This window comes from Solenopsis invicta, chromosome 5 (genome assembly GCF_016802725.1).
Source record: "Solenopsis invicta isolate M01_SB chromosome 5, UNIL_Sinv_3.0, whole genome shotgun sequence".
In the NCBI taxonomy this organism is placed as follows: domain Eukaryota; kingdom Metazoa; phylum Arthropoda; class Insecta; order Hymenoptera; family Formicidae; genus Solenopsis; species Solenopsis invicta.
In genome coordinates, this window is record NC_052668.1 from 20,434,587 (window position 1) to 20,964,498 (window position 529,912).

The 529,912-nt window shown below is 38.3% G+C and overlaps 28 protein-coding genes and 2 long non-coding RNA genes across 85 annotated transcripts; 16 read left to right on the forward strand and 14 right to left on the reverse strand.

Moving 5' to 3' along the window:
- Positions 1–2,925: 2,925 nt before the first annotated feature.
- Positions 2,926–9,057, reverse strand: LOC105195298 (protein arginine N-methyltransferase 3). 4 transcript variants are annotated; one of them, XM_026133533.2, is made up of 9 exons: positions 8,927–9,057; positions 8,583–8,636; positions 8,310–8,409; positions 7,608–7,786; positions 7,391–7,546; positions 6,996–7,183; positions 6,341–6,567; positions 5,815–6,174; positions 2,926–4,608 (listed from the first exon to the last, which is right to left on the reverse strand). In XM_026133533.2, the coding sequence occupies exons 2-9, from the start codon at positions 8,628–8,630 to the stop codon at positions 4,499–4,501; spliced, it is 1,368 nt and encodes a 455-aa protein (XP_025989318.1). In that variant the 5' UTR covers positions 8,631–8,636; positions 8,927–9,057; the 3' UTR covers positions 2,926–4,498. The 4 variants fall into 4 exon arrangements, with proteins under 4 accessions (XP_025989318.1, XP_039304888.1, XP_025989316.1 ...); XM_039448954.1 differs by having other exon boundaries at positions 8,772–8,962; XM_026133531.2 differs by having other exon boundaries at positions 8,310–8,636.
- A 253-nt stretch (positions 9,058–9,310) lies between these two features.
- Positions 9,311–13,200, reverse strand: LOC105195096 (DNApol-eta). Its single transcript, XM_011160328.2, has 7 exons — positions 12,773–13,200; positions 12,305–12,439; positions 11,880–12,088; positions 11,632–11,798; positions 11,320–11,543; positions 11,112–11,235; positions 9,311–11,014 (listed from the first exon to the last, which is right to left on the reverse strand). The coding sequence occupies exons 1-7, from the start codon at positions 12,907–12,909 to the stop codon at positions 9,554–9,556; spliced, it is 2,457 nt and encodes an 818-aa protein (XP_011158630.2). The 5' UTR covers positions 12,910–13,200; the 3' UTR covers positions 9,311–9,553.
- A 57-nt stretch (positions 13,201–13,257) lies between these two features.
- LOC105195097 (nuclear transcription factor Y subunit C-8) lies at positions 13,258–17,865 on the forward strand. 2 transcript variants are annotated; one of them, XM_011160330.3, is made up of 5 exons: positions 13,258–13,391; positions 14,715–14,787; positions 14,971–15,064; positions 15,543–15,728; positions 15,796–17,865. In XM_011160330.3, exons 2-5 carry the CDS (start codon positions 14,733–14,735, stop codon positions 16,082–16,084), a joined length of 624 nt encoding a protein of 207 aa, XP_011158632.1. In that variant the 5' UTR covers positions 13,258–13,391; positions 14,715–14,732; the 3' UTR covers positions 16,085–17,865. The 2 variants fall into 2 exon arrangements, with proteins under 2 accessions (XP_011158632.1, XP_025989278.1); XM_026133493.2 differs by lacking the exon at positions 13,258–13,391 and adding an exon at positions 14,046–14,457.
- Positions 17,866–18,863: 998 nt separating this feature from the next.
- LOC105195098 (lipase 3) lies at positions 18,864–24,170 on the forward strand. Of its 2 annotated transcripts, none has more exons than XR_003268559.2 (9): positions 18,864–20,076; positions 20,722–20,917; positions 20,997–21,111; positions 21,434–21,677; positions 22,059–22,217; positions 22,309–22,396; positions 22,979–23,143; positions 23,267–23,422; positions 23,500–24,170. XR_003268559.2 is itself a non-coding variant. In XM_011160331.3 (9 exons), exons 1-8 carry the CDS (start codon positions 19,960–19,962, stop codon positions 23,417–23,419), a joined length of 1,215 nt encoding a protein of 404 aa, XP_011158633.2. In that variant the 5' UTR covers positions 18,864–19,959; the 3' UTR covers positions 23,420–23,422; positions 23,500–24,170. The 2 variants fall into 2 exon arrangements, 1 of the variants encoding a protein (XP_011158633.2); XM_011160331.3 differs by having other exon boundaries at positions 22,979–23,121.
- On the reverse strand, positions 23,587–32,209 carry LOC105195099 (arginine/serine-rich protein PNISR). Of its 2 annotated transcripts, XM_026133490.2 has the most exons (12): positions 31,567–32,208; positions 30,882–31,070; positions 30,515–30,765; positions 30,137–30,308; positions 29,406–29,587; positions 29,075–29,314; positions 28,833–28,935; positions 27,823–27,894; positions 27,230–27,324; positions 26,697–26,856; positions 25,725–26,621; positions 23,587–23,910 (listed from the first exon to the last, which is right to left on the reverse strand). In XM_026133490.2, exons 1-11 carry the CDS (start codon positions 31,658–31,660, stop codon positions 25,750–25,752), a joined length of 2,430 nt encoding a protein of 809 aa, XP_025989275.1. In that variant the 5' UTR covers positions 31,661–32,208; the 3' UTR covers positions 23,587–23,910; positions 25,725–25,749. The 2 variants fall into 2 exon arrangements, with proteins under 2 accessions (XP_025989275.1, XP_039304887.1); XM_039448953.1 differs by lacking the exons at positions 23,587–23,910; positions 27,823–27,894 and having other exon boundaries at positions 25,361–26,621; positions 31,567–32,209.
- Positions 32,210–33,647: 1,438 nt separating this feature from the next.
- On the forward strand, positions 33,648–35,164 carry LOC105195100. 3 transcript variants are annotated; one of them, XM_011160334.3, is made up of 4 exons: positions 33,648–33,798; positions 34,373–34,570; positions 34,648–34,840; positions 34,925–35,164. In XM_011160334.3, the coding sequence occupies exons 2-4, from the start codon at positions 34,379–34,381 to the stop codon at positions 35,044–35,046; spliced, it is 507 nt and encodes a 168-aa protein (XP_011158636.1). In that variant the 5' UTR covers positions 33,648–33,798; positions 34,373–34,378; the 3' UTR covers positions 35,047–35,164. The 3 variants fall into 3 exon arrangements, with proteins under 3 accessions (XP_011158636.1, XP_039305914.1, XP_039305913.1); XM_039449980.1 differs by lacking the exon at positions 33,648–33,798 and adding an exon at positions 33,912–33,934; XM_039449979.1 differs by lacking the exon at positions 33,648–33,798 and adding an exon at positions 33,961–33,982.
- A 755-nt stretch (positions 35,165–35,919) lies between these two features.
- Positions 35,920–42,080, reverse strand: LOC105195101 (terminal nucleotidyltransferase 4B). Its single transcript, XM_039449982.1, has 9 exons — positions 41,890–42,080; positions 41,426–41,852; positions 40,226–40,396; positions 39,752–40,109; positions 39,502–39,648; positions 39,073–39,266; positions 38,789–38,942; positions 38,272–38,410; positions 35,920–38,124 (listed from the first exon to the last, which is right to left on the reverse strand). The coding sequence occupies exons 1-9, from the start codon at positions 42,044–42,046 to the stop codon at positions 37,913–37,915; spliced, it is 1,959 nt and encodes a 652-aa protein (XP_039305916.1). The 5' UTR covers positions 42,047–42,080; the 3' UTR covers positions 35,920–37,912.
- A 131-nt stretch (positions 42,081–42,211) lies between these two features.
- LOC105195299 (coiled-coil domain-containing protein 93) lies at positions 42,212–47,590 on the forward strand. 3 transcript variants are annotated; one of them, XM_039449978.1, is made up of 13 exons: positions 42,212–42,343; positions 43,334–43,433; positions 43,905–44,018; positions 44,099–44,193; positions 44,376–44,646; positions 44,717–44,911; positions 45,141–45,191; positions 45,349–45,453; positions 45,536–45,753; positions 45,936–46,252; positions 46,350–46,470; positions 46,551–46,635; positions 46,775–47,590. In XM_039449978.1, exons 1-13 carry the CDS (start codon positions 42,285–42,287, stop codon positions 46,934–46,936), a joined length of 1,893 nt encoding a protein of 630 aa, XP_039305912.1. In that variant the 5' UTR covers positions 42,212–42,284; the 3' UTR covers positions 46,937–47,590. The 3 variants fall into 3 exon arrangements, with proteins under 3 accessions (XP_039305912.1, XP_039305911.1, XP_025989267.1); XM_039449977.1 differs by having other exon boundaries at positions 42,256–42,430; XM_026133482.2 differs by lacking the exon at positions 42,212–42,343 and adding an exon at positions 43,010–43,114.
- Positions 47,591–49,711: 2,121 nt separating this feature from the next.
- LOC105194411 (adenosine deaminase-like protein) lies at positions 49,712–53,033 on the forward strand. Of its 3 annotated transcripts, none has more exons than XM_026133487.2 (8): positions 49,712–50,126; positions 50,198–50,240; positions 50,360–50,490; positions 50,586–50,777; positions 50,847–51,084; positions 51,353–51,488; positions 51,577–51,677; positions 51,744–51,920. In XM_026133487.2, the coding sequence occupies exons 2-8, from the start codon at positions 50,202–50,204 to the stop codon at positions 51,918–51,920; spliced, it is 1,014 nt and encodes a 337-aa protein (XP_025989272.2). In that variant the 5' UTR covers positions 49,712–50,126; positions 50,198–50,201. The 3 variants fall into 3 exon arrangements, with proteins under 3 accessions (XP_025989272.2, XP_025989271.2, XP_011157608.2); XM_026133486.2 differs by adding an exon at positions 52,927–53,033 and having other exon boundaries at positions 50,001–50,240; positions 51,744–51,940; XM_011159306.3 differs by having other exon boundaries at positions 50,001–50,240; positions 51,744–52,175.
- Positions 52,320–54,914, reverse strand: LOC105195300 (myb-like protein X; the record flags this gene model as incomplete). The annotated part of the gene is made up of 1 exon (XM_026133488.2): positions 52,320–54,914. A coding segment is annotated over one exon (1,440 nt), but the record flags the coding sequence as incomplete, so codon positions are not given.
- An 8,423-nt stretch (positions 54,915–63,337) lies between these two features.
- On the reverse strand, positions 63,338–107,820 carry LOC105195102 (insulin-like peptide receptor). 3 transcript variants are annotated; one of them, NM_001304592.1, is given in 12 exon segments: positions 63,338–64,774; positions 64,872–65,116; positions 65,193–65,685; positions 65,768–66,303; positions 66,410–66,793; positions 67,055–67,347; positions 67,522–68,928; positions 69,568–69,673; positions 71,503–71,749; positions 71,980–72,154; positions 84,846–86,038; positions 105,989–106,235. In NM_001304592.1, coding segments are annotated over 11 exon segments (5,109 nt in total). In that variant the 5' UTR covers positions 85,414–86,038; positions 105,989–106,235; the 3' UTR covers positions 63,338–64,119.
- LOC113003559 lies at positions 91,102–98,862 on the forward strand. The gene is made up of 2 exons (XM_026133489.2): positions 91,102–92,001; positions 98,068–98,862. Exons 1-2 carry the CDS (start codon positions 91,740–91,742, stop codon positions 98,205–98,207), a joined length of 402 nt encoding a protein of 133 aa, XP_025989274.1. The 5' UTR covers positions 91,102–91,739; the 3' UTR covers positions 98,208–98,862.
- Positions 97,726–98,862, forward strand: LOC120357932. The gene is made up of 2 exons (XM_039449981.1): positions 97,726–98,321; positions 98,459–98,862. Exons 1-2 carry the CDS (start codon positions 98,237–98,239, stop codon positions 98,677–98,679), a joined length of 306 nt encoding a protein of 101 aa, XP_039305915.1. The 5' UTR covers positions 97,726–98,236; the 3' UTR covers positions 98,680–98,862.
- LOC120357933 lies at positions 99,923–101,305 on the forward strand. The gene is made up of 2 exons (XR_005574933.1): positions 99,923–100,286; positions 100,897–101,305. It is a non-coding gene; the product is annotated as an uncharacterized LOC120357933 (long non-coding RNA).
- A 240-nt stretch (positions 107,821–108,060) lies between the features above and the next one.
- LOC105195106 (protein dead ringer) lies at positions 108,061–241,513 on the forward strand. 4 transcript variants are annotated; one of them, XM_039449902.1, is made up of 9 exons: positions 108,061–108,624; positions 170,423–170,605; positions 171,566–171,988; positions 212,605–212,677; positions 231,188–231,371; positions 233,001–233,320; positions 236,351–236,630; positions 236,710–236,897; positions 237,016–241,513. In XM_039449902.1, exons 2-9 carry the CDS (start codon positions 170,564–170,566, stop codon positions 237,174–237,176), a joined length of 1,671 nt encoding a protein of 556 aa, XP_039305836.1. In that variant the 5' UTR covers positions 108,061–108,624; positions 170,423–170,563; the 3' UTR covers positions 237,177–241,513. The 4 variants fall into 4 exon arrangements, with proteins under 4 accessions (XP_039305836.1, XP_011158646.1, XP_011158647.1 ...); XM_011160344.3 differs by lacking the exon at positions 108,061–108,624 and adding an exon at positions 132,925–133,301 and having other exon boundaries at positions 237,016–240,292; XM_011160345.3 differs by lacking the exon at positions 108,061–108,624 and adding an exon at positions 132,925–133,301 and having other exon boundaries at positions 171,587–171,988; positions 237,016–240,292.
- On the reverse strand, positions 110,592–114,628 carry LOC105195103 (major facilitator superfamily domain-containing protein 12). Of its 4 annotated transcripts, XM_026133540.2 has the most exons (8): positions 114,389–114,607; positions 114,183–114,301; positions 112,946–113,255; positions 112,583–112,865; positions 112,054–112,168; positions 111,622–111,990; positions 111,164–111,417; positions 110,592–110,810 (listed from the first exon to the last, which is right to left on the reverse strand). In XM_026133540.2, exons 3-8 carry the CDS (start codon positions 113,127–113,129, stop codon positions 110,690–110,692), a joined length of 1,326 nt encoding a protein of 441 aa, XP_025989325.1. In that variant the 5' UTR covers positions 113,130–113,255; positions 114,183–114,301; positions 114,389–114,607; the 3' UTR covers positions 110,592–110,689. The 4 variants fall into 4 exon arrangements, with proteins under 4 accessions (XP_025989325.1, XP_011158643.1, XP_025989327.1 ...); XM_011160341.3 differs by lacking the exon at positions 114,183–114,301 and having other exon boundaries at positions 114,525–114,628; XM_026133542.2 differs by lacking the exon at positions 114,183–114,301 and having other exon boundaries at positions 112,946–113,239.
- On the reverse strand, positions 115,985–118,762 carry LOC105195105 (maspardin). 2 transcript variants are annotated; one of them, XM_026133539.2, is made up of 8 exons: positions 118,579–118,742; positions 118,030–118,200; positions 117,711–117,845; positions 117,393–117,498; positions 117,160–117,280; positions 116,958–117,066; positions 116,590–116,838; positions 116,113–116,495 (listed from the first exon to the last, which is right to left on the reverse strand). In XM_026133539.2, the coding sequence occupies exons 2-8, from the start codon at positions 118,129–118,131 to the stop codon at positions 116,436–116,438; spliced, it is 882 nt and encodes a 293-aa protein (XP_025989324.1). In that variant the 5' UTR covers positions 118,132–118,200; positions 118,579–118,742; the 3' UTR covers positions 116,113–116,435. The 2 variants fall into 2 exon arrangements, with proteins under 2 accessions (XP_039305839.1, XP_025989324.1); XM_039449905.1 differs by having other exon boundaries at positions 115,985–116,508; positions 118,030–118,762.
- A 2,610-nt stretch (positions 241,514–244,123) lies between the features above and the next one.
- Positions 244,124–279,963, reverse strand: LOC105195108 (CREB-regulated transcription coactivator 1). Of its 13 annotated transcripts, none has more exons than XM_026133597.2 (14): positions 279,819–279,962; positions 276,221–276,466; positions 260,387–260,639; positions 258,093–258,195; positions 257,688–257,838; positions 256,511–256,606; positions 253,816–253,965; positions 253,305–253,451; positions 252,589–252,750; positions 251,747–251,752; positions 251,022–251,084; positions 249,487–249,561; positions 248,913–249,069; positions 244,124–248,457 (listed from the first exon to the last, which is right to left on the reverse strand). In XM_026133597.2, exons 1-14 carry the CDS (start codon positions 279,930–279,932, stop codon positions 248,240–248,242), a joined length of 1,941 nt encoding a protein of 646 aa, XP_025989382.2. In that variant the 5' UTR covers positions 279,933–279,962; the 3' UTR covers positions 244,124–248,239. The 13 variants fall into 13 exon arrangements, with proteins under 13 accessions (XP_025989382.2, XP_025989385.2, XP_025989384.2 ...); XM_026133600.2 differs by lacking the exon at positions 256,511–256,606 and adding an exon at positions 254,913–254,960 and having other exon boundaries at positions 253,816–253,962; positions 260,375–260,639; XM_026133599.2 differs by lacking the exon at positions 256,511–256,606 and adding an exon at positions 254,913–254,960 and having other exon boundaries at positions 260,375–260,639.
- LOC105195107 (general odorant-binding protein 69a-like) lies at positions 271,871–273,433 on the forward strand. Of its 2 annotated transcripts, NM_001304593.1 has the most exons (6): positions 271,944–272,025; positions 272,243–272,327; positions 272,531–272,619; positions 272,694–272,796; positions 272,893–272,957; positions 273,158–273,433. In NM_001304593.1, exons 1-6 carry the CDS (start codon positions 271,966–271,968, stop codon positions 273,173–273,175), a joined length of 420 nt encoding a protein of 139 aa, NP_001291522.1. In that variant the 5' UTR covers positions 271,944–271,965; the 3' UTR covers positions 273,176–273,433. The 2 variants fall into 2 exon arrangements, with proteins under 2 accessions (XP_025989240.1, NP_001291522.1); XM_026133455.2 differs by lacking the exon at positions 273,158–273,433 and having other exon boundaries at positions 271,871–272,025; positions 272,893–273,102.
- Positions 279,964–280,044: 81 nt separating the features above from the next.
- On the forward strand, positions 280,045–284,148 carry LOC105195110 (mucosa-associated lymphoid tissue lymphoma translocation protein 1). Its single transcript, XM_011160356.3, has 11 exons — positions 280,045–281,266; positions 281,354–281,517; positions 281,609–281,795; positions 281,859–282,126; positions 282,192–282,284; positions 282,417–282,642; positions 282,707–282,890; positions 283,079–283,293; positions 283,368–283,466; positions 283,548–283,819; positions 283,892–284,148. The coding sequence occupies exons 1-11, from the start codon at positions 281,130–281,132 to the stop codon at positions 283,994–283,996; spliced, it is 1,950 nt and encodes a 649-aa protein (XP_011158658.2). The 5' UTR covers positions 280,045–281,129; the 3' UTR covers positions 283,997–284,148.
- Positions 283,974–286,865, reverse strand: LOC105195111. 4 transcript variants are annotated; one of them, XM_026133606.2, is made up of 4 exons: positions 285,559–286,865; positions 285,062–285,251; positions 284,350–284,464; positions 283,974–284,119 (listed from the first exon to the last, which is right to left on the reverse strand). In XM_026133606.2, exons 1-4 carry the CDS (start codon positions 285,904–285,906, stop codon positions 284,020–284,022), a joined length of 753 nt encoding a protein of 250 aa, XP_025989391.1. In that variant the 5' UTR covers positions 285,907–286,865; the 3' UTR covers positions 283,974–284,019. The 4 variants fall into 4 exon arrangements, with proteins under 4 accessions (XP_025989391.1, XP_025989392.1, XP_039305840.1 ...); XM_026133607.2 differs by having other exon boundaries at positions 284,346–284,464; positions 285,559–286,863; XM_039449906.1 differs by lacking the exon at positions 283,974–284,119 and having other exon boundaries at positions 284,186–284,464; positions 285,559–285,975; positions 286,517–286,864.
- A 909-nt stretch (positions 286,866–287,774) lies between these two features.
- On the forward strand, positions 287,775–290,150 carry LOC105195117 (probable 39S ribosomal protein L24, mitochondrial). The gene is made up of 5 exons (XM_011160364.3): positions 287,775–288,057; positions 288,786–288,968; positions 289,082–289,284; positions 289,366–289,552; positions 289,743–290,150. The coding sequence occupies exons 1-5, from the start codon at positions 287,959–287,961 to the stop codon at positions 289,827–289,829; spliced, it is 759 nt and encodes a 252-aa protein (XP_011158666.2). The 5' UTR covers positions 287,775–287,958; the 3' UTR covers positions 289,830–290,150.
- Positions 290,151–293,921: 3,771 nt separating this feature from the next.
- On the reverse strand, positions 293,922–334,568 carry LOC105195115 (uncharacterized threonine-rich GPI-anchored glycoprotein PJ4664.02). Of its 4 annotated transcripts, none has more exons than XM_039449892.1 (11): positions 333,539–334,568; positions 327,351–327,770; positions 326,019–326,498; positions 324,190–325,907; positions 323,300–323,388; positions 307,008–307,082; positions 298,659–299,315; positions 297,458–298,428; positions 294,738–297,243; positions 294,484–294,681; positions 293,922–294,161 (listed from the first exon to the last, which is right to left on the reverse strand). In XM_039449892.1, the coding sequence occupies exons 1-11, from the start codon at positions 333,539–333,541 to the stop codon at positions 293,992–293,994; spliced, it is 7,287 nt and encodes a 2,428-aa protein (XP_039305826.1). In that variant the 5' UTR covers positions 333,542–334,568; the 3' UTR covers positions 293,922–293,991. The 4 variants fall into 4 exon arrangements, with proteins under 4 accessions (XP_039305826.1, XP_039305825.1, XP_039305827.1 ...); XM_039449891.1 differs by having other exon boundaries at positions 326,010–326,498; positions 333,539–334,567; XM_039449893.1 differs by having other exon boundaries at positions 294,484–294,639; positions 333,539–334,479.
- Positions 334,569–340,547: 5,979 nt separating this feature from the next.
- LOC105195114 (titin) lies at positions 340,548–365,128 on the reverse strand. Its single transcript, XM_026133591.2, has 6 exons — positions 360,247–365,128; positions 354,750–355,033; positions 354,267–354,635; positions 351,234–351,583; positions 350,864–351,066; positions 340,548–350,740 (listed from the first exon to the last, which is right to left on the reverse strand). The coding sequence occupies exons 1-6, from the start codon at positions 364,387–364,389 to the stop codon at positions 342,950–342,952; spliced, it is 13,140 nt and encodes a 4,379-aa protein (XP_025989376.2). The 5' UTR covers positions 364,390–365,128; the 3' UTR covers positions 340,548–342,949.
- A 10,090-nt stretch (positions 365,129–375,218) lies between these two features.
- On the reverse strand, positions 375,219–377,272 carry LOC105195113 (microsomal glutathione S-transferase 1). Its single transcript, XM_011160360.3, has 2 exons — positions 376,882–377,272; positions 375,219–376,515 (listed from the first exon to the last, which is right to left on the reverse strand). The coding sequence occupies exons 1-2, from the start codon at positions 376,993–376,995 to the stop codon at positions 376,192–376,194; spliced, it is 438 nt and encodes a 145-aa protein (XP_011158662.1). The 5' UTR covers positions 376,996–377,272; the 3' UTR covers positions 375,219–376,191.
- Positions 377,273–378,196: 924 nt separating this feature from the next.
- On the forward strand, positions 378,197–393,476 carry LOC105195112 (ubiquitin-conjugating enzyme E2 R2). Its single transcript, XM_011160359.3, has 5 exons — positions 378,197–379,452; positions 385,140–385,226; positions 389,784–389,881; positions 390,044–390,178; positions 390,946–393,476. Exons 1-5 carry the CDS (start codon positions 379,279–379,281, stop codon positions 391,166–391,168), a joined length of 717 nt encoding a protein of 238 aa, XP_011158661.1. The 5' UTR covers positions 378,197–379,278; the 3' UTR covers positions 391,169–393,476.
- On the forward strand, positions 385,947–389,751 carry LOC120357921. Its single transcript, XR_005574924.1, has 2 exons — positions 385,947–386,164; positions 386,281–389,751. It is a non-coding gene; the product is annotated as an uncharacterized LOC120357921 (long non-coding RNA).
- Positions 391,276–398,088, reverse strand: LOC105195118 (OTU domain-containing protein 7B). Of its 6 annotated transcripts, none has more exons than XM_039449904.1 (9): positions 398,071–398,088; positions 396,184–396,420; positions 395,851–396,109; positions 395,515–395,665; positions 395,075–395,446; positions 394,661–394,974; positions 394,431–394,589; positions 394,270–394,345; positions 391,276–394,232 (listed from the first exon to the last, which is right to left on the reverse strand). In XM_039449904.1, the coding sequence occupies exons 2-9, from the start codon at positions 396,404–396,406 to the stop codon at positions 394,107–394,109; spliced, it is 1,680 nt and encodes a 559-aa protein (XP_039305838.1). In that variant the 5' UTR covers positions 396,407–396,420; positions 398,071–398,088; the 3' UTR covers positions 391,276–394,106. The 6 variants fall into 6 exon arrangements, with proteins under 6 accessions (XP_039305838.1, XP_025989378.1, XP_011158670.1 ...); XM_026133593.2 differs by lacking the exon at positions 398,071–398,088 and adding an exon at positions 397,622–397,744; XM_011160368.3 differs by lacking the exon at positions 398,071–398,088 and adding an exon at positions 397,349–397,676 and having other exon boundaries at positions 391,276–394,211.
- Positions 398,089–398,393: 305 nt separating this feature from the next.
- Positions 398,394–399,671, forward strand: LOC120357920. Its single transcript, XM_039449907.1, has 2 exons — positions 398,394–398,704; positions 399,030–399,671. The coding sequence occupies exons 1-2, from the start codon at positions 398,478–398,480 to the stop codon at positions 399,181–399,183; spliced, it is 381 nt and encodes a 126-aa protein (XP_039305841.1). The 5' UTR covers positions 398,394–398,477; the 3' UTR covers positions 399,184–399,671.
- A 7,579-nt stretch (positions 399,672–407,250) lies between these two features.
- Positions 407,251–528,678, forward strand: LOC105195119 (SH3 and multiple ankyrin repeat domains protein 1). 11 transcript variants are annotated; one of them, XM_039449897.1, is made up of 18 exons: positions 407,252–407,699; positions 454,803–454,864; positions 490,176–490,557; positions 493,651–493,670; positions 509,752–509,877; positions 513,381–513,561; positions 513,842–514,161; positions 514,624–514,888; positions 518,292–519,012; positions 519,406–519,638; positions 520,424–520,600; positions 520,811–521,081; positions 521,171–521,372; positions 521,498–521,807; positions 521,893–522,086; positions 522,255–522,422; positions 523,464–523,764; positions 523,921–528,678. In XM_039449897.1, exons 3-18 carry the CDS (start codon positions 490,224–490,226, stop codon positions 525,159–525,161), a joined length of 5,064 nt encoding a protein of 1,687 aa, XP_039305831.1. In that variant the 5' UTR covers positions 407,252–407,699; positions 454,803–454,864; positions 490,176–490,223; the 3' UTR covers positions 525,162–528,678. The 11 variants fall into 11 exon arrangements, with proteins under 11 accessions (XP_039305832.1, XP_039305831.1, XP_039305829.1 ...); XM_039449895.1 differs by having other exon boundaries at positions 490,176–490,556; positions 493,653–493,670; positions 520,424–520,630; XM_026133552.2 differs by having other exon boundaries at positions 407,253–407,699; positions 520,424–520,630; positions 520,871–521,081.
- The last annotated feature ends 1,234 nt before the right edge of the window (positions 528,679–529,912 follow it).

Here is a 529,912-nt window from a genome sequence, read left to right on the forward strand (position 1 = left end):
AATAGAAAAAAATTTCAAGGAAAAGTCTGGAAATTTGCGTCGATTGTAGAGTAGACATTTAATATAGGCATTAAATTTCAAAATTCAAACCCAAAACGAAACGTAATTAAAAGCAGACGTGCACGTATTCCGTCCACCTTTGTCGTTCTCCCCGTCAAACCCTGTCGTTAGTGCCACCCCGTTCCCCGATACCATTATAGAGACATTTCCCAATCGCATCGGCTTGGCTTGGCTTGGCTTGGCTTGGCACCGTCACAGGCGCCGCGCGCCGTGGCCGCGCCGCCGAACGAAGAAGGAGATGGAGACAAGATCTTGCCAGCCATTGCGGAAGCGCGACAGAGGGATCTCCTAAATATCTCGCAAAAGCGGAACGCTCTAGCCTCCCTTGCGCCCCGTCGGGGGAGGAAGAGAGAAATATACATAGTACACGGCTTCCAGGACGAGCGAGTAAGCTTTTTGCCTACGCGGATGTAGGCGAGTACTTTCGTCCGCCGGTATGGAGGGAACGGGACCGGGGAGGGAGGATGGCTCTGCATATTTCATGCGATTTTAATGTGTCTCCGCTCGGCGAACACCCGGTAGAACCCGGGAGAGCGAGAGAGAGAGAGAGGCTGTGTGCCACCATGTTGCACGGGGCAGGAGTGACTGCCGTGATGCTCTAATCGGCTTACGCAACAAGCCACCCTTATCCCCGGCCTCGGTCGCTCTCTCGTTTCCACCCCCGTTGTCCCACTCCCCACTTCCCCGGGCCCTCTCTGTCGACGCTCCTTATCCGCGCCAGGCCCTAAACGACGGCTATTACTTTGCGGTCGCCCTCACTCCTGTATCCTTCAAGGACTCCGACTCTGGCCTGATGACGGAGGAGTGAGAGAGGGTGCCGCGCGTGCATCCCTTCGGGTTTTCCGACGGACGAAAGTTCAATTAAAAAGTAGCCTTTCGTCGATAAAGCTGCGCATGGAAAAAAAAATGGCTATCGAATCAACTATTTATATTGGGTTGGAACAAAAGTTCATAGCGTAGTTTAAAATTCAAAAACAAATGTTTACTATGTTTAGATATTTGTACATAGATTTCTTCAATCTTATTTGTGTGTCGCTATGAAAACTAACTTGCTTCCTAATAAAATATCTTTAAAATGTTTGACAATCTTAAATAAATTTGCATACGTATATGCATGCAAAAAATATTTGCCGTATTGTGGAAAAATCTCCAGGTGCAAGTTCTGTTTAGGAGATTTTTCTTCGTAATGCGAGGAGATATTTGGAGGTTTGTGTGGCAAATTACAAGTGAGATTTGAAATTTCCTTCAAGAAAAAAGAAATGGATAAAATTCTTCATTTGGTGTTGCTTACTTTTATGTTTGTATTTGAGATATGCAGAAAATTACCTAATAATACAAAACTTAAAAACATATAAGATTCCTGACTTTGATCGAACGATATCTTTCACGTCGATTTTCTTTACAAAATAAGCTACGGTAGTAAGATATTTAATACCGACATATATTTGATTTACATGTCTTAAATATATAAAATATTTTGATATTTATAGAATTAACCGTGGTACATGTCTCAGCAATAATTCTCCGATCAGGCTATTTGGAGAAAATCCATTTAAATCCGTGAAAACTACGAAGGTTTGCCTCGATCAACTTGCTAGCGCAGATAAAGCTTTCAGAGCTCGCGATTATGATGCTCCAAGTGTCTTTGGGGATGGAAAAAAAAAGCGGAATTTGTATCAAGCGTAAGAGATAGAGGCGCGAATGCCGTAACAGTCTCTCAATGTTAGGCGATTAAACGCGGCGAATACTTTTACAGGGGATGATTTTGCGTGCGCGAACGCAAACGTGAACGTCCACACGTGCGTCCATCCGCGCGACTGGGGCGGTCGGCGGTCCTGCCCTACCTTCCGCGTGTGTTTGCCGAGCGCGCGAGGGAGCCGCGCTCGGTTGCCCTAGGCCAGAACGTGCATTATTGGATAGAGTTACGTTAAACATACGTGCCACGCGCTTCCTCTCGCTGGCCGACGGCTCGCGAGCGCGTTATTCGCGCCGTCGGGATATCGGATGAACACGGACGAGTTTGCCGCCGACAAACATACGATTGTATGTCACGTCGCCGTCGACCGTCGACCGTCGACCGTCGAGCTCGGTGAACGTCCGCGTATCTCTGACCGACGGCATGCCCATCCTCCGTAATTGTAGTAGCAGCAGCAGTATTATTTTATTATGCGGAGGGTTCGATAACGCGATCTTCTTTGGCCGCAGGTTGTTTCGTACACAAAGGGTTTCCTTTCCTTCCTAGTAAGAGAATTTAACAGAATGTCAATTATTCCTCTAGATATCTACTATTAGGAAACACTTTAATTCTCATGTTTTTAAATAAAATAATTCAAGAGACGATAGAGCAAAAGCGCTTTTCCTTACAAGTCACGGAATCGTGGCAAAATTGAAAAGCGTGAATTTCGAGCGTCTTCGATTTTCGACAGAAAAATCGTATAATTTTAATAAATTTTCTATAACAAAATAATTTGTCTACACGTAAAATATAATCGTAAACAACATCTAAACGAAGAACCGAGTTCTTTTTCTATAAATATATTCACGATAATTTTGTCTCCAGTTTAATCGTACAAACCTTCTATCTTCCTTCAAATAATTCTATAAATAACAGTTTGCTCTGTCAGATGATGTCTAGAGAAAGCGTGAAACCAAACAGTCGTAGAAAAGATTCTATATATTTAAGTAATATTAATTTGATATTTAACATTCGATATATGCGTTATTTAATATTTAAAAAATTATATATTTAATATTTCATATTCTATACTATATTTGATACTGAAAACTCTATAGACGGAGCAAGCATCTAACGGAGCAAGCCGAGCAAGGAGTAGATGTGCGCAAATGATTTTAGCAAGAGCCTGATTAAGACTCTAATAAAGATTTATTTCAATTTTCATATATTTCATATATTTCAAAAGATCGTTGACGTTATAATTTTATTTGGCAATTGCATGCAGGTGAAATTGGATCAAAATGCAGCTATTTCAGCAAGTTGCACGTATTAATACAATAGCGCAGTAATATACTTTGTCCTCGTGTACTCCAGATAACTACAGGGGGATATATCACCAGTTTGTCGCTCTCTCAATGAACACTATAGCTAACTTTTTTGTCGTATCACAGAATCGCATTAGTCGTTTGATTGAAATTTCAATTCGGTGCGGCGAGAACGATCTCTAGATTGTATGATAATTCGGTGCGTAGTTCTTGCACGCACAAAGAGTGGCAGGAAAATTCGCGTAATATTAATATCGGACGATCGAAGCGTCATATCCGTCGACGGCATCGCACCGTCAACGAAATATTAACGAACTCTAGTTTAGAGAAAAATTCTAGCGAAAGCAACGAAAACTTCTTCGAAGAAGTCTTCGCCAAGTATTCTTCTTAGAACGATTCTATAAAAAATTGAACTCCGAGCGAATCTACGCGTCGTTGTCTATCTACGTAAGCTCTTACGAATTTCCTTTTATTCATCTCTTATCTTAAATTCTCCTCTCTTCCGACCTTCCTCTGGCGTTATACGTTCGTGCGGCCAACGTAATGTAACCGACTATAAGATTAAAATTCAATTGTTCATGCAAAAATTCTTAAAATTGATTTTATAAGTGTATAACTGGTTTCGAGAAATGTATGTATAAGTCACTGCACTGGTTGCTGAACAATCACCAGTAAATGATTGTTTAATTATATTAAATTTTGTTTATTTGTTCATTGATTTAATTTTTTATTTGTTCATTAACTAATGCAGTGATTCAATATCGTTCACACAACAATTGCTACAACAACGACGTAACTTGGAAAACAAATACAGAAAATGAGCTTGAACATTTCGAATCATTACAAATTTTGTGGTATCATTTTTAAATGTGATCCTAGTGTAGTAACTGACAGTAGAAGAAAAATATCGTTAAATTCTGTATATTGAATGAATAGTTTTATTTCTTTGCAAATAACTGAAAAAATAACAATTTTTCAGTTATGCTGTTGTCGCAGCAACTGATTAATATATACGAGTCTACCGTTAAAAGGCACAAATGTAAATAGCTACTAGATTAATGATTATTTCGTAATTATCACAAATATTTAAGAGAAAAGCGGCGTAGCCTATATTTCGCTTGCGAAAGAGAGAAAAAGTGTTTTATATTAATGTAGTAATATACGTATGGTTCCAGCATAAAAATTAACATCTGGATTGAATTAAAATCTAGATTTTCGAAACGCGTAAGTTAGATTCTCCGTTTAAATAAGCGGACGCTATAGAATCTATTTAAATTTTCAATTGGGAATGGTATTGAAGATAAAGTTCAAGAATGATATGTTATACAGGGAAACGTTTAACGAAAATCAGAGCTTCGTAACGCAACAGCTGGATCCTATTTCTAAAATTTGGCACATGCGACTATCGTTATCGCGTATCTCGGAACAAGCATCGAATTTAATCCAGAAAATACGTTTGAGAAAAATTTTTGATATGAATAACGACTATTAAGCCTCTGATGTCCTTACAATGTCTTCGGCAAACCAACGTGCCGTTAATAACCTCTCCTGTAACACGAGAGAATATAAACATGTATATATTATTTTAACTATAATAACTTTGAATTCTTATTAAATGTCATTTGCATTTATGTAAATTTATCTCTTTCCAAGATAACATAAGAGATTAAGTGAGAGTTGAGAGTTGGAATATATGCATCTCTGAATATTCTTGAAAAATCATAAACGTTATTAGAATAACAAAAAGTTACAAGAGGTTACGCGAATAATATCCGATAAAATAACGATCTACTTTATCGATGATTGAAAAAATAATAAGTTATCTCATCTAAAGAACTACAAAATTTTAATTTGATCTTATTCGCGCAACGTATTCGAGATGTAAATATTTTCTGTCGTTTAATCTCTTATTAAATTATTTTAAAGAGATAAATAGTTAATCAAGCTCGAATGAAAAAATTATGGTAAAAAGTATAAAGAAAAAATATAAGCCAATTAAGAAAATAAAAAAAAGTAAAATTATAATTATCTTAAAGAGAAATAAATTCAGATATTTTAAAATGTTATTTGAAATGAAATAATACAATTGCCATAATAAATGTTTAAGTAATGCAAAAAATTAAAATGTAACAATTAATATTATAATTACATTTTATTTTTAATGATATATTCAAATATTTAATATAATAATATGTATAATTTAATTATAATAAAGCTGTACATTTAATACCATGTTAAATAATTTAAAATACCATTTAAAATAAAATACTATAATTATAATATTAACTGTACATTATATTAATTTATAATTATATATAAATATATATATAATACTGATATATATATATATATATATATATATATATATATATATATATATATATATATATATATATATCAGTATTTTTGGCTACAAAAATTCAAGCTTATATATTTGATTTTTGGCAACAATATCTTAATGATCAGCTTAACAGAATATGCTTCAATAATAAAAAAAATTAAAATACCATGTTACGTCGATTTTAGTGTTTATACGACTACAGCGGCCTCTAAAACATTTTTTTTAAATTTAAACAAAAAACGAAATTTACTTTTGCAACATATACTTTCAATTTCCAGTGAAGTACATAAAGAAAAAATAGTCGGTTTTTTTGGACCATCCTAATATATATATATATATATATATATATATATATATATATATATATATATATATATATAATATATATAGATAGATGTATATACATGACTTACCTTCAGTTATACTAATGGGCTCGCTTAAAGAAAATACCGTTTGTTTCCAATGTGTTGGAGTAGAATAGGGACTTGTGCTGAAATGAACTGGATTCTCGAGATCGAAGAAAATGTCAAAGTAACCGATTATCGCGGTTAACGATCCCGTTTTCTTCACGTTCAATGTGAAGGGTGACGAAAAATTGACACAGTCCGTCGTGACTTTATACAAATCGAAGGCTTGAATCTCGGCGGTACTTGTTATCAGCTCATCTACATTACAAATCTCTATACTAGGTTCACGTAGCACTTCCGCTTTCATACAACTCATTTTAAAACCATATACGTTTGACCAATAATCAACCAGCTCGATGTATCTCTCTACAAAACAAGAGTCTATGTAAAACAACAGTAGCTTTGTAAAATAACTTCAAATAATTGAATAATATATGATTGCGCAATAGTTATTTAAATTGTATCTATTAAATGTGGGATTTCGCCACAAAGTATATTTAAAATAATTACAGTAAGAATTGAAATTGCATACTTGTGTCACCACTTCCCACAATACTAATTGTGCATCTATTTGGAAGAATTGTTCCACCAGGTGTCAGAAAATGGTCCCTAGCATAAATAACTGTGTTCAGCATTCCTTCAAACAAGAGAAAATATCCCATCCACTCGGATATTATTGCATCCACTTGCTCCACTCCTATACTAATGTCCTCCAGACGGCCTCTTTTCAAAGTGATTACATCGCTGAGGTTATTCTCCCTAAAAAACCAATATATTTTACTGCTACATTTCCTTCTTATGGATCTCTAATTGAAAATAAGAGCTATCTAATATGTGATAATTTTTAAATAACATAATTTATTATATATATTTGAATGTATCGAGAAACACAAAAAAGATATCCTGAACATAAAGCGTGAGATCTGAAGATCACACGCACGCACGCACGCACGCACGCACGCACGCACGCATGCATGCACGCACACACGCACGCACGCACGCACGCACGCATGCACGCACACACACACACACACACACACACACAAAGACAGAATACAGTTGCCATAAAAGAGGGAAAGAGAGAGAGGGAGATAGAAACGGCAATTGCTCCTGTTTGTTCTGCCTAATCTTTACTATTAAAGCATTAAACACGCTCAATCTACTTTTTATTATGTTTTTAAACGTACCTTACAATGTCCATGGCGTGATATATCATATCAGACTGATCGACACTAATAACTTTACGGCAGCCAGACTTTGCAGCAAACATAGACAGAATACCGGTCCCGCAACCAACATCCAACATTACACAATCGTGAAACTTGTTAGAATTTGTTAATAATGCGTCACGGTAACTTTCCGTTCGTACCTTATCCTAATAAAATATATCTATTACTTTTTCATAGACACATTAATAGATGTTCTTTGAAGAAACTTTGAAGAAGTACAGTTATGTTTCTTCAGCCAGAAATGTAACCTTAGGTCGTTATTCATTATAATCTTATAATTCTAAATATTACATTATGTAATGTAAATTCTAACTAATTCTAACAGATTTAATCAATAAATTTATTCAACTTACTGACAACATTTCGTGATGTATAGCAAAATGACTGTATGTATTGAAGTATCCTTTGTCAACGTTAGGATTATGAGTGTTAATTAGAGCATTTTCCTTTTCATCCAAGTCGTCACCCAGTATTAATTTTTGAGCCTTCTCTTTCATCTCTTCCATTTGCTATAAAAAATTTTTACATTATGTTACATATCAAAATATTTTTAATGATTATACAATATACCTGTTTCACTAAAAAACAAGTCGTTTCACTTTCTTTCAACTGAGACTTGAGTGACCTAATAGTTCTTTTCATATCTTCATACTGCATCTGTGACAAAATCACACTGCTGTTACTTTCATGTATTTGTCTTTCCTCATTTTCTTCACCCACATCTTTAATGTTGATGAGATCCTCAATATCTATATTAAGATAATATTTTGTAAGTTAGCATATGATCCTTAAGATATGTAGTTCAGTATGAAAGTAACCTATTAATCATGACAGTTGCGAGTTTGAGTCTACATCTCGTATCAGATTTTAAGTTGATATCTGTACTGGCAACTTAGCAGAAATTACAGAGGAATTCTTTAGATTTAGGCAATGTATAGGAACCAATAGGGTAGCAATCGTAACACAGAATCATGCATCTGCTCTGTGCCAAAGATCCAGGTTCAAATCCTACTGATCAAAAATATCTGATTTTATTTAATTGCTACCTCTAAGAAGGTAATGACAAACCACTGATAGTATCTTACAAAAAAAAAACACATCTAAATTAGGTCATTTAAAACTGATGTTTAAACTGCAGGTTCTATATTTTTATGTAAATTGTAAAAAACGCACACCACAGTAATACTTTGAAGGGTTTACCACGTTCCGACAAGAGCTAAGGAGAAAGAGAGAGAGAGAGAGAGAAAATTACCTCAGCTTGTTTGTGCTTACCATACATTAACCATGGATCGTCTTCCACAACGGGACGTAGATATTCATCTTTGTCCCAAACCTCTATGCCCAACATGCTAAGTTGTTCCGGTAAAATATCCTTGCGACGAACAAAATTGATTAGTTTGATATACGAATAAGTGTCATGAATGTGTTTTCTTATAAAATCGCAGAGATCGAACTTGTGAAGGGTCTCAATGTGGTGCATTGCGGAAGGAAATCCATTAACGGTTTCCGTACAAAACAGGCACAAAATGTCATGGTGATCCTCACCGTTTTCCTCCCAATCATCTCCACTGTCACTGTCACTTGACATACCATTACAACCTGAAAAATAAAACTCTTACAGATATATTCAATTAAACAGAATCAAACGGGATGAGTAAAATATATGTAGTAAACAATAGTGTAACAGTAGAATACATCCTTTTTTTAATTTAATATAAGTACAAAAATAGATACCCTACAGTCAGATCTTCCAACGAAAAATACATTATTTACAGTGCATAAATTAACCGTTTGGCTTTTCTGTTGAACACCAAGCAGAATAGATTGAACGTGCAATGATTCTCTATCATTTCACGATTCATTATGCAATATTTTCATTAATGTTTTACCTAATTTTGCCATGATAAACGTCGTCCTTCTTTGCAATGTTAACCACAAAACCGTTTAGCCGAATAGCCTCGTCGAGCACGTGTCAGCGACAGACGAACACACCTCTCTATTCCTTAGGGCAAGTTTACACGATACAATACATGAACATGTCAGGAAAAACAGAGTCAGTAAACTAAATATGCTCAAATATCATTTTATATAGATTTACATTAATATTTATTTATATAAATTGTTTGACTATATGTTAATAATTGATTTTTTATTTTAAAAAGATATTTGATTATATTTTTTGTATTTCAGATTAATGTGAATGTAATGAAAGGCAAGAATTAAAATTCTGATGTCAGGAATGGAAAAATAATGTTACGATATTTCAACGGTATTTCAAATGTTAATATATTTCAATGATTTATTATATATTTTATAAAAACTCAAGCATATATAAGCTTTTTTAATTAAAAACAAATATACATATATATACATATAAAATATACACATAAAACATTTGCCTACAATTTTTGCAATCACAATAAAAACATAATGCCATCATCATTAAAAGATAAATTGTTAATAATAAAATATCGAAAAATATCGGATTCACAAGCATGGTCATGTAAAAAATGTAGTTACTGATCAAGAATCTTATCAGGTTCACAGATGTTCGACGTTTGACGCTTCACGAAAGCAACAACCACCTCATCGTCCTCAAGTTTCCTTTTCGTTCCGTTTTCACCCGACGTGGGTTTGTTAATCTCACGATACAAGTTTTGCGCGATGTGGAAATCCATGTGTTCGCTGAACCTCTTCACAGGTATCATTTGACCGCACTCGGTGCACCGCTCCAAAGGCACATCGTGCTTGCCTGAGTTGGTCTTGATCAAAAAATTATACAGGGGACTACGTCTTTTGCCCTTTTTATCAGCGAGCTTGGCCTTGCTTGGTCTCCCTTTTCTCGTCTTCGACAATTCTCGAGCGACTTTAACGTTTTCCTGCTTCTTTCCTTGCGATTTCATGTACAGCCTCGCTTGCTCCTGTAAATCGGCCGGCAACATGGACAGAATATCTGAATCTATATCATCCAAATCCGGAAATATCTCTTGCAATCGCACCAAAGGTTCTTGCACGAAAGTTCTTTCGTTTCTTTCGTCGGTAGGTTCTTCATTATTGTTATTTATACGAGTATGCATACGGCTTGTAGAAGGTATTTCACAAGCATCCCTTTGTAAGCGTAAATCTACACTGTAATCATCGATGTTCTCATCATCCACGTTTTTTTCACTTGCATCAGATGCAATCAATTGTTTTCTGCATTTTGATTCGTGCAGAGCATTAGCACTTTCGTCCATATTACCGTAACATTTTTTCTCTTCTGTCTTGTATATGTTCATAAAAAACGAATCTTGAAAATCGTTATTATTTATTACCACGCCTGATAAACGTTTGTTCCTTGTCTTATTCTTGTCGCGCTCGTTGCATACTTGAATCAGCTTGGAAACTCTTTTTGATGTAGGCGAATCTTCCGCGCTCGTATTTAAGTTATTGACGATGTTCTTACTTCCTTTCATCATTTCTTCATTATTCTTTACGATGAATTTTTTTATCGATTTTTGAGAAGGTTCTTCGATTCTTTGAGGCTTCTGCTTTTCAGTTTTCAATAATGAAGAAACTTCTTTGCCATTGACAATAGTACACAATGGCAACTCTTCTTTCACTTTTGAATTAGACGAATTAGAGTTTGTTACATTTCCAAACGAATCTAACGTGACTTCTTTATCTTTCGGTTTAACATTTTGAAAAAATTTCAGAAAGCTACCACTCTCTTTCGATGGTACGAATTTAGTTGCAGAAATGCCCACAAATACTATTGGATGCTGCAGAAACTTGCTGATAACGTCCACGCATTGACATGCCATTTTTTCCAGTTTATATGAATTCAAAGTAAGCGAACGCGTTTGAGATATCGTACTTTTGTTCTGATAATAGTGATATGAGATTACGAGTAACGTTGCGCGTCGCTGATTCTCCACGAAGTCTTCTTCAAGCCGTTCACAAACTTCCGCTGCCAGATCGCCAGCCCAGTGCTTTAACTAGATGTAAAATATGTATTTTTCATACAATCTGCACAGATATAAACTTTTTACAAATATTTTATACGAGATTAGAAACTAATTTTAATGATCTTACCATTTCCAGCGAGGTAATAGCTTGTTTCCCAGGAAACTGTTTACATGCCCCGATAGACTTTGCCAATAGTCTATTAGTGACAGGTTCATCATCTATGCCTCGAGCAATATTGTACAGCCAAAATCTGAAAAATTACAATTATAAAAATGTCAGAGATGACATTTTATAAGTTTACTATCGTAAAACTTTGTTCATAGAAAAGATCTACCCTGTCTTTTCGTCAAAGTGCTTTTGCAACTGTTCCAAAGAGTATTGCATCAAGTCTCCCATAACGTTGCAACCGAGAGACTCGATCACGTTGTCACCGAACTTTCCACCGAGATTTCGGACCTTTTTTATTGGAAGTGTTGAGTAAAGGCTTGAAACAGCTACTTCGGGTAAAATTGTTTGGCGATTTGGTTTGTGTAATCCACATGCCAGTTTTGCCAATATCTATAAATTGATCAAAGCATGCAGTTTAATAATCAAATCATTAAAATATGATGCATAGCGGAATAAGGAACACGTGAAGAGTATTAACCTTGTTTTGTGCAATTCCGGCAGAACATCTGAATCCAGTTTCTCTATATATACTTTCTCTCATTTCTTCAACCATTATACCAGCTACAGCGAGTCTTTGAGTTTGAATATCATGCAATTCGTTAAACGAATCTAGTATCCAAGTTTGCAGCCCTTGATATCTCTCTTCTAGAAAGATGATGTACTTGTTTGATATATGCAACATATCCAAGTTACTCACTTCAACTGTTAGCAGTTTATTTACATTACCTTCATCATTTTTACCAACTTCGGAATATCCTACGACATATGTATTTGCCAGAGATAATATTACTTCTTTTGGAGAAACTTTAGATGTAGCTAATCTCTTATCAACAATATCTGTAATATCAAGATATGCCTCGTCGACACTAGCACGCTCTATCACGTTGCAATGTTTTTTTATAACTTGAATGACCTCGCGACCAGCTTTTCTATATCTGTGATAAAGTTATTGAAGGAATTAATTGCATATCAGGTAAAATATTTCATCATATATCAAATAAAATTTTAAACAATGAATTTAAATGTTTAAATATATTATATATTTATTATTTTACATATATGAGAAAGTATATAAAATAAATTGAATTATAAAATACAAATAATAAACATACATATATTCATAAAGATTTATTCTAACTACAGACTGTTACCTGGATGTATCTGCTTTTCCACGAAGACATGGAACACTAGCTAAAACTATATCTGGACACTTCTCTTTAGCCTCTTTGCCTCTCATATGCCTAGTTACTCCAAAACTCCGTGCTTCGTAATTAACAGCTATTATCCTATAACCAACCAAAAACTCAAAGTCAATAAATAAAATTTTTACATGAAAAGATATAATTTATTTCAATCAAGAGATAAATCTTTTAAAGTGCAAAAGAACACAGGATAATTTCAGAGTAAATTTATACAGAAAAAATTACATAGAAAAGAATCAATGTCAAATGAATGAGAAGTATCAGAATTTATTAAAATAAATATAAGAATAAATGATCAGAATTGTTCAGTAATTAAATAATTAATAAATAATAAAATAATACAGTATAAATCATTAATACCATGGCTAAACAAAATTTATTACACACACACACACACACACACACACAAGTGCTTACCCGCCCATTTTCCACGGATTATATTGGACGACAGCGAGGGGTTTTCCCTGGTATTGTGGTTGCAGCTTAGTTTCAACCTGACAGAAGAAGCAGTCCATGTCGATTAAGACGACGATCCTGTTGCCCGGATTCGCCATTTCTTCGGGATATTCTTAAGATTAATTAACGTAAGGCTAATTGAAAGTGAAGATGGTGTTTAGATCTCGATCTCCGAATCATCTGATTGTCACCAACGTTGTTCGTGCAGCCTCATCTTAATGTGATACTTTCGTTTTTCTTTTCTTCTTATTATCCGCTTCTGAGAAGTGCTGGTAAAATCTAATTTCAAAGAAACCTTCTGTCAAATGGGAGCTTATCGCTGGATTTGACGTCTAACGAAGTAACTCCGAGAAATTCGCTGATACTCCAGTGCATTCGGTCTTCCGTCATTTCCGACCTGTTCCGACCTGCACCGGCCTGTTTACACCGAACAGCCATCTTTTGGCGGGATTCGAGTCATATGGTATATGATGCACATAGTATATGTTCTGTGATGATGCATAAGTTACACGAATACGAAGGCTGTTTGGGCTGTTTTGAACACCAAAGTAACGATCGGTGATTGGTCCATCAAATTAAGGTAAAAACGAAAGTTATCCGTGTGTATTATCTGTGGGTGTTTTCCAGCTACGACACAAGTCGATACTGTGTAACACAGTGTCCATTAGTGTAAGACAACTAAAATTTTCTCTCTTACACTAGTGGACACCGTGTTACACAATCCGTTTGTTTTCTGTTCCTGAACTCTCTAAATAAGTGTACACTTAAAATGAAATAGATAGATGTTTCAAAGTTAGCGAAAGCAAGAAGGAACGTTCCAGTGCAGTCTAGTGCAGGAATAGAAAACAAGCCTAGTGTGGTGTCGACTTGTGTCGTAGCTGGAAAGCATCCTGTGTTTATGCTATTTCAAACGAATTTTATCTGTGTGTGTGTGTGTGTATGTGTATGTGTTAAAAGCATGCGTTTTGCATCGCGGTTTTGCTTCATTTGCGGTCTGTATACTGACTGATAAAATTCTTTGTAAAAGTTTTCAAACTTTAGGATATCAATTTTATATATTACATTACTAATCTGTGTAGTCTGAAAGAATTGTCATAGTAAAAGATATCAGTGATTTATCATTGTCTTCCAAGAGATAGCGATCGTATAAATAATCAATCAGATGTTTTGATTAGTCGAATTTGAATCTAGGTCTTTGATACAAAGAGCAGATACACGGTCAACATAGCTACGGTCAACATAGCTCTTCATAAGCTTGATGTTTTCTCCTAATCTCTATTTTGCGCGTATTCCAAACAATTCCAAATACCGATTGACATTCGGACTGCATTGAACTAGACAGAGCGGCGAAGAGAGAAAAATTGAGAAAAACAAGAGAAAAACCGATGACAGGTGGAGTTTCGCGGCCATTTCGCGAGGATTAACGGGAGAGGAGAGGCTCCACCCGCTCCACTATTCAGCCCCTCTATCCCCGATTGTTTACGCACGCGATCGCGTCGTGTGGCGTGCGTGCGTGCGTGCGTGTTACATTCTGCGACGTTGTACTCGTGGTCGCGCCGTACAGTACCGTGCCGTATCGCGTTGTAACTTATCGCGGTAACGGTATGCCCAGCAAAAAGAAAAAGTACAACGCTCGTTTCCCGGCGGTGAGTTGAAATTCATCCTTCCTGTTTTCCGTCCTGTCGCGAATCGCGCGTTAATGACATGCGGAACGGATGAAGGGAAGAGCATATGTAGACTCCGGAATTCCTGGATTCCGTGCTCGTTGTCGACTGCGCGACCGCGACACCGGATCCTCGGTCGTCGGTCATTGCGACGGGAAAGCGTGCTTCCCGAAAGTCGCAGCTGCCGATTCGATGCGTACGCGTGACATAACCTTTAAATCTTTCATGTCTGTTGTCAGGGTCGTATCAAGAAGATTATGCAAACGGACGAGGAGGTCGGAAAGGTCGCCCAGGCGGTGCCAATCATAATCTATATCCTTTTCTTATGTCTGCTCTCTCTCTCTCTCTCTCTCTCTCTCTCTCTCTCTCTCTCTCTGAGAGAGAGAGAGCGAGAGTGAGAAAGCAAATTCGTAGATTTGATAAGAGTACTTGGAGAATATATTTGCTTCATTTACTTTGATATATTGAATCTGATTATTTCTTAACAAAGCTTACCTAGAACCCTAGAACTGTTTGTACACTCCTTGTTAACCAAAACCATGCAGATTACGAGTGCCAAAAATGCAAAAACTCTTAGTCCATCTCACATGTGAGTAAACAGTAATATCGTTGTTCAGATCTGTCCAAGTTTTCTTGGTTATAATCCATTTTTAATGCTACAAATGCTTGAAAGTGTTTGATTAATCAATCAGGACAGAAATCTACTTTTTGAATCACTTGCGACATCAAACAAACTACAGCCGTTGTGTTCATGATGCCCCATATTTTTTCCAAGCAGCAATTGGTTGTTCTCACAGCGCATAAATATAATGCACATTTTTTTGTTGCTTCTGTGCGTTTCTTAACTTAATCGGCTGATTTTTCTATTAAAATTGACCGTTTGCACTTGTTAAATAGAATCAATCAGAAATAACCAACACAGTTGACACTTAACTGGTCAGTTATTTGAAGGTGAAGCTCTTAGTGAGATGAAGAACATTTTACTCATGAATATCTGGATAGGCCATGAAATAAACAAATACTTAGTATCCCGTGCATAGTGTTACCTACAACTTATATGTTTGCAGGAAACAGTGTATTCTGTCAGAGAACCGATTTGACTTTCTAAAGGATTTAGTAAAATCCCTACCCGATGTATCGGGACCCGACGACGAAGTACCTATGTCACCAGAGACTCCTGTTCCATTGCAAATCAATGCACCAAGTGCAACCATCGCGTGTTCAACGCAGATGCTGCATCCTGATCCACTAGAGTGAGTCTCAGCAAATTCTTTATCACCCTGAGAATCTCACAAATAATCGCGGTTTGTATTTCCCTAGATATCAAAAGCATTTAGGATTGCCAGTCAGCATCGAAATGAATGTAAATCATAGGGGCACAAAGGACAATGGATCAAACGCAATTGCGAGCAATTTGAACCCTACTAACCAAAGGGCTGCGACAACAGTGGCAGGACATTCGCAGGTTCCAGAATTCCACATGTCTATACCCACGGCCTTTCAGATTAGTCGACCAAATTTTTATACAGAACTTAACCCAAGTGCAAGCGACCAGCCAACATCAAACTTTGCTCGCACCGCTAACATCGATGAGGATTACGACACATAGTAATTTTTCTCACGACATCTAGGAAGTTTAAAAACTCGTCTTATTGATTGTGTGACGCACGGATTAGTTGAAATACACAGTAGAAAGAACGCGTACACGCATCAAAAACGTCTTTCAATTGCTCACATCACTTGTAAAATAATGTCATTTGGTACTTTCAAATTGAGATGTTTCCTTATTTGCTCATGCGTATATGTATTTTATACGAGATGTTCCACAGCAACATACGTTTAATAATGGAGTTATTTATCATCTTATTTTTTTATCTATTATTAAGCAAATTTATTTAAATTAAAGGAGAAAATTTTATTGCAAATAAATGTCTCATTTAATCATTATTTTACAGACGTATGACATCTTGCATGCCATCGTTGTAAAATTGCGTAAAATATTAATTGGATTATCGTGTTAGGCTCGTCAAATTTAGTTTTTTATTAATTAAAGTAACGTTTGTTTGTAAGTTGTATGTGTGTGTGTGTGTGTGTTTGTATATATACAATAATACATTCTATATATTTTTTTTATAACTATTATTTCATGTTGATTTGTACTTTAAGATAACTATATTTGCTGTCTTTATCTTTTTTCAAGATATTAAGTGATAAGTGAGAACGAAAAAGAGAAACGGAGAGAGAGTGTACATGTTGAAACACTGAAGTTAAAAAAAAGTTTGATATCTTCTAGTTTTGCAAAAAGTCAGAATTAATAGGAGAACATTCCAATAAAAAATCTTAACAAGTGGTACGAACTAAATTCAACAATTCAAATTTCGCGCTTTGTTATAACTAGTTATTTTTCCAACTTTTTCGAAACTAATTAAGCTTTTTTTGGAAGCTAAACTAACTACACTAGTTCACAGATTATTATTATCTTTATGTTGGAAGAAGAAAGATAAACTCTGAAATATTACAGCTCAGCCAAAAAAACCAAATCTTTTGTTTCATTGCTTCAAAAGAGTGCGGAACTTGTACTGGATTTAGTTTGCACTACCTCTCGTAACTTAATAACGAGGTGTTCTTCTAAAAACTTGGATGGATTTTTAGAGAATATCAAAAGACGTGTATTTTGCAATTGTGGCTCAGTTCTTTATCGTTTTGGGAGTACAAAGAAATTCATATAAAGAGACATCGTATGCAATACGAAATGAAATAACATTGTTGTAATATCTACATAAAAATTTTATTTAAACGATACTCATTGTCGGAAGCTGGACGATTTGAACGTTGTACTGTGTGTCGCAAATATGTTGTATAATCGTTGTGTTTACTTGTGAAATCTTTGTCTTTGATGAATTATTGTCGTTTATGTAAACACAATCGCATTATTATTCATAATGCATATTTAAATGAAAAAATTTAAAAAAAGAACTGCGACGCTTAATCATGTAAGCATGTCTCTGTTGATATATCATAATTTCGACATGATATATTATTTATGCACTCTTTCTTTCTCGATATTGCGTTGTTGGTTTCCCTACCCCTTTTTTTATTGTTTGGTAACTTCGATCTCTTTACAATGTTCAAAAAAGAGTCACGGAAGATTATTAAAATTATTAGAAAATTCTTTGTCAATGAAACGATAAAGTACTATACACATGTTAAATGCTTGACTTTGATTATAAAGCCGTCAATTTTATTGAAGATCAGATTGTTATGTATAAAACTGATCTATTACATAATTTCCAACACTCGATATTCGATACATTATTATTTGAGCATTTCTCATCTCTTTCAATTTATCACTTTCCTGCACTGTAGAATAAAGAATTTGCGCTACTGTAATTATTTTTTTATTGAAACAAAGCAATAGTTGACCTGCAAACCTAGATTAGATCTCAGACTGCGTGCAAATTGCATACATATCGCAAATATAAATATTTCGTTGCAAGTAAGAGTGTATTTCCAGAAGGAATTCAACAAACTATAATATAGATTCTACACACACACACACACACACACACACACATACAAATGTGTGCGAGGAGTCAATTGTATATTATACAATTTGATGAAAATTTAGGTGGCGGTTGATTATGTAAACTGAAGTTGACACACTTACACAATCGACCCCCAAATTCTCATCAAGAAATTCCTAACCTTATGATATTCGAAAGGTAATCGAGTTAGGTAAGAGTCCCTAGAAGTAAAGGGACTCTAGGTAAGACCTGCATTCTGAGATCTAATCAAGGATTTGTAGGTCTTACTTAACGTGATCACCTTGAACATAGTTTTTAGAAATATATCGTAAGATTAGGAAGAAGTCATTTATCTATTTAAAAGATGAGATTTTTGAGATTTTTAAATCCTTATTTTAAATTAGAATAATTTTTTTACCCAATATGATTATTTAATAATTCCGCATATAACCATATTATCAAAAAATAAATATGGTTTATAGAATATCTCATATCTTTTGGTGTATCTTGACGACATAAAATATTTCGTCTATAATTTCGTCTATAAACTATTAATTTTGTGATATTTTTATTATAACACTTTTATGCATGAATAATAAGATAAATCAATTGATGTAATTGCAAAATTGTCTAATTTAAAAAAATATTGGTCATTGAATTTCTTCTAAAAATACACCCCTCTTCTTTTTCTCAAATACACCATGTGTAATTATTTAAGAGAAGAAAGATCTAAAGTCCAGGATTTTTGCAGCATATTTTTACGTGCATCGACATTTACAAGGTACGCAAGAGATGAACGTATCATGCCTCTCTTTTTAAAAAAAGGGGAATAAAATCTAAACTTTGTAGCTTTTTTACTTCAATGTATATATATTTAAACATATAGTGTGTGTGGGTGTGTGTGTGTGTATATATATATGTATATGTATATATATATATATATATATATATAAATTAAGTACTATTATATAAATATATTATTTACATTATATATGTATAATATATGTAATAATTATTACAAAAGAGGAAGAACTGAAAAAATAAATTGACATTAGTAGAAATGGACGTAAGTCGGCCTGATTATGCGTCAGCACACGTGAGCGCCCAAAAATTTCTGACGTTATAGTTAATCGTGGCAGCGCGCGTTTTATCACGCTATTATCACGTAGAAATGTTAACATTATCAATCGACTAACAATTGACGTCATCATTCGAAGATTCTCGACAGTGTTGTTAATTTCGCGACGAGCGAGTATTTGTAAAAAAATTAGTCGATCGTAAGGTGGTAATCGCGCGTCGCGAACACGTGCTCGTGCCCTCCGTCGTATCGCTATTCCACGGCTTTCAGAGATTCGTGTCGTTAATAAAAACAATCGCGGCCTCGGCATACGTGAGCGTACATACAAAAAGCGGATAACGACTACAACGTGATACAGGATGAGGCTGCGACGGGGTCGTGATTTACGGAAGAAGACTCGAATTCACTCATGGGAAGTAGTTTTACTACTTCTACAGCCTTGTGGTCAGTTTGCGCCACAATTTAAAATCGCCTCCTCGGAAGAACGAGGAAGGTGGGAAACGCGGGATGTTAATAAAGGCGCGTGATCGACGAGAGTCTTCCGAATGTTTGAAGAAACGTCCGCGCCTCCTCGTCGCATCGCCGCATCTCTTCAATTTTTTAAATATATGATTTAGTATTTGTTACCTTTTACATATATTTACATTTCTCTAACGAAAGTAAAAGTTCGTGCATTATTTAGTCTCGACGACGCGAAGGTTTTTAAAGGTTTCGTTTAAATGATCGATGTAACTGAAATAGTGTTATAATAAACTCGTGTTATAATAAGCGGTGTTTCCGTTTAAATCTTTATTTAAATCCACGGCGGAACGGTAAAAGCTGCGTAAACATTTTATAATACGAGCATATTGCTCCGTAAAAAGTGAGTGGCCAATTTAGAAGATGATTGCACAGCGGTGTTTTGTCTCGCTGTTATGTTATGGATTCGTCATTCAAATAAACGGTCTACTTCGCACACGTGGACTATTCCCTCCGCGTAACGATCCCAATCTACTGGTCGTAAGTGAAATGCAAATTTGTTTTTAATAAATTTAATCGTAAAAATTTATTTTTTGATTTTTTTTTAAAGTGAGTATCAATGTATTATAAATTAAAAAAGCAATTTAACAGCTATAGAACTTAGCAAAATTTCAGAATTTTTATTACTTTATTAATTACAAATTTACAAGTTCAATTGCTAATATATCAAATCTTTAATTAGCTTTCGTTTTTTAGTTCAAAGTATAATTGAAAATTAAAAGTTAATTGTGAAATATATCGTGATCGATTTAAGTATTATTACTGAGAGGTATTATTATTGAGAGAAAAAAAATCTTGGCTATTTTTGAAAAAAAAGAAAGAAAGATTGCTCTTATGACACTACATTTAAATGTTTCAAGTTTTGACATAAAATGCATAAATATTATATATGTATAAAAAGAAAAATTAAAAAAAAAACGTATTTTTTTTGTTAATTTGACATTGTCCACGTGTCAGATACTCGTATCAAGTATTACTGTATTTAATCAATTAGGCATTATATCTATACTCACAATTACTTTAATATTATACACTTTAATTATATTTGACGCACTGATCATACTTAACATATAATTAATAATTTAATTTTTAATCATAAATTACATTTTAGCAAATTATTTTTAGGAAGATAGAGTTAGACAGAATGGCTATCCTTTTGAACTTCATCACGTAACAACTGACGACGGATACATATTGGCCGTTCATCGGATACCAAATTATTCGAATAAAACCATTGAGAATCATCGGGTAGTGTTAATCATGCACGGATTGTTGGGATGTTCGATGGATTGGCTGATAACGGGTCGTAATCGATCAATCGGTATCAGTCTTGCTCTTTGGCTTTATATAGATTTTAATGCGAACGTTGATTAAAGAATTGTCCTTAATATCACGATTAGCTTATCTTCTGGCTGACGAGGGTTACGACGTGTGGCTCGGCAATAACCGTGGAACCACAAACTCGAAGAATCATACAACCCTTTCTATACAAAGTGCTCAATTCTGGGACTTCAGGTATCTGCAGGACTTCGAATGCCGCGCACCGCCGCATCGTCCAGTATATTTCTCGTCTCTCATCCCTTTTCGCGACAAACTTGACGTTGAAATTCAATACGTTCGCGATTTCGATCTTTATTCAGGATTAATGCAAAGAATATGAGAATACAATTAGAATATACGAGATACCTCAACCGCATTCAATTCGGACGGGTCATTGCGTTGACTATCATATTATTTGATATCAATTAATTATAATTTCATAATGATATCTATAAATTATATGTTATATGTAACAAATATTAATCAATTGCAATTTTCTCGTGAATATTCTATTTAGCTGGCATGAGCTGGGTATGCATGATTTGCCCGCTATGATAGATTATATATTGGAACAAACTGGCCAACAGCAATTGTTCTACGTAGGCTTCTCTCAAGGAACAACGCAATTTTGGGTTCTTACCTCTCTTAAACCGGAATACAACCAAAAAATTAAGCTTATGTCCGCTTTAGCACCCGTGGCTTACACCGGACACATTGGCGGTATACTGAGACCTCTGAGTTTCTTCGCAAATATTTTTAAGGTAAAAATCGAAAAATTGCAATCCGTTAAAACATTTTTCGAAACTTAAACTTGAAGAAAAAAACTGGTAAATAATTGACGGAAGCCATTTTTTCAAAGTGCATTTTATTATTTTATACGCACACAGAATTATATTATTTGCTATTTTTTTTCTCTACAAACTATATTTATACAAAGATAGATTTTGTTTTAAGTAAAATATAAATAAGTATAAATTAAAAGCGTTCATTAAGAAATATTTGCGACAAGAAATACTTTCGTTTCTAGAAAATAATTACATTGAAGAAGATTAAAAAGGAAATAAAATTAAATTAAAAAAGAAAGATGATTTTGTGAGGCATTTTATACTCGGTGCGTCGGTGCTAATTACTTAATTTAACAGGGATTTTACAAGTTTACTGGATATTTTGAAATATTAGCGAATTCGAAATTAGAAAAATTCATAACGCGCAACTTTTGCCACGAAGAAATGTTCACTCAACCCTTTTGCGAGCTGATCGTGTCCATGATCGGAGGTTTCAGCACCAACGAGACGGATTACGTAAGCTATTGTCGTACAAGCCATACGAAATCGGTTTCAAGCTAAACGTGACTTCGATTCGCTTACGTGAGGTAACGTTACATATTTTCAGATGCACTTGGCGGATTATCTGCAATTCGCGCCGGCGGGGTGCTCGTACAAGCAATTGGTTCATTACGCAATGGGCATTCAGAATCCAGGTATCTATTTCTCAGGGTCCGACTTTTTAATTACGAAATTATACAGTAAAAGAGATTTTGTATTAAAAACCATTTTTCATATTCTAAATGATCCACCAAAATTTTTGTGTTAACATTTAACACAAAAATATATGTTAGAAAGTAACACGAAATTTGTATAAAACATTTGTATAAACAATTATCACAAAAAATGTAATACATTTTGACATAATTTGGAATCAAATTGTGTAAGTACATTTCTTTGATAGAATTAACTAATTAATAATTATCAATTTCTAAAATGTTTAAATTAACACGTACATTTTATTTATTTATAATTTTAGAATTTATGTTTTAAAATTAAATTATTTTTGTTATCTATTATATCTATAAATTGCATTACTTTAACACTAAAAATGTTGAATCTTTATTCAACCAACATAATCACACTAAGGCACTAAGTCAACACTTTCGGTAATCAACACCTTACAAATTTTAACAAGGGTCAACTTTAACATAAATTTTTAGCATATATTTTTACAGTGACAGGATCAAATGTTTTTCATCCTGTGTCCTTTTATAATAGAGTTACTTATTTTGCAGGACATTTTCGGCCTTACGATTATGGCATACTGAGGAATCTCAGGATTTACGGGCGATTTGTGCCACCAGAGTATCCCATGGAAAAGATCACGGTTCCAGTGATCTTGTATCACGGGTTGAACGATGTTTTGGCTGCTCCAGATGTAATTAAATCGCTTCAAATAAGTATTTGGCACTGCACACACGTTTACGTATAAGCGTAAAGGAAGATTTTCCGTCACCTTTACAGCTTTACGTAAAATGTCAAATATCTTATTTCATTGTAACATCATTTGTCATTTATTTTAGGACGTTAAAATATTGAATAGAAAGTTACCGAATATTTTGGAGGATTTCATAGTGACGTTAAAGAGATTGAATCACTTTGATTTCGTATACGGCCTGCATGTACGAGATCTCGTCTACAATCATTTGATTGAAAGGATGAATTCCATACCATAAATGGTAAAATGCAAATTCTCAAATAGATATCATTTACAGCGATTTCGTGCAAACGATTTGAATTTTTTTTTATCTTATAGGTACATACTTATTAATTTGACCGAATGCCTGACTCTGCAAGTTTAATGTGCGTAGGGTTGATATGAAAAAGATACGACCACTTCGACTAACTTTGCATCAACTTTATTTCACGTTCGTCTTTTTCGTAATCATATAAATTTTGATTACGTGTGCTTTTTTTTAGAAAAGAGAAACAGACTTTTGTACATTAGAACGAATAATATTAGATGAATCTATAACACATAGCTATAAATATTACTATTTATTATGTATTATTATGTATTGTTACGACTTTTTTATACACTATTTAAGAAAAAGAGATTGAACGTGTGATGCATATTGAAACATTGTAACTATACCACAATGCCGTGTATGTTGACGAACTGAATCATAGTGAAACGTTGAATCCGAGCGGAAGCCAGTGGAAGATGCTGAAACAAAATAAGATTTCTAGGACTCGTATCGAAATCCTGACGCATATTCAATTTACATGATTACCGATCGATTACTTTGCCCGAACAAGCTTTGTTCTCTATTGAAGTCCACACAAAAGCATTTCTTTTTTTTTATCAAAATTGAAATATATTTACTATTCCACTCATATATAAACCATATGTTATTAATATAATCATCGAATGTAATTGTATAATTGCAGCGCTTATTTATGAGTATATTTAACATTAAACGTAATGTAATAATTTTGAGAAAAAAAAATGTGCATACGCGCGATCTTGTTTGAAATAATTTTATGTGGAGAAAGATATTATTGCAAAGTAATTTTTAACGAAATTTTTACTTGTATCAATTTGTTAAATAAAATACGTTGCAGAAATACTTTTCTATTTTGTATAAAATTATCTCGAAAATTGCGAAGTGTGCAAATTTATTGTTTATTCCTAGTAAATAAGAATCCTGAATTCCATCGATAATATTTATTTATTAATACAAAAATAACCTCCAATATATTAAGAGCGTTTCTAACAAATTTAGAGTTTTATCTTATAAATTCTGATATTTACAAGGATGGTTGAAAAATAAAAATCATAGACTCGCTTTAATTTGCTACATTTTCGCACGGATGAAAGAACAAATCGATCATTCAGCAATAACATTTTATGAATGGAATCTATATTCTCTTTGAATATTCAGACGAAAGGATTATACATCTAAATTATGCTAGTCCTCACTTATATCATTTCAATATTTATACATATATTCTAATGAATTTTTTAAAAAAAGCAGTAATTTATTTAGCTAAAGTGAAATAGTAATTGCTTAACATTGCCTTTTTACATGAATATGAATTATATAAAATTATTATGCGTAAAAGCGCATGTGACTAGTTAATACATTATTCGAAGATAATAATATTGCTAAATGTAATTTTGAAGCAAATAAGAATCTTGGATATTAAAAATATAGATTAAATAGTAAAAAAAATCTATAAATTTTATATAAATAATAAATCCATTTGAGAAAAAGAAAGTCATTCATTGTGAACATACTTGATGGATAAAAATGCAAAATCAATGCTTGTTATTGATCTTGAATGTGTCTTAAAAAATTTTGTTATTTTAATCTACTTTTTATTTTTTACAACTGAATCTAATAACAAATCTCTATAACATATCTATAAAAAAAACTTATAGGAAGATTAAGTAATTTTAATGTATATAAATTGTCATTACTCGATTTCAAAAAAAGATTAAGCAAAAGTTTTACTGCTTTTTTTTATTTCGTAACAAATTATATTCTTTATGTATAGATCAACTTTTCTAACATAAACTTTAATTAATATAAAACTATATAAAAAAAGAAATTTATATTCATGTAAAATGTCCATTGGTCTATAATTATCTTGCGCATGTGTTCAGTTTTATATATATATATATATATATATATATATATATATATATATATATATATATATATATATAGACCAAGGAGCAGATAGAAGGGAAAAGTTCCTAGCCGAGTACTACAAGTTTCTAGATTACGATGAAGCGATATTATTTACGCGTAATGTATATAATCTTAACTATTACGCTAGGTATAGAAAGGTATCATGGAAATACTGCAATAAATCGAGAATCATTTATGCACGAGGATAAAAAATAAAAAGAAGGAAAGAACCTAAGAACAATTTCTTGTTAGTTTAGGAAACAAGCGGTAAACTTGTTAAGAACGATATCACTGCTCTTTATCTCATATTTTTTTAAAGCTACAATCAGAATGAATATACAACCTTGGGCTAGGAGCAGGTCCTGACCTCAATTCCTGTATCGATGTGACGACTTCTTACCATCGCGATAGCTCGACTTGGATCGTGACTTTCTACTTCGGTCTCGCGACCTAGACCGGCTGCTCCGTCGTTGGCTCCTTCCGGAAACGTAGGACCTTGATCGTCGGCGATCCCTCGAACGGCTGCGCGACCTTGAGCGCGATCTCCCGCGTTTTGTTCCCCGTGATGACTTGCTACGCGATCGGCTGCTCCGCCGCCTCTCTCTGGAACGCGAGCGGGACTTCCACCTACGGGAATGCGATCGCGAAGACCACTTCCTATCGACGGATGTCGATCTGGAGCGTCGATAGCTGCTGCGCGAGCGCGATCGCGCGCGCTTGCGGTCGCGTGGCGATTGTGAACGACGCTTTCTGCCGGATCTGTGATCGCTGGAGGAACGCGAGGACCGCGAGCGGTAATCCTTACGCGATTTTGCCGATCTTGAGCGCGATCGTCGCTTATGAGCGGTGCCGCGTTCAGATGAGCGCGATGACCTGGTAGACCGTCTGCCGCTTCGCGACTTGCTTCTACTCTTGGACTTTCTTCGCCGATTGTAACGCTGTTCGCGTTGTTGCTGCTGCTGCTGCTGTTGCTGCTCGCGCTGCTGCGATTGTCGCTTGCCTGTGCTTCGCGATTTCTCATGCTTCTTGGATGTCGACTCGCTCGACTCAGACAAGCTGCTCGTGGATTCGCTGCTGCTCGATTCGGAGTCGGCAGATCCCGACACGGTGCTGCTCGCCTTGGCCGCCTGCTGGCCGTCGATCGTCGACGCATTCTGCGGCACCACCGCTGGACTCTGATCGCCGCTCGACAAAGTTTCGGACGCTTCTCTTTGATTATCTACCGTTTCTTTTTCATCAACTAAAGTATGACGTCAGGAAGTTACATTTAGTCTCCCAGCGGCCACATACGGGTGAGTTGTCGGTCGAAACATACCTGACTCTCGGCAGCTAGTATTACCGGTATGATTTTCCTGTTGCTTATTACTGTACTGCTCCTCGCTGCGCTGTTCCTCCTTTTCTTCCTCCTCGGCGAGTCGCGCTTCAATCTCCTCCTCCGTCTTACGGAACGCCTGTTGCCGCCGTCTCAGCGTTTCCTACAGAATCGTAGACTCGTAGAATAAAATAAAGTTGACTTCTCGGTATAATCAAGTAAGGTCGTAAATTCAAGATTCAAACGGTAGGAAGAAAAGGAAAAAGAAAAAAAAGTAGCGGAAGAAATCTAAATTTTTTCTAGAATTCTTTATACACATACATGTAAATTCATTTTATTCTGAAATATTTTTCAAGATTTCTAAAATTTCTTATTTTATAACTTTCGAAAAAACTTATAAAATCTGAAGTTTAAGGTAATTTTTTTACAGAAATCTTAAAAATATGAAATATGAGAATTTTTCTCCCAAGATAGTTAATCACATCACGACGAATAAACTGTCCAAGTCTAAAACAATCTCATAACACAATTCCTACCTTCAATTCCTCATCGCTGTCATCGTTCTGAATCTGTGGGTGCTCGCTCTGTTCCTCCTCGGATTCGCTGTTACTGTCGTTATAGATGCTCAGACCTACGGCAGACAGAGCTGAGAGTTATATCTGTTCCGCGCGTGCAGCATCATGACACCCTCTCAGCATCGGAGTTGACGGAAAAAAATAAAAAAAAGGAAAGTGTGTGTGTGTGTGTGTGTGTGTGTGTGTGTGTGTGTGTGTGTGTGTGTGTGTGTGTGTGTGTGTGTGTGCGTGCGTGCGCGCGCGTGTGTAACCGTTACTTTCGTCAAGAAATGTTCTTGAGAAAGAATGAAAGAGTGAGAGTGTGAGAGAGAGAGAGAGAGAGAGAGAGAGAGAGGAGAGGGACACCTCTCTCGGTTGCGGTGACAAGTAATCTCTACGAGAGAACGGCCGAGTTAACGTCAAGTTGAACTTCTGCGTAACACGCAGTCTCTTCGTTTATCTTTTTTTCTTTTCTTTTCCTTTCTTTCGTTTCTCTCAACGAATCACTGCGTCGTTCACGGCCGTTCCCTACGGATATCACCGCGCGTTACAATAAAGCGTTAAAGCGTACTCACCGAGTGATTCGTGAGTGATCTGAGCAAGAGGGGCCATGTTGAGGGATGCGACGGGGGTCTCTCCTGCAGGGACTTACAATACACACGCATTTAGTAATCAATCACCTAAAAGTGCGCTACTGCACGGATAACACCCCCGATAATACTGAATGGCCTTTCTAATCGGTCCATTCGCACACGGGGGAAGGGGGAGGGGGAGCGAACCGTCCCTTCGCTTCTTCTCATGTACCTTAAGAAATCTTTATAACATTATTTCACACTTACAAGTTGAATTATAATATTCTAATATCTTAAGGAAAAAATTAGCTGGCATCGCGTGATTTGCTACGCGGCTTGTGACTTTCAATAGAAAGTTGAAGGATAAAGTCCGCAATGCCCGGAAAACGAAGTTAAAGTACTTATAAAAACTCGGATCACAACTTAGTGCATTTAAATGTATAAAAATCGAACGGTAAAATATGTGCCCGTAAGTATGACGGGTATGAGATATATTTTTCATTAATTATTCATTAAATATTACGAATTAAATTAATATCTAGGCGTCCTTATTAAAACATGTCCTGATTATATCATTGCAGCATTGTATGTTTACACTGATATATATATGTATGTGTGTGTGTGTGTGTGTGTGTATAAATTTTATAATTTCTTTATCGTAGAGATATATCGCGAGAGAGATCATTGCCGAGCATAAAAATGCCAGTGCGTAAAAATGTCTCTAAAATTTGCGACGCGTAGTTACAAGACGATTACATGATTAAAACGAGAATGCCTTATGCTATACGCAAATTCCTGAAAAACGCAAAATACAGGATGTCCTGAAATTGCCGAATAATTAAGTCTACATATTAAGATATCTCTGTTTAATGCTTTCAACTTTGTATTACACAATCGCACAGCTTCGTCGCAGCGTGGCGCGACGAGTAGGCTCGCTGAATCGGATTCTGTGCCTTGACAGGCGAAAATATGGAAATTCAATTGGTTAGTTCTATCGTGTGTATCTGGGGTACCTTTGGCACGTGCGCGGCTCCAAACTTCCCTGCATACTGCGCCAATCTCTTCGTTCGTTACTTCCAGAAGTATTTCTGTCAACGATCTTCTCACTTTTAACATCTGCGTAAACGAAAGATGCAGTCCATACAACATCATGAAATTAATAAAAATTAATTAAACTGTTGCTATTAACTTAAATTAATTTGAATCTTTTGATTAAATTTAATTTCAATATTATTTTAATAACAACAATTCTTACCACATCCTGTAAAATTTCCTCTCGCGATCGCTTTTGCACGATCGGGACCAAACTAGCCACAGCAGTCGGGCTCTCATCAGGACCTGTATGAGACTCGGGAGAATCGGCATCCCTGAATCGTGATTTTCGCGGCCGAACAACGATATCCGGGGTACGATCGTAGCTCTTTTCTACAGACTGCTGCCCGCGTGCGTTACCCGTGTCGAAGTCTTGCTCGGTTTCCTTTTCCGAGTCCGAGTCCTGTATGTAAAATAAGTAACAATTTCTTGATTGCGAGATCCGTAAAGTAAAACTCGCCGCTTAAGCAACATAATCCACAACTAATGCTTACAAATTTACTCTTGCTGGGATTAAGCACTGCGCGCGCCTCGTCCTCTGCTTGTTTACGAGCCTCTAACTCTTGCTTCCTCAGCATCTCTAGTCTTTCCCTCTCCATAGCCTTCTGCTTTTCCTTCTCCATCTTCTCTAGTCCTTCTCGAATCCACGCCGGTAATTGTCTTCGTTTTGCGGCATCTATGCAGAGTGAATTAATTAACAGCAATATGTAAATGACAGCTCGCATTATCATAATTGCCAAGTCAACTGAATCAGCTTTGGTGATTGTAAGCTAATGAAATAAGATCAATATTATTATTCTTTCGGGAATTTGATCAAAAACTCTATTAATAAATACAAACTAAAATGCCAATGACTAGCACAGGGTGCGGTTTACGTGTGCGAATTAACTGACTTTATTACAAAAAAATATTTAACAAAGACATTTCTTGAACGCTAAACGCTAATACAAAATAAGCGCAAACATTTCGATTCACATATCAAATCTTCTTTAATGCATTCTTAAAAATCTACTTTATATTTATGATGTATATTTATGGATATTGATGTGTGTTGCTTTCCGAGTTCCAAGAATTGTAATTGCATTTAACGTTCGAGAAACAGCTTATCAAACACTTCTTTATAATAAAATTAGTTAATCTACACACATAAATCACTATTGTAGCTCTCATTGGCATTTTCGTTTATATTTATTGAAATATTATTCTTGTACGTTATCATTTTTACCTATAGTCGTAGTAGTATCCTCCTCTGGGGTCTTTTCTCTGTCATCTCGACATCGAACGGGATCTATCACTCTCATGTGTGGTCCTCTACTCCCATGTCTCATGCCTTTCATAAAAGGAAGTGGCTGGGGTGATACTGCATTAGGCGGCTCACCAGACCAGTAATTAGTAACCTAATGAACACGCAATTAATGAGATACTTAGCAGGATATTATGTGGTTTCATATGAATGATTAATTGATTTATTAAGATAATTATATACTTGACCCGAGAATGGATTAGATTGGCACCTCGTTAAAGAAATTGGAAACTCTTTGATATCCTTTTAGCTTAAATTATTCTATGATTATGAAAACTCTATTTTTCTTCATTCCTTTACCTGATTATATGGTTGTCCGGATGGCACCGAGTTGTATGAGTACAGCGATGGCGCCGGTGGAGGTGTGTTGAAGTCAGTGGTAGTTGATATTGTCGGCGCAGGTGGTATAATCGGTATCGTTGGAAGTCCAATTGGTTTGCCATCAGAATCTATAGAAACACCTGGGGGTGGTACGCCGCTCCATTCCCAATTCCCAGTTCCAGATGTCGAAGTATTCCAATGTCCCCATTGGTTCCATTGAGTCCAGGCTTCTGTTCTCATCAATTATATCGAGATAAGAATATTTCTCTCGTTAGCACTTTTGATGACGATCATTTGTCACCTATGTTAATTACAAAATTGTTAAAATCATATGTTCTGGCTTTACCAGATCCACTGATAGTCGGAGCAGGTGGTGCAGGAGGCACATCGTCATCCTTGATGTCCATGTCCATAGGAGCCTCGCCACTACCATCATTTGGAGAACATATTGGATTTATACTGGGTGGTGGTGGAGCTGGTGGCACAACGGTCTCCTTCATCTTTATCCACTGCTGTGCTAATGCTGCCCAATCCACTGTATCCAGAAAAAAAAACAATGAAATTTTACAATTCATATATATTATATCAGCAACGATCTTGGTTGTTTGTACTGCTTTGCACCAATGTATGTTAATGATTATCATACGTTAAATTACTTATTCATGAGCCTATAATGCAAACATCTAAACTAACAAAACACTAAAAAGATTTATCCTTTTCAATTGACCTTGCAATGTTTATCTTTTTTTCTTTTTCTTTTTATATTGCAGAGAATAAGATAAAAGATAAATTGTGCAAAAAGTTTAATGGAAAAAAAAAACAGAATATGTTTGAAATGTAGTTATCTGCTTCAACATACATTTATTATTTTATTTATCAAACTAATGTTATTTATACTTATATCTTGCTTTTATATGAATATCGTGTAGCACAGTTTTGTAGCATTGGAACAGAGTCCAACATTGGATATATTCCAAAGGGGCTAACAATAAGTTTTGCGTTTTGATCTGAGTGGAAGAAAGCGGATGTACCTTGATCATTACTCATGTTTTGATAAGCAGAGGGATTGAGCGCCCACTGAGTCGGATAGTCCTTCCCCTCGAACATCTCCCCGCTCATCTTCATCTGAAGTCGTGCGCGGTCAAAATCCCGAGCCAGTCTTAATCTACCGTAGCGAGAAACATAGTCTTAACTATCTTGACTTCCTTGAAACCACTTGGAAACGAGCTTGGATTTGGACAGCTAAAAGCGCCGCGTAACGTTCTCGAGGAAGACGACGTCCACGCGTACTTTTTTCTCTCTCTTTCTATCTCTCTCTCTCTCTCTTTCTTTCTCTCGGTCGCTGTGCCCGCCGATGCCTCGCGTAGGAATACCGAACGTAGTCCCCCGAACCGTGTGTTCACGAATTTACTGTCCGGATGTGTCTGCTCGCCGCCAGCGACGATACGTATGCACTGTCCCTGACGACGAGAAAACCCCGGGATCTCGGCCGGTTTTACGGAACGCGATCCCGGGATCAAGGCGACATTCCGCGACGCACCCAAGAACACTTTGCCGAAGACCAAGTATCAGGCAAATTGTCGCATTCCGCCGACAACACTCCGCCGTGAACTGTACCGGGAGTCCGAAGTTGTCGTCGTCCTCGTCGGCGTTGTCGGTTGTCGGTTGTCGCTGGTTTGCTGGTTGTCGCCCTTGTCGCTCAACAATGTCGCCAAAATAATTCGCCCGATAAAGGGACACCGCGCGTTCATTAAGTCCCATTTTCAACAATTAAATTTGCCTCAAAAGACATCTTTGAATCTAATATAGAGCTTGAAATTTTCTATTTTTTCTTTCTCGTTAATAATCATATTAATATATTTTAAGTATTATAAATAAACTACATTTAATTCGCCTTTTATGGTTAAATATTAATTAGACGGTAATATTACAAATATTACAAATAATATTATAAATTAAATTTTAATTTAACTTTTATATGATATAATTATACTTTTATAATATTTTTAATCTTAATGCAACTTTTATAATTGATTTTTGTTCACACAATTTGTAATGTAATCAAATTCATTTTAATAAATTTATTTTATAGGCTATTAACTTCAATTTAATTTAGTTAAAAAAAATATATGAACTTTAAACGTGATTTTACACAATTACAAATTTCTTTACACAAATAAAACAACAAAAATAAAGGGTGATTTTATATTAATAATTTAAAAAAAGTTTAAACGCATTAAACAATTTTTTAAATGCAATATTAAGTATCAAATAAAAGGGTCCTTTTATTTTGGAGCATGTCTCTCGAAGCTTCGAAAATTCAATCTTATTGGGAAAGTAAATTACGACAGGAAGAAGTAGATAATATCGAAGAAATGGCGCCGTCATCCGTCCGATTAAACAGCTCAAAAAATCGTCAGAGTTATTAAGAGTACAGAATTAGCGAGTAGGTTTACTGGATTTTTGGGTAGAATAACCCCCACTTCATGGGGAGAGAGACTACGCGATAATTGGCTAAATCTACAATGATGGCTTCCTGGCGCCGGCTAATGAGAGCGCCAACCAATCAGCGCATCGATACGTGAGTGATAGAGACGCCCCCGCCTTAAAGACGCTGACCAATCAGCGCGTCTGTACGTGAATATGATAGACACCCCTGCTTCGAAGACGCTAACCAATCAGCGCGCCGATATAAGGTTCACGTACTACCGGCAACTTCTTTGCCTATTCTACTTTCCTGATACTTCCGGCAATATTTTTCAGTATTTTGAACGGTGCAAAACCCAATTCTCACTTACCTTATTTACCGACGTATCTTCTAATAACTTTCATCGATTTTTTAAACAATCTTAAGAAACACATAATTAAATTTTTATTATTTTTAATTTAATTTAATTATTAATTAATTTTTCTTGCAATATGTATAATAAAAATAATCTTTGAATTGAAAAATTATCTTTTCCTACGTAACATATTGAAAAGAACGTTTGAAAATATGATCATTTCTCTCATGCGTAAAAATATATTTGCGAAGTTTTATATTGTGTTTTATACGTTTTACTTCTAAATAATTGTTAATAATTTTTGTAATTTTATCTGACAATATTTCGAAATTATCGATCGACTGACGAACAGATCGAAATAAATGGGCATCTGATTTAAGTAGTAGATGCTAACCTAACCCGTCTTTCAGCCATTTTACTTTTACTTCTTACGCAAAATTGAACCCCGATAGAGATTGTCGCGAACATTCGCGATCGACGGTAAGTCGCATGCATTAACATTGATTTCTTGCAACAATCGGTCCTGACATGATTACGTAATATTTTCATTGAGCCTCGACAGCGAGTCTCCTTCGTCGCACGTTTCCGCTTTCGGGCTATCCTCGTTATCAGTTAGGTAACTCGCTCGTCCGCATCGTGTTCGACATCGGAGCAACATTTTCCCGTAATATTGTTAAAGACTATAAAGACATCGTGGCGCGACACGATAGCTTGATTATTTCTACTATATGATATACAAATGATTCTACGATACAATTTAATAACGTACATATAAATCTTGCAGGATATTATTGCACACATATAGCGTTGAATTTGGCAAATAATTCAAAGACATATTCAGCAAAATATTCGATATAAGACGGCTCACAATATAATGCGATACACACAATTGCTAATTTAATTTTATACGCCTTGTACATAATGAATCTTTAATACAATTGTTATGTAACTCTGCATATCTCATTTAGTGATTAGATTGAATTTTGTATGTGGAGTAATTGTCTTAAACGTCAAGTCCCTCCGTACTTATTTACTTTTTACTATATTTTTGCAGTAAGTAATGGCAGGCAGACTGTTTGCGAGTCGCTTGCGACCTGTCATTCAGTTCCAAAGATGTAACCTGATGACAATGGACAGGGTTGGTAATAGGGATGTGGTTGGCTTTGGATACAATGGCGAACCCTCCTACTTGGACAGAGTGGACTTCCCCTGTCCTTCGGTTCGTTGGAAAGAAAACACTCCTGATATCATGGTAAAAAGAAAAACTAAAATCTCAGAGTCATCAAGTGGATTGTTGCAATTGTCAAATTATTATGTTTCTTTCATTAGGCACTGAGAGAGAAGGAGAAGGGTGACTGGAAGAAGCTATCAATCGAGGAAAAGAAAGCCCTGTATCGTGCCAGCTTTCGCCAAACGTTCAGTGAGATGGAAGCACCCACAGGAGAATGGAAGGGCATTGTTGGGATGGCCCTTCTAGTAGTGAGCTCTGGCATATGGCTCTATTTGTATTTCAAGACATTTGGTATGTTCTCTTTCTCTTGATGCTACTTTATTCAGTTTGAGATGTCAAAAAATTGCCACTTTAATGCAACATTGCCTCTTCTAGCTTATCCACCATTGCCTGAAACATTCACACTAGAGAGACGATTGGCACAGTTGGACCGTATGAAGAAACTTGATATGAATCCAATTGAAGGATGGGTCGGCTCACGAAAAAATTTAAATTAAATTTATCTGTACTATTAAATTAGTCGTCATGTACAGTATCTCGTTTCCTGGGCGCTTGTATAATATGTACAAGTGGCGAGATTTTAATAAATGCCATGTGCGATTACATTAGAGTGCAGATTGATATTTTAAAGTTTATTGCTATTTATAATCTTTATAACATATTAAATTATGATATAAATATAAATTAATACGTTAAATTGCTATAAATTAAATACACAAATCACTCAAATGTAGGACTCGATTGAAGAAAAAGGTAAGTAAGATTTATTTCGTTTTTTGTACATTTTTCACATATTTTGCTTCAGATTGAACGTATGTGTACAAACTTACGAGTAAATAATTGTAAGTACAAATCGCTGCCTGTAACTATTGACGATTCCTAAATCCGTACAATTTAATTCGCCCAGTCGCTATCTCACTTTCCTTTCTCCTCGCGTAAACTTTATTAAAAAAAAAAAAAAAAAAAAATTGAGAAACATTACTAAAATACGGGTAACTACATACACCATTGCCTGTACTTTTGAAAGTTCGCAGTTACACAGTTGCGAACTTTAGGTAATGTGTGTATGCGCCGAATAAATATCTTTACGATCGTAATGTAACGGTTGTGAAACGACAGTACAATTCTATAGAGGTAAAATGGTATTACTGATCGCGTTACATCGTTACATTATTGCTTATTTAAAAATATACTCACACAAATATAAATATACAATGACTATCAAAATTTTTTTTGGAAAATACAGAGTATTATATTGCTATCGAGAAAGTTTATAAACGGTGTATTTATCTGGTCTTAAACGATGGATGTTATATACGAGGTAAAATCGCCTTAAAATTATGTACAAACAAGAAATAATTAAGATCAAATATCGGCATCATTCATATTTATTAAACTTTTTTTTCATTTTTTTGCGGATTTTTTTTACAGACGGTCCGGTAAGTCTCGATAAATTCGATAAATATGAGTGATCACGAAGTTTCGTTATCAAACTTTCAATGATTACGAAATTCTGATATTTATAAAAAACACGTAATTTGTTTAGGATCACTAATCGATAATAATAGTTTACATAGTTTTAAAAATGTAGTATGGCTTTATATAATGCTTTACAATAACATTTAAATTATTTATATATATTTATATATATCTTTAAGCAATTGACAATTTAATTATTAAATTCAATCACAGCGTACAATATTACATATGAAAGAGCTTTAAGTTAAATAATATACACGGAATACTGGGTGTTATATATAATTTAAAAAGATATATCAGAGCTAAACATCCTCATTTTACGTGGCTAAATTAAAGAGTTACAAGAGATAAATCTTTACATCGCACATTTAAAAAATCGTTGAACACAAAAATGCAGTAGCACCTGAAAGGGATTTTGATCTGATGTCATCAAAGAGATTTGTTGCAGAGTAAACTCATTCTATTTTGTATTATTAATTATTGCGTCAACGGAATGTAATATGTGAAAGTGAACTATGCCTACCACGATCGACGAACGTAACGTACGGAGCTTTTAAGTAATGTCAAGGCCTTTTCGCGTATTGTCATATACATAAGTTTTCATAAAATGCAATGTAAGATTCATAAATATCAGATTCTTCGTTTTCTTCTCCCTTTGTATAATACAAACATGTGTTTTGTTTCAATTATCTGATATAAAAATAATACATCATTGTTCAGAGGATATTAAGAATTATGCTAACATGAAAAAACTGGCGTCTCTTTGTACAAAAAAGTAGATAAAGCTAATTTGCAAAAGAAAAAAAATTGTTGCTACGAAATAGACTGTGAAGATTCGAAGCGTTGTCATCACTCGATCTCAATAATAAGCTACTTTTTAAAAATATTATTCAAAATTTATTTTTTTTTAACCATCGTACTTGTAAACCTGTAATTTTATTAAAATCTGAAAAACATACCAAAATCTTTCAACAACAATATACTTATACTTTATAGAGAAAAAAAAAAACAAAAAAATTTATAGTTTTAAATAGATATGGCTCCATTCACAAATTGTTATGATAAAATCACTATAATAATGTAATCACTATTTTAAATATTTATAAGTTAAAAAAGAATTCAATAGGTAACTCTTAGACTTACTTCTCTATATGTTGTATATTACAATATGTACACTAGATAAGTCCCAATATCACCAAATTTGCTGTCACCTTGTTATAAGAATATAGTTTCGTATAGAAAACTAAGTTTTTTGTTGTCACTATTAGCGTGTTTTACAGTTTTTTATGTGTTGAGAAAAACTACAACTTATCGTCTGTATACTATTCGTACTTTTAAATTACAATATGTTACTCATCATGGCCGTGAACACAATTACTATTCGACGATGGTAATGATAATTTTCAGATTTTTTTTCTTATAGATGAGATAATTAATAAAATATTATTACACTGGGTACCGTTTATAACTTATGCAACGAACCGTGAAAGCGAAATGGATCTTATCTCGATTCTCGATTAGAAATTCGTACGTCTTTAATTTTTAAAGACTTAAATTCTTAAACTTTTGCATACAGAGCAAAAAATATGATTCTGGTAAATGGGAAAACAATAAGAAATATGTATATATATGTATAGCTACTGCTTGTATGGGCAGTCTTGTTTTGCACAAGAATCATAAATTTTTCAAATTGTTGGTTCTCTCAGAACCGTAAACCGTTGTGCCCTTCTGTACAGAGAAACTGAAACTGAAAGTGAAGTCGCGTAGGATGTTCAGTTATTACATGACCGATTATTAATCGCTGTCTTTCTATCACACAGTTATGATATTGAGCTCGCTACTTAAGTGACGGAAGTAATGTCCAAAATTATCGTGCACGTTTCATCACCGTACACAATCTCCGGTTCCACGTTGCATCGTACACTGCTTCTTCCTCTTCATCGAGTTTGGCCTAGAGCTTGGACTGTGACTAGTATTGTTATTATTATTGTTGTTGTTGTTTCCATTACTGTGGAGTGCGTGCTTGGTCTTGTTCTGACCAACTATATTGTTGTTGATGCGATTATAGCTGCCTTTGAAGCTCTGTTGGTGACTGGCTGCAATAAAGAAACATCGGTAAAATAACACACGACAAATGTGAAAGATATTGTATATTCGTGTAACAAGTAACACTCTCATTGAAATCTATTGTAGCAACTTTGTTATATATACAGGTAACAAATAAAATCAATTGATTGTCATACCGTGAGTGGTTGTTTTGAATGCTTTTCTTCCAGAATAACTGTGGATTTGGTGACTATTATAAAAGTGCCTATCTTTGTTTTTGTCGTTTTCATTCTTCCCACCAGTGTTTGGAGAATTGCCACGACTACACTCGGAGTCCTTAAATAGATATGTAAATAATTCCAGAATTAAGGACAATTCTATGTTATATTGAGCACACTTAAGAGACAGCAGGTTTGTACATATAGTTAATTAGAGGTTTGTAAATTTATTTCAGGAAAAAGAACAAATGGATTCAGAGTTTTTTGCTTAGGTAGTATTTAGTACTATATTTAAGTTGTAGAAAATTTAATGTATAATTCCGAATTGATTAAAAATAGGAGTTTTCTAATCAAAAACAGGTCCGAAAATTTCAAATTTTGATTTCGAGTAAATTAGGATATTATATACAAAGAAATTAATGTAGGATGTATAAAATTATGTATACATAAAAATAATAATAATATAAAGATATACTTTTTGAAAACATTTATTTACCGTATCACTGGCGGGAGCTGAAAGAGTGGACGCATCAGAACCAGTTGAACTTGACAGAGAATCTCCTTCGCTTATGGGTAAGAGGAATGTGTCTTTAATCCATTTACGATATTCTATTACTTCATCAGTCACGCGGATTATTCTTCCCAGTATGCTATATAATGAAAATATCGTTTGTTTTAGTTTTCAGTAATAAAAATATAATGCCGTGTAAAATGAAGTAGAAGAGAGAAAAAACAAAGAGATAATTAAAAGATATTTTGAGAAAATAATGAAAATCTTACCTTACTTTACTGGCGTCATTGATTAAGATATTTGAGGGATTGGCCGCTTGAGAGAGAATACAATAGGCCCAATTAAATGCACTCTTTACATACAAAGCACCGTAACTACTACGGCCGATATCGTTTCCGGGTGTGAGCGGATCTTCTATACACAACAGGGATGGTCGATGACCATCTATCATATCTCGTTGAATCTGTTAATTAACATGTATAATCAATATCAAAGTATTAAAGCCCATATCTGATTACACATTGGAAATTAAGAATTACAAATCAAAGATTAGAATTCGACTAATCAAATTTTAATTTTAATCCGCGTATTTCTGACTGAATTTTCATTTCCAATTCACAATTCTGAATATCCAATGCGTAGCCTGCTATTTTATATATAAAATCTCATATTATAATGTAAATATAAAATTATTAGACCTCCTCTTTAGATATATAAAGACCACCATCCTTTACGCGTATGCCAGTCTTAACATAGTTGAACTTTCTACCATATAGCTCTAGAAATTCAATTAACAATACTCCCAGGTTGGTGTTTGGACAATGAATATCCTTTCTCGGATGTAACTGGAATGAAATCATGTAATAACAGCAATTAGTTTCAGTTTCGAGATAGGATTGTTACAATAAGAAATGGTTCCAACATACATGTCACCACGATTGTACTCACTTGTAAAAAACTGATAGTCATGAGTATTAAACTGTATGAGGATATACCACCGGTGAACACTTCGTTAAGATCTCTTTGCAATAGAAACTGCTTCAACACCATGACTAGCTTCTCCAGAACTGGATATTGCTTCTTAAAAGAATTTATTAACTCGGCAGATTTGACACCATTGTTCATGTTGAAACTAATGTCCACTTTAATCTCACTCTCCTTATCAGTCAGTTTGACAATCGGTACACTGGCCTTGTCCAACACTTTTATAGATGATGGCTCAGCAATATTTTGATCTAGCAAAGCACGTTCCAAAGTACGCAATGGAAGATTTGTCCACATTCCTATTACTACCAAATCTATATCACTGCAACAAGTAAGAAAGTATCTGTATATTTCATGGTATCTAATATGTATGTCTATGGTAAACAAATATCTCTTTCAGATTACATATATATTTTTGTATAAATTGTATAGACTTACCTCGTAGGCAAATATAAACCAGTGCGAAAGCTACCAAATACTTCAACTTTCGAATCTGGCCAGAGATCATAAATTACACTTTCTATTCTTTTTACAACTGTCAATCTTAATACATGCTCTTCGTGCGAGGGGCACATGTATGCAAAAAAATCTTCTATTTCCTCGTGTAATCTAAACAGAAAATAAAACTATTCAATGACAATGTATTACAAAGTCAATTTTTTAAAGTCTCTAAATCTAAAATGATCCAGCAAAATGTATAATACACCTCAGTGAAGAAAGCAACACAAATTAAAAATATAAAATTGTTCAAAAGAGAAAAAAATTATGCATATTTTAATATTAATTATTTGCAGCAGTAATTAAACATAAGTTAACTCGGAGCTAATCATAACTGCTTCAATGTTTCCAGTTCTAAATGTAATATAAATATTAATTTTGTTATGTTGGATATAAAACAATTAGCCTTATTTCAATCTATATCATTTGTCCCCATTTTATCTTTTTTTAATTTAACTTTTATTACTTTCCTGATTGATGTGTATTTATTTAGAATACAATCTACATGTATAAAATTGAAAAATTGAAAAATTTTGTGTTTGCTCAGTCTACAAAGACGCAATATGTCCATAAAAAAACATTTCTAATATATATAAGTGCAAATTTCTAAAAAGTGTTTAAAAGTGAAATTTCATCTGAGGTATGTTTGCGCAAGGGAGTTGGCATGCCTTGTCCTTCATATCTGAATGTTGGACATGTTTACAGTTTTTTTATGAGTCAACAATAACGATAATAACTTCAAACTTTTTGCTATTTAGAAGTTATATTTGTAAATCTACATGGAAAGAGAGAGAAGGTTCCACTGGGAGATCTCGTCCATCATACTGAAGGGCACACACACACACGCACACGCGCGCGCAAACACACACACACAACACACACACACACACACACACACACACACACACACACACACACACACTCTCTCTCTCTTGCGGGCGCTAGAAATATAGAAAGGTAATATTTAAAGATCCGAAGGATCAAATCACTTTGTATCATTATCTCCGGCTATTCTTCCTCCCTCTCGTCCTCGATACTGTCTGGACGGCATTCAAAGCGCCTTAACATAACCTAAACCGAGAGCCATATGGACCGTGCGGGCAATCCTTCTCAGGCCGATGATGTGAATCGAATACTCACCCTATCACCCCCTTGGAGTAGTGTTTGTCCGGCACGCGCCAAGGACAGCCGCCGTACTCGCCCACAAGAGCATCGTAATTGTAATTCATGCCGTAGGTGCTCGCCCGATTGTCGCCTTTCCTGCGGGACGGATTGTAATAGAAGTTGCCGGCGTTGAGGGGCACGCGGTGCTCGCCGTTTCCGTTGCCGGCGGCAGTGCCGTGAACAGCGGACGCGGCCCGGCCGTTGCTACCGTTGCTATTGTTGCTGCTATTGCTATTGTTGTTGCTACTGCTGGTGCTGCTACTACTGCTGGCATTACCGCCGTTACCACTGCCGTTGCCGTTGCCGCTGGTGCCGGTGTTGGCGTTGGATAACGGCATGATGCCGGCCGCGATCGTCGCCGCAGTCGCTGCCGCCGCCGCCGTCGTCGTCGTCGTGGTCCGCCGTTCGATGGTACCGGTTTGAAGAGCGAGCTTCAGGATCGTCTTGTTGCAGCCGCACGCCCATCGCGTTACTCGTGTTCGCGTCGTTACGCAGGGTGAGGACGTCGAGGCCCTTCTCAGCCTCCCAGATATGCAACCAAAGGTCCTTGGCGGGGCCGTACTGCTCCGGTTGGTACCAACCGATGGTCGGATCCATTAAATTGGCGCCGTTGGACGGGGGACCTCCTCGGCCAATCTCTTCCGTGCGTACGTGTGTGCGTGCGTGTATCGTACGTACGTAAACGCGCAAGTGTATCGCGCGAGGCGCGCGCGCGCTCCGGACGCCGTGCGTACGTGCGTGCGTGCGTGCGTGTGTGTGCGTGCGTGCGGGCGTACGTGCGTGCGTACGTGCGTACGTACGTGCGTCGCGCGTGCTGTGCCGCCGTGCCGTGTGTATGGGCGGACGAGCGAACGAGCGAGTGAGCGAGCGAGCGGACGGACAGACGAACGAACGGTTGGTCGAACGGGCGACGAACGGACGGATGCACCACACGCACCACGTCGTGTGTCACTCCCTGTGCTGTGTGTCGCGTTCCTGTGTGTATGTGTCTCTTTCTCTCTCACTCTGTCTCGCGCGCGCGCGCGCGCGCTCCTTCTCCGGCCTCCTCCCTCGTGCCGTTCGTTCAAGTTACACGGAGCCTCTTTCTCTCTCACTCTCACTCTCTTTCTCGACACCTGTCACGATATCCCGCACACCGGCAATGTCCAGTCTCCGGTCTCGGTCGGCGAGTCGATCGAACGAGCGGGAGGCGGCGATCGTTCGAACGTTCCGATCGTAACCTGCCAAAGGCACCAAACTAATCGAGATTCATACGCGCGCACGACCGTAGAGCACGACGTAGCCGAGCGCAAACCCGAAATTCGCCGACGGCGCCCGATTATCGCACCGATTAAGGGGTGATTCTCGCGGATGTGTCGCGACGCTTCGCGCCCGCGCCGTACCGCGCTACGATCTACGACGCGCTGCCTGCCTGCTGACCCTGCTGTTCTGCGGATGCGGAGTGCGGCTGCGGCTACTGGCTACTGCCAACTTCGTGTTCCGAGATCACGAGACTTCCGAGAGCAGTCGGAGCAACCGAGCTCCGATTCGCGCAACCGCGCCGTGCAAACGCACCCATCGCGAATCTTTCACGAGGCGTTTGATACGGGCTTAATAAAATATATATACATATATCTCAAACGATATCGTAAATTTTAACATATGGCTCTTGTTTCTTGTCAGGAGGTCTGTCTGCTTGTCGTTTACACTTTTTGCACTCAACATCTTTGCTTTCTCTCTTTCCAACGTCTGTTATAATATATTTATCTTATTTCAAATGTAAAATTTTCGGAGATTTTAATTAACGCGATAAATCTAATGAAGACTGACTGTGACAGTTCGGGGAGTTGGAACCTTTCACATAAATTATAATAAATTGCAATAAATCTCTCCTTTCAATTTTAGTCTTAGATATATTAAAATAAACAGCGTGCTGTCTCTGAAAAATCAGAATATGTTGAACGACGTGCCGAAAGGGTTACTAAGAAGCTCCGGAAGTACGGAGGTAAGATATTTGATATCAACATAGTAATCAACATATTGATATCTATTTGGCAAAATATCTCTTTTAAGCTTTTTATTACGTGTTTGAAGATTTTCATCTGACTATCATAAAATTTAAAATAATAAAGATCTTTTATAATTATCTTTTACAATTATAAATTGATGAATTTTTTATGTATATTAAAATCAATACAGATCAGTATATACTTTATAAGATAAACAACAGGTATATAAAATATATAAATTGAATTATTTATTACAAATTAAAATAACAATGCACTTTTCAATATATAATTACAATAATTACACACTAGTACTACGCACTAATGTTTTCTTTGTATTTATAATAAGAGAAGAGAGTTATAATAAGAGAAATTCTTTAGAAAATAGATGTATCAATGGATACATCTATTTGGATAGATGTATCAATTTATCATTTAATTTAATTATTGAAGTAATCAAATATTCTTAGGTTGATGTACGCGAAGATGAGGAACAAACCATTAAATTTCAAGAAATTATTGACTTGCTTGTTGCTGCGGGCTATTTTAGGGCACGAATAAAAGGTTTATCAAATTTTGATAAGGTTTGTGAATTATTTTCAATTTTTATTTTATTTATATGTAATTTTTTATATGTAATTTCAAAAATAATACATTTGACTAGGTTGTTGGTGGTATGACTTGGTGCATAGAGTCATGCAATTTTGATGTAGATGTGGATTTACTTTTTCAAGAGAATCTTACAATTGGCCAAAAAATGTACGTACTGTATATCACATTGTATATTTATTTTTAAATTGCCAATTTTATTTACTTTATTAATTTCTTTTTATAATATGTAAACAAATCTTTTTATTCTTTATATTTCATTTCTTTTATTTAGAAAATCTTTTTAACAATAACTTTGATGTTTAATATTGTTTGAAATTAACACGTTGCAGTTCTTTGACTGAGAAAATTGTAATTATGCTCCCCAAAATGAATTGTCCATATCGAATAGAACCACATCAAATACAAGGCTTAGACTGTATTCATATATTCCCAGTTATTCAATGGCTGGTAAAACGTTCCATGGAAATGCGACAGGAAATGGCAGATTTTGTGAGAGCTTTTGCATTAAATCAATTTCACAAAAAACATTCTTTTAGTGAAGATTCCGAAATTGGAGCAACAGTTAATGAGAATATTATCAGAAATTTACATTTGGTTAAGGTAAAAGTTATTTTCTCTAAAATTATCAAAATATTATAAAAAGTTATTTTATATTTTTTTAATATATTAGAAAGCGTACGAACCACGGCGTTTGTTCAAACAAAAAGAGGATTTTGTGACAGATGAATCAAATAGATTTATTGGTACGGTATTAGAATATGAAGCAGCATTTGAGGCTGTTAAAAATACATCAGCAACAACATCAATGGAATCTAAAAGTAGCGATTCAAGAAACGAGTCAAATAATGAAAGAAATAATGAAAAGGTATCATTTCTTATAAAAGAAATTCAATTTAATGGATTTTTAAAGGATTTTTAAATATTAAATAAACAATGATGTGGTGAGATGATTAGAGTCAACACAATTGTTGGTGTGCAATAAAAGTGATGCGTTTATTATAAACGTTTGTTATCGCTTTCAATTTAATTGTTTAGTAATATTTGTTAAACTTGTAGAAAAGTTAATGCGATTTATATCTTTATATTTTTTTTAGAACACTACTGAACAAATCACTGCTGCTCTGTCTGTTATAGAAGAAAATTCGGTAAATTTTTTAAAATGTTACGTACCAACATGGTTTAAGTAATATAACGTACTAAATGATTTAAAGGCTTTAAAATTATTATCTTCTTTTAAAAAGTCAATTGTTATGAATATTGCTTCTATAATACAATTATTATTATTTTTTATTTTTAATATAGATGCGGTTAAGTGTAAGTACAGTTGGAAACATTGTTGGTATACAAGCACAAGAAATTGCTAAAGTGGCAGAAAAATATGCATCTATGACTACTTCTGCAGTAAAGGTAAATTAAAGTATAGAATGTACTTTTATGCGATGTAATTAAAGCACGTAATATTGTAAACAATATATTTTTGTTAATATAGGATGGTAACGCAACGGATTCGTCGCGCGCTCTAATCGCATTACAGAAGCAAAAGACGACATTGCAATCTCGAGTGCGCAAGTTAACGAAGGAGAGAGATAACTTGTCTGATAAACTTAGTGAAATAGTAGAAAAAGTTAAAGAACATCGTGTGAGAAGAGACACCATTGAACGCTCCTTTAAAAAGATTCGGGAAATTGGAATTAATGATAATGATAGGTATTTAGAAGCAAAGAGTTATGACTGATTATATAAACAAGACTTATATAAATAAATAAAAAAAAAAAATATAAAAATATATATATATATATATATATATATATTATTACATATCAATCTTTTCTTTTATTTCCTTTAAATATAAAAATATATATGGAATACAAATTTTACTTAATTTTCAGTGTTTTTAAACGATTAGAGGAACTTTTGTCTGTACATGAGGGATTGAAAGAACAAGAACACAATTTCCGAGAACAATGTAAGTCGGACTTAAATCTTCTTCGAGGTATGTTACAAGAGATTGAAAATGGTACTCCTGTGGAGGAGGAGGATCGTGTCAAGGAATATGAAGAGCAAAAAGAAGCTATAACACGAGTGCGATTGCAATTGGCTAAAAAAAATAGAATTATTGCATCTTTAACGAGACAATTGGACGATGTTCCAGGACGCTCTGAATTGACGCAATATCAGCGACGTTTTATGGAACTCTATAATCAAGGTTAACTGAATTTATTTTTATTCATTGATTATAAGAATAATCATGCAGTTTAAAAGTATCTATTTCGAGAAATTTTGATTAAAATGACATATTACAGTTTCAGCTAAGCACAAAGAAACTAAACAATATTATACATTGTACAATACTCTCGATGATACGAAACTGTACATAAGTAAAGAATTGTCATTATTAAATTCTATTCAGGATAACTATAATGAGTACGTACTGTAAATATTGCTAGTTTTTAAATATCTGTAATGTTAAAGATATAGATAATTTAATACGTTTTACCAAACAGAGCTATGGCATCGACAAGTGGCAAGGAACAGTTTCTGAAACAATTCGAATCAATTGTTGCAGGAGTGAAGCGCAACAAAACGATGGTATATACGCACACATCTTTAAATTTTTCGATTCTATAGGACCTTAATTTTGTTTGTCCTGTAAAATTCAAAGATGAGTCGAATTAATGTTGCAAAATTGAACATACAAATAATTTAAATACTATTTTTTTTTATTTAGGTGGAGAAACGATGTGCCGACGAAAAAGGTAGACGGGATACGCTTAGTCGACAACTCGTCACTCTCGTAGAGCAGCAACGCAAATATGTTGCGGCAGTTAGACAACTTACTATTGAATGTCGCAAAAATGAAGCTTTATTGGCTCAACTTCGTGGTCCATAAAATTCTTTTAGTAAATGGAAACTGGGAAAATGTTGTCTAATGAAATAATCATAATATGTTGTTAGGTTTAAGGGTGTTTAATTCTTTTCATATATACAAACATATGATATAAATGCTAGAAATATTTGTTGTGTGTACATATAGAGATAGTTTTAAGAATCTTTCAATACTGTATGTGTTGTACAAATTGTAAAAATTTGATATGGAATATACATTTTTATTACATATACAAAGGCTACTCAGTAACAAGTGGCAGAAAATTCAAGGAGTAATTTTAGATGATAAAATAGGACAAAATAAAAAAATTTGATGAAGATTTCGTTTTTAATTATAATGCCTAAATATTCATATGCTTTAGGCATTTTTTATGTGAATATTTATAATAAAAAAAAACGAAGTCTTGGTCGTAATTTTATTTTTGTCTTATTTTATCATCTATAGGATTTCTTTTTACATTTTCTCTCATCTGTTGTCGAATACTGTATATGTATATAAATTAAATATTATTGTATATAATAAATGCGATAAATATGATTGTACATAAATCGTATATTATAATATACATGTATGTATACATACATTTGAGTAATATTCTAAACATAAATTGTTGCATTATTCTAATATTGTATATTAACCAATACTTTCTTTAAAAAATAAAGTCATCTATTATAAATCTTTGTCTTATTCTTTATTATATTTTTATAAGAAAATAATGTCGCTCTGCCACGCGAACCAAGATATTAAGCACTAAAGTTGATGACTATTGAGATTAGAAAATCTGTCATAACCGACGTAATCTAACGATCTGTGACCGTATGCATATGCAAAAAGTGCACAAATTTGAAATGTGTGTGATTAAGTATTTATTCTTTAATTACACAAATTCTTAGCTTTGAAAACACAAATTATTTTTTTATATAATTCTTGTGTTTTTAAAGCAGTGAATTAGTATGTGTAATTAGAGAAAATATAGATAACGAAAATATATAACTCTAATTACGCAAGGTGGGACATATCATGAATCAAATCTTTGCTTTACTAAATAGACGAATCTACAATATATTAATTAAAACTATAAAAAGACAATATATTAATTAAAACTATAACAAGACCTCTACGCAAGGTAAAATCATCTGTTATTTATTTATTACAACTGCTGCATTATGAAGTGCAAATCTGCATTTACAACTTTATTAATCCTTTGTTATTAATTATTTAATGAAAGGCTAGAATACAAATTTTTAGTTTTTATGATACTTTATTGTAACAATTTCTTCCATATTTTTTGTTTCTCTAATATAATACCGTCTTGGAATTCAAAACGATTAAAATACACATATGTATTCTTACTTGATTTATATGGATATACATATTATAGAATTAATAAAAATTGAATTTTATTTTTAGATTAAATAATAAGTAGATTGGTTTGTTTTACTTGTTCATTTTGTACTTACTTTCTAGGATTTTTACGGTCTTACATCAAAAACTAAAATTATATGGAAAGGTTTATAACGTCTCGCCATATTTTTGCGTTTAATATGTATATTAATAAGAATGTATATTATTTAATATTAAATTATTATTAAATAATAGTGAGAAACATATTCCGCATTTGTTGAGATGCTGGAGAGATCATAAAAACAAGCAAGAGATTAATTTCGAATTATAAAATAGGTGAGGGAAGAATTCAGTGTGCAGTCGTTCCGGGAAGAAATCCAGGATTTCGGGCTCGAGAAATCGCTCCTGATACGCGGGGATCATGCAGAGCAAAGAGGTAGCAGGAAGTAAACTAGTACTTACCCCGTTTTATTCACTTTCTATTTTACCGACTGTCGATGACGGCGCTGTAGATAATCGAGTATGTTATTATTATCTACGGCACCGACATCGACAGTCGGTAAAGTAGAAAGTGAATAAAACGGGGTAAGTACTAGTTTACTTCCTGCTACCTCTTTGCTCTGCATGATCCCCGCGTATCAGGAGCGATTTCTCGAGCCCGAAATCCCGAATTTCTTTCCGGAACGACTGTAAACTGAACTCTCTCCTAAGCCATCTTATAATACGAAATTAATCTCTTGGCTGTTTTTATGATCTCTCCAGCATGTCAACGGAATATTTCTCATTATTTGATAATAATTTAATATTCAATAATATACATCATTAAAAAAATATATATTAAACGTAAAAATATGGCGAGACGCTATAAACCTTTTCTTTTCATCTAATCTTTTAATTTTTGATATAAGACCGCAAGAATCCTAAAAAATAAGTATAAAATGGACAAATAAAACAAAGCTATCTACTAATCATTAAATCTAAAAATAAAATTCAATTTTTATTAATTATATATCCAAATAAATCACGTAAGAATATACATATATGTGTATTATTTTAATTGTTTGGAATTCTGAGACGGTATTATATTAATGAAGAAACAAAAAATATGGAAGGAATTGTTACAAAATAAAATATCACAAAAATTAAATAATATTTGTATAAGCTTATATTGTCTTTTTATTAAAAAATTAATAGCAATTAATAGATTAACAACGTTGTAAATGTGAATTTGCACTTTAATTTGTAATAACAACAGTTCCAACAAATAAATAATAGATGATTCTATTTTTCATAGAGGTCTTGTTAATCTTTTTTATAGTTTTAATTATATTGTAGACTCATCTATTTAATTAGTGAAGTAAAGATTTGATTTATGGTACATTATATATTCCCATCTTGCATAACTGAGAGGTCTTTGTTAATTATTTTCTTTATTTATATTTTCTCTAATTACACGTATGTATAAATAAAATTCTCTGCTTTAAAAACATGCACTAAGTAATTCTCTACTTTAAGAACACAAGAATTATATAAGAAAATAATTTGTGTTTTCAAAGCAGAGAATTTGTGTAATTAGAGAATAAGTACTTATTCATACACATTTCAAATTCGTGCACTTTTTGCATACGCATACCGCATACGGTCACAGTTCATTACATTACGTTGGTTTAGAAAGGGTCTTTTATAGAGGGTCTCTACGTTGGTTACGACAGATTTTCTAACCTCTATAGTCGTCAACTTTAATGCTTGATATCTCGGTTCGCGGGGCAGAGCGACACTTTTTACTGCCAGATTCATTCGTTTCGCGAAAACGCGTTGAATGAGCGTCCTAATTTCAAAAAGCGTTGTGGTGAGGATATTCTAGATAATTACTTTTAATTACATCATTTTATATAATCAGAAGATACGTTAATTGTGTAGTAAAATGGATATGATGGAGTTTTGCCGAAAATTACCCAAAGTGGTACGTTTAAGTTTAAGAATGACGTTTATTGTGGAAAATAATTTTTATTTTTATACTTTTAATTTATATTTTATAATCGTACACATTTTAATATAAAAATTCTTTCGTTGATTTATCAGGAACTTCATGCACATTTAAATGGTTCATTAAGCGTAAATATATTGCGAAATTTATGTATAATGAATCATTCAAAAGTTGCTTCCGAATACCAAGATCTTGTGAATATCACCAATTTTTCATCTCTAAGCGAGTACGTAATCATTGCTTTTTCTCTAAAACATATTATTAAATTAATGAATTCTTTAATACAGAATGTATTGGAATGTATCAGTATTCATTTTTCAGATGTTTTAAAATATTTGACATAGCACATGCATTGACGAGTTCACCACAAACTGTATTTACTGCTGCTTGCGATGTGATAAAAGAGTTTTACGAGGATAATGTAATTTATTTAGAATTGAGAAGTACTCCTCGTGCTGTAAAGGATGTAATGACAAAAGTGGAATACCTCCAAGCTATAATACAAGCTATCGAGTAAGTAACTGGTGAATTGTAATTGTAATTATAATTAATAAATTGTATCTTATGTCTAAATGTTTGCAGAGTGTCCAAGTCTAAATTTCCACAAATTCTTGTAAAACTACTAGTATCAATTAATCGAAAAGAAGGCTTCGAATCTGCTGAAGAAAATATAAATCTTGCTATAGAATTTAGAGAGAAATATCCAGAATATGTTGTAGGTATTGATCTCAGTGGTGATCCAACAAGGGGCGATTTATTTTTAGAATTATTAGAAAAGTCTAGGAAAGTAGGTCTTAAAATCACAGTTCATTGTGCAGAGGTAAATTATCTTTTAAACAAAATAAACTCTACATAGGGTCACTGTACCAGTCGCTGAACAATGACTGGTTGAAAAAAATATTAAAATAATAAAACTTTGAAATAAAAAATTACAAATTAATTGATATCTTTTAGATTTAATTTTTATATAGATTTGATTAAAATATTTTTTACTTTGAAAATGTAATTATATTAAGTTGTTTCATGATTCATTGACTGATACAGATCCTATATAATAAATGTAATTGAATAGAAAAATATGTATACAGGTACCAAATGAAGTGGAAACAAATAATATATTAAAATTTAAACCTGATCGATTAGGACATTGTACTTGCATTCATCCTAGTTTACAGGGTTCTCAACAATTGTTTGACATGTTGTTGGAATCTAAAATTCCTGTTGGTAAGCCATCCTCGATAATCCCTTAAAGATTGATATTTTGATAAATTGTAATAGTTTGTATTATTTTATCTTTTTTCTTTTAATTTAGAATTATGCTTAACGTCGAATATTAAATGCCAAACAGTGCCCGCTTATATGTATCATCAATTTAAATATTTATACGAAGCTGGACATCCTATAACTATTGGAGTGAGTATGAAAAAAATAATATTTTGTTGAAAATTTAATAAAAAATGAAATTATAATCATTTTCAGACTGATGATAAAGGTGTTTTCAATACGTTCTTATCAAAGGAATTGGAGATATTAAGTATTGTTTTTAATATCGGAAAGAAACAGCTCAAGGAACTATCTGCATTATCTGTACAGTATAGTTTTGCAAGCGCGGAGGAAAAGAAAAGTTTAGCAGCAATTATCGAAAATTTTGAATGATATGTAGACATTTTTTAAGTGTAAGTATTGCTAATAATTTTGATAACTTTAGTTAATCCAGATATCTTCTAAACTTATTAGCTATTAATAAGAGTATATCAGAACATGTATTTTTTTATGTTTTATTTTCTTTTATCATATTTATGCATTTTTTATTTGTACATTTGATTTTTTTAATTAAATCTATTTATTTATAAATGTCATTAAACTTAGTAATATTTGCTGGTAATTTTTTATAGTATGTTTCATATATATATATATATATATATATATATATATATATATATATATATATATAAATTTTTTTTATATTGAAATTGCTTATAATCAGGAAAATGCTAATAAAATGTGAGTAAAATGGTATATTTAGCAAATAAAAAAAAAATAAAAGATAAAAAACGAAACTTACCTATTATAATTTGAACTAATTTAACTTATGATATTGTTGATTCAAATATATGATGTGTGATCGAATACTAATTTATCTAGATAATCATTCTGCTTTATAAAGATTGGTAAAAATGTGCTCTCTGAATGCTATTTATAAATTTTTTTCAATACCCTATGAGGCAAGAATAATTAAATAAAAAGAAATATTTTGATTTTTTTTTAAATTTATATAATCAGCAGAGATTCATAAATAATTATGCACTTTTATGTCAAGAATTTATGTATTGTTTATTTAAATTGCAATTAGATCGACACGCAATCTCAGATTATTTCGTAATTGATATCATTACTCTATTATCTTTTATTAGCTATAATCTATTCCTTGTAAATATATTACTTTGCCTTTAATATTTATGATATAATTTTTTTTACATAAATCTATTCCTATTCTTATTATTTAATCATGCTATTTAATTTGCTATTATCATAGTTTAAAAGTATCGTTATATTTTTTGTGCAATTTTATTTTATACGATAAAAATATTTTTTCTCTGAAAATTAAAGATCAATCTGTGTTATTTTACATTTTAATAAAAACTTCAAATTTTTGCGTTAGGATTAACTAGCACGCGTTTGATTCTCTTGAATCTAGCTAAAGCGCTACCAGGCTCACTCTGTAATCCACCAAAGGCTTCTTTATATTCTTTTTCTAAACGTGGACTCAGTTCCTGCGAACTTCCAGTAAGAGACACTAAAGAATCGGAGTGTTCTGCTGCAGGACTTTGTTCTCCCTCGTTATTCTCATTTTCGCTATCAGGTGACAAAAATGTTTGAGGCTGTAACAGTTTTATTTCTTGGTTTATTTTTGTACTGATTGTGAGTATATGTTCAGTGACAGGTGAGAAAAAAGTGATTCTAGATAAAATAAGAGATCATTTATAATTAAAAAACGAAATATTCATTGAAATTTTGTTTTTTTTAATTTTCGTGTTATTTTATCTCATCTAGAATCATTCCTTAAATTTTCTCCCACCAATACCTTGTACGTTGTATTTATATTTTTATTAACTTTAAGCAATAACTGTGTAATTTATTTTGCACAGTATATCCATTTTTAATAATACATTGCGCAATGCTTTGTGGTTTTAGTTCGCTTTCAGCTAATTATAATTGCTTTACCATTCTGTTATCCGTAAGGAGATGAGAATCGGGATTCATAAATAATTCACTTTTGGATCCGATAGCTATTCGATCGGTTGACGACGCATAGCGTCTTCTTAATTGTCTCTTCTTCGTCTGATGTTGATCATTATTCATCAAGAAAATTTGTCTGACGCGTTCGCGTTTCTTTTTGAGATGCTCTTTTGCAGGAATTTGCTCAAAAGATTTTTCTTGATTAGTCGCGGACCGTCTTTTCAGATTTTTATTCTCCTTCAAAGTCTCCGACCTATCGCTCATCTGAGATCGATGTTGCCGCTTTTTATACTGTTTTCTCGAAGATCGTTTCTCCTCGTCTTTCTTGGAAGAAGCGACTGCATCATCGACGATCTCTCGTATGGATCTTTTGGCTATAGTCTGGCGTTTCTCGATCGGTTCATCCTCGAAATTCTGTCTGTCCTCATCCTCGTGCTCTTCATCCTGCAATTCGTCGAATTTGGCATTGTTGTCCTCGATGTCTCTTATTCGTTGCTGCGCTTCAATGTCTCGTCGAATATCTTCCTTAATCGAATCGATCTTCCGCTGAATCTCCTCTTCCACGCGTTTCTCGTATTCCGCGTTTGATTCGTCTCTCTTGGACGCAGCGACTATGCTCGCTGGTTCCTGGATCTTGGAGAAACCATTTGATTTTGAAATGATGTTCTTCGCTCCGAAGTCTTTGAACTTGGACGCGTCGTTAAAACTTTTCGACAATTCGACGCGAGAAACGTCACGCGAATAAGAATTTTGTGGCGCAGTCTTCGACTCTTCTAATTTTGCTGAATCGTCCGGATTCGACTTGGATTTATCGAGCATTTCTGAAATCTCCGCTTGATCTCTCTTAACCCGAGCATCTTTCGGTATTTCCCTCTTGTCGACTTCATTCGTTGACCCCTGTACCGCAGCCATGTCTTCCGATATTTCCGGCGAGTCGTCTTCCATTTCTTCGTAATCCTCGCCATTTAAGATACCACGCTTCGCGACGTCTTTCGCCTCGTAATCGTCGTACAAACTTGATCCCTCGTTCTGATCGGTATATCTGTCGAGATCGTTGTTTATGTTACGAGGTAAACGCACGAGATTGCTCGCTTCTTCTGTTTCTCCTAATCTCTCATTCGAATGTTGCGAATTAAAATAGTTGGGTGTGTCACGATCGAAGGACTCTTCAGCATTTGATGGGTGGAAATCAGCCAAGATTGTAGAATTTCTACCTTTTCTTAAAGCTTGAAGTTTCTCTTTGGCATCATCTTGATACGTACCATCTTCATAATCATTATCGTTTTGCTTTTCATGTTTCAAATTTATCTTTTTCGCATAGCTGACGTCTCCCGCTGATTGTGGGGTTTCAACTACGGATATCTCCCGTTTTGTCCTGAAAATGTGCAATCTTCTAAACGATGTAAAATATTAAGAGATGTTTTACGTGCAACGAATAATGCGTAACAATTAGTAACGATATAGAATATAGAAAGTATAAAATCCTATTGTATCTGCAATAGATTATGCAAAAGCAAACGTATAATGCAGAGCATATATGTATGAACATCACGTACTGTCGATATCTGTAAGTATCATTGATGATTTTCGAATAACAAATCGATGATTGTAAAATCTCAAGCACAACGAAGACGCAGATGTAATTGTACAATCGATTTTTCATACTGCGGCGTGAAAGTTCTGGCGGCACATTGCGAATCTCGATATTGCAATCACATTTGTGTTGAATTGTCAAATCAATTGTCAAATCATGAAATAGTATACTATAAAGGGGGATTTATCGTATCGATTAAACAATTATTTGCGATTATGCGCTATCTTCTTATATTAGGTACATACATACGTATTGATTTGCTGATTTGCATGACGGTTTATTTGAAACAGTAGTGCCAGAACGAATATGTATTGTGTATGTATATGTTGTACATTCTTCATTTGTTTACGATTGCTGCTTGGCCATTGCCATATACGTGCGTGTAATTTGCAAAATTGATTCGACTGCGTCGCGTCGTCGATCAATTGTGCACTATCTTTGATAAATTATATGATGTGAGCGCGCGAAAGATCCATCAAGCGAACTTCGTACGATCGTATTCCTTACGTCGCTATCGCGACTACCGTAATTAAAATAATGCTTTTTAAAATTAATTTTTAATTTAACTAAATTTTAAGACAATTTTTATAACAGTTTTACATTCATCCAACTTTTAACGTAACTAAATTGATGGTAGTATAATCATTAGCTTTATTAATTTAAAAAAATATTGGCTCACTCAACTCTGTAAAAAAAAAAACATATTAAAGAGATTCTAAAATATTAAAATAAAATCTGCATTATTTCAAAGTGATGCACGAGAAGTAGAATAAACATCAAAAGCACAAAAATACTGCGCATTGTCAATATTTTTATATTCCAGTAAACTGTACATCGCGTTTTGCATTTCACGTTTCGCAATGCGTGTTTCACAGAAAACGCGAAAAATAAATACAAATATAAATAATAATAATAATAATAATAATAATTCGATACGTAGCGAGGTAGTGATACTCGTACCAGGTATTCGGTATTTTCCTTCACAAAAAGCGTTTTATTAAAAAATCTGGTATTTGGTAAATAAAGTTTGTTTTTTCCTTTGCGTACAGCGCGTATCGTATAGTTAATAATAGTAAATACAATTTTTAATGCAAGATAATCGGATATATCTAAATTTGTCAAGCGTTGCCCGGTTGCGCGGTTCACATCAATACCTTCGAGGGGTTGCGCGACGGGAGGGAAGATGGAAACAGTTATAGATATACAGATGACAGATAAGGGATCGTCGCCCTTGTCCATAGCGCGGCCCTATATTCTTACAATGACGATATTACAAATGAAAATTACATCTACGACTATCTGGTAGCAATGGTTGTACCTAGCAACCATCGGCTTTTGTTACTGACTCCGAGGTGCATTTCGGTTCTCGCGTTCATTATCGTCCCCACACAACGAACGTTTACATCCCCCGTACATACGTTCGTTCGTGCGGCACTTAAAGGTGTAACTTACAGAAGAAAGTAGAAATCGTTGCACTAATTGACGTGCGTAAACAAAAATTATTCTTAATCTAAAAAGAAATTATAACTTGCTAATTCGTTAATGCTCTCTTTCTCTCCCCCCCCCTCTCTCTCTTTCTCTCTCTCGAGCTAAAACACACAACTGTCTACCACGCTACGTCGTACCGTGCAGCGAAGAATTCACTGAATTTTCCATATAACGTTCGATAATGTTACATACGGCACGACACGCAAAAATACAAATATACAAGCGATTACACGCAATACATCGTACTACATAGAAGCGAATAACCAAAGATTCGAGATGACGCGAGACGAGGATTTAATTTTGAGATATACGTGATATAACTAACGTTGCGCGCACGCGGACTTGTGTTTCATTCATAAGGATGTATCTTTTTTTTTCTCGTAGGTTTGTCTTTCGTTATGGCAGTGGTGTTTGCTTTAAACTCAAAAAGAAAATTATACATTTGTGCATCACCCAGAACAATCTTTAAGCAAATTGTTTGCCCTCGTAATATGATATTTGAGTGTGTATTTTGTATACACTGAGCAGAAGAAAAATGTTGTTAACTCGACTAATTTTTCAACTTGGTTAAAATTTCTTCTCTTGAGTATTCGTATATCTAACTTAAATACATAAAATATTTTTGTTCAAATATTTATATATTCAATTTAAATACATAAATAAAGTACAACTCTTAAACTGAAGAAATTTAATCAAGTTAACAACTTCTTTCTTCTTGGTATAGCATATATGAATTGTTCACACGTTTTTCAAAGTAGTGTAAATCCGTACGTTTTAAAAAGTCTGACAAAATTGATCTATATCGCTTTACATTAAATAATATTAATTACAGATATATTATAGTCGATCTGTATTTCAAAATCGGTCTATACAACATTTTATTGTGAACGGTTCGTGGTATCGTCGCAGCATCACGCATGATTACTAAAAGACGTTAGGCTAATCTTTGATTCGGTATTCCTTTTTCGTCCTTTTACGAGGGCGAATTATTTATTAACGCGTAAACATTGCATCAGAGGTGGATAAATCCGTCTAATGACTATGATCATTAACAAAAGACCCAAGCGTACATCAGCTCCGTAAAGATCGATGTTAACGATAAAATATTCTTCGGCATTAAACTTGTGTCGAGAACAACGAGTATTTCATTCTTTTTTTTTTACATTCGCGCCTTTTTCTTAAGAAGCTTTGCATATGAACGCATATACGTTTCGAGTAATATGTGGCATTAATTTTATTTAACATACTATAAACATACTTTCATCCATCGTTTATTAAACGTTCATCCATACTTTATAGTCTAGAGAACCACATAACACTCTTGCTATATAATTCGTCCGCATACTTGCGTGTTTTAGCAAAAAATCCAACAGCTATTTACAAGCATTTGTAGGCTGAACCGACGCACAAAACATTGGAAATAAAAAAAAAGTTTTTTAATTTATAATCTTTGCACATCTGTATCATAATCATTCGCAAATCGTCCGAACAACTTTGCTTCCATTGCATTTGCAAATTAGCAATTTGAGCATTAGTATGTGACCACGAATCGTTTTCAGTAATTTAAGTAAGATAATACTCTCAATCAAAAATAGTTTCTTGAAATAATGTCGTTTCGATCGAAAAGTTGATTCGAAACTTGTAAAGAAATTTCAACATTATCGAATAACAAAAAGTTGCATATACAGATAATGTAATAGAAGTTTGATACATATTTTCTAATATTTTTAATATACTTAAGTGATATTTACTTTTATCAATATCTCTCAAATATCATTTTGGAAAATTGATTCAAGAATTTATTTACAATTTGTTTACATTTAATTGAAATTGTAGTAAAAAATTCATCGAAAGCAACAGAAATTTTAAAAATTTTTGCGAGAGTAAAACTTTTGTCGAGAAGCTATTTCTGATTGGGACTGCCAGTTTAAATAATAAAACATTCTGTATTACGGTTAAATCTTTATGATATATATATATATATATATATATATATATATATATATATATATATATATATATATATATATATATATCTCATAATACTGCGTGAACACAATGAACAATTAAAGCATATGCACATTTATTTCAAAAAGCGCGTACGTTCTGCAAGTGATAGTTCTATGGTACGCACAAAAATATATAATTAACAGTAATCTATGTATATCAGTTGTAACGTAATCTATTAAAAACATCGATGTTCATAGAATAGGAACGATGGGGCACAAATTTAAAAGAACGCGTCTAATTCCAATAAAAACATTATTCTGTGTTTTCAAGTATTTTCTTTGAAAAATCTAAAAATATATACAAAGAACATATAAAAAAGTGCAATTATCCTGAATAACTTTGAGTAATACGATCCTAATTTGTATTAAACATCTTTTTACTTTTCTTTAAATAAAACCCACATGATCTTTGCTGATAGCTTATTATGTACAAAAGTAAACAAAATAGAACGAAACGTTTCGTGAATTTAATTGAAATAAAAAAACTCTTATAATTTTTATTTTATTGTTTTACTGTCACGAGACTTGAGCAATCTAATATTGAGCAGTTATACAATCAAGTAACTTATTTCGCAAAGTGAAAAATAGTAAATTGATTGAATAGTAGACAATAAATATGGTCTGAAATTATATATTAGCATAAATTGATAATGATATGTAATATTACACACAATATTGTATCAGAGATCTTGTCTACTACTTGCATATAAATACAGTAATAATAGGAACTGTGAACAAAATTGCAAACAGTATTTAAGATTAAAAAAGTTTCTAAATAAAGACATGACGTGGGCTCTTAAAGCCGTTACTATTAAAATAAGAAAGTTCATAACGGGGACTTTATTTCACAGCAAAATTCTTTTATTTAGATATATACCGTAAAAATTTATCCGTAACAAAAGAACCGTGTATAACAGAAATATCGGGTTGCAAATGCGTGGCTCATGATATTCTCTAATATAAAATTAATAAGTCTTTTTCAAATTCTACGTGAGGTATCGATGCAACGAGTTCGAAATACAAAGGGCGTGATATCGGTTGCGAAAGGAATTGAATCGCCGTATAATGCTCATATATATTTGCTAAATTGCAACAGATGCTTCATATATCAACTAATTGGTAGCGTCTCAAAATTGCATTTGCACTCTAAATTCATCATTTATACAGAATAAATACAAATAAATTCAATCAAATCGAGATGGCGCAATCCTACGTCAAGATTTTTCAATCCAGAGAATAAATGGAGTTTATGATTCAGTCTAAAGATCAGCGAAGGACTTATTAATTATTCATGCGACGCAGTCGAAGCACACGGCCTGCTTAATTTTTATGATAAAGTAAATGCTGTTTCTCTATTATGATGTCCGATACTTCTCGATTTTTACCAACATTGATACAGATGTACATTGATCCGTTGGCACGCGGCCAACCACTCTGAAATCTCTACTCTTGCGATTTACGTACGTTCAAAGACACAGATTACATACTTGTCGAGTCGGTCAATATGCGCATCAACAGGCACACACTTCTGCACTTTATAGTTACACGATTTTCAGACACGATTATGTAACTACCTTAAAATTTTTCAAGTTAATTCTAATATATTACAGAACTATTAAAATTATAGGCCTAAGTTTTAGCGATCGCGCGCCGTTCTTATAATACGGAGACTTACACGGCCATATAGGAAACATTTCGTGTTAATCTTACGATACTCTTACTTCATATATAGTACATGTACATGGTCTAAGCGTTAACTGCATTTGTTTGTTATTACACTAGATATTCTTCACGATACGAGCGAAGCTTATTATTACGATACATCGGCCGTGTAATTCTGTTCATTATTAATCGTGTTCCTTCTTTGCTGAATTCCGTTTAATACGTATCTAGATTTTACCACTTTTCCCTCAGAAACGTACGTATTCAAGCATCTTGTTTATAAAAAAGGTACAAGCTGAACGGAAGAAAACAGATTATATGTACATATACGTTAAACGAAACGTCATCGGAGTTGCGAGAGACAAAATGGATTTGCCATGATCCAAGGCTGTAAGTACGCTATCTCGATGTAATTCGATTATTTCATCAAGAATTCGGAACGAATTTTGCGATCAGTGTACTTGATTAGAGGTAACAGTATTCCAATAAATAAATGCCTAATCGTTTAGCTTGGCACGTTAGAAGTGAACAGAATTAGGCGTGTAAAAAAAAAAGCGAAAGATAAACATAGATGACCGCATGATCGTTAATCTATGTAGAATCGCCAAGAGCGATAGAGAAGAAAAGAGGTTGAATAGTGGATACTTCCAAAATAAAACAAAAAAAATGATGACACGTCAGGATTTACGATTTTTACAGGTTTTATCTAAAATTACATTTTTTTCTTCCTCATATTTTTTTTCCCTACGTTGTTTTATATCTGTACACAAACTGTGATGTTGCAATTTTTTGTATTCAATACACTTGTATGTTATAAACAGTATTAGATATTTGTTATTAGATCACCGATACTTTGCTCGTTGATACACAGGGTATTCTGAGATTAAAGCATTATTTTTCTTTATAATAAATAATTTTTTGATAAATTTGGGGATCAGTTTTCGAACGGTTAGTTTTAGCGAAACTAAAAAAAAAATTGTGCTCCAGTTACATTTAAAAATAATAAATAATAAAATAAAATTTTCATGTGTAAAATAGCATGCCTGTATACATGTATTATATGAGTATAATCTTTCATTTAAAATTGCACTTTAAAATAATTTTATTTATATATATTATTAAATATTTGTATGTGTATGTAAATAACAAGAAAAAATCTTGTACATTTGATTTTAACAAAGATCTGATCATTTAATGGATTAGATAGGAAATATAAAAAATTAAATGATTTAAACAAGGAATATTCCTTTAAATAGTGTCGCGTGAAAAGAGATCAATTGACACACATCAATTCAACAAAAACAAAAAATAAAAAAAAATAAAAAAACTTACAAAGAAAGTTATAACAATAATTTCAGATACCTGTTTATATGTTGCTTTATCGCATTTGCTCTGATAAGTAACGAGTCAAAGTGGCGCGTATACACACGCGATATTGTAGGAACGAAACAACCATGGATCGCAGTAATAAATCTCGTAGTAGACTAAATATACCGTTGAACGGGGATGCACGGTGTAAAAACAAACGAAATAAATCATCAAGAGGAGGGCGTTTGCGGATATGGAACAGTCTGGAACTTCTACCATTTTGTCTTGTATCTTTAACTTACTGAGAGATTACGGATGTACAGTGGGATTAGCTAATCAGTCTTGTGTTAGAGGCTCGTTATGTCTAGACTCAACTGCATTACGTTGCGTTGTTCGTATAATAACTCTCTCCCTAGCTCATTCTGTTTAGGATTCATCCAATATTATTTATCTCGCGACTGTAACGATTACACGGGTTTTCAACCTCTTCCCGTGTCCGTCAATCTTGTTTCTCACTGGGCTCTAAAACAGTCTACGTTCTCTCGTTCTCTACTCAAAAGCATGGCGTATGCCTCTGAATTTCGTAGTTTATTTCGTGGAGCAACACAGAAACGATTACGCAACGGCTTAAGAGCGATATCTTATGCCGCGGAACTGTGGTAGCTGTTTATGGTATATAAATAGCGTGGATGATCCTATTGCACGATATGAAGACTATGAACTCATGACTGTAAATTGCACAGTGAATCTTTGTGGTATATATTAACTTTCAGTCGAAAAGTGGTACTCGTTTGCAATGAGAGAAATATGCTGTATATCTTCCATCTTGGAGGATATCACGAGAGGTGTGTTCTTGGAGAAAGCGCGATTTCATGTGCCAGCTCCACGAAATAGTATTACGCACATATCATATAGCTTATGTCATATGTACAAGGTACGTCAAAAAAAGTTCAGAAGCGCAATAGCAACGTAAAAGAAATTTTGACAAAATTAACGCTTATTTCATATTTACGCATCAGATTCAGTAAAGTTTGCATTGGGACAGATAAACATCTAATTTCTTTTGCAATTATTGTTAAATTATTTAGCTCTGAAACTTTTCGAACATGCATATAGCTATATGTCTTATGTTTTTTTTTTAAATCTCTGTATTCGTGGATTGTCGAGATACAGAATGAGAAACGAGGATGAAGTGCCGCCCAAATTAATATCGGTATTATTACATTTGTGACAGAATTTTGAAAAATTAAAATATAATATTAATATTGAATTTAAAGATTAGACGCGCTAATCGCTTTCATTTAAGATTTCACCATAATTACAATAAAAAGACTAAAACAGAGACTATATGAACTTTTTGCAAATTATATCGCAAATACTCATTGATCACTACTGAAACCTTTCAATTTGAAAAAAAGGTCCTTACTCTCTAATTCTCCTATTATATAATATATCGAACGATTGATAGATTCAGAATTCTTGGATCAACTGATATAACAAAGTCAAAAATATTAAAACGTAGAAAACATAAATATAATAGAAATTTATAAATTAGAGGAACGCGATATATATTTGCTAAGTTCATATATACTTGTGTATTCTGAATCACTCCTCTACACACATACTTTCCAACATATCTATATCACTATACGAGTTCGAAGCTTAAAATCATGCAAAGTGGCGACTAGGCGTAATTCACAAAATTTATAAAATGTGGTCTTTTCGCTGTGAACAAAATGTCGTACCAACGCGGTAGTCGACCTAATTGCCACTTTGGTTTTTTATTAGATTTATTATAAACTCAGAAAAAAAATAAACCAATACTATACAATGTATAATTACAGCAGAAATTGCGCAAAAACAGCGCATTTTGCGACTGAAAATGAAAATCTATGGATATAAATAATAAACCTGCTTAATTCTTTGATCCACGCTTACACGCTAGGTAATTAATGTAGAGAGAAGTTACTACATGCTTGTCAATGGATAATGTGCACTGCTGATGAGACGGCTGCACGTTTCTCACAATGTAGGGCCAAATTTCAAGAGGAGAGGATTCTGACTTGAATCGCAATCGTCTGTAATAACTCCACGATAATGGCGTTTTTAGCATAGAGTAAACTCTCCGTATTAATATATACTACAACTTCAAAAAGACAGTATCTGATATAAATATATTCGCTGCTTATTTTCAACATGCATCGCAGCGCAACAAATATATAATTAACTGTACACGCGTAGCGATATTAATTACATTTAGAGAGACGGAATTAAGACATGGTAACACCCGTATAAGGAAACTCCACTTGTTTGTTAGGACCTGTTTACTCTTAGTCACGTCTAGACGTTTAAAATATAGACTTATGAGTATAACTTGTATGTTAGCTAGAACATACTAACATCCTTTTCATGTACAAAAAAAATGCTGCTCGATGTAATCCATTCAAAACGATAATCCAGGACGCTCGGAAAAATTTGGCACAGACACTGCCTTTTTTTTGTTGGAATACTCATATTCGATTCACTCCAAGTGATAAAATTTCGTACAGCGAAGCTACGTGGTCGTACTACCGATGTAACCGTTATTCAACGTTTCCGATTTGTTCATGTAATCGCCCGTGTGCTTTTTGTTATTTTCCGTTTTATTACCGTTAATCTGAATGTCCATGACATCTACCGATGGAAATTCTACGTGTAACGAAATTATCTCCTTCTTTTCGATACCCGATATGATTTCAAGACTCCTGTTTTCGTAATCGGGATCGTCTCGAAGCTTAGACGGATTTGGGCTGTCGAGAAAATTTCGCTTAACCAAACTCTGTGGACTTGCAGACTTCCCTAGAGAACTTTGACTCACGTTACCGCGAGAAGTACTTTTCTTATAAATAAAAGGCGAGCTGACCGATTTAAGGCTGCCTACAAAAGGCGAGTTTAACGTGTCCTTACTAGATACGAGCGAATCCCCGGAAATACCGCCGAATTCATCAAATCCAGCTTTGGGTACTTTTGTAGAGTTCATGTCATGGAAATTAGAAGTAGCTTTTGAGGTTTCGCCGAACGAATCTACTTCGTATTGTGGACTTAAGTTATTTTTAATACTGCGAGGCTCAAAACTTGCAAAGTCGCCAAAGTCTTGACGCAGCGGCGAATCTTCTTCTCCTTCTATTTCTTCCTCCCGTAAATCTTGTAAAGCAACCATTTCTAGATCCCTGTTTAAATTAAATAATCAAATTGTAAAAACCAAACAATTAAATAGTTTAATTATTCAAATGTGCAAATGATAATAATAATATAAAATATACTTACTGGTCATTTTGTGGCGAATGCGAATTATTTTGATTTCGAGCTTCGATACCTTCCGGACTATGATAAAAGCTAACATTCTCGAAACCCTCTATACTAACTTCTTGCAATAACAGAGTCTCGATGTCTATAAAGGTAGGTCTTCTCGTGGCTCTGTGATTCCAGGTACGTCTCATTAAATTGTACAGTGAGTCAGGACAATTTTCTGGTCGTTCCATAACTCCTCCTTCAATTACGTAACGTAATACCTAAGAACAACAAAATAATAATTTAGAGAAACATGTAATACAACCAAAATTATCTTCTCGCAGAATTCGTACTCACCTGGTCATTCGACAAGCCTTGATATGGCTGCGAAGCGAGCGTTACCATTTCCCACAGAACAACTCCGTAACTCCAAACGTCAGAGAAACTGGTAAATACGCCATCCTTCAAACTTTCTGGTGCCATCCATCTGACTGGTAGTAGCCCCTTAGATCCTTTTCGATAGTAATCAGTTTCGTATATGTCTCTCGTCATGCCAAAGTCACCGATCTTTACAGTGAGATCCTCAGCTACCATACAATTGCGAGCAGCTAAGTCTCTATGGACAAATTTCTTTGCAGAAAGGTAAGACATGCCGTCCGCAATTTCGACCGCCATTTGTAGGATTTCTCTTAATGTTGGAGGTTGTTTGGAGTTCTCGCACACGTCTGGTCGATGACTTCTCAAATACGTTTTTAAATCACCGTTCACCATTAATTCCATAACTACCAATGTAGGTTGACCCTGCGACACTACGCCCAGTAGTCTGACAACGTGATGAGTGTTAAAAGCCCTTCAACGTGAAAATTATAATAGATTAGAATCTAAAATAAAGAGATACAAAATATCGCTAGCAAGTAATCAATTCCTCTTACTTCATGACGGAAGCCTCGTTAAGGAATTCTATTCGTTCACGGTCGGTTGCATTTTCATTTACGGTTTTTACGGCGCACCGTACTTCCGGTTTGCCTTTTACGACGTCTTTGGCCAATCCCTCGTATACCATACCGAAAGAACCATTCCCTAATTCTCGTAATAACTGAATTTTTTTTCTGGGTACTTCCCATTCGTCCGGCACGTAACTGGTGCTCACATATTCTGGATTCACTGTTGCGATAAGCCTCATACTGGGCACATTTCTCATTGATTTCTTTTTGATTACGTAGCTTATGAAAAAAATGATTACTATTGTCATAACGCCAATTATCGAGCAGATGACAATCCAAAATTCACTAAGTGTATCAGATTCCTCTATAGAAAAGTATTTCACTTCGGTGTACGCGCCATTTCCAGCTAAACTGGTAGCTCGTACTTTTATAGAATAATTTCCGGCAGGAAGTTCCTTCAAGGTGTATCTGTTGCCCAGTTTGACAAAGTCGCGTCTTGTGATACATACCACTGTTGCTTGTATCTGTGTAACACAGGAAAGATTATATTATAGATGACACCAATATACTCTAAATTACTATATACAATAAAAACTAAAATTAATATTTAATAAAAAATATGTTACTTACATTTTGTATATCAATTCTTTTATACTCAATCTGATACGTGACTATTAGGCCGTTGGGTTGAGGCGGTTCGTCCCAAGACAACGTAATTATAGTGAGACTGTTATTTTCGCCAGATTTAGTCAATGTAAAAGTGTTTGGTGGAATATTATCTGCGTTTTCCATGGCTAACGTACGATACGTTTTCATACTCTTCATCGAACAATTTTTACTCTTTGTATCATTCAATTCACTCGCATCTAGCTCTCGGCAAGCTTGAACCTCAATATTGTATGCAGTAAAATGCCGGAGATTTCTCATGACAAAAGTAAGATTCGTGCTAGGTATTATTCGTTCGAATACTAACACCGAACCATTCTCCATTTTATCGCTAATGCTTTCCCAATTCTAAACATAAAATATCGAGAGTATTTAATTTTAAGTGACAATGTAAAATACTGTAATTAAATGCATATCAATCGAAGTATATAATATTGTTTCATTTCGTACTAATATCTTTTTACGTTACTACTGCCAAAATGGAAATAATCAATTTATTTGTGATATAAAATACTCATCTTCAAATAATCATCTTCAAATTATTATTTGTAAATAGAGTAATCAAGTAAATAAATCATTATGGATATAGAGAATGATATGAAATTTTACCTGAACTTTTTTGAACGTGGGCTCTTTGGCTAATTGCGCCGCGATTAACATTTCACTATCAGTGTGGCGTCTTCTACGCGACTGCGCTCGTTTTATATAAACCTGATTGTGTAACGCGTTCTCGAAGGCGATCGAACTGGAAACTTCTTTTTCAAGCATCGATTGATCCGTCACTTCTCGATCTGAACAGAGGCACGAATCGGTTTTCGAAAACTCTTTCTCTAACTCGAAATACTTCTTTTCTTCCTCTGCTACGACTTCCTCCGGTGATTTTGTCTCAAGCAATGGCATAGCTAAAATTAGTAATAATTTATTAATAATTAATTTTTCACTGTTATGTGAAAACTGTTATGTAACCACAAAATAGGTGCGCACTCATAATTGTGATCAATACTTGTACTAATAAAAAATTTTCATTACATTGTATTACTATATACTATTGAAAAAAATTAAATAATTTTAATTACGTTCGTCACAATAATTCCTTTGGTCGATAAAACTCTGATCATCGGGTTCCCAACGGCCAACAATTCGATAATGCGTCAAATTTCCATTTTTTTTAACCGGCGGAAACCAGGATATAACCAACTCGTTGCTAGAATTACTCCAAGTCGATAAAGCTCTGGGCGAACCAGGCGCATCCGGCTTTGTCGTAAAGTACGTGATTTTACTCTGCGCGCCTGATCTTTCCGTGGCTATGGTGTAAGTCTTAACATAGTAAGCATATTGAGTATACGGCTTCAGCTGAGTCAGTATATGAAGGTGCTCTTGTAAGTCCGTATGAGTGCTATTCTGTGTCTGATTGGCAAACAGCGTCGTACTGTCAGCGGAAACATCCTCCACTCGCCAACCATCACCGCCACAAGCATCGCGGCCATCGTACATCGTTATGTTCTGATTAGGCGCTTCGATAAAGTAAACAACGTAACCCAAAAGAGACCGGATATCGTGATGCTTAAAGGCCGTCCATTTAATAATAGCTCCCACAGGTGTCCTCCAAGTGACCCGAGTCTCCAGCTCGGTGACGTTACATGCGATTTTGTCTCCGTTGCTATTAGACGCCACGTCGTGATCGGTGAATTCTTCCAAGTTGGCCTTCAATCGCAACTTTTCAATCTCGTGCAGACACAATTTCGGATTGAAATGAAAAAAGAGTCTAGCAGGTCCTGTTTTGGCCAAAATAGTGATGTTCTTGTGCGTGTTCCAATCCCAGAGTTCCTGAAGGTTCTGATTATCGAGGACGGAGAGACTGTACTTGCTCTCGGAATCGTTACCGCGTATCACGCGCAGATTCTTTAGAAAATTGAGGGATATTAGCGGAAAGCTGCGAACAATTCTCAAGGAACCGTCTATCTCCTCGATCATGCCTAGATTGTCCTCGAGTTCCTTTACAATGTTTTTGCCACCGCGTATCTCTATCTCAAGGCTACCCGTGAGGTGTGTGCATCCACGCAATTTTTGTGCCGTTTCGATACTCATCACTTTCGCAGCAGAGCATTCTCTCAAGCACTGTCGACCTTCGCACTTTTGGCAGGACACGTTGCCATGATCCTCACTTTCCATGTAACCTGCAGGACACTCGATCACGCAGCTATCGTTAAACGGCTTGTACGGGTGCTGCTTTATCATCTCATCTTCATTCTTGTACATCGACTTTGGCATCTGACGGCATTCCCATTCTTCGATGCAACGTCGATTCATAAACTTGTATTTGCCTCTTGGACAACGGTCTTTGCACTCTTTGCCGTTTATTACCACGTTTCTGCAAACGGAACAATCGTTGGCTGTCGGTCCCGTGCATCCGCCCAAACAAAATGGATGGCAGCATTGTCCCGTAGAGTTGCAAGCTCTATCCTCGCACTTCCGATCACATACTATTAAGACAAAATTGTTACATTAAAATCAAATGCTAAACTTACATTTTTTTGTGAATTAAATAAATAACTTGCGAGTCACGCAAATAGAGATTTATCTGATAGTGGCGAGCCTTTTAAAAATTTTTAATAAAAAATTGTCATGATTGTCGGACTTTCAAAAGTCGAGATATTATTGTAAAACGAAAGAAACAGAATATACATTAGCTATAGATTTACCGCATATTCATGTAAATATTTAAGTTAACAATATATATTTTTTTTTACATGTTATTCAAATATCTCTCAAAACATTTTCGTACATTTATTCAGTTCATTCACAAAAAAAAGAATAAATGCAATTTTCAAACAACTTAACTTTCCAGTTCTCTTAAATAGCATATATTAATTTTAATTTGATACTGTTTTTCTGTATAGAAGCATTCTCATAAGATATATTTACATACATGAAAAAATATACAACTGTAAATTCTACGATCTGAAATAAAAAATTGAATAAAATTCTCTAAGCAAATTTAAATAAAAATTTCCAAAGTTAAACATCGCTGTTGCCCGTGGCAATTTTCATAAGGATCCAATTCAATATTCGACTTGATACAATACAATTGCGAATATAATCGATCGATTGTCATAACTTACTACGTTGGCAGTGTTGTACATTCCAGCACAAATTCTGATCGGGTTTCGTCTGTCTTGTTGGGCATTTTCTAGGGCACATCGGACAACCGTTTGATGGCTTATTGTCCTGTAAATAAAATGTGAATACATGATAAACATATACATGATAAAACAATGTTATGTATTTGTGCGTTTTCGCATATTTTTTCTTGCAATTAGTCTCAAAATTTGTCTCTTAAATTTGTTTCTGGCGCCCTCATTATCTTTTATATGCTATCGCGAGAAGTTTCAGACTCAATAAGATATAAAAGTAAAAACGCCTCTATAAAATTATAACTCTTAAACATGCTACTTAAATCGACACGAGAAGTACTTTAGCATATAATGAAGCAATGAAAATACGTTAGCATTTTTAACTTGACACCTCTTGTGCATAAAGATTTATTATCAGAATCTAATCCGGTCACTTTATTGCTATTTTCGTCCAATTGATTTTATTTTATATTTACACAGAGAGAACGGTTTTTCTAAAGCATCTAAAAATTTAGCTATAAATCTGAAAATAATTTTGTAGAGCAATCGTCAAAATGATTATTTTGGCTACTATAAGCATGATAATAATTTCGACATTTTACAAACAAAATTAAGCAACCAGCTTGAGTCTTACATAATTGTTTGGAGGGTTCAACAAAATTATTTTCAGATTTGTAACTAGCTATGTTTTTAGGTATTCGAGAAAAATGTTTTTCCCGTATATGTATCAGTTGTAAATATATTTTTGCGAGTGTTAAGCGAATCAACGAAGTGCAACCTCTATGTATTTTAGGAAAAAGAAATGACGTTTTTTTAAGTAGATTATAGGAATTCTTTTTCGCTACCGCGTGGAAACTATATATGTAAGAAAAAAAAGAGAACTAAGAAACAATACTATACTATACTATACGTCGAAACTAATACAAAGGTCAAAAAACACATTGCGAAAGGCTCATATTCGATGATCAAAAGTGTATCGTTTCTCGCAACGATACACTTTTCACAAAATATTCGGTACTACTTCTATGGGCATAACTCAAAAAAAGAAAGTCGATGATCAAACGAGTAAAAAAAATTTACGCATAAATAATGCTAACACTATAGACATGTATTACGTTGTATTCGTATTATTTAGTTGTAGATATGCGGTGATCGCATGGCTTTACTCATACGATGCTAAAGTGATTCGATTGTTTCAGAAGGTACATGTATATTGTATTGTATTATGGCAAAGCGTATTGTCACTACTACGTCGTCATTTCTCAGTTTTATTATACCAAATTTCCACGGTGCATTACTTTGCACACTGCACATTCATTGTAAAATGAATCAAGTTATTTTTTCAACCATTTCCGCTTTAGATTTCTTGTCTCTTAACAATTCATTGATAAGAAAGACGCTGTGAAGCATGACAACTATGACGAGTCACGCGCGTTGCGGTAGATATTCCTGTTTGGTCCAAATAGTGTGACTGATTGTGAGTGTGACTAGAAATTCGCGCTCTTTTTTAAAAGAGAAACTTAGATTATCGATTATTATAAGTTACCAGGATCACTGCGCCAGTCGCTGAACGATCACCAATAAATAACTGTTTAAGAAAAATAATATAAAACTAATATTGTGTCAATTAATTGATTTTTCATTTAATTTTCACACGGATTTGATTAAAATATTATTCTTTCTTATTCGAAAGTGTAATGATATTAAATTATTTTGTTTATTAATCAGCTTTATACCATTTTGATGCCCGTTGGACGTTGTCAATACGAATTATTCACGGAGCAAAGATAGGACTATCGACGGTGTACGCCGGTCTTTCGAGTCTTAGATAAACTTACTCTTATCTTGACCTATCGAATCTTGCTAATAATACCCTATCTCTATTTAAGTGTTGCACCGAGGTAAAAAATCGAAGGTACTTACCTTTATAAAGTGCTCTCCATTTCCAGCTTTGGCGATGATATCCCAGTCGATCGTGTCGACAAAGCAGAGCATCGGGTTCTTTTCGAAATGCACAGATCCACGTAGAATGTTTGTCAGGGAATGAAGACCAATTTCCTGAAGATGCATCATCTCGAATGCCATGAGAGCGTAATTCATAATAAGAGAATTACCGCGAATGACCGCCAGATTTGGAAACAGCTGGCCGATGGTTTTCAGTCCGTTTACCCTGAAAAATACGAGTAAACGAATGCAAGGTTAAAAAGTATAAGGATACACACACACACACACACACACACACACACACACACACACACACACAATATCTCACACACACACACACACACACACACACACACACACACACACACACACACACACACACACACACAATATCTTTTTAAAGCTATGTTATAAATGATATAAATCTGATACTGAATAATTTGCAAATAATCATACCTGTACAAAAGAAGGAAATCAGTGATCTCGACCAGTTCGGGAAAGCTGAAATTGGCGTAGTCCAATGGCTCCGCTCGATCGATCAAGCTAATTTGTACGAAGCCTTCGACCACTTGGCATCCCTTTAGTTTTGAGAACTCGTTCACGTTATTTCTTATGTCTATACTTTGGCACACTGTAACAGAGGAAACCATACCGACGAAATTAATAATGTGACGCTACACAATTTGAGTAAATAATTGCTATACAGACTGTTATTAACAGCTCAACAGAGTGTTTGAAAAAATGACTGTACGATGCCATTAAATCGTGTCCATCTTTTTAAAATCATTTATTAGCGATCATTTATTATTAAATTTTCAGAATTTTTAAGATAATTGAACAGTTATTCCTATTTAAAATGTAATTTTTTCTAAATAATTTGTTGCTGAAACTTAGTTCTTCTTGTTAAAAACTTGTAAAATTTTATAAACAAAAAGTAAAAAAATATTGCTTTATATTTTAAATAATATTGCCTTCATCTTTTATAATTATTGATGATTTAAAAAAAGATAAATAATTTATTATGAGGTAAGTAAGTATAAAATGCTAGAAAAAGTTTTGACATTCTAACAATCAATTTGATATAATTAAGTTCAATTTGACATAATTATTTGGATGGTCTAACAAAATTATTTTTAGATCTGTATTCTGCCAAATTTTTAGATACTTTAAAGCAAAATAGCCTTTTTTTTTCTATGTAAAATCGCTCCGTATTAATCAGGTAAAAATCAAAAATAAGAAATTAGTAGGATGTAATTTTTACAATTGCGAGCGTGTTCTCCAATACCGAATCATGTCTGGCACGCGGCTGCATCAGCGTGCAGCAAGTCAAGCTGGTGCATTAAACCGCGGCTCGCTTCCTCGCGTTTCACTAATCGTCGTATTGGAACGACGGGCTAACGGAAGGTTGTCGAGTCGACGTGCTCGATTTCAACGCTAAAAATACTCGCCGCGCCAGCTGCTGTCGAAATAAACAGGAGGAGACGCACTCCTCCACTATTATTCGCGCGAACTGCATCGTTGTCAGGATCGCTTTATCGAGATAATTTCATCGTACCTGCAACGTTCGTGTTCTCTAAGCTTTCTTTTGGAAATGATCGGAATGATCTCGTGATAAATAACTTTTTCAACAAACGAATCGACACTTTGGAAGGATACTTTTCTCACACGACAACAGTTTGTCCGCAAGAATATGTTGCATTAATATAAATAATTTCGAGGAATAATGAAGAATAGCGTTATCAGCAACGATAAGCGGAGCCAAATGCATAAATTATTTTGTACTTGAGAATAATTGACGGCGTGCCACTATCCTACAGGAATTAGCTGTGAATTGTCTAGACGAAATATTGTATACATCGTCAAAAACCACGTCTTGCCTAAGCTACCAGTGTAGTTTTTGGCAACACACGTTGCCAAAATGCGTGATCAAAGCATACGTTTAAATACAGTAAAAACCATTGTCGACAGGTGCACTGGCAATGTTTTCATTACACATTTGTTTGCTGTCACTCGTCACTGAGAATTGTCAATTAACGAAGTAACGGAAAACCGGTTATTCATCTCATTTATCATTCTATTCATAATTTCATTCGTGTATACTTATATTTTCCATTTTTTAATTGAAAAACGACATTGAAAAAATATCCAAAGTTTTTTACAAAATTACGTGTACCAATGAAAAAAAAAAAAAACAATACAAGTCAATTTTTGCTAAAATTGAGATTAAGAATCAGAAAAGTTAGATAAGAGAGGAAAGGGTGTAGTACTTTTTACCAATTTTAACATTTTTCATGCAAATTTTATTTTGCTATTAAAAAATACAAAAACAACTTTAAAATATTCTTTCGAATATTGATATCTATATATTTTTGTATATTTAAATTGTTCCTTTTTTATATATTTTTTTAACATTAGAAAAAAATTGAATTCTAGTGAAAAAAATAATATATCTCACATTTTTTTATTATTTTTAGAACTACAGTTCTAAAAATTAGAACCGTTTTTTTCAGGTTGTCATATAATTTTTTTGTGTTATTTTACAACACAATGATCGATTCATTTGATCTCAATTATACGACTTGTCCCTAAATAAAAAGGAAGAAGCCTCGTGAAACAGAATAGACGATTTGTAATTTTCATAAATTTTCAACGTTATCGTAGACAGAGTTGGGAAACACAATTAATTATGTGGTATCACATAATTACTCCGTGTAACATCATACGAGAAGGCGTAACATTTCGCTATGCCGACAAAGCTATGCTGAAACCAGCGGTGTCGATGGCGACGAAGCGAGACGAAAGGAGGCGAGGCAGAGCGGCGCGGAGCGAAGCCGTACAAGATGCAAAGGTTTCATTCATAACGAATTGTACGACGCGGTGCATGCGTACAACAACGGCTAGCGTACTATCTACGTGCGTATAATGCGTAAGCAATGCGGATCATCAAAGTGGAATAACAACGTAATTGTCGTAAGAGTTGTCCGATCTGGAGATTGTATTATAAAAACAATCCAACTATTTGACAATGACACAAAGAAAAAAAAAGCAAAAGAAAAGTGTATTTGCGGAGAAACTTAAAAATGATCACAGGGAGGAAATAGAGAAATAGTTGAGTCCTACGTCGCGTGTTTAAATTTTGTCTATCTTTAACGCGTGCGTTATCTTGTTTCTAATTTTAACCGTCTTGTCATCGTATAAACAATTACCAATTACAAATAATTACTAGCTCGGCCCGACGACTCTTTTGCGAATAGTAATGACTGGTTAACACAAGACAAATGCGCATGTAAATGTAGATATAGAGAAACAAAGTATGGACGACCATGGACGACGTCCATGTCTATCCCGTGCAACCGAGTAACGTGCTTTAAAGCCTCAAAGTGTTCGGCGTGTGCTCGCGTTTACGAGGGTATTTCCGTGACGGGTGGAAATTCACCGATTTCTCTCGTTCCTTGCAAGCATGAAGCGAGCGTTGAACCAAAAGATTAATTATGTAAGCGAAAAGGCATGCCTCGAAAATATTACGAAGAAATTTGACCGTTGATCCGGCCGCAAGCGCGTCGGACACGATTGTACATTTTTCGCTTAACACCCTCCCGGGTTCCGCTTTTTAACAAAGTCAAGAATCAGCGAAACTCTCCTTCCGTGAAACGCTGTCGATCGTATTTCACAGCGCGCAGCGGTAGGAAATATAACGTGGGGAAGCGCGAGAGGGGGGTAGCGCAACGAAATTGCAAGGTGGCAACACGCGTGTCGCGCGTTGCACCCGGGACGCAACGTAACGTAACGCAACGCAACGCAACGCAACGCAACGCAGCGCAGCGCAGCCAACGCGCGCGCGCTGTACAAAGGGACGGTTTGGCTTCGGGATTCTCATCGCTTCTGGGTAGCCTACTTAAGAAGTTGCAACGGACGGCGCATTCCAAACACTCTCCTCAAGGTTACTTAGCCATTCACCTAAAGGCCGCGCAGCACTTGGATGTCCTATACATAGACCGAATGTGTACCGATGTGATCGGGGGAAGGGATCTGCGTGTGCACTATCACATTCGTACGATGCTACCCTGTGGCATTCCTCAACGCGGCCTGGTCTGTCTGGCCCGGCCAGGGCCAGGGTCCGGCCCATACTCGACTCGATATAGATGCGACGAGTCGCGCCGCTCCGCTCCGCGCCGCTTCACGCCACGGCAATTCCGTCTCGACTGATTGCTACTTTGTATTCTCGATAAAGGCTGGCTGTGCGACCCAGACATAACGAGGCTCTTCGATCCCGACGAACGTGTCGCGCCCAAGGAAGCGTGATACGTCGCGTCGCGGTCAAGTATGCTACCTTAATGCGAAATATCGCAGAGAACGTCAGCAAACACTTGACGAAATGGTCAAGTAACTCTCTCCCTCTCTCTCTCTCTCTGTAACCCTCTGTAACAGACAGAGGCAATTTCAGATTTCAGATGGTCGTAGGTCACAGGCCTCTTCTCTCGGTTCCTTTCCATAACTAATAATTGCATAGCTTTAATTTGCAAACGGCATAACAAAGTGCACGCACAGTCCTGTCGAGAGCGCGCGGCGATGCGGTGCTTTCCCTTTAATCGATAATTCTCGCATCTCGCGCGTACATCCTGGAATCGGAAAATCGCACGTGGATTAGCAATTGTAAACTGGGAGCAAGGAGTACTCTATAGTACCCTGCAGCGACGCGAGCCGAGGAGATTATAAACATCAACGCGAGATCGTGGAATGTGGTTGTTGCATTATATCCGGAGCTAAAGGAGCTAAACCGGCTATCCGAGCCAAGCGAATCGATGAGGGTACCCCCCGTCGCAAAAAATCAAATGTCTACGCCACTGATGACCGCTACAATATAGTGTACAATGAAGATTGGTCGCCCGAATAAAATGCTCTAGATGCCTGGTGCTCTGTTAACTTTGTTTACTCGAATCATTTTCTCGTATCGAGCTGTTTTATATATATATATATAAAATATTAATCTTTACTTTCAACGAATAGATAATTCAAGCTTAACATTTTTTGTGTAATTATTACTTATATTATTGTTATTTATATTTTATTGCAAAACTATGATTAACGTCACATTCTTCTTACTCTTGTATCTTTCTCTTTTTTTCTTCCGCATATTTTTTTATTATGCGGTAGAAAAAAGAGACAGATACAAGAAAGATAATTTCATTAATAGTTTCATTCTCCAACAGCTCTCTCTTAACGTAGCTCTTTATTTATATATTGTTATAAAATTGCTTCCGTCGATAAATAAAACGGCCAGGATTAAATTAACGAATAAAATTGGCAAGATATTCACATTTGCGCTGCAATCGAGCAACAATAAATAAATAAATAAATAAAACAGTAAAACAATAAATGAAACAATGAAACAAAATGACGGCAAAAATTTGACGTCAGTTATTTCGCAGGCTTCTTTTCACGCAAGTTCGTCCTGCGCGATCGATACTTTGTTGCAAAAGTCCTCGATTAAACCGGCTGCAGAGATGACGCGCAGCAGCATGAAAGGCAAGCGACCGCGTAGTTATGGTTGGCTTGATACGGCCGAAGAAACGAGCAACGCAGCAGCCAACAAAGAATCGCGCGAAAATATATTTTACCATATTTCATACATTTCATGCGCCGATATGGGCGAGTAGACGTATAAAAATTGATGATGCGCGATTTAGAAATCGCTTTGGGAAATTTCGTAATTATTCAAACGACAAAAGATAAAAGCATTGGTCCATGCGGAAGATGAAACGGTCCTGTGCCGCTCTTAGACTTCTATACATAGATACGTTGTTGCACGATCGATAATTCGGCCAAGGTTTCAATTGTGCTCCGTATTCAGTCAAAAAGGAAAGACTGACAAAGTACACGTCAGTTTTTCACTTTTACAACGAAATATATTGCATGACTGATATTGTAATAATAAAACTAATTAAATAGTTTTTTTTTTAATAAAATCGTCCATCTTGTAACGATAATAAATTGTTAATCAAGGCGTTAGGGGCGAAAATAATGCGAATAAAAATGTCGGATGGCGCAGTCCTATAAATAGGCAAATAAGCTACGTAACGGCTCATCATTTTCTCGTGCTTGTGGCTCGTTAGGTTTCATCAAAAGCCGGAAGCCATCGGCTTGTGTGGCGCCACTGGAACCAGCCGCGCAGAGCCCATCGTGTTTTGTGCTGCGCTATTGTGCGAGCGTAGCGAGAGTGTGTGTGTGTGTGTGTGTGTGTGTGTGTGTGTGAGAGAGTGAGAGAGTCGTGGCCGTGTCTTCCGCGCGAAATACGTTCATAAGACACGACTCGATAGCTCTAAAAATAGCTACGTTTCGCGCTTTCCCCCGTGTCGTTTGAATCCCGATGAGCTTCGATGGCGGCGCACACGAGAGAACGGCGATAAATTTATTAAACTCGTCAATGTCTTTGCATACGCCCACGGTAGTCGCATTGAAGATACGTCGTAAATCTTATTGACACACCGCGCGGCGCGTCTTTACGACGCAGCGAACGCTTCGTAAAGTGCACGGTGTTCGTAGCGCCAGGTGCAACATGCGCCGGAGGTCAACGTGACCTCCCTCCCGTACATGCCGGAAGTCCTCGTCTAGACAACTCGCACTCTCTTTTCTGATCCCAAAGCCGGCTGCACCCGCCCGCCCTAAAGCATCTTTGCATCTTTGCATCTTCGCGATTGAAATTTCTGCAAGCATTTCTGCGGCATTCCGCAGTCCTCCGCAATATCAAGGCGGGAGCCTTACCACGCCTAACGATAATTTCAAGGTCCCGCCTTTTGCTTTGCCAAGTACGAGTATATTCCCCTCTCTCGTAAACTCTCGCAACTTTTTAACTATGTCAATACGGCTGAAAAGTTAACTCGGCCCTTGAGTGCTACTCGTATCTTTCTTGCATTAACGCTACTCTGCATGAAAATTCACCTACAAAATTAATAACTTTTTACGCTCTTTTCTACCTTATAAGGTTGCAAGGTGGACTCACTGTTTTAACTCTTTGGACCCTTTGGAGATAACTTTAACTCTTTACTTTTTTCTAATTCTTACAACCAGAAAAAGATTAAGAATAAGTAAAGGAGTAACCGTTTATCTACATTGATGGAAATGGATATAAATGTCTATGTTGCAGTGATTTTTGCTACATAACGTAAATCCGACTAGTTCATACGTTCGTGATAGACAAATATATTTATACGAATCGTCGCATCTTGCGCAATGCTCCGTTAGCCTTTCGAGAGAGCACGGATATCGTTATCGTGTCATCAAACGACTTCTGTCTTCCCTTACCGTGAAGAGGTATGCCACTTAATATTCGAACTGACACACCTTAATTACATCAACCTTACTCGTCCCTTCTATTCCGAGCTTCCTTTAGACCGTCCTTTTCATTCCTTCGCTCTCTCTTCCGCGTACAATCTCGACAGCTCCTTCCTTTAGCGCGTAGCTAGTAAAGCACTTTCCATTAAGTCGGCTAAATGCGAGCGAGCAAGGATTGGTATTCGTAAAGAATAAAGATTGCTTATTTATACCCGTCTGCGCGCATGTATCTGCATATAAATAAGAAATTTTTGGAAATTGTAAAAATTAAAAATTATTATTCTGCACCAAGAACCGCTGTGACTGACACAGGCCTTCTATTCTCGCGTTTTAATTTCGTCAGTCCGATATAACGTATTACTGTTTAAGAAATTTTTATTTATCAGAAAATAAACGTCTATAAATGTCGCCCTGAGACAAATTTATTAATGCCACAGTCGAAAACATATTACCGATCTGCAGATTCAGATAATTCTTACACAAACAAATTCAAAAGGTTAAATTTTTATGAAACAAAAAACTTTATCTTCTAATTTAACTCTTTATCTAACCATTCATTGCACAAGTATGATAATTTTTTTCCTGACATACGATAGATACGTAAGAAAACACAAAGTTGTGAAACTTTAATTAATATTTTGAGACTGAAAATGATTATAAATTATACATTGTATAATTAGTCATTGTACATAATAATATTACTAAAATATTATGGTAATAATAATTATAAATAACTATAAAAATGGTGTTTTTAACTACGATTTTTTACTTATATTCAATTGTATTCACAAATACCAAATAAATTTCTCTCTTATGCAATTGCACAATCCTTACTATTATTAATTATATATTGTACAAATTATGTTAACCTTGATTACTGTCGATGCTTGATTCCGCTCGAATAAAAATGATCGAGATAATATGTCTCTATTCACTAGTTGTGCACAGGTTTTTCCGGACGTTCCTCTTCGTTACGTAAAATGTAAATCAAATAAACAATTAAAAATAAATCAACTATAGAAAATATTTTTTCTTACATGTTATAATAGATTAAGAAAAATGCTCGGAAAAAACATGCTTGCCTTCCATTATTACGCACTAAACAGTGACACAAATACATATACATGTATAATTAATATAAATGTACATTGCTTGTTTACTTTAATCTACGTTAACGACCAATGTTCAGTTATGCCGTCACTGCAGCACATAGTTCCCTTGTTCACTCTACTTTAATTAAAACTAATAGAAGAGGTAAATGTAACAGTAACTTGCCATTTGGCCCATCCGATGGCAACTTGATATGGAGTTAAAAGACGGTTACCATATCGAGTAGATATGGTGCGGAAAATGCACAAAAGTGTTTTTGACTCGATTCGACGATGTGTGTGTGTGTGTGTGTGTGTGTGTGTGTGTGTGTGTGTGTGTGTGTGTGTGTGTGTGTGTGTGTGAGAGAGAGAGAGAGAGAGAGAAAGGGGACAAAAGAGAGGAGAAAAGGGAGATGACGCGGTGCAAACTGAGAAGACTGAGGGTCCAGGTATTTTGCGCATCGCAGGAATGCCATCGGTTCTGTTGTTTTCGACGAAGTAGCTCGCTTTTTTTGTGGCGGAGTATGCAGCTCTTGTCTGTTCTCTTTCTCTCTCCTCGTATCCCATTTTCCCTTGAATTTTCTTTCGTTTCCTTTATTCTCTTTCTCTTTCGCTCTCTCATTTTCTCGGCTGCTGCTTTTCTCTCTTCTTTCTTCATCTAACGATAATACCTACTATTTTGAGGAAATATACCGCTGAATTAAATCGACTTTTGACCAGGAGAGATCTTTGCAAGAAAAAAGAAAAAGGAAGGGATAGACGACGCTCTTTTCATATCTAAACACGAAACATGTCCCGGTATCTAAATAAAACTTTTTCGACTTTGTCAACTTCAACTGATCTTCATTGTCATTCAGAATAACTCTGATCGTAGAAAAAAAATAATAAGAATAGTATTAGCCATGCCGATAACACGAAAGACGATAGCAATGAGGAAATTCCATCTTCAAAGATCAGTGCAGTAAGAAAACATTTTTCTCAACGACTATGCTGTATGAGAATTTTGGGACTGTGGCATAAAACGCGTTTATCGTCCTTGAAATATTTCAAGAAAATGTCAAGTCAGAAAATATTTTTCGTGATACAAGCTTAATCAGGGTAACTCTTAAAATTTAGTAAAAGATTTTTCCAAGCCTAATTCCTTTCAATTTATTTTAATAAAAAAATTCCCTAAGAATTCCAACAACTTAATTCAAAATTCCAAAATTAGAGAATTTTTTTAAATACACTTTTGAAATAAATTTATTGTTACAATGTACGTTCTTAATGTGTTTTAATAATAAATTAATCATAAAGAAAAGTCACTTCAGTTTGAATATTTAAAAAATTTGAGAAGATGTGTAATAGAACAAGTTTATTTTCATCTCTCTTATGATGTATTCTATTGAATCATATATTTTATTAAAAACAGTTTTAGAATTTTGCGATCCCTGAAATCTGGTTGCCCGAGACACGACATAATACTTATAAGCATATCTGATAAACTGATTAATCGATCATCATTGTACATCCAATTGTACTTGCTGATAGCAGCCATCAACATGTATCATCAATGTCCCGAAATTAAAAGATTGGCTGTGAACCATTGCTGAGTATGATTGACACTTTAAGATCATCTCGAACGACATTCCAGATTCGTGAATCGGCTTTCGGAATACGCTATAAAATCTCTCTGTGGACGATTAAATGTACACTGAACAATTATATAGTATATTCTCAACTTCTAAAATAGGCATTAAAAAATTTTTTTAACTTGTAGAAGAGAGAATTCTTCTAAAGGATAAGTTAACAAAGGTATTCTTAATTTTTATAAGATGATAAGCAAGATCAATTTTATTTCGAGAATATAATTTTTTCGGTGTATCAAAGACTCTCTACATACATATGCAATAGTAGTATGTATCTTCGTAATTCTTTCACCATCTTTTTCTCTACCCTAATTATTTTGAACTTTAGAGTATTATTATGTGTGTGAGCAGTAAATTTTTACTCAAATGCTAATTTAAGTTTAGTATAATTTTTGTTATTAATTTGTTCAAATTTTGTTCACTACTTAAAGTAGTATTCAATTTTTTTAACACCTTGCAATCTATAAATTTATAAAAAAGTAAAAAAAAAAAAATTCTTAATGTGGATAAATTTTGTAATGCAGTTGATGTAAGAAAAATTCGAGTAGCAATTCAAGGTTAAGCGAATTTAATCCAGATCTATTTTACAAACTTAAACTTGTGGTTCTTTCGACAGAGAGAAAACTCAAGGAATTTACTACGTTACGTGTATTATTTAATATTATTAGAGATGCTTAGAAATTCTTTACCATCGATCGTAAAAAGAGAATATAATAATTTGATACATCATCCCGGTGGAGCGGCGAGGCATCGTAATTAAAAAAAGTCTTCTCAACCACTCGGCGAATCATGTACGTGCTAAATTGTCATTACGAGGACGTGCACCTTAGGCGCGCTCGCATCGTCGGGACTTTATGTATCGCAAAACAGGCTTACGCGTAGGTGAACTCAGGCTTCTAGGAATGAACGGTAGAGTCTGAGGGGAAACGGAATATAAAACCAGTCGCGATAACCTCCAGGATGCAATTCTAAAACATACTCGTCCGCGATTCATTCCTTCTCTTCCTTTGGCATTATTCTCAACCTCTAACGAGTGCCACGTTAATCCCATATAAAAATTTAAATATCTCCGCTAGCAATTAACGAATTTACTAACCCCGTTTATTATTTTTAGATAGTATGTACTTGATGAAATGTATGTACGTTGCATTATATAAATCATTGATCAATTATCATTTAAGCGATAGATTTTAATGACGCGAAAATCAGTTGATATTACGTTTCGCGTAACGTAATATCGATTGTCAATGAATATCGGTGGAAAGTTTAAAATAAATAAACGAATGCTGGATAAAAATTGAAACGTTTATGGTAATTTTCCAACCTGCTAATAGCATGGCTTAAAGGTCAACTTGTGATAAGACTAACAGACGTGTTAATCAGTATAATCGCAAAATCTCGTTAGATACATAAAATATTTGTGCTGTCCTCTCAGATTAGTTTAGATATCGCCAAAAAAGTATCACTTTCCTCGAAATGTCAGTTGTTCACATTTAAGCGATCGAACAAATGTAAAAATTTTCTTATAGAATCGATTAGTAGCCGATAAGCGGTTGGTAAAGTGAATAAAGAAATTGTCAAATGTGCAACTCTGTATGTTATCTGTTATTAATTTCTTTTTCACATTGTGCTACACACGCATCACGTGTCAGCATCGTTAATTGGACCATTTTGTGACACGAAAAGTTTACGTTATCGTATAAAAGCAGACTTTTTTTTTACGCGGATTCTTGCGACATTGCCGACTTATATGTATATAAGTGAACGCAATCTTTTCAAGTCTCTTCGAGTAGTGTACAAGGAGAGAATTTTTTCTTAGGATTGGAAAGATTGGCCTTCAAATCATGATAATCGTGAGACAATACGGACTTTGAAGAAATTTACTACTTTTGATGAAATTTAGGTAAATTTTACTAAAATTTTATTAAATTTTATCAAATAAATTTTAATTAAACTTTAAATTTTAAAGTAACATTAAAAGTAACATTCTTTAAAGTCCATGTTGTCCCACGACTACCATGATTTTAAGATCAAATTTTAAGAGAAAACTCTCTCCGTGTACACGCGTAATTGAAGTTTAACGCGAGTAAACTAAAGCAAAGTTTTCCTTTTTCTTTGAATTGTATCTTTGAAAAATTTTACTTGAATCAGTCATCAGAGAGTCGTAAGTTAAACAAAAACCAGATTCTTTTTGGAGTAAATATGCGCATCTCATAATCCTCAAGTTTTAAGCAAAGAAGTCTCGTCTGATTTGCTGCTTTGTGCTGCATTATACATGATCTAACAATACAGCTCGCGTTGCTTCGCTCTTTGGAGATTTCTGAACCTTTACGTAAACATAATATGGAAGTTCGGCCAATAGCATAGCAAGCTGATCCACACTTAAAATGCGCATTTTTTGTTCCTTCTTTGCACAGATCAATTTGTGTGCTCGATGGGGTAAATAACCCAATTTAATTATTGACAAGGTTCCAAATATTGGAAATTCAACCTGAAGCGCTTTTTAAACATATAAATTACATTATTACATAATTGTGTGTATTTAATTTTACTTGAATCCTTAACAAGTCTACTTATTATAACGTTTCATTAAAAACTTGAATTTTCTAATTAGAAAAAAAAAAAACGAGAATGAGAACAAATTTCCAGTGTTTGAGACACTATCAGTGTAATTATGTCATTTACCTTATAACATAATTTATAAACACAGCATTAAACATGCTTATAGAGAAATATACATATTAATAATTTGATTACAGATTGACCTATATTTATATAGATTAAACATTTTTTTAATAATTTTATTTCAGATAATTTATGCATCTTGAATCATGGTGAATCATGAATAATGATTTTATTTGATACAGATTTGCAAGTAATGGCTAAAAATATCTTTCCTAATATTCGAAGAAAAGTAAAGAATATTCAAATATCAAGGAATAAATTTACCAAGTTCTAAATTTATAGTTTTTATACTTGAAAAAAATTTTTTTAGAACGAATAAAAAGGTTTCCGTAGAAATGGTACTGAAAGCAAGAAATTAAAATAAGCTCCCTTAATAAACTTGATAAAATCTCGTAAAATGTAAATTGATTTAGGTATGTAGGATTTAGATCCTACTTATATCCGTCAATCCAAATTAATTTTGATCTCGGTTTAACTCTTAATTTTTTTCTAGTTATAAGAATGAAAGTAAAGGTTGAATAGCGCGATTAAAGTTAAACGGTAAGATTGACAGAGACAGACATCAAAGAGTCAAAAGCGAGATTCTCACCTTTGTTTCTGCTAGGGCCGATGGCGATGTTGTTCGCTGCTGCGAGGTTGCATATCGCGAATATGAAGAGAACGATCCAGAGAAACCTTCGCCATTCAATCGATTTGAAATCGGCGTAGAATCTGGCCGCGAAGATCCACCGCACTACGCTCGAAGCACATCTCGCGGAAGATTCGCGGAGCGGAGTTCTATCGCACTTCAAAGTTCTGTCGCGTTTTTCAACGGTCACTCGCGAGTCGTTCACCGACAAATCGTTCTCATCGCTTTTCCGTCTCGATGATCGATCAGCCGCGTGACTGTCCCCCGTCCATTCGGTGGCGTCCACCCGGTCCACCCGGTCCACCGAATCGTAGCATCTGCCCGTTTGACCACGAAGACGCTCGCAAAGATCGCACGCCGTCGACAGAGACGACGCGCCGTCGTCTCTCTCGAACGCATCACACGGACAATGGCAGTGGCAGGTGGTAGAATTAGCCTCCGAAAGAAAAGGTGCAACAATGCTCGATTCGTTCTCGTCAAACGTCACGCCGCCAAATCTGCGCGCGTAACACGCGGCCGAGGACTTCATCGTCACACCGGCAGAGAATGAAAGACTTGTTCCCGCCCGATGGGAAAAACGACTCTCTAGCCTTCTCCGCGAATTCAGAGTAAAAGGGGTCGCATCTCTTCGCTGTCGATACGACGAGCTCTCGCGCGCCGACAGCCTGCTGCTCTTCGACTCTCTCGCGAACGTATGCACGAACGGAGGGCTCGAGAGTCAATGCGACCACAAGTTCGACGACGGTCGTTCGAAGATGTCCCTTTTTTTTTCTTTCTTTCTTTCTCTCTCTCTCTCTTTCTCTCTCGACGTTGCTCGTATTCAACGTTTGTCGGCGTCGGCGTCGGCGTCGGCGTCGGCGTCGGCGTTCGCTTGACCCTCCCGTAGCCGCTCGGGACACTTCGTGGGCGTACGAGACAGAGAGAACGCACCACACGCACGCACGTACGTACGCGATATATATCAGCCGACTGCTGGAAGATTGGCACCACGGCACTACCGGTGGCTCGTCACACCAGACGACTCCATCGACTGTACCGAACGCGCGCCAATTCAAGATCCACGAGTTGATCGAGAATCTCGACAGCGATCAGTGTGCATTCCTCACCATATTGACGATCCTGCTTCCTCGATAATGTCCAAGCAGTCTTTCGTCCTGAAATGAAAAAGAGCACAAAGTTACACTTGATCATAATATTACATTAATTTTAATTTACGTTACATTAACTCGTGCAGGCTCATTTGGATTTAACATGGAACGCTACAAATAATTAATGTCATAATGTACTAAAATATATTTATATAACTTTATGCAAAAAGATATTTTATACATCATACTAATCACTATAAAGGAAAAAGAAATCAATCAATAGTAATGTAGTAAAGTGATAATAATAAAATTTTATGAAAGTTATGAAATACTATCTTTTTTTTTAACAAACGTTTTGCAAATGTAAATGCTAGTAAATTTTATGTTAATCCTTAGTTTAATGAGAGAAACATAATAGTAACAGAATTAAAAAGTTATCTACATGTATAAATCTGTTTTGCATTTATTATTTAGTTTTCATTGTTTTTTTTTACCAAAAAATACCAATTTAGCCAAAAAAACATTGCTAATCCTAAAATAAAATCGTATTAAATGTGATTTTAAACTGTCAAAATTTTAATAATAAAAACTACTGAGCTTAAATTAGCTTGAGTGAAAATTCTTTCACAGTATTAGCACTCCAAGGTTAACGGAGGGAAATGAGACACTTTGATGCATTAATTTTTATACTTGTTAGAGGATAACGCGAGCACGCTACACGGTGGAAAATATACGTGATGAACCTTGAGAATAGTTGGAAATTATGATGGCAAGTCTCGCTTACGCAGCTACCAATAAACAGTAATTATGATCGTTATTTACAATAGCGGCGATTACTGGCGCCAAGCATACCTGTCACGTTCATTATGGTCATTACGCGAAAAAGAATGAGTCGCAAAGATAAATTATCGTGATAAATGAATATTATGCATATCCATTCAACGGACAGTCTGCACTGCACGCATAGTAACATAATATCAAAAATGTTCCTCGTTAACCGAGTTGCAGCTAATTATATGACTGAATGGCGCCAAGAATTGTAAACGTACTAAAAAAAGTAACGTCGTTGTACCGTATTACTTTAAGGATATTCGGTATCGTCCCCGTCTTATCGATTTGAACTTCATTAATTCACTCGAGTAGGCGACAACATATTTTTACGCGATAACATTTTTGCACGATAATACTTCAACTCACAAAATAATCGAGCGAGGAAATATTGTTTTCAATCTGCGCAGAGATAATGTTATAAATGTTATAACGTTATAAAACTGCATCGCGCAAAAGATATTAAAGATAAAAATTTCTGTATCGAGAATTATGACAATTTACTACCTGTATTTTATAATATATGAAATAATATATGAATTAAGCAAAAGCTCGTAAAAAAAGTTTATTTTAAATTTAAATAATACTACTCCTCTGTTTCTTCGTACGAGATTGTAGTAAAGATTATTTTACGCAAAGAAAAACAACCAGATGATATCCAACGAAAATTGAATTTAGCTGACGACTGAATAAATACGTGCGGTAAGCTGTGCAGCAATTTCGATCGTCGGGATTCGCCAACGATAAGCAGTTTCACGAAGAAAGCGCTTGTCGAACAACGAACATTTAGCCCGAGGGCCTCGCGGGATTTAATCAAAAGTCTGTTTTTTCGGAGTTTCCTTTACCATGAATACTCCCATGTTTTATTAAAATTTTTAACTATAAATTACACAGAGAATAGACCGGTTATGTAGCATCAAAATCAATTACGCTTCAAGACGTTTATGTATGCTAATTTGGGACTGTCACGAATGCCACATACACTTGTTTTTATGCGCATTTTTTTACCGCGACACTATACATTTTTATAACTCTTATCCATCCCGTATACCGGAGGTCACGGTGCTTCGTGATAATATCTTCGGAACATATTTACAGCGTAGTGGTGCAACGTCCACGATAATGTGCGTGCGATTTACAAATTATCGAATAAGCTGGGCTGCTCGAATCGACGATGCACTCGCTCGCCATAGCAACACCGTATCGTATAAAACTTAACAAAGTAGAGTTAACAGATATCCGTATTTTGCCTCGTATACTTTGCTCCCCGTTACACTAAAGGAAGGTAAACTCTGAGCTCCAAGGAGCGACATAGTCAACCAGTTGTATGTGTATTTAGATGCAATATTCGCGTTGTTTACGATGCCAATGTCCGATATGCCAAACGCCGCTTTTCATTATGCGGAAAGCTAGGTGTATGTGCAGCCAGAAGGGACTACAAAGTGGAAGAGAGAAGAGAGAGAGAGAGAGAGAGAGAGAGAGAGAGAGAGAGAGCCCCCCCTCCCGGAAAGGAAATCGTTATCCAACATAGGAAGCATGCTAGATAAGAAATTATGATTTTTTTTAATTAATTTTAAAAAAATGAATTTAAAATATTTCATTTCAATAACTTTTTTCAAGAGAGTCATTCATGACTATCTTTTACATATCTAGTGTTATAATTGCTTAAATTATAATAATTTGAAATTATACAATCGTACGTCGCAGAAATAGTGGATTGTTAATCTAAAGAAAAGTGACGTTTAGGAAATATACACGGAGAACGATTCGTTGTTCAACGGGAATGAGACTGGCCGGGCGATCCCACGGGTGGTTAAGTGATCGCAAAACAAAAAATTTCGAGTGTCGCGTCTGATGATATGAACACTATCTTGCTTGCCGTGACTCTTGGGTTAAGTAACATGATTTGATTAAGCGTAGATTTCTCTTAATAATAAACGGTAATTGATTTATAGCGTATAAAGAGGGTCACGCTGTCACCCGTAACAAGATGTGTACGCTGTGGCACGCGGGACCGAGAGTTTTCGATTGTATTATATTTCCATAATCGTGATATGATGTGATAACTTGCAAATACTTTCAATTCATGATTCACTAAATTCGTTTCAGATCCGGATTATTTTTATATGACTCGTATTTTATGCTTGGTTTAGCGAGAAAAAATTAGCATCTTATGTGTTCGTTACAGCACTAAAAAATTATAAAAACGTTACAAGAATATTATTTTATGTAAATCAGATCTTGTTAGTTACACACATTTAAATCATTTTTTCATATACATATATAAATATTTTTTTTCCGTAAATATAATTTAATCATTAAAACAATACAATTATTATCTCAATAATAAACAAAATTACGAAACAAAATAAAAACCTTTTTTGAACAAATCTTGGAAAAATCAGTGAAAAATAAACACTTCACATTTATTACTTAAATAAAATTTAAATATAATAAACGTCACACAACGTAGGTTTCGTTGCAATCGGTAATCTAAAATTAATAATAATAAAATTGTAATAAAATAATCTTATATTGTAAGTTAAAAATAATAATTTTTCTCTACATTTATGCCCAACAAATTATTGCGCCTGTCTGCAAAAATTTGTTCAGAAAGACTAAATAATTGTTCAATGTTACAAAATTCGATCAATTTCAACTACTTGGTCGAAACTCCCTTTTAATTTTGGCCAACATTGAAATTTCAATTTTTGGTCGAAATTGACTCTGACCGAAACCGCTTCTATTTTTACTATTTTTATCTCAATAATCAGTTTTTCATGCACTAACGGATTATTTATATAATCATCTAGCGGATGATTGAATATTATCTCGCTGAATCATTGGTTGAGATTACAATTTTGTGGCAACGTTGTAATCTCGCTAATTTTGTAATATTGAGAAATTGTAGAGATATAAAATCGCCGAATTCCAATGAGATTGCAATAATATGCATTTGGAAAACACCGCATTACGATTTACGATATGCAAGATTGTAATTTGTCTCTGCAATGTAGCGGAATACAGTACGTTTCGCGCTGTACAAGTATAGTCATGTGGGGGAAAATAGTCGGTCACGCAACGTGCGTAGGACCACCACCTACGCCGTCTTATTCATAGTTTTATTTGTAGTAAGTGAAGGCAAACACGGCTCAAGAATGCGTTACACAGCGCGACACATTCGTCATCGTAATACTGACAATTTCACGCGTGAGTTCGAAATGTTAAGTTATGACTTTGAATACCACCGAAAGCGTCATTTGACAAATTAACGAATGGTATGCAGAAATGCTTATACTATACTTATGATCTTTAAATGCACCATCCTCCGATCTCTTTAATGTCTTTGGAATATTTTTCTTTTTTGATTAGTTTTTCAACGATGTGCAAAATATTAAAAGATAATCTGATTACAATGCGAACATGCAAATTGTAATTATTCTTTTCCATTGTTGCACGATTTATTCGTAAGACAGATTGCTATCGATAGGTTTTAACGAGAAATAGCTCGCTAAATCGCGAGACGGCACGCGGCAAGGGGATCCGATAGAGATCGAGCTGACAAACGTTTGGAATAATTAAGCTCCGGAGAGCGCGAAATCCTTTTGCACGGTGTGATCGGCCTGATTGGCCACCGCGTCAAACATGGGGGGCGTCGCTCGCTCGCTCGCTCGCTCGCCTACATACAACTGTCTGTATACGTGTATGTATACAGAGATCAGGCGCATTGTCGGCGTCGCGCGTCGCGGCACGCGAGTATACAAGGCGCGTGTGATGCGTGCGAATGCAGCGGAGCGGCTCGAAAAACAAGGAAGACGGATGCATCGGGAGAATACGGCGCGTAGTGGGGAACGAACGGACCGAGGGGCATGGACGACGTCGTCGAACGTCGAAGACGAGGACGAGGACGAGGATGAGGACGAGCCGCGAGAGCGAGGGAGAGGAAACAGACTTCATTCACCCGATTCACCGCCACCGTCGTACCACTCGCTCGCCTCGCGTCGCCTCGCCTCGCTTCGCGTCGCTTCGCTTCGCTTCGCTTCGCGCCGCGTCGCCTCGCCTCGCCTCGCCTCGCCTCGGTCAGAGTATAGTAGACTACGAGGTATTTGTGCTGTCGCATTTGCAGGTTCGCCGACACCCATCCGCGCCGAGATGGGATGTACATCGACCGCTCTCGAGTCCGTATACGTTCTTTGCCAAGCGCCGCGTACCGTAATCCGTTTAGTTGTCAATTGAACGAGGTGCAGCACCGCCGAAGGCGCGGCGGCGAGGAAAGGATGGGGCGACGCACACGTCGCACGCCGCTCGCCGCTCGTAGAGATCGCCAATTATTTTCCGTAATTTGTCAACGACCGGACGATTCTCGCGGTTTTCCGGTTTTCATATAGGTTGCTCGCAATTACGTAACACCAAAGCTCGAAGCATTTTAAAACGCGTATATAAGCCACACGTAGATTTTTCGTATGTTGTGTAACGTGGTGCAACGCTGGCGCAACGGTAGCGGCACGGATCGATCGATGCACCGAGGAAAAATATATGCAGTTAATTGGATGTAGTTACAATCGAGTACACTGCAATCGCGCGTTCCCTGCAGAGATACCGAGGCGAATGCAGATACCATTTAAAGAACGCAGATACGATATCCTATATCTAAATGACATTTTATCGGGAAATTGAATTAAATCTCCGCTAACTATCGAGAGGACGAAAAACCAACGCAGTCAAGGGCAACGCAAGCGATACATAGTGCGTTTAATAACGCGCCAACTTGCTTATACTTCTTCCTCGTTAAGTGAGGTTGCTGCTTTCGTTTGTTCTCATCGTCATCGTCATCATCGTCATCGTCGTCATCATCGTTGTCGTCGTCGTCGTCTGCCAAACGCCACGCCGAGCATTGACATTTTTGTCTCTTCACCGGATCTCTCTCTCTGTCCCTACCATGAGGATGAGAATGAATGGAAGGAGACGGTCGATCGAGATCCCGCTGTACAACGCGGTTCGCGTAGACTTCTTCGCGTGCTATCTCCGACCAATCCGAAGACGTGAACGATCGTACGCTCGCCCCAACTTACGTTGTAGTATACGACTGCGACGCGACGCGACGCAACGCTCCGGCCTGCCTGTGGTTTCATCCTTACTATTTATTCGCACATTCCAGTTTGATGTCGCCATTGTTACGAGTCACCGTCACCGCGCTAATTGTAAGAGAAAAATATTTGGCGCGGTATGTGTCATTGAAATTGAAAATAATGATGGTTAGAAGCCATTTTTTAACTTCTATTTTCAGTTATTACTGCTATAATAGTTAGTAATAGTTAGTAATAGTAACATACATAATGTGTTATACTGAGAAAAAATAATGACAATTAAAATCATAATTTAAATAATATAGTAAATTATTTATAATTATTTTTACTACCAACGAGTTTAAATTATGATAATTGCAATCATTTTTTGTCAGTGTGATAATAACACTGTACGTTATTATTACTAACATAGCAGTAATAAAGATATGGAGCTCCAAACTACATGATTATTTTAATATTAAAGTCAGAAGAGCAAATACTTTTCTCTCCAGTGCGTTATCGCTGAAGCATCATAGTGCTCCAGACAACGCCGCAGTTGTTAGAATGCCATCTAATTTTCCCTGATTCTGCCAATATTAATTGTTCAAATAGACGCGACGATTGCGCCTCCGCTGAGTTAAACTCGCCGATAACGGAATCGTCACGCTTGCCATTTTTTCGCTTCGACTTCTTTCCAGCTGACTCCTTTATCGTGCACGCGTTCTTATTCATTACGGGGGTTATCGTTATCTAATATGATCCAAGTATGTGTCTCTACCGCTTGTTATGTTACGACGCTGTGTCATCAAATGGCACGACAATCGTACATAGCTTTCTAAACGGTGAATCAAACGTCTCGAGGTATAGAATTAATATATTATAGTCACTTATTTTCATCTCATGTCTCTATTTTTTTTATTCCAACTCTCACCAAGTTTCTAAAAATAAACTAGAAACTTTTATATCAATTAGCTGTAATACTTGTTTCGCTAAAATTGGTTTCAAATTTACCCTTAAAATCATGGTAATCGTGGACCAACGTAAAGATAAAAAAAATCACTGCAATTTTAGTAAAATTAATGTTTCTTTATAACGTATCGTGTTATTCAATTAATATATGATATTAAGGATAAATTCTAAGAAAAAAATGCCTTTTTTGTGACGGCATATTAGATCCAGGCAAACCGATTTTTTCCTGTTTTTGTTGCACAATGGCAAAATTGCACAAAAAACAAATAATGAAAGAAAAATAAAGAAAAAAAAATGTTCTTTTCTTCAAAAAGACTACAGGCAAAATATACCAAACGATACGAAGCAATGTTCGAAACGTGATGCTTTCTTTCGAGTCTGAAGGTCGCAACGCTATTGCTGTCATCGTGTATATATTATCAGAGATAATTTTCTTAGGATTGATTATGATTACGCGATGATGTTTCTCAAAACACCGTTCGAAAATAAAAATACGTTTTGGCAAACATCGGAGACGGAACGTATCGTAATCTGTAGTGTCGCAGCCGATAAAGCCAGCGCAATGAAATACGTCATTCTTGAGAAGCGACGCAAACACAGCTACCTTTATCACTATACAAACAAAATTACGCGTTTCACGTACATACGTGCGAAAAGAAAAAGTAGCTAAAAGATTTCTACGTAATTTCTACAATTTTCGCGCTTTCGAAAAATTTCACTCTGGAAATGCTTCACGCGATACCAACTTGTATACCAATGATTATCAAGTGTTCCGTTGAACGTATAAACGGTTAATCTGTGAGAGAAACGGCAACGATTCATTCAACATTCATAAGCATTCATAACGAGAATTATAGAACCGGTATATATAATTATTAGATTACGATAACAGCGATAAACGCGACACGCGACCGATGTATCGTCCACCTTTTTTAGTATCTGCACTGCTACCAATTAAATTTAAATTGTAATAATTAGCGTAATGTAACGTGCATTTTCTGTATTTGTAGGATCGACGATTGATTCGCTGATAATTATACCGTAGCCAATCCATGAATTTTACAAGCAATTTCCTTGCAATTTTCCACAAAATTACGGGCTGCCCAAATACCCAAGATACAAATTATCGAAATTCTCTTCATACCGTGCTACGCATGGTAATTAAACGTTTTATGCATTATTTATTTGTTATTTATATGGATGCCGTAAAACAAGCTGTATGTAGCATTTCACAGCGCGGCGTTACATCTCCGACAGTAGCATGAAAATAATGCATTCCAGAATGCTGCAGCGTCAGAGCGGCTAATTTCGACTTGTTCTCGTCATCTTGTAACGGCGACACGATTACCAAGTAAAGTCGCGTCGAGAATCAGAGTATACGTCTACGCTCTACGCGATAAGAACGCGACTTGTTAGTTTAATGGAAGAACTCGAACAACTCGATTACACCTGACAATTGAGAATCGCTGCTATCCGAGGGTAGTTGACTGAACCAGGGCGTGGGTGGATTGGCGGCGAGAGAGGAAAGTAGCGGGAAGGCAAGGAAGTGATACTACGCCGCAGTATAAGGGGCGCGCGATCGATACGAGCCAAAACATTGCCACATGCCTCGCAAGCAGCGCGCGCGGAACCCGCTGCTATAAAACTTGTACAGCGCGTGGCTTAACAGTACACGATTAGTGTTGAGCGATTTCGCACGTGTTCCACGTGATAAGGCCATAGGTACACGACGAGAGAGAGAGAGAGAGAGAGAGAGAGAGAATTACGTCGAAGCTGCATTGAAAGCACGATCGATCGAGCGAGCGAGCGAGCAAACGAGCCCCAATTTTCCACGCTTTACATCTAGCCTTTGAGTTACATACATACACCGACGCGCTGTTTTGCGCATGTAAAACAGGAAATGAGTAGCGAAACAATGTCAAAATTTTCACGAGCCAGAGGCTTCTGTGACCGAGAGCTACGACGTTACGTTATGCGACGTTGACATGGATATGCCGAGTCATTTTATGTCAAGTCAGATAACTTTTTAGCTATCCGATTCGCATCACATTTATATTACATACAGATAACAGCAAATAGCTTTAGAAGAGATTAAGCTGGAATAAAGAAAAAGTTATTGAATTCTCCTCTGGTCGATAGATTACGTTCCCCATAAGAAAATACAAAACAAATCGAAACGTCTCGCGTCTCCAAAATAATTCGGATATCAATCCGGTAAGATAATAGAGAAAACAATCGCGTAATATTCAACATAACCATCGCGTTATTGCGTCGCAAGATTAACCAGCCGACTTGCGGAAAGCCGTTAGAAAGCGGATCTAACGTGGATAGGAATGCGCCAAGTAACGTTTAACGAGCACACCCGACCATCGGCTAAGGCTACTATCATATCGCGTACACATGTTAATAGGAACGAAAAGTTCTTGTACAAAATCGCGTACAACTGTTAGAGCGCTTGATAAATATTGGTATATAAAATTAAGATAAGTGGCAAGTATTTATGGTTACACCAGGACTGTACGCACTTGATCCAAATTTCAATTTTTATCGAATAAAAGTTTTAACATTCGAGTTAAAAACTATTGGGTAATATAACAAAGATGTTGAAAGGTAATCCTAAATTTTTCCACATTTTCTCGAAAGCGCTAGAATAATAAAAAAACTTGGACGAAAGAGACTCGGAATGCAAATGAAAGGAGTAAAACTATGATTGCAGACGGAGAGGATCAAGAATGTATCATCCGTCCAACTCTGCAAAGTAAATTGCATTGTATTAATATTAGTACTTTAAAAGAACTATGCGCATAGTTAGAAAGTTATGTAAATAACATTATATTCTAATAATACTTTAACAATATATTTTTATACTTTATTTACTTTATTTGTTATTATAAATTGTTTTATAAAACGCAATGACAAAGATCTCAATTTTTTTTGTATAAGTAATTCAATTATTAAGATGAGGTTTATACAAAGTTTTATTGCGATTCTAAGATTATTTGTTCCGTAAATGTGTAAACAAATAAATTTAAAAATTATATTACTGAAATTTATTAAAAAAACGAAATATTTGTCATTATTTCTGCAATCTTTGTCATTATAATTTCCATCGGAATAATGTTTTTACTTCTTATTGAAATAATTTTTGATACAGGGACAAAAGCGCCATGGAATTTTTTGTATTACTTTCAAGTGTGACTTGGAACAATCTATACTTTTTTCATTATTTTGAAAATATGAGTAATACATTCTTAATCCTCTGCAGATTCACCTGATGCTTTTTACTGTTTAGTCAGACACCTGCAACTGGGTCACCGCTAAATGATTGTATTTTTCAAAAAGGTTTTTGAGCTCTAAGTAATTTAAAAAGCGAGTAATTTGAGAGTGAATTGAGAAAATCTGCAAAATGAAGATTATTCGAGTCTCGATCTCGGTCGGTTTGCGAAGAATCAAAAGACAGTGAAAAAATGCGTACGGAGAAGAAGCGCGAGAGAACCGGTATCAACAGCGGCACACATCCATCTACGCCTACATCCTTGAGAGGTAAAATTTATCGTCGGGAAACTCGGACGATGCAATGGATTTCCGAGTTTCCGAGTCACAATACGCGAGTCTATTCTGACCGCAGCCAGCCGTTCAAGGTTTCGATCATCTATTCCGACGCACGGAGAGTTCTAAGGAAAACCTATCGTAGACGATGATACACGGCGCGCGCGTGATGAACGGACGTGCGAGACGACTGTGCTATTACGATAACTGTAAACTCCGCTCGATAAAGAGAGCCGCGGGCCGTGGAAACGGCTTTTCATTACTTGAGAAATACGTCGAATCACAATGATACCAATTCCGATGCGCAGCCGCGATACAGTCCTGGAGAAGCAGTATTTTTCGGAAGATAACTAGAATCAATCGCGAACTTCACGATTCGATAATTTCGCGTCACGCGCGAACGAGCGCGATATCGTTATTGACGTCAATATAAAGTCGTTTTAATTATTGCTAATTCAATATCAGGTACGCAATCGTCCATCCGTCCATTCGTTCGTTCGTTCGTTCGTTCGTTCGTTCGATATGCTCTACTTCAGATTGAATCGTGCAAGTCAACGTCCAGATACGTTAAGAGGCTTTGCGCAAAGCGCCAACCGCCAACTCCGTCCTCACCCAGCCGCGTTATCGCGTGGCGCGTCGGTTGGCGCATAGGAGACTCGCATGCACTCATTTGTGCACGAAACACGATGACAAAATGCGAGGCAAATGAGGGAGGGGACAAAAAAAGAGATTGGCGCGTCGCGCCAATTGTCGTCTTATCTAATACCTACATCGAGCGACGAGCTATCGGATGTCGCGCTCGAGGTAGGCGGCGAAGGGTCGCTGTCCCCGTCGTCGCTGTCCAAGTGGCCACGAGCACGGCAACCTCGTGTCGGTTGGACGTTAACCGTGCGTCGATGCGACGCGTGATACATTATGTACGCCGGTGCGTAGTACGTCCACGCACGTCGTACCTCGTGCACGTACGCGCGCGCACACATATGCGCGGATGCTGCCGCTAATAAGCGCTTAATCGAGCGAGCGCGAGATAACAGGGACAGCTAGCGTGCGCCGCCGCCTTTTTCGCGAAGCGAACTAACCCACCGCTGCCGCGTTGCGTCGTCGTCGTCGTTGTCGTCGTCGTCGTCGTCGTCGTCGTCGTTGTCGTTGTCGGAGGGTCGAACGCGGAGGGGTAAGAAAGTGCGCAGTAAGGAAAGGACGAATCCCGCCCCGCCCCGCCATCACCACTATCGCTATACCACCACTCGTCGTCGTATCTAGACGACCCTACGTGACCAGATCGGTCGAATCTCTTTCGCGTCCAATCAATTTATTTTTTTTTTTTTTCGCGAACAGTGGATAGAAATGTCGGGGAAAAGACGACAATATTTTATTCAATTTTGTATTTAAAAAAAAAAAAAGAGAAATTTCATGTTGTAATGCCAATATTAGTCAATGAATGCATGAAATACGTAAAAAACAGTAAATCATAATAAATTTGATTTTTTTTTATAGCTGAACTAATGCACACTCTCTGTAGTTGAAATAAAATACGTATTAGTTTGAATTTATGGAGAGCGAAAAGGGAAATTCCAGTGCAGCCTAGGGCAGCGATAAAAAACAAATCTAATACCTCTCTGATAAAAATGATAGAATATCGAGAGCAATTATTTATGTAAAAGGACTTCATTTTTGCTGTTTTAGCAACGCTCTCTCAAGAGAATGACGTAATCTCGAGACGGAGAGAGGAGCTTAGGGATCATGGACCGCCATCCAACGGTGAGGCCGGAAACCGATCGAGCTCTCTTCTATTGTGCTCGATGATCAACGGAAAAATTTGGTAGCCAACATCCCCTCGTTCATTAACATCACTATGCGCCGCCGTATAAAGTCGGCGTATAAAACTGCATTTTATGTTTATGTTTATTTTATATATGCACGATGCACGCTCTTGCCAAGTGAGTATTTATCCGATAATGCACTTTAAACCCTATTCAGCCAGCTCTCTCAGAGATTTCCATTCAACGACCGAATGCTAAGTGTGACTCAGAGCGAAACGTGACTCAATGATAATGTCGACTAAAATACTCGACAGATTCGACAATCGATCAGGCAAATCGCGTACGGATCGTTCGCCATGCCTCTCGTTGGATAGGAGAATGTACGGAAGGCAACACGGAAAATGGGGAAAAAAGAACAGCGAGAACTGGATGGCAAACGATAATACGGTACTTTATTAGAGAGGAAGATATCAGGCACTTATGGTGTACTTATCCAAGTACACAGTATCTGCGTCCAAAGAACATTGGAAGATAGCACATGATCGTTTCAAAGTAGGGGCAATGAAAAAAACAAGAGCAGAGAAGAAGAAAAAAGAGAAAAAAATAGATAAGAAAAACTCAATCTTTTTAAAGTGAAATTTTGAAAGATGAAAAAAAAAACGTCCACTTTTATGAAAAATGTTATACCTTCTTGCATCAATAAAGATGGAAAAAACTATTTGATGACTTTAATTATTAAAGAAATTTATTTATTAACAATAAATAATAATCACATATTATATCGATCAACTATTATATTTTGGTCTCGAGGTAGTGCGGCGAAATACGCGAGTGGTTTTAGGTCCAAGCAGCGTTCCCAAGGTGCACACATGCGGCTCAAATGAAATATAGTTCCTGGAAAGTACGTGCAGCAAACACACACATGCGCGCGCGTAAGTACATACATGGACACACACACACACACGCGCGCGCGCGCGCATACACACACGCATACACACACGCATACACACATGTCCGAAGACGTGTATGTAAATCGCATGCACAGCGCCAAAGTAGTTTGCATGTTTAACGATGATTTCGATGGAAGAAGGGTGATGTCGCCGTTTCGCTCGGCGTTGCTTCTCTTCTCGTCTTGTTATAACAATCTTATTTCTCAAAAACCAGAGACAAAGAAAAAGAGAGAAAAAGAGAATTCATAGTCTCCAACAATGTTTGCGTTTAATAACTTAAAGTTATCTAGTTTCAAATAAATTACATGTAAACGTATAACGATGAAATAAAGTTGATTTAATTTTCAATTTATCTACATAAAAGACAAAATTATATATCGTTTTACTTTTATATAATAATAAGTATAATAATAAGATAACGCTATTGAGCGAAACAATTTATACATATTATTATTTATAAATCTTTATTTCTTAAGAACAAGAGCGCTTCAAGTAATTCAATCATCTAGTAAAAGAATGTTTCGATTTGAATCAATGTGCAAGTAAAAATCAAAGTTGAAAAATATAGAGAAAATATATCACATTATAACGATTAATAGAACAAAAGTTTTCCAATCACTTACAATTTTGAAACAATTTTTAAATTATGCTATTATTTTCTAATCTGCGCAATCTGTTATCACTTCAGAAAAGTCTCGTTAGGATAAATGATAATTTAGAGGTTAAAACTAAGAACAATACTTGAGATTCGTTGTTCACATTAACTTGGATAATTTAAAAAAAAAAAAATACATTCTTTTATCTAAGAAAGGAGATAATTATATATTCTAATAATTTAGATGAAGCTAAAATAAAGTCACTTCTTCATCCAAATAATTTTATATAGATAACGGCAAACACTGCTCTCAAGACACCCGGTACGCGATGCATGGAATGCAGTTTACATTCCGGCGTATATGTAGGTAAAACGGACACACAGCGATTGAGATGCAAGCGCGCAAGCGCACGCTACCGGCGCGATCGTACGGCACAAACGCAGTTGTTCTTGCGTGAAAACGCTGATTTAGCACCGGTCGAATTAGTATTTGGTAACACCTTCGCCTCACGTAAAACATCTTCAGCTGAAGCGCGCGGCCGGCTGATTTCTCGCGGTAAGCGCGCGTTATCAAGAAACGGACTCCTCGATAAACAGGTTAATTGCATTCAGTTAACGTACATTAGTTGACGATAAAAACGAAAAATAGACGTTATTGCCGTGATTCGAAATGCAAATTCCTTCTTCCGCAAAGAAGCGAAAGAGAAATTTTCTTTTCACTTTTATTATCTTTTTATATTCTACAAATTTAAATATTGTGACAACAGTATTGCGTTATTACATTTATACGAGTGTTTTCTCTTTTTTGATAGTAAACGACTCACACACAGAGAAAAACGTTTCTGTTTTGAGAATATTTTTATCTTCAAAATGTTAAATTGTGTAATGAGATTCTGTAGCATTAAACAAAGACACGAAGAACTTTTGTAGTAGTTCATTAAGAAAAATGTACTTTCATTATTCAAATTTTCACATAACTTGAGAAAAAAATAAAAAATAATATTTTATTAAAGTTGAAAATTATTAAATCATTTAAAGAAGATTAGATTACATACATATAAACAAGATTATCGTTGTTTCATACATGAGTAAGAAATTATAATTTTTACTTAAATATATATATGAAACAATGTTTTTAAATAGAATATACGTATTATACAATTTCAGTCTGATAGAAATGTTTAATACCGTTTTTTTTTCTGTGCAGTCGCTGTCCTAAAGTTGGAAGCATCAAACTATTTCGAGCGCCAATCTCATCTCGAGAGCGTGATAATACTTGTAAATAATACTAATTGCGATCGCTAATTGTTTCGTGCTGGAGTATTTATGGACGCGCGATTATTGCAAAACGATGTTCGGTCGCGCAATCTCGAAGAACAGAACCATCATAGGTGGCAGGCGATTGACAAGCAGTCGACGGTAATGCGAGCCAATTAACGAATTAGCGAGCGAATTAAGATCCAATCTCTAAGTAACTGTTGGCGCTGTACAGTCACGCTCGATGTCGTATATCTACCCTATAGATCTATGGGGATAATTGGATTTTCTATGCCAAGCGCGAGTGTTGGTTGGGGTATCGAGAAAGTCGAAATATGGTAGAGTTGGACACGAGCACACGCAACATACGTGTATGCCGACGATAAGAAAAACGGCTATCTTGGAAACGAAAGGAAGCACGACGATGTGGCTTTACGTTGTACGGAAAATATGTGAGAGGTTGCAAGAGAGGTTGTAAGCGGGACACGCGCGGCAAGAGATGCGTCTCGTTGCTTCATCGCGCCGCGCCGCGCCGCGCCGCGCGGCTGCAGAAACGTACGATTTCAGTAGTCATGCATATCGACAACTCGCAATAATCTTGAGAGATCGTCGATACCCGAGGGAAATTAGCTATTGAAATGATTCGTGCTCGGCGAGATCCTCCACTTTGGGATCTCGATCATCATGGGAAATCGATCGGGGCTTCAATTCGACTTGACGAGGATTTTCAATCGGTACATTTTTCTCGAATTGTGAAGCACCCGCGTCGCGCACCGTAAATGCTGGTGCGATATTCGGAGCCACGAGAGTTCCCCTTAGCATAACAATGCCGAGCAAATTCGTTCTATTGGGCGCATGTGCCCTTGGTACGCGTTAATAGCGCAACAGCGGTGACATTCCGTGCCATCGTTGGCGTAGTACTTTTGCTTGGGGAACGGACAAGCTATCCAATTACGATACGACGACGACGACGACGACGACGACGACGACGACGCGAGCGGCCAGTCTAGACGTCATCATTTCTAAATGGTAGTATCGTTTAGTATCACTCGAAAACAGCGGGGCAACGATCATTTGCAGCGCGCGAGCGCGCGTGCGCTATCGACGCGGAACAATAGCCACGGGCTCGCCGCCGCCGCTGCCGCTGCCGCTGCCGCTGCTGCTCGGATCAACGTGTCTGACAGTTCCAAAAAGAACAATTAAAAAAAAAGAAAAAAAAATAAAATCATTGGCGGCATCCTTCCGTGATTTGTGACGATGCCCGGGGATAAAACGAACCGCCGGCGCTTATAGGAACAATAAAACACGAAAGAGAAAGAGAGAGATAGAGAGAAAGAGAGAGAGAGAGAGACAGAGAGCGGGAGGGCTGGGCATTGCGGCCTGACGTTATTACCTGTCGTTAATGTCAGCCGTCAAATAATCCAATATCATTTTTACGAATATTTTCAAGGCTAAACGTCTCTCGCGGACACTTTACTTATTTCGCGTTAGTTAAGGCGCACCAGGCAACAACTTCTGCTGATGTCTATGATGTCGTAAACGTCGTCGTTACTCATGCCGGTTCCACGTTATTTTCCGTACAGCCAGCCTAATAAGAGGGCGTTTAACAACGTGGTGTGTCGGACGCACGAAAGTAATGCTACGGGAATTGATCTCAATTCCGTATGCAATAATATCAAAGACCAACACGCACGCGTCACTCCTTTTCTTTCTCGATTCTCTGAAAAAATCCCCGCGGTTCTTAACCCCGAAATACTACTCATTGTCAGATTTTTCTTACATTATTATTTTTCATCCTGCTATTTAACTAAAACACTATTTTTATGTGAATAAATCTTATTAAAATGTTAACAACAAAAATTAAACTTGCATTAGCTTTTGCGTAAAAATTCACCCACAGTCAGAGCTGGTAAAATTCCATATTTTTTGGATAAAGTCCATATGTTGAGTCCATATGATAAAGTCCATATGGTAACCGGCGCAAACAGGTCTTTTCTATTAATAATGATTATATAAATAGAAAATAATATATAAGAGTGTTGTAAATTGAAAGAGGCCTTCTCAATTTAAGCTTTATGCAAAATGAAATCCATAATAGATTACAAGTCGACGTAGCAAATTAGTTTTTTATTGTAAGATATTGAATAGTAAATGTAAAATAGATTTTTTATTTCGTTACTATTACGTTTTTTCTCTTTTTAAACTAAAAATTAATATAAAATTTAGTAACAACTATATCTCCAAAGTTTTTATTAGAAAAAAGTATTTCTCAAGTTAATTGGAATAACAAAAGAATTTATAAGATTCTATTATTAATTTGTTATCATTTTTCTTCAAGTCATGACGATTAGTACGATTCATTAATAAAAGCAAAGTGCAAAAGATATTTTAATGTTACACTTGAGTTATTTTTATCATTTTCGTCAGCTTACTTGAGTCGGTTGAATAAGATCCGGATAAAAGTGTAATTTGCCACGGTTTTTTTCCGCTCGTTGGACTTTTCTGACTAACCCTATCCACAGTAGTATTCCAGAGTTAACAACGGATGTTTTTTTTAATAGATACTGTTATCCAACATGGGCTCCACGTATTCGTCGTATAGCTCATTCAATACCTAGCAAAGAACATTGAACATGTCATCGCTATTAATCAAACATTCCTTATCAGAAATCAACTACTAGAACGTTCGATCGATACCCTCCTGTCGTAGGACTGTTGGCCAACTCGCGAATAATCGCGGGAAGGGACGGCATCCATTTTCGTACGATGCGGCGCGCGGCGCTGCGGCGCGCGGCTCGGCGCGGCGCGGCGCGGCGCCGCGCGGAACGGAGCGGAGCGACGCGACGCGACGTGCCGTGATTACGCGAGAAGCGAGGGGAAATTCACAGCCGGCATTGGTGTACAAAATTTCGGCAGTGGACTGCCGAAAAAAGTAAGCAGTGATCTATAATATTGACGGCATTGTCGTCAGTGGTTGGGGAGTGGTGAGCTCACTTCAGAGTCGGTTTTTCGATCATGGGATTGAGCACAAAAATTTTTGAATACTTCGAGAAAGCTTTAGAATTCTTGTGCAGGCATTGGCGTATGATAATGGGCACGCGGTAGTGTTCATAATTGCATGGCATTGCCTTAATTTTAATATAGGATTGACGGCATTGTAGGCATTGACTAACAATAAGCATTGTCGGCAGTGTACAAAAATGTCGGCAGTGTTTTACAGCAATGCCAAAAATCGGCATTGGTGTACAAAATTTTGGGTTGTGAATTCCCCCTCGGCGAGAAGAGAATTCCAGTTAACAAGACGTATTCCGTTGACTCGAAAAAAAAAATATAAGTAGAATTTACAAAGATCAACCTCCCGCGGCCGTCAGCGCGATGTAACTCCTAGAGAAGGAAAATCGCGATAGCTATTCAATACGAATCGAATACGCCGTTGAATATACGTCGCGTGAGAGCACTGGATCGACGGGTTGATTTTCCGGAAGATTGGTTTCGAGGGAGGGGAAAAGTGAAAGACGTTTCTTATTTATTCTACGGGGCGTGCTTGAGGACGGATCAAAGCGGCGCGCGGTGCGATAAATCGAGCGAATGCGATGAATCGCACGAGCAATAACGTCTCGACGCACGACGCCGCGCGCCGGCAGTCGGCAACCGGCCCCAGGCTTACGAAAAAACAATATTTATATGATAATGGTGCGTGCGTGCGTGCGTGCGTGCGTGCGTGCGTGCGTGCGAGCGGGTGGGAGAGCGGACAGGCGGGCGCGCGGCGCGGGTAGAAGCACAAAGGTGCTTCGCGAAGGAGAGCGTGCTTCGAGAGATGAAATCGTGTCCGAGGCGAGCCGAGACAAGCCGAATCGAAATCGCGGTTCCTACGACATAACAGCGGTTCTCTCCCCAAGGTTCGCGGGGCGAGTCGCGACGTCGTCGTTCGCTCTCTCGCGACGCGACGCGACGCGACGCGACGCGACGCGACGCGACGGCGCGGCGCGACGCGGCGGCGAACGAGGTTGCCGAGCGGCCGCGAGGTCAGTGACTAAAGAGAGAAATATCATGGGACGCGATATAACCGTCGCCACGCTGCTTTCCGCCTATCGACGTGACGCGCGGCATACCGCGCGCGGCGACATATCCCGGGGTCCCTTTTACCGGAGGAAACGACGCTCGTTTACCTCGCCGAGATTCGTAGAACTCCCTGTCCCCCTCTCGCCGCTCGTCTCCCGTTCCTCGAAAAATCGTCACCGACGGTCCTCGTTTCTCGTACGTGGAACCCGCCGCTGCTGCTGCCGCCACCACCACCACCACCACCGCCGCCGCCGCCGCCGCCGCCGCCGTCGGCCCCGCTCTCTTCCGTCGCACGCCTTCCCCCGCCCCCCTGTCGACCGAGCAAATGAGCAATTTTCACGGCGATCTCGGAGGCCATTGATACCCGCGCCAGCGCCGGTGAAAGCATGCGTGCTTCGTAGAAAAGGACTCCTTCGCAAACTCGAAATGTCGTCGAGCCGTGACGAGAGAAGCAACGCCCAGGAGCGACGCGTCGTTCCGGGGAAAAAAAAAATTTCGCTTGTTAATCGCGCGCACTTTTTCCGTCCCTCCTCCCTTTCTTCCTCTTACGCCGCGCGTCACCGCCACCGCCGATCGCGTTCCTTCTCTATTGAGGACGGAGCGAGGAAAGGAGCACGATTCGGAGTTGTCTTGGGGGAAGAGAGAGAGAGAGAGAGAGAGAGAGAGAAAGAAAGAGAATAGGTGGATAAATAGACACACGGACGGGGCCGACGAGGAAAAAAGACTTTGTCCGAAAACGGACGAAAACATTCGCTAGATGTTTTACGAGACGAATATCGTTTCGGAGCGAGCGAGCGAGCGAGAGCGAGAGCGAGAGAGAGAGAGAGAGAGAGAGAGAGAGAATGCGTCGCGACGATAACCAAATACATCGCGAATTGCGTAGTCGTGTTAAAGAGAGGAGAGGTCGTGGCTCGCGCGCATATGACGAAAAAAAGAAAAGAAAATAGGAGAGAATGAGCATTTGGAGCGGCGAGACTCACCGAGACGCGGCGTCTAGTCGGAAGCTCCAAGACGCGTATCGGGGTGTCATCACTCGGCGTCGACAGCACCTTCGCTCGCGCTTCCTTCGCCAAGTCGCACTTTCTTCGGAGAATTACCCCCTCGTCAGAGATCTCAGGACCGATGGAGGATGTCGCAATCACTTTTCTCCACGGGCACCAGCACCACTCACATCCGCGAACGCGCGTACGCATAACACGCAAGAGCCGCTGTCCGATCCGTTTGTTTATCCCTTGGCCGCGCGTTCCCCCGACGGAAAACGGGAGTGCGAGTTCTCAGAGAGAAACGGAGAGAGAAAAGAGAGAAAGAAAGAGAGAGAGAGAGAGAGAGAAAAGAGAGAGAGAGAGAGAGAGGGGTCGTCGAGCGACGCGACACGTCGTGGCGCGCGACGGGACGGAGCCGCGTCGTTAAATAAATATCGCGCTCGGTTTCGCTCGGTCGGGGCGCAAGATTCCCCGCGCGGCTTGCACACAACTTGTTTACTAGAACGCGCACCGCGCCATGCCCCGCGAACGTGCGTCCCGCCACCGCCCGCCCCTCACCGACCGAGCAAAATAAGCGTCTGCGCAGTAGCACACCGCCCGTCTACGCTTCTCCTCTCTCCCTCTCTTTCTCACTCCTTCCTCCTTCCCGTGCGCGCTTTCTACGTGCGATAAAGGGAATATCTGCCTTGACGTACTACGACGCAACCGCGACGAGCCAACGAGTAACGTGCGAACAGACGGGTCATCGTACGCGCGAGTCGCGTACTCTTGCGCCATCACTGGTCAACCGATCGAGCGACGCTGTCCGCTTCCTGACCGAACGGTTACGCGACGCCCGCCCGAAGATCCGAAAAACGCCAACGCCGCGACATCTGGACTGAAACGTCGAAACGATACTCCGCGCGGGTGATACACCGACTCGCATGATAAATCCCGCGCGAATGATAAGCTGCCTGCTGGCGGCAGCGAAATTTTTATATTTTCAAGCAGAGAGAACATTGAGAGCGGCCACACCCCGACCTTTTTTTTCCAAGTCTCATTCTTAAAACATTACATATACATCCTAAATAGTATACGGTAGTTACCTGCAAAGTTTGAAGAATCTCTCTTAGAAAAAATTATGAAGAATTTATTTCAAAGGTAGACACACTATGATGCCAATGTACAGATTAGATCTCGGAAAGCACGTCGCCCGCGATTGTTGTTGGTACACCTGGCGAAGGGAGCGTTCATTGCGCGTACACATACATACACACACACACACACACACGAAATCAATTTGAAATCGTTTTTAATCTACCGGCTTTTGAACGATTAATTGATTCTTGTTGCATCGCGTCGACGATAATTATGCGAATACAATCGGGACGAGGAGCGAATATTGAATCTTGAGAGCGAATGAACAGTATAGATAGAAATAAATTGACTCACCGTTCGCCGTTGGTCGCACCGTCTAACTCAGTCTCGGCCGCAGCTCTCGAATGTTCGAGGTCCAAGATCCTCCTCCTCACGACGATTCGTTTTGATTCACACGTGGCACGAACACGCGACATTTTGTTTTCGTCGCTCCTGGTATTCACGCGCGTATTCGGAAACTCCGAATACGAGGCAACAAAGATGCGAAACACGATTAAACGCGACACGACTTCGCACCATGCATTCGACACGACGGATGTCGGCACGAACGCCGACACCAGCCGACACTTCACTTTCGGCACTCCACGATACTCTCGAAACACTCGCTCGCATCATAAACTCGTACGCATCATAAACGACGAGAATGTGAGTTGAAATGCGCCGCGACGCGCCGCGACGCGCCACGATCTTCCGCCGTCTCGTCCAACCGACCGAATGCTACCACTAGTGCCACTGCGTAGCGGCGTGACTGGCGCGTGGCCGCGCCTGCGCGCCTGCGCGCCGCTGCGCAGCTACCGCCGCCGCGCCGCCGCTACGCAGTAGCGGCAATCGGTCGGTTAGGGAGCACGGCGAAAGGTCGTGGCGCGTCGCGGCGCATTTCAACTCGCATCCTCGTTGTCCCTCGTTGTCCCGTATGAGTTTTTGACGCGAGCGAGTGTTGCGAGAATGCCGACGAGTGTCGAAAATGAAGTAAAGTGTCGGGCGTATGCATCGTAGGGTCGTGCGTTCGTGCCAAGCGTGAATTAAGTTGTTTAATTGCCGTGAGAAGGATCTTGTATCCTAGCTCTGTGCCGGTCAGTCGGAAGGTTAGGCAAGGCGGCCCATAGTCGCCACGCGTCGCGGCGTAATTCAGCTCGCATCCTCGTCGTCCCGTACGAGCTTTTGACACGCGAGCGAGTGTTTCGAAAGTACCGAGAGTCAAGTCGAGTATCGGGCATTCGTGCCAACTGCGTGCCGCGTTCGCGTGCCCGTCATGTTGCTTCGACTGTCGTGTCGGACGCGACGTTGCAAAGTCGCGTTGTGTTCAATCGTGTTTCGTATCCTCTCCATTATCTTGTATTCGGAGTTTCCGCGCCGCGTGAATACCAGGAGTGACGAAAACGAAATGTCGCGCGTTTGTGCCAAGTGTGAATCAAGACGAACTGTCGTGAGGAGGATCTTGGATCTTCGAGAGCTACGATCGAGATGGAGCTGGATGGAGCGACCAGCGGCGAACGGTGAGTCTATTCATTTGTATCTACCTGTTTATTTGCCCCCAAGATTCAGTATTCGCTTTCCTCGTCCCGATTGCGTTCGCATAAATTATCGTCGATGCGATGCGACAAGAATCAATTAGTAGCTGAAAAGCGGATATATTAGGAACGATTTCAAGTTGATTTCGTGTATGTACGCGCGCTCGGCGCTTCCTTCGCCAGGTGTACCAACAGTCGCGGGCGATGTGTTTTCCAATGTCTAACTCATCTAACCTAACCTGTACATTGGCATTGTGTGTCTACCTTTGAAATAAATTATTATAACTTCTTTTAAGAAGAATTCATTCTCCAAATTTTGCAAGTAACTTTCACATATTATTTAAAACGTTTTTCAAAATTTTAAGAATGTGTCTCTCTTAGATGAAAAGTTGTGAGTAAATTAATTTTGAAGAGCATTTACCTTTGAAATCAATTTTTCATAACTATTTCCAAGAGGGATTTATTTTTCAAACTTTGCAGGTAATTACCTTATACTGTCTACGACATGTATACAATGTTTTAAGAATGACATTCTTTTAGAAAACAAGTCATGAGCTAATTAATTTTAAGAAACTTTGAAATAAATTTTTCATAACTTTTCTAACAGGAACTTATTCTTTAAATGTTGTATGTAATTTCCACATATTACCCAGGACGTGTGTGCAATTTTTTAAGAATGAGTTTCTCTTAGATAGAATGTTATAAGCAAATTAATTTCGAACAGCATCTACTGTTGAAATAAATTTTTCATAACTTTTCTAACAGGGACTTACTCTTCAAATGTTACATGTAATTTTCACATATTACCCAGGATGTGTGCAATTTTTTAAGAATGAGTCTCTCTTGGATGGAATGTTATAAGCAATTTGTTTTCGAACAGCGTCTACCTTTAAAATAAATTCTTCATAATTTTTTCTAAGAAGGACTTATTCTTCAAACTTTGCAGGTAACTACTTCATACTATCCAGGATGTGTATGTAATGTTTTAAGAATAATATCTTTTTAGAAAGAAAGTCATAAGTAAATTAAGTTTGAAAATCCTACCTTCGAAATTAATTTTTTTATAACTTTCCATCTAAGAGGGACTTATTCTTAAAATTTTACACACACATCCTGGGTAGTATATGGAAGTCATGTACAAAGTTTGAAAAATAAGTTCTTAGAAAAGAAAGAAAAAATTAATTTCAAATGTGAACTACTCAAACTTTAAGTAAAATTGACCAGAAATAACCAATTATGGTTGACACTTAACTGGTCATTTAAGTTAACTGGAGAATATGAAAGGCCTTTAGACGTCTTTGTCTATCTAATCACGCTTTTGGACTACCAAAGGAATTATCAACGGGATTTACAGATATTGACTACATAATGTCTCAATGGTTGTGTTTAGCAGAAAAGGGGACTTTGCAATTGTTGTAAGTAATATTCTTTGATATAATTGATTTTGTTTATAGTATCTCATTGCATCTAAATGTTAGACATGGACCAATCATAATAAAAAATTAATTACAAAGTTACTTTTTCTGCTGAATACAATCAATATAAAAAAATATAATAAAATATGTATAAGCTGTTTAATCGTAGCATATTTCACAATTCTATGTCATATATTTTCTATTTTTTGTTATATTATTATATTGCTATATTAATTACACAGGCGCACAAAAAATTTAATGTTTGATTTTGAGATCAGACCATAGAATTCTTTTTTTGATGCTCTGAATCCGAATCTAAACTATTAAAATATGTGTTATGCAGTGTCACAAGTAAATTATATTATCTATAATAAATTATACATAATGAAGAAATAATAAATAATAAAGAAATCACCATACTATAAAAAAAGAGGAGCGTTGATTAAAGTCAGCAAAAGTGGCGAAGAATGTCTTCTCAAGTTGACTTGCTTTTACTATTACCACCGATTATGATTATAAAAAACAATGCAATAGAGATAAGAAATATCAAATATCTTTATCATTTGCCAGTATCATTAAGAAATATATTTTACAAACAGCACGTAATATAAAAAATATATAAATTCATTAATTTTTCAAGTTAGACAACGTGATACAGATAGCAAAGTTATAAGTCCCAGTATCATTGAGGTGGCACAAACGATGGATAATGTATCTCGATTATAAGTAGGACAAAGTTCCTTGTCGTTACATCTCCTGAAAAAAATAAAAACTGGATTAAAGTATTGAAGTAATTACCAAATTTGCATTGTTTATCTAAGAATCATAAAGTAAATTTCTTAAAATAAAAAAAAGTTGTTGATAACAATTTTTGATTGATATATTGTGGGAAGACTACAATTAATTATAATGAAACCAAATCTGTATTGTGAGAAAAGTTAACTTGACTAAATTTTTTAACTGGATTAAATTTTTTCAGTTCAACTTAAATACATAAAATATTTGAACTAAAGAAATTGATCAAAAAGAAGAAATTTAAAAAAAATCATATTGAAAAGCTCACAACTTTTTATCTCAGTGTGGCCTATTGTTTGATGTGCTTTACTTACCATTTTTCGATCAACATTACCACGAGACCAGTGATAATTTTATCCAGAAAAGTGACGATCGAGTATACGAACGCACTCCGTTCCGTTCGAGAGCCAATTAATTCGGCGGTGACACTTAATGCGGTAACCATCGTGATAGAGCTACCTGCACCAATTAATACGGCGATAGCATATACGACCATTGTGTTACTTTCGACAAATTCCGTAACAATGGCAGCGGCTATACCAATTACAGCGCCGAGAAAGTAGCAAGCCTACGATTCAACGAGACAAATATACATCCAACATTTTCGCTTTTCTTTCTTTTCTCAAGCAAAACAAAAAGTTATTATGACATCAAAATAGCTTTTAAAAAAATGATTAAAAGTCACTTTTCAATCAATTACGATTAATTTTAATCGTCTTGATGTAATCGTGACTTGTTGTTCTGCTTGAATTTCTTATCAATAAAATATTACCTTGGTACCATAAAGTCTATTGATATATTTGAGTAACAAAGCGGCGGTGAATGAAGATACGTACGAGACCAACGGCACGCTGGCCAACGCTTGTTTACCGCCGACTTTCGTCTCTTCTATATACAACGGCAAATATACTGTAGCAAGAGTGATAAATAATCTGCTTGCCACGTATAGCATCGCGACTCTCAATAAAATCGGGATATCGATCCAAAACATTCGATGATTCATTGAAACATCCGACAGTTTGGTTGGCTCTTCGATGTTCAGTTTCGAGACTATTGTTTGCTCCAAGAGATTCGCTTTCAGAAAAATGTGAAAAAAGACAGTCGCGGTTAGACCGAGAGTTGTAACAATTAAGACGATGTTCTGCAAATCAAAATCACATGTACATCTTTTCTTTTATGATCTTTTTTTTCTCATAATACCTACTCTAAATTTATAGTCATCTTGCTGATCTAATTGAACCATTGATTCGCCATTAGTTGGTAGAATTATCCATGTTACCACGAAAGTCATCACGGCTGCACCAACTTGAGCAGAGTATCTACGATTAAATTCGTCTTGAATTAATATTTAGATAAATCTAGCTACTCCCTAACTCAAAAGTTGGAAAATTATGAAACTTTGGCAATACATAGAGAATATTCTGTTAAATATTAAAGAATCAATTTTAAATCAATTCCTTAAATTAAATAATATTTTGTTATTTTTAACTTTCATATGTGTCCAAATTTCTTTTAACATAAAACTAAACATAAGAATATATGTAAATTTGATTTTTTCTGAGTAAATTGGGACAATAAAAGAAAATAGAAATAAATGACAGAAATGTGTTACATATCAAATTCTCTGGGTATATTCTTTATGCATTGCCACAGTTTCATAATTTTATTTATTCCTGAATTTTCGAGTTGGAAAAACTTTTCTCTCGTCGGCAATTGCTTAGAGTCCCACATACCTTATTGCGGTTAAATCAGCTCGAGCTAGAACGGAATTAGTTAACGAGGGTATCATTGAGAGATGAGAGATTTGTACGGCCGCCCAACCCGTTTGGAATATCGTAATACTCGTGACATACAAAAGCATAGCAATGGTGGCAGATAAATTGACAAAACCACCGAATATTACGGGGAAGGATAAAGTAACCATAATGGAACCGACTGCATGCCAAATTTTCTTTTTACAATAACGATCGACCAGGAAACCGAATACAGGTGTCATTATGGCATCTACGATTTGTCCTTGAATGGAAATCGTTTGAACATTAATCAATATTATGACTAACGTAGCTTTGTTCACGCGTGAATGAATCGATACATACCTAAGAGTAGAAGCGCTCCCGCAACAATAGGTTCTAACAATGCGACTCGTTGGAGGTAAATTAAAGTATAGGAGAACCACATTGCAGCTGCAAGATCATTAAAAATGTGTCCAAGAGCGTAAGCGATTTTCGTCGATATCACTACTCTTCCATTGTCCATGAGAGGTCTTCGTTCGTTATCCATTTTTTTTTTTTTTTTTTAATGAGCGTATTGTTTAGATACAGATTTAAAAACAGCACAATTCTGGTGAATCCATTACAATACTGTTTTCACAAATGGCATTCTTATGATGTCTGCAGGAAATGAAAACTATAAACCATAAAAAACTAACATAATAATCACAAGTAAATTACAACATATTATAAAAGGATGAAATTGTCAAATGTAAAGATGAGAAAGCACCGTTGTCGGTCAGCATTTATAATTATAATATCACAAGTAAAATTTTTTGCAGTATTTTAAAGATACTTGCTAGCATTAAAATATTATTAAATATTGCTTGTCAATTTAACTTGTAATATTACATACTTTAGCTTCAGATTGTATTTCAGAGACTGACAAATAATCGCGCAATTGCATAAATTGGCAATTGTAAAAATTTACATGAAAAATATTATTAAGCATCAAGAATCGCTGTTGATTCATAATAGCGTCCTCTCTCATCTTATGCTATAGATAATAACTATGTCTAAAATCAGAACAATAGACGTTTTGAAAAGATGTTTTTAAGCCATGCTGAAAGATATCTGTAAGATGTCTTTAAATCATTTTATATCCTGATTTTGGACATACGCTACTGTCGAGACAATTATAAGATTTCGCAAATGTAGGAAGGAGAAATTTTCAATTATGTAAAAATGTTACACAAAAATTAAATAGTACGAGTTTTATGATTTATAATGCAAAGATAAATGTTTGATGATGTTATTTCTTTCTAAGGCAAACCTGTGGTCAACGTTCCTTTCACTTGAATTTGCTTCAAGCTATTTTCCTTTAGGATAATAGTTTCTTAAGACAGTTACGTGATGATCACAGATAAATTTACGTCATCAATATTTCGCAATATCACGCGAGGGATTAATAACGGATTATTATGATCGTAATAAGGTAATACCTTATTATGATAATAATATTTTTTGACGTAACAAATTGCGCTTTATTAAAATTAATATAGCTAAAAAAGATTGAGTATCAACTTCGATCAGAAATTTAGATCTTTACATAAAACATACTCACACCTTTGCACACACACACACGCGCGCACATATATTCATAAATAGGAATTGATTTTTTATAATATAAAGATTAAACTTTTTGTGAATGTACAATTCTGTATCGTTTCTTATATTTAAAACCTATAAAGGAAACGAATGAGAATACGAATAATACGTAAAATAACACAAATATTTAGATAATACACTGTCTAGTACTACTCAGCATACCTCACTAACTCGTGCTCTAATTCATGACTGAGAAGACATTTCGCGAACGTTATCGGATTGAAATTAGCGTGACGTATCTATCTGAGCAATATTGGTCTCTTAAACGTGTCATAAAAACGATTAAAATTAACGTTACCGCCACATGTCACGACGAATACCGCGATATTGGATACCGGCTGTCTGTTCGCGTCACGTGCAGGTAAGAGACTGACGAGACTGAGCTCTGAAACGTACACATCGTTCTTTACAAAAGATAACGTCAAACTATCAGACGCATTACTACGACATAATATTCGAGTAGCCAATGATAACGGTAATCTTATCGTTATGTCGATACTTATCTGCTCATCGAACAAGTCAAATCTCTCATTAATTTTTTTTAATGAATGCTTTTGTCACTTTTTATACACAAAATAAAATAATGTTTCTTACATCTATGAATACAAATTTTTGTTGTATTTGCGAGAATATTTTAATGAAAATGCAAAATTGAATTCTTTAGCAATATTGTTAGAAAAGCATATAATCATAAAAATAAATCAAGCAAACAGATAACATCTTTAATACATCTTTAATACATTTTCGGATTTTCCATATAAACTAACGGTTTGCTTTATGAGTTGAATAACAGAAATATTATATAAATATAAGTCTTAAAATGCTTTTTAAAATTTTTACCTAAATTTATATTTTAAAATGTCGCTCGCCTGTCAATATAGAAGCTTGGCATATAATATTGAATTTAATCGTTTCAAATAATAAACACGGCTAGAAAAAAATGATTTAGATTAATGGTATCAAACAACGTATCATTTAATGCCAGTTAATGTTTATTTTATGTTTAATTGTTTCAAATAGTAAATACTAAATTTATCGAATTTATCAAGTTACATCAAGATATGAACTAATACAAACTATTATCGGCGTAACTGCGATTTCATATTTTTACTCTAATAAAAAAAAAACAATTTCTGACTCGTATTTATATTTATAAAATTTTTTTTTTTATTTTATACAACATATTATTAAAATTTGTACGGAAAATCTGGGAACACTCTGTAGGACAAGAAGTTGAAACTATATATAATTATTAATTAATTACCAATAATTAAAATTCTATTATAAAGTAATGGGAAGAAAGAAAAATTCCAAACAACTAACATGGGAAATAACGTCGTATACGTATACTTGGTAAAACAGGCCCTGTAATCTGAGATTGCAAAAGAGAAATGCGAGAGAGGTACGCTCGAAGAAATCGATACGAAGCAAGTTCTTATACGGTCTCCCGGTCAAGCAACCTAGCAAACTATGGTCACTTCTATTATTGTACCATAATAAAGAGAAATAACAATTTCTAAAGAAAAATATAATAAAAATAATAGAATATAAATATAAAATATAAAAATAATAGAATTTAAATTTTATGAAAATATTAAATTCTAGTATGGATAATGGGCAACAAGCAATAATATGTAAGCAATAAGATGTAATTGTTGAGAATATTTTATTATTAAATTTATAGAGATGTAATTACAAATATTTTGCGTATACTAAAAGAATTAAAGCATATTTCTTATTTTATAAATATATTATTTATTTTTCTTAAGAACAATATACTATAAATTATTAACGTTTGAAGAGTTTCAGTTTATGAATATAATTCATAAAAGATTCTTTTTTTACAATTAAAATGAGATCTTTTTCATAATTAAAATGAGATCAAGTTACAAAATATAAATGCTTTTTGTATATTTAAACAACGAAATATTAGATAACAAAATAACGAAATATTAAATAATGGTACAAATATTATATAATTCCTGATAATATACTTATATTCTAGATTATTTATAAATTCTATAACGCATATTCCACGGAGAATTGTTTTAAGGAATAACATATCTAACTTAACGACATAGAGGTTGTTTATAGTCTTAATATCCGCACGTGAGCAAAGGAGGATCTTTGTTTAATTAATATTTACAGAATATAGTTTCTAGTTTTATTACATATTTTATTATTTTTCCTAACGTAAATGCGCGTTGTGCTATATCTTAATTTTTTCTAAAGCCGTATATTCCGTACCTTCAAATTGTCTCAAGTGAATCTGAAAACAAATGCTTTGGTAATTTGTGTGTATGTGTATGGGTGTGTGTGTGTTATTGATTTAACACTTGATTTAATAATTATTATAAATTTACCTGCAAATGTAGATTAACTTCAGCAGCTCGACTTAAATATGGAAAATTTCCACCACTTTTTAAGTGTGCTAGTTTTGCATTTGGATAGCATTTATACATTTCTTCTCTAACCGCATTCGATAATGCATATTCATCAAAGACGTCTATTATTGTCACAGGTAAATGACATATCTTTTGAGGTTGCACGTAACAATTTATGCAATTCATTGTTAAACGAGACGCCAATTCTGGTTGCGTTAAACTCTCCAACTATAAATCATGATTAAAATATAATATAGATGCACATGTACATTTCTAAAATAAAAATCTTTTTTCTTTGCGCCTTTTACTTTCTCCATCAACTTAAAGAAAATTCAAAGAAAATTTACCCGTTCCACCATAAAATCAATCGCTTCTATAATTTCTCCATCGACTTGTTCCGTTGCAAAATTCCCCATTACCATTTTTTTCAGTACTAATGAAGGTAAAATCCAGAAACTGTAAAAAGGAAAAAGACTTTAAGTCTCATTGCACATACAATTGTTCATATATGCCTTACATTAAAGTTATAATTGAAAATGTTCTACTTACACTGCTGCTGAGTCATTGTAACTGAACACAGATGTATCTGTAAAGGTATTGCACAAAATCAGAGACACAACTCTAGGGCAGTCTATATTTATCTCTGTAAATTTTTGTGCCAAGAAACCACCTATAAATATAAAATTCGTAACTTGCGTTTATTTGATTACTTTAAAGGAAAATATCTCACACATATATATATATATATATATATATATATATATATATATATATATTCTGACCTAGGGAAGTGCCAAAAAGATGGACTTTATCAAGTTGTAAATAATCTAATAGTTTTCTGAATCCGTCGCACCAGTCGTCTATACTCCAATATACCGGTGCTTCGGCCTATAAAAATTAAGTTCTTAATTACCTCTGTTCAATTTATATAAGCGAGAGATGTAATTAGATCTCTTGTTATATTTTACATATATTTAAATGCTTATTGGAACATAAATCTCTCTAAATCTCGTAGAATAACATGTCACTCTAAAAATATTTGTGCAATTTTTGAATGATTTTTTTTATTCTACAAGATTTAGAGAATACCTTTAACTCACCGAGATAACTCTGTAACCTTTGGCAGCCAGACCTAATATTTGTCTAAAAAAAATATCAGCGGTACCGCAGACTGGTGGAAGACATATAAGTGGACACTTGATAGTTTTTGGATTAGAATCATAAACTTTCCATCCCTGAAACAATCACGGAAATATTTCAAGATGTTTTTTTTATTTCTGTGCTTAAAAACGCTTATCAGAATTGCGAGGCCACTTGGCGTAAATCAATGGTAAAAATAAAAAAACAAAAACAACTGAGCAGTGAACAACTAAGAATTTGAATGAGCAATTGAAAATTAATAACTGTACGAAATAATACCTTGGCACCATCGGCATCGACGACGATTTTCCTGAGCGGTATGGAGCTGCGAAAGCTCAGATATTCCTGCGAGTGTGACAGCTCGCTCGAGTACGAAGACATATTTTGCCTTGGCTCACGACGCCAGTCGGTACATTGCACCGCGTTATCGTTGTTCAACGACAGTCATGCCTTTCGTGATATCGAAAGAGGGAGTACATTAAATTAAGATAATGCAGTTTCTCTAATACATTGCTTAATACTGCAAAGTACATTTGCAATCAACAACTACTTGAACATGATAATTTTCAATTGCGATATCATTAACGAGCAATCGTTAACAAAGCCATAATCGTAATCTTTTATATTTAAAGACGCCAACAAGTCGCTTTCTGTCATTCAACATTATTTGTAATATTATTTGAAATCCCATTAAGAATATCGTAGTATTCGTAATTTCAATCTGGGCTCGTGTATCTTAACCTTTCATACGTGACGGATTTCTCTATTCTTCTTGAGCATCACAAATTTAACAGGAAGATAGAAACCATATCTGTACATATACTTTACCAAAAAATATATAATTAATCTTTTTTTTTAAATCTAGCACTCTTTTCAGCACAATACTTCTCATATATTGTTCCACTAGACAAAGCATTCCTCGCAGCTACTTTGTCTGCTCCATACTAAAAGTCATAATGTACGTAACGTGTCTCACAGAAGTTCAATTTTTCTATTTATTTCATTCATAAGATTTTGACCATATCAGATGTTTTTTGCACTATTTAAAAAAAAAAGATTATAAAAATTATAAAGAATTGTTAAATTTTTTTTTCATCTATTGCAACATCAGAGAGTAAGTAGATTCGGATTTTCTAACTGAAAATTGGGAAGGTGGCAGCTGTTGTCAGTGGTCATCTGCTTTAACAGCAGAGTCATGTAATCATTATTATCATAAGATCGAAATTAATGAGTTGTAAACAATACAGCTGGAGATCAGCTGGAGAAATTTGTTCGGAGCATTTCACACGTTATTGTTAATTTTTACGATTGGACAAATATTTTTCTTAAAAATATTTGATTTTTTTCTTATGCCATTGAAAATCATTTAATTAACACAACGTCGCCAAGTACAGAATATAATTACCTCAGCAAAAATTTCGCCTTTAAATTTGTTTTATTTAAATCCATTCGCGTAATTGCCTTTGTTGTAACTTGCTTCGCGATAGATTTAAGTGGAATCGGTTTCACAAAAAGCGATTAATTAATCTTATCTTGTACGCTCATTATTTGATATTTACGCTTTAATTGAATTTATTTGTACCTGGTTTGGCAATTAAGAAAATAAATATTGAATATATAGTAAAAAAATAATAATTATATAGAACGATAAATGTCACCAATAGATGGCTCAACAATCTCTGTTTTCGTAGTGCTTAACTTGGTAACGTTCTTCAATACCAGCGACCAATATAAAAAGCCCATTAGACATATTGAGCAAATTATATTAATGTACAATACATGATAATATGGCATCTTGAATTGACGAAAATTTTGCAATAATTGCACCAAGATGATAACCATAATGCAATTGTTTGTAGGAATAAAATTTTTAAATAGTATTTGTAAAAAATTAAATTCTAATTTAAAGTACAAATATTTTACAATTATTTCAAAATTATTTGATTTTTTATTGAAAATTTTGCCGTATTGAATGTATAATATTTGCAATATTTCTATTATAATTAAAAAATAATTACATATTTTTGTAAGCGTGTATATGGATTAATTATATTTCTACAAGTTTTATACATAATATTTTTTATAATTATATTTTTATGTTGAACAATTTCTTTAAAAAATTTAATTTTCTAATTACTTTATATCATTAATAAAATGATTCATCATATCGTTATAGTTTTACCGTAATATTTCGAAATTAATGGTGCAAATAATTGCAAAATTAATTAATTATTGTTTTACATCAATATTTGATAATGAATCAATACTTCCAAAAATCTAATTTTGTAAATATACTTACATAATTCCGGATTATAATTTTTATGCAAGATTCTGTTATATAATTTAGTAAAAGTTGCCTTATCGAGAAATAATTTATCCCGATGTTATCAATGATCTTTGAATAAATCTGAAAAAGAATAAAAAATTTTATATAATTTTTGTAATTTAAAAATTATGATTATGTTCCTAAATGGATGATTCTATTTATGATATGATTCTAATACACAATGTGTTTTAGAAAAAATCCAATTTTGTAACTATTTAAAAAATGATTTATTCAAAATTCAAAAAATTTATCTATTCGAAATAAACACGAAAAAACGATTTTACTGAAGTAAAAATCTGAAAATAATTATATTGAACCATTAAGAAAGTTATATTGAACGTTTTGTTTGGTCTTGTGTCGATGCTAGAAATCGGTCCGAGATCTTGGACAAAGAGAGGTTTGACCAATCGCATTCATCAGTTGGCTAATTGTTCTATTGCTATTGATCAATTCTCTCTCTGTCCGAGACCTCGGAACGATTTCTACCATCGTGAACATAAAAGGCTTTATAATTTTCCTACATTCTTGTTGTCTAAAAATAGAAAAATGTTTAGTTGAAGAATAGTATGACTTTGTCTGTAGATTCTATAGACAATTGAAAAATTCTATGAAAACTTTTGACCTTCATCATCTGTGCATTTAACAGACAATAAAATGTATCTACATATACAGTAAATAAGGTACATGCACATATAGATGCAAAATGAAATGCATTTTGTATTTGTGTTAAAATCGGTCTTAGTTAAAATTTTTGTATTTGGAAAACGTGATTATATTAATATTCAATTCTCTAAGTTAGGTCACATAGCATTTCTTCGTTTCTTCAAAGGCTCCTATCTTGTCTTTAGAGACTCACTTTCTTCGCTATAATAGCATTACAATAGTATTATAATAGTATTAGTAGTAATAGAAATCCCTGAAAATTAAAAGCAATTTTGAAAGTATTTACAATACAGTTTATTACATTATTAACCAATATTAAATAGGCTGATGTAATCTCGTTCTATTGTATATTTCCAAGCAACAAAAGTGCAATATCTGAAACGTATTTTCCTGCGTTCGCAATCCGTCGAAAATTAACCGGATCGATATTATACATATATGAGTTCGAGTCCCTGTTTTAATGTATTTAAAGGAAGGGAAAGAATATGCGTGTGAGAAAACGCGGAGAAGATTGGCACGAGATAGTCGGATCCTCCCCCAACATTATGGGCTTGCGCTTTCTCTCTCTTTCTCTCTCTCCCTCTTTGCCTCTGCCTGGTTACCCGTATCATCGTTAACCGGCGACCCTACCGTTTCTGTCTTCGTCTATCTTGGTACATCGGCGAAACCGGGGCGATATTGCTCGCAGGAGAGAACGCGAGAACGCGGCGGGACGCAAGGGTATGTATTAGCGAACCTGCCACTCAGGGAACGGAGGGCGGTGGTTGATTTTTTCATCCCCACGCCCTCCACGTACGCGTGTATACGCGCAACGAGCGCGACTGGAATTCGTTTTAGCCTCCGCAGAGAGACGAGCGAATAACGATTTAGTTTCCTGAAAACGAGTTTGCTGCGTAAATCGTTAAATGTATTCAAAATGAGATCCCAGGACGCGCGGTTGTAAAAGTGCGGAAAAATTCCTTCTCCACATTTATCTTTTTTTTTTTAATGCCACGTATGTAATTAACGTGCGCTTAAACGCTATTGTCGTCGATACGCCCAATTACGGCCAATTAATCGTCGTTTCCATCATTATCGTTCGATTCACGGCCGCACATCGGCCGAGGCATTCACGGTACGGACTCTTGTCTCTAAGCGATTCAAAGCGACGATTACGCCAAAGTACGCGTGGCATCGCTAACATTTACATTGGCAGACCCCCGTAAGTCATTAATAACCGATACACGCAACTTCGTTTCTGTCCCGCGTTAATTCGACGTATCGAATCGAACGACACACCGCGCTCATTAATCTTCCTTCCCACAACCCCGTCACTCCCAGCGATTTATTTAAAGAAGGCACGTTGTCTTTTTTTTTTCATTCCGCCAGTTTTTTTCATCATACGTAGAGCAAACGTTTGAACCGAAGTTAATTAATGCCGATGAGTACCATTGGTATGCGGGTACGTTGCGATAATATATCGGTATATAATGTACGTTCAGTTTTGCGTATTTTTTTCGATTCTAGCGAATCTTCTCATCACGTCGTGAAATACTCGAGAAGTCTTGTTTTTCTTCTTACGGATGTTTTCTTCTTATTTCCATTTTTATAAATGTATTAATATTTATACTTTAAATGAATTAATAATCAATTTAGTATAATAATAATGATGCCAATAAGAACCTTAAAACACTACGAAACATTATTACATTTGTTATTAATTACATTTGTGATATTACTATTTCCTCCTCAGTCTAAAACTACATTTCAAAAGAAGCAGTCGGTACGTAATTTACGAAAACTAGTAAATGTAATGCACCGAATGTAAATGTACGATGGAAAGAACGATTTTGTTAAAGTATTTGAAAATTTAACCTGATACAAATCTAAAAATAATTTTATTAGACCATGCATTCAAATAATTACTTAGAATGCTCAAGTTGGTTGCTAGAATACTAGAATTTGGTGCAGCATTGCTCATCACGCTTGGATATCCTTCATAATTATTTTAATGATCTAACAAAATTATTTTCAGATCTGAATCTGTCTAAATTTTCAGGTACTTGAACAAAACCGTCTTTTCTCTACGAGCATCCACCTACATTGAGAAACTATTCTAAAGTAAATAGATTCTTCAAAAATGACGTTTCACAGAGAAAAATGGAAAATAATATTTATGGTCCCATAGGATAAATATCTGACCATTAATACTTTATTTCGGTTTTGGTCGAGCCATATATTTCGAATGAAACGGTTATTCTCAACGAACCGTGCGGATTTGGTTTTTTTTTTGCAAGATAATTCAATTATAATCGGATATTCTTTTCTATAGAATATTTTTTGTATATTGTTCAAAAAAAGGTCAAAGATCTTTTTTCTATACATATAAATTGATTCAGGCAAAATCTGTTTAGTTGAATAAATTGTTGTGCACTTTATATATCGAAATAGCTACGATACAAAGGATTTTCGAAAGCGTGAAAAATTGATGAATAAAGAATTTATAACATACAAAAAACCTCGGCACTTCAGACAATAAATTCTAATTACTTGGATCTGATCTAATCCAAGTGGCTGTGTGTTACATCGGCTCGTTTGATACAGAGAATAAAAAAAAATGCGATCTTTAGAAAAAGATTACTTCATTTATTTTCTGTAGGTAGATATTCAGGCAAGACCTTGGATATCTTGATGATGCTACTGCTGCACGGTGCAAATAAGTTAACTTTACGAGAAATTTAAAGGATCGGTCTATAAATACTTGTAATAAAGCGTAGAGGATCATTAATCTTCGACAGTAATTTCGGTTTGCAGTGGCGACATTTGCCGTCTCCTTCGCTCTCTTTTCTATCCGTCGCTCAGCTTTCTCCCTCCTCGCTGCCACCATCCTCCCCCTATATATCTTGCCCGTTCTCGCACTTTCTAGGATAATTAATGATCCCGAAAGCGATCTCCTCACGGTTGTCTCGGGGTAATCTTTCCCCGTCTCGCTCCCGTCTCGTTACCTCCGCCTCCACCTCTTTCCCCGACCAATTCTTTTTTCGAGCTAGATAATCATTTTCCCTCGATACACACCAGGAATACGCCAAATATCGTAACGGAGATGATAGAAAAGCAAAAGAGGTGTGAAAATATTAATGCAGAAAAGGTAGGCACAAGTTTTAATTCTCTCTCTCTCTTTGAACGTACTATTTGATGCACTGAATCCGATTCCTGATTCGTCAGTGAAAATGTTCTGCTATGTCAACTTTTTAAGAAAAATAGAGGTGAAAATACATTTGAAACAAGAGTTTTTTTAGTAATTTTAACCTCTTTTTTATTTTTTTCAAAAATTTGACATTATAAAACATTATAAAACACTCACGGATTTAGTTTCAACACGAAAGACTATAAAAATACCTATTCCGATTATTAGAGTTAATTGATGAAAAGTATTTTTGTTAAATAGTTATTAAAAAGAATCCTATAAAAAATGCAGAGATTAAGAAAACTTTTGGCCATATATCAATAAATTCTTATGTAATGTATAGAAGGCGATTTATGACGTTGGCATTAGCTTGACTAGCACCAATGCCATAAATCGCCGTCTGAAAAAATCGGACGACGATGTAGGAAGCATCGGAAGATAGAACCCGGTAGATGAATAGATAGACCTTCGAAGATTTGCATAGCGGTTTCAGCTGTCGCAGCATCTTCATAGAATCTTGACAGCCGTCGATCTCTAATTATCTGGAAACGTGCAGGCTTTGGCAATGGTCGCTGTCCTGTCGTGCTGTCTCCTCTCCTCTCCTCTCCCTCTCACGCTCTCTTTCTCTCTCTTTTCTGATAATAAATATTTTCATGACAATCGAACCGACTCAAGAGAGAGGGAGCTGACACGTCTACGTTCGGCATTATCTCACCTTGGCTAATTCCTTCGGAAACGACTTGGCCTCCTCTCTTCTCCCTCTTTCATCGCATCGCGCACCTCCCGTTCAATGAATACGGAAGCGACGAAAGCTGGAATTTCCGGTTGATTCGGCACACTAACGATGGGGTGGTTTAACACCCCATGGGGACAGCCGCGTACACTCTGTCTCTCTCTGTCTCTCTCTCTCTCTCTCTCTCCCTCTTTTTCGTGCGCGCGCGCGCGCCGATTCCCCATTGTCAGACGTTTGCGCAATCTGCCTCGTCGACAATTTGCACAATAATGGACACGCATCGGCGAGGAAACAAATTAACACCGTGGCCGTTAGGAATCGCGGTTTACCAGCTCTTCAACGCGGTTATTTATAAATCCTATATATGCAACGGTTCGCTCGCGGTAGTGAATCATTTCTATCGTACCGTTCGAACGCGCATGATCTACGCGGATTAGAGTGCGTAGAAAAAGTTGGTGAGCGATACGCGTAATTGGAAATTACCGCCCTAGATTCTCGCGAGCCGTTCCGCGAACCATCGAGAAAACCACTTCAAGCTGGATATCGGTTCTTGCATCAATATTTAATCGCGGCTAACAAGATGGCGATGGTATGTGCGCCACCCAGACGGGCTATAAAAGCACGAGGGGCCGTAATAGTCAACGTACATTCTCGGTACATCCTTGTGCCATCGACACGCGGAGGAGAGACGAAGAGGAGAGAAAGAGGAGCCGCGTGGCAGAGTTTCCGCGGCGAAAAGAAGGTGACGAGAGATCTCGTCGACGAAGATAGAGCAAATAATCCAGCCTCGCTCGCTCACTCGCGGTTAGCCTGAGAATTGTCAATCGAAGGTGCCAAGAAATAAGAGAACGTTTCGAGGCGCGGCTTCTCAAACATCCTTCCTTTGGATGTGACCGCGGACTCTCTCGTCCGCTTCGTATAATTATGAGTATGTCCGATTATACGTGTTTGGACATAGTATACGCCGAGCGTATGAACATCTATCTATATTCGATACAGACGATAAATCCTTAGTTATTCGCGCGCTGATGCGAATAACTAAGGTATTCCGCAAACTGTACGACGCGACGTCTACACTCTGTGTACATCTTTATCGCATTATCTTTTACAAGTTTATTCCTAAAGACGTTTGTCGAAAGAATATTTCAGAATTAGAAAAAAAGAGTTTCGGGAGAACATTGACCGATTTGAAAACAACTAAAAATTAAAAGATGAGCATTATTTCGTTGTAACAGAATTTTAATGTTTATTTCTCGTGCGATTTTATATATTGTACATTTTCAAGTTCATCAAACTTGTCGATTAAATTTTCGGCCTTACAACTCAGTTCTAAGTGAACGAGAATATCACAATATTAAATTTGTAATCAATTTAATAACAATAATGCATCAAGCAACAAGTATTTATTATGATAGTGATACCAATAAGAATCCTTATTATATATCCCAAATAGTAAATAAAAGTTTGGAAATTCATCAAAGCAAATATTAGATTATGAGAAATGTAATCAAGAAAATTCTACTTTTGACCTCACTATCAACAACAGAATACACAAATTGAGCAGTCAATTGTTGCAAACAAGCCTTGACGGTTTATACGGTATACTAGTGTTATACATATGTTCAATTTACCATGTAACTACTTAAAAGAATTTATCTTATTAATATCAAATATTTGATTGAAATTGTTTCACCGAAGTTTACTGTCATCTAAGCTTTATTAATACTAGACCATTTTTTTCAGCGAAAAAAGAAATGTACAAGATAGATAAATTTAGAATATAAAGTGCTAAAGAAATTAAGCAATAAGGAGATATTCAATTCAATAAGTCTTAATTTCACACTAACCAATTAATTGTAAATCCATCGAACTAATTCCGTGACATATATGTAAAATTCCATAATACGTTGAAAGTCGGTGCCCATACGGTGACCGCAATTCTCGTGTCCGATTTTCCGATCAGATAACTCTGGATAGATATAAACTGATCAGGTATACGGGCGGATGAATAGGAAGCACGTGCGTTCCTCTATGTTATACACGTCATTAGCATAAATTATTCACGTTCTGCACAAATTTGATAACAATATACCTTTGATGCTAACATGAATGTATTCTTTGCACGTCATGAAAAAAATAATGGTTTCCAGAAAAATTCCTTGCTGCGGGAGTGCGTTTATAATATATTTTTATTTTGATGATAAACAAATAAATCACTGAGCCATTCTTTATTCTAACAAACAAGCGACAAATCCACTGGATATCGAAGAGGCTAATAAACCTTTATTATAGTTTAAACAGATAATTTTCTCTGTCATAGAGAACGAAAAATCACAGAAAAGATCAGAAAACATCACATTCGTCAATTCTAGAAGCAAATTATTATTTAAAAAAAAATAGAGTTTATAGAGTTAACATTTTAGACTTGGCGTTTCTTCGCCTCCATTTTCCCGCCAACATCGCCATCATCATCGTAGCAAAGCCTTTGGTATCTTCCATGGGCTGCAATTACCTGCAATTTATACTACAAGCAACATACACAATAAGTGCGTTATCTGTATGTGTGATGCGCGGTACGCATGTAGATATATCTACGTATAAACGTGTAGAAGAATCGGTCATAAAAGAGAGAAGAGAAGAACAAAGAAGCCATAGATCATACACGAGAAAAAATGGAATGGAAAAATAAAAATTAGTGAAACTTAATTTCAAATATAATATATTCTTAAGTAAATTTGAATATCAGTCACATGATGATGAATGCGGAATTAAAAAAAAATCAATTTATCAATTATATCTAAGCAAGATAATCTAAATGTATAATTGTGTAGATACGCGATATAATCGGAAATGATTAATGGATGGGAAAAATATAATTAGTTTTAATGGACGTTAGAATCGAATTGGTTTGCTGCATACAAGGAGACGCTTTAGTGCTGAGACGAGTGAGAAGAGGCAGAGGGATAGTTGAGAAGGCGAAGAGAAGGAAAACGAAAAGTACGAAACGAAGAGGATGCTATCTCGCGAAACAACCCGAGATGGGCCTTATTACTGGCGGGATCAAACAGCCGTCGGGGTGTTAACTGCCGCGCAGTTGAGAGGAGAACGAAGCGGCGAGAAAGAGTTGAAGTTTAACGCTGCTGCGGCTGATCGGGAGAGAGCCGTACATTCGTCTTTTTCTCCACCTTCCTTTCCTTCTTCCTCTTTGTCCTTCTTCTTTGCGATTATTCACGTCGGCTACATCGCAATCGCATAAAAATTTTTCATTCTTTTAAACATTTTCGAAAATGCTGATTAGATCGGCTAATGCATTTAACTGATGTGATTGATTTTCTTAAAGTGTCTAAGACATTTCGCTTTTGTGTGAATAAAATTTATTTTCCTTCCTTATTTAACATTACAATAGAACAAAGTTGTGTCCTATTGTATACTAAAATGTTTAATAATTCCTAGCGGGGAGGGGGGGGGGCAAGATCGAAATCTGCATTCGAAATCTTTGCATTCTTTGAATATTTCAATGAATTTCGGGTTTAGACATTTTCTTTTCTTTTTGCTTATTTGAGTACATAGATTGAACAATTAAAATAATTTACCGGTTCCGACATACCACCTACCGGTCCAGACATTACAAATATTTCGAAGCATTTAATTGACCAATTAGAATAAAGAATTTCATTAATTGATCAAAAAATGCTTTAAAAAGTTTGTAGCGTTTTAAATTTGACCGTATACCCCAAAGTTACAAATAGTTTCTCGAAATATCAAGGTTTCCTCTCTCTATTTTAGATACTATATTACTATATTGGTAAAACTAATATATGCTATCAAGGGTTTTTATCAATATTAATAAAGTGTTTAATTTCCGCGAAATAAAGAGTTGTTGTTTTAGGAGACTTATATTGACTTACATCAGCGATATTGACGATTTTCTTCTAGACAAAAAAGCAGTTTTGCTAGAGCATTTAAAAACTTAGCCGAATACAGATCTGAAAATAATTTTATTAGACCATCAAAATAATTATTTAGGATGCTCAAACTGATTGCTAGAATGTTATTATAAAACTTTTTGTTGCAGTGCTCATCATGCTTGTACATCATAATTATTTTGATTATACAACAAAATTATTTTCAGACTTATATCTAGATAAATTTTTAGGCACTTGCAAAATTGTTCTTCCATATACAGTTTATAATATCTAAATTATTCTTAGTATGATATATTTAATACGGCATAGCAATTTCATATAATTTCATGATTTCGAAACGTATGCATAACTTATCATTCAGTATTGATCAAATAAAAATATAATGGATGATTAACTTGCAAAGAATAAGATAAGGGATAAAACTCTGGGTGTATTTAACAAAAAACTTCTGTTATACTCACAGAAAAGATTTCTACATTTAATGCTATTACTCTTCTATACATCATAAAATAAAATTGATATAGAGACAATTATTGGGAAGGAAATATTATATTTTTTAAATGGGAAAAGTCTTAAATCTAGAATAAATGATCTTGGTGCTATCTCATTAATTTTCTCAGACAAATTTAGATTAGTAGTTTTTCAATGGAAATTTGTGATGAATTTCATAATATTCTAGAGAGCACTTGATCGTACGGTCTTTTATCGGTAATATTTCAAACTGCGTAGCGATTAATCGTCGTGTGTTATAATATGGAGGAAATTTTTATTTTAAATGTAAGAATATATAAGTTGAAATTTTATGTGCTACTCTTACCTCAAAGTAGTGAGTCAATCTTATTTAATTCGATAGAGGAGAATAAGATTTATAGACCTCATCTTAATATTGTTTTATATTGCACAAGATTGCAATAAGATTAAATGTATCAAGAATTTTTAGCTTTGTTATTAGAAATCTTTTCTGAGAGGGTAGATTTACGGCGCCGTACGCATAAGCACTTGTTGGAAAATGTAGAAAAGAGCCTTCTATCTGTCTGTCAATAGCGCGTACGTGTAAATAATCGTCGAGCATCCCACGATAACAACGGCTTGAAGCCACCAATTACGTGTAATCTTACCGTACCGTAATTTTATGTCGAAAATATGGAAAATAAGGGACATTCAAACGTTATTCTTCAGATTTCTATTGTTATCTTTACCGGCATTCGAGCGGAAATATACGGTAGACGTGGGTACAGGTGAGTAAACATAGAAAATTGTTTACCGACGATTAACCGTACTTCCATGAGATAATATAGATACGGTGTGCAATCTTTTAAGACAATTTTATGCACGGTATTTTGGCGAATAAAAAAAATAGGAGAGAATTGCCAAAATTTCAATTGCTAAATTCAAGATATATTTAATGTTATATTCCTAATTTGGTATTAATTTACATGCAATATTAGAAAATATAGTACGATATTTAAGACACTTGATCTATTTTATATTTACTTTCTGGCCAAGAACAAGTTAGTTTATCATAAGCTTTGTTATGTCATAGTGTAGAAGATATGATTTAATTTGGTATATTTATGGGTCTGATATGTTTGTCCGGAAAATTGTTGTAACTTGGTTATTTTTTCTCAAATCAAATCGAAATTCTAGAAATGTGTTTTCGAAAAGTTAAACTTTTAGATAAAATAATAATAATAAAGATAATAATAAAAAAATCAATTCTTTTTACTCATCGCCGTGAAAAAACTCTTAAAAATTAAAATATTGCTTTTGTCTCCTATTTTATCTTATAAACGGAAGTGACCTGAAGCAGCTTACAGTTACGGAAATTACCAATTATATCAAGAAAAACAACGTTTAAATTATAAAATATTTTTAAAATTCGGAAACGCATGAAACCAATAACATGTCTAGTTTTCGATTCCTTTTGTTATTACAATGTCGTCTTTTGTCGGAGGTTGGCGATCATCTTTTGAAACTGTCGTATGAAATTCCTATTAATGCAGAGAGAAATAAATTAAAAATGAAGAGCGTATCTTACGATTGACTACAAAATCCAAATATTAAGATATAAAATGTAATTAGGCGTGCATAACACGATAGTGTATAAAGTATTTGACCAAAAATTCTTATCGTTATACTAAAATCCAAAAATTATTATCTAAAGATTACGCAATGTACGTACGGGCTAAGTGGCTTCTGCGTGAGAGCTATTAAAAGTTGACAATACATTTGTAAACCGCACTTTGAACGCTCTTTATTAAAGAAGGCATATTTAATAATCATCATTGGCATTAGTACATAGGTTGTTTCGTAATTTTCAAGATACATATATGAACGTAGATTAGGATGATTTTCATAGAATATATACTTGACGGTTATAATTATAATCGTTAAATATTTTACAGTTTGATCTATATTTTTCTGAACAAATAGATATAAATTTTTATTTTATATGGAAAGAACAATTTTGTTGACAGATCTGGAAACAATTAAATTGAATCATTTAATAAAATTGTATCAGGTGCTTAACTTGGTTGCTAGAATGTCAAAACTGTTTGCAGCAATGTTATCACACTTGGACATCCTACATAATTAATTTATATGATTGTCCAATATAAAATTATTTTCTCATCTGTATCTAGCTAAATTTTTAGATCTTGCAGTAAAATTGTTTTTTTTTTATTTTTTTATTGTAAGACTCATTCTCAACTAATGTATTTATTTTTTACATAGAAATTTAACACAAGTAATCGATCATTTTATTTATCTTTTTCATTTTATTCAAACTGTACGATATTAAAATATATATAAAGAAAGCAAAATCTTATTCTTCAGAAAATTATATGTATATGAAAGATTCTCGAACAGTAGGAAAAGTTTCTTAAAAATTAGGTTTAGTATTTGAATTTAAAAATTGCTTGATAGACCACAAAGAAAGATTTTTGAAAGAACAAGGCTATTTTGTTGAAGGTCTTTAGTTAAGAATTATAACCGATTCAAGCAATTCTTCTATTAAGAATTTTTCTTTAGACATAACTGCGGGAAGTTGACCGTACAATACAGTACTTTTGTAAAAGAAAAAGAAAAGGACAAGAAAAGAAAAGAAAAGAAAAGGAGATAAAATGAGAAAACAGAAAATTAAGAATTATCTTTATATGCAATGTTGTGAATATAACGAAATCAAATGGGCGTATTCAGTCGCAAGCCACCTCCCTCGGAGTGGGGTAGAAGGCGGTGGTAGTGGGAACGCTTGGGCTGTAGAAGGGGCGCGAATCGAGTCGGGGGAAAGGAAGGAACCGCCGCCACCGGCGCGACCGCGCGGCTGCGCGCGGCGCGGCGCGGCGCGGCGCGACGCGACGGTGCCGGCCTGCCCAGGTCTGCCGGCGCGCGGCGTCTACACAAGTTTCAGATCGCTGTAGTACGTGAGAGTGCGCGCGTCGGTCGTAACAGTCTGTCGCTCCTGCGCGCCGGCTTTTATCCCAGCTGATCGCGCGCGTATTCGCCTTCTCGTCGACGACATTCGCAACGCGGGCCTCGCGCGCGGTCGCCGATGTCGAAGCAGCAGCAGCAGCAGCAGCAGCAACAGCAGCAGCAGCAGCAGCAGCAACAATCGAGCCTGTGAGCGGAACGGAACGGAACGGAAATTGGCCAGGCCAGGCCGGGCCGGCTCGTCGGATCGGAAAGCTCTCGTCGCGCGCGCGTCTTCTTCCCTCTCATGTTTCTTCTCGTTTTCTCCCTTCCCCATTCCCCTACCCCGCGTCCCGCACGATACTTGCGATTTGCTGTTGATTCGTCCATTCGTTCCCTCCAATCCCGAATCGTAATCGATTAGTCGATCGATTCGCCCCCTCCACTCCGTCGCCTACTTCACTCGTCAGCTCGGTCAGCTTCCTTTTCGACAGCACTACAGCAGTGGCTCGACACTATTCCGTGCGTGAGTATCGGAGTCGTCTGTGTTCTCCTCTGCTCCGAAAGGTGCTTACCATCTTGCGATCTGTATTCCCTGTATTCTGGCCGCTTCTTTCCGTGCTTTCGCGTAAAAGTCTCGCGTGGAGATCAGAAGTGTGTTGTGTGCGCGTACGATCCTTTTCGCGTGCACGCGCGCGCACGCTCTGAACGCTGACGAGCGTGTGGCTCTCCCGCTCGCTCGCTCGCTCGTTCGCTTGCTTGCTCCTCGCCTCGAGCGGCTAAAGAAAAACAAAGAAAACGACGCGGAAAACGATTGTGCGCGACAACGAAACTTTTTGTGCAGAGACATGACCGTTAACCTCGTCCGGCGTGATCGTTTGCTCCAAGTGCCGTTGCTCCGATGAGATTCTCCCTCGCGTGAGTTTACCCGACGGGACGACCGACTACCGCGCGTTCTCCCTCCCTCCCTCCCTCACTCTCTCTCTCTCGCAATAACAATTTGCGCGCGTAACGCCCGGTTCTAGTCTCGCCGTTTTGAGAACGCATCTCGCACCGGCATCTCGCAGAGAGAGAGAGAGAGAGAGAGAGAGAGAGAGAGAGAGACTCTTGGTGATATTTGACGAAGCTGCCGGTAGCGCGCACGCCAAGTTTTCGTGTGTCACCGCGTGATTAAAAACAGCCAAAATTCGAGTCAAAGGTGACCCGAAGCCATCCTACGTGATGGACCAAGCGGACGAACAGGATTTGGACAATCCGGGAGGATCTGCCAACGGCGCCAACGGGACAAATGGAACCAACGGTCAACATCAGACGCCGGAGGGATCCTTGGTGAGTTTTCTTTCATCTTTCGGGCGCCATTCAGCGCCACCACACTCGTCAAATTCCTAACCTACCTGCTCGATTGCATCGATTAGGTATTAGCCTTCGCTTGACATTCGCCGAATAACACGCAGAACGCGTTATTGTCATTAGCACTGGAAAGAAACGCGGTTCATTAGAGGTTAATCCTAATTCCGTTGCTCTCACTTCTCTCTCGATTACACGCTCGTGTCTGTAACGTTCTTTTTTCTTTGAACGTCGCTTTCGTTTGTCTTATCGCTCCGACGTAATATAATTTTCCCGAGAAAATGATGTGTCTTTTAATTGAATAAAGAAATGCGCGAGCTGCGTGATCGTGTTTCGCATTTTTTTTTTTTTTTTCAGAAATGATGAAATCGCGGCGGTTTAACGGGATTCGTTTATCTCGGAGCAATAAATAAGAGCGCACGATTCTGTCAAAGTATCTAAAAAGTTTAGCTGGATGCACACTTGAAAATAATTATGAAGGACGCTCAAGCACAATGAGAAATACTGCAAAAAGTTTGGACGTTCTAGCAACCAACTTGAGCCAACCGTTCTATGTAATTATCTCGATAATTTAATAAAAAATTATTTTCATATCTGCGTAGCCAGCTAAATTTTACATATTTTAGCAAAACTGTTTTTTTTCCGCGTATAAACAATACGAGACGTGTCGCGTATCGAACGTCTTCCGTTGTTTACAATGCATGCAGAACAAGCTAGAGAAAGGAACGTAAACAAAGGCGCTCTAAAAAAAATGTAGCGCGAATAATGTCAACTTTTCATTAAACACACTTTCCAAAAAATACAAATATAAATAATGGTCGAAAAATCAGTTGTAAGATGCGTGATTTAAAGATACGCTAATTAATATCTTGAAAAGTATAGTTTTGTCGGAGAACATATTTTTGCGCGCAAAACTTGCCAGCATAGCTTTCCAACAGATTTGAATTTTGCATGAATGCAATTCTTTGCCTTAGTCTTAAATTATTATTCCACATTATTCGAAAAAAACTATACTTGCAACCTAGTTTTGTTACAAAATTACCGACGAATTATAAATTTCGCGTTTTATACAAAATAAGAAGAAGGTAAAAAAGAATTTAGAATAGATCGATTGTGAATTGAATTGGACCGAAGTTTTTTTCACCTGAACTTTTTTTCCATCAATATCTAACCAATTTAGTTTTCAATTCACTAATCTAACCGTCGGAAAACTTGAAACAAATCATCAAAATTTTAGACCTGAGTAGTGATAGCCTGTTTTGTATGTATTTACGAAGAGGTGCAACAATAAATATACATATATACACGTAAAATATATAATTAAATAATTATATGTATGAGAGTAAAAAATTATTGAAACTTTATTAAAAATTGGCATAATTTTACAAAGATTTTGCACGGTATACTTATATTTTCGAAAGCTCTTTATTCAACGCGAATCGCGCTAATCCGCTGTAATTTCAAATCGAGAAATATGAGTAAATCATATTATAAACAATATATATGTGCTTGTTTGTGTCCAATTGGACAAAACAAAATATTTTCTGAAAAATTATAGTAGACCGTGCGTTTGTCTCGGCTCCATAATATGAAAAGAAAATATTAGAAAAAATTTTTACATAAAGAAAAAATATATATATATATTTATCAGTATTATTGCGTGCAAATGTTTTTTGTACTGATATGAAAATATATACGAATGTAATAAATTTTAACAGGAAATCTTTTATACACATGTGTTATTTTGCACAATCGCAAAGTTGAATTCTGATATCGGTGTATGTGTGATTTTTAACAAGTTTAGTTTAATATTTGTGATTATAATCCTGGTAGAAATATGTCGATAGGAATGACGTGATTCCGTGTCGGTGAAGCAATATTAGTTTACAAACAAGGCCAATCTCGCGATGCGTGCTCGCTCGGGCAATGTTTTTCTTCGCATCAGATACGTATTTTATGCCCTCGATTATTTTCATTCTCCTGAAATTAATGTTTTGACATATTTGTAAAAAGCATTCGTCGAAAAGAAAAATAAGAAGAAAGAAACGCGTCTACTCATAGGCTTGCTTGGTTCTTGTAGCTTTGTTCTGTTATTTGTGCATTCTTATTTGTACATTTTTAAATTGTGCTTCGTTAACTTTTTACCATACGTTTAATGTGATAACTTTGGTTTATGCAATTTACATATATTCATATTTATTGATGCCTGCGATTTTTATAATCTTTTAACCTTGGCTTTTTGTTTACTGAAAAAGCAATCGAAACGTATAGAAGAAGTTTGACTGATACAACACGACAAATATGCTATCGAAAAAATAATATTTAATGTTATTTATGTTAAAATTAGTGACGCTACCGCTAGTGAGGGACCAAAGTGATTATCGTAATATACGACGTAATATATAAGCCTAGTTTGCTTGATTTTACAATAGAAATCCATATCACGTGATGCACAATTAAATTTTTCGTCTTTTTTAACATCTAAACCTATATTTAGAATTATTCATAAGTATCTTGAATGAAAGGAGAATCGGAGTAATTGTGGGAAACCTAGTATTAAGTGTTTCGTGCACGGGGTGAATAATCGCTGTAATTTATATTAATAGCCGCAATTTATTTGAAACTTGAAGGAGCACGAATCTGTTTACTGCTAATTTTCATCATGACTTTTCGACATTAACAAGCATTTGAAAGTTAATTAGGTCGCATCGTGTACATTTCCTTTTTGTCATAATTGTTCTTACTATATTTAAAATAGAGGATGCACTAGAAAATTACTAAAATATCAATTCTAAAAAATTTTTTTAATTAGGTTTTGTTTATGGCATTATTATATATTAAATGCATTTTGAAATATATAAAATACTATATAAAATGATACTTGAATATACTTAAACATCTAAGAGAAAAGATGAAACATATATATATATATATATATATATATATATATATATATATATATATAAATAAATATATATATATATATATATAACTTTTTGTCTGATTAGAAGCAAATGATTAAGAAATAACGAAAAAGAATCTAATTTAAATTTTTAGTTGATTTATCATCCGATAACAATTTTTTTGTATCTTTGATTTAAAATAGAAAGAGGATAATGTATTGAAAGGAATGTGAGATTATAATGTTAAATAGCATCAAAATCTTTGAAGCACTATAAAATTACGGGTTTTTTAATCTTTATGTATTCTTTTCTCGGATAGTACCACACATACACGAACAACCGATTTTTCGATCTTTCTTATTCCTTTTTTGTATTTTTTTTAGAAAGAAACATTATGATTTAATCGTTTGATTTTACAAAGTTATAGTTTTATTGAAAATTAAGCAGTCAAGAGTAATCGGAAAAAAGTTGGAAAAAAGATTGGTTTTTTTTAAAATCATAATTAATAATTTAGGAAGAGTTATTATTTAGGAGAAAAAATCATCGATCTAAATATAGCCAATCATATGAGAAAATGATATAAAAAGATGAATAGTTGTTTATTTATAATAATGAGAAAAAGAAATATCAAAAGATAATTTTTTTTATAGATAGACAAAACAATTTTATTTTTATAGCATCTTTTTCTTTACATTTCAATTATTGGCTTCGATAACAATTTTTTTTTTTTGACAAAAAAATTTTTATTAATGAATTGATGATTTTTATTCTGATTATGCACATCTGTATGTATCACGTTTATCAAGTTTATGTTGATTAGTGGTTCTCTCTGTCTAATTCGTAAATAAAAGTCAAAGGATTAATCTCCAAATACATGTAATTAATTAGTAATTATGTAAATATAGGTGATTTCCTATCTCCAATATTTCTTACATATATGTAGTATCCTAGCGTTTCCCTTGGTTATTAATGATAATGGTATACTTGATACTTTTTAAATAATTATTTACAAAATAACTATATTTAATATTTTTGCATTTTTGTTTCTTAAATTCGTACTTTAAGACATTGGGTTTTATAGTCTTCGTCTATTTATCGTTTTACATTCCTGGGCATTTAATACATAATTGCCGGCGTAAATTATTATCTGCGTTCGCGTGCTAGTCGTGAGTGAAATTTATAAAGTTCCAGTTCACGCTAGACGTAGACGTGCTCTCGCTTCGTGCGGTCTTGATTTTTTCGAATTTGGATGCGCTAATCATACTAATTACATCTATATAGTGTGCGAGAGTGTGCGTGCAATAAGCACTAATAGTATCAATTTTGGTGCAACGGATGAGAGAGAGAGAGAGGGAGAGAAACATCGGGGGGATATCTGTCGCGAAAACGTTCTTCATTGTGTAGGTAATAGATATAAACAGGTCTCCACTTGAGGGAATTTATATGCGATGTGCGTGCGAGCGTGCGCGTGTGGGTGCGTTCATGCGCGTGTTATCAGCGTTGCCGACGAGCAGCGTTCGTAGAAGGGAAAAGGAAACGGAAAAGGAAAGATATATATGTATACATATATGTATATATAGGAGAGCAGCGAAAGGGGGAGAAAGATAGAGACTCGCGGAGTCGCGCGAAAGGGGTGAAGGAGGGAGGAGAGGGTTGGGGGAATTCGCGGGCTCGTCGTCAGTGTGCACAAACAGCGCAAGGGCGGGGATTCCCCCTTCGGCCAATCGGATCGACTAGCGAATGCGCTCACCTACGGTACCGCCGTCTCACCGCTCGTTCACCTGCAGACGCCATGTCGTGACGTCACGTCTCATTACGACGGGCCCCAACGTTTATGGTAACGACACATTGTCGCCTCGCGACAAGTATCGTCTCGCGGAATCGCGAAAGTCGCTCGCATAATTTTATTTTCACAATGTCATTTTGATACAGGAGATCGTAACTGCATGAATGCAGTGATGCAGAGTCTTGCGTATTCCAACGATGTTTCTCGAACGTACCGAATATAAAGAATAATCGATGATTGCTGCCCCTGTTAATTTCGTACTTGGTTGTTGCGAATCTTTAGACGAGTGACGCATACCGCGCTATTCGATTGCGATTGTTCAGAATTGACAGAACGGAGAAAAAAAAGACCATAAATCGTAGCCTCTTTTATTGCCTTGTATCTTGGATGGAATTGGTATTTGTGTCCATCCGAATAGATGGTTCCATTAGGGAGGGGGTAGATAGGAGGATAGTGTCAGGGAAAAACGATTTTGGCGGCACGTCCTTCGTAAGCTTCGAAATGTTGCGGCGCGACGTCTCGATTTTACGGGACTGAGATACAGATATACCTGTCTAGGATACACACGGATCTTCTATTATATCGAGGAGAAACGCAGCGAGGTCTTGATGGATTCACGGGGAGCGCTACGAACTCCTTTATTATTCGGCTGTTTTACGATTGCCTATAAAGATCTCATAATTAGATTTTGGAAGTAATATCCTGCCGGAACTTGGCCAGGCTCTCGAAATGGTCGATCCGTACCAAGGTCAACCTTAGAATTGCAAGGGCCGATCTCTCGCTTTTTTCTCTAATCTTTTTTTCAAGGGTAATAATTTTCTCAAGAAGAAATCGGCTTGACGTTGCCAAAAGGAATTTGTCATTAAAGGATAATACGGTGAATGTATTTTGTACATTGCTCTCTAAATCTCGTGGAGAGTGAATCGTCACTCTAACGGTCCATCTACAAGTATAGTAAGCTTTAAAGAAATCGACTATAATTAGTCAATTTCTTAAGACTTTCTTAAGACTAAGCCTATCGCGGATGCACCATAAAAGGGTGAAACTTGAATAATTTGGCATTTTAAACAAGAGTCATTATAGCAAAAAATCATTATAGGAGTCCTTTTCAGTTGTATACAACATTTAAAAATATCCGCAAGAAGAATTAAAAATGAGTAAATTTTGGCAACTCGCACTTGAATAATTGTACAAGATTTAGAGAGTAAATTTTATTCTTAAAAGGGTTACAGATGATATCGATCCATGAACTTTTCAACGGATTCCAGCGGACTAATCCGTACAGATACGCGGAGGGTTGATGAAACGTTATTAATTACGCGAGAACGAGCAGCAGGCAGGTGGCCGGGTCCCCCCCATGGCGTTAAATTATTCGTACGCATCCGAGCGCGTCTCTCGGACGCGATTCGCAGGGAAGGCGCGTGCATCCGCGTGCAACGCGCACCGACAGTGCGCGCGTGATCCCAATCCGAGCGGCGCGGCGCGCGAGCGGAAAGAGAAGGTAGTCACTCCATCGTTGTTGGTGGGGAATCACGGCGTGGCGACGGCGGTGGCGGCGGCGCGGCGGCGCAGGAGCATCGAAGCGCGGCAAAGAGGGGCGTCTCTCAATGAAATGAAGAAAAAAACGAGAAAGACTGAATCGCGATTGGTCCACGCTCGGCCTCACGGTCACGCCTTGCCTTTATACGTACGCGCGCTCTCCTCTTACGAGACGAATGCGAATCGATCATGTCCTCCCCCTCCCCCCCCTTCTCTTCCTTTTTCTCTTCTCTCTCTTCCGCATAAAGCGCATTCCTGCCTCATTCTCGTGACCATTTTACTGCATTGCCGCAAATTGAAAGAAAAATACAACTTTTATCCATAACCCGTTGATCGCGTCGTTAAATATTCAACATTATTTGATGAGAGATATAAAAAGGATGCGAAACGTTATGTGGGAAAATATTTGCAGACACTTTTTTTTATTATAAATTTGTATCTTTTTCTTCGATTAGAATTCACTATTTACGTATATCGTCGCGATTTCATCAGAGTATGTGTGCTTCTCAACACAAGTTGACAGAAAGGTACACGAAAAGTATTGAGAACGAAGCTGAGTCGAAAGAAAAATGTAATCAGGTAAAATCCCCCGTGTCACAGGTTACGCCGCGCCTTAGCATGGTTTAACAATAAGACTAAGTCTTACAGCTCGATATTATCGATATTATCGATGTAGGGAACAAAAGACGAAGGGGGTCTAAAACCCAACAACAAGACGAAAAGCTCGATACGATCGGCACGATCGCGCGGTCAACTGTTCCGCACACTCTCTCGCGACAATTATCGATCGCTTAATGACACCGATTTTATCGAAACAACAGAAATGCAATTCTGGGTTTCCATCAACGTTGAGCAGGTTACGCGCGGAGAAAGGTGTGTTTCTACTTCTAATGATGTCTCATTAAATAGGTCACGAAAAAATGTTAAATTTATGTCGATTCGAGTTATCCATAATAAATGACAAGAAATTTTATTTTCCCGGACATTTAAATCCGCTCGTTATTATGCAGAATATTTATTTTGCTAGGGTCTTACATTATATACATATATAGGTTTTTACAATTTCCATTACACAATTGTTATTACATTTCTATGAATAATAAACGATGGCAATAGCTGTAAATTTAATTCTGTCTATAATCGTAGAAATTTTGTTCGCGATTGTCGTTCGAGCGCGTTTAATAGCGCTATGAAAGTCATGATAAGAATTATTTATCAGAATATATAAGACTTTTATTACATCACTCAATGACACGAGGCTATATTTGAATCGATATTGCGGGTTTAGAAGATAACAATGTGCATAAAATGAAGGATGTCTAGCACATCAGGTATCTCGTCTCTATTAACGTAAGTTATAACCACTGACGATATATGACCATACTCCCCTCCAAACAACCCTAAGTTCGCTTGACTTCGAACGAAAGTATCGATGCCGATAATTAGAATTAATCCATCTCCATATTCCATCTTATTTGCTTGTAATCTCGTACCTAAATAATTCATATCCCTAAAAAAATTTGATTATATTTTCTTATGACATTTTTCTAATAGTCAAATGTTTCTTATCCCATACTTTTATTCTTATCCTTTATCTTTATTCTTTTCGTCAACTTGTCTCTTTTATATCTCTTCATTTTAAAATATGCTCTATTTTAAAAATTTCTGTTAAAATATACGATTATCTAATCCTTACCTGATAATATATTACAAAATCTATTACATTTTTTATTTTTATCTTTACTTCTTATTTCTTAGTCAGTCTTTTGGCCTGTGGCATTTGTCTACGTCACTCTACGTAAAAATCCATACAATTCATTCTATCGTTACAAAATATACAACATCAATAACTCTTATCTAACTAATATTTATTCACTTCTTTCATATTACCACATTTTAATTAACGTACTCCTTACTTTCTCTAAATTCTCTTTTCTCAAGTATTTGAGCCCTCCTTCTACTTTTCTTACCTCTGATCTTTACTGAATTAAAATCGTAACGTATTTTTCATTAGGAATATTATTATGTATTTTAGCTTCTGTTTACAATTTACAATACATGACGTTATTTTTGGAACAAAAATCAGTTTTAAGCAGTCGTATGAATCCGTGATAAAAGTATTATAACCGTTAGTCTTCTAATCGACTAGATTTTATAACTTTGTAAATTATTTTTTATTCATATTTTTATACCGGATGCTTCTCTTTATACGCAGGATGTGGTAAAGCACATTGAGCAGGTACCAATATATCAGTGTACGCGAGTATTAAAATCACGGTATCATTTGTATGGACTATCTTGCCGTATTATGGAGCGCAGATTACCGATCTGACGAGTATAATGGGCCGCGTAACGCTATACTTGGTCGCTAAGCCAGTCGCATCCGTGAGTATCTTCTGTTCTGGACTGGCTTATTACCTCGGATATCGCCGTACCTCGGGAATACAACCACCAATTATTCCGTGTTTCGATGAGTTCCTTAACTGCGCAGCTACCGTGGGTCGAGACCCATGAGATTCGCTCCCTTCGATCAGTCCTTAAAGATTAACTCCAAATGCTTTTTCCATATCTAAATTTCCACCGAACAAAAGATCAGAAACAAATAAATTTTCCTTTTCCTTTTAGAAGACGAGATATAAATGTATCAGAGACTTTTTTAAGATATAAAACGAAATTTTTTCGAAATGACTTGTTCGAAATAGTATCATAGCTTCATAGCATTAACTTTTCAATACAAATTTTAAAACGAGAAATTTTTAATGCTCTTCACAGATAAATGTAAAGAGTTTTTATGTATATTTTATGTAATAAAATATAAAGCGCAATAGATTTTCTTGCTTTCGCTTTCCTACCGATTAAAACATACTAAGAGGTAGTATGATCGGTATAAGTGAATAAAATGATTTTGTGTTGGAAAGGACTTTTGTAGATAACTAATACGTGTGTTATCAGGGATGTGATATTACCGAAAATATCACGAAAACCTGGAATTTTCAGGAAATTTCTTTTTTATCTTTGAAAATTATGGATTTTTATCGGTTTTTATTAGTATGCGAGGAAGTTTTTGAGATTTTACTTTACAATTACATTCTCTCTCTCTCTCTCTCTCTCTCTCTCTCTCTCTCTATCTATCTATCTATCTTTCTGATAAAATATAAATTAACTAGCTTAACTAAATTTTGAAAATTTTTTATTTATGATTTATATATTTAGTTTAAATACATAAATACTTGAACTGAAGAAATTCAATCTAGTTGAAAAATTTAGTCAAGTTAACTTTTTTTTTTCATTAAGTCGAAAAGAATTTTTGAAAAAGGTGCAGGCTATGTCACAAATCTTCGCTATCATTAACAAATTTTAGAAAACCATTAGTTTTCTCCTGAGTAGCCTGTTGACTTGTTAAATTTCAAAGGAACATTTGCCATTATAAGCTATGTCAATTTATTTTTTTCGCATCTTTATTTTTTGCTCCCAAATATACTCTATGTCACCTAAATTATCTCTTGGAGTATATTAAAAAAAAACTAACGATTTATTTAACTAATGAATTGCCGATGTATATAACTTTCTAGCGAAAATTCAAAATTTGTAGTATTCGTTAAAACAAAATCAGTGTATTACTCATTAAAAAATAGCAAATAATCTGATTTCAGTACAGTGTATTTATACGAGTGATACATGTACTGTCTTTCAATAATAATATATCAATTCTGACTAGTGAAAGTGCCGGGATGGGAGAGGGGGGGGGGGCTCTTCCTCCTCTTAATCGGAATCACTAAAAGACAGAGAATTACAGTTGCAAGCATAACGCAGAAATGAATAAAATTTGAGCGATTCCGATTTAGAGAGTAGAAAGTCGTCTCTTTGATTTCTGAATGAAGTACAATGACAGAGGCGCCCATGTCGGCGAATGACATAAAGCGATTTTATGGTTTTTTGGTATATCTCTGCCATCCCCCTTCTCCTCGGTTGAAATATTTAATTTGAGCCATCGCGTATATCACTCGCGGTCCTAAGTAAACTCATAGTGGATGGATGTCCGCGAGGCCGTTCGTGCACGTTCGAGGGAAACGGGTTCTTCGTCGAACTCGTACAAACAACGAGGCGGGAGACGCGCTTCGACAGGCCACTGAGGTCCACGAGCTCTCTTATTGACTCTTTGACTTTACTCGCGCCTCTTGCTCGCCTCCTCTCTTCTCTTCTCTTTCACTCCTTTCTTCTTACCTCTCCACCTGCTTTACCGAGGTCCGTCGCTCTTCTGCACTTCGGAATCTCGCGGCTTCCTTCGGGTCGACCGGGTCGTCGACTTCTTACCGGCCTGTTTCGTGGAACCGCGTAACAGAAGAAAAGAGACGCTTAAATTTAATTTCGTGCGTATTTGATCAAGTAAAGTGGGGACACGATTTTGTGCTTTGGAAATTGACGCAGTCTTTTTAATTTTCTTATACGTATTTAATTTTGGAATACCCGGTGCATCGAGCGAACGTGTAAAAATTTCTACCATAAAATCTGACGAAATGAATAAGTATCCGTCGAAAGATCGGGGACGAGGTAACGACCATTGAAAAATGATACTTTTATTAATACTTTACATAGCGAAATAATCAGTTCCGTGAGATCGGCTGTCGAAATGGCATGGCGTTCTCTTTTAGCGCCTCGATACGCCACCGTGTTCAACGTGAGCGTTAATGGTGATTTGCGCAAGCGAGTGGGGGATACTTTGTGCACGCGTACAAGCCCATGTACGTCACACGCAACGCGCAACGCGCAACGCGCAACGTACGATACGCGGCAAAGTACGATAGCCCGGCCAAGTAGAATAGTGCCGTAATGCGCCCATTCACGTATCATTATCCGCGTCGGTGCCCAGATAACGTTGTTGCAATCGGCGCAATTATATTTTTACGATTCTAGCCAAGGCTTCTATTTCGTGACTATTAATGTCCAGCCAACTCTAACGACGCGCAACTCTCGAAGATCGCACGCTGCGCCGGTTGCTAACCTAAATACTTGCAATCTCAGAATGCGATCGTTTTTTTTCTCTCCTCTACCGTTTTACGAATGTTCAAGAGCACTGCGAAAAAAGGAAGCACGAAAGTAAAGAGTAACATCTCTAAAGCTTTATTAATCTCAAAGTGATTGCTAAGATAAACTTACACTGAAAGAATTTATTTAGAGAGGAAAAGACTCTTTCTTTCTGTTTCTTCTAATTTATTTGTATGTTTTGTACCTACGTTTGTTAATGCCATACAATGGAGCACTTTATGATTTGCGCAAGGGCCATTCTAATCTTCTCTGTATTGTCCCATTTGTCAGTACTGTACGAGTACAATTAACATTTAAAATCTATCTACAAAACGAGAAACGGTATGATAAAAAAGGAGGATTGCGAGATTAAAATTCAACTAATTAGAAAGAAATAAATTAAAATTATTTAATTGATAGAATCTTCAATCTTCTATACTCTATACGTAGTCTGATGCAGGCTTAACACTGCTGAATTTAATATTTATCTTGTTGCCGCATAAGTTTTTTTTTTCTATTTTTTGTGGTCTCAATATGGAGATTTGATCTAACATTTGTAATTTGTAACAAAAAAAAAAAAACAGATTTAAATCTCATCGATATGATTCAAAGTTTTTAATACAAAATATATAGAAAGGACATGTAGTACAGGCATAGAAAATCAACAAGGTCAGTAATTTATTATAGAAATATAATAGGAATTTTTACGGTTTATTTAAAACGACTGATAGAAAAGAAGATTAAACAAGGTTGAACAAGGATTAAAGAGGATTAAAACAGGATTAAAGAGCAAAATGAGAATAGAAATTTATTGTAGTATGACATATAAGCAATGGTCAGGCAGAATTCTAAAAGATTAGTGATTTATGACCAAACTTAATAATACTGCAATGCCATGAAATTTTATAATTGAATAAAAGAGATACCGAATCTTTTTTTTCAATAGATTTTGAGATGTTTTACTGTATGATATTACTGACGTTTGCGACAACATATACACGAAATATTATAGTAATACAAGTAAAGAGTTCCTTTTCTTTGAATAAATTCCTTTATTGTCGGCTTTCTTTTAATGGTTTACACAACAGTAAGATATGTCGGGGTTGTACATACAGTTTTATTGTCAGTGCATAATATAAATTTTTTTATTGGAATAACTTAAAAGAACATTTTATATTCGTGCCGTTACAGAAAGAAAAGAAGATTGATTTTTCATGGATTTATGCACATCATTGTGACAAAAAAAACCTTCTAGGTTTTAATATTTAGAGAAAGTTATATACTATGTTGTGGTGGTAAAACGTATGTTGCCGCCTATCAATGCCTATTGGCGCTATTGCTCCTTCGGTAATAATTATTTCCAGTGTACCGTTACTTCAGGTATTATTAGATACGCAACGTATTGGTATTTATTATTTTTATTGTTTTATTACTCTTTATTTTCTTTAATCAATGTGTCAATCCAAGATACAGTAATCATTTTTTGCAATTGCTAAAAGATTCGCTATTCTATGTGATTTTTATCCCAATTTCTTTTGAAAAAATTATTCAGTTTTATTACGCTTTGATCGTCGACATCATCATTATCCAAGAATTCATCGCCAATAATCTAGTTTCCACAGAAACTAGTTGGCAACGTATTGCTAACCCACTGACGCAACTACAGTCGTTATCGTTTTAAACTCCATATTATTGCAGTCGTAATTACGTAAATGTAAATTTAATAGTTCCGATAACATTTTAGATTCTTTATATTAAAGTCTTAATGTGACAAACGGAAAAGTTTAATCCTTGAACATTGAGTTTAATATTTTTTCGTCGCAACAGTAATTTGAGGGTATACCGATCCATAGATTAATAGATTAATAGATTTACAAATCATTTTGGAGAAAAATTTTTAAGTTTAAGAGCGCATTAGGTTTCTTTCCCAACTTAAGAGTATTGAACATTTTATGCTTAAGAATTAAACATTAGACACAGTCTGTTATTAGAATTTTAGAGACGATTGAACAAAGAAAATTAGCATTCGAAGGACTATAAATCGAAGGCTATTATACAGGAGTGATTTAGCAGAATGCGTAATGACGAAATGAAATATGGCGACATGATTCCTCAGGTGGTTTTTAGATTTGAGATGTGACAAGATGTAGGCTTTTTATTAGAGTTATTTCTAGCTTAGCCATTATTAGGATTGCAGGCCATTCTCAATAGTCTGAAATTCTTCTAACATTCCTCCTTTCCTTTCTACAGACCTTTTTGAATTGTAGCCACGGGAGGTCCTATTATTTCGTCTTTTTTCAGGCCGATTTCACAGTACAGTTACAAGCTTTATTATTGATTTTATTACGAACTCGTTTTTCTATCAAACTTTTAACTGATTAAAATTTTTTGCAATTAAGGCGATTTTGCTACAAGTAAATCGCCTTTGTCAAAACTATTCTTTTTTTACATAAGAATTTTCTTTTCTGTGACGGATTATTACGGAATAGGTTACACTAGAGAATATTTATTACAGATTTTCCTTGAAATTGAAGTTTTTTCCGGTTTCTTTATAAACCTCTGTAAGAATTATGTTGAAAATTTTCTTTTCAATGTTAATTTATATTGTGTATATAGCTGTTGGAGATATATTTTAAGTAAATGTATTTAACAATTTTTTTCCTTGAGATTGTTTAAAAAAAGAAAAAGAAGACAAGAGAAAAAAATGCATTATCTTATTTATAATTTGAGATATCTTCTGTTATACGTTTGAGCAGCACACTAATTTAATCTTTGCAAAAAATGTAATATAGGACGCAGGCAAAAGGACACACTAAAGTGCCAAGTGGCCGTTTCAGACGCAACGCCTAGCAAAATCTGATCCTTGTCTACGAAGCGGAAAATTACGATGTGGAAACGGATCTCGAGATCCTTTTTTGAGATTAAATTTTTTCCTTTTCTCTAGTTGAGAAATTGAGAACCACTGAATGGCGCGAGCTAAAGGAATGGACAGCACGTGCCCACCGTATGTGATGTTTCTGAAGCCGCCATCTTCGAAATCTCTAGTTCGATTTCCGCTCTTAAGTCGATACATTTGCCTACGCGTGTAAGATTAAATAGTGGTCGCTGCTCTGCGTCTTATATCAATGTGCTTACTTCTGGATGCAATTTATTTCCCATGGGGAAATAAATAACGTTTATTAATAATCGTCTCGTTACTTTTTCAAATCAATAGCACAAATTATTTTGACGTTACGTATGTGATGTCGCGAAATGTTCATCCGCCGCGCACTTGAACGATTTAGAATATTATTATTACGACAAGAAAGAGAGATAAGTATACTGGCGTATCAAAATTGTGCGTTTTGCTGGTACCACGTATAATCACACACCGGAACAAGCTCGTCGTTGTTAACGACCGGTTTTAAAACTACGAACATATCGCGGTGACTTGGACGAGTCAATGCTCGCCTCCGCACGACAGAACGATCGCATGCTTGAAAAGCCGGTGCACGCTTTAACGATCACCCTTGCTGGCGCAACATTTTGCCGCCTCTTCGATACAAAAATGGCCCGAGCAATCGTGTAATGAAGGGTTATCGACGTTTTAACGATCTCCAGGCAGTTTTGACCAGAATTAAACGGATCTCGTTTAGCATTCTCTAAAGAATACTCGTATCTTTGCGTTTATTACGCATAGAATTCCTCTATTGCGCGCTGAGCCATTTTCACGAGAAAAAAAAAAACTGTAGAGAGAAAGCAGGAAGTTAATACCTATGCGATAAGATTGTAATTATTTCCGACACGAGCGGAATCTTTATCAAAAAAATCGTCGACAGGTCTCCGTTAGTCCTATCTTTAGTTATTTGTAAGAACTTTACGGACGGCGAAGTCTCGTCGGCGCCTAACGTTCCTCAATTTTACTTGGCAATTTTTCACGCGTGTCAGTGGGAAATCGTCACGCCTCGGAGTTATTTTTTAACGTGACGTCGAAGCGGCCCGCGGCCCCGCGCCCGCTCGCGCGAAGCCCCTCGGCTCAGCTCAGCTCAGCTCAGCTCAGCTCAGCTCGGCTCGGCTCGGCTCGGGGCGACGTCGTCGCCACGCCACGCCACGCCGCGCCGCGCCGCGTCGTCCGCGCGGACAATAATTCCAACGTCCGTTTGCGGCAGCGATTGCATTCTGCCACCGAGGCATCATTGTCGCCCGCGGAATACAATTAGCAGTAAATTAGCATACGCCATCGGGACCGATAATAAAATCCTGCATATTATAACGATTGCATCGGATCTCACAATGCCGTTGTCGACCACAAATTATTAATTTAATGGCCCAGTCGACCCGCTGCTCCCTCGGCGAGGGAGGGGAATTACGACTCGGGAAGCGATGGCCGCTGGAAATTTTACGCTCGTTAGAAAAGAAGAAATTGTCTGGCACGACTTTGCGACTATCGCTTGGTATTGTCGTTGACACGCGTGTGCCGATTTTACCTTACTCTGCGTCTTCTTGGATTCTTCGTAATAGACAATTCGCGCCTTGAATATACTCAGCATCCCCACTTTTTCACTAATCCTCGAATCACCACGTGCAATACCACAGATCTTTGTTATGGATATATCGCACGTTCGCAAAAAAGATGACACGCAAGTTGAAAATATGAAATATTCAAGAGAGAGGAAAAACAATTTTATTTTTAATTAATTTTTTTACGACGGTATTAGACGCGAGTTAAATAATTTAGATCCAATTGTCACGTATCGTGGTGTTTTGTTAAACTTGTAAAAACCATCCCTTTTCACTCGTATCATTTTCCTATTTTTTCTAATTATTTTAATTTAACTTGCATCATTTTTTATTTTATTGAAGACCCATGAGAACGCAATACAACGATCACGTAACACGAAATTTTTACCTGAATACAAGAACTCTTTCAACAATCGTCATAACTTTGTAGCAGAAAAATATCGATAATTCGTAATTAGTCTGCGCGTTATTTGTGTCTGGAAAGGACATCGCTCTTGAGAGACGCGTCACGGCGAAACGAGTACCGAGCGAAATATCGCGGCGAGAGCAAAAGAAGAAGAAGGGGGTAGGGAAAAAAGAGCGAGATATTTCGGAGGTTACGCTCGGGGCCCGTGTCGCGCCATCAAACTTCGAAACGGGGGTTCGCCTCTTGACGTCTGGCGCGAGTTGCATTCGCTCGTAAAGGCGTCTCGTAACTCGAGGCGTTATAGACATCGTCGGGGGTATATAAACGTCTCATCCTATGTACTTACCGCCATCCCTCCTCTCGCCCTTTCTTCAATCTTTTCTGCCCGTCCGTCTCGCTCGCACTCTCGTCGATCCTCCCCTCGTGTGCCTTATGTACACCGCGTGGTGCGTTTGTACGCACGTTCGCCACCACCTCGGCACCTACGATGCCACGCTGCCACGCTGCCCTCTCCTCGTGTATATAATATGATACGTAGGGTATATATTACATAGTACAATATATGTAGCGCACTATCACCGACTCACTATAGCTGTATCTTTGTAGTGATGCGGTTGAATACCGCCTGTGGAAAATTACTTTATAGTACTTCACAGTTTGGCATTCAGTGGAGGCAATCTAGCTTTTTTTTTTATCTTCAAGTTACGTTACGTCAAATATATCTTTCAGCTGTGGAAAATATCGGGAATCTCGCGTCAAGATCAAAACGTCACGTAGCTCGAATAGTCAAATCGATCATATATTTTCCCACAATGAGTCATGCATCGTATTTACGTAATATATAATTTCGCAATACATAACCGTCTAACGTCGGGACGTAACGGGCGCGCGTTCGACGGCTGGCGAAGAGTGGTAGATGTTGTCGATCGTGCCGAGGATGATGGCGACGGTGCTACGGTCTCGTCGGTGTTGCATCGGTGTTGTGCCGGTCGTAATACATTTTAGCCGCGGGTCGTTCGTCCGCCAACATTATATTCTGCTCTATTATTATGTACGACGATGAGGGCCGTTCACCATCCCCGACGTCGATATGAAATTCCGTGGGCAGCGATTGGACAGAGCCGAGGCTCACCCCGCGAAAAAAAGGAGTAGCGAGACCATCGCAGACAGGAGGGAGGCAGGCAGAACGGTGGAGAAAGGAAGGAAAAGGAGGAGGAGGAGAGGAAGAAGATGAGGAGGAGGAGGAGGAGGAGGATGGAAGATCATTTCGAATATATCGTCGAAGCCGTTCGAATCGTACGGCCCGAGGGCACGCGGCAGCTGAATGTTCGCTGCAGCCGGCATTAAGAATGTGAACGCGATTGGACGAATCCGCGATTGCTCGGAGCCAGTGTGGCGAACTCGCTCCTCCGATTCTTCTCCCTTTTGCCTTCTTTCGCCGCGTACCTCTGTTGCAATTTCTTTCTAGAAAACGACTCAATTGATCGAACAGAAAGAACGGCTGTCTCTCATTGCCATCTTGCGCACAACACTTGTCGACTGTAATATATAATAATTATAACAATCCTCTCTCTCTCTCTCAAGATTTCTATACACAATAATAGCTGAAGCTAAATGATTCTATAATATATCTGTACATTTCGGCTGTATATATTCACAGAGACAAGTGTTGAAGAAGGGATTAAGCGTTAACGATATCAAAAATAACGTAATGCAAATTACATTTAGCTTTTGATATCGTGCCGTTCATCGGTAGCGTGCAGGACTGGAAATTCGAGCAAATTGGGCGAATTGAATCTGATCGTTCGCGATGCCGCTTCGTGTCGTCCCTTCTTTGCGCTTCCTTCTGGGAAGCGAGACATCGAGCCGACAGGAACGAAAGTTTGCCCCGTAAAAGATGGACGTAATCGTTATAATTAGAGATCGTAAAGCGGCGAAGAGGGCCGCTCGCACGTTAGGAGGAAGGAAGAGGCGCCGCGCGTCGGCCGGAGAACCGCGCAACCTCGAAGAACGAAACTTTGTTCGCGATCCGTGACTATAATCTCGATATAAGACCGCTGCGCCGCCAACACGGCTGCATTCGATCCTTCGGAAATAAATGACGCTTAATAACTCGCAGCGAATCGCGAAGCTCTGCCGCGGCGCGGTACGTCGGAATTTCGCCGTATTAACGAACGTTTATCTCATCCGGGCGTGTTTAACGTTGCGCCGCGCCGCGCGCTGCGCGCCGGCTCGTCGATCGACCGGTAATTTCTTGCCCTCGACGCGTTATTTATCCGAGGTGGCAGCGTTGTATGTACTCGCGAATCTTTTATTCAACGCTATAGTTCTTCGGTCGGGTAGCGCACAGGGGGTTCGGGACACCTGTGCGAAGCGTAGACACATAACCGCAAGCGCTTAATGTACATTCGCAGACAACGCGCGAGGCCAGACGAATTTTATAGGTCGTTCGGGGTTTCGGCTTAATAGCCGAATTCCACGTGCGCGCTCAAACGCAAGACCATGACTACGTGTTACACGCGCGATGATCGTGCTGTATGGTGTTGCATTTTTCAATAATGCTCTTCACTCTCTGCAACACTGCGGATCAACGCTATTCATGGAAAATAATGCTTTCTCACAATCGATTTCATTAGATTTTTTTTTTTAACGTGAACGTTCGAAGAAAGCTGCGGTAGAGAGAGAGAGAGAGAGAGGGGAGGGGGATATTTTCACCTGTCGTCGAGAGTACTCATACAACTCCGGACTATCATGGCTAATTGAGAATCGCAATGCACGGTAACGTACGGTGAGCATGGGTTTAACATTCGGTACGAGCTTAAACAGCTTGTCGTAGCAGGCAGCTGTCCCTCCTTCGTTTCGTTAGGCAGAGGGACATTTGGATGAAGGAAGAGCAAGGCGACGATGGTGGCAGGGTGGGAGGAGGACTGTGGTCTTCCGCTCGAAGCCAAGTCGATGTTTTTCGGTCGCTACGCGAAAGACTCGAGCGATTTTAAAGCCGCAATTTGTCCGGCCGAGAGCCGACAATTAATATAATTACGCGTTCAATGAGAATTACCATGCGTCTACGGTTGCGCACCGCGCAGCTGCTGCACCTCCACCACCGTTTCTCCGTGATCGTGATTTTTTGCGATCGCGGCTAGACCGTAAAACACCGAGCCCGGTCGCTCCAGAGAGGCGGACGGCTCTTCGTCTTTTTACCGTCTCCTTTCTCTCTCTTTCTCACACACACGCACACATACACCCTCCCCCTCTTTCATCTTTTCTCTCTCTCTCTCTCTCTTTCCGTAGCGCCTGCAATATTTTTACCTTCGTCTTGCGCCTTATCGCCCGCAACTATTACCTGCCACCGGTGGAAAGATCGTTGCCGGTTATGTATTACCGAATTTATGAACCGTAGATGTTCACGGGCGGATCTCTCTCTTTCTTGCCCCCCCTTCCCCCTTCTCTCTCTCTCTCTCTCTCTCTCTCTCTCTGTGGTCCGCGATCGTTACGTTGTACTTGTATAAAGCTACATATCAGCTTAAGGGGTAAAGCTAACTCGATTAGTCGTATTATTGGTATCGGATAATATGCAACACAAGGGTTCCTACGCTACCGGGGCATATTAGTAACAGAATCCCTATAAGGCCTCCACGTTTGATATTACCTGCACCCCGCCGCGCTGCGCCGCGAGCGAGACCGCGGTGCATAAGAACGGTGTGCATTTTCTCGCGATCGACCGACTCGCAGCCGCCGACGCCCCCTCTCCCTCCCCCTTCCCCCAAATGTATCGGTTATAAGTGGGGCATAAATTACTCAGCCAGTAGAAAAATGTCGAAGAGGCGAACGGGCTCGACCCGAGTCGTTCGCGGCTGTCGTTTCGATTGGCATACGCATTTAGATCTGGACTGGTTAGCGTGTAACCTTCCTACAATAAATCTATTGTACTGCTCCATTCGTGCGTATTACGCGAAATTTAAATTTCTCACGGAAATAATAAAATTAGAATTTTTTCTAAGACTCGACTTGCAATCGTCGATTTCATGGTGTCTGTTCTGTAAAGACAAATTCTCGATAAACATTTATTTCTTCTTTTTATTTATACGCAAATTAGAATTCGGCGTTGAAAGGACACGTCGATCTGTCAACGCTCTGCTCTGCTGTGCTCTGAAATCACAGAGAGAGGGTAAAGGAAGAAAACGAAAAGGAATGGAGACGGAAGAGAGATACGCTCGTCGCGGGACGCATGCTGCGTATCCGCGAAGTCGCGTGCTGACATCAACCACCTTCCCCATGCAGACCTTAAGTCTGTGGTGAGAAGCCCCGTGTTTACGGTATCCCGTTTCTTTCTCGTTTACGCTCGCGCCCTGTGCACCGATGCTACGTCAAGACGAGCACTGGTGAGCACGCGCGCGCAAAAGTTGTGTCAGCGTCCTGGCGTCCGTTATGTGACCCCTTTTGTACCATCTTCGTTCGTGTTTTAATCGACTGACGATCGGCGTATTGCGAGTAATTAATTTATTGCGTTTGATGGTAAATAATCGTTATCTACCATCGGGTTGCAATTGCGCTTTCACTTCTTTCGTTACATATTTTGGTAACTTGTTAATTGGTGAGCACGCGCGCGCGAATGTACTTTTTACGATTGTGACACACATCTCGAGGTGTACCTCCACACCCTTGCTTTCATTTTGGTATCACGTACGTTTTCATTACTGGCTTCAACTATCTCTTTCTCACGTGCAGTGGTAGCAGTCAGCCACAGAGCAGTCAGCCTTTACAATTTACCACGTGTCGACTAGCTTTATTTTGTACTGTGTGACTTGTTGCTGCTCAGCTGAGGCGCTCTCGCGTCTCGCGACTCGCGACTCTTTTTAATCGAATTTACTCGTGATGCAAGTATTCGATCTCGGGTGAGAGGAGAGGCACAGAGCTCCAAGCAAATGTTTTCGCAGCGTGACTGCATGGAAAGATTATATCACAAAAGCAATAGGGGAGAGTCGCGTATCTGTAAGGATAATCTATAAGATAACGTCAAATTATATATATATATATATATATATATATATATATATATATATAATTTGAATTAACAGCTTGCAAAATTTTAATAAACAGTATGCTTTTGCAATTGCGACAACTTTAGCTGTCGTATCAGCACAACAAATTTGTGAAAATATATAACAATCTTATCTCTACCTGTCCTTAAAGTTGATGCCATACTTTTGCAACGTACGATGTATGTGTGAGCGGAATTGTAATATTGTCGTTAATTATATACTATTGTCGTTAAAGTGGCAATAATATATAAACATATGGAAGTGGGTCGTAAGGTAATCTTTTATTACTGCTGCCATTATTATTAATGATTCTGTTTGCTGTCGTCGCAATTGCGATACGAGTGGCGAGGCGAACCGAACTTTATGTTAACCAATATTTTCAAGCATTTCGCAGAGCAGTTACAAAATTTCTACGTGTTTTATTGAGCAAAACAAATTGTCTGTAAATGATACAATTATATTGGAATGCACCTTACAGTAGATTCCAAGTGACCGAGTGATGTTACGTTATATTCGTAAGTCTCAACGTCTCAACGATTAACTGGCATACGGAAATATACATGCCGCGATATTTGCTTTGAGGCATATTTGATATTCGATACGTGGCAAATCGGCGTGGCTTTCACGAGAGACGCGCGAGATTGAGGAGGAGGTGTAATATCGGGCTCTTTGTATAAAGTTATTCCACGAATTATATCGAGACATTGCGTGACTGCGAAAGTTCCCAAAAATTTCCTTAGGTAGTATAATAACGTACACCAGAATCTTCTTTTGATCTCGTGTATAGGTTGAGATGTGGTCGATAATTAGATTAATTAGCGTTTGTCGAATAAAGCCCTGTAATCTGTTCGAATTGCCCTCGGTAGGAAAGAGTTTAATACCGGCGAGGAAGCTTTGCTCGTGAGCCGTGGCGTGCCGCGAAGCGTAAAGAGAACAAAACGGACGTTCGATATAAAAGTCGGTAATTGATTCACGAGAGTGTCCTTGAAGTATGCGTCGTTACAGCTATACAGGTATATGTCGCGTGCGTTTTTCGGTATGACCGGTACAATCGTTACAGCAATGAAATCTCTCTCTCTTTCTCTCTCTCTCTCTCTCTCTCTCTCTCTCTCTCTCTTGCAGGAAACGCTGATTGCTTCATAATTGAGGCAGCAATCATTATGTGTTAGCAAATCAAGTTGAAAGATACGCGAAAAAACTTGGAAAGCTCGCTCTTGAAAATATCTTGTAGGCGCGTAAAACGATATAAAGAATATTTATATATTTTATTTCATTTTATTTTTTTTGATGACGTTGAGCCATTCGTTGAATACAGAATTGATCGAGAAGACAAGGCCAAGGTGCCATTGTTCGTCATTTTTCGTCACTCTTCTTAAAGGCGAAGACGATCTCCTTCCAGCATCGGTCGGCCAATATACGCGCAGCAACGACGATTGTATTATCCCGATAGTTAATGCTATTTCGCGAGCCGAGTTTGACGAGTTTACGACGCGATTCTACGAGGATACAGAACGGACGGTTCGTGACCGACTCCCCCCCCGCCTTTCTTTCTCTTTCTCTCTTTCTCTCTTCTCTCTCTCTCTCTCTCTCCTTCTTTCCCTCCCTCTCTCCCTCCCTCCCTCCCTCCCTCTCTTCGCCTCCAGGAACGTTGATTTATGCCCGACGTTACCTTTGCCAATGGATTTACATCCCGATATTTATTATTCGCAATATTATCGCGCGCACCTTTATTGCGTTAGTCGAAATGCCTTCACCTCGAAGACTCTGGTCGTCCAGCCTCTTTCCACTTCTTTCTTTCTGCTCATTTCTTTTTCTTCTGACCCGATCCCTTCGCGGGCTGTCACGCTCGATGCGATCTCCTGGACCTTATATCAGTAGTCATCTTAAAGAGAATATTAAACGACATGCGATAGAACGATACGCACAAAGTTGATAACGATAGACATCTCTTGCAAATCTTTTCTCTATCGAGATTAAAGTTATAAATTTAATTACACTGACAATATACACGATAACTGTCCAAGAGTTTCTTAAAACGTTGGATCGATCGCGATCGTCAAACGTGGTGTGGACTCCTCAAGTGGAATTTCCTACCGAAGATTCTTCCGTATCCAAGATTCTCTTCCGCGAAGTGACTGGCGGCACGAGAACACTTTTCTGTCCGGTTATATATCATTAAATTAATGTTAAATGAATGGTTACGTGGGGGCGTGATTTCAGGCAGATCGTATCCTCGGTGTATTATTCCAACAGTAAATTCGGGGCGATTATTCATTCAAGAAGCCAGAAGAGCCACCGTGGGCTCCCGTTTTCTCGCCGAGACACGCGATCGTCCTTCGTCGTCTTTGTCGTTGACTCTCTCTTTCGTCTCTTTGGCGACCTTGGATCACGCCAAGTTTCCGAACTCGTGCTATCATGATCCAGTGTAGACATTTAGTTGTATCTAACGCATATAAGTATGTTTCGTTCAAGAGTATGCATCTACTCGAAAACTATTAAAATACAAGCCATTTACTAATTGTGATAACTCACGGAGAAAGGATTTAATTAAGTCAATTAAGAGTGTATAGGGAATCTGATTTTTAAAGCTCTCTCTTTTTCTTTCCGCGAGAAAGGCAAAAAACTCGTAAAAATATTTTATCCGTATAATAGTATGTTGCAATAACCTGTGGGTATTTTGCGATATTTAGTTATATTCGTGGCATCATGGTCTTTGTGGAACATCGGGTATTCGCGATAGCACATGTGAAGCTCGCGGTTACCGTGCCGGCACACATCCTACCACAAAATTGCATCTTCTTTTCTTGTTTGTAACTTTATTATTGCTGCCAAAATCGAAAACTGCCATCTGCCGAAGAAATCGATCGCAAACCGTTGTTGCATAGAAAGATACCGCTCGCATTTCCGGACGTGTCGGGAGGGCAACCGCAAGGACTACCGGTTAGAACACGATACATTGGTGCAACGAATGGATATCGCAGTTGAACGCAACAGCTTACGCTCAATTGAGTTATTCACTTTCAATACAGTGTGAAAGAGTCATATTTTACTTTTATACAAGTCGATATACATATAATTTCAACTCAATTTGTCTATCGAATTATCATTTCATCGCGCGGACAGAATAAATACGCACTGTATACGCATTATTATTATTATTATTATTATGTAAAACTGATTTAACTTGATTTTTATAACATTGTAGCTTGTTTTTATGCGTGCATCGTATAAAAGATTTTATTGTGTTCATGAATTTTTGGTTCACTTTACGATCTTAAGTATATAATCTTCCAGTTTTCTTTGTGTCTTGATGAAACGTTGGCAATGTTGGCACTAACGATGGGTAAAAATATGAAGACAACTTATAAATCTCTTAGCATTCTTGAAAATGATAGCTTAAAGCGTAAAAGCTTAAAAGCATGTAATCTTTTTCATTTTTTAAGTATTTTTTTAACACGTAGAAAATCTTAAACATTACGTGGAACAATTTTCTGTGATATTACTTTTGGAATGCATGGTGATTAAGTATTAAAGCAAATAGTAATAAAAATACTTTTTCTAACGTATTCATTTTGTGGCCGTTTTCTGTTTTATCAATTCACAGATGAGAACAATGCACCGATTAACGAATAAATACAAGGCTAGAAATGGCACATAGAAAAACATAAATAGATGTAAATAGTAAAAAATAACAACATTTTGATTTGCCATAGCTTTACCTGATTCCACATGGGTGAAATCGGAATCCTATTGGTCACTGTTAGCGATTTAAGAAATCTGTACATTAAGTGTATCAGTAAAAGAAGAGTAACAATTTAGAGCAGACACTATCATAAGAAATATTATCGCTATTATCATATTATCAGAAATTTTTAAGTCAAATGTTTTCAACATGACACAAAGACAAAAGATTAAAAAGGCATGCAGAAAGAGTCCCTTAATGACAGTATGGAAAACAGATTGCTATATGATTAGATCGATTGTTATGATTTCTGAAAAGCTTATCTTAGATAATAATATTTATATCTAAAAAAATGTTTAAAGCAAGATTTGAGAAAAACTCGTATTTTTTTTTAAGACCAGTCCAATGGGGACCAGTCAATCTTTGAGGATTTATTGAATTTTACTGAATTTTATTAGGTTGGGTCCACCCCATCAAACTCTGGTTTAAAGTCAGGCAGCCTAATATTGATACAACAGCGGGGTAGGTTCTAGGTTACTCTAAATGGGCGTTTTCGCGGAAAGGAAATCTGGAATTTCAAGACAAGATGGAAAGAAGGAGGGAAAAAGCGTCTATCATGTGGTCAACAGATGCTACTTTCTTTCTCGACATTGACAATAATTTTTTCAAAATTGTTCCGTTATATAAAATATGTAAAGATGAGCAGGGGATTATCGGAAAAATTGGAGGAAGCTAGAATTTTCGAAATATTTCAATGCACCATTGTGATATACAAATATGGTTTAGTCTTACGATAAGTATATCTTTTAAGAAGTTTTCAGTAGCAAAGGACATACCTGATTTTCTTTTTATCTTCTCTAATCCTACCCGACTGCATATTGCTAAAATAAATGAGTCTCCAACGAAGATATTGACGATAAATTTAAACGGGAATTTTTTGGTACAACTACCGATGAACGAATGATACCATAGGCCAACGTGATTTTATACTTTTAGGCTGCCTAGGCCGAGAAGAATTTCGAGACAATTGGGAACCCTTCAGGTAGCAAAAACAGTTCTGCGAAGGTTAGATTTGTGGAATTTATGAATTGATTGGAAAATCGGATACCTGAAGAAAGGTCTTTTGGTTGATCAATCGATCTATTTCACGGTTTCGACAGAGAAAACTTTTTTCATGACATTAGTTGAGAATTATTGAAATTCGAATGTCAGAGAAGATACGATTATAAAAAACTAAAGCTGTGCGAAGTATGATAAATAGTCGTCGCGCAAAATATTTTTGTTTATGAACTCTGTATGGTTTACGATTGGCAAAAGTTTGGCATTAAATTTAAGCAGAACGGATTTTCTATGTCGCGAGTAATCCGGCTGGATGAGTTAATGGGTCATAAAATCGCGCTATAGCTTCCCGCTTTTCTCCACTTGTCTGCTTTCTACACCCGTAAGCGCGTGTAACCCCTTCGCGCACGTGGTGGTGCACGCTCCAGAGTCCGAAGCCTCTCGTTTCTTCCCCCTGAATTGACGGCACGCGGCTTAATTGTTGCCTGCCGGTAAGAACAAACGTTTCGATGCACCGACTACTTTCCTAAAGTTCTTCCTCATGGCGAACTGACGCTCGGATGCCTCGAGATTCTTGGCAATAAAACTCGTTTTAAGAAAACTCGGAGCCACGTGACGATAATGTCGGGACTAGGATACGCTCGGGTATGGAACAATTGTGCAAAAACGACAAGAATGCATCTGAAAGCAACCGTTTTATTCATCGTGTGCGGTATGTTTCTATGTAGAAACTGGTATCTCAAGTTTATTTCTATTCTGTTATTTCGCAGCTACTCCTAGTACCCACACCTTAAGTTTTACAAACGACAAGTATTATATTACAATTTCAATCATTTATTATCTATAATTTTGATTATTTTCGTGATTATTAATAATTTTTTATACTTTTTTCAAATAAACTTTAGGAAGAAAAAGCTTCGAACTTAGGAAGAAAATCGAACAATTTATTAAAAAATTTGTAAATGAAAGAAAATACACAAACAATTTGGGGAACATCCTGTATTACAGAAAAGTCACAATTATTCCACACGGTTCCATCAGTGTGCAAGTCGTCTTTTTGAATTTGAATTATTTTCTCAGCTTGAACCTTCATAGGTTGCTATCTTGGACATCGGACACCATACCGACACAGAAGACAGAGGAGGAAAGAGAGAGAGAGAGAGAGAGAGAGGGGGGGGGGAGAAAGAAAGACATAAGTCGATCTTACGAGTCACTCGTCGGGAAATCGGGATCGAGAGATGGCGATACAGAAATACCGAATAGTTGTCTAAAAGTGTGTGACGGACGGACAGCTGGCCGTCATTAAAACCCCATTAGCAAGGAGCTCTCCCCTCCGAAGCGCGCGAGTCAGCCTCCGAGTTCTAACAATATCTTCCACGACGCTTTGCCACCACCCACGCTATTAATATTGCTCTATACCTCCCTTCATGGCCCACTCGCATCCCACCCCGCCTTTCTACTCTCTCTCTCTCTCTCTCTCTCTCTCTCATCCGCTCCGTTTCTCTCACCATTGCGGATGCCCGAATTCCGCTCTTCAATTTAGACAATCCGTCACTGTCGCGCGTTCGTTTGACTGTTCCGATGAATATCGGAAAGCTTATGAAATCAGAAACGTTAGCCCCTTTGTACGGGGGAGGTGAGGAACGCGATGATTGCGTAATTTGTCATAGTTTTATTTCGGTTTCGCCACAGAAATAAATCCATCGCGATCGCACGATGGTGCTGCTCGCGAAATTGGAACGTGTTCCATCTAAGATGACTCTGTTCGATCAATCTGTCTTTTTCAAAGCTCCGCCCGGGAGAAGAACGAGAAAAGCAAAGTTTGTAGGAAGTCATCGGGAATGTGGGTCAAGTTCGAAATAACTATGCGCTGAAGTATGTCTGTGGTTTGTCAATGGCACAGTCGTTTCGTGGTCCTATTTGCTTCAGACAGAATCTCATCACAATATGCAATATTACTGCTGTCCGTCTTTATCAATATAGATTAACTGTAATCTCGATTTAATTCAATCTTTATCTTTTGAGAATAAGAGAAAAAGATAAAATTAAATCGAAAAGAAAGATTAAGTGAGAGATACCAGTGTCGAGAAAAAATTAATCTACATTGGTAAAAATGCCAGTAAAAATTTTAATATCGAAACAAAAAGAAGATCAATCATTTATCAATCAAGTACGAAATACAAATATACAATCGTGATTCAATTGTATCGAAACACATGACATGGCGACTCACGTCCATTTTTACCAATGTTTAATTCGTTAATTGAGATTAATTTTAATTTTCCACTTGACTTTTTATAGTATGAAAGAATAAAAACTGTAATTCTTACATATTATTACAAACATTATATATGACGTTTTAAGACGGTAAATATCGAGAAAGTGCCTTTCTCGCGCGATCTTCGCTCCCGCGACCGAAATAAACATTCATTTCTTTCCCTCTTCCTCCGTCGCTTTTTCTTTCGCTTCTTTCCGTTCCGTCCGTGACCGCACATACATCGGAGAAGATAGACCACGGAGGGAGAAACGATGACGAAAGAAGGAAGAACGCAAACGATAGAGAGAAGAGAGTTGCGCGCGCGCGCGCGTCTTGCCTACGGTCTTTGTAGCCGGCAGATCAAACTCGGCGGGTCATTAATTAAATCTGGCGGAGCAGCCATCGTCCGTCCGTCCGTCTTTCCACCGCGTCTCCGATTTACTTTACACGAAATACGCCACGGTTATAAATATGGGTGCTCACAAACCCATGGAGACCCTTTTCCTCGAACTTGATCGTACGGACCGCCCTCGAAGCAACAGTCACGTGTGCAGTTGATCTTTGACATTATTTTTTCAAAGATATTTAATTTTATTTGCGAGAATGACCAGAAAAGAAAAAAAAACAGCCGAAGAAACGGCGCATTAGAACGTTTTATTGTCAACGTCATTCGCGCGTGTCTAACTAGCATTTCTTTTGGACATATCTCCCGCAAGGCGTCTCGAAGGCTGCGTAAATACGAATCGATAAAAATAATTTGCGCTTGTGCGGTGAAAGATACCGTGATTCCTGCGTAAGCGGTCTCGAATCTGGCAAACACATGGAAGCGAAGAAGGCATCGGCCGACCCTTGTCTACCAAATGTCTTCTCTTTTATAGATACCTTTACCTAAGTAGATTTTAAGGGTCGGTCTCACAATTTCCGCTAAACTAAAAGCCAGTCGATTAAATTTTAGAATTGTCAAAAACTTGAAAACTCTCAACTGATTATACTTAATCCAATATTTTTTAATTTTAATTAAACGTGTTTAATTATTAATTAAAAGTATTATATTTTACATAGATAAATTATAATTTACAGAAAATGAATATATATACATATACGATCGTTTCAAGATTTGTAGTTGGCAATTTTTAAATTTAAACGGTCAGTGTATGTGGAGGGTTGATCGAAGATGGGTCAATCCTAAAGAAACAATATTTTTATCTATAGCCTATCTTTTCTATAACATATTTTTTCGATGCCATTGCGGGCAAATGACCGTCGTCAAGTCGGCATGCTGAAAATCGTTTTTCTTTCTTTCAGATGTTAAATTAATAATAACAGCGTGAGTGGGAATGTATGCGAAAGGAAAAACTCTGTGTCTCTGTGCTCTCTCGATTGATACCGCTTCTCCGCGTAGCGTTCCGCAGGGCGTTTCACCTAAATAGACAGCTCTGATCGATGTGCTTTCTCGGCGATATTGATAAATAAAAGCGATTACGGCGATGACGATTCCGATGGTCAATGAATTTATATACCTGACAAGAGTCCTGGAGGAGCCGATAAATCAGCCCTCTTTCGTTCACCCGGGCATCGGTGGACACCGGGGGTAATCTCTCAATCTAAATCGATCGATCTGCCAAAACGGCTCCGTTTCCGAGCTGTTTATCATCGGGCGCTTATGAATTTATTTTATGGACCGTAGAGTTACACGCGTACTCCTCGCGCGCGCATACGAGAAAAAGATCGACCGATGAAGCCGTGATCCCTGCGTGGGAGCACCGCGGGAGGGCCCGCGGGAACTCGTGTAGGTACTCGTACTTTCATTCTTATTGGGTATCGATAAACGCCGGGGCCATTCGTTAAATCGTTACTCTTCTCGCAACGTATCCGCTTCTATCTATTACGGATCAACCGCGTGATCCCCGATGGGCGCCACGAGCCGATGAATCTCGCCTGCTCGCTGCGACGCGTCCTCTCATCCCCGATAAAATTCTATTCGCTTCCAAATTTTTCTCTTGCTTTTTGCATGCTCTTTTAAAATACCTACCAAAAGGATTTTCTTAACTTCTACAAGAAACAATTCTTTTCAAAGATGGAATAGTGATACAGTTTTTATTTTTATGAGAATTTGTAAGTAAGATGAGATTCGATAAGATTTATTATACTATAAAAATGTCTTTCTACAAAGATGAAAGGAAATGTGATTTTAAAATAATGAATCTGATTAAAACACGCATTGTTATTTACCATGAAGAGTAAATATGAAAAAGTGCTGTATACATGTTGTCTCAAATAATTAGATTAGCTTTTTGAGTCATTTTTCATTACCGTCTTATTTATTATTTAAATATTACGATATTTGAAATTTCAAGGACCAAACATTACACTACATTGGTTACGTTCAATTTTAACGATGCAATTGTTGCAAATGAAACATGATCTGTGTAGAATGCTATTGTCCAGAAGTTCTCTCGTTAGAAAGAATGTATTTTTAGTTTGAAAAGAAGAATTGTAGAGAAAAGAAGAATTATATTATTATCCATTAAGAATATGTGAGGACTCGCAAAGAATACAATTTTTTTATGTAGAAAATCTGAGGTATGATAAGCACGTTTGACAGAAAAATAAAACTAGACTATTCATACGCGTTAAGCTGCTGAAATGGAAAACAAACGTAACTGAGTAAGCGAGAACATTGATATACAATTCAAACTAATTTCGCGCATATAAATCGTTCTCGAGTGTGTTCTACGAAGTAGCTCGCATACATTTTCACGAGTTTTCTGTTGGCCTCTTATCACGATAAGCCTCGATGCATGTTTTTTTTTTTCTCCGCAGTAGCACTATTATTCTGTCTCCCACTTGTTCTTCGGCGCGCAATTAATCACCGCGGCGGCATCGCGCCATTTCGAATTCTCGGTAGTCTTGGTTTCGAATTCATTGCGTGTGTGTCCTATATCGCGTACGTACACGCTTTGTTAGGCGCGCGGGAATCGCGAGTGCGAGCGCGAGCGCGAGCGCGAGTGCGCGCGTTCGTGGAATATGATAAACTCCTCCGGTGAGTCGGGGCGTACAACGCTACAATATGTAAAGCAATTATTTTGCAGTCATTTCCTTCGATATCGACGCGATATGCCTGAGACTTATACCTTCTCGGCGTTACTGAGGAAATGAGTTGGATAACGTTCTCGATAACGCATCCTATTTCACGCGTTCGCACATTACGCGGCATATTTTTCGCTGCACATGGCATCGAAAATTATCCGCGCTACATTTACGTCGGTATTTCTGTTCTCTCTTATTGAATATTTTACATGCGATATTCGACAATAAAGATCGCACGGGCGCGGAATGCTAACGAAATTGGATACGATAACGTGAAATAATTGAAAAGTTAACGATCTCGACGGAAAAAGTGACTCGTGACAACTCCGTTATAGGTTCCCGGCGCTTATCGCGCTTTATTTCCTTCGCTGCCATTTTATTATGCTTTTCGAAACTCACATACATATACTTTACTTCGCTTTTCACCTTCATATTTACGTTACGTACGTTTATAGCGCGGCATTCGCGATCGCCATCTAGAGTCGCTCGTTTATCTATCCATTGATTTGCATACCTGTTTTCTTTTTCGCCGTGCTATTTATTTTTAGTAATATCTAATGGTATCGCATAGTGAAATCGCGAAATATGCACATACGTAAAGACGTTTTACACATTTATCGCGTGTTATTTTCAAAGATAATTTATAATTCCGATGTCTGATACGGCACTCGCCGATTCCTTCGTTGTTATTTCTTGTCAATTTCATCTATTTACGAAAAATTTTCGTAAATTGTCTCGTTCTTGCCCGATAAGCGAAAATCTACAATATATTTTTTGTCCGATGATAGTAACTTTTACATGTGTTTGTGTGTGTGTGTATGTATCTTTGCAAGCTGTCTTTTTCATTTCGCGCACTTGTATCTAATCGCTATATATTTAAAAGGCATGTGTGTAAAACGCAATCCATAAAACCTAGACCAAGTACTTTGACCGGACAATCTTGACCGGTTCGATGGACAGTCTTGATGAGTCTGTTACTTTTGCACGGTAATATCACTCGCGCATCTGCATACACAAAGAATTATTTTCAAGCTATCGCCTAAGTTTTACGCGTTTAATATAATTCAGCTTTTGTGACGCAAAACATCTTTGGCCTTGCAATTACGATAACCGTAATTGCAGCGAACGTAAAAAAAAAAAACAGGCTGTACTACAGATTTATTGCGAGAAGACCACGCGATGCACAAATAGCAAAGAATAAAATAATATTTCTGCTCTCATCGTGTGCAAGAAAGTTTTGCGTTAATCGTCAGATTGTACAAAATAATAATGTTAGAACTGTATAAAAGAGTTTGTTTATTATATAATACCTGACTTGGACATAAATTATATATAATAATTATTAATGTACAATAATATATTATATGTTAATAATATTTATATTCATTATTACATAAATATTCTATAACATTTACCTGCACCGTATATTTTGCATATAGCTATTTAAATGTAAAATAGTATCGTTAAGTCATGTTAACAAATTATTCAAAATCTATTGACAACTTTAATATTCACACAAATACATTCGCAAGTCGTGGTTATAGCTGCGTTATCTTTTACACATCGACCAGAATTCTTTTTCAAATCTTTTCACATTACATTTGGTGTACATCCGATAACATTGTTCTTTTCTATAGCAGCCAACTGTTCCACGAAGCTATAAAATACTAGCGCGACAATTTAGCCACGTAATAACTTCCAAGAGATCTAGCTAGTCTCTTTCTTTCTCTCTGTCTGTCTATCTCTCTCGATCAATGCACATCATATAATGTTCATTTCGTAGTCTTCGTAGTTTTAATATACATTGCATTGGATTGTTGCATTAGATAAAACCTGCGCGACGTCAAATGGCTAGATTAGAGTTGTAAATATGAATATCTAGAACAAAAGCAAGTAATGTCGTAATTTTTTTTCTTTTAACTGCATAAGATTTAGATAAACTAAACAATAAGTGAATGCAGACTGATATGCGAATACACAACTATGTAGAAATAAACCTTACTACAGCACACAATTTGAAAAATTTGAAAATGTAATAACTTGACACCAGCAATATTAAGAAGTATCTTTTAAGATTTTTTTCATAAAAGATATAAAGGTATAATCTTGAAACTTATATATTTATTTTTTGATATTTGAATGTTTTTTACAAATTTTTGACATTTATTTGCAAATCTATATAGGCGTATAAAAACATCAGCTTGTTGTTGCCATTTGAGATATATAAATAATTGAAAACAAAAAAGTAAAATAAATTTTTAATCATGTTGCAAACCTAAAAATTTTGAATTTATATTTTAGAAAAAGTTTTTATGAGTTTCTTACCTTTAATTTGCTCTCTCTCTCTCTCTCTCTCTCTCTCTCTCTCTCTCTTTCTCTAGCACTATGATCCGTCAGTTTTGATCGAATAAAGCTTTCTTCTACTTGGTTGAACAACTAACAAACTAAATTACATTGATGTAAAATTTACATTTCAGTATACATGTTGTATTCTTCTTAAATCATAATGCTGAAGAAAAAGTTATTCGCATTTTGACTAATGTAACTACAATATTACAAGTAATATAAATGATTTATATGAACTTTACTAATATTGATGATGAAAATTGGCAGACATTCATATAACGTCCCTTAATTAAACGCGATAGTCCTGGGGTAATTAGAATATTTAGAACCACGCTGTGTGTAGTGCCTGGAGCATTTAGGCGATGATTTACAAGCGACTCCGAGACACAAGTACACGAGCATACGTGCACGTATACGTGTCCAAGCATCTTGCACGCACCCACGAGTCTTTGTTGGAGAGTGCGAGCACCTTCGAAGCGTGTAAACTATTAAGTATAAACAATAAAACAATCGGATAGTGACGGTATGGCAATAAATCATGGTGGACACAGCTATCTGCAGTGGCTGCGAAGGGTAACGCGCCGCGGCTTAGCCTTCGATAAATTTAGCTATTGTCGTGCTTAGGATATATTAAATCTCGTTAAAATGTCTTTATGAAACCGCGAAGGGTTGCGCGCTACGAATTATGAAAAAGAGAGATTTCGATAGTACAACATAGATCGATAAACGATGCGATTATACGGATATTGACACTCGAGTAAATATTCTCGGTGGAATGCAAATATGAATTTTTTTTTTCTTTTGAGAAATGGAACCGCGCTTTTGTTTATTCAAGGCGACAATTTTCTCTATTAATTACCTTCTTTGTTGATTTATTCCGTTCATCTCCAATTGCGATTGAAAACTAAAAGAATAAAAACAGGTCGCTGCGGACTACAGTCTGTCGTCTCGAGAAGGTAAATACGAAGGAAACAGGACGTGATTTCTAAATAAATAAATATTTACACAAGTTCAAGTTTCAATACGATAAATATTAGTGATAAAATTAAACCGCAGTTTAAAGTGGAAAATATTCGTTACATGCGAGCCTTCAAACCAGCGGATTAATAATTGAACGTCTATCTGTTTCGGGATGTTAGTTGCTTCGGCGGATGCATCCAACGTGTTTCTTCCGTCACTTTCCATACGAGATTCAAACACCTACGTGCGAATGCTCGGTTCGGACTAGAACAATGGCATCCTCGAACACGACTCTACCGTGATTATTGTAATGACGGTACCGTCCGCAAACACACTTGAATGATATAATTCGTATACCCCACGCCACGGTGAGAATAACGATGCCGCAGTGCTAACCACCGTAATTTATTTTCGCGCCTTCTTCTTCCCGTGAACGTGGCGATTTCAACGATATTTTTCGCGTAAACACTTGCCTGCGGAACACACAGCGACTTTCACGATTTGTTATCGGCACGAGTCTTGGAACATTGGTACATACGTACCATTGACATTCGATAGTGGATAACGTTGAATTCTGTTGAGGACACATCTTTGATCACTTTGCGTATTTATCTTAACGCTTTATTGTTTGCTATTACACAAAATAGAGAACATTCTTGTTTCAAGAATATCTTTATTCTCTTTAAACAGACATAACTCGCTTGCGTGAAGAAATTTTGTATAGTTTTGTCAAGAAAAACTTAAATATTCTCATTATTTAATGGTAATTTTTATGAGAAAAAATATATCGGATAGAAAATAACAATATCTTCAAACTATTGTCATCAAAACAATCATTGTGTTCTTTAAATGGATTATATTGTTGAAATAAAAATATAAAATATTTCACTGAAATTAAAAATTATTAAAAATTCTGTAAAAAGATTAAATTATATATGTGTACGCAAGATTGTCGTAATGAAACACAATGATTGTAAATAAAGTATATCAGTTTGAATTTTTGACAATTGTTGCTTGATATTATTTTTTTTATGTATAATCCGCGTGTATAGCAAATATAATTTAATTCCGAATTTTTTTCTTCGCTAGATATATTATAGAATAGAGATTTATTTGGAAGAATATATGGCAGGTTTTCTAACAGGTTGACCGACTAGATCGAAATCTCAGAGACGAACTTGTTTCATATTTGATTAGGATTCTGTTTTTTGCCGCTCATTCATTCCTGACCACCACCGTAGAAGGTCAATATTATCACACGTGCTGAGAATGCCGACAGAGAGACCGTTTGTCACTCCTCGCCCATCGAATGCCTTGTCCTTCGATCGTAGTCCCATTTAAGATTGGACCCCGACATCAGTGCATTTACCATTGAATCCACTTGCATCCCCGATAGGCATATATTTACTCGAGTCCGCCCTTTCCAGGTAAAAGCTCGCTTCTTCACCATTTGAATATACTTGAAGCTTCGATGAATTCTATTTGCATCTTCTTTTATAGATAAAAGGAACACTCCTTAAAATAATGAATAATAAAGTCCTCTTTCGAACGTCACCTCTCTCTAGTTTTCATTTATATAATGTTCCATTACAGATAAAATATGTAAAGTAGTCAACATACACGCATACACCCAGCTGAAATGAAATTTGTAGATTATACAAGATTTCAATATTGACGATTATATATCTTTTAATTTTTTTCTTTGTCTTGTCTAAAGCGTATAGGCGTATTCCATCATCTTATCTAGGAAACGAAAATTAATGCGCACGGAAAATGAGTATAGGCGCAAGCAGATGCTCCCCGTGTCTCGGAGTCTCTCTCTCGCGCGCGCGGGACATTTATCGAGAGGTTGAGTTAATTTCTGGCGAGGAAAAAATATGGAGCGTCCATCTCTTTTTTTTTACGATGGTCGTTTCCGTTCCCAGTAATGTGACTTGTACATTTTTATGCCGGCTCCGGCGCAATGGGCACAGCCGTAAAACACTTATGACACCCGTAGCATAATAATGTTACTTGATAGTGGCTATCTTGCTGTATATAACTCATCGCATTCGCCATTTTCCTAATTAATGTTTAATGCCTTGCTATCTGCCCTCCTTGTTCACGATTAAACTTGCACGGTTGATATCACGTTATCAACAGATTCCGCTACTTTTTATTCCATTCGAACGACACGTACTACGACATCGACCCTCAGGTTTTTCATGTAATCGTAAATTTGCACAAATATTAAATGAAAACGAAGGAATAGAAAACAATTTGCGCGATTACCAACACATAATAATATCAATAAGAAAGAATAGTGATCGATCAATTTTATAATACAATTTGTTGTTTTTTCCGAGTGATGAAAACAATTAACACATGTTCACATATATGCATGTGCATTGCGTGTATACCTTCCTGATTACTTATAGATATACATACATACATATATATACATTAGATTAGACGCGTCTAACATGGAGTAGAATAAATTCTAATTGTTATTTTCTTTGATGATTTCAGTATGGTCAAGATGAGAATGAAGAATCTGATTTGGATGACGAACCGCAAGACGACGAAGACTTACTTACACAGCCACTTCAAGTCAACCCGCAAGCCTTGGATGCGGCTGGTGTATCTTCATTAGCACACTTGAGCAATTTCATGAACACGCATCCGCAGTTACTAGCGAAGATTAGATTGGAGGTTAGTGAGCAAAGTTTCTTCATTCTTTTTTATTTTTGCATGTTTAATCTTATTTATAGTAAATGCTTTTTTTCGCATCTGAGTTGAGTATATAAGTGATTGGTGTCGACGAGAAAGTACAGATTTCGAAAAATAGTCTTATTGTCAAGAGTTCTCTACCGTACACCCTGTTGAGTTTCCGTGAAGATAAGCAGCCGCATAATTCGTCATAAAACTTGCTCGGCAGGCTCAAGCGTTCGTCGACCTACAAAAGTGCCAAGGTAGAATGACACGAATCGTGGAAAATCGTGAGATAGTCATAACAGCGGACGTTGACAGTCATAAATGAGTTACCACCGTGTCACCGTGACAATAGATTCCTCCTTTTTATTACACAAAAGTCATTTTGCCTAAACCGGATGGCAGATCTGGGCAAGCGCAAATATCTTTATGATCGACATTCCGATAAGAGATCACATTGTGCTCTTGTGCACAATAGTATTTGTCCGCGGCGTGAAAATTGAGAGAATCTCTTCCAAAGTTTAGAAAGCTTCACCAAAGACAATTGATGCTTTATATTACGTTTCTTGTAATAAGTATGTAACTATAAATAATTAGAGTCTCGCGATTAGAAAGGCTGTGAGAATCAAGATTTTTTAATGGTGAATCGAATCATTGATGTACAGCTTTTAATTAACAACATAATTATCATTAGATTCAATATTTTAATATATAGATGATAACACAAGAATTCTATATTGTAAAAATAATCTTACTAATAATCTCTGATTCGATTCGAATTATACTTAACTGGTTTGCACATGTAATATTTACTCGTAATATCCACGAATGTATTTCTTAATAAAAATTTGTTTCAACTTTTGAGAGTAATAGAAATACTTTGTACAATTTTAGAATTAATGAAAAAAGGATTGTGCTTTGATGTCAATTAATATTTTAATTTCCGTTTTTTTATGGCAGTTTCTTGGATGCTTTTTACAGCAGAGCGAGGCAGACATATTGCAAGGTAGAAATTTGGAGGCTCTACATGCCGCGATGGCCAGCGGTAACTTGAGCAATCTGTTCCCACCTTTGTACATGTCATCGCCGCCTCCACTGCCACTGCCGCAGCCGTTACAGAACAACCATTCGCAAGTCGCGGGAAATCTTGGGAATCAAGTGACCGAAAATCAGGCGTTAGCTTGTTCCACTTCCTCCAGGGCTCCCGTTTCCACTTCGCAGCCCAACGAATCCTCGCCACCTCGCTGCAGAAATAATGGAGACGCTTCGCAGGGAAACACCAGGAATAACGGGGAAGCTCGCGAGGGTGAAGCTCGTGCCGCATCGGCGAATAGTCAGCATACATCTGGAACCAACTGGAGCTTCGAGGAACAATTCAGACAGGTGCGTCAGGCAAATACCTAGCAAGTACGTACGCCTTCCTCAGCTTGTCGCGAATGATCTGCGCTGTAGGCGTTTTAACGACTAACATTTTTAACGAGTCAATTAGTTTTCTCTCTCTTTTCTCTCACATTTTAATTAAACTTACATTTTGTGTAGCCAATAACATGCCAATCTCTCTAAAATCACGTACAACTGTGGAAGGGGAAAGTTTGTTCGCTTAATTTGTACTCTGCCGCTTTTGTGGAACACTAAAAAATTATTAGATTCAAAGTCTTATCGATATACTTGTTCACACGGTCAAATATCAATTCTGTTGCTAAGAAAGCGATTACTCAATTTACCTTTTCATTTTTCGTCCTTTTACTCTTTCGAAGAATATAAAATTTGATCGAAGAATAATAAGAAAATCAAATTTTTGTTTCAACTTAATATTCTTGATTGAAATATTGAATTATTAAGATTCAAAATATATTTTGAATAACATTATTGTTTACGATGAACTAATGAAATATTTTACACAAGTAATTTAAGTTATTTGCAGTACTTATTTTTCCGCGTGACAGAAATTTATTTTAAGTAAATATTTATTTTATGTATGTAAATGATGATGAGTGTATTTTAAATATATCAAGAAAATGTTCCTTGTACAAGATAGTCGTTAGTTAAAAAAAAAAGAAAACTAAAGTCGAGTAATCTTTTCTTAGCACGAAAATAATATTTTTCTGCGTGTCGTCTGATTATCTTTGTTGAATGGTCCACGTGTCGAAATGCATTTTACAAAATAGTCGAGTAATGACTGAAACGATGCGGCGATGTCCGGGAGTAACATCGGCCGCGACAGCCACGACGGACGGCATGGCGCGATCGCACCAAGTCGGACCGAGTGTCGTGGGCGTGAACAACTCGCGCGGTCACCTTTGTGGGACACTGGTTAGTGCCGCGAGGGACGTGTAATTACGGCGAAACTCTCCCCTTGCGAAAGCGCGGGGCGAGACGGTGGGAAGAGAGGCGCTTTAATTAATGCAACGATGGAAGCTAATTATTATTTTTACACGGCCGGGAGATAATTACCGGCTGACCGTCCCCGAACGAACGGCAAGTTCGTTGACGGTGGGTCGTGGCAAGAACGAGAGACGATCGGCCCGACACCGCGAGAAAGGAGGGAAGGAAAGATGGAACATTTTGGAGCCGCTATGGGGTAGCGCTATTCACGAGGATACATAGAAAGAACTGCGCGCGCGCGCGCGCGGATGCAAACTGACCAGAAGGATATAATAAGGACCAAGTTATAGAATTAGCTGGACTCTCTTTCTCGCATCGCAGCCTTGTTAAAGCTTTTTGCGGTGTCTCCGTGTGCACTCCGCTCGCGCGGATGCATTTTTACCATATGGGCCGTATTAAATGGCGCGGCGATCCAGCCAGGTCGGCTCACTCGCCCCGCTTGCTCGCGGTTTTTGGTTTTTGTAAAGAGGGTGTGGTATTGAATTACCATTTAAATTGTTATTCGCGCGCACGAGTCCGCAAAACGCCGATATTATCCTTTCACAGTGACAAACCTGCGTTCTTCGCGATTCGCGTCGCAATTTTAGAAACCAATCTTACGCGATTGATGATTCACCTATGAAATAATGTGGGTCTGAGAAATTTAGAAAATTCTATGATGTTCGCTCGTATTTACAACATTTAAGGTGGTACAAAATTCTAACATAGCAATTCTGAATGAAACAAGATTTTTCAAGTTTGATCAACAATCATATGCTTGCAAACTTTTTACCTATCCTAGAGTTTAAATGTCATACATTTGATTGTATTTTTTGTAAAAAAAAAAAAAATGTGTATATTAAGAGTGGGAAATTGTACCATCTTACCCTACGACTCTTTCGAAAAACTATTAGGAATGATTCCTTCTATTCTACGCGAGGAAAGTGGCTCTTTTGCTCAACCAGGGTATCATCGATTAAAGCGAACGAACGCGGATAAACGAACGGTGCGCGAAAGGAACGAACGGGTAGGGAAACGAGAAACAACGTGTGCGCGGGGGAATGGAAATAGAAGTCTCCACCTACTTGGCGAACGGTGCCCGCATCTCAGGGATCGCATCCATCATTCCGGCGAGGGCGTACAAGCTGCTCTTTAATCTTTCTTCTTCGGAACGATGGTGGTTTCGTCTGTTTTACTCTTCCTTCGCATCTTTTTTCCGAGGTGTCGGTAATCGTTCGCATACCGCGCTCTAGCGTTTCTTACTTTTTTTTTCTTTCGCGAATTTCTTGAAGCTCTCCGCTCCGCTCCCGTTCCGCGACCCGGATCGCGGGCTTGAGCGTCGTTTATGCTTTCATTCAAGAACAAATCGCGCGACACTGCCGCGCGGTTGTCTCTTCCCTCGTCGAGATTTAAAGACGCTTTTAGAAGCAGACTCGGCTAACTCGGGGAAAATAAAAAGTGCCCGACCTCCGGACAGGTTTATAGTCAGTTGGTTATTGTCTTGAAATAGGGTAAGCAGAGGCGGGACCAGGTCCCGACTACTCCGGAGTACTTGGCGTACCATCCGACGTATCGGGGGCCAAGAACTTGTTTTAGTAAAACAACGATCACACCTATCTATCGTACACAAAGTAGTCCACCGCGCTGCGGCGACGGTGATACTCAACACGAACAGCAACGCGTCCATACGAGACCCCCCGTCTTGCCCCTCGCGTTCGCTCGCACGCACCCACACGCTCTCATCCTATCTCGTGCAACAACGTTCGCTGACCGTGCACTCGAGCTACCACGGCAGTATAATACTGTAGGGCTATACTTTGCAGCCATTGTGAAATAACTCGTAAACCTCGCAAATTGCCAGCTATTTCGCTCTTATACACGCGTGCACACCTTTTACGCCGTATTCCGTCTCTGTGTATACTGCGTGTTCGACCGTAGATCGAGAAGGTTGACTGCTCTTCTATGAGCGTACACATTCGCGCGCGTGAACCAAGATACGTGTACGGGACATTCGCGCGACGAAAAATTCTCATCGATGCACAACACTGCGACGGAAATTTCATTTTTCGTTTCTCTTTCAAACGTATGACAATTTCCTTAACAAACGTGTTCAATCGTAAGTGATTGAAAATGAAGTTGTATTACTTTCAATTAGTTTGCGATTCGAGTCTGAAAAATCAGTCACGCGAAAAAACAATTTTATTGCAATATCTAAAAATTTAGTTAGACGCAGATTAGATAATAATTTTATGCTGGCCATCAAATAGCATTGCCATTACAGTAATTGTGTAAGACGCTCGAGCATGATAATATTGTTGCAAAAGTTTTGGCCTTCTAGCAATCAACTTAAATGTTCAATATTTTTTTTAATGATTCAACACAATTATTTTTAAATCTATTTCAGCAATCATTCTTTCTGTGCATAAAACAGTGACGAATCCTCCTCTATTTTTTTCTACCTCAATTAAGTAAAGAAATACAACCCAGCCCAGTTACTGAAATCACCCTGCATAGAGATACAAAATTAGAATATGCCACGACGAGACGACTAACGATGACGATGACGAACGTGCACGCGTACTGGATTGCCCTCGAGTTATCATTGTGATTATGCAAATGCATTATCATTATGCAAATACAACGGGGCACCTAAAACTCAGAATGCAATCTGTCGCTGCCGTGGGACGTGGACGGATGCGGTCCTTTGTAATTTCGACAAACAACGTTGTTTTCGCTTAAGCTCGAATCCCTGCGTTTCTATCTTTGTGAATCGCGTGAGGGGAGAAAGAGGAATTGCACAAAGCTTCTTTTATTGCCTTTTCGAGCCTACGTTGCATCGCGATTCAATTGCTTTTCTAAAGTTGCATACATATCGTTTTATAAACATAAAATTTGTTTTCTACAAAAATTAAACAAGTTTAAAAATTTTAATCATTTACGGTGTGATGCTACTGATAAAGAATAATAATTTGGCGCCATAACTCAGATTTTGAAAAAATAGACCTGTTTGGTTTTTGCAGGAAACCTTCAGTAACTTAAACACAAGCGATTGATTCTCGTAATTTTTCTTGAAATGTCCAAATGCATAGCTGAATAACAAAGTTTCTATATGTTATTTGACGCAGTCAGTAGATAATAACTCTTTTGCAGTTTAACAACAATCACGTTAATGTTTAGTCAAGAACTTTGCATTTCCAACTATGTTAATTCATAAGAAGGCACGACAAGGCGACTCGAAATAATCTGTTCTTTTCTCGCTTCTTTTGGAGCTTATAAAATTGTTGCAATATTTTTTTACATCGCTATTACCGATAACGTACAAAGTATCGCAAGAAAATAGCCTATAATGTGTATTCAGGCTTTTTAAAATATTTATGGAAGTATTGGCATATTTGTATAATATTTTTATATTTTATACACGCGTTATATGTACATTCTTTTGCACAGCTTATGCTACTTTGCATGGCATAATAGAAGCAAACTGATATCACCTCCATACGTAGCATAACATCAACTTTATCAACGTCGATGATTAATTTGCACTTCAAGAAGGAAGGTAATTAAAATTATATCGCAAGTAAATGCGCAATTGTTCGTTTTGTTTATGATAACGTAATGACGATGAAAAAAATTGTTTGCTGCATTACTCGCGCTACCTCATAGCGGACGTTATTTCGGACCATATCTCGCGTTATTGATACGAGATAATTGTATTGTTAAATTATATAATTTTTATACTCGGTTTATTTAGTTTGAAATGGGAAAAGGATAATGATTGTGCCGCATTGCGGGATTTAATTTTCTTTCGAATTATGCCATTTAAGGGAAACATCCGAGTACCCTTCTTTCTTTATCCCAGAAATGAAAGGGGTGTGACAATGGAACCGTTCAAACGATTTTCTCCAAATGAACATACGCATCACTCGTATGCAACGCTCAATAATAATCTCATTGCACCGTGCAGTAATTGCGCTTTCGCATGCGTAACTCGGTTAATTGATCGATAAACCTGGGAATAAGAACGACTAGCTATAGCCAGCATAAAATAAAAAAAAGAGAACTGAAATATTCAATCTTATTTTTTTTTCTCGTTTTCAACTGAATAAAACGGACCGTTAAAATTATATTCACGGACAGAAGCATCAGATTAACGCGCTGTTGCGCGTTCGTATAATTCGCGGCGCACGATATCAAGAGACACGCGGTATTAACGTGATGTACAGCGTAAATCTGTTAACCGGCTCCGCCGCGTCTAAGCTCGCGACACGATTTTAACATTGCGGAGCAAAAAAGAGAGGAATAAAAGAGCGCGGCAGCGACGATAGAGCCAGACTCAGACGGAAGCCAGATGAAAATAGCCGCGTTGCGTTCGAGAACCTTAGCGAGCTAATTTACTTAGTCCGTGCAACACCTGCATCACTTATCCGTAAGCGGCCTGGCGGCGCTAGTTCCTTCTTTTTTTTTCTCAAACGATATATTGACCCGCGGATTCTTCGTGTTTACTCAATAATTGGATGAGGCTGTAAATATGGCTATTAAGCTACCTACGCTTTCCGCGCGCTCGTTATAAGCAACCAATTGCGAACCCGGCCGTTCGTCTTCTTCTCCCTCCGTGGTCAGCGCGCCTGAGATCGCTGCGGATCCGCGCTCGGTCGCTTCGCCTCTGGAATATAGCCTAGTTCGACACGATCATATTTTTCTTCGAGCCGAGTCGAGTCCGAGTCGAGGCAAGTCGGTGCAACACTCGGTAAAACACCGGGAGTAACGCGATTTCGCCTCCGGAGCGAGGCGTAGTGCTGCCGAACCGTTTACAGAGACGCTCCTCGTTTACGCTCCTCTCTTCCAGGAGCGAGACGCAACGCGCCAATTTCTAAAGGATGTCATTACAGCCTTGAAAATTGTATCCAAGAGACGCTACTATCTTTCGAAATATCTTAACGACGCAAAGACACAAGAATTGGCATTACGGGAATTAAATAGAGGAGCCGCGAACTTTGAAAAGCGAGCTCATCTCGCGTACGAAATTTAATGCTTCGAGTAACGTGACGTTTTCTAGATAAACTGACGCAAAAATTAACTCGAAATTAGTAATTTTCCCTTCCACCGGATAATCGTTTTCGTCGATCTTTACAATGCACAGTTAGCAAGTAAAACGGCCGACTATCGTGAGCAACGGCTGTTCGTAATTCTCCGCGTAATTTCGTTACGATTATTATCGCGAGGCACGCTCTAGACAGTGCGACACTTTGACTGCAGCTGGTTAAAGGGTTCGTTACGCCGCATGCTGATTCGCAGAAACGAGATTTTCAACAGGATGTGACATATCGTTGATCAACTTGACAGGGCCTTTCTTCTCAGCGCGGGTATATTGCTGGTGTTTTTTTTTATCATTTCCTGCCTCATTTTCTCGCATTATAAAGTAAACTTATATCGCTACAATGAACTCCCGAGTATAATACATTCGTGATAATACATGGCATTACCATTAAAAGATACGATCGATTTTCCAAGTAGTAATTTAACACAATATTATTTTTAATATATTTCCCCTACATTTACTATGAGAAACCGCGAGCGATCTGTACGCGAAGAGAATTATAATATATTTCTCTTAGAATATATTTTCTTAAAATTGTGATAGTCGTGAGACTCAGATGGACTTTGAAGAATTTTACTAAAAGTATACACAGAGAAATATCAATTCTACTACTAAGAAAAACAATTACTCAATTTATTTTTTTTCTAGTAAATAACTTTAATAAAGAATATTTTCTTGTTTACATTGTACTTATTAAAAATATATTTTCAATAAGCTCTTATCGTAAACTTGTAATAAATTTGCGGATTTATGAACTTATGAAATGTTTGAAATAAGTAATATTTGCTTATTTCAAGTAATTTAAAGTATGTATTTTTCTGTGTGTACCCAGAAGTTTATTTTAAGTAAATACAACTTGTTTTGAGTAAACGGTGAGTGTATTTTAAGATTCTATTATCAAGAAAATAAAATCTTAATAAAATCTTTATAAAAATGATGATTTTTTAAAAGAACGAAAACTAAAAATTGAGTAATTGTTAATGATATTTTTCTGCGTGTACCTGTAATAAAATTGTTTTAAGTCCATATTATCCCATGATTATCACAATTTTGAGAAAAAATTCCAAGAGAGAATTCTCTCAGTGTAACATTTTTCTATTATCGGAATGGATTTTCCGAATCATACGTATAAATAACGATCGCAACAACCGTGTCTTTCTTATCGTGTAGCCCGTAAAGAAGCAATTCCCCGGTATACGCCATAAGAAAACATGTGTGCCACAACATCTTTCGTTTCTTCCGTTTCTTCCGTTCGGCTACAGTGCCGCGCGTGTAAACATAGCGTAGATATACATCGTCGACTTTCCTCGTGCCTTCTTTTTCATCTCGATTCTTCTTTCGACTTCTTTGCCCTTTTCGATACTCTATATATTCTTTTATGTTTTTCATATACGCGAATAGAAAATAAATTAAATGTACTAAATTTAACCGCGTGCTCTCTAACGTTCAATCATCTTTGCGTTACACATGACGATAAGGCGAAGCGAACGAGGCAGAACATTGTGTCAGCGTGGGAGGGATGCGTGTTGGAATTCGGGGATGTCTCCATCGTCCGGACAGACTCGAATCTCGTCGGCGACGGAGAATTATATTTTGACCCCGGTTAGCATACCAAAGATGCATATTACAAGGCTCGCGCTCGCTATTATAATGAATATCTCCACCGACGTCCGACGTATAAGCATATATGTAAAGCACGCGCGTTTTATGGGGTGTCACGCTGTCTCACAGACGCGAGTGCGCGTGTGTACGTCGCGTTAGTATCGCATCGATATACGTGCACAGTGGCCCACGCACACTAACGCACCTGCACATCGCGGTGCTCGCTCTTAGAGAGAGAGATAGAGAGAGAGAGAGAGAGAGAAGGACGAAAGTCAGAGAGATATCATTTGAATTTCAATGAATCATGTGGGTGCAAGTGTCGCTCGTATTCATTCAGTCTACATTCGTACGCGTCTATAGAACTATTCACATATACGTGCGCGCACGCGAGACCGCGTAACGACGAGACGACTCTCGTCGTCTCCCCACACGCGCCCTATCCGTGTAAAATATTGTCTTCTTTTACTCCTCATCGTCTCCACCTCGTTTATCCTCGCGTAGAGAGAGAGGAGACAAATGTCGGGGAATCTTCCTCTTTCCCCTTTCTCTCTCTCTTTCTCTCTCTCTCTCTCTCCTTCCTCCTTTTCTTTATCCAAGCATATTCACGCGCGTGTATTTGTCGGCGAGCAACACAAAAGTGTCCCACAATTGTATCAGTGTCCACAAAAGGAGATTATCTTCGATACAGAGACGGCTTTTCCGCTTCGCACGCATCGGGTATCAAAGCCGCGCGATACAGGACTCGCTACGTGACCCCCTTGCCTCATCCATTCTAATGCCCTCTCGTAGTAGCCGTATCAAATTAGCTACGATTTTTCTTTCCGCCGTTCACAAATGACCATACGCGATCCGTTTCTTCGAGATGTAAGACGCATTTCATCATGTGGTTTCGTTCGACGTGCGGAACGTTATTTTTTTTTTTTTTTTTACTTTGGAATACTTTACGTAAAGTTGGCGACATCGTGGGTGTTCGTTGAATACTACGAGCTTTGCAGCTGGGATAGACGTTTGGTTTAAATAAACCATTGACTTGTTTTTAAGAGTTTTTCATTTATGTGTAATTAAAAATATTAATCCGTATATATAAAATTTACATTTATTATTTCTTGTGACAGATGTTTAATATGTATTTTACAATGATAGTAAAATGAAAAATTGTATGGTTGAGTATATTATTTGTACGAATTTAAATGATCTCTTATCATAGAAGCGTGAGAAAAGAGAGATAGAGAGAGAAGAGTGATTGGCTTTGTGTTTGGCGCTATCTGTCGAAATCTTTCGACGACAAAGACTGGAAGAATACTGACCTGAAAAGGAAGGCGTGCGTCGTCGTCGTCGTCATCGTCGTCGATGCGCAGCGCGGTGTACCGATGCTTCCGCGATTATTTTGCACATAAATACATGTTACGAGGTTTTTTTACTTGTAGAAAAACATTGTAACAGACGGGACGCGTCTTCGTAAAATGGCCCAACGTAACGTGTTGTGCTGCCGGCCAACGAAAGCGCGAGCGACCCTTGTCCTTTTTCGCGCCTATCTCTGCGAAAATTATATATAATGGTGAGAGGCGCGTGCGAAAGTTTGGGCAGCTGCCGAAAAGTGACAGTTGCACCGAGCGCAATAACGGTGTAGCCACGGCATGGGCACTTGCACGCACTTGCCCTCATTGCGCCGAGCCGTCGCGTAACACTCGCGGCCGTACCGTTTGCGTATCGACGACGACGTTACCTGCATGGGCTGTGCATGTGCACGTGCATCTCGATATACCTGTCCCGTTCATTCGTGAACCGTGTTGCGTTCGGCTTTTGTAAGCCACGCGCGCACGGATTACCCAGTGAAATGCATCTGCTACTTTGTAAGTTTATCAATGCGTACGGACGCGCAAACGCGTGGCCGATCTCGTGCACGAACGATGGAAATTATCGAAAAGATTGTCGACCGAGTATCTGTCGCGCGCAGAAACGATGCAACGTTCGATACGGTAAACGGAAAAGTCGATCGAGGGCACGATAACTTCTTAATTACACAGGGACAGTGTCTCAATATTTCCGGTATTGTAACTTTATCGTTGCGCAGTTGTTTCGCGTACGGGAAAGCAGGTGCAAATGTATACGGATGCATTTATGAAAAATATCAGATTACAAAAAAATTCATCATTGTCCGATGTCAAAATTTTTACAGATTATTCGATGGCTTACTTTTTTTACATCAATGTTGAAAATTTTTTTTCTTTCACTCTCAATAACGCTCGACGAAACGCTCGAAACGATAAAATAAACGAAGGAGAGGTGGCGGGTAAGGAGATAAAGAGCGCAGGCACGTGTGGGACGCGTCATTTGCCTAATTGCGCTATTTCAGAGACGCCCGGTCGCGTTATTCGACCGCGCGTGCAACCGCACGGCGATGCACACGTCCGCTGTATGTCTCGCCAATCTGAAAGATTCGAGCGAGAGAGAGAGAGAGAAATCTCCTCGTCCAGACCGCGCAGCTATGTAGCGCGACGCAATGCGATCTCTGACGCTATGATTTAATTATACTGCCAACAGACAGCAACGTACTAGCGAATCGTGTGACGGCGCGCTACGGCAATTAGAGATTACGTCGTAAATTATTTCCCACGTAACACTGAAGTTTCAACCTTGATTTATTATGTATCGGCAAATTTTCTAATCGGGAGCCTGATTAAAATAGATTCAGGTAAATTAAATTAATTAAATTGCATTTAATTATATAAGGATCAATTACATAAATAGATGAATAAGTCATGGAAAGGGAATAATGATAATAATTTAATTTCTCATTTGAGTCATGTTAGTTTAGTCAAAGTTCCCCCCCCCCTCCTTTTTTTTTAAGCCTGTTGTAAGCCTTCCAAAAATCTGGATTAATTCAGGAATATTTTCCAACATCTTTATTATCGAATTAAATATATTATCAAATGGTTTTTGAACTAAAATGTTGAAACTTGTTTTAATAAAAGTTGAGAAATTTTTGGAGAAACTTGAGACTAAAATTTCGCTCGTAGTATAAAAAAGAGACCTAGGTATTATAGTAGAAGGAGAGTTAATAGAAATCAGCAACATTACAAAACGATTGCTTAAAGCAACTCATCTTTCCGTACGGTAGGCGTGTCGCGAATGTCACGGTACATCGAACGATGTAGGAAATTAAGACGCTCCGGGGATACGAGCGACGTGTATATTTAAGGAACGTTTGAAAACGGAGAATGGAAAATGGGAAGCGGACATCGAGAGAGTAGTACACTGATGGAAGGACGACGATAGGGAAAGGAATGGGGGGAAAGGGAGAGGCAAAGACCGGCTTTTGACACGACACGTGTCGGTCGTCTCCCGTGCGAGATCTAAGACTGCGCTAGCTTCCGCTAATCCGAGAATCGGGCCTTTTAATGCGGGGACGAGGTTTCGCGATTATAAATATCAGAGATACCGGGAAGCCGACCCCGGGAGATGTCTAGACTCTAAATGAAACTGCCGACGTTACTGGGGGAGGGTTGCGTATAACGCGTATAACGCGTATAACGCGTATAACGCATCGTACGTCATGAAACGAACCGAGGAACGTGCGCTCATCTTCTCGCTAATTCCAACATCATTTGCGGCCTTAAAACGGAACTTTCACGCTTGCGATCGAGTAAACAATAGAATCTTATTCCGAGTCTTCATTGCATCGTTAACATGACTGTTGAGGTTGTGTGACATCCTGTAGACGTAAAAGTACGTTTTAAATCCTTGTCCTTTCGTAACGAAGAGTTACGAGCGTACGAGCCGACTGCTCGCAGCTGCGAAGGGCATAATTTCGTTTCGGAAACGTTAGAGTCAAACGGGGAAGGCGATAGGAAAGTTGGGGTATTACGCGTAAGATGGATAGAGAAAAAAAGAGACCGACTAATGGCACGCGACTCCCACTCGAGGCGTCGAAACGACTAGTAAAATAGGAGGCCGATGCCGCGTTTGAGATAATTTTAGGAGAAGTCGGTGACGAAGGACTGCTGCGGTCCAGATGCATCCGCGCAACGCGCGCTGTATTGTTGCGCGGCACGGTGTCACTATTTTTAGCAATACGTAATAAAAACGCTTCTTTTAATCTGCTTTTGCCTTATTGAAAGCGCAGCCTATCCTGCCGCAGCCTTTTTTTCCGATCGTCAAAAAGATATGAATTATTATTTAAATTCTCTTACGGATCGTAAGTTTTATATTAACGCTGACGCGCAGATTCTGGGAATTTTATTCATACGTAAGACGCCACGAAACCGACCTTTCTTATGATTGTCGTGAGATGGATAACCTCTGGCTTCATTGTGTTTGCGCATTCTAAAATATGAGCTCTTTGTTGGCAAAGCTTTGATAAAATTCAATACTGCATACAAGCGTACAAGACTGCTTTACTTTTAGAATGCAACCACAAAGCATAATAAAACTGCCGATAACATATCCCTCAAGGTTATAGAATACAGTAGGACCAATTGTGAGTAATGAGGCATTTTGGAGATGTTTCCCATAGTTAACACTGAATTTTCTTCTAAAATGCCCCGCTATCCAATTTGCTCGGTTATAACGTATGTTATAACGTATAGCTTATCTCGGTCTCTGTCTTAATATGACGCTGTCAATGATATATGAATTCTCTTTTCTTAAGAATAATCATGCTGGCAAAGCTTGTTGATTTCGTGAATATCCTGTATATTTTTTTATTTTAATTTTCTGACATAAAATATTAAAAAAAAAAAAAATTAATTAATTCGTTGCAACTATAAGGAAATGTCATTCGAGCGAAGAGGCAATATCGCAGTTGACGTCGCTTTCTCGACTCATCGATAAATAATTAATAAACGCTCGGTACTTGACAATTAATTCACATCGAGTAGCTAGAAAGCTTTCACAGATAAAATAGTCGCTGTTTGCATCGAGTACGATCGTGCTAAACCTTTCTATTCGTGCTAATTTTCTTCTTGTTCGCGCGGTACGCCATTCCCGCATATCTATCTTTGAAAAAGCACGTGCCACACTTTGTACGACTCTTACATCATAAATGGCTTTAAGAGTTGTTTTAAACTCGAACACCGCTCTGCTTTCTCGCGTATACAGGAATGAGGTAGAGTTACGGATGTGAAAATAATTAGACAAAGGAATCGTGCATCTCCCGCTATAGTTTCTCATTCGGCATTCAAGATACTTGTTTCTTACTTGTCCTTGTTCACGTGTCGGAGAGTGTCGTCGGTATCATCCTCTCATCGTATCTCGCGCAAACGCTGACCACTAATAAAACTCACGGTGACGATTGCAGCTTGTGTCGCGAGTTATGCTGCTCCGGTTTGCTTCTTTATACATCGCGCGTGCAGTTGCGTGTAACGTCGCGTGCACTTGAAACAAGCGCGCGATGCGCTGCTCCCTTATCCTCGGAGAACATCTTCTTTTGCCGTATGTTGTGGGATACCGTACAGAAACGCGTTAGTTCGCAATTAGCATTGGGATTGCTCGCATTCTTAGGATGATGCTTTTTCGTCGATAACGATATTTCAAGTATATTACAATATAATAAAATTATAATTATAATTATAATATTCTTGATTGCAATGTACAAAAGAACTGAGACAAAATTGATTATTACAAAAATAATTATACAAAAGAGATTAAGTAGAGTACATGCGTTTGGCGAAGCAGCAGCAACTTGCTGCTACTACACCTACAAGTAATACCAAAATTAATCATGCAGATTGGTAAACGATACATAAGATTAAGAATACATAAAATAATAAAATAATTAAAATACAAATACATAAAATATAAATACCGAAGCACCTCTGTAAGCCTATTTAGCAGAATTTTCCAACAAGTTGGAGAAAGAAATTTGCTTCTAACAATATTTTCCAAAATTGTAAAAAGAAGGGAAAAATAATTTTCTTTTCTAATATTTCTAAAACATTCAAACAATTAATTATACTAAATTTAAAAAGAATCGTTGGTTGAAAATTTTTTGTGATACTCGACTTGCATGAAAAATGCATCAAAGTCTGAAAAGGAGCACGAGTCTTTGTGTTTCAAGGAGAAAGGATGGAAAACTCTCAAGAAAATCGCCGGAAAAGTGGCGAGTGGGGGATGATGCCGTGAGTCGTAAACTGTTAAGTATCAGACGGCGAGTAGAAAACGAAGCTGACGAAAAGGGGAAATGCGGGACCGTGGGACGGAAACGGATGCAGAAGCAATAACTTCCTCGTAGATTTATACGGCCGTCGTGTGGTCGAGCCACAATGAGTACCGTAGATCACTCTTTCTTTACTCTTTAATATTTTCCTGCGCTTTATCACCTACATTCTTTCTACAAATTCTTCGACGTACAAGTGTGTTTGCTCACGGCAAACAATAATAATATAGCCGATAAATAGGAGATTTTGTTCTCTAATTTTTTTATCGTTGGAGAAAAATTTGTATCATTCTATATAGCTCTCTTTATATTTTATAACAAAAGTTGGGAAGAGGGCATAATAGAGAACGCGACGTACAACAAGTATGTCAAGTGTGCTACGCAATGCTTGCCTCGTGCAACAAGATTTTGATTTTGTTTCTTAAATCATTTGTGCTCGTTGGCGTGTTCATCGACTTCTCAATGTAAATTCCTTCCCCTTTTCTTCGTCTTCGAATAGCGCCGCAGGCGAGCGATAATAGCCATAAAAAAGCCTCGAACACGTTTAAACAAGAGAGGAGGTGCATTACGTATTCATCTGCGTGCCTCGCGTCTCGTGAGGGAATCGATCTGGATCTCAATGTTCGTGAGTCCGATGATTAAAATGGTATTAAGATACATTTGTGATATCGAACTTGCAAGTAGATAGTCCGAATTAAGATCCTCCTACGTGGATGCGTATCACGATGGTATTATTATGGCTTCCCCTATCGCTTCCCATCACGCGCGCATTACGTGTCATTAAACTCCGTGTAAGCGTCGACATCAAAAGATAGCATTTGAAGATGACATTGATTTGATTACTCGTACCCTCGAGCTAATCTCTCGAGAAATCTTATAATTTGTATGAAATTTCAATCGCGCGCCCCAACCGGGCGTTGGGCTCTGGGCGCCGGGCGACGCGTACATATCTTATCCCGATCTAATATTCATACCGAATAAAATCTCGGGATTCTCTCGATGGGCGATGACGATATCATATTGTTTCCATAATTTATGTACGCTTGTACGGGAGAAAATATGATTAACGATAAGTCTCGCACGTCACAGGAGAGATCACGAGGCAGCGATGGCGATATGGGTATTACGAGCGAATCATTAAGGTATCTTTAATCGACACTACACGCACACTACACCGTACGCTACGCTATTAACAAGCGAGGAGTGTGACCTCTCCCCCTTTAATCGATCGCTTAATGATCGAAGCCGAGCGATCGAACTATCTCTCGCTGGTAATAATTAATAGGATCGGCGATGAAAAATGATGGAGCCGTTTGCTGCACGCCTGCTCGGACATCGATCCACGCTTTTATTTTCGCGCTTATTGTGTAGAAAGGTAGATTTCCCGCGATCGTATCTCTCTCGACGATTAATGTCGATATAGTAAAAGCTCTTTGCTCGAGCTAGGTTTGCGCGAATGGGGACACGATTCTATCCTTCGAGTCGCCTGGCGACAGAATCTTGGAATAATTAGCTCCAGCAGCGGACGTTTACGAGTATTGCGCGACTCGACTATTCAGGGTACAGTGAGTGGTACACACTCGGCACTCGGCACTCGGCACTCGGCACTCGGCACTCGGCAGCGGCGCTACACGCTACGCGCTACGCGCTACACGCGCGCGCGCGCGCGGGTGGAGAGTGGAGAGCCTTTTAATATTCACGTCGCGGCGATCAAGACAAATTGAAATCCAGTCCTTCGGGCCGCACCATTCACGACTACGCGCCATCTCCAGCCTTTTGTGACGTGATTTAGAGTCTCCCGCATATTATTAGTGAGCCGATAATGGGACGAAGTCCGAGATCGCCGAGGTGAATCTGTAATACGGTTCGTGGCATCCGGACGCCTTTTATCCCGATGCTGCGCGACCGCACGAAGAAAAACCACCTCTCGCCTTCTGCGTCAATTCGTTCCGTTCGCACGTGGAATCCCGAAGAATATCATTCGCGGTTTTCAAGCATTCTCAACGCTACGACCACGACAACGACGACGACGACGACGACGACGACGACGACCTGTTCGAGCGGACGACGTGCTCGCGCGCGTTCGCGATGTCGGAGCCCATGTTTTTCGTTGCGCTTCTCGAGAATGTAAATTGTCGCCTGTAACGTTTCTTCACAAATTACAAATGCGCGGTATCTCTTCTCGAGTCCGGATAAAATAAGTCCGGATAAAATAACTTCCGCGGTAATGCATTTTTTTTTGCCGAGAAAATTATTCTTAATTAAACAGCGCGCGCTGTTGGAAAAGCATGTATGCGAAGACGAAGCATGCGGCAACGATACGCCCGGTAAAACTTGATATCGCGATCTCGTTGTATGCGCCGAGTATAATGGCTCACTGTATGTAGATCGTATTATTTTTTCCAATTATAATTGCGATTATGCAATTTCTATTTTTCTATGATTACACGCGGATCGTCTTCTTATTTCGTTCTCATTAAGGATCAAGCTAAAACAGATTTCATTTTGATGAACGCACTTCATTTTGATTCGCGTTTTACGCGTAATTAAATTATCAACGTCGTTATTTTTATCAGGGCACTACAAGAACCCGTGTAGCAGACATTATATGTATAGTCTTGGCTTCGGAAAACCGTAACTACCCGGCCAACTCGCGAAGGGAAGATCGCTATCCCGAGTACCGTTGAGTTTGATAGAAAAATACATCTACTTAATTAGCTTAATTTAATTTAATTCTATTTACAAATCTGCGAGGTCGTAACGGCCAACGACTCGGACGAGGCTAATGACTGCTATAGGCATTAAAAAACCATTGAAGGAACACATTAAAATAATATTTCTGAGTATAGCACGGTAAAATTTGTATTTGCCATAAATAAATCGTTTTTTAACGCGATGACAGAAGAGAAATTGACAAAAAAAGAAATATTGCTAAATACTATTCGAAAGTAAACTTGTTCAGATTTGTACCAAACATTTGAACATCTGCATGTTCGAAATTGTACTTTCGAACGAAAAGAACTTTTTTGATTTGACATCGCACAATAAGAAGAGAGAATGATTAAACTTTAACTTGAAAATTGTGTATACTTATACATTTGAAATTGTACCACCTTATCGTAATATTATATTATTGTTTGAAAAAAGCAGTTTTTCTTCTTACGCACGCAGCGATTTATGGTATATCATTATCTTCTTATTTTATTTATCTCATTATCTCGTTTCTTTCTTAATTACCTCTATTATACCATATTACCGTAAAACATACCGCCCCTATCGCGGTGCATACCTTACCTTTTGTATTATTCAGCATTAAAAATGTATTATTATCATATCATTAGTTGGCGCGAACATTGCGAAAATATGTATCGGGAATGCGCGCGCGAGCACAAGGCAGTAATTTGAGGGAAAACGAGAACACAGTAGGCAAGACGATTTCGATCGGACCTTCAGGCATGTTTTGGAAATCTATCGTTCCAATCGTCGTACGTGCCTGCGAGGGTATTCTTTTTGCCCTATTCTCATTTTCCGCCGCCAGTCTCGAGATCCGTATCGCAGCAAGACATCGGTCCCGCCGTCTCTTTGTCCCGGTCGCCTCGTTTCTCTCCTTTTTCGCCCGGCCGCCCTTATTTCTGACGTGTTTCCGGGCTCGTACGGCGCCAACACCGTGAAATCGTGCACACGATCGCAAATAAGTTACTTGGAATTTTTGACCGCAAGGTCCACCATAATTAGCTGACGCCTCCCTCGATGAAGGCGCTCCCTCTTCCGTGCGCGCGCGTGTGTTTGCAGATCGAGGTCGCGAACATTTAGCCTGCCATTAACTTGTCTGCCATATCTCGATGGTGTTTGCCGTGACGCGACATCGGGCAATTTTCTCACCAGAACGCCCAAGTTTCTCTCGATCGAAAACTACGCGCGACCCTTCTTCGCTCACTTTAATCGACCTTTCTTCTATTTGGAAAGAGTAATTCTGTAAATGTCGCTGCGCGGCGCGCGGCACCTCCTCGTTAGTGCTACATTATCGGACGCGGGACGACTCGAAACATTAATCTTCACTTTAATTGTCCAGTTTATGCTCAAGTATAACTAAAGGCGTTTGTAGATGTAATTTTGCAATCCATTCGTCTAAAATGTATTAATCACTTAAAGTATTAGCCTTCATTGCATCACTTATCTTTGTCACGCGAAGCATTCTGATGATGAGTTTATCCTCTTTGCGTTTCTCTCTTTCTCTCTCTTCTTTTTTTGCCTTCCCTCCCTCCCTCCGGCTACGATATAATTTCTTTGCAAAGAAAAAATGAAGAATTTTCAAAGTTAGAAAATACTTAGTTGTAAGTATTGCGCGTGCGATTTTAAATATCAATTTCGTCGAGGCACATGGTCCATTTAACGTCTCTCTCGGAAAGAAAATGATGTCGGTTGGCCAGTAAATGACGCAGAAGGACAAATAAAAGTTAAAGAAGAAATAGTTTGTACAAGTGAAAAGGGAGACCGAGTTTTTAGTGCGGTCTCGCGTTACAAGGCGACGTCAAACACCATGTTGTCACTGTAGACCTTTCCGAATATCACGTTATACTTTGTATATCGCTCGCTGAATTAAATTTACACGATTGATCGTCGTTCCTTGACGTTCCCAAGCTGTACAATTTAAATACCGTTACGACGAGTTGATATTGATAAGATAAATTGTGTACATTGAGGCCTTCACGTAATCTACACGCGTAATCTATAGAAAGATAATGTTGATAATAATATCAACCGATTATATAATGCTTTACATAATCTTTTATTTACGTCGCATCTCAACAGATTTTCAAGCTTCGTATCCGCGCTTCGCGCTTGGCACAGACTCCTGATTCGCATCGATGTTACTTTCTATTTTTATAGCGCGCGCCTAAAAGAACAATATTCTTCCTTGCTCTCGCAGTAAAATTATACGCTGCTAATGCAAGAATTGGCCGCTCTTATAGCACGTGATTAATGACCGTTGTACGACACAACGTTTTTCTTTTTCGCGTATCCTCAGGCACAGAAAAATGGAAACGGTGCGGCGAGACAAGGTGGAGAAGGAGGAAAAGGAGACGATAAACGCACACGCCGCGGCCGGTTCGTGACCACCGTGCTCGTACGGGACAAAACAATATTGTCGGACTGTGCACCGCCACGCGCGAGCTCCGACTCTTTAATATTACACCGCGAGCATTGTTTTCAGCACGAATCTTCGGTCTCGCGTACGTGCCCTTTTCGCTTCACCGTGCCGGCGCGCTCGATTCCAGAGAGTCGCGCTATAGTTCTCTATGGCGGTGTACGCCGACCGAACGATCGGTCACCGCCATCGCTGGTGCACCTATTGGGTTATCGCTCATCATCTCCGGTACCACACTTTTTACATAATGTCGCAATGAAAAATATTCGCATATATTTGATCGTATGTGATTACACTGTAATTGTTAATATAATGCAAGGTGCGAGTACGTTCGAGCGCGAGCTGAAGATTGTAACGTTATTTCGTGGAAGCAAAGACGGGAGAAGACAATCTCGGTGGATTCTAAAAAGAGAGAGAAACGCGGCTGGTGGGAGAGCATCGGCGATGCGGCGTAACGCGTTAACATTGTTTGAAAGCAGGCGACTTTGATCTGAGCCCGGTTGGCGTACATCAGTCGAGTTTTATGCTTACCGAGAATTCGCTCCTTTCGCTGACGAGTAAACATTCGGTCTTTGGTGGCGCTCAACGATTTAGTAGGGTCCTCGAGAAGCTCGTCTTACGCCCTGTTCCTGTTTTGATCGAACCGATCTGGTGTTAGGATGGAAACAAACGCGCCGCTACGCGAAATTCGTTTGACGTAGTTGATTTGCGGGGCGCAACTGACACCTAGTTGTGACTTGTTTAAAACATAATTAACTCTGGTCGTCGTTACAACATTTTTCACATATTCACCAATTAGATTTGAAGAGACGAGAGTTGGAGTTTTTGACTCGATGTATTGAGAGAAAAGTATTCGGTATTTGTAATTAAATATTAAAATAATTTTAATTGGAAGATCCATTTTTATTGCTACTCTAATATTAGAAATAATATGGAAGAATACACTGACAAAAAAATGATTGCAATTATAATTTAAATATAATTGACACTGAAAATGATAATAAATTATAGCCATTTTAGTGAACTATATTAAAATTAGTTGTAACAACTTTTTTGTACATGTAAGGCATTGTACAGACATCATCTCTAACATTGTGGCAATAACAATGATAAAAATGGAGCTCCTAATGACAATTATAATGAGAAATGCCAAGTATTATACTTTTTCTCGAATCGAAGAAACTTGCGCGATTTTGGAAATGTTCATCGCAAGGGCTAAACATTTCCGCTCGTCCAGCCATTAAAGGGGGCCGCGTTCTCACGAAGCACGAAGGGATTCGTGTTATGCGCAGCAACGTGATACACGTATAGTATACTCCTGTGCGCGCGCCTCGCGACGGGAGTGTGCACGGGGCGCCCTTAATGACGGGGTACGGCCGGGTATAATGCGCGGGGCGGACTTTGGCGCCTCCCTAATCAATTAATCAGCAAATCTCACTTTTATCTACGCCGTGTAACCACGTCATTTTCTCCTTCTCACTTTATTAGGGGACCGATTAAGGTCTCCCTTCATCCAAGAGGGGGAGATGCGTTGCGGATCGCTGAGCCATCTCGACAAGGGGCTTAATTGCGAGCGATATATAACATCCCCGGAGGGAACGGAAGTGGCTCGTTCGTAAGACGACTCGTGTATCGTATTATCGATTTCACGATTGGCGTATCTATCATCTGTTGGTGGCGATATCTCCTCTTCTTCTTTTCTCGCGCAGCGAAAACAACAAGCGAACAAGCGTTATGTCTAGTTGTAATGAGTAGATTAACGCGATTATCCGCTAACGGCGAATCCGCTTCGACTGTGCACGCTTTGACGCCCACAACATCCGCACAGGTTCGCACAGGTGTAGGTACACTGAAACGTCATTGATACGCGTTGCGTGTCGAAGAGACGTCTAATGATTCGCGAAGGGAACGGTGCTGTTCGTTATCGTTGAATTAACGACTCGTTCGCATTCGTACGACGTCCGTGAGAGGCATGCGGGAAAAAGGATGGATAAACGGGAGCGATGGAAGGGAACCGCGAAACAATAACCCGCTCGAACAAGTTGGAGAGGAGGGAGAGAGGGAGAGAGATCGGTTACGTCGAAAGGGAGGTACGGAGGAACGATGGAAAGAAAGAAGAGAGACAGAGAGATCAGCCTCGTGCTCTGCTCCTCGTCCGTTAATGCGTTGCCACGAAGATCTATGGACTGCCCGTAGTTTATATGCTAATCCGTAAAGAGTGTTAAATACTCGATCATTTATCACGCCATCGCTTCGCCTCCTCGTCCTCCCTTCTCCCCCGTGTTTCTCTTTTCTCTTCATTTCTCTTCTCTTCTCTTCTCTTCTCTTCTCTGCTCGCTCAGAGCTCTTCTCTTCCTTCCCTCCGCGATACCTTGGCGCAACGCGGCGTTTGTACCGCCGAGTAATTATCAGTTTTCACAATTTCGCGTCTCGACGAGGCGAGGTCGCCGGCGCGATTTCAATTGATCGCGCTGACGTATCTTGAATCTCGCCATCTTCCGATCGAGTCCATGATCGCGCATCGCGTGTCTCGAACCGAATCGATTCGAGGATGTTTACGACTCGCGGATTGGCAGCTCCAGCGCGAGATTTACGACTCGCGCCGGATAATCCAATAAGGGAGCCCACGACGAGAGGCGTGGGTACGAGAAAGAGAGTGACGGAAGCCTGCCAGCTCGCCCACGTAAGCATCCCGAGATCCGTGTGCGTGCGTTATCGTCAACGGTGGTAGGTAAGCGCCATCGACCGCTCTCGAGCGTCTCGAGTCAGACCGCCGCGCCGCGCCACGCCACGCCACGCCACGCTGCAATAACGTCATGTCGAAGGTAAGCACGGCGAATGATAAATCACGGCGAGACCGCGCTATCAAAATACGCTCGTCAAGCTAGCCAATAAATCTCTCCCGAACGAGATAAAGAAAAATTGTTGGACGCGTCCGCGACCGACAATTCCAATTTGGCGAAAACGCATCGCGCGAGAGGAGAGCCTTGCGCTCTACATTTAAAAGCTACTTCGCGTACTCGCGTTGTCTCGACGTTTTCATCTCGTCCTGCTGCTCAAGTGCGCGCAGCGCGCACTTGCACTTTCATCCTTGCTCCGGCCCCGGCCGCGGCGAGCGTAACGACGCGACGCGACGCGCGCACGTGCAGACGCCGCAGACCCCCAACTTTTCGTACTCACCTACTTAACCTGCACTTACTTACGCACTCGTTGCGCACTTGAGAGCCTTCTGAGTAAGGCAAGAGCAACGGGACATCTAAAATTAAACGTGCACGCGATCGACGCGCAGCTACCGAGAATCGCTCGACTGTCTCGGCAACCAGCAGCTCCTCTTCCTTTTGTTACGAGGGAAGTTTAAGCCCGATTCGAATTCAAACGCCCCATCGACTCTCTTTCAAAAATCTCTAATTATCATAAACGAGAGTTTTTCTCTTCGTATCGAATATCTCGTATCTCTTGGCCTTTCTGAATTTTAATTAATACTAACAATCAAATTTGCATCTAAAAATTCACGTGGCGCCTTTACTAGATACTTGATTTCGTGGAACATCTGCCTTTCTTCTTTTCTGCAGGGGCTCATTAACTGGAGTTTGAACTTGATTAATTGGGTTTTAGAGGGGCCCGATGCCCCTCTCTTCGACGCTCTTAAAGATTGAGGTGCACCTGAATTTGGGGGCCTCTTTCATCATAGTTTTGATTTTAGTATAATAAAAGAATTTCTCAGGATGACAATCAACGGTAATCAATCTTGTAAGATTTTTCTCTACAAAAGAAAATAATCGAGTAGAGATTCTCCTCCCATTATAAAATATGAGAAGCTCTTATAAAAATTCACATTATGAGAAAATTCGATGTTATAAATTTTTATTCCAAATCTAGCGAAATTCTTTCAAGATTTAAACAAGAAAAAAATCTCATTTGCAACATAAAATATTTGACGAATCCTTTTTTTTATATCCGCTTTCGATAGCTGTCAATGGTCGGGTAACCAAATGATTATTCTGCACTTTTGTTCATTTTGATGTTAAAATGCAGAACGTGTGAATGATGCGGTCGAAAGTCGCGACGCGAGAGCATCCTCACTCGATTCAGAGGTATGTCATTATTGATATACGCGGCCACTATCCATTTATATTTCTTGTAAATATCCGACCTGACATTCGAAGCGACAAAAATTGTCCGTCGACGTTACTCCAATTATGGTATCGTGGCACTACCAGGAACCGGTCGCATTTTTAAAAACTCCGAACCATGCCACCGCGATTCAATACTATCCCAGGCGAGTGTTTATTCGCGTCTCGCCGATCATTCCTTCGTGACACGAAATGCCGTACAATTGCGCACGATCGCACACAGGAGAGAATATAAACGAACGTCTCACGTATCCCTCGATCGTGTTGGTTATAAACGATCTTTCTCGTAGCACGCATACCGATACACGGATAGCTGCACCGACAGACAGACGAAGATCTGTTATTGCACTCGGCGGCGGGTTGGATAATCGCGCTCTGCAGGCGAAGTTCGATTCCCGGAATCGAAATATTCCTTGCATGCAATATTCAAAATAACCCACGGGGATCCGCGAGAACCATTCGCTTTGCCGCGTTCGTGGAAATTTTAAACGAAGAACGATGCCGCAACATCGCTATCGTATTTGCCAACAATTGGATTGCTATTAGCCTCTTGGATGTCGTACACTGTCTGTAGAGTTATCGTACCTGAATAGAATATTTATTTATACTTGGTAATGTTTCAAAATCTTATGTTAGAACTTGAATATTTCTACGCTAGCGTACTAGTGCGGGTCTTCCTAAATATGATTCTCATTTTTTATATTGATTTTGCGTATAATACCTTTACTGGCTTAACAGCGATGCGCTATATCTAACAATAAGCGCCGAATTTCAGACAGTTTCATCTGTCTTTAAACTTGAATCCTTTCTTATTTAAAAACTATTGTAGTCTCGACATTTTGGTATAACGATTTTTTTTTTAATGATCTTGGGAATTTTTAAGCTTTGTTGGATATTCTATTATTATTTCTTAAAATTGAAATACATTACATGGAAGTAAAATTATTACAAAAAATGGTCACCTAGACTTCTTTTAAATCAGACAATGGAAAAAGGTATTTCAAACACTTTGAGTTATTTGTAACAGCAGGAGATGAACTGACCCAAACGAATATTAAATAGGCGTGGACGAGCCAGTGCAGGACCACACTGTGTGCAGAAATTTGTATGGAACAGTTTGTACAAATTCCACACAGAACACAGGGCATGTTGCACGTGTTGCACGTTGCACGTGTTACACGTTGCACATGTTACACGTTGACCGTGTTGCACGTTTTTTTTTAATAGTTACATGTAAAAAGTGAGTCAGGGCAACACAGTGTGCAGAAATTTGTCTGCTGGAACAGTTTGCAAGAATTTCACGCAGAACACACGTGGCACGTGTTGCCAAGCAACTTTAGTCTTTAGCTTTGTGCAAAACATGTGATTAAATTTGATGTAAAGAGTTTTATTTATTTCTATTTTTAATACGAAAATTTATTAATTTAAGTTCAGAATCTAATTCTGATACAAAATTAAATATATGTTTAGACGTTTTGGGCAATTCGGATGTTAAAACAAAACTCTCCATGACTCTGTTTTTTTTCCATGTAATTTATTATTTTCAAGCAGACTTTTTTTCTTTGAAAAATAATTACATGAAAAATTTATTTCAATGTCTGAATTGTCAAACAGCGGATTTACGAACTGCTTCACACAGCACGGCACAGCACGGCACAGCACGGCACAGCACAGCACAGTACAGTATAGATTTTTGTATCTGTAAGAAGAGATTTAGGAACACCTTAAGCACGTCTACCACCTTGACCTTTTAAAGCATAATTCCGGAAATGGTTTTCCATAGGGAAACTATTAATTGTCTGAAAAATATCCCTATTCTCTGTTCTGCCAATACGGTTGCTATTCAAAAGTGTAGAGGACAACGTGGAGGTTCGTAGGTTAGAGATGTTCAGTTGTAGTACCTGCTCTGTTCAATTTAGCTGTGTCAGACCAAACCTGCATTTTGTGCGGAAAAAGTATTAAGAAATATTAGTGAAAATGAGGAATACGGAAGAATTAATTGAAGCTGTTCGACATGAACCAATTCTTTATGATACCAATCATCCGAATTATATGCAATCTAAATTAAAGGATAAAACTTGGGATAATATTGCGAAAAAATTGGGATTAAGAAATGGTACGTACTTTAGTTATTTTTATTAAGTTTAGTTATATTTATTACGTTTTGCGATTTTTTACCTTAAATTGAAGCACAAATCTATTATATTTAAACATTTATTTAATCGAGAATGTATTTCATGATCGATCTTCTGGAAGAGATATAATTCCGCGTTCATAAAAACCACGTGGTTTCTGCGCGAAAAAATTCTCCAAGTACATTTAAAAAAACCAAAGAATTTAATGAACGAATTAATAGTATAGAGTGAAGGCAGGTAATATAAAGTAGTTTATTTAAATAAATAAATTTATACTTTATTTATTGTTATTTATTACTATTTTTAAAGTTTGACACATTTGTTTGTTAATACTAAAGTTTGAATTTAAATTTTGGAAACTTTTATTAATTGTTATAACGTTATAATTAACATGTTTCTTAAGAGGCACGATATAGCTCTGTAAAAATTACTTCTTTATTTTTTCTTAGTCAAAACATTAGTAGAAAAAAATTTCCATCGCTAAATTTTCCCATTGTCCAATATCAACGTGGTGATAAATTTATAGTTTGCATCTAAAGCAGCCATTAAAATTACTACTTTTCTTATAACAATTTTGTGGTTATTTTCTAATGTCAGAACAAATATATGTTAAAGAGAAGAAAAGATTGGAAAAGGAAATAAATTTAGAAAATAACGTTAAATATAAATTTTATCGTAGGTACAATAGCAAAAAAGGTTTGGTTAAAATTAAGAAATTGCCATCGAGATGCATTACGGAGGCAGCGAAAATACCTGAAAACTGGAGCAACGATTATAAAGCATTGGAAGTTTCAGAAACAAATGGAATTTTTAGTACCTTATATGACAAATAGAACCCGCGAAGATAATCTGAATAACGATGAATGCAGCAATTTGTTTGAAGAGTCTTATAAAGCATCACAAGAACAGTGTACACTTTCCAAGTATGATTTTGCAAATAGGGAAAATGAAAATATGGAAATTGATAATGAAGAGATTAAAAATATGAAGCAAATAATGGCTAATACGCAAATTAATATTGAAAATGTAGAGTCTAAGGGAGAAGAGGAAGAAAATATAGGGAATAAAGGAAATGATATAAATGAAATTGAAGAATCTGTCGAGTTAGCTTCAACTTCAAGAAGAATGTCGATACCAAAGAAAAACAAGAAACGTAACAACGATACTACATTAAATACTTCACTTATCTGCAGGGATCAGGGAAAAGTTTTAAAAATGATGATAGAACCAGCTCCGAATGATTATTTATACCTTTTCTTTATAACAATGTACAATGCAACAAAAAACATGCCACCAACATCTCAATATCTTGTAAGGAACAAGATTTTTCAAGCGGTATCGCAAATAGAAGCTGGTTTATTGAACATTAATGTTTCCAAAAAGAAACACATTCATACTCAATATCTGTATCAGCCTTCAACTTGCAACAACTCTCCTACATTTTCTATCAGTGAATACTCTGATTCATCTGTCTTTGATGATGTACGATCAAACCTGTCATCTTGTGATAATGATAGTAGCGATGTAGAAGATCTATCATGACTTACATAAATAATTTCTTAGAATAAATTTTATATTTTTATAATAATTTTATTGTTACAATAAATTATTATATTATTTTTAATAAATTTATATTATTTTTAATAAAATTAATGAATACTTTATTTTAAAAATACAGCTTTTTTTTAGTTCCAAAAGTAATTTTTTTGGACCGTATATTCTATTTGAATAAATAGAACTTTTTATTATTAAATACACTTGTTGAAATTGGACTTTGAATGACTGAAGTATGCAATTCGTAAATCTGTTTGACAATACAGATAAAAACTGGCTTTCTTTGTGCTATTAATATTATTACTAATTTATTAATAAATTTTATCGAGACACACATGCGTGGTAGCTTACCGCGCGCGCGTGCGCGCGCGCATCCTTTTATCATATAAACGCGCGAGAGAAAGAAGCCGAAATAGAATCCACCATCCAGGGGAGCAGTCTGTAAATGAGCAGAAGAGGAAGAGGCACCCGAGTGGCCAGCGAAGAGACGGAAGGAGGGTTGGGCGAAAAGAACTTTGGCCGGTCAGATAATCGCGGGCGTTAAACTTTTATAGGCCTGATTTTCATTTATATGTTAAACGCGTCATAACTCGGGAGTTAGAGAGAAGATGGTAGACGCGTGTGTTGCGTGCGTGTAAGTTTTGTTCCCGGCCGCGGCGGTACGCTCTTGGTCTCAGGTGGCTGGTATAAGGGGGTCTCGCGACCGGCCGAGGAGCGGGGGAGAGAGAGTTTTATTTCTAACAAATGAGCGGCAGGCACGATGTTATAATATAAAAAGATCAGGACATATACTCCGGCTTGCCTCCGCGAGAGCGAGAGAGAACCGCGGCCAGTCTTGACTAATCGTTTTTTTATGACTGGTAAAATATCACCACGGACACGGACACGCACACCTGTACGTACGTCTCTGCTCTCGATGGCGATGCTCGCGCTGACGCATACGAGAACAGTGCGTTTCCCGCACAAGAAGCGGAACGCGCGGTGAGCTGCACTCGCTTCAATGGCTCCATCTTCGTGGTCTCGACGTTTTTGAGACCTGCGCTTTCTTGCCGCGCTCACGGCGATTTTTCGACATTTACCTTTATGCTCACCAAGTGCGGTAGAATAGTCTGCTTGTATCTGCTGCACGTGTGAATCAAGCAGTTTCTTTTATTTTCTGTCTGATTTTACCTCTTTCCATCTTTACAACAAACTCGATGCTTTTACATTGACTAGCATTACTTTTTAATATTTGTTCAATACTGACGTTCGTTGTGCATTATCTCTCTCTCTCTCTCTCTCTCTCTCTCTCTCTATATATATATATATATATATATATATATATATATATATATATATGTCTACGTACGCACATGAGCCTGTTACCTTTATTTTTTATTTTGCTATACGTATATCCTTTCTTATTCGTCGAACCCCAGAAAAAGATATGACCGCACCACTTCCGGACAACATGACGCCTTTTCAGAGGCGTAACAATATTATATCTCGAAATCCCTTTGAATGAAGGACTGAGCTGCTTGTCGCTCTTGTAAGAGCGCGTGACAAATGAAGGCTTTAGAATACATTACGCATCACTTATCTTTTAAAAATATAGACTAATAAGTAGACGGTAATATAAATGAGGAGACTGAACGTGTCGGATAAAAGAAAGTGGAAGAGGTCCGTTGGTCACCTGAATTCAAATTGCGAGTTATACTAAATCTTTCTCTTGAAAAACTTGAAAATTTATGCGCGTGTATCTGAAGTCACCAAGTAAGGCGATAATAAATTATTCAATTCTTTGTTTAGCTGTTTTTCGAAAGACATTAATTAATTTGCTCATGAAAATCGTAAAAATCTTTATTTTTTATTAAAAACGTTTGAGTTTATGATAAAAGTAACTTGTATCGTAATAGTGCAAAATTATTAAAAAAACTGTCAACGAGCCCAGGTGTCTTAATATTATAATATCGTATTTTTTTCTTACAATCGTGGTAGGTTTTCCGATTTACGTCTTACTTTTCCGATATTTTTAGTTCTCTTTTAGAAGAGCCGTCTTATATGTTTGCATGCAGGAACGCATTAAAATATATAAAATATACTGCTTCTCATGATGTCTCGTAAAGGGACGCGATAAAAATCGAACGATCCATTAAATGCTCTTCGTTCCGGTAATCGTTTAATCAACATCATGGAACCCGTAATCGTGCTCGTGGTAGCGTTCCGTATATATACTATAAAATCGGTATAAAGTCGCATAAAGGTCCATCGCCAGCCTCCTAATTCCTACGTATATAACCTCTATCAAAGATCCCGCAGATATATCTTTTCCAAGGCGATCCTCCGTTGCTCGAGCAACTTACAAAAATGACAACTACAGCTCTCACGATGCAACAGTTTTTACGAGGACGATCGAGAAAAGATATCAGAAGACCACGATATAATACGGCGTACTAAATTTATTAATAAAAATGTTTCCCCAAGCGTGATACATCTGTAAGTAAGACTTTTTAGAGCCGCGTCTCTGAATCGTAAAAGATAGGCGTTTTAAGGATTTACGTCTTTCGAGCGTCGAATCAATTCATTTTTATACATGCTGAAAGCTATATACTCTTTATGAAGTATCGTATTCAACGTTTCTTCGTCTCGATTACACTTGCTATAAACGAACAACTAACAATTGCGACAAAGCGAAAACTTATCGAAGAAAATGATGTTCGAGTCGATGATTTTCGTCGCGCTTGGAGACATCAATGCAAGCAAAAGAAGGAACACCAACCTAGAAAATGAAGACAGTTTCCAAATAGCGAGATAATGTACCTAATATCGATTCTCCAAGCAAATGAAAAAAAAAAAAAAAAAAAAAAATTAAATATGAAACGTCGTTAACACGTTCTACCAAATTGCTTCGATGAAGCTGCCGCGGTCATAGACGAAAGAGGGGAAAGGCGGGACGACGAGAGGAGAGAGGAGAGAAAGAAAGCACGAATGGTGGGAGTTGTCTTTGCCAGAAGTAAGAGAAGGGAAGACGGAAGGAGAGAAAGAGAAAGATGGAGAGCGAGAGCGAGGTGTCCGAACAAATAGAAACGTTCTCCTCGCTCGGCTCGAGACTGCCCTGTGAGGTCGCCGGCTACATAGCGCTGTCGTGTAAACACGCGCTAACTGCCTCCTCTCGCCGACGCCGGCCGTCGTCTCCATCTCGGCCACCTCCGTCGCACGTTCCAAGTTCCTACCTATCGCGCGACCACGCGGCCGCCGCCGCCGCCGCCACCACCGCCGCCACCACCGCCGAGGTTGGTCCGTGCCGCCACCATCTCTGCCCTCCATCACGACCGGTCGACCGTCTCGTCGAACTCGTAAACGACTCACTTTGGCGATCGAGACCGTAACGCGGCCGCGCCGCTTAGCCATTCGCTCCGAGCGTCATCGGACGCTCCTCGGACGACTGCACGCGGCGGCGGCGGCGACGACGACGGCGTTGGCCGCAGCAGCCGACGCCTCGAGCGTATTCCCCCGTTTCGTAATACGATTGTCTTATCTTTCATCGTTATCTTTCGCGATGCAGCGTTTAGGCGCGTTTGGCGCGCAACATACCTCGCGCGAGCTCTGGCGATCGCTATCGATGACTTGACGCTAATCGTGAAATAGTAATGAACGAGGTACTTTACTCTTTCTGTATTTTAAACATATCTATAAAAGCACCTTAGCACCTTTCAAGTATCCACTAATGTTAATGATACGTGTTAGACCTTATAACTTTTCAATCGTTGTTACGAAGTGCTGAAACTTTTCATCTTTCCGACAGCAAAGTGATTACATGACGTGTCTCTCTCTCTCTCTCTCTCTCTCTCTCTCTTCTCCTTCTTCCTCTCGCTTCAACGAAGGAGGTCGAATTTCCTACGTTAGCAAACACATACCTCGATAAATTCTCATCGGACGTACCGCGTCTTACGGCTCGCTCTCGTGAGAAACAAAGATGGCCGTTGATACGGCCATACGGCGAGAAACGGTGCGTTTTGTGTGCCCGTTCGATTAGCGTTGCGGTGCGAGTTGTTTCGCTTCCTCGTTAATAAGAGAGCTCGTAGGCTTCGCGTTTCCCTTCCTCCTCCCGCTCGCGCTTTCTTGTCCCCCCTCCTCCCCGCCCCGTTCCATCTTTTTCTCCATCGACTAATATACGCGGATTCGAGACACACGCATAATCTTCTCATGGCTGAACTCGAATAACTTGGCGGACACGGTAGACAATGCCCTCGCTGTTTCTGCGTGGGAGTGTACTCTCATTCTTGGACGCGCGCGAAATGTCGAGGCGATTCCTCCTACGTTACATGCGTGTGTACGCGTGAACGCGCAAACGCGCGAACGAGAATCTCTTGGCTTTATCTGCAATTGCGAATATCAATCATGGCGACGTGGTGTCGTGCCGCGGGTCGGATATCATTCGTGAAAGTTAATTGACTTGGCGCGGCGGCATTAATCTCATTAAACGGCCTATTCGCATACAATATGAAATCAAACTCGGTGGAGTGGAGTATGGGTAAGAGATCTCTCGATCCCTCGGGCGAAAGGCATTAATACCCGTTACGATCCTCTCATGGCCGTGCGTTTCGCAGGCCGGTGCGTACACAGCCGCGTGCGACGCGCAACAACGATGCAACGAAGAAGAAGCACGATTCGATCGCGCAGCCCCATCCCGCTGTCCGCTTTCGGAGCCATCCGTCCCTTCATTATTTACGTCTTGATTTATTATAATCGAAGCGCGCTCACGTAGCTCCGTTTGATCCGTACCGAGGTGAGACTCCCGTTTCTCTTTTTCTCGCCCTTTCTTTCTCCCTTTCTTCACTCCCCCAACTTCTCTCTCTCTCTCTCTCTCTCTCTCTCTCTCTCTCTCTCTCTCCTCTCCGCTCGTTTCGAGATGGTCCTTCTCGCCTGTGCATATCGCTCGGTACAAGTGAGAAAAGAGACGAGAGAACCACCAACAACCGAATGCCACTTAGAAGCCGTATTTTACGTCAAACGTCGCCAGGTTAATCGATCCCAGCGCATCCTTTCGCACCGCGTAATTTTATCTCTCGTTCGTGTCGGGACAAGCGAAAACGACTGTGGAATTTCTTGACTTGTATTAACCCTGTCTTTCAGTGACGTAGTCGTAAGCCGCGTGACACCGCCACCCTCGATGCCCGTCAACGTGCTACCTGTAACCCAATCCGCGGTCGGTGAAAAAGTTTAGCGTACAATTCTGCAATTTCAGTTCACTGCAGTATCGTTACTCGATCCAACTCTTTTTCGTACATTTAGTCGACATTTGCGATCTCTCGTTAAATACAATTTAGCCACTCTGGAGAGAGAGACGACTAACTACGCTACTGTGCCGAATCAAATCGTTGCTATTATATCTTGAGGATTTTTTTATGACTGCCACACCTCCGAACATGTAGACAGAAGGATTCATCGCGACGACAGATAGCCAATATCGAGGTGTGGCTCCGAACCGAAAGGATGCCGTAGCGCGCGCGCGCGCGCAGCTTTTATCGCGATATCTCGCAATCAAATTGATCCGGCTACCGAATTAAATTGCGGAACGCGCGGGTCGAGCGTAAATCTTGGACGAAAGCGTCTCGTTACGCGTCTCGTCTCCTCCTGCTACGTCGACGCGCAGGTGTGAGAAAAAACGAGCGTTAGGAGCAACGACACTGGGAGATATTAGCTGCCGACGATACGTCATTCGGCGAATCCCTCCATCGTCCGAACGCGATAATAAAAGAAGAGTGGAGCGATAAGATGACTAACGCGTTGGTTAACGCAAATTTATATTAGCCACAGGTCGGACTTTATTATCTAAATTGAATTAGCCGCGCGCTAACGCGCCACATGGATTTTTATCGCGGGATGCGGCAAAAAAAAATGTGCCTTGGAAGGCACGACTCTGCTTAAAAAGCCACGCTCGGCGAATCGACCCTCACCGCGTCGCTGTATTTGCGTCGTACATTCTAGATCGGACAATTTGTCGTCGTGTAACATTGTGCGCAGGCCGATTACCGTACTCGCCACAGTCAGCCCGTGAAATTGTACGTCCGACGTTTCGCCAATCGGCTTCTCTCTCCCGTCGACGTTTACGAGCGAATTAACCGCGAGTAACGAAGGGGTGCGACGGGCGTAAGGCGTGCTATATTTCCGCTTCTCGTCTCACTGTTCGCCTCAAAGAATCGAAGATAGGCAACGATATTTACATCCGAAGGTTTAAGAAATATTTTCGTCAAATCTTGTCGTCATCTTGGCCAATGATGCATTAAAAAAATTGCTACATTGTTAAAATAGATTGATTATATATTTTTCTATTAAATAGGTCCATGTTAGAAAACTGATTGGAAATGAGAACCTTTGTAGCGATACGTTTTCATCAAACTTATATTTTGAAAATCAAATTGAAAAAAATTTACTGATCTCTTACTAACAAAATCAAATTGCAAGATGTATTTAAATAAAATTACAAGAAAAATTTTTAGTATAAAAATAAATTATATCTTGCGTCCAAATAATTAGTTTCGTGATTGTTAAATACATCTAAAAAAGTCTAGTCCATCTCTCTGATAAAGAATACGCTGTAGTCTTTTACTACATTTCTGTATATACTTGGCGCGCGAGACCGTTTCTTGATAAACGACGTCTGCGTCGAATCGTTAAACGCGTTTCGATTGACCATTTCGCGATCGATTCCCACGTTTACGACAATCGTGACCGCGACATAGATTATTCGATTTTATGTATTTTCTGAATTGGCAACCGCGAAAGAAGGGATCAACGTGAAAGGGTTACAGAGTAAACCAGGGGCCCTTTCGGAACATTTAAAGAGTTTATGGGCCACGGATGGATGCATTGGCCGCCCACAGAGGGCTTTCGAGCGGTCTCCGTTGAGAGCAGAGAGATGTAGACAGAGAGGCGAAAATGAAATGACGATAGCGAAGAGAGTGGAAGGGAGGAAAAGGGTGGGAGGTGGAAGGGAGAAGTCAAAGTCAGTTGTCGGAGATTATTAGGCGGTCGACATAAAACGTGCTTAGGTGCGATTTAATATTTCCAGCTACGAGCATAAAATCCGACTCTATCGAGTCTCTCGCTCTTGGGTGAGAAAGAGAGGAAGAGGCAGAGAGGAGGAGAAAAGGGAGGACGCAAAGGGACCACGGAGTATTTCGTTTCTTACACTTCTTTGTTGACGCCGACATCATGGAGAGTCCGCATCACCTCCTTCTCTCGTGTAAACTTCTCTTACTTCTTTCGTCGCAACGAGTCTTGATTATTCTTAGAGATTGTTTTCACAATTTCATTTCGGTTCGGCACTCGCGTAGGAGGCCCGTGGAAATCCATTCACCGGCCTTTAATAGGCCGATTTCATTTTACGATGGGAACGCTATAAGATCTGCTCGATGACTTTGTTTCTCTCGTTCAGACGATAATAATTTATCATTATTTCCTATGTATATGTGTGTACGATATTTCTTGGAAATTTAATTATAATATTTCCAATTTAATGAAACAAGAGACAAACGTGGAGAGAAAGCTGCGAGATGGTAAGGATGAATCGTTGGAAAAACGTCAATGAATTTCTCTTGGAAGCTCATTCGAGGCTAGATCCGTTCAAAGAAATGGATGTGGCGAGTGGATTCGAACGGAACCTCATTCGGATTAGAGCTGTCCAAGGACAACGGAATGAGTCTTTCTCTTCCCGCGAGACGATATCGGTGGGATAAAGCCGATTGATTTCGCCCCTATAATGGGAATTCGCGGAGTGGATCCCCATCCACGTTATTTCGAGAGAGCGACCCCGGATAGTGTCAATCGGTTTTCGTCTCGTATTTTCTCGTTTCCTGGCAAAGCCAGCTCTCGCTTATATCTGTGTGCTATTTTTGCTCCATTGCATTTATCATTTTTATCTTATTTTCATTCGAGCGTCATTTACCGATACAACTACTGTTCGCAACTAAAATCGCTGTCTTTGCGATTTCATTGAGTCTGCTTTATCTTCTCGGAACTCTGTAGTACTTTCCGGAGGCTGCAATTATCTGGCGTCTCCCTCTCGATTGTTCCATCGTGCCGTATAAATGTCTGAATGCGAAGCGAACCAAAACACGAGCAAAAACAGGTAGAAAAGTCTTCCGTCGGTCTGCGCGCTGTAACAGAAGTACCTCACGTTTCCCAACAATTCAGAAATCTTAAGTGCTCCTGCACTGATTAAAATCTATTCGATTTGTCAAAGATACGATCTCTTTTCATTTTTTTACTGACAGATCTTCCTTATCAGTTTTACACACGTAACTCGTATCGTTTTTACGCGACTTCTTAACGCGTCTTTATCGTTGTATTTGTTTAGAATCTTTAAGAAATTCTTTTTTAAAGACAGTTTTAAGAACACGTTTGCCGACATGTCGCGTCGCTTCTTAAAGCTGGGGCTTGAAGTGGGGCTGATTCGAGATGTGGCGCGATAACCAACTCGTGGAGTTTACTGGGCGTAGCGAGAAAGAGAGAAAAGGCCGCGTTTCTCGGGCTACTCGTTGTTCTGGACGTTACGGAGATTTTATAGGAGCGTAACGCACCAGCGGCATTGTACGCGCTGCTCGACGTCATAATGATTATAATTGCCTTTGCTATCTTTTAATGTCCTGGAAGCGGGTAATGGTAGCGACTATTATGGCCGCTCGTATAACCCACCGCCGATCTTGATATCCCCACTTAAAGTTCGCCATTTCCAACGTCCACCGGATATCTTCCTACACTTATACCCCGACGAATCGAACCTACTCCGATTTTTCTTCTCATCCATTCAAGTTGGGGTAACTGTTCCAATTATTGCTGCTAAATAATTCTTTTTTATGATTATTTAAGTATAAAGTCATTATACACAAAATAAAAATAATAAGCTTGAAAAACTGATCAAGAGATTGAACGAGAGAAATGCTTTGAAATCGTTTCAAATTTTATACGGGAACAATTTTCCTACACTATCTAAAAATTTAGCTAGATACAAAAACAATTTTATGTTAGACTATTAAAATAATTATATAGGACGCTCAAACGCGATAATATTGCTGCAAAAAATTTGGATGTTTTAGCAGCCAGCTTAAATATCCAATATAAATTTTAATGGTCCAACATAATTATTTTCAAATCTGTTTCAGCAAAATCGTTCTTTCCATATAGACATTCTTGAAAGATAGCGAGAGTAATTAATCTTTAGGCAAAAAGAAATTTAAGTTTTGTAGGTTTTTGTAAATTTTTTCTTATGATACTTTTATTATATTACAGGATACTTGAAACTGTTTTGCTCGTATACGTTTTTATTATTAATATTAACTTTTTTTTGATTAGATACATATATATGGACCCGAAACAATTTACGTCTGAGAGATTTCTACAAAATGAAGTTTCTTGTCGTCGTAATTGCATCACACCACATTCGTGCTTTAACGATCTCTCAAATCCTTTGAAAGAGCAAATACGACCGTCGGAGGAAACGAGCGATAAAATTTTTATCTCGCTTCGCACGTTTGTCGTAATTCAAGCGAACCTACCGCGGAATTCGCATGGTCGAGCGAATTTGCGTGTCGGAAAATTATTTAATAATTTAGTCGAAGAAACATCTAAAGGATATAGATTTTTAACGTTTTTAAGTATATATATCTCACATCATTTTCTTGATATTATATCGTAATAAAAATGAGACATGTCACAAATATTGAATTTTAAATTAACACTCGCGAATAGATGTCAATTTTATTTCAATTCTAATGCAAGAGTCGGTTATGAAATCAATAATTTAGCATTATCATTAACGTGCTGAGAGTGCTGTATATTTTCGTACAAAGATATCGTTTTCTTTTCATGGTCATCTTTATATCTGATATCTTAATCTCGAAACTCAAAAGGAAAAGTCATTACGTAAGGCTGCGCCCCCTTCCGTTCGAGACGCACCCTTCAATTCGTGTACCTTGAAAAGGTTCGCGCAGGCGATACACCGTCGCATCCTCTCCTGCGAATGCAAGAAGACAACTTTCGGTTTACGGTGATCCACGCTTAATTATGTACTGAAGATAATAAGTCGTTCAAGTGTAAATCCGGGCTGCTTGCCAACGTTTTCTCCTCTATTTCGAACGAGGCTTGATAGACGGTGTAGAAATTTTACATTATTCATTTCGAGGAGGTGAGATGTATCTATTCTTAAAAATATCGCAATATTGTACATACATAACATATGAAAGATTTGTGTCTGTAGCAACGATTTTTGATACGCTGTCGTAAATGTCTATGTCGATTCTTTATGTCGACTGAAAATCGTCAAGTTTTGATTTTATGATTATTTATTGATAAATTGGATGTGACGTCGTCACCACCTTCATTTCGTGCATGTTTATGCATGCTTCATGGTGACTGTCTTGGCAGAGGTGTCTCAGTAATTACTTATTTTCCATTGCCTTTCTGGTGATTCATTAAAAATCCAATGTATTTGAACCCGGATATCTGGCACAGAAAGCAGACGCGTAGACTCTTATACCACAATCACTACATTTCTTCTCCATCTATTGTTATTTCAGTTGTAACATTTATATAGGAGAACAAAGTTATCGACGCTCTTTATCCGACCGGAAGAAAGCGAACTATCTTAATCTCTGACGCGGTAGAAAAAAAGTCGCGCATCGATAATCGTTGCTCGTAAAGCTAGCGACGTGTGCCGCGCAAAGTGCTTTATGAGAGAGAAGAGAGAGAGAGAGAGAGCTCTTCTTGCTCTTCTACGTTCGTCTCCTCTATCGCATTTCGCGTCTCGAGACCATAAAATTCATCGCGCGATGGTCAAGAGGCCAGAACGAGGAAGAGCTTAGAAATCGGTTCGACGATCTTTACGTCCGAGAAGTGCGATTCATGACACATTTGCTGTATAGTGGTGCTCCACTTCCTTTTCACTATATTAATAACTACTACTAACAAAGCGTCGTTGAATGAGTCGAAACTCGCAAATTGATCGAAGATGATCATTTATTACAGCTCGCAATCAGTAGAATAAAATTGCAAAGTGCAAACGTCTCGTGGCAATGAAGGAATTGACACTCTTGACAAATCCTTGAAGAGAAAATGATTAAAAGTTTGAAGAAATCGCTTCGCGTTCATCGAACGCGATCATTACCGGACATTCTTACCGAACGCACTGTGTGTATATACAGCTCGGTCGCTATAATCACGGCACCTTCGAGTCCGTTAACGTTACTAAGCACGCGTACATCGATCATCGGCAAAGTTGGCTCTCCCCGTGGTTGCCCGGGACGAAAGTCGTCCGATCAACCGGCGGTCGTATCAGGAATTATTATTCACCGGCCGTCAGTGGATGAGAGAAGGAGAGGGCGGGGCTGCGGCGCATGCATCATCGAGAGCAAATTCCGTTGCCCCGTCTTTATTTTACCACGGTAGTGAGGTACACACGAGCGGCATGTGGAATACGAGCGAGAGAGAGAGAGAGAGAGAGAGAGAACTGCTCTTCTCCCCTGATCCTCACGTGGCTGCCGTCAGTCCGCTTAACTGTAGATCAATCAATATACCTCGCTTGAACCCTCAGCCTCTATGCTCTCTCCGTCCCCTCCTCCCTTGCCTTTTACTTCGTCCTCTCCCTCCGGCTGCCCCTAACGAGCTCATCGCTCGTGTAGCCAAAGAAAAAACACGAGAAAGTGGTACAAAATGGCCCTTGAGAAATGCTGTCCGTCTATCCGTTCGTTTCTTCGTTCCTTCGTTCCTACGATACGCTCGTCTCATTGCTTCGTCTCATCAAGGGTAGCGGACGAGATCGAGGGGACAAGGGGGCGAGGGTGAAGGGGTTCGCCCCTTCGCGAAAATTGAGCTCGTTCTTCGGAGTATGAATAAATTTCTCTCTCTTCCTCCCTTTCATCGATTAACTTCGATTAACGATCTACTGCACGTGTGGTGGCGATTTCCAGCCACCTGCCACTGCACGCTGAGAAACCGTCCGTTCTACATAGCTGTACGCGCCTCGTGCGTGCATACTGCACGTATTTCGTTTTGTCGCCATACATCTCGTGCACGCAGCATTTTTTCACGTGACAGGCGTCGACATTTACGTCTTCACATAGGCGTTGCGTTTTGATGTATTACTTAACATTTCTACATCGCGTTGAACGAACTGGTACCACTGTAGTGGTGGTGATCTCATTAATCGTATCGTCGCTAAGATATATACAAAATGTGAAATAGATTTTGGATGGTTAATTCTAATGTAAATAGTTAATTAGCCTTCTCATTAAAATAAGCAAAGAAAATTACCAATAAAAATATACCTTTTCGTTTATAAATTATAGTTCTTAAACAAAAATTAAAAATAAAACTTTAGAAACTTAAATACAAACTAGATATTTTTTATCAAATGATATATTGGCTTTCATCAGTATTAATAAAGTGCAAAACACACACACACACACACACACACACACACACACATATTTAGTTTTTGAGAAATAAATATCGCTCCAGGAGATTTATGATCAGTATTGGCTACTTTCCTTTATTGGCTTAGATATAAAAAAAGAATAGATGCTTAGAAAAGAATATACCAAGAAAACTTTATACAATTAACACACAGCGAGTAGTAAGTACCAACTGAAATGCAAATGTGTAATATACATGCATTTGCAGTTGTTTTTGTTTTATTCTTACTTTCATAATCCGCGGGCAGTCTAGGTGGAAAACTAGATGGGATAGACGGTGAGCGTAAGGCAGCGTATTAATTATTATTTGCCCTTGGGGAGAAAGATAGTGTTGCGAAACACCGCGCGATTAGTTGAATGAAATTTATCGTCGCGGCAGACGTGCGAGTCGAGTTGAATTGCGAAGGGCGGAAAGAGTCGAAAGAGGAAAAGGAACGAGCCCGTAGTTGCTTGTCGAATGAACGTTTAAGGGATGTAGAAAGCGCCAGAGAAAAAGAAGATACAGAGAGACACTAGGAGAAGAGAAAGCGAGGGTGTACGGGGCTCATATTATAAAAGCAATTAGGAGGTCTCAGATTAGATATAGCACATCGTACATAACAAATATGATAATACGGGCCGCCAGCCTGAAGGGGGTTTGGCTTTCGTATAGTCGGCGAGGGTTTCGGGTTATGAGGCAGGTTAAACGGAATCATTAATAATCGGAGCTAACTAATCTGCCTGTCGCTATGAGCACACTTGTTTCACTCCTGTTTTTATTACCACGCCGCAAGGTAACGTTTTATTCTCCCGATCGAGAGACGAGGAGAGCATTGCGAGGAGTCAAGTATTTGCGCGATTATGAACGTGCACGCGACATAAAAATGTTGATTGGTTAATTATATCGAATTGTATTGCTGTACGCGAAGAGAATTTTCTTATAAAAGTCGTGATGGTCGTGGAACAACGTGGAATTTGAAGAATTTTTTATTATACAATAATTTTAATGTAATTTTATACATACATGTATATTTCAGTTAAATTAGAAATTTTAGTAAAATTTCTCGAAATTCATGTTATCCTACTACGATTTTGAGAGTAAATTCTAAGAGAAAATTCTTTTCACGTGTACTGATAAAAAGATCTTATCGCGCACGCTTTTCAATTATAATATAATTTAATAATGCCACGTGGAATGAAGATGTACTCGTCATCGTGCACAAGATATCCCTACACGTACGTAATTTCTGTAAATGTTGGAAAAAGGGGCGTTGCCTCATTAAATTTAATATGCTAGTGGCAAGACACTTCGAAATGTCTTATTTGTTTTGCATATTACAACGAGACTCACTTGTCTTTATTTCTTTCTGTTTCAGTTGTACGAGCTGGACGATACCCCGGAACGAAAAGCATTCCTGGATAACCTCTTCTCTTTCATGCAGTCCAGAGGTGAGTCTATCAACGGAATAATAATTACCCCGATGTATTCGATGAAGCGATCTAACGTGAAAATAATGCGTGATGCCTGCGAAAAAGTGACAAAGTAACATAATGGAGTTTATATTACAAATATTGGTTGTTCCTGTGGCACGTTAAAAGGACTCTTCTCAACGAGAGAGAGAGAGAGAGAGAGAGAGAGAGAGAGAGAGAGAGAGAATGTCTTTCGACATTTGCCAATTTTACGAAGGCGAGAATATATCGCGAACAATTTTCACGTTTAAAAGTAAGAAGGTAGGCGCTCGACTTACACACATTGATATATCTATAATTTATATTTAACTCGCTCATAATCGTCACGCGTTTTGTCATGGTCACGCGCTACTCTCACCACTTGGCATCTTTAGAAAAATATACTCGGAGGTGCTCGGAACTCGATTAAGAGAAGCTTGGAGAGAGCGATTCGAGCGGGGACCATTCGAGTTTTTTCAAAGTGGATACGCTCGACGTATTTCGCAAATTTGTTTAGATCCATCGTTTGAATTCGTCGACCGTTGAGAGAGATACATACGCGTGACTGGCGCGACCCGCATCTCGTTTCCTGCACACGTGGATTTTCGTAGCCGGTACGTCCGACCGCGCGTCGTAAACGTCCACGTGGTTAAAAGGTTCGATAACACGTTGCATCTGCTCGGCACCGAAAGCACCGAAATTAGAATCGACGAGCGAAGCGGAACAACGCCGTGAAATCGCACATTTTCTCACGCGTTCATCCGCGCGCGCGCGATAACGTGTTCTCGCGCATCTTTCACATCACACGCACGACAGATGAGGAGTTTCAACGATTCTTCGAGATAGTGCAATTATCAGCGCAGTCGCGATTCTCTCATTCAGCGCAGCTCTACGTGGGCGCGCGAGGGCGAAGTAAAACTTTTCAACGCGGTTACAGAAAGGAGAGATTGATCCACGGCGAATCGCGGCCCGAGCGCGTTAGACAGTGAACCGGAAACGTCGAGGCTCTAATTATAAACATGGCGACTCGTCCATCAATCAAGCTTGCCGTCAGTGCTTCTGTTCTTCTCTCTCTCTCTCTCTCTCTCTCTCTCTCTCTCTCTCTCTCTCTCTCTCCAACCCTCCCCCTCCGTCGTCTCTCTACGAAGTTTGTGGCGCAACTTTGAGTCTGAGATGATGCTATTATTATGCCTACCTCCCTAGCGATAATTAGAGTAGATTGGATCAACATATCTGTCTGTCTCTTTCCAGTCGTCGCTCCGTCGAGCGTCAGTATTTTACGAACGGTAATTTGGTACGGGTAAAGAGCTGCTAAGGTGCTAAATGATCGTTCGGAAAGTGATAACGTGTGGCATTGACGGACTCTTATGCAACACGTGAGAACTGATCGACCCGAGTTTGCATCGTTAGATTCGAAAAATGTTGATGGGATTTTTTTTTTAATCTAAAAATTTGAAGGATGTGCGAACGGGGGATGAAATATCACGACGATGCGCGACCGTAAAGCAACGAATAGCGTCGTTTGTTTCGCGGGTTATTACACTTCATGAATGATAATAACGAGTCGACGATCATAAATCCTCGAGGAGATCAATACCGATTGATCTTTCGATTCGCTCGTAACGCGGTTCGATTAAAATCGCGCAGCGAGGAAAGAAAAAAAAAAGGAAGCAATGGAAAGAGGTATCGAGCTCGGGCGCGTATCTCGATGTCTCGCGGGTAAAAGCTCGGGACGTTGGGCAGAAGAGAGAGACCCGGTCGGACCCTGAGACCGGGCCCTCCCGCGGGCTGCGTTATTGTGCCGACGCGCGGCTGCCCCACGCACGCAATAATTCAACACTAACGTAACGCATAACACCTTACTACGTCCGTGGATATAAAAGACCATTCATCATATTCGGGTATATTAGTCCAGCCACCACCAATTTGTGTTTGCTATCATCGCACTCCGACTAGGCGCTCGGCTTTTTAGATATACAAACGCGCGGACAAATTATCGCGGTTAGCCGATTATCACCTCTGACGGCGGTAGTTTGTATTTTCTTCTACATGCGACGACATTACGCATTCGCGCGATGAAAATACGCATCTTCTGTCATGTGTTAAGGAGGTTCTCCAATCTTTTTGCATAATATAACAACTTTTTTTTGATGAAATTTTAAGAATATGTTTGTGATTAATATATAGTTTCCTGATTTTAAAATTTTTTTAAACGTCTAATTTCCCTTAAACTTAAAATATAATTTTCTAAAATAGCATTGAGAATCTTAACTGCTTATTTAAATGAAGAAATCATTCGGCGGCACAACGAAGACAAATAGGTTTCTAATGTTGTATTCTTTCTACGTTACTTATTACGTAGATAACGCTTGCAATAATAAGATAATTTATCGTAATAATCGTACGCTATTTATTGGAGTAATAAAAATAAGGCTATAGAAGTTATCAACTTTACGAGGATAATTTGGGTAGCATTCTAATTGATAGGATAATTATATTTCCTCTGTTTGTACATGCACGTACGACGAAAATGACATTATACGAGAAATAAAAGAGAGCATATAAAGAAGCGTAAAAAAGCCAATGTGCACGGAATTTTATACTAACATCGTATTTATTTTATACTTTGTATAACACAGGCGGGAACTTCCTTTCAGGAAACTTATCTTTTAATGCCCTTTAAATCCGACGCGGTAATAGATATTACTAAGGTCGTTTCGCAACAAAGTGTCCCACCCGTTTGGAACCCGCCACGATGGCGGTATTCGTATATCAAAAGCGCCGACGAGGCACGCGGAACGCACAAATTCGCGCAAGCGGAACATAACTTAGTTCGATACTGCCGCCGAATAGCGATGAGAACCGGTTTGAGAGACTCAGGATAATTTTTAAACGATCCAGAAAATTTTCTGACGGGACACTGTAGATTATTCGATCAATCTTGCGAACAATGTTGAATAAGAGGTACTGAAGCAATGACGCACATACTAGTTGATTTAACTAATTTAATTAATTATATTAATAAGACTTTGAAATTATACGCCCTGTGTTTGTAGGATGATTTTTAATTATAATATTTGAAATTTCAAAAACAGATTCATTTTATTTAATAGCAATTTTTATAAGAGAGAAAAAATATTAGATAGGAAAAAAACGATATCTTCAAAACCAAGAATTAAAATGTTTTAATACTATTATTATTAAAATATATTACATCTTTAAATAAGTATTTTATAATATTGTTATAAAAATATTATATAAAAAATATTTTATTGTTAAATAGAATATGTAGGTTAAGATTTATTTCAATTTGATACCAATGTTTAATTCCGTTTTTTTTTGTGTATATTATACTTTAAGAGATTTAAACTTCAGATCGCATCAAAACATTTTCCATGAGATTTTTCTTTTCTCTATTTTTCTGTCATTCTTCTCTCTCGTGTGCGCGAAAACTGGACTTTGCGCGCTATCGATTCGCGCGAGGAATGTTTCTTTATTTATCGCATATATTGCTAACACCACTCGAAAGACCGACCGTTATAAATCCCAACCCATTTAATATGCAAATCTCAGCACCTCCGACAGCCCGAGGTCTGCACACTTGCTTTCTTTTTTTTTTCTCACCACGAACGAGTTTCAATCGCCAATGTAATTCATACTCGCGACGGACGACTGCACGAATGATGCCATTCTCTTCATCGAATACGTTATTATCTTTACTTCCCTCTCCGTCGCTTCTTCTCGGCTTCGCGTTCACATATTATGTTCATGTATATTTACACTGTCGCACAATATGTACAAAGATAAAAGAATGTAAAAAGACTGCAAATCAATGACGATAGCATCTTTTTCGTAGTCAATCTTTACAGAAATTAATTTGATAACGTTTATATTTCAACGTATAAAAATAATTTTCTTTAAATTGAGAATGTGTCCAAGTATACGTAAGGAAAAAAAAATTGCAATAGTATATAATACAAGAAGATATAAACATCACACGGAGAAAAAAGTAATTGGTAATTAGTGACTGTAAATAAGATAATTATGGTTAGAAGCTTCATTTTTATACCACTAATAACATACAATGTATTGCACCGATAAAAATGACTGTAATTTAAATAGAGTATATACACCAAAAGCGATTATAAATTATAGTCATTTTTGATGCCAAAAATATATTTAAATGACTTTAATTACAGCCATTTTTTGTTAGTATAGCATATTATTATTACTACTACATTACAGCAGTATAATGACGTTAAAAATGGAACCACAATTATCTTAAATTAACATTTAATTATCACAAATTGGTTTGACAAATAGCAAACGGTTTTCTCTCAAAGAGTAAAACTACAGACAATGGGTATTCTTTCTTGTTTCGCCAACGTGGACGCTCGCAAAAGAATAAAGAATCCTGAATCGATGAAAGGATTCATAACATTGGAGTGAATCGATCACACGGTTTGCAGGTCTCGGAGTTAAAAAGTGCGGAACGGAGCTGTGCGTCGCGGCCGGTTCGAGAAAAATGCCTTTTTACTCGCGGCGCGGGCAACGCATTAACGCGGAGAACACGTGTTGGGCACGAACACTTTTCGCTACACACTTGTGAACACGCACCGCGTACGTGACGTCTGCATACACAAGATATTACATAGGTTTTCATAGGTGCGCTCTCGTCCTCTGATTTTTTTTTTCTTCTTCAGGTCGCGCGTCTCGTCGCTTAGCAGGGTTTAAACGCTTCGCGGCTTCGTAGTTTCGTGCGTACCGTAGATTAAGGAGGAGGGAATCGGAGGGGGCCAGAGGAGGAGTAGGAACCACCATGAAATTGAGCAGCCTGCCAGCCGATCGACGATGGTGGCTTAATAGTTATCGTGCCGCGCAGCCGTTACTTTTAGTACCTTTTAGTACCTCCGCTCCGTTCATTTCGCATGCGCCTCGTCCACCTCGTCCACACGGATTCGCGCATACTTAGTGCATGCACGTCTTACATGTGAATAAGTCTTTTTCTCGAGCCCCGCGCGCACCCAGAAAATATTTCCATTGTGCAACTAAAGGAGACGACGGTGATTCGCCGGTGAGCTGACACACGAACGCACGATTCGCCGTCCCCCTTTTCCCTCCCATTTTCTTATTATTCGATATTTTGTGCCGGGAGCACGTTCGTATGCCGTTACTCGGTAACTGCACGCCGTCACGGCATATTGCAACTAGTTTGAATGTTTGACTTTGCCTCGCAACAGCGAAAGCAACGTTCCTCGCGAAAATAGTTTCTCCTCTCTTTTGCGCGGCGCGGCTTCCCTGCCTGCGGTACCGCGCGCTTGCCGCTTGGCACCGATGGCCTTGGCTATTCCGAATGCAAATTAGATAACGACCGATACTAATTGCAGATTCGTAAATCGGTTTGAGCTTGAATCAGCTTTTCATCGACTGTGCTTTTTCAGCTTTTATCGAAATGAGCTTCCACCACCCTCTCTCCTCTCTTGTATATCGAGAATATTGTATACACACACGGAGACAATTTTTGCTTTAGAATTTATGAAAATATACTCGCTCCAGCTGGTAAGCTCGGTAAGCATTACGAAAACTCAAAGGATTTACGCAGCGCGACGAACGATGTCATAGAGAAAATGCTATCGCTCCAACAACATCGCTCCTATTTTCAAAGAACTCGAAACGTTATTCTCAACGGATCTTTATTATGTAATAAATATCAAAATTCATACGTATATTACAGCTTTTACCGGGAATCGATCTTCAACCGATCTCGGCCGGTCCAAAGGGACGCCTATAAAATCGTCGGAGCAAAAGGCACGTCTCGGGTCGAAAAGGCAAGTGGATACGTTCACGGGAAACTTAGAATCGCGTGAGGACCGCGAGGATGGTCGATTAAATCGACGAAATCTAGACGCACGCAGCTTGGATGTTAGGACGTTATACGCGAGTTTACTGGTCCCTTCTCTTACCTCTCTTTAACACCTCCGTTTATACCTCTATTTGTATCTCGCACCCGCTCCAATGTCGTTTTATCGTCTTTACGACCTTGTCGAGCAAATCGACGAGTTGGTGTCGACAACCAAGCAAAAGAGAAAAAGAAAGAAAAGGGGAGGTTGAAATGGGGGGGGGGAGAGAGAGAGGGAGAGTCAATTTACCCTGTCCATAAACACTTGGCTCCGGATGGACCTTCCATAAAACGAAATAAAGTCCTAGCGCGTTGATGCGATAGATTTGTATTCTCTCCATGATGGATTTCATAAAATATACCTTAAATAAAAAAATTCCTTGAAAAGTCCGTCGCTATGGAAATGCCGCTATACAGACCTTTGGACCTCCTGTAGACTTGATTCTGAAGGAAATTTTGTGAATTTTTGAATGCTTTTTGTCCTTTAGTTCTCAAATATTAGATTATATTGCGCTGTGTGACATTTTTCTAAAATAAATCCAGAGAACGGCTTAAATATACATCAAATAGAAGTTAGGAACAAAAGTTCAAAAATGCAACTTTTGTAATTCCTCTAAAATTAGAATACCTCAGCTTCTATATACTTGATGCACCATTTGCAAAGATGTCACCGCAGATGTTGACGTACAAAGCTGAATGACACTACACAAGCGGTCGAGAATGTTTGATTGATTTTTGTACACGTTCACAAATCATAGACAATAGAAAATATCAGTATTATTAAAAGTTGTCTCATTAGTATTATTTCTAAAATACAAAATAACTGCAATATTTACGCAAAGTGTAGTTCAACCGTCCTACCAATTAACTGTTCACCTGGTCGTCGCGTCGCTCGATAAACCTTTCGTGACCATCGTATCCGCTGTTCGTGGAAGTTACGTGATTAAGTTTTCTTATCGAATTTGAAGAATAATTTATCGCATTTTAGCACTAATTAGGTTCACTAATATATCATCTTGGAAATAATGGAGAAAATAAAGATATTAAAATAGAATTCTTAGTAAATAAAAAATAAAAAACTTTGGTATCGTAATAACGTATGCGAGTTTATAACAGCAAGAGACTTTTCTTTTAGAATTTATCGTTGATATCGTAGTAGTCGTGAGACAACATAAAAATTGAATCAAATTAAATTCTAAGAGAGTAAATTCCACGAGAAAATTCTCTCCATGTAATCTTATACAAATTGCATTACACAGTCATCACAAATACAATAAATTCATATACAAATATATATTTACATTTGTATATACATATAAAAATATATACATATATCAAGATGCTGGTGCAACATCCTCGCTCTTCGCAGAAGTTTCGTGTTAAATTTAATCGTGGTTCTCTAAAGAGGCGAGCAATCATCACTAATTATTTGGAATCCCAGAATAATGACGTACCCCCGCGCGCTGATTGATGCCCTCCGGCATTGCAGCTAGGCTACGCAAAAATGACGCTTTCGTGCAGCAAAGCCGAAAGTCTTCAGACATTAATTATTATAATGTGGATTCGATGTGGTATTCGAGCGGACCTTGACAGAGCGTGCATTTCGAAACCGGTAGCTGAGACTCTATGGATGGATCATTCTTCGAAAGGATTCCAGGAATTTTCGCATTTTTCTCTAATTGATCTCGAGACACTTTTTGTTTTAAGAAACAAATGCCTTCCGATCAATCATGCGAACAATCAAATTACATTTTAATGAGTTGTTATTATCGCACGTCAATCAAGATAAGACGTGGGAAAGTGGAATCGAGAGCTACCGGTGTTGTTGCGCCGTGCGGAAAAATTCACTCCAGGTGTGAATGTAGGAATTTGAATCAGCTTGACCTTTGACCGTAGTGGATAATTGAATTTCTACCGCGTACATGTCTACGTGACAGTTATGGTTGGTAACACGGGAACGTTACACCTGTCCAATTAGTTATTCAGTCGCGCGCGCGCGCGCGCGCGAGAGTTCGACCTACATTTTCCAGTAGCAGACAGGTGACCGGATGGCTTCCAGCATCCGAGAGTCGAGAGGGAGCCGGCGGCTGCTCTCCGGCACGTTTCAGTGCTATAGATAGTGCGCACGCGAGCACCCGCGGACGGCCGAATGAACGAGCGAGCGAGCGAACGAACGGTCGAACGAAAAGCATTTAGCAGGATGACGTCGCACATTCTAGACGTCCCGACGCCAGGCGTTCCCCGGGCGATCATCCGTTACGTTCTCGTGACGTAATTGTCGAATTCTTGTCCCAAGAGTCAGCCTTCGTTTACCAACGCTCGAGAGGCACGAGCTTCGACTTCCCGGTCCGTGGCGTCTGTCGGCATCGCTCGCAGTCGGAATTATTGTCTACCCTAGAGCGTAAAGATTGATTTATGGAGATTCCACTATCTTTCGCGCTCCGACTCGTCTACGTACCGCTTTGAACACGTCGCTCTCGATTAGAGAGAGCGACGAATCGAAATGAACGTTAATCATTCATTGTCGCGGGAGAATTAAAAATCCTTGTTTCTATGACTCGAGTTTTTCAGCCCGTGACTTTACAGTGAAAGAAAGTTGGATTCCGACGTTGTCGTTCGCCGCCACTTGGCGCGAGTCTCTCTCTCTCTCTCTCTCTCTCTCTCTCTCTCTCGACAGGTTTGCGAACGTTTATTTTCACGCACTGATGAAGGTAACGATTTTTTATGGGAAACGACGAACAGTCATGCGGGTATACGCTATTAGACCTATCGGGCAACCGAGTCGCGTTATAAACGTTATTCGTTAAACGATATCTTCGCACATGCGACATAATGAAAGACTGTGCGCGATGTGACGCATTATAGAAAGAGGAAGGCACGATAGAGAGGGATAAGATGATCCGAGCGGAAGAAGGAACGGATATCGCATTCTGCGGGCGGCGGGCGGCGCGATGCTGAAGCGTGGGAAGTAAAATACGACTGTTATAGACGGCCGACGGCCATTTTCATCCTGGCGGTTCGGTATTGGCGAGGCACTAAGTCTGAACTAATTTGCTTATTAATATTTCACAACGGCACCGATCGCTCTGGGGGTTCGTGATACATTGCCTCTCCCTTCTCTTTCCCTTCTCTCTTCTCTTTTCTCTCTTATTTCTATCTCTCTATCTATTTATCTACAGTCACGAAACTAATTCCGGATACAGAAAGAAAGTTTATTTTATATTAGATAATTTAAAAAAAAAATAGATTGAAAGTGAAGACTCTTGCCATTTCCATTAAAAGTATGCTTTTAATTTATAGCATAAACTCCCAGTATCTTAAGTCCGATTACTTTCGTGATTGTATCTATTTCTATCTCATCTCATTTCTCTCACTTTCTCCCTCTTTCTCTCTTTGGTTCGTCAGATAGGATTCTCTTGTCTTATCTCTTTTCCTCGCATTCCACTCTGAAAAGAATCGCAAAATTTCTTTAGTTTTATAAATCATGTGTGCATATGTCAGCCCTTCGCTTCCCTCGTGAAAGAAAGCTTGGTTGAATCCTACGCAAGGACACGCCCTCGTCTGCCAGGTGGCTGTAGTTAAGTTTTCAGCGATACCGAACACGCACCGCTCTTTATTACAGATTTGTTTGAAACCTCGCCGATGGACACGCGACAAAAAGATTATTATTGAATGAATGATGATGACTAACGAATGTGCAAAATGCGCACAAAGATCTCGGTCGACGAATAATTTTCTACAAAATTGCATTGTCAGTCATCCTGAGTCATGATCGAGTCAGAAGCGAAAATTCGGGGACGACTTCTATAACGTACGTCCGACTTGTTGTCGACAAAATAGCTTCAACTCGGCGAGACGAGAACACAAAACGCGATGTAGATATTTTGCTATCGATTCAGCATATTATGTAAAAATGTGAGGATTTAAACTTTCTAAACTAATTTTCATCTAGGATTTAAGTCGTAAACATATTGGAATGTACATAATTCAATTTGGGAATAGTCACCCCATTATTTTCTTTTTTTTTTCTTTTTGTAAACCTAGAATGATTTTTATACCCTAGTTAAAAAGTCATTAGTTTTAACTATTTTTTTTTAATACAATATTATAGATTGTACTATAATTTATCAATAAGACCGTTACATATATAGATTTTAATATTTTCTGAAAAAAATAAGATATCCAGAAAATATTAAAAAAGCAAATTGAATAGCTTATTACAATGGATACTTATCTAAAACACGAAGAAATTTCCTACTTCTTAACTCAATCATCATTCAAACTCATATCATCATTTCTAATTTATACGCACTTTAACTAATTTCAACAGATACTGTATATATAAGTCATAACTTGTTACTATTATACAAATTGGGTCTCGAAATCTTCGAACGAAAGGTGTCAATTTTGATCAGTAAAAAAAATGTACTGTAGATAAAATTTGTTCGGCGTTGGGGTGTATAAAACATCTCTGATAACTATTCTCGGATTCGACCGCGCGTTCACCCCGGGAGTAATCCAAGACGTTTAACGAACAAACTTCATTACCACTTATGACGATTTATCCCGATGCGATTAACGTCGTTAAAGCCCAAAGGCGTATCAGCGAGTTTACGACCCCTGACGAATTCGCATCTCGCAATAGTCGCAATGGCCGCGCGCGCTAAGTCCCGCCGCCGAAGCCGTGGAGGCCGGGATTTGGGTCGTGACGGACGTGGTGCACAACGGACGTAAACTCTTATTCTGGCAGAATGACAAGTACGAATCGAAAGTTATTTTCGCCGCTCGATATAGGTTGATTTATATCTGGCATCGGACAATAACGTAGCGTAGATTTCGCACTTTGGATGGCCGTTTTATAACCCCGAGAATAGCGGCGAGACGGTCGCGTTCGCGGAAGATTCGATAATTATTCCGCGCTAAATGTTACGAGAATAATAATGCGCAGTGCATTGTCGGTCGTTAAATTCTTTATGGCCATCACGACAGCTTATTCCAGTGTGATTTCGCATTATTGCGATACGTGTCTGTCTCCGCTGTCTCCGGGCGTGAAAGTGCTCGAGTTCCGAGAGATACGTGCTACGTCTAGCTTTCATCTCGAGCAGATCCGATCTCCTCGCGTATCTTCGTCACGCCGGAATCAAGTTTGTCTTTTATACGATTTTTCACTACTCAGCTACTCGAATACTTGGGCTTAATTTACGACCGGCATTCCTGCGCCCTGATGCGCGATCGTCGTCCGCTGAGAGACGTTTTATGCGGTGATTTATCGCTTTATACGCGACCCCTCGACGAGAGGTTGACGTCTCGACGAGATAATTTGCCAACTTGGCGCTCCTAAAGCGCGTCCTTCCATCCTCTAGTAGTCGCTTCGAGTTGCTAAAACTCTGAAGAGAGTTCTCATCAAAATCGTGCGAGGGAGGAGGATATACTCGTACATTCATTCTATTAACAATGAAAAGAAATTATTTCTCTCTATTCTTTTTCCCTTCTGTCTTTCTCTTCTTCTCAAAACGTCGCGAATCAATCACAGCTTACTAGCTACGTCTCCTATGTCTAAACTCGATCTGATTAGAGAGTTTCCAGTGAAGCGATAGAGCAGTACCGCCGCTTTTGTAGAGTCGGCTTCTCGATCGAAAAACAATCGTCATCCTTCCCCCTGCCGCTGACGTTGAAATAAAGTCGTATGTGCAACTGGCCATAGGAGATACGGCACGCCGGTTAACGCGCCATTCTACGTCACATCAAAGCTTCGCCACATTGTTCTTCGCCACATTGTTGGCAAGTGCTCCTTCTCGGTAGTAATCTCGACTATCCTTCGCAAGCGTATCCGTGGGAGTAGCCATGCGCGAGCAAAGGAACGACGACAGACTCGTCGTCGTTGCTGTCTTCTTCTTCTTCTTCTTCTTCTTCTTCTTCTTCGTGGTTGACTCTGCTAGGAACGTGGCGAAACAACCCGAACGAGGAGAGAGCACGACCGTAGAACCGACGCGCGACATTCCGCGAAAAGACAGGATCTCTCGTAAAAGACAATACGTTTGTCCCTGTACTTGAATTCTGAGTACGGTACGACCGATGAACCTCAAACGTATTGATTAATCTTGTTAAATTTATCGGAACACGCGAGTTTCTCGTACTCGAATTTGCAAGCGTGACAAATGGCGAGGAGAAAAAGAACAAAAAGATGCAGACATCTGGCACGCGAAACATTTGATATTACCTCTTTGTAAAAGGCATTGTGTCGAACGACGTGTTCGAATGTCACGTTTAAATCCCCGCCGACTTAAAAAGTCGGCTTCGTTTGAGCAACCGAATCGTACACATGGTACCTCGGTGGAGCAAGCGTGCAAATCGGAGCTTGTCGTAAAGTCTATCAAAGAAGCCGTAGAGCCCGACGCCGCGAGCGAGCGCACTTTATCGCTCGCGATATTATTTGGAGATTTTATTGTCGTCACGCAACCTCGATACACACATGCTTGCGTGAATCTCATCGTTACTCCTGAAGGGCCACCCAAACTGCGCTCGTCATCGTTCGCGGATTCTAAACCGGCGCGGCGCGCGGCTGGAGAATAATAGAGCCAATGATCAAACTAATAAAGACAAATGCGAAGAAACTGTTCAAATTTTTGAAGGAAAGTACGATACATCTTTTAATTTTTCTGCAAACGCGAAAAAGTTTTGCAAGTACGTCGATTCATTATACAAACTTGTATGTACGCTTGCATGTACACTTGTTCCTCGATTTACGCAAAGTATCCGTTTCACGTATTTTCTTTTTTTTTACGCAATTGGGAATCACATAAACGAAGAGTTTGTCAATACAAAAAAAAAAAAAAAAATACGTAACAAATTTCAACAAATATCATAGAAAGATATATTTTCTGACTACGTGAAACTGAGATCGCGTGTAAAAGGTACTACGTAAATCAATGGACTAGGGTATTTTCTTATGCGTCTGATACTCGTAGGAGAGTAATCTGCCATCGATCTCGAATATTCTACATTCGATCCATCTTGTTTTCTCGGATTATGTCGCTCGACGAGGAGACACTGGGAGAGGCAGCAACGATACCACCCACGAAGCGCTTCTCTATTTCGCTCCACGCCCGTAACTTTCAGTCGACGCCCCAGGGATGGACGCCCCAGGGATGCCTCGTCGGCTGACGGAAATACAATTATTTGATTCGTCCAGCAACAAGTGGCTCTTAGGGGGAGATCGTTAACGATGGATCCTCGGCAGAGATTTCGATGCCTCGATAGCGGAACCCGCCACCGACGGTGTGCCGTTGCATTCGTGGCCGCACGATGATGTATCGCGTTTCTAACGCGCGGAGAAACACTACGTTCGTTCCGCAGCACCCCTACGAGGCAAACCTATGAAAGTTTGCCGTTGATAATTTGCGACTTGTTTACGTGTCTCTCGCGCGTTCGTCTCGGTTCACGTCGAGTCGACGAGTGTCGCGTACTCAAATCGCGACTCGCCTGAAGATTTCAAATACAAAACTGGCTAGCGTGACACTCGCGAAGGAACTTTTGAAGGATGAATAATCGGAAAGAGAGAATATACGGCTAAAAGACGATTGAAGAGAGAAAAAGGAACGGGAAAAGATGGTGGACAGCGGAATGGGAAGAAAGGGGGAGAAAAAAGGGACACGGAGAAACGCAACGACGAGACAGCATAAGCATTGCTACAAAAGCGCAGCCGTTGAACGCAACCCTCCGTACGCCTTCATCGTTTCATTGCGGCACTCTCCGACAGTTAACTTCACTAAGACGGATCGTAAATTACGCCAATATTTCCGCGAAATCCTAACAAGATTATAAACCAGATTGTAGCGGTCTATGCGGCGGCTGTGGCCGTACCGTGCTCCCTCTTTTCCTCCCGGGACCTTTCTTAATCTTCGAGCCTCTCGACCGGAGAGCCGGAGTGAGAACTCCGAGTGATGCGGAGAAAAAAAGAAGGGTGAAAGAGCAAGTGAGAGAGAGAGAGAGAAAGAGAGAAAGAGTGAAGGGGTGGTGAGGAGGGAGGAGGGGGTAAACAGGGAGGAGATCTATTTATAATGCGTTTGCGTCTTTGCAGGGGCCCAGCCGGTGAAGGCAGTAAATGTCACGTGTATTTCATATGAAACTCCACCCCCTCCCAGCTATTCCTCGCAATGCCAATCTCTTTTGCCGGCCTGATAATGCCAAGCGCTAACAAAGTTAACCCGCACGAGACTCTGCCGTCTCTAGCAATCGTCTCCCTCTTCCCCTTGTCCTCCCCGACCGCTCTCTTCTCGCACCGGGTTTTGCATTTCGTTTTTCAAACTTTACGTCGTAAAAGATCCTTACTCTTTTTCGGAAACGAGATGCGGATGTAGATTTTACAAAAGATATCTCGCTGGATCGCGCTGTGGTGGATTGCCGCGCTCGATCACCGTACCATAGACGAGAAGATGTACGACAGCGTGAACCGCAAAGCCGCAAATTAGCTCGTAAAGCATCCGATGAAAGGTATCTCATTCGCTTTCAAAAAATGTGGAAAGCAGGTTTTCGGAAGAAGTTCGTATCGATTGATACGTCCGATCTTAGGATTTCGTTTTCTTAATCTTTAATTTTTTATTCTTTAATCTTTTACCAGGAAAATTTTTTTAAGCCTAGTTTTTAAGAAAAGGAAAGGTCGTAGGGGTACTTAAGTTAATCCTTATTTGAACGGAACAGCCGAATGACTGGCAAAAATCTCCCCCTTCTCCTCTCTCCCGTCTCAGGAGCGCAATCTCCCAGGGGTATATTCCACGGGACAGCTTATATTCAATAGATTCCGGAGCCGTCACGCGAGATTCTGGGAAAAGCCGTTTCGCGCGTCTGAAACTCCCTTTGAGTGCGGGGAGACCGGCCAGCACATCGCCCGGACGGGGGGTGTATGCGTGCGTTAATGAAAGCCTCCAACGTAACCGATCGTTATTAGATTGGACACTCCCTCAACCCCGCCGCGTCTATTCGCCCTTCGCAATAACCCATAAAATGAAACATTTGTTTCGTATGTCAATTACCCCCACCACGCCTTCGCCAGGAGGATTATACTCGACAAATATGGTATCGAGACGCGTATTCGCTCGTAGGATTTCTCGGTTCGATCGTCCCCTCTCCTTTAAAGTTAAACAAAAAACGAGCCATCTAGTCCTGAGCAAGGTTTGTCCAACGCTTCTCTGCGTTTTCGTTCAATTTCATTGTGATACTATGGAAAATACCAAGTATTCTCGTCGCTGTCGTTTGCGAGAAACGAGGGTTGATCGGACGGTTGATTACACGGCGTGCGTGATTTTTATCATAAGATCTCTCGCACGCTTTTTTCCGCAGGGAACGCGCGGCGATACCGCGCGTAACGCCTGTACGCGAGGCGAATGGCTACTTTGGCTCGTTGAAGGCAACATGCGATGGCCACTGTTGCTCGTCGCGGTGCTACTTCGCCACCACTACTTGGACGAGTCCGCGGCATGGTGCGGCACGGCGCGACGGCGGCCGTTATAAAAATAACTGCTGATTGGACGCCCTACCAAGAAAAGTCGTAATCGCATCCTGAAACGTTCCCTTCCTCCTCTCTCTCTCTCTCCGTCCCTCTTCCTTTCTCTTATTCCCCCTTTTCTCTCTCCTTCTCTCCCTATCCTCTCCTTTCTCTCACTATTTTATCTTCCTGAGCATTCACTCCCGCTGTTTTGTATCGTCTCTTCCTTTCTCGTCAATCTCTTGTCAAGGAATATTATATCGCGTAAGAAGGATGAACGATAAATTTGCAAATTCTCTTCCGACTCTTTACGGTTTTCACAAGTTTGTAAAGTAAGACGTGATTTTGATACGTTTCTTTTTTTTTTTTTTTTTTAAATTCCTATCCGAGCATTCTATTTATAACGCGAACGAGCGAGCTCAGACTGATGGTTTGATGAACTCCCAACTATTTTAATAGCTTTATGTATATATAATATTTAATTTAATGCATTAAATAAATTATTAATTAACGTTTTTAAATAAATAACCGAATCAACACAATTGAGAGAGGGTCTCGAACATCACGATTCGTCCGAAGAAATGTTAACGTTTTGCATCAAAATACGAATTGCGAGAGGAGGAAGATCGGTTCATCGATTGCATTTTCACTTTTCATTTGTGGAGTCTGTTGTTTCGCGCGATACAAGGGACGCGAGGGAACGACTATCGGTCGCCATATTGTGTGTGCAGCTTTTATCGCTGCGCCCTACATAGGAACATTAAGCGCGGGTTGCCGGGTTGCGCGTATATCAACAATAATTGCAGGGCCAATAATAAACCCGAAGGGAGCGCGCTCGATAGCCCGAAATTGCTGGTTCCCCTACCCCGGGCGGCGCGGTTTTATTGCCTCCTCTCGTCGGTCAGAAATGGCGGCAGCCCCCTTCATCGTCCTCGATGGCGGATAAACGATCCTGCGATACGGCACCGCGCCTCTCCGCGCCGCGAACGCGCGCGCTTCTCCTCCTCATTGTCCGTATCCTACGTGCCTGTGTTGTCTGCGCGTTCGTTCCCCGTGTACCGAGGCATCTCGTACAGAATCGTTCGCGAGCTCGTAAAGAGCCGCAAAAGCGGGCGCTCCGCACGCGCGATAGTCGCGAGTATTGCCCTTGTTAACGCCCCGTTAACTCGAACCTTTGGACAAACTCGTAAAATTTGCCGGCTCCGTGGAAAGCGGCGCGGCTCGAACGCGGCGGCCACCGCGCGGCGAACGAGTCACCCGGGGAATTTCCGAGTCCCTCGGAGTCGTGTACGAGACATAAAAATCGAAACTCTCTAAACCTCGTAATCGTAAAATGAAGAATCACTCGAAAATTGGACCGGCTCAATTTTCACTCTTTTAAAATGACGTTTCATTCTACGAGATTCAAGTGATAATAATTCAATGAAATTATAACTGATTGAAGAGTCGGAAATTTTTATCTATAAATGTTTCTTTATCTTCGCGAGATATAAAACGCGCTTTTAACATTTAAGGTGTTACTCCACACTTTGGTTCTACTTCGAATGAAAGATTTTCAATCGTGACTCTTTTCAGAGCCACGTACGTCGCCCGGCGCACTTATGTGCGACTCTAAACTTGAGATTACGCCAACTCGAAAGCTCGTAAAGGTGCGTTTACGTTTACGTAGTTTAAACGCACGATAGTCGCGAGCACTGCTGCTCTTGTTAACACTCCGTTAACTCGTGACTCGGGCAACCTCGTAAAATTCGATGGTCTGGCTACCACAGTTGGTGGCGGTAATACGCGTATGAATTAACCGAAGAATTTCTCCGTATCTCTGTCTGAATGTCGCTTAACGAGGCATATGTCTCACACAATGTTACACGTTATCGGCTTCCACGTGTGGCCACTGTAACGCTAACTCTGAACGCGCAACATACATGTAGAAAAATCTCATTCTCGTGAACAGATATTATCAAAAGCGGAACTTGTTGCTAATTTCTGTCAGAATATGAATGCAATTTGCATCGTCGTTATCATGCGAGGGTTCTTAAGAGAGTTGCCTACGAGCGTCAATCGATAACTTCTAATGCCGCTTTGATATCTCATCGAATTTTTCACTGTAAACGTTTATTTTCTACCCTTAATTCGCTATGTTTTCTCTGTTTCTCTCTCTCTCTCTCTCTCTCTCTCTCTTTTACTTCTTATATCTGGCGCGATACACCCTAAGGAAGATCGTAAAAGGCTGCGCCACTTGCGTGATTGTTGCGAATTCGTTATTGCTCTTGTTAACGCTGGATATCTCTGGACAAACCTCATAAAATCCAGCCGTTTTACGCGAGTCGTACTTAAAGACGATCGCAAAATCTGCCTCGGTTAATCACGCAATGGTATAGAATAGTTTGCGTCACCTACTCACTGTGCCAGACGTTCATCGATTTTGTAAAATTCCGAGGTAGCTTTGGAAAATCCTCTAATATTAAAATCTTTTGTAAAATATTTCTCTATATTTCTAAATATTTGATAATATTCCCGTTTTTCTTCGGGTACGTTTTATGTAAGAATAAATAGTATTTTAGGATTAATAGTTAATATAATTTTATTTATTAAGAAAAAAGTAAAATATTGAAAAATAAAACATCGTTAACTCTGGAATGTTATACGTATATTGTGGATAAATTTCAAGTTTATTTAGTATAGTTTTTGATAAGTTAAAGTAACACATTTAATAAGATTTAGTTTTACATCAAAATAATATTATTTCAGTATTAATAATTATAATTAACAAGAGTAATAACGAATTCGCAACAGTCACGCGAATGGCGCAGTCTTTTACGATCTTTCTTAGGGTGCATCGTATCAGATAATAAAGAGAAAACATAGCGAATAATAGTTATAATAATGTTATTCTATCGTCTTGCAACTTATAAAGTAGTAGAAAAAGTGTTCTTAGAAATGCAAAAGAATGTTAATTTTGAGAGTGTTAATGTAAAAAAAATACGAGTAGTACTCTATCTGTATTTAATGCAGTTTACGCATTACGCACACTGGATTTTTATCCAAAGTACAGAATAACGTTATCATCTACTTTGTTCAAAGTTATTTTGTATGTAAATTACTAAAAAAATTATTTTTATGTTTGCAGGAACACCCATCAGCCGACTACCTATCATGGCAAAATCCGTATTGGATCTCTACGAGCTCTACAAGTTAGTCGTAATGCGGGGCGGACTGGTCGAGGTTATCAATAAGAAACTATGGCAGGAAATCATCAAGGGTCTTCGGTTGCCAGCGAGCATTACTTCCGCCGCGTTTACTTTGCGAACTCAGTAAGTAGATCGTGAAGTTTCTCATCCGGGACCCCGGTCTTGCCTATAGAAAACATAATGCCCGGGCCCACCGTAATTCGCATACAATAAGCCTCAAGTCGACCAAGAGTCATCCGAGTGTGAAATCTGTGGCAATGACTAAGAGCGTCGTGACTTTTACGCGCGTCGTCTCATCAAGATCATCGTGTTCGATAAAGTAATCCCATACGCCGTACAAGATAACCGGCGCTTGATAACCGGCCAATCGTATTTCCATCAGTCATGATAAATATTTCGGTAATTAATCGGAATCACAGCTGCGTCAAGATCCCATTACAGACGGTTACCATTTGGTACATTAGCCAGACGAATCGAATTTCGTGATCGAGAGAAGGCAGAAATGTGGCGCGGGGCTGCGAGCGATGTTATTACGCGTTCACCACCGTGGCGTGAAGATAAAACAACGTGGGTGACAAGCCGGAGGCATGACATACAGGTGCATCGCGTCTCAGCCGAGACGTGTCGTCTACGTTGGATCCTCCGCGCGATCCCTCACGAGCTGGGACACCTCGCGGGGCGGGTTGTGACAACCTGGAACCGTTGGCACGATATATATTCGTTTATATAATACCGAGCATATCCAGCGCGACGACGAAGATTTATCTGCCGTTCGCGATGTCTCGTCTCCCCGCGGAGAGGAAACGCGGGAGAAGACGCGAGAGGTCTCTAAATAGAGATTCGTCGGCGCGAGGCATCCCGCTCATCCCGCTCATCTCGCTCGTCGAACGCGCGACGGAGAAGGGCAAGTTGCGCGGGAATGAAAAAGAGAAGGACGCGAAAGCGCGCGCGACGGGCCGGGTCGGGCCGGGCAGGGCAGGGCAGGGCCGGGCCGGGCCCGGCCGGGAGAAGAGGGATGGAGAACGCCGACACATTATAAGTGCGGGCTAATATGAATTACACGGGCGCGATGCTAGGGGTGTGCTCGTGAAAATAACTCTGCGCAACGCGAGCGCTTTGTGCACGACGGAACGTCGGCGTCGCGTCGCGTCGCGTCGCGTCGCTTCACCTCGCCTCGCCTCGCCTCGCCTCGCCTCGCCTCGCCTCGCCTCGTCTCGCGGTCGCGCATCCATCATTCCGGCAACCGGCTATCTTTCCTCGACGATATGTATGCGAGATAGACGAGAAAATACGAAAATACGGCCGACCCGAACAAAATCACCGCGCGACAGCGTTCATCTGCCGAGAATCGGCGAGTCGATTAACTTGAACCGCGATCCAACTGTCTCTCTTCATCTCTTCTTCTGGAAACACGAGCTAATTATATCCATTCATCGTTTGGAAAAAATATGAACAGACATTTATCTTAATGGTGTCATCTACAACTAGTTTCCCCTTACATATAAAGTTGTAGAAAGGGATTCCATTTAAAATTAACTCAAGAGAATACATCCTGTATCCACAGAGAAAAAAAATTATGTATTAATAATAGTATTAGTCAGCTGCAGTCTAATTGAAAATAATTTCATTATTTGAATAACATTAAAACGAAATAAATAATATATATTATAAATTCGGTTCGAATACACGTCTCTCACGTCAGTACCTTTTCTATGAAAAGAGATACATTTAACGTGAATAATTTGTCAACAGGTATATGAAATATCTCTATCCATACGAGAAAGAGAAGGAAGGATTATCGACGCAAGAACAACTTCAGACGGCGATCGAGACAAATCGTCGCGAGAGCCGCAGGAACAATTATGCCGCTTACTCTTCTAACAACGACAATTTAGTATCGCGCAATCAGCACAACTCGCTGCCGCCAAATCAGATGCCGTTACAATTATCCATCGCTCAAATGGCAGTGGCTGCGAATGAATCGCATCATGTCGTCAACGGACATCCACACGCTACGCAACATCATCCGCAACATCTTCCACCAAACCTAGCACCTAATCAGCAAGCAGCATGTAAGTCCTTTTGTCTCTTATGATGAAGTCTCTAAATCGAAATCAGCGTAGCATTCATTGAAAGGTAGTCTGATTTCAATGATATAACTATGTCAATCAGTGATATATGCACTGTCTTTCGGTAATAATTCATTGATTTCGATCAGTGACAGTACTCCCCTCTTAATCTGAATCAATGAAAAACAGTGAATAGTCGTTGATGATCACAGTTATAAGTACAGTATTGCAAATTTGTAAGACTTATTTCACTGGTTTAGAGAGAGAGAGAGAGAGAGAGATTTTGTTTGCACATGCGAATATTTAATACGAATGAAAGAAAAAAGTGAAGAAAAAACCAGCATTTACACATTTCAATCATAGATAATTAATTAGAGAAATTGATGGTATTATTTATCTGAAACCGCGTTTTATTCAGAATTGACTTTCTTGCTTGTAACGTCTTATAATACTTGTAATGACTTGCTTGTAATGTCTCCTCGAGTATTTCAAACGTATTTAAAAAGTAGTTATTATGTACGAAATAATAGTTCCATATGTTTTCCTATATTAATACACATCGCGTCTGTTTGTGATCACGTACTGACGTAAAATTAATAACTTTGGTTGCCTACGAGACAATTTTCCAAATGAAAGATGTAGTTCATAACGCCGTATCAGAAATAGAAACAGAAAAAAAGAGTATAAGAAAGAGCAAAAATGAGAAACTTCCTGAAGGTGGGGAAGATATCAGAGAAAAAAGGGAGATGGAAAAAACAGAGGAAGGAAACGGGAGGAGGGTAGGATGGGTTTATTTTAAATCGGTAGGTAGTGCTTCGGGCCTCCCTGGAGATGATGATGCGAGAGCGAAGGAGGCATAATTGATTGTACGATCCTCCGGAAGACAGGCGTTAACGGATGACTCTCGCTAACGAGCATTCCTATTTCCCTACCCTTTCCTTCTCTCTTTCCACCTCGTCGCTGCCCTCGACAGCGATCTGGGTAACGTCGCGCTTCGATCGCACTCGTAGCTCTCCTTCGATCGCTTCCTCAACGACCGGATATTCAGTGGATATGTTCCAACAATTATAGTGCTAACGGAAGAAATTTTCTCTTAGAATTTACCCTCAAAATCATAGTAATCGTGGATAACGTGGTCTTTGAAGAATTTTAGAGAATTTTAGAATTTTAAAATTTAATAATCAAACCATTTTACAGAATTTTACTAAATTTTACTAAAATTTTACTAAAATTCTTCAAAGGCCACGTTGCTCCACGACTATCTCGTAGAAAAAATAGTATTGAACATTATGAAATTAAAAGTATTATCATTCTATTCAACATTGATTTGTATGCAAGCAAGGAATTATATTTTTATCTAATATAGATAAAATTTTTCTTTCATATAGAATTTAAAGAATGCTTCTTTAATTGATCGTCATTTGATAATCTTAAATTTCAGCTAAATATTTTTCAGCTAAATATTTTATATCTGTATTTCAATGTTATAATAGTTATCTAAAGAGCAATATGATGAATATTATTTTGATAATAATCAATTTAATTGATATTAAAAAATTCTTATTCTTTAATTTTGAGCGTAAATTCTAAGAGGAAATTCTCTTCGTATATTTGCTCTATATGAATAATCGTAGTATCAATGAGTATCCAGAATATCGTGATCCAGTATAAATATTGCATTTTAACATATGGAGGTTTGTAGATAAGCTCGAAAGTTTCATTGATACGATTTTAACGAACATTGGTGCACGTATAATCATTTGTTCGTCTATCGAATTTTGTGCTTTGTACGAAAACACCGACTTAAACAAATAAGTTTTCAATCGTTTTATAGCTTATACAGATGTTCAGGTGGAACAGTGCCAATAAGCGAATCTTCGCTGCTTTAATTTAGCAGACGATGTTGAGCTGTCAACGAAAGAAAAATTTGTCTGTAAATTTCAATCGTTTTATAATGTGCATACGTTTCAGAATAATACTCAAAGTCAGATGATTCATGTCATTTCAGATAATCAGGAATATTTATCAATGTCAGACGATCAATAAATTATTGTAATGTTTGCGCGTAATATCTTAAATATTATTTTAAATTTCACTCTAAAAGATAACAATAGTTTTGATTTCATATATTTTTAAAAATAACTCATAGAGTTTAGAGATTAATGAGGATTCACAGTGACTTGTTCAGTCTTTTCCGCCAGTGATATCCAGGATATGTAGTTTTAAGCTTGAAATTAAAATATATCGATATTCATATTTATTGTCACTTCTATTCCTCATTTTCTAGCTGTTTTCTCATAATGTGTGACGCTTGTTCTCAAGGACAAGACTAATCTGAAAGAGCTTAAAATTCTTGACATATCATATACTATATCATCCATTGTTTAAAAACGTATTATTATTAATATTATGTATAAAATACTATTATTTTTAATACATATAATTATAAAATATTCATGAATGTATAATAATATGTACAAAAGTATAATTTTATACGTGTTATTTTAATAAATATATATAATTGTTATTATATTTAATTTACTTATAATTTCATATATTATTTATTAAAAATTATAAATGACACCTCAGATATTTTTAACGATCTCAGACTCGTTTTATCTTTGGAACTAGCGTCGCGCGCAACGAGAAAATAATTATAAAGCGATAAGCATAAATATCGTAAGCATAAATATCGATACATTTCAATTTCAAGCTCAAAATTACAAACCTTGAACAGCACTAGCGTAAACAATGAGACACGCAACGCGAGTCTGTTACAAGCGATTAATACCATATGAATATATGTATAACAAACAAGTACAATATAAGTAACAATTAAATGATAGGTTTCTCATCTCGTGATCATCCTGCCGTTGCGTCGTCCGACGCCTCTCATTGTCAGATCGATTGCTCCTGTTTAGAATCCTTCACTGCTGCTTCTCCACGGCATTCACGCTCGCTAATTACCGAAATGCAACGAATACTAATTACGCTGGTCATATTGTCGTGTTTCTAATATCGAGCATTATATAGTTTCAGAATATATGGCGAGGCTAATCAGAGACAGAAGCACAATGGCCAATAATCCGATAATCCAAGGTAACACGTCGACACCGCCACCTACAACGGCGGAAGGATTTAAAGGATGCGGATTGCATTTCTGGAACATGTGCAATCAAACCAATAACAATATCCAATATCCAGGGATGATTCAGCCGTCTTTTTCTCCAGCGTCGTCTCACTCGCCATTAGCACCGACAAATAGCCCGGAACCACAGAGAGAAGCGCTGGATCTCGCAAACTCTGGACACAGGTAAATAAGAGCTCTTGGATTTAACGAACAGGTGAGAGAGAAAAGTATATATCTTTTAACGACAAATTTTCTTTATTAGATCGGATCTAGTGTCTTCTCCGACCACTAGTAGATCACCACCATCGGGAGGAGAGAAGAGAAATACTGAGACTGTTGCACACTCACCCACGACGCCTACTAAAAGAATGAAAAGGATGTCGTTATCCGATGAGGAAGGAAACAACACGATGCATTCCCTGCGTATTAGACAAATGGTTAGCACTCGAGGTAAGTTTCTGATTTAGACTCCAAGTTATTATAATAAAGACGAGATTATGATGAAATGAATTATCTTGAAGAGATGCTACAATTGCTTTTATTAAAATGATCTACTTTCCTTTTTTAGAGAATGGACGAAGACAACTAGAAATTAGTATAGACATTGATGGTATTTTGTACGAAGGCATCCTTCCAGTTAAACGAGTTAATGATGAGGCCAGTAGTAACTCATTGAGCCCCAATAATAATAATAATGGGACTCGAACTCGACAGAATAGCGATTCGTGAATATTTTAAAACACGTGACTTCACATGAAACGGAGTAGCCTTGGAGAGTCTAATTAATAATTCTGCTTTTCAAACACATGCGAGATAGACATTCAGGATTAGACATTATAGACATTTAGTACGAAATGAAAAATAAGAAAATGAAGAGAAAAAGCTTCCAGTATTTATATATTAAAATTTTTAATCGTATTTTTTTAATATTTTTTTAATGGGCTTTTATGTGAAAGAGAATCGTTAATTTGTCTTATTAGAAAAATTAGTGATCCTTTTCAATCATGAAAATCTTTAAATGCATTTTATAATGTTACAGACTTTCTTATTAGTGTTTTAGATATTACTCAAATGTCTATAATATCTATCTGAATATTTTAAATGTATTTGAAAAACAGAGTTATTACGGTCGAAAATTAAGTTCCAAATAGTTCCATATATATATATAGTATCATAAACTCTGAATTTTAATAAAGTCTTGGGATTCCCGTGCAAATTCTAAGTTTTTCTAAAATTCGGAATTTTGCAGTTACACGTAATAGCTTCGTTAACCAACTTTTTCACATAGAAACTTATAAATAAAAAACAAAAATGAAGAGATACGCCATAATTAGGTGTATATAATTAACAAACGTAAGATTGACGTAACTGAATTGCATATACTCCAACTTTTATAGATAAAAATTCATAGACGGTATGAATATCTGGATGTAACGTAGACTTTATGCAAGGGAAGTGAAGCTTGAACGGCAAGGAGAAAATTGCTCGGTAGTGATATTGGTAAATTATAGGATTAGTAGTGATATAAGGTTGACAAGAACATAATAACAAAGGACATTGTACAGTCAGTGTTAGTTTTAGTATTAGTGCTTGCCTATTGCCTTTTTGGTAAGATAATATTTGTCTTACGTTTCCGAATTTACTTCCTTTTACCTACGCTCCATTCAGGTATTCGTACTTCTATGTAAAAATTTATAAATCATTTATAGGGAATTTAGATATTTTTATTGGTGGCAAAGAATCAGTGATCCTTTTTACCAAAGTGAGATTTATTTATAAATCGAATTAATTTAGATATAATGTGATATTAGATACAGATTGTTAAATGTAATTATGATGAATGTATGTTTGTAAAGACTTAGAGATTTTGTGACTAATATGTACTGGATGCAATAATGGTGTTTTGTGCGACCACACTCAAGAATCAAATTTTATTATAACATTTAAGTATCTTTAAGTTCTTAGATAATTTTTCATATTTTACATAATGTAGTTACGAGTTTCAAACACAACTATTATTACTGGTTTATTTACTAATGATAGTTTGACTACTTCATTCCTGTAAATAATAAAAATCGGCGAATTGCGTATCCTAAATATCAACGCGCTGGACACCATTAATGTATTCAACTGTACTTTCCGACGTTATTTCGATTATATAATAGATTTCTATCATCGGAGTATGTGCAATCGGAGGATGAATACATATCATACTATACAGTATGTTCATTTTAGGTATAAACTGTAAAAAACAACTATTGATACAAATTTTCATATAACTATACGAAAATTTGTCAAATTTAGTAAGAATTAGAATAATTGTTGACGTTGAGTTAGATTTGTGTCATTTGGAGATACAGTAGATATTGAATATTGTACATAATAATTTTCTGCTTTTACAGGACTACATATTTTTTCTATTACTATTATTTTAAATATTTAGTATTTGTATTTTTTCTTATAAACGAAAAGGTTAACGGTAAATAGCATAAACATTTGTAATCCTCGGATATATTTGTACCAGAAATGAGTGATTTTGAGGTACGAGGGACATTTTCCCGATTCATTTTATGATAAATTTTACATTTATAATTATACGAGGATTAAACGAGGATATTTCCTGTGTCATTTGTTTTCATTTGTTATTTTCTCTTCATTGCAGAAATGAGAAGATATTGAATATGAAATATTATATATGTATATACCTTTTATATTAATTTAGATTATTTTATGCTTATTTTAAGGTCATTTATCGAAATCAAACTTTTTTAGATTATATTCTTTAAGTACTTTATAAGATATCTCTTTTGTTAGAAGACAAGCTATCGTGAAAATACTATACGTACAATAATATGTGTATTCCTTTTTTTTTGTATTATTGTACATTGCTTCATTTCATGATTTTGTATTTTAAAATTGATACTATCTTACTAAATATAAATTTTTTAAATAATGTATCATTTAAATTTGTCATATTATTGTCTACTAAAGAGTAGCTTAATTGAAAGCATACGTGTGATGATCACATCACAAATGATAAATAAACTTCATGTACATACATGATGATAGACAATTAAATTTCGAGATTGATTTCGTAGTCTTGTCAAGGGGACGAGTATTAGTACTTTTGATTCTGTACAGTTGACATAATTTTGTTATTAAGAGCTTAAAGATATTATTGTTTCATTTTTGGCGCATACGTAGAGAAATTTCAAAAGTAGAATATGTTAAGATAATCCAGTAATTATCCTTGATAATTATTCAATGGAAATTACAAAAATGGATTTCATATCCATATTTCGTAATATTTTAAATTGAATCATATATTGTAAATCGATGTATCAACACATACAACATTTGTTTATACTCCAATAGATATTTACTTATCGTGAATCTCTCTCTTTCTGTCTATCTCTCTTTCTCTCTGTCTCTCTTTCTCTCTCTAAATGTAAATAATGCATTTTTATAGGATTATTAAGTTAGAATTATTAATTACATAAAGAATAGTTCTAAAGATTAAGAGTTATAAAATCTAGTTTCTCATAAAGATGAAACATTGAAAAAAATAAAATAGAATTCAAAGAAACTACTATCTCTTTCATTCACATATCTCTATGTGAATCATATACATATTTTGCATTGTTCAATGCGTAATGTTTGATATGTATGCGTTATCTTAAAAAATTTAAAAGATTATCTTAAAAAAAAAAATAATCCATGCAAGATTTGTACGATACATATTAAATATAAAAATTCGTAGTCATTGAGGCGAGTCAATGATCTTGATTAATAATGAGAGTGTATTTAGCACACGTATTAGAATATATAATAAAATAATAAAACAATAGCGAAAATCTACTACAAGGCTGTAAAAAACTACGATGTGAAGATGATTATCATTTTCAAGTCGTATAATTTTTCAGAGAACGAACTCTGAGAGATTCCTAAGTTGATTGAGAGACCCGTGTTTCACATCAAGTGTACGCGTCCCCCAGGCCGTATGGTCAATGAATCCGTATGGGCAGTGTCTCGCGTATCGACATCCTTACAGAAATTGGTCAATTTAATGCTATATCTTATTTTAAAGATTAAAAACATTGTTAACAGTTAACGGTGTTTTTCTATTTTATTGATTTAAAATTTAAAATAAGTAATAAATATAGTACTAAATTTCTGTAAGGGCAGCGAGAACGATGTGTTTTACCAAAAGACTGTCTTAGTTTTAAAATTATACCTTAGAATTTTAAGTCGTGAAATTATAAGTAATGTTTTAATAATTTTAAGTTGCGATTATTACATGATATCATTATCACATTAAATCCTATTATACATGGGATTTTCCAGTAGTTGTAGAAAAGTAGAAAGCAGTTTGCCTAGCATCTTTCAAATATGCTTGAAGATGTAAAGAACGATTCGTAATCATCTTCATATATTGCGCACAAATTCATACGTAAATTGGAGATCAATCTCATTTTATACATTTCGGTAATTTTATTTACTTTCTCTACGTTTTGCGACTCTAGAAAAAATTCATTTTAATGGAGTATTACAGCTTCGATTTTATGATAAACGTATTTAGATATTATATAATTAACATGTTGAATTAAAATGTTTAATAATTTTGTTTTTTATTTGAAACGTGTTAAATCAGCTAATTCTAACATTAATGCCATTTATAGTAAAGAAAAACGTAATCTTTATTTTAGTCTCTATGCTAAACTCAACGAGCACTATGAAGAATATAATTAGACATTTTATATAGATCTATGTTCATATCATAACAACGAAGCTGTTCCAACTGTTCCAAGCGTAAATTTCTATTTGAAATATGCTAAGCGCTTACTGCTACTCCAGAGAGAGAAAAGATAGTATAAATGGCTAGCATAGTTATTAAAAAATATCTTAAGCAATTAGTAATATACTACCGTTATTATTAATTATACCATTGTTATAAGTATTATCACATATTACATATGTGTGATTATATTTATATTAATGCAATGCCGATATGCAATCGTGATGTAAATAATAATAACGAGTAATTAAATAATAATGGATAATTAAAATGTTTCGTCACATTTTTATTATTTTCCATTTTGCATGTTAAAACTAACATATTGATCTACATTTAGTTAGAACGCTCTTATAGAAATGTTAATGCATTATTAAGTCATTACATCTTTGTCATTGATTATACATAAAACGATATAATTACTTACAGCGCACTAATATCTTTATAAGCGTATTTCTAAATATAGATCATTATGAATAAAACGTAATTTCAAAAGTTAGGTCACGTTGACTATTGAAAATATTATTGAAATCACTACTTGAATTGAGTGTAATAAGTGTGCCAAAAAGAGAAATATGAATTTCGCTCCTAGAATTCCAACAACCTTTTATCTAAATATATGTAAACAATTAAAATTGTTTTTTTCAAGTTTTGAGAAACCGGACAATTTTCATATCAGAATATTTCTATCTAATAACTTATGATCTTCTAAACGTCTCGAAATAAGTATTTTTAATTTAATGTTAAAAGGTTTAATTTTCTTAATAATTATTATATTATAATTCATGCACTAAGGAACGAAACGATAACAAATTCCAACTATCTGTATTGTTTCCTTCTAGCATTTTACCTCAGTATATAGATGTTCGGTTTCCTCTTCTTTTCTTGATTTAAACTATATGACTATATTCTAGCGTTATTTATCGTCGAATCAAACATTAAAACATAAGAAAGATCGACAATTTCAAAATATCGTTAAAAGAAAGGGATATTTTGAGTTCATTTGTAATCAATTGAATCATTTGTAATCAATTTTAAGTCATTTTGTAATCGATAAAAAAATTCACATTTTTATTGACCTAAATTATATAATAATATTCTGGCATCGCATGATTATCGCGAAACTTGTGCCAAAAAGAAAAAAATGTGAATCACTGCACATTATTAAAAAGATTTATTCACTCTGCTTTTCATGCCAGTATCGAGATGCGTTTTTCAAATTGCATAATTCTTTGACTCCAACATTATTTATCACCGATGTTTTATGCACAAAATATTGACATATAATTCTTTAGTACAAACACGGAATAACAAAGCGATATTACTATAATAATACTTAAATGTTTATTCCATAAAGCAAAAAAGCGCATTTTTTATTGCAGTTTCTATTAATTTATCTTACATGTAGATTCAATTTTCGCGTTTTCCAAGCTGATTCTTAGCGCCAATCGAGATAAAGAGATAAAGAGAGAGAGAGGTACCCAGGCAAAACACAGGCTTCGTAGACGTTCAAGATTTAATTAATAAAGATTACGATTAAACACGAAGAAGACACATAAAATCGTTAATCGGTTTTGTGCGCTTATACATTATGGACGTCGGAAACAGAGATAATGCACCGCGTGTCGGTACGTCCGTAATACCCTGAAATATACAATCTGCCCCTTTCATTCCGTAATCGATCTATTTTAATATTAACAATATAAAACAATTATTTACATCGACTAGGATTCGAGAACGATGAAAATGTTCAGGAAACTTAGATGCTAGATGAAAATATTCTTCCGCGAGTGTGCATGTAGTATGTGTGAATGAAGCATGTTCGTTTCAAGTTTTTTTCATATATCTGAGCTTCTCTCTTTTTCTTTTCGAATAAATACATCGTTGCATGCCGAACAGAAATCGTATGTGATACGGATAACGCGAAGCAGATCGAGATGCAATCTTTGCGCTTGTTGAAAGAGGTATGAGATCATTTTAGTAACTGGACTGGATTACAACTTTTGTCTAAGTCAAGATAGAAAAAAAATGGTAAAGAAAAAAATTTTGCATTGTTTAATTAAGTTAAATTAAAAATTAAAAAATTTTATATATATATATATAAATCATTCATTTTTTTATGTTAGAATAGAATATCGTAACTTTTTTAAATTAATTTACTCTAAATAACAATTACAATACAAATCATAAAATTTAATATTTTATTTTTAAATTATTTTTTTGATATAAAATAAAGAAATATTATTTATGTATGAAGATGATTTTTTTCTTTTACATAGGTAAATTTTTTCCTTAGCGGAGAAAGTTTTAATAAGTTAAAGTTTATGTCTTAAAATAACTAGCTAAAGTTAAAAATTAATTTATTTAAAATTAACCAAGTTAAAAGTTATTAACTTTTTAACTGGTTACTATTCAACCTTGTATTTTTTGAAGGCATCATCACAAGATGCATTCTTACAAGATACACTCCTTTTTTAAATAAAAAATAACTATGACTTATCCAGTTACTACAATCATTCGCGAATGAAATCGAATATTACTTGATTATTAATCGACATACTTAAAATCGCGTTATTTTAGATAATTACGCTTTTCAAATAACTTTTCGTAGTGTATTACTAAAATCGCGTGCGAATTGATCGTGTCGTTCAGGTAACGATGTCTTGACGAAGGCTGTACATTTGCGAAATATTCGCCGCGATTGACTATCTGTTAGTTGGATTAGGACGAACTTCAGTCTGACGAAAAGGCTCGTTACTAAAACGCTCAGGCACCGATCTTTCTTAGAAAATCGCAGACGCTCTTGTCTTCCCCGGCTTCGTTCACTTATCCGCTACTTAAAGATATACGACAGGTCGGAAATTAATGGAAAGTTGAATAAGAATATTTTGGAGCAACGTTTTAATCGCTGTATAATCTCTTTGATATCTATGGAAACTTCTCTGTACGATATGTAACGAATCATATACAAAGCGAAGAAACATTTCAAAGAACAATTTACCGGCGCACAAATCGATCGTACAAATGTCATGCGAATGCAACGATTGCGAGATGCACATGGTATACGCATAGCCGACACGAGCGAACCACACGCGTGGCAAATAACGTGACGGATTTGGCTTGGTATTTAGTGTGTGTCGAAAGAGAGCTCTTTTCTTTTTTATTTAAAAAAATCGATGTCTGAGAAATGGTGTTCACAATAATGTAGTACAACAACGTAACGGTATTACATATAGATAATATATATATAATATATATTTATATATATAATATTATTTATAATAATAGGTAATTTTCTTTTACCACAGTATAACATGGCTATATACAAATATTACAAATTTTCTTTCATTAAGCCCTCGCGGATCGACGTGACCGATCGATCTAACGCGAGACTATAGGCAGCGACGCTTTTTCATTCGCTGCTTATTTTATTTTCTTTAATTGCACGTTACAACAGGCTTGCGATTTTATTAATCTTAAGCCAGTCTCTCCTCTCCTCGATGCGATAAAACAGAGGGAGAGAGAGATAGGGAGAGAGAGCGTGAGAGAGAGAGAGAGAGAGAGAGAGAGAGAGACAGAGAAGGGAAGAGAGAGGGAGAGAAAAAATGTGTGTATGTTTTTGAGATGCGTGTCATAAAAGGAAAAAGAAATAGGAAATGTTTTCTATTAGAAATTAAGAAAAGCTAGGCACGAAATTTAGAAACATACAGGAGACAGAAGGAAATAAAGTGCATTTAAAATTCGTTTCGATTGAGGCTTCAACGTGGTTTCGTATAACAGTAAATAAAGAAACATGTATGAATTTATATGATTATACGTTTCAAGCTATAAAATCTTCCTGAGGATACTTTGGTCGTGCTACGTTGGATTATCGTGTTTCTTGTCGTGATCTTTATAATTAGAAAATACGATTCGGTGGAAACCTCATTTCGCTTCCTACTCTTTAAAAGAGATTCGCCTTTAAAAAATTGATTTGTACATAAAACATAATCAAATTATGTGTATGTGTGTATAACGCTAAATAAAATATATAGTCTATTGCGATATTATACATTTACATTCTGTCTTCGAATTTCTTCGCAAGCTTATAACAAATCGTAAAAGAGATGCCGATATTACGATCTGTATTACAGAGTTGCTGAAATTGTGTAAATGTTTTTTGTAAAAAATTAATTTTTTTCGCGTAATGTGCCTCAAGGCATCGCACATCTCTCAGTCACGATCGTCGAATTTCAAATTAAAAAGAATATTGTTGATTAGTATCGAGGCATCGTTCATTATTAAATTACAAGCAGTTTGAAATAAAGAGAATTAAATATTATTTCGAGCAAGATTGACACACACCAAATATTTATGAAAGATTATATAAATAAAACAAAATGCACAATGTCTAAAAACAGTATTTATGCAATCATAAGATTATAATGTTAAAACAGATTCTCGTTTTGATCTTTGAGGTCGATAACTCGATACTATTACAATTACACTCTCATTTGTTAAAATAAATTAGCGCTATCAGATCATATCATACAACATATATATACATTTTAACAATCATTTTACAATGTTTTATTTCGATAAAATCGATACCAAATTTAACTAAAAGTCTTACAAATTAATTAAATTCGCTTAATTATTAGCACAACAATTAACACAATAATGTGATTTTCTCTTTATGATTTTTTGCTATATATTGCACACATTACCCGTAATGTTTTGCATTTTGAATATACCATAGCTTTGAATGTCCAAAGACAGTAATGTATGTGTCAGCAAAATATGTTAGATAACAGGAATAAAACTGTCTTTCTTTTTCAAAAATCCTAGTTAAAATTTTGTGCTCTTTGTATTTCCTTTTGCAAGCCTTTTGTATTTACGGTTAAAATGACAATGATAAATTGACGTTACGATCTTGGTTAACATTTAACTTGGTTTAAACCTTATGTTAAACGACCGACGATCATATACATACGTTTATATTGCACGATTATGAATCGATAGCACGATCTTACAATCTATGACGAATATCTACGCGCTTTTGGCACCTCTTGCATTTGCATATATGCGGACGAGACTTTGCAAGTAAAAGAGAGAGAGAGAGAGCAAACGGGAAGAGAATTTCATCTATTACGATAAACTTTTGGATATATCAATGATTCAATTCTTGGTCACATTAATCACATTTTAAATATGTAAAGATTATTGTTTAAATTTCTTTCGTCAAGATGCACTCTCTGCGGATTTCTTATCGTGTAAAAAATTTCTTGTAATTACGAAGTATGCGCCAATCGATAGCTAATATAACAGCGATAATGTAAAAAGAGACATTACACTTCGTACGTACAAGAACTTCCTTAACGTCATTCCGTTATATTTATTTATCCTTGCAGACAGAGGATGATCTATATTTATAAGATATGAACGTGATATTAGCGATAGCGATTTTATTTGCGATTTACGTCTGTTGAAATTTCAATCTATTTTAATATAACGTGAAAGGTGTATGTGTGCTGAAGTATGCACCGTTGGCCTCAGACTACACTATACCATAGATTCTACCGCGCTCTTTGGTATCTCGTAGCCTGATTCCGTACACTAATCGCCTACATTATGTCTTTAACTAGAACGAAGAATTTGAATGTGTTATCGAGAAAGATATGGTATGCTACTTACAATGTGTCTAAGATATAAGGATCATCTTCTTGATTTCACAGTTATTAACAATTATCTTAATTTCACATTCGATTAATTATCGAATGCATATAAAGTATAATGTATTACTTTCAAAAAACAATTGACAACCGCCGAGGGTACACGCATATGACATTTTTTCCTGCTCATTACTATCACTGCGTTTATTCAGCGATAAACAAAAAGTATTAATAATTAACAGAGATATTGGAAATTATAAATAACCATTCTTTTCAAATGAAGTGATAAATCTAGAAATTGTTATCAGTAGCAGGATTGCATGTTTGAAACGTAGAAAAGCCTGTTTCTAAAAAATGCAGTCTCTTTGCTGAGATTGCTTTTGAATTTCTTAGATTTAATCGTTCAATATCACAGATCCAATCGCAATTTTCGATTAATATTAATCGAGCCTAAATTTGTTCAATAATACAATCCTGTGTTACCTAAACTAATTCATAGTATAACGCGAACGCGATATTAAGGGGTGAGAGGAAAATAATGAATTATTTGTACAGATTAGGTACTACTAACATAAATGTTCATGATCGTAAGTTGCTCGCAAGGATGTAATGAGGAAAAGGAAACACAAGAATTTAGATCGCTGTTGGCGTGTACCGCCGATAGGCATCTCCCTCCTCTCTCACTTCTATATCTTTATGCGTTTTTAATTACTCCTCGTTGAGGAGCATAATCGATCGTCTTTTCTATCTTTAAATTGGCCTAAACGGTAGATTACTTCACTATAATTGCATTATGATAAAAGCATGTATAAATCAGTAAACCTTTTTCTTTTGTGCTTCTTAGAGATCATACATGATACAATGTACAAAGTAGTGTAAAATAAAAAAAGGGTTAATAAAGATTTATATATATATGTATATATATATTACTTAATCGTCAAGTAGCGGTTTATCACGAGCGGGAAACAACTTTCATTGACCACTGACCTGTTTCCAGAAAATATTTCGAAAGGTTTCGGACACAAACACGCTATTCATAAAAACAATACAGATCTGACATCATGTATGGGTTATAAGATAAAAAAAATGCACAGCATTTTATATAACGAGATAAAAATATTCGCGTATAAGTTTACTTAAGAGAATTTATAATACGCTGTAAATAAAATTTATAAATATGTATTTATACATATTGACGCGCATTTCCCTGCAAATCTGCCAGTGCCCAAGAAGTGGTACCCCAAAATGTCAAAGTGTCTTACGAGTTAATCACGACACCAGGACAGAATTTATTTTATCCTACGCAATAGTCGACACGAGTGGTTGGTAAATGAGTAAAATTTCTTCCCTTAAAGTCGATCTAATCTAAAGTGGGCTTCGGCGCTGGAATCCGATATAACCATCGTAGGGTCAGCGAGCATTTGTAGACCATCCACATCGATCGGATCAAGGCCCTGTCTGAGGGCATCGTCCGATGGGAACATTTCCGGGTCAAAATCACCCATCATCGCTGTCCCGAGGTCTTTCACAAATTCCGGATTCGTAAGATCATCCGCACCAGAAAAGTCTGTAACACATAATTTTTTATCAAAATTTTTTCAAATTTTATAGCATCTATATCTCTTGGTGTTTTATAGCATCAAAGCACTTGGCACACTTTCTTTAACTTGCTACATTTCATAAAGTATCGATATACATTTAAGAATTAAGGGGACTGAGGGATTAGATTATTCGAAAATTTCTAACCATTTTTTCTGATGAGCTGAATAAATTTACGAAAGTGAAGTTTTAAGTGATATTTATACAACATATAAAGAATAGACAAATATATATTTTTTTCAACAAATCTTATATACAACAAATATTTATATAAATATATAGATGAAGTATTCTTCGTTTTTCTTGTTGAGGTCATTGTTTTGCAATGATGTCTCGATAAAAAAATAAATAAATAAAACAACTTATTTGAAAATAGGTAAAATATTTTTTGTTACGAAACGCAATTAAAACTACTGACAATACCTGTGAGAATGATCGTAGGTGTATTTGGAGTTTGCGGTGTTAGCTGCTGAGTAGCGGTGGTCGTCGTCGTCGCAGGCTGATACGCCATTTGTGGACTCGTGCTAAAGTATCCCGTGTCCCCGCTGCCTAATTCGCCACCGACATTAATCACGTCGCTCTGGGGCACAAATAACAGGTACATAATTAAATAAAGATAAATACGTAATGCAAACTTCACGCAAACAGGAAGTATATTAATTTGGAATTTCTTTTTATAAAAGCATGGTTGTATCATTAGAAAACTAATTAAAAGTTATATTAAGATTAAAAATCAAGTTAAATTAAAAGTTAATTTTAAAAAGCATTTTTATATTGAATTAGAATGCCATACTTTTTTCAAGTTATGATTACTGTAAATAACGAAACAATTATAATATGGATCATCAAATAAATTGAGATTAAAAGTTATTAACTTTGCTATTTAAATATAAGTTTCTTATTTAACATTTAATTTTTGAACTTTTTTAGTAGCCAACCCCTCCTATAAATATAAAAATATTTTTCCAGAAATTTTCAAAGACGTCGATCTTCTTACCTGCGTGTAATTCGTAGTGTGATTTGGTGAGCCAATAAACGTCCCAATTGTGTTCGCCTGCACTGGCGTGTCCATCTGAAGTAGAAAAAAAAGAAAGAGAGTCGTAAAAATGAGCCTGGTATCATTGGTAAGCCTCGAAAAGATTACCGCGATCATGATCTAATCCGATTCGTCTTTAAGTGAACGCAACGTTGATTCGTCTCGCGTGTAACATGCGTCTCCAGCCCCCAAAGGCTTTTTATAGAATGATCCGCGAGGGACGTCGCACGCGGGAGAGAAAACAGCGGAAGAGGAGTATAAAGGGAGAAATACGATCGTAAGCTCGTAAGCTCGTGTCGCTCTCGTCCAAAGATCGCCCGTTCTTTAGAAATCTATCACGACATCGGTTACCGTTCGATTTCCGGATACTCCGTCTCGCTTAATAGCCATTGTTAAATGAAATCCGCTTTTCGCTTAGTCGGCCGCCACGAGAAACTTATTGCTTCGTCCTACACAAGTCTATTATTTCGCACACAAATTTCGACACCTGGTCACGTCTATTCGCGTTTATTTAACTTCGTCTGAAAGAAATGAGTTATCAGATTCGTTAGATCGCTCTTGAAGTCTCAGACCTCTAGCCGATATCTAAGAGGCTATTACGATATTTCGCGCGAATGCGGATGCTTGATTTGCACGATGCTTTTTATCTCGTAAAACATCATTGTCTTTTTCATTTTACCATTTAAATCGATAGCTCGGCGCGCAATTGTCCGTGCACTATCAAATGCCATGGTAATAGATACTCGTGCGTGTAACGACGAGGGAATAAAAAGGAGGTATCATTAAGGTTCCCCCGCGATAAAACTAGTCCTGAAACACAGCACGCACGCAAAAGGCAGAACTTTGGCATGTGCATACGTAACGACACGCGCGTTTCCAACTTTTGCGGGATATCAATTGAGAGTGCGTTACGAATCACGATTATTATTAGCCTCCCGTATTCCTGATAAGCATAAAAGCCGCTATTACGTACTTTAGCCCGTTTACGGTTTTTAACGGCGCATTTAGATCCTTAGAATTTCTCCTTTCGATCGGGGAGTAATGTTTTAAACATCAGTGTATGGTAGCATATTTCACCGCCAGTAATATTTTACCCTAATTTACAAATATTTCACCCCTCTAAGATCTGATATTTTTCCTTCGCCACAAGTGCAAGCGAGTACCACGCACGGGAATACATTTGGCTCGTTTATATGCAAACCCTCGCTATTCGAAAGATACGGCACTCGTACAAATTCACAGTTCTTTTTTTAACACGCTAACTAAGCACTCGTTGAATGTCTAAAATCTTGTCGTGAAAATAACAAGGTTTTTACTTTTTACATTCGATCTTTAACAACTACGACACACATGTAACAATAGACATATAATTAGTAATTTTCGAGAAAATACTTTTTGCAAGCTTTTTGTAAAAATCATACGACGACACAACACTGGACATATTCTCAATACTGAATTTGCAAATAAAAAGGTTTCAACTAATGGCGATATTTCACCTCTATCTGCGTGGTCCAGGTGCAACCGAGTTCCATCAGCTGCTGCGCAAATTTGGGCCACTCCTGACGAATGCAGGCAACAGATAAACAGCAAGACTTAAGACTATAAAGTCTAGAGGTAATCAATCAAATATAATTATAGAGCCGTCTTTTACGGCTATAATTATAAGGCTAATTTTTATTTTACGAATTTAAAAAATCTATTTTTTTTAAGTCAATACTTTTAACTAATTACGATTATAATTTCATTTTGATGCATTCCACTAAATAAAAAATATCAAGATCATTTGAAGCCTATGAGGAACGGAACGTTTGACGATGAGCGGAGTAGAATATCAAGTGATTCTGACGGAATAATTCATACGAATCATTCGTTTGGAATAATTCATCGCGTAGCATTAATTATAGCCTTGAAGGTCAAATCGTTTGAAGAGTAATGTATATTATATCTATTGAAATTCGCAAAACCAATCAGCTTGCTTGATGATAAAAACGGTATTTATACATGTATATTATTGCACATTAACGATCAAAATATTTTAATGAGAAATCCAAGTCCAAACTTACAATTGTAAAGCTAATTAAGTTAAATTATAACTGTTTTGTAATTCCACTTGCATCTTATCAAAATTTCAATTGTTATCATCAACATTCGCGTTCGCCTTTATTTCGCTTTTGACCCTAACTATTCATTAAATACGAGCAGTTTAGCGGCGAATACTTACCAGTCCCTTCGACATGCATAAAAAAAGATTGAGCGCCAATTAGGATTGGGTATCCCTTAATTAATTATAATTGATGAATTGATCGTAGTTACATAATTACAATTGTCGGACGAATTCAGATCGAAATTAAAGAACTGTATCTTTCGCGCCCGTGTGTGCGAGCAGTACGGTGAAAAAAATTAATTATGGCCAATCTCTCGTTTGTAAATATCAATTGCTTTATTGGGAATAGTGAAATAAAACGCGCGAGTATTTTTAACGTTACGGTCATGCGCGCGTATACCAAATAAGTCATAACATGCTGAACACACACACACACACACACACACTCTCTTTCTCTCTTTTTCTTTCTCTCTGCAAACACCCGAATGCAATTATATGTCGAAATATTGCATAAAACGTGTAGCACGTGCGTTATAAGATTTAACGATAGTGCAAATTCGCTGATTCCGCGCGTCGGCAAAGAATAATTCGAAACGATTATTTATTAACTATCCCCCACAAGCGATGGAAACTATAAATCAAATTTTCCCTTCTCTAATTGTAAGATAAAGCTTCGATGATAAAAAGAAGAACACGAGTACGATCACTGGACCACTGCCAACGTGTCAATCGAATATTTCCGATAACTTGGAAAACTTTTACTTTCCCTCACCTGAATGGAGCTCGAGCGAGCCGATATTTTAATTTTACGAAACTTAAGAATTTTGATGTCAATCGATGATCTAACGTCAAAATTTAAAATCTCTTTTTTTCAGAGAGGTCCGGCCGCGAGACTTTAGACGAACTCGACGCATAAATCAGTTTTCCAGTCATGCTTAAAAAGCGAATGACTCACGTACCATTGTGAACTGTTCGAAATCCTGCTGGAGGGCCGCCGCTTGCGCCTGATTGATGAAATAAGTATTCTGATCGATAGCATCAGACGTCAAGCTGGGTGGACCCGGATGTCCTGTAGGACTAGGCGGCGCCGATGGGTTATTGCTATAACTTAAAGGACTTCCCTGAAAAAGGAATGCGCACTACTTTCAAACTTGTTAGTCGCACGAAACTATTATTATGGACACGAGAACGCTCAACTTTTCTCACATTGGATGAAATTATGTATGTATAATCTTTTGCATCATTATTATTAAATTATTGCAACGATGACTCTACATGATGTTACCAAAAAATTATGTTGCATCTCTCAAATACACATAGAAAAATACGAACCCTATTATTGAGAAAAACGATTATTCGATTTACTTTCTGCTTTCAAGTAACTTTAACAAAGAATATTTTTCTGATTCTTTAATAGTCTTAAAATATACTCATCACAAATTTAAAAAAAAATTATTATCATGTACTTAAACAAAGTTTACAATCTTTTGAAGAATATTATTAAATTTTATTGAGAAAAAAAGTTAGAATAATAGGCAAATAAAATTTTTATTTTTTTCTTAAGTTGTAATACTTGTATGAAACAAGTTGTGTATTTTTTCATGTGTAGATTCGTTATTAATAACTTGTTATCTATTTATATTTTACGATATTTTATGATAAGAGATGATCTCACTTGAACAGTTAGACTAGGAGACGATTGCGGCGACGGCCTGTTCACTGACTGCGTGGATCTATACGATCCCAACGAATTGAGCTGCGATTGTTGATGTTGATGTTGATGTTGCTGTTGCTGTTGCTGGTGCTGGTGCTGCGACGTTTTCTGTATATCGATAAAATCAATGAAATGCATTAAATAACTATTAGCAACACAATCACTCGTGCAGCTTATATAATATTATATAGTGTTGTATCAATTAATATCTTCTATTTCTCGAAATTTGTTGTGATAAATAGATTTTCTACTCAGTACAGCTAGATTAATTAACTAAACTGATTAGACGTTTCAAGCATTTATAAACATATACGAAAATAGAACAAGATTGTATCTAATAATAAATTTAATGCGGTTTAATGCAAAATGAATTTGAATGCAATTTCTAAATGCATCTTGTAACAATACTACTCGCATATTATGATAAATAATAATTTTCGAAACGTCCGACTTGGTCGGCCGGCGTACTAACTGGACTTTGCGGCACCGGACTGTGCGGTTGTTGATAAATGTAATGGCCAGCAGTCGGGCTGTGAGACGTCGCCGTCGGCGCCGGTTGCTGCGGATAGCTCTGAAGATCCTGTTGCGAAGTACTTGTGCTGTTTTCCAGTGCCACACCCTGCTTCATACCCATCGCTATTAACGATCGATCGTCGCTCTGTCGCCTCTTTCGTTTTGCTCTCTCTTTCTCTCTTACACAAAACACACACACACACACACACACACACAATCCTTTTTCGCGCTTTCATATAACTAAACTCAACTGAATAGATGCTACATAGTCGCAGCAGGCTCGCGTAATCGATCTCTACATCATTGATTACAGCATCGGACTTGCGGAAGCGGTTCGCCGCAACAACCGAGTTGCTTCATCGAATTTGTAGCAAACGTTCGAGCTCGACTTCGAAGGCGTGCCATGTGCTACATATTTACGAATTACGCTTTTGGCAGTCGAATGGGTAATATCTTGGCACGTAGGCTGTTTTCGTACAGCATCCAAAGAACTTGATCTCCGTGAAAGAGATAAAATCCGCGAAAGAAATGTTCGTCGACTAGAGAAGTTGACCTCAAAATCGGCCGAAGACCCTTTCGGAATCTTCTTTGGAAAATTTTCAAATTGTCGATCCGTCAGGCGCGCGACGCGCGGTGCGCAGCGCGGTATCACGAAACCTTTATTTACGACATTTATTATACAACGCATTGCACAAATAAGCGAGTGGTCGCGCGCGCACGTTGAAATCACTCTATACAATTATTATTGCATAACTTTTACTTTTCCGTTCCTTCTGCCAAACGACAATTATCGCGGCCGGCGGCGCTACTTTTCCAAGCCCGAGAGACGTATGTTGCGACGAGCTGGTACATACACACTACGCGCTTTAGCATACACACGTTTCGTTATTGATTGTATTTCGAGTCTGTCTGCAAGCTCGGTGCTATATAACAAGCAAAACAATAAAAATGCCACGGTGTTAACGGCCATCGCGCGACCAAGAGAGGCAGCAACATAAGCGTATACCGTATTGTTACATACGTCGTGAGAGCGAGAAACTTGGTGTGTCTACTAACCTTACACGTGTGAAGAAACCTAGAGTTAACAGGCACTGATAAATGGGTCTGCAAAATAACAAACACAAACAACCACTACAACAAAGGCAAAATAAAAAATAAATAGAAAATTAAGAGACAGAGAGAGACAGATCGACCGCGAGCGCGCTTACGCCGTAATTTTGCCCGAATTTTTCTGGCTGCCGCTGAAATATACGTCCTGATATTAACGAATTAGATATATGCGAACGGAAATAACTGTGCGTTAAAGCCTGGGGTTTTTCTTTTCCATTAAAAATATGTCGCGCGCGCCAGCGCGACGCAGTTTTCTCGAGTAATTCATTTCGCGTTTGCACAGTACGGTTTAACGATCAGTATTATCGAGCGGGCTCGATAAATGTTATTAAATTCTATATTAATAATGTCAGGACGCATTTAGGTCACAAGTGCTTTCCATAGCGTGCTGCAAAAGTTTCATTTCGAACTTAACGCTGCATAATTGCGCGCAACATTATATCCTTGTTACCGTTAACCATAGAAAATTACCAAACGCTAAAGAAAAAAGTAAAGTTGATATATCCAGCTACGATGGAATTTGTATACTCGAACATAGAGAGAGCATGCCGAGGAAAATTGCTTTTGCTCGTGAAAGATACTAAAATCCTTTTCCGATTAAAGCAATGGCGTCTTCAAACATTACTGAATTAGTGTGAAAGCAATCCAATTACATGCAAAATTTGTTGCTAAAGGAATTCTTCGCGTTTATATTACGTAATACGTCAAATGTAATACTCCTCGCGACAGATAATATTTCTTGAGCTTTCTTTCTCTTTTTCACTACGCCAAATAAACTATAACTTTTTCCTGAAAGCAGCTGCGGTATCTCTATCTAAAATTCTATCGCTACTCTAATCGAAACGATCTAACATTTAAGAAAGCACAGAAAAGCACAAAGAGTATTCTTCTCATGCAACCATCGCATCCTAATTTACATTTTCCAATAAACAACATCGCTTCACGGAACCGAGGTAACATTTCTGGCGATTGTTTCTTTAAACTCTCTACGTGTATTTAACTTTTAAATTTATTCACGTACGTTTTTTGTTCATTTAAATTTCGACCATACACCATACACGTATATGTATTACGACAAAAAGTTTTCTACCTATTGCCGATTTAAATATTTCGAATCGCAAAAATACGCTCCCCTCGATTCCGTAATCTGCTACAAGATGCGAAATATCCGAGCGTTCGACATCGTTTCGCGATGTAAACTTAATTAAAGCGTTTCGCTGGGACGCGACCTCAAAGAATTTTCAGAAACTGGTTTTAAATTAAAAAATCCCAAAATAACTTTCAGGTCGGTCCAAGTCGTTCTCGGATATTTCGCGAACTTTGCAACATTCTACAGCAGCGGCTTTTAATCGAGATCTACGTATTATCTTTTGAAGTATCCAAGATAGTAACTCGTGCATCGAGCTCTTTGAACAAATGGGTAAATTAAAAAAAAAAAAAAAAAAAAATGTGTTGAGTCGTGTCACTCGTAATTAAAAATCCGCTGCGCTATATAACGGTAGGCACAATCTACAAGTAATACTTGGGGCCACGAGGATATTTACTTGGACGCTTGATGGATCCTGTGAAAAGGAGAGCCTACCAGCTTGTGCCAAGCTGGTCGGGCTGGACAGGTTTGTGGGACTGCTCGTTTGAGGACTCTGGAATACACCAGCGGTTCGACCATTTCAAAAAGAGACTCGTTTTCAGTGGTAAATTCTACTTGTCTACGGCTCGCCCATACTCGTGGCCCGATCGACGACTTCGCTCGTGTGAGCGGTAAAAAATGGAAAGAATATATGAAGCGAACGCGATTGTCGATAAAACGGAAGACTGACCGAGAAAAAAACGCGAACGAACAATTTTCGATATCGACATCTGCCTTTTACCTTCTTTAATCGGATATTCTTTCGGCCACATCAATTGTAAAACATAAGTAAGTTAACCGCTTTCAATGCGCTCAAATGCAGAAACAGATTACTTAATATCGATATCGATGAAAGCTGCTCTTGTTTTAAAACAAGTGCACTTTTTTCTGTAAACAGTTTTTATACTTGAACAATTTTTTAAGGAAACTTATCAGATCGTCAGTCACAGATACTGGATAATTATTGTACATTTAAACAGAAATATAATTTAAAGACAATTTTTAAGAATTTTTGCAAAATCCTGACCCAATTAAAAAATCGATAGTCGATAAATTTAAAATATTGTATATAAAAATCAATCTCTCATTCGATACAGTAATTCAAGTTGAAAGAGATTAAAAGCTCTAACTGTTATTGCGCATCTAAAGTCTGATAAAATATCGAGATTTTATCGAACAGACCGGATGGATGAAATTATCCGTTGAATAGCAATGAGTAATGTCGCGTATTTATAGAACTTATTGGCGATTGTACATTCGCGGGCTATAATCAAAATTGTATTTCATTTTTTCATGTACGTGCAAAATCACTCGGAGAAATATATCTGTTGGCACGAAACAATAATAGTTTTATCATAATGGCACTCGAACCGTCCTTCATTTTGAATGCCGTTTTACAGATATTTTCTTCGAGGATTGAAGATCACATGTGAGAGAATAAAAAATAGAAAAAAATGGAAACGTCGCGATGTAAAAGCGATGAAGACTCGTTCAGAAACGTGCAGCCTCGCGAGAAGTGCGTGTAAGATCAAGAGGAAAAGAAAAGAGAAAATGTTATTGTAGTCGATGGTACGATAATCGATCGAACAACTTACATTGCTGAACGGCGTACTACTCGAATGATCCTCCTGGTCCAGAGGCGTGTGAAGTGGCGACGGAAAGTGTACGTTGCTCAAGTCGGGCAACGACCCCGTGTTGTTGCCTATCGGTATTTGCTGTCCCGGTGGTTGCGAGCTCGGGTATATGCTGTAACGAAAAATTTCGCCAAAATTGCAACTAACTCGATTAACTCGCGACGTAATCAAATGAAAATTTTATCGGATGTAATTCCACGATGTATCGGTCGTTCGATGTTAAAAGCGCGAATCATAAAACCGATTGTGAATCAAATGTTTCGCGAAAGAGAAACATATTCGAATCTTTTCGCTATCCGCGCGAAAATGCTATTTTTTTAAAATGCCGAATATCGATATCTTAGCGATTCTTTTAACGGTACGTACTTAATCCCAGGCACTCTAGGCATTTCGCACGAGGATCTTGGTCGTTCGATGAAGCCATGAGAATCTCTGTTATCGCTGCCGCTTCCGGTCATAACGTGCTGATCTGTTAATTAACAAAACATACGATTTATCAAGTTTCATAATTATGAATGATGTCGATATTATTAACATACGCGAAGACTGTCGATATGTTAACGTGCCCTGGATTCTCTTCTTTCAGACAATACCTTCGCTCGCTGTGTTATTGCACGATGCTGAATATAAAACGATCATTTCGATATCAGCATCTTCCGTTACGGTTGTACAGAATGCATGAGATCTCTCGAACTAGTTATCCGATTTCTCCAGAGCAACGTAATACCGTTTACTAACGTTACTGTCGTATATAACGTTTCACATGCCTCGTTGTAGAGTGATCTCTAGAGCGCGAGATCGCTCCACAAAGTTTCGTGATTTGATGCGATCTAAGGATAATTTATATCAAAACTGTACCACGTTATTGCATCGGGGATTTTGCGCCGCGCCGCCACGGCATGAAGAAGAACGAGCGTTGTTTCGAAAGAGGATAGACTTCTTGATTAAATTTTACCAACTTTGTAATCGGCGTGTAGCAAAGGCGTCTAATTAGTTACGCGAATGCAAGACAACCACATAAATGGAACCGCGGGAGAATTCTGGGTTCACAGTTTGTAGTCGCGAAAGCCTTTAACGCGTAAATTAAGCCGCGTGCATTTCAGAGAGAGGGGTGAGTTTGTGGAATCGATCTCTTTGTAAAATTCTCTAGGTAACCGCTTAAAAGAACAGAGCAGCATCGCGAAATAACGAGATAATAAAGCGATACGACGAAATTTCCAAGCTGAGCCGATTTGCAAAATCGCGTCAAAAGTCAAAGAAGCAGCTTCGCAAAACAGTGAGTGTTTTGTGTACGTTGAATTGATTGATGTAGAGCGACGCTAAAAAAGCTCTATGTTATTCATCTTTTTCTCAAATTGTTAAATATCGAGAGAGTAAAAAACGTGGTTTCATCTTCTCGCAAAATAAATCACATAAACTACACGGCATATCGTTTCAAGCTCATATAAATTATTAATGGTTGACGAAATAATAGGTTCATGCGTGAAACGGTGAATTTTATGCAAAATGTTTGATTAATCGCCCTTCTCTTTACGACGGACCGCAATCGACGAAATACATTTAAAAAATTGTAATACCTCAGCGTTTAGATAGGTTACACGTGATTTCTCAACCAATTGAGATAGAGTAAATGGTTCTGTTTTTATTTACTTTTTATAAACTGAGGGGAAAGTGGCCGAATGCGTACCACTTGAATTATTTTTTATTATATTTCTCATTTTTTTTTTGTACCGAGTTGTACGCAAATAAATGTTAGAAATTGAGAAATTTATTCGCTTGATGTTTCAGATACCTATTACTACTAACGTTTAATCATTTGCCAATAACAAATTAATTTTTTTATGGGCCATTTTGCAACATGCTGTAAAAAGTATGATTTAGACTTAGACAACCGATTGCCTAAATCTTACCTATGAGTTTTTTTAATGTTACTTTTGAAAGTAACCTAACAAATTTAAGAATTAAAATAATTAAAAGTTTAAAGAATAATTAACTTATTTTATTAATAAAAAAGGATCGAATATTAATCTTTATGTTTAATCTTTATAATAATTGTATATACAATATATGTAAAATATTCTAATCAATAAACTTTTTTTAATAAAAACATAAAAATTCAATATAAGATTGCATGATTATATTACTATCAGCAATATTGCATAATAAAAAATTTTAATATTAGTTGTATGTGATTTTTTTAAGTGTAATTAGCACGCTTAAAGATATATTCTATTAAATTTTTATCTATATTACTAATTTCTCATTTATTTCATATTTTTTAACACCGAATATTGCTTATACCGAGTATAAAAATGTAAAACGATGAGATACGATTTAGGCAAACAGTACGCATTCAACAACTCTCCCCTACTTGAGGAGACACGAATAGACATTAGTTCCAGAGCATTAATTTTCGTAAGATAAGAGTACGTAGCGAGTGCTTTGACGAAACCTTGTATTACATAAGGTCCCATATGCTATCTCGGCAATGCGAGGCGCGTGTGCACAGATTCCCGCGGTCTTTCACGCGGCATCCGTCGTTGAGAGAAAGCGCGCGTCGTGGGTCAGAGTCATCCGGCGCGTACTGGTCGAAACAGGTTTACATGCGCGTTAGAAATAAAAGGAAAAGAAAAAAGAAAAAAACCAACATGCGTCGCTACCTCGTCGATGAGGGATGGCGGAGGTCGATTGGCAAGCCTCATTGGCGCTCTGATGCAAAGCGGAGTCCGAGTTCGTTCTCCGCCAGGTATCTGGCGGCGGTGGCGACAGGTATGGCACGCCGCTGTACGGCGACGTGTCGTGCCTCTTCTCCATCGGGCGAGATCGCATAGGTCCAACCCCCATGCTCCGGCTCCTGTTGTCGCTACGGTACATAGTGTTGTGTTGCATGTCTTCCAGATTGCTGAGCATCGTCTGCAAAGATACGCGCAAACCCTCATTGAGGATTATAATTGGCATCGCGGCGATGCACGACAGCGTGCAAAGATTATAACGTAAATTGACGGTGAGGAAATCGAATGCGAATCGTGCGATAGCGAGCGGTGCTGAGGTGAAGAAAGTAGTTGGTTGAAATGGAAAATAGTTGTGGAAATATTTCTTCAAAGGATATGAAAAATATTATTTCAAGTAAATACTTTGTGTAGTTAAATCACTTGTCATTCATTAACAAGTAGCTAAATAATTATTTTATTATTTTCTATTTTCTATTTTGTACTCTTAAAAGAGAAAATAATAAGTAAATAATAGAAAATAAAGAAAACATATTCATTAAAGTTTACATGTACACAAAATATTTATTTCAAGTAATATTTTTCACAGATACATCCTTTGAAGAAATATTTCTATGAATCTACTTCAATTTTTTTCCAACACTTTGCCTCCACTGCTTTATTGCGACACAGTTTTTTATACAATTGGTTTTTATATAATATTTAGATCGCAACTAGCGATATTTATATCGTATGAGATGTAAATGTCTCTTCCGCAATGTTTCAATCCAACAACATAATTTTAGATCTTTATTTGCAAAAAAAAAAAAAAAATTGCGAGATACGTAAGCGTTGACATTCGGTCATGATATTCAGTCTGATTCAAAGCAAATAAAAGTGCGAGAAGGGCAACTAACGATATCGATGCTTCGGGAAACAAGAGCGCAAACGACGATAATTAACGAGCAAACCATTCTCGCTGATAAGATAGGATTCTGAATTTATTTCGAATCATACAGTGCGCTCGAGAGACGTCTTCACGAAGACACACTTGCGCGCTTTATACCGCGTAGAGAGAAAAGAGTCGAGGTCGAAGCGAAATAATTCACTTCTATCTCACGTGCTACGGTGGCAAAATCCGGTCTCCAAACCCTCCAACCACCAACGAACCATTCAACCGATGGCGAAGAATTTTCTCGCTCCGCAAATCCCGCCTCATAAAACGTCCACTTTACGACCCGCCGGTTGTTGTTGGCGTTATGAGCGACGATTAAAACGACATAAAGAAATTTAATGCGGGTGTTAAGACGGTCCGGATACCCATAGAAATCCCATTTAGCTGTCTCACCTGACAAAATTCATATCGCGTTCCACGAGTGAGCAAAATTCAACACGTCCACTATGAATCTCTCATCGATGTCCTGCGTTTTTAACAATAACATAAATTTTATGTTGCAATCCATCGAATGCGTCGTCACCTCGCTGCTTTATACGACGGCTATTTTTGCTGCGTACTTGATTATCAAGTTTTTTTCAGCAAACAGTTGCAACACCCTTACGTTGGTCTCTCGCGCAGAGAGACGCAAGGAGATGTGCAATAAGGACCACTTCCGAGAACCAATATCTCGCTGCTTTACCAATATCTCGAGAAAAGAAGACATTTTGCAAATTGGACGCCGCTAACTAGATCAGATAATACCGCCTTTTTGCTTTTAAAATACTTCAAAGGTGAAGATTATTTACTATATTTTCTACATCTTATAACCTTCTCTATGAAGGATTAAATTATTCTTCAGCTCTAAACTCGTATTCACATTTCCGCATTCATCTCGCGATCTTACGCGGAAAAAAACACTGACAGCGAGAGAAAAAGTAATTATAATTATCATAATTTATTAATAATTGCAATTATTTATAATTCATAGTTATTTTCGCCAACTACTTATATATTTATAATTATTTTAACTATGCAAATTACAGTTATTAGTTACTATTACCATGTAAACAATAAGTGAATATTTAAAAAATAATTTACTCATTATATGTGATTGCATTATATGTTATTACAGTAATGTTTATTTTATTTTTATCATTCACCTCTTGATATTTTACTATATTAATATTCAAAGTTATCTTAATTTATAGTCAAATTTGTTCATACTGATAAAATGTATAAACACGGTTATAATTACTAACATTAGTAATAATAACTATATTTTACTGCAAAAAAAAGCTTCAAACCATAATTATTTTATCTTGCAATTATAATCAGAAATACCAAACACTTTTCCGGACAATTTTGTTAAAATATAGATCTGAAAATGTTGTGAAATGTTATGTAATTATACCATTAAAATATTTATATCGGAGGTTAAGCCAGTTAGCAGAATGTTAAACTTTTTTGCAGCAATATTATCATGCTTGTTTTACTACTCAATGTTATCACACGAGTGTCCTACTATTTTAATGATTCAACATAAAATTATTTAATATACATATAAAATAAAAAATTCTTTTCTGACTTGTACACTAGGAGAAATGTTTTGTTATAGCAACAAATAATTTGGTTAAAATGTTCAAACAAAGCTATTTTAGTTAATATTAACAAATATTATTTTATTTACATGTATTTTGCAGAAGCAATTAAATTTTTTGTTACATAAAACAAAATAAAGAAATTTGATGCCTTCAGAAGCGGTTTAATTATTTATTTAATAGCACTTTTTAACAACAGTTAAATATTTTGTTTTGTATAACGAAAATTTAATTACTTTTGCGAGATACATATAAATAAAAAATATTTGCTTACATTAATTAAATAATTTTCGTTCCATATATTTTAATCAATTATTTATCGTTAAAACAAAACATGTGCATAACTTTTATAAAATTGTTTTCTAATCTGTATCTAGCTATTATAAATTTTTAGATACTGCCGTAAAATGATTTTTTCCATGTACAAATATACACCACAAGCAACGAACTTAAATCAATATAGCTTACAACGTTGATCAAGTTAGATTAAATTTCGAGAGAGCTTTCCTACGAGAGGAGACGTATATCGTCAAAAAAATCCCCCTTTTAATTTCCCATAAGAAAATAAGCACCGGACTAACGGGGATGAAACGATCTCGTGGGATTTTGAGCTTCCTGTCTGCGGTGAGATTGCGAATTCAATAAAGAAATCTCTATCTCCTCCCGCTGCGTTGGTTACCATGTGTTGGATGAACGTGGGTCGCACGGCTATTACCTAATATCTGTTGAATTATGCGATAAACACGGAACGTCTCTCCCACGATTATATGGACGTTCCGTGAACGATGTTGAACGACCGCGCGTGTCGTTCGCTCGTTAATCACTATATCAGTTTCGAGAGGCAGTTTCGACATTACACTTTAAGTGAATGCTCGAACAAAACATTGACGTGACACAACACTTTGTTTGAAATCAAATTGTCGCTATGAGATTAGAAATCCAACGTAACGGAACACCATCCTGCTAATTTAATTTCTATATCCCTTTCAAATGAAAGGCGATCGTAGACTGTAGCATTTTAAAAAGCGTTTACGATCGCGTCTCGTTCGTTAAACGAAACCTTTGATTCTTAGTCGCCGTAGAGAGTAGACGTAGCGATATTTATATGCGACGCAACAGTTCCACGTAGTTGGAATCGCCGGTGACGTAACGATTTAACCACGCGCGCAAGCACGCGTGTGATAACTCCCGCGATAGGTTTTATCGAAGCGTATTTTGAGGAAGCTAGCGCCGCGATGCAAGTTTTAACGACCGGATCATCACTACGCTACGTTACCCCATTTGCATAATGTAATATGCAGAACGTATCGGCGCGGCGCGGCGCGGCGCGGCGTCTGGTATAGTGACGATGCAAGAATAGCTGCATCGCGACTTTTTTTACGTCGCATGTACAAGCGGCGCGCACACACACGCGTATATATACACGCATGTACACACAGACGTGACGCGTGCACGTGTCCGGGATATTCGTCGCGTCCGCGCGTATCATGATAGCGTAGATGTTAACATATTCCGCGCTTCGTAGTGGACGCTCTCGCTCCGGCCACGCCGGGCTTTATATAAAGCCTTTGTTAGGGTAAAACCCCGTCCAGAAATTATAAATAACGATGTTATAAGCAGCCACAAAATGCTATTAACTTGTATGATTTATGACGACGATCGTGTCGCGACGCGAATCGATAGCTCCTTAGCTACTATTTTAATAGACCTAATAAACAAAAAGCTTCTTTGTTCCGTTAATTCTCGAAAGGGAGAATATATATCAGTATATATCGGAAGTCTCTTTTTGTTTCTCCTCTATCCTCTCGTGAGATGCGCGAGGGAAATCTCTGATACGGCGAAGAACGACGACGCTGGATAAATGCGAGTACCAAACGCATCGAATCTCGGAAGCTTCCCGGGAAAGAAGTGAAACTTTATTAATTATATCGAAAATCTGGAAATGAAGTGGTAACTCCACGCGGGTCGACGTCTCCATTCACAACTTTCCCAATGTCAGGGCCGTGGGCGTCGCACGAGACGGCGGCGACCGGCGCGCGGCGCGACGCGGCGCGACGCGGCGCATCGACCAAGCGAGCCGCGCTCGTTGAAGAAACATACCTTCAATTAGCGTCAACGCTAATAAAAGGCACGTCCTCGTCGTCATATTCGCGCCCAAAAGTTAAACTTAATAAAGAGGATAATCAACCCGCCTCCACACGTGAGTCGAATCCACTTGACTCCTTCTCCTCTCGACGCGGACGTAGGAAATTGTAACAGGCGACGTTACACGCTCTTCTCTCATTGAATATTTCAGAACGTATTTCCCGATTATAAAATACATTGGCAGTCTAGTTTAGAAACAAAATGACCCATTTGAAGACAATGTGAGGCAGCGACTAAAGTCATTTCCGACAATTTTCATGTGTCTTCATACATTCCTCCCTCTCTCAATAATTTTCAATAGATAAGAGAACGCTCGTCGTCGCAAACCGTTCGCGGGGTGCCGACGATCGAAATGACAGCAACTCTCGGACTTTTCTTACCTGCCACCTCCTGACACGAGGCCAATATTAATCTCGCGAGAGCAACGTGTGACGGATGCGAGGCACATTGAGGGTTACAAGGCTGCGATCGATGTTACATACATCGCGTCGCGTCGCGTCGCGTCGCGTCGCGTCGTCGCCAGCCGATTCTCTCGTCTGTGTTTCACGTCTCGCCACGAGAGAAGGCCAGAATGTAATTACTCCGCTATCCATATTCAAGAATGAGATTACCGGCAGAACGAGCCTGTCAAAGTAGAGCCTGTCATGGCACACACGGCACGTTGCGCCAGCAACGTGTCGTTATTCATCCGATCGCCTCGCGATCTGCAGAGAACGCGCATGTACCATCCCAAATTTAAATTTATTCCGATCCTACCTTGTGATACGAAAATATTGAAAGACACGAGAGACAAAGAGACAAAGAAAGAAAGAGAGAGAGAGAGATTTCGTCCGTTTGCCGAATAATAATAAGAGCTAAAAATATTTTGCAGATTTTTGCAAAACCTCCGAAAAGATATAGTTCTCGCTTATCTCATTCGCATGAAAATGCCCTGATCTCGGATCTGTCGGATCTCTCGGCCAAAGTAAAACAAGTTTTCAACGCGAAACCTCGCGACTTTCTACCAACTATTTATATCCTTTAGTAGTTTTATTATAACGACTTTCTATTAATCATTCGCATCTTATGCTTGCAACTGTATCGCTCGCTATCTTTTCTTTCGACGAAAAATACTACATGAATATTTAAGAAGAAATATATTTTAAAACGTGTTTTATGGATTTAACATCTTATTTAAATTTATGCAGATTATTATAAAATTAATCGTTATTAATTCGTAAAGTTCTACACTGCAAATAATCCAACAAGATTTGTGATTAGTTTAGTCTTTACATTTAAACTTTGACGAAAGAGCGAATGAAATCGTGCGAGCGCAGCTTTAATCGGAAAATTGTGTCTCTGTGTTTTCAGAACAACCTTTCAAGCTCTTGGATGCAATAATCTGATAAGTTTTAACCGTTTTCGAAGGTTGCGCACGCGTCAATACGCGTGGTTTATGCCCGAATGAAGGGAAAAAGCGAAATACGAGGGAAAATCTTGGGTCTGTACAAACAGATTCACGGTATAATTACTCTCATCGAAAAATTAGCATCCTAATACTAAGTATTGATTTTACGCGCAAAAATAATAAGCACTCGCATAGTTATGAAACAAAAGATTTATATTGACGTTGAGAAACATTTTTGCTTCGGAGTAGCTTATTTTTTCTTCCGACTTGAATGAACTTTAATTTGGACTTGAGCTACGATAGTCTGCTATTAAATATTCATTCCGGTTTATGTCCTTCGACTTTCACAGATGATATTCAAGGACACCGTGGTCGATCGAACGCCGATGACACTTTCCAGGTTGTAATTTTATCTTCATTTGACCTCTTATGCAAGTCGACCGTCCGATGTCGGATCGCTAACGGTGCAGTGGAATGAGAAATTATGGAGCGAAGCAGTCCCTCGCGCGGATCACACGCCGTGTAAGGATTTTCTCAACGAGAAAATCAAAGACCCTAAGTATTATTGGATAATATTACGTAACGCGCGCGCGAGATAATCAAACTTTTGGCAGAATTATGTTAAAACTGGATTTCAACTTTGGAAATGTTTCTGCTAAAAATGCAAAACAGGATTTAAGCTTGAATATAAATTGGCGACACCAACTTACGCGGAATATTAATCGAACGCTCGGTTATCGTCATGATTAATGCAAGCTACATTAAGAAGGCAGACAACGAGAGAGAGAGAGAGAGAGAGAGACAAATGATAAAATTTTTCGTTAATGAAAGACGGAGAAGAGCTTAATGGTAAGTCAGACCAAGTTAGACCAAGTATTTTTGTGCAGCCAGCGAAACGGGGACGCGTGCAAGACACGTATTATGAATGGGGCGAGAAATACGGAACATGTTGAAAAGGTCGGAAACCGATCGTCGCGGAAGAAGCTTCCCTTTACTACCTCCCTCTCCTCCTCCTACTCGCAGTAGTTCTCTGCTCCAGCCACCTAGGTCCCTACCCTTGCCTTCCGATGACAACTTTGCTCCACCCACACACATATATACACACACACACACATACACACACGTGTCGTCGTCACGACGCTTCGCCGCCGTCTGCCGACTCCCGACGGCGATGACCCACTTCGACGACGAGGATACTCATCGCCATTCAAGACTGCCGGTTGATAAGAAAGAAACAGGACGCAGATCGTATCTCTTTGACCGAATTCGCACGTCGCAATTGCGTCCGTTTTTTCGCAAACGAAGCGCGAAAGAATGATTCCGCCCAATCTCGGGATATCCTAGCGAGGAATCGATCTACATGCGATGCGTCTTGTCTGAATTCATAAACCGTCATCGCGAATAAAGCAAGAGACGTGAGGAGTCTGTAGCGAAGGGAAAGGAAGGGTCTTAAAGGGTATTGCTTCATTAGTATAAGCCTCGGATGTAATCCCCGGGAATCTCGATGCGAAACGAGCGTTAGCCTCGATTGCCGTGTTGTGAGCTGCTGCAACGGGCGGATCAAGGGCTGGGGATTCTGCTTTACAAACGATAGTAAAGAGACGGTAGAGCGCTACCGCGTGTCTCTCTGTGTGTGTATGTGTATGTGTGAGAAACAGCAAAATTTCGCGGCACAAGAGCCGCAAAAGATGCGCGCGACACGCGACAATCGAAGCTGGGTGCAGCTGCGGTCGCAGCAGCAACACACGGCCATAACAATCGGCGCGGCGCGCCGGGAACGAATGAAACTCGGCGAGTACCTGCACGAGTAACGCGATCAATATTCCGTATGCGAGTGCACACTTGCCCCCGAAGCACGTGTACGCGCGGTGGCGGCGTTTGTTTTCTGCTGTGCTCCCGGAGCTTGCGTGGTTACTACGTCGGAGGAATATCCTTTCTCATTCTCTCTCATTCTCGCTGCAGAAGCAGACTCGTCGGAAGAGTGTGAAGGGAGCTTCATCTCCGCTTCCTCTCCGCTTCCTCTCCTTCTGTCGTTGAAAAGGTGCAAAGTTACTTAGCGAATAGTGACCGACTTTTCAACTTTTAAATTTAATTCTTTTTAGCGCAAAATCATTTTTTTCTTTTTCCCTTCCAGTTAATGCTACTATTTTTGGCCAGTTTTTCCGTTTCACTGTTTCTTTTAAAATCACGATAGCTTTAGCATAGGGATGTAGCTCCGAAACAAAGTGAACGAGTCACGGCGCGCAGCGCGCGGCGCGCGGCGATATTATTCCGAGGCTGTTATTTATATTATCCCGAGAATGAAGGCTCGTACGCACGCCTTATCGCCCACGGGACTGCCATTCAATTAGATTGCGCCGACAGAGATCGGAGCGCAAGGCTAAGCCCGAGGCTCTCGTCGCGCGTCGCGTTGCGTTGCGTCGCGTCGCGTCGCGTCGTGGCGCGGCGACATGAACGGCGCGGTGGATAGGTGCGCCACGGCACGTGCGCAGGAGCAGAAATCCGCCGGAAATTCGATCGATTCGCGTGAGCGCGAGAAAGTTGGACGAGAAGACGACGCCGAATGCAATCGTGACGACGCGGACGGGAGGCCTCGAGAGGCGCAACGGCGAATGATCGAACGGCGGGGTAAGAGCCCGGGTGGGATCTCTTGACCCCGATCGCGCGTTTCCAAGGAAAGGTAGACCGTCCGCCGTGAGATAAAACCACCTCGCGGTGCATTTCCTTGCTGCGCGATCGAAACCTGACCTTGACTGTCCTGGTAGCAATGTACCCGGGCCTTTATGCTAATCGCGAACGATTCTTTCTACACACGAGATCCTCGATATTATCGCGATCGAAGGAGGTAAACAGGGACCGTTCTGTTGAGATTGGCTTTACCAAACGCCTCGCTCAACTCGTATCATCGTTCTCGTCGTTGAAAAAATATTCTTTGCTCGATTTAACAATTTTTCTCTTATTTTTATACTAGTCTCTTTTATAGTTGTCTGAGGCAATTATGTTAGCTCTACTTTTTAAGATTTAAGACTTTGAGCACCAACAACACGTACACTATGGATATGTTAAATTATAACGATGTAATTGTTGAATACATCAAATAAAACAATCTGCATACATTGTTATTGTCCAGATTGTTTATTAAAAAAAATATATTCTTAATTTAAAAGGATAGTCTAGAAAAGAATCTTGCAAAGGTATAGTCCTCTTATTTGGAGAGTACAATTTTTTCGGTGGTGGACTACCTCACGTAGACTTGAGATAATCGGATATTAGAAACGTATGCCGGACAATTTGTCGCAGTTTGCAACCAACTAGTAATAGAAAGTTGGGCGGGATATAAGCGGTACATAGGACTCGTTTTACCCTCAAACCAAGCGCGTATCAAGGTCGTTAGTATATTAATAAGTACGAAGCTTTCCGTGGCATTGTGATACTCGTAGACTAAACACAATCATTTCCCATTGTCCTGTGAGATCGATCAATTTCTCGCGGTGCTATAAGACAGCTCACAAAGTATCACTTATTCAGGAAACTTGCAAGGTCTGTCAGTACGAGGAAACACGACTTTACATTGTTCCAAATTACATACAATTTTGCGATACGTTGTGTAAGTTTCAACTAAAATACTAAAGAAGTTCGACCGTCTACGTTCGAATTACATAGAATTTCGTGATACGTCATCTAAGTTTCACCTAAAACGTTCAAGAAAATTGATTCGACAGAATGCTCACAGATCTTATTACTGATATCCACGAAAAAAAAAATTGTTTAACTACTTTCTTGCGCATCGTATTGTTTCACTTGCTCAATTTGTTTTTCTCTTTGATAATGTTACAATTCTTTAATACGTACGTGCCTCGAAATGTATCAACTCTCTAAACACACAATAGAATTACGCTGCAAAGGTAATCTGATTAATTTTCAATGATTGCAAATGCATAGATCGAAAATGTCGCTTCTCATAATAGAAGGTCAATCAGGCGAGTTCGTCGTTTCGACTCAAAGCGGCTTAAAATTGTCTTTTGCTCTCGTCTCGCAAAGACCTTACGCGCAAAAATCGATAATAACACGCGGTGTGACGCGGTATCGATATTACATTTCGTTCCACGATTTAATTGCTTCGTTATAGAGTGATACGTGATACGTGTTCTATGCGCGTGTACTGTAAACTGAAATACGAATTCCCCTTTGTTTATTACCTCCGGCAGCGTTACATATTGCAGCCTCCGTAAGCAAACAATTACATTCATTGACAAATTGCAGCAATCGTACAATACAAGTCTGATGTATAATCCCAAGTTATTACGGTGGTAATACGATCGGAAGTATCAAATTAGTGCATCACAAATACAAGTATAGTTAATGCAAGATCTTTCTTTTCATCTTTTTTTTTCTTTTACCTCGGATGTGAAGCGAATTAGTCAATTTTCAGTTATTAACGTACCTAGTGATTTCGTATCACGATGTTGACGATGATTCTTACAATTCAGCGGTAATTTAGTAATCGCTACATACATTGTGTCTTTTCTGATTACGACACTGTTTCGTGCAAGTGTCTTCCGCATTATCAGCAGATATATTTTGTTTAGGTATTTATAATTACATAAGAAAAAAAAATAGTTTGGTTGGAATTATGCTTTTAAGTGTATTATGAAAAATAATGACACTAGAGAGAAATATATTTTCCAAGTAACTTAACATTTGATAGGGTCGAACCCAAAGACGAATTAAATTGTTAAAAAATAAAATATCCAAAATTTGTAGTCTGTAATTAAGCTCGACAATAAATACGTCGGAATTGTAAACACTATAGGGTCGTGCGTTAAACCGAATAAGCGCCCGTCTCCGGCTTAGACTCAATGGAGTTAATTACGTATATTAAGAACTTCCCGTTATATTCAACTTAAAGTAAATATTTCAAGTGTAATTTTACAATTTCCATAAAAAATTAAAAATAAAGATCGACGGAATTATTTTCAACGAGCAGAGACCATGCTGCTTCTCTTCTTTCAATTATGATTTTGAAAATATGTTGTTTAATATATTAAACTAAAATTGTTCTTGGAACAATTGTCAAGTCACATTCGGCAGTGTCATCATTGGGTAAAAAATTCCTTTTCTAGCTTTTCCGGTTTGACGTCTCAATGAAATCGAAAAGTTCCATTGATTAAGCCACGAGCGTAGATATTTGAACAAATATACATACGCAGGATACACAGAAGGTCGCGGGCACACGTAATTGCGCGCTGCACGCTTCCGTTAAGAATCAAAAATTAGCTGGGATTTAACCGGCGACTTAACGATGAAGAGCCTCAATCAGTAAACGAAGGCTATAGCATTAGACCTCTGTCGAGCACGCCCACATCCCGTCGTCGCGGCGTTATAAAAACGGCGCGTAACCGGCGCGGATGGTACATTTTGCTGTAGATAAGTGACATATCAAAGTGCAAGCGAACGTACGACGATGCACGTGTCGGTGATTCTCGGCGTAGTGTTGCTACAGGCGATTTACGTGTCCGCCGCGGTAAGCCTATCTGCTTACTTTCGTTAAACTTTCGCGGTACAGATTCGCTCGATAGTCGGACGATAATCGGCACTGTACGCATTGTGATGTGCGATTCGCCTCATTCGCCGCGAGCGGTGCCGAATAGTAATAGTGCTAAAGTCCGACCCGCGAAAATACCTGTCGCTGCGACGCGCTCGTAATAAATTTTCATTTTGCGTAGCCACCCGACTGGAAGCCACCCGACTGGATACCCCCGGAAATGTTGGAGATGGTTCAAGGTGACAAGGAGCGATGCATGGCCGAACACGGAACGAGTCAAGGTGAGTCTCGCCGGTCTCGCGATTAATGTTACATTCGGCCGATAATCCCGCGCTACCCGCGCTTTGTAGCTCTACTCTCGCAATGAAGTTTAAAGCTTTAAACCATTTTGCTCGTTACGAAAGTCTTATTCTTTCTATCTACGTGTAACAAAATTCTCATCCCATCGCCCATTTATAACGGATATTTCAATGCCGCGATGCAGCGCTTATTGACGAAGTTAACGATGGGAAACTCTCGAATGACCGGTCTATCACGTGCTACATGAACTGCCTTCTCGACGCCTTCAGTTTGGTAATATTTTCATCATATTATTTCGCTCAACATGCACGTCGAATGCAAAACTGATCGATATATGCGTCGATTAGGTCGATGAAGACGGTAATTTGGAAGCTGAGATGCTGATAAGTGTTATCCCGGAAGAATTTCAAGAGATAGGTAACAAGATTTTGAACAAATGCGCCGTACAAGGTACGTTGTGAGCGAAATGTATTATACACAAAATTTTCAACTATTACTTCATTATTATTTCGTAAACTTTCCGCTCTGATCCGGTCGATGTTTTAGACGGCGCGGATAAATGCGAAAAGATCTACAATGTGGCGAAATGCGTCCAAGGAACAGTACCAGAGGTAAACAGACCCGTTATTTTAGTAGATCAATAATTCTGAGATCGTAGCTAAGAGTTTCATTCTGTAACAAGATTAGTTTCTTTTTTGCTTTACAAAATGCAATCAAAAAGATTACAATTTTATTAAATCAATACTACTCGGTAAAGTCTTTTCCACACTTGTTGTTCATTAATTAATACGTCTAAATATATTTGTTACAGCTGTGGTTTATGGTTTAATTCGACACACATGAGAGGAGAGTTTACTCCACAGTCACGTGCGACGATATTCTTCAATATATCTCAAAACGAAGTGAACGAAGTAAAACAATTCGCTCGCGGAGAAAAATATCAAGTTTCAAAGAAGTAGTCTAGGAATATGTAAATTTAAAAAAATATTGTTTGTGTAATAATAGTAGTAATCATTATGAACACGCCATGCAGCCTAACATGAATAAAATTGGTAGAATATGATGTTAAAATATTGGATAAGCTATAAATATTGTATTGAAACTAAATCATATCCGCATGTAGTAGCAAATTAAAAGGAGAACCGTCGAAATATCGATATATAATCACGAGCTATTTATGAGACACAATGTTGAATTAAACAATTTTTTATGACTTTATTTGCCTTTAATTCCAGTACCATTTAACTTTTTCAATTCGTTCGCAGACTCGCGTGTAAGATGAAGCGGAGTGTATCAATTAATTAAAAAAGATTCGTTATAAAGAGTAAATTACATAGCAAAAGTTAATTAGGTACGGCAGCTCTTCGAGAGAAAAGATTTATAAAAGAAAAGATCATGAAGTAAAATACCGAAGGAAACCTATAAAATTCATTGTTAAGACCTCGTTTGAACGAACCAGTGTAAGAACGAGGTAAATCCATAATTTGAAAGTCTATTTTAAAAACAAGTTTATATTTAAAATCAACTTTATAAATTACGAACTCTTACATCTACCATTCAATTCTTCAATTATGTACGAGGTAAGTTTCCTCATTCGACAAAGTATCATAATTTCGGCAATCATAGAGAGTTGATATTTTTATTTAACAGTCTACACAGAAGTAATGGTATATTAATAGTGTTAGCTAGTAGCAATCTAATCAAAAATAGTCGCATTAATTCTATAGCAGTATAAAACAAATGTGTCATGCTGCTCCTATTTTAATAAAATGTTATTTGTTTTATTAATACTGTTATTATATTAAAAAAAATTATGTTTAATTAGATTGCTAATGTTATTAATAAAACGTCGTTTCTTTTTAAGTATAAATTTAAAAATATTTTGCCTGTAAAAATAATTACTTGTTTACGTGCGGTGCACGTAATTACGGTTTTTAATCGTAAAATTTTCTATACTTATGATTTTGCGAAATGACGACCAGTACAGCAACAATGCGGAAAAAAGGTGTAATTTCATCATTGAATCTCTATCTGAAATGACATCGCGTAATTTTCTCAGTCCACCTGGGCATGAGAAAACTTCATCCAGGAAATTTAATTATCACTTCGGATAATGCATAGCTGTTAATGCATAAAGTACGTTTTGCTGTTAACTTTGAAACAATGTCAAGACTAAATAAAATTATTTTACAAAATTCTTCACACAATATTTTTTCAAAGCGTTCAGCTGAATTTGTCATATAAATCTTTAATTATTTTTAGTTTGCCTCATTAATTCATTACAAGTTACTGAGCTGATATTTGATATTTGACGATTAATTTACATTCGTTAAAACTTTTCAAAATTCCCGCTGTAAGGTCGTGATTTCATTGACTTAATCTACGTCATTCCGTAAATCCTTTGAGAAAAGATATTTGCATGAATATAATAGTAATTATGCATGAATAAGATCATTAATGACTGGAGCTTCGTCATATAAAAGTAAATTTTCTGTATGGAATTTGCGCCGCCGATCTGTGCAGCTTAATAAAATAGTTGTTCATTGTTAATTGAATATGCACGCTGCAAGAACAATGCAAACATGATACAAAGGTTACAGAGTTCAAAACGCACGATAAAACCTTCGTTCTTTTTAGCGTGTAACACGAGCGAAAAATGTATGCATCGTTTATCCTACATAACGTGATATCGCATGGTTGCATCAAATTAACCATATGATCCACGTTGTTAGAATTTTAATTATTTCGCAGTTCTATCTCGCTCGTCGCCGCCGCAGGATTCCAAATTAATTGCCACTAAAAATAACCGACTACATACACAACTACATTTATGATATCGAATGCAATTGAAACACATCTTTAATACGTGCTATTGCGTACGTGCCATGCAAGTCCATTGTTGTGCGGAGACATTGAAAAAAGAAAAAAGGATAAGACTACTACAAACGAAAAGAAAAATTACTACGATCGGTACCATCGGTTGACAACACAACTCTTACTGCGTCGTTCAGTGTGATGTGCACGTGAACGTTACAATATTTTCTATTTCATACGCATGAGTGAAATAAACAGCAAGACATTACACTGCATTATCCGAAATAAATTTCGTAATCACACCGAAACCTGGTGCGAAACAAAGCGAATCGTAAAATATCTGCAGTGCGGAACGACCCTTGGAAAGCACGGAGAAAAGTCTTTCATTTTGTGCCGACTTGAAAGAGGCTTGCGTTTAGAAAAAATTAGAATTAGAATTAGAATTAGAATTTCAATACGACAATAGGTCGTAAGTCTCATCGCGAAACGCATGATAAAGTTATTATTTGACTGAGAGAAAATAATTCCTTTTTAATAAATATTTATTCGAGAATAATACCACTGAAATATGTATTTACTTACGGTGCATAAATGTTTCGTTAGTGCTATTCGAATAGATATTTATTAAAATTTAGTAATTTTTCCCTCAGTGTAGAAAATAATAGATGATATTAGAAAGCAATTTGACGTAAAGAAGAATTTCTTTCAAAAATATTTTCAAAACCGATCAAAAACATTGCGTTCAACTAAAACGAATCGAGACCGAACTTTGTTGCACTTTGCACGTGACAATTTGAATCTTTGACTCCAAATAAGGCAAAGAGCCTGGCGGCGCATCAGCCTGGCAAAAATTGGCTCTTTCGATCGCCGAGATCTTTTCGATAAAACCTGAGCGTGCGTGAACGTAATTGGAAGAATTTTTCTCCGTGGAACGTGTTGTGTGTGGTGAGGGTCCAGAGGGTCCATAAGGGTGCAACGAAACGGAAACGTTCGGGAGATAACAAGCCGGGGCAACAACAACTGTTGGGATGTTTTCGTTCCGGGAGAGAACGGTACAGACCTTAAGGTCGAGGTGAATCGCGCCGGGATGCGGCGAGGAGTGCTCTTTCGCGTCGTTGCCGCAATTGACATTGTTGTTAACATTCGGCAGCGAGCCACCTGCCCTGAACTGATTTCCCAGGTTAATGTGCAGATGCTTGCCGCTGGACTGCGGTGGACTGGCGCCGGCACTCTTGACGGACAGCGGGGTCTCCGGTACGCCGGATCCCGTGGGACTAGCACCCACCGAGCTGCTCGCCGAGGCCACCTGTGCAGGTCCCGTCATTCACAACCATGACCACCGCAAGCATGACGATCGTAAGTGATATTTTACTTTTACACTCCTTGACCGGCTGGTTAGCCGTAATCTAGAGATTAGCGCTTCGAACGAATACTCGCTAACACCGTAGACTAACTAGCTGATATCTATTTTCTCCTCCCCCCTACTACGAGCGACTAACGGAGGAGTAGAAATTCTTCACGTCCTGCCTCCCTCGCTACCATTTTCATTCACGATTTCGTTAGATTCTCGCAGGAGTGTGATCCTCGATTTCCCTTTTACGATTATAAGCGTTGCCTTCGCGACCTACTACTAGCTTACGCGGCGTAATATCGACCTTCCCTGTGGACCCACGCGTCCGATAAACAGGTTCTTATCTCTGTAGCCGTGCAGCCGTGTAGCGAATTCCCTTCTCCGATTGTCGATTCGAACGGTACTCTCTGAGCGAATAAATTTGGGCAGCGCGCACGAAACTTTTCTTGCACTGTATAGACATTGTGAAATCTAACGGAATTCGGTTCTCCTCTGTTTAATCGGTCAACCAGACACCACAATTTCAGAGATTTCAGACATTTGAGAGTCAAATTTAAGCAATTCTCATCCTAAAAAGTCGGCAAATTTGTTCTGTACCAGATAGTAAATATTTCAAGTTTTTTTATGGATCAACAGATCAAATCGAGGAAATGTAGGTTACATAACAAGATAGAAAACAAATTTTTACTAACGAAATTCAAGATGTAATAAATAATAATTACGCGAGTTTCTGATAGTTCACCGACCCCTGTCTTAAACGATCGCGTTTCGAAGTCTGCAACATCTAAACATCAAGCAAAGAAGGATAAAATGTGCTGACTTTGCCTCTCGCATTACGAAAGAAACGTAATTTAATTTTAAGATTTTAATGTTTTACTTCTGCATTCGTTTTTTTAAATATTCAAAAATATTTTAAGCGGTGTTCAAATTTAAAACACTAAAATTTTTAAAGCTCAAATATCTGTAATGACTTTAAACATTTTAAAGATTTAAATTTAAACACCGTTTATAACTAAAATATTTTTAAATATTTTAAAAATAAAGACAGAGACAAAATATTATAATATCTGAAAATTAAACACTGATTTTTTGAGAGGTAAGTAATTACGGTATGTTTTTCTGTAGTTTGTGACCCGCTAAATCTGATTCTGACCTTTAAAATATTTTAATTTGTCGAGAAAGTATTAAAGTATATGAAATTTATTAAAAAACTAATACTGCAAATTATTATTGTCGAGTTTTATGAACGTATTCGTCTTTTCCTATTAATAATAATGTTCTCATCTTTAACAATTCAAGTTCTGCGTAATAAAAAAAAGTCAAAACATTATTGATATCTAATAATAATGGCAAACATTATCGATAGGAATTAGTTTAAATGACTACAGCACTTGAGAGCATTGTTCATTACGTCTTTCAAAGACTTTCTCTCAGAATATTTTGTATTCCATTGTAGTACAAGAGAACTGAGAAAAAAAATTACTAAATTTTATTAAATGTTTGTTTGAATACTTGCAATGAAATATTTCCTGAGGGTACATAAATATTTACTCAATAAAAAAAAGATAGTTAAATTAAATTAGTGGTTCATGTATTAAATAAATATTTATTTACATTTAGTAAATATTTCATTGCAAGTATTCAAACAAATATTAAAATTTAATAATCTTTTTCTCTGTGTATTTTACCAAAATTGTAAGATTAAAGTGACAAATATTTTTAAGCACCAAGATCCGTTTTGATCGAATAAGACCTTCCTCATTTATTAATTGTGTTGTTCACATAACGATCAATTTTCATGGAATATTGTTTACTATAACTTTACACTTGCCTTAACATACTGTTTTCATACTGCTTTACGTGCTAATTTTAAGACTTTCCCGACAATTCCAAATTTTTTAAAGCTCACACAGAATCAGAGATTCAGCAGCTTAAAAACTACAAAAAAAAAATACCATTATTATTTGCCATTCCGGAGGTTAAAATCGGTCCATTTTATTCATTGTCCTTTTCACGTAAGACGTAGAGTTTCCAATCCCATTTCGTTTGTTCCAGGTTTTTGCTCTGAGAGAGATACTCGGGATAGCATCGAACGGTCCCACGAGACGTCCTTATCTTTTCGACGGCGATTGGAGAACGCTCCCTGGCGCCCCGTTTTAACCACGCAGCACGGGGGGCATGCGGAGGTGCGCGTTCGAGGACGCTAAATGCATCGACCCAACCTCGCCGACGCTCCCGTTGAAAATACCTCGAGGGCCGCCGGCGCTGCTATTGAAAGAGCGGAATGTTTACATGCGCATCGGAACGAATCGAACGTGCCGTAAACGAGCGCCAAGCTGCTGCGCTTTCTCGTCGTCCGCGAGATCGCCCGAGGAAATCCCGCCGCGTCGCCTCGCTTGCCTCTCGGCGTTTTTTTTTCTGCCCCCTCCTCCATCGAAACCGAAATCCCGCGTGTCGACTCCGCAACGCGGAATTGCCAAACAAAAATAAATTTATACACGGAGATAGCCGGAGCGGAGTCGACGTACGTACGTACATTCGTTCGCGTGCGAGTTAAAACGCGGAAATTTCGGACAGCAGATCGATCGCGCTCTCGCGGTCTCGAGAGATTAATTAATCCGCGTCGCGTAATCGCGCCTCGATAAGCACCTCCGAAGCGCCGCGCCGCGTCGCGCGTTCGGATCGGCGGCGTGCGTCTCGCGCGAAAGCGAAAGCGACGAAACGATCCGAACGTGCGACGTATGCATACGTATATCGGAGCGCGTATATGTGCGCGACCGTTCGCGGTAACGCGGCGTACGCGTGCCGACGATACGCGGCAGCCGCGCGCGCGATGCACTTGCACAGCAGTCGCACATACACACACGCTCTCGCTCGCGGAGCAACCCGGCCGATACACAGGCAGGCAGGCAGGCAAGGCAGGCGAGCGAGCAGGGCGGACAGACGGACAGACACTCACTCACTCACTCACTCACTCACTCACTCACGCATGCACGCACGCACGCACGCACGCATAAACGTTCACTTGCTCGCATGCATGCACGCACGCACGCACGCACCCACACACACATACAAGCACGCACGTACACAAAGACGGAGAGACCAACAGCGCGGTAACCGTAACGACAAAAAGAGACGGGGGGAGAACGAGAACGACAAGGGAAGGGGGGCCGCGGGGTCGAGGGAGGACACCCGTTGTTTACGTTCCAACATCTGAGAGACGAGGGAAGTGCACGACGGGTCACGGCGCGATCGCGGCACGGCACCGAGCCACCCACGCCAAAGGATAATACTGGCATTTCCTTACTCTGCTCGTGACGTTCGAAACCTCCTTCATGATCGCCTCGAATGCCGCCGAGTCCTGCGCCTCCTTCTGGTTGAGCAGCGCGATCTTTTCACTGAATTTCCGTGGGTTCGCCATGATGGCTCGCGGCACTAGTTTTTCGCGGACACTCGCGGAACCCGGAGCACCCACCACCACCACCACCACCACCACCACCGCTGCTGCCGCTCGCCGCCGCCGCCGCCGCCGTCGCCACCACCACCACCACCACCACCAACCACCACTACCGCCGCCACTAAAGCGACCGCCACCGACCACCAGCGGCCACCCTGTCTCGTCGTCGTCGACAACGTCCGCCTCCCTCGCGAACGTGTTCCCTTTTGCTTTTTCCCCTCCGGCGATCGACGACGCACCGCCGTTCGCGGGAACTCACACGAAATACGATTATCACACTCTTCTCCGCGTAACCCCGATGTGCGCCTTCCGGATGGCACTGGCAAACAACACTGATACGCAAGATCATGCGGCGCAGCGCGCCACGCGCATTGCGCAGGAGCTGCAACTTCGCGCCGCGCGGTCGCCGTTCACTCGTTCGCGGGCGGCCATATTTGTAGCGAAAAGCCTAGAGACTTACCCATTCTTTCCTAGAGCGCGCCGGGTAACCGAAGCAACTTTCCAACGCAGGTTTGCCAACGGCTAAACTTCAAAATCCAATTGCTTTCTTTTTCTTGTCTATTTTCTGCAAAATATTATTTACTTATTTTAAGTATAATACTTTTAATTAATAATTAATTTTTTAATTAAAATAATTAAACAATTTCGCTTTTTGCGATATTGCCTAAGTCGATTACATTCTTGGACAATAAGATCTTTGTCACTAAATCGTTGAACCAATCGCTTCTGATTACCTCTAGAAAATAAGATTTCTTATTGGAGAACGAATGCATTCGGACAAAAAGCAGTTTGATGCAGCAACAAGTTGAGCCCTCGACGATTTCTTATCATGATTGATTTTTATTCCTAAAATCTAATTCTACAGTTGTGTTTACGGAAAAAACGCCCAGGAAATTTCCATGAATTAAAATTAGATATAATGCAAATTCTGTTACTGAATTCTGGGATTTTCTATGAAATATATTATTGATAAACAGAAGGAGATAATTAAAATATATTTTCCTCTGAAATATGATTCACATTTATTCATTAGTTTCCTCCTTTCAATCGAGAAAAATGTACGCAGCAATGAGTAACGCGCTCATTTGACAGCAGAAAGATCGCAACGTCTACTTTAGTCGTCCAAATTGTGCAATAAACAATAAATATAGTTATTAAAAAATGGCAAAAATCAACGAAGACATGTATTTAGAATATATTCCATCGGCAATATACAACGAATTGATTCACGAGTTGAATAAGAACTCAAATTGGCAGGTACTTGCTTGTCATGTAGCTGAACAACTTGGATATCAATGGTAAGGAGAAGACAACTTGAATGACTACAAAAACTAATAAAATATTTGCTTTATCTCTAAAATTCTTTATATATTTATTATATATAGGAAATCGTGGCTGCAGTCACTAGAACAGAATACCAGTGCTGCAAAAACACCAGCAGACAATTTATTGTTTGAGCTTAATGTAAAAATGTGCACAGTTGGAATACTGTGCACATTGCTCAGGGACTGTGAACTTAGCAACGTTTTATCAGTTTTACATTATCCAGGTATATATCTATCTGTTTGCAGTCGAATCGACATGAGTGCAGGCAAGATATTTCATGACAATCATTTGATTTTTCACAAAATTCTTATTAGAGCAGTTAGTAATTATTAAACATCCCTCTGATGATTTGGAGCATGAGACTTTAGAGATATCTCTTGGTCAGCATCTTTGTCTTTCTTGTAAAGCTATGGGTATACCATCACCAAGTTACCAATGGTATCACAATAATATTCAACTGCAGGAACAGCAGAGTTGTGAACTTGACATCGTTATAAATAGGTAAAAATATAGGTAAAAATTCGTAGCAAGACAAATTAATCAATTATGTATAATTTCTTAAAGTTGTGATCAAGCTGGAGAATATAACTGTAAAATCTCACAAGTTACCAATGATGGAGAGACAGTAATATCTGTATTGTTGACAAAATCGGTTTTGGTAAATATAACTCGTGTGCCTGTAATTATACAGCAGCAACCACCTGCTTTCTTAGAGATTAAGGAAAATGAAGATTTCATTATTAAATGTATAGCCCATGGTCATCCTAAACCACGTTATCAGTGGTTCAGAGATAATACAAAACTAGAAGGAGAAATGTCTAATGTATTACATGTAAGTACACACAATATTAACATCAGAAAGGATTTCATAACAGAAAAAGAAAAATAATGTTCTAGATAAAACAGTTCAGCTCTAAGCATGAAGGAAAATATCATTGCTACATAAATAATGATGTGAATGAAGTGATCACTCAAAGAAGTTATGTAATGGTAAAAATTACACATATAATTTACTATTTTATGAAAAATCTTAATAAAGATTAAATATAATTTAAAAAATTTAAAAGATTAAATTTAAATTCAATCTTTTTAAAATGATTATAATAATACATATTGGTACAGTTGGATCTTCCTCGTGAAAAGGCAGTTGCAAAGATAGCTTTAATCATTGCAAATAATGATTATGAAAATCACACGTGTCTGGAGACACCTAAAAATGATGCTGCAAAAATTGGTAATCTGTTAAAGGAAATAGGTTTTAAAGTAATCTGTCTTATAAACTTGTCACTCGAACAGATGAAGAATGCTATAAAAATATTTGGTAAAGTTTTAACAGAAGGAGTATACGGTGAGTTATTACAAATATACTATATGAAACTATAGTGCTCTTATTAAAATTTATATGAATATAGGATTGTTTTACTATGCTGGACATGGTTTTAAAATGCAAGAGAGCTACATGCTTGCCGTTAACGCGCCAGAATCTTATTTGAGAAAAGATGCAATTTGCGAGAGTGAATTGTTAGCTACATTATTGCAAAATGATCCTGCTCTTTTAGTAACGATATTGGACATGTGCCAAACTGTTCCACCAAAGTAAATACCTTTACAGTTATCTGTTCTAATATATATACTAAATTAAATTAAAGCTAATGCTTTATGAAATTAATTTAGTTAAAAAAAGTTAACTTACTCAACCCTGTATATATCTAAAGTTTGAGGATAAAAATCATGTCAATGTTACATTTAGATATTGAGACACATTATATGAAATATTGTTATAGAGAATGTAATCCTGATATTCACAATGAAATACCAAAAGTCAAAGAATATAAGAGTAGAAAAAATCTACGAAATTTAGTACAAGCGTACTCCACATCTAGTCATTGTCCTAGTTACGAAAGAACAAATAGCAAGTATGGATTGTATGCGTTGCATCTGAGTAAATATATCAGTAAAAATATCCCAGTTACAAAAGTATTTGAAGAAGTAGGAAAATGTAAGATATGAAAAAATTTATACATACAGTTTCGATATTTCCTAATTAATAATTTAATTAATTTATGTTTGCAGCAATAGATAAATTGTTAAAGGGAACAGAACGAAACCAAATTCCTATGTTTGCCTTAACCATTACTAAACCCTTTCGCCTTACTGATGCAATTTACAAAAGTAATTATAGATAATAATCTTATATCTTACAATACAAATTAAATAGTTTTTATATATATTTATGAAATTGTTATATTGCAGAAGATCAGTCGCCTACATTGAATGATTTCAATAAATTAATAGATTTCTCAACTAAATCTTTTGAAATAAATTTCAAGCAAGCTGGTATTTCCACAAAAGGTGTTATCTCATTATTTATGGAGCCTTATTTAAATATAATCAAGATCTCGGTGTGTAATTTAGAAGATCTGGAAGTAAATTTTTTCAACTCGGTGCCTACAAAACAGAATAATTTGTTCCAAACTGCAGGCTCTAAACATGAATGTTGGATACATAATCCACAGATCTGTCAGGTACTTTAAACAAATTTTATCGTACATGTGTAATAAATATGCAATTATATTACACAATATTTTATTTTATAGGGACCTTTAGTTGTATCTGTTTCAAAAAATGGGACGCCTATTGGTGCGACATTGTTACATATTAAAAAATATATTCCACTGGTATTGGAAAACATTAGTAACTAATATATTTGTTAGAATGTACAAACTTAACTGGTATATTTCAATTGTGAACAAAATATATTTTGTATGTATATACATGTATGAAACATGATATAATGTAAATCTTGTACTGCATTGATCATCTTACTGGAAGATATAAAGTAATGTTAGAAAGATGGCTGGCACTTATTTTCTACAGCAACAACAAATAAACAAATTAACATAAATTTTATTTTATTTTATTTTAAACTAGTTTGCAAATATATTGACATATCTATGTCGAGAGATTAATACTAAAATGATTTACAAAAGTCGCAATCCACGAACCACCAATATTATTTACATATTTACGAGTAAATGTATAATTACATACTAACAAGTTTCCCAATTTAGAGAGGTCTGTGAAGTTAGCTCTTTCCAGCATCTGCTTTTTCTCGGTCATACCTGGGATGTAGTGGCAGATCATTTTAAATTCAATGGAATGCTCCTTATCTAAGATAATAAGAGATGAAATAGATATATGTTTCGGAATATAGTACAGAAACTTTGTATTAATACTCTGTACACAAGATTCGACAAGTTTGTCCTATAAATTTTTTTTCTTTAAAGACTGAGAAGAACACTGTAATTATAACATTTATATACAAATTTTTTTCCAATAAACAACTCTACAAATATTTTTAGAGATGTTAAGTATGTTACTGAAGAATTTTTTTTATACTTGTAAAAGTAATGATGAAAATTAACTTGGAAATGTCATAACCTAACATATATAGAGAAGGTGAAAAACGAGGTGAATACACAGTGTTAATTTAATCTTTCATCTACAATTATATTTTTACTCCTTCCATCTGTAGTTTGAATCTTTTCTGAAGCCCAAGTTATCTCACTGTTCTAAGTTTTAGGCTTTCAAAAAATCTAAAGAAGTTCTAAGTTACTTTTCAGCATTCATATTATATTTTTAAATAGTTTTTTTAAGTCAAATGTTAAAACCTTTATTTTACAATATAATAAAAATTGAATTTGAGTAGTGAAATGTTGTTTGTACTAAAAAAACACTTGAATTGTAGAGACAATTAACTTTGTTACCTGTCGTAGCTGCGATATCACACAGAACATGAAACGCAATATCTTCCTGATTCACTGCAATTAAACATCTCTGCTCAGGGTTGAGAGTTTCGATCTTTGTTCTTAAAACTTCTATCATATTTTCTGCTACAAGCCCTTCTAAAGAATCATAGTCTCTATTCGCTAAAGCTTTGGATATCACTGTTATTGCCTGGAAAATATAAAAATATGCTTGTCAGTATTCAAACAGCACTAAAGTATTTTTAACACTCTGTACACACAATTTAACAATTTGGTCATGGCAATTTCTTTTTAAATAACTAAGAGCAGTGTAATAAGTCATGACAATTTATATACAATTCTTTCAAAAAACAACCACATAAATACTTTCAGGAAAATACTAAAGTATATGTAAGATTCATTGAAGATTTTTATACTTGTAAAAGAAATGAAAATAAATTGAAAAGTATCAGAACAATGTGTGTAGAGTGTTAATAATAGTCATGACAATCTCATACATATTTGGCTCCGTTGAGAGTCTCGGATATGAGAAACTCTTTATCTATGTACGGAATAGTCCTGAAGGACAGGAAGAAAAGACGAAACGGAGTTAAAAGAGACGGTGTGAATACGTCGGCGCCGGTAACGAGCATTGGCAGAGAGGCATGCGACTCGGAATCCGACTCGGTGTTATAAGTTCTGCAGGCCACGACGTTCGGGAGCGAGGTGAACAAAAAATTCGACTCGTCGCACCGACGTACAATCCTCGTCCGCGTTTTGTTTCTGTAAATGACACATGCGGCGACTCGTCGCAAATTGCACGGCACACTCCTTCTAATTGCCGGGACTAACATCGTGACTTGCATAAGACAATGCAAAAATTTTGTACGGGCATCAAAATCACGGAGCACTGAGATGTTTTTCTAACCTATATTCTATAACACAAGATCAGATCATTCGATCAATAATGTTCGAGAAGATCCAGTTTGAACTCTTTACGATGCATCGTTGCCAACAATATTAAACATAAGTTTAATCTTTGCAATATTTCTTGCAAACAATTATTATTCAGCAATTGTTTATTTATAAATTTTTGTAATTTTGGCGCCAAACGAAGACATTAAGGGTGCGCTCACATGGAATGCGGAATGTTTGTGATTGGTAGCGGCTTCGTTCCGCCGATTCCGCCATTTTCTTTTTCCGTTTTCAGCGGAATAATTTTTGCGCATGTATTCATCTTTCACGTGTTGTCACAAAGAAAAACAAAAAAATTAATTAATAAATAATTAATTTATTAATTTTACTAATTCATCAAATAATTGTCATTACGATATCGATTTCATGCTATCTTCTGATGCTAAAAAACTGCAGTGTGTAGGCGAGATTCAGGCGAAATGAAATCACGAATTATTTGTTCTTTGATAATAACAGGTCCGACTAATTTTAGTAATTCATCAAATAATTTGAGGTGGCAACCTAAAATAATCAATATATTTTTCTTCAGCTTGAGCCTGCATTTTCTTCGCAAGATTTGCACTTGCTCCTTGCAATAATCTCCTTTCTACGTCGGGGAAACTCGGGATATGAGACAACGGAGAAGATGCAAAACATGATTAAACGCAACACAACTTCGCACAATACATCGCATCCGACTGACGACGAATGTTGGCACGAACGGCCGACAATTTATTTCACTTCCGACACTCTCGACGAAACTCTCTAAACACTCGTTCGCGTGAAAAATTCGTGGGACGACGAGGATGCGAGTTGAAATGCGCCGCGACGCGTCATAACCTTCCGTCATCCTCCCTAACCGACCGACTGCTGCTACTGCGTAGTGGTGACGGTAGCGGCGCAGCGGCGCGCAGGCGCGTGGGGGAGTGGGGGTGATCACGCGCCAGTCGCCAGTCACGCCGCTACGCAGTACGCAGTGCCAGCAGTCGGTCGGTTAGGGAGTACGACGAAAGGTCGCAGTGTGTCGCAGCGCATTCCAACTCACATTCTCGTCATCCCGTACGAGTGTTTGATGCGAGCACTCGTGTCGCGTTCAATCGTGTTTCGCAGCTTCTTCGTTGCCTCTTATTCCGAGTTTTCGACACGCGTGAGCACCAGGAGGGTTTCGAGAGTTCCGGAAACGAAGGCTCGCGCGTTCGTGCCAAGTATAAATCAAGACGAATAGTCGTGAGGAGAATCTTGGATTCTTCGTGTCGCTCAGACGACAATGATCGGTCGGGATGACACGAAGTCGCGTCGTGCGTTCAATCGCGTCTTCTCCGTTGCCCCGTATCCCGTATCTCGAGTTTTCGACGGGCGTGAGTATCGGAGGTGCCGAAAACAAACCAAGTGTCGCGCGTTTGTGCCAAGTATGAATCGAGAGGAGGAGGATCTTGGATCTTCGAAAGCGGCGGCTGAGACTACGAGACGGAGCTGGACGGAGCGATCAGTGAACGGTGAGTCAATTTATTTGTACGAGTATCTACTGTTTATTCGCCCCCACATTTCAGTATTTGTGTCTCGTCCTGATTGCGCTCGCATAAATTACGACTCAATAAATCGCGCATAAGCCGTTAGGATAGGAAAAATTTAAAGTTCGTGTACGCGCGCTCGGCACTTATCCCTTCGCCAGGTGTGCCAACAGACGCGATTGATGTGCTTTTCGAGCATTTTGACCGACTGTATGTATATACATTGGCATCGTAGTGACATCGAGATGGCGTATGGCGTCTCGAAAAATCGTATCAGCTAAAATCATGAACATGGGCATTCTCAGGCGTTTTCTTCTCTTCTAGAGAATGATCATTCTTTGACATAACCAAACACGCAGAAGTTGTACATTTGCGCGGTATTTGATAAAAAACGCAAGAAAATTATAACATTTAAGTGTAAAAATAATTTTGGTGCAGTTCGAAGAAGTAAATATGAAACTAACGCTCAGTTTGTTGAAACGCGGTGTGGGAGAATGGTCAAAAAAATTTTCAAATCTACCGGATAGGTATATAAACCGAGCTATGGCACAGGTTTGTATATTTATCAAATTATTTCACTTTACACATTGTTAAATTTAAAAAAAAACAATCTATGTTGTGCTTACAATATTTTAAGAGATTTCTGATTAATCTTTATAGCGCAATATGAAAAATGTATCTTATTGGTTTAATCATAAGTATCTCGATTCTGATTACTTTTTCATCTATTTAAGGAAGAAAATTTCTAAAAATACATAAACATGTTTTCAAACTTGTAGAACAAATGTACTTTTTTGAAAAAAAATGTAGTGAAGTATAATTTAACACTCTCATACAATTCGACAATTTTGTCCTGTAAATTTCTTGGAAAAACTAAGAGCATTGTACTTAGTTATAACATTTATTTGTAATTTTTTTAAAATAACCATACAAATACTTTTTAAAGATATTAAAATATATGTAAAAATCATGGAATTTGTTTTCTATACTTATAAAGTAAAAATTGATTCAGAAATTTAACTTATTAGGCAATACTTTTATTATTTTATCAATGTAGATAAAATTACAAACTTTTTATTATTAAACATATGGGCAAAAAATTAGATTGAGAATGATAAATTATGTAGTTAGAAATTTTACTTGAAATGACATGCTGTTAATTGAATTAATCATTGATTCAATTATCTAAAACTTGATCAAAGTTGTTCTAATGGCTTTCTATTAACAGTTTATCTTATCATTTATTAATTTTAATATTTATTATTTGTTAATATAAAAAGGTTTATTGGAAGACACCTCGTAAACCAAATTATCTCCCACGCACAATTGAAAGAAAACGATTTCATTTTTCTATACATCGTCCATGGACTAATGAATTTCATCGTGACAATGCACCTCGGGTATCTCATCAGTTTGTTCATGTCGAACCTATTAAAAATTGGAGTTTTTTCAGAGGTGATAGGGTATGTCAATTTATTACTCCAGTTTTTCATATAAAAAGTAAAGAGATATATCAGTACTATTTTAATATATAAATATTATTCATATTATTCATAGATTTATATTTTTTATCTAGGTAGAGGTTTTAGTAGGAAAAGATAAAGGAAAGCAAGGGCTTGTAAAAGAGATTTATCAGGAAAGAAATTGGGTAATTGTTGAAGGGCTTAACACAAAGCTGGTAGCCAATATGAAGACTAAAAAATTTCCTGGTTTATATATTCAGCAAGAACAACCACTATTAGTAACGTCGCAAGTGCAATTGGTTGATCCTTCAGATATGTGAGTATCTGAAGAATTTATTTTGCGAAGAACATTGTAAAGAACAAGCACTATATCTCAATACATATTGAATCGTTGCAGGCAAGGAACTCCAATAGAATGGCGATACACGGAAGATGGTCAACATGTACGCGTATCCGTGAGAACTGGTAGAATAATTCCTATTCCGGTCTCAATTCAGGAAACGATTGATTACTCACTCCCTCGATTATATCAAGATCATGCAAAAGATACAAGTAAAGCTGACATGGAAAAAATAACTTATGAAGTATGTAAAATATAAAATATCTCGGATTTATTAATTTTCATCTATAGTATCAATCATATGTTATATGAAAATGTTTTAAATATAAAACGAAATGAAAGTTGCACTACAATTTAAATTTTATATAAATATAAGTTTTATAATAGAAATAGAATAGAAAATAAAAAATAGCATGCATTTTTTCTATTTACAGCCAGCATTGAAAACTTTCGAGATGGACATTATGGAACAAATGGGCATTGAAGAAGATCGTATTCCAAAGAAATTTTATTGGTATTAATCATTGTTATATACAATTCGCTGTTATTTTCAATGTACAACTATAATATTTAATAAATATATTAAGCGAACAAAGGGATGGGAACAATTTTCTAATATAACTCAAGAAATCTTTTATCTCACAATCTTTTTCAATGAAAAAATTGCGTTGAAATTGGATTTTTCTATATAATTTATCTTAATAATTTTAACTTTTTTTCTTGGTATCAAGAGATTTTATATCTTTAATAAAAGTTATATTATAAAGTGTCCCTGTTTGCAACGCTTTTTATAGGAAGTACGCAATAAAAGGAGCATTTATAACATTAAACAATAAAAAAAAACGAACAATTCAGTGCTTTACATATATAACGAATTTACATTGAATTAAAATACGTAATAATATTAATTATTATCTCAATCAATAGTTGCTTGTTTTAGGCTAATCGTGTCACTCATACATATCACAGCACAAAATTTTAATTAAATGCAAATCCCGAAACGCTTCGCGTTACATTTAAATATATTCCGATATATTTTTTTATATTAATATTCTGTTATGTATGACACTTTTCTCTTATAATTCGGCACATTCCGATGATTTCAATTGAGGTTAAGCTAATGATCGATCAGTTCGCGTTTTATTGTTGTTCGAAATTTATAGCTACACGCGGATACAAGAAGGTACATAAGGTAGGTAGACAGAACGCTATTTCAAAAATTATAAGATGTGAGAGGCGGTAGAAAATCTCGCTCTAACAATTGAACATCTCAATGTAACATTCAAATTAAATATAGATTGGCGCGTTGGCGACTCGCAGCAGTTTCACCTTGAATCGATCGATGGATCGATCTACGATGTACTTCACACTGGACGCGTGCCTCGTTCATTTCGACGCCGGCCATGGGAAGGTGAGCGCGCGTTTTCGGCAAGTGCCGTTTTTCCACTTAGATGACGATCTCATTCCCTCATCCCGAGCTCTCCTACATGCTTCCTGGTGCTCCTTATCGAGATCGGTGAGTCGTACACTTTATCCCGCTATGTTCTTTAATGCAAGGGTGTAACAAAGGCACGGAGAGAAGGATGAACGGGAAATGGCGCGCGAGACGATGGAGCGCGTTAGCGAGAGAACTCGATTAATAAACACCAACATTAACGTAACATCGATATTGTGTTACTTCTAGCACAATCAAATAACGTTTCAATGACGTCTTATTGATGTTAGGGACATCATTAAGACGCTATTAAGACGTTATTTAGCTTTGCTGGGCTATAGCCAGAGTTCCCTCGGCGACCGTTTTAACGCGACCGTTCCGCCATCTTCCTTTCCTTCGCTTCACCCCTTATCTGAAATAATTATTTTACGTCTTGCTGTATCTTTATTACGCCGGCGAAACGACTAATCGCGCAAAGCGTCACGAAATAATTTCTCGCCGATGATATCTCGATCATAGACCATAGAAAAAGAGATCGAACACGTAATACGCGAAATCTGAATTGGAAAAAGACGTATAGATAGTTAATAATAAAAAAAGAGAAAAAAGAAACACTCGCGTAAATCAGAGAGAGAGAGAGAGAGAGAGAGAGAGAAATACGGCAACTGTTTATCGTTTTTTTCTACTTCCATTATTTGAATTTAGACACGCTCGGTCAATTCTTACACAGATTGGGAACAGATATCTTCCTATTTTAATTAATTATATTTTTACTGTGTCTATGATCTCGACACACCGAACGAAACAGCGTTCTGCTTTTTACATATGCCGCGTGAGCAAATTTAAAATTTATTGATTATTACGAATACGCAAAATGACATTAAAATTGTCTTTCAAACTCTGTTTAGTAGAGTTCTCAAATAAAAATTTGGACACTGGTGATTGATCCGCTGAACGTTCAGGCTAATTACAAAAAAATTTATATTTTATTACTATTTATTTTACGGATTTATTTGTATAATAATAATATTTATATATACAAACTATTGATTTAATTTTATTTTTTATTAATAAACTGCATTAGCGTTAAATTGACTTGAATATTTTTGAAAAATGCACTATGTAATTAGCCTGAAATAATGTCCAAATTTCTTGAAGACTACTTTTTAGCACAAATCTGTTTTACATGGTTTTATTGCGTCAAGAGTGACTTCGACTAGTCTGCTAGATAATCAGCGATTAATTTATTAAGCAGTATCTATACCATTTTGTTAACATGGATAGAATAGTAGATTTTTTTGTTTAATACATGGCAAAATTCGATTAGGGATAACGATTTTTATTGTTAGAATTTGTGTTACTGCAAGCAATTCTATCAACCGTGTTAATCACTGATTAAATTAACATTTAATCGAAGTCATCCTTAGGCAACTGAAACGATCTCTCGCGTTACTTTCTCTCTTGTTGCTAACGGTGCGTCAATTTTGATCACCACTTTGTATGAAAATAGTCTATCGTTCGTACCTAACGTAACAGGAACCACTATAATAAGGCGACGGGGTGGCTACGATAAAATCGATTAGAAATAGGCGATCTACAATCAGGCTCATATTATAACTATCTACTCAGCTACTTTGCTTGTCGCAAATCCTTAATTCGAACTATTACTGCACGGCCGGCACTATGGAATTAATGTCGTACGAGCGATTCGTATCAACAATGTATTGCTTTAATTAATTGACATATCTACTTTACTCCAGCAGCATTACGATTCACTTGCTATGGCATATATTAAAATTTCCATATATATTTTGTTGTCGAAACTTGTACTGTGTTAAGATTGTATAACGCTGCTCTTTTTTTTGATGAAATTTACAAAACAAAAATATTATTCTACATCTAATCGTTGCATACGATATTGCATTTTATATTGTCGATTCAGATTGAAAGTTTACTGTCGTTAAATCTTTTTTCGCGGTACTGATTCTGTTACGGTGAAAATGTTGAAATTATTGCATTGTACCACTATTTACATATTCAAAAAGCACACACTATTTTATGCACAAGATGCATAAAATATATTCTCATATTTGATCTATGAGGAAGGTTCTGATCTGATCAGAAGACGATTGCAAAATGAATTAGCAAATCACATGGACTTGCCAATTTCTCTTATTTTTTTGTTAATTAACAAATTTTTCATTAAATTTATAATAGACGATTATGTGATTGCTAGAGCAGCGAATGGATGATAGTTATTGATTTACTCAGACGCTTCCAGAAAAAGCAAAGCTCATTTCTTTTCATAAATCGGCGAAATTGAGCTTTTGACTTTGATGAAACAATTTAAACAGTGGTGTCATTTAAATTTACAAGCACGAAAGAAAAAGCCTCTCGCGTATAACATCGATTCGTATCTAAAATCTCTCTTGAACAAAACAAATTAATAACATACTTTGTTAACCACTATGCCTATGCAGTACTGAAGAAAAATTGAAATAGATTCAATAGAAATATTTATTTAAAGGTTGTATTTATGTGAAAAAATACTATTTGAAATGAGTCTTTTGTACAATAAATACAAAAAGGCAAAAATTTACCATTTATGTACGCATTTACTTGACATAAGATATTTGTTTTACATTTCAAAAATATGTCATGGATAAATAAGTTTTCCCTATTTTCTATTATTTATTTACTATTTTCTATTTCTTAAGAGTACAAAATAAAAAATATTAAAATAAAACAAACAGCGCATATTTCACACGTTTTAAAATAAATTTACTTATCATTCATCATTCACTAGCTACTTGTTAAGAAAAATGAGTTACATTTATACATGAAATATATGCTGTTTTCTATTTTAATCTTACTCTTTTCTATTTTGTATTCTTAAGAAATAGAAAATATATACAGTAATTAAATAATAGAAAATAGAAAAAGCTACTTATTTATTCATGACATATCGAAATGTAAAATAAATATCTTATATCAACTAAATGTATATACAAATGTTAAATACTATTTGTTTGTTTATATTTATTACACAAAATACTTATTTTAAACAGTTTTTTTATAGATTATATACATTCTTTAAATGAATATTTCTATTACTATTTCAACTAATTATTTTTCCTAGTACTGTGCCTACATAACAAATATCGATCGAAAAATTAACCAGTCGTTTGCTTGGCACATTTCTACGTTCCGTTTACATCATACGATATACGATCGGGATTTCGTATTCTTCACGAGGATTTAGTGGCAGGATGCCTGACTAGGAGATTCACTTCACCGTCGTGTAGCTTCTTCATCAAAGACCACGCTTCTATCCTCGACATTCGCGTTACGTCGTTACCGTTTACTTCGAGCAATTGGTCCCCGGCTTTTAAGGCACCCGTTTTCTCGGCAGCACCTCCTGTCGTAAAAAATAAAATTGAAATAAAAAAAGTATCTTATTTTAATTACGAGAAATAAAACACTTCTTCTATCCGTTCTTCTATCGACTTTGCCTTTTTATGATATTTGTATGATATTGCAATAATATTTTATTGTAATTTATAATATTTCTGCAACATTATAATATTAGCGATATTACGTGTTATGGAAATGTTATACAATTTTTAATATCTTATCTTTGTCATTTCATTATAACGATTGCCGACCGATTATTATCAGCATATCCTTTAACATGGTACTACAAATATACTATATAATTGCAAATATACTATATAATTTACCGGTGAATATCTTCTTGATGATTAGAGGTCTATCCCCGAGGGGACTATCTCTGCCGCCTTCCAGGCTAAATCCTAGACCAGCTCCATCTTTGTAAACTGCCACGGTCGATGGTGGTCCCCACGCTGTGTTCTCCACGTTTCCATTCGTCTCTAACCCTGTGCGATACGAGTTCTCTTGTTTACACTGAATTCCGTTACCTATCGTTAAAATGGATCGTGAGAGTTCTCACGCGAGTAACGCAATTTTTCGTTACCTTCGACGATGGTTTCGACACTCGCGGTTCGCGACCTCAGTTTACAGCCCTCCTCCATTCTGACCCTCGACACGACCAATACGACCTCGGATCTTGGCTGCTTCAGCACCGCCATGCTCTCCCTGTGCGTGAGACCTCGCGTGCTCCGACCGTTTATGCTGAGGATCCTATCACCCCTCTGCACCCGACCATCTTTGTCCGCGATAGAGTGTGTCAGCACTCTGTGAACCGTGATCTCTTTCACTTCGCAGTCCGCGCCGCCGGCCAAAGTGATGCCAACGCTGCCGGTCGGGTTCTCCTTATGGAGCAAAACGACTATGACGTCATGCGCTCCACGTGCCTCCTCCAAGCTCGCTTCCTCGACGAGTTGCGCCAATTCCTGTTGCGAGATCAAACTGGTGCTACTAGCCAATGAACTAATACTACCGTAGCATCTATCAGAATCCATTTCCGTCCCGACGTTCTCGTCCACGCTGCTGTCTAGACTTGGAAATCGATTGTGAGTGTTACTGATGCTCTGTTGTAACTGGCTGTGCACGGGACTCGTGTCGACCTTCTCCAGGGCTTTCTTCATATCCGTCACGCTGGCGCTACGTCGATTTAGCCCACGAGATGTCGGAATTTTCGACGTCGTCACGCTTTTCATTCTTTCGACGCTTTCCGACATTTCATCGCCGCTATCGGCGACTTTACTTTTCCCCAAGGTGGGTATTTTTGAGACGAAGGGCCTGTCCTCCGACCAGGACTCGTTTGAAGTAATCGAACCTCTTCTTCCGTATCGATTTTCTTTCGAGATTTCCCAAGCAGATTTTACGGGTGAACTCGTTATCATACCATTTTTCTCGATTTTTGGCTCGGAATTTTGCGCGCGAAGTAATTTCAAATCCGCTTTAGCGCCAAGTATATCCTCCAAGCTCATCTGACTCTTTGATCTGCCGAAAGTTCCTTCGTCAACATGTATAGCTGATCTAGAGCGGCTCTTTGTCGTCAAGATTGTCAAGAGATCGTTTTGCTCTTCCATACTTTTTCTAGGAGTTAAACTCGCTTTATTTTGCGATTTCGACATTTCCATCGCGGCGATTTTCGTATCGCTTATTGTAGTCCTATTTTTTGAGGACAAATCATTATTGGAAGCTATAATAACAGATTCATTAAACATGGAGCCACGACTACTTCTTGTTTCCAAATTTTGAGCTGCGACGGATGGACCTTTGTCATATTGACCGTTCGATTTTTCTTCCATTGATCGCGCCAAAGTCTTCACCTCCGCTCGAACCCACATTTTAAGATCGTTCGACGGCTCTAATATTTCGGGCTTGGGCGGTCGCACAGCCGGTGGTGGAAAGCTCATTTTAGGCGGCAATTTAGGCTTCTCCTCCTTCTTTTGAAACGACCCTTCATCCTCCGCGAAGGGATCCGCAACTTCTATGTACGCAATCTTGATCTCTTGTTTGCTCGCGGAATCATTTTCCGAGTTATTGCTCATCTGATGAATAGCACCACCGTTCTTGACGGCTCCTTTCGCGGCATCTTCGTCGTCCGAGAATTTTCGTTGGATTAGCGGTGATCCGTTCAAATCCCTGCCACTTCGACATCTCGCGCTCGCCAGGATATTCTTCCGATTTATCGCCTCGACGCTTTGCGGCTTCAGCACTCTTCGGGATAAGGACTCGGCACTGGCTTGCGAGCCGGATGTGAGTGTCGAAGACGTGCTGCAATTTGTATCGGTGCTATTCGATCGCCTCAATTGTCTTTGAGGGATCTGCGAACTCCTCGAAACAAGCTCGTTCGGCTGTGGTGAGCGAGAATTTGAACTGCTGCTGCTGGAAGAGGATCTCTCAGCCAGATACATTCGTTCACCGAGAACGCCTATCCTAGAGGCAAATTGATCTTTATCGGATGCAGCAATTGGATCTCTAATATCCCGTGCGACTGAGATTCTGTTTAAATTATCCGCGATCAAAGGTCGACGTTGGCAGTTTAATTCCGTGGAGACGTAAGATCTCTCTGATGAGATGGTGGATCTTTCCGATGGTACCGGAGACATCGGCGGACTGAAGCCGCGAGATATGCTGCTTTGAGAGCTGCTCACGGCTGAATCGTTGTCGGAATCGTCATAGTCCAAGCGAGCTTTCCTCTGCATCGTTCTCGGTCTGGTGCGCGAGCCGTCTGGTGAGCTGGTCGTCGAAGCGAATTCGAAGCTATAATCGCTTCTCGTCGGGCTGCAAATACTCTCCAGACTTTTCGGTGGCTCCGAAAACGTGGACAAAGCGGTTGATTGAGAACTCTTGATCGGGCTGTTGCCGTTTATCGCGGAACTCGTCGTCACTGAAGTACCGTAAACCGTGAGAGACTTTCTCTTAAAAGCCGGTGAATACTTGGAGTGTATCTGAGGCGCCGGCATTTTGAAGGACGTTGTCGCTTTCAAGGGCTGGCTCGCCGTGCTGGCGTTGCTGGCTAAGGAACTTTGAGACCCCCATTTGTCCTGAATATTTGCCTTTGGTATCTGAAAAAGAAGACGTACATATAATGCATTATTTGGAATATTTTTGCATGTATAAAACAAAGCAAGAAAAGTTAAATATTATTTATAAAAATAAATTTTTCAAAGTAACAGTTAAATTTTACGAAAATTATTTTGCGAAATAAAGATTAAGATCTTGTATAGAATTCAGTTTGAAAATGTCCCATGTTAAGTTGCAGTATGTTTCAAATTTTACCTGATGCAATAATATCGAATCTCGTGATTTAATTTCCGGTAGATCGATGATAGGTTGATCAATCGATACGGTATCTTTTTCCGGTATAACCAGACCACGTAGCTTCGATATCGATCTTCGTCTCTGCTCGATCAGTTGATTCAAGCTGTTTCTTCTCACATCTTCTCCTGGTCGCTTGAACGTGGACGCCAAGGAATTTGTTCTCGAGATTTGTGAGTTACCAATGGAATCAGTTGTCAGAGAGTCTCGATCTTGCGTGTAAGGTGTCGGGCCTGAGAAACTGGTAGCTCGCGTCAACGAAGGCGTGTTCGTTGTTTTGAGCGAATTGCTAAAATTGTTACAAGAACCCACAGTTTTTCCAATGTTTGAATACACGGCATTCTGCAAATTGCCGCTTTCGGTATTCGCGCAATAATTTTTCGTCGTCGTATTTGAGAAATTTTGCTTATCGTACGAAGTCGACAATGAACTGGACACTGATGTAGTTTTCGGCAGAACGATTGGTATCGTCTTTGAAACCCGCGTAGTTTGCGCAGTTGGACTCAACAGAACGGGTTGAACAATCTGAGATAAACTAGGCGTTCTTTGATTATATTTCTTCGCGGAGTCATGCCCCGTCACAGTTTTGGCCGAATCGGTGAGGTCGAAAGAACTCTGCGTCCTGTCGGCGAAGAAAGACGGCCGGTCCTTCTGTCCGTTGTTCTTGTCGTCGCAGCAAACATCTTCGGAGGACTTGTACTTGGAGAGGCGTTTGCCGTTGTTCGAGACGGCGGCCGCCGTCATGGCGCTGGGAAATAGCGGCGCGTCAAGATTGCTTTGGGACGAAAACATGGCAATTTTGTCTCGAACAGATCGCTCGGACTTGTCGTCTTGCCTCCAGAGATCGCCGTTCAGAGAAAACTTTCTCTGCGGCGATTCTATCGTAGGAACGTTTCTCGCATGTAAAACAGTTTGTTCTACTTTTGGCGGACCTGTGAATAATAATACAACGTATTGTTTTTTTTTTTTTTTTTTTGCAAAAGTATAGAAGCGTAAAAGAAATAAAGGTGATATAAAAATGCGATGTGATTTTGAACGGAAAAGAGACAAATCTTCTTGAAATATTGAATGGACTAATTTAATAATATATTTCATCAACGTTGCTTCTCGGAGAAGGAGGACGGAGAGAGGTTTAATTCGAAGCTAGGCAAGTAATGAGTACCTGTCAATGGTAGAGGCGGTGGAGTATCAACAGGCGTGTCTTTTTCCACGTGGCTTGGCACTTGTTCGATCGTCGTCACGTCCTTGTGATAATATCCAGCGATCTCCATTTTCTTCTCGCTCATCATTAAATTGTTGTTAGTCGTCTGACAAGAGTAAAGGGAACTCCCTGTGACGATGGAAGCGTTTTTCTTCGCGATATCTTCCGAAGTATGATAAGATGATTTTTTCTCTTCGCTAGTAATCTCGCTGGACTTTGTGTCTTGACACATATTATCTACATTGGTCGACGTAGCTTTGCCCATCTCGGACCGGACGTTCTCCATATTTGCCAAAGCGACTTTCTTTATATCCTGCCTCACGCTTTCAGCGCCTGTGAATGTCATCTTACTATCGGGTAGAATAATGCTCCTCGAACCGACAACGTTGCTGTCGTTCGCGAGCATTTTAAGAGTCTCGCCGGCACGGAACGGCTCGTTCTCGTTGCACAATCCTCCGCCATTCGTGGCTATCGTCGCTGTCCTTGTCGCGGCAATATATCTGTACGGTGGCTGGTTGCTACTGTTGCTGAATTCTTGGTACGCTGCTGGAAATTCGTCCCCGTCCGGGGGCAGGCGCTGGCCGCCTCCGCAGTTCTCCATCTTACCATTTACCGTATCTGCAACAGCATTTTCAATTACATTTTCGATATTGATATAAAAATTTCACTTTTTAGATTATAATATGGTAACTGAAATATTTTAATATTTTTATCAAAATTAATTTGTAGATACAAAATTTAAATGATACAAATTTGTTCAAGTAGGACATGGTATTATTTTTTCATGTAATTTCTTTCCAAGTGCAGTAAAAAATAATAGAATGTATGCGATTGCTGTTGTCAGTATACATTTTAACGAACTATCGTTTGTATCGAGTGTCTGTTTCGTTTGCTGATAAGGTAACGGATTCAAGGTGAGACAGAATATGCGTTGATGGAATTTGAACAGCACTATCCTCGTTACTTGGTCAAATATCACGTGATTTCTCGTAAGAGATTTCAAAATATTTTATTCTTTGTTTAGCGCTTTTTTGCTAATTTATATTTGCCTTTTTATGTATTTCCGACAAGAAAAGTCAACTAGTTAAAAATTCTTCTGTACACTTTGTAAATTTCATTTTAACATTTTTCTGCTTTAATGTAATATGTACTATTGTTTTGTTTTAAAAATTCTTTCTGGAAGGAAATGCATCGGCAAAAATGTTTGCACTATTAAATAGCCAACTAGTAAACCACTTGAATGATTCATCCCGCATATATCAACACATTATGCATCGCAGCGAACGTATTATCTTTCAAAAAATGACATCATCTCTTCGATTTTCTATGCTCTTCGTCTGACGAATTGCAAACGCACAATTTTGCGATTTTTAACATTCAATAAATCTTAAAAAGTTTCTCAATCAAATGTAAAATGCAAATCTTAAAAAAATCTATCTTTATTAATTTCATTGTTTTTTTTTTCAAGATTTACTTTGAATTTTTTGTTTTATTTTAAATATTTTATTCCAATTTGTTATTTTAATCCGAACATTTGCTTTTAATTTTTTATTTTATTCCAAATATAAAATTTATTCCGAATTTCTTGTCAAATATACATGATTTCAAGGATTTCCACATTTTAAAACAAGTCTACTGACAAAACATTTTCATGTGCGTTATCTAATCTATAATAAGTAGAAATATTTAAATTGGACGAATTATGATATTAACAACGTGTCGAAAAGTAAAATTGTATTTTTAATTTTCTTTATCTATCTACGAGTGTTGAAGTATGCAAGTAAAATTTTTAAAATATCCACCTGCTCGTAAATTGCAAATCATCGGCACGTATGCTGTCGCATTGCCGAACGCTTACGCATGCCATCTCATACCGCGAAACTCTAACTTTAATTCACGGTTAATAAAGCGCGCCGCGCTAACTCCTGATTAACATTCCTGGCGTAGTGCAGACGTAACTAATCGTCGATCGTATGTACGTGCAACAGATGCAACTTTCGCGCTGCTTGATGGTTTTCGATGCACATCCAGACGATCGCACCATATTTGTACCGGTATCAGAGACCGCGCGTGTTGTGTTCTTATGTACGTAAATGCATTCCGAGTGTGCGTGAATTTAGGTAATAAATATAAAATTCCCGCAAGAGAACCAAACACATTCAGAGGTTTTTTTTTCTTTAAATGGATTCTTAAAATATTAGTCATAGCCTACAGCTATGCATTCTGTTTTTATACCTATTATATGTCTAGAAAAAAAATTATTTATTTATACAATGAACGATTTGAAGATAAAAAATTTTTTGTTTCCTGAAAATTTAATTTTTTGGACTTGCTTATAAGAAATTTTTCAGTTATAAAAGTTTAGTTATAAAAATATAAAACAAAATAATATTTGATTTGAGTAAATTAAAAGGTTAATAATTTTTTGAAATAAAAATTACTCTTTATGTCGTGTCAAAATGATAAAGATAGAAAACAATCGCAAATGTAAACGTTGTATTATATTTCCATCTGCGTTTGGTCAAATACTTGATCACGAACTTGTAGCGAAGTTATAATTATCATATCATTATAATCAGTTAAACAAATTATGTAAATCAAGATCTCATTTCTTATTCTTGAGTATTATTTTCTCAACAATATTTTTCCACCAATCGTTGGGAGACGTAACGAGACTAGAAAAAAATATATGAAGGCTCAAGTTGAATAACGTGCGTTCAGCAATCATTGATACATTAAGTTGAAAGTAATCGGCCAAAAACGGATAATATACCTGATTAGATGTGGCGCGTACAACAGAATTCAGAATTCGCGAGGACCAATTTGGTTTTACGATCACTTTGCGGGCACTAAGCTGGCAGACAATTAATTTTAATCATCGAAGAGTACATAACTCGACTCGCGGTTACGGCTAACTTTCACGTCGAGGAAGTTCATTGTGCGTTTTGCGCGAGTTTGAGCTCGGTCGGCGCGGAACGATTCTCAGAAGAACGTTGATGTATCGTCGAGATGTAGTAGGAAACAACGGCAGAAGTTCTCGTTCGTACTGGCAAGAAGGCTGTCGTAAGACTGGGCGACATTGCTCGTCGAGGCCAGCTTCCGCGGTTAGCGTCGACATCAAGCGCTTTCGTGTTCATGAGAGAAGGGATAGTCTCGCGTTTTCAGTGTGCCACGGCGGCCACGCTTTTAACTTTGCTGTGCTCGGAATTACATTCTTTGCAGCCATTAAACCGTATGCGAAAAATCAACATATATTTGCGCGTTACTTTGTTCTTCCTCGATTATTTCAGAACTCGCGTATCTTTCTTTAATTTCTTCTTTGAGCCACGTAGAGATGTATGATTTTATGATTTATCGTCAACATCGTAATTTTTTTTTAATTGCAATTGAATTTTTAATGAAAATACTGCATGCGAGTTAAAATCGCAAATACAGTTTAAAGTCGAATTTGTAATCATTTTTTGCTTCCTCTAATTTAATTTAATAATTTCAAGTGTTGTATCATTACACTTATTTTATATTTTGTATAGTAAAATATTTTATGCAATTCTTTGTACGCCATGTAAGCAATTCAACCAACGCGACGCACAGCGAGAAATCGATATAATTTTTTCTTTCATAAAATTACACGTAATTTAAAATGGTCTTTGCTTTGTAAAATGATACATAATTTAAATTTACATTTAAGATACAAAATTACGCACAATTTAAAATACAAAATAAAAATTTATCTTATAAATTATTTTTTATCTTATAAATAAAAATTGAGGGATTAAAATAAAATAAAGCATAATATAAAAAATTACGATGCGATATGTCACATTCACTGCTCTATTCTTAAAGAAGATTGTAATTGCAGTTTTGTAAATCGCACACGTCTAGTTGGATGTCGTCCAAGCGCGCGTCATTTCTCGTTAAAATATTTCACATTCGTGGCTGTTCGAGATTCATTTCTAATCTATCGGGGCAATAATGAAATAGCTGCAGAAGCACATATGCCATAAATTAGCTGCACTAGACACGACAGGCTCTCTTGGAATGCGTAGATCTGTGTCTCGAGTACTAGTTCGTGGATGTCGTCCGAACTGCTACGTAAGTCGATTAATCTTACGGAATGTGTCAACGAAACGAAACCGTTTGCTCGCCGAAGAAAAGTCGTAGGACGCGAACCGGAAGATCTATGTTAAGCTGGATATACCGCTATGCGATATTATCAGCTTTAAGATGAACGGCGATTTTGTCATGCCACTGAGTTACGTCGCTTCGTAGCTCCGTGGGCGATTAAATGATTCGTCAATAGAAATGGGAGATTGAAATTAAATTGAAGAATAACATAAGCGTAAAAGTCAAGTGTAAATCTAAGCCTCAATACAAAATCGATAACTTTCTGTTCATCGTCTCATTTGCTATATTTTTGAAAGTTTTTTTATTATCCCGAAAATTGGAGAAGGGAATAAAGCCTGATCCACAATAATTAATTGCTCTTTGCTTTTTGTTTCGTGTTTTTTGCTTGTTACCTCTCGGCGCATTATTTTATCGATAATCGTGCTTCTTGTAACATGTCTCTTGTCTCTTTCGGAATACATCAACTTTTATCTCACCAATTTCGATAAAACATTACTTTAGAGGCAATAGGCAAAAAGTAGAAGGAAGAAGCAAAGAGCCACGTATTGTAGATTAGCCTTTACAACTCCAAGAATGCTTGACATAGAAGTAATATAGATCAGCGAACGATATTCAGGATGCAATTTTACTTTATCGTGACTGAGATAATTCTTATTATGCATGCCCATGTACGATGCTGTACAGGTATGATAATAGTGGTTATACCATGCGTAAATTGCGATTGTAAATTACATCATTGTGCATACAGTTTCTGAAAGCGAAGATTATGTCTGTCGCAATGGGCGGCGGAACGGCTTTCTTCGCAGAATACTGTTTTGGAAAAGAAAGGAGAGGCAGACCGCAAAATCAATGCCGTCACTAAAAGCCACTTGTCCTTGGCACCGAGATCCGAATCGCCCGCGTTGCGTCAACGTATTGAACGCGTAGAACCTTGAAGACGATTATTAATTGTTATATTTATCTGGACTAATAATGGTCTTTCTTTTTTTTTTATCTCGATCGATATAACGATCATATGACATTCGCGTCGTTAAATATTCTAAATGATATGAAGCAATAAATCCACGTGTGCAGAGAGTAAATCATTGGTATCGAATAAAGCGCAACGTACGCTTTATTCGATGCTTTGATTCTTTAAAGAAACATATGTTGGAAAAAATAAATAACAGGTAACATTCATCACGTTTCACGTGATGAATATTACATGTTACTTATTTTTTTAAAACAAGATAAAAGCCAAAAATATCAAAATTGCAATTAAAGCTTTGTTTTTGAATTATAATATCTAAATATTCACGTGCTTTAGGCATTTTTTACGTGAATATCGAAACGTAATTAGCAATCGATTGCCTAAATCGTACTTTTTGCAATATGTTGCTAAAGCGCTTATGACAAATTAATTTGTTATTAATGAAAGATTAAATATTATTGTGATCGCCGCGGTATCTGAATCAAGCTATCATTTTTAACGTTTATTTGTAATTGAGCAATGTAACTTAATACATCGATCATTGAAAGATTTACCTGAAGTTGCAGAGATTTAGAAGAGACTTCGTATTCCTTCTTAACTTACATTTCGTCACGTAATACTCGTTAGATCGTTATGTCGTAAAGATTATTCGTATTAATAACAGCTCTGCAATTTGTAACTATTCCGCGTAACGTTCTGGTTTTTACTATTAAATTTTTTGTACGCACAAGTTTCCGCGGCGTGCTCAACGACCGTTTCACAAAGTTACACGGAAAGAAATGTTTGACAGGGTTCAATGTAATAACGATCGTGCAGATATTAGATAATCCGTACTGAGTCGTGTCGTCCGAACGACGCGACGCGACGCGGCGACGAACTCGGATAAAGGGACAGCCGATGCGGCCGATTCTCGTTGGTTGCGAAATCCAACGTTTCGCTCGATAATCTCACACTCTGATTCACTCGTTGCATCACCTTTTATACCTTTCTACCTTTTCCATGATACGTCATGGAAAGGTATTGCGCTATCGCGAATGGTTAAAAGATCCTTAAATAAGACGCGGACATCGCGTTACATCGTGCCGACACAGGCACAGTGTCCATCGTGTTTATCACCGTTTAACTTCTGACACTCTCGCGCGGAAGTGAGAAGTGTCATACAGCGAGAGAGATTCATTTAACGTCGTCCGAACGCCGCGGATTAATTCCCACATTTTGTGAGAAGGGACAGAGACACTCAACGGCCTAACGCGTTTAATCCTTTTATCGAAAGCATGAGAAATTGCTTGGAATTTCAAACATTTCTTTCTATTGAATTGAAAGGTGAAATTTCCAATTGCCAACGGTGAAAGAGTCCAAACGAGTTCGACGTTATATTTTCGCCGTAAGGTGCCGGCCTGATGTTTCGTGGGCAGGAATAAAATTTTACATTGCGGAAGTGCCGCGTCGCAATGTCGATTAATTCCATTTACGATATCTATCTACCGATAAAATCGGCAATCCTCTCGAACAAACCTTCAACTACCTAGCGTATGCCCTCGAGTATATGCGGATCATAAAATCCCGACATGGCGCGGCGCGGCGTCTGGCTGATGTTCGCGCGCGGTTTCACGAGAGGATTTGACACGGCATGAGCAGTCGGCAGCACATTTTTGCCATTGCACTGGCTAGACAGCGAATATTCCCCGTTCAGAAATAAGATTCCAGAATGCGGAAACATTGGCATTAAACGCGGCGGTCCAATGTACGTGCTTCGAGAGGCCGATGACGCTTACCATCGCCATCGCCGACTTCGCTCGTGCCTTCGTGGGAGCGGGCTGTAAAACGAGTAGGAAGCGAATCACTCCGCGAGAATCCTATCCAATTAATTTTTTACGGAAAAAAGGAAAAAGACTGATAGCGACCGTTCGTTGCATCCACTCGCGGAACTACCACGTCGGGATAAAACTATGAGGATATGTATCTATGTGCGCGCCAAGATAAAAGACGAAGAAAGAGCCATTTGTTATTATCTCCGCGAGTCCGACAGGTATGCTAACAAACGGCTTTAAGTTTGCCTCGGGGAAAAAAACTAGATGATTAAGACACCTCAATTTCCTGTCGCACTTTGATCCGCACTATCATCATCGCGCGCGTTATGGATGCTCGTGTACGTTCTTTATTATAAAAGGCACGCCTTTATGTCAGGTAACTGTCTTTAAAATTTATTTCATGTTTTTATACTCAATTTTATCCTTAATTTTATTTCTACTGTTACGGGAAATTCTTTTCTAATTATCGTTTCAATGTGTACCGTCGTGCTAATGAGCGATTTTTTACGGTAACCTAATCTAAGCCTTTTATTTGAATTAAAAATGGTGGCTTCGATCCTTAGTATGAGCAATGATCGGCATTGCTCGTTGCTATTTTACAAGGCAATGTGAGGTGTTCGTTATCCAGCGTTACTGGTTTCGAGCGAGATCGTGACATGTCAGGAGGATCTCAATGTGAAGTTCGCAACACGATCGAGGGCGAATTCTTGCGGACTTTCACCACGCCGAAGGACGAGAGATCGGCGTAAACTGCAAGGTATTCACGCGGCTCAATACTATTGTTATCGATCCAGCCGATCCGGTACACTGACCGTACATCGTATGTCCGTCTGACATTTTCGTTTCGTTTCACGAAGGAGTGACTTTGACGCCATAACCCGGAATTATCATTACTCGACGATGAATACAATTTATGGCCCACTGCGAATAGTAAACGCGATAGTATTGTCAAAATCGCCGAGTCATACCTTAATGTCTCTACGATAAGATCGTTCGGGAAAGCAATATGCTGATCTTAAAAGAGTTTTTGCAATTCTTTATTGTTCGCCGAGCGCGCGAACAAATTGAGCGCCTTGATCATTTAAGCCTATTTCGAGGAGAGAGTTACTGAATGCGTACCGCCTAAATATCTTTTATTATTTTAATTCATAAATTCGATACTTTCAAAAGAGATTCACACATACATACGACTGGCCATTTACTGTGCACATTTTGCAGCGTGTTACTAAGAGGCTTATGATAAATTAATTTGATGATAAAATTTTAAATATTGTACTAATAAGTATCTAAAATATTAAAAAATAAAAACATTACGCGTTTAGCAACTCTCCGTTATTTAGAGAAGTAGTATAGAATAAGAAGTATAGATATTTCATAAATCTTGAATAATTTCTATTTTTTTACCTTTGTTCGGGTTCTTGCTTTTCTCCTCCGTATATTCTGCAATCTTGTTCACGCGGTCTGCTTCGTCATCTCGCGCTGCAACAAATGTACATACTTTTATTTATTGTACATGGTGTCTAACCATTACTGTATCAACCTTTAAGAATAGCATGTCTGTGCACGAAAGGGTATATAACTTTGTTCTGCACTGGCCATATCTGCGATCGTGCGAGAAATCACTGTCATTTTGTCGAAATAGCAAAAGTAACCAATTGCCCGAAGGCGATAAGTAAAGAGAAAAAGATCAGATTGAAATGCATAATAATATCTTTGAATCACGTGTGTAATCATATCTATACGAAATATACTTTTACAAACGTGTTTGCAAGTATGCGGTCGATGAAGCTACTCTATGGATGACATTTCACTTAAGAAAAGTTAACGGGCCGCGTGGAAGAGTCCTAAACAAGAGTCGTGTATAAAGAGGTCACTGATAATGAATCGAGGTAACAGTTTGCCGTCAGTGGACACAGCTGCACCGTTGACTCTAGTTGACCCGCGTTATTAAACACCAGATACACCGAATTGTGCATGTGCACCAAAGTGCCGAGTCCCTACGAAATATTTTTTTTTTTTATGTAGCACATATTCATCAAACGCTTTCTCAGAAGATTCGACGATATAATGTTCTGTCACTAGAATAATAATTGTATTTGAATCAATTTTATTACGACTAATATAAAAAATTTTATTCAGAATTCTTGCATCGGAAGAACAATTTTATTAAAATATCTATAAATTTAGCTTGATCTAAAAATAATTTTGTTGAATTATTAAAATAATTATAAGATGTTTAAACACGATGAGCGCAATATTGCAAAAAGTTTTGACACTCAAACAACCAGCTTGAGTGTCATACATAATTATTTTGATAATTCAACAAAATTATTTTTAAATCTGTATTTAACCAAATTTGTAGATATTTAAAAAAAAACCACTTTTTCCGTGTGTTGCAAGGTTTATAATTCGCACATTTGAATGATAGTGTTCGCAAAAAGCAGCCGATCAAATTGAACAGTTTGGGAATAAAAGAAAACTTGACTTTTTTCTGCATTGTGTCGACGATGCACTGCATTCTTCGCCGATGAACGTTATCGCGGCGGCAGCGGATTAGTCGCGTGATTCTAGTTTTATGACTTTTTGTATTGCGGTCGATTTTTCTTCTGTTCACGCGAGTCTGGACGCATCAAGAGTTTATTCGAATTGTCTTCGTTGACATCCTAATATGGATTTACTCTAAAGCCATTGTCGCCATTACCATTAGCTACTAGCTCCTTAATAAAAACATTGCATTGAAAATGCAATGTTATTAAAATATTTGAAATTAGAAAAAGCGTGAACTGAAGTTTGTGACGATATCCTTTCGTCCAATATGCATTTAGATGCAATTGATTGTTAAAAGCTAAAGTTAAGAACGCGCGATCTTTGGATATAATTTTTACATGTTTTGCAATATTTTTCGCAACAGTCAATTATTTTTCAAATTATCAAACAAATTCAAATATATGTAAAGAACAGTAAGAAGGGGGAGGGGGGAGGGAAAGGCTTGATAGATACCGAAGGAAGAAGAGAAAGGACCATGCAAAGTTCAGCGAGCCTAAGAAAGGCAGATGCACGGAAACCGAGCGAGTGAAAGAGAGAGAAGCAGAAGGAAGGAAGCAGAAAGAACGAGAGAGAGAGAGAGAGAGAGAGAGAGAGAGACCGACTGCTGTAAGAAGCCGAAAGAGAGAAAAGGGAGCATAGAAAAATAAGAAGAGTGGTTCCCCTCTTCTGTCCGAGAGGTTGGGAGCGGGTGGCCTTGAGCAGGTCATCACCTCCGGCTGCGGTGGTGATGCTGCGCTGGACCGTCTTAACTTCTTCTTCTTCTTCTTCTTCTTCTTCTTCTTCTTCTTAACTCCTTGAACCGTCCTTCTCTCCTTCACCATCTCCTCTCCTAGCCAATCTCTTCCTCCTTTCTTCTCCCCACGCTCGTCTTTCGCTCCATCCTCGTTCTTTCTCTCTTCCTTGCGTCTCATCCGGCTCGCCAGAGTTACTTTGTCACTCCTTCTCTCTTTCTCTCTCTCCTCTTGTCCTTCTTGTTCTCTCTTTCCTCCTTTAGACGCTCTTTACACTTTCCTAAAGGCCTTCGCTCGGCCGCAGAAACAATCCGTTCGTGCTAACTCCGCTTCGACCGAACTGACATGGTGAATGCACCAACGTCGTGGTACCGAGAAGTCAAGGGCCAGTCGTACCAAGAAAAGTCCTCAACTTTTTTTCGACTTGGAGAAATGCATGAGGCGCTGCATACAATTCGATCCAATCTAAACATCCACCTCTACGGAAGATAAGTCGGACGATTTCTCTCGCGTCCGAACGCTATTTCGAAGTACGTCTCTCGGTCTCTCGTAGTACTTCTGCTTTCATTATCGCACGCACCACAAAACCCCATACAATTTCTCGTACAAAAAGCGTAAATTATCGGGCGTGTTGCCGAGTCAATTCCGTGTCGTTTCCGTGGCGGGGAAGGATCACGCAAATTGCATTTGACAAACTGGATCGGTGGTAGTTACCGCCTTCTCGCGAGCGTAATGATCGGCGCGTGGCTACGTGGCGCACGTAAGGAACCGGACGTTACACGAGCATCGTCCCTGCATCGCGCGCTGCATCGCACAAGCTGGGAAGGAATATTTCCAGGCCGATCGGATAAAGTTGTAACGCCCGAGGTGGATTTTATAAAACGGTTAATGCGTGTTCTGTACACGCTGTGTCTAGCCGGTGATCGAGAAGCGCGCTAAGTCGTGTTATTTTCTTCGTAGGTGCAACATTCCGACACTCGCTTCTCACGCTCGTCGAAAGTGCACTCGGCACGGCCGCACCGAGCGTTGCAAATTGCCGGGCGTGACGTGGATTTCGTGTCGTTTCCGAGGGAAAGGATCACGCAAATTGGATTTGACACAGTGGATCGGTAGTAGACCCACCCCTTCCAGGATATAATGATTGGCGCGTGGCCGTACGACCACGCGTGTTGCCGAGTCGTACGCCTGTGAACGCGAATGTAGTTGATTACGCACGTGCATAGACGAACGTTTCACTCATAGATATTGAAACTAGAATTTCTCTTCATTCGTAGAAAATAAATGTAAACGATTTGGCCGTCGATGTTATGTTTTTTTTTTCTTTTTTTGAGGGGGGGGTTTGTCTTTTAGATTTCTACATTTTTTAAGCTGTAGAAATGATAAATCTTCCACAATTACAGTTATAGCCAGAGGAGAATTTCAATTCTACTAAATAAGCAAAAAAAGTGTGTCAATATCTGTGCTGCAAATTGCATGTGAAAGAAGGCACGAGAATACCTGGCGTTTCGGCTGCATCGAACAACGAACACGAAGGACCGGATTGTCGAAGTCGGTGTGCGGACTTAAGTGAATGAGGAAGATAAACATAATAATTACGGCAAATTGAGGCCTGCCACTGAAAACAGCATTGTGGCGAGCAGAGAGGAGGCGAGAGAAAGAAGCGGACTGTGCGCGGGCCATGGCCGCGACGTGTATCGGTAGAATAAATGCGTTTAACGTACTTGGCGTGCCAGCGGTAGCGTGGGTGAGCAGGAGAGTTTATCGGGGAACACATTTAAACTTATAGTCATCCTTAGTTACACCTATGAGCTCTAAGAATATTTTAATAAATTTATTAACATTATCCGTTTGTCAATGATAATTTTTTCCATAAAATTATTAATTGCTTTAATAAAAATTTTCCTCAGAATTCTTTATATACGCTTTCAGAATTTCTATATAAATTTTATAACTTTTTTTAGAAAATTTCTGAAACGTTTTGAATTAAAACACTTTTTTGAAATATTTTTTAGATTTTTTCAATTCTGTTAGATTCTAAGAATTTTTTATTCTATAATTTCTGAAAGAATTTTATACCTGAAAGTTTTATACCTGAAAAGATAAAAAACAATCTATATTTTTCAAGAAATCACATGTGTGAATTCTGATATATTTTTAAAGAGATTTCTCATTTCTATAATTTTTAAAAAAGAAAAATTTGAAAAAATTTTGAATATTTTAGAAATCTTTATAAATTTAGAATTTAAAATATTATTAATTATTATGAAATATGAGAAAAATTTTCATCAAGGTAATTATTGAGAATTATTTTTTCGCGTACATTCTCTTTATCATGATTTATTTTGAGATATAAAGTGGCGACAAAAATAACCAAACGAAATCGTTATAACATATGCTTGACCGGAAGTGCGGTATTCGCCGGTACTCTCGGACGATACCATAAATTGCTCTAATCTCACGAGCGGTAATAGGCGTATCCATTCTCGCGCTCGCAATGTATTGGTAAGGTGGGAAGACACGTTGCACATGGCAAAAGAACGCATGCTTTACCAAGTCTTATCAGCGCTTTTAACTTCTTCGCGTACGAAACTATGCACGCATCGTCAAGTTATATGTTAAGATTTCTCATAGGTCTGGATAATCTCCTACGCAGTTGGAGAAGCTTAATATTTAACCGATTAATTGGTAAAGATATATCCTATCGAAGTTGGTATAAAAGTAATATTTTTGTTAAAGAAACTATGAATAGAATTTTATTTTTTATTATCCTAAAATTGATTTTAATTATTCTTTGTTTGAATCTTTTTTTTTTTTTAACAAATGTTACGGATATATCGAGAAAGAGTTTCGTTAAGTATTCTGACATTTGTGTATTTGTTCCGAAAAATATCAGAGCGGTAAATTATTATTATTGGATCGCATCGTAATTTGCATAGTGTTTTGCTTCGTTTTAGAGGCAATATAATGAATGTAAACGATTGAAAGGTGCATCGATTTCGATTAAGTAACGACCTCGACCTAGTGAATTACGCGTTGCATTCGGGAATTTAGCCCCGCGGCTGCGATTGAGTCTCTCGCACACTCGCGTCCGCACGGAGCAATGAAGTTTGCTTTCGGTGATCGCGTCCGAAGCCGGTTTTCGATGCAATGCCGCGGGCTACTCGCCCTTTTTAGACCCTAAAAATGATCTCAAATAAAAATAACTGAGGAAATTGCCGAGGTAGATGTAGCGACGGCGTCGGACGTTTCATTGTTTGGTCGGGGTATTCTATTTTTGGTAGCACGTTTCGAAAGAGGAACATTTCAACGTTGCGGTGTCGAACGTTGCGGTGTCGACGTACGAGGCGCATTTTTCAAATTACTTGGTCGTCTTCTTTTATTTCCTTGTAGCATGTGTTTATTTTAGTTAAGTACAGAAACCGCAAACGATGTATCTAAGAAAAACCGAACCGCAGTCTCTTCTATGCGGCGATCTTCCGCCGTCGCGAATACCTACACGTGTATTTCGACGATGCACGCGATGTATAAGACGCGCTGTTAGTGTAATAATAAACTCTCTTGAACGCCGCGGCATGGCTAACAGAATGTATCTCGCGAGTCACAGTGACTGACTACTTGGCGCCTGCACCGATAAACCAACCCTGGCTCGTACTCGCGCACGATTGTCGGCCATGCACACGTTTCATACGTACGCGAGCGTACGCTGACACTAGAGACGCGGACGATGAATGAGCTAATTGTGCTTTCTGATGAGCAAGACCCGTCGTCTCTTTTATCTCTTTTCCGCCGTGAATGACGTATGCGTGCACTTGCCGGCTGTCGCTCGAAAAATCGTAACGCAATACTATAAGAAAGTTCATCTTAAAGATGCATTTCGAAGCATTATTCAAAATATATCAATTTCATACAGTGTTCTATTATTATGTTTGAATATCTGTATCAAATTTGAACACGATTCTCTTATTGATTTAAAAGTTATTTAATTTTTTGTTTGCTCTTGAATTTTATGTAAAAAATCACGTTCTTCTTCATTGTTCGATTTTCTGTAGTTGATTGCGGAACTCAAATTTGAGTGACTAAAAATTTTGGTCATTTATTAGGGGAAAAAAAGAATCTATGAAGCCTGTAGTTTTTAAATTTCGGTAACTTCTACTTGATATTGTGTAGCCAAAAACATTCTTAAGTAATCGCTAATTAACGCTTGTAAAAATCTTGATATATAAATTCGGAGAGGAACGTTAAGTTCGACAAATTGCATCATTTCCAGAATAATTTTGAACAGCGATACCTTTTGCGGTCCTATTTGAACACAACTAAACTTTAAGCCTAAACGTGATCTTTGAAAGAAAAAGACTAAACGAATCGACAAATACTTTCAAGCAGGTGTAGTCTATCCGCGACGCCTGCAGCTGCCTCTTATGGAGCCCTTAGCACGCTTTACCCTTGAGGTTCAGAAAATATCACAGCGTATGCGTAACAGCTGCTGCATTTTTCTGTGGGTGGCGACCAGTGAAAGTGAGTCTTCGAGGTCGACGCCGGATATAAATTTTATTCTATTTCATCTTAAGCTGGATACAGCCGTGTGAAAATATTCCGATGCAGTGCTTACGAGATTTCAGTGAGAGCTAGTGATCGTTTCTATCAATCACAACAGCATTTAAACATTTAAACAATCGTAGAGGTAATTGTATTAAGAAAATGAGAATTCCTTTACCCTTCAAGACTTTTTTTAGATTCTTTGAACCGAGAAACACGCTCGATCCGGGAGGGAATCTTTTTTTATCTGTGGGAAACCGCGATGCACTCTACCAGGATACCAATACTTTATATTATGTTAAATTTGTTTCAATTTGCTACATTCTTCGAAATTGTTACTGTAATCGATGTTGTGTCATCAAAGCTACATATAATATATATAAGATTACGTACAATATAGATCTCGTAAACAAATTTCAATTTGAATACATAATACTGTACGTTCTGTAAAAGTGCACTCGTCTGTAATGGAACAGAACCAACAATAGTTTTTTATCTCTGTATCCTTAAACGGCCGTTACGTTATAACATGCGATTAAACGAAGAATTGATTGCAACCCGATCACGAAATACATAGGAAACTGCTGCTTGCACCTGGTTTGTAGCGAATCGTAATTTAAAATTTGCTTTTGAAATCTGCATGGTAACGACGTGTTTAGCCCATTTAAGACAGTCTAATTTACCGCTGACATTAACTGAGATCGTGCTTCGTTTTTTAGCGATTGACGAAGACCAATTGTTACCTCATCGCGCCACGGTCTAATGAACGTTCCGAGTCGAGGCGCTTCGCGAATCAACCTGGTTCGATTAGCGCCGTAAAATCGGCCTTCCTTCGGCATTAGAGCGATTTTCTTGTGTACACCGCGACAGGAGATACGCTTAGTGAAACCTTTCCGCGTCGATCTTCTTAGTGCAACAAATCGAGTATTGTTTGCGGAACAGTGAAAGAGGGAAACTTAAATGTAAGTTTGCAACAATATTAATAGCGAGTTTATCATTAAATTAAATTGACAAATTTTCAAATTTAAATACTTCTTACCGTTCCGAGATACAAATATTTTCCTCTTGCTGCGTGGTCGAGTCTCTCTACGGTTCGTGTTATAGTCCTCGAATTTCGCAAACCGATTATACGCACTCAGTCACGGGGGCACATGTTCGCGCTTGAAAACGGAACACTATAAACGATTACTTGTAGGTGAACCATGAAAAAATGAGTCCACGCTACACCGAGCACGAAGAATATGTTTTCGATTCGTACAAATGAGAACCGTGTAGCGCGAAAGCTTTCGTTACGCTTTTCAAATGCCAAACTCACTTCTGCTCTAATTCGTGCTAAAATGTGCTAAATACTATTTAAATATTTATAAATATTTTGGCATCAGTGGCCTGAAAGTCCATTGGAAAAGCGATTAAAGTCTGCGGATTGTGTTTCGCAGAATTTGCGAAAGAGTCGTGAAGGGAAGTATATGCCGAATTGAAGAAAACTGAAAAAGTACACTCGAAGTACTTTCAGAATTCGCGGAAAACACCCGGTTCGAACACAAGTGAATTATGGCAATCGTACTCGACACAAGAGGCGAAGCACACACACGCGAAAGTCCTCGGAACGTTTTGACTTGAGAGTCGACGAGAGACTGGCGAACCAGGCGAACGCCTTCTGCCTTTGCTCGAGACGTCGCGCCGGGCATCCCTTTCCACCGAGCGGGACGACGCTTCCTTACCGGTCTCGAGGAGAGGTGCCTTTACTCCCGATAGGTTACCTTCGAGATAACTCGATAGCACACCATAAATGCGCGCACGCGTGTAAATTGATCCGATCGATTCGCCAAGATTGCGAAAAGCCCGGCATTTCGACCGTTAATTAACACAGCAGCTGATCACGCAGCGGAGCACTGGCCGTTCGCGCGATATCTCGCTTCGGACACGCTGTCACCTTCTCTTGAAATTTCGTCTTGAAAACACTTCGCTCGATGCGACACTTTCGCGTTAGCTCATTATATACCGGCACATGATTCATCGTAACGATTTATTAAAAATATCTTGCACTTTTCTAATATTTTTCACCAATCGGCCATGTCATTCCGAATACGCAGAGAAATATAAAATCATTTATTAATGATTTTATATTTGTCTACGTGTCTTGAATGATACACGAAAAATAACATTGGAATATAAACACGACTTTATAAACACGACATTGCTATAAAAACATTATCTTTGTGTTAATAAATATTAATTTAATTCTATTCTCGCTTAGCGTAATTCTACTGTGGAATAATTTAATAATTTCTGAAATATAATTTTTATTACACGGATATTTATTACATATCATGGCAATAATGATCTAGCCGTCGAATTCTTGATACGGATAAGATACGTATCGGAACGATTTAGAGATATATGCCGCGATTTCTGTCGAACAAAAGGCTGTCTTTTCGCTGTTGCGGTGTATTTCGAAACCAAAGATCAAACGTTGATAAATCGTTTTTTGATCCGCAGGGAGTCGTGCGCGTACAATACGAGTCAAATTGCTGAAAGACAGATTACGTCTTTACATCGAGATTTTTATTGTCCAGCCATGTATGACAGTTCCGCGTTATGTCTTTCAGATTTAGAAAAAGTCACTTTATCTTGTCACGTCTCGTAAACTTGTGTTCCGAATTATTAACGTTACTCTGAAAGAGGAAACCAGAAGTCATTTTTTTACCATGACATCTCGCGCGAAATGTGTAGGCGATTTAGCATAGATCATAAAGGATCTTCTGCTCGTTTGAACATCATTGTCGATCGTTTCGCCATACGGCATGCGAATCGAATGACTTAAAAAGGAGTTAACTGGTCTTTGTAGGTTCAAATTTCCTCGAGTCGAAGAGTGTGTTTCGACTTGTCGTAAAACATGAAAGAGCTGGCTGAAGCGCACTTTATGAAAGCTCGACGCTACGCTCAGTTATTTCTCGTTCACTGTACGAGTGCATTCCATGCGATATGAACGGAGGTGTGATCCAATGCGGAAGTGTGATTCGTTATCAGATTTGTAAATTTATAGACTACCTCTTTTGAAAATTTAACGAAAAATATCATGTACCGTTCGATACGCAAAGGTATCAAAAATTTGTCGACCATAATGTCACCGTATTACGTAACGATATATTATATATATTTTAATACGGACATGATGCAACGTAATATAACGTAATATTAGCTGGAATTCATTAAGCGTTCTTCGAAGCGAAAAACGGAAGTCTCGCTCTCTTTACGAAATCTAGATTTCCATAAAAAGAGTGTGAGTCTCGATGTTGAAAGGGTTTTCAATTCATTCGGTAGACATTTAACGTCAGATACTGCATTTTCCCATTATTTGTAAATACGTGACATGTAAGGACTTGCTGTTACTCGGGAAATATTTGAGCATTGTGCGAGATGGACCGACATCTCGGGCAATGACAAGTCTGACGATAATATTGAATTTACGCCCGTCAAGGTCTACTCATTTTCGTACGACGACATATAAAGTTATTCATCGATATAATTCAATGACAGTAGCGAACGTATCTAGGAGAGTTGTCGAATGTGTATCACTCGAGTTTTTTTTTATTACGTTCCTCATTTGGTAATAATTTGTACGTAAATAAATTTAATGTTTTAGGCACCTATTATTACAATGTTCTTTTACAGTAACAAATTAGTTTATTTCAAATTTTTGTCACTAAACGTTGCTTATATTATGTAAAAGTATAAAACATTGATGAGGCATAATTTAGGCGACGTAGGTGAAGTACGCATTCAACAATTCTTTTTTATTTCGGCAATACAACACACATCATTAGTAACTATCCAATAATCATTCAAATATGTTAGATTTTTGATCAAGTGACAGCACGTTACAGCGAGGGATCGTAATGTTCACCGACGGATTGATCATTACGAAGCTTTTTGTAAAAATTTCCATTGCGCTCCTGCGATAAGATCGGTCGCCGTGATCTTTATCGTTTTATTTAAGAGGAATGAAAGAAAACCTGCTTCTATCACGACGTGGCATTTGCTCAACGACGAGGGTTACAACAGGATAAAAATTCTCGTGCTGATTGCTCCGCAAAGCCGCGCCGCGTTCTGCAGTGCCGACGTCGGACCTTGATGGGTTCTGCGCTCGTTTTCTGGATTTGTATTTTAGCGCCTCGACTTGACTCGCGAACGCAGATTACAGCCAGTGACAAGCCAAGCGAGTAGTCGAATAACTGCGTCGGGATATTTTCAAACAGTTAAATTGTACTAATGAAATCGTGGAGCAATAAGAGAAAAAGGAATAAAACAGTTAACTTTTTCATCATCCGAAGTAGTTTTGCCTAACAATTTCATGGTAAATCGTCGCGATAGTTGCGATTCATGACTGCGCGGCATAAATACTATGGGAATGTTTCACGGTTCATACTGCTTGCATAAGGCGGCGTGTAAACTGGATGTTACACAAACGATCAACACTCGAGATATACGGAAAGAAGATGTAATTTCATATATTATCCGTTTATTTATATATTATCCGAGCGAACGATTAGAGCTCTCTCGGCGTGGAAGTAATTCGCTCATTCGTCAGCTTTGCGGATCGATCTGCATCTTAAAAGTATGACGCGTACTAATTATATTGACGTTAGTGCGCGCGTAGCGCTTCCGGGTTGCCGCAACGGAATGTCGTCTCTCGGATCTTGGATCTTGTATCCGATATGCCTACGTGGACACACAGTAGATCCTTTCAAGCACGACTGACCTGACTCGACGAACGAGGTGTCTGTCCTTCTCTCAATCGATCTCGCTGTGCGAATAACAATAAATGTCTCTTCGATATCGATTTTCTCGAATGCTCGTGAGCGATTCGTGAACGTGGAATCTGATCTATGATGTGATGCTTATTTGCGTGTAATAAATGCGCGTAGCGAAATTTTGATTTCCATTTCCATCGTAATCTTCCGTTCAATGGCCGCACTTTGTTAAATTCGTTGATACCGGTCGATCTTGAAACGGGGCGAGTCATCTTTAGGCGGTTTTACTGCATGCACCGTTCGAGCTGGCGCGATGGAATGCAGCTCGCTCGATCAGATGCATTAAGCGTACTTTGCGAGTCAGATCGAATGCGATTCTTTCGGCTCGAACGTGACAAAATGTGACCTAGTTTCCATGAGCGATGCAGATTTAAAAGCCTAAATGAAATGCTTCACGAGTATCGTATTCGCCAATTCTTTAAAAAACATTGAGAATTCAATTTTATCTATATTAACATATAAAGTTTTAAATGTGCATACCGATCTTCTAAATTGTACCTCTCATATTTTATATTTTTACTTAATACAAATAACATTTAGTGACAAAACTAAAAGATAAATGAGAAGAAAGCATACAAACAGAAATTTAACAGATTATATCTTGTTTTATGTGTGCTAACAACATATTAAAAATCAGATTATCTTTTATATGTTTATGTAAATAATAGCAATGTAATTCTTTATTTTATTTATTTTAATTTATAAATTCGATACTTTCAAAAACAATACGATTTAGAAGATCCATCGATCACTCGCTCAAATTATATTTTTTGCAACATATTGCAAAAAGGCTAAAAGGCTTGGTCAAAGATTAAAAGTTGTAATAATTATAGGTGTCTGAAACATCATGTTACAGCTTCCAACGTTTGTTTGAGTATAAACTGATATATACCAAATGGGAGATATAATAAAAAGTAATTTAAGTGGTGTACATTCAATAACTCTCCCCTAATTAGGAAATACAAATTTTAGCAAGATGCAAAATGAAACTTTGCAGTGCCTCGCATTCTAAGATCTTCTAAATATCTTATTCAGACCCGTTAATCGGTGTTAATAATCCGATCGTGAGGATTTTTTTGAACATGCATATCTATTAAATGTCCCACGGAGTTCTGAATAGTAAATAATTTTCTATAAGGCCCAAGATTAGCCTGAATAAAATGTTTGGAATTTATGCGCGTTAACATTTAATAGAAAGTATTCAGTATCAATATCTACTAATTGATCCAACGTCGAAAGCTTTCCTCAGGAGGTCAAGACTAATCATCGGCCTTTGCAATCGCAAATTGAAACGGGCTTGGGAATTGAAGATCGCTTGAGAAAGGTCGATCTTCTTAAGAGCGGTCGTTAACGGTTAGGCTAAAATTATGGAATGTGTTTTTCGTTTGTATATTTTTAAGTCACATAATTGTGTGGCGGAGGCAAACGAATCTTTCGAGTCACTTCATATTAAATTAGTGTTGCGATGGAGATCTGGAACGTGTGGTGCGCACAGTGGCATGTTACATCAAGGATCGCTAGTTTTTATTTTCTCATAGTCGAAGCGATATAAAATCAATCTATCTTAAATATTCATGTCATCGTATTTTTTAAAAATGACTTACTAACGTTTGAGTATATTTAAACGGACAGGTATCCCGACATAATCCCAAAAGAATATAGAAAACCGTTGGCGATAACATAAAGTAAGCTGCCTACGTCAGAACAGGTCAAGAGAGAATTTCGGTTTTAAAAAGACTATCTTAGAAAAAGAGCTATCGACGCCAATCTAAACGGTTTCGTATAGGTGTCGGCTGCGTGACATTTATTATCTTTGGGTCAGTATACGCATACGGGCCCCGTGCTGGTACACTGGAATGCCGTCTTCTGCGATCGCGCACGTACAGGCGCACGTCAGTACGCAAGTATGCGTCAGAGATCGCCGTCTCTTCGATTGGAAGTGAACCAAGTGAAAGATCTCGAAAAGGAAGGCGATTAAGGGGGAATGGGACCTTGAGCGCGGTCAGCCACTGGAAGAGCTTCGGAGGCTGAAGACCGCGGCTTGGGACGCGGGGATCGCCATATTGTTGTGACTAGTAAGCTTCGCCGGGCCCCGATCGGCCATCCACCACTCACAACAGGCGCGTGTGCGCTGGCTCGCGGCGCCGGATCGATCGTAAATGTCGCGATACAATATTGGATACATGATAATTAACGGAAGAGAGACTTGGGAATCCGTTGAGCCAGCGCTAATACAATAGATGCATTCACGTTTGCTTATTCTATCCCGGATGCGATCGCATATTGTGCAACACTGCGACTTGAATAAAGCGTTGCTATCAAATTATTGGCGTTGCGCTCAAACTTGCGCTTTTGAAGAAACTTTGAGAAATTCCGAAATCTTCGCAAAAACTACACACTAATCTCATTCGGTTTCAAAAGAATTATAGCTTTGGCAACTCGTTTCCTAATCCACAGTTTAGAATGCTATTACCTCCAAAGCCTTCTAGTATACATGTAATGGCGTGAGATAATAGACTCCCGAGTCAACGCAGAGTATTTTCGCGCACTTGGGTTTGTGCGTGGCGAAACGGTGGGTGTAATGGATGCCGCGGGAATTTTTATGACTAATATTTAACAAGGTTGAAGAATGAACCGTCCATCGGTTTGTCGGAAAAATGACTGGTTAAAACGTTTGCCGGCACCTAGCAACCTGGACGCGCCTGACCGTAAAGTTTCGCGTTTAACACGAGCCTCGCGGACGGCAGCTTCGGTTATTCGTTAGCAATCCGCGCGAGCATCGCCGCCGCTCGCTGCCAAGCGATTCTCGAATTATTCTTAACGGTTTTGTTCTCACACCCACCTGGCCGACGGCCGGAGGCCGGGAATCCACGTTCGAGCGGAGGAACGTCGACCGTGCCGATTAGAGACCGCGTCGACGGAATTTCCTTATTTCCTCGCTTTGCACAAAGCGTTTGGCTACGGTGAAGTCTCGGGTGAAGATTCGCCGATACACTCCTTATCGTACGATTCGCTTCAGGAATCGCGCCGTTTGCGTTGCAAGAAAAAAAAAGGAATAAAAAAAGAAAATAGATGGGGTAAAGACGATGTCGAAACGCGCGGGAAGCAAGAACTTGTCATTAGAAAATTATACGTCGCTTCTAACGTTACAACGTTCAACGTGCGTGTGATCGGTGCATCTTTGAAAAAGTACTGTACAAATTAATTATTGTACAAACGCTTATTATTTCTCATTATCCGACGTAATTCCTTCTATTGTACAAACTACCTTTTTCCTTCGAATTTTTTCTCAATATACAGTTACATATTAACTTGAGAAAAAGAACACGTGAAATGTGTTAGAAATATTATATCGCGATTAGTTGATGTTTTTTAATAATATCAAATGTCTAGAGAAAAAAGGGATAAGATGACGCCTTTAAAGTTGATTTTTTCTAATTTCTGTAAAGACATAAAAATATTCCGTTTTCTTTTTATAGATTTAATAAAACTTTGATTATCTTCATGAAAGATTGAAAAATTATTAACTAAATCAAAATTTTTTTTAAATTTAGATTTTTTTAAGAATCTGTCAATTTCATCATCTTTCATTATTCTTCATAAACAGATATCAAAAAATTACATATGGTTGCATCCAAAAAATATTTCTTGGACAAAATAAAAATCAAATTCTATAAGAGATTATTTATTATTATACAAAGTCTTTAATGAGTTGAGCATTAGTTCGTTACGTGTTATTAGCTTAGAAGAGTTAGCAATTTATCTTATCCACTTCATCATCTTACCTTTCTGTTCCCTATCATGTGCGAATTATTACCATCGCTCGATTTCCGGTATTTCTGGCGAGATTACCGTTTTCTCGATTGAGAAATGGCGAGATGGACATTTTTCTTATTGCAGCGAAAGAAGACGAGCATGTGATAACGTATTCCTCTTTAAATAGTTTTCTCGAAGAACATGTATTACGCAAATATGTATCTCATTGAAGACAAGTGCTTTCATGTTCATAGAAAAGGGTGAAGAGCTTTCCTGATGTGGTGTTTGAGTAGAAATAAATTATAAGAGGCATGAACTTTCTGACAGAAAGAGAAAGGAAGAGAGAAAGAGAAAACAAGTATCAAAAAGATGTCTCGATTAAGATCTCGTGCGTAATACTGCGGTTGCGAGGGGGAAACGTGAACATCTAATCATCCGCGTGAAAATACCACAGAATGCACGTTCAGTGAATAAGAATTTCTCTCGAGGAAGGCGCGCCGCGCTACACGCCTTTGTCTCGATTCGCGACCTGCCTCCGTTTTGAATGCATTCGCGCCCGCGCGAAACCGGAGAACTGCATGGCCGCGTAACGCAAGGTGATTAATGCGTAACCTTTATAAAACTCGACGGTGACGTACCACGGTTGCGTGGGCGTGTGTACCGGGTGTCCTCCGGTGTTGCGTATTCGAACGTGATTTTTATGAATTTTTTCGACGACAGTTGCCGCGTTTGGCGAATCGAACGATCATGAAATTTTCCACTGACTAGAGATCCCCCCTGCAATAGATCTGGCCATAAGTCAGCCAGTTTTAATGGTTTACTCATTCCCGAGAGAAAGAGAGAGAAGGAAAGGTAAATAAAGATATAAGAAGAAAAGAAAGAAAAAGAATGAGAAGTTAGTAATGGTATATCCTTCTCTCTCTCTCTCTCTCTCTCTCTCTCTCTCTCTCTCTCTCTCGCAGATCCTTGCCTTATGACTAGACCTTGATTGTAGGATTTCTACTGCTGCAATGATTGACGTTTTGATCGCCGGGATAAACGAAGACACTGATGACGCTATCGAATGCAAAGTCAATTAATTAATTAGCGGCTCAAGGTCGCCCCGGCGACGTGGTGCCAACTTTTTTTACGCAGTCAGTCTTAATAGGCGCAACTGCCTGATTTGTTGCTTTTTGCTATTAGCAAACGGATCTCTAATCATTTCGTGCTGGCCTCGCATTCTTCCGTTAATTGGATAAATTACGACTTTATTGACTCAAATCGTATTTCGAGATTTAATTAAAGCTTTAATTAGCGTATTAAACGGACTTACCGTTTTTAACGAAGGCATCTTTCTTGATTGCAGGAGGCGATTCTTCCGGCTTCACCGCCAGCTCGCTGGGATCATTCACGTCTGCGTTGCTGTAACAGGTCAGAGACAGTTTTTTTCTTTTTTAGCTGGTTAAAAGAGAATAGCTACGTCTTTTTATGTGTGACGTAAGAAATACGTAAAAATTAATTTACTTAAAAGAATAATAATTAGTTATATAACCCGTTATGCGCGCGCGTGTTTCAACGCTAGGAAACTCTATTAAAAGATTTAATAAATCGCCGTTCGAATGGTTTGAGAGGCGATTGCAGCGTCATGCAAAGAAGGAGAGATCGCTTTTCAAAGCAATAAGCAAATGTCGAGCATTTGCATGGAGGCGTTCACCTCGTGGGACGGCCGAGTCGAACGACTGTTCGATTCTCAGTAATCGACAACCCTCTTTTCTATTCTTAGAATGGTCAATTAACCTTTTCTCTTGTGTGCCGCGCACGGCAGGTAACCCATATCCATAAAGAAAGTGAATTAATTTTTTTTCTCAAAGTTTATTCGCGTTGCGTGGTGCTGCGAGTTCAACGAGTTCTATAGTCTTCCTCGACATAATTCTCATCAATTTATTTCGTAGTTAAATTACATATTTTATTTGAAATAAGCGAAATTATTTTAATTAATTTTATAGTATACGTAGACTTTAATTATAAGTTGCATAATGAAGTGGCAACATAAAATTTTCACGTAAGGATTGAGATGTAATATGGTGAAAGCGGATATAAATTTAATTAAAAACGTTTCTCTCCAGAAACACGCTAAATTCTCTATTAGAATCTATTTTCCTTTATAACACTGCAGCCCCTGTTGACTAATGTTTGCGTTGGAATATACAATTGTAAACTTACTCATTAACATATTCCAAGGAAGTCTCCTCTTCTTCGCCGATGGTAGCAAGATTACTTTGCCAGTAATATTCGCCGTCGTCGCTTTCGTCGGTGGTATCCTCTTCCTCCATAACTTCCTCATTCTCCAATATTTGATTCATTTCTGGATTTTTTATGTCGTCATTTACCACGTCGAGCGATTGATAAGTTTCGTCGTCCTCGCTCTCTCGCGTAGTAGAACCGACCGCTAAGATATCTTCCTCGTTCGACGGAAGTACCTCCTTCAAAATATCTCGGTCGTTTGTTCTAGTTTCTTCTTGATAACAGTTTTCCGAGTCTTTCCGTTTTTCCCTTTTATTAATTGACTCGTCGATGCATTTGTCGGTCGCTGATTCTACGTTCGAGTTTTGATGCTCCGGTGGAATTTTGTTCGAATTATTCGTAGCTTGCAATTGATCTTGTTCGCTTTTATCAGTTATTTCGTCTTTAGCCTTATTTTGCTCGCAATTCGCAGTTTCCGTTGCATCGTTCGATTTATTTTTTGCAATTTCCTCCTTCTGATCAGACTGCAAACTTTTAGCCATTTTGATTTCGATCGTCTCTAAGACTTTGCTCGTTTGTGCGTTCTCTCCCAAACTCGCAGCTTCGTCTTTCTTTTCATTATCAAGGCAGACATTCTTCAAATCAGATTCTCTAGCGAGACTTTTATCCGAGGTTTCGTTTCTTCGACTCTTATCGTCAAGAATGTTAGGTTTATTTGATGAGGAATTGCACGCTCCTGGCCGAACGTGTTCTGTGCTTTGCGAAAGATTTTCGTTTTCTTTCTCCGTTACCTGATTAGGTTCGATCGACGGTGAAGGTTTAATTTCTCTTCGTGGCGTTATAATCGGCGGTGGAGGCGGTGGAGGCGGTCTCTTCCTTCTGGCCTTAACGTCCTTCCTCGGGAGCGGTTTCGGTGGTAACAGAGGAGCTTCGGAAAGGTCGGAGGAGACAGGCACCGTTGCGGAGATTCGCGGACGCGCCTTGTTTCCAGATTCGCTCGTCTGCGTCTGATTCACGCAGATCCTATTAACGTGATTTCTAGCCGGCAACGGCGGCGGTGACGACCTGTCGGCGTTGCTTCTGTCGGTGCCGGAAACGCAGGTCGCTTCGCGGAATTCCTCGTGGTTGCCGTTGACGCGCTCCACGAGCTCCACGTCGTCCTTAATTGGCCTGAAATGTGTCGTCGAGTCGGCAGCCAGGTCGGCCGTGTAGAAGAGATCCGGCCTGGCCTCGTGTCCGTAACTCAGCGGGGCGTCTTGAAAGCTGAGTGGCGGCTGAAGAGTGATCGTTTCCTCGATCAACACCGTGTTCGGCGCGACGACCGCCGTAATCCGTTCGACTTCACCCCGCGACTCCACATGCGTCACCGCCTCGGAACTGGCGAGACGGCGGAGCAGGTAATCGGGCGGATTCGAAAAGTCTCGCTCGAGATGCTCGAGCGGGCAGATCGCTCGCGACAGCAGCACGTCTCGATCGGACGATCGGTCGAAGTCTCGATCGACGCCCGAGAATTCGTTCTGCTGTTCGGAACCGGCAGTCGACGCCGTAGACGTCGTGGAGATGGTCGACACGCGATCGGATGTCGAGAATCTGTCCACCACAGTGGACATGGAACTGCTGGTATCGTCGGACGTGCTTCCATGCGTGGAGCCGCATTGTGATCGCGCATCTAGATAAACCATTGCTTCCGGCGGTTCCTGGAAATACAAAGAGGTTTTATTTTTTTCACTCAGACCTTTGTAGCGTTAACTTTTAATTTGGATTTTTATAAATATTCTTAATTAATTTTTTTTTCTTACTGTGATTACAATTTGCTTTGATTTCGCGAATTCCGGCGAGCGGTCCTTCGGCGACTCCTTCGGACTCTCCTGATTCAGTCCGTTGACGTTTTTTGACTCACAATTCTCATACGAGCTGATTTTCGTCACGCACTGTAATCCGATTTGCGACACGGACGAACCATTCTGCACGCCATTTTGCAGTCCATTCTGCGATCCGTTCTGCGATTTCGAGTTGTCCCATAATTTCTTGATAGGACTGGGATTCGCCTCGCCGTCCGCGGAGCCTCGAAGCTGCCTCAGCTTTCTTGGTGGCACAGGCGGCGGTGCTGTGGGTAACTCCGGAGGCACTTTGTTCCTTTCTATTTTTCTCTCGGCGCTCACCACTTCCGGTCTAAGAGCACCGCGACATCTCACCATCAGCCTGATGACCAATTGCGACTCCTTCAATCTTCTCACGCAATCCAATCGGGTCATGTGTGTCACTGGTATACCATCGATCGAAAGTACCTGCGAGAGATGTAACGTGATTATCGAGTACGAGAAAGAGAGGGGCGGGGAAAAGCACGCCTGTGATAATTTGCAATGTAAACAAGCAACGGAGGTGAGAGGAAACCTCTCGTATAAGGATCATTAGGGAAGAAGTAGGTCTTGAAAATCATAGACGGCAAAGTGCACCGTGGGAGCCAAAGAGAGCGCACTTGCACCGTCTTACTTAGCAGCTGTCTTGCTTGTTCCACGAAATAGAAAAATTACACGCTGTACACATCGATATCTCCTAGCTGACGATTTTTATTTTATTGGCAAACACTCGGACAAATATAAAAGATGTTGAATACACATCGTTGTATTGAATTAAAATACACATGAAAGATTTCTTTTCTCTTTCTCTCTATCCCTCTTTCTCGTTCATTCAAGCTGCTGACATTACGCCACAGATGCAAACGTTGCGGTTCGATGCGTTCAAATAATTATGCGTCAGTCATTATACCGACATTGAAATACCAGTAGGAATCTACCGTTCAGCCATTGTGATCTTTATCCATTACAGAAGAAACCTGTCGGTTCCGTAATTGAAAGCGACGCGTATGATGCGCGAAAGATTTCACGTGCCGTTAAGATTGAATGAAATCATACATGTTCATGAATGTTACTTTCTTGAATTTATCACGTGCATTACAGCACAAGATATCATGTCAGCGAAAGCAGAAATGTTATTAGACCCGTGTTAACGCGCGGAAAACAAGATCACGAAAGCAATATCGTTGGCGTGCATCTAAGAGCTTTTCTCGAGAAAACAAATTTGAAATGAATCTTCAAGTACGCAGAATACCTGATGTTTTGGATTATCATTATCATTACCTCGTCTCCTTCACCTAAGGTGCCCCACGAACATTTCGCTCGGCTGGCTGGACTTTGCTCCGCGCAGCTCTGCACGAACAGTCTTCTAACTCTCTCGGCGGTCTTGTTGCCGCCTTCGAATTTCAGTCCAAAGCCCAAACGTTCCCCGGGCAATCTGAAAACCTCGACTTCCTCCTCGAGATGCCCGTCCATGCTCTTCGATGGATTCTTACTCGCCGCCGACGACGATTCCTCATCGTCCTTCTTTCTATTGCCAATCGACAGAACGGTCACGAAATTTTCCGACATCGGCTGGCTGCCAACGCTGACCACCGTCACGAAGTCTTCCGTTGTGCCCTTGGCGACATCCATTTTTTGGATTGATCTTAATTCATGGCAGGTTCGCTGATCTTTACGCTCCACTGGAATGCTGGCCACACCCTGCAAATAAATCAAATCATTGTCGACAATTCCGTGATACTTGGTGGCGTAATCGGTTCTTATTAGGGCGAAACCTGTTCGGTTTAGAGAATCGTAAAGAATTATTCATAATCATCGGAGCAGAAATTCTCAGTACAATTGATTGTTATTTACGGAAAGATATCATTTTCTGCTACAAACAAGCATTTACTTAATTTACTTTTTTTCTTTTAGTAAGTAACCGTTGCCTGACAAAGAATATTTGCTTGATAATTAGTCTTAAAATATACTCGTTACAAATTTTAAAAACTTATTATTATCATAAAACTAAAAAAATAATTTATACTTTTTCGAAGCTAATTAGAAAATTTTAATGAAGAAAAATTAGAATAATAATAAGTATGTTTTAACTTGAAGTACTGAAGTTCTTGAATTACTAGGATTCAGAAAATATTTTGATTAAATTTACGCTTCTGAATTGAATAATCTTTTTTCTTAGCACAAGAATAATGTTTTTCTGCGCGTAAGACTACAACAGAGTCTAGAATTGGAACGTTTGCCTGAGAAAATTTGTAATGTTTCTCGTCGTTGCCAGATGGTTATTTTCTAATCGTATCCATTTACTCAATGCAGAATCAATCAGTGAACAGACGCTAGCAGACGAACCGTGTCACATAGTACCGAGGATCGCGAACGATCATTAAGCGATCTTGGCTGCATACCAACGTAGTCGCGTGACCAACTTAATACGGAACTTTCATGTTCACGTCGTACCTGCTCGTTTTACCGATTATACTATTACATATAGATAGCAGCGGGACGAATTATAAACAAACAAGGCACGTGTCGATATAAATTACATTCCGACGCGAGACATTTGTATACTTGGCGATGCGCTAACTGTAATTTGTATTCTGTTATACTTGAAATTTGTTTCGTCACGATTGACCTCCGCTCAAGTGGAATTTTATTTCACCTTTTCTCGACGGCATGCGGCAAGTGATTCAAAAATTATATTTACGTTACAACGTTACACGATGATTGATGGTATTTATTTGAATTTCTCTCTTTTTCCTGTAGATTTTTATACAATTTAATCGCTGTAAAGTTTTATATTACTTTGAATATTAAAGGCATTAATCCTTGGAAGACTCGAAAGGCTTTCGATTGAATATTTTTTTTATCGCTTACTTTCATCGTACTGTTAGGTATCTCAAGCGTCGGCAAATTACAAAGATAAATTTCCCATGTCGCGCGGACTTTCCGCGACGTAGCTAGCTCCCCGGTTGTCATAAACATTCTTTGGAACTGTGGAGGCTTCGCAAGTATCCCGGTTAATAAATCTTTCTTCTTATTTTTCTCTCGCGGGCAGGTGAACAACGCGCACCGCCTCCATCCGTTTTCACCCATCAGCATCTCGATAATTTAGCGATATGTATACCGTCCGTCGTCGTGAAAGTATGTCCGCTTCTATTCGAAGGCATCGTGCACAGCCCCCTCGTCCCCAGTATCACCTCTGATCTCGGCAGAATGTGAGAAGTAGAAAGTAGATTGACCCGGGGTCACTGTCGAGCAATCAGCTGATCGTGAAGGTTCCGCGACAACGATTGTCAAATGTATTCCAGATTCGATTCTCTTTTGCGCAGTATTCCTCTTATTATTATTTTAAACATGTATTACACATTTAAAAGTAATAAGTAAACAAAATATATTTAGCGGTGATATTTTCTATCTGGATAAAAAATTACTTCAATAAAAAAATAAATGTAAAAACGTGCTTTATTAAGAAATAAACATAAAACTATAAAAACAAAAATGTAATTAAGAGATAATACCAAAAATCTAAATTTTTTTTATATAAGTACTTTAAGTATTCAAAATGATTCATGTCAGATTTTTGTCATTGTATTTGAAAATAATGTAATTTTTAATAACAAAATTAAAGTAAATAAATTATGTTATTAAATAAAAATATATTATTCAATTTTCATGTCAATAATTTATTTAAAGTTTATGTTTTAAAACATTTCTAATTTTAATTTATTTTATAGAAACTATACGTAACGTGTAATACATCTTTAAAATATCGCAATATTTAATAGCGTGGATGTTGAACAAATAATTATCTATTACCGGTGAAGCGTGTTGCATATGGAATAACAGTATTTGCATTGAAATCTCAGATTCTCGTTAATTGATTATACGAGATTTACGAGGAATTTTCTACGTCAGTGATCAAACTAATTGAGTGCAATGATTTTCTATGTCGCATGCAACCTTAGAATTAATTTTCTTGTCGGAAGCGTGACTCGTTTTATTTTTGTGAAATATTTGTACATTGATCTTGCACCTGTAATACATGCAGCAATCGGGAAGAACCACTGCGTACATCAACGTACGTATATATTTCATGATTATTTTCTCATTAATTATTATACAGTAATCCATGAACAATTTTCAGAATTGGGTAATGACTAGTTAAAAAGTTCAAAGTTAAACTAACAAAGTTTATAAGTTAATAACTTTTAACTTAATTTAGTTAATTTTAGATGAATTAAAAAATTTTTAATTTTAATTTTTGACAAATAAAATAACAAATTTATTTGATAATTCTTATTGTAATTTTATTATTTAGAATAATCTAATTTTTAAAAATTACGACGTTTTAATTTAACATAAATAATGCTTTTAAAAATTAATTTCTAATTTAATTGAATCTTAACATAATTTTTAACGTAATTAAATTAATTTTATAAGCCACTGATTTTAACTTAATTTAGTTAAAAAAAATATTAACTTATTCAACGTTGAAAATTTTTTGTTATATTAAATACATGCGCTAAATAAGATGAATATTTGCTCGATATTTTTACTTCATGCAAATGGAATTGACGATGATTGTTAAATCGGTGTCGAAAATTGCAAGACAGATGAAGCATAAAAATTTCGTTGTGGGCAGAGTATAGGAAGATCCAGGGAGCCGTACAAGTGCGTGTAACGGAATTCGTAGCCGCAGGCCAATCAGCACATTCTCGATATGCTGTGTTGGTTCCCGGGCGAGCGTGGGCACCGAAACCTCGTAAAAATATCGCGAAGTTAAACCGCGATTCTCGAACACGGTACTCGACGACCGACAGGCTTCGCAGTTACGTTAATTAATCCTTTTCTCAAATCATCAATTCGTGCTTTCTTGACAACATGCTCTATAAGATAACGCTTCCTCTCATCGATACTTGGATAGTTTCGGTGAATTTCAAAAGAAGAATGAGTCGCGCTTTCCTCTCCTAATTAATACACATTCCATTCGTTTGCGTGGGAATGGGTTTGCATATAACTGTAACCGTTATGGCCACCCTGCAAGACTCGCATGATGGATCGAATGCACATAAAACCAGCTGTGATAGACGAGATTAATGTCGTACAAATTTGAACTCCGCTCGCGTGCAACGTCGTACTAATAGCGCGACCACCGCATCGCAGTAATAATGAACGGATAATTGAAGTAATTAGGCGCGAGGAAAGCCGAATGTTCTAATGGATACAAATTGTATGTCTATGAAGCCACTCGAAACTACCGGATTGCCATTAATGTTATTTTACAACTGTTACGCGCGGAAATGCCAGTGCCTCGACTAAATAGGACTGTGCGAGCCTTCGGAATTCCGCATTTTCCCAGCTATAAACGCGACGCCGCGCGCCGCAATGCGCCGCATTATGCAACAACTGCTGGCGCTCGCCGACACGCTTCGTGGATTTTGACAACGTGTTCCATTCATTATTTAAATCTCGTCGCGGCAGTTTCAGCTATTCTGGAAAAACGGTATTCAATCTTGACGACAAGGTGACTCACAACCACCAAGAAAAGTACAGTATGGTCGATTTATGTGTTACTATATCACGCGCGTGGGAAGATGCGTGTTTACGTGAGTCGACGAGTTTAATTACGAGAAAAAATGCACGATCGCTAGACGATCGAGCAATCCTTTGTCCATAAAGCATTTCGCACTGATTTTCGATAAGAAAAGATGAATATCTTCGACGATGGCATCGTCGCCACTTATCTTGTGAAAATATCTTTGGCGCAATAAAATTAATAATTTGGCACGCGAAATTATATTATTTTAAATATTTTCTTTTATGGTTATTATCCAGAAGAAATGGTAATTGCCTCTTGTCTCGGTGTTGAAACGCAACTTCCCCTGCACTTCGATCGGCAGATAATCACGTTCGGAGCATGCATAACAATTTTTCTTTTTGCAACATGCTCTTCCTGAAGCGTAGCATATGTATGTGCTACAACTTTCACGGTATTGAGAATAATTATTTATAAATAAGGGAATACTTCTCCGGTGGAAAATCACGAGAGCATCATTATATTTAACTTTGTGTTATTTTTATATTTAACTTATATTTAAACTAATTTCACGAGAGATATAACTTCTCAATTAATAAGAAATTTGAATCAAGAGATATTCTCGCTTTTTGTATCCATTTTTAGGAATTTTTTTTTTGAAAAAATATAAAAACTATTAACTATGAACTTGGTACATTTATTCTTTGATATTTTAATGTTTTTTACATTTTTTTCAAACATTAGAAAAGATTTTCAGTAATCTTAATTATTTGCTTTATAAATGCAGAAGGGCATGTAAAAAAGATACCTCTCTGTTGCTATTATTCAAGATGTAGAAATTATTAGAAAAAAAGAATTTAAAGGAATTCTTAATTTATACAAATGTAGTTCCCAAACTATAACAAAGTTAACAAATTGATTTTTATGAAAATAGCAAAAATTTAATTTTTTTTACTTTTTTCGAGGTTTTTTTTATGTGAAAAATCGAAAAGTTGGAATTTATATTTAATTATAGTTCAAATGAAAAAGAAAGGAATCTTGTCAATATCTTTTAAAAATTTTAAGTCAATTTTATTGAAATTAGATGAATTACACTGAAAAAATATTTATGTATTAGTAAAAAATTTTGCAAAATTTTTTACTTTTAGTCGTTCTATTTCTCAAGAATAAAATTATTATAAAATACTTATAAAATATAATAATAAAATTTTTGAATCAAAAGCGAGAATAATCCCTTAATTATTTATTTATCAGTTTGTTAAAAAAGTCGCTCTTTTTGAACATCATGAAGACGTCATTATATTTAATATTAATATTTATATTAAACTTATATTTGAAACTAGTACTTTTTACGAATACTTTTTAATTAATAAGAATACGAATTGAACATTGATTTATCAGTTTGATCAAAGAAGTCACTCTTTTTGTTTAACATTTTTTTAATTAATTTCAAGGTTGCTATTCTTCAAGGAAGTTTACACTCTGGTTAAAATTATTGAAAATATTTGTGAAATGCAGTTTTCTGTAACACACGTGCCGAAGCCATATAATGTGTGCGTACAGAATATTGTTAAATGGATTACACGAGTATTCGTTTGATACAGAATAGCATGCTACGTGTATCAGAATCTTGTATATTTGATAGAATATGAGATTTTAAAATTGTATGTGATCAAAACTGGTAAATGTCAAATTCCTCTGATGAACGTAAGAACGTGACATTAAAGTGACTCTTCAAAGAGTGTCTCTCTCTGGATTCTGCCTAGCTGTCGTTTTATATTTCACATATATCTGTTTTCGCAACTCTTTGCATTTGCTTCAAAGTGCAGTCAGCACCGCTAATAAATCGCATAAGGAGAACGAATGTCAAAAGCAGTATCCCTGAGATTACAACGTTTCTTCGCAATTTTCCAGATGGATATCACGCGGTACATACCATTCATGAGCATTGCTAAATCCCTTCGAACGTTGCCACGGTCCACGTAACACTCGTACAAGTCGATTTTGAATCCAAAATTGTTTAATCCTTCCGCTTGCACTCCCTGGTAGTTTAATAGAAGCGTTGTTCAATAAAATATTTGTACTGTAGGCGCGTGTTTGTATCGAAACGCGGATGTCCAATGGACGCGATAGACCGCTAACTCGCAGCGTCGAGCGTCGCACGTTGCAGCTGCCGATCGAGCGATGCACCGAAGTTAATCGGAGTCGGTTGGTGGTGGGTTCGAAGTGGAAACTCGGTACCGGTGAACGAACGTGTTCGTGCGGTGCTGCGTTGATACACGAAACGGAATCACGTGGCAAGAAGGCGCGAAAAATCGATGGTTCGACGTGCATTCGGGACACCGCACCGTGCCGGACTGATGAGCCGCTCTGGTATAGACTGACTTTCTTCCACGCCGCAGCCGCACCGCGAGTTGCCCCTTTGATTACGAACACCGTCCCTCTTTTTCTCTCGTTCGCTTCATGCACCTCGCTTCGTATACGTTCTCCTTCTCGTTCACTCTACTCGTCCATCACGTTCGCTCGCGTACATTCTCTTCTTTCGCTCTCGCTTCCTCTCGCATCCGCTCTTTCTCCCCGTTAGGTCGCCAGTCTCCTTTACACTGGCGCAGCGACCGTTCTTCCATCCTCTCGCTCCGGGTGTACCACTCCTTTACCTCAGCAATGTCGTCAACGTGCCGAAGCAATCTTACGAGAGATTCTACGTCTGGCGTCCTATATTATCTGCGAAAGATTTTTAACGAGGGGATTAAGCTTAAACAGTTATCGTTAGGAAGAAATTCTTTCCGGAACGCAACAACGTTCTATCCTTTTGCTGTCGTGATATCTTGAAACTACCGACCAGATGTCGCGTTGTAGGCCACGTGGGAATATTTTTCATTCGATACGTCTGCGTTCGTCTTTCTATCGCACGCAAATTTTAATCTAGCGGAAAAAGTAAAATGTACGACATTTAGATTGCATATCTTTTTTGTTGATAAGCTCTCGTGTGCTTCATCCTAGCCCCCCCCCCATATAATTTTCCTCGCTTGAGCAACGTCGACGACGGACAGCGCGCGGCTTCGATTCCACACGAGATTCCGCGGTGCACAACGTCCCATATTATTCGCAGACTTTCCATAACGATTAGCCAGGAGAAAAGTGCCGGCGGCGGCGAGCTCCTTCGGTACGCCTTCTCTCCATCGCCTGTATATTATACTTTCCTACTTCGTCATGGAATCGTCTTTCTCAGCCTGGACGTTATACCAGCGCTGACGGTTTCCTCGATGCAACTAATAAATCTCGACTCCCGCATGCATTTGGGCCGCATATGAGAACGTATGTAAATCTACTCTTCTCCAGTTTAATACCGAGTTCTTATCTTGGTGAAGTTCTCATTTACATACCGTCAAAGATTTCTTTGAACTCCTGGTAAATGGCAAAAATTACCCACTCCTTTCGGAAAATTGTAATAAGACTCGTGATATTAGATCGTAATTAGAAAATGATTTAAAGATGTTCTAGTTTTTTTATATACTTTGTTAGAAAAATTATTAATAATATTAAAAAAAATTAAAACATTTTTAATTATTTAAAAATTTATTTAAATTTATATAAAAAAATTATATGAAAAATTATTTTTCTTAATAATTTTTTTAAAATTTTTTGGTGTTAGGAGAGGATAACGGAGATGCGTGCAAGTATCAAAAAATAAGTAAATTAATTAGCATAGGAAAAACAATTTAGCGTGTAGTTTGAGAAATCTTTGTAAATTTACTTAAAAAAATGTTGAGCACTAAGAGCTGCTTTCGACCGGTGTTGATGTTTCTTGTTAGTTGAGTTTGTTGTTACACTTTCCGGTCATTAGGATTATTTGTATTGTAAATTTATTTAAAAAATTATAAAAATTTTGAAAGCAAATTGCGCATTGATGCATTGTAATCAATTATGCTTGTTATTTCATTTAACATTTAAATTTTGACTCACACTGTTTTTGGAAGAACCGGTTATAAGATAGAGATGCGGACAGTCGCTTCCGTGGCTATTCGATCACGAAGAGAGAGCTAACAGGAAAGGAAAGAACGCTACTCCAGTTACGTCAATACGTATTTGAGCGCGATATATCGTGGTAATCGCGCCATAAACGCCTCCGACATACCACACGGACCATCGCTCCGCGGGAAACGATAACAACTGGCTTTGATTCCCGTATATTTTTGCCGTGAATATAACGTATAGACTGCAACGAGTCGTTACGATAGTCTCGAGCAAAGTGCATTCTGTAAAAATACCGGCACGCACCTACATACATGCCTCGTTGGTGATTTCGTGCAGTCGAGCGTTTGAGCGAAAGTTGCGTTTCAGAGTTGCAACTGAAATGAATCGATGATATCGTATCGCGATGACGTGACATCCACAAGTCACGTGCGATGTGAGAGAATTAACACTATGAAAACAAAATTTATTCCGGTTACGTCAATAACGCGCTCTTCTCACCGATATACCTCGTGAGTAATATCGTCAGACATGTCGGACATGCCGTAACGTCTTGCTTCGCGAAACCGCAGAACCCGGGTAATAGAGAAGTAGAACGAGTGAATCTGTCAGACGCGCCGGGAGTCATTGAATGCCATCCTCTTTCCCACCGTCGGCGCACCGCCGATAATTTGCCGTGCTAAAAGTACTTTCGCTTGTAGGATCGTGCAAGCGCCACAAATATGCGGGCGTGAAGGCAGTACGCCGGAAATTTTCTGGTACAGCAAGGTGCACATGCGCCATATACAGATAAAACCAGATTTGAAAGAAAGAGGGAAACGCTGCGCGCAGAAAGATATCATTCTCGTGCCAAGAAACGTGCGATTACTCAATTTTTGCACGGAAACAACAATTTTGCTGAAATGCAGATTTGAAAATAATTATGTTGAACCATTTAAAAAATTTTATGTATTTACAATAACTTGCTTTCTAGAACATCAAAACTACAGCAAAATTATTACGCTTGGACGTCTTACAAAATTATTTTCATGTCCTAACATAAAATTATTTTCTGATCTGCATCTAGCAGAATTTTTAGATGCTGCAGTAAAATTGTCCTTTCTGTATAGTTTTCTTTTCTTAAATAACAGTTATCTTGATAAAGAATATTTTCTTAATATTTTAAAATTACACTCATTATTTATTTGAAACAAGTCAATTTACTTAAAATAAACTTTTGTGTACACACAGAAGAATACATAGTGTAAATTATTTAAATTAAATAAATATTACTTATTTTACAAATGTTTTATAAGTTTATATATCTGCAAATCTATCATAAATTCATCATAAGCGTCAACTTTATTAAAAATATTTTTTGAATTCTAGTAATTTAATACTTTAATTAAAAGAATATTAAGTTAAAATAAACATTTAATTTGTATATAGTAATGAGATTTTCTAAAATTTGTTTGAGTTTATTTTAAGACTATTATCAAGAAAATATTTCTTTGTTAAAGATAACCATTACTTGCTGAAATAAAAAAATAAGTTATCGCTTTTCTTAGCAGTACAATTGATATTTCTCTGTTTCTCTCTGGAATTGATATTTTAACTTATATTAAAGTAAAACGTTTGATGCAGTGATTTCTGCAAAGTTAAGACATATCTCGACAGATGATCGTCTACGCGTAGATATTCCGGATATCTTTTCTCAAATTGTGTAGCGAAACGATTTATGGGTGGACCGATCGTCGCGAGAGCCCAGAATGAGAGGAACCGAGGAGATTCCTGCCAGTCAACGATTCGTCGAACGAGGAGTAACGGCTGCAAGCCTTGTGGCACGTTTTAACGGTATATTTCCATCGCGCGAAGATCTGGGTTGCTGGAACGAGCGCCGTTGCAAACATGTACGTTTTGGTTTCTCGCGCCGACAATAAAATTACAGCCTAAGACGGCGTTTTTCCTTAGTTTCTATGCACCAAGCGTGAACAACTGAACACCATGCCTGCTAGAAAATCCTTTACGCCACTTTCTGTTTATGCAAACGATAAGAAAATATTTTAACGCTTAAATTAATAATATTCATATATCTTGTACGTATAGAAAGTATCTAACTATAAGTATTTGTTTTCACCTCTCCATTATTTCTTTCATTGAAAAATACGATTGAATACATTAAATTTTATTTTGAAATTGGAGGGTTTCCTACGAAAATCAAACAATCCAAAGAGTTAAATTTTCAAGAATATTTTTCACAAACTTCTCCTGAACTTGTACATTATATGAATATAGTAATTTTTTTCTGATCATATAATAAGTATACGAATAATGATTTATGCTTTAAAATAAATTTTTTTAGAAATTTGTTAAAAAAAATAAAAAAAATTTTTAAACTTGTTTGGTTTTTATAGGAAGCTCTTCCATTATTTTGATATATTATTTTGAATTAATTTAAAATGTAATGTATTGTTACGTTATAATAGAAGAGAAAAGGTGAAACTCATGATGCAACGGAAAAGACTGCTTTACAAATAAGGGACACGCTAATGAGCAGTCTCGCGACCGCAAAATCGTAACCGCGGCAACATGCGTTCACGCACGAGCGCGTGAAATCAACATAATAGAAAATCGGCGGCTTTGATCGGGCGGTGGTCGCGAGCGTATCAAATTCGGTCGTTTAACGGCAACGACCATGGTGATCGCGATTCGGCTGGGAAGCTATTCGACAGATCGGCGACGTCGTTCTCGTAACGAGGGACTCTGAACATACGTACGCGAAGGCAGTAATCGGCGCAGACAACGGTGCAACGAGGTCGCGTGCCAAGAATTTTGTCCGATAACTTTTCACGGACAGAAGTTCCTAAGAAGGTAGATTATTGTCGCGTGGCCGCGAAACGCCGGACAACGGAAAGAATTACAAGCGCCAAGTAAGCGGAGACTAGTTCGTCTACTTTTTGCTACATGTGATTCCAATCGGCCTTAGTATTATCCGTTACCCCAAGAGATGTGCCTCATCGGTATCTATGAAAAGAAGAATGTATGTCAAAAATTTCACGGCGAGATGAAGAAGAGTATTTACATCTTAATGGAGAGATCGCGAATCCCGCGGTCTTGGGATTTTTTTTGCACACGTACCAGACTCGAGCGAATGCCAGGTTTGCTGTGCTCGTTCCGCAGCGTGTAAGTTCCTCGCGGAAGAAACGCCAATGCAGAAATCACGGATTTCACCGCGAGTCCCTCGCGTGTGGTACATCTTTTCTCGCGCGTCTCGTGCATCGGGTAAAAGAAAGAGAGGTTTACGAAGACCTGGACTTTCGTGAAAGCGAATGTTTTTTTCGCGATGGCAACGGAAAGGAAGAAAGAGAGAGAAAGAGAGAGAGAGAGGGGTAAAAGGGACCAGTGATCGCCTCCGGCCTGTCGCTGGGAGGTAGATAGGTATGCGGCAGGTGACTTTACGCTCGCCCGCAGGTAGTCGACGATCCACGCGAAAGAGGACAACGCTCTCGGCGTGTCTGACCATTCCGAATCGTACCACTTTGAAAGACCTAGACGATAACATGCCGGTTAATAGGACGTTGTACTTGTTTTGTGCTTCTACCGTTTCCGTACATAACCGCGTTACATATTTGCGGAAGCGTGATTCTCGCGTCTCGACTTGTGTAACGCGCCGCGGCAAGCACATCCATCGCATGCGTTTAGACTAATTGTAATCACGCGTGATAATACTATCCTTTTGATTTTATTTAGACGTTTCTTCCCCCTTTGTTTTCCCTGAGATATGGGACCCGCGAGGTCGCGAAAGACCAGGAAAAGGGGGCAACGATCGCATACCGCTTCCTTAGAATCGTGCCACTTTGCGCGGCGGACGCGCCACATAATTACGATCGACGTCGATTAGCGGTTAATAGGCCGGCATCTTAATCGTTCGACTCGCGTGTAACTAGATCGCTAGCCTTAATTATTTATGTAACAGCAATGAAACGTAAAAGAAACGCTGGTAACGGTTTGATGCTGCATTAATAATATATACAGTATGTAATCAGCGATGGATAAGCAGAAATTATTATTCAACAACGAGTTGCGAGAGAAGTATTTGTTTTGCAACTGGAAACTAGAACTCGTAATAATATATAAAAGTTATAGAATGCTTATCAGAACTGTTCTACGAAAAATGCGTGTAATAACAAATTTTCTGTATAAACCATAATAATGATTGCGCGGAATATTTTTCATCACGATGGTTATATTTATGCACACTCGTTTGGTGCAAGGAAAGTTTTATAATGTTGATCGTCAAAATAAAATGTTCCTTTTGATTGGTTATATCGAAAGTTCGCTGAACGAATTCGAGCAATTTCGAGTAATTAGAGAGGCAGCATATAATTTTCGTGAAAGAGAGACACATGAAAGTTGCCCGGAGTGAAATCTCCATCTCGACGCGAAATTTTCGACAACCTCGTTGCGAGGGTTAACAACCCTGAGATTTCACAAAACGTTTGAGTGCGGTGTAAAAATACGCAAGAGGGTGGGCGAAGAGGAAAAAGCGTGAGACGCTGAGTCGCCCACGGGCGCTGGATCATACTTGTTCCTCTCTCTTTCGAGTCATCGTCGAGAGCGTGACGACGAAGCAAAAGGAGACGAAAAGAACGAGAGATGCTCCAAGGAACAGGTAGTAACGGTACCGTAGCGCTTCAAACCATCTTGTTTTATCTTGCATAAATATCTCGTTGAAATAAGTAATTAATATTTTGTCACGATATATGAGAAACAGTCGCCCTCTATATCGTGTATAAATATACCAACAATTAACAAATATATATACTTGTTAATTGTTTGTACGCCTATTACAAATATATCTCTGAATGCTCCTGATGCCCAAATGACATCAGATTTTTATTAATTGAATTATTATCCTTTTTTATCTGTGCAATGCTTTCTAAACTAAGAAGGCCAGGTAATAATTTATTAATAAGAGAACAAAAATGATATATCAATATATTCATTTTTTAATTACTTGTTTTATAAGAATGGCATATAAATGAATTTTTACTCATGATTACGAAGAATTCAATTTTAATAAAAATCTATTAGCATGCAAAATCTTCCTACGTCACAAAATTTAAAAAATGTAAAATACACTATTTTTTATTGTGCTTATCTAAAATTCTAAATTTACAATCATTTACATTTTTGAGTTTGCTATTTTTCTACTTATTTATCTGTATAACTTATCTGTATAATGATTGATACATGTAAAATAGCAATGCCATTTTGCGCGAATTATAATATATCATATTTTATATTATTAAATGTTCCGCTTGATCAAAAGTTATTATTTTAACGGGATCCAAATCAAGCAAGTGTGCTAATAAATATGAATAAACAACTTACTTCAATGAATGTAAACTGCAGTCACAAGTTGTTCATTCGTTTGCGCTCATTTACCTAATTTAGTTTTGACTTGAGGTACAGATATATTTTAGATACTGCCATATGTATTATATAAATTTTAGAATCTAGTAAAAATACAGTAAAAAAATAACGTTTTCTAATATCTCTCAATATATTTAGATTTATATACCTCTAAAGTGCGTAAAATCTAGTATACACACCAGAGCCATTATTGTCTATGCATTCGAGTTTATGAAAGAATTAGGAACATAAATGCGATTTTTTTTTATATCAGCAATGGGGCCGATAAAGCTTTATCCATTCACATTATTTGCGAACAGCCTATGGCCATGCTAATAATATCAATAAGGATCTGATTGTCAACTTCAATATACATATATACATTTCTATTACGTTATTTTTTAATGGCAGATCCTTTGACTTAATTTATTTAATAAAATTGATACGCGCAACCTATTTTGAATTAGACCTCAACAATTAAAATCTTAAATCTTAATTTCTAATCGTTTTTAATTCGATTTATTTATAATATAATTTTTTACCTGTTAATTAACCTCTATAAGACAGCTATATATACAGGAGCACATTGTATTGTATGAGCAACAAATGATAATATTCTTCTACCACATATGCGCTGTTCGATCGCGTGAATGTGTTAATAAAATAAATAAAATGGTAACAAATAAAACTCATGCAACAAATAATTACAAATCGATTTATTTGACTAAAATAATGTTCAATATAAAGTTTGAAATAAACTAACATCCAAGAATTGAGTTACTTATTTATAATGAGTATTAAAGCAAAAAAGAAAAGAAAATGATACGTCTTGCATTTAATATTTGAAAATATATGCTTACACGATGCCAAACAAAAGTGACAATAAAATAAGCTGAAAATTAAATAAAACATAAGCAAGAAAGTAACTGCAATTTAAAAATTTCACATTACATCAAAGTCAGCGAAATAGAATAACATAATGCGCCTACTATCCTAATTATCGGACGAAACTAATATTCTATTAGATCCGACCGTATGAATTTAAGCTCTAATTATTGCTTTGTATACACGTATTTTAAGATGAAAGAAATACATAATGGGCGGCTACCTGCTCGTGGGCAGATAAAAGTTAGTAGTAATCGATACTTATATATCGACCATATAAATATTTTCATTTGCGACTGCATCCTAAAAAGAAACCGCATATAGTAAGTCTATTTTAACAGTTTACATTTAATATTGCTGTACAAGAGATATTTATATTTCGGATCAAATCTCATCCATTAATATCATGATTTAGAAACAAGTAGCCATAGTTGTTTTTACACAGAATAATTTTTCTATGGCTATAAAATATAAATTAATTCATTTCAACAGCGCAAGATATCATCACAGTATTATCGAGGAAATCCTTTTCGGATTATTTAATTGTTAACCTTGGCAGAATTTCAGTACTTTGCAAAATAAAATTTTTAATATGTGATATATATAATTTTATTTATACGGAAAGAACAATTTTGCTGAAACACAAATTTGAAAATAATTATGTTGAATCATTTAAAAATTATATCAGATGTTTAATTTGATAAAACTGTTGTTGCAATCTTATCATGCTTGGACATCCTACATAATTATTCTGATGGTACAACATAAAATTATTTAATCTGTATCAAGCCAATTTTTTAAATGCTATATGTAAAATTATTCTTTCCATAATGATTGTAATTCATAATTAATAGCATAATAATAATTAATTATAATTAATTATTATTAACTTTTGTATGTATAATTAATTATAATTATTACATATATTTTTACTCGATGGTCGATATATAACTTTCAAAATATTATGTATGATTATAAATGTGTACAATTATACTACCCTCACCAAGTGAAATTTTAATTTCAATATCTCAGTATCATTACTCAATAATTTTTGACAAAAAAATGAATAAAATATTAAGTTTTATAGACCAATTTAATTAGATGACACGACGGGCATGTAAAACTTGTGCTTTGGCGTGTCTCTCGTGTGCTTGAAAGGCGCCTGTTTAGCTTCCAAAAGAGTTGCTGGACACGGTCCTCTGTGCCTAGGAACGTATTCTTTTTTATATATGCTAGAACTGACGGTACTACCATCACCCAAATTAATGTGAGATGCATTTGTTTGCCTCTGGATCCTTTCTACTTTCTGAGTATTCTGTGAGAAATTGCCATAACTCTTTGCCTCACTTTGCGAATAAAACTTCCCTGCTCCAACAGTCAGATTATCCTGTCGAACGATTCTCTGAGGGCGTTCATAGCTAGAAGAGGCCCAGGGATTGACTTCTTTAGAACTGCGATGCAGCGAAGTCAAGCTATGTCTGTCGTTGCTCTGAGTCGAATTACTGATGTATCGTCCGCTTTCAGCCAGATTCGAAATGCTCTTGCGCTGATCCGCCGCCGTCGACGAGATCGTGTGAAGCGCCTCTGTAGAAGTAGCGGCGCCGCGTCGGTGAAGCACCGCGTTGCTGACGTCAGCCGACGAAGAGGATATCACGTTCTTGCGGTGGTGACTGAATTTCGCAGTTGAGTCTATTTGCGATCGTTCCACGCTCGTTTGCCCATTGACCGACTGCCGGAATTCCGGGCTGTTTGAATTATATCGCGCTTGACTAGAGATTGTGTGTTGCTCGTGCTGTTTCGTCGCGGATCTCTGTCTATTTTCCATATGTTGCGTGTTCACGAAATCGCGCATGGTCATTTCCTGATGATGACGCTCAACGTGATGTTGTTGCTGATGTTGCTGATGTTGCTGTTTATGAAACTCACCGTGCGTAGCGTTCATAGTGTAATGAGAAGTATCTTCCCCTCGTATGATTTGCCCTCGCTGATTTAGTCCTTCTGTGATCGATTTGTCCTCAATCCTCGATCCTCCTTGAATGGTACGACGGTCCGTGACATGTTGCGCTTGCTGATGATGAGTGATAGTTTGGGCATTGGTGGCTCTCTGATTGGACTGAGCGGAAGTCGTTGTACGTTTTACGGTCGTAACGACAGTTCCATCTGCCAAAGTTTGTGATTCCATGGTCTTTCTAGTATCCGATTCCATCTGACCCATCTTTGTAGCGATATCTTTTCCAGTACGCTTCGTGTAGGTATTATAATTACGTTGATTCGTCGTAATCATCCTAGTGGTATCGTCACCAAGCGAGATAGACGATTCTACGTGCCTGCGACGATTTACCGTTCTACCGGGAGAAGGTTCATGTTTAGAAGGTGTATAACTATCTCTGGTAGTTGTTTTTGTTTCCATAGTGCCAGAGCTGATCTTTAAGTTATCTTCGTGTGACTTGATGTCTGCTCGCTCGCCACGAACTACCGTATAGGTCGACTTGTGAGATGTAGTACCTTCGAAACCGCCTGTCATCTTTAGATTATCTTCTCTTTTTACAACTTCGGCTCTCTCTGCTCTCTTAGGAGTGAAATCATCGCGTGGGCGTCCCATAAAATCACCCTCTGGCTTCAAGTTATCAGCATGACGAATCGGCGATCGTCGCTCGCCAGGACCAATCTTACCCGGAGTTCTACGCTCGAAGTCACCCTCTGGCTTCAAATTATCTGCATGTTTAATTGGCGATCTTCTCTCCGCGGGGCCGACCACGGTCTGAGGTCTGTCGAGAGAGAAATCTCCTTCTGGCCGTAGATTGTCCGGATGTTTTTTAATCGGTACGCGCTCACCAACTACGTGCACATAATCATCCTTACGACGCACGTCGATAAATTCACCTTCCATTCTGAGATTATCCTCGCGTCTCTTAACATCCACTTTCTCCACTCTCGTAATTTTCTTATAGTCATCTCTCGAACGATGAATGTCCATTTGTCCCTCCATGCGCAGATGATCCTCATGCCGACGTACTTCCGCGCGTTCTCCGTTTACATACTTATAATCGTCCTTTGGAGATATTTCCATTTCACCTTCGGGACGAAGATTATCCTGAGGTTTTTTAACTGGCGAACGATCTCCTCTCTTTGGAGTAAAGTCGTCCTTAGGCACCATGTAAACAACATCTCCTTCGAGATGCAGATTGTCTTCGTGTTTGATAAGAGTTCTTCGTTCAGCCGGTTCCACCTTCTTCGGGAAACGTTTCGCGAATTCTCCTTCGGGAACGTGAAGATTATCCTTTGGTTTCTTCACATCTGCCCGATCACCCTTTAACGGAGTATCTTCTTTAGGTCTGCCAACAAAAACTCCATCTAAATGAAGATTATCAGAATGTTTGATCGGAGAACGTCGTTCAGCGGGACCAATTGGTTTCTTCTCCGGCCTTTCAAAATCACCTTCTGGTCGCAAGTTGTCTTGAGGCTTTCTGATATCGGCTCTATCACCTTTCTTCGGTGCTTCTTCCTTCGGTCTAGATGTGAATTCGCCTTCGGGCTTCAAGTTATCGTTTGGCTTCATTACAACGGGCCTTTCAGCAGGTTTAAATTCTTTAGGCAGAGGTCTTTCAAATTCACCTTCAGGTCTCAGATTATCAGAATATTTGATCGGAGAACGTCGTTCAGCGGGACCAATTGGTTTCTTCTCCGGTCTTTCAAAGTCGCCCTCAGGTCGCAAATTGTCTTGTGGCTTTCTGACATCGGCTTTGTCACCTTTCTTCGGCGCTTTTTCCTTTGATCTAAATACGAACTCGCCCTCGGGCTTTAAGTTATCGTGTGGCTTCTTTACAACAGGTCTTTCCGCAGGTTTGTATTGTTCAGGCCGAGGTCTCTCAAATTCGCCTTCCGGTTTTAGATTATCAGAATGTTTGATCGGAGAACGTCGTTCAGCGGGACCAATTGGCTTCTTTTCCGGTCTTTCAAAATCACCTTCCGGCCGCAAATTGTCTTTCGGTTTTTTCACGTCAGCTCTTTCTCCTTTTTTAGGCGCTTCTTCTCTCGGCCTAGATACAAACTCGCCTTCTGGCTTCAGGTTATCATGTGGTTTCTTTACAACTGGTTTTTCGGCAGGTTTGAATTTTTCAGGCTGAGGTCTTTCGAATTCACCTTCTGGTTTCAGATTGTCAGAATGTTTAATTGGCGTACGTCTCTCTGCAGGACCGATTGGTTTTTTCTCTGGCCTTTCAAAATCACCTTCCGGTCGCAAATTATCTTTTGGTTTTTTCACGTCAGCTCTCTCTCCTTTTTTAGGTGCTTCTTCCTTAGGTCGACGTACGAAATCGCCTTCTGGTTTCAAATTATCATCCGGCTTTTTAATTTCAGGTCTCTCTGCTTTCTTCGGCGAGTAATCATCTTTCGGACGGCCTTCGAATGGACCTTCTGGTTTTAAATTGTCACGATGTTTAACAACGTCCATGCGTTCACCTTTAACGACTTTGAAATCATCTCGCGTTCTTGTATCAATAAATTCACCTTCCATACGTAAATTGTCTTGATATTTAGTAATTTCAGTTCTTTCACGTATTAAGAAATCGGTATATTCATCCCTTGATCTATACGTTTCTATATCTCCCTCCATACGTAAATTGTCCGTATGTTTAACAACTTCCATGCGCTCTCCACGCACCGGTCGATAGTCATCTTTTGGTCGACCTTCGAATGGCCCTTCCGGTCTTAGATTATCCGTAGGTCTTTTAACATCAGCGCGATCACCTTTCGTAGGTATGAAATCTTCTTTCGGTTTACCAATAAAATCACCTTCCGGTTTCAGATTATCAGAATGTTTAATCGGAGAACGCCGTTCAGCAGGACCAATTGGTTTCTTTTCCGGCCTTTCAAAGCTACCTTCTGGTCGCAAGTTATCTTGTGGTTTTTTGACATCAGCTCTGTCACCTTTCTTCGGTGCTTCGTCTTTTGGTCTAGATACGAAATCACCTTCTGGCTTCAAGTTATCGTGTGGCTTCTTTACGACTGGTCTTTCGGCAGGTTTAAATTCTTCAGGCTGCGGTCTCTCGAATTCGCCTTCTGGTTTCAGATTATCAGAATGTTTAATCGGAGAACGTCGTTCAGCAGGACCAATTGGCTTCTTTTCCGGCCTTTCAAAGTTACCTTCTGGTCGCAAGTTGTCTTGTGGCTTTCTGACATCGGCTCTGTCACCCCTCTTTGGTACTTCTTCTTTTGGTCTAGATACGAACTCACCTTCTGGTTTCAAGTTATCATGTGGCTTCTTTACAATTGGTCTTTCGGCAGGTTTAAATTCTTCAGGCTGCGGTCTCTCGAACTCGCCTTCTGGTTTCAGATTATCAGAATGTTTAATCGGGGTTCGTCTCTCTGCTGGACCAATTGGTTTTTTCTCTGGTCTCTCAAAATTACCTTCTGGTCGCAAGTTGTCTTGTGGCTTTCTGACATCAGCTCTGTCACCCTTCTTTGGTGCTTCTTCTTTTGATCTAGATATAAACTCGCCTTCTGGCTTCAAGTTATCGTGTGGTTTTTTTACAACAGGTCTCTCAGCAGGTTTAAATTCTTCAGGCCGAGGTCTCTCAAAATCACCTTCCGGTTTCAGATTATCAGAATGTTTGATCGGAGAACGTCGTTCAGCGGGACCAATTGGCTTCTTTTCTGGTCTTTCAAAATCACCTTCTGGTCGCAAATTGTCTTGTGGCTTTCTGACATCGGCTCTGTCACCCTTCTTCGGTTCTTCTTCCTTCGGTCTAGATATGAATTTGCCTTCTGGCTTTAAATTATCATGCGGCTTCTTTACGACGGGCCTTTCAGCAGGTTTGTATTCTTCAGGCTGCGGTCTCTCGAACTCGCCTTCTGGTTTCAGATTATCAGAATGTTTAATCGGGGTTCGTCTCTCTGCTGGACTGATTGGTTTTTTCTCTGGTCTTTCAAAATCACCTTCTGGCCGCAAGTTGTCTTTTGGTTTTTTTACGTCAGCTCTCTCTCCTTTTTTAGGTGCTTCTTCCTTAGGTCGACGTACGAAATCGCCTTCTGGTTTCAAATTATCATCCGGCTTTTTAATTTCAGGTCTCTCAGCTCTCTTAGGCAAGTAATCGTCTTTAGGACGACCTTCGAATGGACCTTCTGGTTTTAAATTATCACGATGTTTAACAACGTCCATGCGTTCGCCTTTAACGACTTTAAAATCATCTCGCGTTCTTGTATCAATAAATTCACCTTCCATACGTAAATTGTCTTGATATTTAGTAATTTCAGTTCTTTCGCGTATTAAGAAATCGGTATATTCATCTCTGGATCTATATGTTTCTATATCTCCTTCCATACGCAAATTGTCCGTGCGTTTAACAACGTCCATGCGTTCTCCACGCACCGGGCGATAGTCATCTTTTGGACGACCTTCGAATGGACCTTCCGGTCTTAGATTATCCGTAGGTCTTTTAACTTCAGCGCGATCACCTTTTGTAGGTATGAAATCTTGTTTTGGTCCAGCAATAAATTCACCTTCCGGCTTAAGATTATCTGGATGTTTCACCGGTGTTCGTTTCTCGGCTGGAGCATATTTTCCAGGACGTGGTCTCTCAAATGTACCTTCTGGCCTCAAATTGTCTACTGGTTTTTTAACTTCTGGTTTTTCTGCTGGGCGATAACCATCCTGACGAGGTCGTTCAAATTTGCCTTCTGGTCGAAGATTATCCGGATGTTTAATTGGAGTACGTCTTTCTGCTGGACCAATAGATGATTTCTCTGGTCTCTCAAAGTCGCCTTCGGGACGTAAATTATCTTCCGGACGTTTCACTTCAGGGCGTTCGGCACGCTTGGGCAAATAATCATCTTTAGGGCGAGCATCGAACGGACCTTCCGGTCGTAAGTTATCTTCAGGACGTTTAACATCGGCACGTTCTCCTTTGGTCGGTCTGTAATCATCCTTAGGTCTTCCTACGAAGTCACCTTCTGGGCGAAGATTATCGTCATGTTTAATGGGCGTTCTACGTTCAGCAGGTCTGAATGGCTCAACTTTTTTATCCGGAAATTCTCCTTCTGGGAATAAATTATCCGGATGGCGAACGATAGATGCTCTATCACCAGGACCATAAGGTATCGGCTCAGGTCTTTCGAAGTCTCCTTCAGGATACAAGTTATCCAAATGTCTGATTGGAGTGCGTTTCTCGCCAGGTATATACTTGTCTTTTGGACGATCCGTAAAATGACCTTCAGGCCGTAAATTGTCTTTCGGTCGCTTCACTTCAGGGCGTTCCGCTGTCTTTGGAGTAAAATCATCTTTAGGGCGAGCATCGAACGGACCCTCCGGTCGTAAGTTATCTTCAGGACGTTTAACATCGGCACGTTCCCCTTTGGTCGGTCTGTAATCATCCTTAGGTCTTCCTACGAAGTCACCTTCTGGGCGAAGATTATCGTCATGTTTAATGGGCGTTCTACGTTCAGCAGGTCTGAATGGCTCGACTTTTTTATCCGGAAATTTTCCTTCTGGGAATAAATTATCTGGATGGCGAACGATAGATGCTCTATCACCAGGACCATAAGGTATCGGCTCAGGTCTTTCGAAGTCTCCTTCAGGATACAAGTTATCCAAATGTCTGATTGGAGTGCGTTTCTCGCCAGGTATATACTTGTCTTTTGGACGATCCGTAAAATGACCTTCAGGCCGTAAATTGTCTTTCGGTCGCTTCACTTCAGGGCGTTCCGCTGTCTTTGGAGTAAAATCATCTTTAGGGCGAGCATCGAACGGACCCTCCGGTCGTAAGTTATCTTCAGGACGTTTAACATCGGCACGTTCCCCTTTGGTCGGTCTGTAATCATCCTTAGGTCTTCCTACGAAGTCACCTTCTGGGCGAAGATTATCGTCATGTTTAATGGGCGTTCTACGTTCAGCAGGTCTGAATGGCTCGACTTTTTTATCCGGAAATTTTCCTTCTGGGAATAAATTATCTGGATGGCGAACGATAGATGCTCTATCACCAGGACCATAAGGCATCGGCTCAGGTCTTTCGAAATCTCCTTCAGGATACAAGTTATCCAAATGTTTGATTGGAGTGCGTTTCTCGCCGGGTGTATATTTGTCTTTTGGACGATCCGTAAAATGACCTTCAGGCCGTAAATTGTCTTTCGGTCGCTTCACTTCAGGGCGTTCCGCTGTCTTCGGAACAAAATCATCTTTTGGACGTCCTTGAAACGGTCCTTCTGGTTTCAAATTATCCTGTGGTCTTTTAACATCAGCTCGCTCTCCTTTGGTTGGCCGATAATCATCCTTAGGTCGTCCTTCGAATGGTCCCTCAGGCCGTAAGTTATCTTCTGGTCGTTTTATTTCATAGCGCTCGCCACGCTTAGGTGCATAATCATCTTTAGGGCGGCCTTCGAATGGTCCTTCAGGTCTTAAGTTATCCTCAGGGCGTCTGACATCAGCGCGTTCACCTCTGGTAGGTTTGTAATCATCTTTAGGTCGTCCTTCGAACGGTCCTTCAGGGCGCAAGTTATCCTCTGGCTTTTTCACTTCGTAGCGTTCACCGTGCTTAGGTGTATAATCATCTTTAGGTCGTCCTTCGAATGGTCCTGTAGGTTTTAAATTATCTTTAGGCTTTTGTGGTTCTGGTCTGCGCAGCAATATTGGTGTGATGTAATCATCCTTTGTGTGAGGCAATGCTTCGAAGGATCCTTCAGGTTTCAAATTGTCAGCTCTTTTAATAACAGTGATATTTTTATAATCTGTCTGATCATAAGTTCGAAATTGCTCTTGAGAGGTGGTAGTACTGTCAGTGATATCAGTTTTGCTATAAAACCGATCGATATCTTCAGGATATTTTGGTCGCCACTGAGGTTCACGTTCGATAACATGAGTCTGGAAATCTTCCTTGATATGAGAAGTACCCTGTAAGATCATTTTAAAGAATAATGAAGAAACAGTAGTCACATATACATAAACATTCCGATTAAAATTTAAAATGTATTAAAATTAAAATTAAAAATTTATTTTATTGTTAAACGTGCTCACCGTAAATTCACCCTCTCCTACGGTGAGATTATCCGTTCGTTTAATGATCTCAGCGCGTTGGATGCTACGATGATCAATGTATTGCGATCGCGTTGTTGTTTCATCAATAAAATCACCCTCTATCTTCGTAAAAGTATTACGACGTATCGGGGTTGGTCGTTCGCCAGGAATGCCGGTGAAAACCAGCTCGGCCGTTGTTGTAGCTAGAAAATTATACAAAATTATTTTTTTTTTTCTTTATACTGAACATAAACAGTTTTACAAAAGGACATTTATTTTGATATACATAAAAGCAAGATTGATTATAAGGTCAAATTTATAAAAAAATTTATTAATGGACAAGCAAAATTAAATGAGTATTGTAACTTACTGTCAAAATCTCCTTCGAATTTTAAGTTATCCTGCGGTTTTGTGATTGGCGCTCGTTCGCCATATTTCGGAGCTTCCTCTCGAGGTTTGCCGACAAAATCGCCTTCCGGTTTGAGATTGTCTTTTGGTTTCTTGATCGGTGCTCTCTCCCCTTTAGTAGCCCCATAATCGGTTCGCCTCTGCCCGATAAATTCACCCTCTGTATGTAAGTGGTCTTCATGATAAAATTTCATTTGTTTCTCCACGTGCTTTTCATCATAATCTTGACGGTAGGAAGTCGCAATGTGCATCGATTCTTCATGAGGCAGCTCCAAATGTTCTTGAGGCCAATTGTGCGGGCAACGATGACGTCTGAAATATTATCATTTGTTAGAATACAAAAACAGATATAATAATATTTCTCAGATCGCGTAAAGAACAAGCACACTTTAATAAGTATCCTTGCTTATTTAAACAAAAGCAATAATCTTTAAACAATTGCATTTTATTTAAAAGAAGTACTATATTTTATTAAACAAAACTCCGTCCATTCTTATTGCATTTACATGTTTGTTTAATATTAATAAAAAGGAGGGAAAGCGTTCGTAAAAAATTCTTGTTATTTTCCTTTATATTCGTTCGAATAAAGCTGGTGCGTAACAAAGGCTTGGCTGCATATAGAGATTTAAATATGACGTAAAAGGGCATCAATCCTTTTATAATGAGTATAAAGGTCTTGTGATTTTAAATGTCTTGTTATTCTCAAAGTTAGTATTTGTAGCACGCCAATAGATACAGAGACAAAATTGTAATCATATTGCAATTTGTTACAATCATTTCTCTCAATATATAGCGTTTTAAAATATCGTATCCAATTACCTTAATATTATATTATATATTATTATTTAAAAACAAATTTCACTTAACAATAAAAGTAACAATATAATAAATAAATTCTGTGTTTTGTTTAACGAGAAATAATTTAATTAACTCTAAATATTTACTATAATGCGAGTTCGTTTCATACGTGACGCAGTAAAGGAAGCCTTTATTAGTCAGACAACGCAGCATACGTATTAACGAGATGCGTTCTCACGTAAATCGAGTTGTTATTGGTACATATTCAATTAATTAAACATTCTTCGGCTTGATTACAAGAATACTAATTAAGTTCTTTACAATGCAATTGCATCGGAAGTTTTAGATACCTTCGTCTCTATAATTTAATATAATTCAGAGTATACACTTAAAATTTTATCGAACGACGAATGACGTTTCTTTCGATGTTGATCGTATTAATTAGGGAAGAACTTTCTCTTTTCCATGAAAGGTACGAATTGCATTCTGTTGATGATGCTTTCGATTGGCATCGGTTAATTATTATAGATAGTATAAGAAAAAGCAACGCGGTATTCTTGCCAATTTTTTTATGCAAAGCAATTTAATTTATTTGGATTTGTTATGAGATTTCCTATTTCTGTATAACTACATTAAGCAGTGTCAAAATCCGTTCTTATTGCTCCTTTCGTTTCTCTACTTCGCAGTTGGGTATTACGAAACGCAATTCCGTAAAAGCCAGACTTGGTCAAAGTCGAGTGGCGTCATGTATTTTTTTTTCTTTTTATTGGATAAAATCATGTTACATGACACATTATGAACATCTCTTTAGAGCCGCGTTAAACCAGAGGAGAGAAGTTTTAGCAGACCTCAAAGTTAAGCAGACTTACGTAGAAATTTCCAACGACTAATCGCTTGCGAGTAGACGAACCGCAATTACTTCTTGAGACGGCCACGACACGACTAATTTTCTACGAACTTATACCTCTCACCTGCGAATCTATCTACGCTATGAGTCTATTTGGGTCAAGATTTTCAATCTAACAAAATGGAATTTATATATAAAATTTCTCATAATTATTGCAAAAAATTATAAATTAAAAGCTTAAATAAAAATATGAAATTTATTTAAATATTAAGACAATTTTTCTCTCCAACCAATATTTTGAAAAAATTTCAAAGACATTAAACGGTATATTAATTCTCGTAATAAACCGCTTTTTTGGAAGAAATAATAAGTACTTTTCAAAAATGATGTCTAACACAATTATCGAAGCTGTATGGTAAATTTGTTTGATTCGTCACCGCCATGCAAAGCTACGTAGGTTGGAAAGTTCGAATAAGGAAGGAATCGTGCGATGACTTGCCATCGTCCAGAACAACTTGCCATAAAAGGTTGTGTCTCGTGTCCTACTTTCGTATATTATGCACATACGAGTATATATAGCATTTAAAAAAATATATATGTAGCATTTTTTAAATCAAAAAATTTACTTTGATACTGTTTTACTTTGATACTGCTTTTTTAAAAGATATGTTATCTTAATTTTTTTAATAACAAAAATTGAATTAATTAATCAGAAATTTATTACAAATAAAGATATTCTTGATAATTAAAAATAATTTAATGAAAAGAATGAAAACTTCTAGTAACGAAGTAATAGTTACAGAAAATAATACATTTTATATTAAAAATAATATATTTTGTATTTGTAAAACAATGTTAAAGAGAGATGAGAGAGAGAACAACGTAGTAAATACATTCATACATAATAAACTCAGCTTGGTTTTGAATGGATTGCTGCAATGAATTTAATAGAGTAGGAAATATGGCCTTGAAGACAATCTCCTGTTCCTCTCGTCAATTTGCATCTCGACTCCGGCAAGTTTTGTATTCTGATCTTGTTAATAATGTTTTGAAGTAGGTCAACCATGTTCCTCTCTTGCAGCGAACGTGTACAGATAAGTTAAATTAAATCGTACTTGCACTAGTTCTGTAGTTGCTAATTATACTCCTTTTGAAATATTTACCAATATTTTAATATTAACCTTGATATGTACAAGAGTAATTAAGCGATGCAAAATCTCAATTTTAACTTGAGGATAATCATAATCTAAATTCTATAATTGTATTAGTTTTTCCAAAATATTAAATTAAATATATATATATCTGTGTGTGTGTGTGTGTGTGTAATATTTGATAAGAAAAACTACTCACCCACAAGTGCAAAGCTCGCAAATGCACTGTTCCTTCAAAGGAATTTTCGACAATATATCCGGTACCGGCATTGATTCAGGATAGACGACGTCCTCGTCGAGAGAGTCTGGACTTTGATCCCCTTGCTTAGGCTTGTCTTGCTCCGATCTCTTCGGTTTTTCAGGCTTCTCAGAAAATCGACTAGGTTTAGGTTCCGCAGCCGATCTCTTCTCTGTAGGTTTTGTGGGTCTAGATTCTTTATCGGGTTTCCCAGGTGCTAGAGGTCTGTCCTCGGGTCGACTCGGCTTGCCAGCCGCTGGCTGCGGTTTTCTAGTTGGCGACGTATAATCCCAAATCTTTTCCGGTGATTTCGGTCGAGTTTCGGAAGGTCTGCGAAACCAATATGGACAAATTATAAATTGTTACTGTTTTTTCTCTGATCAGATATATTTTGGAAAAATGTATTTCAAAGATAAAAGAACAAACATTAGATTTTTCAATCACCTGCCACGTTCTGCTGGTCGCTGAGGACTTTTCTCGCGCTGCGGAGATCGACTAGGCTTTCCAGCAATTGGAGTCGATTTCGGTCGATCGTCCTCCCTGAGTCCAGGTATTCCACGAGGATAACCGGGTCGCTCCGGCGACGGTTTCCTCGTGAAATCCTCTGGAGACCGGGATGTCGGGCCAGTGATGATATCGAATCGAGTGTCGTCAACGACATCCCGCGCTACCATACTAGTCACCTGTTCCTTACCGATAAATTCCTTCGTTGATTCGGTAACATCTCTCTGAAAAATACGACAAAATTATCCTTTAACTATTTCTTAGATTTTATTAATTAATAGTAATATTTGTATTTTAGAACATGCTAAGAAAAAGTAGTATTCCTTTGACCTATAAAACTCTCTATTGAATATTTATAAAGGTAAAAATATATAGTATATAATCTTTGTATTTTAGTTCGAGATAATTTTCATTATACTTTATATAAATCTTTTTATAATGTAAAGAAACGTTAATGAAAGTTGGTCATCTTTTTCTAATTGGTCAATTAATATCTTAATACGGTCAATGCTGCTTGCAATGATTATCACTTTGCTAATGACTGGTAATTTTTCACGCACAGTGCAAACTACGCTGTTAATTAATACATTGAATGTACAATTAATATTATTATTAATTATAATATTTTATTATAATTATTAATTATAATATTTTATTATAATTAATATTATTTATTAGTATTATAATTAATATTTTGAATATAATTAATAATTAATATTTGTCGAATATTATTACTCTTTTACAAATTAATATGTGAAATTTTATGGTAGCATTAGCATTATTTAAGTATCACTTTGATCATACTATAACAAAGTACTTGTATTGATATGGCATATGAACTATTACGAAATGTCAAACATAAATAGTCAGTTATGGTTGCACTATCATTTGCAGACTTTAATACTATTTCGTAATGGATAACAACTGCGTAGCAACGATTACTCTGATTCGTCCAAAGTCAATGTCATAACAATTATTTATTAAAAAAAATACATAAAGATTTATAGTACCGAATTAATATGCTAATCATACGGTAAACGCCTTGATAGCACATTGGCGAAGACTTCTAGGCGCAATAACAACGTAAATGAGGCTTCGTTTTTCCGCGGGCGTTCATTACGAGCTTCAAACGTGCTGCATAATGAGCGCCGCGAGCATGAACGAGATTAGGAACGTTGGTAATGCTTAGTTCGACGGAATGCAGGTAACATGAGATCGGTGTGCACGGCTTTTATGTGCACGCTTACAGCATATCGAGTAACGTGCTTGTCGAATCGTCAAACTGTACTTTTGCGATTTAGCTTTGTTAATGACATTGCCGTCACTACCAGAAATAGATTGTGAATGGTACTATCGTCAATGCACATAATCTATGAAAAAATTTATTTTAGAAATTTATTTTAAGAGATTTTTAAGCTTCGTATTTTTTATTGCAATTTATCAGAAATTATAAAAATCTTAGAATATTTTGCAGAATTCACATATCTAACGAATTCTAGAAAAAATATGTGATTCTTAATATTTCTGAAAAGTGTTTCAATTTTTATAAAAAAATTTGAAAAATTGTTTAAAAAATAATAAAATTATACAGAAACTACAAAATTTACATTAAAATTCTAAAAAAAATTATATAAAAAGTTTTGAGAAAAATTTTCACTTGATTAATAATAATTTTTTACATTCTGTAAATTGTATACATTTTATTTTTATATGCTCTTAAACTAAAATATTATTTGTTCTTGTAGTTTTATTCTAAACCAGGAAATGTAATACCATATTATCAAATTGATAATTTAATGCTAATAAGCATTTTGCAAGTTAACAAGAAATATACTGCAAAAAATATTCTAATCACAATTACGATTCTTTAATTACACATTTACATTTTACATTATATTGAGCCTTTATGAATACACTTAAATATTTTACGCGTCTATTTTCGTTCTGTTAGAGCTACTCATTATATTCAACTACGTTCGTTCTTCAACTTGGTTCTATGAGAAAACAAATAACGTTGGCTGATATTATTAGTCAAATTCTTTGCTTCGTTTTTAACGTTCGAACGTAATTCGCATAAAGCACATCAGAAGTTTTGGCATTTAATTAGTGGTTTAAGTAGCTTGAGTCTTTAAGCTGATTGCCCTTTCTCGATGATATCGAGAGTTGCTCATAATGAAGCTCATTTACATAATTTAAACTTTACGTGTTTTCGTGACGAACATAATTTTGTCTGTCTAGGAATTTTACATTAAAAACAGTTCTCTGTGCTATTGTTTTGTAGTAACTACGAGTTTAATATAAATTTCCTTGAAAGAATGTTAATGAACATGATTACGTGTCGTTAATAAAATATCAGATTTATCGATGCCGTAATATGTAACCCGTCGGGACATTACGCGCGTCATCGTAAAATAATACTGAATCGCGCTGAGAAAACGCGATCACGCGTGTTCCGTGTACGTATCATCGTATCTCGGTGCAAGTAGGCCACGCTTCTCTATAGCTGTTTGCATGTTGAACAATCAAAAACAACGGGGGCGTCTATGTAACGTAGCATCAGGGTGAATTGTTTTGAATTCGCTATTCGTTGCTCATCACGAAAATTGTCATCATAACACAAATAAATTTCTTTCTCACATTTCTTTCTGATCTATAACCAGTGTTTTTGCTGTTAGTTTCACAAATTATCTAGATGTTGAAATGGTTTTGTCTCATCTTTATACAGATTAGAATATATATTATCATCATCTTTATTTTAGATAATAGAAGTTATCTATTCTAAGTCATCTATGTTAATGTGTAGCTAGATCAGTCTGAATCATAATCTGATTTAGACCTATATTAGACTTATTAGAAATTGAAGATTGCGAATTAAAGATTTTTATTTGCATATTGAAGAAAATAGAAATCAAAATAGAAACATTTTTTTGTTAAATTGAATTTATTTGAAGAACTTTGTTTTTAAGAATTAAAGTGAAATAAATAAATGTATAACCTTTATATCCTAAAGTGTTTTGTTTAACAGCGAGATATTGTTTTAAAATTATCTAGATAAAATGATTTATAATTTCATCTTTTATGTATATAAATTTAAAATTAAAATTTTATCTTATCTAAGATACGTTTACATGTACCTTAGTTTATCATTAACTAGATAATTTTGAGTTATCTAAGAGCAACACTGTCTATAATGGAGAGAAAGTATCTATTGGATATATTCATTCACAGAACGATAGATGAAGTAATACGGAAAACACATGTGCGAGCTCGAACTAAAGCACTTTATCGATCATTTTGAGACCTCAGCGTAAAGTCACGGCTATGAGAATTGGAACGAACCGCTTTAAAGAAGCGAACACTCCGTGTGATGTGGAGTAAGGTACGAAAGTCTATTTTTAATTTGTGTGGCGGGTGTAAACGTGCGAACTTATCGCAAAGTACCACAACGCAGTCTGTGAGTTATCCTTGAGAGCAAAGCATTGAATATTCCGACTACGATGTTGGGTGACGTAAACTTCGAAGCACCGCGCCGATCCCAATATTTGCGAGATGCTACGTGAACATGAAGTTTCAGATTGTTCCGAGCATCTTCAGTTAGGAAATTTGCTGTCGTTAACAGTGCAAAGTATACTTGTTGAATCTTCAATAAGCAACGTGTACATTAATCACAAGATTCTATCAGACGTGACACAAAATTTTAACTTATTTAATTATAAGAAGATAGAAGATAAAAAGAATAAAAAAACTTTCTTCTATGAAAAAAGGATAATTTTAAAAATTGAAAGAAATTGAATGCAAAAATCAAACAAAAATTAAGTGCTATCTGTAGTAGAAACTCTAAATTTCAATTTTCCAGGAACACTAACGTTTTATCACTGTAGCAGTAAAGCCCGAAGTGTCATCTGTGACATTTATCTTTATGTTTGATATCGACCCATATTTCTATGAAAACGTGTAACTTACAGTTGAGGCAACGCGGTCGTAGTGTAAAACCCGTTGATGCCTCAAATTTGTGTTTATTGATTAAATCAATAATTGAGTCCTATGGCATATCGGAATATACAAGCGTATATACAAGGTTTATTATTAAACGATATACCTGTTATACTATTATTATTTTATTTAATATTATCGGTCGTTGGCCGTTGCTATCGATACTATAACCAGCAACGAGTGACGTCAATGTACACGTGTCTCTCAGCACGGCATCTCTTAACTAAGATTTCTATAGCACTTGAACGAAGCGATCGCGATAAGCGAGGCGAAACATGCGTAAAATTCAATTGGTCGTGCATTAAGCGGGTTACATTAAGCGGTGACATCACTGCCAAATTTATTCATATTGCATGCAATTATTATCACTTTGCATACGCTCGATTGAGCCTAATTGTAGTGATTGCACTTACATGTTCGCGGTCGAAACAATTCCAACGATTTGTTATGGAAATGCGAATAATCGTAATATTTTTTTTACGTGCTCTTGTAATAAATAACATAAATAATTAAACTAATTACATGTTTTTTACTACAATATAATTTGACATAATACTTTGAAGCCTAATATTATTGAGTCGAGAAGACGTAAAAAAAGATATCGCGTTTTTATTTTAATCTCAACTGTAAAGTAATCTTGCTATATATGTTTATATATTATATATATATATATATATATCTCACAGATAACTTTCGTATATATAAATATCAAAGTTCATTAATCGAAAACAAAGGTTATCACGTTGCTTTTGTGTCAGAGATAATGACATAAGAATGCATTATCATAAATTTCCGTATTATGCAATAGCGTGTAGATAATTAAGACAATTATAATACGTATAACGATTGAGATACGGTGTAAGATCGGACAGAATGGTTCCTCATGTGTGAAATATCGATTTCCGTTCGGTTCACTTTGCAATACTTCGATGAATTGGGACTCAGCTATGTAGAAATTTATATATCACAAATATAATATATATTCTATCTGTTTCAAACGCGCAGACGATTTAACAAAATAAATTCTTTTTTTTTCGCCTGGCGCTTAACCCTTCTCGTCCTTCTACATATCGCTGTATTACGTCAGATTTATTTTCAACGGCGCCATACACGTGAACCTACAACCTTCGCCTGGTTTGGAAGTGAAAGTATCGTTTGAACTTCTTCCGCAAGGACCGAGCCTAAATGTTTCGATAAGATTTCTATAAATCTGTCTAACATCTGATGTCGGCTATTAAAAAGTTAATACATATCAAAAACTTAGTGTCAATAATAAAAAGTTTATTATTTAAATTTAAATTTTAAATATTTGATGCACTTCTGGAAATAAATATTGAAACACAGATAACGTTTGAATATTATCCCGGAAAACTAGATGAGTCGTAGTTTTAACAATTTTCTGCGAACAGATAAAGATTTATTTTAATGTCTTGCAATTACTCACCACATCCTTGTGTGTGTCTGTCGTAAATTCAGTGATGACACGCTCGTCCTTAACATCGCTCACGTCTTGCACAGACGTGAATCTCGAAGACTGATCGATTACATAAGAGGATTGCTGAAGCACTTCGGATGTACGCGTGATACCCGCGCGTGTGATATCTGCGACATCGACACATCTGATCTCGGTAAGGTCTTTCTGCGTTTCTTTATCCGTTGGCTTTCGCAAAATCGGAGTTGGCATTGGTTTTTCTTTCTGTTCCACTGATTTTCTTTCTTTTTCAATCGATTTTTGTTTTTCCACCGGTTTCTTCGGCACCTCAGTTGGTTCGTCACCTGTCGGTTTCTTCCGCGAATCCTGCGGCTTTTCGTACACAAAAGTACCATCCCAAGTGGAGGCACCCGGCTTCGACGGTCGATGCGTTCTGTCCACCGGACTTTTTTGTGGCTTTTCATCTTTAGGTTCCACGATATCTTCCGGACGTTGTCGAGGAGACGGTTTAGGTCTTTCGTCAGGCTGTTTCGGTCTGTCATACTCGATCGAATGTACTTTATCATCCGTCCCTTTGATAAAAATTTTAGATACATTTGACAAATCATATGCCTTTGAATCGGTGACGTACGTTTGCTCAATTGTGACGGAGCTGCTGGTATAGTCGGCAGAACTCGAGACATCTTTCGATGTGTTCAGTATTGTAATAGATGTTTTATGATCAGCGATGTCACTTGATTTTTCTTTAATAGGGCTTTGTTTATCTAGAGTTTCAGATTTATCTTTTGGTATCTCTGGTATTTTACGATCTCCGGTTCTTTTCTCTTCTGGTTTCTCGTATACAAATGATCCGTCCCAGGTGGAGGCACCTGGCTTCGACGGTCGATGCGTTCTGTCTACCGGACTTTTTTGCGGCTTCTCGTGTTTAGGCTCTTTAGCATCCTCCGGACGTTGTCGAGGCGATGGTTGAGGTTTTCCATCAAATAATTGTTTCGGTCTCTCGTAATCGATTTCACGTACCTTATCATCTGTGCCTTTAATAAAAGTTTTTGATACATTCGTTTTTGAAGAATCATATGTCTCCGAATCCGTGACGAACGTTTGTTCGACCGTGACAGAGCTCGTAGAATAATCGGCAGCGCTCGTTACGTCTTTTGACGTGTCCAATATTGTAACTGTTTTGTGATCAACACCGCCGGCCGGTTTTTCTTTAATTGGACTCCATTTATCTACGACAACTTTATGTGTATCTTTCGATAACTTTTTGTCGCTTGGTCGTCTCTCCTCTGGTTTCTCATACACGAACGATCCGTCCCACGTCGATGAGCCTGGCTTCGGAGGTCGGTAACTTTTATCGTCCGCGCGAGACTCCTTCTTCTCGAGGCTTTTAACAGTGGTCTCTTTAACGTCGGTAGTTATTACATCACTACTAGGCAACCTTCTCTCCGGGCTACGAGAACTTTCTTGAATAGTCACTGTTTTTTGTGTCGTTATCGGCTGACCGTCGTGAATAATAACAGTTTCGACGGAAGTCGTCGAGAAATCGAGATTAGAGGAATCCATGTAATTTTTGTGCGTCTTCGATTGCTCTCTAACGAAAGAATTTTCTAAGATATCTGATGTTCTAGATACATCTTGCGTAATATCTTGGAAATCGATAACAGTCTTGCTAACGTGTTTCTTTGAGGCATCAGTGGGTGTCTTTTTACTATCAGCTGGACGAGGTTTATCCGGTAGCTTGCCGTCAATGGATTCTCTGCTAGGTGGTCGCGTTTTCTCTTGCGATTTTTCCAGTACGAAAGTTCCGTCCCATGTCGACGATCCGAGTTTGGTACTACGCATATCTCTATCTTTCGGCGTCTTCTCCGGGCTTCTAGGTCGTGAAGAGGGACTAGTTCGACGTTCCGTTGTCGAAACTTTGCTTCGCGATGTATCTCCGTCAAATCTAATCGTCGTTTCGACAGGACGTCCCTCGTGAACGATTGTTTCATACATGGTAGACGCGCTACTGGCATCTCTGACGTCTGAGAAACTCTGCTGACTCGATGAATGCTCGACGATGTAAGAGGCGCTCGTGATATCCGCTTCGTTAATTGAATTGTCTTCTGTAACGTCCCGAATATCAATGGTTTTTACCGTACGTTTGTCTTCTGGTCTTCGACGGCTATCAGGTGTCACCGGTCGTTCGTAGACGAAGGTGCCGTCCCAGGCAGATTGACCAGGCTTGTAACAACGCGAGGTCGTATCCAGTTTTGACTGTCTCTCCGGACTTGCAGAACCGCGCGTGACTTTGTCCTCAGGACCGTCTTCCTCCAAGATCACCCCGGACACTGACGTGACCTTCTCGACATTCTTCTTGTCGCTCGAAATCGCGTACTCGACGATGTAAGATGTGGAGATCGATTCGGAGACATTTGAAAGGTTCTGTTCTTCGCTGACATCTTGAACATCCACAGAATCGTGATGTTTCTCCGTTCTACGGACAACGGTAACGTCTGAGGGATGTTTTTTCACATTATCTTGCGATTTTTCATAAAGAAATTCGCCGTTCCACGCAGAATCGCCAAGTTTATCAGGTCTTTGTCGCGACGGGCTGGATACGCGAGCAGGCTGTTCCTTGCTCGGCATGCCATCGACATGGATCGAGCTCTCTCTGTTTACGTCACGTTGCTCTTCGGAAATGAATCTAGTGCTATCCGTGGTACCTTTTACGATGCGCTTAGTCTTGGATGACTCCTTCTCATACGTACCATCTGCACTCTTCTCTCTGAAATCTTTTCTTTGTGTAGTTTCCACGATATTGTCGCCGCGACCATGAAACACGTCGGAATCATCATGTCGTTGCGTCGTAATTTTTTTTGCGACAAAGCTTCCGTCCCACGTCGAGTCGCCGAGTTTCGAATAACTAATTGATTCTTTTGGATGCTTTTTGCCAGTGAAATCCGTCGTGCTCTCGTCAGTTTTCTCTGATGTGATATCGCGAGTCATCGCGGACCGTTGACCTTCATTGACTATCGTTTTCGAATCTCGAGTCTCGCTTGAACTCAAAGTTACTATTTGATCAATAGCTGATATCCCTGTGGTTGAAGAGGCCTCTTGAGTGACTTTAACGCTCGTTTTACTGTCCCTCGTGTCACCGTGAATCTTCGAACTCACGGGTACCGTTTTATCGATGGCACTTTTGCCCTTAGGAGTAATGGGTTTCTCATAGACGAACGTGCCATCCCATGTGGATTGGCCGGGCTTGTTGCAACGTGTCGATATCTCGATGTTTGATCTCGCTGATTTCGAATCGCTGCGTGTACTCTTATCATCAGTTCTCTTGATATCATCGATATTTTTAATGACAGCCACATTGGAAGGCGTAACCGTATGCTCGCTGTCAACTTCCCGGCTCGACGTGGACATTATTTTGCCGTTGTCGTCGATTTTTCCATCCATTTCGCGTATTCTCGTAATACTCGACACCGTTTGGCCATCCTTCGTTAGAGCTTCGCTTGTCTCGCTACTCACGTGAGTATTCTCGGTGGACCTTGACGACGTCTGAAGTACGGGAACGTGAGCATCATCCTTGACGTCGTGAGCAATCACAACGGTGGAGCGATGTCCACTGTGATCTTCGCTCACCGATGAACTCTCGACCACGATGCTCGAAGAGCTCGACTGCTGAACCGTCGAATGGGATGTACTTTGACTTTGCGTCTGTACAGACTGACCAGCACGTTCAGTCATTTCTTCTTGAATTGTGCGTCTTTCCGATAGAGATGTCGCGTGCTCGCGTGGAATTTCGTGCATCATCTTTGCTTGCTTAATCGATTGCACTTGCTCCCCGGCTATAAAATCTTGAGAGCTTTTTCCCGCCTTTCGGGTGAACGAACTTTGCTGAGTAGTCTGCGGAGGTGTCTCGATAACTTTGATTACATTACCTTTGGAATCCATGATGACCTCGCGACTGGCACTCGTGACCTCCACCATGCTACTTCTGGATTCGCTCTCCTTCACCTGACTCGACTCCTCTACAACACTGGTCGAGGACACAATCTCGACCGTCTCCGTCGTTGTCACGTCCGACGACGTCGAGGTCGTGGTCACTTCGTTCTTTGCGTTTCCCGCATTCTTCGTCTTTGACACCGTACCTTTCTTGTGAATAGTCATCGCGACTTTTGGCCGCCTTCACAGTCGAATTCGGTAATAATTTTTTCACACAAGCGCAAAAGACTTGTGATCGTGAATGCGATAAAAACCGAAAAAGTGATACTATTGGCACAACAACAGTCGCGACCGTATTAATTTTTCAATCACTAACTTTGCCTTCGATCTTAGATCTTAAATAGAAAATAACTCTCGCTTATCGCCGGCGCACAACAGTTTATCGTCAACACTCGATCTTAACTACGTTACACCACTCGCTCGTTCGCTCGCACGCGCTCGCGCTACTCTTCGAGTCTCCCGGACGAACTGAAGCTCGGCTATGACCGGCCTCGTTTACAAACTCGTTTCTTCTGTGTAATCCTCGGAACTTTCTCGCCCGCGTCAGTTATATGCGCGAGCTTCGCGCGTACTTTTCGCTCGTTCCTTTCGAAACTCTGTCTTTCTCTTCGACCACGCACGGACAATGCCGGCTCCAAAATTCGTGATTGCGAAAGATGCGAACCGATGTTTTCTCTCCGATATCGCGAGTCGATGTGGCATCGGCGGCTACTCGCCGCCACTGGTCTAGGTGACCACACGGTTCTCCACCGTTCCTCACCGTTCCTCTCTCCCGTCACTGATACTGACATATACCAACCATGGATCTTTTATGCCTGGAGAACACCGCGCGGCACCCCTACTTTTTCGCGATGAGTCTCTGCACATTCGTACGCGGCTTATTCGTTCGGCGTGGGACGTTGCCACCCATCCTCGTATGTCCCACACGCTCCTGCTCGCGGCGTGGGACGTATTCGCGTATTGTTCACGACCGGCAACGCGTGTTAGAATGCGTGACCCGTGAACGCGCGCGTACACACGTTGCTACCGTCGTCGTATCAGCCAGGTGTATATCGTTCATGTTATTACGATGTACTGCCATAGTCTGTCTTTCTTCCTCTCGCGGTTTATCTGCGACTTCTCTCTCTACGATGGACGTATTTGTACAGTGATAGCGTACGCCGCAAATACACTTATATGTCAATGTCGAATTCTAACTTAGTCGTCAGTGGGTAAATTCCAATGCTTATACGACGCCAAAAAGTAACGAGAAAATTCGTTGATGTTATTAAAGGCTTGAGAGAGTTATTTTTTGATATTTTGTGCGATACTTTTATTTTCTTAAATATCCAATTACAAACATATCACCGATTATAAATTTAACGTGATGAAGCAAAATAATATCACTTTGTCGCTGTTACGTTTTCTGTTACTTTCTATTGAACGTAGTGAACATTACTCGATGGTATTTAATGTTACATCAAGTCGTGAATATAGACGCACTTCGTGCACATGTGCGCGTACATGCATCAGTGTGTACGTTACATAACACATATGTAAAACGCAGGATGTGGTCTTTTTATCTTTCCTGTATTAGTGTACATGTGTGCACCTGTTGATCTCACACATTATATGGATAAAATTCCAAACTAGATTCCAACATGAATCGACTGGTGTAAAAAGCAATTGTGCGTTTTTACACACATTCAAATATATAATTAAATTTTATTACAACAAACTCTCAGTCACATGATATTATTTCTCTGTGTAAAAATATTTTTTATTTAAATATTTTTTATTATATACGTGAACTGATGAAAAACGTAATTAATAGCAGCTCATAATGTGTGCGAAGAAAATCATTACGTAGCATAAATTGAAAACGTTCGATAAAAAATGAGGAAGTCTTATATAGGCCTGTTATCCGCGAATCGAAAGTTTCATCTCGATATTTATACCACTATAAAAGCATCGCGCAGTGATTCATACTCTGCGATTCTTTCTTTCAACATTTTGCAATGAGAAAAATTGCGGGACCGCGAGCGTCGCGAACGTGACGGAGAAATCAGTGGGGGCACCTTCGCAGAACCGGTCCATCGTGATGCCATGGCGTAAACCGAGCGATGACGTAGGCCGCAAAACTACGACGACAATCGTAGTCGTGTTTCCTCTTGGACGGACAAGTGTCACTAATAACCATTATTTCGAGATTGAAATGGTTATTTCAAATAAAACTATCTTAACGAATTAAACGAGCAATCATCAATTATCATAAACGAATTCGTTCATAGGGGATAGATAAATTCTATCTCGATCAAATGTATATTGGAACAATTACTATAAATTACATTGCACTGATCAAATTAACCCTGGAATGCTACTGAGTGAATTTTCCCCGAGTGCTAATTCAAGTTCAGTATAGCTTTTGTTATTGAAATTTTGATAGCTTAAAATAACATTTAATAAGATTTGGTTTACATTAAGTCATTAACATTAATCTATAAAATTTTTATTTTTGATATTTTGGGATGTGACATCATACATCTTTAATAATATATAACGTAATATATTATTTTCTTGTTATCGTTATTGAACATTGAATTGTGGCATGCGGTTGATAAGAAATAAAAACTTGTTGATATCAATTGGAAAGTTTCAGTGATTTCATTTCTTCGTACAATTACAATTTATGTAGATAGATATAATAGCGCACAATTATTATGCTTTATGATAAGATCTCCGATTAAAGAATGCTAAGTATCTTTTGTTGTTATATTTGATAGACATTGATTTGTCGGAATAAAAGTACAATAATAAGAAAATTATCATTCAATTTATAAATTAATTATAACTCAATTATATATCGAATAAAAAGAAAAACGTTTTAAATGTTTTAAGAAAATAAACGAGACAAGCTGTGAGCGGAAACGTTTTAGTTATTTACGCTTGTGTATTTGTTTCCTGTCACCTTACGTAAATCCTTGGGAATAAATCGGACGAATAATTTTCATCTTTGATTGAAATATTAACACGCCCGCTTCCAGGCATAAAGTGCATTCGTGGGCGTCAAAGACGCGAGGTGTGTCTTACTCGTTAAAAAAAATGCTCACGTACATTATATCTAGTGTGTAAAGACGTTTATTAACTTTAATGAACACTTGTATCGTATATAACTGCTATACACATACGCACTGAAACGCGTCATTACATGGACGAAGATACTATCGTTAGAGACATTATAGACCTAGCCAGGTTGATACCATATGACAAATAGCATCAGGATCTACTCCATATTACATGAAGAGATGCGGACAATTGAAGTATAAACTGATTTATCTACGGTAACTTTTGTACTAACTTCGCCTAACAGTAATTTAACTGACTTCTCGTCTCTAGCTGTGTCTCTAACTATTCTCTAAAAGTCAAACGAACAAAAATAATTCTGTACCTTTCTAAATCCAAATATAGGGACGTATCAAGCGACAATTCTTGACTTTTATTTTTTATCTTTTGAAAATTATATTTTTTAAATTTTGATATAAAATTTGTTTGTAAACCCGACAACTATCGCGAGCAATCGTAAAAGTGAATCTATTTGCGTGGACCATTTCACTTTAAAGAGCGAAAGCACCACGCCCGTCTGTTCGTATTTCCCGTAAAAAGTGACGGCGGGTCATGATGTGGGTAGAAAACCAGACGGCACACGGCTTCTCAGGTTCGACTTCGATGCACCGTATTTGGCGAATGCGTCGAAATCTGTAGGCGGACTGGTAACCGAACGCGTCATCCGTGTACCAAGAGCGAACGTTTCTGTGCGTGTCATTTGCTGTTAACGTTACTATCATTTCCCTCGCCAATGGAACTTTCGCCGACCTTAGTCTCGCATGAATTTATTTGCGAATGTATTTTTGTAATAACAAAAAATTATAAAAAAAATACAGATTTTTTTTGTATTGCATTAAAAAATAATATAAAAAATTTTGCAGAGATTTTATACTTGAAATAAAAATTATATGAATGAGAAGTAGAAATATACTTTAATGGAAATTAAAAAATAAAAACAAAATTTTAAATTATTTTATATAAGTACTTTAAGTATTTAAAATAATTTATGTAGATGCTTCATTGCGCTGCAGAGTTTGCAAATCTAAGCCACGGCGCCTCATCATGACGCAGCTTAGAGTCACAAGATGCCTAAAGCCATCTGATCTTTCGAGAATTATTTCTGACCTTTCCGAGATACAAAGTCGTACGCAACATTCGTGATTATTCATTCGTCGTAGCTTGAAAACACGTATTGGTCCACTTACGTTTTTCTTCGAGAAGGACGCGATCGAATTCCAAGATAGTGGCTCGCGGCAGGATACCTTAACCAGCGATTGATTTCGCGAAATATCGGTACGCGTATTGCGTGCTCCGCGTATCGAAATCGCGTTTGCAAAACGAGACGCGAACCGCGCTGGACGCTTATGGTTAACGGGGCTAACTTTATGCGAGATGAAGAAAAAGTCGATCGCTCTCCGTAAATCAGTTTGGCGCGGTCTTTCTCCCCGGGGAGAATTGAAAGCATGCCCAACTCAAGAGAAGAGGCCACCTCCGTAATGGATAGCGCCATAATGAAGTACGGTACGGCGGACTCTCTCATTAATTAACGTTAAAAGGGAAACTTTTGTAATTGCGCTCCTAAGACGAAGCGATGCAGTCTGACCTCTTCGCTGACGCGTCCTTACGTCGACGTCAGATAGAACTAGACGATACGTCTTGGAAGATGACGCCCTTCCACTGACTAGGAATGCTCTAAAATTTTTTATATTATAGTTTTTCAATCTTTTACAAGTGCTATAGTCGACACGTTATTCCGGAAGCACAGTTATTTCTTGAACATTGACTCTAATTAACACAATTAATAATAAATATTTAAATTATATTAACTAAACTACGCAACTATTTGTTTATAAAAATAATATAATTTTTTTTTCTAGAAAAATAACATTGATATTTTATCAGAATTTCTACTTTTTTTTTGCGATCCAGACGTTGTTTGGATTTGAAATGTTCATCGATTTGTAACATATGTATAAACGAAACGAGCTCATCGTTAAATAATGCGAGTTATATCAGCACCATGAAGTCATCAAACGTAAAACCATACGTGGTTATTTGCGCGCACGTGTAATCACGGCTAGTCACAATGGATGCACTGTTCCGGTACTGCGTTACGATCCGTAACGCGATCCTTCGCGAAATCCTTCAGATCGGTCGGTTTTTTTTTCTTCAGCCTTTCTTCCAAGGGCGAGCTGGATAACGTCAGAATTGTGCGATATCTTTTTATGCCAAAAAGTGCTCGTGTTCGTCTGAGCCTTCTCCCTCAAGGCTTACCTATAGGCTTTCAAGTACGACGTTTCCATGCGTCCTAATTGTGTGCACATGCACGCCAAAAACGGTCATACGAATTTTGCGTCGGGGTCGACTGGGCAGAGATAAGTCGCGAATGTGCATTTGCAGCCTATGATGTCACGAACCGTTTCGCTCCTCTATCGTCAAGAGCCTCTACAGGGAATTCTTAATACAATGATAAATATCTGAGAGTAACTTCGAGCCAAAGAGTGCTCTGAGATCTCGCGTGCGCTTGTACAACAAGAGCATGTCTCGTCAGATATATATGACCGTGACACTAAAACGCAGACAGTGGTTCTCGATTTACGCTCTTATCATTAACCTGTAATCTAGGCTCTTTCTCTAATTTCTCTAATTTAGGGCATTCTCGTTCGAAGACCCCACGTAAAACATTTTTAGAAGAAAAGAATAGAGAGAAAGAAGTTGTTTGTATTTATACATGAAGAAACATCTCTGACTTTAGCTAAGTCGCGAGTCGGTTCAATTTCTAAAAAGAAAAGCGCCGAACGGTTCGCTTCACTTCGACAACGAGCAACGCCGGCAACGAGCGGATTTGTCAGGCGTTTGCTTGTAAAGGGTGGAAGCGCACCCACCTCAAACGTGATTAGAATCTTGGTACTAATCCCGGTACAAATTGAATCGTAGCCACCGTTGCGCGTCGTTCACCATGACAGCCGATACAGAGAAATGCAATTTCGGATGGCACGCACGTATAAGGCGTGACCACGCGACACGGAAAATTGACACGATTATCGATAACCGCATGTACACGATGCACCGCGTGCATCTCCCTCTCTTCCGCACGCCGCAGGCATGCACCCGGTCAATGCTTACGTCCCTTGTGCTTAAACTGCCTTTAGGGACCAATACGTGGTCGATACACCGCTTTGTAATCACGTGCATGCCGCTTGCATAGAGTAACGTCATCAATTAATTAATATTTGCGATATTCAATAAAGTATCCAACCGACCTGCGATCTTTGGACAATAGAACGATCGATAATTATGTGTCCATATGTCGCATAATAATTTAGTGTTTTTATTTAAAAAAAAAAACATTTTATTTTAGGAAAAAAATTGTTGAGATTTCAATAAAACCAAGAAAAAATGTTAATACGCGTTTTATGAAAGGGTTACATATTATTAAAACGATCTGAATTTAAAATTCTGTACCAGTGCATGTCTGTATACGACTATTATCTGTGTTGGATATAAGTAAGTTGTCTTACTGATTGCGTCATTAATATTGATCAGAGCTTTATAAACAGTATCTTGATCAACCGCGTATACTGTCTGAATCATCTTCTTTTCATTCAAAATTTCTTAATAAAATGTGCATTTTCGGAGTAGCACTGAAGTGTATATATACATATGTTGCATGCTTGTGCAATTTATATGTCCTAGATGTGGTTACCACGGCTAGTATCGATGAAACAATGACGAGATTTGTCTATTCGCAACAACGTTATTATAAATTAACAGAGCAATATAAACACACACATAATTTATAATTTTATATTATAAATCACAATAATGCATGCTTCGTAAAAGATCGCACGATAAAATAAAATGATGAATATTCGTGCATCCATAGGAATGTTAATTAAGTGCATAATCGATATTCCCATGAAACGCGAGGACTTTTAATTAGAGAATGCAAGGATTTTTAACTAAGAAACTTTTCTACATGTATTCTGTCCAAATGCACCGTGTTCGTGAGAAAATTTCATTACGTGTAAAGCTCCGGAAAGTAGACAAACATTGATACACTGTTGACGGACACGTTACAGTATTCCTGGCGCTGGAAAATGTGTCAAAGCTCTAAAAACACATTGTTAGTTTAAGGAAATTTAATATAAAAGTAATATATAAAATAATATATAATATATAAAATAATATAAATAAACACTTTTAATAATGTATGTAATCAATGTATATATCAATGTATCTCAATTTTTCTTAAAACAAGAACGATTTTCTCGAAAGAATTTTAAGTCGTTTTTTAAAATTAATCTATATAAGTTGTTAAATAACTCGTTATTAGTTAATTATTAATACATATGACAAAATTGACTAAGAAAACAGATTTAGTCGCGAATCTTTCAAGAAATTGTCAGCATAAAGAAGTTGGAAACTTATTCCAATCTTCGATAAGACATACTCCTATCACTCTATGCAAACCGTTGCACGTGAGAAAGAATCGTTCAGCTGGCTTTTCTGTTCACGCTGAAAGAAAAAGGCGTGATCCTTACGGAAATCGAGGTGCAGGTACAGGAATGACCTGCTCGAGCTTGATTCTATTCGCGTGTAACTCGCGGATCCGTGTTTGTCGTCGGAACAAAGGAGAAAATTGCATGGATATAAGATAAGGAATTTCTCCAGCATTCTTCAGCCGCTGGCGCCTGAACTCTGCTTATTTTCCACACAATGCACTTTTATGCATGTGCAATTTGCGATATAAAAGATATGAGGAACGTGATAAAGTTGTAGTATACAGCGTAATAAAAAATTAATACAATTGTACAAAATGTCACGCAATCAAAGAAATACATTTTCAAATATTTTAAAATATATAACGCATTTTCAAAATCAATCGTTTACTTCATTATAAAATAAAATTTTTTACTTACGTTACGTGCAGTTCGTTCATAATGATTACATGAGATTTAAAAAGATTACACCCACCTGTGATCGTATCTCTTGATCACTCCACGCTTCTAGTATCGATCACCATCGCGCGAGAAGCTTGAGCAGCGATTACTAGTTTTCGCGAACGTTTATAAATCGGCATTTTGGATTAACACGTCACGCCACATAAATAATCCTGCGATTAAGATTGAGACGCGAATGAGATTGTAAATCATGACATGGTTGATCGTCAGTTAACGCCGCGCCACCGACGACGACTAGCACGTCACAGACGCATCGCGACGTCTGACGTTCCCGCGTTTGTCGGCGTCGCGGTGCCGTCATGACGACCGCGTACGATAAAGTTTGCGTATGCGCTTTCGAAATATGTTACAAAACGCTTGCGCGGCTGAAAGTTACGCTAAATGCAGATCTGATTGCAGAATAATCTTGGTGTGCGCAGGGAAATATTATTTCTTATAAATCAATATAATTATTTAAGTTTATTATTCGCGTTAAAGAAGATTTCATTTTCGTTGAAATGTCCTATAGCTTTTTACGATACATTAACTCTTAAACACACCGATCCTGTAAAATACGTAAACACATTTTCGGGTCTGGGAGACTTTTTTGACTTTGAGAAGCTATAATCTTGGTTCCAATCAATATTTTTCAAAAATTTTTTTTTAATAAAAGTTTAAAATCTCAGAAATGTGACTGTACAAACGACATTGGCAAAAATGGTTTTACTTTGAAGTTATAAAGGTAAAACCATTAGGCAAAAATAAAAAATTGTTCTTTTCCTTTAAAAATCATATTTTTGCAACAGAAAACTTTTAAAGACTTTAAAATACGGCGTTTTAAAGCTAAAGTTATATTTTTAAAAAAATTATAGCATTGTCATTCTTTTTAAAAAGTATAATTATCTAACAAAGAGAATATGAGATATTTTTGGGTGTCTAAAAATCTATTTTTTTTTAAATCATATCTTGCAATAAAAAACTTTTAAGAACTTTACATCCAGCGTTTTATAATTAAAAAATCATACTTTCAAAAAAAAATTATGTCATTATCATTCCTATTAAAAAATATATTTATGTAACAAAGCAAATATGAGGTATTTTTGATTAATTCAAGGTGTCTAAAATTAAAAATTGATGTGTTTCATGATATATTTCGGACCCTTCTGCGTAGGGTTCGCCCCCTTTTTCACAACTCTATAATATAGTCTGTTCGAAAATGGGTTAGGTTATTACTTGTAAAAATAATGCTGTTGACAGAAATGAAAATTACTGGCGTGCGTTTCGTTTTTTCCATCAGTAAAACCAGTAGACAATTTCAAATAGTCCGAAATGTTATAAAGATTTTTAGATTTAAAATTACGGACATTTTAACGTTACCGCAAGCTTGTAGTAACATTGCAGAAATCTTCTGTAACTTCAACTAGGATTTATGCAATGTTTCTTTAATCTTTCAATGCTGGGTTATGATTCTGATCTTCATTTTTTAATTTTTTAATTACCCAATTTTGCAAATGAGTTACAAGAATCTGTAATGCGGTGCAATGCAAGATTTCCCTAAAAGTCGTTGATCAAGAGAGACGGTAGTCTCGCTTAGCGAGAGACTGCATTACGCGCACGCCGTCTCTTTTAAATGCCTCATTCGGGTTGTTGACCGCGCGTGGGCCCGTAAGATAGGCGGCACGCCGCGCGCCATCTGGCACGGCCTCCCCACTCTCCTCGGTCGCATGGTCATTCACCTACTCCAAGCGCACGTGTAACTCGTCGGCCACATGCGCCTCGAGTAGTCGAATGACCAAGCGATTGAGAAGAGTGGGGAGGCCGGCCCAGACGATGCGCGGCGTGCCGCCTATCGTACGGGTCCGCGCGCGGTCAATGACCCGAGTGGGGCATTTAACAAAGACGGCGTGCGCGTAATGCAGTCTCTCGCTACGCAAGACTACCGTCTCTTGATCAACGACATTTAGGGAGATCTTGCATCGCATCGGCGTTACAGACTTTCGTAACTCAAGGATAGGTACTTAAAAAATAGGTAATTAAAAGTTAAATAATAAAATTAATAACTTTTAACTTAACTTAGTTAATTTTAAATCATTTAATTTTTAACTTTAACTAATTATTTTTTAAACACATAAACTTGAATTTATTAACTTTTTACCAAAGTTAAAAATTTATTTGTATAAAAAAGGTTATAAAATAAAAAATTTTAAACAAAGAAAAGAAAGAATTTAAAATAAAAAATTAAATGAAAGTAAAATTGGAAAGCAAATATACACAAAAGAATAATAAACATTTTTAATGTTTGCTGGATTAGGTGTAATATTTTGAAATTTTGATTTAAAATAAAAATTTATTTAATAAAATATTATTTTCTTTTCTGTCTTTCAAGAAATATTATACGTAATAGACGGATAGATATTATAAAATGTTGGATATAAAAAAAGAAAAGAAATAAAATAATGAAAAATATAAGGAGTTTTCAAATACGGAAAAAAGATGAAGGTAAAGAGAAGAAAGGAAAAAAAGAAGGGCAAGAGTTTAAAATAAAAATATCCATATGTTAATAATATTATTTATTAATATTACATTTGTTATAAAAAGTGAAAGTTAGAATCATAACTCAGCATTGAAAGATTAAAAAAACGTTGCATGAACCTTACATTGAAACATTGTAACATTATATGGAAGTTACAAAAAATTTTCTGCAATGTTACTACAAGTTTACGGTAACGTTGAAATGTCCGTAATTTTAAACCTGAAAATCTTTATGACGATTCGGACTATTCGAGATCGTCTACTGGTTTTATTGGTGGAAAAACCGAAATACAACGCCAACGATTTTCACTTCTGCCAACTGCATTATTTTTACTTGTAATAACCAAACTTATTTTCAAACAGAGAGATAGTATTCTAACTTTAGACAGAATATATGCGAGTAACATACGTGCACAAACTGGTTGAACGTGTTTTGTCTGGTTTTTTTTTATATAAGATTACTCACAAAAAAGTTTCACATACAATGTTAGTCTCACAAACCCCAACGTTTTCACACAGCAACCGTTCGAAACTTTATTATATGGGACCTCTCAGACCTACTTGTGTGTTTAAAAACTAAAGATATATTTTATTTAGGTTAGGTTATTTAATTAAATTAACATCCAATTGCATCCGAAGAAAAGTTTCGTCGAGTCAAAAAATATTTGTTTGAATTAAAAAAATTTGTGTATTGCTGTACGATTAAAGAAAAGTTTCATTGATTTAAAGAAATTTTTTAGTCGTTCCTTTTATTAGAATGAAAGAAATGGTTTGGCAATGCAAATCTTTTTTTAAGTAAAAAAAATATATTTAAAAAATATATTTTAAAAATCAAAACAACTATATTATATTTTTTACATTTCTGTCAATACTTTTTTTGAATTAAAAAATTGAATTAAATTAAACAAGTAATTTAAACAAATTTAATTTAATTTATTTATTTCAAAAAGACTAACAATGATATTTTTTTAAAATCAAATAAACTTTAAAAAAAAATAACTTCAAATTAAAGAAATAATTTTAATTTAATTTAATATTAAACATAACTTTCCTCTATAGATGTACTCATTTTGGTCTCTTAGTATATTCACTTATTTTGTTTACAAAAGTTTCTGTTTATTCCATTATACACAGAAATATCGTATATTTTTAGTTTACATTTTTTTTATTATATAGATATAGTATATGTTTATATATACATACATACATATACATACATATATATTTCATATAATATATATTCTTTCAAAACAGAAAATATTGCTCAAAAAGTATAAAATAGTATAAACTAGTATAAAATTCTTTTTTCCCCAAATACAAAAGGAATGTTATCGTTGTGCAGCTTGTTATTACATTTGTATCATATTGTGCGTTCAGGTTCTCTGTTTTAAAGATTTTTGTAAAAAAGTTAACAGTAATACATTAATGTTTTAAGTGCTTCAAAACCTGTGATGGCAAATCCCACAAAGAAAGATATCACACGCGTAGGCTGTTGCGGCAAGATTGCGTATGATATAGTGTGAAAGACACGGGAAAATACAAAGGTTCTTATTAGAGTTTTGGCCAACCACGGTGCAGGTCCCGTTCCTAGCCAGAGGTACGTGACGATGAACCAAGGTACAACATTCTCCAAATCGTTCAGGTGTGCCCTGCGTACACGTTCCACATCCGGATCATCGAAAGTCACCTTAGCTTTAGGGTTAAACGAAACGTCCTCTTGATTTGCGAATACCTATAACAATTAATCACAATCAGTTTTATTCTAATAGATTCTGACGGTTACGTTAGCACTAACACAAAACACGATAAGATCTTAGTTTCTAATACTTAATTTGAAGATGCATGTGTTCAAAGAAAAATGTGAACATACATTTGTGAACATATATATTTTTAGAAACGATATAAAAATTTTATCAATTTTTCTTTAAGAATTCAAATGAACTTTTAAGCTTCTTCTTGTTGTACATTTAGCGTTTAGTAACAATGGCAAGCGATCTCAGGATAAAAAATTATTTATGTTTGATAATTTAACTATTCCCATATGTAAAATATTGAGATGTATGACTATTTTCTCACACTAATATGTTTGTTTACGTACTCTCTTTCGGAATCGTTGTCGTGCAGTTAACGGCGCCATCGCCATCACTTTCAGGACCAATATGCTGCCCCAAAAGCCGAATACTTTGAGCACTTCTGGATTTATTTCAGACATCTTTTTCGGTCTTCAGATTCACCTTGTTGAGTACGTAATGATGATTCTGCTAGTTTGATGATATTATACGCAGTAGTGGAGAGACTGATCGACAGTGGTCAGCACATTCTCTCTACTTGATACGCACACGTTTTACCGGTTATCTTGTGCTATATATACATGTATTGCGACACATGTATAAAACACGTTTATCGTATTAGTCGATGCGAGTTAATCTTTCGATCTAACCATTACTCAGCAAAATGTTAAGATGTGAATAAAAATAAAATATTTCTCATTAGTTGCATACTTATTCATGAGTAAAATTATGCCGTATTAATAATTTGCTATGTGACATTTTCATATCGTAGAATTAATTATGTAACTATTCTGATATGCGTGAAAAACACGAGTGAGCCTTTCAAACATGTTGATTTATTAAAGTTGATTGCACTTAACCTAGTTTTAAAACGCGGCAATTTAGAGAAATGTAATTTCATTATATCTAAATTGAGCTCTCGAATATTTACGTAGCGTGAAATGTTGCACCTTGCAGATTTTACGTCACAATATTTCACGGACTTGTAGAAATTGAAAAATATTTGTCTTGAGCTGCACTTGCAGTTGCTTGAAGTAAAACATATTTTTTTCTTTTAATGTGTATTCAAGGGAAAGGGATTGTAAAAGAAAAACTATAAGTACAGGCCATATTTTTTTAGCAAAAATGACTAAAATTGTCAGAAATTTATATTTGATGTTGATTTGTTAATTTTTGCAACACTGCGGATTAAAAATCGCTAATATTCTTTTTTTCAAATAACCCTGACACATATTCGATGATTCGATAGTCAAAGGTTAGAACCTTTCTGAACCTTTGGAGCTTTGGAGCATCTCTTTGACCTAGCATAATCTTGATCTTGCATGTTCACGTCGGCTTCGTTTAGAGAATGCGACCAAATGCGACGACCACACGCGTGGGTTAGATGAATTGTTTACGATTGGCGCGTGTTGGCTGATTCGATTGGCTCCTCGCTAGTGGTCGCGTTCTCCACGTGCGCGTCGATTTGATCTCCCCGGTGTTGAGGCAACCAGTCATTCTTCAGAACGCTCGCGTCGTACGTTCGCTCGTTGGAAACGCTCCATTCACCGCTCACGCTCCGCGAGGTGAACGTTCTAATATTATCGAGGAAAGTTCTCGAAGCGACCGCGTGTAACGCAACGAAAACGCGCCGTCGACGATGGAGTCGTGCCAGACCGATTCCGCCATTTTATAAGCTAGTTTCTTTTTTCATCGTAGCGATTGAATAAAATTAATGCGACCTGCTGGCTAAGCTGGCTTCCGGGCAAACAGGTCGCCGCGTAAAGTTCCGAGAAGAGATGAGAATAACGGGGCCGAGGCGACGCTGACGTATCTCGTTTCGGTTGAGCGTTCGTCTTGGACGTGAGAAAGCGTACAGTACTCGTTATCCCTGATCTTTTCAGTCTTTTCATCTAATTAATTTTCATCATCCAATTTAATTTAATTCCGGGTAACTGCTACTTTGGACGGAGCGCAGTAAGCGCAGTTGCTTTCCGAGAAATCTTAATCACGCTCCCCCGTCGCGAAGAGGTGGTTTTTAAATCGAGGAACTCTCCAGTCGAGGAGCCGAGGCAAGCGGGTCGCGCGTGCGCGACTGTTTGATCGCTGACGCAAGGGAGTACGTCAGCTGTTTTGTTAGACTCTCTCGCGGCGGATAGACGTGCGTGTGCGTCCGTCGTCGTCGTCATCGTTGTTGTCGTTGATCGTTGTCGTCGTCGTCGTCGCCGTCGTTGCCGTTGCCGTCACCGTCACCGTCGTTGTCGGGAGATGCATCGGGTGTTGTATTGTTGACTTGGTGGGGCATCTCTCTCTCTCTCGCGCAACTTTCGTCCGTCACACGGCAACGGGCTCTCGCGCACCTTTGTTCGCCGTACGCGCGCGTGAGAAGAACTGCGTGCGCGTTTCCGTGCGATTCTGCGTGCGGACGACGCGTTCGCGTGCGTGTCGCCGTCGCCGTCGCCGTCGAGGCATCACGCGCTCGCTCTCGCTCTCGCTCTCGCTCTCATCGCCTCGGATCGGATCCTCGGGAGAGCGACCCCGATTGATCCCGCGGGACGTAGGACGTTCCGCGCGTGTGGGAGACGTCCGTCCCGGACCCCGTCGTCCGTGACTACTCTTGACGCGACAGAATCGGAAACGTCCTCGTTCGTAGTGGTAGACACACATTGTGATACTCCGATAGATAGAGAGAGACAGACAGAGAGAAGAGTAGAGAGTGGAAAAACATGGCACAGCCGACGAGCAGCGCGCTACGGGCGCTCGCCCTGGAATACAAGAGCCTGCAGGAGGAGCCCGTCGAGGGCTTTCGCGTCAAACTGGTCAACGAGGACAACATGTTCGAGTGGGAAGTCGCGATCTTCGGTCCGCCCGACACTCTCTATCAGGGCGGATATTTCAAGGTACCCTGTGCTTGTCCTGTTTACGGTGCTGCGTATATGTGCGCGCGTGTCTGTATTTACGCGAGTCGCACCGAGCAACGACGGCGAGGTATCGATGGTGGCAGCTACGCGTTCATGCTATGCGCGTCCCGTCGTCGTCGTCGCCGTCGTCGTCGTCGCCGTCGTCGTCGTCGTCGTCGTCGCCCGTCCCCGTCCCCGTCCCCGTTCCCGTCCGCGTCCCCGTCCGCGTCCCCGTCCCCGTCCCCGTCCCTTCTTGGTTATGTCGCGCGTTTCTCGCTACGTGCGTCGCGTCCCACTCCATATATTCGTTGCTCAATAATAATTTTCATGAGTTGAAAGGAAAAAATGTCACAGAATAATGATTTTCAAAACTAAGAATAATATTATGAAAGTCATAGTGTGCTCTTCAGAGATAACTATTGTAATATTGAAATGAAAATATAAAATATTTAGTTGAAATTTGAGATTATTAAATTCTTTAAAAAGAAGATTAAATTATACATATATGAGCACGATTTTTATTGAAATATACTCCAACAGCACTCCATTGATATCATAGAGACGTCATTAAGACGTTATCAAAACCTCATTTGATGTCATCTTTGCTGGGATGATATCGTACGAATATTCTAAAATTTTTTGCTTGTATATGAAGCATCAATTATAGAATATATCGATTTTAATTTGAGTCGGATACTGTTTGATACTGTTTTTATCTGTGTATAGTCGTGAGCTAAAAGGTTGCAACACATTTTCTTCGATTGTTTTGGAAATGTAGACTTGCTCATTAAACGGCGAACGTCATTGGTTCTTACCTGTGGATCCAACCAATTAAGCATCAAACCATCTACTATCAAAAAAAATGTGTTGCTACCTTTTAGCTCACGACTATACTGCTGAAATAAACAAAAGCGCGTTGTGCAAGATATGATTTTTAAATCGCATAGCGATACTTCACACACATAGATATATATATATAACATTCTACTTTTTACGATAAAATGCGGATAACGCGTGCTTTAACTTGCCGCATAATGTAGCTCGACGTTATTGACTGTTTCGGTTTGCCAGTAAATCCATACGTGTACAAGTACACGGATTCTATTCCTGGTGATGTGATATATTAGAATATACTTATCGCCGCGCGATATCGCGAACATGCATTTGCAATATTCACCCCAGATTCTCTAATACACTAAAAATATCTAATATTGAAAAAGGGACGATAGAAAGTTCATATCAATTTGACATATTATTTGATAATGCGATCATAATAAAGATTATTATAATCGTTACTGCAATTAGATATCGAATTGAATTATCCTTTATATTTTAATAATAAATTAAAGATCTGCAGATCTCGATGCGGATAGTTTGCATCGAAATTTTAGATTTCTGAAAATTCTAAAAATAAACTAGCTCGATAAATTACATTCTAGCTGCATTAATCAGGCACTTATATTTTATAGTCTATTCTAAAAATGAGTTATTTATTTGCCTGTTTGTTCTCGTAAAGACTCTTGAAGTGATTTTAATTACGTAGATTGTTGTAAAATATTGTTATCGAAATAAATTTGGATCGTATCGTTACTGTGTCATACGATCCAAAACATTTATAAGACAAGGAAACAAAGGTCTGTCAATCGACGCCTATAATTAACTCGATAATGAAACGTATGAGTCTTTTATCGTCGTCAAATGTTTGCACGTGTGACAATGCGGAATTTCACGTTCGCTGCATTGAGTGCGCTTGTTTCCTATCCTTGAGCCTTGTTTATCTCGGAAACTCGAGCGTTTTCCTGCCAAGTGAATTTTGATGACGATCACACGCGAGTCATTGAGACTATACCTTGACCGACTGATGACAAAATGCTGGCTTACAATTGGATCTTCCCCCTTTCTCATTTGCCGAAGATGAATTCTTTTTGCATCAATCTCTAAAAGAAAAAAAAAGATAGGAAATAGGGAACGTAGCAGTGAGATAAGAATTTGACCTTACCTTTTGTTGGATTTACAATCGACATTTTGTCTCTTCAAGTCATCCTTAAAAATTTCATATTAGACGATCGAAAAGATGTGAAGAGTAAATGACGAGTAAATGAAGTACGCGCGTTCGGCGAGAAAAAAAAGAAGACGGAAACACGTCTTCTTCTTTTTTTCACGAGCCAGCGCAGTTGCAGCGTAGCGGCAAAAGGAGGCTTTAATTGGCTGGCCAGGTTAAACGGCGGAGACTGCAAAATGAGTTCTGTCATTGCCGCCGCGGCTGCAAAGTTTTTGCATGTCCCGTCCGCTTTCTAAACCACTCTCTGCCTCGTCGTGAACGAGTGAACGCCTATTCACGTAACGCAACGTATCTTCCCACAACGTAACCGACGCGGACGGTAACGAGCGCGGCGTTTCTTGCGAACGGCGAACGGCGCGCGGCGTACACCTTGCGCATGGAAATCCCTCTTGGTGGTTATTTCGAAAGACTGCGTCCACCGCTTCGCTCGTAGCACCGGATTAATCTGTTATCCGTTTTACCGTAATCGCGTTAGCCCTTAACCGGTGAATGCTCGCGTTGCGCTGTGCTCAGGTAAACAATCGCTTTAATCTTACGCCGCGTTTGAGATATCTTCGTGAATGAATAACTTTACATATCTCCGTTTCATTGTCTAGAAGTCTAGAGAGGGTTACGAAGTTTCTCGCTTTTATTTACAGCTTTTTCTAGTCAATTTGAAATCCAATTTTTCCGTTACTAAAGTTTCGCGAGATTAAACGGCTGTTAAATAATAAATTAAACTGTTCTTTCGAGCTTTAGATGAATCGAGTTTCATAGTGCAGATATACGAGCTTTTTATGCCTTATTTAGCTTGAGATAACCCAATCTAACTTTACGCAATACAAAGGTATAGTAACGTGATGCAACGGAGGCTTATTAAAATCAGAAAAGAACGTTACGTCGCTAAGAACGTGTCGATGCTACAAAACAACGTTGAACGCGCATTGTGCATGCACATAATCGGATCACGCCTCCTTCATTCATTTTTAATCATCACTGCCTTTTAAACTGAAGCGGAAAAGTTCGATCTGCCTGGTGTTACGTCCTAGAAACGTAACGCACGAGAGGCATGCGACTTGTCGACTCAATATTAATAATTTTACTGAATGTTAATTATCATATCAAAAAATTAAAATACCTAAGTATCAATATCATACCTATACGAAGTATTTTTTTCACGCTTTAATAGCACGTGTGACGGAGATATCGATTCTCACGTATGCTTTTGATCGATAACGACAATTATGACGATCCTCTCGCAAGATCACGTTCTACTTATCGGGAGTCACCCTTGATCAAAATTTATGCACGGCTCGGTAAAAGGCGAGGAACGCCGATACGGCTGCCAAGTTACATAAAATGCCATCGAGCATTGTCTCGATTCTATTCCTGGGTGCAAGCAGGCCTTTACCGATCGGCACAGTCGACCAACTTTCACCTAATCTCATTCCGCTTAAGACGATCGCGCGACGGTTCGTCGCCGATGCACGAAAAATCGATCCGCTATCGGACCGAGCTTACGTTTTTCGACGCGGCCTAACTTCGCCGCGCGTTTCATTTTCCACCAAGTCCGTCCCGATCAGACTTTATCCTTTCACCTCGCGAAGAAATGGCGGGCATCTCGCTTCACGAGTGCCAGAACGCGTGGTGGTTTCGCGATAATACGACTGCGAATCGATAGTCAATACCGCGAATCTTTAGAAGTCGCGGTCGTGCCGATTCGTTCAGATCTGCGATTCTGATAGGAAACGTATTTGTTATATCTTGCGCATGTTGAAGAAGCCAAAAGTTATTTTTGTCGTTTCCTTTCTTCTCGTTGCTCGTCGAGGCGAAAAGAGTCTGATCATTGCAAAAGTAAATGTGATACTTTTACTTGTACCTATAAAATTTCTATTTATTTTCTTAAATCTAAAAAAACGTTCTCAATTATGCGAATGAAATGTGATTTCACTCAAAATACTGTTAACGTAAGAAAAATATGAGTAGTAGCTAAGTTAAAAATGGAATAGATCGAGCGATCGTCTCGCATCTGTGAAAAAGTCTGAACGTCATCTGCTGTCAAGTATGACACGATTGGATAGTTTTAAAAGTCGCCACCTAGCTTACACAACGTCGCGTTACGTTGACCAGAGTTGCTTATTGTCGAAGTAGGTCGCGAAAATTTGTAGGTCACACGATGGAGCGACGAAAGACGCCGTGCCGAGGTGATAGTTCCATTCCCGAGCAACCTGCAAAAATCCTCACGATTCGTGATCTCTCTTTTGCAAAAGTGGATCTCGCGATGAATAACTGTTGCGACAAATTCAAATGAGATTTTGCTGTAAAAATAGAAAGCTTGTGCCGTAGACGATTCTCGGAATATTTCCATGACAGTGCCACGTAAGATCGCTCGCTGATAATCGTGCGATCGATATTTCATCGGAAAACTTCTGCACTGTTTTATTTTAAGGGAAGTCGACATCATTAAATAAAAATTATAAATATAACGTTTAATTTTTTTACGAGCGGATTAATAGTAAAGGTTACGTTGAATATTATCGATCGTTACGTTAACGAGATAGGAAAGACGAAGGAACCTTTTCGGCTATGAGCCATCAGTTCCATTTTGATTGAACAAACAGTTTCGGCAAATTAGCTGTAGCGAAAATTGTTGGAAGGTGCAACGAGACAATTTACGGATACACGTGGAGCAAGGGGCGGGCGGACGAGCAATCCCCGAGTAGAATTTTCGTGACACTGTGAGCGTGTAGTCGGTAGAAAGTAGGTTAATTCTAGAACGCGGTTATCCCGGAGGACGAGGTGGATATTTGGGCCATGACCAGGTCGCGATCAATATAGCGTCCCGACGGCGAAGCCTGCATCGAACAACCAGACGCCCCTTTCGCGCTCTGGAATGGAAATCGATATCGTCGCAGATTCCCTTGGAGATTCCGAGCCCGATCGAAATATCGGATCTTATCGACGTCGGAGCCCGCCGTGCTCCGATTTTACATCTTGTTATCTCGACTACGTTCTAAACGGCCATGTTGCTCCACTTTCGCAGCATCGGAAAACTCCGATGTGTTCATTTACAGATCGTAGACCAGAGTAATTAACTTGCACCGCGTTAATTCGTTTTCATCAATTCGAATCTCGTCGGTCCGAGAAACAAATCATCCTCGCGCCATTTGTCAATTTTCAACAACTTGGTAAATCGTTGCGCGAGGACGAGATTAGAAAGTTTATGTGAAATTGATTGCATGAAACTAAAACTCGGCGAAGAAGTTTGTTGTAGTTTTTCGCAAAGGTTCGCATAGGCAGGTACTAAAACCGGTATAACTTCGTTGAGTTCACCACTTATATTTTGGTGCTGTACACACGCGGGAACATTTCCCACGTTGCTCGTGAGAATAGAACCGACGACCTTATATACTAAGGTAAGGCAGAGGCAAGGCACGCGTGTGGCGCGTTGGATATTGAACTCACCGAAATTATAACGGTTTCAATTCAAGACGAGAGAGAGAGAGAGAGAGAGAGATAGAGAGATAGGATAGGAGAGGACGCGTGGGCGTCCCGACGCCGCGACGACTCGAAACCGCGAGTCGCGAGTCGCGAGTCGAATGTTGAGAATATACTCTGACTAAGCTTGCGATTCGTTATGTTACAGGCACACATGAAGTTCCCGCCGGATTACCCGTACAGTCCACCGAGCATTCGTTTCATGACAAAAGTTTGGCACCCGAATGTATATGAGGTGAGTGAATATATACGAGAATTATCGATCCCCCGCATGCTCTCTCTCCCTCTCCCTCTCCCTCTCTTTCGACCCTTTCCTTTCTCTCTCCTACGTGTGTGTGTATACGTGCGTACGTGCCCTCCCCGTCTCCCTTGCGTCCCTTTTCCGTTCATCCGTCCCGCTCTCACCCCGTTCTCACCACCACCCTACTCTCACCGCGCCACCCCTCGCAGTATAACGACCGTCCCGCTCGTCCGTCCGCCTCTCTTTATCTTCCACCCTCCGCCGCCATAGCTTTTACAACCATCAGCTTTTACATCGTCACTTTCAGCGCTTGTGAAACCACCCGGCCCGTCCAAACCCCGGGCCGTTCGTCGTTTCCATCGAGACGCGGCCGCGGCCGCGTCCGCGGGGCGGGGATCGGGAAGGGAAAAAAAGAAAGTAAAAACAGTCGACTCGAAAAATTGCACGTTGCGTAGTACTTCTCGCCCGAGGTTGCATTCATGTATCGACGTATCACCGCTACCACATTCTTGAAACGTCCGGCCGTACTATATTTATCGCGGGGCACACGTCGTCACGTTCGACGTTCGTAAAACTCCGCGATTCCCGTTCTTTCGCCACATCCGTCGACGTGCGAATTCGCGCGGCTGCGGCGATTAGCGGGAAACGAGTCCAGCCGACGACGAGGCGACGAGGCGACGATGCGACGAGGCGACGAGTTGACACAGCGACGAGGCGACGATGCGACGAGGCGACGAGTTGACACACCGCTGCTGATAATCCACGACGTTTTTACGAGGCGATTGATCGTCGTGTTGTCCACCACTTTAAAAGGTCGAAAGCACGACGGCCGTTTCCTGTCTGCCAAAGTACTATATCGCGACATTTAAACCCCGCTCTCGTTCGTTCCTTTGTCGTCTAATGTCACGAAATAAAATATCGAATAGAATAAGGTACATCAAAATATATTCTCCGCCTTCTTAAATCAATCAAAGTATCGCACACCTGACTTGGGCGAGTGTGGCCAATAAGTAGTACAAAATATTGAGATTAGCAAAATATTTTGCAGACCGTATCGTTCGAAATGGGAATAGTCGGGGAATGAAGAAAGGAACATTTCCGCATTCTTCGTACGTATTGTCAGTAGTACCATTCGCGTTTGCACAAAAGTATCGCATTCTCATACGCTTATCGACCTCGGTCGCCGCATCTCTTCGCTCGCTACTCGTCGTATATGACCCTTCGGCGGCTAGCGAAGCGAAGTCAATGACCGTCGAAAGCCCATGTGGACATCCGTGTCCACTCGCCCGTCGTCGATAGGGATGGTAACGACGGGAACGTGTTATGAGTAACGAGGCAAACACGAATATATATTTTTTTTTAAAGGTCTGGGCTGTCGAAGAGAGGATATTAAAGTTTGTGAATTGTAGACTGTAGATAGTTATTCTCACAGTGCTTGGTTACAAACGGAACGTGCTTGTAGTGTAGTATGAAAATAACAGTAAAATAACATGGTTGATGTATCGTACAGAAATATGCGAAAGCGAATGTAAAATCGAACATTTTAAATCATCATTTCCTTCCTATCTCGGTTCGAGTGTTCACAAAACAATTTACTTATTTGCTAATCAATTGATAAACTTCTTCTTACGTAACTGCAATTATTTTGCAAACAGTTCTCATGTTTATCGTAGAGGAAGGTGATGTTCTTTTGACCCGTTGCACCGTTGATTATGCTATTTTGTGCAACCATTTATTGAAGTTACTAATAAAAGTAAAAATATATAGTTCGACTTTTAAAAGTGCTTTATAGCTTAGAATGTTAATAATAAAAAAATTATGTCGCTATGAAAAATCATTTATTGTTTGAGCACATGCAAAGTAATTTGTAAGTTTTTCGTCTTATAAATTATATTTGAATTGTCTATATTATTAAGTAGATTATTTCGAAAAAATTAATTACATTCAACACTCACTAAATTTTAATCTACAATTTATAAAGTTACAACAAATAGAAAATAAGCAAAGATTTTATTTTTGATCAGTAAGAAATATTATATTTTGAAAAAGATGAAAGTATAACAAAAAGTCAAGTAAGTTAAAGGTAAAGTTAAAGGTGAAGATAAAGGTCAAGATAAAATTTTGAAAAAGATATTAAAAGAAAATTTTATTTTTAATAAGATTGAATTTGTAACATGAAATTCTATTCTTATGTTATTATTTTGATCAAAATAATTTTCATATATTTTATAAAATTACGTAAACTTTACGCAATGTAAAAAAATGTTAAAAATAATGTAAATATGTAAAATTATTTTTTCTTTATATTTTTTTATCTATTGGTCAGAAATACATTATGGATGTTATACCTTTGATCAAAATTCAATTTTTTTTTCTTAAAAAAATAAATATTAAAAAATAACAATTTAAATATACAAAAAAATATACATAAATGTCAATACTTGAAAAAATATTTTAGAATTGTTTTTGTATTTTTAGATACTAAAATAAAACTTAAACGATAAAAAATATCAAAATTTGTCAAAATGGCACATCACTTTCCTCTATATTTCGTCTACGCTAAATGTTTGTTTTATTTGTATTTCAGTACATTTTAATTCAAGATAGTAATGGAATCTTTTCACTCTGTACATCGTGTTCATTCTTTACGTTACGTGTGATCATAGCGAAGCGCTACTCACTGCAAAGTGAAAATCTCGATCTCTACACAAGGCAGACTATAAAAGAGTAGCTCTCGGTTATACAAAGGAAATTAATCATACGCGGAGAAGCCAACTTATCTCGTTTCTTCTTTACCGCGTGAAATTTTATTTTGATGATAATCTGCGCATTGCGCAAATCCTCAAGGAAACAGTACTTACTCCAATATATAGAGATCTTTCACAATCGAAGCAGACCGTTGTAAGTTTACTCGATATACCCGCACGACTTAACACGTGCACGATTCGCTCTTCTCTCGCAGCCCAACTTTCCCCGTCGTGAAATTCATATTATTTGTACGCGTGTGTATCTTGCGCATTACGCGAATCTTCCTCGGTTTTCTTTTCGTCGGCGCGTAAATCACATAATGTACAGTAAATACGGTACAAACTACCGTTTTACCTGTACAATTAAGAATAAGAAACATTGTTTCATTTATCTTCTTGTATGCGGAATATATGCTGGATTTTATATTAAGTATGTATTGCATCTATTAATTTTAAAATAATAAAGAAACTACTAAAAAATTATAAATTATTATATATTAAAAATAATACAAAAAATTCGGCGACGATCCTCTACCTGAATCAAAAATTATTTTAATAGAAGTAAAAATATGCTGTAGAGAAAATATATTATATTAAGAAATAATGAAAAAAAATCTAAATATTTTAATATAAATATACTTTAAATATAGAAAATGAAATTATGTTAAGTTAAACAACATAAAAATGTTGTTTAACAAAAATAGAATGTTACAGACACCATTTTCATATGCATACAGTTCATTTAAAATAAAAATATTAACATATTTGTAAAAATGAGTGTAATACATCCTTAAGCTATCAAACATCACGTTTCTTAAGCAGAGAAATTTTTAGAGTTAAATTCATTTTTTTCATGTTTTTGCTCACATTTTCCTAGCATATAGATCTCGACATTATAGATCTCGAGTGCCGGTCACCTCCGCCAGTTGCACTTCGCGCGATTCTATGCGTCGGCACTCGTCGACTTGTACAAATGCATGCACGAACACAGCGATGCTATCGCTGTTGGAGCGGTCGTGTCAAGTGCCGGGCGTTTACTCGAGAAGCTCGCCTTCGCCTTCGTGGCTTATTACGAGGTGTTCGGAGTCGAGCCACGGTGAAACCACGATGCGCCTTGTCCTACTTGCTTGCTGAACGTCTTCGTGCACGGGAGACGAGAGATAGAAATGATTCTAGTGAGGAAACGTGCGCAGCGAGTTCCTTGATGCTTGGCACGCGTTTTTATAGATCTACATTTTTTTTCTCACTATACGCAGTCTGGTGCGAAAATCGATGATTTTATGCGATATTGATATTGATAATCTTAGCTATAAAAAATCATCTCTCGCCTCCGAATATGGTGTAGAACGCGTGAAGCACGGCGTCCTCGGTGACTTCTCTTTACGTACCGTAAAGATACATCCGGAGGTCTCGTCCTTCGAGCAACGATGTCTTCTCAGGGACAACAAACGCGGAACCAGAATCACCGAGGTCGCCATGCGCTATGCGTTGGCGAAAGGAAAACAGAATTGTGAATGCCGTCCGCACAACTTGTAACTGCTGCTTTTTTTCTCAAATAACATTAAATTGAATTTATAATATAAATTGAATTTGTTTATAAAATCGCGGATATATGTGTACATATATATGCTAAATAATTTATTGTATGCGAGTAAATACAAAAATAATTCATTGGATAAACTTCTGAAAATAACACCCGTAAATTTCAGTTAGTCGGACAAAACAAAGCGATATCACACTAATCGAATTAAACAAAAAGATGCAATAAAAAATTAATTTAAAAATTACTTCTTTCTCTGTGTAGAACGGTGATCTGTGCATATCAATTCTGCACCCACCCGTTGATGATCCACAGAGCGGCGAATTGCCCTGTGAGAGGTGGAATCCGACGCAAAATGTCAGGTGGGTGTAATAAAAAGCAGAGGGAAGAAAAGCAAAGGAAAAGGAACTGGAATGAAAATTACAATTGTTGATACAAAATTGAGCTCTATGTTGGAATTTGCGGAATATGGATTAAAATTTTTGCTAGAATTAATTATTAATTGATTGTGTTTCTCATCTTAGGACCATCCTGCTATCGGTAATCTCGTTGTTGAATGAGCCCAACACATATAGTCCAGCCAACGTTGACGCGTCTGTGATGTACAGACGCTGGCGTGATTCCAAAGGAAGAGACAAGGAATATGAAAATATCATAAGGTAAGGTATCGTCAAGTATAGTGCCGTTGCGTGACATCACGCGGTTGCAGGGAACTTTGCGCATTTTCGTTAGAATTATACTGCTAGTGGAACCATAGCGTGCTAAAAACTATGCCAATTGTGTGCGAAACAGATAACTGCAAAAACGAGAATATTGGTAAATATAGATATACATTTTAACGTTAAAACGGCCATGTAAATCTAACTAGGAAAACCATTGCTTGTTCTAATTATAATCGAAAATGAGAACTATAATATGAACTGTTTTTAATAGTTATATTAAATTACCTATTACTAAAAGAATATTACTTAGAAATAATAATTTGCATTTTGAAAGCAATGATCGATACATCTATAGAATTATGTAGTTACCTAAAATTTTATGTGCATGAACAGTTTTCTAAATTATTCAATACTCTATTTCTTTATCTATACATAAAATATAGAGAGAAAACTTATATATGCATAGTCTAATCTAAGTCCTTGGAAATCTTAAAAATGTTGAGAATCTTTTATCGAAATTTTTTGTTCGAAATTTTTTGTTGAAATTTTTTCTTCGAGGATTTTGATTTTATTTCGCGAGTAGTTAAGAGATATCCATAAAATGTACTTCAAAAACCAAAAAAATTTTTTGTAAAGATCCATATAACTTGAAGATTTAAGTACACTTATTTCAAAAATAAATTTTTTAATAAGTTTAATTTTTGTTTGACAAGTAGAATAGTTGTCATAATCAGCGAGGTACGAAGTATATATTTTCTATCTAGAAAACAAGCTCAAGCTGCCAAAATGGAAGCGGAAAAAGAAGGTATTGTCGTGCCTGTAACTCTGGAGGATTATTGCATAAAGACTCGAGCGAGGCCGGCCGAACAACAACTAGATATGACAGACTTCTACGATGACGAGTACGAACTGGATGACGATGAGGATGAGCAGTTGAGCGCGACCGATTACGAGGATGGCGACGATAGTGGCAATGGGGAATCGTGATCCATTTCTTAAATGATAATAAAAAAAACCGCGAATTCGCTAATTATTATATATCAGTTCTGTATAGATTAATAAATTAACGAGCTTCTAAACCGGATGCTCTTCTATTTTTTTTTTTTTTAGATGTGCTACTAAATTCAAGTAAATATATATTCTTTTATTGAAATCGTATATATCTCTCTTAAACCATCGTCAATATTGCCACTTATGTTTTGTAAACAAATTCATATCTAGATAGACAAACTCTTGCATGAGTTGCACGTTTATTTCGAAAGCACATTGTGCATATATATGTACATATGTATATATGCTTCAATATGATTTTATATTTTTGACTATAAAATAAAAAATTTATAGGCAAGTCGCAGGTTGAACATCATTACTACAGTTTGTAACTTTTTGTTTAAAAAAATAAAATAATTTTCATAATTACTTTTAAGGAATAATAAGATTACCTGCTCAATGGTGGTTTATGAAAGATAGTATTCTTTAACTCTCGCACTCTGTCGAAATATTTGTTAGCGAAAATTGGATTATTTTGTGAATATTTATGATGCATATTTAGAAAATCTTAATTATTTTATATTGTGTGCATAATGTAATAAACATACACATATTAAGCTTAATATATGTTATACGTATTACACAAATGTACGGTGTATGTATTATATAAATATGTAATACAATACTTTGCGGAATTTCATTATAAAAAAATTACATAAAAAAAATTAACAAAGCTACAAAGAATGATCCAATTTTGGCTGGCAGAGAGTTAATAGAACGATTGGAATGTTAAATAATCATATGAAATTATATATGGAGAATTCCGTGTTTACAAGCTCTTTAACTTAAGCAATATGCATACGGCGCGCGTGCGCACGATGGATATAAGTACTATGGATAGGAGCACTTTGCTTGTTGTGTTGTGGCTGGCACTTTGATCCTTTTAAATAGAAATGGACCAATTGATTTACCTTGCAAGGACAAACGTTCGATAAAAATGATCATATGTAAGTACTATAAGTACACGATCAATTTTTTTTATATAGGACATTTAGTTTCACGCCTCTTGTTCAAAGTTGTAAACGGGTACATCAATTGATCCTAAAGTATAATATCTACATAAAATTTGCGTTGTTTTCGATAATTATTTATGATTTTCGATAATTAGTTATGATAACACAAAGCAGAAAAAAATCGTCAGGGGAAGAATTTAATCTAGTGTAAGAAAAAATAAGCTGCCGAAGACCTGTTAAAAATTGTCAGTAATAAATTTGGCATCTTTCACACACTAGAATCCATATTACATATTGATATCATTAATTATATTTATATATGTATGTGCATCCATATATCGATGTAATCATACCGATATTTTCGCCGTATTACTTTACTGAATTACAAGACGAAGTTAATAGCAACCATGTTTTTATTTCTTCGCGGGTCTGAACGATAGACTCAATCATGGCTTTTAGAAGGATACAACTTTTATATTTTAATTTTGATTATGAACATCAAATGTCTCGAGAAGAAGAAAACTTATAATGAAACTTATACGCGCTACAGCCATAAAAGTTTAGCTTATAATTTTCTTAAAGATCTCTCTTTGCTACCATCTTACACAAGAGGAAATGAAGCTTTCTTTAGATAAAATTGGTTAAATGTAAGCTTACTATTTAAGTGAAAGATATACCGGATACAAAACTAATCGACTTTAGTAGTGTATCTGTGCTCGTATGACTGAAATTGTAAATAGTACGTGAAACTCAATTTTAAAGAGACACAAAATATATAGGTGGTACTCTTTTACTTATTTCTTTACTAGAGCCACTTCATTGAAAGACCAATATCGGATGTTGAAAGTGTTTAAATGATAAAAAATAAAACAAGAGGACATTTTTAAAAAATCCCAATAGCTAAGCATATACTCTGCGCTTGTAGTAGTATTGTAGCTGAAGTGAATATTCCCTAGTTCCTTCGACGTATTGTAAAATCTTTTCTCATTTCATGTTTTTTCTTATATAGCTATTTAATAATAGAAAACATACAAAGTACTGAAAAAAAAAAACAATAATTTATATATCGCATAATTCTTTCCTCCTCTTTTTGTACATACCAATAAAAAGTTTTTTCTTCGTACAGTTATTAATAAAATTAGCGTAATACTACCACATGCTTTATCGATAATTTAGTGAGTATGGGTAATGTGTCAGGTAATATTAATCATTTACTATTAATTACTACCTTTTTCACATGATGATAGGCTAATGTGAAGAAATATGTGTAAATACATTTTATTATGGCAAAATACTTTGACTTTTTGTGTATCTTCTTAATTACTCATATATTCCGCACGGCAAGTAATAACGCGATATATATAAAAATATGGTTTATTCTTCACACAGCTTTACATGCACAACGATTGCACAGGACAGAGATTATAAACACAATATTTTTATATTATTTTTTATGAATTAAAAAATAAATTATAGAATGATAACTATACCGACCATTGTAATAAAAAATTGTAGAGGTAGTTGTCAGTAAACGTTTCTATAATGATATAGGTTAGGTTTTTTGTTCAGTACATTTAGCACAGAAGGCACATTGAAATTGTAAAAAAAAAGACTTCGAGCACAAATAATAATTTTTATCAATTTGAAACAATAAAATATGCGCTATATGCGAATGCGTATGTCAGTTGAACCCTGTGCATATGATATGCAGTTCTTGGACAAAAAAATGTTAATAAATACAAGAAAACATGAAAAAAGAAACAAAACTAAAAACATCGTAATGTTATCAACGATATGTTGGTGGGATATTCATAAAGCTTTATCTTACGGCTAGTATTATGTCTAAAAATTATTTAATATCTTACTCTAAACGGTAATATATTAAACTGAGATTATTGTCATGTGTGATTATGGACGGCTGTTTAATAACGATAATGTAGATTAGCCCAGCATTTCGAGCAATAATATTCATTTTCTGGAGACCCAAAGAATCGGCAGTGCTCAGTACGGCACTCCTTCGCGGTATCCTGTACAAATAGTAATTTTAACTAACAAAATTTATTTTTTTTCAGAAGTTCGACATACCTCTAAATTGTCACTATTGTTCCAAGTCTCTGGCCCCGTATTATTTGATGGAGTTTGATCGTTATAAAATGTAGATCTGCAAAAAGAATATTAATTTATCTGCACGCTCACTGAAGAGATTTTACAATTTATAATTTTACAATTAAAAATTTTATAATTACCTCGAAAGATAAAGTGTATGATCTTTGTTTGTGTTAGTAGGTAACAGTTTGCTAACGCTCGCATGACTACCGCGATCACTGGCAGCATAAAATTTGGACCTTCCGGCGCCATAATTCAATTCACTACCTGTGTCATCTATCTGATGATCTTGTAGATATCTGTAAACGAAAATTCTATAAAACTATTCTCAATCCAAATAGAACACTGAATAATCGAAATCGGAATATACCTTGCATGGGCACACTGAAGATAATTTTGAAGCATTTGATCCACATACTCGTGACGTCTACTCTTTATCCTCACACACAACAAGCCTTCTGTGGAAATTCCACTCGTGGAAGGAGGACTCTTTGGCCGTTTATTTGTCATAGACAGTAGCTTTTTACTGACAGATTTCCCGATAGAACCGAATTGTTTAGCGACTTCTAACATCTGCTTCGCGGTCTTTGAGAAAGTATTATCAGTATCGGAAAGTCTATCAATATCTTCGGATGTGAAACTTTGATACTCGCAGTCTAAATATTGTCGTAATAAAATCTCCATCTACATGCAACAAGGTGATAAAAATAATTTCGTTATTTAATCAATAATATAATACTTCATTAGCAATAACGAATAGATACATATAACGAGATTTACTTACAGTATCTTGCGTACAAGTTAACAACTCTCGTGACCCATCGACCCAATCCCAATCAGGACCAGGATCCACGGCAAATAAAATCGACAGCAGTTTGCTTGTGTCTGGATCCACTAATGGTATACTAACTCCTTCGCCGCAAGCACTACCGTAATCATTGCATCCGTCTACAGTTACAAGAGGGGAGAAATGAGCAGAATGATATGCCAAGAATAAGGGTGTTCTGTGACAACGCGAAGGCGACACTTCTAAAGGTAAATACACTCCACCGAATGGAATCGGCGCTAAGGCTACTCCATCTGCATCTTTCAGCATTGTTTCTGCTATAACTATTATAGGCCTTTTTAAGATATGAGCCAAGGTTAAAACGTGTATCTGAAATAAAAGCAAATTGTAGTTTCTAAAATAAAAATTAGTAATTAGTGGAAAAAATGTATCAGTACTTCTTCAAGGCTCTGGTAAGAGGTAGCAGTCTGATTTCTGATTGCAGGAGAAGCCATATCTACTATACTTTGCCATTCCGATAACCATTCCGCCTCCGTGTACGATAATCCAGCCGCTGCGTTTAAACCAGTTTGTCTCCATTTCCATCGTCTAAAAATTATGATAGACAAATAGAATTCTCCATTTTTTAGTACCTTTAAAGAACCTACTAGACGATCAATAATATTGTATATTTTTTTAGACAATGCAAAGCAAACTCAATATAGCTCCAGACAATCAACGACAATATAAAGTATCTAAAGACTGCTTTAGACTAACATCTTTTTATTTTATACCTGAAAAGCGCATGTCTGTATTCTCCTTTGGTTAAAGTATTATGCAATGCCTCTCGCAGAGTAAGTAATCTATCGTGAAAGCCCCACATCCCCAATGATGCAGCATGAAGTAAACAATTGCCATCTCCAGATGTTGCTAACGGCCAAAGAACTCTAGTACTTCCACTTTTGTACCACCAGTTTAAGCGACCTGCAGCTTCCAGTGAGTTCAGGCATCCATTCTCTATAAGATCCTTCTCCAAGAATTTACGGAACGAATCTAGATATAAAATCAATAAAACGTTAGAAACTTTTAGGATAGGATACATATAGCATTCGAGTAGAAAAAAATACCTGGATACACAGACAAGTCTGGCAATGAAAATGTGAATTCTGGGGTGTCAGGTGCTCCTAGGGCTGCCAATTGTGAACGGGCATAGGAGACAATCGCTGCATTTTCTGTTGCACGAGAGATACCCCTAGCCAGTTTTTTTGTGCCACTCGCAGCATTTTCCAGACCATTTTCAGGAGGACTTTCGTTCTCCAAGCCATCATACATGGATAAACCAACACTCATAACACAGCTGTGTCCTGTCAATGAGCAACAAAAACAATTTGTATTAAAGACTAAGTTGTGAGTCATCAGTCATTAGTCACAGCTTGTCAGGTATTAAAGACTGAACTTTATTTATTGGGCAGATAATTAAATTACTTGAAGACTCAATATTGTTACAAGTAAATTATAGTATTGTCTTTACAGACTAATTAAATTTAATTAATGAGATAACCTATAACTTTCAGGTTAATCTTATCAAAACGTGTTTAACAATTTTTGAGTAATGTACTTTTCGGTAACGTATCGCGTATTTCCGTCAATTTTTCTTAGAAAGATAAGTAAATAATAAGAATAGAAGAATGATGAATTTTAGTAATGTTCGATATTAAATTTTGATAATTATATTATTTGTACAATCTAATAAAACTAAGATGGAACAAACTCCATTACAGCGTCTACTTCTCGAATCGGCAAGAGAGCGAGACATTTCTCATTATGGTTATTCTAAGCTGTAAACAAACGATGCAGCTGCGGTGATGCGGTGACAAAACGCACTTGCGCAAGGTCACAGTAGAGATTCGTAACCGGCCGCGATTACGCGCGAATGTCAGCCGTGTAATCGCGCGCCACTATATACGAACACATATGTATATAGACATATACATGTATATACATACGTATATAGACGGCCTACAGAAATAGGACAAGGTTCCGTCGCGGCCACCACCTTTGACGAAAAGAAAAGGAGCAACGCGTAAAATCGATCGCAACGCACACCGAAGGCACACCTTCCAGACGAAAAATGCGACTTTCGCTATCATTCCATTGTCATCGTCGCGTAAACATTTGCGTGGGAGTCTGATGTCTTGCTTCGATACGGAATGCAAAAGACGAGAGAAAGAGAGAGAATGAGGGAGGGAGGAACGAAAAAAAGAGAGGAAGGAATAAGCGAAAGATGCAAACCTTGGGCCGTTCGAACCGAATTAGCTCGCGGACGCGACGCAGTAGCACGGCTGCTGATTTTCCAGCCGATGTCCCAGTCGATGTCCCGTCGCGTGTATCCTTCTCATATTTCACTCAAGCGATCCCCCACGAGAAGCCTGCCGCGATGATGGGTCGTGCGCGCGCGGAGAGATGTGGGGCGCGGAGGTGGGATGTCCGAATTCGATCTCTCTCTCACGGGGATCACGACGAGTATAAACACAGCGACATAACCTATGCTCCGTCTGGCGGTACCTTGCAGGTGCGCAACGATGGTAGGAGAGAGGCCGCCGAGAACCGACTGCGCGCAGGAATCGCGGCACCGACGCGACGCTCGTTTCCTCGCACGGTAATCGGTATGCACGAACACACGGTGAAACTTCAAACGGATCACATGTCTCGGCGTCGCGTGACGACCAGCCGCCGTTTACGCGTGCGCGCTGATCACGCGCTCGCGCTGGCACACCTCGAGCGATTCGCGCGAATTTTCCACGCATCGAGCTTCGACAAAAGACGAAAAACGAGGAACAGGGAGGCGAGATCGCATTCGACGCACGTACGCGCGAGGATGACGACTCGTGCAAATATGAGCGATGACGTTATCGAGTTTTTCGGCAACGACAGATAAGATATGATATATGACTCATACTTTTGTTTGTTCTATATTTACGTGCTATGTCTGCATTATTTCGTCTGTCACTTACAAGATAATATTGAAGACCTCTAGCTAAAATCTTATCGGAGTTTACGCGGTTAAAAAAAGATTGCGCACTGACGTCCTTTCGGCGAGCATTGTGATTAGAACGAGTAACGTCAGATGGCGCCACGTAGTCCGTTTCTGACTTCCCTGTAATTTTCCGTTCTATGACGTCACATCACGTGTACGCGCCAATCTGAAATTTGATCGAGACTCCTTCGCTTCTTTTCGCGTTTTCAGTAAATAGATTCTTACGTTTTCTTTAAATCTCTATAGAAAATATCGAGTACAGCATTGTGACTGTCTAAAACACGCGTGAAAAGAGCTGAATTCTCATCGCCGTCGTCTAATCGTCCATATCTCAAATCGTTAAAGTTTGAACGTTTAGTTGGCGCGCGCGGTTGCGCAGGCGCCATGACACTTGCGAAGCGCGTCGGTTCGGAACAAACGAAGCACGGATGCTCCTCGATTAATCACGGAATTTACCAGGTAAAAGTGTGTGACGAACGGAAATTCTTGTCGGGAATGGCGACGGGAGTGACGGACGACCGCTGGGAAGTTCAGATTGCTCCGGGTGTGCGCGATCGATGCCGTTTCGTAGTCGATGTTGTGTCGCAGTTCGATGCAGGCTACAGTTGCCGGTGAGTGCCCAGCTCCGGTGAAAATGAAAATCGGAAGAGCAGTGTTAATGCCTCTTTCGCGTTTCATTGCCCGAATTTTCGTTTTTCAGTAGTTTCGTGTAGGCTTTTGTCCCACTTCCCCGCTTCCTTCTTTCCTCTCTCTCACTCTCTCTGTCTCCTTTCTTTCCGATCTTCATTTTTGTCAGGGAAGCGGAGTATTACGTCATCGTGACATCAACATGGCGTCAAACAACTCCAAAACGATTATGAAAAATCATCTTTCGATCAGCATGACGCATTATGTTCTTTTGATGTTATTGTAATTTGTTATTGTACTTGGTTACAGATTCCGATGCAGTGGTTACGGGAAAATGATCCTTCAAAAGAATCGGCATCTGATTGGCGTATTTTTCATTGGATGTAATCGTGGTAACTATTGGCGTCCGCGCCTATTGCTCTTGAAAAAAATCCGCCATTGCTTCTGTGTTAATACATCATGATATTGAGTTGATAAATGATAGACGGCGAATGTGCAACAGTTTCATTAAGTTAACTTCGTGCAATCGTAGCGTCGGTGAACATGACATATTGATAACAATAGTTCTATCAAGTGAACTCCGTAACCGTAATCTTATCTCATATTATTAACTCGTATCATAAATTTTTTGATACATTTTTGAATATATAAATTAATTACAATATGCATGAGTGCATTAAGTTATTTATATATATAATGATTAATAGTTATTTATATATTTGTAACAGTTTAATTTATATATATAGCAACAATTAGCAGTGATCTATAGTTAGTATTGTAATCGTTATATTTGTTAAATTATGAATACCTGACTTATTTAAAATGTACATTAGTAATTGGCAGTAATCGAGAAATATTCAATTTCAGTGATATATCAGCTGACTTGTTTCTTAAAAATGTAAACTAAAATTAATGCTACGGTTATAAAAATGAATTGTTTTATTTGAATATTATAACTTTGAAAAAAAATTGAACAATTTTTTTTAAGAAAAAATTAAATTATTGTTGTACATTTTGCAGATGTGAACAGTAGCAGATTTTGATATTTTGATTCAATATTCTTATGTAGCTTAAGAGACATTGATCAAAGTCTTAAGTATACGTTAAACTACTCTAAAGAAAAATTTGCCATCAAGCATGTGTGATAATAATTAGCAAGGATCATTAAGTGTGCAAAACGTATAATAAAGTGCTATTTCGCGTTTCACAAAATCGTGGCGTGGCGTCGCGAATTCGCGTTTTTCACGCTTCTTTGAAAGTAAAATGTGTCAAATAACTTTTATAGTACATAATTAAGTGCGTGTTTCTGGTGTTTACAATGAAACTGAAGTGGAGTATTTCTAAAGCTGAATTTGTAACGAGTGGAGCAGCTGGTGTAGCAAACTGCAATATCCTAGTTGGTAAATAAAATTATTCAAATATATTATAACATTTTAATGTGTTGTATATCACATATACAATTGCAGTTATTTACCCAATATTTATTAAAAAGAAATGCCTTCTCATATATTACATTTTAACATAGTGTTTATATTAAATATTCATTAAAATATTTAATTGTTACAATAATAGACCAATAACAACATTGGACAATCTTTTGTATTTAATTAAACATCACAAATTAATTTGCATTTTTTAAATTTATTATACATTTGTATTTTTTATCTATTTTTTGGTTTCGAGAAATGTTAGTTTTTAATTAAAAATTCTTTAGTTATTTCCAAAAGTGAATTTCTCGATGGAAATTTGATAAACATTATGAACAGAGAAAAATATCAAGACAGTAATAAACTAAATATTTAAATTAATTGATATTTATTTAAATAATTATTTGATTAAATAATTAAATATTTAAAGAATTATTTATGCAGTTTGTTGTAAATAATTATATTTATTATGACTTGCACTTTATAATTAAACTGAAATAATGAAGTAATATGTGATAAATAGCATGTATAAAATGAGTGATAAGATTCATTAATAGTTATAACACTTTTTTTTCCAGGTATACCTGCAGGCATACTTAACTTGGGTACAACGACTGGTGAGTGAACTCACATTTATTATATATTTGTATATAGTAATATTGATATCATCTGCTGTCTTTTTATTTGCCACTATTTATTTTATTATTGAACACTATGCTTTGACAATCGTATCTTTATTTATAATTTGCATTTCTGCGAATAAATAAAATCCAAAGTATTACTTTTTTCTTAACAAAAAGAATCTTATATTTTGAATAAGTCATTTATTAAATTGCAAAATTATAATGTGCAGCCAATTTATATTTTATAAATTATATACATAGAAAATAAATTTCTTTGCGGATATAGATTATAAAAAATTGCACCTGTAAAAATAAAAATATTGTAAATATGATATTTATTATAAATGTATACAGTAATGTCTTTTTAATTTTATTTAAAAATACATTAATATAAAATACAAAAAAATAAAAATACATTAACATATAATATGTTAATAATTCATTGTTTTTGCAAACAAGCGGATTGTCAAAGTACGGTTTCGGATGCATTGTTAGGACGATAGTGTAGCGAAAAAGCTATGGTTATTGATACAATTGCTTATACAACAATTGGTATAATCAACTCACTTTTATGGTATACGCGTTTCGCCAAACGGTTCTCTCTTTTTTTTTTCGCCGGGCATCGTAAAATTCGAGGGCCTTTTAAATTCAACGCGCTTCACGAAGAGAAACCTTCTTGAACAGTGTCGAAAAACGTATCGATACATTATACCTCTTTTTACTATAGTTTTGTTATATAGCTTTTATAATTACATGAACATTCTTTAAACTTATTTTATTTTAATGTGTTTGGGAAAATTAGACCAATTAATTAGACCACTTAACTTTAATTTTGATGGCAATTAAAAACTGTTTAAAACGCGCTAAAGAATAGTTTTAGTAAATCCTACAAAAAATATTCTTAATTTTTCATAAATAATTTTTTTATTTCTCTCACTTTTATAATTAATAATTTATATTAGCTAGAATTCATTAATATTAAATATATATTATTTTTAATATTATGGGATTATATACAACGTATATCATATATTTTTTTAAACTATTATAGCATCTCTACAAGTTTTACTTATATAAATATATTTCATGAATAAATAAGTATCTATATGTAACTTATTTAATCAATGTAAATTGATTAAATAAGTTTTTAATATTAGTTGTTTATCGAAAGATAATGCTAATTATTCGAAACTATTCTTTCAATACGGAAAAGAATATAAGCTGCATAAATGAGAAAAAGTGGCACTCGATAATCGGGAGACAACCGATTGTTGATTTACTTGGTCGACTTGGAAATATGGTTTACCAGCACTACAGACAGAAAGGATTGGCGAGAGGGACGGTGGGACAGGGGAAAAGATATCTTGGAATGGTAATGATAATGGTAATGGTACCGGTGCAGAATGTTGGAAACGCGGATTATACGAGTATTCTTTTCTTGTTCGATACTTTCTTCAACGTCATCTTCGTCGAGTCGGTTTACAGTTAAGGACAGGATCGCAATGTCGGGATGAAATTAAGCGCCCGGACTTTTGTCTCTCACGGTCATTGACATTTAACATTCGAAATTGGCGACCCGTCGTCACTGTCATTAGTCGATATACTTGATTTCACAATCGGTCGTTGCGTCCTAATCAATCAGCGATGATATCAATATTTTTCTGCTTATAATACATATTTATACTTCTGCATGTAATCATTTGAATATTGTTCTTAATTCTTTTAGCACAGAGAGCACAAAAATGAGAAATTATTAATGTACTATTAAAATGAGAAAATTATTAACACGAGAACCTAGAAAATATTAAATTATTTTTATTAAAATAAAAATAAAAGAAAATCCCTTAAAATATAAAAATATATTTTTAATGATTTTTTCCAAATATCTGTTAATTTAAATTTATATAATATGTAAATCGAAACATTGATTTTTATGGATTATTATTCAATTTCTAAAGATCATATTTTTATAATGATTAGAATTAAAAATATTTTTGTAATATAATGAATATGTACTTTTATAAAATGTACTGTTTAATATCTACCTTTCTCTTGCAAATTTTCTTGAAAGTTATAGTTATTGAAATATTGGATTAAAAGATATGAAAGGGTTGACAACAATACTAAGCATGAATATGTATTTAAGCCAAATGTAAACACAATGTTCGATTGAAAGATGCCTGAGGCATCAATACATGATCTTCTTTATTAACATACGTTAATAAAGACTTAGAAGGTTCTGCTTCATTAGAACATTTGTGAGAAATACGAGGACTCTCTCTTTCGCTCTCTCTGTCTCTCACGCGTGCGGAATTTTTGTGTTCATAATGTACATAGATCCTTTCTCTTTCATAACACAAGGAGCGGTTGTTTACTTTGAATATAAGACATGGGTACGCAGACTCCTCTTGCTGAAAATGAAAATTAATATAACATACTTTCGTATTTTGAAATGTTAATTCTATATTTTTTAATATATAATATAGTATAAAATATGTACTTATTACTGCTTTTTTTAAATATTGAATAACAACAAACAAATACACGAAAAAAACAGTTTTTTCTAAAGTATCTAAAACTGGATACAGATCAGAAAATAATTTTGTTAAACTATCAAAATAATTAGGTAGGATGCTTAAACTGATTATTAAAATGTCAAATGTCTTTTTGCAACATTGCTTATCATGTTTGAACGTCCATCATAATTAGTTGAATGATTTAAAAAAATTATTTTTATATCTGTATCTAGCTAAATTTTTAAATACTTTAGTAAAATCGTTCTTTCCGTATTTTAATCTTTTACAATTTTGTATCTGTGATTTAAGCAGTTTCAAATTTTTTGTTGCATTTTTTAAAATATTATTTTAATTTATTTTTATTAGTGGATAAATAAATTTGTTGTTGCTTGTGACTAATATATATTAATATCTTGTCGAAATATGAAGTCAACATGCTTCTTTACGTTTTTATTGACAATATTATACGTTTATTGCACATCATTTGTATCGCCTTTTTAATGAAATTCTTCTCGTATGCCATTCTCGGTGATTTTTGTCACTTTAACATTCCTCACTCACGAAGAGGTTTACCTTCATCTCGCGGGGCCGTTCGCAACACGTGCACCGCCGCGCGCGATTCTCGGAAAGTATCAAATCTCAAAGCTCATATACGTGCGCGGCAAAGGATCTGTGAAGTTGGCATTCTGTTAATATAAAAAAATACATAGAGTTTTAGTGGCACTTTTTATAGTTCCGAAGTTCCATGTAAAAATAACGAAAAGTTCTGCATTTTTTTATCTCCAAAAACAACAAAAATGAAAAAATGTGCTAACTTTGCGATTCTAGCACACTTTTTTCTCTAAAGTACAAGAAAACAATAAATATTAGTATATTTGATAAGAGTTCTAGTTAGTACTGTCAGAGTTCTACAGATGATTGCAATTTAAAAAAAAATCACACGATTAACATTTTTTTTTGCACTAAATTACTAAACATACCACGATATTTCAATAAAAAGGCTGTGCTGCTTATGCAGTTTCAGCGATACTTTTTGCCAGTTTTGGCAGAGTTCTATGCTATATAATCATTTTTAAAAATAGTTCTTACGATTGCATTTTTTAAAATAATTTTTTAAATATACGAATCAGCACACTTGGACACTGCGATAAATAGGCAGCACAACACTTTTTATGCAAATGTACTACTCGGAAAATACGTGTACATCGGACTACAAAACTTCAAGATTTTTGACTTCAAAACTTTACCGGACTACAAGGACTATCATGGACTTCATCGAACTACGTCGGCCTTTATCGGATTTCGTCGGATTGTCATGGACTTCATCGGACTATGTTGGATTTTACCGGACTTTATCGGACTTTATGGACTACGCTGGACTTCATCAGACTTCATGGGACTTCACTGGATTTCATGGATTTTATGGATTACGCTGGATTTCATTGGGCTTTATCGGATTTCACCGGATTTCATGGAAACTTTATTGGATTTCACCGGACTTTACCAGACTTCATGGACTACGCTGGATTTCATCGGACTTTATTGGATTTCACCAAACTTCGTGGAACTTTATTGGATTTTACCGGACTTTATCAAACTTCATAGACTACGCTGGACTTTATCAGACGTCATCGGACTTTATGAAACTTCACTGGATTTCATGAACTTTATGGACTACGCTGGATTTCGTTGGGCTTTATCGAATTTGACCGAATTTTGTGGAACGTCATTGGATTTTAACGGACTATCAGACTTCATGGACTAATTTGGACTTCATCGGATTTCACTAGACTTTATGGGACTTTACCGGATTTCATGGACTTTATGGACTACGCTGGATTTTGTCGGACTTTATCGAATTTCATCGGATTTTATCAGATTTTGTGGAACTTGATTGGATTTCACCGGACTTTACTAGACTTTATGGACTACGCTGGACTTCAATCGGACTTCAGACTTTATCGGATTTCACGGAACTTTACTGGATTTTATGTCCTTTATGGACTACGCTGGATTTTGTTGGGTTTCATCGAATTTGACCGAATTTCGTGGAACGTCATTGGATTTTAACGGACTATCAGACTTCATGGACTAATCTGGACTTTATCGGACTTTGTGGGATTTTACCGGATTTTATGGACTTTATGGACTACGCTAGATTTTATCGGACTTTGTGAAACTATTGGATTTCACCGGACTTTACCAGGCTTTATAGACTACGTAGGACTTTATCGGACTATATCGGATTTTATCGGACTTTATCAGATTTCATTGGATTTTATCGGATTTTGCCGCATTTCATCGGACTTTATTGGATTTCACAAGATTTTATTGGACTACACCATTATCGGTTTTCATCAGACTTTATTGTATTTTAGCGTACTTTATGGACTACGTCGGACTTTATCAAACTTATAGGAAATAATATTTTATACAGTTTATTTGTTAAGTAATTCTTTTTACTTTTCAACATTTTAACTTTTTACCTTTTTTACTTTTCAGCATTTTTACTTTTCAGCATTTTGTTTTTAAGATACATTTTAGCATTTAATTCGAGGATAAGCACCCAAAATTTCAGATTTTACCAGACTTTATCGAACTTTGTGATTTGCATGGACTGTTATGGATTTCAACGGACTACGTTGGACTTTATTGGATTTCATTAGACTTCATGGATTTTATGAATACATTGGACTTTATTGGACTACGTCGAACTTGATGGGTTTCATGGAACTTCATGGACTACGTTGGACTTTATCGGATTTCATCAGATTTTATGGATTACACTGGACTTTATTGGTCTATGTGGGACTTTATTGGACTTTGTCGGACTTTATTGATTTTACGGGACTTCATGAACTACGCTGGATTTCATCGAACTACGTCTGACTTCGTTGGATTTCACCGGATTTTACAGATTTCATGGACTACATTCTGCTTTATTGGACTAAGTTGGATTTTATTGAATTTCACCGGACTTCACGGACTATGCTGGACTTTATTGTATTTCACCGGATTTTATGGGTTGTCATGGACTTCATCGGACTTTATTGGATTTCATCAGATTTTATCGGACTTCGTGGACTACGCTGGATTTTATCGGATTTCAACGGAATATGTCGCTTAATATTTAAATATTGAATTACAATACAAAATGTTCTTATATTAGGTAGCACGACACTTTTTGTTCAAGTGTTGTGCTAGTTTATTTTAAAAATTGCAATTACCAGAACTATTTTTAAAAATGATTGTGTAGTATAGATCTTTACAAGAGCTGGGGAGAACTGGTGCTGGAACTGTGATAAATAGGCAACACAATACTTTCTTCCAAGTATATTTAATATTTTAATGTAAAAAAATGTTTTTTTGAAATTACAATTATTGATAGAACTCTGATAGTACTAACTAGAACTCTTGTTAAATTTATTTATTGTTTTTTTGTACTTTATAAGAGGAGGCGTGCTAGAAGTTAGCACATTTTTTTATTTTTGTTTTTTTTGGGGAGGGGGAGGGGTGGTAAAAAATGCAGAACTCTTCATTATTTTTATATGGAACTTTGGAACTATGAAAAGTGCCACTGAAACTCTATGTATTTTTTTATGTTAACAGCATGTTAACTTCACAAATTCCGCGTCAAACAGCTATAGTACAGCATTTTTCAGTACCTTTTCACATGCGGGCGCGCGCTGGAAAATGCTACGAGGAATTCTCATTGAGATAACGATACGACGGAACCGTCGCACACAAGAGGAGTGTCCGCGTATACATGGTTCGCGAGCGAAGAAGAGACGAGAGCGAGAAGGAGAGGGAGAGAAGCCGCGCTTGGTCGAGCTGTTTATTTCTTTTTTCCACTCGTCGCAAGGCACTCGCTCCAGCTGTGCGTTACGCACAATGCGTAGCGAGCACGCGCCGATCGAAATTTAACGTTTGCTGCAGCAGGAGTGCGGTTCGGTCGGCTTCCACCAAGCGGCGTCGTTGTCGGGATCGCCCGAGTCGCGCGCGCGGGCGATCAGTCGGGAGCGTGAGTTCAGTCTGTGGAGACGTGTCGACGTCCGCGCCGTTACCGGTCCGCGCCGCGTCGCGTCTAACCGTTCACCACCATCCGCGCGTCGTACGTTACGTCAAAACGCCACGCCACGCCACGCCACGCGATCCGTCGTCGTTGTCGTTTTCGTCGTCGTAAGATCGAGGTGCTCGCGCGCGCGCGCGTCCCGTCGTCCGTCGCCCGTCGCTCGTGATAAAGTGCCTGCGGATCTGTGTGTTGTGTTCAACCGCCTAATAAAGTGTCGCTGGCTGCGGACTAACGGAGTTGCCTCGCTCCCACGAGGGAGGAAACGGAGTAATCGGAGGAAACACCGGAGGAGATCCTGCCATCGAGCTGTCCCGAGACGCAGTCCATTTTCCCCGGCTGTGGTGAGTGCTACTCTTTTTGAATATTTATCTCTCGTGTTTTCGCCGCGCTATCGTGAACGGAGCGCGCCTCTCTCTCTCTCTCGGTACAGCTGCTGTCATGCACCTCGGCGAGAACGACTGTCAGCCTGTACTTTTATCGAGCCGACGCGACGCGCGACGAAATTGATTTCGAGTGCACGCACTGCAGGCGATTCTTCGTGCACACTCTCTTTCGACGAGGGCTCAGCTGTGACGCAGAGAAATGTGTTTGAGAGAAATGTTCGTTTGATTAAGAATTCGTAGTAAAGCACTGCGATCGAATGGTCGTTCCGTCTTTACCCTATAGTTTCATAAATAAGCACAAACTTCAACTAATCGAAGGTCGTCTACAGTCGTTTGCTGTCATTTTTAATACTTGTGCTTTTTTATGCATACATTTGGCGATACGATTAGACAGATGTATGCGAAATAACGTATAATAGAATTAAATTAAAAGTAAATGTATACAAATCCGGCGTAAATCTTGATACGCTTTATATATTTTAGGCCTAAAACATTCCTCCCATCGCACCGTTTATCCGACATCTAATACCGTAATTCAGATCGGTGGATTAAACGTGGAATGCTGTTTAGAATCGGAGCGTTCCGATCTGCTATTTATTCCGATGAAACTGAGATTTATCACTTCGAAAATTGCGGCCCGCGCGCAGTTTTGCTCGGCGGGATAACTCCTTCGCCGTCACTCGCGTATTGTAAAACGTGAATTTCTTGGCGAAGCGCGGCCGTGTTTTCTAGAAAGGCAGCATCATCACACACGTGCGATGTTTTCCCTGGACGCGCGTTCGACAACAGGTTTTCGCACGTAAGCGTCCGCATACGCTTACGTAACGCGCGTCGAAGGTTGCTCGATCGTGCGAAGTGACTCTCGGGGGAGCGTCCTTACACTTGCCGACAATAATTTGCCAGTTTGCGTAAAGCCAGAAATGATTGGAGATCCTTATACCTCTCTCTGAATATTTAACGAACCGCCTCTTGACAGGCTTTTAACAATTTTTTTTTTACCTTAGATTAGCACCGCATTCTTCGTGACTCTTCGTACGTATTGCTAAAAATAGAACTGTGACCGAAACTGCATCCGAGATTGTATAAAATTAGAGGATAACAATCAATCGCAATCTTGTGGCACGCGACGCGTAACACGTTGTGACACAATCGTCTTTGGCGGGCACGAATGTTAACAAACGCGAGCAATTTGCTATCGTTTGCACAAACGTCGCGAGCATCGACATAAATAATCAATAATGGCTCTTGCCTCAACACGCGTAATGTCGGTTCTTTATGCTGCCGCATGAAACATTCCTCGCGAACGTAATTTCGCCGACGTTTTCTGTTATCGTAACACTTGCTCCTCGCGACACGCTAATTGGCGCCTTAGAGAAAATATAATTCACGCCATTCAATTTCCACGTTTTCCACGCGAACGCGAAACGGATGTAACGTAATCGTATAATACCACAGGACTTTATTATCTCGCGTGCAAGGACGCGTGTTCTTCTATTGTTTCGCGGTCGATGTAAATAGAGTCCAAATAAGCCTCCTCGTTGTCTTGGTTGCTCGTATCCGTAGGATTGCATTTTTGCTGCGTCCTTCGACGCATGAGTAGATAAGATTTCGGTTTCGTATCTCTGGCGGAGATCTTCATTGTATTGAGAACGATTAACGTTAATTTGTGTGCACATGCATTTCCAAGTTACATTGTTTTTATGGGGGAAAAAATAATGAAAGGAATCTGTGTCATTAGGAAAAAAAAAGGTAAAAGTAGTTTTGTAATTACTACTCATCTTAAATTTTTCCCGTGTTCAGATTGAGTTTGTCACGACTAAAATTGTTTTTTTACTCCTTTTATTTTTCCATATTTCAAGAATATTAAAATAAATGAATAGTCAAGAAACAAAATGGAAGGATCGTTAGTTGTCTGTGAAAATTTTAACACAATCGTTTTTTTTTGTAAACGATAGTTTTTTAAGCATCTATATGTTACTGCGAAGTTTATTGCGTATAACACAACAGGCATGCATGCATCGCGCACGTGACAAGTGTAAGTATGCTATTTAAATACGTCGTGAGATAAGATCGCTGATAATATACGTGTACGACTATGTGACCCATTGTCACTGCATTACATTAGGGACGGCATTGAGCAAACGTCTGTGAATCATGCTGTTTCCGACAATTATATCTGCTGATAAGCGTTAGTGGTTACGCTATTTTACTCGTCATATCCGACTTTTTTAACTGACTTCATCTTCCTTTATATTAATTTTGTAGAAATGTTAAAATTTATCGAGTGTTTATTATACAATTTTACAATGTAATTTTTATTAATTGCTTTTAAAACAATATTTTATTGCCGTTTTATTGGTTTTATATAAAAACATATGCATCTCTCATGAGTAACCTGTCGTAATCGTAAAAATATTATTAAATATTGCTGCAAAAACTTAGTTTAGCTTTCAATGCTTGTAAATTTTTTGTAAAGTTTTCTTCGCGATATGATACTTCTTGGCAGCAGTAAAATTAAGATAAAAATTAATCGCGGCTGCACAAGTATATCTGTATCGTAAAGGAATTTATTATTCGTGCCGTGTACAATGGAATGAAATCTATATATAATGATATCTAATTCATAATTGACATTTATAGCAATAAAGTACGAAAAGACATGAAATATATTTGAACATGTCAGTCGCGAAATTGCGTGTATATAATACTTGCAATATTGTGTTGCCTGACCCGTTGTATTGCTTGAACGTGATTTATTGTCGCAAATACGCAAAAACAAACGTATTTCCTTCCCGTTTAAATTCTCGAGAACGCAAACCTCGATGAGTTTTTTGCCGTGTGTTACGAAGTCTTTCATCAAACATTTTAACGGGACAGATCCATGGACGTTCAATGAAAATGTAGTTTCTTAGAGTTGTGCCGCTGATTGCGTAACGAGTTCTTTATTACCTCTTTCACGTCTTCGAATTTCATTGAAGCGCTTTTTTCTCTGATAATTACATACTCCTGTCGTGCTCTCACAAGCAAATATTAACATACAACTAATTTTTTTGAGTCGCGCACGTCGAGTTAATGGAGTTTCACTTTTTTTCCCGCATACATAGAGTAACATACATTTTTTGATTACTTTATGCATTTGTTAGGAAATGATTGTCTTGTTTGGATCTCTCGAATGTATCAATGGTATAAAACAAGAATTAAGTAATGTGCTTTCGAATATTTCTGAATGTATGCACCTTGTATCAATAATGTAGATTTTGATATTTGTTACATTAAAAATTTAGAAAATTATTAGATATTGCAATTATAATTGAATGTTAAATAATTACGATTAAAAGCTCTATTTGTATGTATGATTATAAATATTAAATAATTTATAACCATACCATAAAAATGGAGTTTCTAATTAAATATATAATTATTTTAATATTTAATATTTTAGTCACAAACACCGAATACTTGTTCTAAACGTAGGAATTAATAGTTAATCTTGGCAAAGAAGTCAATTATCTCGACACGTTTCAATGTATTTCAAAGAGTTGTAACTTTATTAAGTCTGTAGATATAAACGCATGATCGTTTATATTTTTGCATCATAACTCATATGGAAATGAATGGAAATAAATAATTGTTCGCAGTAGATTGATTTCTTGCCGCGATTGATGCGTCGTGGCTATCACCGGTGGGATTTAAATCTTTAATCGTGCACGGTTAACGGCAGACAGTGCGGTTGCAGCGCATGCCACAAGCTATTATGCACTTGCAAACGATACGTCGTTGCCACTTCACATTCGTAAAACGCACCGTTTTCGATACCGCGCGCTCTCCGCGCCATTCAGTTATCCTAGCCACATTTTGACAGAGAAATTCGTTCGCTACGCCCCTTCGTCTCGTGTCCGCCACACGCTTTCCTCGGAGTCCCAAAATCAATATAGGCGTCGCCGACGCCGCCGACGCCGCCGACGCCGCCGACGCCGCCGACGCTGCCGCCGCCACGGCGACGCGACCGACGCCGTTCTGGTCAGGGTTCCATCATCCTTTCCGCCACATTTCTCCTAACGAAAGACAAGAGCTTCCGCTAGCTCTCTAACGAACCGTGAGAACCGCTTTGTCAATTTCTCGAAAGTTATGGACAATAATTAGTCGTCGCAGCATATCTAAAATTCTACAAATTCTACAAATATCGTACTTTAACTAGGAATTGGAAATTGGAAGAGAATTAGAATATTTTATATTAATATTAAATTAAATAATATATTTTTTTACACGTCTCTATGTGTTATTTTGACAGGTATGTAGTTGAGTTGTTGCGAATATTAAAACGTCAGTCTCGTCGTAAGAGAGATCCATAGATAAACCATGGAACGGTCCCATATTAATAGTCGCGTGCCCATCGATCCCGCCTTTGTTATCCTTCGGGGGTTGACTCTCTGAAGTCTTGTGCGTATTCGAAAGATGTAAAAGTCGATAGTGACCGACCCCGAGGAAGCCTATTGCATTCAATGGCCTATCCTCCTCGCGTTTGTAGATTCTATCTGGTATTCGCGATATGTTCGTACAGCTAAGCGAGCTTGTCGCACATCCCACTCGATATACGAGTATATGATCGTCGTTTTTGCTACTCCGCTAAAATTAATTGACCGAGCAATAATAACTGAGAATTCAAATTTATCATACTTTATTCAAACGAGATTTCTGCATTCTTACATTGTTACTTTATTTTCATTACGATTCGACATATGAATCGATCTTCTACAATCCCGCCTTTAGATTTATCGCGCCACTATCAATATCTCGTGGGCGTGCGTAACGATCATATAAATATTGAATGACAACTTTATTTCTTACCTCCCTATTCTTACGCTCTCGTGCCTCATTGATTTATGTCAAAAGCTTTGTCGGAATTAAAAGTTTTATCGTTATAGCATTTACATGTAGCGAGTCGTAAATTTCGCGCAGTTTTGGCCGCCGTGCTTCGACGATTTATAATCGTGTCTCTGCTGAGAAATTCGATTGAAACACGATTCGCGGTTTAATGAACTTTTATTAAAAATATATGAAATAATATGCAACTGTTAAAAATTCCATTATACATTTTATTTAAATTGCAACGTGTTCGAATTAAAATTCAAATAACAATATTGCTATTAAGAATGTATTACACTCTTTTTTAAACGTGTTAATATTTATACCTTTAAATAAGCGTATATGCAAACCAAAGTTTTGTTGTAACATTATATTTTTATTAAACAATACATTTTTTTGTTTTTGTTTTTTAATTGTTTAATACTAGAATTTAAAAAATAATGACAAAAATCTCAATTTTTTGTATGAATACTGAAAATATTCAAAATAATTTATGAAAAATTTTATATCTAAGCATATTTGTTCTGTAAATAAAAAAAAATTTCGTTTATTTCTAGAATAACTAATTTCTGCAATATAATGAAACTTTTCATACATTATCTCTTGAATGGTCATAATAATACTACAATATATAAAAATTTAGATTTTTTTATTTGTACAGAATTAATTTTTGTTGCAACTAAAAAATCACTGTCAAATTTTTTATATTGCTTTCAAATGCAATATAGAACAATCTGTAATTTTTTCATAATTATATTATTTTGAAAATGAGTGTAATACATCTTTAAATTTCCAGCATTCTCTCATGTAAAATTAATCATTATCTTGGGCGATGCTAATGAGTTCGTAAAACAAAACCGCTAAAGTCATCAAAATGGACGTGAAATACTTGGAATATAATAGTACCGATGTACAGTTATCTTATAATGTGTATATTTCCTCGAATTATAGTTAGCGCGCGGCGCCGGTGTTCGACCTTCGTTTTTGCTCCGTTCGGCGCGCTACTGTTTACGCGCGGTCACATTGTTATCATTCGTGCGGCGAAACTCAAAGCGGCAGGTAGCTACTCGAGCCATTCCGTGTGCCGTAGTATTGCTTCTTGGGATGGTTAAACGATCGAGTCGAGACCACAAGACACTAAACGCGAACATTTCTTACAATTGATTAGACTGTGAGATCACGCGAGTGATTAACTCCTGAGATTGATGATGCATAAGCATATTAGACGTTGGTTATTTATCGAAAGTAGATATTCCGCGTTATTCTTCCGATAGAGATAAAGGAGTAAATGCACATCGCGCGCGCAGGAAGTAATGATTGGAAGTGCCGTGTAAAGCGCGCAATTCGTCGTCTTGCGATGATTAATGAACGCGCGATTGTAATTAGCCATGTTTTCGCGAATAAGTGAGTGATGTGAGTGAAGAAATGGCGATGCGGAACAAGGGAGAACGAGGAAGTTGTGAAGGAAGCAAAAAAAAAAAAATTGGCACCGGTTCACGGAAGGTAAGACAATGGCACTTTAAATGGCAAACATCGGCATTCGGAACATGATAACTGCTCTGCCTAATCGTTGCTTAAGTTAATTAACGGTGATGAGATCATCAAGGTCCCGGTAGATTCCAGCCACCGTTGCTCCGCACCTCTCGATCAATAGTATCAATAATATTTCTTTTAAATGGAGCTACATTTGACAATTTTTATCGCTCTCTTTTTTAATTTAATTTAATGCTCACGAATAAAGTTATTAATTAAATTAATTAAATTGAAATTTACTGGACTTATAGGGAAATAAAATATTGTTAATAATCTTTATTAATTATTGATAACAATTTTAAACTTTGTTAATTTAATTAACTGTGTTTGTAATTTATATCGATATAGGTACAGTAATCTCTTTTTTCATTACTTTACTTAATGAATACGAAGTTATCTTGCCGATGCGATTTCCATTGCGATTGTCAAAAAGTCCGAGTTGCATTATTGTTATTTTTCTTGCAAATCTTTTTTTTGTTTCAAACAAATCGCGAGACATAGCGGTATTAACAGTTTGCTCGGAATCCGCGTAATACCACTCGGTATGCGCGGTTCACATTAGAAAAAAGTGCACCGGAGAGCCGGTCCGAGAGTAATGTCGTATACGCGCGGAGTGGTCCAAGTGCGTTCTTGCCGTTTCGGATGCGTCCGCTGGGTCCGCGCGTACGGTGCATCCGTCGCGCTGCTGCACCGCTGCAGTTCTCGGGACAAAAACCCCGTGCCGGACAATAACCCTGAATAAATCACTGCCCCCGATAGCCATTTGGTGCGGGTCCTCCACCGGCTGTTTATGTCGGCGCTGCTGTCTAAACAAGATCAAAACGACCGCCGCCACCGTCTTGTTCGGCCGTCGTCAGGAATTCATCGCTCGGGGCGACGCCCTCCTCGATTATTGAAAATTTCAAAGGCGATCCAATTGTGTCCCGGCCGACCAAATAACACGACTCGCAGCTACTAACAGTCGGGCGAGATCCGACGCCTAATTGCACCTGACGGGAAGGGAATTACGCTGGGAGGGAATAATTTTCCGTGGTTCTCTGCCGTATGATTTATGTTACACACAGATTCAAATAAAATATATTTTGTTGTACATAATGTAGGATAGTAAATATAAACGTAGTGTTGATAATTACGGACTTGTGGGATGGTTAAAATATTGCGGAAAGTTGGCGTATATGGTTATGGAATTTTTTATTATTTTTAACATTCCTTGCAAACGTAGCATATTCTTATTAGTATAAAGGAGACATCGATTTTTTTCAAGCGTGAAAGCTTGTAACAATTAATAAATGGTCCGGTATTCAGTTGAGGCTCGCTACTGATTTACCGTCGTTGAACGCGACGGGTAATTTTCCCACCGCGCTAAAGATTTAGATGCCGTTTAAATGTAAATCTCTGGTAATCTCACGCACTTAGTGCTACAACATTGGGAGTCTACCGCTAGTGGAACCTGGGCTTTATAGCTAATATTGCGAGACGTGTACCTACTGCAAATTGCACTTTAAAGAAGTTAAGCCGCGCTTGTTTCTAAACTTCCGCGAATCTGCGGGAAATTAGATTTTTCAGGCTGCGTATCGTTTACAAAGTATTTGTATCTCATAATTTTGTAATTTTAGAAAATGAGATTTCTTGAATTTAATAACGTACTGTAGAGAAACAAAAATATTTCGTACAAATAAAAATATAAAGCATAACTATATCAAAACTTCATTATAATCAAATTAATTCATGTTGTTCCAATATTATTCAAAGACTATTGTATGATTAGCTGAGAAGAAGTTGCAAAAATAAATTTTCTTGTTCAAGCACACGTCGCCGTGGGCACATCGAGAGGGTTTGCAACATTGTCGTCCGTAATTGGAATATATTAATTTTTGTCGGTCGTTTAAAGCGCGCTGTGCATTTACGGGCACGCTATTGAGATCTCTTATGTGGGTGGGACCGGTTTTAAGCTGCTTTCACACGTGTATCGGCGGTCGTTACTGTCGCATATAGCGGAATTAGTTCGTTCTAGTCGACCTGGATGAAAAAGAAGAACGATGCGTGCTGGCGTATAAAGTTATCTTTCGTGTAGAAAATAATTTAATACAACGTCATTGGTACAACGTCAAGCTAGAAGAATCGCGTAGTGTTGTTGAAAAATTCAATAATTAATTGCATATAACATAATAATACTTCCCTATAATTTTCAAGATTGTATGCAAATATATAAACTTTTATAGAAACTGAGTATTATAAAAATTTATTGTTTGTTTTAATTATAATTTAATTTGTTTTATTTAATTAAATTAATATTTAATTTAATTTAAATAATTTTTAATGATTCCATTTAATTATTCCATTTCATTTAATTAATGATACTTGTGATTAATGCGAAAGATAAATAACCTGAGATAATCAATGAAATGTTTTACTTTGACGGAAATAAAGTTTCGTAAATCAGATTTCAATTATCTCACGTAAAGCTAAACTAAACTAATGCAGTGATAATAACATGAAAAAATTAGTAAATTTCATACACAATTTATGATCTTGCGTATGCATATATACTTACCGTTTTCACGGGGCCGTGTGAGCATATGCACAAATGTATGTTGCACGTAAAGTACACATTGCGGGACTGTCCTCTCTAAAGGATTATATTAATTAAACGCAATGCTAGAAGCCGCGAGAAATTAATCGCTTTTAGTCGTTATCCCGATCTGTCGTTAATAGCGCCGTTATTTCTTGACTATCCTCTTTCGTTTTATTTCTGTATCACGTTTCTACTTGCTCCTTTTTAGAAGACGGCGGTGAGAACATAACGGAAATTTTATTTCGTAATCTCGCGATTAGTGTATTCGTAACATTCATAACAAATATAATTTATATATTGTATTATAAAAAATGGCAATCTGAGTGTTTTATTAAAATCACGTGGAAAGTTTAGGTATAGAATAAAAGTTTTATTTTATATCTTAAAATTCAATATGAAGAATGATAAAAATAAGAATCAGATATAACAGCTCAAAAATGATAAAAGATATTGACCCATTTACCCGTCGACTTTCTGAAAACTCAAGTTTAAGGAAACTTATATTATACTTTAAACAGATTGTTATTTTTCTTTCTGTAGTCATGTTAACAAAACGATGTATCGTGTTTTCGTTTATTTACTCCGATAGGAAGAAGGTAGTCTGTATTACCGTGTATATATTATGCACGTGCACGAAACGGGAAACATCGACGAAAGTTACGATAATTTTCAGCGTAATCGAACAGAGGTACTTTCTTCCCGATTTCCATTGTCCTCCGCGGGAAGAGAAAAAAACGTGAAGCACGAACGGCACAACAACTCCTTTGGCAAGCGATCGCGGTCCCGATCATTGATTCTCCCGGTTCCCATTCTGCTGTCAACCAGTAGCATTCTTGTTCGTGCGCTAACCTTCGAAAACGAAGCTCTTCCATGAATGCGCCCCGAGCGCCGGAGCCAGAAGCTCTTTCCGCGATCTCGCTTCTCGCCTTCGCCTTCGCATTTCGCTCTTTCCATATATTGTATATTCACTTTCGTTGATTTTACGCTCGGTAACGTCACATCGCGCATAATATGTCGGGGATATAAAGTTAATTGACGGGCGAATATATCTGCGTCCTCCGTATACTCGCGCACATAGTAAGACAGTTGCATCTGCAACAAAATCAGTAGGAAATTTCCGCGGCATTTCTAGAATAAGAACGTACAAGAAATCCTGTCGGCGTTAGTTAAAGCGAGGCGCACGGAGAGGATTTCTTATCTTTTAGGAAAAACGCAGCGACAATAATGAGGTAACGGAGCGTATCAAGAATGCGGATATGCATCGAGATGCGTTCGACTCGGTTAAGGTTGATTTATCGTTTTGAGGACACTGCCAAATTGGCAATGCCCCGTCCCTACGGTTCGTTAGGCAATCGATCGAGCATCGAAGAACTCCTGCGATCAGATTTTGGATAAATCACTTAGGGTGTACGTAAAGCTGTTTGAAATTTAATGGCCGTTTATAACAATGCATCATTTTTTGCTGTAACAAAAATTTTTTTATATAGGAAAGAAATTTATATAAAATGCACGTATAATTACCGAATTAGAGGAATTTTTAAAAATCTATAAAATTTTTTCCTATATTTACTTAATTTATTTTTGGCAACGATCAAAAAAAGTTTCTTATTGCCAAAATCGAGTAAGCCATAACATTTTACAGAAACAGGTGTTAGGTGTTATTTTTACGATTTTTAGATTCGGTTCAATATGCAAACGATGCTGAGTATTTGTCTTCTGATAAGTGCACGCATTATAGCGCGGTGACGTAATGAGAACGAGTTACAGCTTCCGCGGCAGTGTTCCCTATAGATCCGTTTAACATCACCGGAAGTTGTAATAATTCCAACGATGGCGCGTTCCCTCTCTCGGGTGGCTGAGCGAGCAATTGCAAGACATAAACCAGATCGTTGAGAAAGATATACAACATACGCGCGAGATGCACACAGGAGTAAATCGCATAAAGTTATAATTAATTTTTTTTATTTTTCCAAAGTATTTTTGTTCGCGCATAGTATTATCGAAGATTCACTCCTTTGCTTGTTTCACAGCCTTAGTTTTTGCTCGTCGACAATAGCGATCGATAAGAGAATTTTTCAATATGATGTTTTTAAAAGCACCCTCGTTCCAGAGAAGCCGCACACATGTAAGCGAGATGTCGAACGAGAATCACGTACTCCGATAAGTAGCGGATGTTAGATATAGCTAGAGTCTATCATGATCAATGATTTTATACATGTCGATCCATATTTCTCACCTCACTTGAGCACTAAACGTGCCATTTGACACCGATCCCTAATCGCGCACATTCGGCGTGCATAAAAGATTAGAGGGAGCCGATGCCAATCGGCAATTTCCTTAGATTAAACTCTGAATAAAGACTAATAGACTGAATAACATGAGTCAGAGAACAATGTTTTTATTATTTTATTTATTTATTTTTTTTTTTATTTTTTTTTGTTACAAATGTAGCTTTCTATGAATTTTATGTATGATGTATTTATCTGATTTGAATTTGCGAATCTTTACAAGTACGCCTTCGCGTTACAGTAAATTCCCCTTGACTGACTTTTAATTCGCGAATCTTCAAAGTGCCTTTTTATTCTTACGTTGAGAAATGAAATTTTCCGGGTTGAGATGAAGAAGCTGTGGAAGCACAGCTATCTCGTACTTTGCTAGATATTGATTGACCGGGAGCAGCTTCGAATCAGTAGGCAAGGTGAGGCGTTCTGCGACGAGAGCACTTAAGGAGATCGCGGAGAATGGAACGAAGAAGTTTAGATAAGTAACATGAACGTTGATAAAAACGCAACGCCACTGAAAGTGCTCACTTTTGACGAAGTGTAGAAACGTCGTGTAATAAATGTAATATAGGTCGTGTTATCGATTATCCGTCTAACATCTATTAATAGACACCTTACAGAATGGGTCGCGAAAGCTATCGATCGCAATACACGATAAAAGTTTGCTCCATTTCTTAATGCCACGTATCGCTCCAATATGTGACATTTAACTTCGGTATCAATTTAATTCGATTCCCAAAGTGTATTTTTGTAAAAACGTTCCGAGTCCTCTTTTCACCTCTCTACATACTTTTTTCAATTTTGAAAATTTGGAATTAAAATTTTGAAATACGCATTATTCATCTTCTCTATTAGTAGGGCGATGCAACTTGAGTTTCAAAGTTTAAATTTCTTTTTATTCTCAATTCGCTCGTTTCCGAGTAGCATTTTGATACTTATTCGCGTGCAATGTTTTGTCACGTTTATGTAAAAGCGACACTCGCTGCAAGTTTTCTGCGATACGCCGTAAAGTTCTCCCGTGTAGTGCAACGTGCACGCGCAAACGGGTTGCATCGCTCATCGTCCACTTTGCCGGAGCGAAATGCACCGGGCAGATGCGTCAAACGCGTGTACGCATCCGCCCGTCCATTCCGTCATTATACTATCAGACGATGCAATTGCCAATTGGTAGTGCCGGGAGCGAATTTTCTCGACGTGCGTCCCTTCGCGCGCACTTCAGCGTCGCCGTCAGCGTTTTTTCAAAACATCGATCTGGTCTGACGCCTTTCGAGAGAATGACGGAGAGGAACTCGTTCCGTGAATATGATAAAAGGTAGATGGCCGTTTTTTCTCCCGTAGTCACTCACCGCAGGGTGAGTGACTTACTGCAGATTACTGCCTGTATTTTTATGAATGAGAATGAGATTAATACTAATTTAATATCGCGTCTTAATGTAGAAATATTAATTTCTATTTTTTTCCCTCCTTAAAAAATTTTGTAGTAGACGAGATTTTTGCGCGACAATCACTTTCCTCGTGTGAACAGTATTGAATTCAATTTTGAGTTGGACGCGAGAAATCTATGTTTGAGCTCACGTGTACTTTTTGTCAAAATTTTATAAAAATTATTACAAGCATTTTTTATTTTTATTTTAAATTAATGTCTATTTCCTTAAAGAAAAAAAAATATTTTTCTCAAAAGGAAATCATATATTTAAAAAATGGAGAACGGAATATATAAATCATAATTTTTAAAAGAATAATAGATAAATCAAAGCTGGAAAGTGCATGGTAATGTAAATCTTTTTGTTATACATTTTGCTTATTGTTTCAAGTCATTGCGATTGCAAATGCTAGTCTATATCGTGTCTCACCATTGCAAATGTTTACGGATAGATTACGTAACACAGTCGCGTCGTCTATTTGTTGTTCAATCTTTGATGCTAACTCGTCAGATCGTTCGTTACTATTAACTGTTGTTTTGACTTGAGTTCCACCAATGTGAACGCGCGTTAAACAGGCCAATGCACGCGTGTGCTAATATTTGCGCTCGCGGGTGCAGGCAACTCTACGTGTGTACGAATATTCGTAGAACAGGGAAACGAAACTTTCTTCTCGAAGACGAAAAACACGAGCGAGGGTGTGTAGCAACTAGGGTGCGAAAGAGGGTGGGCTTTGAGTGGCGTTAAATGTGTCGAGGGGAATGGAATCGATTGGAACGTAATGGAGAATCAGAGGTGCGTGTGCATGCAATGTACGGAAAGAAACATGGCATACGCTCGTGATAATTCTTATCACTCTAAAATTATACGTTATTAGAAGTCATGCATTTTCATTGACTAAATTACATTCTGTAGTCGCGTTATTATATAAGCGCGATTAAAACTATAAGCGTGATTTAAAGAAGCTTTATATCAACGGCTTAACTATTTAAATTCAGGGTACGAAATCTTTGAATTTATCAAAGTATTTTTTATCAGGTAATTTGTGGCATATTTTCTGTAGGTATCCAAGTTTTAAAAATTTTTATTCTAATAAATAAACTTTTTTGCATTAGGAGCATACGGTGAAAAAAATTCAGTGCGAGTTCTACCTCTGCGTGACTAGTGAAATTATGATGCTTATTATGCAACACGCCTCTGCGGAAGCGATTCGATCGAACTGTTTGTTTCTTGCGGTATAGGAAATTGGATCACAATACGCTGGTCCCTGAAAGCTCGTTCGAGAGACGGTCTTTTACCGAGTTTGTTTCCACAGCGAAGCAAATTACGTTTAAACCACGCCGGTCTTCCTCATGCTGTTATTCGCGTCCGTTTAATCCACCTGATCGAAACGTTTACGCGCCTCTCTGCGGTTACCATCGAAAAATAATCGACTTATTACTTGGACCCGTTGCCGGTAAATGCAACGGCGAGAATTCTGCGGGCTATTCAGAGCGTGGCCTTTACGGGAGAAAGATCAGAAGCCTTCGCAAAAAGGAAGGAAAGGGGAGGGAAGGAGAACAAAAAGAAGAGTGCACCGCGTCATAATTATTGTCCCTCATAGCTATGCGGAATCGACAGATGCACGGATCCTTCCGGCTATTCTTAAACGTCTACGATCGCGTGAGCCTCAACGACACTTTATTCGTACACACGAACGCTTGTTTTCGTTTTTTCTCATTAACGCAAAGTGAGGGAGAATTTGAAAATTGCGCTGAGAAAATTCTTGTAGAATGAAATGCATTGCGCTATTGCGTGTTGCGCGTCTGAGGACGTTTACGAGGGCGAGAGAAACGGATAAACGCGTGTACTTAATCGCGGCGTGTGTCGCTTTGTAAGATATTATACCGGCGTGGCGCGTCGTAACTGCGAATTAATACCGTTCGTGGTCGATCACGATTCGCGCGTCGAGTATCGCGCTAATTACACGAAGCCGAGCAAGTTCACGGTAACGTAACGCGAGAAGGTTACTGTTACTTTTCCTGGTCTTCCATCCTTGCCTCTCCCGGCTTTTCGCCTTTCTCCTCGCCGCCCGCACGCCGGCTTCTTTGTCGTCTTCCCCCTTTCGCTGGAAGGCAGCACGAAGATGCAGGGAAGAGAAGATGAGGAAGAAGCCGAAGAGAAGGAGGAAGAGAAAAGAGTTGGCCCTCGAACTGACATTCGGATCGCCTCTCGCGATACTCGTACATAACAGCAGTCCTCTTTCCGTCCTCCTCTTCTCTATCTTTGCTCCCCCGCCTCTTTCTCTCTCTCTCTCTCTCTCTCTCTCTCTCGGACTCTCTCAGCTGAAACAGAGAGAAGTGCAGCAGCAACGGCGGCGGCAGAAACATCGACTCTTCTAGGTTGCAGGAGTTGCGGTACTGGTCTAAGGGAATTACCGTTAGAAGAGCTGCACTCGCCTTACGTACTTCCTAGACTCCATGTTACACATATATACCTGCGCCTTCTGCACGGTCTCTGCGTACGCGTACGCGTATGTACCGACACACGTACGCGGAAATACACAAATACACAAGCATATGGGGCTTTACGCGCGCGGTAATCCCATGTACAGTGTGTGCGTCGATATACGCAGTGGCTTCCAGTTCCCGGCTGGGACGGTGCTCCTTCTTCTCTATTTGCTCGCTTTTGTGGGTGGAACTGGTAGCCGCTACGAACGACGCTAGCATTCAATCTATTCGGACACTCGATCATCTTGACGATCGTTGGCATCGCGCAATCGAGCGCATCGAGTTAAACTTTGGTGTTTCTGTGTCAAATTCGCGCCGCACCGACGCGTTTCGTGGATGCAAGTCGAGTTTGCTGCGGACGGAGTTCAGCGAACTGCATCGCGCGCGATATTGTTGCGAAGGTATCCTACTGTTCGAGGCAGCGAATGAAGAGAATGTAGCTACATTGCGATGTGCATAGTTTTGAAAAATAATTGTATACGATCTTTATAAGTACACGTATGAATATGAATAGAAAAGAATTTAGAATGTCGTAATAATGCAGTACATATGCATTACGCTCGTTATTTACAAATGACGCAAGTCTTGCCATTAACGAATCGTACAGTAGTGTATATTTCTGTGATGAATTTACTTTCGCAATTCGTACCGTTATCTCTTAAATGGGTATACGCAGGTTTGCAGGTTGCGAGTTATCCGTTCGTTCGCTATTGTTAAATAAAGTCCGATGCATAGAGATAAAACGCGTCAGCGAGGTGTCCGAAATATAGAGCAAACGGTCGCTCGCGGGAAATGGTATGTAAGATTAATCGTACAGGTACGCGGGAACAAAGGCAAATAAAAAGTTCTTGCGGTGTGTGCGGTGCGGCACGGTGCGGCATTTTCTCGTTGCCGTTGCCGCAACGATATTCCCACTTTGGTCCCACGTTCCGCCACACATTGTGCACGTCTGCCTGGAGTGCCTCTTCTTCTTCTTCTTCTTCTCCTTCTTCTCCTCCTTCGTTCCTCTCTCCCCGCGTCTCTGCGTCCCTGAACCTCACACTTGGCCACTCGGTCATTGTTCGGCTTACAATGAACCGTTTCGATATATATCCTACGTGCACTTAAGTGCTCACACGTACGTGGCGAGCCGGTGCACTTTCTCTGCGAATGTATGTGTGCGGCGCGGCATACACTTACGAGAAGGAAAGAGAGAAAGAGGACTTATATGCCTTCTTATATATTACCTTCTGTTAGCCGGCGCTTTAATTAGTACCGTGGCTCCTACGATAGCGGAGTCAAAATCGACCGAGTCCATTGCGAGACGTGCTACGGCAGAAAAGGAATATGATTGAGAAAACGGTTCCGTCGTCGTTTCTGCGCTGCACCACCGCGCCGTTCGGTCATTCCTCGTTTGCTCTTCGCTCGTGCTGACCGCACGGAAAAGCATCGCGGTCTTGTTAATTCGTGGCGCGACTGCGGAACTAATAGTTCTCTTTCTGCCAAGAATATTAGATACCATCGGAAGCCGATTGCGATCAAAGTTTTTCATAAATATCCTCAATGAGGGGCAAATTTATTTTTAACACGCCGATTGTTTTATTTTTCAAGTTAGTTCTCTGCAAAGCAATGTTTTTTTTTTTTGAGGAGTACACGTATTTTGTTTCAATTAATTAAATTTAATTAATAAAAATTAATTGTAATAAATTACGGTGATTTTCGACATGCACGAATGGACATTCTAGATTTTCCCTATAGAGAGAGAGAGAGAGAGAGAGAGAGAGAGAGAAAACGAATACTTTTTTAATGCATTTATTAATTTTATTCTTTACGCACTATTTTTCTAATACAAAAAGACTTTATTTGCATAATTATTTTCATATTATCATTTTTGTATTTAACAAACGTAAAATTGTCCTAATTTATCTGTTATGTAGAGGTCGAACCACATGCGTACTCAATATACAATTGTATCAATCTTTAAGTTACAGTATAAATAAAAATCTTGATCTCTTTTCTAGATTCTCAGAGAGATTCCTGCAAATAAGGAATTGATCAAATCGATAAACTTTTTAATTTTATATGAGCCTTTCTTTACAATGATACAAAATGAATAACGATAGCAATCGTTGGGATAATTTATCTCCTTGAAGGATATGAATTGATTCAACGAAATAAGATAAAATATTTATTACCTCAAATTACTTAACATACATTGAAAGCATTTTATTGAATGCAAAGAATAGGACTAGCTTCTGAAAATATAACTGGACTCAATAGTCATTAGAAACTCGAGATTCGATTACAGTTAAGGCGTAACACAAAGTCTCCGATCATCAAGGTTATCAAACGTTCTGTAAATTCATACCTGTCTCGCTATTTTCATTCGTCTCAACCCAACCGTGAACCGCACATCAAATTAGTGTACGGTCATATCTGACCGTTATATTAACGCAATGAATCGAGCGTATTCAGGGAAATACCTTTGTCGTGACCCTGACATAACGGAAGACACAATCCCCTTGACCATCGAAAGCACGTCTCGCTTGGCCATGTAAAGCATGAAAAGGCACTCGTAGATACGTACGTAGAATGCGCAGAGTTTACAAGAGTGCGAGATCAACAAGAATTAGACGGTTGCACACACTCACCACCGTACGAGAATGAATTATTCCTGATCGCGTGTCGATTTTGCAATGTCCGATACGAATTAATGAGCGTAAAGCGAGTCGATTTCGAGCCATTCTCCTGTTCGACATGAAGCAGGACTTTGCTTTTCGCGAACATTATTACGAGTCGCCTTGCCCGAAGCGAAAATGTCGTTACCTCCGCGTATTGGCCAACGCTCCTCGTAGCCACGCGAGCCCGGATTAATTAGCGTACAACACTAATTACCGTCGTTACAGAACGTCCAGCGGCCGTGAAAGTGCCAGGCGACCATACCGGATTTCTTTACGTGCTGAAAAAGCGCATCGCTTAGCAATGCGCGAGTCGAGCTCGCGAACGATTTTATGCGCGTCGCGTGTACATCCGCCGTCTTATTATGCGCAGGCGTGGAATCTAAAATTATACTTAATTGTCTTAATTATCATAATCTTGATCAATCTAGATTAATCTAGGTTTGAGAAAAAATTGCTCTTTAAAATATCTCTGGTGCTTGCATTTGAAATTGTAATTAAACTATGTTTAAAGATTGCTATTTTCAATCGTTTAGACGTTTAGAGTACAAGTATCAACGTTGAAAGATTGCGTTTTCGAATGATATCTCTCATCGCTTTATCGACCGCCCGTGAAATTGTAATTAAAAGCAGCTGTGATCACGATTTAGATAACAATTATGAAATTGAAGAATCGCTGTTCCACAGATATCTTTGGAAAAGTAAATTTCCACGTCTTCTTTTTTTTACATCTCTTTTTACGCTCGTTTTTTTTTTTTTTTTTTTTTTTTGAGATCAAGTGTTAAAATGTTAAATGTTCGGTGAATTCCGCAGTACAAAACGGGACTCGTAATGACCGCATAGTTAGCGCCGCGAAACTTTGCACGGCCACGTGCTCGTTAGGAGATACACACGCGCACGTACGCGTGTTACACGCGCGAACATCGCACCCTTATTACACGAACATCATAACTGGAAATGGATATGCGCTTATCCCTCTAACATGTACGCGCCAACACCAATAAACGCTTGTAAGTCGGTGGCTGACCACGAGTGCATACTACTCGTTTGTAATTACGTGTACATTCTATAATTCACGCGCAGTACGAGAGATCGCTGCAGCATGACTCCTTATCTTTCGGTTAAATTGTCTTGGAAGGTACATGAAACGTGTCATTTTGGACATAGTATAATTATTGATAATATCCTTTCCTTATTACATAGCTGCGTTCGCTGTAATAGTGGTCTGTACAATATAAAAGCCTTAATCAAAATCTGTAAAAGAGAAATTAATTCTTACAAGATTATAAAATTAAATATAATTTTACATTAGAAAGATGTAATTATAATTTTATCTATCAGATTGTAATAATTAATTTTTTTTTACACTGAATTTTTTAATATTAATAATAAAAAAATATTTTATTACTTTGGTTAATAATGCAGCATTATTTTCTCAACATTAGAAGTATCAACGTTTTTTATTCGCAAAAAGACTCAAGCGAATAAATTGTTATGAAAATAAAGTATATGATTAAAAATCAAGTATTTAAATTAATACAAAGATCATAATTATTGAAAAGTCAAAAAGAATTTTCAGGCTTTAATTTTTTATACAAGAAATATAATATCAACCTATAAAATAGAAAAGGATAATAACGATCCATCGGTACTTTTAGTGTTAAGGATTAACTCTAGATTAGCAAAAAATCGATAAGTGTAGAAGACACATAGAACGCGGAACAAGATATCTAGACAAAAACTGTGATAGAAATTGATTAGCAAATTATAGTTTGAATTTGGTTTTTATTTTTCTGTGATAGATTCTGATTACATTCTCGTATATCTCACAGTAATTTAATCTGATCCATATCGGCATAATTTAATCAGATATCGTATGCCATTTTAGCTTATTCTGGCCCACTCTTGTATACTTGGATGCAATTTGATTTATCTGAACTGTAATTCTGGCAAACACACCCGCGGCATGGTCGCGCCGCGGAACTCTGAGAACGCGCGAGCACGTAACGAAATCTCGTGCGAACCGCACGCGAATTTATGCGGCCGGGCCGCAGAAGGCCGACGGAATAGTCGGAGTGAAAACACGTCGGTTGTATAAATTTCACATGGCGCGCGCGGGTGTGTGTGTGTGTGTGTGTGTGTGTGTGTGTGTGTGTGTGTGTGTGTGTGTGCCGCATGCATTACGCGTACATCCACCGTGCATGCCACGCCCCTGTTACAGGAGGATCGTAACCTATCCGGGGTTGCGGCGGTTAGTATGGTTATCATCACATAACGTACACACTTGTAAAGCCTCACGTAATGCGACTGTGACCGACCGCGGAACGGAGATCGACCGGGGCGCGTACGGGTCTGCGAGAGCGTATCTCGTTTGTAATTAGCGCCCAGAATACATCGAGAGAGAGAGAGAGAGAGAGAGAACTGAGCCCGCGTGGGTGCACAGTGCAGCGGTGTGAGTGCATTATGGTTGTGTGTGCTCATTCACCTATTAAACGTGCACGTAATACGGTAATATTTGCGCGTTTCGACGCAATTAAGCGACCGTACTGTTCGGTTCTCACGAGTCCCTTTTCTCCTCTCTGCCCCCGCACGTGCGATATTTGCGATCAGTAGGACCGAGCTGCGCCGTGTGCGTGCTGCACTGAAATATCGAGCGAAACGGCCGCTCTTGACTTGGGCGAATGTCGATTATTACTTGCCGAGAAAAGGCAATCTTCGGCGGGTTCGCGGGTGGTCGCGGGAACATGACACATGACGCGATAAGTCTCTTGTTCTGCTTTTCAAGGGATTTTGTGTAATTTTGACGTTTCTGCCTTTGAGATTTATACTCGAGTAATTTTAGTTCCTCTGCTTTGTCATTAGCGACTGTAATGACGTACTTTGTTTTACTTCTTTACACGTCATGCTTCAGAATAATTTAAGTTTTGCTAACGGTAAATTCTTTAATGTACCAGGCGTATTTTCTTCTACTGAACTTTTTTCGTAAATTAAATTATTACTAAAAATATATAACAAATACAGTTTTAAGTTGAACGAGAATAGTAATATCACAATATTAAATTCATAATCATCATTAATAACATTGATATCGAGAAGCATTTATTATAACAGTAATAATCTTTTTCTCTCAAATACAAAAAAAAATTTGTTGCAAAGAATAACATATGAGCCAGGGTAAAGCTCATCTTTAATTAATAAAATTATATAAATAAATCTTTTGAGGATTGAAGCCGGATATTTCTTAGATTTTCCTACAGATAATTTATTTAGAAACAATTTTTTATAAGCCTTGGCCTCTATAGTAAGCACGCGTGAAAATATTATCTCGTCTTTGTCGATTTGCCCGACACCACTCGTTCCACTTCTGTCGACGTTAGACTAAACTGCTTACGTTCGCTGCTAAGAAGCTACGTATCGGATTGCTGATTTTGTTCTCGCTTCTTGTTTCTTTCATCACAGTTTCTATCTTTTTTTACTTGTGATAAAGAATATAAAGGTCTATTTAGATAAACATTTTTAAAAAAATCTGTTGTATTATATTGAAGATAATGCAACTGAACTTAGCGATGAACATTAGCTTTAATTGTTAAAAAAATTTATATAATTTTTTTTTATTATTACATTATGAAAATATTGTATTGAAACATTTTATAATTATTAAAATTTGTACAGCGGTTTTAAATTAAACTAGAATGTAGATATTGATATCCTATAGTATTGGATGATTCTGAGATAAAAAAAGTTTTTTTACTAATCTTATCTAAATTATTCTGGCATTATAATTCAGTGTCATTCTAAATAGGCCTTAAGGAATGTTGCCGTTACTTTTATCGGATCACTAACGATGCTGACGACGCTCGAGGGCGATAGCAACAATGTAACGGCGACCGTTGCGACTTGAAACCAAAGACGATCTCGAAAAGTGATTCAACGAATGAGAATCGTCGAGCGCACACGTTCCACAGTCTCAGTTCGTCTTCTCTTCTCGAGTGTAAAGGTTCGCTCTTCGAGCTAGCTCTCTTCATCTCAACGCTTAGCCATTGATTATATTATAGTAATCGTGATGGGAAATAATTATTCCTGGTGTCTTATCGGGCTCTCATTCCTTGAATTAATTGGTGATTAGTAGGATTTGTCATCAGATTTCAGGTATCTTTTTTTTCTGTTTGGTGGTTGAAAAAGGCATTGAATCTATGGGTACTTTTTATCGTTACTAATTAGCTTTCTTCTTAATTAATCGTTAACAGGCTCAAGCTTCGTTCTTAGTGATGATCGTCCAACCAGTAGTGTGACAATGAAAGTGCTGTGTAGTTTCCACGTCCGCACAGGTATCGTGTCTCTGCCATCGTCATCATCGGACACGAAGTCGTTCGTGCGATCAATCGAGCTTTCAACGAAAGAGAACACGATTCGTCACAATGGATGGGGAAGCGTATTTGCTAGTCTTCGAAAAAATGGGGCTCTCTTTAGGAATTATTCTATTTTGGTATACTTTACAAGAAAGTACGCATTTATTAATGATAGCATCTATATTTTCTCTTTCTATGGATTCTTAATAATTTCCATGTATCTCTTCTTTACTCCCCTGTCACTTTTCTATTTGCGGAATGCCAATAGCTTTACATTGGCTTTATAAATCTTTAGAAACTTAATAATACTTTTGATATCCTTACTCATCTCACACAATTTTACTTCGTCATCCTATCATTTGAAAAATCAGCTTCTATCTCGGCTTCTCGCATGACTCTTAAAACTAACGAGGCATCATGAAATAATTAGTTGTCGGAATTCATCAGCCATAACGTTTCACCTTGAGCCACGAGCGATAAATGCGTTCGTAAGTAATCTTACTTCTATTTGCACGTCATTAAAATTCTTACGCGACTGCGTGACAAAAACGCGATCGGTCAACGGTTTTATTGAAAGCAACATCCTTGGTGTAATTTAAGTGCAAAGTGGGTTTTTCACTTAAAAAAAAAACGTCACGATATATTACGTCGGTATTATTACGTCGATATTGCGATCGATAACGATACGAGGAAGCGATAGAGGGTGGGTCTCAAAGCAAAGTATCTACACACGTCGCATACAAATGTTGGAAGTAGTAATACGTGCGTTCAGCCATATTTAATAGCGATAACGGCTTCGCTAAATACCGATCCAACGATTCTGCTTCCTTCGGGCAACTCGATGGAATGATCCATGGATCGAATCGCAGCATGCAGTGCGATCGGTAGCTATCACTTTCATATTCTAAGAACGTGTATTCTGTTATGACTAAATATAATATTAAGTATATTGCTGCATACATATCTCTTTTTAATATCTCTTATCGACGAGAATGAAGATTGGATTATTATTCCGAGTTGAAATTTTACTTCCACTTTCGACCTCAATTAGACCTTTTCAGCTTCTATCTTGTATCTCAAAATGGTAGTTATAGAAAAATTTTCTATTTTGAAGTAAAAAAGGTTTTCTTAAAACTTCTTGAAGCTTTCCACAAAGACTCTATTGTAGTGAAAGGTTCGAAAGAAGTCTGTTTGAGTGTTTAAAGTATCAAAATAGGCGTAAAAGGTCTAAAAATTGGAGGTTGAAAGTAGAAGTAAAATTTCGACTCGGGTAATTCAGTTGCATTGTGGAAATAATAACAAAATTTGCTTAAGCATACTTTGTATGTATTCTGTGTGATATTTTATGAGGGTTTACGGCATCGCATTGTGTGTAACTCAAAGAATCGAACGCACGAACACTCTCATTCTCTTTCGCTGCTTTTTGTTCGATATTGTCGCAAGGTGAACGAACGAAATGGCTTCTAAGAAGCTGATCGGATCGTTCGTGATTGAATGTTGGATCGGAAGAAACGATCGTATTGTGTGACGCGCCGCGCGATGGTATACCGGGCAAAAATATCGAAACGAAAAGCTGAGAAATCGCGAAGCGGAACAGTATCATTTATAAATCATTCAACAGCACAATCTTTTCGACGAGAATTGTTTCGCGCTCCGCGGAAAAGCTCGCTAGCTTCCATCAGTTTTATCCTGCGTCGTTTTATGCACCGCGGCGTCCGAGTATCTTCTCTTCACTATCGCATCGCTAAACATTTACGAGATGCCGTGCGCTGTATATTTTCGTTTTCGAGTGCTCTATCAAATAAATCATTGGCGTTACCGTCGCCTTTGACACTCACGTAAGTTAAAGCGACGCGTCTAAAGTATACACTCGCGTATTCGTCGGCTCGTCAAGTCAAGTACGTGACATATACATTTTCCTTCATCTTTTACGTATGTGCGCGAGAGCGATATTTTTACGGTGCCTGTGTCGGTGCGTTCGTGCTCGATAGGATATGGCCTTATCTCCGCGCACATGAGTGCGGCTCGTTGTGCGCACACTGCCAGGAAGGAAATTGCATCACGCACTCGTTTGCACTCGCGAAGCGCGAAGACCGGGACACGCGACACTGAGAGATTCCGGGCTCTCGTTGCTGCGAAAGATCGCGTCGTAAAAAGGAAAAAAAGCGCGAGAATTTTGCAAGAGTTTTGCGCAAGCTTTCAATTTGCTTGGCAATAAAAACACTCTCGGCGAGTACGAAAATTATGATTGGTTTCTCTCGCTGCGCCAGTTTCAAGGAGAAACTCTTCTCACGCTATTTTCCGCCTATGTGTAAAACTTTGTTCTTCTAATTTACGATCGTTGAGCGATCGGTGCGTAATTTTTAACGCGCGGGCAGCAACTCTCGAGACCGATTGCTCTTAAGGCCTCTAAGCAATATTCGATCGCGAAGGATTCTTTCGCGGCGAGTCTACGAATTCTCGATACGATCGCGCGCATACGAAATGACTGAATCACACGCGTGATTTCCACCGAAAAGAAAGTGATTCCGTCATCGAACCGCGAACGACCTCTTCGCCGGTTTAACGATCCCTTTCTCCGCCGATAAAGAAAAAGGGAAATGTCTATTCCCATTTGATGAAAATTCACTCTCGTGCTACTTCTCCGCTCGTCAGGTGAGCGCGAGCGTCAGTTTAGTGCTCGGCGGAAAGACGATTGTGCGAGTTCACGTTTTACAGCGTTTCGTGAAAGGAACTTCAAGGATCCCTCCTTTCAGTTTTCACGACAACGCGCGACGCGACGTACGAAATTCTCTTAAGCGCATACAAATGACCTCGCCTATGCATATTCATGCTTCTCGGACGCGCAGCTACCGATGTTCGAAATAATTACTTTGTCTACGGGGCGCAAAGGGCTTTATTCGTCGACGTGATCGCGGTACGGAATTTTCTTACCGTAAACTCTTAACGCACGTTCATCTCTATATCCTCCAGGAGTATAAGATATTCAACTGGATAGTTATAGGGGCACAAGAGTCACGTAACGTTCTCACGAAAGCCGGATTATCTCGCAGATAAATGACCATTTTCCAGTATCGTCCAACGTGTAACGTTATGCAGCGCCGCGCGTTCGGTAACGAGGGCCTTATCATTCATTGAACTTGCAACTAGATAATCTCGAAACACTATGAATATGATATACGCTCTCCGTCTACCTGCTGCTGATAGAGAGAACGCTCTTTCGCTGTCGTGTTTTATCAATCGTGACGATTCCGATGTGTCGATAGGACGACGGTGGGAGCTCACGCGCGCACGCGTTTGCATACCAGGCCAAGCGCTAGCGTATCGGCCGCTCTTATTACTGGAGATTGCACGTTACCTCTCGTTACATCTTACATCTTACGTGCATGCAACAGTGCATACGTAGAGATATGTATATATGGTTAGTCGCCGCTGCACGCGGCTGCAAATCTAATTAGTTGCACTTTCCAATTCACTCGATTATGCATTTTCCCAATCGAGTCGCTTGCTCCGTTACGTTGGCCTTGTAACATTTTTGCGCAACATTCGTCGATCGTCGATAGTAAACACGCGGCAAAGACGAGCGGAGATTGATCGGTGTCGTAAAAATCAATGGCGAAGTTCAACGCTCACTCGATCACAAGTAGAATTTTACTGACGCCAGTTAACGCTTATATAAGACAATAAAAGTATTGTAAGTTTGTACAGATCGCAGAACCTTGATAAATAACTCACTTAAATGTATGTACAACTGTTATCAGTTCCGCTAATTTATTTTGACATTTTAAAGACACCGAACAATTTCACACTTGACTTTGCTTCCTTTACGCGTTGCTCGAAAGTTTCTCGCGGCAAATAAATGTTATCCTTCTTTTTTTCCCTTTATTCCTTGCAATTAAATCCGGCCTTTGCTCAGAGAGCTCGCCATTGCATGTCACAGTACGCAAATCAGTTGCGTGACTATTTTGCTTTCTCTCTTTTTTGTACTCCGATTTCATTCTGTCGGCACTGGGTCTCACTTTTATCAGCACCAGCGGCTCACTTTATCGCCAACGACTCGCTAGCGGAGCGGAGCTTGCACTAACAATTCTTTGCTAATCTAAACGTATTTTGGAACGTTCTTTGTTTTTAGTATCATTTCGCATTTTACTATCTTCACTTTCCTCTCGTGGAATCTCTCCAGACGACATTTACACAAAACTCCCGCTTTCTACTTTTTCTTTCTTTACACGTTATATTTTTTCTTCACACCAATTTTTCACTTGATACAACATCTGCTACTTGTAATTTCATAAAATGTTTGAGAGGGAAAAAAATGGTTTTCAATTCTCACGTTGTGCTTTTCATTTCATTTTTTTGCGATCGAATACGGAGCTGTGGAAAGATGCATCCCAAGAGTATTCCCGACGCTCTCTCGCTGCAAATTTTTTTTCGACGTAGGAATTACCACGACGGTGCATATCACCAGTTTTATCACAATGTCCAGGAATGCGAGGCTTTCTCCTCTTTCGTGGAGATTCTTTCGCCGTTTCGATGTTTTCCTGACTTGGTGTGATGTGCCGTAGTGGTTTTTCCTGCGTCGTCTATCCGTCACGATTCGAGAGAAGACACTCTCCATGACGAAGACTGCAATATCATAAAGCTGTAGTGGCGCAGCGCATCGCACGAAGACAGCCATTAAGAACTATTGAAAGGCGTCTTTATAGCGTTAGTTAATAATCCATTCTACATTCAAGGAATAAATCCGAGTATACTATAGATGAGCAAGATAAATCGATAGATTACACCATACTTTCCGTTCATATCAGCATAGTCATATTTGAACGAGTAACTTGTATTGACTTGTATTAATTTTGACGGAGCGATGATCTCTTACCCATTAGGATTTTATTTTTATTTAGCCCTTAATGGGATTATAATTTACTCCATATAATTATTTATTTATTATTGGTAATGTCAATTTGTTTATAGTAATTATAAGGTGATATAATACCGCTAGGAATACGATTCAGGTCTTATTATAATATATTTATCTTCTGTAGCATTAAAATTGTTAATCCGACAGTGCACATCTGTACGAGCGCGATTGTAATAATCTTATCGGCCATGACCGACTACACGAGGATTGATTAAATCGCTTGGACCCCAGCGGACTTGAATAAACTCGTTTCGAGCGTGGAATCCGCTTATGTCTCATTTCGTCCCGGTTTCGTCCGCGCGTCTCTCGTTTATTTCTCGGAGATACCAATACACGCGGTGGCTCGCGTGACTTCCGGCGCGTGTACCCGATCGTGTAATCCGTGAAAGATAATTAACACGCGTTCGTTACGCCTCCTCTCTTTCTCTCTTCCTCTCCCTCCCCCCTCTTTCTTCCCCCACTTCGATTTGCACCGTCAAAGAAGCGCGCCTGTTCGGTCCGTTTGGTGCGTAATAAATGATCACGCGGGACCGCGAGGCATGCTTTTCCGACATAGTAGCTCCTCATCGACGCAAGCGTGCCTTAATAACGCAATATCGTTCCTCGGAATTTTTTGATTATCATCGTAAGGTGGGACGAGTTTATTAATGGCACGGTTGCACGTAGCGATACTTTTTTTTTTATCGGTGTTGATTGATGATGGGAGTCGAAAAAAAATACGCGCATGTCGTATGTTACTTATTGGCATATTGCATATTTCTCTAGAAAAACTGTATTAAAAAAATTAATGAAATATGTATTTAATTTATTCCGTCCTCATTTTCCACGGGACTGGCATGTTCCTTCTAATAATGCACATTGTTAACATACTTCAGAGGAATATGTAATTATGATTGTCCACCTTAATCAGTGTTGCGCTTAGATAACTTAAAATTGTCTAGACAAAGATAAGATAAATTACATGTAAACGTATTTTAGATAAGAAAAAAAGTTTATTTTAAATTTATCTGTATAAAAGAATAAAATAATTTTATTATTTTAGATAATTTTAAGATAATGTATTCGTATTTTTATTTATAAGTTTTTAATTCTTAAAAACAAGAGTTTTTCAAATAATTCTACTAAACAAAAAATGTTTCTTTTTTAATTTGGATTAGTACACAAATAAAAAATGAAAAATACAGATGGAGTCTATAACTCACACTATAAATGTTTCTCCCTAACAAAGTTCCTCGTAAAAATTTTCGAACCACTTATAGTTTTGAGATAATTTTTAATTATGCTACTATTTTTTAACTTGTGCAATCTGTTATCATTAAAAAAAAAATTCTGCTCTTAGGATAAATAGTAACTTGGAAATTAAGGGCAATACTTTATATTTGTTATTCACGTTTACTTAAATAACTTGAAAAAGACAGCACTTGTTTTATCTACGATAAAGATGGTTATAAAATACATATTCTAATATAATCTAGATGGAGATAAGATAACGCTATTTCTTCATCTAGATAATTTTACATAGATAATATTAAACACTGATTATAATACTTACAAGATATTACTATGCAAATCAAATAAATCATTAGAGCGTCATGGTCAAGGCCGTCCGTCTTGGATCGTGGAAAATCAACAGCTTAAAACCATACGTCAGATACTGGTTCTAACCAGAGATACTCGTTGAAACATCTAATTACTTTCACGCTGCAAAAACAGCCTACATATTCTATCTCCACGGAAACGCATAGTTTATCGACGAAAGTTGATTATTCTGACTTTGCGTTTGCCAATCTAAAGCAGACCGGGTAGCATTAGACACGGTTCGAGGTCCATAATTATTAACGCGACGGTAAGCGGACTGTATCATTTGGTATCGTCACTGGCAGTGTTTAATTTTTACCGCAGAAAATTGCACGACAAGTATCCACCGACACATGCGACGATCGTTAGACTTTTTCCTTCGGAAATTCAGCGTTCATAATTGAAGACTAAATGATATATCGATGAATACGTCTCGTATATATAATATACGAAAGCTGTGTCTAATTTAATTATTACAATATCAAAATTATTATATTATTAGATTAAAGTTATGCTCATATTCTTATCAATTATTCAAAATATTAATATATAATTAATTATATATATTATTCAATAATATTAATATATAATTAATATAACACTATTACAATTTTACGCACAATTGTATCATTTAAACGTTTCGTCGAAAATCTACCTTTAAACCAAAATATCATCGCTTAATGAAAAAAAGTATACGTTTCCGGCCAGATTTTACTTGCATTTTTATTTTCGTCTCGAGTGCGAGTAACACATGTGCGGAGGAGAAAAAAAATAAGTGACTCCGCTTAGTCTGCTCGTGCAGGAATATATACACACAGGGTGACTCGGTGATTTACGAGCGGTGATTTCTCGTGCTCGGCCTCTTCTCTCGCGTCCTGTCGATCCGTCCGATAGATTCGAGTCCGGAACAAGGGAGAGTACTCGATAGATCGAGGCGCGATTAACGCGACGGCGAAGTCAATTTCGACCCACGAGAGTATCCGGACTGATTGCAAAAGTCTCCATCGCGCGCGCGCGCCCGAGCGATTCTACCGGGTACACGTTACGGATGTAACGTCGAGGTATCTTATTTCATTGCACATTATGTTTGGTATCGAATTATCTTTCGAACAATCGCGCATTTATCACATGGCCATATGTAGGAGTTTCTAGAATAATGTGTGATCGCGTCGAAGGCGCCAAATGCAATATTTCAGTACAATTAACAGTTCATACAATTCTGATTTCAATATTGAGCTTATAACTGTAATAACGATTGCGTTTAACATTTTAGACAAAGCTAAAGATTATTTGTACTTGATGAGAATTAAACTTTTAATTAAGAAAGATAAAAACGTTTTATTTTTAAAATTTACAGAGCAATAATTTACATACAAGTGCTCGTTAGAGAGGAGTGAGGCGAATTTATGATAACGTGGATAAGATGCAATGTGACGTTAGAAAAGGGATTCATTTTATAGATAAAGGTATAAGGTAACTGTCCCATTTATTGCCACTTTAATCACATATTATAGTGACAATTGATATGCTTATTTTGTAATTTTTTTATTGTATAATAAACATTCCTTTTATTATTATTCAAGTAAAAACTTTAATATATATAAAATAAAAGCGACAACTTAGAAAATTTATTCATTATTTAAATATAACGAAGTAAAAATATAAGATATTGAACTAGTCCTGCCAATCAATATCCTAAATACTCCTTAATTACTGTTGCATATATCTAATATTGCTTCCCTGCGCACGCATTTATTTAGGTCTATGAGTCACAAAAGATCAAGATGCACAAAAAATTGATTTTTTTGAAAATAAGTTAGCATTTGTTCCCTTTTCAAACTTTTGAACTTATGAATAAATTTTTTTTTTCAAGGTCTTGTTTTCGAGATATTTGATCAGTCTAGTACTTTTTACTCACCCTGTACTTTAATTTTGGTTTAACGTTAAAACATTTTTAATACACGCTCTCATATTTTTCAACGAAAGAAATAAAAATGTAAGGTATTGCTGTTACTGGCAGTCAATGTCCTGAATACTGCCTCCCCGATTACTGCCGCACGTATCGAACATTGCCTCTCTATTTATTACCCGTGTACGCAATACTGCCACGCAATATACTGTGTTTATGATAGTCTCAGTTTAACATTAAAACATTTTTAATACATAACGCTCTCATACTTTTTATTCTAGTATTACAATTGTAAAAAAGTGACAGTAATTGAAACACTTGCAGTAATCAGGAAAGTTACCCTATATGCGGTCGTGCCAGAAAGACCGTGAGAAATCGGTACGCGTTAAACATTTCGATCGACATTACAAGGAGACGATTTTCACTCACGTGCGTACGTATATCGAACTTGACTTTCGCGCAAGTCAAGTCGGGTCAAGTAGATTCGAGCCAATGTGAAAATTGGTAGGAGGCGCGATGCAGCATTTTCCAGCCCTGTCATAAAATTTTAACGTCGCTCGCCGAGAGTATGTCTTCCTCTTTGACGGAAGTCAGGTACTTTTTATTTATCAGCCAATTCGCCGGTTTTACGTCCGCTCATACACGAGGGAAATACGAACGCGATCTCGTCCAAGAGCGAATTTCTCGCTGCACTTCGGACCTTGGAGCCCCAGGCTCCTTCGGCCGCGGCATAATGCAAGCATCATTCTTGTGGTTATTATCATAATTTAGGATTCACAACTGCTTCGGCGTTGATCGGGGGCATCGCTCGATATGAAATCGTTTCAGCGACACCATAAAGATGCCAACGACGCAGCTCTTTCGCACTCTTTATTTTCCTTCTTCGAGGTGAGACTTTCCTCCTCGTCTGCGCTTGTTACGCGAAATTGGCTTGTTTGCAAGCGATCGTGTCGAGCGTAGGTGGTGGTGGTGTGCGACGGCGACATGACCAACAGAAAAACGTAGCAGCGAGTAAGCGTTCGCTCTCCCTTCGCGCAACGTGGTCTGAATTACGCTAATTAACCGCGTCTCTTGCAAGCAAAAAATTTCATAGCCGCTGTGTGTATGTTTTGCCGTTTTCTTATTTTATAATTTATTCTCAAGGTATCATTGAGACTATGTGTAAGTTAGTACAGTATAAAACTTGTATTTTATTATTTATTTTTCATAATACACGATAGACGCTGTATTTCCTCTGCTCCTCCTTAATATCTTTTAATAACCTTCGAATGTAATTATTGAAAAAATAATAAGAATAAGAAAAGTCTTACATTGTTGCGAAGGTAAGGTCGATGATAGAAATATAAGATAACGTATTATACTTTTACTATTATGTTTTGTTTTCTTTAACAAGTATAGTCTTTCGTACAAGAATATGCATTGCACACAAGCGCTCGAAGATAAGCGCTCGCTTTTTCTATCTTTCTGGGTTACCGTTGTTTGTTATTGCATACAGCCCATGTTGGTTGTTAGGAACGCCGGAACGCCAAGAGCGATTTACTAGCTACTTGGCAACACGCGACTAGAAAGTTGCTCGTGCTTTGATCGCCTAACATATAAATCGAGCATTGTTCGTATAACTGCCCGTTTGCCCGTTTGCCCGTCGCGCTGCGCCGTTTTCTTTCTAATTGCATTCGAATTCCATATTTGAAAGAGAGAGATAAAAAGAAAAATAGAACATTTAGATGCGATACTAGTGTTATAGATCGCTGCAGCGTATGAAATGCGTTATAATTCGCGAACGTGAACTTGCAATGTTACAAATTGCGCGCGCGTTACTCCGTTTGCGATTTAATCTCGCATATTCGTGTTTCTGCCAAAGAACTCAGTTGAAACAGTTTAATAACTGCACTTTGAAGTATGTAGGAAAAATTTAAAGTTTCTCTTGAAATATACAGCCTGAATTTTTATTTCGATTATTACAGCAGGAAAAATATTTTGCAGTAACAACAAATAATTTGGTTAAGATGTAAAACTTATAGTTAATATAAACAAACATTTAGTTGGCATAAATATTTGTGTATTTATATGTATTTTGCAGAAGTAATTAAATTTTTTGTTATATAAAACAAAATATTTGCTTGCTGCAAAAGAAGTTTTAGTTAAACAGCTTTTGTCGAAGGCACTACATTTTTTGTTTTGTACAACAAAACATTTAGTTACTTCTGCGTAAGTATCTACTCTCTATTAATAATTTTTAAATTTTGTATCGGTTGAAAAAGTACATGCCGCTTACAATAAAGATCGGAGACTCTGTATGAAGCGCCGTGCAATGATTAATGCAAACATGTACGATTTCCCTCAGGAATGAGAATGTCGTATGAAGCTTATGAACAAGCTACGGGGAAAAACAAGCAAGAAGGAAGAGAAAAGGCTTGAGAGATTGTTAAACAAGTTACTGTAGGATGGTAAATTATTATTTATCCATTTCTACAAGTATAGTTGCAGAATTAATCGTTTATCTTCGTGACAATTATATGCGTGCTATTTTGTGTCGGTCTTCTTCTTCACCGATCCTTTAAAATTGATTTTTAAACAAAGTATTATTGTGAATCATTTTCGCTTCAAAATATAACATTTAATTCCAAGTATCTCAGTTGATACGCTTTTAAAATGAGATTCTGAGTAGTGACTATAAATATATTAAAGCCTAAGGGCGTAATCTGCCGTGCGTTATGTAGTATAGTCGGAAGTCGCACTTCCGACAGACAAATAAAATAAAAATTTGATGGCACAATAATTTTTAAATTATACTACATTGAAAAAAAAAAGTTAGTAGTAATAAGTTGTGGTGAAATAATTCAATTAAATGTTTGATTAATACAACCAAATATTTAATAATTATATTAATAGTAACCAAACATAATAATAGTAGCCAATCGGTATTAAACGGTTACTAAATAATTACTAAATATTTGATTGCATTAATATTTAATTTTAACTATTTCGTTAAAGCTCAGTAGCTATCATTTGGGCTCAATTATTACTATCAAACTTTTTTTAGTACGATAAATAAAAGTGAAAGATTCCGTTCTTTTCTGTATGGATAAAAACGTAATAAACAATAGAGAGCCATTCAAGCATTGCATTCTGTATCATGAACATACTCTCTAAATTCTTGAGAGTGAGATTTTATTCGAAAGAATTTAGAGAGTACAATTCGATTGTAATTTGAATAAATAACATGTACGTACGTGAATGCATAAAGGTCGTCAAATTTGTATAAGAATCCATTAAACAAAAGTAGGCAGCGTACATTTTTGCACTTTCGCTTTTTATCTAGGTAGAAAGTGGAAATGAGTGATATAAAAAAGAAATTAGTTTCAACCGCCGCGCGCCGCTTCTAAGATATTTAGCGCATTGCGCTGAAAGTTAATTGGCTCGGCACGATTTCAAGAGCGGTCTTTCTGTGAGACGAAAAAAGAAAGATTATAGTTATATGAATCGTCTTCCGTATCGATTTGTATTGCTAAATCGCCCTGCGAATACACGCGGAGCGATAATAATGGTCCACGTCGGCGGGATGAATACAGAGACGGAGGGAATCTGATTTCTCTCCGATCCGAGAGGAAGAGGCCGGTCGAGAAGGAGAGGTGTAGAAGATAGAACGGGCACGTAAAGACTTTTGCCCTGCCTAAGGGGCTGGGATGTAAAAGACAGAGTCATATTAGACTGATGGACGGACGGTGAAGTTATTAATTCTGCCTTTAATGAATTCCCATGCCGTTTTGCGTTTAGCCCCTGGTCTTAAAAGGCGTCAGGTCCTTTAAATGCTAATTCAACTGGATCCAATACCGATTAATTGCCCGTTTATCGATTCGTCGTACGTTTTTCGTAACGTAAAATAACACAACGCACCAGCTCTCGCTTTTACATTTCGATAATTTAGCTGTCTGTCGCTTGTGCACGCACTCTTAATTGAATTTCTCTCTTTTTGTTTATTTCGGGAACTACTTCGTGAGCCTGTACAGGCTTATCGATTTCGGCTCGACATATGCATTATATATCACGCATTTGCAACCACCAATTATATTGTCTTTAAATAGCTCATGGTTTGAATTCGACGTCGATAGAAAACCGTGACCAATCAGTTTTTAAAATGATACACAGTGGAAATTCGTTTTATCATGTCATCGAGGAGTGATAAGTGGCACGAAATGGCGTAGATAATCGTGAAATATGTCCGTTGCACGCTGCTGTGTGTTTCGCAAGACCGATTAATCGTTATAGAAACGCACGCGCGCCGATCATAATTACAGGCATTTAATTATTAATTGATCGCTGCAAAAGCTGCCGGTATGACTTTGCATTTATTTTACGCATTGTGGATAGTATATGTTTCTGGATTAATAATACTGTACATTATCTAAAGATCTACGATTTATTTGACATATATCCAAATATATTAAAATGTAACGTATATATACATTAATGTAACTTATAGTACAAAATAGAAATTTATTGCATAATTTTTATAGAAAATTAATTAAAGTTAAACTATAGACTAAATAAATTTAAGTTTGTACAAATTATTAAAATCATACACGAAAAGAATGATTTTGTTAAAGTATCTAAAAATTAGCTAGATGCAGATTTGAAAATAATTTTTGTTAGATCATCAAAATAATTATATAGGATGCTAAAGCTAGTTATTAGAACGTTATACTTTTTTGTAGCATTGTTCTCAAGATACTTAGGTATCTTACATGATTATTTTGATAGTCAAAAAAAAATTATTTTTTGATCTGCATCTAATTAAATTTTTAGATTTAAACTTTAGCAAAATCGTTCTTTTTATATTATACAAATATTGTATATTTACTGATTCAGTATTTTTTATATATTTCTAGATAAAGAGATATTTACACTACAGATAAATAATTTGTCTCAGAATATGGAAGCTTTAGAACACGTTCGATCATCACATGACAGACAAATGCAGCACAGGAAAAACAAATACTCTCCAGTAGACGCAATGAATTGCACATCAATATCTCGATAACTGACAGCTAGGATTTTCCAATGCGGTTAATCGTCGGGCTTACATCTTCGTTAGGCCCGCTTTATCATCCGCGGGCTTGATTAAGGTTCTTTATCAAGCAACGTCATTACTCCGTTTACTAGACTAGCAGCCGAAGAAAACGGCTTGGTGTGTATTTAGCGCGGAATATAAATTACCTTATCGGCCCGCGTCGCTCTTCTTTCCCCCCTTTTAACTTTGAATAAACAGGCGCGTATGTATGCGCCTCGCAAGAGCGCATTCAGCGATACGAGAGCGCGCGAGCAACTTGTTATCTCGCGAAACACGCGTATACGACGAACGCGAGCGCGAGCTCAGGATCCGTGACCGTGATCCCATGGCGATTATCCATAGGATCCACCGCGGATATCTCGTTGCGAGCACAGGAGAGGGAGAGAGCGTCGATCGTAGATCACCGGATCACCTGCGTTCGCGGTCATTAGGCTAATGCGGGGTTATATGGGCTTCTCGGTGCTTATTTCCGCCTAATCAATCGTCACTGCTGACGTCATCCGCGCCGATGCAGCAGCACTTCTTCTTGTTGCTGCACCGCATATAGACGCGATGAATCGATTTATTTCTGCATACCAACGATTTGTTACGCAGACCGCTAAAAATCGCTCGGTTCATACTGTTGGTGCTTAAAGCCGTGAAATAATTATTTTTAGGATTTGTATTTAAACGTAAATAATGTATAATTTATGCATCATCTGCGTTAAATAACAGATATAAGAGATGGTGTGCCTTTGACAGATTTTGACATTTTTTTTTTTTTTGTTTTATTTTGTATAAAAATATAAAAACGATTTTAAACTATTTTTTCAAGTATTGACATGTGGATATATGTTTTTTATAGACTTAAATGTTATTTACACGTATATTTTTTTAACATTAGAAAACGTTGAATTCTGGTCAAAGATGCGACACTCATGACGTATCTCTGATCAATATAAAAGGTGTGTATTAAGAGAAGTTAAGATAATTTTATTTTTTATTATATTTTCAACGTTTTTTTACATTATATAAAAAACTTATATGTATTATATGAAAATTACTTGAACAAATTGAAATAATATAAGCATAAGAGAACGATTTCATTATTACCAAATTAATTTTAACAAAATTGTCAAAGAAACATCACCTTTCCTTACTGATGCAATTTTAATTGATATCTTTTTGCAGGTAGTTGAAAATTAGTCAAATTTGTTTTAATCGTTATAAATAAGTTGTAAATAAATCTTATGCATCGTAACTTTCGTTCTTAAGATGCTAGCTTGATTAATTCTATACTTGTGAGGCTATAAATTATCAGGAATAGCAATCTGATTTATGCGGATGTACGTTGGCAAAATGATAACCTGAGCTATTAGTCGTTGTTCGTAGCTAATCGGCGGAAGCACAATGCAGGACGTTAGGGATGCGCGGGATAGTAGACTTCTTGGTCGTTAAGGCCGCACGAGGAAGAGATTCTACCATTATCCGTTCGTTCCTTTCCCGAGTATGTATGGCCAGAAAGAATGCCAATGCATCCTAATGAATGTCGATTCGCCGCGAAGATATTAAAGATATGTGTACATGCGCGAGTCTCTGTGTCCGACAGTATGGTGCGTGGCCGCGACCACGTATCCGAAGTCAATAGCGTAAGTGGAAACCTTGAAATTAACCTAGAATTGATTATCTTTTGCTGCGATAAAAACTATTGCTAATAACTGCGATCAAAGTTGCTGATATAAAAAAATTGATTATACATATATCGCGCAGAGACGTTGACTCATAAAAGACGCGTTATATGTTTATTTTGTGCCTCAACTTTAAAATCCACATCAGATAAATTAGTGAACGCTGATGACGCACTGCTTAATCAATGGTTTCTTATCTACGTCGTCGATTTGATAAGAAGGCGCTCGCGGTGGCGTAGATACATTATTCTTTTCAATGAAATCGGCTATTATTTGAAATTAAAGAATCTTCCCTTCGTCTACGCCATTGACCCTGGAAGATCTGCGCGTAGTGTCGAAAGAAGCTCTCGTGTGTAAAACGTACACGCAGGGTGCGTCAAACGGTACCGCAGGAATTTGCGGAATTCCAAGGTTCTTGCGCAGGCTGCGGTGCCACGACGCTACCGCGACGGCAGTATCGATCGATCGATTGAACGAGCGAACGAACGAACGAACCTCTCGGAAACTTCCCAATTACGAAGCGAGGAAGCGCTGCTTGTTCAGAGAGGAGAGAAAACCGGGAAGCGCGGATATACAATAGTCGGAAATGCATGGTGCAGCATACGTGTCAACGTCGAGATTTATGCGCTCTCGCATGTCGCGTACACGACACTCGTCACGCCGAAGATTTTAATGCGCTTTTTATACTCTGATGAATGAGCTGCGTATTTCCACTCATGTTCCTGTGAAAACGAAAATTATTTCTAAAGTGAATTTTTTTTTAAATAATTTATTTTTCATATCTCTTTTGGCAGCAATTTCAGTGAGTCACGTAAAGATGAGTCACGTTCTCTGCAAAGTAAATTGAAATTGGAAATATATGAAAATTACCTTTTGGTAAATTATGCAATTAACATATAGGCAAATGGTATGCGCTTATATTCGTGCTTATGAATTTATGTCGTCTAGCGCGGTCACGCCCAACATCTGAAAAACAAATTACGTCTTCAATAATACATTAATTCATACCGTTACCTACTGAATAACGAATTATTTATTCAATATCGATTGCTTACATTGAATACGATCTTTATGTTAGACAAAAGAAATTTACGAGCGTGAGTAATCGTATCTGTGGGCAGAAAAATATTGCTTCTAAGTAACGGTTATCTTTAATATTTTCTTGATAATTGTCTTAAAATATACTTGCCACAAATTTTATTAGAATTCAGAATATATTTGGAATAAAAATGATTATGATGAATTTACAATAGATTTGCAGATATATGAACTTATGAAATATCTGTGTAAAATAAATGATATTTATTTAATCAAGTGATTTACAGTACGTATTTTTTTGTGCGTACACAACAGAAGCTTATTTTAAAGTAAATATTACTTGTTTTTAATAAATGATAAGTATATCTTAAGATTATTATCAAGAAATTATTATCTGTAACGATAATCGTTATTTAAAGAATGCCAAAAATTGAGCAATCATGTTTCTTGGCACGAGAATAATATTTTTCTACATATGGAAAGAAAAAAACAGAAATAGATCTCGATTATCCGCCTTTAAGATCATAACATCGTGTTCACTTATCGAGTGATGCCACCTTTTCGAAGACGTGAAGCTAAACTTACCTCTTACGGGTGATCTTGTATTACGTAAAAGTGCGAGCGGCATCATTGCGTACACGAGTCGACATAAAGCAGCGCGCATATCCAACTTTATAATGTTGATCTCTCCACGTTGCTTCCCTTCTCCTGTCTCTCTCGTTCTCTTTCTCCTTCTACTTGCGCGCCAGTTCTGTCTCCCAGTGGGTTAACGAAGAAAGTATGTGGTGTAACCCACTCGAACTTACGTGCCGTCGAAGCGTGGATAAAGTGTGGGCTGAGTTGATCCGGTAGCCCACGTGTTCTATCGACGATTAATCCGCCCCGAGATAGGAAATCGATTCATGCCGAACTGATTTAAATCCTCTGCTTCAACTGTGCGTTATTAGGCACAACACGTATATATCTCGTGGCCATTATTTCGTCCTCTATTCATAGAATTTTAATGAGTTCTGAAAAAAAATATTGATACTCATAATGTACGCAATAACTTTCGTAAATTTAAATTTTAAATGTTTCAAATTATTTTTTTAATAGCAAAATAGATTTATTATTAATACAACCGACATGGAAAGAATTCTGAAAAATATGTCACTACCTTTTAATGCATGGAATAATTATCGAAATTTTTTTAACAAATTTTAGAAAATTTTAATCTTTTAAATTAAATTTTTGTGAGAAAATATTTGTTTCATGTGTAACATTATTGAATATCGAATCCATGAAGAAATTATTAATAAACTTTTGAAAACAAGAATTGATTATTATTGAACTATCGGGACGCATTAGAATGGCGTCAGTCAGATTCGAAGTATTACGATAGTAAATCGAAATCGATAGTCTCTCTTACGTTAAAGTATAGCTAAAGTATAGCTTTGGACTAAAGATAACGACGACAGAGTAGTTCGCTTCGGGCGATAGTTTCTCGTTATAATCTCATCGATCAGCGTGTCTCATGCGGATCGAGGAAATCCGTGATATTTTACGGGCAGGATTTTCAAAACCGATGAGATCCGTCGAGAGGATTACGAGATCGCGTGCAAGAAGAATTAGGAATTGCGCGCGTAAGTGTAGGGTCCTCGTGAAATGGACCGTAACCGAGAGAGAGAGAGAGAGAGAGAGGTTGCTCTCTCTTTTCGTAAATAATCCTGCGATTCTTTCCTTCTTCGTGCTATATTGTTCTCTCGCGAGAGAATCCATAATTTAGAATTCCCATGAGATGCGTGCCACTTTGCTTTTTTCGAGGCGGCCGTTAACATTTTGAGATCCTACTCGTAAACCTCTTCACCAGCTAGCTCGTAATACGAATCCATTAAGGTCTATAATTATGTCTTCCATTTATCAGTCAGTCGCGTTTATATCTCGTACATTATGCAAGCATAAATGTCAAAACGGTATAATTATTTTACATATTACTTCGTCATTCGTGGACACCCATGGAAGTAATAAATTTTCGTGTATTTCTCGAAAATGTTTTATTACGGCTCTGAGTTTATCTCCGACAATAGGACGATAAACCTAACGTGGCAACGTAATTCTGCCGATGACAGGCTGAAAAATTCTGTAACTAATAATGCGGGCGATCACACGCTGGTATTGGTGGTTTATGCAATTGTAATGAAATATCGGAAGACATTACGAAAGACCGCGGCAGCTTGTTTACTCCAAGTGCGCGAGATGAATCTTCGCGGAAGGCGCTAGGAACGTGCGTGGAAGTATCACTTATTCACGTCTTTCCTACAACATCGCTGATTGCGAGAAATTTCCGTCTTCCTGCCGACACGCCTTGTACGCGACGCGGATTAATTAAAATTACGAGATGCAATTAGCGGTCGTTACATGTCGACGTATTATTCGGTGAAAGTGTTGAGAACCTCGACCTATCCTCGCGCGCGCGCGAACGATCGGTCGGCTCCATTAATCTCGCGAGCTATTTTCTTTTTCTCTCTCTCTCTCTCTCTCTCTCTCTTTCTCTCTCCGCTCGTCGGTCGGGCTTATCTCGTGCGGATCTACCTTCCGATACGCGCACGCGTAATAATGCGGATACGAACTATGAAACTATCGGTAGATATCGTAAACGCCTCCCTCGTGCACCCCACTGCGCCACGAAGTTCAACGCGTTGAAACGTCGTGTATAAATTATTAATGGGTGAAAATATCGCGCGTGTCAAAGCCAAAGATGTTCGATGGGGGCGATGAGTTGCACGTTCGCGATTAACGTTGAAGAAGGTTTGAAAGCAATAATATTCGACAGGAAGAAAAAAAGTTCCTTTACGTCGCGTATTATTATTTTATCCAAGTTTCTGAATAAAGAAGTTTAATATCTAGAGTTTTTACTTGTAAACACAGAGAAGATTAATCTTTAATTTCAGAAGATTAAACTTAAATTGCCTTCGCAAATTTTTCAAACGCGAATTATATCAATGCTGCTTTGAACGCTTTAATTTTCATTATTTCTATAATCTCTCCATTTTAATAATTCTTATGTGGAATTATATGTTTTGGAGCATCGCGTATCTTAATTTACGATACCCAGCCAGACGCACGATGACCTTCCTCTTTGTTTAAGCTCGTTGGGGACTGATGGCAAGTTGCACCGTCGTTAACTTGGAAATCGTATATTATACTTAATATCGCATTACGATCACCGTCGTATTACCATTCGCGATTTAAACGGCGGCCTCTCGCCGAACGCGCACACTTAACAACAGGTTACGACTATCAGCGAAATAATTTGACCGGTCCCCTTTCACTCGTTCGCTCCAAATTAGTAAATCCACAAGACGAATGTTACGGACGGATTATCGTACGTTTTCGTTCAACGGGCATCAGGTTTACAAATGGCGTGTGACGAAATGTGATTAAAAAAAAAAAAAAAAGAAAAAAAAATAGTTTGAGAGTGGATCGAGAAATGAGGTTTTAATCGCGCGATTATGTGGCAATGCGACTCGCAACTCGGGCATCTTACCTCGATTTCGCGCATTTTATCCTTGCACTGTCGTCCGGTAATTAGCGAATTCTTATGGGGGCATCGAGACGTACGCTTGCGTTTGATTTTACAATCAACTTATCGAGGTTCGAGCGTTGATCAAATAGATTACGACGCTTAACGGCACACGCACACGCATCTTGCGCGGTAATTAGGATATTCGTGGGAACCTCTTCATTAAATGCGCATTAAAAGACGTGGCGCGCAGAGAGATGCGCCTTCGGAAACGCGCGCGTCAGCGGAAACCGGTCCCCGAACTCGCGCGCGAGCGAGCGGCGCGATATCGCGCAATTTCTACGGATTAAAGGGAAATAACGCGCCTGTATTCCTATTTATAGCCAGTTCCAAGGTGCACGCGCAACAACACTCCGTGCCATTTTCTTCGGTCTTGCCAGCGCGCGTGTGGATGCACCTTTAAAAGGACACGCAGTGCACCGAGGGTGTGCGGTGCGTGGCTCACGTCCAGCGGCGTAGGAAACTATATAACAAGGCGAGACCTACGAGACGCGTAAAATCCCCGTCTCGTCGTAAAACTCTCCGCGGGGATTGCTACGTGTCTCGTCTCGTTTTTCGATTCAAAATGCGCATTCGCGCGCATAAACCAATATCGCTCGTGCGTCGCTGTTAAGTGCGTTGTTGTTACGAGCATTTCGAGGTCTCGCGTGATTAAGGCGATTTCGAAAAGTGTACACATAAATCAGAGACAGGCTGTAATTATTAGATAATTTCGATCGTACGCGATATTACCGCCAGTCGTGCGGATCCGCTAATGATAATGGAGGCGCTACATATACAATAATAAACAATTCTCCCATGTAAATTGCAGGGGAACGCCGCGCGCCGCCGCGCCGATCGGGCTCTCTCTCTCTCTCTCTCTCTCACATTTCGCGTTTCGTGTTTCGGTCTATATAAGAGGTACACGCGGCCGCGGTTCCCAGGAAAGATGAGCACGCATCGGAATCTCGCGGCGAGCCGCGCCGATCGAGGAAACTACCTGGCATGTGTGCAGCAAGGTTGCAGAGGAGTAGTCATTACGCCCATGTAGACGATAACTAGATGATTAATTTATTATCGCCTTCCTACGGGGTTCACCCAGTTACCCGATGCGCCCGATAGGTCAGTGCGAGGGCCGCGCACGCGGCACTCGGCTCCGCTCGGCTCGGCTTAGCTTGGCACGGTGCGGCGGGGGAAAGTATCGATTTTGCATCGCACGAGCAACGCGGTTGCACGCTCCAACGTCTCTATTCGCTCGCTCTGTAAGCACCGCGCGCACGCGGACCGAGAGCGGACGTTATTGTACGTCACGTATATAATAGCCGGTCAGATTAAATCTCCCCGCGCCACGGATAAGCACGCCCGCGTTTTACACGCTACCGTTGTCGTCGTTATAGCCGCCGTTGTTGTCGTTTATCGCGCAAAGATGCGCGCTGTACCGTGATGGCAGAGGCGAATGATGCGGGGTTGCAGGTTTATATACCATGTCCAGTTATCGCTTTGCTTAGTAATGATGTGTATTAATATTTCAAAGATCGATAAGTTCGCGTACCATTAACAATAACGGCACGTATGAAATGATGAAAAGTGTGTGACGCGAATGCGTCGTAATCGAATCGAGTATAATTTACGTTTTGTAGTAACGACGTTTACTGTCACGAAACGAAATTGTCATCCCCGCGTATCGTTCATTAATTATTGAAACACTTGCCAGCGTTATCGGCCGTTATTAATTTTAACAGAATTTCCACCGATTATTATCTGCAGTTAAATTATTTCAATGGAGTTTTAATAAAGGCACCGTGTCGACCGACCGCGTTACCGTAAACTTTGACACCGTAAGCGGATTGCTGAGCCCGCCGGTCATGTATACTAATTTAAAATTGAAGTCATTACTCGACATTGCCTTGTGTGTGCACAGGCCATTGTTATGCCGCGCGCTCGTATCGAACACCGCAATAATAATGACGGTGATAATAATGATTCGCAAGTGTTGGGATAACGGGGACTTTGTGGACCTACATAACAGAATTCTGAATGCATCCGCAAGGACCAACCTCTCATCGTTCTCTCTTCAATTTGGCAGCATAAAGACAGCTTCATAAATATTATATCAGTCTTGTCCTCTTTTTGAGGGGAAGATGTACCTTTAACCAATTTTAATATTTTTTATTTTCATATTTAAAAATAACTTTAAAATATTTTTTTAGGTATTGACATTGATATTTATTTTTTGTAGTTGTAAATTATTTTTTAGAAATAATTTACTTTCTTTAACGTTAAACAAATTAATTCTGGTCAAAGATACATCTGTGATCTATCTCTGACAATGAGTAATATACAGGGTGCACCAGTAGAATCCAGACAATTTTTAAATTAAAATTTTCGCCATATATAATAACTTGTGAGCCGGCAACTAGACAGTATATAAAAGATATACATATACTTATAGGAAAAATATTTTGTTATAACAATAATTAATTTGTTAATATGTATGGAATATAAACTAGTTGATGTAAAAAATTTTTAATTAGTATAAACAAATTTTTTATTTACGTATATTTTGTAGAAGCAATACAATTGTTTTTTTTATATAAAACGAAAGATTTGGTTACTGTACAATGTCTCAATTGTACAGTTTTTGTTGAAGGCATGTACGCATCACTTTGTGAGGTTAAGAAAACTTTTAAAACTGCTTACGTTGCATGTACTCAAACAATAAATAATTTTTTGTAGCAGTTTTTTTTACTATTAAAATTACAAGTTATATAAAGCACTTTTAATAGTTAAACTGCAAACTACATGTATATTTCTATTTTTACAAATATCCAATAGATAGTCTCACAAGATAATTTGATCAAAGGTACAATGGGTCAAAGGTACACTTCCCCTACAAAGCGCGAAATATAGTTTGCCACATTTTAACCCTGGAGTGCTACATATTTTTTTACATTAACACTATTTTAAATGAAAATTTATTCACAAAATTAAGAACTTTTCTTAGAATAACTGAAATAACACTATTTTAATATAAACAGAATCTTGTGAAATGTTACTTTAGACTATCCAAATTTTAATGGCAAAAGCGGTACTAAACTTGAATTTAGTATTTAGTTGAAAATTCACGCAGGAGCACTCTAGAGTTAAAGTTCTCGCTGCACTTATAATTTCCTCTGTATAAAGAACGAAAAAATTGTTATCTCCTCATCTTTTTTTACTAGCTTCATATTTTAATATACTGTCTCACGGAATTCATTAATTATGGCCATTGTAATACAATTCTTTCATTATACAGGAGAGAAGGTTTCGCGTCTCATAAAGGTTTCATTAAGCATTTCGTCGAGTGTGTATTGTTCCGTCTGTTCTTGCACGCGCGTTTAATTCTACCGTGTAGAAAGTGAGCCCGTCGATTCCCATAAGTATCGTAAGTCGTAATCTAAGACCCTCCAACTAGGCATGTGATACGAAAACTTGACACCGAGTATGCATGCATCTAAGGCTCCTTATCTCCTTATCACCCGACACTATTACGCACGTCGCCTGTCTCACACGGCGCGGCTTGTCGGCTCCTTATCCTCCTTTGATTTTATAACGTTGCGCTGCTGTCGCGCGGAGGTTTAATAGTCTAGAAAAGTTGGCGACGATAATGATCGTATCGTGTAACGCTACTCGCGCTACTCGCGCTACTCGAAAGCCAAATCGTAATTTTCTCAAGAGTGTCTTTTTATACGTATATCACTTACGTTTAGCGATGTGCTAGTGGAATTTTACGCGCGCGGTGCCGTGCTTTTATTCAACGCGTTGATTTTGTCGAGGAGGGAGCGCGGTAAATCTTGGAACGAAGCTGCCATAAAGGCGCTCCAAGGCTGATCTCTAACGATCGTGCGAATGGAAACCTAAACTACCACGTGTCGAAAGAAATAATAACGAAGAGTTAAAAAACGTGCTGGAATATCGAGCGATGTTATTCACACGCTTCTTACTATTGTTTCGGCGGGACGAAATTATTTAATAATATGTACACATTCACGCGATGTTGCAGTAATATATTTTATAACGTGCCACGCCGGCGATTGGTTTATTTCCTTGTCGAACGATAAGAAGATTAATGTGCGCCGCGGCCAAATTATAGCGTACTAATTCACGGCTGCGATGGAGCGATAGCATGGTGCAGTCTGACCGACTTGAGATTTTCGAGTCTGGAACAATAAATGACGTTAATTCCGGTTGCCCGAACGGGACCGATGGTCTTCTTCCCTACGAACTACGATTTTCTGCACGATTCCCGAACGGTTCCCGGAAAAAAGTCGGCCGGGGTGGTCTCGTTCGGCACGCACTGCGCTTTACAAGGGAAGGCGAAGAAGAAGTAATATTCTCTTCTAACGCGATACTTTTGTTTCTTTGAAACAATAATTAACAGGTCGTGCTTAATACTCGTATATTATTAACATAGATAATTTAATAATATTAACTCCTGATCAACGCAGATGCATGATACTACTTTAAGTTAATTTCTTGACGAAAATATTCTCTAATATTCTCTTCACAAGAATATTCTTTCATTTTATACTACTGTAAAGTAAGAATTTTGTGGTCCGATACTGAATGGGGATACGTCGGAATCAGAATCTGAATCTCATTTTTACGCCTTTCCGTCATGCGTCCCCATGCACGTTCTTTTTCTGCCATCAAGTGCGGCGAATGTAGCGCGCTCGTTTCTTGAATTGCACTTTATTTATGCGATCCTCAATGATCTCGAGGTAAAGATAACCTCGCTGGAAGGCACGCCACGCGAGACTATTTCCTCGCGGAAATATTCTTACGTTAACAACCCGGGGTGGCGTGTGGGGCCTCGGGATCCGCGGGGAATCGTCGTCTCGCCGCGTTGCGCGAAGAGGTCAGCGTCGTCCTTTCTGCAATTTTATTGACGACGGCGAGGCGCGGAGTAGCGCGCTTTCCTCGCACGAGGGATTCCAGTTTTACCGCGTCCACGTTCTCGCCGTTCTAAAATTTATGATATTTCCGATCCTCCGGATTTTTTGTCCCTTTTTCCCCCCCTTGCTCGATGAGCACTGGCGTTTGCGTGCGCGGTGCCGGAAGTATATCGCGCCGATAGATCTAACGGTGAATTAGCGCGGATGAAAGAGATTTTTCTTTCTCGTTGCAGATGCTGCGGTCGGCGGATCACCTTCTTCTGCATCCGAGCGGCGAGATCGCGCTCCGATTATGGTGAGTAAATCCCCTCTCTTTATACAGCGTGCTAGCCTTGCGAGATAAATTATTTATGACGCACGCTGCGCGCCGTCGGTGGTATCGATTTATCGAGACGGTAGGATCGATGGTTTTTCTACGAATTTGCGCCAACGAAAACGTAACGGTGCGCCCCGTTCTTACCAACAAATCGAGTTTTCTTCAATGTACGCATTGTCGATCGATTTTGCTTGCATTGCACACGACGAATTTATTATTCTTTGAATACGTCGACAAATTTAAATTTAATTTATAAACTTACCACGTGCTATCAAAAGAATTTACGTGTTCGCATTCAGTGCTGGAGAGGAATTAAAATACAAATATTTATTTAAAGGCTATATCTGTATACACAATGTACTATATCTACTTTTTTGTGTACTTATTTTAAATATTGTTTTTTATATACATCCTTTAAATAAATATTTTCATTCTTTTTATTTCAGTGAACTGTTTTTCCCAGCACTTAGAGTCTGGGGAAAAACGAAAAATTGAATTACTTAAATAAATTTTTAGCTTCATTCAATTTTATGCGGAACATCTCTTATGTATCCTGGCTAGTATAATGCTGTTGCCTTTTAAGTTTTCTTTTGATACATCGCTATTTCTAGGGGGTATTATTTTCCTATATTCCACTTTAGACTTACTTTTCTTTTCGAGATAGATACGCTGAAGCGTGACGTGAAATTTTTGCACGATATATCCAGTGCTCAAGAAACACTCATTGTCACTTGGCGGTCGATATGGAAATCGCACTCTATACATTATGGAGTATCTCCACCCACCTAAAACCAGCCTGCGTTGCTTTATGTGTCCGTTGCTTTGTAACGCAACTATTTCTTCTCTTTTTTTTTTCCATTAGAAACTGGGACAGCCCACGGTGGGTTATATCATTGCCTCGGATTACGCGATTGCTCGTTAACGCGCGGTCGCATTGAGCAAACCTTCACCCACGACACTGTTAAATATTAATTGTGGCCCGGTGTGCGATATTGCGCTAGATCTACCCGTTTTAGGTATCGAGCGGGCCAGTATGCCCGCAATTCCACTCCATTAGCTGCCTTTCGTAAATTAGATTTGTCCACCGTTCGCGAATTATTAACAATCGCGAAAATTTTGTCCTATACCTGCGAACATCGAAGTGACAATTTAAGCGCGCCAAGAATAATACACCGTTGTAAATGTAAATATGCGCGAATGTCCGCGGAGAGATATCGCGAACGTTGTCGTCGTCGTCGTTCGATTCGCCTGGAGGTTGACTGATCTCGATTTACCGTTATTACTCGGCGGAGACGAGGAAGAGGAGACTCGGGCGGTCGCTCTAATCTTCCGGTACGCTCTCGCCTAATTAGCCCTTTCGCCGCGAAGGGCGTGCACCGTAGGTAACTTCTTTATGAGAATAACGATGTAAATGACTAACTGCCTTTCATAATTCCCTTCCTCGTGCTCCTCTTTTTTTTTGTCGACGTTACGTAAAAACGAGCTAACTCATCAAGCGAGCCTGTTTTGAATAAATTAGGTTTAAAGCGTGGTGTTTTATGTTGTCGACTCGCAAACACGAGGTATATAACACATTTTTTTTTTAAATTTTGTCAAGTAGCACAGTCCTGTGTAGTATTGTCCGTGTAAAAAGCAGCCGTCACGCGACTGTGTCGTGCGATGTTCCATAGAAATATAACTACCACTTTATCGTGCGATTATGATGCTCCCTGCTGACACGGGAAACGTTTTAATGGGAAGTAAACGTTTCGAAGCAGATGGGACTTATATTGCACGTATATTATTTTCTAACTTTTTCGCGACATACGTTACTTCTTCAAGCACAAAAGGCCGCTCGTTATTGCATAACTGATCGAAACTCATTTACATTGTATATGCTCACGTGCGCGTAACGATTGCATATTTAAAAAAATTATTACGTTCAATGTAACAGTCATTCTTCTCGCTAATCTTTTATCTAGGACGGATCAAGTTCTTGATTTCGTGTATTTTTTTTATGATTCGTGCTAAAAGCAGTGATACGTGTCTTTGAATATAGTCGACGAGTAGATAATCGTGAAGAGCGACCGCGTTTCGCGCGTTCCTAAATGAAATATTAAACATTACGCGGCACTCACGTGAGTGGAAAGCACGCGAACGTAACTCGCACACGACCTGATGTACCAGCTTCGAACGAACAGGCTGAAGAACAGTATCCGCGACGTTGGTAAAGGTACGTTCACCTCCTTCCGCTCGCGTTCGAGACACGTGTTTAAGATCACGCGCCGGTCCTATTAAGCCGGTCAATCATTACCGTGTGTTGATTGCACTGATTGCTTTTCGGTCGACAGGTTCTATCACGGTCTGCCCGCGTCATGGTGTTACGAAGATTATAGTGTTCATAACTTTATTATAATTTAAAGGATTAAATATTTAACCTTAGAGACCGAAATCATCTTTGAGATTTAATGGTAATTTGTATAAGAGAGGTTCAATTATGTGATAAATACATATATAATTTAAAATTAACTACAAATTAAATCACACATGATTATGTTTTTCATATATCATGGAGAAAGAAATAGAATAATTAAATTAATTTTTTACTTTAATTAATTTTTTTTAAACGTAAACTTTAACTTATTAACTTTTTCCCAAGTTAAAAATATACCAATACAAGAGAACAACCTTCGTTATTTAAATTATAAACTTAATTTAGAAATAAAAAATTAAATTTATTTGTTGATCCAAGTTGTAATTATTTTGTTATTTAGAATAAATTAATTTTTAAAAAATTATGAAGTTCTAATTTAATATAAATAATGCTTTTCAAAATTAACTTGTAACTTTAATTAATTTAATCTTAGCACAACTTTTAATTGAATTGTTTTTCGTTCATGTAACTTTTAACGTAACTGAATCAATTTTAGAAGCTATTAACTTTAACTTAATTTAGTTGAAAAAATTAACTTATCCAATCCTGTAATTTATATACTATAATATATACTTTCTAATATAATTTTATACATGATTTAACAATTAAAATTGAACGCGATATACATAAAAATAATTATTGTGTCCTGTACTCGAAAAGCCGACGCGATGCGAATGTTGACAGCGATCGAGCTTCGCAGGATTTTTATCGATGCTAATACTTCCGACGGTGCGTCTAACGTACGACAGAATACATTCGCGCTCGTAGATCGCGCGTAAAGGATAAGCGCACGCGCGTTTGCACGCGGACACGCGCGCGTGCATAATAACGCGTATACGCGCGTATACGCGCGTTCTCTCGCGCATGAGTCAGACAAATGGAATTTCGTGACACGCGATACCGAGCCGAACCGCGGCGGTTTATTAACAAGTCATCCGGGACCAGGTAACTCTCCTTGTAACGTTCGCCGCCGCCGAGCGTTAGAAGTCTCTCCGGCGTTTCGAATGTACGCACCGATGCGTGGAGAGGTGCACGCGAGAGCTCGGAGCGACAAGGCTCGAACGACGATTCATTTTCCGTGATGCCGACAGTTCAGCGGCTGCGTGTGTCCTACATGAATATCAGACCGGAAAGAAATCTGAGATGCAAATAATAAAATATGATTGAGCCAAGTTTTTATACACATATAATTTTTATAATAGTAACTTCGGTAACTAACAGTAATTTATTGCGCAAAATAAAAAAAAATAAAGAAAAGTAATTGTGACACCTTATGAATATCTCTAAAAAAAAGAATTTCTTCGAAAATAAAAGAGAAAGAATTAAATTTAAAGAAAAATATAAAGAGTAGATCTCTCTTTGAAAAATATTAACGATATAAATATAAAATTGCAAAATGATAATTTATTTAATAATTACTTCTTTTTATAAACTATTAATTTAATGTATTTATTAATTATTTGGCAATATTTGACTATTGTATGACGTTTGATTCTTTTAAAGCTATTTTGTTACAAGCAGTATGATTAAATATAAAAGTCTACGATGCGTCCGCGCATTCGAGTATATGTTGACCTCTTGAAATATTTTGCGAGCGTAGATGACCGGTTATATCTAACAATAGCGCTCGAAGGAATCCAAGGAAGAAAAAAATTTGATACTAGAGGATTCCCCGTGGCTATGACAGCAATGTTACTTTGTGCATGGCTTCAATCTGCTGCCGTTGGGATGCCAAGAATATTCTGTCGTGACCTGTCAGGTTTGCATGCCAATGTTCTCGCTCTTAGCATGAGCTGTAACGTCGTGCACGTAGCAACGTGGGTGCACGCGGATCTAGATAAAGCAACATTTCAAATGCGTCATTATTAATGCCAAAAGAAAACATTGCACAAAATTTAATGTGAACAAAGTACGATGTTTGTATTGCGTTTATTAATTTGTTTCATATTAATATTTGCATTTATCCAATTGCAATTATGAAGGCGTAAAGTGAATCATATTAACATATAGAGAAACAAATACGTAATTTATAAAATATTAATTGTATAGAATTATAAATATAAATATTTTAGCTTTTGTTAATACTAATTTAATTATTGCATACGGTCATTACGTGTGCCAATATTCTTCTTTATTTTTGTGATAGCTAGACGAAGACAGTCATATAAATTTTTATTAGTTTTTATCTGAACGCGTAATTCATATATAAATGAGCAAATTTTTAAAATTGGAATTAAATCGCGCTTTCGCGTTCAGGGGCAGAATGAGAGAAAAGAATATCAGCGAAACGGAGAGAGAGAGAGGCGAGACAGAAAAAGAAAAAGGGATAAAATAAAGGAATGGAGGGAAGCATGGAGGAGAGAAAAAGCGGAAGGACGATGCGGGAGGCATGTCGGCCGCCAGCGTCGTGGCGTGTATCGCATTTAATTAGCCACCATATGCGGCAATTAATTAAGAATTTCTCGCGTTATTGATGGTTTCACCTGGGGTGTCCATTAGTCGTTCCAACAACGCGCCGCGCCGTTTTCGAACTGAGAGCTATATTCGTTCGCGCAGCCAGGCGCATCCTGCGCACGCTTTTCCACTAATCTATCCCCAGCATGATATACGAGTCGGCCATAACGCCGGCAATTAACGTTCTCACCCTAGCCGCGTTTTATTCCTCGATAACAGTTCTTTTAACGAAGATTTTTGTTGAATTGCAAGGACTAAAAGAAGATAATGAATGCGTGTTTTCTCTCAGTTATATAAGTTACATTAGTTTTATTTATATCCATTACACTAATTATAACGTCTAAGGGAGAGTTGTCGAATGCATCCACTTTAGTTATTTTTTATGATATTTCTCATTTGGTATTGATTAGTACGCAAAGGTTGGAAATTTTAACTTATATTATAATGTTCAACTTTTCGCTAACAAATTAATTTATTATAAGCCTTTTGCAACATGCTATAAAAGTTATAAAAGATGTGTAAACAACTAGTCGCCTAAATCATACCTGTGATTTTTTTTAAGTGCTCTTGGCACTAAACAGAGATATAACATGTTACATTTTTATCTATATTACTTGTTTTTCATTTATTTTACATTCTTGTCACTAAATGGTACTTATATTAAGTAGAGATATAAGCTATTGATAGGACACGATTTAACAATTGATATACATTCAGTAACTTTCGCCTAATTATTAAATTTGCCGTAGCCGGGACTTTTTCATTTTTAATGACACAGAAATCGATAGAAAAAGAATGTAGCGACGTACATTTTCCAAAGTGGAAAAAGCTGTCTAGAACGAATTTGATTTTTATCTTAATAGAATAAGATACAATAATTCGTTAAGTTAGCTGTAACAATAATTTACGGATATACGTATATGCAATTTAATTTCTCCTTTATGAAATTATTATTGCGATTCACACATGTTTGGAAAATGTAACGCACAGCAACGTGCTTATGACAATAACTTCCCACAATATTACGAAAAGTTGTTACGAACAAATACATCGTGGTGCAACGCGTGGAAACGAATTCTTTTCAATGCTGCTCTTGCCTTGTTAGTAAAGTACGATCACTTTCAGTTTTTAAGTCAGACGATGGGATTATTATTAGTCATTACGACAAACATTTTACAATAATTACGTCTAAGCGATTACGTCGAATATTTTACATTGAGAGTGATTTATAGAAAGGGAGCGAAATAAGAACTTTATAATGTAAATATTAAAAAGTAAATCGTGTACATTTTATGCATACCGAGCGGTCTTACATTAGTATAGACTCTCGTTCCCTGGAATACGGAAGACTTTCATCAGGCGTTGTTTCCCGGCGCACATTTTTCAGCGTGTTTATTACATAATCCGGGATAATCTATTATCTCCGAGAAAGCGAGACGCGCCGCGCGAGCGCACGCTACTTTTCACATTATAATTTCGATACCGTCCGTCCGGTTTCCGCGATACCGTCGCGCTCCGACTTCCTCCTTCTCTCTGGTTAATGCTGCTACTTTCGACACGTCTGGGTGCTGATGGAAATGCCGTTGCCTCGGAAACGCGCGTCTCGCGGCCTGGAACCGGCGCGCGGCGCGCTGGGACGACGTTTTTGTTTGTATGCATTCCACGCGTTGCAATACGTGACATAATCAGTACGACACGCGTGTACAACGGGTGCCATTATTCACGAACAATGGGACAGGCCTCTCGGAGGATGTTCAACTGGAAAATCGCGTGTCTACCAGTGGTTCTGATACTTGACAGTTCATTAAATACGATTCGAGAAGCCTTCTATTGCGACTGTCTTTGAATCCTCTGTGACGGCAAATAAATTTCTTTTTTGCAGAAAATATGACAAATATATTTCGCGTGTAGTCATTTTTTTATCGCTTAAACCATATTAGTTTTCAAGACTATATTTTTTATCAATGGTAGATTATAAATTAATTAATGGCGTTATTTTTATATATATCTTGTACGCTAAAGAAGAGTATAAGAACTTTCGGTATATAGCGTTTGAATTTATTTTAATTGAAATATTTTATTTGTGAAAACAAATTGAAACTTTTTTATTCAAAAATTCAGTAAGTAACATTTTTACTTGCGAAGGAAAAGTTTTAGAAAACCTTATTTATTCGTTTTACCATGTTCTTTCGACACAAGCTTATAGTGACCTAGATACGGTAAGCTTAAGCGAAGCTTACCGAAATCGATATACGTAAGATTTTCCAGCGTGCGATTCAGCGCAATTACAACGTAATCCGCGTGCTCTTGCGAGATCTCGGTCGATCTTTGAAACGCTGAAAGTGGGCCAGATATTGGAAGTTGGTTCGCTCGCCCCCTCTCGCCGATGCAATATACATTCGCGCGTATAATCCATCGCTTTACTTTCGCTAACCGTTGAAGAGGTAAATAGATCTATATAGAAGAGAGGGGAAGGAAGAGAAAAAGAGTGGTCCTTACACCTTCGTGAACCGATCCTCTTGATTGCACCGATCGGCTTCTCTCGTGCGTCGCTGTCGGATCAACCTGAGGCGACCGTCGAGCATAGTCGTTTGAAATAGGTGACTGCGCTCTCGACCAAAGAGCGTGAGAGAAAGAGACGAGGGAGAGAAAAGGAGAGTCGGATTAACCTGAAGCGGAGAAGCGATAGGCCTCGTAGGGGCGAGGCAAGAGGATAAAGTTAGAGAAAGAGAGAGGAGAGAAGGATACGCGAGGCTGTGGCGTGACACGTCGTGATCGGTAGAAAGAATCTCGTCCTGCAACCCGGAAACGCCGTGACTAACAACTCGGTATCACGAAGGTGGAAGGAAAAGCCTGGGGACCCGTTCATTCGCGGGGTGCTGGGTATTTCTCCTCCTAAGGTTCAGGCGGGTCATCAACCATCGGCCGTCACGGCGGGCCGGGGGATCGCGCATTATTATGACCACATCTAATTGAAACTCTACGGCTCTCCGCTCGGTTCGGACCCGGCTCGCTCCGACTGCGCTTCGGTCGCGCCTCCGCGCATATTAAGGCGGGTAGAATAAACTCGTTAATAAATCTCGGAGCATCGAGGTGTTCTTAATGAGAATTCAGTTCGAACGCCTTCATACCTGAGCCTCAGGTGGATTAGGCTGTCGGTCTGATCTCTCGGCGAACCGTTGTCTCGTCGAACGACCTTGCATCATCGCTTTCTTTGTCCAACGCGACGACGTCCAGACATGATGAAATGTATGGAATGAGACATCAGTGAAATAGATAGAATCTATATTTCTACTAGGGGAAGTAAATGAAAGAAAAGGGATTGTGGGTTTATAATTTATTTCTTTTTTAATTTCTCTTTGCATAATTTTTTAAAATATTTTTGAGGAGATTAATGATTGGTGATGAGACCTAAAAATTTACTAAGTAGAGAACATAAATACTAGAGAGCAAACGAGTTATATAATTCTAATACATATATCTTATTTTTAAGCAATCACATTATGTAAAAATGAGTGATGAGTGTGTGCAATGTAGTAAGCTTTAATTACTTTGATTTTGCAAGAAAAATTCTTAAATAGAGCCGGATCATTTAGAAGAGATCATCAACCGCAAGAAATAGCTTTCTAAAAGTGTAAATTTGTTTGACCTGAGAAAGGCTAATGATCGAGATATTACTTGCCCAGCTGAACGATAGTTCAATGAACGTTCGTAATATTTTCTTCGCATCTTTGATGTATTACTGGCCCGAGATAAAATTCAATAAATATGAATATGATACGACGTCGTTACACATAGATGTAAAATTTAAGGTGCTTAATTCTCTATTTTTTCACGTTTACAGAATTAAAATAGAATTAAAATGATATAAATTCTTACATTTTTATTTTTTTGTAAATATTACATAAAATTTAATAACGTTGAGGTTATCGAAAAGTTATCAATTTTATTTCCTCGTTTATTTCTGGGATATCTAGCGAGGTTAATCGCAATGACGTTTTACATGAGCAGAAAATTAAGTCGACCGCATAGACAGCTGTGCACTAAAATCTGGTATGACAAGTAGTGCATCCCGCAGGAACGACTGATCCGCATAGTCATTTGGTTAGCGAACCCATTCGCTCAGCAAACCCACGAATCGGAGTTGAATATATCGCGGACATTCACATACTTTTATACGTAGGCCCATGTTTTTGTGAGCGATAGTGCAATCAATATTTGATGGAAAGTGGAAGCAAGACACAATCCAATTCAACTAGGTACAGATATAGATGGAATAAGATATTGAAAGCTAAAACTCATTTGTTATTTATAATCTTTAATTAAAAAGGAAACGAGCAGTGGGTTGATCCTAAGTCAAGATCTATCATTCACGATACACTGAACAGAAAGGACATATGTTATTGTCCGAAAAAGGTCTGCCGCTCCTTAATTTTTTCTTCTATTTCAATCTCGTATATACTTAACTTTTTATATATTCATGATTTCTTCATTCTATTTCTCAAATAGATATATACAGATATTAATCGTAATTAATCATGATCGCTGACAATGATTGTTGCCATAATTATTGTAATAAATTCGACAAGTATACATGTAAATGAAAGATATACCTAGATACTTATAGATTTAGAGATTGCGTAATTAATTGCGACACGGCCATTCCTGTGACGACGGGATTAGTTCCTTCATCGACATCGAGGATTTTCGCGAATGGATTTACGGACCCCTCGCATCTTTCGCACCCAGAACTCGTCAGCCGCTCGACGAAAAGCCGTTTTGCCATTCGCGTACTTCGAACATGGGGTGAAAGCTCGTTCCGTGCGTAAATGGAATGCCGCGAAATTTATATGACGGAGACGAGTTCACGACGGGTTAATAATATAGAGTGGCACCCCCTTACTTCTGTCTGCTTCTTTCTCACTGTTTTCTCTCCCGTCATCTCCCTCATCCCCGGTAGGATCAATAGTCTGGTCCCGGAGCAGGGCCGGCCGTAAAGTCCGCCTTGTCGGGCGACGAGAACAGTTTCCAATTTTCATTTGCTCCTTTGATATATATTAACACTTGGAAACGAGAATAATGCTGTTCTATATCTCGATGAAGTAAAAGAGGAAGGATAAAGTTTATCTGCAACGCGACGATTTAACCTACTTTTTTTTTTAAGAACTTGAGAAAATTAAAATAGATTCAATTTTCTCTTGACTTTAAAACTAATTTTCTCGAATTCTTTGAGAAAGTGGGTTGAAACTGAGTTGTAATTAATCCTTTAAACGCATTCCACAATCCGATATTTCCTTTCGTTTAAATTGCAAAATAACATCAGTTGTAAGTTTTTCTATGATATGTGTTTTTAAGTCAAGTAAATAATACATCCCTTCCTCTGTAAATTAAATTTTTATTTCAATTATTTAACTAAATTAAGTTAATTAAATTAATGTTTCTCACATGCTCGACACTGAAAGTTACACCCAATACTTAATTAAAGGCTCGAAGAGTAGTTGCGTGGTGACTCGCGGACCATCGAGGCACTAGAGTATTACATATCGCAAAGAACAATCCAAAGGTGAACGGCTGAGATTGAACCCGGGTCACTGAGCCGATGGTCTCGTACTCGCCGGACTACGAGAGCTTCCTTTGCATTATTCCATTTTAAGTTAATTTATTGCGCGGTTCTTATGCAATTTGCAATATTTTTGCATCACATTCCATCTTATTAGGAGGAGAGTTTATTTGATATCAGATGGATCGTCGCGCCTATTTGCACGCTACGATGACCGTTAATTAGTAACACGGAAACGAGCTACTGAGTGAAATGTAATTGCATTAAGCACTTCATGCGTGGAGATATAATGTCCGCGCACGCCGTATGCGCCCGTGCTCCTATTTCACGCGCGCATCTTTTTACACGCATGCAACATCGAAACACTTGGTTAATAGTTCGTTCGTAAGAAAATTCGACGTGGTCGCCCGATGGCAACGAATGAACGTAGCGATGAATTTTATGTTCTTACATGGTTGTACTTTAATCGAAAATTGTCTTGGTTGTCAGGAAACTTTTTGCGTTCTCCATCGTTACTATATTGTAATAAATCTCAAAGTTACTATGTTGCGTTAAAATTTTTTAATTTAAGCAATAAGAAAAACAAAATTCTACATGTATACATGTGTGTATATATACTACATAATATGAATAACTTTATTAATAATATTATAACATATATATAGAGTTATTCCTTCTTTAGTTTATTTGCCCACATGAATGCGAAATATTTGTTTAAATGTTTCTTACAAATGTGAGAGACGGAAAAGTTGAGTACGCGCGAATGGTGTATTTTACGAGCCGCCTCTCGTGCCTCTCTTCTTGCAAAATTCACCGCTAGCGTCTTTTTGAGTCATGACTGTACAGTTTTGCCACATCCGTCGTAATACTACCACCGAGACGCGACTGCAGAAATAGGATCGCGTTCTGCCCCCCGAACTTCCGCCGCGCCAACACGCTTCCGGTTTCTCTGTCACAGTAACTCTCCTGCGGCTAGGAAGGGCGCGGTCCGATTTGCTCGCTTTTATACATGCAACGAATCCTCTGAAAGATAAATATATTGATCTTCTAAAGAGAGAAAGTTTAAAGCAATAATTATTTCAAGTAATAATTATTACAACAATTTAATTTGGATTTTAATTGTGTTTATATTTCAAATGTGTATTGTATAACAAAAAATAAAAATCTAATCTTTATTGTCAATGTTCGGATATTAAAGAAGATATTACAAGATATTGAAAGGAGAGAAAAGAGAGAGAGAGAGAGAGAGAGAGAGAGAGAGAGATGCCTCAAGATTGCTTGAGAGAACTTCACAAGCATTTATCCCTTTTTTTTAAGTATCATAACGAGTATCGACAAAAAAAGCCCTTTCCATCAAAAATCGTTCTTTCTGCATCAATCCCGTGATTGTTACGCCACTTACCATCCTTCTTGATTATCCTGAGATTCATCGAACGTTGGTTTTTCTTTTTTTCTACCTTGGGCCGAACATCGAGAAGAAAATTCGATACCACGAAAGCTCGTCTTGGGGACTCGAGCGCAATGATATGGAAAATCGGCTGAGGAGAATAGGATGAGACGATTTCTTTATGTCGATGGTGGTCTTTCGTTAAACGAAGTTGCCGTGCACGTTGACTCATTATTGGAGCATGCTGTTCTCGCTCTCTCTCTCTCTCTCTCTCTCTCTCTAATGGCTCTATAGTGTTATCATTGTTTTTTGAAGTTTAATGAACTATGCAGAGCTGTCAAACGAGGCATATACATATGTAGGCTATTTGCAAGATCCTTAATACGACGTGAATAATTTGAGGGGATAATTTACACAAAAATACAATAGAACTCATTGGGTCAAAATAATGAAATCTATTAATTTTGCTTGAACATTATTATTTAAAATTTGTTTATTGTAATATATTATTGATATAATACAATCTTATTTTTTGCAGAATATATTACTAGAAAAGCGCTTTATGCATTTTGATTCTAACAGTGTGTGATAAAAGTGTATGATAAAATAGCAAAGTGCAGAGGTCCCACGGGGAAAAGCGTGATGGCCAAGAGTGGCATGATGCGCAGATGAAAGAGATGAGGGATCAAAGTGTGGCCGGCCGTGAAATAAAACGATCACGATCAAACGAGATCCCCGTCGAATAGGCCAAAAAGGGAGAATAAACGGGAGAAAAAGATTGTGAGAGAGCGCACGCAGAAGAGTGACAGGATAAGGTTGCACTGTGGGAGGGATGGACTTTTGGGGTTGCGGTCCAGCGGGATAGGAAGCAATCACTTGTTCCTCTGTAAGGGCTCCTACATCGGTTACAGCATTTCAATGAAAAAAAAGCGATGTAATAGGTGATATATTTTTTCGAGTGCGACATAAATGTAAAATTAAAATTTTGGCGATGAGGCACGAAGAACATCAATTTATCACGAGGATCGTTGTATTATTTGACTCGCGCGTATTTTTTGCGAGCTTACATTGTGCGTGAGAGATGCGTGTGTGTATGTGCGCGCTCTTTCATCGCGCTATGATGGATCGCCGAGACGAGCGACGAGGCGACAACACTTAAAATTTCTGGCCAAACCACTCTCCCCTTCTCGCATGCTTGGCTCTTCTGAATTTCAAGGTCGATGCGACGAGATTCTGCGGTCTTGCGTCTATCAATGCAATTGATAGCCGTCATTTTTTTAAACGCGGCTTATATTACCGCGATGCAACCTGTGTTACTAAAAGCACGATTAGCACAAATATCTTATAATTTTTTAGATTTAAAAATATCTACCTATTTTCATTTTTTATTTAAAAATTAACTTGAGTTAAACAATGATAAATTGAAATGACGTTGATCTTTTTTCTTTAATTAACGAATATTGCAATGGGCGAAATATTTTTACACATAACGGATATTTCGTCTATCCAAATATTTTTCGTGAAAAAATTACTTTAGTGCTTAATAAATATACGAATGAATTAATTCACTTTTTTTTTAGAGGAAAATTGTGTGTCGAGGTGTGAATATAATGCATCTCCCCTCTACTCGTCTACTTTGATCTCGTTTAGCTTTACGCTACACGAGCATGGTTAGGATGGCTTTAACAACGAGGTGTTATCCCTGAGATTCGGCCGGCTGGGTCAGGCGGGGTCACAGCTCCATTGTATTGGCGAACGCTTCTAACTCGGTGCACTGAACTCAGGGCCGTATCGAAGTCCGATACACGATGTGTCGTGCGTTCTTTCCTAGTGATCGTAACGTGTGTCACTACATAAACAGTTAATTATTATCTTTAGACAAATGTGCGCCAATATATCTTAAAAGTAAAACCCGTCGTTTGACGATCTCGTTCTGCAAAACGTAATCGACGATACCGAAAGGTCTTGTCCGGCTTATCGTAAAGGGGGATAACTCGATCCGACCAATAAATTAGCCGCGTAGAGGCGATGTCGACGTAAAACGCCAAGTTTCTCCGTGCTACCTGTTCGACCGGCGCGCGGCGCGACGATTCGGCCGTCTTAGCCTATTTCATGCAATTTTTTTGCAGCGGTATCTTTTTCGAACTGCAGACTGGAACGTAATAACGTGTGTACGCGAGGCGACGGCAGTCTCGGTAACGGTCGATACATACCTGATCGAAGCGGAGGAACGGGATGTAACGACGACGAGGCGACGCGACGGTGCAACGGCAGCAGCGGCGACCGCAACCAGCATTTCTCTCCCTCTCTATCTCCCCTTCTGTTTCTCTCACATCTCTCTCTCTCTCTCTCTCTCTCTCTCTCTCTCTCTCTCGTTCTCTCTCAGCCTCTCTCCTTCGTCCTGCGATGCGCGGAGCGCGCAGCATCGAGAGTGGCTGTATCGGGCACCCCGCTGCCACACTGACTCTGATATACTCACGAGATATCCGGGCAAGATTTAGTGCATCCTTTTGCTAGCTGCCCCGCAGAAAATCTTTGCCGGGAATCTCCCTTACAACCGATCGAAATGTTTCTCCTGTCCTTGAAATGAATACCACGGGTGGGAAAACAAGGTGAGCACCGTACAAACGATAAAGGCAAAACTCTCCTTCCCTCCACTCTTTTCTTACTATTGCTTGCTGCTTCTTTCACTTCTTTTTTTTTTACATCGTTCCTTGGTCGTCGCCGCGGCTGCTCAGCCATTCCGAGGATTAGCTAGGACATCGTTCCTTATCGGTTTGTGCCAGCATCCCGAAACTCCTATCCGATCTTACGTAGTCAAGCAAACCTCGCGAAACTTAAGCAGAAAGAAAAAGAAGACAGCTCATGATCAAAAATGTAAGCTGCAAACTATGGATTGTGCACAATTAAATTTCAATAAGAATAGCAGACGACTCTTTTATCTGAATTACAATTTAATCCTGTGACACGAGAATATGACGAAGCGCAAATTCTCGCGGTTCTCCAGTCTTGTATTCAGCGAGACATAAATTTATTCGAAAGGATCCGAGAGACATCAAACACTCGAGTAGTCGGGTGTTAGATATTAATCGCATTTAACAAGACATCTCGCTGGCCTCTTCAGTTTCCTGCAATTCAAAGAGAGACGAGAAGTAAAAGACAAGAACCGAGAGAGGAGGGTTAGAGAGAAATTTTGGTTTTTCATCGCGAGTAGAAGCACCTGCCAGCGCGAATCTCCGCATAAATTCTCGACTCTTCAGCCAATAAATCGTGCGCGAGTTCTTCTTCGCGGTTGTAAGACGTCGCGACGTCGAGGCAGCATCGCTGGCGTTATATTCCGACTCTCCACCGGAACTTGCCCTCGCCACTCCCACCTCATCCCGTTTCTTTCGTTCTATCTTTTGCCGTTCTTTCTCCTCCTCCTCTGTTCATCTATTCGAAGACGTGTTGTGCCAGACGCCGTCCCGTCCCTGCGTTTTGTTTTTCATGAGAGTACGTGGCCGCCTTTTCCTGTCACATTTTCTTCTCTGCTTCCCGCGCACGCGTCTCCTTTCACGCGCCCTCGCGCGCGCTCCATCCGTTCCTTCTCTTAAAATAATCAGTCGAGCTGATGGAACCCGGAAATGAAATTGCACCGGTGCCGGTGTGCCCCGGAGTACGTGGGTTGTTTCACTTGTGACAAGATAAGAGATTTATTCCGCGAACATATATTTTATAGAAAATTACACAAGATACATTTGTGCAACACGATGATTTTTCTCGTCGATTCTCCAAGTCTCGACCATAATAACGATTCTAGTACTTGTAACATTTGAAAGTGGTACGTCAGTTGGAGTCGCTTTTTTATGAACCCGGTAGCATTAATCTCGAGTACGAGAAAAGTGGCATGATTTTGCAATGATATCGGTACGCGTTCTAATGATACATCATTGCCGCTGCATCCACCTTTAGCCTTTTCGCCGGTGAACTGTATCGGCCTGCGCGCCTGTTTAAAGCCCCGAAGACAATCCGGCGGCGCGGCGTTTCTTTATCCCGTTGGTGCATCGACAGCGCACGGCTTCGGTCTTTTCTTGCTTTTCTTTTTTCCCACGAACTCGCCGTCGAACCGCGCGCGATTCTTTTTTAGCCTGGCACGTCTGCGCTCGTCTGCGCCGTCAAACCGCGCGAGAAGCCATCTTTTTCGTTTTTCTGCCCGCAGCTATGGTTTTAAATGCAAATTTCGGGCCCGTCATACGGCGAGCGTTGACCGTCGAGAGTTTCGCTGGGCAAGGACGAGCCGGCGCGGTCGCGGCCGCGGCCGCGGCGATCGAATTTGCGTAAGAATAGCGAGAAACGCACAGACGGACGGCCAGACGAAGTGATTCGCGGTTGCGTGAACTCACTCCTGTAAATGTACCGCGTTGCAATTACGAGACGAGACGAGACGAGACGAGACGTGGTCCGAGAACCACGTAATGACGATCACATTTAACAACGAGCGCTCGCATCTCCCGCGCTTGCCGCAAAGCGATACGGTTTCTCCAATTATTTTTATACGTTTCTCATTTGGCTATGGATTATTCGAATGCATTAAAGTACATGATATTTCATATGTACAAGGTCGCGGCTGCTGAATTTCAATCAGAGTACAAGGTTATCGTAATCATGTGGTATTCGCATAAATTTTTTAGTCAAACTACGTCAATTTTAATTAAACTACGTGAATTACATCAACTAATAATTAATTGAGTCATGTAGTCACGAGTGTAACGATAAGTTCCTAACTAATATGATTATTTCGAATGTGCTTGTATGTTTATGCAAATTGATAAAACGGTCGTCGACGTTTGCGCGCGTTATCGTATCGCCTGCATATATCACGTTCCGAAAGAGGGTGTCCCGAAGAGCGTCACAACACCCGTTACAAGCGTTATAAAGAATCACCAAGACCCAGCGTCACGGGGTGGTCCCGATACGCGACCGAGCCCGAAAAGGGCCGCGCCACTATATGATGATGTAAAAATAAAAAATAAAAATCGAGGAAGCAGAGAGGAGGACGTGAATGCCAAAAACGAACAAGAATCACTGCCGCGTTGCAGGCGTGGAGGAAAGCGGAGGAAGAGAAGAGAAAGACGATGGACTCGGATGAGAGTGAGAGTGAGCGCTGCGTCGGTGTTCGTGCGTGTTGTGTAAAGTGGAAGGGCCGAGAGTTCGGCAAAAGCCGGGAGAAGCGAAGGAGAGAGAAAGAGATGGAGAGGAACCGGAGGAGCGAGGAGATAAAAGGAGAACGAAGACCGGGCTGAAAGCGAGCCGCTGACACCGCGGAATGATGAATGCATTTGGGAAAGGAGCCGCATAAATCCTCCAGGATAATGCAGCAGCCCCGCGGTCCGACTAGGGGTATTTCGGCCGAACGTAGCCTTGAATTTACACGGCCGGTTGTAGTTGATAAGATGAGGAGCTAAGCATTGACTTGCGGATTTGGAAGATGATTAATTTCCTTAGGACATCTTCTATAAATCATTAGTTTACCAATTCAAAATGTTTCATGTTAGTTCGTAATAATTAATATCAATTATATTGTATATGATTTTAAATTTTAAGTTAAAAATGCAAATGTTATTAATCTTTTTAAATATTTTAAATTTCTGTAGGAAAAGCACAACATTTTGAAACTATATTCTATTTTTTATCAAAGCATTTTGTAGACAAGAGATTCGACAACTAATGCTTCACGCAACACGTCTAAGGTGCAATTGCCCTATTACAGCGGCCTGTGTCTCGTTCAAGATCTAGCTGATTGATCTGCCTAAACGCGAGAAAGGGAATACCGATCACGATCCAGCTTAACTGGATGTGTTTCGTTCGGCCGGTGGTCAGCGCGGGTGCGGCGGGACACGCTCGTCGAGAGGCGTGGGAAGCCATGGCGAAAGGTTATGGCTATCGCGGAAATATTTCACCGTCTTAGGGAGCCGGTCCCGCCGATCTGGTCGGATCGCGCGCGCCAGGTATTTATCGTAATAGGTAGCCGCGTGTGCGCACCGCTCGGTCATCGTGTAATATACTGTGCTCATCAGGACCACGATATAATAAAGTAGGATACGATGGTGCGAGAGAAAGATATTTTCAAGGATACTCCAAAAAAAGGATTCTCGTGTGCGGTAGCGTTTGTCTAATAGAGATCGATCGTCTAAGGTATCGCTATCGTGTCGAGTGAATTTGACAATCACACATAATAGTCGCGAATCTAGAACGTAATACGTATAAAAAATATGTCAAATATTAATATAGATTTATATACATAACCACGATATTTGCTATTAATAGTAAATGTGATTTAACAAAGCAATATCTATTATCGTGAATCTAGAATGTAATACATATGAAAATTATCTAAAATGTTGATGATTTATATGTAATGCAACAACATAATTTGTTATTTAAGGTATATAGTAATTACATAATAATCATTGTTTTTAGAATATATTATTTATGCAACATTGAGACGCAATCTGTTAAATGATTTTCGCAGATATTTCAAAATGCATTATCTGGATATTAAACCTTAGTAACAGCTCTCGAAATATAATATACTTGCTTGCATATGAAAAACTAAACTCATAAAATGATTTTCCGAAAGTAAGCATTTTTGCGAGCCAAGATACAGACGATGAATGCGCAGCATTTAAGATGGTCTTTATTCCTTGATTAAGGATACAGCCGGAAAGTTTGGGCAGCAGCCAAGTACGTGATAGGAATAAGGTCGAAGCCTCCTTGACTCGCATCTGTTCACCGCTGCCAAAAACTCACTAGCGTTTCGGCTGGAAAGCACTTTTAATCTCGCGACATTGTCAGTTTTGTACAAGAGAATTTAATACTAAATCAGCGCGAAAATCTCGAGTTTCACAGTATCGACTAGAAATGAATTATTTTCAAGCGTGTGATATTTTTCTGCGGATAAACGAGACTTCTACTTATTTGTTCAAGTACTTGAACCATTTCTTCAATGCACTTGTGTGAATTTGTAGTACGGATGATGTAACGCGTGTCTCGGTTTAAGCACGTGGTCGTGTAGCTTAATGGAACTGTCTTATTGAGCAAATCACACATGAAGTTGTCAAATTGAGAGCAACTGCTTAAAATCACAAAGTAGCAGGATTTATCATTTAAACGATTACTTCCTCAATATAAACCGAAAAACATGACGTTTTGCAATTTTGCACGTAATGTTGATATAACAAAAGTATGTGAAAGAATGCCTGTCTTCTTTCCGTGTTTAACGTATTTACGTTTACATCAATGTTGTACTAAATAAAGATACGTATGCATATACATTTTTATCATATTAAAATATATGTTGAAATTTTAGGATCCTGAGAGGAAGGATTTTGTTTTCCTTCAGGGTAAAGGAATAGGTAGAGTACGTTTCTCAGGAGTTTTATCGCGGCAAATCCCGTGTTTCACGCGAGACTTGGAAAAGAGACGCACAGAAAACAAATGGAATTGCATACATGGCGCGAGCGAAGGCTTATTGCGTAAAATGAATCACAAGTGGTCAGGCAGGCTCGAACGTGCAACCGGTCAAAGGAACCCCCCGATTCTATTGCGAGTCCCGACCGGTTGACGATGGAATTTCTGTTCGGTCGTTGTGTTCTTCCTCTTTCTTCATACCGCGCCTAGTCCGTTGTCGCTTTTACCGATTGTGTTCCTAATTTTCTCTTTTCCCGCCGTTTCCTCATGCGCATTTTTAATTCAGATAAAAACTTGGATGTATTAAGAATGCATTAACGTTTCAAGAACATTGAGAAATGAGATGAGGAACATGACACAAAAAATCGATTGCTAAATATATTATTTAGCTTTATTTAGTATACAATTGCTTTATCTAGTTTTTTCGTATATATGATACATTTTATTGCTTGAATGTATATTGTTTTCTTCAGCTTTCAGTACTTGAACTTTTTTTTTTTTTTTTTTACGAAAGTTTAGTAATGGTAATATAATCGATATCTGTTTTAAAATTTTCAAATTGCTTGTTTTTAAACGTTAATGACGACAAAAGTATTAAAGATGACGTGCAAATTTTTATCCTACGAACTTCTCGCGGAATAAAATATTTTGTGTGTCCAACTATATGCACTCTCTAGAGACTCTAAGCAGACTACGAATATATTTCCCACTTTGGTTAAATTGAATTTTAAGCAAGGTAACTTCGCAGACATCGGGACGGCAACGAAGGAGCAAAGTGTTGGGTATTCGTGAGGGGTTTCCTCGATTCCACGTTGCTCTGGAACTCCGGTGAGAGAAAGTGCCGCGCCCCCTCCGGGAACGTCAGTCCGAGTTCTTCGGATCGGGCCTCGATTTGCCTCGAAGCCGATTCTCGGTCGGTGTGTGACGCAACTTCTTACATTGTCCGTGTCGCAAGAGAGCGCGGAGTTTCGGCCGCCGTAACCGCCGTAAATCTCGATTTGTACGCCCATCTCCGGAAGATTCGTCTTAACGACAAATAGCAAAGAACTTTTCGATAGACCACTCGTGATTTAACGATCCCTTCGCTAAAGATTTATGTTCCAATCGGTGATTATAGATATCAATCGCAAAAAATGAATGTAAGGAAAGAACAGAATATTGTCTGTTTCTCAAGTTTAATCAGCCTCAACTACTTAAATCTCATGATAACTTTCTCGTACGTGCAATTCTTATAATATAGGTTTCGATAAATTCGCGTTCTTATTTTTATTTTCACTTATCAATTTTACTCTTGCGTAACTCTTTACTTATATTATTTTATTTTCTATACTATCTCTTTCCGCATTATTTTCTTGGTTGTTAGAGCGCTCGCCCTAAAACGCTAATTCTGTCTGTAAGGACTTTCCAACTAAATTTAATCTTAACGATTTCTACGTTTCAAAGAAATGCCACGCTGACAATTACTAAAAAAGCCGTTATTAAAAACGTTACTATAAACTTGGCTGATTACGGTTTACAATAGAGTTATTACCGGGAGGTATTCAGAATGGCTACCTAAATCAGGCCCCAGCTCTCCGTCTCGGTAGAACGGACCCCGCATCTGGCTGATTTAAAGCGGCCATAATTTATCAATTTAGTGAGGTATTTTTCATGCAATGGTCCGTTCGTCTGTCCGGTCTTCATAGGCAGCAGCACGATAGGACGAGAGAGGCGCATAAGGCGATATACCATATATACCGGACGTGCCTCCCCGTTGCGCGCGAGGTAGGCAGCAGAGGGACGCGATATTTACAGTCCCCGCTTACCCACATCCACAACGTGGTTTTACTCCTTTATCCCGTCCCCTCTCCGTTCGTCCCCGCACCTTTCCTTCCTGCACCCGCTTAAACACCCACGCACGAACACACGCCGAAGAGATACGGGGACGTGTAAATGTTACACGCGCGTACGTATCGGCTCTATACGGAGCTGCCGCCGCGCCGCAGCTGCCTCCGCCTTTCTTAGAGAGAGCACCCGGAGGATTTCGTGATTCAGGTTTTCCTTCGGGACACGATAGATAGACGGCGGCGGCAGATAGACGAGAACGTATGCCAGCGCGCGCGGGAAGTGCAAACGCTTGCATCATCGTCTAGAGTAGACAACGGATATTGGAATAACCGGCGGAGATATATATTAACACTGTGAAACAGCCGGCAGACAGACCGTACGTACCATAATACTCTTCTCAGACAGCGGAATTTCACGGAGCGTTTTTCGCAGAATCTCTCTCTCTCTCTCTCTCTCTCTCTCTCTCTCTCTCTCTCTCTGCTTCGGTTCGAAAGCTTTGCGAAGCGAAACGCAAAGAAAGCTTTGATGTCGCGCGTGTAAAACGTCGTTTAAGAAGAAACAAGTACAATTACTTTTATGCAATATTCTTATTTCTACGAAAGAGGAAATTGGATACCTTGAACGACGTGAGAATTAGTAAGCGCGGAATTAATTTGCGCGTAAATCGAATAACGCTCCGCGGTCTTTCCCGCGTGCCAATTTACGAGACGGTATCGCGAGATCCGAGTTTCCAGGATTATCGTTGAAAGGGTCCTACCTTCACGCACGGAGGTCGTTAACGACTCCTCGCGGACCTCGGCAGATAAAGGGGCGGAGTAGGTGGAAAAGTGTAGGTAGCCGCGGTAGGTGACTAAACACACTCTAAACTTAGATGGTACGACCTTCCTGTCTCACGGTTGACTTCCTGGCTCTTTCTTCCTCGTGCCAGGGAATGTAATAGACTCAGGCCGGGCACCGAGAAGAATATCGCCGCGCGCGGCACCGTGGGATTATTTATTCGTTTAAACAGATGCAAATGCGAGGTGAAAAGCCTCGCGTAACGGTGAATGCTCGCGTAACGGTGAATGCAGTCATCGATACTTGCAAATAACAGAAAAACGATTATGTTGAAACGTTTCGTTATTTGCAAAGAACACGTATAAAAATTATTATAAATTATTATCAATTAAATTTTTTGAAAAATAATTGAGATAAATTGTCAAATAGTATAGACTATGTATTAATATATTAATATATTTATTTTGACATGTGTGATACGAGGACCGAAAAGTTAACGATGTTCCAAGAGGGTTCTATATTTGCTGACAAGCGAAGATTCTAAGTGGGCGTATAAAAGATTGCGATGATGCGTTGTGATCAATCGATCAAACTTCAAATATACGTCAGACACTCGTCTATCACCTAAACCTCTGGTCTGCAGGGCCGAGTACCTTGTTCTATCCCTTTAAATTAATGGGCTGACGATGTTCGGAAAGCGGAAACAGGTCAATTTTGGAACCTCTTTCAAACCCTCCCTGTATTAACTTTCAAAGGCTACGAAGTTTAGAACGCGTGCATTTTTATGCTCTTTTACTCTCTCTCTCTCTCTCTCTCTCTCTCTCTCTCTCTCTCTCTTGTTAAATTGTCTTACGATGCTCATTAAAATAGCAATATAATATCTTAAACTTGCATTTTTATTGCGTGTATTTTTAAAAACTTTACATATAAAAATTTTAGGTCACGTTTATATTATTTTGATACCTCATACGCTAGAAAAAATGTTTTGTTGTAACGTTTGGTTAAAATACAATCTGTATCGAATACAAACTTTTCAGTTTACATTAACATATATTTTTTATTTACTTATATTTTGCAGAAGCAAACAAATTGTTATATAAAGCAAAATATTTAGTTTTGGTTAAAACATCGATCTCAGCTAAACAACTTTTCTGAAAGCTTAAGTTTTTTTTATTCTGTTTTATAGAGCAAAAAATTTAATGCTTTTGTGAAATACATATAATTAAAAAAATATTTGTTTATGTTAACCATATACTAATTAATTAATAATGGTTTGTTTGGCATTTTAATTAAATTATTTGTAAATGCGATAAAATATGTTTTTTTAGTACAAGTAATATTTCATAAGTAATAAATATTACACTACATAATACTTTTACTTTCCAATTCCGCAATTCAATCCATAAATTAACATCTAGAATATCTATTCGCAATTTCAAGTAATGGAATCGGGATCCCAACGCAATGTTTCGTTGTACAAAAAAAAAAAAACACTTTACTCTGAAACTTCCTATTTCCTTGATTGAGTTACAATTAAATCTATAATGCGGAGTCCCGATAAAAATTGGGGCTGGCCGCTCTGTCGTTCTCGATGCTAAATTGTTCCAGTTTAGCGGCACCGGTCGTCGAGAGGGACGACCGATGAAATTCATCGAGGAAACGTCACATCCTCCGCAAATTAAAAGCCGGAGAGAGGGCGGCCGATCTGAAATGGAGGTCAAACGACGAGTGAACTAAATTGAAGTCGATCTAATCTGAGTGAACCTTGCGCTCGTTAGTTTTTCGTTCCCTTCCCCTGTGGAGCGCGACGAAAAAGTCGTCAGGCACGAGTGCCTGCATCCGCGCGATGATGCTGAGGAAGTGACGTCACGAGAAACCTCCTGTTTTTTCATGGAAAATCCGGTTTGACTCCTTCAAAGTTCAGTCATTAACAAGCTTTAACAGCCATGTAAAATTTCTTAGCGCAGAAATGTACAAGTACATCGACAATTATGTAAATTTGTACGTAATTGTCTCAAATGCCTCGTTGCGGATAGGTGGTAAAATAATTCATTAAGATTTACATTTATTATCTTGACGTACTCAGTTTTCGTTAGACAACTTCGATTACGCAAGGCAAATCTGACGATCTTCTAATAATTGAAGAGCGTGATGCTGAGCAGTTCGAAATCGATGTATTTGTCGTTCGCGATTGTATCTCATAAACGACAAAAGCACATTTCGTCGTACAAATACGATTATCAGATAACAACAATCACACGATAACAACAATCGCACAATAATGGACAGTCTGACGTGAATCATGTTCTTGCGAGAACGACAGTAGGATGCTCATCTTTTCTTGCCTTATCGGACAAAGCGTTATCGCGACTCTTTGACGGCGTGATCGAATCACGATAAATCACCGGACGACGATCGACAGGATTCTCTCCCTTTTTTTTTACGTTTACGAACCATTCATTATTCCCCGCTTCCGTAGGATGTGCGAGGACTTTTAAGGCGACGGTGCAACGACAGCGGTGATCCGTCTTGCAACTTTACAGAAAATGGAGTTACGACCAGAAAAGGCGCTATTACCGTTCCTAATGAGGTTCGTTACGTTACAAAACGTCCGCGAATCAAAGCGTGGCGAAAGTTTTCACCAAGACCTCGGAGCTAAGCGATCGTTTTATTTATAAGCGAGGCGATACGCAACAATGTGGGTGTGTACCGATACCACGATGAAGGTATCGATCGAGCTGTCTTAAAACAACAATGTGAAATACCGCACGCCATTTTCGGTATGTTTGCCAGGGAGAATGGACGAACGGACAAACAGCGAACAACGATCGAGCCTCCCTCATATTTCACGGGATAGTAGATAGAATACCGTATTGGGGATACCGTGTCATCGGTATTTACCACTTTTTTATACTTGCGATCTTTATTTCGCCATATATACTGTTATAAAGAAAATGTTAAAATATGTGAAAGTGTAATCGATGCATTTCGGTATATGGTTCCTTTATGACACGATTTATAATTAACTTTTTGCAGTGTTTTTCACTGCTCTGACTACCTGGGTCACTGGTAGACGTTTGTGTTTTTCAAAAAAAAATTTTTGGGGCAGAATTGGTAAAATGGGAAAAATCATCTGGTTTAATAGAAGGTTAGTCTGCGTAGGGTTAATATTTTGAATATAAAGTGCGCAACGTAGTTATACATATTGAAAAAAGTAATGTACGATAAACATTTTACATAGTACAATTGAATTGTTCGTTAAAACGTCATAATTGCCATATAATCATTGGTCATCTGTACTAAAAAAAAACTTGTACGTAATGTATATTCTTTTCTTTTATGTACATATAATATTCGTATACGTTCGATGTTCCAATTTCGTTACTTCTATCTTTAAGGATCCACCCCAGATGTGCGAGATGTATTTATATACCATTGGCATGTCCTTCAAGGCGCCCGCTCTCCACTTGACCTTCCACTCTCGACGTCCCATCCCCCGGTCGCGACTAATCGTTTACCCACTCGCGACTCCCGATATATAGTTGCTTTCGCACACGTCCGTGGACCACCAGCGTCGTCACCGGTACAAGCAGCAGAAGCAACAACGAGCGAGGGTGGTGTCCAACCCTCTTGGTGGGCGCTAAGGCGGGAGGAGAGAGGGGGACGGAAAGAGCACTCGGTCGATCTCTCGTCGTTGCCAGGCGACCAACATCCACCACCAGGCTCTCTCTCACCCCTCGCGCCTAACCCTGGAGCGTAATTCCTGAAAACCCGCGCCATGGCGCCATCTACGCCGCGGGATGCTTCACCCTCTCGGGGGTGCCCCCTCGAACCCCACCGTAGTCGCGCAATGCACCCCGCGACGCTCGGTCCCGCACACGGAGGCGCCGCCGGTCGTCGTACGTTTCGCTTTCGTCGAGCATTGTCCTACCCCGATGTTACGTTCGGTGGTCGAAGGGTGGCGGTGAGTCCTGGCGAGAACCACCCTTCCTACCTACGAGGGTTTCGTCCTGGCGACGACGTTCGCGAGTCATCTCCAATCGAGAATACGCGACGAGCGATATCGGGGGTCGTGTCGTCGCCATATTGCTGAGGCCACCCCGAAGCGCCTTTCGTAACGCGGTGCAACGGTACGGTACGGTTGGTGCGATATGGTGATGGACGTTTCGTACGTTCCGCAGTTGTTTTTTGACAATGGCCGCCGGTGGCGATATCGCGCGATAACCCCGGCACCGAGGAGATTCACTCGTTCTCGCTCATTTTTTCTCGAGCTCGTGGCTGCAAGGGTCATTGAACCAGGGGTAAGTCACCAGACGTATCGGTATTGACACGTGCTTTCACAGAATTCCGAATGGTCTCTAATTGTTGTCAGACGCCCAATTCACTTATCTGAATTGGAATCTCCTATTGAATGCTATTCAAGGCTCTGTGCTTCGGATGCTAAAAGGGATTGTAGAAATAGAGAGATTTGCATCTTTATAGGTATTAGAGATGTGCGCGTATCATTCATTTTTATTTAACATAAATATACAATTTTTTTGAATTAGGAATTTGTACAATTGCAAAACGTGTTTGACAATATACGTCTGTCACAAATGATGTATATCTGATACAAAATTGATAGAAGATGCATATTTTTTGATTTACAAATTAATTTGAAACGTTGACGTTTTTAGTTTTCCTATCAATTTAAATTTTGCCGTGTATTCGAATGATTTTAATCATACAATCATCATTATTTTATTCAATTTAGAAGATATAACAACAATAAACGCGCCAAGTAATGCTTAAACGATTTTCATCATTATATCCTACGCAGCGATGGTAGAAGCAAGAGAGGAAATAATGATTGCCTTTATCTTGATAATGATACTTGATCATACTTGATCGTACTTTATATTTGATAATGATACTTTTCAGATATAAATCGGTATCCGAGCTCTCGATATTATTAAGGAAATATTTGAAGCGTTGGTAATAAAGTCATGAAACAGTAACAACGTGTAGGATGGATTATCGTATATATAGAATTTCTTTCTCGGCTAATAAAAGAATCGAGGCGAATACTCAATAATACTGGTATCCATATCGATGTCACATTTTTAGATTTCATTTATGCAGCCTTTTAAACTCGACTCGTCGCCCTCTTAACCTTTCGACCGTCTAATAAATGATGGAATTATTTTGCGCTATTTCTGTCATGATCCACCTACACCCTCATGTTTTTCTCTAATGCACCGTCATCTCCGAGTTGTTGATAATAAGCGACGGCCTTCGACATTTTTAGCAATTAGTCAGCTTTGCAGAAAAGCATCCGGCTTTAAAGTAAAATAAGGGTGCGCTATTCTAGATAACTTACGAGCCGCGTGACAAGTTAATCAATTTACGAAGACATGTTTCGAGAATAATATGTCAACATTTTTTAATTAGTTTTTTTTAAATATTTTACATGCGCTAATGTGATATTTACATGCAAAATTTAACGCAAATCATATTACAATTTAAATGTCATTAAATTCTATTTCAGTGAACAAGTATAGGTCACGAGCATCAAAAGAATTATTTATGTAATCTCTGTTGTGCCAAATTTCTACGCTTTTCCGAGGTGGTGACGTGAATAAATTGCAACGGTGAAACTTTCTGTCCCGAACTGCGTATACGAGACGAAAAGGGCTATTTGTACCGACGAATTCCCGCGAGGGCGAGTGTTTTTCAGCTAAAGCAACGACGGAGTGAAAAGAGGGAATCGTCCTTGAGGGAATCGTCCTTCTTTTTCTCAGTCCGCGACATCGATTCTCTTTTTTACTGCGTAACATTCTTCTCCCTTCCGCGTTTCTTTTACCTGTGAATGCGACGCAATTTGTTACGCGCCTACAGACCCATCGTATCCAACAAATTTATTTAATATCATTGTATTATCTTTATATTACCGCCCCCGCAGGCTTTGCGAAGGTATCCTTACACTCGATTACTGAAGCTCTCGGCAAGTATATGAGCCATAATAGTGGAACTTTGCAAGGAAACTTTTTCAATCTGAAAGTTTCATGCATGGATCTTATTCTCATGCACGTTTATTGTAACACAAAGTGTCGTTTTATCGACAGCAACTCGTAATTTATTTTTATCGATAAATTGTTCAAATATAAAAACTTTAAATCCGACGTTGACAAATTAATTTTAGTTCCATATTTTTCTTTTTTGAAAATTTTTATATCCTAGTCTCTCATTTTCTTGATTGAAAACACTTTGCCCTTGAATGCCGAGAATTGGCCGAGCCACGAAAAAAGCATATTTGACTTTTAATAATGCGGAATATTATTTATGTTTCGGAACGTATACGATCTTATAAATTTCTTGAGCATCGATAACGAGAAAATCGTTGGAGAAGTGGTGGGTGTCGCGAAATTGCCGCACCTAACTTCGGGAATTACTATGCGCAGAAAACATCTTTTATTGCCGTAGCAAAGGGGACGATCAGCGATGGGAAAGTCCTCATGGAAAGACAATATCGTAGTCGATCGCAAGATGGGGGACATGTGTAATATTATGTCCATATTATATATATATATATATATATATATATATATATATATATATATATATATATATAGGCTTATAATATATATCTACCAATTCCGATATCCACAAAATTGATTGCGATTGCTTATGAATGGAATTGTATGCTATATAAGCATAAACTGTCATAAGTAAAACAAGACACGCGAAGCAAGAATTAGATTTTATATAATATTAAAAAGTATTGGGGATTAGAAAAAAAGTTAGAGCCATTTTTTAACACTGTGTACATACGTTGTTTTTAAACACAGCATCTTTTTTGCACACGTTTGAGTCATTCGCATTTGAGTTAATTTCCATTATTTTTACAAGTATAAAAAAATATTTTTAGTTATCCTTACATCTCTAAAAAGAGTGCGTTAATTTAAAAAAATTTATATAAATGTTATGCATAATTATAGTCGACAAAAATCAAAGAAATGTACGTTTTCATATAAAAATTTATGATTTTGAAACAAAAATGACTTAGGAAAAAATAATTATTTACATGACATTCAATGTGAATATGATAGCAATGTACCTCAAAATTATTATTTAAATTTTAATTTTTTTCATTAGTTCATATAAAATCCTTTTAATATCAAATATTGCAATCAATTAAAAATAAAAAAAGATAGAGTGATCTCTAGAAATCATTATTTTGTCTGGTTTGTAATGAAAATAAATGCGTTGAGTCACTCATGCTAAATCGTGTGTACAAAGTGTTAAGAGAATCCTCAGTATAATAACATTAAAATGTTCTCTTCCTTCCTTAGAGGATATTTAACGCTAAGTGTTAAGTGTTTCTCATCTTATTTCATTGATATTAAATGCGATTTTCACAGTAGATAAATCAAGCTCAGCGTTAGACGATTACGCGTAGTTAAACCTGTCAATCTAAAGAAAGTTGAGAACCGAGTCTGCGTCTCTATCTGATTTTCGTCCGGTAATTTATAGTACAAGTCGCTCAAATTGTACATACAAGGGATGCTGGTACGACAATGAGGCATTTCGAAAAAAAAGAACGTCGAACGTTCGTGGAATAAAAATTAAATTAAACGGCACTTGAACGATTCCCGCGTAGGTTATTAATGCCGCAATAAACGTGTAATGGGATACCGTAGGATTGGGAGGAATAAAACAAGATGATTGAGCTAGACGTCGTTGTCGCGCAACATATAGTGAATCTTATCCTATTAGTTGAATTTTATCCTCGAAGGATATCCTTCGAAGTATTCGCTGGTATTGTACACATATAGCCGGTGTATTGCCATTTCGCATGACGGAATTCATTCGCACGCAGATCGGGGAGATATTAATTTCGCCGGCATATTTCACGCGTACGGCTTGGCAGGACGGTTCATCGCCGTGGGGTAGGATTAAAATTGGGATTAATCAGGCGAGATTACCGGCCGCCGCCCGTGCTTTCCCGCGAGTCGCAGTCGCGCGATAAGGGGACGCCGTAAAGGCGCGCGCGCCGTCGTTGAATTGTACTATTTGGCGCGATTCACTTTCCGCGGCGTCGTAGCGTGTGTCGTTGAAAAATAACCCTCGTCGTGCACCACCTCTCCCGCCAAGGCCTTCGCGTACGCCGTTCCCTTTATGCGCGCGCGCGAGCGCATTATACGGCCGCGCCGCGGGTCCCGCGGAGCGGCCCGAAGCGGAGCGGAGAGGAAAGAGAGAGAGAGGAAGAGGATGCTCTCGAAAAAGTGCGGCAACAAAGTTGCGCGGTGCGCACACCCACGTCCGCGAGATCCAGAATGTCAGGGTCGTACCTTAACCCCGCGCTGTCCTTCGCTGCCTTCGTGTACCCACCTTCCCTCTTTTTTGTCGCCGGGTTGTATTTCTACCGGTGCAGTTACTAGATTTTTTTAATTACTACTTCTATCCTCTCTCTCTCTCTCTCTCTCTCTCTCTTCTCTAACGCTCTCTCATCCTCTCTCGCGAGATCACCGTTAAGCACGACACACTGTTAACTGCAGCGCGAATTAAGGTACGGTCACTTAAAAGCAAACCCGTAAACCGACGCCCACGCAGCGGGTACCTGTTATATACGCACTTACGTGCGTTCAGGGGCGGATCGAAGAACGGATCAAAACTGTATTTCTGTGCTTGCAAATCTCGTCGAAATCAAACGCTTTTTAGATGCTTTATTCATGCACTCACGTATCATGAGGGTTGCCACGTGAACAATTTGTCTAAATCTCCAAAAACTTGTGACATCTAATTGCAAGTGCCAAGGTAAAAAAGAATTCTTAATTTCGTGACTCGTTCACTTCGTATATTTAACACTTTCGTAATTTCTCATCTCGCATGTAAGATAAAAGAAGTTAAAAAATCAAACAATCGACAGTACAAAAAATCGAGATGTACTGTAACGAGATTAAATTAAATATCGTCTTTAATTTAGTCTGCAAGTTGCATATGTTACATTTTATTATTCTCAAAAAAATTCAAGACGCTATAATTCTTAATCATAATGCTATTTTATCGTCGAAAATAAATTAATAAAATTTCTCTTTTTTGGTATTTATAAAAGATCGTGTTGTATTATAAACGTAGGCCCCTTGCAAAGTCGAGACGAACCGATGCGGTCCTGGACAGTACAAGTACAGGGTGGCCAGACAGAAAAATCGGAAAGGCTCTCTCTTCTACCGATGAGTGCCACGAATAAGGGCCACATAAAGACGGGTCATAAAACTATGATTTACGTCTTGTCATTGATGCGTTTGCTGTCCGTCCGTTCGTACGTCGGTCAGTCCACCCATGGGTCCGTCTATCCATCCGTTCATCGTGCGTTCGTCTATACGCACTCATAAGCCCTTCCTCCCTCTCTCCCTCTCTCCCTCGGTTCATCATCGTCTCTCTTCGTTCCCTCTTATTATCTTTCTTATAGCCTCTCTTCTTGTTCTTCTTCTTACTTCTTCTTCTTCTGTTTCGTCCTCCTCTTCTCTACCGGTTTCGCCGGATAACCCCATCGGGCCGGTGATGATCGATTCGTCGCTTGGAAAAAGTAGCGTGTCGTTATCATCGCAACTATTATAATCCACTGTGAAATATCGCGTGCGATAGGCGCGCGGCGACGAGCGAATCGACGAAAGCGAAAATTGTATTGCGCGTAGCATCCCGTCACACGCGTCTGATCTCGCTGGTTAATTAAACATTATTTATGTCTCAATAATTTTGTCGACTATATCATTACAACTGTCATTACACAAAGGGAAAAACTAGAAAAACGTGATCAAAACTAGTATTGCTGAATTACTATTTAATACGTATTTTACATAATTTACATGTATTCTGTAATTTACGTGTATATTTTTATTTATTTTATTATTAAATATTAATTAAATAGTAATATATTGTATTAATTTTGTTATCATGTTTTTTTCTTTTTTCTTTTGTATGCCAAATAAAATTTTTTTTTTTAAATTGTCGTAGAAGAAAGGTGCATATATCATATAAAATATTTTAGACTAAATAAGATTATTGCATCAGCCAATGAACGAATAAAAACAATTTAATATAATTTTATTTTTAGTTAAAAATGATTCAATTTTTATTCAAATTAAAGTTAATTCAATTTTTATGCAAATTAAATCTAATAAACATCAATTAATTTGCAATTTATTATTTTGAAGGTTACTGTTTAAATATTTTTCTTAAACAGTCATTTATTGACGATTGTTCATTCATTGGTGCAGTGACTCTAATAAAATATTTATCTTTATGTTATCTGCTATTTGTAAATTTTTATAAAAAGTCGAGAAAGCTTGTCGTGCAAAAACCTCGACGTCTCAAACAAATTTATGACTTGATAGTAATTTTGCGTTATAGCTCGCCGTGGGAGATGTGATTTTATAGACTTTGTATTTCTTTCACGCGGTTCTTTGTATTTCTTCATGCATTCCTCCTCGAAACATAAGTTATATATACATGTATATAGTATGGTCAGTAGGTTATTTAAAGTTTTAACGCAGTCCGGGCTCCCCCGACAAGAGGGTTACGTTTAATGGCGTCTGCGGTTTCCCATCAAACTTCTCCTCATAGCACCTGACATCTCACACTTATATCCCCCAGGATTCCATCGTTTCTCATTCGTTTTGTGGAATCCTTTTACCCTGATTTTCTTGCTTGCTCGTACAGAAAGAAATCCTTTAGAACAATCTTCATCATCTTCCCGAAGAATCTCTGAAATAATTTTCTTGCACCATCAAGTATTTATGTCAAGTATAATGCTTTTTGTGACGTATAAAAATAATAGTACGTGCGAAATTATTTATATTGTAAATTTTACATGCTTAACCTAAAAAAAGATGTGAGATTATTTTTTCAAGTGTCAGATATATCAAAGTTAAAAATGGAATAAATGGAATAAAATCTAGTTTTTCATTTTTAACTATACTTTACTAGAATATTAATTTTATCTTGGGTATTAAATAAAAGTGGCGATCGATCAATTTTGTCAGGGAATGGATTTTCTGAAAAGAGGAAGAAGTAGAGCGATTTCACGGACACCCTGTGTACACTGGTGCACCGTAAAGTTTCCATGTTACTCCATTACCGAAGATGACGCAAGTACTGCGCCTTAATCGCGGGATTACACGGCTCGCAGTGCAAAAGCTCTGCGGGACCACGTAAACGCGAATTACGAAATAAAAGTCTGCCGCAGCAGCGGCGGCTTTCGTCGCGTTGAAAACTTTCGAGTGAAAGCGACCACGCGCGCGCGCGCGCGCTACTTGTTAAGATGTCAGTTATCGTCGGTTGTAGGTGATTAATCCGACAGGTTGTAGGCGGAATTATAGAAACGCGTTATCGCGCACGCGGCGAATGCACTACGATGCGCGAGAGCAGCGGCGGTGGTGGCGCGCCTAAGCGTGAGAAGTAAAGATGAATACGTTTGGCTGCTCGTCCACTTGGCGACGATACGTATATCATGACAGGCATGGTTTATCACGGTGATGAGGAAGGACAGAAGTCCATTTATCAGAGGCTCGTTCATAGAAATCTGTCCGAGTGATACCGAACGATGACTTAAAGGATGTCCCGTGATTATCAAAGGCCGTTTCACATCTTATCCTTTGAGTTTACGAATTGTAGACGTTTAGCTTCTCGGTTTTGCAGCTCGAAAGCGCCAAAGCGGCAAACGGTGCAACGAGATAAATGCAAAGTCAGAAGTTAATTAATTAATATAAACGCTTGTCATGATAGTAAACGCGGCTTGGAAATACGTAGCAGGAATCGCGCGGGATGCCTGGAAGGTGGAAAAAGTTTCCCCGCAATGTTGCTTCATAACTACATATATCCATGGTCGGATCAAGGCACTTTAAGAGGCGCTCACGTGGAGTAGGGGTTCTCAAATAATAGTAGATTTATATCGCTTACGTTTTACAACTTTGTTGTATTCGATATTACAAAGCTTCCTCTCGGAAAGGACTAAACTGCTTGCGTTATAAATCATCGACGTTGCTTTTGTAACGAATGGTCGCACGCATTCTTCTTTTTTTTTTTTTTTTTATTCAAATACCCGGATATAATTGATATGCACATACGTTAACTTTGCAGGCCTAAAGACAAGATTAATTCTCTCAGTGTATATTTTTATCATTCCCGGCGTAGAGGAAAGAGAGAATTACCTCGTGTACCGGGGGCCCGGCCCTGCGCACGTACACGTCGAGTCGCGACGCGAAGGTGAGCGCGCGGTTAATTTGCATAATCAATTCAAAACGATGAGTCTCGCGCCTCGAACGGATCGGTCATTCTTTTCCCGACGGCCCCCGGTATGGAAGAAAAGCCATTCCTGGCGTTATATAAATTACGGTCGTCTCACCCAAGGGAGGTGCACGCTCTTATGATTGTTGAGACGGCGCGCGGCGTGCGGCGCGGTTAGGTGGTAGCGAGTAGCAACCGTGCCATAGTAGCCTCGCTTCGATTCGGATCTCTGATTACGCATCGCAAAGCCGACGTGCGCCTAAAAAATAAAAAGCTGTGGGCAACGGAGGAAGAGAGAGAGATGGGGGCAGGGGCGAGAAAAGTGAAGAAGGAAAAACCGCGCATGTTGCGCACCGCATCGTATGTGTGTGAGGCATAAAACCTTTTACGAGCGTTAAAAATCGCCGTGCTACGGCGTCCCGGCGCCGTTTCTTTATTTCCATTGCGGTAATTCCGTCCTCCCTTTACCGTTATACCTCGCTGTGGTCGTAAACAAGCGAATCCTTCGCCGTTTTAATTTCTTCTTCGTTTTCTCCGACCAAAACGCCTTCACTCTTCTCACATACGATCTCCGCCCTCTCGCGCGGAGTCGCCGTCGCCGTCGCCGTCGCCGTCGCCGTTCGTTGTCATCCTCCATCGTGTTTCTCGCGTACGTAGCATTTATGGCACTTACATGCTCGTTAACTAATCTACGTTTGCCAGATACTCCCGATAGACGGTTATTTTATTTCCATCGTTATTACATCGCTGCATCGCTTTAAACCCTGCTTTACAAAAATCATTTTAAAAAATTCAATCGTTCCAAGGGATTACGGGAATGTGCATAGAATAAAAACGACTATTCCATGTATGAATAACGCATGCTCTTGCGAAGCAAAAAGTTACAGTTTTATATCGGTTTCTCCTTATTTTTTTCACAAAATATTGATTAAATCAGTATATAATATAATGTCCTAGATATTAAATTGTGGAACACAATGTAGAAAAAATATAACTACAGTATGTAGTTAATAACAATGACTTTTAACTAGAGTGTAAAAATCACCCCAGTGAGGCAAAAAAATAACGGGGTTACTATTTTCGGATTAATATTTGATTAATAGAACATACCATTTTAATGAAATTATTTGATTGGTGATTTTTGTTCTTGTTATAGATGTGAGCTACTGAAGGTGGGATCCTCAGGAACCGCGAGGTCCTCGCAATGGAGGCGGGACCAAAGCAACAACAGCCGCCGCTACAACAGCCCCAGCAGCAGCAGCAGCAACAATCGCCTCAGCAGCAACAGCAGCAACAGGATTCACCCGGCAGCGCTCAGAGCCAAACATCTATCGGTCCTCAGGGTTGCCCGACGCAGGGTCAAGGTCAGCAAAATGCGGAGGACGCGCTTGCGGCGACGGAGAACACCCCCGTCAGCGAGGGTGTGCTTCTCGCCCGGATCCACGTGCCCGAGCTTTACGTCAGCAAGTGTCTGCAGTTCCCGAAGGATCAGCTGGTCTGGGACGTGAAGCAGCAATGTCTGGCGTCCTTGCCCAAGGTATGAACGACGTTTCGACGTAGGTAGAGGAGGAGTTCTCGCGTATATTCCTGGATATCCCGAGGGAAACCTTGAAAAGAGCCTGTGGAGCTAGAGTTATATCGATGTTCTTAACGACGATCGAACGATTCACTCTCTCGGACTAAAATTTATCTCCCGGCTGCTCGATAGCGCGAGATAGACGGACTGACGGACGGACGGGCAGGCAGGCAGGCAGGCAGGCAGGCAGGTTGCGCGGTGGAAGATGAAGGGGAGAAATTGAAAACGGAACGCATTATTCTCTTTCGCGGCAATAAATCCCGCGTGCGTACCTCTCCCGCGTGTTATTTCTGGCCGGACGATCCTTACGTTGGAAATTTATGAAGCCCGTGGCGGATTCTCGTTTTGCCATCTTCATCGGACATACGCGAGAGAGCACGCTTGTTCGCTTGCTTACTTACTTGCACCGAGTCCTTCGCACGATAATTACACGTATTTTGTTGAGAAATTCCCCCGCGATCGAAAGCGCCGGTAATATAATTCGTAGCCCCGATTTAGCGCGTGAGAGACGGACAGCGCGCACGGAAAAGGACAGAAGCGGAGCGAGAGATGTTGGCCTCTCGTTTTGCCGTACGCGTATGTAGTATACCGGTCGCATTTCGTTGAGAAATTCGCCCGCGATCTCTCTCTCTCTCTCTCTCCCAAGAACGTAGTATAATATAATTCGTACCTGCGCCACCCGGGGCGATTTGTTCCCGCTGGAAATTGCGGTCGCGTGTATATTTCACCGAGGATCGCCGAGTATCGATTAATCGCCGATTACAGTCGAACCCCATCGGATCTGTCATTTATCACCGTGCATCCGCTTCTCGCGCTCGCTCGCGCTTGCTCGCGCGCGCGCGCGCGCGTACCGCCATGCCAGGTCCCAAGGACTCCATCAGGCTTTTTTCGAAGGACGCTCCCTCTGTCCGTTCCGTTCTCTCTCTTTCTCTCTCTCTTTCCTCCTTTTCTCCTCTCATCTCTTTCTCTGTCTCTATTTCCGACGCTCCACTCCTTTTCCTCTTCTCTTCTCTCCTCTTTTCCCTTTCGCCCGCCCTCTTCGTCGTCGCGAAACCGCTCGTAGTTCCTCGGGCGGCAAAAAGTACAGCGCACAATATTGCGCACTGAGAGCGGAGGCAGCAGCGCGCTTTACATGCCGATTTCGCGAGATTGCAGACAGCGCGAAATTAAGAGCCGCCAGAGCGAGTAATGACGAATTCTCGAGGCGAGGAGAGAGCGAGATTCCAGTCTTTTCTGCTGCTTTCGTGGTGAATCGTCCCACGGGACTGCCGAGAGTCACGAAGAGTACGCCAGATTCAAAGACGGTAATCGGATCGAGTCTTCCCTTTTCTTTTTTCTTCGACGGTATCGAAGCTTTTCTTTGTAGAAAAACTTGAAGGCTCCATTGATCCACGCAACGCAATCAGGAGCTATGTATTCTTTTTAATTGTAACTTTAATCGAAAACTTTGACAATAGCGGTACAATTTTCTTTTTAAGAATTTACAGTTACAACAATTAATCTTGAAATTATTATATTTTATAGTTTTTAGAGACGTGACTTAATTATATCGTTGCACCGAATCTACCACCTATAATTTCATTTTTATTGATTACTATGGACTTTCTTTTATTTTCAAACTTTAAAGAAATTGCATTTCGATTCGGTCGACGACACTGCACGATCCGATACTCATCGCCTTTAAATCCCATTGCGTACTCGCTTTCGTCGTGCTTTTATTTGACTCTCGAGAACTTTGACGACCGCACAAGAGCACATGTTAGACGCACTTTGTTGCTGAAGCGTGTCGGGAATAGACACGCGCACAACGCGCGAGCAACATCCCCGTTAGGCGAAATAGAGACTAGAATATCGATATTGTGTGGCTTTTCGCTTTCTGTGAAGTCGTCACGCTATCATATGTCCTTTCTCTCTCTCTCTCTCTCCCCTGCCTTCTTTCCTACCTTCCTTTCTCTGTCTATCTCTTTCTTGCTCTATGTCACGCAAAAATTTTCACGCGTGTCGTCTTTCTGCCCCACATGCTTGCCTTCCGGGACACAGGAGGTACAGCACAATGACCCCGATGTATATCCTCGTTTAAGTCCTTTACCAAAAACTACCAATTGCTTACTCGACATTTTTGTTTTCCTCGCTTCATTTCTCGTTTTAGTTTTCCTCACAATCTCATTGATCTGTCGAGTCTGCGAATAACTTCTTTAATTCTCTCACGTTCCACAAAATGGATTTATAAACTTCTTTGTAATAGCACAGAGATATGTTATACAATCTAGGTATCAGGTACGTGAAGGAGACTTAAAGCGATTTAAATATGCGGTGCCAGTACACGGTTCATCGATTGTATTATACACGACGACTATGTGTCTTGCATGAAAATATAAAAAAAAAAGAACGTGTACTGGTATCGATGCAATCCCGTCCCAGTATTTTTCCAGTGTTTAATTTTTACTTACGTTTTACCGTTTAGTTTTATCTACTCATTAAAATATTTATACGTTGTAATCAGGATGAATTGGTCGATAATCGTTTGAATCATTTAAATATTAACGCATTGATAGATGACGTGTTATGATTAATTATAACTACATTGTAAGGGGAGAGGAATATTTGCCATTGCGGTTACGTCCAACTCATCCTGAAACAACGTCCCATGATATGTACATGCACCCGTATTATTCATACTTATTATTCATGTGTATAGATTTATATATACGTATATTTGTCTCACGATGCGCGTGATCGCTGATGATCGTGTATTTTCTGACCTGTGGTGTTGTTGTTGTTGTTGTTTTTGCTTTTGCCTCACCCTGCACGGGGGCGAAATATACTCTACACCCGCCACCAACCACCAACCGCCACACCTGTGCTACTATCGTCTCGTGTTGTTGGGGCCCTATCTACGAACGCGCGTACCATCTCCCTTCGTACGAACAAACGAATATTGTAAATGCCACGCGAAAAAAACGCGCCTTTCTCGGGCCCTTCACCACCCTCCACTTCCGGTTGTGTTACGGATAAATCGCCAACACCGCTTCTCCATCCCTTTCGAGCGTCTCGCAGGTGGCCACTTGGTACAGGGTACGTTTTCACTATTACTAATAGCATGCGACCATGCTTTTCGTTCTTCGTCGATCGGTCGTTTTCGCTCCCCTTTTTGTATTTACGATTTTGCGCCGATTTGCATGGCAAGATGAAAGAATCTTACGACGACTTTTACAATATATTTGTCTTTACTCGTACTTTACAGAAATAGTATATATCCTTTCAATTTTAAGATGTTTGATGGAACTTATTTATATAATTAATAATGATATATATTTCTCCTATAACTTAATAGCTTTTTTTATTGTTCGTATTTCTTTACGAATTGAACTGCATTTTTTCACACGTACGTGTAACGTCAAGTTATTAATTTTTAGTTTAGTTACTTTGCAGAGAAAGTTGCAGTAAAACGCCGTCGCGTCTCACATTTATTATACAATCCGGTCATGGTAGTAGAGTTATATAAAGTGATTATTTTTATTCATTTATTAACAAGCTACGATTACGTAGCGACAGAGTTAATCTGCAATTTTCTTGTCTCTGCTTTCTTTGTGACTGTCGTTTAACATGCATTAAATATTTATGAATTAAATAATAAATATCTGATTGCTTGGAAGCTATAAAGGATTATAAGAAAAATACATACATACATTTCGTGTATAATTTTACATTCCATATCTTTTTATATTATTCCTTACGTCTGTGTGAATCTCTCGAAGTGAATATTACTCATTTATCTGTAATACAGAATGGGGAGATCAGGCGGCATAGTTTTAGACTGCTCATATAGCATAGTCTTCGCGAAGTATCGATTAGCATGCTTGTACATACAATAGTTTGTCGAGACAGTTTAGCAACATGATTGTTTCTAACTATTAGCTTCTGCACGAAAATAGTTGGTAGCACGCATTGTTGCTCCGATGTTATTAAACGCGATGCGGACAGGTAAACTAAATGGTAAATTTCGAGAAGACCAAACTTTGGGTTCACGATAAACTGCAAACTCTATTTAATTTTAATTTATGTAATCGTTACGTTCTCTCCACAGTCTTCTCTTACGATTTATTTTGATTGTTCTCATCGCGTCTCATTTTTTTTCCATTCAGAATGCTTCAGAATGTGTGCATTGAGAGTTAATTCTACTCATTCGAAAATGTCAGTGGAAACAATCGTGACACACGATTGCACATGCACGATTTGTGTCACAAATCGAGCGGCTGCGTGCCTTACGTGCAACGTGGTTTTCGATATTTTTACAGATAGTTTTACAGAACGGTACTCGACAAATTTACGCTTTCCGCGTTTAGATAAAATATCAGAAATTGCAGAATACTCGGAATACTTAGCCGCTCGATTCGTAAAATCACGTTTGCGTCTGTGGTTCACTCAGGTGTGACATTTCAGCGAGACCGCAAATTTTCCCGGCGAAGGGAAAATCACATCGTGCTATGTACAGTTACAGTTACTAATACCATTAAAGCGCGAAGGAGATTCATTCGGCGCTTCGAAATGCACCGTAATGGGCTTTTTAACAGGCGCGACGTTACGCCGCGTTTTGCATCATAATGCGTTTTGATGTAACACGAAAGCTCGAAAGGATATCCGCGATTCTCGCCGGGCGAGTGTCCTCGATCGAGGTCGCGCACCATGCTGCTGCGACCTCCTCCAGCGAGAGACCATCGCGATGCAGCGCTGCCTGCTAATGTTGCTGCTGTGTCTCTCTGACGTTGCTGTACACGGTGACTTTCGTTTTCGCCGGGAGGTTAACGAAACCGTTGAACCCACATCGATTGCCGCGTTGCGTTCCTGCGGACGGCACGCAGTAGTGCCGACCAACGTTCTGCAGACAACAACTCCTTTCAAGAATAACTCTGCGCAAATTTACCAAGCCAACATTTATTTATATACAGTTTAAAATTCCAATTTTTTTCAGAATAATTCTTTTTAACGAAAAATAATTTTTTAGGATATAGAACTTTAATTTTTATTCGCTCAAATTCTTCGATAGGATACATTGCGAAATTTTTTCTTTCCGAGAGAAACAACAGTATTCTTTTCTACCTGGAATTTTTTATGGTTTTTTGCTCAACGTTTCCTCGACATTTCCTAAATCGTGTGTTCCGCGAGGGAAATGCACAGGATGTCTCTTATCTCGTACGCGATTTGCACAAGCAGCATCCGAGAAGCCTCGCACGTACGAGTTACGTAGAAAATCATTTTTCGAAATTATCTCCATCGTCCGTTTGTTTGGCTGGCGAGGCTATCGATCTCGTCGAGGCGACGACGCGCCGCGTGCTTCTCGAGTCTCGAGTGGGAGAGTCGGCCAAGAAATTCGTTACCCTTTTTGTTACCTACCTTCCCCGCCAGACGCTCTAAATACACCGTGTGCCGCTAACGACGCCAGCTCGTTACTCCTTTCGTGTATATCGCTTTCGATCACCTTGGCCTAAGGGGCCCATTCTCGCGTTAAAATTGCTCCACCTCCAACTCCATCTCCTTTCTACAGTTTATTCGCGTCCCGTAGGTACCTCTCTTGCCTTTGTCGATCGAGAATAGGATACGGAACCCTTAACACGATTCGCCAAAAGTTGTCTAAAAAAAAGTATGAGGAACAGAAATAACTAGCCATGAAAAAGGCGAACAAGAAAGTGCAACGAGTAATCACATTTTTATTTATTCTTTTAAGTTTGTACTGCACGCAATTATTAGTCACGTGAGAATCATAATTATTTTTGTCTCGACGTTTGATTTTTGACAAATTTTGATAATCTATTTCATAATATAATAATTGCGAATAATAATTATTTTAATATTGCTTGATATTTCAATCCGATATAATGCTGACGATTTATGTTAATTCGATCTTAGATACTTTCAAGCTATCAATATGCGTCTTGATAAAATCTTATTATTAGACGACGATAGTTAGCTCCTGGAAGCAATTGCTTCACGACCGCAACTGTGGTCGCCCGGTGCTTATCGCCGCAAATGTGCATGATCCACCGATATCACTGTACCGGAACCGACCGAATATTATCGGGACACCGCGATAGTATAATATATCGCTGCAGGAGAATCTCGGTGCGGATAAATTCACCCTGGCCAAAGCGCCAGAGGATCCGTGGCGGGATCGAGAAGGCAGACTCTCGTAGGCGTAGACGATCACCGTGATCCACGATTGTGTGAACCAGGATCATCCTTTACTTCCGATAGGATCGCGACCCTCTTTCTCTTTCTCCATTTCCCCCACGGCGACTCGAGGCTATCTACGCGTCGTCACTTTGTAACGCATATTTTTCTTGCGCCTGCATCATGTAATAATGTTCCCTTTATGTTTATCGGAAGATAATTTCTATTGTGGAAAAAGTGCCTAAAGTCTAATATATGGAAAGAACGGTTTTGCCGAGGTATCTAAAAATTTCAATAGATGTAGGTATGATAATAATTTTGTTGGACCAAAATAATTATGTAGAACGCTTAAAAACGTGATGAGCAAAAAGTTTTGATATTCTACAAAGCTTGAGCGTCATACATAATTATTTTATGATGCAACAGATTATTTTTGGATTTCTATTTATTTAAATTTTTAGATATTTTAATAAAACTATTCTCTCCGCGATCTAAAAATATCTTGGGACAAAAAATTCAGAAAAATAATATTACAATTAGTTAATACATTTTCAAGTATAGAAAAAAAGTTTAGTGTTTTCAGTAAAAATCCTTTAATTGAAGATTTTTTTAAATAGTTAATCAACTAAACAACTTTTGTATTACATTTTCCTAGTATAGAATGTTTTTGATAAATGTTGATACTCAATTTTAATAAAAATATGATCTTTAATCGGATTATTAATGTAACAGAATGGCTAAATTATTATAGCAAAAAATTGATGTTTGATTTATTTTTTAATCGTTTAAAACGTCTCGTAAAATGAACGTTTTAACAACGTAGTCCTTTAAATACACGCGCATTTTCTGCAGTGGAGGTATACGGTGTTTGGAGTGACAGTTAGATCGATTTCCAGCAACGGATATAGTTGTCCTCGGACGTAGATTATCGATTCCGCAAACAAGTTCAAGTCGCGGTACGTGATTACATTCGTATGCCTATACAACATCCCGCGAATAAAATGACTCAACCCGGAAATGAATGGATCTCGCATTCGAATGATACCCCAGCGTGTAGGACTAGGGAGAACGAAGGATTCTGCCGTCAAGATCGACAAATCCTGTGCCGCCCCGCCGTCGACACGGAACAAATGCGCGCGAGTTGTCGAGCGAGTACTACGTCGATCTATTTATATCGATCGTACGCCGCGAACTGGTACGGGAATAGATCGAATGGAGATCGATGGCCAGGTTTTCCGTGGCGCGCGCGCGCGCAGTGGGAGGACGACCTCGTCGAAACCGGACGAACGTGATTTTTAAACCGATACATAATTTGCGCTGAGAAGCAAGAAAATTAGCGATTGCGAAAATCGCCAAGTAAATAAGCGGCCGGAGAGCAGACGAATTAAGGGGAGAGATCTTTCTCCAGGGCGGGGGGCTGATGCGCGATTTTCGGACGGACGCGGACGGGACGAAGAAACACGCCGTGGAGCCAATTACGCGGTTGGAGATCGAGCGATCGTAGGAGTCTCAATCGTATGCGGAATCTCCCTCGCGGGGAAACCGGATGCGGACACGCGAGAGGCATCCGCGGAGACACGTGGGCTTCCTCGAAAAGGGACGAGAGATGCGACCTCCCTGGCTGTATCTCGCTCTTTTAGCCACCGTCCGCGTCGGTGGAACCCAGCGAAGAAGCGTTGTCGCTTGTTTCGCGTAATTGCTGATGTTCCTGGCGGGCAGACTCTTCCGAGCATATGCGATTCGCGCGCATCGGATCGGACGAAGCCTCGATCGTGCCAGCGGCAGATCCTCCTCATTCCTGAAACATTTTTGCTGCTCATTCAATTTAGCGACGAGTATTTACCCTTCCCACTAAAAACGCCCATAGCGACTTGCTTAAAGAGGAAAGAAACAGCGCAAGCTTATTAAACGTTTATTAAGTATACATTTCTCGCGCGCGTCGCCTGATGACAATCTTGCTGTGAGATCGCCGAGTAATTTTAGAGCTATCGTTTTACGAGTAATTAATATGCATAGGTTGTGCTTTATGTATTGACAATCTTCTTCATTTCTTCAAAAATAACTCGGTTTTTATACTCGCATATGTTTATTCTAGCATATTTTTTAAAAACTATAAAATATTCCAAGAATTAAAAAAAAATTTTGAACATTAAATTATTTAAACTTAAATTATTTAAAGAAACAAGCAGACATCTTTTGTATATATTTTGATTCTTTTGCCATTTAATAATTTAGTACAAAAAATCGTCATTACGAAATGAATTTTTTCTCCAGAGCCGAACGATTAGTGATTAAAAGGACACACTGCTCTATTTTTCACTCGCATTCATACAACTACGCGTCCATAGTCGCGTTCCTTTTCGAGAAAAAGGAATGGAAAAGAGGGAAAGATTCGTTCCTCGGTTCGTTTTGTGTATAACGTCGCTTCTTTCAGTCTCGACGGGATCTAACCGTGCAGCAGTAGCCGGTAACTGCAGCAGCTCTTTACCCGAGGCTCCTCGAGTGCAATCTCGTATTCATGAATTCCTTGTACGTAGCCCTCCCCTGCGTTCCTTCTTCACCTACGTCTCCACCTCCGCTTCTACCTCTAGTGCCCCGCGCCACTACCTGGTCCCCCGTCTTTTGTGTACCGTGTGTGCACGGAGAATATCTCACACACGTGTAGAACTGACGACCGAAAGAAATCGCTCGACGTCAATAGAAATATGCGCGCGCGCGCGCGCGCGCGCGATTATCGAAATTGCAAAGTGTGCCGGCTTTTATACTTACTGCCTTGTCCGGCGAATCGTTATTGGTATTGCTTATAGACAATAAGGGCAATCGTTGAATACATCGGATACATCGGGGTTTGCTAAATCGTAATTCTGTTATTTCTCTGTGTATCCGTTTGCACAGTGGACAGTATCTTCTCTGCAATTTTCGATATTATTTCTTCACAGTTATTTCTTAATACAAGAGAGTAAATATTTTAATAGTTAAATCTAAAATTTATTCTAGAAGAACTAACTTAACATACGTACATCTATAAATCAAGGGCATTCATGTACCCGCATTTTTGTGAATGATAATGTAATAGCAAAAATATAGAAACAAAAAATAATTTAATTAAAAAGAAAGAATAAATTGAAATCTAGATGAAACGCGAAATTAATTGTCCAGACGGAATAAGGAAATTTATTTATTTATTTATGTTACGAATTCGCTAAATATTACAATTCCATAGGGGAAATATAATATTTTAGGAAAAAATTTAATTTGTGTAGTATAAAATAAACTTTCAGTATCTTATGTATCCAGACAATTAGATTTGTGACTGTATATAAAATTATCTTGTTAATATCATTCCGTCAATTTTACCATCTTTTATACACATTTTCAGACTTGAATAAAAATAGATAAAGTAGAGATAAAGTACAATCGGCGCTATATTACAGTTTTATTTAAATATATTTTTTAATTTGATTTTGTTAATAATAAATCAGTAAATTTTTTTAATTCGTACGCAAGTTTATTTTTCATGGAAATGTATCACTGGCAAAGGTTTCCACCTTCAATTCGATATTCCCTCAAAAATTAGTTTTGTTACTGTATGTATGTTAAATCGAATGTAGACCAAATAAACGAACACAAACAGATATAAATGAACAAAGCCATCGATACCGTAACATCGTTTGCATTCATTAAAGCAATATGTTCGCGTTTGTTTGCACTTGATTGCTTTGTCATTTTTAAGAAGTTTGAATAAGTTGATTAAGATTGAGAAAATTATGAAAGTTGAAAAAAGTGCACAGTAATGACATGATAATAAATAATTAAATTCTTGAAAATTTTAATAAATTTTATCGGTATAAATTGTCTCATGCCATTTTCTGAATTATTGGATTATTACAGTGATATCGATTAATTTATAATATTAATTACATTTTATAAGTACATTATTTCATAATTTATTTGCTTTTTATGTTACCTTTTTTGCATAATGTGAGACGACGCATCGTACGACAGATTCCAATATTCCTGCGAGGTGAAATATTGATTCTAGTCTATTTTTATATTATGTGAGATTAAATTGACTGCAAATGCGTGCAAAGCAACAAGCATTATTCATGAAAGAATAATTAGTACGATATTGGAAGAAATTCTTCAGTTTTTTTCAAATTGAATATGCGCGTCACGTTGTGATACTTTGTCAATATTTCTCTTCTAGATATCTCTCTCTATTTAGAAATTAAATTAACAGTTAATTTGTACTTTGCATTTCGTTGTGTTGCGAGATCAAATTTAAAAATATCAGTCAAAACGTATAAATTTATAATCATTTTATATTTATACAAACTCATATATTTCACAGATCAGAACATTTTTTATCGGTGAGTTCAAATGTATAATTATAGCGAAAGAGAAGAAATTAAAAATTAATCAAATGAACAAAAATATCAGCTGTGACATTTAAGCTGTTTTTGTTTAACGTTATTACTGAAATAATTTTTAGATCATCGTAATATTCCTTCGGAACTCAATTATTTCGAGACATTGATTCGCGTACACATGTCGATCGTGCTCCGCTGCAAGATTGATCCACTGCCTCACGTCCAGGTCTCTATCGAGACAAATACCTCGTCGCTATAAATAGTCTATACAAATGCGATTCTCTGGATGCCGCAGCGACATCGAGTTGTACCACAGAAATAAATCTCTCCGCGTCAGGCCTCGATCCGCGTTCTTCTCTACGTCGTAAAGCTGTGAGGAGAGTTGTCATTCGTCATAGAGTTGCCACAATTAATTATGCCAAACGGCAATCGATACGTTGCACGCGCCTTTTTCCATGCGCTATCTCGTATCGATTCGATGAAAAATAAATCTGGAATTCTAGGGCGAATGCTTTCGCGTTAACAAATTGCTTTCGTGATAAAACATATTGGTTTCTTTAGTTTGCCTTCATTGTTGAATTCGTTAAACAATGCATTAAGTATATATGCAAAGAACGCAAAATTTTTTTGTTATTATCTTTACTGATTTTTGTGTATTTGTTGCACTTTTTCTCCGACGAAAAAATTAATAGAAAAGAGTTGCTAAATATTATTTAAATTATTTTTTATTACATATTTCTTATTTAATACTGATTTTATATAAATGAACATTAAAAATAACCCAATGTTTCAGATGTCTGTACTGCAATATATTTAACCTTTCACCAATACCAAATTAATTTCAATACTTTTTGCATCATAGTGCAAAAATTGTATTTTTTAAGGAAAGATTATTAAAATCCATTTAGTATTCTATTCGTCAAGTTCGAATCGGACTATTCGTATCGATAGCACTGTTGATAAGCTGAAAAAATAATTTTGCGTTCTCATAATAAGATTAGCGTGGAAACAACGCGACGAGAAGTCGTGGAAGCCGCGCCAACATTCCATACCGGGTAACGAACTTCCCGCTGTTAATTGACAAAAATTCTCTGCCAAACGTTTCGCGCCGACTGCCAATATCCGCCAATTTGCGAGTCGCTCGGTTGACTTTCCACATCGAGGGGAGGGCCTGCGAAGTGCGGCTCTCGCGCGCAGCTTGTCGGTGTAATTTCCAGTTTGATTAGCCGACACCTCTTCGCATATCGTGTATGCGCGTCGCGGAACCGCGCGCGCATTTCCAAGTTATGTTACGAACTACTGCTAACGATGTAGTTAACGGTTGATTAAAATCGAGATCCATCCATTTCCGCGGAGGCGGTGGGAATTTTGGTCCCTTTACCGGACGGGAGCGCCGCCCGCCGCCCGCCGCCGCCCTTCACCATGCCGGGGCACGGAAACGTATCCGCGGCACGAAACGAGTCCGATAATCGCCCTATAATTCAACCTGAATCGCGCCGAACAGTGTAGTGGCCGAACGTGGTGGCACAAAAACCTTATCGCGTGCGGCAATTTGTCGGTGGCGATCTTTATTTCGTGCCTGTTTTACGTTGTATTAAGTCCGGAGGTAAAAGAGATAAAAAAAATACACTAAGAGAGGCTTTATTTATTTTGCGCGCCGTCAATTTACGTCGCTAAATATTCTCAACTTTCAAATGGTAATTGCAGCCGTGCACCTTCATTATCTCGGTGCAAAAAAGGACGGCTATTAATTCGAGTGTAGAATACGCGAGATTTTACCCTGCATATATTTTATTCATGCAATGTCGTCTGAAGAATTAACCCGCGACAATTTATCGTTGTTGCGCAACGCGATAAAGTTATGACTTGTAGAAAGTGTAATTTGCCTAATAAAACACGCTTCATAGCTGGCGTTAGTGATCGAAATATCTTCACCGCCACGTGGAGCCCGTCGGCCTCCGGAATTGATTGCCAATTACCGGTGGAACGACGCTGACTCGATTCTGCGATCTAGAAAATTGAGTTACTTGACGAAACTCGATTCGATGGCAAATATGGCGGCGGTGTCGGGACGAAAATGCGATGTCACCTTAATCATACGTGTAAGTTTATTCCTGCCTAAGTTTTTTTTTTCCTTATGCCGTAACACGCAAACGACGCCCGCGGACGTGTCATTTTTATACAGATTAAAAAGAAACGTGTACGAAGCGTTCGAAACTGCTGTCGTAATTCGAAGATAACGAATGCTAATTATCCCGCGTGATGAATTAATGAATACGATATCCATAAAGTGTCATTATAATAAGATGCGCGAAAGAATTCTTGAGAATCCTTATTCGGGACAGTGAAAGCGTGAAATACATTGACTTGGCTCTCAAAGAGTGCCAATTTATATGGCTTCATTAACGACGTGTGTTATATCATTATTAGTTGGCATTGTTTTTATTTATATTACTACTATTAATCATTGTAAATAATCTGACTATTTAATCTCTGCTATTTTCCAATTATATCGACTAATGAACATCTGAAACAACTTTGTAAAATTTATTGCGCACGCAAATGGACGTTGGAAAAATTTTAATCAATGCGAAATGCATTCATATGAAATGTATCGTCGATATAAATGTCGTAATATGATCGTCTTACGCGAGATTTCACTATCACGAGTTCACTTTTTGCTCGACGTTAATAATAATCATAAAAAGTCGATTTGGTTTACATGGTTAAGAAATTTAAAGCTTTCTTTTTGCAACATGATTCAAGGAAAGGACGCGATAATCGTTGTTAAGCGCCAAATAACGATCGGTGACAAAACCAGAATCAGTTTTAATAACCAGTTTGACGTGAGACAAAAAGCAACGACGCGCGGATTTAAGAATTAATAAAGGTGCCTAAAGAGAGGAAGGACCTTCTCGTCGGTCCACGGTGATCTTCCCGAAAGAATAGATCTTCCCTTTCCACCTCTTTTTTTTCCGCTCGCTCTTCCGATCGAACGGCCCGTTCATTTCTTCTTCTTGCTTCATTTTCCGGCGATAAATCGGGTATATCGGAAGCTCTTTATGCATAATCTACGCAGTCGGTTTTTTAAATTCAAGATCTTATTTACTTAACTTTTTTAAAGTCGAAGCTTTGTTTTATAGATTGAGACATGCAAATTTTCTTTTAATTCTGGTAATACCTATAATTTTGCAGCTATCATATATTAAATTAAAAGAAATAAATTACAATGACAATTACATTTTTTTTTACTCATAGCATACAAAACGGTCTTCGCGCGTTTGCTGTTTAATTTTTGAGAAACAGTAAGACTAACTATGAAATGTTTTGTTCAACGACTCGTATAAGTATCAATGTGTTTTCAAAGTACGATATAACGCAAAAGCGATCGACGCACCAAGATATTCAATTAGGTGCCGGCTAATATCGATAATTGTTAAGAAATCGCCTCGTTATATTTTCCAAGAGGTAAATCGTTTATCTTATCGAGATTAGTCATTAACCTTTGTTCGAAAGTTAAATCCATGTGGCTTATGAGCTCGGTATCGCGGGATCTCAATGCGGCATAGTAGTGATGGTAGTACGTCGATCGCTTTTGCGATAATGGTGTGAGTCAGCTTGATGGACGCGGGAGAAGATGCTTGAATAAACTTCCAGATAAATATTTGCGCTTCGCAGAATGCCTTCGCATTGTCGAGCCGTAGGATCGTTTCAAATTAAACAGCGGCCTTATCGCGCATTGTCAGATCAACCGGCGTCTTCAATCTTGATGGTCGATGGTTACACAAAAGGTTTCCCTTCGATTTAAATCTAGAATTACGATAACTGTGTTAATTAATATTGTTGTAATAGAAAATTCATATCTCTGTCGATGGTATCGTGAAAGAATACCGTGGCGCGCAATATTTTATGAAGTGTAATAAATCAATCAATTGACAATTTTGATTGACGAGATTATCTAGAGTTTTTCAAAGTGTCCAATGTCACGCTGATTTCGTATAGAGTTACGCGTGATCGAGCTCGCAGTCGAACGTTTACTCGAATCCCTTTCGCGATGCGCCCGTAGCATCTCGTGTTGTAAGCCAGCGGATGTTCAAAGAACCGCTATTAAAGTCTCGATGACTGCTTTTTTCGATGCGCCCTGGCAATTTGATTTCGTATTCCGCCATGGCCGCCCCGTTTCTCCCTCCCTCTCTCCCTTTTTCTCTCGTCGCGTAGTCTCTTCGGCTCGTAGATCGAAATTTTATGGGTCGTATTTCCTCTTTAACACCGATGCTGTGTCCGACACTCTGGATGATTTCACTCGCCTTTGTGTCCGTCCTGCTTCCTCTGTCCTTTTATACTGCCTTTTTGCACCGAGCGATCGTAAGTCGTCGTCGTCGTCGTCGTCGTCGTCGTCGTCGTAGTATCGCGAATCAACAGATGTATATGATCGGTCTCTCGGGGAAAGTGGAGTAAGATCCCGTAGACGGAAATCAAATTCACCAGATATTTATTACCGGATGAATCGAGGCCCTTCTCACTTCCGTGAGAAATAGAGAAATGAGCAAAACTGAATGCTCAGATCTTAAGGCGGGAAATGCCTTTTACTCGGAATATATTAACTCGTTTTTTTTTTACGGTACTTAACAGTAGAACAAACGTGATTCTCAATGGGACCCAGTTTCACCATTTGTGCGCGCGAGAGATTCCCGCGATTGGCGTTCTCATAAAACTCACTTGCGCCAAAGTGCGAAAAAAAAAAAATTTCAGAGTCTCGATCCTCGGGTTGTCGTCGCGTGGTTGTCAGCCGCGGGGAGAGAAATTTGCGGAGAGTCAACGACGAGACGATGACGATCGCGAGAGCGAGCGGAGATCGCTGGCACGAAGGCGAAGGCGCGCCCCAAGAAGACGAAAACTCGTTTCGTGCTTCGTTGCGAAGGTTAAAACCGTAACGCTCCTATCCGCCTTGCTCGTCGCCGCGCCGCTCGTGTGCGAGCGAACGCGGGCGCTGGCCAGGCCAAGCTTAAACATCGGCGAGGCTGTGGCCCCCCCTCGCCAGACCGCAATTACATCCCATAAAGCACGATTGAGACACGGTTCGGCCATTATTCTCCCATACAGGGCCGTACAAAAGGGTCCCGCCGTTTAACGCGGCGACCCTCTTCTCGTGCATACCTCGCCCAGGTCGCGGCACGCGCGCGCGTGCACTCGTAGCCTGGAAAAAGTGGAAAAATGCAGCCGAGCTATGTCAAGAGGGTTTTTCGCTCACGAATTCTCGATACGGGATCTCGATTCTCCGCGAACCGTGAACATTGCAGCTGCCTTAAAGAACGATCGTTCGATCGACTACGCTACGTCTAGACGCAATTGTCTAGTCGAAGATGAGACGTGTATCTTCATTAAAGCGTATCTCTCTTAAAGATTAATATATCGCGTAGAAGAATTTACGATAAAATCGGGAAATTCCTTTAGAGAACGTGCACAAGGGGATTGCTTGAACGAGAGAGAATTTATTAAGGAGCGATGAGGTCCTCGAGACTTCGCCTTTCGAAGAGGGTCGGTACTTTATGGCTCCCGAGTATCGTCGAAAAACGTTACGGGGTAGGATGATAATGGTAATCAATTCTACTCGATTTTACTTTAATCGTCGATCATTGACTTTTTCCGTTCTCTGTTCCTATGACCTTGCTTCTCGCTCGTTCCCCTGATAATCGAAGAAACTCGAAGCACGTTTCGCTATGGTGCGATTATGCCGCCTCTTGGGACTTTATGAAGCAATTACTGCGGCACTAATTAGAGTAGGAGCGCCGGTTTGGCAGGACTGCTTCATTTTTGTCCAGGACGTGCGTCGTGAGTGACAGAAGCGAACCGCTCGCAAACGTCGTCCGAATGAACAATGCTTGCGTCCCTGCGTACCTTAACTCTCTTTCGGTTTCACTCTATGAAATTATGCGGCTCGTCTTACTCAATTTATGCCAATTAAGCGAGTTGGATTTTATGTGTTGATCAGTAAATCAAAGAAGGTGCGAATCTTGCTTTTCACAGAATCCTTTTCTTTCGTTTAATTTATTTAATTGATACTATTTGTTTTTATTTTCGTAAATACCAGAGTTGGGTAAATTAATATTTTCTTTAACTTAATTAAGTTAAGGCTAATGGCTTAGAAAATTAATTTAATTAGCTTCGAAATTATATGAACGAAAAACTCAATTAAAACTTGCGTTAAGATTAATTAAATTAAATTAGAAGTAAATTTTGAAAAGTATTATTTAAATTAAATTTAAATTAAAATTTATTAAATTAGAGTTTCGTACTTTTTTTTAATTAGATTACTCTAAGTGACAATTATAAAATAATCATCAAATAAATATATTTTATTTGTAAATTAAGTTTATATAAAATAAAATTGTTTTTATATAGAAAATATATTTTTTTTTTTACAATTTTTTCTTTTACGTAGGTAAATTTTTAATTTAAGAAAAAATTAATAAGTTAAAGTTTATGTGTTTCAAAAATAATTAATTGAAGTGAAAATTAACTTATTTTAAATCAAAAGTTTTCGACTTTATAACTTTCTTATTTAATTTTTTAATTAATTACTACTCGATTCTGGTGAATACACGCCGCATAATCGCCTGAAAATAAGTAAAAAAATAATTTTCCGACAGATAGAATAAAATAAATAGATATAGGAGAAAATAGTTTAGCTGTTAAAGAAGGTTATATGAAAGTTTGCTAAAGTAGAAGAGTTTTACTGAGTACAAGGTCGCTTCATCATCTTTATCTGTTTATTCATACGCGTTGCAAATCTCAATTTTGATATCTCAACCACAAAGCTTTGCGCGACGAAGGAAACCACTGATGAGCGTGTCACGGACACATCATTGAGCCGGCTTAACGAATGAAGAGCGAAACGAGGACGTTATATCACTCGTAAATACAAACCTTGAGGAAAACATACTGAATGCAATCAGACGAAACCTCTAAAAAGTTGACAAAGTGCAACTGCTTTTCTATAATCCGCCCTAGAATGTGCGCTACGTCATATCGCTTATTTCTATCAAGTTATCAGTCCCTTATCTAAAATCTTTCCAACAAATGATATAATTATAGATACAAGTTATTAGCAAAATCTTTTAAGGTTCTTTGCTGTGATACGATTAATAATTTTTTCGTAAGACAGATAATTTATTGGATCGCGAGTGCATTTAGGTTAATGCTCTCTATAAAGAAAAAAGAGGAAAAAAAAACATTGAAGCATCTGCAGCTAAATGTTCACATCCGTTTTCTCGCTTGTCAGCTGTCTTTTTTTCTTGCGTTTCGTGCTTTCCCATGGTCGACCACACCTCCATCCATCGGTACGGCAAGGTACGGAGACTCCCGCTCTTTTTTTCGTACGAAACCTTTAATTTGGCACGTGTTGCACTCTTGGCTATTGTTGTCATGATTGTCGGGTTCGCCTGGCTGTCTTCCTTCGGCATCGTCGCCGATCTTTCACGTGGCATAAGCGGAGAATATGGTGATAATGCGCGGTTCTCGGGTGTGCGTGGCACGCGTGTTGTTCCTCCGCGTCGCTTTTCGCCTATCTCAAGTCGTTACCCGCTAAATATTATAATATCACAAGAAAGAGAGGCTTCACCGGCGTCGTCGAACGTCGTAAATACTATTAATGCAATCGGGAATTGATTTTCCCCGGTCCTCGTTTGGTATTCATAGGCAAAGCGTAGTTCGTCGCATTATTCGTCCTGCCTATGAATACCAAAGATATTGGCCCAAGAGAGTTTTGTAGTGAACTTCGTGAGACTCATAATCACACGTGCAGTGCAGATATATCTTCTTACAGAGATAAACCTGTCAAGATTACACAAAATTATACTACATAATTATAAATCTTGTTAATATAACTGTTTAAATAGAAAAAAATATATAAGAAAGCATGCACATTGAGAGATAAATAGATTTTTGTATTTAAATAATTATTTTTGTAAAATCAAGATCAATTCTAACTAAATTAATAATACAAGTAAAGAATCACCAATTACAGTTGAAGCTGGAGTTTGATGCTCAATATTAAACACATTAAACATAATCGGTCTTGAAATGCAGTCGTAAACTGATGCTGGAAATAATACCACAAATTAAATTGATTGTCAATTTAATAATGATTTAATAAATTATTTACAGTGTTTTAAGGTGCTTGCAGCATCATTATTAATTGTGTTGTATTACGCTATTGAACGATTTAATTCAAGTTATTGTCGTAAATTAATTGTATTTCTATCTATTGTTTAACATTGATGGAGTAAGTTACAACAATCAAGTGGGTATAAAATAATGATACTATAATCGTATTGATGTATTGCGATATGCACACACTGAGTGCGCCATGTGTAATGTAAATATTAGGCGATGCATTGAGTTCTCCGATTATCAAGTAGGCATGATTATTGTTGAAAAGAGAATGACTGACGAAGTAATTGCGAATCCTGTGCTTGAATCTAGTCTCGAAAAAAATGCCTGTTCGTTATTGTTGCTACATGCATGTGTCAGTCGGAAAAGTGGGGGTGGCGGGTCGCTTTGATCCTCTCTCGCGCGATTCACCTGTGCCTTAATATCGAAATTTCATCGCCTTACAGGAGCTGAAGGAGAGCTTCAATTACGGCCTTTTCTGCCCGCCGGTGAATGGAAAAGCTGGGAAATTCCTGGACGAAGAACGCCGTCTCGGCGATTATCCTTTCAATGGACCCGTCGGCTACTTGGAGGTAAGAAGACGCGGTTTTTTTTTATTTCTCTTTTTTTCTTGATCATTCGCACAATCTGAAAATTCCGTTAATCCGTTCGTTATTGTGACCGTGACAGAAGACAATGCAAATGTGTTTATTTCAATCGAATGACAGTTACGAATTACAGTTTCGCTAATGTGTGGTAGAGTGCACGGCAAAGGCTTCCCATTTTAGTAACGGAAGGGTTAAGTAACTTTCTCGCGTGCACATTAACGCTGTCAGCAGACCCACTTCACGCCTGATAGAATCTAATTGCATTTCTAAGCTGAATAACGAGAAGATAGAAACATTCTTTGGCAAATGTACGACAAAAATATTCCAGAATCAAACGAAGATTTTACATAAGAAAGACTGTAATCATAGAAGAATTGGAATCTGTAATTACTTTCTTAAATAAGAAAAAAAATTATTTTTGGAAAATATGAAAAAATATTTTTTTATTTTGTCTCTGTTGCACCCGTAAATAACGTTTGGTCTTTTTCATGTTATCGACTCAATCGACTTTTTTTTCGTAAGCTAATTAAAAAAATAATACGAGTGCAACTCCTTTACATCATCTTCAATTTCAAATGAAAGATAGCGAAACGATAACCGTTTCCATAGCATAATGAAAAAGAGGAAAGGTCGCGGAAGTACGAATTATGTAATTAATCATCGCGATGATACTCGCTATCCTCGCTATACATATAAATCACTCGGTGGTCGCGGTGCGACGAATCCACGCGCGCGCGCTCTTGCACGGCTCGACCGGCGATGACTGTTGAAACGGGGATTCGCGAAAAACAAATAATCCGGTCCCGGGTTAACGAGATCTGGATCCTATCCCGCGGTTTTCTTGCGTAACCGGTGCTAGTTCTCATCACCATCCACTTCGTCGAGTTCCCTGCATCGTCGTTGTAGTTGTCTTCCTCTTCTTCTTCTCTTTCTTCTCCTTTTTCTTCTTCTTCTTCGGCCGATCCCGATCGGTTCCACCGTGCCAGCTGCACGTCCCCGCTTCGTCGCGGGAGATTCACTTTCAGGGACGGCTGACTCATACAGCTTCTTTGAGCCGTCTTTAAGCCGCATTCACCTCGCACGAGTTACAAATTACATAGGGCCCGTCGGCGAAAAACTCACGTTTAACGAACGCCTGTCAGCGGCCTCCCCACTGGACAATGGGGCCCCGTGGTTTTGAAAACCATAAGTCTGTGGATATGTCGCAAAGATCTCAGCCTTAACAATAATACCCTTACAGCGGGGCTACATTCTCTTCGTAAACATAGGCGTTGCGGGTTCTTAAGAGGTATCGCGTTTCATCAACATTTCCTCTATTATTTAATTAACAATGGCTTTGATGGCTATTATCTTGACAAACCATCGCAAGATTTAATGTAATAATCTCTGCGTAATATATACAACGTTTAAATGAATTTTAATCCGTGTAACTTAATTAAGCTCTCTTGAATTTAAAATTGAAAATTAATATAAATCAAGTTTGACTAGTAATAAAATCAAAATGAGCAAAAATTATTTTATTTTTATTATTTAATTTTTATTTAATACGATGGAAGGAAAATGATTTCGGGAAGATTTCTCTATCGAGTAAATAAACGAATAAAAGGTTAGTCGTACAAATTGCCGAGACACTATTATTTACGTCGACTAGAAAATAAACTTGGCGTTTAAATCGCTAGTAATGTTAGTCTTGTGCCAACAAAGCTTTCTTATTACAATAATCGATTCCCGCTGTCAATCTGAGACTCTCCGCTTTCGTCACGAAAGTCGGAGGAAGTTAATTTCAGGGCCGCTTCGATTCGAGCCAGTTCCTTTGATCACTCGACGATCCATTCATTTTGCCCGAGTTACGTATCGTCGGATAATCGGAGCAGGATGTGGGCGACAAGCTACTCCGGCGAATCGCGAATCCATGAATGAAAAGTTAAAATTGACGGCCGCGTGTCTCGCGGTAGAGCTGTCAGCCGAGCGCGCGGCAGGGAATAATTAATTATCAATCGAGAGAGTAACATCGGACAAGCTCGCAAGTGGTACGCAGCATTGAGAAAATCTATTCGAGATTAGCATGAATTATGTGTTCTTTTTCGATTTCATCTCGCGGATATACTCCGCCGCGCCGGCTCGACGTAAAAACTCACTTTACAGCTTCACCGTAGTTGCTCTCTTTATCCGCCCAACGTATTTCCTGTCGCTTCTTCGCAGAGTAAACGGATTTCTCAGGCGGAATTTCGCAGCGTCGCCGCGCTCGTTGCTCTCAATTCTCATTTTTCATCCTCAAATCTCTCTCGATACTCGCTGCCTGTCAGTATCGAAGTTGGGATAAGCTGTGCACCGTTAGGTCGAGCTGCTGCGCGCAGCGCATCCGTCCGCATTCATAACGCGATAAAACCGGCTGATGCGTGCGCGATGCAATCCGCGCGATGATGATGGCAGCGGGATGCACTTACGCACCCGACGTTACTGTATGTACGCGTATTGGCACAGTGGTCTTTATCACGTTATTATTGCTCGCGTACAATGCGGCCACGCGGTCGCGTCTGCGAAAAGAAGTCGCGCGATAGATGATGGAACGTGATTCTTCGCGACACCGTTTTCACGGTGCTGTCTCATGCAAAATTGCATTAGCCTCACTTCACCTGAATAAAAAATAAATTGCTTATAAACTGAATGAAACATTATGTATAAAAGTAAACCAGTTACTTCAATACCTTATATTGTAGAATTGTAAAGATGTACATACCTACTCTCTAAATTCTATGGAGAGAAATCTCACTTTTTTTTTTAGAGATTATGTGTCACATTTCAAAGCATTCCAAAGTATAAAAATTTCATAGATTGTTCTATTATTGCAGCTGATAAAATAATAAATCTCCTAGAAGCTTGCGGTTTCGCGGAGTTGTAAAAAATGTATAACGTAACGAAAAAAGGAATGAAATTTTTAATAGAAAGAGAAGAGAAAATAAATCAGGTTCATTCTCCTGGGGGCGTAGCCATGCTTTACGCATCTTATGTCACATCCGGTTTATTGCGTATTCATCGATAACAGAGAAATACGCGTGACGAATATATTCATACTAGATTGTAAGAAACGGCAATTATAACCGTCCAGGTGAGACGATCCGGCGATGAGATACATTTACGCGATAGCCATGCGCGTCGTTCTCTCGCGATGTATTTACATAAGTACTACTAGGAGCTATTGCGAATCTATACCGCAACAAATTGCACGCGACGAACAGTCGGAGAGTAAAGTACTCGGGTATCTTACTATCGACATTTACGGTTTTATTTGATCCGCTATATTACCGCGTGTAATATAGAAATAATTAACTCGCGTCGAGCAGCGAGCGATAAATTTCACGCTTTTACATCGATGAGACCCAAAGTGACACGTCGCTAACGGTATTCATTCAGTATTCATTCAAACGGCAAACACGAGTCGCGCATTTAGAAAACGCAAGTTTTCATCATTCCCAAATAAATTCCAGCTCAAATACAAGAGGCGGGTGTACAAGATGCTGCATTTGGATGAGAAACAACTCAAGGCTATGCATACCAGGACGAATTTGCGAAGGTTATTGGATTATGTGCAGAGCAGTCAGGTTGAGAAGATCGCGAAGATGTGCAGCAAGGGGCTGGATCCTAATTTTCATTGTCAGGAAACAGGAGGTAAAACGCATACGCAATTGTGTGATTTCCAGTTTCGTTATAACGAACCACAAAAATATTCATCTTTGAATAATTATTATGTAATCGTATTTCATCGAATTTTCATTTTATAATATTTAATGTTGTAATATTTGTATTCTATTACATATCGAGAGAAAAAGATATACTTAAAAGTTATATACAATAGAAATATTTTCTCCATGTTTTCACACGAAAAATATCGTCGGCTCGTCGAAGCAGTCACAAAAAATTTGGGATCTTTTTTTATTCTCGATTTCAGAGACGCCGTTGACTCTGGCAACAACCTTGAAAAAGCCGTCCAAGGTTATAATTGCATTGGTCAATGGCGGTGCTCTACTGGACTATCGAACGAAGGAGGGTCTAACGGCTATGCACCGCGCCGTGGAACGAAACAGTTTGGAAGCGGTAAAAACGCTTCTGGAGTTGGGGGCTAGTCCGAATTACAAGGATACCAAGGGCTTGACGCCGCTCTATTATAGCGTCATTTACAAGACCGACCCGATGCTCTGCGAGACGTTGCTTCACGATCACGCGACGATAGGAGCTCAGGATCTCCAGGGCTGGCACGAAGTTCATCAGGTTTCGCTCTTTTTTTTTCTGTTTTCGTAGATCTTTTTTCATTGAATAGCAAACGGAGTTTTATAAGGATGTCGAAGAATTAATAGAGAAAGAATATAGCATAAAAGTCAATGTTTCTTGAGAACATTCCTTTAAATAAAATAAGATATTTCGATAACACTTCTAAGATCTGATAACACTTCTTATCATCTCAATTAATAAAGTTTTAGTGTCGCATACTTTTTGATAACGTTTCAATTTCATTAGAAATCTTATCTTTTATCAATTAAGTTTCCCCACAAAACCAATTTATATATAAAGCGAGAGTTCATCCATTTATAGTTTCATTCATAAATTCTCGCGGAAGGAAAGAAAAACTTGCGAATCAGAGCGCGCTAGTTGCGAGTTAGCGAAGAATGCCGCTCCAAGTCCATTGAACGATTTCCGTGCCTAATACGCGCTTACTCTGCCGTATGCCCGCAGGCATGTCGCAACAATCTGGTGCAGCATCTGGACCACCTGCTTTTCTACGGCGCTGACATGAACGCGCGCAACGCGTCCGGTAATACGCCGTTGCACGTGTGCGCGGTGAATAACACGGACGCCTCGTGCATACGTCAACTACTCTTCAGGGGCGCGCAGAAGGACGCGTTGAACTACGCGAACCAAACGCCGTACCAAGTCGCGGTGATCGCGGGCAACATGGAGCTCGCCGAAGTCATCAAGAATTATCAATCGGAGGAAGTCGGTGAGTTATGAACGTCGCACGTGAAATGTCAAAAATCGATCCGCTCTCCCGTGTTGAGGAGAAGAAGGAGGAGGAGGAAGAGGGGACGCGGGGGCGCGAATATCCGGGCGTAGGAAACTCGCTTGGAGAGGTCGAGTCATGATGCTGCAAGAATAAACGACAGACGTTGACGATCTTTCTCCTCTCCACTCCCCGTCCCTTCGCGTTCTTGCTTCTCTTTCTCTCTCTTTTGATCTTGAACATTGCTCCGTCGCGTCGACGACTCGTTGCTCGTGCAACGATGATAACGCCGAGCGGTTGATCGTCCTTCCGGGATCACGAATAGGACGAACGGACTTGAAAGACGGATAACCGTAATCTTGCTACTCAACATTTTTCCATATTCAAACGCCACACCCGCGAAAACTATCTGCGTGGCTGTCCGATTTGTAATCCCCTCTTCACGAACGCGCGTACCGTTTGTTAGATAAGTTAAAGAATGCCGAGCATCGAGATATTCAGCGGCGAACGTGACGAGTTTCGGAAGCTTTTTTGATATAATCCAATATAATTTTTTCGATACAATCTTCGCGATCGTTTCGATAATAAATTGAAACAACTTGTCGGAACTTTGAAAGTAGTGGCTAGTTATCACGTTATTGTCGATATCGTATTTCGAGACCAATATCTACGATATCTACGATTTGTTTGTTGAAATAAAGTCGCATATGGCCATACGACACGATAAAGTTCGAAATTGTTATCTGATAAGAAACAAGATCGTGGCCTATAAACGCATGCTTTCATATGGCATGATTATAGTCGGGCATGGCATGAGCATGTGCACGCTGCTTTTTCCGTAATATAGAGGTAGGCATCAGTAAGTAGTCTTTCTCGATCGTAGTTACTTAGAGGGTGCTTCTGGAATTGTATATTACACGCGAGGCGCGTTGTGAGCGTGACGTACGTGTGTCGTGTGTCAATGTACCTACCTATCTACCTGTGTCTGTGCTGTGTGTGACGAGTAACGTACAAATTTACAATCATTTGTCATGGGATTTTTGGTGGTGATGGTCGTGTATGACGTCGAGTACATTTGTGATACCGCGGAGAAGTAACGACACTACCTCTTGATAGATTGCTTTCCAGTAACTAATGGTATTGTATTTTTGATTCACTGTCGAATGGATCAGTGCTGCCAGATCGGAAGAGACCGTTTTTAGTTTGTACATTTTTTTAACAAATTTTTAATTATTTCAAATTTTTTACAATATCTGATACGAAACTGGACAGTTACATAAATTGGACTATAGAATAGAATATTCTATTACTTTTTGAAGAATATTTTATCGTTACGTTCTCTCTAAATTTTATAGAGTGAAACGTCACTCTAAAAGAGTGAAAATTGACTCTGTGGAATTTTTGGAGTGATTTTTCATTCTACAAGTTTTAGAGAGTTTGTTTCTAATTTATATTAAATATTATTTAAAAATGACTGTTTGACATTCTAACGGGGAAATCTCGCTTTCGTTGAATGCGTGAATCGAACGTATTTTTGCACTGTATTATTATACACGTTGGATTGTACATATATATTTTTTTTCCTGGCAGCATTGAATTTGCAAGAATGTCTTGACTAGTAATGTTTGGTAGTTCGAGATACGTTGTGAATCGACGTGGTCTCCGCGGATCGTCGGAATTTCCGGAGCCTGGAAAGGAACCTGAAGAAACACACTCCGACGACCTAGCGACGGCAACGTCGATCGTCTGTGCACATGACGTATTCCGACGAAACTTACTCGTAATCTCGAGCACATTGTATCGTACAAACGGATACAACAGAACGGGGATGGAGTCGTTATCCTTGCGTGTGCTTCTACCGCTTTTCCGTCTGTACAGGGTATCCTCGAATCGAGACGAAAAGTGGACGTGTTAGCGTTGTTCCTGTTTTTTTTAGCTTTAATATTTTTATTGCTTGAGGGGATATTCTAATGTAGAACTACTTAAAAAAAAAAAAAAAAAAAACTGGTGCACATAAATTTTTCTACTTTTACACGTTTGTACATATTTAATTATGTCTGTCAACTGGAAAAATGCGTTTATTTTTTAATTTACATATGTACAAGTAGATGTATAAAAATGAAGAAATATGTGCAGCAGTTTTCTTAAAAAAAAAAATTTCAAAAAATTCTTTTTTTTGCGCTCTGGACTAGAATACCTCCTTAAATCAAAAGTCTATTAAAATAAAATCTATTTCAAATTGGTTTAATGAGATTGGGCTAATATAATTTCATCTTTAAAGTTATTATATTAAAAAAAAATAATTATTTTAAAGTTATTAATGTCTTGTTATTTTCGCCGAGACATTTCGAAATCTTGCAAGAAGTAAACGCTGTCCACTTTTCTTTCGTCAGTTCTGAGATGCTCTGTACGTGTCGGTACTAAAAGGACGAGTGCAATATCTGGTTGTCCGGGGTTACCCGGGGAGAGCCAATAACCATCATCGTCGCCATCGCGAAATAACATTGTGCGTGCACGCGTGTGTGCGTGCGTGCTTATGTGTGCGACACGACGACCGCTTGTAAGATCGCTTTGCAAAAATCCTGCACAACGATCTTCCGTGCCGGAACACCGGAAGATCGATCGTGGAGAATGGAGCCTTCGGGGCCCCCGCTCCGAGCCGTAACTCTTCGTTTTAACAAACATAATGTACGATGTACAAACCACGCGACTAACACTCGCGCGTCGATTAAATGCAGATAATGACGACGCATAAATGCCGTCGCGATACTTAACGGGCGCGCTGATTAAGTGATTTGTTCGATATCTGTTTCGGTCACGAAACATTGTCTTCATCGTGTACTACGTGACTCTTGATACACGTAACTTATCCCTTTTAACCCTAGACAGTACAAGCGATTTTCAATATTCCTTATGATTTCGGCATTTTGGACTGATACAATGTTTTATTAAAAAGATCAAGTTCTAAGAAACAAATTTGAAATTATAAAAATTAATAAAATACGAATATAATTAGTAAGTATTACGTATTGAGTATATATTTTATTAGAACGAAGAAAAGATTTAGGTTTGTTCGCGTTGCTTAAATTACAAATTTTTGCACTTAAAATGAGACAAGTATACATTCGGTTGTTGGAGAGAGAAAAGAAAAATGCAAAAAGTGCAAGCAACACACTTACTGTTTAGGGTTCACATTTCTCATATTCTTCTCAAAATGATCATGATCCAAGCTCAGTATCAATCGAACGAGACGATTTTGACGTTTCGCCTCTGAAGACTCGCGTCGACGCTCGTCTGAGAAGACGGCAGAGTACATCGCACACGATCGCGCGGCGTCTACTCTCTCTTGTAAGGCTAAGTAACCTTTTCTTTACTTAACCTTGCAACCCTTGCGATTTTCCAGTACCGTTTAAAGGGCCGCCACGCTACAACCCGAAACGACGCTCAGTGGCCTTCAGTGGCACTTCCTCGATGATGACGACGAGCTGCTCGGCGAGCAATTTGGGCACCCTCACCAGGATACCGTCCAGCGAACAGCACGCGATGTCACCTAGCGCCGGTGGTACCGCTGGTACCCTTACCAGAACCATCTCGGTGGAACAGTACGCGAGTATCACGCGGGTACCTTCCGCTGAGCAGTACGCTACCACCGCAGCAGCGGCCGTGAGTCTGAATCGAGTACCGTCCACGGAACAACCGTATCCACCACCTCCGTCGTCCGGCGTGCTCGTTCGAGTCGCGTCCGAGGAGAAATACGCGTCGCCCAGCGCTGTGCTGAGCAGGGCCTCGTCCGGCGAGCGATACGACGCCACCCTGATCAGAGTACCGTCCTCCGAGCAGTACCCGACCACTAATACGCTGATCAGAGTACCGTCCACGGAGCAGTACCCGACCGCCGCGGTGGGCCTGACCAGAGTACCGTCCACGGAACAATATCCCTCCACCGGTGGTGGGATCACGATCGTCGGTCAGACGACCGAGTCGAGCCACCACGGAAGCCTCGGCAGAGTACCGTCCGTAGAATCGAGCAGAAACGATTTACCGAGAATACCGTCCGAACAAAACGGCCACCGACTGACGTCGGAGTACCAGAGTCCAAATTCCTTGAGAGATTCTAACGTGAGGTAAGCATAGACAAGAAAATCGCGCGCGAGCGCCGCCGATCGCTGGACGAAACGCGATAAAATCGCGTGGTTGAAGCGAGAGCGGATACGTGGGAAGAAAAGACTCTCTTATCAGAGTTCGACAAAGATAATTCTCGCTTCGGTCGTCGTCACTCGCACAAGCAGCGACGTTCGTTCGGTATGCTCACGCGATCACCGCTGCTTCACCCTGACCAGGACCGATCCGCGTTCGGCTGACTAGAAGAAAAAAAAATAATATATATATATATAAATATATATATATATATATATATATATATATATTACGTCGCCACGCGAATCTTGGTCTTGGTCGGCGCGAAGCGCGACCGATCGCCGATGTAAGCCCCTAAGAGTTGTACGCACCATTTCAAGATTGCCGAGCGCCGCCGAAAATTATTCAAACTTGAGAATGGAGGGACTGACGAGGCTGCAAGAGCACCGGCTCGAACTGCAGCATCGCCTCGATATGCACAGAACGCAGATGGAGATGCCGCCGTCGCCGTCGCCGAGCAGCAGGAGTTTAGCGCCTTTCAGCTCGGCCAGCTCAAGTTTGTCCGAAGGCAGCAATCAGCCGTCCGGCGAAGACTCGGCCAGCATCGTCACAGGTACACTATTCTTTTCTCATTCTATCCCCTTCAACCACCCACCCGCCCTACGATGGTGAGGGGACCAGAACCAAGAAGTCTGCTCCTCGATGATCCACGAACGAACTACGGAAACTTCGTATGTACACCGTGTAGATATCTCGGATCCCACGAGAGAGAGAGCCAACTGTCAAATATACGAGAAAGCGGACGGTCGTTTCTTTTACTGAGCGTATCGCGCATAAAACGACGGACCATCGTCATGTTACATGTATTACCATCACCACCAAAAACCGACGGCGGTGCGCGAAGGTGGTCAAACGACACGATGAAAGAGTTAACCGGACGACATGGCTTTGATGGTTCGTGCATGCTTCCGTTTTTGGTGTCCCCGAGAATATTAGAGATCCCGAGTTAATGGCTCCTCCTTGCCAATCCAGCGAGCGAGCTGGGCGAGGTCCCGCTCGTGGAGAGAGAGAGAGACACGTGTTGCGCTTATTTTCATTAGCGACCGCCTTTTAGGATGCGACGAATGTGATTTAGGTCGTGACTGGCGATTTCTAGAGCTCTTTGCCGTCGTAGAGCATACTCAAGCGACCTGAATTGAGTTGATTTTTCCGAGGCCAAATGCGCTCAAGTTTTGATTTAGCGTTAAGAGAGTTAGTCGTTTTTTCTTTTTCTCTCTTTCTTTCTCTGTCTCTCTTAAGGATTTCGATTTTTTGCATGGCGTTTATCGCTCGGTAAGGCGATTCGGGGAAAAGCACGAGGCATCACGCTGAGTATATTCGATCGTTGTCGATTTCTAGACAAGAGCCTCGGCGACACGGCGTCCGACGTGATCAGCGATAGTTCCGGGGTGGGAACCTCGCAGTCCGACACGACCAATTCATTATCCATTCCCGGCACGACGGTGGTCTGCGTGGAGAACTACAGCAGCGGGATCACCGGCCATCTCACTATCAATCAAGGAGATATCCTTGAAGGTACACCGTCAGGCAAACCATCAGCAAAACGTACTTTTCTCTTTCTCTATTATATAGCTTTGTTGACTCCGCAATATCATCGACCATATAACGTTATTCGCTCTTGTGATTTTTCGCCTTCCCTCATCATTGACATCGTCATTACCACCATGTTCCGTAATTTGGGACGATAGCCGTCTCACTCTGTCTCTCTCGATTTCTGTTTTGTAGGTAACTACCAGAAATATTTTTCTGATAGCAAGCGTGTTTTTGTTTCTTTATTTTTAACAGTCACCGGTGCGACCGACTGCGGCCTCTTGGAAGGGGTCTTGCGCGGACAGGGTACCGGGCTGTTTCCTGCGCATTGCGTTCAAGAAGTTCGATTGCGCCACACAAATATACCTCTGGGCCCGCAACCCGCTAGGGATGGACGAAATCGAGTATTGGGCCGCAGAGAGTCGCAGCACAAGTACTTTGCTACCGCACCCAGATTGAAAAAACCGTGAGTTTCGCTCTCGATTTTTTTTTTTTTTTTTTTTTAATTATTTTCTATATTTAACGAAAGATACAATAATGATTTTGAACTTTTAGTGTCACGTCGGAGCCACGCACTGTTGTTCTTCATCGTTCGAGGAAAGGCTTTGGCTTCGTATTGCGCGGCGCCAAGGCCACTTCACCACTAATGGAACTCACTCCTTCAGCCAAATACCCGGCGTTACAATATTTGGACGATGTCGATCAAGGAGGCGTGGCAGATTTAGCGGGTCTCCGTAAAGGAGATTTTCTCATTCAAGTAAGTTTACTAGTAAATATTAATTTACTGTTGTATATGACGTTTTATTTTTCAAAATTATCAGTAGAATTTTTTATTTTATATTATTTGAATTAAATTGCATTGTTCTCTTGCAAATACTTTAGATCAATGGCGAGGATGTAACGACAGCCTCCCATGAACACGTGGTCGATCTGATAAGGAAATCGGGAGAGTTGGTGCGAATGACCGTAGTCTCGCCGGTGATCAGTCTTCCGAATTCCCAGTCGGCGGCCGCATTGCCAACTAGTCAACCGATTCAGAGACAATATGCAACCTTGCCGCGCAAGGGTAACAACAATGTAGTGATTGGCGGTACGCTCGGCAGGTCTCCAGCTCCTGTACCGCCGCGAAGAGATCCGAAAACCACTCTAAGCGTGGGGCGAGCGAGAGCGCGATCGATGGTCGCGGGATTAGGTAACGGATCAAACATTGGTTTCTTGGAACAATGTATACTCTGTGATACATCCGTGATATGTATTTCGTACAATGTCTCTCGCAGAAGCAGGCGGCGAAAGGGATGATCGCGACGAGATCGCGTCGACCGGTGCGAAGTCGAGCAGCGCGGAGTCGATTCACATGCCGCAGCAGCCATCGACCGGATCGAACACTGGTCAGAACACCCCAGTGCAACCGAGAACAGCCAGTATTCGATCGCGTCCAACCTCCAGCAGAATCACCGCTGCGGAACTTGAAGTAACTATCTCTCATCCGCTTGCGGCACGCGCGTCGAACATGCTCCCTCTCTCTTTCTTTCGCTCGATCACAGAGTCTGTCCGTGCGCTCGTTGTCCTCGAATTGAATGGCATTGTATGCACGAAACGAGATCGAGGCTTCAGCTTCGTCCTTTAATTTCTCTTCCAGGAACTATTTCAGCGGCAGCAGGGTAGCGCCGGCGGTCAATACAGCTCGTCCATGATGAGCTCCTCTCACTTTCAGACTACTGGTCAGTCTACCAAGTCGCATCCATCGTCGCCTGCTAAGACCGGCAGGGTGTACGCGAGCGTAGCAGAGATGAAGCGCAAGGGCAAAGTAAGGATGACCTGCCACTCACAGTTACGAGCTCGCGCTCGCCCTCTCGTTCGCGTGTCTCTTTTTAATATTTACCCTATAATTCACAATAAGCCCGTCGATGAAAGCTGCCCTAAATAATGTCCTTTAATTTGTTTGTTCGTTTATCTCATCCATCAGTAGTTTGATCGAACTTTCTGGCACCCCTTTAAACAACTTTTAATCATTCCTTAATCTCTAATAGATACATCTTTTCTCTACTTATATTCCTCATATCATTACCCATCAATAGTAAGTCGTTGATACTCGACGGTTAAGGATGTCCCGTAAGAAAAGTCTACCAGCGTCAAAAACGTCGTCCGGCGTTCGGTGAACGCTCCTCTCTCTGGGCAATGGTAATGGTGGTTGTTTTCTTTTGCATGTGTGTTATAGTTTGCGCGTAAACCAGTGCGAGCGCACAGCAAAGGGCGATCCTGGTGCGGACGAGACGACGAGGACTACTACTTATATTACTGATCGAAAATACTTTGTTTCTAGCTCGTCCGTGGCTTGCATGATTTCAGGTGACTAAGCCATTTGCTAAATGAAAAAAAAAAATCTGACGTCCGCGAGGGCGTTAGATGCCACCTACAGCTTCGTGTACACGCCTCAAGTATGATTAACCAATTGCTACATTTGCATTTAACCAAATTCAGTGATTTTCCTCAGTTCCTTAAGTCACTCTTCAAGATTGTATAAGCTTATTCTATAAGCATGGAAGGCTAACGATACGTAACTTTCTTCGCAGTATTTGACAATAATAATACTCAAATGACATTTTGCTGAGACAGTAATGTAGTTGATCATGGTAGCTTGGACTTCACGCTTAACAGGAATACGCTTTATCCTCGTATCACATTTTCCCAATGTCCTTTTGCCGTTTGTTTCACTTTATGCCCTTTCACGAAATTTTAAATCACAGTTCTGTAAATTCTTCACGCTCCAAAATTTTCAAAATTAGCAAGACGACGCTGGCGTTCGCGAATCGCAGTTTGTATGAACCTTTCGTTCTTACATTTGCAGTCGCAATCGAGAGTACGCTTCTTCGGTGGCTTGGGCGGCGGTTCCGATCTTCACAGGGACTTCCATAGCACACCGGATCTCAACGTGCAAGCGCAGTCATCCCTTTTGGCAACCAAGTGTCACAGAAGCCAAGAAGATGTAAATGCCATAAACGGAAGAAATGGGCTTCCACCACCGAATCATCCACCACCACCTCCGCCGGTCGGACAGGTCGTCAAAGTGAATGTCGGCGCCAACGTGCCGGACGTCGTTACGCCAGCTTCGGTCTACGATAACATGGCACACATCCAGCAGGTCAAAGGTAAGAATTATTAAAAATTTTTTTTTTCATGACGCCCCTTCGTCATATAAATATGTAGAATTATTACAATATCGTAGGAGCACATCTTTAACATACTTTTATTTTTTTTATGTTTTGTTGCGCCATGAAAAGTATTATTATATTTATCATACGCAGAACTCGCGGCAGCCGCAGTTGACAGCTACGGAGTGATGTCAAGCTTCCGGCCGTCGAATAGTGCGAAACTGTATGCCTCTCCGGAAGACATGAAAACCGTTGGATATCGCTCGCGTAGTTTACCAGCTAATCGTCCGCATCTAAGGAAGTCTCAAAGTCTTCGTAGCACGCCCAGCAGTACGACTTTCAAGTCCAGCGGCAGCCAGCAGGCGCTAAATACCAACATTAACATGAACAGTAACGGAACCGGTAACAATTCGGTCAACAACCAATACGCGCAACCGTTAAAGACGACCAGGAGCCACAGCATAGCCGGTATTCGCGAACGAAAAAAGAAGACTGTTGTGAGCAGCAGCTCATCTATCACAAACCTCTCATCGATTGCATCCGGCGCGAATGGACCTGTGCAACCTACTTCGGCACCGCCGATTCCCGAGCCGGATTACAGTCTGTCGGAGTCGGAGAACGACGAGGGTGAGGACGAGACGGACGAAGATGGCGAATCGGAGATTGCGAAGGAACTGGAGAAAGCGGCGGCGCGAGAGAAGTTGGAGGCAACGCGAGAAACGTCCGGCAACTCCAACACATCCGGCTCGAGTTCGTCGGGCAGTGGTTCACTACCGCATTCGTTTAGCGTCGAGGAAATTCAAAAAGTGCGCACGCAATTAAAGTCGTCCAAGAGTCATCCGAACGACTTTCTTTTGCAACAAAAGCAAGAATCGCTCGTCGAGGATGGCGACAACAGTTCGAGCGGCGTTAGCTCGGACCAAGATGTGCCGGTGGGCCCGCCGATGGGCTTCGACGATACCGCCGTGCGGAATATGGCCAATCAGGAGAGTAACCAGCACACGACTCCGGGAGGCGCGGCTCTACAGACCGGAGCCGGTCCAATTGAAAAGGAAAGCAATCAGACCAAACGACCAGGCTACGGTGGCAGCGGATTGCTGACCAGGCACGCAGTTAGCTTGGCGCAGCTGCCGCCACCGATCGAAGCCGATGCTGAGGAACAGAACAACGATCTGTTCGTACCACCGCCGCCGGAATTCAACGCCGGTCCGTCTGCTGGTGGCCATGACCAAGAAGTAGTAGTGTTCGCGCCGCCGCCGCAGTTCTGTGACAACAAGCAACAAACGCAACAGCAGCAGCAGCAGATCACCTCGCAGAATCGCGTCAAGATAATTGGCGCGATTCCTAAGATCGCTGGGAACCAAGTGAAGGCGTCGGGCGGTCGATTACCGTAGAAAGGAAACCACGCAGAGCACGGATGACTTATTCCGTGTGTTACTTCCCGACGAGAAAAAAATTTTTAACACATACATCGCGATTTCGAAGTCAATATATTTAGAGGCTTTCCGCCTTTTCGGTAGTGATTACCGCGCGACGAGCGCACTAAATTTAGACTACATCGATTCTTCGTAAGAAAGAGGATCACTACGATCCGCGCAAGCGTATATAAAGCGCGGTCGCTTGGACAACTTTTTTCCAAGAGTAAATCGTATTCTAATCGAGCGTCTAGGAGTCGTAGGAAGTATACCGAGGAGATAATCGAGCGCGTTTTTACCAAGTAAGTTTACGAGTGTGAGCGTACGTCCGATTGCACCACAATAGAGGATTGGTTTGTCGCACACGAGCGCACGGTCGATCATAGGTTTATCCAGCGCCACCCTGTCCGTGAGTGAGCCGACAGATCCGCAAATCGATTCGCTGCGTCATAGAGAGAACGTGAGCGGCCTAAGGGCACGAAGGAGCGAATATACACACATTCCGATGGGAGAAGACGAACCGCGCCGAGAGAGATAGAAAAGCAGGAAATACATTTGATGCGTGTACGCGTGCATGAGTTGTGACGCGTGAATGTGCGATGCATATCGGTTTGTTTTTCATATTTCTATCAAACTGCGAGGTGTGTTTTAAGTAAACTTTTTACACGACACGACCACGACACTCTTCGCTCCGAGAAAACACGGAACTGTCGAGACAAGTTTTTGCAAGTCGCTTCTAAACCAATTTTATGCAAAAGCGTTACAGCAGTCTCGCTCACTCTCGATCCCTCTTTGCCGACAAAGCGTCGACGGCGATGATTTCAGTAACGATGACGCGAAAAATCACGTAACTGATTAGTTATTAATATCGAACAAGCGCGATTTTTTTTTTAGTTTCTCTCGTGTCTAGACACTGCTCAAATGCCTAATCACAAAGCTCTACTCGCGAAGTCATTAGAGATTCTTCCTAGTTTGTAATTGCAAATATTATTAATATTAGTGTATTATGATTTTATTATTATATTATTATTAATTATTGTTAGAGCATTGTTATTATAATTATACGGCGACTATTAACGCTCCACTGACGAAACTTTCGAGGAAGCGTAGTCGCGTCACAAAAGAATGTGCAACACTATACTTCGTTATAATGCACCGTCATTACTTCTTAGCTTTTGTAAAGTAAATCGTACTCCTTCCATCCGCGTGAAAAGCGTCCTTGAGCCAGAAAACTTTGTGTTCATACATCACTATTGAACAAGTATGAAAATCAAAGTCGTGCATTCGAGAAATCTTTCGCAAGCACGAAACTGATGATTGAATTGGATTCTCGAGCTCTTTGCACAAGCGCGGCCCAAAATCTTCTTGCAAATTAATTGCGAGTATGTAAATATATATACACACACATACACCGAACCTTCCCGATTATCGTTTTTACGCCTTCGCGAACGCTAAACAAAAATGAATTGTAGCATAAGTACAAGTACGCGTGAGTCGCCGTGTGATTTTTGAGATTTACGAAAAAATCAATCCTATGTTTTTTTTAATGTTCCTTCGATATATTTCATCATTTGTTTGATATAAGCACCGAGATCCGACACAGTGTTTTCTTGAACATTCTTTTATGTGTATGAATACACAAGTAGTTCGAGAGATATTCAGATTTTGTCTGGATATTTTTATCCAAAAAATTGTATTTTTTACATGAAAATTATTAAAATAATAATTTATAAAAATTTCAAAACTATAAAATTATAACACGTAAAACTTTAAAACTATAATGCATTCAATGCAATTTATCCATTATATCTTATACATTTATCTTTTTGTAATTTTCGATTTTGAAACAGCGACAAACTTTTTCTAGATTTTATATATACAATTTATTAAAATTATACTTAGTACTCACAAATCAGAATATCATAAGAAATTTCAATAAATACGCGAAATACATCCGATGATGTTCACCAGATGTACACGCTGTGTGGGATCGCGTATCATTCGCGGAATTATTTTGGAAACTCTCGTGGATCAGCGAAAAGCAATATAACACGACACGCGTGCATCACGACGGCTCGTACAATGCAGCAAACGGAGAGATCGGCTGAGAGACGAGGCTTTGTTTTTCTTTGCCGTGCACGTGGCGCGCGCGGCCACGTGGCGTTCCGTGCGAAGCGCGTGCACGACATCAGCTGCGTGGACCAGCGGATGCGCTAGGCGCATGGTCGCGGCCGAGATTATATATATATATATAAATATAAATATATATAATTACGACATTCCTGCCAAAAGTAATATAGTAGTCTTATATATCAAAATTTACGCAAAAGAGAGACAGTTAACATTGCGTAACACGACGGCGCGTAAGAGGATACACTTTGTAATCTAGTTGTTCCCTCCACACATGCCTGTTCCCCTCGTTTCTCCTTCACGTCGCTATGCATGATTGAACGAGATCTTCGAACACACACAGCGAAGAATGTGTGCTATCCTGGACGAGAGAAGATCCGGGGATTGCCACTGTGCGCGCACGCGAATCTAACTTCCTTGTTAAAACCTACCAGTAAAGTATTTATATATGTATAGTATATGTATATATATATACACGACGCGCAACACAGGGCTGTTCCCTACACGTGACGAGGATTAATTGGCCGCGGAAAATTCGAGAGAAACGCGATGTCTCGCGGACATCGTGGAAATACCGTTAAAATCACCGCTTCGCGTGGTTGCCTTTCCCGCTCGCGAGGAGAACTAAAACACGCCGCAACGTGAAACATTGCGATTTTCAACGGTTTTGTCGGATTAGTTAATTCTTCCTGGAGTTAAAGCCCACTCTCGCATACCGGAATTTAACTCCCGTTACCGATTAATTCGCACCTCGTGTTCGGGGAACGCAGCGTGTGCGATACAGAGTGTATCGAAAAAAAAATTTTTATTCTCCGCGAAAAATCTTAATATTCGACGTTAAAATCGCGACCGGGCGAAAGTACATGAATGGAAACGGTCGATATATCGATTTTTGTGCCATTCGTGCTCGATTCGCTCAACGGTACTCCAAATATTTGTTATATCAGCTATTTAATCTCCCCGATGAAGCCTTCGCTAAGGAAGGATCGGACGCGGATTTTACAGGGAAAACGGAGATATATTCGTAACGTGCATTTCTCGAGACACTCTGTACACGCTCCGAGATGTGAGAACGGCAAGTGCCAAGGAGAGCCATCGAGAGCCGTAGCTCGATAATCGTACTGCGATCGACTGAATTTTTGGACCCACTCTTTATTATCGTCTAGCATTCCTACGTTTAATCTCGCTCCCCTTGCTCATCCTCTTCCACCTATCCTCCGTCATTCTTCATATTTCAGTTATCACTATCATTAATATTATTATCAAGCAATTACTATTAGTATTTTGTATTATAGGTATTGTATTGTAAATTGCAAAGTACGTGCAATGTTTCGACGATGAATAATAATCAATCATGTTCAACTAATCCGCCCGAGGCTCTATTTTCACCTTCATCCTGACACTCCGGAAGATGTATCCACAGCGAAATGAAAGATTCCTGATAGATAGATACAGCATTCAGAGACTTTGCCGTAACCAACGTTCAGCATTATGCAATTCTAAAACTTGTTAATAAAGGATAGGAGAAAGAGGATGAGCGTTGCGACAGCTTCCTATATTTCAGCAATGTTTTAAAGTGTCGTTTTATTTCGAATCAAAATCTTATAACTTATACTTGTTTCTTGAGCTAGAAGAAAATTTGTTGTTGTGATATAAGAATACTAATAAAATTGCGAATTAGACTTAATGGATCGGAACAAGATAAATTAAAATAAATATTTGACTTGAATAGTTGGTTGGAGATTAGGAATCAGCCATTATTTTTGGGATATAAAGAGTGGTAGTGAAGAGACAACGAGAATACGATATCGCAACCGTGAAATTATTATTATTCTCTTACAATATCTATCTCTTTAAATGTTCTGTTCTTGAGCTATAAACCGTCATTCGTGTTTGTACATGAAAGTATCCAAAAAAGACAAAGCACTGTTCGACGCTTGGATATTTCTCTCTTATTCGTCTCTCATTTGCTCAGACTTGGAGAAAAGCTTCCGCGCACGCGATAGCGCGCGCTTCGCTTCTCTCCTAGCTATTACATCGAATTTTTTCTTTTTTTCCCTTGTAGAACCACTATGTGGATTAATGAACACCGGCGGTGCTTTCAACGATCGGTCGATCCACACAATGAACGCAAGTTGTCTTTTCCCTTTTTATTATTATTTGGCAGTGCGAAACAACCGTGCTCTTTCGCTTCCTCTTCGCTACACAATTTGAGTCTTGTCGAGTCTTGTCAGATACGAGAAACGCTACATCGACCTTAGCGAAGTGGCGAGAGATCGTGAGATCGTTCGGGCCAAAAATCTGGACCGATATATTTCAGACGATTGATTTTCGCGCTCGATCTTCGCCGCTTCGCCCATAGCGCGCCGATGTATCGTCTCCCCTTGCACTTTTAAGAGAAACTATAGGGCTCGTGAGATAACAGAGCTAAATTGTAAGTGAGTGGGCTCGCCAGTTTTCGTCGTTTACTCGCGCGCATATATACTTCGAGTTTCTTGCTACACGCTATAAACCATATTATTTTACTATGCAATATATTTTCCTACTTTTATACAAGTACAAGCACTTCTCTAACCGAAGCCGCGCAATCTCGCAGGGCC

Coding starts and splice junctions, on each gene's coding strand:
- LOC105195298 (XM_026133531.2), bottom strand. Junction 7,547..7,607: donor CTTGTTTTTTAGTGAAACAG/GTATATTGTATA, acceptor AATTTTTTATAG/CAAATGGAAGAGATGAAAGA. Junction 6,568..6,995: donor CACGCCATGGACATTGTAAG/GTACGTTTAAAA, acceptor TTGGTTTTTTAG/GGAGAATAACCTCAGCGATG.
- LOC105195096 (XM_011160328.2), bottom strand. CDS start 12,909: ATGGCGAATCCGGGCAACAGGATCGTCGTCTTAATCGACATGGACTGC. Junction 11,799..11,879: donor AGTTGGTAAAAATGATGAAG/GTAATGTAAATA, acceptor TCATCTTTCTAG/AAGAGAGATATCAAGGGCTG. Junction 11,015..11,111: donor CTATTACCTCGCTGGAAATG/GTAAGATCATTA, acceptor TTTTACATCTAG/TTAAAGCACTGGGCTGGCGA.
- LOC105195097 (XM_026133493.2), top strand. CDS start 14,416: ATGCCCAGCAAAAAGAAAAAGTACAACGCTCGTTTCCCGGCG. Junction 14,458..14,714: donor ACAACGCTCGTTTCCCGGCG/GTGAGTTGAAAT, acceptor GTCTGTTGTCAG/GGTCGTATCAAGAAGATTAT. Junction 14,788..14,970: donor GGCGGTGCCAATCATAATCT/ATATCCTTTTCT, acceptor AACAAAGCTTAC/CTAGAACCCTAGAACTGTTT.
- LOC105195098 (XM_011160331.3), top strand. CDS start 19,960: ATGATTGCACAGCGGTGTTTTGTCTCGCTGTTATGTTATGGATTCGTC. Junction 21,678..22,058: donor TCTTCGCAAATATTTTTAAG/GTAAAAATCGAA, acceptor TTAATTTAACAG/GGATTTTACAAGTTTACTGG. Junction 22,397..22,978: donor AATGGGCATTCAGAATCCAG/GTATCTATTTCT, acceptor CTTATTTTGCAG/GACATTTTCGGCCTTACGAT.
- LOC105195099 (XM_026133490.2), bottom strand. CDS start 31,660: ATGAAGATGAGCGGGGAGATGTTCGAGGGGAAGGACTATCCGACTCAG. Junction 30,309..30,514: donor CCGGACAACCATATAATCAG/GTAAAGGAATGA, acceptor CGTGTTCATTAG/GTTACTAATTACTGGTCTGG. Junction 28,936..29,074: donor AGGAAATTTTACAGGATGTG/GTAAGAATTGTT, acceptor TCGTTTACGCAG/ATGTTAAAAGTGAGAAGATC.
- LOC105195100 (XM_011160334.3), top strand. CDS start 34,379: ATGGCAGGCAGACTGTTTGCGAGTCGCTTGCGACCTGTCATTCAGTTC. Junction 34,571..34,647: donor AAAACACTCCTGATATCATG/GTAAAAAGAAAA, acceptor TTCTTTCATTAG/GCACTGAGAGAGAAGGAGAA. Junction 34,841..34,924: donor TTTGTATTTCAAGACATTTG/GTATGTTCTCTT, acceptor TGCCTCTTCTAG/CTTATCCACCATTGCCTGAA.
- LOC105195101 (XM_039449982.1), bottom strand. CDS start 42,046: ATGGATCCGACCATCGGTTGGTACCAACCGGAGCAGTACGGCCCCGCC. Junction 41,853..41,889: donor CGTGCGGCTGCAACAAGACG/ATCCTGAAGCTC, acceptor GTACCATCGAAC/GGCGGACCACGACGACGACG. Junction 39,649..39,751: donor TGACTATCAGTTTTTTACAA/GTGAGTACAATC, acceptor ATTTCATTCCAG/TTACATCCGAGAAAGGATAT.
- LOC105195299 (XM_039449977.1), top strand. CDS start 42,285: ATGGGCGGACGAGCGAACGAGCGAGTGAGCGAGCGAGCGGACGGACAG. Junction 43,434..43,904: donor GAAGCTCCGGAAGTACGGAG/GTAAGATATTTG, acceptor AAATATTCTTAG/GTTGATGTACGCGAAGATGA. Junction 44,019..44,098: donor GTTTATCAAATTTTGATAAG/GTTTGTGAATTA, acceptor ACATTTGACTAG/GTTGTTGGTGGTATGACTTG.
- LOC105194411 (XM_026133487.2), top strand. CDS start 50,202: ATGGATATGATGGAGTTTTGCCGAAAATTACCCAAAGTG. Junction 50,778..50,846: donor GCTATAATACAAGCTATCGA/GTAAGTAACTGG, acceptor AAATGTTTGCAG/AGTGTCCAAGTCTAAATTTC. Junction 51,085..51,352: donor TCACAGTTCATTGTGCAGAG/GTAAATTATCTT, acceptor ATATGTATACAG/GTACCAAATGAAGTGGAAAC.
- LOC105195102 (XM_011160339.3), bottom strand. CDS start 85,413: ATGAAGTCCTCGGCCGCGTGTTACGCGCGCAGATTTGGCGGCGTGACG. Junction 68,929..69,567: donor TGTACAACACTGCCAACGTA/GTAAGTTATGAC, acceptor TTGTCTTAATAG/TATGTGATCGGAAGTGCGAG. Junction 67,348..67,521: donor AAGGAATTATTGTGACGAAC/GTAATTAAAATT, acceptor TACTAATTTTAG/CTATGCCATTGCTTGAGACA.
- LOC113003559 (XM_026133489.2), top strand. CDS start 91,740: ATGAGGATGAGAATGAATGGAAGGAGACGGTCGATCGAGATCCCGCTG. Junction 92,002..98,067: donor TCACCGTCACCGCGCTAATT/GTAAGAGAAAAA, acceptor TTGCTGTTTTAG/CAACGCTCTCTCAAGAGAAT.
- LOC120357932 (XM_039449981.1), top strand. CDS start 98,237: ATGCGCCGCCGTATAAAGTCGGCGTATAAAACTGCATTTTATGTTTAT. Junction 98,322..98,458: donor ACGATGCACGCTCTTGCCAA/GTGAGTATTTAT, acceptor AATACTCGACAG/ATTCGACAATCGATCAGGCA.
- LOC105195103 (XM_011160341.3), bottom strand. CDS start 113,129: ATGGATAACGAACGAAGACCTCTCATGGACAATGGAAGAGTAGTGATA. Junction 112,866..112,945: donor GGGAGCGCTTCTACTCTTAG/GTATGTATCGAT, acceptor TTTCCATTCAAG/GACAAATCGTAGATGCCATA. Junction 112,169..112,582: donor GCTGATTTAACCGCAATAAG/GTATGTGGGACT, acceptor ATTTAATCGTAG/ATACTCTGCTCAAGTTGGTG.
- LOC105195105 (XM_026133539.2), bottom strand. CDS start 118,131: ATGTCTTCGTACTCGAGCGAGCTGTCACACTCGCAGGAATATCTGAGC. Junction 117,499..117,710: donor AAGGTTACAGAGTTATCTCG/GTGAGTTAAAGG, acceptor TAATTTTTATAG/GCCGAAGCACCGGTATATTG. Junction 117,067..117,159: donor TACAATGACTCAGCAGCAGT/GTAAGTAGAACA, acceptor TCCTTTTTACAG/TTTCTGGATTTTACCTTCAT.
- LOC105195106 (XM_011160344.3), top strand. CDS start 133,194: ATGGACCAAGCGGACGAACAGGATTTGGACAATCCGGGAGGATCTGCC. Junction 171,989..212,604: donor TCGAGGAACAATTCAGACAG/GTGCGTCAGGCA, acceptor TTTCTGTTTCAG/TTGTACGAGCTGGACGATAC. Junction 233,321..236,350: donor ACCTAATCAGCAAGCAGCAT/GTAAGTCCTTTT, acceptor AGCATTATATAG/TTTCAGAATATATGGCGAGG.
- LOC105195107 (XM_026133455.2), top strand. CDS start 271,966: ATGCACGTGTCGGTGATTCTCGGCGTAGTGTTGCTACAGGCGATTTAC. Junction 272,328..272,530: donor CGAACACGGAACGAGTCAAG/GTGAGTCTCGCC, acceptor GCCGCGATGCAG/CGCTTATTGACGAAGTTAAC. Junction 272,620..272,693: donor TTCTCGACGCCTTCAGTTTG/GTAATATTTTCA, acceptor TGCGTCGATTAG/GTCGATGAAGACGGTAATTT.
- LOC105195108 (XM_026133595.2), bottom strand. CDS start 279,932: ATGGCGAACCCACGGAAATTCAGTGAAAAGATCGCGCTGCTCAACCAG. Junction 257,839..258,092: donor CCTAGAGTGCCTGGGATTAA/GTACGTACCGTT, acceptor TTTTCGTTACAG/CATATACCCGAGCTCGCAAC. Junction 248,458..248,912: donor ACCTACGATCATTCTCACAG/GTATTGTCAGTA, acceptor TATGTGTTACAG/ACTTTTCTGGTGCGGATGAT.
- LOC105195110 (XM_011160356.3), top strand. CDS start 281,130: ATGGCAAAAATCAACGAAGACATGTATTTAGAATATATTCCATCGGCA. Junction 281,267..281,353: donor GAACAACTTGGATATCAATG/GTAAGGAGAAGA, acceptor TATTATATATAG/GAAATCGTGGCTGCAGTCAC. Junction 281,518..281,608: donor ATCAGTTTTACATTATCCAG/GTATATATCTAT, acceptor AATTCTTATTAG/AGCAGTTAGTAATTATTAAA.
- LOC105195111 (XM_039449906.1), bottom strand. CDS start 285,906: ATGCAAGTCACGATGTTAGTCCCGGCAATTAGAAGGAGTGTGCCGTGC. Junction 285,252..285,558: donor CTCTCAACGGAGCCAAATAT/GTATGAGATTGT, acceptor TATATTTTCCAG/GCAATAACAGTGATATCCAA. Junction 284,465..285,061: donor TGATATCGCAGCTACGACAG/GTAACAAAGTTA, acceptor TTATTATCTTAG/ATAAGGAGCATTCCATTGAA.
- LOC105195117 (XM_011160364.3), top strand. CDS start 287,959: ATGAAACTAACGCTCAGTTTGTTGAAACGCGGTGTGGGAGAATGGTCA. Junction 288,969..289,081: donor GTTTTTTCAGAGGTGATAGG/GTATGTCAATTT, acceptor TTTTTTATCTAG/GTAGAGGTTTTAGTAGGAAA. Junction 289,285..289,365: donor TTGGTTGATCCTTCAGATAT/GTGAGTATCTGA, acceptor GAATCGTTGCAG/GCAAGGAACTCCAATAGAAT.
- LOC105195115 (XM_039449891.1), bottom strand. Junction 307,083..323,299: donor AGATGCCTTCGTTAAAAACG/GTAAGTCCGTTT, acceptor CATTTGTTGCAG/CGCGAGATGACGAAGCAGAC. Junction 297,244..297,457: donor ATTCGATATTATTGCATCAG/GTAAAATTTGAA, acceptor CTTCTTTTTCAG/ATACCAAAGGCAAATATTCA.
- LOC105195114 (XM_026133591.2), bottom strand. CDS start 364,389: ATGACTATTCACAAGAAAGGTACGGTGTCAAAGACGAAGAATGCGGGA. Junction 351,584..354,266: donor TGCGAGCTTTGCACTTGTGG/GTGAGTAGTTTT, acceptor ATAATATTTCAG/ACGTCATCGTTGCCCGCACA. Junction 351,067..351,233: donor ATTCGAAGGAGATTTTGACA/GTAAGTTACAAT, acceptor ATAATTTTCTAG/CTACAACAACGGCCGAGCTG.
- LOC105195113 (XM_011160360.3), bottom strand. CDS start 376,995: ATGTCTGAAATAAATCCAGAAGTGCTCAAAGTATTCGGCTTTTGGGGC. Junction 376,516..376,881: donor GACAACGATTCCGAAAGAGA/GTACGTAAACAA, acceptor TAATTGTTATAG/GTATTCGCAAATCAAGAGGA.
- LOC105195112 (XM_011160359.3), top strand. CDS start 379,279: ATGGCACAGCCGACGAGCAGCGCGCTACGGGCGCTCGCCCTGGAATAC. Junction 379,453..385,139: donor ATCAGGGCGGATATTTCAAG/GTACCCTGTGCT, acceptor GTTATGTTACAG/GCACACATGAAGTTCCCGCC. Junction 390,179..390,945: donor GAATATGAAAATATCATAAG/GTAAGGTATCGT, acceptor TTTTCTATCTAG/AAAACAAGCTCAAGCTGCCA.
- LOC105195118 (XM_039449904.1), bottom strand. CDS start 396,406: ATGAGTGTTGGTTTATCCATGTATGATGGCTTGGAGAACGAAAGTCCT. Junction 395,447..395,514: donor CTTACCAGAGCCTTGAAGAA/GTACTGATACAT, acceptor CTTTTATTTCAG/ATACACGTTTTAACCTTGGC. Junction 394,590..394,660: donor CTTCAGTGTGCCCATGCAAG/GTATATTCCGAT, acceptor TTTCGTTTACAG/ATATCTACAAGATCATCAGA.
- LOC120357920 (XM_039449907.1), top strand. CDS start 398,478: ATGACACTTGCGAAGCGCGTCGGTTCGGAACAAACGAAGCACGGATGC. Junction 398,705..399,029: donor GATGCAGGCTACAGTTGCCG/GTGAGTGCCCAG, acceptor ACTTGGTTACAG/ATTCCGATGCAGTGGTTACG.
- LOC105195119 (XM_039449894.1), top strand. CDS start 490,224: ATGGAGGCGGGACCAAAGCAACAACAGCCGCCGCTACAACAGCCCCAG. Junction 490,558..493,650: donor TCTGGCGTCCTTGCCCAAGG/TATGAACGACGT, acceptor CGAGCGTCTCGC/AGGTGGCCACTTGGTACAGG. Junction 514,889..518,291: donor TTATCAATCGGAGGAAGTCG/GTGAGTTATGAA, acceptor GCGATTTTCCAG/TACCGTTTAAAGGGCCGCCA.